This window comes from Cricetulus griseus, chromosome X (assembly GCF_003668045.3).
Source record: "Cricetulus griseus strain 17A/GY chromosome X, alternate assembly CriGri-PICRH-1.0, whole genome shotgun sequence".
NCBI lineage: Eukaryota > Metazoa > Chordata > Mammalia > Rodentia > Cricetidae > Cricetulus > Cricetulus griseus.
In genome coordinates this window covers 24,999,937-25,554,475 of record NC_048604.1, presented here as the reverse complement: position 1 = coordinate 25,554,475, position 554,539 = coordinate 24,999,937, and the positions used below count along the sequence as shown (strand labels likewise).

The following is a 554,539-nucleotide window of genomic DNA, read 5'->3' as shown; positions in this document are numbered from 1 at the left end:
CACTCTCCCCCAAGAATTGTATTGGGATGCCATTTGTTGGCAGTTTCCAGGTTATTCTGTTGCTCTTAGAGGTTTATCCTTTTGTACTTGTATTTGCCATTATGCATTTATTTGAATGGTATCCAGGAGAGATTGGGAGATAGGCATCTATGTTTTCACCATCTTGAACTAAGAAGTGCTAGGAATCATTACAGGAATGCATCATTTACAACAAAAGGCATGGCTTTCAAAAACATATTGTGTACCTCTTTGTCTATCACTCACCTTGAAGATATGTGTGAGAAAATGGTGATTACTTGAGAGGAAAATGGTAGAGTTGCCTTTAAAGAGAAGTATGGGATTAATACAGTTTCTCTTCCTGGAAGAACAAAGGTAATTAAAACCATGTAAGTGGAAGGTTGCTACATGGTTACCAATACCAAAAGCTTGACATGAGTTTCCTGCAGATCCACAGCTTCAAGAAGTAGCAACTGACTCATATCTAAAAGGAAGGTCTAAAGGTGAGAGAGGATTATATATATATATATATTATATATATATATATGTGTATACATATATACATATATATGCATATGTATGTATACATATATACATATACATATACGTATACGTATACGTATATATATATATATATATATATATATATATATATATATCATGTGCCCTTGTTTGTAGGTGTCTGATCCACCTGAAATGGGAATAGCGAGAGTAGTATGTGCACTTAACCACTCATACAGTTCTGAAAGAGGCTATGGCTACAATAGCTTGTGACAACTGAGGAAGAAGACAGAGGGCTGTATTTGCAGAAAGATGTATAATCGCAGATGTATAATTTGTTTTTCAGAAACCAGATAAGTACACATGGCAGGAAGCTAAAGTTAGATCACCTTAAAGTAGAATTCTCTTAAGACAGTTGCTCAGAGGTGTGAAGTGGCCCTAGCATAGGAATTGATTGAGACAAACCCAGGACAAAGTAACTGAAACAGGCTGGCCATGGGCAGTGTTGCTCAGGACAAGGATACTACAAATGAGAGATGACAGGGGACCTCCAAGCAACACGATAGAAAAAAAAGTCAGCCCTGGAAATATTCTACACTGTTTAATCAATTTCATGTTATACTTGAACCAGTGTTTAATTTAGAGTACATCTTCATGCTTCATCTTCAAACTTCAGAGGAACGGCTATAGACAATTCTCTCTCTCTCTCTCTCTCTCTCTCTCTCTCTCTCTCTCTCTCTCTCTCTCTCTTGACTCAACATTTCCTTGCTGAGTCATCCATGAACAAGGTGATGAATGAAGTTTGAGAAACAGGCATCAGGCTCAAGTATTTATACTGGATTGGTAATTTAATGCCCACCCCCCAAAAAAATGAAGACCGGTTTTGCAATATCTGAGAATGACTGAACAAGGTATGAGGGCTGCCTGAAATTTCAGAAGAGGTAGGAGAAAATGATTCCACTGAGTTTATAGTGTGGAATGGTGGTGTGAAAGAATGATATTGGATTTTGCTTGTATCCTGCTATGTCTAGTCCATTTAATAAACTAGTTTATATAAAGGTATACTATAAGTATAGTCAAGGTTCAATGAATGGTACCACAGAGGAGAAGGCAATAAAACTTTCCCAGGGAAGCCGGAAGAAGCAGTGCTGCCTGTCAGGGAGCAAGGCTTTTGCTCAGGAAAGATGCAGTGGGAGGCGTGCAGAGTGGGAAGAAAAAGCATACAAGATCTGAGATATACATGGGGAATAGTGTATGGCTTAGCATGTGTCAATCACTATTAACCAGTTTTTGGTGGGAAGGGAAAAGAGATGTATTTAGAACCCTACTCAGAAAATGGCTTTTTTCTTGACATTGACTTAAAGGGCCAAATGTTTAATAAAGAGTCATATTTACTTTTAAAATTATCCCTGTGTTCTGGATTCTCAGAAAAGTAGATCATAGATTCAAAGCTAGCCTAAGCTACCAAGAAAGAATGTATTTTTTTAAAGAGGCAAACAAAATATTCCCTCCCTTGCTGGGCAGTGGTGGTGCACATCTTTAATCCCATCACTCATAAGGCAGAGGTAGGCAGATGTCTTGAGTTTGAAGCTATCCTGGTTTCCAGATTCAGTTCCAGGAAAGCCAGGGCTAGTACACAGAGAAACTGTGTCTGGAAAAAAACAAAAACCCCAAATAACAACAACAACAAAAGAATATTCCGTTCCTCAGCAAACATAACCATTTAACCTTCAAGCACTACCACCAGCAAAAAAGCATTGCAATCACAATGTGCTGGGGAGACTGGTGAAATTTGTGATGATTGGGAAGAAATGCCAGGTTAAAATTGACCCTGTTTTTTTGTTTGTTTGTTTGTTTGTTTTACCCTTACTCTTTGACTCTTTGGGGGCCTGACATTCAGTTCCCAAATAAAAACACACTTTCGGCCTTAGTTTGGCTTGTTTCTAGCCAGTTTTTCCTAACTTAAATTATCCTATCTATCTTTTGTCTCTGGGCCTTTTCTTTTCTCTATTTCTGTATACTTTTCTTTACTTCTTTCTCTGTGGCTTTCTGTATAGCTGGGTGACTGGCCCTTGGTGTCTTCCTCTCCTCCTCTTTCTCGATTCTTTTTTGTTTGTTGTTTGTTTGTTTGTTTTTCGAGACAGGGTTTCTCTGTGTAGCTTTGGAGCCTATCCTGGCACTCACTCTGGAGACCAGGCTGGCTTTGGAGATCCGCCTGCCTCTGCCTCCTGAGTGCAGGTCTTTCTCGATTCTTGATCTCCTTTTTTCAGTCCTCTTCCTATTTATTCTCTGCCTGGCAGCCCTGCCTATCCTTTTTCCTACCTTGCTATTGGCCATTCAGCTCTCTATTATACCAATCAGGTGTTTTAGACAGGCAAAGTAACACAGCTTCATAGAGTTAAACAAATGCAACATAAAAGAATACAACACATCTTTGCATCATTAAATAAATGTTCCACAGCATAAACAAATGTAAGACATCTTAAAATAATGTTCTACAACAGACCTTGTCAAGGAGAGCTCTTGATTACCTCTTGAAATTCTATTATAATAACAATTTGATTTACTTTAAGAACATTTTAGCCAAATACAGAATTCCCTGCCTGAGTCCTGGCTTGGATTTGGGTTTGCCTAGACTTAAGGCAATGAACTGTTCATTCAGGTAGACGACTTCTAACCCTGACCCTGTAAGGATTCTCCAAAGAGAAGTTATCAGAAGGTAGGATTTCTTAACCCAAGGCTCATGAATAGGACTCATGAGAAACATGAATAGTTTGAAGCTTAGCATTTACTCCAATTTTGAACATAGGCAACAAATCACAATAATGTTAGCATATTTGCGGCTCTACAATAAGTAGAAACTATATATATTTGCATATACCATTATAACATATTTAGATTTCTCAAATAGTGTTTATTCATACAATATTTAATTGTTGTGTTAAATATGATGGTTGATTGCTTAATGTGTTAAGAAACAGTTGAATTATCTTATAAAATTTGTTTTGAAAGTAGATTGTTTGCTATATTGAATATATCTGGCTCCCCTTTGAAATCTTAGGTATTTTGTTCAAGAATATTATTTTAACTGTGGGGAATAAGTTGTACTGACTGGCACAAGGATACATAGCACACAAAAGAGCAGAACATCCTACTTAAGGAAAATAAAACCACTGAAGTGTGTCTCCCTGGTCATTTATATGTGAGATCAAGCAGCTTATGAGGAAAAGAGATACCATCATGTTCTCAGTTTGAGGGTTTCATTTGCTTTCACACCTTACTTTTCTTTCTTTTGGTGAAAAATTATACAGGTTAAGGGGTCTTATCTTTCACCTTTCAAATGCAGCACAAGGCAAATTTGACATTGTTACATGTCAGTGCTTAATAATCAGGGAGACAGTCTGGAGGCTGGGTGAGATAACAGGAGATGCTCAAATAGGGGGCAGTGGTACCTGGCGGGTGCCATGTTGTCTAGTTAAGACAGTAGCGATGTTGGATAAGGACATCCCACTTAGCGCTGAGGGCTCCAAAGTTTCTTACTCTTTGCTCTTTGTCCAGTTGTGGGCTAATTACCATTTACTGGAAGAGGCAGACTTTTGATCAAGGTTGACTGAGGCACTTATCTATAGGCATAGCAATATATCATTTGGAGTCATTTTATTGCTACGTTACTTTAGCAGCATAATAGTAGTAGGGTTTCCCCTAGAGTCCATGGTCTGTCTAGTCTCAGGTTCTTGGCCACTTTAGCAGTGTCAGGTATGGATTCCATTTCATGGAGTGAGCATCGAATCCAATTTTAACAAGTAGTTGGTTACTCCTATAACATTTGTGCTACTATTGCACAGTGTATCCTGACGTCAAGGCACTGTTGTAGTCATAGAGTTCATCTTTGGGTGAGATTGGTGATTACTTTTTTCCTCTGCTAGCATGTATAGTACTTTCAAGCATGATGAATGAATGCTAATCAGTAGAGATGAATCTTCTACTTGTGTACCAGTTTAATTTATCCATGTTTGATGATATATGTAAGTTATTTTCAGCAGTATTGTCACGTAAGTCTTGGCAATAGCTTGTAGTGTTTGGGAGAATCTATGGGACCCCTTTGGCCAGGAATTCGAGATGTAACCCATTCCTGGTACTGGAGAATTTACTTGAGACCCAGGGATTTATGTGGAAGAGGAGATGGAAAGACTGTAAAAGCCCAAGGTCATGACTTCAAGGAAGCAGCATCTTCCAAACACAACAGGGCTGATGCACATATGAACTTACAGAGACTGTGACAGTGTGAGCATGACCTGCACAAGTTCAAGGCCGACAAAAAACCCAATATGGAGACGGGGGAGTGGGTACAAAGTCCCACTCCAGACAAAGAAGCTGCTGTAATTGATACATGCTGGGAAAAAGAAAATAAGTTTTCTCTAATGGAGTGTCAGTACGTTTATCAACCACACCCCAGGGCAGACTCCAGGGTTAGGAATAATCTAACACACAGTGAACTCCATGTGGTTTTTTGTGTATGTGCATCTGTGTGCTTTTTGTTTTGCTGTTTTCTCCCTCCCTCCCTCCCTCCCTCCCTCCCTCCCTCCCTTCCTTCCTTCCTTCCTTCCTTCCTGTCTCTCTGTTAGAGAGAAAAAGAGCATAAGTTGGATAGTTATCCTAGTTAAGGTTACTGTTGTGAAGACACAACGTGACCAAAATCAAGTTGGGGAGGAAAGATTTTATGTGGTTTGAACATCACAGTTCATCACTGAAGGAATTCAGTACAGGGATTCAAACAGGATGGGAACCTGGTTGCAGGAGCTGATGCAGAAGCAATGGAGCAGTGCTGCTTACTGACTAGTTCATCATGGCTTGCTTAGCCTCCTTTCATATAGAACCCAGGACCACCTGCCCAGGGTTGGCACCACCTATCATAGACTGGATCCTCTCCCATTAATCACTAATTAAGAAAGTGCCCTACAAGTTTTCCAAAAACCCATCTCATTTTCTTTTCCCTCCTTCCCTCCTTCCTTCCCTCACTCCCTTCCCTCCTCTGTCTTTCAATCCAGTCCTAGCAGTCCTGGAACTCACTCAGTAGACCAGGCTGGCCTTGAACTCACAGAGATCTGCCTGCCTCTGCCTCTTGAGTGCTGGGATGAAAGGCCTGGGCCACCATGCCTCCCATCTCATTTTCTTAATTGAGGTTCCCTTCTTTCAAATGGCTTTAATTTATATCAATTTGACATAAAACTATCCAGCACATTATGGCAAAGGTAAAGGTAAAGAGATGGCAAGAATCTGGGGGGAAGAGAAAATGATCAAATTACAGTGTATGAAAAATTAAAACAAATAAAAGTGTTAAAAACAAACAATTACAGACAGTGAAGTGGGGCAGTAAAAGCAAAAGAAAGAAACATCATAAACCAAAGGGCAGTGAATGGAATAACTCGTTAGTTCAGTTTGTGCTCATAAGAAATAGTCATTCTCTACGAATGCCTAGAAACACTTAATTGGGTTTCTAATTGGAGATATTAGGGCATTGGTTGACTGAATACAAAGACTGGTAAAACTTGGTGATTATCACTAACAGAAGTCCTACAGTATCAATATCCTGGGGAAGCTTGAAGGGATTTGGCTTACGAAAGATACTGACTGTGGGATTGAAAGCCATCACATAGTTTTATTATTGGGGGTGGGGGAGATAGGTCTCTGTGCGGTTCAGGCTGAATTTGAACTTGCTATGTAATCTATGCTACCTTCAAACTTGAGATCCTAGATCCTAGAGGCTTTTGGCCTCTTGAATGCTGGGCTATTACTTTTTTATATAAAAGAGGAAAAAAGCTAATTGAGTTCTCCTTTAAATAGCTAATGTTCCCTTAAATATCCTCTATATGTCTTTAACGAAATATTTTACGATCTGAGAATAATTTCAGTGACTGACATAATACTTCACATTTACTTTGGCGATTACTTGAGTAATTAGTGTCCAGCTTGTAGAACAAATCTTAGTTTCTTTATAGCAGTGTCAGTGGTCATTCTTTGATGCCCATTTGAATTAAAAAGGCCAGATGTTTCAATTTATCTTCTATAAGTTTACAATTACACTATCAGTAGTTTGGTATTGACTTAGGAAAATAAATTGGTTTGCTTGTTTGTTTTATGCACAGAAAAGTAACTCTATAATTCTTTGAGTGCAAAAGTGCTGCTAGAAATGCTATTACCCCATGGCAAAGAAGAAAATACTGAGTTTTCTATCAGCTTTGCCCAAGAAGATTTACCAGCCATGACTTGAATGAAGTTTCTTGTATTACAAACATAGATTACTCTGCATTTGTATCAAACAAAATGCTAAATGCTTTTTGGCACATAGTACTTGATAAATGTTAGCTATCATTATTACCTTATTCCACCCAATAAGGGGTAATCTGAACTTCTTCCTTAAGTGACTGTTCTATGTAGAATGTTGAACAAGGGAAGGAATAGATGAAGAAAATCTCTCTACCTGGGTGTGTGCAGGCTTTCGTGGTTGTAAATTTCAGTGTAAAAGGAGATGAACTAAAATTACAGTTAGATAAGGACTTTGTTTAGGACGGCATTCCTTCAAAATTTTGGTGGAATATTAGTTCTATAAGGTCACTAGATAAAACAGTGGCAGTTACTCTTGTTAAATAGGTTTATGACGTTCTACATCTTAGAGGTCCATATGAATGTTAAACACATTAAGCAAGGTGAGTGGCACTTAAAGTAATTCACTTTTAAATATCAGTTTGTGGGCTGGAGTGATAGCTCTGTGAGCAAAGCACTTGCCATGTAAGCATGGACATGAGATTGAATTCTCAGAATACATACAAAAAGCTGGATATGATAGCATGCACCTGCAATTCCAGTATTTCTATTGCAAGGTATGAGACAGAGACAGGAGAGTCCTTGGAAACAGTGGGCCAGCTAGCCGGCATAACAAAGAGACCCTCTCTAAAAACAGGATTAGAGACAGGGACTCTGATATACACCTACAATATGGCACATGTGAGCCTGCATTTACACAAATGCACACACACACACACACACACACACACACACACAGAGAGAGAGAGAGAGAGAGAGAGAGAGAGAGAGAGACATAGATCTTTTTTTGAAAAGTCAGTTGGTGTGACAAAATTGCTTGATTTCAATGACTCCTTTTCTCTTCTCAACTTCTGAATGTTCTCAGCCACTAATATTCTTCGTTCAGTAGGCAGACGTTCAGAGATAATTATTTTTCTTTCTTCAGTGAAAGGAGCTGCCAGTCATTCTTTGTAAAGACAAGAACTAGAAGGGCATCATGGAGCCATCTATGAGAAGCAATCTCATTTATGCAGATGTCACCAATCAGATATGCAGAGGTTTTGAGAAAGAATAAGCCACTCATTGTAGGAGGCCATGGAAGGGACCTCTACCTCCTTGGTCCTGAGATTTTGAGTTAGGAGGATTGATCAAGAATAGGCTAGTGTCAGAAAACAGTAATAAGGCTGATCAGGTTTGCACCAGAGCAGGAGGGACCCACAAAATGCTTCCTAGTCAGCTCAGCCAGGCGAAAGACAGACGAGTGCTTGCCTCTCCTTCTTAAACATTTGTTATGTGACCCTGACCTTGGGCGTGGTCAGGGTACCTGTGACCAGGCCCAAGCGGGCATGGTCAGTGTTATCTCTTAATCAGGGTTTCTCCCTACAATTCCCCCTTTAGTCTAAAATGGGATGATGATAGCCTTGTGGGGTCCTGTAGGAAGAAAATGTTAGAGTAGTGAAAGTGGATTGATTGAGTGGATTATCTGCAACAGATGTATCCAGTCCATGTTTTGTGGGAGGTGCTTGATTGAAGGTCTTGGTTGAAGTCCTTATGTTGATTGAAGTCCTTGTGTTGATTGAAGTCAGTACCTGAAGCTCTGGCCAGAGTGTCAGCTCAAACGAATCAAGTTGGATCCAGTGGACTCAATGAGGTGGGACCCATTTTGTTTCTGGGAGAGTTCAAGGATTGCTGTTAGTAAGTTCTTTATTGGCTGTGGGAACTTAAACATAAATGTTAGCAGAGAAATTTTAGCTTTTATATGTATGCATACCAGGAAGAGCAACAATAAGGAAAATAATAATTATGAGGGAATTTATACTTTCAGAGAGTCGAGAATAGACAAATGATGGTCCCCAATTTTTCTCTTATTCTGTATTACATCAATTGGCTTCTTGATACAGTACAAAGCATATGAAATTATCAACTATAAAGATTCTAGGAGTAGTGATGCACTCCCTTAATCCTGGCATTTAGGAGATTGGGCAGAAGAACCACTCTTTCAAGTCTAGCTTCAGCTATATAGATTACTTGAGGCCTGTTCAGGCTTGTCTCAACATCTCCTGCCCTGCCACCTCTAAAAATTCTTTTGTTAGCTAGACTGGTGTTCAGTGAAGAGGAAGAAACATGATGGTGGTACAGACTATATAATTTGTAGCATCTAGTGAAAATCGGCCCCTTTTACTGAATTATTATGAGCTCAGTGATTCAGCAGTAGAATGTAAAACTGAGTATGACTACACATGTTTACACCCTTGTAGCCAGCCCTAGACTGTGGTCTTAGTTGTTTGAGGTTGGGTACAAAATATGTATTTTGACCTTGGCTCATCTAGAATTGCGTAAGTCCTGAGGAAGTAGGTGTGAACCGAAATTTCAGGTCACGAAATGGTGACAAGAAGCATTGAGATCAGTTTCTTAGCAGCAATGACCCAGTTTGTTTGTATTTTACTGATGCTGTAACAAATCACCCACCACCCACTTTATTTAGTAGTCCAAAACAACATCATTTTATTGACACTAGGCTTATATGGCTTTATTCTATAGAAGGATAAAGAGTGACTAAGAATTACTGCCTTTTTGGTGATACAGCTGCCTGGAAGTTTCCCCCATGTGTTGCTTTCTACTAGTCTAATGGGTAGAACTGAGAAAACCCTAGCATAGCTTACTGTTAGACTACAGTTCAGACTAGTGCTCTACAAATGCTGGTTCACAGATCAATTGCACTAATACCACTGGGTGAAACTTCGGTGGTGTCATTATTAGAGCATCTTACTGAGTAGAGCTGAGACTTGGCATTAGAAATCGGTAGTCTATTAGGCTACTGGGCAATTTTAATGACCATTTAGGCTTAGGAATCACTATTATCTCAGTTACTTTTCTATTGCTATGACAAAACTCCATGACCAAGGCAACTTAGAAGAAAGATTTTAATATGGGGTTCATGTTTCTAGAGGCTTAGAGTCCATAGCCATCATGGTGTGGAGCATGGCAGCAGACAGGTGACCATGGCACTGGAACAGTACTGAGGATTTACATTCTTACCCTCAAGGAGGAGGCAGAGAGAGCTAACTGGCAATAACCCGGGCTTTTGAAACCTCAAAGCTTGTTCCCAGTGATACATCTCTTCCAACAAGGCCACGCCTCCTAATCCTTCACAAACAGTTCCACCAATTGGGGATTAATCATTCAAATGTATGATGCTTTGGGGGACTGTTCTCCTTTTTTTTTTGAAAGTCTCACCTCAAACTTATCATCCTCCTCTCTCTGAGTACTGCAATCACAGGGTATGCATTACTTCATCTGGCAAGAAGGATCATCTTGCATTATCTTTCTCAAATATCAGTTGTCTTAAATGTGCTGGAATTTTGAATCTGGCCATCTTCAGTATATTTCTAGGGCACAGAAATTGTGTTGGTAAAGAGACTAAAGTGTATCCTTATAAGACCATTGTGGAAACAACTTAGTAATTTATAAATTGCAAATTTACAACTATAAATGCATGGATGTGGAAATCTACTTTTAATTACATGCATAACATAAGAAATGTAAAATAATGTCAATTGCAACTTGGCTACTGGCAAAAAATCTGTTAATAGTCTAGATGAGTAAAGAGTAAGGTCTTAAGCAGTAGTTAAATGAAATATCACCAGCTAACAATCTAAGCAACAGTGGAGAGACTACCTTAAATGCCCACCCCTGATAATGAGATTGTTGACTGACTTATATGCCACTGATAGCCCTCATCCAGCAGCTGGTGGAAGTAGAAGCAGACACCCACAACTAATCACTGAACTGAACTGGAATCCAGATGCAGAGAAGGACGAGTGAAGAACAAAGGGGTCCAGACCAGGATGGTGAAACCCACAGAATCAGCTGACCTGAACATTGGAGAACTCTTGCTTCCCAGACTGATAGCTGGGATACCGGCATGGGACTGATCCAGACCCCAGGAACACGGGTCTCAGTGAGGAAAGCTCGGAAATCTATGGGACCTCCTGTAGTAGTTCAGTACTTAGCCCTAGCTTAGGTGTGGACTTTGGGAGTCCATTCCACATAGAGGAATACTCCCTGAGCCAAGACACACGGAGGTGGGCCTAGGCCCTATCCCAAAGGATATGATAGACCCTGATGACACCCTATGGAAGGCCTCACCATCCAGGGGGAGCAGAATGGATATGTGATAGGTAGGGTTTTAGTTGGGAGGAGTGGTAGGGGAGGACAGGAGGGAGAAGGGAACTGGGATTGTCATGTAAAACAATCTTGTTTCTAATTCAAATAAAAAAATCTTGGAAAAATAAATGAAATATGTAATCTCTTTCATATTGGCCAATTATGCCTGGGCATGGGGCCTGCTCTGGAGTATGGTTCATATACCCAATGTTGCTCCATTGGAGAAAACTGCTTTTTGGGGGGTTTTTCGAGACAGGGTTTCTCTGTATTGTTTTGGAGGATGTCCTGGAACTCACTCTGTAGACCAGGCTGGCCTTGAACTCACAGAGATCCACCTGCCTCTGCCTCCAGAGTGCTGGGATTAAAGGCGTGTGTCATCAATGCCCAGTGAAAACTCAGTTTTGTTTTGTAATTTTTTGTCTTATTGTTTTCTGTTTGTTTTATGTTTTAAGAGTGAGGAGGTGGGGGAGAGTTGGGAGAGGGGAAATAATATAATCAAAATAGATTGTATGTAAATTAAAATAATTAAAAAAAGAAAAAAGTGAAATAACCCACAGGTTTTAACATAGGAACTACTTTTAGTCATTATGGCGCTAATATTGCATATTGTTCACAGACAGACAGTTATAAAAAATATAAATTGGAAGTTGTGTCCCAACTTGTATTACTTCTGTAGAAGGAAGGAAAAATTAAAAGGTGATTTTAGTCATATTACCAACCCTGAAGAATGTTTAAAGGAAAGGATCAAAAGCATTCACAAAATGCAGCTTACCATACCTAGTATTATGATGTTGAGCAAGTTATTTAAATTTTACGAGCCCCCAGTATAGCCATCTATAAAATAGGATAACTGTACCTTTAATTCACTGAGTTGATGATCAAATGATACATCTCTCGTTTTGTTTTTTGTGTTTTTTTGTTTTTGTTTTTTTGCTTAGTGACCATTTAGTAAGGTGCCTCTAAATCCTAGTTGTTATGACAAGCAAGAATAATTCCCAAACTATTTATTCTATTGCAAACCAGGAAGTTCAAGTGTGAAAAGGTCCATTGCAAAGAGAGATGGCATCTTCTGGTGAGAGTACAGAATTCTGAGCACACCTTTGGGCAGAAAGAGCAGAAGCGAAAGTTGCTTTTTCATTGTGTTCCCCTTTTAAGAGTGAGATCTGTCTGCTCTACGGGGCATATGTGAGTTTATGTTTATTGGGGTGATGCATAATGAGTTCACTTGCCTGGAACAAGGCACTGTGCTGAGTGCACTCATCAAAGCTCTAGTCAGTCCTAACTTTGAAGAGGATGAGGGGGCAGCACAGTTGGCTACAGCTTCATCTCCCAGAGTCTCAGCCTCCTTAAGTCGTCTTGGGATGTGAACAGACATAAGATACTGTATGCAAGAACATGTTTGTGGTAGCAGTTGAAGTCAGAGGGCTTCAATTCATGAGTGAATTCAACGAAAATGTTTGAGTGATGTTACAGAGCTATTGAATATCTGATAAAAAGAGGGGAAATTAAAAAAAAACATCAAAGATGAAATGCATTTGTCTGCTTTACTCTTTCACCTATTTTGTTTTTACCTTATTCACAATAATAAGTATTTATGTGAAAGTGGTCAGATAAAATTGGTTGTACATTTTCCCTGGCTTATAAAGTGACATTGTGCCACTATCATAAGCTTCCAGCCACACATTCTGCTTAGATGAAAAACAGTTTAGGGAGCATCTTCCTGGTGTTTCTGAGCTGAACTAAGTGCCCACTCTGTCATTAGCATTGGTTGGGGTGCTGTATTGAAAAGGTCACTGTGGGTAAAGTACAAGAAAAGAAAGCATATGTAGTAAAAGGAGTCAGTTTCCCCAAAGCAGCATGAAACCTGTTCCCCTGAACTCAGCACATGTACCTTATATTTACTATGTATGCCTTTTCTTGATTCAATTTATCACCTTTGATTGCTGGGAGATTAAATCTGCACAAGCGTAGCTAAATAGTAATATGATGAACTTTAAAATGTTATTTTCCTTTCTTTATCACCAGTGATTATCATTTAAAGTTGTTATGAAGGCCTGGTGACAGAGGTTTTAGTAAAATTGAAAGTATATGAACTTACTGAAAATCAAGTACAAATAAGCTATGTTTTTAATGTGGTTTCTCAGATTGATTAATTTATGCAATTGGATTGTTCTACTTTCTTGTAAACATACATTCACACTTTGCAATCTTGCTCACCTGCAAAGTGAAGTGTGCTAGTATTTCTTTTTTTTTTTTGTAATTATCAAGGTTTTAACAAGAATAATCTCAATGCCTTTTAAGCTCCATTTTTTTTACAGGCCATTGTATATCCCCTTCCTGTTTCAACACAGTGGAAATTGGCTCCACAAGGATCTCAAAGGCTAAAAGTATTTAAATCTTAATTTAAGAATTCATATTCTATTTAAAATGTTTTAAATTAAATTTGTTCTTAGACATTTTCACACATGCACATGACGGATTCTAGTTACTCTTATTCAATTTTCCTCCTGTATCCCCTTCCCTATAAGTCCCTTTCTCACATTTGTGTCTTTTGTTTTGTTTTATGATCCATTGGATTTAGCCCGGGCCGAGTGACTATGGTTTGGAACTGTCCATAGGAGCCTGATGCACTCATCTGTGGGAACTCAACTTAAGACAATGACTGTCTCTATTCCAGAATACACCAGTAGCCAATAGTGAAGCAGGGCCCCATGAGCCCCTCCTTGGTTCATGTTTTACTGATGATAGTCCTAGTATTCTACTGGTCCAGTGGAGGCAACTACAGCTGTTGTGAGATAATGATTCCAGTGGCTATTTCATTCTTAGAATATAGCATTTCACAGCCCTTCTCCGTATATCTTCTGGTCTTTAATTTTTTTTTTTCATTCCCTTTTCATGGTAGTCCCTGAGTCTTAGAGGAAGATGGTGTGACTATCCTGTTTAGGGCCCAGTGCTCAACTGTCACTTATTCTCAGCACCTTGAACAGCTGTGAGTCTCTGTATTCATCATCATTCTCTGATTAAGACTGAGAGTGGTGTTTATCTCTGGGAATAAACCTAAATATTAGAGAGCAGTTTGGTGCATGGCAATTCACCCAAATAACAGTAGGAGGCTCCTCCCCAAGGACATCTTCAGCCACGGACTTTTGACTGAGTTCGCCATAACAGTCATGCATACCTTATGGAGGGGGCCTTGAATTCACACGGAGAGCATTTTATTTTTCCCATGTCATGCAACTATTGCACAAGTTGCACAACGACTGTCTCTTTCCAAATTTATATTTTTATTTTCACTTATGTATATGTGTGTCTGTGTGTGGTTATACCAAAATAGTTCAGGTGCCACAGAAGATCCCTGGAGTTGGGGTTACAGGAAGTTATGAACAACTTGACGCAGCTGCTGTGACTAGAACTCTGGTCCGCTGCAAGAGCAGCACCTGTTCTTAACCTCTGAGCCATCTGTTAGCACATCATACCTAGCACGTTAGTATGGAGTTCATAGTGTTCCCAGATGGTTAAGACAATTGATGTCCCCTTTCTCTCTCAGCAGCCTGCAGCCTGCAGAGTACCTTCTGGAACTATGTACGCTAGCTAGCAGGGTGGAAGCTTCCAGCTCATTTCTTGCTTGATTTCTCTATATCTTGAGAGGAAGCTGTGTGGTATCTTCAGCAATAAGACCCTATTGGGGGGATTGAGACAGGTTTCTCCATGTAACAGCTCTGGCTGTCCTCGAACTAGCTCTGAAGACCAGGCTGGCCTTGAACTCAAAGAGTTCTGCTTTCCTCTGCTTCCCAAGTGCTGGAATTAAAGGTGTAGGCCACCACCGCCTGGCATAAGAGCCTATGTTTGAAGGTTGAAAAATATAAAGATCATTGCCATTTATGAAACACTGTTGCCTTAATTTGTAAACATCTCTTATTGGTGGTGTTTGATTGTTTTACTTTTAAAGAAACATGTATATCTTCTAAAAATTATTTTTATCTGGATTTGGCATGGATTTGTCTTTACAGGCCTGACTTTTAATCAGGATTATACATGTCATGCAATAGTCTTTGTTCCATGTCCTTTCTTTCATTTTCCTGACTTCTGTTTTACTTTTATGCCAACCTCTCTGGCATTTGTAAGCACTGCATGGAATTGGAATCTTGTTAGGTGCTAAGAATTAAAATATGAAACCATATCAATTTCTAATCTCAAAGGATTAAGATTAGTTGGTGAGATAGAAGTAAAATGAAACTAATTACAGGTCTGGAGAGATGGCTCAGTAGGTAACGTGCCTGCTATGCATCCATGAATAGCTAAGTTTGTACCCTTAGCCCCCATGTAGAGTCTGGGTGTGTAACCCATCCGTAACTTCAGTAGTTGTGAAAGTGCATAGACAGAATGACCTTTTGGGTTTATTGGTCACACAGTTTAGCCACATCACAGAGCTCCATGGTCAGAAAGAAACCTTGGCTCAAAAAATAAGCTGGACAATAATTGAACAAGGCACTTGATGTCAGCTTCTGACCTCCACAGATATGTACACACATGTGCATACATGCCCACACACCCATGAGTACACAGCACCTGTGTACTCATATATATATATATATATATATATATATATATATATATATCACATACACACATACAAAATAAAATTTATTACTAATATATTATTGGTGGAATAATGGTAATGAAAGACTTCTAGATAAGATAGTGGTTGAAATAGGACAAATAATAGCTGAAAAAGAGATGAAACTAAGTTTATTTGTGATATTAAGGATTGGAGGTATGAGATCTCCCTTCATATAGAAATTGGCAGGATAGAAAATTCTAGGGTTCTATCACTCTATAAATAAGCTAGTAAGACTAGATAGAATTGGTCTTTGTATAAGACTGAAAGCACATAAAGAACTCCACAATCGGGGATGGAGGGTGGATAAAGAGGAAAGAAACGGCTGCAATGAAGTAAACCATCTCTCTGGTGTTTTAAATTGCCTGCTTATACCCTTCTTCACCAACACCAAATAGGCAGTATCTATGATGACAGCAGCCTGTGCCCCTTGTGTAAATTGCCAGTGACAGAGGGAACAATATGGATCTTAGTTTCAGAGAATCATAGTTATTTGTTATGTCTCTATGGTAGGTCCCTGGAAGGTTTTTTTTTTTTTTCGAGACAGGGTTTCTCTGTGGCTTTGGAGTCTGTCCTGGAACTAGCTCTTGTAGACCAGGCTGGTCTCGAATTCACGGAGATCCTCTGCCTCTGCCTCCAGAGTGCTGGGATTAAAGGCATGCGCCACCAATGCCCGGCCCCTGGAAGATTTTTTTAAAAAAATTTGTCTTTACTTTGCTTGTCCAACACAGAGCATTATCAGGGTTGAGGGAGCATCCTATAGGAGCTGGGATTTTATTTATTTATTTATTATTTTATTAGTTCATATTAGGAACAAGCTTGCTTCACATGTCAATCCCTTCTCCCTCTCCCTCCCCTCCCCCCCAACATCCCACCTGCCCCTCACCATCCCCCCTCCACTTCCAAGGCAGGGTAAGGCCCTCAAAAGGGAGGAGGTGGGATTTTAAAAGGCCATGTATAAAGCACATAATTGAAAGGGCCATATACACGCCCTAAACTGTTTATTTGCTCAGAAAAGGCCTGAGCTAAGCTATCCTTCTTTGACTCTCATGTTCCAAGAAGAAGGAAGTAAAAGTAAAGACAGTATGGTTAATTATATGGGTGATGGTTTGAATGAGAATGGCTCCTATAGGCTCATATGTTTGAATACTTGGTTTGTGGAACTGTTTGGGAAAGGTTAGGAGGTATGGCCTTGCTGGAGGAGGTCTGTCACTAAGGGTAGCTTGATGTTCAAGAATTATTGGAAATTCTATCCTAATCCCAAGCCAAATTTCAAAGAACAATTATTTTTATGAAGCTCAGAAACTTAAGCAGCAATTTTAAAAAGCAATTTTAAAAAACACAATGTAATTCTACGATACATTAATTTAATACATGTTGACCAATTATGGAAGGAAAATATTAAAATTCTTAGTTTTCCACAATTAGATTGTTATGTTTTTATCGGAAAAGAAAATTTGCATGTGTTTTAAAAAAAACACTGAAATTAATAATATAGTGTCAAACCTGAGTCTAGGTCAGTCAGGTAGCAATTACTGGTGTTCTCTGACATGACAGCTCACACAGTGTAGCTTACATGCTGTATGTTTAGATGCAACACAGTTGAGTACTCCAGAAACACTTTGGATTCATTACGAGTTTACTTTTGAAGTAATTTTTTGTCATTGCATTCAAAACATTTTTACTCTTGTCAAATTTTCTCCTTCACCCCCACATTTGACTACATGGTCCCATATAATACACAGTTTAAGAAGTTGGATCTAAAACAAAGTACAATGATATTCACATGGGAAATGTTATAATGAAATCCATTATTTTGTATGTTAACTAAAAGTCATTAAAAATCTATGAGTAATAGGTCTTTCCTAGCCATCCATCGTGGTGGATAGATGAAAGGTCTGAGCTAACATGGGGTTAGCTCGTTAAACAACCACAATAAAGCCTCGTGCTATTTGCATCAAGATTTCGCCTCTGCCTGGTGATTGGGGTCTCTGTGTTCCTGGACTGAGGGGCCTGAGCCTCTGGGGGTCTTTTATTTGGGCTCGTCCTGGATTTGTGACCACCCCTCACCTGAGTGGAGTAGATCTTGGAGGTAAATGGGTACCCTGTCTGTCTCTACTGTCTGTCGGCTCTGTCTCTGTAAAAGCGCGCTTTTGGTTCGGTTTTTGGTTTGCAGTTGTCCCGGTGGTCATGAGACTGCCTCGACTGTGATCGACAGACGTGCCTGGAGGATCACGGCCTGCTGCCCTGGGGACGCCCAGGAGGTACGGAGCCCCCACGGATGCTTGGACACTCCTCGGATAGCAGCGATTGTAGCCTCTTGGTTCTGCCGCCCGTCCACCTGTCTCCATTGCCTTATAAGTGGCATGGACAGATTGGGTTGGTGATTGTTCTTTTCTGTCTATTCTGTCTCTTTGTGTTTTTATCGTTGGTTTTCAATTCAGGATCCACCACAACACCCCCTTTTGTTGAGTCATGTGGCACCACACTAGGTAAATTTCTTTTTCTGTCTTTGTTTCTGTACGGTTTCTGTGAAGTCTGGAGGATCGGAACAGGCTGTGTGACTGGCTAGTTAAGTAGGTTTGTAATCTGATCTGTTGCAATCCACAGTGTGCCTGTCTGCTTTTTGGTGCTGTATGTCTGCTGTTTTTGTTATTTGTGCTGTGTGCTTGTTAAGCATCTCTCTCTGTCCTTGCAGCATATGCACGTGGCATGCATGGGTCAGGGATCTTTTCTTGCTGCCTTGAGCACGTGGCATGCGGGACAGGAGTTCGTCTGCCATGTGCCATGGGTTAGAGTGTGCTGTGGTGGTGTCTCTAGTCTCTGAGCACATGGTGAGGCTGCTGCTCTGGACTCCAACCACCGCTATGGCCCTCACAGCTGAGCCTGGCAAGTGCAGGTGAGTTTATCTCTCCATCCTCACCTGCCTGTCTGTGAGGCATGTGAAGTGGGGCTCTCTCTGCCCCAACTGCCATCCTGCCGTGGATCCTAGCATGCAGCGGGAGTTTCTCTGCCCTGAGCACATGGCTTGCAAGGCCACCATTTGCCCGGCCTTCTCTGTGCTCCACACACGTGGTATGCAGAATGTTGGAGCAGGGAAGCTGCGGGGGGGGGGGGTGTCTCTCTCCTGCCCCTGCATGGGCAGAGGGTCTGGGCTTACCAGCAGGCTACCCCCAGGCCTCTGCCCTGAGCACACAGTGCAGGGCGGGTGAGCCAAAACAGAATGGTCTTAAAGTTATTAAAAACTACAAGAAGGACTTTGGTAAGAGTTTTTATGTTGACTGAGAAATAAGAGAAAATGTAGGAAACTAAAGTAATAAAGAGGGGAAAGGAAAGTGAAATTTGTCTAAGAATGTCTAAGGAAATCAGAGGAATGAATTGAAGGTATATAGAAAGTTATAGAGGGTCAAAGCAAGTCATAGAAGGTCAGAGGAAAGTTGTCAAAGGTCAGAGGAAAGGTTGTTAAAAGTCAGAAAAAAATGTAAACTATTTGCTATGGTTTCTCATGTCTACAAATAGTAAATTTTAAAAATTGGTAATATAAGTTAAAATTTTAACCATACTAAGTTAATTCTGTTTAAAAAAGTTCTGTTTATTTCTCAAGTAAATTATATATGCTTGTTTTAAAATGTTCTGTTTCCTGGCATAACCTAAGTTTTGTTACAATCATACAGCTAAAACAAATGGTGCAGGTTACAGCCATTTTGCAGTTAGCCACATAGCAAGCCGCCATTTTGCAGTCAGTCACACGGCAAGCTGGTCACATGGCTGGCTGGTATCCATTTTGCTGAAGTTGAAAAAAGATACTTGAACCGCCATCTTGACTAAAGGTGACCACATGGAAATTAGGAGGTACCATCTTAAAAAGTTTTTCAGTTAAGATTTAAAATGTTGATGCTTCTATATATTACAGAAAGACATTACGGGATTTCAAATTTCTTTTTAAAACCAGTTTTTTTGAATATTTATGTTTTTTTTTAAAAAGTTTTTATTATTGTTTGTACTTAAAGAGCTTCAATTCAGAATCATTTTTAAGCAAAGCCTAACAATGTAAAGTTCTTGTTTTATAAAGGCTGCTAATATAAGATGTTAAAATACAAATTAATATAGTTTATGTTTTCAGAAGTTAAGTTTAAGCAAGAAGCTAAAATGTGTACATGTAGCTACTATTTAAGGAATATAAGGTAACTCTATGCAGTTTTAAATTCAACTGTGCTAAGTTTCAAATATTTTACTAAGTTAAACTGGTTACAGTCATACTGAAAATTAATTAATTACAGAAATAAGGATTTACCTAGCCATCTATGCACTTAAGGCAAGTAACTAAAGAGACAGACAGACCTCTAATGCTTCAGAGACCTGCAAAATATGGCATTTAAAATGTTGTTTTAAAAGTTTATAATATCAGAAAGACTGCCAGATCCTGACAGTGACCCAAAGTCTCCAAAGAAGATTATGAGGTGAGGAACCCCAGTTCCTGCACCTAGATGATGATGACGACGCTGACCAGTGAGCGAGATGCTCAAATATGACACCTGCTGCCTGCCAGGACCTGTCCCAGACTGTGGACAAAGCTGCTGGACACTGAAAAATTGATTGTACCCCATTTGCCTAGACAAAACAAGGTCAGTCTTTTCCATGTCCATCTTCCACAGAGAAAAAACCTCTGACCTTATAGGCCTGGTGAAGATTGCTGTTCTTTGAGACTTCTGCCTCCAACGGTAATGGAGAAACTTGGGTATGGCTAACTGTATATGGACTGGCTTCTGTCACTTTTTAGTAGATTCGGAAACTATAAAATTTATCCTTCTCAGATCTCTGAAAGTATTAATGGTTGTCAGCTTGACAGCATCAGGCAGTCAGATCCACTATAGACTATAGTCAGCTTGGTAGCTGATAAAGTAATGACTACCTACTGTTCAGGCACAAGCTCAAGGTTTTTAGGTTTATTATTTTTATTTTTATTTTTTTGGTTTTTCGAGACAGGGTTTCTCTGTGTAGCTTTGGAGGCTATCCTAACACTTGCTCTGGAGACCAGGCTGGCCTCGAACTCACAGCGATCTGCCTGCCTCTGCCTCCCGAGTGCTGGGATTAAAGGCGTGCGCCACCAACACACGGTGGTTTTTAGGTTTATTTTGGTTGTCATCTAAGTATAAACTTAAAGGGCTTCTCATCAGGCCAAAGGCACCTCTGTCCAATCCATACCTAGCTCTCTGGACAGAAGAAAAATGTACATGCTTCTAGTCCAAATCTGTAGTTTTTGCTAGGACTCAAAGTTATATGTTCCTGCTGTTTGAACAGATATCCAGATATCTGTCTTTTTCTGCACTGTGGACTTCAGTAAATGAGTTTTAACTTCTGTTCCTAGTTTAAACATGTCTTAAACAGGTTTCTGCTTCTGGCAGACACATCTGAGTATCAGTTCCTGACTACAGGCTGTTCCTAAGTAGACTTCGAGCCCTGGACATGCTGTGGATGTGAACCAGTCCAGGTGATATGGACACCCCCTGTCTCTGCAACAGAGTCTGCCAACCAGAAGCTCCTGATGGAATCCCCATTGCCTAAATTCCCTTTTCTGCTTTTGACTAGCATTTCAGCCTTCTTGGGTCCCTAACTTCGTCCCAAAGTCAGCAGGAAGTAGCATGGGAAAGAATATGTTGCACATTTTCCCTGGTTGAAATGCTAAGTCAAAATAAATTCCCTTGCATGGGGCATGCCAATATCTCTCACTCCCTGATGGGGATGCCAGAGAGACAACAATTCCATGATTGGAATCTCCAAAAAAGAAAATGGGAGAATGAAGGGACCAGCTCTCCATTTCAGCAGCCATAACAGCCTAACACATGCTTACCTGACCTTGCCTTGGTCATTAGGAGGTCAGATGCCTGCCTCTCGGCAAGGAACCAATCAGAAGTCAGCTAGTAGTGCTATGCTTTACGGCTCTGGGTGTGCTTTACAGACAAGTGCACAGCAATGATGCGCAGAGCATAGCAACCGCCCTGGGAGGGCCCAGGGGCCATAACAACCAGTTGACCAATCAACACAGGGCAAACCCTCCAAGCCTTGAGGCATACCAATCCTGAGCCTGTGTGTACCCCTAGACACCCCCCTTATGCTGTCCTATAAGATCTCTATGCCCTGGCTTCTCGGAGTCTTTCCTAGCCATCCGCCATGGTGGATAGATGAAAGGCCTGAGCTAACATGGAGTTAGCTCGTTAAACAACCACAATAAAGCCTCGTGCTGTTTGCATCAAAAAAAAAATCTTTGAGAAATAAAATAATCTAACAGGAAGGTACATTATTATAAGCATATAATGTACCAGAAAAGCTCCCAAATACATATGTAAGTGGATATACTGTAAGGATGTTAAGCAGTTCTACAATACTTACAGACTTTAAATTTATTTCACATTAAAGGATGCAAAGAAAGCTTGATCGAAGAGTTAATACAAAATGGTAGCTTTTAAAATACCATTTAAAAATAGGTGTAACAGACAACACACAACAAAGCAATCTTTTTCTTGGAGCACATGAGAGAGGATGCAGGAAGGACCATATGCTGGGCTTACAGCTGTGCACCAGCACACTTGGCTTGGGGGAAGTGCATAACAAATGAGCCTTCAGGGGTTTCATGGCTCACTTCCTTGATTTTCTTCCGGACAGACATTCTGAATTCCTCTGCTTAGGAGGAGGAAGGAAACTCGCAGATGTCAGGGCTGACCTTTTGGAAGGATTGAAGCAGTAACTTAGTAAAGACTCTAAGACGGGGCTGAAGTGCTGGCTCAGAGGATAAAGTCTTCAAGACCGATGACATGAGTTCCACCCTCAGGATTCACATGGTAGAAATAGAAGTGACTACAGCAGGCTGTCCCCTGACCTCCATAGGTATCTGAATACACACACACATTTAAAAAAGAGTGTCAGAGGTGAATTAAAAAAATGATTAGTATACAGAGTTACCATAAGGCCACTTTCATGGAAGTATACAATGCACTTTGAGCATTTTCCTTCTTTACCCTGACCATACTCTTTACTTTCTCTCTCTTATTAGTTCTCTTTTTTCTCTAATTTTGCTTTTACTGTCACATCATCTGTACATATGTTATCTTGTAGATATAGAGATATATGAGAGATATATAGAGATATATGAGAGAAAACCTGCTAGTAACATATTTGTTATGGAGCTAGAAAACCAGCTCACTAAATAAAGGTCTCACCATGGAAGCCTATGACTTGAATTTGAGCTTGAGAACCCATGTAAAGGTGGAAGGAGAGAACCAACTCTGCCAAATTGTTCTCTGAGCACCACATGTGCTCACTCATATACATCCCATGTACAGGCACACAAGTACTACTAATAAAATTAAAAAAAGAAAAATACATGTTGGAAAACATGAATATAAGTAACAACATATACACTAAGCAGTTTATATTTAGAAATATATATGTATATGTACAGATATGCATGCTATAACAACTAATGAAAAAACAGGCCATGAATTTGAAAGATAAGGGCTGAGCGGGTATATGGGAGGCTTTGGAGAGAGGGAATAGAGAAATATAATTATATTACATTATAATTATGCTATAATCTCAAAACATCAACAAGAAAGCATATGTAAGTGAGACTGGCTTACTTCATTCACTAACTATAATTGTCTTTGGGAATTGTTTTTGATGTAGGGTTTCACTCTAAATAGCTCCTGCTGTCCTAGAATCCTTTGTACTTTCTGCTTAAACCTTCAGAATTCTAGGATTGCAGATGTTAGTCACAAATCCCACTTTAAAAACATACCAAGTATCGCCGGGCATGGGCATCGGTGGAACAGCCTTTAATCCCAGCACTCGGGAAGCAGAGGCAGGTGGATCTCTGTGAGTTCAAGACCAGCCTGGTCTACAAGAGCGAGTTCCAGGACAGCCTCCAAAGCCACAGAGAAACCCTGTCTCGCAAAACCAACCAAACAAAACCATACCAAGTATCAACTATGTGTCAGACCAGAAGCTTACCACACTGGGGAAAGAACTCAGGGGCTTTGGGTACCTAATCATGGGCAAGCTCTCCACTACAGGACCCGCAACAGCCAAACCCAATCATAATAAAACAGGGCAAGAGTCGGAGCTGAGATATGAGCGTCCCTGATGCAGTCGTATTCACCCGGAACACTTGGCCATGAATTCTTTCCACCGTCTCAGCTGTTTTCTTTCCCAAACTCCTGTTAACCAAGCCTCTGCCACTTTACTTGAGCTTCCTGTAGGTGGCGCTGTGCCAAGGGGGCGTGTCTTCTGAGAGCCTGCCTGGGTGACGCTCACGCTGCTGACGTTCTGTCCTACGTCAACCCGAATCTGTTGCTGCCGCGCGCGCCATTACTGCGCGCCGCCATTACCGCCATCTCGTTGTTCTTGTCATCGTCGGCGTCCTCGTCATCGTCCGGCGACCGAGGTGGTGAGAGGAACGGCTTTGGTTTGTGGGAGACTGGACAAAGACTGGTCTAGGACTGAGTCAGTGGGAAGAGGGGGACAGACTGGTGGCACAGCCCGTTTCTGTGACGGTCGTTCAGTGCCGTTGGCGTGTCAGGCGCTCCAGTGACTAGGCCGCACTGACGATGGCGGTGGATTTGGGGGACTACTCCAGTGGCTTTCGCCACAGTGAGGTGATTCGGTTCATAAACAACGAAATCCTCATGAATGGAGGCGGGCCTGAATTCTATACGGCTTTCCGCATGCGGCCCTGGAATGAAATAGAAGACCATCTTCGCACCATTCTGATTGACCCTGAGGTGCCACGTTCTCTCAAACGCGCCTGTACCTGGAGCGCCTTGGCCCTGAGTGTGCGAGTCAGTGCGAGGCAGCGTGAGCAGCAGGCTTATATGGTAGGCTTGCCCCAAGATGAAACGAGCCAGTCCCCCTCGGCTCCCAGGGCCTCTGTCTCAGAGCTGTGGCAGCTTCGCCAGCAGAAAGAGGAGGCAGTCTCTCAACTGCGGTCCACTCAGGCTGCCCTACAGCAGGCCATGAGGGAATGTGAGGTGTTGCGGAGGAGGCTGTACCCTGCTGAAAGAGCTTCCCAGATAGCTCCGTTGCTTCAAGACGCGTCTGGAGCTCACACCCAACAGCTTGGTGCTTCAGTGGTGCCTCTGAATTCAGATCATTCGAGAGCTCTGGGGGCAATAGGTGGGGCAATGAGTGGGTACGACAGGCAGTATTTGGAGGCACAGATGTCAGCTGCGACAAATGTTTTTTACATGCCTGAAAGCACAACTCCCTGGCCCCTAGCCATGCAACCCTCCGTGCCAGTGTCACTGCCATACCAGCTGCCACCACACCCACCGTTCCTAATGGGCTCTCCATTCATAATGCCCTTTCCACCACCAGTAGTCATGGACACAGAGGCAGGTGTTGTACTTCCAGTTCACATGCCTCCTATGTATCCATCTGGTCCATTAGTGACACCATACTCCCAGGATCCCACTGACCAATGGAACCAACGATTATACATGGCTGCTGAAGGTCCTCCGGTTAGCCAGCCTTCTGTTCCCCCGGGGAATGTCAGAGATGCCAAGCAGGAGGGAGACCTGCAGAAGCCCCAGGACAAAGAGACCTTGGGAGACATTGGAAGCTACATTCAGGGGCAAGTGCCACAGAGAACCCAGGAGAGGGCTACCCTGGCGAATATTGGAAATGACAGTGAAGTAGAAGACGATGAAGAAGAAGAGGAAGAAATCAAAGAAGAAGCAACAGTAGCAGCACCGGCAGAAGCCAAGGCAGCAGACTTGGTAGAAGCGGCAGCCGAGGTAGCAGATGCAGAAGAAGCCGATGATGAGGATGAGGATGACGATGAGGAGGATGATTACGATTATGATTATGATGATTATTATGAGGATGATGATGATGATGATGCAGAAACAGAAGAAAAGGAAGAGGAAGCAGCAGCGGCCGTGGCGGCAACAGCATATGATTATTCTGCCGTCGAAAGTCTGTGGAGTCTCCGGGAACTACATCTAACCGAGGAAGAGGAGCTCCATAGCCAAAGTGAAAAGAGTTTCGAGGCATCAGCTCCGGATCCCTTGGGCTCTAGTGAAAATCAAATCAGAGGTGTGGAGGGGGCCCAGGCAAGCCCTGTGTGGGAGAGCTGGAGTCAAGCTGTGAGAGAAAGCCCAAAGAAACAGCAGCCTCTGCTGCCGAAGAAAGACAAGCCCCAAGTGGAACCCCCTTCCGAATCCCAGCATGTGGTGAATTGGCTCTGCCCAAAGTGTAAGGCTGTGAATTTTTCATGGCGCACAGTCTGCTATAAGTGCAAGAGAGTTAATATGCCAGCTGAAGGTGGAGGAAAAACCACTGATTCCAGAAGGTAGGCAAAGGAAACCAGGCCCCTAACAACCCCCCTCCTCATAAAACATAAAGTGCTTTACAGATAGATGAAACAACCCATTAGCCCTCTACAAAAATTAACTAATTTTTATCATAGGTTAATATATAAAAATATTTTTGGATTTTCAATTTATTATTATTTTTTTGTTTTATTGAGATAGAGTTTCTCTAACAGCCCTGGCTGTCCTGGAACTTGCTTTGCAGACCTGGCTGGCCTCAAAATCACAGAGATCTGACCGCCTCTGTGTCCCAGGTACTGGGATTAAAGGCGTGTGCCACTCCACCTGGCCGGTACTTTTTTAAAATCTATTAACATCAAAACTCTTGATTGTACTGTTCAGTAAGGAAAAGAAAGTTAATACTTTATATAGTTGCTGTTGCTTTGTTTAAAAAACTATAAAATTATATAGTTTCATTTATTTGGACAAAGAAGGGCTCCCTTTCAATACTGCATTCCTTAGCTAATATTTCTTCCCAATAGCATTTCAATTTTGCAATTTTGCAGGTGGTGAATTCCTGATGGTTGTCCCTGATGAGATGGCACTCTGAAGAAGTAAAGAAGATGAAGCTATTAAACCGGTTTTTTTTTTCTTCTCCACTTCTCTGTTTCCTTCCTAATTTCCTTTTCCTGAAAATACAACATATTAACTAGGGAACACTCAAAATTGTAATCTGCATTGAATTTTAGAAATAGAACTTTTTCTTGAAAATGCTGTTTTATTTTTGTTTGTTTGTTTTTAAGTTTATAGGTTAAAGTGGTGTTTAGATAGCTCAGCTCCACATATTTCTGAACTTGCTCCATTATAATACCATCCAAGAGCCAAAGGGAGCATCTTAATTCTCATGGTCCCTATAGTTTGGTGAGACCCCCCCACTAGCTAAAGCAAAGACAAACAGTAAGAGTAGTAAAGATTACTGGCACACACACATAGGGGACAGTGAAGAACAAACTATTTTTTTGTTAGAATTTAATTTCTTCACTAGGATGATGGCCTAGCTGAAAAGAATTTTGAAGGTTGTAATGTTAAGTTCTATATGTTAATAAATTTGATATATTTCATGTAATCCATGAAAAAGTTATTTGAAGACTTTCACAGGTGAATTTGAGGAAACAAATTCTTTTATATGCTCTCATCTCAAGTGAGATAAACTAGCCTGCAAGAAGCTAGGTGGGAGTTTAGCTTCATCTCTAGTCTGAACTGAAGATGTCACTCAGTTCCCTGAATTATTCAAAGTTAACCACACTCTAACTTTTCTTTTTTTTTTCTTCTGTTGCTACTACTGAACAATAAAGAGTGTAAACTTTAATGATGTGTCTATTGTGTGGTTTGTATTCTGGGGAGGGTTGGCTCAGATGGTAGCATCTCAGATCGTCATCATCTTCCATCCCATCGAGGTGTAGGACAGTCAATGTTATCCATTCCTGGAGGACCCTTCCTCTTCTGGTGAAGATCCAGGAATTGGACGCACTTCTGTGGGGTGAGTGGAAGGTACAAAGGGTGAAAAGGTGGAGTGGGTGGTTCTGCCTAAGTTGGAGCCTTGGTACAGGGAGTCCAGTCCTGCTGTGTACCAAGAGTCTCTGTAGTGGTATTTCCTTGGGGTTCCCTAATATCCCATAAACAGAAATTCCCTTTCTGCCTGTGGTGATTTGAAAGAAAATGGTCCCCAATGGAGTGTAGCCTTGTTTGAATAGGAGCGTCCTTGCTGGAGGAAGTGTGCTACTGTGGAGGTGGGCTTCGAGGTCTCTTTTATGCGTAAGATACCACCCAGTGTCTCAGGCTACTTCCTGTTGCCTTCACAAGGTGTAGAACTCTCAGCTACATCTCCAGCACCATGTCTGCCTGCACACCACCATACTTCCAGACACCATGCTTCCCACCATGGACCAAACCTCTGGAAATGTAAGCCACCACCTTAATTAAATGTTTTCCTTTGTAACAGTTACCATGGTAAGCCTGGCGTTGGTGGCACATGCCTTTAATCCCAGCACTTGGGAGGCAGAGGCAGGTGGGTTTCTGTGAGTTCGAGGCCAGCCTGGTCTACAGAGCGAGTTTCAGGACAAGCTCCAAAACAATACAGAGAAACCCTGTCTTCAGCCCCCCTCCCCCCAAAAAAGAGTTACCATGGTAATGGTGTCTCTTCACAGCAGCAGAAAACCCTAACGAAGACACTGGTTTTCTGCTCTTCAAGGCATTGTCACCAGTCTCCTACCCATAATTCTTTCAAGGTGCCAAACAGTGCCAAGCCTCTGCTGCATTCCACAATCCCTTCATGCCTACAAAACCAGTATCATGTAGGGAACTAACACATTTGTCAAGTTCTGTTGACAACTTGATGTGTAGTTTTGGCTCTCTTTGGACCATAGCTTCAGAGTGCTGACATGAAGGAAATACTTATTTGAAGACTTCAAGTTGACACTCAAAAACAACTAGAACAGGTAAGTATTTTTTATCATTTAAATTAGAAACAATCTCATTTTATATATCAATCCCAGTTCCCTCTCCCTCCCATCCTCCTATAGTCCCCATGGACCCCCATCCCATCCCTTTTCTGCTCCATAGATAGGGTGAGGCCTTCCATGGGGGAATCATCAAAGCCTGTCCTATCATTTGGAGCAGGGCCTAGGCCCTCCCCCATATGTCTAGGCTGAGAGAGTATGCCTCCATGGGGAATGGGCTCCCAAAGTCCATTCATATATTAGGGATAAATAATGATAAATACCAGAGGCCCCATAGATTAACTAGACCTCCAAACTGACATCCATGTTCAGAGGGCCTGGTTCTGTCCTACACTGGTTTCCAAGCTGAGCTGTCAGTCTGGGGTTCATGAGCTCCCCCTTGTAGAACAGGCAAGTTTTATCATAACCATTTTTGCTTATAACACCTTAGAATTTTAGAAATATTGACACAAATGCTACTTGGAAACGTACCAGGGTTTTATACATCAGTAGGTCTTTCTAGATCTAAGTATGGTTGTTGGTTGTTTTTGACTTTTTACTCTTTGGGGGCCCCACCACCCAGCTCTCAAATAAATACCTGGAAGTTTATTCTTTCTTATGAATGCCCAGCCTTAGCTTGGCTTGTTGCTTGCCAGATTTTCTTAACTTAAATGATCCCGTCTACCTTTTGCCTCTGGACTTTTATCTTTGCCTCTGGGCTTTAAGTTTTCTTTATTTCTGTATATCTTATGTTCACTCTTACTCTGTGCCTGGTTGTGTGGCTGGCCCCTGATATCCTCCTTGATCTCTCTTGCTTCCCCATCCCTCTTTTTTCTCTTATTTATTCTCTTTGTCTTCCAGCTCCTCCTACTCTTTCTCCTGCACTGCTATTGGCCGTTCAGCTCTGTATTAGATTAATCAGGTGTTTTAGATAGGCAAAGTAGTACAGCTTCACAGAACTAAACAAATGCAACACATCTTGGCATCATTAAAGCAAATGTTCCACAGCATAAGCAAGTGTAACCCATCTTAAAATAATATTCCACACCATATAATTGTTTCTTTTATGGCTTCAAAAGAGACTACTGTTCATGCAAGCACTTAGACCTCTATGAAAATAAGCACTCAATGCATACTTTTTTGTATATTTTAATTTATTTGTATGCTCTTTGACATTTAACTTTTAAAGTAACTTGAACAACTGTGGCTTTCAAATTACTACCTTCATCTTGAATAGGTTCGAAAAAGAGAGTAACCCCAAGGGAGGCCTCACCCTCCCTGAGGAGTGCATGGAGGTGGGATGGAGGGTGGTGGGGGGATGGGAGGACAGGAGGGACAGGGAACAGGGATTGATATGCAAAATAAGATTGTTTTTAATTTAAATAAAATTAATTTAAAAATTAAAAATGACATTTGCCAACTTGAAGTGCACACAGTTAAAAAAAAAGAGTAACAGGTTTTTTCTGGAAAGATCTTGGGCTTTGTAATCAGACAGACATGAGTTGAGATACTTGCTCTATTCCTAGCCACATTCTTTCAAAGAAATTACTGAATTTTCTCTGATCCCCAATGTACTGGCTACTTTTGTGTCAACTTGATACAGGCTAGAGTCATCTGAGAGGAGGGAACCCCAATTGAGAAAATGCCTCTTGTAAGATTGGGCCATAGGTAAGCCTGTATGGCATTTTCTTATTATTGATTGATAAAATAGTATAAACTGATGAGATGTCTGCTCCTTGATTTGGTTAATGGGAAGGTTTCCATTGCAGATATACGAAAGTCAGCCAGAGGCTCCTGGAGGAGTCCAGAGCAGAGAGAGAAAGTAGACTGAACATGGCCAGCAAACTGGAGAGAGAGGACAGAGGAGACAAGAGCAGGGGATAGAGAACAGAGAGAACACAGTGACAGAAGCAAAGCCAGGAGTAGAGCTGAGGGGAGAGAGGGAGAGTGGCATGAAGGGAGGGGGGAGAGCTTTTCAGATGGGAAGCTAGAGTTTCATTAAAAATGATATTCCACCTAGAAATAAAAGGTGCAGAAAGATGACTCAGTTAAGTGGGCTAATGAAGTAAAAAAAACCAGGAATATTTATTTATGAGTAGCTAAGGAATGGTGGGGAGAGTTGTTTCTGCAAACAAGAACGAGGCAGACAGTTTGCTAAGCATCAGTAAATAATCGTGCAAAATAAGTCAGTGACAAAAATGGCATGCCCTTGGAGTCAGACACCACACACTGCAGAAGGCTGTCTCTATATAGGGAAGGAAAGAATAATGTTAAGCAGATGTCAGGTACTGTGATCTGATCTGTGTGTGCAAAGAGGAATATGGCATCACCCTGTCTCCTAGGGTTTCACAAACTCATAGCAAAAAGCTCTTGAGCATCTGTTGGGTTTCAGGCAAATTGGACATGCTATCTTGTTTATACTAATAGGAAAAGGGAAGTAAAAGTGCCAAAGGCTTGCATTCATTTGATCTAGAAAAAGACGTTGGGCAATAAGACCTCATCTGTGTAGCAATTTCTTACTTGGATAGAAGATAGCCTAGATGATTTAGTTTCCGTTTTTAAAGAATTCTTATATGGTTGCTCAGGCTAGTTGCACATTTCTGGGCTCAATACATTTTCCCAAATTGCTGTACTATGGTATGTGCCATTGAACCTGGCTAGATCACTTAAGCAACAGATGACTCAGAGTACTATTATTTTGGGTGGTTGGATAATTGATGATCTAGATTCTGGTAACATGAACAGCAGACCATCCAAGCAAGATCTTTCTAAGGCATAACTGACATGCTATTTCAGCTAGAATTAGGGTGCTTTGAATTCAAGATGGAGGCAAAGTAGAGGAAGTAATTATACAGAGCAGACAGAAAGATAAAGACTTCGTCACCTCGAGTAGGTTGTATTCATTCAGAATAAAATTTGAACTAGGTGTAGTATTGCTGTGCTGTGAGAACTCCACCCTCTCCTTTATCATAGCTTGTATTAGTCACTTTTGTATTGTTCTGACAAAATACTTGGCTTAAACAATTTAAGTCAGGAATAATTTGTCATATGGTTTCAGAGGATTCAGTGGGGCATAACATCATGGAAAAGAAGAGGGTGTGGAGGAGAAATATACTTTTTTTGTGGCTGGAAATAGGGAGTGAGGAAGATGGAGATGTGGAGGAGGAAAGGAGAGAGCATGAGAGGACGTGCTTTGGACTTAGATGTCCCTTTCAGTAGTATATGCCCAGAGACTTACTTCCTCCAGTTAGTCCCCACCACTTAACATTTCTACCCTCTACCAAAATAGTGCCACCAACTGGGCACCAAACACTCAACACAGGAGCCAGAATGTAGCTGTTTGCATCCTTTTGTGAGCTACTTGAGGACACGTACTGTGTTTGCCTTCTCTCTATCCAAGTACCACCATTGTATCTGACATACACTAGAAGGCCGTGAGCAGCTGGAAGAATAATATATCATCTATTTAACAGGCTTAAACAAATACCCACAGTAACCGGGTGTCTGTTTTCCATGTTGAAGAGGGCATTTAGAAAAAAATAGCCTCATAAATAAACTTAGGTGTTACCAAAGGATGTTCTCTCTCTTTTTAAAAGACTTTTTTTCTTATTTTTGTAAAGGAAGTAAATTTTAGTGCTAAGAGAATGTGTAAACTCACCACATCATAACATGGTCACAGGAGAATTCACACTTTTTAGATAAGCTAGTAGAAGAACAAAGATAGTTTTGAAAGGTTAGAGAAAAGATTCTGAAATGTCGTATCTCCTCTACAGAACTGGCCACCCTTGGCATCATTCTTTTAATCTACCTGGGCTGCAGAATAGCCTGGGGCATGTGGAATGCAGACAATTAGCACCTCAGACAGGGTATCCACATGCAAAACCCTGTCACTTCTCAGAGATCTCAGGAGGTGACAAGTTTAGAAAAGAAGACCCTTTCAACCTTGGCTGACAGTTTTCCCAGCTTTCAATGTTTTTGTGTTTGATTTAAATGGCATCTATATTCAAAACATTTTCTTTAAAATATAAAGCTCTCTTTCTTCACTATGATTTTTAGACTGGAGATTATTTTAAAAACAATGAGAACAAATACCTCCTTCTATCGAAACTTCAAGCTCTTGCTTTTTCCGCACACACACACAAAAAAAATGAGCTCTGTTTTTCTCCAAAGAAGCATCTGCTGTCTGTCTGTCTGTCTGTCTGTCTGTCTGTCTGTCTGTCTGTCTGTCTGTCTGTCTGTCTGTCTATCCAAATGCCTATCTATCATTTATTCAGAGCACTGAATGTTAAGGCTGGAGATGACTGCTTAGGGGTCCCCTGGCTCAATTCCCTTTGACAGATGGAGAAAATAAGACTTGGACTTAGAGAAAGGATGAAATTTAATGGGAAAAGATGGAGTACAAATCAGACCTCCCAATTATTGTATTTTCAGTCCTTCCAGTTCACATTGTGGTTTCTAAGGTGAGCCAAAGTTATGTAAAAGCATTTCTTTGTGTGTGTGTGTGTGTGTGTGTGTGTGTGTGTGTGTGTGTGTGTGAGAGAGAGAGAGAGAGAGAGAGAGAGAGACAGAGAGAGAGACAGAGAGAGAGAGAGAGAGACAGAGAGACAGAGAGACAGAGAGAGACAGAGAGAGACAGAGACAGAGATAGAGAAAATTTCAGATTGTTTTCTTGACAGCTTTATTTCCAGCCATTTATTCATACACACACACACACACACACACACACACACACACACACACACACCATCCACTGTGTGCCAGTCACTGAGGATACAGTAATGGACAAAGTATATAAAATCCTGTTGTTAATGGACCTTATGGTCAAAGTGGAAGAGACAGGCAATAAACAAGCAGATTCTTCTGCTCATAAATGGGGCCTATTACTTAGCTCTTTGTCTATTGGTGCCTGACTCTATTATCTCCCCTGCTCTGCTATATGATCTTTGTCTTCCTGTATTGTGGGCACAGGGACAGAGAAGGAAGAAAGCTGTTTCAGTTCCTCTATTCTCTACACTTCAAGCTCTGCATGAAGTTTGAATTTGCCAAAGTCAGGTTTAGTGTCTGTGTACCAGCCGAGTGAAGATGTCAGTATTTTTCATCAACACTGCACTGGTGGGCTGGCTCATCTGTCAGCTTGCTTGTGAGATGACAATAAGGTACTGGATGTGAGAGTTGTACTATTACCTTATAATTTAAGTGTTCTTTTTTGATACGATTTTAGTTGTGCTGAGCCCCACTGTACCTGGCTGCTTTGACAAGTGTGCTATTTTAGCAATGCAGAATGAAACAGAAAGAAAAGAATTCATAGTATGCTTGCACTGTCAGGTCCAGGTTGCTCTGTTCCTAAGTTTGTAGGTGATTTGTTCAGGATTGTTCAGAGACAAAAAAAAAAAAGTTAGGTTTTGTTTTTAACCTATGTAACTCTGAATGTTCTAGTAGTTACATGATAGGTGCTATCTATAGGACCCAATAAAAGAGAATGCCCTTCCTTCCTTGTCATGTTTGAAATGCTACCATTGTAATTAATTTCTAAAGTATTAGCCTTTTTCAAATACACACTCCTGGTTAGGCTAACTTCTGAAGTCCTTAACATTGAGGTTATACATCAGATCAACTTTAATTTCTTCCTTAAGCAAAATCATGGGAACAGATGAGAAGGAGTTGGAAAAAAAAACCCAAAACAACACAAGAAGTAGGAAGATAATGTGATGATCACGACCCAGTCCCTAGAGCTCTTCTGTTGTCATTGTGAACAAAGTCACCTTAAGAAATTCCTACTGAAAACGACTATAGGAAATGTGGGCTTATATTTTAGCTACAAAGGTTAGGCACTGTTTTTCAGTAAAGAAGGAGGCTACCACCAAAGATTTAGAGAATTGTTCATAAGCCCAGTAGGTAGAGAGAAATCTTTACCTTTGGTGCAGGATAACTCTATACATCCAATTCATTGGGCATCTAATATCATTCTCCTTTATGAGATGTTCACAAGGCACTGAGTGCTGACGCTGTGGAAGAAATAGTGTAGCTTAGGTGTTTCCACTCCAATTTAAAAAGCATCAGGCATTATCTAAAGATACGCATGAGACTGTTCAGCTTCAGGCATTCAATACTATTATTTGGGAGGACATGGGAGAAAGCTTTTGGGAAACATTACTTAGCATATTTTGAAACAGAATCCACATTTGATTTCAAAGAATGAAAGTAGAGAGGGTTTAAAGAATTATGACCCTTTAGCATCAGGTGTAGACAAAATGTTCACTAAAACAACACAATAGAAATTACAATATCAACACTTGCACAATAATATAAAATGAGTTTTATGTTCAAGGGCTGGAGAGATGGCTCAGCCGTTAAAGGCTAGACTCACAACCACAAATATGAGTTTTAAGTCCCAAATGATTTGGGCCTAGCCCCATTCACCAAAGGGCAAATCGAATTTCACATACAAAACCAATGTATATGCCAAACTGGCTAGAAAAAGACTACAAGGCTGTAGCCCTATACAAAGAACTACAGGCAACTGAGTTGGGGGTAGGAAGTGGTCTCCCCCAGGAAAGAGTGCACCGATTGGTTGTCCAGTGCCAAATGGCTGTTAGCCCTGAAAACATAGATATAAATAGCATTATAGAGATTCAACAGGTTGTAATTAGGAATTACGTATGTATATGCATATGTATTACATATGTATATATGTATATGCATGCAGTAAGAGCAGGGAGGGATATTTGGAAGGGTTTCAAGGGTGAAAAGTGAAGGAAGAAATGTCGTAATTATAATCTCAGGAATTAAAGAAAACTAAGAAGCACCAATAAAAGGATGTGCTCTTCTTAAACTCTTCAGCTAGATCAATCTGGAATAGTTTTTTTTAGCACAATTATGGTTTTTTTTTTGTGTGACTGAGCTGATACTTTTGGATCTTGAACACAATATTAAGTTAAAAATTAATATTTGCTTGAGCCTATGCTTATTCAAGGATTAGGCATATAGCTTAGTGGTAGAAGGGTTCATCTGTGAGGCCCTGGATTCATTCCATTATTAGCATTGAAGAAAAGGAAGCTAGTTCAGGAAGATCTAGTCCCAAATACACACAGTTCACAAATACTTGGAGGTGCTGTGGAAGCCTCATGAGCGTGTTCTGTCATGATTTTGTTGTCCCAGTGTCTTTATGCGTTTCTTTTGTCAGTCTGTTTCTGCCCCTTATGATGCCACCTCTATCACTGATTCTTTTGTACACTGGTTAAGGCAAGTCATCGCTGATGGCTCTGCAGGTTGCAGGGACTACACAAGAACAAAAGCATCACCAAATTTCTCATCTTTGTGCAAGGTCTGCCGGAGATGAGTACTCTTCATCTCTCAAATACTACAAGTGTTCACCTTTCCAGTGTTCCCCCTCACCAACAAGGAGGAGCAGGTGATCAAACCCCACGACGAGTTTGAAGCTGCTAAACTGCTGAGCTGGCCTTAATTGAAGTGTGAGAAGAGGTTTTAAGGCAGGTAGACAACATCCTGTTGTTGGGGCGCTCATCTTTTTTTCATCCTGGCTGCCCTGGGAGTCAGGTGGCTGATTGTGACTGGTAACCACCGCAGCAGCAAAGGCAGCAGCAGCATTTCCCTTTCACCGTCTTCCTCTGGGCCTGTACAAGAGTCCACCAGGCATGGATGCAGTGACTGTGTACCATGGCAAAATCAGCAGGGAGACTGGGGAGAAGCTCTTGCTCGCCACGGGGCTGGATGGAAGCTATCTGCTAAGAGACAGTGAGAGTGTTCCTGGCGTGTACTGCTTGTGTGTTTTGTGAGTACCTTGTGGTAGTGGCAGTCTGGTAGCACGCCTGCCTTTACCCGCTGGGGAGGCCTGGAAGCAGGGGGCACAGGGTTACAGCTTTTAGTTAAGGTAGTCAGGGACACAGACAGCATCAGGGACTCTTGAGTATTCTTCATCTCTCATGCCTGGTGCCAAGGCTTCCCCAGACCCAGCTCAAGGCTGTTTTGGGTAGTACTTGGGTATAGGATGCTTACTGGGGATTTCATCTACTGTGTCTCACCAGTGTGTTTGTGGCAGCCTCTCCTGTACTAGAGTGAGGATTTTCTGGAGCTGCTGAGATGCCTTCCTTTATAAGAGAGGCCAAGGAGTTTAAAAACGTGGAATGTAACAATTCCTCTTTGCTCTTTGTCTGGACTGTTTCCAGCCTCTTGTTCCATTTTGAACTAGATGGAGCTGCATCTCGGCTCTCTACCTCCCCGGCCAAGCAGATCTGAGATCGAATCCTACTATAGTCAGCCTCTAAGCTTGTTGTCTCAGCAAATCAATCTCTTAGTCCTTGAGTTTTCTTATTTATTAAAGGGACTGTAAAGATGAAGTAAATCCACGCTTTTAAAAACAAGTACACTCTGGGCTTGGCACTGAGCAAATGTTCTGTAAGCTATTGGCTTTAGTTTATTATTATTGTCTTTTTGGACAACAATTTATTTCAGTACTCATGGAGGCATTTCTGCAAAAGGACCTAGCTCAAGCATTACTGAAAGCAGGGTAAAAAAAAACTCACAAAATCTTCACTCTAGCACAGTAGAGTCTACATAAAAACGAAACAAAGGAAAATGCTTTGTAATGTGTTCTGGACATGATGATACACTACAAAATTTTGAAGTACTTTCTGGGACAGAAAATAAAGATTAAATTATGGATGATGTGAGAGGATTGCCATTGTATATTGGTTTTTTTTTTTTAAATGGCCAAGTCTTATTTGTGGCAGTTTTCAGATCAGGTTAAATACATTTATCATAAAGGCTTAAAGTTAAATATGTGGAAAAGTAATTTTTCAGTGTTGGGGACAGAACCCAGGATTTTATGTCTACTGGAAATTGCTTTTGCACTGAGCTAGACATCAGCCTTGGGCTTGGACCTTTACGTTCTCAAGTGGAACCTTAGGAAGGACAAGAAAAGCCAATGAAGATCCTTGGTTTGATTTTTTTCTTGTCAGAAGATGGAGGATGGTGAATGAAATGAGCTGCTTTGACTTAGCAGCGGGTCAAGTAGCATGCTCCTTAAACTAAAGGCAAAAATGAAGGTTCAAATGAAGCCTGAATAGGGGGGAGAGAGCTGGAGACAGTATACCCAAGACTTCTACTTTATAGACCACCTTTGTTCCTGAAGGTCACCATGCCTGCTCCACTCAGGATTTTACACCTTCTGTTCAATCTTCACCCCTTGATTATTCTAACATTTGTCCGTGTTGCTATCCCACTATTTTTATTCAAGGACCTTTAAACTTTCTGCTAGCTTGTTTACTTATGTATGTGTTCTACCACAAAAATACCTTCATGAAGGAACAAATATTGTCCCCAGTACCAGAAACATTCCCTGGTATATAATGGGCACTCAGCAAACGATTTGTAAGTAACTGAATGAACTGTTAAGGCATATTGTACTCTACTACAAAGAGCCTTGGGCTGACAAGAGGCCAGGGTTTGGGCTCTAGGGAGTCACTCAGATTCTCTGGGCATTTCATCTTCCATATATGTAAAACAGAAATCTGTTTCTTTTCTGTTAAAAAGATTGCTGTAAGTAAAAACCTGAAGGGAGGAATTCTTAGGTTTTTAGGCAGGTAGGTCAGGACCATGTAAGGAATTTCTCATCATTTTAGTTTTCACTGAAGGTGAATGCTGCGTAAATGCAAGGTTTTGTTGTTGTTGTTGACTAATTTTCCCATGAAAATAGAGAAGTAGAGAATTCTCCTCCTGTCATATGGTTTTTCCCGAGTTATGACCAGGCTACTGTGGAGGGAAGAGTCAAGATTCTTTGCCTTTGATTAGTTCTTTAGTTATTTTGGAGCTGGGTGTCCCTTTTGATACACATACATATTTCATTCTCTCTTACTGGCACTCCGTGGTACTCGCAAAATGTTATTTTGGAACAAACTATGCACACTTAATTCAAAATACTGGGTTGTATGATACAGAGTAGGAATAAATAGAATCATATGTGTTTGAACAAACATGCAATACTTGCAGTTAACTCAGTGCCACTTTGTTCTATCTTTTGTTTATTCCCATTAACCAAGAAAGCTTGCTTCAACTTCAGTTTACTCGATTTTAACTGTATGTTTCCAATTGTACTTTCCAACTATATATTCCTCTTTCCCAGATGAAATCCCAGCCGTGGTCCTCAGACAGGGCCTTTTCTCCTGTTAGGTTCTTAAAAAACAGAATGCTTCAAACATTGTAAAAGGTTTCCACTTATATAATTGCTACTCTTCATCAACAATACAAAGCTTTTCTTCCAATTATTTTCTCTAAATGTAATTAGAATTAAAATAATTTGTCCAAATAGTCCTTTACACTTATTTGTGATATTAAAATATGAAAACATAGATAACGGAATCAAAGGAAAAAAATCACTTATAGGCAACTACTATTAACTTTTAAGTAAAATTTCTTCTATTTTTTAATAAGATGAATACTTTTGAACATGTACATGCTTTCACTACATTTTGCTGTAATTTACATGTTGTATGAAATAAAAGCTGATCCATACGTAATATTTTCACAAAGAAATTCAAGACATTATTTTATAAGGGTTGTATTTTAGTTCAGCTAAGTTGTAAATAAACCATATTTTTCTTGACCAACCTATTTTATTTCTTATCGACTAATTTTGCCTTTTGACAATTTCATACATTTCCATCAGCCTTTTATTTTGACACCTGAATCATTCAATACTTTTCAGTTATATAGTGTACATATGAATGATTACCATAAACATATATTCTAGTTTATATGTGTAATTTTCATTAACAATGAGTATTCTTGTTAAAAATAATTCCCTTTGAAATTTGATTTCTAATTTTTTATTATATTTATACTCCATTTTTCATATTTTAGATTTTGTTAATGACACTGAATGTTTTTGATGTGGTTGTTAAACTATGTTTTCCCATTTGTGAATGGGCTATTTGCATACTTTTAACAGTTAATGATTTGGATCTTACTGCTTTTCATAAACACACTTGTGCATGCATACACACACAAACACACACACACACACACACACACACACACACACACACACACACACACACAAATGCCCAAGTACACAGACATATCTTGTTATGTTGCAGACCTCCTTTCTCAGTTTGCTGTTTGTTATTTAAAACTTTTAGTACTGAAATGCCTCATTCAGCTTCTTCATGTTTAATCTCTCCCTTTGCTTTCCAGCTCCCAGAGATGCATAAAACTTCAGTTTTTGTTTTAAATATGTTGTTTTATTAATTTTAATTCTATCCTTTAATTTCATTTGAGTTTTATTTTTCAGGGAATAAAAGACCTAATTTGATTTGTTTCCAGGTAGTTATCAGTTGTCCAACATAGTTTACTAAATTAAACTTCCATTCTTCATTTGTTAGGCTATTTTACCAAGTACTAAAAGAGCTGAATATTTACAATATTGTTATTGTTTCTGGACTATTTGGTTCAGTTGATCTATTTGTGCTTATCTTAATTGAATTAGTGTACCATAACTTTCAAACATACTAGAAAGCTATTAGGCATTCTCATATATTGGTTATTTGTGATGGAATAGAAAATGTTTTTGTTAGATTGGATTAAATTAATATCTATAGTAAATTCAAGAAAATTTTCATCTTTAAAGAATTTACTCTTGTCAAAGATATGGTATAAGATTTTATTCTCTTCCATTTTCTAGGAATATCAAGTTTCTTTCATTGAGGTACATGTAATACCCTCACAATTTTTACTTCAATATGGATAGCTACTAAGTACTGCTGCCTCAAAAACTAATTAAAACATTTTAAAAATAAACTTGAAAAATAGCATATTTCCACAATTAACATCCCTATATGCTAGGTGACTTTTTTTTTTTTTTACTTTTCTGCTGAAAGATTTGGAAGAAGAAGCACATTTATAATTCTTTAGTCTGGAAAACACGTAATGAGGCAATTTTTCATATATGTCTTTGGATAAGAGAGTTATTTTTTGTCTTTTTCGAGGGGCCAAATTGATGATTACTTTTCTCCTTTGGTAGCATGCATAGTACCTTCCAGCCCCATGAGATAGCCCATAGAGTTGAAGCTCTCAGGTCTGTACCAGTTTGACTTCCCCATGATTCTTGCCTCAAGTATGTGATGTTGTCAGCAATAGGGTCTTACTGTCAAGTTCTGAAGGGTAACCAAGAGGATTGGCAATAGCCTGGAATGTCTGGTGGTCTATATGAGCTCACTAGCCAACAACTCAAAAAAAAAAAGAGACAAAATCCATTCCTGATACTAGGCATTTCATTTGGTAATATATCATGTCTAGTTGTTGCCTTGTTATAGAGTAAATCCCTTTTAACTCATTTATATATGTGTATAGGTATATATTTTAGGAAACATCTATATTAGTAGATTTACTAATGTACTAGTCATTAGTAGATGACTTTTTTGAGAGGTCTTTAGTGTTCTTTATCCCTTTATATCTTCTACCCTGCCTTCCCACCCCTACCCCAATTTAGTCTTTCCTGTTCCAGTATTCCTTTTTGATTATTTATACCTGTGTATTCTGTCTCTCCTCCCTTGAAAGTTGCCATACATGGTCCCTTAGTAATTCCATGACCTTTGTGAGTATTGCTAATGAAACATACATCTTTTTGTAGCTCATTCCCCGTGAAGGGATACCTTGTTCAGCCTAGATAAAGGGGGGAGGGCCTTGGTCCTGCCCCAAATAATATGACAGAGGTTGATGATTCCCCATCAGAGGCCTCACCCTCTCTGAGGAGTGGATGAGGAGGTGGGATGGAGAGATGGAGAGGGGCATGGGAGACTGGAGGGAGAAGGATCTGGGATTGGTATGTAAAATAAGATTTTTTTAAAAAAAATCTCAAGATTAAAGCTAGCAATCACAAATGGGACAAAACCTGTGATGTTTGTCTTTTTGAGTCTAGGTTAGGTCACTCAGAATAGCTACATCCAGCTCCATATATTTACCCGCAAATTTCATTTTATTAATAGCTGAATATCATTCCATTGGTAAACAAATCACATTTTTATTAACCATTCTTCAGTTGATGGACATCTGGGCTCTTTCTATTTTCTAGCTATTGTGAATAGAGAGAGCAGCAATGAAAATGGATGAGCAAATATCTCTATAGTAGATATGGAGTCCCTTGGACTGGAAATAAAGTGCCCACCACACAGCTGTATTCAAGAAATAGTAGAGATATACTACAATAAAATTCCAGCTTATCAGCTATAATAGCAGGGAACAGTGTGGCAAAGAAGAGTATGACAATAAATCAAGATTATAAAATTGAATGAGAAATCCCACTTTAGTTTACATCATTTTAGATTTCTCATTTATTTACTCATTTATGTGTGTGTGTGTGTGTGTGTGTGTGTGTGTGTGTGTGAGTACATGCATGCTACAGCGTAAGTCAGAGGACAGCTTGCTGAAGTTGGTTCTCTCCTTATATCATGTGGTTCTCAGACTTTGCGGCCAGTGTCTTTACACTCCAAGCCATCTTGCTCACTTAGACATCTGCTTTTGAAATTCTACTGGCTGTTCTTATTGGTGTCATATCTTCACAATAAGTTGGGTCACTGACATTATTTTGGATTTTCCATGTAGAATTTATTAATAGTCCAATGAGCCCAAAAGCCATCCCAGTAATATTTGTCACATATAAACTTCAATACGGGCAATTCACTAACAAATGTGTTAAAATCTGACTCTGGTTGACAATGTAAAATTGAAGCTTCAAGATTCATCTAAATCTGCCATTTAGTTTAAACATAGAGGAGGTCTGTATTAACCCCCTCTTGGGCTCTCCTCAGCTGTTTTCTCTTCAGCTACCTCTCCTATCTTCTCCTTTAGCAGACAGTTCTAGTCCAGTGTCCTAACAGATTCATCCCTTTTTTTTTTTTAGGGGGGGATTATACATCTGAGATTTCCTTTAACACAAAACTGTTAATACGTTGCCACTAATCTAAATGTCCCATCCAATGGGGATTAAGAGTCAATTTCTTCTTTCAAGACCCTCTGAGTATACAGTCAACACTGCCTCTTATCTGGTCATTTTACACTGGTCAAGTTTCTGAAACTTTCTTTTGCCTTGGATTAACATAGTTTTACCATTAGTCTTGATACTGAATGAATTTAGATTGTACTGAAAATTCATATCCCCTCCAAAAGAATGAAGTTTCCACAACAGAACCTTCAGAAACCTCTTGAAGGAAAATACAGGTTTGATAATGATGACTTTGCATACATGGGGAGGTTAATCTGGATAAAAAATATTTGTTTAAAATTTAGCTACAGCAGGTATGGTAACTTCTGCTTGCAATCCTAGCCCTTGGGAGGTGAGTCAGGAGGATTACTATGAGTTTGAGGACTGTATAGTGAGTTCCATACCAGCCTGAAAAAAGGATAAAGGCCCCTCAAAATCTATTGCATGATTGTGTTTTAAGTGTTATATATAGCATTAGGACATGTAGATGAGAGCATGGGGACTAGCTTGAATTATTTTCAATGTGATGTAGAAGTCATATATACTTCCAGCTTTTCTTTTGAGAAGTCCTTTAATTGACATAAAGAAAGTTATTGTGGTTTTGTTGGTTTTAAGCAAAGTTCTATCCATCACACATACCTATAAAGAAAAGAAAAAAATTAAGCTGAGTGGCTTTGTACTTGCCCATTGCTAATCTGAACACAGTTTAAAGGCATAGGGTACAGGGGCTGGAGAGATGGCTCAGCGGTTAAGAACACTGGCTGCTCTTCCAGGAACCTGGGTTCAAATCCCAGCATTCAGTGCTTCTGACACCCTTTTCCATCTCCTCTTCTTTTGGTCTTTTTCTTTTTCTCAACTAGTTTATTTTCTATTTCCATGTTTGTTTGTTTTAAAATCTAAATTCCTATATGAGGGACAGCATATGAGGTCACATGTCACATTTTCTTCATCCATTCTTTCACACTAAGATTGATTCCTTAGCCTTTATAATATAAATAGCACGATATTGAACACAGCAGACTCTTTGACATACTAGTTTCATTTGGATACACTCCCTGTCATTCTATAGCTGAGTCATGCAATACTTTTTAAAAGTTTTATTTCTCGAGGAATCTCCTTCCTCTTTTCCATAATCATTCCACTGATTTACATGCCCACCAACAGTGTACAAGTGTTCTCTTTCTCCACATCCTCACAATACTTATTTTTCATCTTTTGGGTAAGAGCCACTTGAACAGGTGTGATTTCAATTTTCATTTCCAATGATTAATGATGTTGAATCTTTTTCATGCATTTGTTGGTCATTTTGTATGTATTATTTTGTGAAAAGTCTGTTCCAGTCCTTTGCCCACTGTCTTTTTTAAAATTATTTTTATTTAAATTAAAGACAATCTTATTTTACATACCAAGTTTACATCCAAGTTCCCTCTTGCTCCTGTCCTCCAATTTTCCCCACCATCTCCCCATCCCACCTCCCATCCATACCTCAGGGAGGGTGAGGCCTCCCGTGAGGGATCATCAAAGTCTGTCGTGTCATTTGGAGCAGGACCTAGGCCCTCCCCTGTATCTAGGCTGAGAGAGTATCCTTTGACCACTTTCAATCTTTTTTCAATCTTAGGTATCATGGATACCAACCCTTGTCAGGTTTGCAAAGGTTTCCCATTCAGCAGGTATGCTCCTAACTATTATTTCCCTGTTTCTGAAGAATTGTTTATTTTGATGCAAATTTATTTCTACTTTAATCACACATTTTTGAGGACATATCTAAAAACTATTCCCTTATTTTGAGTAATTATTACTTGTTTGGGGTAGCTAGCTTAATTTTACGTTATCTATTGAAACCTTACTTGTACTTTTCATTTATTTCCCCGGAGTGTAAGAAAATAAACAAGGTTATTTGGAAAAAAAGATACGTATACTGTTACAGCTTTTATTAACACGTCTTACTTTCCCCCCATAATAGTGATTTTCTACAGACAGAGCATATATGTTGCTGCTTTTGTATTTTTTTTTCTCGAGACATGGTTTCTCCGTATTGCTTTGGAGGCTGTCCTGGAACTAACTCTGTAGACCAGGCTGGCCTCGAACTCACAGAGATCCGCCTGCCTCTGCCTCCCGAGTGCTGGGATTAAAAGGTGTGCATCACCACCACCCGGCTATATGTTGCTTTAAAAAAAAGCATATTCCATGGCCAGGGAGCTGACTCATTGGTTAAAAGCATTTGCTGCTCCTCCAGTTGATCTGAGTTTGGTTCCTAGCACCCATATCAGGTGGCTCACAAATGCTGTGACCTTAGGAATACAATTTGAGTTCTGCTTTGGACTTTTCCCACCCATGGCACATTATTAGGAGAGTTGTCTACAGAGGATCATTGATTAGCAAGTGCTATGACTTAAAAGCAGAAGTCAAATACTGCTCATTTATTTAGAAGAGACACAAGTTTGTTCATTCAGAACTCAAGGACTTAGGGTGGGAGCAATTGTTACTATTAGATACCTTAATCATGAGAAGATGGATGTGCCATTGACACCAGCTTGTTTGGAGACTGAAGAAGGTAAGAGCTTTTGAAGTGGTACTCAGGTTCCTGCTGCTTAACCGAAAGTGAGATAAGATCAGATTCGTTAGGAAACAATTTTCAAAACATACTCATTTATTTTGACTAAATGAAGCTGAATGATGGTAAGGAGCTATATCCATTGTATATTTTGAGGTCCATTGTTTAGATTCTGGAAAACAGGTTGCTTGCCATTTTGCTTAAATTACTGAGTTTGTGTGTAAATTATTGTGTATAGATTATTGAGTTGGTGTATAAATTATTGTGTTTGTGAATAACTGCTTGCAGTTTTGCGTGCACATGTGTGTGGAAGCCAGAGAATAACTTCTGGTGCCCTTCCTCAGGAGTTCTACATCTTGACTTTTTGAGACAGGGATTCTCACTTTCCTGAATTTCACCAACTCGGTTAGGCTGGCTGCCCAGTGACCCTATTTCTGCTTCTCCAATACTGAGACTACAAGTGCATGCCATCATGCATGGCATGGGTTCATGGGATTGAACTTAGGTCTTCCTCTTGGCAGGCAAGCACTGTACTTTCTGAGTTATCTCCCAGCTCTATTGTTGAGATTTTAAACACTGGTATTTCTTCATCACCCTTCAATTTATTGTGCATCATTCTAATTAATTACTTTCCAAAGGGAAAAATAGAACCCAGGGCCCTGCTTCCACCTCCATTTTGCTGGATGGCTTCAAGAAAGCACCTTAAAGCCCATGTTTCAAGTTCTCATAGTGAAAAACCGAAATCAAAGCTCTTGTCTTATTCCCTGTAGAACACTTACTGAAATTGGTGTGCTTTAAAGCAGATTTAAATTACTTAAAAATAAGATCTTAACAGTGAAATATCTATATTATGTTATGGTAAGCACATTATATATGAATCAGATATTCTGGTAAAGATACATTACAAAAATAAAACATATGTTTTATGATCACACCAACATTTAAATTGACCCTTTGTTCAATTTCCCAAGTCAAATGAACCGGATTAGAGTGTTTTAAATGTCTTTTGTAGTTCATTAGGTAATTAGTACTGATGGATATTGATTAAAGGTGTAACAATTTAATTCAAATATTTAAAGACTTTTTCATTCTAAAGGGATTTAATGCCAAATGTGGCCAATGAACTAAGCACAACCCTCTCTTTCTAAGAATTTAGTATCATCTGCTCTTTTAAGTTTAAACACAGTGATTTCAATAGACTTTAGTATGTTGCGTAATCAAAGATTCGTATTGACCCAATCCTGTGCCTAAGAACAGCAACAGTAAATAAAGTAAATGAGACCAGGATTATTTTTCTATATCCAAATTCAAATTTGTTTGAAAATTCAGCATAAAGTTACCTTAATTTCTACTAAGGAAATATTTATTAATAAAATTTTGAGAGGTTGGAGAGATGGTTAAGAGCACTGGCTGTTCTTGGTAGAGGAGCTGGGCTTGGTTCCCAGCAACCACATGGCAGCTCACTACTGTCTGTAACTCCACTTCCAAGTGAACCAATACTCTCTTCTTGCCTCCATGGGCTCTGTACACACATAGTTCAGATACAATTGCATGCACAATTATCAAACATATAAAATAAAAAATCATTATAAAAAACAAAATCATGTAGTATTTTTCCCTGGTGCAAGAAGGGACTTTGAGAGCCTGTCCCACGTGAAGGGTTACACTCTGGCCCTGGACACATGGGGAAGGGCCCAGGACCAGCACAGGAAGATTTGGTGGACTTTGCAGAGCCCCCATTGAGGGCCCTACCCTGCCTGGGGAGTGGTGGGTGGATGGGGTGGGGGTAGGTTGGGGGTAGGGATGGGGGTGAGGGGAGGGAGAGGGAGAAGGGACTTACATGTGAAACAAGCTTGTTCCCTAACTAGAACTAATAAATAAATTAAAAAAAAAGAAAATCATGAAAAAGTGTTCAGTACACTGATCACCGGGGAAATGAACATGAAAACCACAAGATTATTCCATCCATCCAGTAAAAATAGATAGATAATAAACGCTATTATAGCAAAGAAGGCAAAGATAACAATGCTAATGAGGAGGTAGGAAGGGGGAAACATCACACACTATTTACAGAAATGTAAATTAGGACAATTGTTATGGAAAACAGCATAGAAGATCCTCAAAAAACTAGAACTACCACATTATCCAGTTATCCACTCCTGAGTATACATTCAAAGAAAATGAAATCAGTATATCAAAGAGACATATCAACTCTCAGATTCATTACAGCACTACTTACAATAGCCAAAAAATGAAAACAACATGAGAATGAAGAATGAATAAAGAAAATGGAGACATAAACCATAAAGGGAATGAAATCCTGTTCTTTGCAAAATGTATATATAATTAGAAATCATTATACTAAATGAAGTAAGATAGACACAGAAAGACATGTACTACATGTTTTTATTCATATATGGAATATAAAAATCATTGTTCCCTTGGAGACCAAGAGTAGTGTGGTGTGGTTGCCTATTGGGAAGGTAGAGGGAGTGTAGGCTAGGGAATGAATGATTGGTGTGCACTAAGTGTTCTAGTTTACCTTCTATTGCTGTGGAAACCACAATGATCAAAAGCAGTTTGTGAAGGAAATAGTTGATTTTACCTTCTAGCTTAAAGTTCATCATTGAGAGAAGTCAGGGCAAGAGATCAGGACAGGAACTGAAGCAGAAACCATGGAGGAATGCTGCTTACTGGCTAGTTCCCCATGGCTTGCTCAGCATGCTTAGCCTGCTTTCTTATATAACTGTACAGGGGTAGCAGCACCTGCAGTGGCTAGGCCCTCCCACATCAATCACTAATCAAGAAATTGCCGACACAGTCTTGACTACAGGCAAGGCTGATAGTCGTGACCCTAGCTTGCATCAAACTGACAAAAAATTAGCCAATATAGTAAAGTAGGAACAAGAATTTCTGATTTGCTTATGCACAGTTGGATGATGATAAATAATAGTAATGTATTGTATGTTAAAATTGTACATTAATAATAGATTGCATGTTAAAACATTATATGTTTATATCTCAATGAAATAACAAATGGTTGGATAAATATATTTGTCTTGATTTAAACATTATGCAATATATACGTGAATCAAAACACCAAAATAACTGAATATGCATCACTTCATTATTTTGCATACTGGTTAAATCAACTTACTTAAGCACACATTTTTAAAAGTTTATTAAGCAAATTAAGTTTTAGTATCATGACCATTGATGTGCAATAAATCCATATCCATTATAGCATGAGAATCAAATGAGCATAATCCAACTAACATTTTTATTGTGTCTCTGGTCTGCTTTGGTTATTTTATTTCTCAACATTTCAGTTTCCTCGTTTATAAAATTCATTTTATCATATAAAAATAGGTCTTTTGGAGTGTCCAAAAGATGCAGTTCATGGACAATGGAGTAAATTTATACCTCTAAAATTTATGTATTGAAACCCTTACCTTAAGTGTCTCTAGTTTGTAATAGGGCCTGAGGAGGCAATTAAAATTAAATGAGTTTATAAGGATGGAACCATAGTCTCATACATTCTGTGACTTTGTGAGAAGAGGAAGGACACATGTACAGACAAAAGGCCACATAAGCACAATGAAGGTGCTTGCTTATAAGCCAAGAAAAAGGGCTTCAGAATAAAATTTACCATGGTGGCATCCTGAACTTGGACTCTCAGGCTGTAAAATTGTAACAAGCAAATGTCTGCTGTTTAAGCCACCCAATTGTGGCATGTTGTTATAATAACTTCAGTAAGCTAAGACAGAGATCAAGAAATCTTACAGGTGGTGCTGTAACATAGTAAAATGCTTTGGTCACTGGGAGAAACTGGAGGTTTATCCTCACTCCCCAGATTGCCATGAAGAAAATGTTGGTAAAATTTCAAGAACTATAGGCAGCAAAGAAATGCTGAGAATAGGAGAAACAGTCTTCCATATGGAACAGCACACCAATTTGTTATCCAATACCAAGCAGCCAACCCTGGAAACATGCATACAAGTGACACTATATGGACTGAACAGGATGTATGTATGTATGTATGTATGTATGTATGTATGTATGTATGTAGTATGTATGTAGTATTATGTATGTATGTATGTATGTATGTATGTATGTATGTATGTATGCTGGTATGCAATAACAATTAATGGAAAAAGAGGCCATGGATGTGAAAGAGCATAAGGAGGGCTATATGGGAGTGTTTTCAGGTACTGAAGGAAGGGGATAAATGTTGTAATTATATTATAATAAAAAATGAAAACATAAAAATTATGGGTGCTAAATGTCATTCTGATGAAATCTCAGAAGGGAAATGAGGAGAAAATGATTGAAAATTGGAAGAAATATGATCATTGTTCTAAAGTAGCAAAGAACATGAGTAGGCTGTGTTATAATTTTGTGGAAGACAGAATCTGTGAACAATGAAATTGGTTGTCTAGCTTATACCTCTTATATTACAATATAATATACTATTTCCCTTCTTTTCCTTGCAAACCTTCCCATACACTCCTCTTTGGTCTCTTTCAAATCCATAGCCATTTCCCATTAATTGTATTCCCTAAATACATAGATACAACCTGCTCATTCTGTTGAGAAGAAGAAATTAGCTTCCCCAGGGAATAGCATAACAGTTGGTTATCCAATGTCAATTGATCAGCCCTGAAAATATATACATATAAGGAACATTATAGTCCTTTTTTTCTTTCCTTTTTCTGTTGTAATGTTGATGACGACCCTTGCTAGGCAAGCAATCTGCCACAAAGCTGTCTTTCCACCTTTAACCTAGCTGTGGAGATTTCTAAGCTAAGATTTGAAGGAATGGCTTGGTTATTCAACATTGCTTATAGTAAAACTAAAGGAGAGAAATGAATTGAATGAAGAATAATTTTTAAATGTAGGAATTCTCAGCTTACCTATAATGCAAAAACATTAGGGGCCAGTAATAGACTGCTGTTGTCTGAACTGTGTGTCTCCAAATAAGTTTAAGCCTTATTCCCAATATGACTATATTTGCATAGAAGATCTCTAGAGTGAAAGGTTAAATTGTGTCATTAAAGAGGAGTTTGCATGCATGTGTGGTGATGTGTCGATAGAATCCAGAACCTCAGCAAGTTGAGGCAGGATAATCATGGGTTTCGAACTAGCCCAGAGTTCATACAGTTTGTGTCAAATAAATAAGTAAATAAAAATAAATAGAGCCAAATCTAATATTATTGGTGGCTTAACAATAATGCGAGAGAACATTTTCTGGTGTTCATGAGTCAAGACCCAAGAAAGAAACCTTCTTTGTACCTTGCCCTTGGAGTTAGCTTCCAGAAATGTGAACAACAACGTCTTTTTATTTAAGACATTCAGTCTATGGTATTGTTTGTGGCAACTGAACAGACAAATATCACATTTAAAAGCCTTGTCATAGAGTAGAATTCATCTAAAGAGAAACACAATACCAATGATTCGAATAATGGAGTCAATATTTACCACATTTGAAAGGACAAACTGATTTGAAGTATTAGCTAATTTTTTCTCTCATTAATTTTATAATTTAAATTTACATATAATTGTCCATAGTTGTGGCATACAATGTGATATTTCAGCACATGTATACAATGTTTAATGATTAAATTAGGGTGACTGCTATTTTTCTCACTTCATTTGTGTTGGTAATGCTCTGAATCACTCTCACTAGCAATATTGAAATACATAATTATAGTTTTTGTTAGCCATTGTCATGGAGAATACTAAAATTGACTCCTCCTGTACATCAGTATCCCATTTCAATTAACTATTCTAATCCTCTATACTTTCCACAATCTGTTAATTATCATTCTTTTAATTTTTATTAGATTATTCACCTTATTTTATGTGTGAGTATTTTGCTTGCATGTATGTATGTGCACCATGTGCTTGCTTGGTGTTCTTGGTGGAAATAAGGGGCATCAGATACCCTGGAAGTGGAGCTACCAATGGTAGCTATTGTGTGGGTGTTGGGAATTTTATCTGAGTCCTCTTAGAGAGTAACAAGTCTCCCTTTTGTCTAAATAAAAATGAAAGGTTTTAACTTTAACATAGACTATATACAATAAGATCAGTTATTAAGTAAGGATTACATTCACAATATCCAGTCCTTTTGTGTCTGGCAAATTTAGAGAAAATATTCCATTATCTATCCTGTCTTAGTGACTCCAAAGTTTTATACCTAATTTACTTTCTCTCATAACTAAGGAACTCTAATTATTTAGTCTTAAACTTCATCAAAAACCCCAGAAGGGCCCAGCATTGGTGGTGCATGCCTTTAATCCCAGCACTCGGGAGGCAGAGACAGGCGGATCTCTGTGAGTTCAAGGCCAGCCTGGTCTACCAAGCGAGTTCCAGGATAGGCTCCAAAACAATACAGAGAAACCCTGTCTCAAAAAACCAAAACCAACCAAACAAACAAAAACCCAGAAGGATGTAATATTACCTAATATCAGAGACATTTGGCTGCCTGGACAGTCACTCAACCTTCCTCTGTAACGTTGGGGCATCCATCATCAGCCTACTGACCTAGAGTATCTAGCAGACTTCTCAGTGAGGCAGGACATTTGAAGGATTGTCCTATGTTGCATTGGCAAAGTTCATCAGTCACTTTCCTACATGTCCTGCAGAATGTCTGGCAAACTCTTAAGAAATTTTGAAGCACTGTCCGGCCTTGTTTGGGCAAATTTATTAGTTACTGCATGTCCAGTTTATACCAGCATACTGTCAGCAGTCAAGGCAAAGCAGTTTCTTGCCCAAATAGCTAGCCCTGTGACATTGACACGAAGCTCCAAATATAGTTCCTTCGATGCCAATCATCTTCTCAGAAATAAATTGGTACTGCCAGATGTGTTTCATTGTCATGAAAAGCCCCATGTTAACAAAACTTTTTAAGTGCCATATTCTATAGGTCTTTGAAGTTTTTGAAGACCATTTATCTATCTAAATAATCTATTTAACCTTGTAATGCGACTATAAGTTAGATTATTACAGATGACTACTAACCTCATTTCTTAATTATACATTGTATTTTTAAATGAGCTGCATAAGCACAGTGCCTAAACAAGAATAGAAACATATATACGGTGTAACAAGATAAATTTGCCTCAATCTTCCAAGACAATGCAAAATATTGGAAATTAATAATAGTCTTTTATTCTATATTCATATATTCTCCTAAATGATAACAAACATCCATAACCCACCAAATAAGCAAAGACCACTCACACCAACATTTGGGAATGTGGGCATTGTTTTCTTGAGACTGTTTCCTGTTGTCTGTGGGCAAAGGCATCTTTAGGGATCCTTGGGAAATTTGAGATACTGACCCAGTCCGGGGAAGACCAGCTGTAATATTTGTTGATAGATATCACCTGTCAAGGTTCAGGAGGTCTCCCCTGATCAAAGCTGATCTATATCAATCCTGAAGGAATCCACAGCCTCTTGTTTCCTGTGAAAACAAAGGCAAAACTGCATTTCCAAAGCAGTACATCTTTTAAATTCTATTTTACAAATTCATTTTTTTACTTCCATTTTAAAGTTAAGGCATTCCTAAAATATCTAGGCTGGCTTATTTCAACAGGCCCTCTTTAAATTCCAGGTCTCTTGGCAGCTCTCCTTTGCTTATCAGCAATCAAAAAAATTAAAAAACAACACAATATTATATAGCATTCAGATTCCCTGTGTAATTCCCATCTTATGTGTTTTTTCTTTTATATTATATTTACTTGCTATTTAAAGACTTTATTATTTTATACTATTTCTTTCTGTGACTGTCTATAGCCATTTCTTCTTCTTTCTGAAGCATATGTGATTGCATATTGCAACCTGTTTAGAGATTTTTTCCATCTGGATCTCTTTTATTGCATATCTCTAGTCTTTTTTTTTTTCTTTGTGAGCAAACTTTAAACTGCTAAACTACATCTGGATCCTCTGCATGGCTCTATTGACTGGCTCCACACATTTCTGGATTTGTGAGAGCCAAGCCTAAAGCTTGAGGCCTGCTTGGAAATGTGTTTGACCAGGAACTGCATTCAGTCCCCAAGCTATAGAATGCCAGTGCCCTGAACTGTGCCAGGCACTTTTTACTTAGGTTTTTGTTTCTATTTAATGCAAAAAATGATGTTTAAGTTCTTTGCTGTAAGGCAGAGTTACTTAAAGGAGCTGTATCCTTTTTTTTCCAGCTTTCTCAGGCCTTAGGGATATTTGAGAACCCCATGCTGGGCAACAAAATATTTCTTTTTTATTTTTGTGGCTTTTTACTCTTGCAGGGGTGCGGGGGGGGGGGTGCACCACCCAGATTCCAAATAAATGACAATGAGGCTTACTCTTTTTTATGAATGACCAGCCTTAGCTTGGCTTTTTTCTAGCCAGCTTTTCTTAACTTAAATTATCCCATTTATTTTTTTCCCCTCTGGCCTTTTATCTTTCTCTATTCTATATATCTTTCTTTACTTCTTACTCCATGACTGGCTGTGTAGTTGGGTGTCTGGCCCCTGGTTTCCTCTCTTCTTCTCCTTTTGCTTCTCAATCTTCTCTTCCCAGATTTCTCCTCCTATTCATTCTCTCTGTCTGACAGTCCCGCCTATCCTTTCTCCTGCCTAGCTGTTGGCCACTCAGATCTTTATTAGACCATCAGGTGTTTTAGAAAGGCAAAGTAACACAGCTTCACAGATTTAAACAAATGCAACGTAAAAGAATGCAACATATCTTTGCATCATTAAACAAATGTTCCACAGAATAAACAAGTGTAACACATCTTTAACTAATATTCTACAACAAGCAAGTGTTTTAACTTTTCACCCATCTCTCTAGCCCTATTAGCCACGATTCTATTCTGTACTTCTTTGAGGTCAACATTTTGCCTTCTTCATATAAGGGAAAATATATACTTTTTGTTTTGCTGTGCTTGAATTATTTAATACCCTGTCCTCCAGTTCTAGTCATACTGCTGAAAATAGCAGAACTTAATTATTTCAAAGGCTGGATAGCATTCTGTGGTGCAGTACTCCTTTTTAAAATTCAATTACTGTTACTACTAAATAGTAATAGAATATTACTATTTATTATGGTGGTAATATCATAAGAATAATTATATTTCACAGCACAATATACTTACATTACTTTAATAATTAATACTATCAGTATTACTGTTAATTTAATTGGGTCTTATTTCAGTCAACCATTTTTATCTTAAGACTCTATGTACACTTAAAAAACAGTAAGACTCTGGTTTGTTAAAAGTGTTTAATTTATGATTTTTTTGTCAGTGACAGCAGGTCTATCTATAGTTTCTTTTTGTCTAGTCTCTCTACTAGACAAATCCTTAGGTGTACTAATTCACACAGTTAAGAAAAAAATCACGGGAAACTGTGGTTGGGCTGAAATGAAATGCAAGCAAATTAAATTCAACAACTTTGCTTCCTGTGACATCCAGTATATGTAACTTTTAAAGTAAGTTCAAGTTTAGAGCATCCATTGTTCTTCTGGAAACCATTGGTAATGGAAATGTACTCTTTCGCAGGTATCAAGGTTACATCTATACATACCGAGTGTCGCAGACAGAAACAGGTTCTTGGAGTGCTGAGGTACAGATCTTTTATTTATTTTTGCTTCTTTGGGTATCAGCAAAATGCTTGAAATTTGGGTTTGTTTATAAAAGAGAAGTCATATCATACATTATCAAAATACTAATCTTATTTAAATGGCCAATACTCAATTCCATAGTTGGTGATTCACTTAGGAGCCTTTAAAAATTTTGGTTCCAGACCTGTGTGGAATGCTATCACTCTGGAGAATGAAGAAATTTGAAGGATCATGTCTAACTTACTTACCGTACCTATAAAAACTTTTAGAAAGCATATACTGAATAATATTGACACGTACATTGGTGCTGTTATGGATACAAACAAACCAAGTGGAATTTCTATTTTCTATTAGTCACTAGTAGCTTTTAGGAGATATAACAGGGAATTAAATTGCAGCATGAGATCCTGGGCCGGGTCCAATGCATTCATGCTCCGTGTGGTTCTTCCTATAGTTACTTTTGATTGAAGCAATTTGTAAAATGAGCCTATAAACATTTACTCTGAGGACTCATTTCAAGGAGTGTAAGATAATGCAAGCAATGAAGCTCTTAGCTGTAGAGTTAGCATCAAGAATGTAAACTACTGAAAACTGCTCAACAATATGATTGTGTATAGTTCAGTACTAAGTTGCCAAGCACAAGAGTTCAAAGATAGAGGCATTTCCAAGCATCCAGGTAATTGATGCTGCTCTGTGTGCATAGGCAAGACTCTCAAAGGAGGCCTCTGAATAATGCAGATAGAGAAGAGGGAAAATTGCAGTTTTTATTTAATAAAAATGTTCTTTGAGAGTTTCATACATGCATGCACAACAAATTCCTAACTGCTATTCCAATGCTTTAAAGGGATGTTTTTCAGAAATTGTGGTTCTCGTCTATCTTAGGACTCCCTGGAAAGGGGGTTGCAGGAAAGGAAGAGGTGAGGGGGTGTATTTCTGGGTACCTATCTGGCTTCAATTGTGAAGTTCTCTTTAGTTTACCTATGAATTGGGAGTTTGATAAGATTTACTCAGAACAAAGGTTTTTTGTGGCTTTGAACATATTTGAATGCCACTGTTCAGTTCAAGGAATGAGTGAAGTCTTTCTACAGAGCTTAGTAGAAAGTAGCATAGAATAACCCATCTTATGAACCACTTCATGATTCCACAATTGTAGAATATGCTTCAGTCGGTTTCTGACTTTATAATAGTCCATCCTGATCGTGGAAGTACTTCACGATGATCTTTTGGAAACATAGATGTTAATATAAACTTCTATTAGTAGCTTAATTAGTCTGTGTATTTAAGGCATTATAAAGGCTAGAAAAAAATTTAAAATGTCTTACAAATTTATGAGTAAAAAAGCAAAGTACAAGTCAGGGGAAGAATAGAAGAAAGGATATGGATAGGTAGGGTTTTAGTTGGGGGGGTGTTAGGGGAGGACGGGAGGGAGCAGGGAACTGGGATTGGCATGTAAAACAACCTTGTTTCTAATTCAAATAAAAAAAATCTGAAAAGAAAAAAAGCAAAGTACAAATTACAAACATTTAAATTGTGGAAATGAATTAGAATAGATTCAAGTACATTCTTATCTTATTCATTGGTTAATTTTATATTTTAAGTTTTGTCTTTAACTTTTAGGGATTTTTAAAAATAGGATTAGTGTTGAAACCCAGGGTCACATGCATACCAGGCAAGTGCTATACCCCTGAGAAATATTCCCAACTAATTTTGTTTTTATTGCCATATATTCACTGTACATAGTAATGTGATTCATAAGACTAGTTTATAATGTGTTTTGGTTGTGTTCTTCCCTATGGTACTATATTCCTCTCTGGTCACATTGTTACTTTATGTCAGGATAATTAATACTGAGATACTATATAAGGAAAAATCAGTACCATTTCTAATCAAAACTGTGTTTCTTAAAAAATCTGTCACTGCAAATAAATAAGCAATTTGATTTATTGTGAAGAAGAGTTGTATGTACCTGATATATGTAAATTTATGTATGGGTTGGTCACAAATAATCCTCTTCCCTCAAACAATACCCTTCAGCTGAGCAATACAAATATTTTTATGGAAAAAATCTTTGATATTTTTGCGATTTAAAAAATTAGTTCTTTGAGAATTTTGTATAATATGTTTTGATCTTATTTACCCTTGTCCTCCAAGATCTGTTCCTCTCTCCCAATCCAGGAAATTTTGTGTACTCTTTGTTTTGATAAATCTGTCTTCTCAATTTGTGCTGTCCAAATATTCTTGGATGTGTGGCCTTCCTCAGAAGCATGATTGATTTACCAGGGGCTATTCTTTTAAAGAAAGTTGGCTTTTCTTCTCCTGGTAGCTATCAATTGCCAGCAGCTCCTTGCCAGAAGTGGGAATTTGTACACACCTCCTCTCTTCATGCTTGGATTTGATCTGGCTTAGGTTGCACAGGTCTTGTGCGTGTTGACATAACCACTGTGAGTTCATATGTGAAGCTGTCCTGCTGTGTCTGGAATACATTGTTTCCTTGTAATTTTCCACTGCTTTATACTCTTTTCACTTCTCTTCCTCAATGATCCTTGAGCCTTGGGAGGAAGGGATGTGATATGGATTCTTAGACACATTTTATAATTCATTTTCTTCCATTTCGCATGTAACATCATAGCACATCATTACATATTTGTAAACATTTTCAGAGGAGGGTCTATTGAGCATAAATATTCCTTATCCTATTATCTGATTTGACCCTCCTTATATAATAATATTGTAATTATTTGCACCATGAGAGCAGAAGATTGTCTTGGGTTATCCCCAAATGGGAAATAGGTAAAAACATCTTTGTTTCATGAAATGCATATTGCATTTTTTCTGTCTACAAAATTTGCCTTCTTGTTAAGGTGAATATTAAAGTAGTGCACAATTCTCAGAGCTCAAATCACCTGGCTGGAAGAAAGTTCTCCAGAGTGTACTGAAGATCAGCTGTGATTCAAAACGTGTTTCCATGGATAATTAAGTGATGGCAGTATGGGAAATGCTCAAATTTGAACAAGAACTGAATTCACTGACAGGATAGTAGCCATGATGCTTTTTTGTGTGTGTGATAAATGTCTTTCCAAAATGTGGTAAGTGGCTTATGTACTACTTTCAGGAAAAGCATTTTAGTTTGACATACCATAAGAAAAGGTCATGTCAGGAACATTCTAGCCTCTGTCCTTAGGTAAGTTTAAGACATGTTTTAGAGATGTGATATTAAATTGAACTTTGAATCTATTGGATTATGAAAGAAAATATTCAGAAAATTTCATTTTAAGTAGAACATTACTGAGGACATTAACTTAGTTCCTGGAGGCTAAAGTTATGATGAATTGTTGATTATCATTTATTAAGTATAGATTGTCAGCAATTCATTGTCAAAAGTGTACTGTTCTCTCCCTCTCTGCCAATTTCTGTGCTTTTGGGCTTTTCTGGGTAGTTGGTCACCAGGAGATTCTTAGCTAGTAAGTGAATTACTTATTAGCCTAAGCAAAGCATCATAAATTAGGTCAGTCATTTGCTAAAGAAATGCTGCATCTCAAGTTCAAATTACTTCTCTATGTCCAGTGGTAATTGTCTTCTCTGTCAGCATTGATAATCAAGTGTTAACTATCAGTCTCCATAGAAATGATGCCTTTGTTGAAAATACATGTATAAGCCACAAGAAACAGCCTAAATGAAGTGTGGTTTCAAATGATTCCCCTCTGGGGAAATATGCAGTCTCTCTTCTGGCAGGTGACCTCAGCTTCACTCGAAACTACTTGGTCTAGTCTTAATCTGAAAGGAATGCAGAGACAATTCTGCTGCTTCTGATTTATGTGTGACCTCAACCTGCTTATTAATTTACTTCAATGCAAGATGATTAGGTTACATGTTTATATCTGTGAAATGAGAATAATTGGAAGAATCAATATCTTCCAATTCACGAGGAAATAGTGAACGCAAGAGATGGGAAAGTGTTTTGAAAAATCAAAAAATGCCCTAAGGAAGAAGTAAGGAGGTATTTTGTAGCCATTTGCACGCCTTTGTAATTTGCAGCCTCTGTCTTGAAGCCAAAGAGTTATTTGGGTCTCTGCGAGAATGGCCATGTTATTTTTAGATGAAGCCTCAGCAGAAAATTAGGTCTTCTGATCATAAGAATAGGGATGGGTAGGAGACCATTTTCTGTCCGTTGACACTGGATAGATGAACACTAAATTACAGCTAAAGAGAACATCTACCATGTGTTTATATTGGAAAACTCCCTACTCACTCCAAAGTAGGCAATGACCAAGAGTAACTTTGGATAGTCAGTTATCTCGAGTTTAAAGTCCAGTTGACAGAAGTCTGTGTGCCAGCCTCATATTTTCTCCTTAAATGCTAAAAACCAAGCAGTTCCCATCTCAAAAATCTTCCAGATGGAATAGCTGAAAAACAACTTTCTAAAAAAAAAAAAACTAGAAAGAAGCAAAACTAGTCATTGTTCAATTGCTCGTAGCAATACTATTTTATTTTCTGTAAAATGACAGTTTTGAGCGGGTGCCTAAAGCACAGCTCATAAGCTTTGTGGGGAATGTTGATTTCAGGCAGTGTCCTTGTGAGAGCACAGATGTCAAGGAAAGAATACATTCTTAACAGCCACCTGCAAATTTGATCTCTTTAAAAATGAACAAATACATAAATAAAGATAAACTTGTATAGTCTTTCATTTACATGTCATAGAGGAAACCTTGTCATGGTGCAGGGCTGACTATGCAAACAATTTGGGCAAAGAACACAAAATTAACATGAAGGATGATTCAGTATGTATTATGACGTAAAATAGTATATGCATCGGCCAGCCATGCAGTTGTGTGTATCGTAACAGTCACTTTTTAAATTTCCTGTGTAATATTTGATATTATAAAATGAGGATGGGGGACATGTTGTTGGTTGTTGTTTTGATTTCTCAGGCTTTTTTGTTAATGACCTGTAGGATCTATACATTTTTTTTATGTTTAACTTCATCCCCTCTGTTGCTGAATTCATTGTGGGTAATGGCCTGTACATCCTTAGAGGTTCAGGATGTATGACGGGTAGCAGTCAGGAAGGGCAGGGCTGTGAGAAAGAGCTTGTACAAACTAGTACTACCCTTGGGAGAACTGCAATGACAGCTCATTAGCTCCTCTTGCAAGGAAATTCAGCCAAGCAAAGTAAGCTCTTCTGGATGTTGTTTTCATTTCTTCCTTATGTTTTCAAATATTTGAGCAAGTTACACAAATGTTACCTCTCTGAGCATCCCTCTCACATGTTATAGGTCTTTTTCTTTCTTTTTTTTTTTAGCATCATGAGGCAAATGAATACTTTTTTCATCTTTTATTTTCCAGACAGCACCTGGGGTACACAAAAGATTTTTCCGGAAAATAAAGAATCTGATTTCAGCATTTCAGAAGCCAGATCAAGGCATTGTAATACCTCTGCAGTATCCAGTGGAGAAGTCCTCAGCTAGGAGTACGCAAGGTACCACAGGTGTGGACACCTGCTTAGTTTTCAAACACTTGGGAAGCTTAGATTTAGGGGGTCAACCTATTCATGACCACATAAGCAGCAGGAAGATCATAAGAAAATTTCAACAAGGAGGTAGCTGCAGCCAGAAAATCAGATGAGAGGTAACTATGCAAAAAGGCTCTACTATGCTGTAATATACACTTTTAATAAAACTGTAGAAAAGTCTATGAGGCCAGGATATTTTCATCTCTTTATTTCTATCTCATTCCTCCTAGTCCCTTTAGTAGTACCTAGTACCATTTTGCTTCAGTAACCTATGCACATATGATTTGAAAGATGGGATAGTTCAGGGAATATGTGGGTCGTCTGTTCCCTTTTGCTTACTAAACAACCTCCTTTGCCCTTCTGGCACAGAAAGGCTAATGGTAGCCTAGTTCCTGTGATTCTGATTTCTGAGCTGATGGTATTTGAATGAATGAAATTTTACAGTAACAAAGGAAATCAAATTAGTACTCTTGGGTGCTTTACTGACATTCATGATTCTCTTGAGCAAATATATTATTAGTGAATATACTGAGCTAAAGAGTGTGCACCAGCAAATTGATGACCCTATCTATCTGCTGTTCTTGTATGAAAACAGATTAATATTTTGTTTTGAGTGAGAAGATGTACCTTGATTGTTACAGTTAATATTTATGATAAATTGAGTTTTTATAATTTGGGGGATAGGGAATCAGGCTCATACATAAATTGATAATTAGACTCAAATGTGAATTAAATTAATGACTAGTTAGCCTTTGACATAGAAATGTAAATAGAACTCCAATTTAGAAAGTAGCTAACTTTCCTTCCTGTCTAGTAATTTATTTTTTATGGTGGCATTTTAAACAATAGCTGCTTGAGGCATAGCATTGGGTTGGATATTACAAATTTGAGTTAAACTATCATTTTAACACTGCACAAACTTCTCTTGACTTTTGCTAATCTTTTTCTTTAGGGAGAAGTGATTCTGATGTCTGCCTGAAAGCACCATGAAGAATAATAACACACCCTGTCCTTTCTTTTCAATAATTTAAGTATATGCCAAGTCTTGTATATTGTAGATAATACAGTTCAGTGAACTGCAAATGCCTTTTAAACACAACGCTAGTCCTGTAATAGGAGCATCTCGCCTATGTCAAAGCTGAAAGTGGATATTGTAGATAACAAGTGCTTTAAAGTGAGGATTGGGAAACAGAGTCCCTTCGAGTATTTTTGCTTCCTGTATTTACAAATGAGAAACAGTTTAAAGCACAATGATGACTTTACAAGATTAATGTCAATTCTTGCCACATGTAAATAAAAGCAGTCTTCATTTGTTTTGGTCAAAAGCAACATTTCTGTGAATTATTTGATAGCTACTGAGAGTCCAGTGTCTTGCTTGATTTCATGGTGGGAAGTTATTTGGTGTGCAGATCTGAAGTAATTGTGATGCCTTAGGCTTCTTTGGGATTTATGAAGTTGTGTATGAAAAGAAGCCCTAGATAAAGAGAAAAGAGTATTTGTTTAAATTTGAAATCGACCTTCTTGCCTAGAGTTCTTCTGTTAAGACAGTTAAATCTTTGGACCAGTGGGGTGTGGCAGCGCATACTTTTCATTCCAACACTTGAAAGGTGGAGGCAGGGCGATCAGGAGCTTAATATTTGGCTACAGGACACGCTGCTTCAAAATGCAAACAAAACTCATAGACCAAACCAGTTTACAAGCCTATGGCTTCCAATAGGCTCTAAATGTTTACTGTATTTGATGTTACAGGTTTGGGGATTATGTTGGATTTCCAGTGAAATGATGAAATGAAATAGATTTCTCTTTTCACACATCTCTGCCCTAGTCGGTTTTTTTTTTTTTTTTTTTTTTTTTTTTTTTTTTTTTTTTTTTTTTTTTACTACAAGCAGAAGTTTATTTGGAAGGGAACCTTCGGTGGCTGCATCTCATGATCAACTGATTTGTAATTAGGTAACCCTACAGAAGCTTGTGGTTTCATTCATTTTCAGCAATTAGGAGACATTGAAATCTAAGTAAGAGTCGGGACATCTGCAGGGTTTTCGTCTCCCATTTGTATTTTCATGGCTTTTGTGATTGATAGTATGCCATGTTGCTTCAGGCCTCACAGAATTCATTCACTCAAGGAACATAATAGGGCAGAGAAATAAAAACACCTGTTTCTTGTCTTCAGGCAGTTCAATGTCCATTTGGACAGGAAAAAACAGTAACAGTAAAAACAATAAGAAGAAAAATGTAGAGACAACGATGACTATAAAAATTGATAAATAGGTAAGTGAAGTTTCCCAATGTGTAGGTAGATTTGTATTCTTGTGGTACAATGAATCAGCACAAATACTCTGGTCCACAGTTTTCCTCAGGAAAACTAATACATTAGAAGTCTGGGTTTTTCCCGAATGCTGTGAGCTTGGTTCAGAATGAGTGAACTGCTGACAGAGCTGCTTTGTGCATACTGAGCATTTAACATGGATGCTTTGAGGATGCAAAGATGGTTATGATGACAGCGATGCATTGCAGGCATCTTGCTATGTGTTGAAATAACAGCATCACTAACTTGGAAGTACATTTAAAAAGTCTACTTTCAAGATAAAACAAAATATGTATGTTTAAATACAGTTTTTGATAGGGTGTCATGTAGTCCAGGCTGATCTCCAACTTGTGTAGCTGAAGATGACCTTGAAGTTCTGATCCTTCTGTCTGCACCTCCTGAATGCTTATATGAGAGGCAGGGCTCACCAATCTGACTTATGCAGTACCATGGCTTTAACCCAGGGCTTTGCGTGTGCTAGACAAGCGCTCTACCAACCAGTTACAGTCCCTAAAAATATTTAAAAAATTATTTTAGTTTGAATTTAGATTTCAATGCATGTTTTTTAAAATTATTCAAACTTTTATTGTTTCTTTTCATATTTCACATCATTTTCCCTTTTCCCCCCACCCCAGCCTGCCCTCCCTCCTAGCATCCTTCCTCCCAAAACAAAACAAAGTTTAAAAGAAAAACCAAAACCCAAACAAAGCAAACAAATAAATTTTAAAAGAAAAAATCAAAGAAAGCAAACAAAACAAAGAAAACAAACAAAAAAAACCAAAACAACAGCGTAAAGACTCTTGTAGTGGACATTCTCGTTGGTCTGGTGTGTCGCACAGTACACTGTTTAATTCTTTCATCTTTACTTTCAGTCCATGTTTTTAACTCTCTGAAATCTGCTCATTTGGGAATAACTAAACACATGAATGATATTTGTGTGCTCCTTTAGAAGAGTCTGTTTTGAAAAATGCTTTCTGAAATTATTACTGGTCTTTCACCTTTTAATGAAGTATTGGAAAGTTTTATTTTCCCAATTTGCATTTAAGTATTCATTTACAATACAGAGACATGCTGGTCTCCATCATGAGTTCCAGGTAAGCCAAGGCTACATTCCAAAAATAAACAAATAATTAAAATATAGAGACAGATGCTGTTAATAAACTAAAGCATTGATGAAAACTACTATACTGTATTGTAATGATTCCCTGGAAAAGTTAAGAACTTTTCTGATTTTTACTATTTTCAAACTTTCCAGCCCAGGGGCCTCTGTCCATCTTCTCTGGCTGAACTTTCCTCATCAAGTTGATTCCATTTTTTTCTTTCCTAACGTGAGTAGCTTTGTTATTAGCCAGTGTGTATTAGGTGCACATTTTACAGAAAGATCATACCCTTGTTACATCTAAAATGCTGTGGTAGGTATACAAGTCAAGGTAGAATAGAAAACATGCTGAATGAAAATGAGGACATGACTGCTCCTAGGTATGGTTAAGCAGAAGGGTTTTATTGTAGATACTAGAGAGCTCAGCCAGAGGCATCTGGTTTGGAAGGGTCCAGACTAAACAGGGCCATGCATGGGAGGAGAGAGAGAGAGAGAGAGAGAGAGAGAGAGAGAGAGAGAGAGAGAGAGAGAGAGAGAGAGAAATAGAGAGAGAGACCAGACAGACAGACAGACAGAGACAGAGACAGAGAGACAGACAGAGACAGACAGAGACAGAGGCAGAGAGAGAGAGAGAGAGAGACAGAAAAGAAGAGAGGAAGAAGCAGATGAGTAGAGAAGAGAGAGCCAAGAGGGCAAAGAGGCCAAGAGAAAGCCAGCCAGGAGCCAAGAGACCAAGAGAGAAGAACCAAGAGTACTCATGGCTAAAATGGCTGAAGCTGGGGAAGGGAAGCAAAGTCCAGCTCCTGGATTGGTTTAGGGTAGGAGGCCAGGTGAGAAGTGCTGGGAGGAGTCACAGGTACTAAGTGAGACGTGTCCCCAGGCTCTCTGGGACCTGACACATGCATTTCCAAGAATATATCTCTTTTGAAAAGTGTGTCAGTAAGCCCACAATACATATGACAGCTTATCAAATACTAGTCCATTTCTTCCGAAATTTGTTCTTAGACGAATAAGGCCAGTAGGGAGACGAGGTTAGGTAATTGTCTATTTGACTGAGACAGGCAAGGAGCCTTGTGGCAGTTCACAGGTAGAATAAATCTACAAAGAATATATCTGATGAAGCCACCTGGTATAAATAAAGGGCTGGATGGAAGATATTCTTTCTTTAGATACTACGGATTATTTGAAAATGTGAGAAACACTTTAAAACCTGTTATGAATGTTATGACATTAGACTATGTTTTATTTGATTCACTTTATTGAGCTCAGAATCCCAAGTCTATTAATAATAAAACCCAGATTTGCCCTTGAGTGTTTCAAGGTTACATGAAAACGGGTTTTCTTGTTAGGGTGCTATAAATTCAGCTGCACCACCCGTGTTTGCCCTTGTAGGAAATAGGATCTTATTATCTTTCAGTTTGCAGCTAGGGGTGAAGTTAAACTATCCTAGTTTGGAGACTTTTGTACTTTGGGTTCCCTGGCCAAATTTCTAGTAAAAGGCTGAATTATTAGTAGGTCATTTGAGTTTTATGTGTGTGTATGCTGAGAACAGCCACAGGATAAGCTCAAGTATTGTCCCTCAGGCTCTGTCCACCTATTTTTGTTTCTGGAGACAGGTTCTCTTTCTGGGCTGGCTCTCACCAACTGGGCTATTGTGGCTGGCCAGGAAGCCCCAGGAATTTACTTCTCTTTGCTTTTGCAGAGCTGGGATTATAATTATGTGGTACCATGCTGGGTTTCAAACAAAACATACAAAAGAAAGCAAAACAAAGAATCCAGTCTTTTTTTTTTATGAATTCTGTCTTTGAGAATTTCCTTTATTGTGTTTTGAACGTATTCCTTCTCCCTTCCCCAAATCCTCCCATGACCACCCTTTCCATTCTCCCATTCCTTCCACCTTGGAGATTTTGTCATCTTGTTTTTCTTTCTCCATCTAGTCCAGTGTGTGTTGCCCACCTAATCTTGGGAGTGGGTCGTGCCTTAACGTTCCAGCTGTTTTTTTGCCATGTGTGTTGTGGGGATGGAAACCAGGGGCTCATGCTTGGGTAGCAGACACTTGCCCCTCATTTGCTCCTCATTTGGTTTTTAAAAGAACATGTTTTGATGTGACAAACTGGATGGATAGAAGCCATCAACAGAACACACACACACACACACACACACACACACACACACACACACACACACAGCTTGACACCCTCCCTCACTCCTGAAATTCATTTGCCTTCTCACAAGAAGATAGGTGGTGATAACACACTTGGTACTGGGGTGAAACCAGAAATTCACAAGACCTGTATTTTCTTTTTGTCTTTGTCACTTACAGTCCATGTGACCTTAGCTAAGTCAATCTTCTGCCTTTATAGCATTTACCAAGTGGCAATAATTAACTCTGATTTATCTCATTGGATTTATGGGAGCACTAGAATTACATGACTTTAAGGTAGCTATAGTACAAAATCTTTGCGTGCGTGTTCAAATATTAAAAGTAAAGGTGACCAGTGAAAGAATACGGACAAAGTTCTTATATCCTGTAACACTGCTGTTAAAGTACAGGCTCCTGGCATTTATTTATTTTTTTTTTTTAGAAAAAGATACCAGAGTCAGGTAGAATGCACAATTAAAAATATCCTCAGGTGAAAGTAATAAATTGCCTTTGTATTAATGCTTTGTTCTGAGACAAAGGTATGTTCTGCTTCCAAAGTGTGCCCAAAATGGCAGTGCCATTGACAAAGTCTAAGTTGCAGTCTGGGCTCAGCTCAGGCTGGACTCTGACTAGTAAACAGAAGGATTGATGGCAGAGAAACAAAAGCCTGAAATCAGCATTCCTCAGAAACTAGAGAAGTGGGTTTTGGTTTGTCTGAAGGAGCCACTATTTCCCTTATTTGCCCTTACAGCTGACTGCCTCTGGCATCTAGTTGTCATGTTAGGTTCCCCCCTCCAGGCTCTTCTGCTCCACAAACCTTCCACAACACTATAACTTCTAGGCCGTTCTGGTTTACAGTCTCCCTCCTGCCACCAACACTCATCTCTTTAACACTAGGAAGGCTTTCTCTGCCCTTTGCTATTCTCTCTGATAAGTATGGCAGCTTTGAATTTCACCAAATAATCCTTTCTTTTCCACCAATGGAGTGGTCCTGTTTGGTGGATTCACTGTGCTCTCGCTTATATATTGTATATATGATAGCCCATATATGTAAGATATATATTCCTATATATGTACCTATACATATAATGCCATAGATGCCAGTGATAGATCGTATATAATCAACTAGTAGAAAAAGCAGTGGGGCATTTTGAAGTGCTGTAAATGTCAAATTTCAATAAGGAGTGTTATGTAGTAGATGGATGCCATTAGTACCAAGTCAAATGTTTGAAGACCTATTGGCCAGAATTTTGTAGTCTCATCTAGAAATGCCTTTGTGTTAGAAATAAATGACAAGTGCCAATTGTCATAGCCTGTGGTGTAGGGCCTATGCAGAGCTGTTGTTTCTTTTTGTAGTCTGTCATGATTGACATTCCTGTGTTCAAATACCCTTTTTGGGCAATGCATTTAGATACCCTGGTCTTCTAGCTCTCCATCACCAGGTATTTTTTTCAATTGCATTTTTCTTTATTGCTGATTAAGGGACCAAAAAGACAGAGCAAGCCTTTGAAGAAGTCCTAACCTGAAGGAATTTAAATTCACTGAAGCCATTCTTCTTTGTTTATTAGGTGGTCATTTGTGTCACAGATCCTATTTGTATAAAAAATAAAAATGAAGAGACTTCTGCCTGGGATTAGTGCCTTTTTGATTTCTGCACCTACATTTTCAAAATAACGTGGTCTTCATTGTTCCCTACATTTTCAAAATAATGTGGTCTTTATTGTTCCCTGCTAAGGAGCCACTTTTCCTCTCTCAGTGGACCAGACTGATTTGGGGATGCAGTTTGGCGCATGAATAAAATGGGACACAATGTTCATTTGCAGTTTTATTTTTTAAAAATGAAATATTCAAAGTACTTTCTTTCAAATATTGACACATAATGTTTAACTTTAAATATTTACAGCATGTTGTTGTGATGCTCTTGTAGAAAAATGCATGCTTCTGGCCTGAAAGGCAGAGCAAAATGCAAAAGACCATTGAACTGCAGCCAGAGAACATGAACCTGTACAGTATCCAGTCACTTTTCAGCACAGGAGAGCAGGAATACAAAATTGGAACCTATTGTTTCCTAGCAACATGGCTCAGGCCATTATAACACAATTTTCAGTATGATTAGAACCTCTAACTGTTGTTACATAGAAACTGAAAATCTTGGCATACACTGTAAACATCTTTACTTTTCATGAGAAAGTAAGCAGCTAAAAAGAGTACTTTTCTTACATAAAGGCTGTACTTCTCCTTTTTACCTTTTTCTTACTGATGCTTTTGCCAGAAGAACAGTAAAGATTTAGACACTGTCATGATTCATACACGTAAAATATTTTTCAAGGACACAATCTGATATACTAACATTTATTTAAGAGGTTAAAGTCCACCACTAAATCTAAGGAAAGATTTTTAACTGCCAAACACATTTCCTTTGACAAATATGTAAGATGACAACTGCCAAGACAAAATCCACAGCAAGTTTTACTCTAAGTATGTTCAATTACTGTTTAGGAAGCAATTTCTTCTTACACACAGTAGTATATTTGGTCCTTAACAGTTTTCACATGAAGGACACACTGAAATAAGTCACGGTTTTGTGGTTGAATTGTTTCTGGTGTTTTTTTTTTTTTCTGTTTTTTGTTTTGTTTTGCTTTGCTTTTTTTGTTTTTTTTTCTTGTTTGGTCTTTTGCTCTTTTTTTTGTTTTTTGTTTTTTTGTTTTCTTTGCAGAATCAAGAACCTTACAGAAAGCCGTGGAAGAGCAGTCTGAGATCTGAAGTATATCAGTCAGGCCAGCTATACATATGTGAGTTCCTCCAAGAAAACGAACTGTGCATTCAATCTGTAGGCATGTTTCCCTACAAGGTAGTAAACACTCCATTCCCTCAAATTTTCTTTAAATACTTGATTATTGTAATTCTGCTTTCATTGCAATTGAACTAAATTGCTCTTAACACAAACAAATCTGCAGAAATGCAAAATTTTTGCCTGGACTCCCAGGTAAAGTTACTGTGGGAACAGGTCTAGTGGGAAAGCAAGAAGGAAAATGAAGAAGTAAGTGATGGGATGCCTGAAACTGTGTCAACAGTAATGAAAACTAAAAATCTAATTAAAGTTAAAATGGAATTTTATACCTCTCTATGTAGGTAGCATATGAATTCCAAATTATACATCATCAACTTTTCATATTTGGCTATGTTGTAAATATTGTATTTTATGTATGCATTCTATATATTATAGATCTCCTCAATGAGGTGACAATAAATGACACACTTATTTCATACATTATTTTGTTGGGTTAAAAATAAAACACATACTTATTTCTATGGCAAATATTTTGCTGAAAGAATGAATTGAGCTTTATTTTTCTTTTCTTTCAGAATCATTCTTCCAATCAATAATGATTAGAATGCAACCAAAAAAACAGATGTATTTATCTTTTTTAAACTCAGAACTTTTCAGTTCGTTTGGATTTGTAGACTGTAGTGCAACAGTAAAACAGATTAAAACAAAAAGCACAAATGAAATGGGCCTCAGGAAAAGAAGCAGTCACAGAGAGTTGCCTGCATTCCTCCCAGAATGATCCTCATAGGACCATCCGAGTACTATTTTCTCACTTTAACCTACTTGAGTGGTATGTGTAGCTCTGCTGTGTGAGCCTCCTGTCTTTTGTGTGTGAGAAGTTTCATGTAATTTCTCTTCAAAGCTGCACTGTCATCAGGAAACACAAATGAATTGTTCTTTCATTTACACTTCAGAACTGTAACTCAGTGAAAGCATCCTTTCTACCTTGCTAACAGGAAGCACTATACTTATATTTTCATGTTCTTGTTAAGTAACACCAAAATGTTTCTCTTAGATTTGCGGCTTGTTAGTGCTAACCTTTTGGTTTTTCTTTTTCTCTTCAAAAACTTTAGGAGTTGTAAAGAGAACAATAATAGTTCAAGGCAGTATTAAAACCACAGCTGTAAGTGATAAAAAGTGCATTTCCTGAATATAATACAAATATAACTTTAGGTAACCAAAGGCACAAACTAACTAAATACGTATTACAAACTAGAATTGCACAGTTCAAGGTAATTTACTATGAAGGAGTAGCTCCAAGTATTTGTTTCTAATGGTTATTTAAAACAGTTTGAAAATGATATATCATTAGTGAGTTGCAAAAGAGTGCAATCACTTAAAATAGAAGCAAAATAGACTCCAATATTGACACATTGGGTTAGTGATAAAAATACACCACATTAAGAATGCACTTTTATATACAGTTAACAAATTATTTTCCCATTGACTTAAAAGAACATCAGAGGTTCTAGAAACTTAAGGTCTATTTTTAGGTTAGTGTGGAGGTATTCAAATTTTCAACAAGTTTGTGAAACTTTTCAGAATTTCATTGTGAATAAATAGTGTACTGATGAGACAAGCCTGATTCAGGAAAAATCCTACGCTGGGATTTTAGTCTAGATTAGCAATATATTGAGCTAATGTCCTTCCAATTACAAAGAGAAATGATGAGTTCATCATGAATTCTCTCTTCTTGCCCCCATCCTCAGTATATGTGATGACCTGAACCTGAATGTTTTAACAATGAAATATTTGAATAACCCTCCCCTACTATTTGCTAGGGTCCCTTTCCTCTCCGTCATTCATCTTTGTATAATAAGAGTCAGATTCTTTTTTTTTTAAATCTTAATATGAGTCTGGATTATGACTTTTCATATTTCCAATGAAACTGTCATCACAAAGCAAGACAATGACCCCATATTGCATTTAGGTAGTAACTGGAAAGAATCTAAATGGACAGACATCATAAATTCTCCTCCAGACAGAGCAAATATTCACCCTGTGATTCGAGGGTAGAAGCTGTCTCATGGGAATTTTCTATTGGGCACATTGTGCTATCATGAATTTTCATTGTGGCAACTTGCAATTACCCAACATTTTATAAAGTGCCTCTTTGTCAATTGGCACAGATCTCTCTCTCAGCTCATCAAGTGGCTTCTTTAGCTGCAGGATTCATGAGACTGAGAAACTGCAGCAGATATTAACATTAACCCTGACCTTTCTTTAAATTCTCAGCTATTGTGGAACAAACAATCCCTCTTGAAAATAGTTATTTTCCTAGGTGGAATAGATGATTAAATAAAAATAAATGGATTTAAAGACAGAGAACTAAAATAGCCACGTAAATTATGTTGGTTAAAAAACTAGTCTGCCCTTCTGTAATTAGTTGAAATGTTTTAAGTTGGAAAGGATTCACTTAATTCAATTTTCTGCATATGGCTGGGAGAGATTCAATATAAAATTGTCCATTTGAAAGATGAATCTAAGGGGGAAGAAATGATGATGCAGCAACTCTTATTATGTTGGCTTTTGTCTCTTTTTTCCCTTTAATACAAGGTCTATTGTTTCTAAGATTTTGACTCTTGGGAATTTCTGCAGTAGTTAAATAAGTTTATCAGCATCACAGGCACATACACCTGTTAAAACCTCGTCTATTGTACCAGATACTTTTTAGTATATTACCTTTCATGTGCACAAACCATTGGATTCGTGTATAAATACTGGATTACTAATGTGAAACTATGACCAAAGCACACCCTATATATAAATGAGAAACTCCTACCCAGATTAATAAAAGCTATGTTTACATGACGCCAATACAGCTGGGCAAATGGACAAAAAATTGAGTCAAAACAGGTCATATGAGAGAGGTCACATCGACCAGCTGCTTTGGTACCATGTACACACAAGCAAAACAGTGGCTCTTCAGCCTGTACCACACCCAGAGCAAAGCAGGATAGACTGAAGCCAGCCACCACACGCCAAAACACAGCACAACAACATGGCATTTACTTTTTCACAAGCAAGGAGGAAAAATCAGGGAAGGAGGGAAAACAGCTTCTGACTCCAGGAGATGGTGCTTGAAAACATTTTAGATTTCCTTTTAAGTTTCCTATAACAGATCTGGACAATGTGAAAGGGCTGGCAGCCTTTTGAGATGCAAGGTTCAGATACGATTGCACCACACTTTCAAGGAGCCTGCAAGTCCTGCCAACAGTTTGATGTGAAACTCGGTGTCACAATAGAAATTGAGAGCCTTGGGTTCTTTTTATGTAATTGAACGTATGCATGGCTCAACAAATTGAAAGTGGTGCCTTCTGAAAACATTTGTGTGAGCTGTTTGAGTTCAGCTTGTGTTCTTTTGAATACTGCCACACGAGAACTAAAAATCTCTGTCATTTCTTAAAGAGTTTAAACAAACAATATTAAAATACCATCTTCTGTCACATTGAAAGGCAGTTGGATATGTTTTTCCTCCATATTTACATATACAGAGTTCTGATCTAGAAAACCAATACAATAAACCATTTTTTTGTTTTAAAAACAGGCAGTCTTTGGTGACGCAAAGGCAGAGATTTCTTTTGTTACCTCCTGCCTATTTCGCTCTGTCTCATAAAGTGAATATTGTTGGCACTGTCTGAAAGTTCTAAATACTGCTCAACAGACAAGACAAAATACCCATCATACCCTTGCACCCTCCCAGTGCTCAAAAGCTGCTGTTTTTCCCCCTCTGTCCATGCCCGAATCCCTTCTTCCCCTTCCTGTAGTCTCCTCTGCTCCTGAGTCCAGGCCTGGGCCACCGCGCGCTGTCTGGCCATCTCCAACACGTGGTTCTTTTCCTCTTCGACAGTCGTTCCGTACCGGATATTGAAGCACAGAGCTCCGTGCTGCAGTTGAATGTCTGCAAACCGTCTAGTCCTCCCATTCAACACCGATGTCATCTGAGACACAGTGACATTGACACCATTCTCCAGAATCCGCCTCCCCCCAGTATTACCGATGAGCACCAGGTCTTCCTCCAGAGACCCGAGCTTAATGAAGTAGTGAGTGTCCCTCCCCTCTATGGTAAAATGCAGGTTTTCCAGGTAATGAGCATTGTTGAGAATGGCAGCAAGACGCCTGCTATCTTCATTGGCTACTCCTATAATATCAGCTGTCACTATGCCTTCCTTGATGGCAAATTTTATACCTTTGCCAAAGACAGAAGGGACAGCAGCAAACCTTGGCTGTTTCCCTCCTTCAAGGCACCGCCCCTCATTGTACTGGGGAGTCATAGGAAGCTGATCCAAGGAAATGAAATTCCTTAGCTGTTTCTGGAGCTCACACTGAATGCCCAGGATCATCTAGGAAAGAAGGCACAAGGCAAATGCAGCACATGGTTAGATACCTGCTGTATGCAGCACATAGTTAGATACCTGCTGTATGCCTGCTGACTGCTGGGAAGGAAAGGCTGGCAAGGGTGATTCCTTCTCTAAGTCTTCACTTAGTCGTTATTTTTTAAAAAAAAAACAAAACCCAAACTGGAATACCTACATCAAAGACTGGGAAAACAGAAGGCTAGCATGTACTGGTTTCTCAGTTGTCTGACATCTTGCCTTAGTTGAGTAGAAGAAACTATGTTCAAACATGGGTTCCCACAATTTCAGAGCTACAAGGAACTTTGTACTTTGGTTTTTCTATTTCAGCACGTCCTTGTGGCAACCAGTTTCTGAAGAATTCTTCCATTTAACATGAACATATTTTATTTTGATCAAACCCACTCCTTACTCCTCCCTTCCAACATCTTCCAGGTACCTGATGCCACATAATACGGTCACGCTGCGTCTTCTCCTATTTGTATATTCTCCTGAGTCCAATTGTGCAATTGGTGTTGCCCATATGCATGAAGGTATAGGGCCCTCTACTGTAACATGGGAAACTCACCCCAGGTCCCACACTTACACTTGAAGAAACCTGACTTTCCCCTGGTTGACATTGAGTGCCTATAACTTCTCAACTAGCAGTGGGGCCTTGTGAGCCCCACCCCAATGCTGGCATATTGACTAGATTGACCTTGCATTAGTCTGGTGTAGAAAACCAGAGCTGCTGTGAATGTAACTGCTTGCCATGTCCCGAATATGCTGCGGCTCCAACCTCTGTTCCTTATGATCTTCATGCCCCTTCTGTGATGTTTCTTGGGCCTTAGAGGGAGGGGCATAGAAGGAACTTTAAATAGGCTAGCTCACTCAAAACACAGATCTTACATTCAGAAGTTTAACTGATACTATCTTGGTGTTATTGCTGCAAATAGAGGGATACATTATGCATAATGAGATTGGAAAAAGTGTGTAAATCATAGCTTCTCCTTACATTCACTCCTGGCCTTATAAATAAGTGAAAAAACTGTGAAAAATAGGAAAGCCATGCTAATTTTTATATATACTTAAAAGTTTTTCTTAGTTGGGAAACTTTCAAACTTGCTAAGAAACAAAGGGAAAAGACTACTTAACCCTCCTAGAATTCAATAATTTTTAATATTTTGACAGTCATTTTAAAGTGGCTTTTAGTTATAAAAACCATGTATATATTACACATGCTTATAAAAGATATAACTGCAATATATATCTACCTAGAATTTCCTTTCCCTTATAAGTTTTGACCTAAATGTCAAGTTTTTCTACCCAAATTTCAGTTTTCTTTTCTTCCTTCCTTTTCCTTTCTGTTTGTATTTTATGGTTTTCATTAAATCATCTACCTACTTGTGGTTGTTTCAGCATTCATGTTGTTTCAAGACTTTATCCCTATTCATTGTAGTATCTTTGTATATTATGCCCATATGTTTTTCTTTATCAAAACAGTGTTGGTGGTGCATGCCTTTAATCCTAGCACTTGGGAGGCAGAGGCAGGCAGGTCTCTGTGAATTCAAGGCCAGCCTGGTGTACAGAGCATGTTCCAGGACAGGCTCCAAAGCAGTACAGAGAAACCCTGTCTCAAAAAACAAAACAAAAAACAAAAAACAAAACCCCAACAGTTTTATGTTATTTTCATGTTCTTAAGGCATCACCCTTAGCACACAGTTTTTCTCTATATAGAATCCATTGTTGCCATTGCTACCTGATTTCAGAATTTAAGAAGTCTCTTTCTTCTTATGTATCTATTGCAGCAGCTGTCAAGTCATCTACTAGTTTTTTTTTTCTTTTCTCAAAACTCCACTTTCCTGCCGGGCATTGGTGGTGCATACCTTTAATCCCAGCACTTGGGAGGCAGAGGCAGATCTCTGTGAGTTCGAGGCCAGCCTGGTCTCCAGAGCAAGTGCTAGGATAGGCTCCAAAGCTACACAGAGAAACTCTGTCTGGAAAACAACAACAACAACAACAACAAACCCCTCCACTTTCCCGATCTTTACTTTATGGAAGCATCCTCATAAGTCATTTTAAAAGCCTCTCAAGGAAATAATCAAAAGTATAGAATATCATATTTTTGGATTAGATGCTCTTCTTTTTTTTTGTTTATTTGCTTTTGTTTTTTCTTTAGTTAAAATTTGTACTGACCTTTCCAGGGTCCCACTCTTGAGTTTTTGTCTGAAGCTGAAGAAGCTCGTAGGTTAATTCCAAGTTTTCCAGTTCTGGTTTGGGAAATCCTGGTAGTACATTATGTAATTGGAAACCAAATAGCTCTAACCAACTGCCAATGTCTGTGAAACACAAAATTTAAAAGAAAAGAGGCATTCAGAAAGCATTTCCAAACTTGAAAGATATGCTTCTGCTGTAAATGTTTAGACAGTGGGAAGGTAAAGTAACCATTTTCCCTTATTTGATTCACTCTGAAACAATATCCTTTCCCTTATATAGGCAATGCCAGAACTAGGCTCAGTTCACTATAGTGAAACTCATAATATGGTACTGGTTTTAAGGCCACATGGATTGTGACACTGGATTTATTTCTGGTTGGTTTAATACTGATTGTTTTATGAGAACATGCTGGCAAGCTTTTAAGGATAAAACAAAGAAACAGATTAAAGGGAAAGAATAATAAACTAGGATGCAAAATCACTATATCTGATGAAAAGTTACATGCTTTTCTAACTCAGGAACGTGTGGCATGTAGAAGGAACATCTCTACAAAGGCATTGAGATTATGTAATAAGATGGCCAGCATTAAGTTAGTTCAAGTTCAACTTAATTGTATTCAATTTAATACCTGTGGTATACTTTGCAACATCTTGAATTTTGCCAACTGGGTAGTTATTCTCAAAGGAGTAGAGGTTGAATGGTTTAGGAAGAAGATTCAACTGTTTCCATATGTGATGATTAGGCGTTGTCCATCTGCCAGCAACAACATCATAATCCCTTTGCCCTAGATGCACTAATTTAGTAAGAAAATCATAGAGTCCTCCATGAAAACCAATTATGACCTGAAAGTCAGGGTAAGTATCATGGTAGATGTCACCATAAGGTGTATACAGAATCTCCTTTATGACCTGACCCCGACTGCTAAACACAGCTAGTGGAGTGCCCATATTATCACAGGCTACATAATATTCTTCACCACTGCTTAACTCCATGGCAATAAGGTGACCTTGGAGATCATAATAAAGAGATGTAATCTCTGAGCTTGAGTGGTTGTACAGATGAGTGACTCTTATAGGGTTGGCAAGGTCTGCATAAAAGAATTGGAGATGCTGTCCTAGGCTAGACTTGCTGGCAACACGTCGCCCAAGCCCATCATAGTAATACTGTACAGTCCAGCCAGAAACCTTATTGTAGGCTTTCTGCAGCAGACCATTAGAATTATACTCAAATATATCATTTCCTCTCTGTCTGAGAAAACCATCTTCATCCATCTTATACTGAATTTCTCCTAGTCTAGTAATGCGGTCTCGGAGGTCATATCGGAGAGGAGTAAGACGAGCACTATTCCCATGGCTCAAGAGGTTGATGTTTCCATTCAGATCATAACTATAACGCCACTGGGTTTTGTCATTCACAGAAACTGTTTGAAGTTGCCCATCAGCATCGTATTCATAGAAGTATCTTGTGATATTGGCATCTACTCCTACCCTTATATCACATATAACCATCCGGCCCATAGTATCATACTGAATAGTCATCCAGTAGGCAATTGCCTTTAGGATCTCATATTGGACTTCAATGACTTGTCCATTGGCATTGAAGATCTTAGTGTGCTTCATCACTGTAGTCGTTATAACCTGATTTAAATCATAATTAATTACACTGAATTTTCCAAACTGTTCTGTTCTACCAGAAACATCAACATATCGGTATAGATCTATGGGTAAAGGGGTCTCATTGATCACAGCTTGCATGCTGGTGACACGGAAGTTGTTGTAACTGTAGTCAAACCGTGCATTCACAAGACCTTCTTCACTGAATCGGAAAATCTGACGTCCAATAAGAGGTCCTGTAAGAACCAAAATAAAAATGAGAAAAGAGCCAACTGATAAACTAGGATCAAAATAATATCCTATAATAGATTTGTCTCTGATGTGTGATGCCTGGGCATATCACTGTGTGTGTCTCTGTGTGTGTTTGTATTAGTCACTAGACATGGAAAATAGCGAATAGCATAGTTACAGAACAATTTAATTAGAGGGACAATTGAAGTAATAACCCATCCAGTAGCCCAGAGGGAAAAACTGATATTATGCACATGATTTCTTGCTATCATCTCCGGCACAATGTGTTCATTTTATTTAACCTTTGCTACAAAGTCAGATGGTCAGGTTTTCGCAGTGTCCAACGTTCAAGTAATTGGCTTAGGGCATGCTATGAATCCAAAGGCTGAAATAAATCCCAGAGTCCTGACTTTTGTCATCAACTGAGGCTTATAGAGGTTACCCCGGGCTTAAGCTGTTTCTGAGCTTCATGTCTTATACATAGATCTTTGGGAAGATGCAGGGGCGAATAGGAACAAATATGGGGTTAAGATAAGTACTGAACTTGTAATTGTTTTGAAAGATGAAAGAGACAGAAATATGCTGTATGCTATTAAGGAATCAGTTTTCAGGTTGATGTTTTAAATTTAGGGTGGAAGATAGTATGGGAAGTACAACAGAAATTTGTTCAGTCAAACATGAGCAGAGAGGTTACCATTTCTTTTTATGGATGTTATCATAAAAATTAGAAAAGAATATGGATGATGATGTGTAATGCCACACCCTTTCCTAACAAACCTGTTTGCCTGTATCTGATCGTGCAGATGAATCCATCATGCATCAGGTGTATTGTCTTAATCACTCCAGAAGACTCTTCATATGTCAGTGTGACCTGAGTGGTGTCATAGAGAATCTCAGAGAGTCTTGCTTGCTTTGTGTACTTGTACAAAACTCTGCGTCCGGTCCCTAGATGCAGAGTCTGTAGCAGTCGGCCATCTCGGCTGTAGTCTTGGATAAAAGAAGTGCTGCTGTCTGGTGGAGTGTAGATGTTACGGTAGTAGCCCACTGAAAGCATGGTTTGTAAGCTGTGGCGCACCATGCTAGGCATGGTGACTGACAGCAGACAATCTGATTGGTCATACTCAAAGATGTAACGCCGTTGACTGTGTAAGAGAAGCATCACAGACTGAAACGAGACAAAACCAAAATACTGTAATTTATATCAGTAATGTTGAAGATATTAAAAGAAATACATGCTCATCCACTTAACACAAAAGTAGCGAGTGATTACTATGTACCAGGGACTGTGGCAGATCCTGGTGTACACAATAGTGGTATCTACCTTTATGGGATTTGCAGTAACCAAGCAATTATAGTACAGTATGAAACTAGTCAAGACAGAGGATGTCCAAAGTACTTCTGGAAAGGAGAGGGAGAACAGTTATCCCAGACGTAGCCCAGAGTAAACTTCCTGGGGACAGAGCATTCAGTTTGAGACCCAAATGATGACCAGATAAAGACAGGGAGGTGTATCGTGCAGACAGAAAGAATACTTCTGGCAAATGATACAGTGTTGGGAGGGGCTGCATATTAATGAAGCCTATGAGAATGGCCGTTTTCCTATAGAATGAGAGGAATTTTGTGTGGTCAGAACATGTATGGTTTGGGGTAGTGATAGTGAGTGGTAAGAATGCAGCAGAATCTAGAATATGCTGTGAGGCTTTAAAGCAGTTAGACTTAAGCCTATTAAGCCACTGTAGAGTTTTAAGGAAGCTGAAGGATGGACACTGGAGGAGGTGAGAGAAACAGTCAGGTTGGTATTTTGGAAAGGTCACTGCTGCCTCTAAGTGGAAATGGATTGGAGGAAGGGAAGGTGAAGACAGGGTATATCAGGTATTAACTTTGAGCCACCAAAATGTATTGATTTTTATATAGTTGATGCCTTCCTGAAAAGATGCACACTGAATAGTAGTATGCACAATTTGTAATACATACTTTAATTCTTCATGTTTCAATTTGATTCATGTTTTTATAGTAAGGGAGTGAGGCATTAAAAGTGAAGAAATCTCTGGTTATATACCCCCTCGATACACAATAGAGTTGTAATTTATTATCACCTATTTGTCACAGTATAATACCTTGTATATAATCAATATTAATATTAATTCTAAGTAGAAACATAAGCCAGGCCTGATGGCACAAGCCTGTAATCCAGCCTACTCATGAGGCAGAGGGCAGAAGACTTACCTGGGATGCAGAGGGAGTTTAAGGCCAGGCTAAGCTACTTAGAAAGACTCTGTCTCAAAATAAATTATTTTTAAAGGCTTGAGAATATAGCTCACCAATAGAATACCTGCCTAGCATATACGAGGTTGCAAATGGAATCTCTTGTGCCACAGGATAAGAAAATCAGTATCAGTTTATAAAAAACATACCAAAGCACTATTTTAGGGAAGACTCTAATTCACTGGCAATTAAAATTCATTTTTATTTTTATTTATTTATTTATTTATTTATTTATTTATTTATTTATTTATTTTTTGGTTTTTCAAGATAGGGTTTCTCTGTGTAGCTTTGGAGCCTATCCTGGCACTCTCTCTGGAGACCAGGCTGACCTCGAACTCACAGAGATCCACCTGTCTCTGCCTCCCGAGTTCTGGGATTAATGGTGTGCGCCACCAATGCCCGGCTTAAAATTCATTTTAAAAAAGAATTTATTTCATTTGTATGTGTGGAGTGTGTGCATGTATGTATGTGGGCATATACATTTGTATATGTACTTGTGTGGGCCAGAGGAGGATGTTGGTTATCCTATTCTATAACCCTATGTCCTATTCTCTTGAGAAATTGTCTTTCAATGAATCTGGAGCTATCCTGGTGGTCAGCAAGTCCCCACAACCCTCCCCTCTCTGTCCCCTACAGCATTGGAGTTACAGGCAAACGTGAGGCTATGCATGCCTAGCTTCTTATGTGTGTGCTGGGGATTTGAACTCAAGTCCTTATACTTTTATACACTATGCTACATCTTCAGTGCTTTAACTTTTGTCTTTTAATAAAAATAAAAATAAAAATGATTCCACCCCAGGCACTCTAATATAACTAAGGGAGTTTAACTCTCCTGAGAATTACCTTACCAAACAAAAATATTGGGTTCAACTTCTGAACTTTGCTGTGAAAACAGTAAGTATCTTTTCATTTTCTACATGCAAATCACAGAAATAATTCTGCATGTTAATTACTTAAGCATATGCGAGATGAATTTAAAGCTGTCAGAATTATGATGTGATATTATATGTGTGTTATGCAATAGCACTTCCCTCCTATACTTCTGAGAATTATTGATTTTTCAGTTGCATACCAATGCCCCGAAGTCAGTGATTATTTGCTCATTTAGTCTTCATTTCTTCCCTACCAACATCATGCCTGGAGATTCAGAAGTAGATGCACAAGTCCTGTCAAATGGAACACCTGCAGCCTGTCACATCATGTAGTTCTACCATTGTGATCTGCAAACACTCCTGAATAAAAGGCACAAGCCTGCGCAGGCCTGGGGCCACGAAGAGAGAGAGGCCCGCTCTCCTCCATCAATGCAAAACCCCATAGAACCAGAAGGGATTCTTCCTGTGAATGGAACAGCAGGTGGTAGGACGTGGAGGTGGGTGGGTAGATGCAGTAATTGGTGAAAATACCTTTGTATTATTTCCACTCCGAAAGTCTGATTTTCCAGCTCCTTTCCACTCTCTCCTGTCAGTTTGCCAAGAACAAATGACATCTGTCACTTGTGGTGTGGGCCAGGGACAATCACCATATGGCTGCCACACATTTTTCCAGCACCATCCTGCCTATTCTAGTCACTGTACTAGCTTTGCCAAAAATTTACACTGTGTTGTTATTGTGTTCTTTCCTGTTTGCTTCCTTGTAGTATATAGCAAAGCAATGCCTGAACCCTGTTCCTCTAGTGTGCTGACTCAGAGTTGCCTTCAAAGCCCCCGCCCCCAGTCTGATTTAAAACGTGGAAGACATTAGGAATCTCCTGAATGCAATTGTTTTGCTGTCACAATACCATTTAGCCCTATTTGGCTGCTTTTTCACTTTGGATTGGTATTATTATCAGTTTGTTCCAAAACAATGCTTATGAGTCTATCCAATGTCCACTGTGCTACTGCCGGATAAAAAGCCATTCCTTATTAGTCCGAATAATAGAGTGGGAGGCTTGTGTTCTTTTAATAGATTATTATACTGTAAAAGAAATCTTTGTGAAGGAAAATAAAAGAGAACAATCATGGCTGTATACTTTGAAAAAGACTAGAAATGAAAGTAGAAATTTGAAAAGGCATAGTACCCACATGACCACCAGATGGCAATGTGGGGCTACATGGGAAAGCAAGCCAAAGATTGCATTGTATCTCCGGAGCGAGCCTTTGAAAACAACTCCAAATAGGCATTTTGTGTAAATGTGTAAAACTAAACCATCTTATTAATTGATTATAAAATATATTTATGTGCATTTAAAAAGTGGAGCTTGTAAGAGTGATTTTTAGGAAACTGAAAGATTTACATTAGATACAATACAAACTTAGCTGCACCAATCTTCAAAATATAATTAACTTAGAGAAGTGTCATAAATCTAGGCAGAAAATTAATGACTACATGTAGAAAAACTAAGAAATAATAATTAATTTTCTTAATAGAGAAGAGACCATTTAAGCAACCACAGCCATTAGCCAAATAATTATTTTTCTCCTAATGAGAACAATGCATTGTTCACAAAATGATATGTTTAACTTTCACCTACTCCAGAGAAAGTCAAACTATTTTTTAACAAATTATTGCATGCTAGGGTAAAAAGGATGATGCTGATTTTTAATATAGCATGGTGTTTCAGCATGGCAAGAGACTTTGCATACATAAGGCCAGAATATTTGGGGTAAAGAAAAAGATTTTTAAGTTTGATCGTTTTTACTCTATACCACAGGAAGTAATTCTTTCATCCCTGCCCTTCTCCTGTCTCATTGAAAGAATGGGTAGCAAATTCCATGTTAAAATACAGGATTACAAAGACCAAAAGGAGTCCCAGAGATGTAAGCCCCTGAAATAGTACATCAAAATCTGACTATCTTCTTTGAATCCAGATTTTACAGATGCTTTTGTTTTCTTCCTTTCCTCTTTTCCTTTTGTTTGTTCTCATTTTGATTTGCCATCAAGTTGAAGTAAGTGCTAGCTATTTTCAATTGCCCATTTTTGTGCTTTGTACTGTTATTTCATTTAAGCCCTGCATTTATTCCGTGAGTTAGTTATTTATCAGTGGTGCTAATAATGTGCTAAAATCAATTTCAGAGTGAATTAGGAAATTATGGCAAGAATATGGATGATAGGATTAGAAATCTTATGAATGGAACCATTTTGTAAGTAAGAAGCCATTCAATAATTATGTATTGTGTAGGTTTGGACTTTTGTACAATAGGATTGCTTAAAGAAGTGGTGATCCTTCTATTTAAAGAATAAATTACACATGAAATACAATGACTAAAATCACTTGGGTTGTTTCACTGGTCAGTAAACAACTTGAAGTTTCTCTTAACATATTATTAGACGAGGAGCACAGCCCTTGCATCTGGTGGGTGTTTTGCTCTCTTTTTGTTTGTTTTTGAGAAAGGATCACAGGCGTATTGAATTTGTGATTCCCTTTGCCTCTACCTTGTTGTTGCTGTCTTGTTTGAAGAAACTGTTGACCACTAAATATTTTAATTTATAAAAAGAGAACTGATATGAAGTTTGTTTTGTGTGATTCTAGAAGTAAATTGGGTGAAAGAAACAGTTACTTTGAAAAAGAGAGGCCAGATCTCCACACTGGTATCAGAGAAAACTGTATGTAGGGCTGAATTTTAAGTTTTCAATAGATGATTTTTGTTACTATATAGACAACATAGCAGGAAGAGTCTTAGGAGACCTAGATGTTACAGTCTTCAGGCTATTAGCTCAGATGGTCACACTCTGGTGCTCCGGAGGCTATAGCCCCCTATATCCCCCTAAGGACTGTTGGCTACTTCTCAAGTCACATGGAGGAGCTGTGGAAGGAAACCTGGTAAGTCAGTGGCATCATTTTTAATATACACATACAGCTTTTAAAAATGTACAGATACAGCAACATTATCAATAAATGTCGTATGAAACATTTTGACTATGTATAGATGCTTCCAAGTATTTGGATTTAATTAATGTTGGGATGCATTAGAAACTCTGTAGACCTTAGCCATGGGATTTTCCAAGTCATTTTTTGTTGAAATGCAAAACTAGAAAGATTTGCTTCATGAGATGCATATTTCCCCTGTGTAGGATATAGATTACACATTCTGACAGCTTTCCCAGAAGGGCAAGACCCTGGGAGGATGCAGAAGAGGACTACTGCTTCTTACTTTTGGTTCCAAGTGAACTTTGCTTTGTCTCTTAGGTATTCCTGACTCTAGGAAGTAGGAAACCAGCTAAAAAATGGCATCGAACCATGGGCACACCATTGTTTTGAAAATCAAACTTGGAGGGTTGTCTCAGAAGCTCACAAAATGCTCCCTTTCTGCCATGTGTGCCATAAGCTCTCGTGACCCCTCTAAGAGATCCTGTGGGTAACCCTGAAACTGATTACCATTGACAATTTTCCTGGGGAAAGCATCCTTTACTTTCTATAGGAATGAATTCAGGAATGACAAGTTGAGTTGAAATGACTGAATCTGGAAGAAAAGACTGCATATCTTAGGCGATCAGACATGGCAATGGCAGATCAAGGTTAATTGTTCTTATTGTCATCTGGTAATGATCTGAGCAAAAACCATTCGACTGTGTAGGGGTTAATGTTTCACCAATGGTTCCTGTGGTGGGATTATAATCCTCTTATTCCAGACAGAGGGCACAGGCTCCCATTATGGATGCTGTTGGAGGCTTAGTCCACACAAAAGACTACTACCAATTAGTACTCTCTGCCACTGTTCCCTCTGGCTAATTACTTTTGAGAATTAGTCTTCAAATGTGTGCAGTGAAAACCTCACTGGCTACGTAAAAAAAAGAGAGGAATTCCTTATTTGTTGGGTAAGAGGCCTTTTATCGGAGCTGAGATACATTAGCACAGGGTATTGGAATTTACTAGCTATTTTCTGTCAGTATGAGCTTTCATAATAATACAGCTGCCTTTTCAAGGGGATGAACAAATATGCTCAAATGAGTAGAAAGCTAAGCCATTATCGTGACTTCAGTTTGAAAAAGTACTTGGCAGAGGGTGGGCATGAGGATGTTTTTAGTTGATAAATAGCCCATCCTTACAGGTTCACAGTGGATTTTTGTTATTTATCAATGAGAACACAGACTCCTGTAGTTCCTCATAAAGTTGGGTACTTAGGGTCACCTCCAATATTCTTATTCATTTCCCCTTCCACATACTTACTTTTTCTAAGTAGGTATAGCTCCAAATTTTCCCATCAGCCCAAGTTCTTGAGATTATTTTTCCACTCTGGTCATATTCCATCTTTTCATTCCAGGTTCCTCTTTGAATAAATGTGACTAACCCTGAAGGCGAATATGTGATGTTCACTTCATTATATCTGCTTACAGGAGACCACAGAATAGGTCGCCCAGTTTGGTCATAGAGAATTCGAAGGGTAAATTTTCGATGGTCATCATAGATCTTTCCCGTGCGGGTCATATGATCAAAATCAATGGAGAGTAGGTTTCTGTTATGGGCCTAGAAAAAGAAAGATGAAATACAGTTTATGTACCACCTTGATTCTTAATCTAGTGCACTCACAATTCTGAAGCTTTTCTGAATTCTCCAGTGATGGAGAATCCCCCACCTCTGATTCCTCCTGGCTTCATAGTCTTCATCTAACAGTTATCTTTATTTCCTCACCAGAGTGTGCAGTTCTGGAGGGACAAAGCTAAGTTTTATTTCCTGATATAATCCTGACCTTCATCACTTCATCATATGTCTTTCTCCAACTAAAGACTCAAGTGAGCCATTACAGTTTTCAATAATGACATGATCTTATTTTCTGTGAGTTAGATATGAGTTAGAATGGGGCTTCCTGGCTTGTTTTGCACTTGGTAACTAATTAAGTCGCTGGAAAATATGGATTTACAATTCAGCAAAAAGAACACAATGAGCTCCATTAGACTTATGAAAGATCTGTTGCTTTGGATTTTCCTATTTATCTGAACTCAGTGAACTTCACATCATAATGGAATCAGAGTGTCTAGTGAGGGACCATAAATAACCACAGTTTCAAGTGAGGCTTGCAGGTAAACATGGCGGCACTGATAGCAAGTGTAGTACCACTTACTGGTAAAATAAACATAAATTTGGATTCAAGTTCAAAAACAACTACAGTTTGGCTTAGTTCTTGTCGCAAGGTTCTGCTAGTATTCTCTGCAGGCACCTTGAAACCTTACGGTTGACTAGAGTGAACTCCATTCCAGGGACCCTCACTAGGACTTTATCAATGACAACACCCAGTAGTGCCTGGCTTTGATGAAATCCAGCTAGGTCCACCTGAGAGATCGAGATAATGAAATGACTTACTAAAACAATTACAACTAAGCAAAACGATTTGGTGGCTTTTCAAAGCATCTGGACAAGTGAAGCACATTTCCAATTTTCATGCAGGAGCAGCAGTGTTTGGCAGAACCACCGTAACTTCTGCTAGGCCTTGCTGACATGGCACAATCATTCAGCAAATCCAGCACTGAAACTGTTGTGTGTTCATTCCAGGAGAAAGGAGCTCTTGGTTTTAATTGTTAACAGAGTTCAGTCCCTGAAGAAAAGGGGAACTCTCAAAGAAAGGCGGGTAGGACTCAAGGAAGAGCTTTTAAAATGGACATCATTTTAGTTAGTTTGGTGTGGTTAGTTTTAAGTTTTAGTAGGTCTTTTGTCTTATTATAAATATAATTTTTATCTTGAACTAATTTAATATATGAAGTTGAAAATGGTAGAGTCACATGTACTCTTCACCCAACTTTCCAAGGAGATGCTGTGATTTAGGTGGAGAAGGTCCAAGAGTGTCTGGGAGAATTGAAGGCAAGAAAAAAGGAAAGAACTTGAGAAATATCAGTCAGAATGATTGGGAGTCAGGAGACTCAGTTAGTTACTGGTTTACAGTCATTTTTTCCTACGTGGCTCTTAATTTTACTATCAGTGAAATGGGAGCCATATTATCACTTTATATAACAGAGTTTTGCTAAAATGTGAGTTCACATATACAGTCTGTTAGGAAACTGTAAAACATTAGTAATCACCATTTTAAAAATATATAATACAATGATAACTTCTCTCATTTTATTTAGGCCCATGCATAGGCCCAAGTGACAAATGCCAAGGTTGTTTCAGCTTGATGTAAAAATTTATATGGACAAGAATTGTCTGCATGATCCCATACATAATGTTAAATTACTGGTTAATGAGATATGAGAAACAATAAAAATAAAACAACAAAATTCTAATTAGAGTTTGATTCTATTAAATACAGTTAGACTAAACTGATCCATTCATTTACTCAACTATCCCTTTATGTGGAATGGGCTCCCAAAGTGGCATGTCTTTTAAAACATGCTTTTCTCTCAGTTTCATCATCTCCTGGTCAAGGCTAATAATATTTGTCTTTAATTTTGAACTTCTGCAAAAAAGCCCCCAAATGTTACATGCCATGAAATCTGTCCAGAAGACCAAATTATTTCATAACAATACTCAGATTATTTTGTAAAAGTGCTCTTAGTTTCAGAGGGTAGGTATAATTCAACTACTATAGAGGCAGATTTGGGATTTAAGATTTTTTTAAAACTGTCTGCAGTAAATGTGTGCAGTGTTGTATTGCAAAAATATACACTAGCCTGCTGTGTTCACCTAAAAGCACATAGTTCCTGTCTTGTGATACTCAGGGCTTGGAAGCCTACAGGAAACCAGGTGTTCTTTTTCAACTACCTTTCCTGTGGTTTTATAGTCACATATCTTCAACTGTAATACCGTTTATTTACAGCAGCTGCAAAATACCCGTGTACTCCCAGAGATAGTCATAACTATTGCAATTTATGTTATAATGATAGTTTAAAGAGACAAAGTAACAAGTGATTTTCAGTTCAACTAAATTTGTGGTTTTATTTGTTTGAGAGATGAAGCTTACTACTCAAGAACACATTTCTTAATAAAGTCATTATGAGGCCACAAGCAATGATCAGTGTTGAAAATCCACTATGAAGTCAATCAGAGGAGGACTCTGTCTAATGCCTCTTTCCTGCCTGTCGGGACTTCTGCAGCAGTGATTCTCTGTTTCAGAACAATGCACCCCACTATTCCAATGCTGCTATAGCAATGCTCCTGAAACACTACTTTCAAAGTTGGGTTTGGAAGTTAAAATAAAATTCAACAAGGGCTGAAAGGGATGAAGGAGTCAAAGATGCCATAGGTTTCCCCTACTCATTCTCTGTGGAAACCACACATAAAGCTGCAAGGCAATTGCTTTCAGGTGAGGCTTCTTAACCTCTGTCTGGGGTACTGATGTGCTTCCAGCCTCTAAAGTGGGCACCAGGACTAGGCTGAATGCCACTGACTGTTCAGGTCATGGGTAAGGCTGGAACAATCCATATTCATACACATGCTTGCTCTTCTCTATGACAACAGCTCTTGATCTGAGCGTGGGCCAACAATTCTTATTTCTATTGTATTTCCAAACAATCTATACTGATCGCTCTCCTGGAGAAGAGAGGGTGAGAATAGCCCCAAGTTATAAAGGACAACTTTTGGACAGTTGCACATTGAGTGAGACCTTTGAATTCGGCCAGTGTTGAACAGTATTTCAACTAAGAAAGATGTGCTAAGAAAGATGGGCATGCTTATTTTTTTTAGATAGAGGAAGGTGTGCAGATGCTGTGTGCAATCCCTGGTTTCCATGAGGGCTTTCTTTTCCCAACTATACTAAGCAGAGGGGCTTGCTTTTTGTTTACAACTGAGCCAGAGAGAAAAGAAGGGAGAACATACTCTGGTGAGCAGTGCATGGCCGCCAGTCCCAAGTAACCACACAGAGTCTTAATGTTAATTACAAATGTTCAGTTGATAGTTCAGGCTTGTTAATAGGTAATCCTCACATTTAAATTAACCCATGTTTCTTTTTAATTAACTTTTATTTAAATTAAAACCATCTTATTTTACATACCAATCCCAGTTCCCTCTCCCTCCCATCCTCCTATTCCTCCCCACCCCCCATCCCACCCCCAATCCACTCCTCCGGAAGGGTGAGGCCTCCCATGGGGGATCATAGAAGTCTGTCACATCACTTGGGGCAGGATCTAGGCCCTCACGCATGTATCTAGGCTGAGAGAGTATCCCTCCATAGGGAATGGGTTCCAAAAAGCCCATTCATGGACTAGGGATAAATACTGGTTCCACTGCCAGAGGCCCCGTAGATTGCCCAAGACCCCTGGCCTGCCACCCACGTTCAGGGGGCCTGCAGAGCCCCCTCCTCTCACCATTCCACGTAAGGGAATATTTCATGTGGTATTGCCAGCAGAACTGAAAGTGCCTGAGAAGGGTATGAGTGTGTGGAATGGCGGGAAGAGGAGGCTCTACAGGTAACTGTCCTTTGTCTCTCTATTCCCTGCCTTTTCTTAAGAGTTTGTGTCTTAATTAGTTAAGAGAAAACCTTCCCTCCCTTCTTCATATGTAACTGATTCAGATAGGATAATGCTATTATTAGATTGATCTATGGACAACTGGAGATATTTAATAGTGGTGCTCTGAACAAAAAGAAATGTTCAATGTTTTAACTTAGCGCGCGCATGTGCACGTATACACACACACACACACACACACACACACACACACACACACACACACACTCACACTAAGAGCTACAGCCATGGCAGCTGATTTTTCTTTCCTCTGTAAGGAGGAGAAGGCTGTCAAGGAGACTAGCATTTCAGGTCATAATACAACCTAATTACCTGTTAAATTTTGCTGAAGACAGAAGGTGAATAAGAGACAGGCCAAACAGCATCAACACTTGGAAGGTATACCGCATTGCATTTTTATGAAGTCATGGGAAGGGGCAGAAAATTCACAGCTGATTTTAAAGTAGCACACAGTATTCTTCTCTCACTAGTCTTAAGGTAATTAGTATTGGACTTTTAAAGATCAATCAGTACATTAATTCAACAGATTTTAATGTTTTACTGATATTTCCACTTTAACAATTAAAAGATTATTCAGGTCTGCTTTCATTTTAGAGTTGCCTATAAATGAAACATGTCTTCAGTGTTAGTACTAGCCTGGGCTAGTCATTTACAATTTCCTTTCTTCTTTTTTCATTTTTGTTCCCAAGATACTCTCTTTGTCTTGCCATTCCAGAAAATCTTAGTGCTAGAAGAGAACCTAGGAGATGCTCAGATGTATGGAGCCAGCCTTCCTGTCTTCAAATTCCAAAACCATCCCTTGGTAACTAGGCAACTTCCGTTTCTTATCTGGAAAATGGAAATAACTAAAACCCCACCTGATGAGATGTTATAAATGGCGAATAAGTTAATATATGGTGATACACCTAGAGAGGCCCCTTCAAATGCTATTGTCATTATGATTAATGGTAATATTACTACTACTAAAAGAGACTGCATATTTTTCATTAAGAGATGGGAAATTGCAAAGTCATGGCATACCAGTTCTTTCTCACAATCTCTCTTATTCTTCTCACCTGAACTTAACCATATGGTTTAACCTGTACACCTTTTACTCTTTATTAACGTGCTTTTATTTAAGGACTTCCTTGTTGATTAGTTCACATTCAAAAATTATAGCAATTCACTAGTATTTGTGCATAGATGAAATCATATATGAAACAATAAGCCCTCATTCCAAAATAAAATACCATCCATCAGTCTTGGTGCCTGAAATTTCCTGTCTTCAAGTTACTCCTTGGGGATGGGGGACGGAAACACAGAAGACTGCAGGTGCATTTTAAAAGTGGCTTAATATATCTCCTTATATAACTTTCAAAAAATGAATGTCTCCACCAAACCTGGTGAGAAAGTAGTTACAACAGTGAGAAATGAGAATTCTGACTCCACAGCTGATGGCTCTGTCAGGCCGTTTCTGAGGACAAAAGTGAATTCTACTATGCTTTTGGCTTAGTCTCCAATTCTCTATTTGCCAGCTCGGAATCCAGAGTTCTCCCCTTTAAGCTTTTAGGTCACATATGAATATTCAGATGATGTCTTTAAAAACCGTTTTTTTTTTGTTTTTGTTTTTGTTTTTGGAGGTTAGGCAATAGTAAACTGCCTGCTGCAGAAGCATGAGGACACGAGTTTGATCCCTAGCATCCATGTGAAAGTACTGCGCACTTACAATATTAGGGCTATCTAGCAAGCCTAGGCAAATTAGTGAGCTCTGGATTCCAATGAGAGACTCTGTCTCCAAAACCAAGGTAGATGACTCCTGAGAAGATCGGTCTCTCATCTCCACATGCACAAGCACACACACACGTACACATGTCTGCCCTTTTCAGTTATCTTTAAGTAGAGGGAAAATCACCTGTGAGGGTGTTAGTCTTTGCTTCTTTTTGTTGGTCAATATATGATCATTCTATTGGATTTTATAAGTTTGGTTTTAAATGCTGTTTCTATTACTTATTTTTTCTAAAGAAAATAAAGGAGGTTGTAGTTCCAGAATTGGGCTGCTCACTCTATGAAATCATATAAAGAACTCTGGGATCCAATACTGGGGTAAGACTCATAATGACATGATTATCCACAGACACAGCAAGGTGCAATCTGGTTACTCCTAAAGCAGCTTGCTTTTTGGTGAATGTCCAATTCTTTAACAATTGGCTCTATTGTTATCTGTACTCTGATTCTTCTATGGTCCAGGGAAATGTATTTATGGGGACAGATTGATACAGCAGATGAGAAGATACATGGCTTGGATGCAAAAGTACTTTATGAGGAAGATAATTACGACACAACTCAAGTTAGGGGAAATAGAGTTTTTAAAATAAATGAAATTTCAGGATATTAATGCGATTGATTTCATGTAATGGTGCCTGTGAAGGATGGTAGAGCTAACAGTTTCCTGGCCTACACAGGCTGTATATGATAGATATCATGTGTCTCAACAATTTGCTTCTCTAACCTTGATTTTGTGTGCATGGGGAAAAATCCCCACTGATCATTGGAGGAAAAGAATTATTGTTTTCATCTAAAAAAAGAAAGGTGTTTCTCCTGAAATTCTTTCCAGCTAGGCAATCTGGGGCTATGATCCGTAGCGTTTGGAACATGTGATGTCCATCATTTTACCAAATGAAACTGTCACTTTGTGCCTGGGCAATTAGTGTTTTACAAATTATGAGAGTGGCTTTTCAGAGGTGTCCCATTGCGGACAGCATGGCATGGGTTTCTATGTCCCGTGACTATGAGAAGTGCAGTCTCAATCTCTCTTGTAATCTCACCTGCTCAAGTTCTGCAGTAGCAGCTTAAGCAGGAGGAACAAATGGTTCAGTCATGACACTCAGGTCCTGGAGAGCATCAGGGATCCTGTTCTTTATAGGTATACTTACAAATGGGTCACTGCTTATTTAGTCAGAAAAAGAACATTGTCATCAGCTGCGCCCCCTTGCAAACTTATCAGAAAGGATAAGATGATCAGTGGGCAGACTATTTGCTTTGCCCACCCTGCATCTACACCTGTCTCTTAGGAATGCATTCATTCCACTAGGCCTTCCATTCCATGCGTGACATGGAAACCAAGGCAGTAATGTACCGAACCCTGTGAATGGGGAGGGTAGATAAGGATTAACCAGTTAAACAGCCTTTCTCCTTCTTTTGTCTCCTTCATGCTCTCTTTGCCTGGAGGCCAGCCAGTTGTCCTGAACCACCCACACTTGCCAGTACATTAGAGGCGATTATTTGTCTCTTTTTGTCAGCATTGAAATGAGGAGTCAGGCTCTGCCAAGGTGGCTGTACTGAGTGGGGCAATGATTTATAGATTAATTATTTTAAGGAACAAGGCAGCACGGCATTATGCAGTGAGAATAGTGCCATACTAGGGGAAGACCTGCATTTTAGCTCTGGCTCTGAGCCTTAATAGCTGTTTGACTTTGGGCAAATCACTTGACCTCTCTGGGCCTCGGTGTCTTTATCTGTATATTGGGAATAACTACAATTGATGGCTGTGGTGATCAAGTACAATTCTGGCCGTGAAAGCATTTTGTTAACTCGGAGGCACTAAATCTATGTAAAAGACTGTTATTAGATTTCTAGGGACCTGCACAGTCACACTACCTAGCCAATAAGGGGCCCGAGCCTTCATTTCCAAGACCTCAGGGAGTAGTACATTAGAAGTTACATAGAGAAAAAGGCCTGGGATTTGTTGCACTCGAAATCCAGTCTTCAAATTTATTTAGCTCTACCACAGGATGCAACATGGGTCAACATAATTAGCATTTACTAAACCCAAGTGTTTTTATGGCTGTTAGCTTTTCAAAAGTAAGAACATTTGGGGATATCAGGTATGCATTACAGTTGATATTTTCTTTCTATTACTTGAATGTGGTGGGGAGAACAAAGAGTGGGTCATCCTAGAAATCGCAAGGTCACATAGTAAAGAATGGGTTATCCTAAAGACTAAGCATCCTTCAATTCCACTCCCTGATTGGGTTAATAATAATCTATTGAGCCCATAAGCTGGGGGAGGAAGTAAAAGCTCCGGTTCCCTGTGATCAGTCATTAAGATGATAAGCCATCAGTAGAGAATGCTTGCCTTTCATAGTGGTACATTTTCACTTCACAGTATAAACAGAGGCTGGTGGGGAGCTGAGGACTTTGATCTTAGTACTTGGGTTGAGGCAGGGGAGTCAAGAGTTCTGTATCTGCCTGGGATACAGAAAGGGACCCCGTCTCAAAAACAAAAGTAAAAGCAAAAACAAAGAGACCCACCAAACCACCGCCACCAGCAGCACCATTGCTCCCATTGCTGCCACTGCTGCAACTCAACAGCATTATGAAACAAGGTACACAAGTGGGTGTCAGGGCCAGGTCATCTGACTTTCCCATTCCAATTTCGATGCGGCAGCCCCATTTCTTGAAGAACTCAGACGTAAATGCTGACTTTTATACACATCTAGAGCTTTGAGGATTTAGGCTGGATTCACTTCTCAGTTCAGTGGCCTATCTGGCAAATGTTCTATTACAGACTGATCAATAGAACTGAAACATACAGATTGACTTGTTCACCTACAGAACTTCAGTAGCTATTATTAAAAAACAAAAACAAAACCCACGAAACCCACTAAAGACTCCTTCTGCACATCATCTGTAGAGCTGATTTAAAAGCAATCACACTAGTAGATTATCTTTTCTGCATCAAGTCATATGACTGGTTGGTTTGCCTGCTTCCCTCTGCAGCTCGCTGGTTGGTTGGTAGCTGTGTTTCTACAGCATTCAATTTACCATAGTTCTTTTACAGTGGGTGAAGAGAATGCATGCTGGGTGATACAGGTGCTCCATGGCCTGGCCTCAGTAATGAATACTTCCTGCAGATTGGCAGTTGCTCTAATGCTGACATCAAGGGCTACTACATTTGAAAATCTGGCCACGTCATCGCAACATTGGTTAATGTTCAAGAAAGGACAGGGAAAGAGGATGATACGGTGTTTGCAGGCTTCCTACACTTCAGGGCAGTGCTTTTGACAGAGATCTCGGCTTAACTGCAGGGAACTTTGTTTGGTAAAGACTTGAAATCTCCAAAAGCACTCAGTTCCCTCAGATACAAGTGTCTGATTCCTCCAGCCTACTCTCACTTCCAGTTCGTTGCCCCTATGGCTTTAGTGATGTGTTTATGGCAATGAGATCATTCCCCAACTTTGCGCTCCCATCTTGCCTATGTCTAAATGATGCCCTCTGGCTCAACTTGGGGAATCGAATAAGCATCTCCAGGGCATGCTGGGATGGGTACCCAAGGGCTTCTGGACTAACCGTATTTCTCCAGCCAGACTTTTTTGGTGCCTGAAATTGCTACTATTAGAGCACTTTAGCTGGCTAATGACAAAGAAAGCTGCTATTAGAATGTACATTTAAAGATACTGAAGCATTATCAGCCATTAGCAATCTCTCTTGAATTAGTATATCATAGAAGCTAGCCAGTCACCCAGAAAAGCTTTGGAGAAGTGAAACTTCAGTTCGGGAGACTCTTCACTTTTTGAGGGAACTCATGAACTTTTGTCCTTGGTTCAAAAAGGAAGGCCTTACCCTCAGTCTTCTCTCAAATGCTGAAACGTTGCCTTTGTTTTGCTCCTTTCTCTGTCTCCACTCAATGAGGTTTGCATTATGCTCTCCAGGCAAAGAAATGTTGCATTTTCCCAGAGTAGGGTTGACAGCCCCTGCCAGGATGTGGGGCTCTGAGCTGAGGCTGATCTCCATCCCACTGGCAAAGGTGACACGTAGAGAACCATCTGGACTCACCCGATAGGTGCTTTGAGTATTTTCTGTAGATAGATGAGCAAAAGAGAGAGAGGGGGAAGGGAGGGAGTGGAGAAGAAGAAGAAGAAGAAGAAGAGGAGGAGGAGGAGGAGGAGGAGGAGGAGGAGGAGGAGGAGGAGGAGAAGAAGAAGAAGAAGAAGAAGAAGAAGAAGAAGAAGAAGAAGAAGAAGAAGAAGAAGAAGAAGAGACGTTTAGCTTCACAAGACACACATTTGGGAAGGGCTGAGCAGATGGGTCACTGGGGGGTCTAACGGCTAGACCACCCCTCTGACAGATAGACACATCCTCTGCCTATTTGGGTCTTGTTATTTTCACGGCTGGGTTATATCTTGAGAGCAGGATAAAAGACTGCTGTCTCACACTATAGGCCGGTCTCCTCTTTTTTGTTATCTGTTTTCTTTTAAAAACATTCCCTCACAGACTCCTTCTCTGTCTTACTGTATTTGCTATCTTAGTTTGGTATGCTGGGAGCTAGAATGAGAAGAGTATGAAATTCAAATCAGCATCTTGCCACCTGGGGATGGCATCATAGCCAGTGTAGCCAATAAGACAAAAGTTGGTGTTATTCCTTTTGGAGTGAATTGCCCTACAGCCTAGCAACAGAGTGAGTTCTAATGACTAAACACTGAAAACTAGTTCTTCTCCTATAGCTTCTAACACATTCCTTCAAATATTTTTCCTTTAAATTCTTTCTGCTCTCCTCTCTGTGTAGAATGGGTTTTTAATTCTCTCATACCACTTGTATTCTTCCTTGGTGCATTGCCTAATTTGCCCTTTTCACTCATCCGTGTCAGATCTGATCTAGAATGCTAAGCTCAGATAGGGCACAGACTCTATCATTGTCCTCCAACCTAGGAAACCCTGAAAGAACTTTACAAATGGCTGGGTGTTGGGAAATAACTTGATGGGAGATCAGACTTGGCAGGATGTAACCTCATTATACCCACAGAGATTGTGGCTCAAAGTGGATACGTGAACTTGTGAAAAGTACGAATTTGTCTGTGTTTCAGCTGGAAAGTAGGAGGAAGAACCCAGCTTCTCAATCAGAGGGGGAATTCCATTACTTAATAGAGAGCCAAGGTTTGACGACACACATTAAAGCAGGTGGAGTTTCTAAGATCATTTACCTTGTTTTAAAATGTATATAGTACTAGTTGCTGTCACATTGGTTGACATGAGGACATTTTCGCGGTTGGATGTGTCTAGTTCCACTTTTGTCAGCTTTTCCAGGTCGCTGTGGAAGCTGCTGACTTCTCCAGTAGGAAACGTTGCATTGGTCAGATGTCCCTCGGGGTCATACCTGAGGAACACAACAAATACCAACCCTGAAGCCTCTTGGCAGTGATAACTGGCCTTTGCAAACCAAAAATCACTTGAAAGCTAGAACAGTTTAACTTAGTGATCACGAATGTTATTAACCTTGTTTAATAAGAAGAAAAAGGTCAAAGAGATGATTAATCAAAAGAAGGTAGTTTTTGAAGCTTCTGAATTTCTGATGACTTCCTTGAGCTGTGCTGTTTTACAGAAAAAAAATCTATCTGGTAATGAATCACCAGGGTGGAAAACTGATTTATGAATCAGTCCTGCTGGGTGCAATGTTCCAGGGAGGCCTCTGTTTTCAATTTGGGTCGATCCCATTACTGGTGATGAATTATAAACGCCAGCAGAGGGTGCTGTTGTCAAAGAGAAAGGAGATACCAAAGGGCCCTCAAAGCCCAAGCAGGCCAATAAACTGACTCTGCATTGTGATGGGAAAATTAGAATTTGCTGCTGTTTAAGTTGCCAAATTTGAGATGAATGAATCATTCTTCCAACAAAATGAACAAGCACAGAGGATAATGGAAACATGTTCATTAAAACATTCTGGAGGCCCCTGATCTTCGTATCACTTAAATTCTTTCTATCTTTTTGGAGTATAGTGCATAAATGCTTGTAATTTGCCTATATGAGGAAGACACACACACACAAATAATAATTACCTGGGATAATAGGCAATAACCAATATATGGAAATGTAGTCTAGTGAGTTTACTTTTTTTTTTTAAAAAAATCAAAATTATTGGCAATCGCACTGTCCTCCAAATGGAAAGTGCCTCCCTGAAGGCTTTTGATGTGGAGCTGGTCTTTTATTGCCAATGGAACCATGAAAAATAAACAGTTCATTAAAAGTAAAGACACGCACTTGGAAAGCCATTACAGTTTTCTTTTCAAGTTGCAAATTGCCAAATATTTAAGCACTTTTATTTGCTTTTAAAATGTTAAAAACAATTATATTCTTTCTACCCAAAGTGAACAGGATGCAGCAGAGACACAGTGGCAAGTCTGGCCCTCACTCTAACAGTTCTGTGACGAGGGGCCGTAGCTGAGGGTGAATCCACCAGGTTGGAAGGAACCTAGGTAGTTGCTGAAACTTTAAAATCTAGCCCACTTTTGGCTAGGCCATGTTTTAGAGGATGGAGCTGTACCTGAGGATAGCCACAATTCGGTTTTCTAGTTCAATTTCCTGTGCACGTGTTGTGTCTATGGGCACACATAGATTATCAGTTAAAACACTCTCGTGTGTGCAGAGAATGAGTCAAATTAGTCATTGGACATCACAGACACCCTAACTGTTATGTTGCTTAATTGGGTCTCCCCCTTTTAAAAAATGGGCTTCACTGAAAAATGCTTGGTTTGCTGTTACTATGCAGCAAAGAACTCATTGTCAAGGCCGAACAGAACTGCTATTTGTTCCTGGGGTTAATGGCAAAAATCTTCCCTTTGCCCAGCCTGTTTACTCACAGCCTGCTCTGGGGCTCTGCACCTGTAAGCAGCAGGCATTGGGTCAGAAAGCAGCATAGAAAGGCTATATTAGGAGTAGGGAGAGGGGTAGGAGTAGGGTTGGGGGTAGGGGTAGGGTTAGGGTAGGGGTAGGTATAGGGATTGGGTAGATACAGGTATAGGTACAGTTTCAGCCTTTGTTTGCCAAATTGTCCTTCTAGAGGAAGAAGATGATACCCAGCTTTTTATCAACAAATGGAATCAACCTGCTACTCCCTATAGGAGTAGTTTCCAACTCGCAGACAGAGGGCAGCTGCTGCAAGCTTTCCTCGGTAGAGAGTGTGCCAGTCCAGCAGCTTGGGTTATGCAGAAATTTCTTCCTGGTCCCCATTCAGCATGGGCAACTGCCTCATTGATTTCCCTTTCCTGCATTCTAGGGGCTTGCCTCAAGTCTTGCTCAGTGCCACCGTTCTTCTCTCCTGCAGGAAACTGGCCCCAAGATGCTCAATAGGTACAGACTGTCAACCGACTTTTCACTTTGTGGGCAACTACTTTTCCCCCAAGTCATGCAGACCGTTTTGTTGTATTTTGTTTGCTCTGAGCTATACCCCAGCCCTCCTCCTATTTTAGGGCAACATTCCATAGGAAAGAGTTCAGTGATTGTGCCCATTTGTTAGAGAAAAACAAATTCAGACACAATCGAGAGCCACCTATGCACATAGATGCAAGAGTCCAAAGTTCTGGTGGACTACAGTAAAATATTGTAGATAAATACCTTTAAAATGAAGTCATATGCTTTTTGCCCAAGATGCATTTTAATGTTTATTCTCAACATCACAAGCACAATCTTCCATACTCTGTTCCTGCCACTGCTTCCTAAGGCTACAGAAGTACACCGGGTGAAGGGAGCTGGTTTTAGGTGGGTGGCTGCTGCTGGGTCCTTTTCTCATGAGGGAGGCAATGTTTTAGGGAATAAAGTAACATTTCCTACAGGCTTGTTTAGTCTCTGAGTAGCTAGAAAGTCATCCTGCCTTATTTCCTTTCTGGGGCCGGACAGGGATTCTTATTTCAGAGTGTACATTTGTATGTAGGTCTGTCACAAAGGACCCCAGTCCCCAACACACTTACACAGCCGAATTCTGCTGGTCCCAGTCAAAGCAGTTACATTTGGTAGTGTTTGTAGTGTGGTGTCTCTCATGTGTTCAATCATTTATATGGCTTTGGATCAAAACAGAAGACACCCACCTCTTTTCTGCGGGGTCATTACCAAAGGAAGAGCTACACGCAGATGTAAACATCAGTGGGTAATTCCCGCAAGTTTGGAAAGATTGCTCAAAGTGGACAAGAAAGAAAGAGAGCCTTTGATTTCCCAGGGCTTGCTTGAGTCCCCCTCCCCCCAACTCCCATCACCTGGGAATGCATCTGTCCAGACTGAATGTCAAAGAAACAAATTTAATCAAAATCTCTCATGTTGTTTTTTTTTTTTTCTTCCCCCTTGGAGCTTGCATCCTTTGGTGCAGAGAGTACAAGCCAATATGCTTCAACTGATCCCCCCAGGCCACAACATGGGAACAACTCCCTCCTTTCTCCAGGCAGTATAGAGAGCTCATTTAACCAGGCACAAGACTTCTGCCAAGAAAATTGTGCCATTAGGCAATGAGTATTGCCTTCCTGGTCATTAGAAGTGGGTTTGGTGACAGGAGATTTGACATCAAATGAGTCACTCCTAGACTGATTTCTCAGTGTTCTTACAGTTCGGGCACACGCGAGAATTGTACACTTTTTAGTTCAGCACCGTGATGGACTATAGATATGAACATTTACATATGTGTGTGTTCATGTGCACGTGTGTGTGCTCAGTGTAGCAAGTAAAGGAAAGTAATCCTTTTTAAATTTAAACTTTGTATATATGGGTGTTTCCCCAGCATGTATGTCTGTGTACAAATGGAATGTCTAGTGCCTAGTGCCTGTGGGGGCCAGAAGATGGTATCAGGTTCCCTGGAACTGGAGTAAAACAGGCAGTTTCAAATCTATGGGTGCTAGAAATTGAAGCTGGGTCCTCTAGAAGATCAGTCAGTTCTCTTAAGCTCTGAGCAATCTCTTCAGGTCCCAGAATTCATTATCCTTGAGGGGGATATACTTTACTTGGGGGAAGTTATATTTATACATTATTAAAAATATATTTGGTCTAATCTTTTCTCATAAAAGATAGTGTGATCTTTCCCCTGAGGAGCATTTAAGCCAGATCTAAACTGCACTGAATAGAAGCTAGAAGCTTCCCTACTTTTGCTTACAAGAAAATATTCTGATTAATAAATGTGTGATTCATTATTTATATTTTTAAAAGGAAGGACAAAGGAGTCAGACCTTTTTACTACCTCAGGTCAAAAGGGACCAATCTACTAATCATTCTTTAGGAAACAGTGGAGCCCATCTTCGTCACCAGCAATAGTATTTGCTTTTTATAACGTGCTTCCAAGTCCACAATGCACTTCTGTTCCCATTTGACTTTCACTCAGCTAATAGAGTCATGCACTAGGTCCTGGGGAAACCATGCTGAGCCAAACCCACAGTCTCTAGTAGGGTAGATGACACATGCACAAAAATCATTAGCGTCCCAGGATACGGCAGACAGTGCACATATAAAAGAAGAACTGTACAAGCCCAATAAAGGCAGAGGTCAATTTCTGCTGAGCTGAGTACAAGAGAGAGAGGAAGGGCATGGTGTGGTAGTGCTTCAATCCTGGAAGGTGTACAGAGACTGCGGAGGGAAAGAAGACATTTTGAATAAAGCAGGAGCAAGGAGACCAGCACAGACACATGTGGGGTGTGCATTGGGCAAATGCTGTTTGAGCACAAGGCTTCTTTAGGAAGGAAGTGGGAAAGAAGGCTGGGGAATTAAGCTTGGGCCCGAGCAGGGAAGTGGCAGGTATACCAGGCTCTGGAGGTAAATATGAAGTTACTAGGAAATGTAGAGGCATATAAAGGCTTGGGGGGGCGGGGTTAGGATAGGGTGGCCTGATCAATGTTATGATGACAATGAGTTGTGGATGAGGAGACTGGGGACAGTAGGAACTATAAGGAGGTTCTAATTTCAGTCCTTGTAAGGAAAGATGGTGGCCTCTTGTTTTCATCAAATATATGATGATCACATGTCCTTGGGACTTGCCTCCCCATTTGACTCTAAGTTCACATCTTTCTGCCTCTCAGTCACCTCTGCATTTTCAGAGTCTGGCCAAGAGTAGATTCTCACAACTACTTACCAAACGAGTTGCCAATGGAAATGGAAAGGAGAGCTGGGTATGAGCACCAGTGGGGTTAGAGAGAAGACAGAGTCATCTATAGTAGTGTTGGGAAGTGAAGTGTGCTGTCTGGTTTTTGTCAGCTGACACAAGCTCAGGTTATCTGGGAAGAGGAACCTCAACTGAGGAAATTCTTCCATCAGATTGGCCTGTGGCACATTTTCTTGATCGATGATTGAGTGGCAGAGTTCAGCTCATTGTGGATGGTACCATCCCTAGGTAAGTGGCCCTAGGTACTATAAGAAAGCAGGCTGAGTTAGGCATGGGGAAGAGGCCAGTAAGCCTCATGGTATCTGCTTTAGCTCTTGCCTCCGGGTACCTGCTTTGAGTTCTTGTCCTGACTTTTTTCAATGATGGACTGTAACCTTCAAGGTAAAAACAAAACAAAAAAAAACAAAAAAACAAAAAACAAACAAACAAACAAACAAAGCAAAAACCCTTTTCTCCCCATTTCTTTTATTCAGTGTTTTAGCTCAGCAGCAGAGAGAAAACTAGACTAGGAAGACTAACTCAGTTTACATAGGTGTCCTGTGAAAATGTACCTAAATTTAGCAGCCTCCATGTGCTTCCAGTGTTTATTTGGCTTCTCTACAGCATTGCCACAATTCTGTTTGTTTCATTATTGCTCTATAGCAAAGCTTGGTACAAAGAAAGGTATTTGAATAAAGATGTTGAGTCTATGTGTTTATACCTGAAGGATCAATCCATATTATTATATTCTTGTTGACATGTGTGGTGGTTCTATTCTTGTTTTAGAGAGTCCTGTGTACCCAAGGCTGGTTTAGAACCTTTTAGGGAACTGCGATGATGGTTTGGTAGGGCTGTAGCCAGAACCCCTGGCCTTCCACCCCTTATACGAGCACTCAATCAATTGAACTACATCTTCAGTTCCTATTTTTTATTCAATTGTAGTCGTTCACCTACCTGGAGGCACGGGCTGCACCTATAACGCCTTAGAATTTTTCTAACCCATGGCTCTAGAAGACACTAGAACCTTTCCTATGTTTGGTTATGAGCCTTAGCTATTAATGGATGAGCCATCTCTCCAGCCCCATTTCAAGTGTTTGAAGGAGTGGCTATCATGTAAAACTTTCTGCATAGAGACATGGCTGATGTACCTGACCCCATTATAATTTGATCTTGGAGGAAGGGAGATTCCCTCATTAGTTGCCCTTGACAAAACTCAGCATTTAAAGAAATAGTGTAGAAGGCATTGAGAAACATGAAAGCTTTTCTCACTTGTCAGTAAGTGGCTTTTTGTGTGTGGAGGAAGAAAGGCACTAACAAGTGTCTAGAAACAGAGAATGCAGAGGACCAAAAGATCAATAACACATGGAAATACAAAGGTCCTTCCAAGTGCAAGGACATGTTATAAAGGGCAAAGGGACTGAGGAACTGTTAACTTGGCCTAACCTGACAGCAGACACAACTGATGCTCTGGCCTCAGCCCGAGGCTTTTTCCATTTAATGTAGCAGAAGATTTTTGCCAGAAAAAATAAGCAAAAGCATCATGGCTACTATCTCTGTTCTGAGGGTGAAGAGGATTTGCCTGTTATGCAAGGCCTTTCCCTTGGATCTGCATCATGGCAGGGTCATTACAATTAGGGGCCCATTAGCTTGTCAGGGCACAATGTCAGGGCACTTGTCAACATTTGTGTTGACAGTCAGCTCCTTGTTAGCCATTTCTATGTGATCAGCTTCTCACTCCTACCACCCCCCCCACACACACTGAGGATGCTTATAGGCAGTGAGGCTTCAAGTACTAATACATGGGGTGTGTAATTTTGATTTTGATCTTGATCCAAATCAAACAGAATTATGAAAATCAATGAACTATTTAAACAATATCCCATCTTGCAATAAAAGCCCCTACACTACAAGTGCACAAGAGCATTACCCACTGCTCAGGGTCATCAGTGTCGTTTTTCCTCGCAATGGCTGCAGATAATCGAAAGCTGAACAGATTACTCTCATGGGTCTTTCTACACATCAAATCTCCATCCTGCCAAGCTTTGTTTCTCATTTCACAACAGAATTTCTGGAAATCAATTTGTCCCCTTTAGCCAAAGAAAGAAGCCACTCTCTCACTTTGGAAAAACATTTGAGGGTTCAGGAGAGCCTCTCAGTTCTGCCATGCTTCTTAGCCCTACTCTGATCCTGACTGAGATATTGGTTCAATTGTGTATTCTCCAACTTCAGGTGGACAAGGATGTTTTTGTGGGAAGATCCAGGCCTGGGCTAAAGCACATGAGGGTATCAGTGAAACCAGCCTCATGTAGAAGGTGGGTGATTTCAGCCCATTATTAGGGACAGAAAGCCGTGCATTCTTACCTGACCAGGCAAGATAGGGAGGGACTCTGATTTGCTAGGGACTGCTGTTCAACCTGACAACAGATAGCTTCAAAGGGAAGAGGTATATTCTCTCAACATAACAACTTTGTTCATGAGCGTTTCAGCTTATTTCTTGCTGGGGTTAAGGAGGCGGGGAAAGAATAGGCTTCGTTAGCTAATGATGTTCCCACATTCATTTCCTGCTCTAGCTCTCCATACTCTGCATCGGCATTCCTGTGATGTCAAGTATCCACCCTTTTATGGACATCATACAGTAGTTGTAGAACAGAAAGAATAAGTATAACTCTAGATTTGGCCAACAGGCAATCTGAATGAGCAAATTACTTCCTCGCTCTGGGACTCTGTTCCCTTATTTATAAAATGATTTCTAATTTTTCTTTGTGGCCATAAAATTCCAAGATTAGTCCCATGTGGATGCTTGTGTTTCCTATTCCTTCGAGTCTCAATACTGGTTATGCCACAAGGATGTTAGTAGCTTCCCCTTTACTGATTGTGTGCTCAGTCCTGGTGACAGGTCTGGGGGATACTGCTCATCATATTTTTCCTGCTTCAAGGTGCCAACAGCAGAAATCTGCCATACAAACAGATATTTCAGTAACACTCTCTTCTCTACTGGGCATCATAAATCATACATTTTTTTATCTCTATACTGCACGTTTTCCATTAGTAAACAAATATAGTTTCCGAAAAACTTCTAAAAGTTCAAGGCTAGCCTGGTCTAGGAAGTGAGTTTCAGGCCAGCCAAAGCTACATAGAGAGACCCTGCCTCAAACCAAAACCCAAACCCAAATCAAATAAAACTGAACAACAACAAAAAGTTCCTTCTGTTGACTTCATTCCTCCCAGCCCCCCACTGTGTGCTCTAATGTTTCTACTCCTTATTGCAAAGGTCCTAAAAATAATTCTTCATCCACTGTGTCCAATCCTGCACCTACTTCCTTTGTATTGTTATTGAGAGAGAATTCACATACCATAAAAGTTAGCATTTTAAAGGGCACAAGTAGCTAATGTTTCAGCACACTGGTCATGTTATATAACCGTTGCCACCACTTCTAGGACATTTTTACCAGTCCCCCAAACAAACCGTATATTCATTATCCCTGCCTACACCCCCCAGTTCATTCCCTTCACCAGCTCTGAATGACTACTAATCTATGTTCTGTCTATATGGATTTACCTCTTCTGGACGTTCTCTGTAACCATATGACACTTTCCCTCTTGTGTTTAGCATCTCTCACTTCATGCTTGGGGGCTTGATCCATGTTTTAGCATTTATCAAAACTTCCGTTCTACTTTTGAGCATTATTTCATGATATTGATAGATTGTATTATGCATGTCCACTCATCTCTTAATGGACAGTTCTTGGCTATTATGAACAGTGCTGTTATGAACACTTATGCATCTATCCAGTCTTTCTTCACCCTGTTCTCTCCAGGCTTGATTCCTCCACTGTGTTGCAGACTCTTCCCCCTTTCAGGTAAAAAAACAATCTCCACAATCTAAAATAGAATGGTTGATTCTCAGGAGCAACCTACATATTAATATCTCATATACTTTCATTTCTTCTGGGGATGCTGGACATTATTCCCCAGGGTCACGTGTGTATGAAGCAGGTCACCTATCATTGCACTGCACTGTCACTCAGCCCCTTTTTCCTTCTTGAATAACCTGTTTTATATAGTGATGGAGCATGAATGCATCTCCCAATTTTGTGAATTGAAATTTTATAAGCCGGCTTTTATTTTAACTTTTATGTTAATGTTTCCAGATTTTATGTGTATATTTATTTCTTATCCTGTATGCATGTCTGTGTACTACTTGCATGCCTGATACACCTAGAGGCCGGAAGAGGGCATCAGAATCCTTAGAACTGAGGTTAAGGATAGTTGTGAGCTTCCATGCAGTGTTGGGAATTGAGCCCAGGTTCTCTGAAAGGGCAGCCAGTGATATTAACCATTGAGCCGTCTCTCCAACTTCAAGAGGTGCGGTCTTTAGGAGACCATTAGGTCATGAGGGTTCTGCCTCCATAATGGTATTTGCGATTTTATGAGCATTGTTGGGAAGTAGTCTACCTTTTTTCTTCCCTACTTCTGTCACTTGAAGACACATAGTAAGAGGTAGCATCATGTAATCAGAGAGTACTCAAACACACACACTGATTCTGCTGACACCTTGATCTTAGAGTTGCTTTCTAGTCCTTAACAAGGTGTCATAGTGGGTAGAAACACTTGCTGCACAGGCCTGGGGGGGCTGAGTTTGATCCCTAGAATCCCTGTAAAGGTAGAAGGAGAGTGCCAACTCCACAAAGTTGTGCTCTGACACACATGCTACTGCATAAGGACATACACACACACACACACACACACACACACACACACACACACACACACACACACACACACAAACACACACACACACACACCATGAATTTCTATTGTTTGTTTAAGAGCACGAATGGACTTGACTTCCAGGACAACTTGCTTCCCTAGTTCACTGGCCCTCTTTTCTCAGTCTCTTTTGCCACTTTTTCTTAAGCTAAACTATGAAGGCCTTGGGGATCATTCTGTAGCTATCTTTTCTTAGTCTATACTCACTTTTCTGGAGATCTCATCTGTTTCACGGATTTAAATACATTTTAAACTTGGTTGATTCCAAATGTGGATCCCTAGCTTCTCTTCAATTCCAGACTCATCTATTTAAATGTTTAACTAATTGTCAGAAATTGAATTTCTACTCTCTTACCTTTCAATACTTCTTGCATAATGTTTCTTCCTAAGAATAGAAACCCCTATATTCTGTTGCTTAGGCCAAAAGCCTTGAAGTTGTCTTTGACTCATCTTTCCCACAAATCCTACATCAACTTTGTCATTAAATATTGATCATTCTTATTTTGACAATGTATAAAGAATTTTTGATACATTTTTATTAGTCTATCTTTCCATCTATCTATCATCTATATGTGCCATGGCACAAAGGGGGAAGTCAAAGTTGGGGTCAGTTCGCTCCATCCACCATATGGGTTCCTGGAATCAAACTCAAGTTATCAGACTTGGAGGCAAGCACTGTTACCTGCTGAGCCATCTTACTAGCTCAAAATTATTAATACATCTTATACCATATTCACAAATAAACATATATATATATATATATATATATATATATATATTTGTCATGTAACATCTCTATTTGAAATTCTATATGACTTATTGTTCTCCAGTACAATGTAAGCTCCATGCATATATGGAACTTTATCTTTTTTGTTAATGGTTATATTACCACACCTAGCAGGCATGTCCAGCCTGTGGCCTACAGGTTGCATGCAACTCAGAATAGTTACTAGTGAAAACCAATACAGAATTATCAACTTACTTAAAACATTATGAAATTTTTGTGACATTTTTTGGAAGTTGATTTCATAGTTCTTGTGTGTGAACTTAGTAGATGACATCATTCTGCCTCAGTGTTAAAGGTTAGACATGCCTAAAACATTTTGTAGTACATAGCAAATACTCAACAGATATTAATCAAATAAATGAAAAGGAAACAGTTTTCCTGGTTGTTTTGAAAACTAGCTAACATGTCAGCTATTTATTTTGGGAAGATTGAATTTAGCAGGCAGGTTGCAAGATTTTTTTTTTTTGCTTAATTTTAACTGCATTGTGTTCTGGAGGGACACTTGCTTTAAAAGACATTAAAAGTTTCTCATTAGAAATTAATTTTCCTACATGATGACTATTTAAAGTATGGCTTCTTGACTTGGGTTATTGGTATTTGAGTTTGGGACAGCTGGGTGAATCAGGACCAGTTAACTATATTTGTAGCTTAGTTACTTACCTCTAAAATGGGAGTGCTAAGAGCACATATTCCATATTGTTAGAAAGAGAGTCAAATAAAATAATGTATAATAATTTATCAAGCAGAATATCTAGCAGTAAGTAAATCCTTAGAGAACAGCAGCTTTTTTGGGGGGGGGTCTTATTAAGATGTAAGAGAACTTAAACAAACACCTCCCTTCCCCCCAAACAGTGGAAGTCCTGCAACAGAAACTACTGAATACATTTCTCCAAGTGAAACTGGAGTAGCTGTTCAGGTTTTTTGAATAAATGGCATTTCTTTGGGAAATACTCCAAAATTTGAAGGACAGTTGCTTTGTTCTTTTCCTCAGGAGGCTTTTGTGGGCCTGGACACATTCTCTTCATATTTTCTAAAGCTGCACAAGAATAGTCACACCTGAAACTCATTACACTTAGTATCTCCACTTCTTCAGGGTTGAAAGCCTTCAACTTGACTGTCATCCCAGGTTCCGAGTTCTGACTCTAGGGATTATCCTCACAAGGTATACTGTTAGAAACTAGGCAGTTTCTTTTGTGGGGAAAGTGCTTCCTGAGGGCTGACAGTCTGGTTTTACTGAGTGGATGGACTTGGAAAGGTAAGGGCGATGGTCTTTATTTCCATGCCATGGTACTTTCCTAGTAGCTTGCTGTCAGACATACTTTGTGTTAGTTTCCAGTGAAATGAAGTTATAACAGAATTAACTAGTCTGTAACTGCCACTGCATGCTAGGTTCCACTTGTGCAGAGATACCAAGGAAGCAAGGTTGCACTGAAGCACTTGACTCCACATTTCACTTAAGCAGTCAGGGCCTCAGAGCTGCTAGTCAGCATGTGCTCCGTGGAATTTTACATTTGCCTTTCAAGGTCCACTTCTTCCATTCTACCTTCACCCTTATCTCTCCCAGCAACGGATACTGAGTTGGGCAGGGCACAGACTTGTTTATTCATCCATTAAACCCCACAGAGATCAGTAAATGCTTGTTAAATCACACTGCTTCTTTACTGCTTTAGCAGCATCCCTTAGTTTTGTTATTTAGATGCAATTGTACCTTGTCTTCCCAGGGATGCTGTAAAAATTTTGTGTGTATGGACTTACACCTCTTTCCTGTCTCCTGCAGTGTCACACTATACTGTAAGCATTATGCTCTACAAACTGTTTAGGAAAAATGCGTCCCACCCTAGGAGTTGGGTAAAATTTTCTTCTTGACTACTTTTTATTTTTTTAACTGTGATTGTTAGGAGAAAATAGCATGCAGCAGCCACCAATCACTAAACTATGTTCTTACTGGAATTCTGTTTCAAATAAATCCCAACAGCTGGGCATTAATGGTACACGCCTTTAATTCCAGCACTCGGGAGGCAGAGACAGGTGGATCTCTGTGAGTTCGAGGCCAGCCTGGTCTTCAGAGTGAGTGCCAGGATAGGCTCCAAAGCTACACAGAGAAATCCTGTCTCGAAAAACCAAAAAAAAAAAAAAAATCCAAAACCAAACCAAACCAAACCAAACCAAAACAAAAAAGCCCAAAACCCCAACAAAAGCTAGGTTGAAAATTAAAAACTTACTCATAAACAGTTGTCCATCCATTTTCATTACTTTTTGTTGCTAGAAGTCCCGTGTTTCCTGGGTAGGTCATCAAGGCCAAATTGTAGCCTTGGGCTGACACTCTTTTCAGGACTCCATTGCTGCTTATGGTCAGCCAGTAGACTTGGCCGCCAGGCACCACAAGCCATAGGGGCATCCCACCTGCATCCCGGCGAATATGCACTGAATTGCCATTGCTGCTAGTGATTGCACCCAAATCACCTTCAGCATTGTAGGTGAAGTTATATACATAGTCCCTTGTTATCAAGTTCATGGTATGGAGGTGGGTTCCATTGACAGTGAACTGGTAGAGTTCTTGGTCAGCAGGTGAGGCAATCTCATAAAGGTTCATATCATTTAGGTGGGCTTGGTTTCTGCTGATGGTACGAATTCGAACATTGCCAAGGTCTGCTACGTAGAGGGTACCATCAGGTGACACTGCCAAGGAGGAAGGGGCTTTCATCTTTGCATCTTTGGCATAGCCACCATCACCTATAGGGGCGGGGAAGACAGAATTTACATAATTGGCACCAAAAGAATTTGAGTGAGCATACCTTAGATTTAAAGCAACACACATCAAAAAATCATTTTAAAGAAAAAATACAATCAGGGAACCATCATTCTTTGAATGCCCCCCTGATGATTCTGAAACCCATCACTCCAAAGATTGTAATTCTTGAGTCAGTACCACTAAAGACGAACAGTAAGATGGAATTATCTCAGTTACACCAATTTTGTGAATTCCTAAATCCTGCTGTTCAGAATCTATTGTATTGCAAGATATAAGGACAGCAAATAATGATAGCCACACAAAATTTGCCTGCTAGTCTATAAGTCTCATTCCTATTGCTTCTTGCAGGATCTGTTTCAGAATCTTTCGGTCCTACTATGCTTAGAGGTCATTTCTTCTGTTAATTTCCTTTGTTCTACTGTCAAAATATATTAAGTCTGTAAGTGTAACAATGACTTCAAATATCAAAGCTGGTAACTAGAATAAACATTAGATCTACCTTGAATGAAAGATAGAACTTACTAAAACATCTATAAACCTCATTGTCCAGGAAAATACTGGAAATATTAAACAAAGTCATATTGACCAACTTGCTGATTCTGGGTTCCCCTGGCTCAATGAAACATAAACCTTATGAGGGTGATTTAATCCTGGATGAGTTGCTTCATAGGTTTGCATGTAGCATGGAGGGATTTCCATTTCTCAGACGTGAACAGAACCATTGACATTTAGACTTCTGTTGGATATCCAGAATAGCTATTCCATGTTTGTGGAAAAGGCTCTTCTTTTCATCTCTCATTTCAGCTAATAGGGCACTCTTGTTTATGGAATTTCAGAGCTTTGAAAATCAAGTAATGCAGGAGGCTGATACCATAAGAATTTGCCATTGTGGAATTGAATTTTGCCCGTGCATTCTCAAAGCAGTCTACTTGGGGTCCTTCCAAAGGTCTAATAGAGCATGCTTTTAATCGGGAAAGCAGTCACTTAGGGTAAGTAAGTTTTTCCTTAATAAAATGAATAAATATACATTTAAACCTATTTTCCTTTCTCTAAAAGCACAAATAATGGCATGATCTTAAATTTGTATGATAACTTTTTGAGAATCTGAGGAGTTATTATTTTTGTTTATCCCAAGAACAGCAAGGTGACATGATGGAGAAATATACTTATCTCTATGTAACAAGTAAGGCAGATGAATTGTGCAAAGGTTTTGTGACTTTTCTGGGTCACTCAGTCAGCTGTCAGAGCTAACTCCCAATACATTGCTTTCTCCACTAGCCCACACAATTGTTTATATGAATTCCTTTTGTTTTCCTTTAGGCTTTTCTGATGCAGGGTTTGCTTTTGAAAACAGAGAGGGGGAGCTGGTGAATTGCTAAAAAGGTCATACCTGAAAAACAGTCACAGTTGGGATCAATTTTGCAGTCGCAGTCAGTGGGGGCACCGGCTATGATGGAAATCTCCCCATTGGTGGTCACTTGCTGAATGCGGTTCACTTTCCTCTCGTCTGTTTCAGCGATGAAGAGCAGCCCGCTGTGGGAGACGCTGATGGCCCTAGCCGACTCCAGAGTGGAGTGAATTGCTACTTTGCTGACCAAGAAATGATCGATGCCGGGCACCTGGCAGTGAATGGGACGCCCTGCGATGATCCGCACACGCCTGTTCTCAGAAATTTGCAGCACGATGTTGTTATCCAGGACATACAATGAGTTGTCCATGGGATTGACTGTAAGGTCTGTTGGCCACTCTAATCGCACCTACAAAAAGAACAGAACACACATCCTAAGCTACCACATCTTTCCAGAGACAATTTTATCTTAAAAGAAATAAATAGCTTAGTTTCAGTACTATTACTGATTTCAGCAACATTCACGCTGTCTGGCAATGAGGGATGAATAGGTAATCACACAGCCTGCTAAACATATTTATCATCTATGATATTTCCAACACAATATAAATTGTTTTCCATAGTCCCAGAAGTATTTTCTAGATACGTGGTTTTCACAGTGTGGTCTCTTGACCAACAACCATAACATCACTTGGAATGGTTAGAAATGTGTATTTTGAGGCTCCATCCCAGACTCATCGTATCATAATCCCAAAGAGACGGGACCCAACCATCTATGTTTTTACAAGTCTGCTAAATGATTCTGAAAGCTATTGGTGTAGGACTTCTGGATCAACAACGCTCCCCCACCCCCACAAATCAATCTTTTATTGTCTTGTACATCCTTAGAATAGCAAAGTCCTAAAGATTTGGGGGCAACAAAGTGCTAGGAAACCAGATTTTACTCAATCAACAGCCTTTGTGGACAGGGCTTGCAATCTAGCATAGGCCCAATACCCATCTCGTATGTCATGCCGGTATAGTCCCTAGCAGTCCTAGGTGGGAACAAACTTCTCACCTAGCTTCGTCTTATTTACTTCTTGGGTCTTCTATCTCGGCAAAGAAACAGGTTGGTTTATGATTTTCCTGAATGTTTGCTGAGAACATTCTCTGGACTAAACCTTTTGTTAAGCTTTAGGAATTAAAACAAATTATTCCATGACATAAACCTATGCCCTAAAGTAACTTTTTGGTCTGGTAGAGCCCTTGAAAGCATGATTAGCAATTACTCTCCATGTTGTGAGAAGGAAGCAACAGAAAGGTTATGAGAGTACTTCACATAGATGTGGAATCAGGATATTAATAGACAAGATGATGTGTAAGCCAAAGGTGAAGTGACCAGTAAGAGAAGAGTGGTATGAATCCCAGGACAATTTGGGTAGAGCAAATGGCATGGGTAAGTGCCTAAACATAAGAGATGGCATGATTCATCTTGGGTACAATAAATATTCCAGTAAGGTTAATACAGTTTCTGTGTGTGGAAATAATAAGTGATGTCAACCAGGAGGTAGGCAGTGACCAGATATTGTGGAATAAATCTTGTCATTTTTTACTCTTGGCATTTTCAAATTTATATCTTAACCTTCAAGGTGACTGTGTTTGGCACTAAGGTATTTAAAGTATAAATTATGATAGTTAAGATTGTAAGGGTGGATTTCCTAATCCAAATTGTAAGTGTGATTATGTCAATGGAGATGTTAAGACTCTATGTGGATGTAGCAAGAAGATGACCATCTGAATGTAAGAAAGAGAGGTCCGAGGAGAAACCAACAGCTGTGTCTTTGGTTTCCAGGGAAAGATTTGTTCTTTTTTTAAAATCAGGCTAATTCATTTAAGGAAACTTCTGCACATCAACAACTAAAATGACAAAATGTGAACTCCTGTTTACTCTAGTAGCTCAAAGATGGGATGCCATGATGCAAAATACTATCCTTCCACTTGGGAGGTGGGGATTAGATGATGAGAAGTTCAAGGTAATCCTTTGTTACATTACAAGATAGGAACTAGGCTGACATACACAGGATCCATAAAAGTTTGTATAGAATCTTTGAGGAAACCTGTCCTTTAGTCAAATGTTTATGAAATATCACATCTACTTTTCTTTATAGGTGTAAATTTTGTTATTGAAGACACCTAATTTTTGCTATTTGGTTATGCCATCTCTGACAAACAAATACACCAGGTAATGAAAGTGAGCACAGTCAGTTTTGTTCTTGTGGTTGGGGGTAGCCACTGAAGGCTTTAAGTAGGAGTATGGTATAGTCATATTTCGGTTTGAGATGGATCTTACTGGCTGCTGGGATGCAGAAGTGAGATCAGATAGACAGGAGACTTCTGTGGTGGGTTAGGTAAGGAATTATGATACATAGACTAGGAAGGCAATGTAGGGCTTTGAGAGTACAGAGATTTGAGTTATGTTAGAGAGGAGCAAACGTGTGTGTGTGTGTGTGTGTGTGTGTGTGTGTGTGCGCGCACATGTGTCCAGTGTGCCCTGTCCAAGTGTTGTGCTAGATCCTGGGGATATACAAACTAAACATGATTTCACTGAAGTTACTTTCTGGACGTGAGTTGGCTCAGTGCCTGCCCTGACATTTCCTGGTAGTGACTACTTTATCCCTAGGCACTTCTCAGAGAACTGCGCTCCATGTTGCAACCCCCCCGCCCACACACACATCACCACTCATTACTATCCATTTCTCTCCTTTCAGGCTAGACAAAGGCAGAAAGAAATTTCCTATTCAGGACTAAAATAGTGAAAGTAATGTAACTATTCTTTTTTGCCTTTGAGTGAAAGCCGATGGAAGTCTCTTGTTTTTTTTTTTTTTTTTTTTTTCTCATGGAAAGTTTGGAAAGTAGATCTGGGCTGTCACTGCTTTTTGAGGTCCACTACTTCCTCAGCTGAAAGAGGCCTTATGTACATGGATTAATGGAGTGGCAAAATCTGATGCTTGAGATGAGAACTTTTTCTTTTACTTGTGCCCTACAAGGGTGGGCAATGGATGCCGTGAGGAAAACAAAGGCTGTCTTTGGCTTCCCCTTACTATACCACACAAGGCCCTTTGCCCCATGTCTGAGTGTCTTCCAAATGCGCAGCAACCTCATTGTGTCCCCACCTCGCTGTGTGCCCTCTACTTCCACCTCTCCAAATGCTGGCCTTCTCTGGTCAGTACCATATGCCTCTGGGCAGCCAGGAACTTGAGTGCTAATGGGGTATAAAGCTCTGCTTGTATTATGCATGTTCTACAAAGCCTTTCGGACTGAGGCCATTGGATAAACATTAAACACCAGCATCAACAGCTCCCAGAACGGTTTGTGGTGATATGTTCCTCAGCATGGCTGTCTGAGGCCTTTGCATATTAGTGTGCTGCCACAGAGAGACAGAGTGAGCGCCTGCTGCCACTGCTATTGCTGCTGTAGCCACTGTGGAGGGTTGACTCTTCCTTCACCCTGTGCCCCCACCTTGGACCTCTATCTCCACTATCAAACTTGTACAGAAGCTGTCTGTGTGCTCTAGTCCTATGGAACATGGTCCCCTAGGAAATAAGCCAGGGCTGGCTGAGGAAGAGGAAATGAATTTATTTCAGTACAACACTCCTATTTTGATCGAGTCTGAAGTCAGTGACCCAGAAAAAACAAAGCTGGCTGAAATGACGTACTAATTATCCCCACTCTGGGAGCCAAAGCCAGGGCAGAGGCCGGGGAATGGCACACACCTGGCAGAAGCTAGGGAAGGAACAATTTTAGACTCCGGTCTCAGCTACCAAGGCTGCCTCTGAGATAAAGGCTGGTGGTGGGAAAACAAACTGTGAAATTCTCCAACTCTCCCCACCCGATTTAGGCTGATACTATTGGTGTCATGTTTATTAGATTTAATATTGCCTCAAAAACACACCCGGCATTGTGTCTGTTTGCTTTCTTTCCCATCAAATGAGCCAGCCTCTGGCAGTTTTCTGTGACTAAAGTGGCCTTTGTGCTTTTGAGACACTTTCTATGCCAACTACACAGAATCCCTTTAATTCCCATTTGATTCGGCAGGGCGGCTTGTCTATGAGATCTTCTCAGATGAAAGATGTGTGCCTACTTAGTCGAGGGGTTGGGCGTTTTAGAGGATGGACCTTTTCACTGCTTTTAGATTGTCAGTTCCTTTTATGTCATTCTTATGCTAAATAGTCCATTTCCAGGTAAAGTTTTAAGGAACTAGTGCTTTACGCCCACACAGTAGAAACACAGCATTTCCACCCCCCCAACACATGTAGAGATGTTTTTGAGCTTATTCTGGCTGTCAGAAAGGAGCATCTATTAGTTGTGGAGAGATCCCAGAACTCTGTGCCACCGAGACGGATCTAAGGTTAACGTCCAGAAGCTGCTGTCATTTGTACAACTATTTTTTTTTTAAAGTGCGGTTTGCATGTGGTGGTAGATAAAAGCATTTTCTTTCAGAGTGGGAGTCAAAAGAGACCCAAGAGCAACAGTGAAGGCTTTGGCGACTCTGCTTGCTAACCTGGCCTACAGGCAAACCATTAGGTCTAATTTGTGGTGCTCGTCCCACCTTGTAAAAATATACTAATTTTTTCAAAATGTCAAAATGTGTTTAAGCTAAACTAGCATTAAAAGTCACTGGCATAGCCTCCAGCTGCTGGAATGGACCCATCCCTCAACAACCTTCCCTGAGAAATAACCCTGAGCAGAAAGTAGCTCTTGGTTGGGATGTCAGCACTTGACCGCACTGTCTTCCTCTGCTAATTGAAAACTTGCCTTGAAGGGAGTTGACTCTCGGGTCAACCAGTCCTATGGTTGGCTTAAAGTTCTAGCTAATTTTGACCTCAGTTCAAGTGTAGAAGAAAGCAGGATCCTATAGAGAAAAACCTGTGTGTAAGAACAAATTTTAAACACAAGCCCTTAGATTACACAAAGTTCAAAATACCCTCAGTTACAGGACTTACTGTCCAATGAAGACGTAGACCATCAGTTACATACTTGCTTTCCCTCTAACAGCTTGACTCCGGGTTTCCTCCCTCAGGTCTGTGTAATAGTAGGAAAACTAGGCTATCTAGTATGCAGCTCTAATGTTCTCATCTGTAGCAAGGAAAATTGGTTACTGATTGTGTGTGTGTGTGTGTGTGTGTGTGTGTGTGTGTGTGTGTGTGTGTGTATACATGAAATACATGAAATACCTATTTTTTATCAGACTTAGTGATATGTGGTGACATGTGGTGCTCATTCTAGAGCATGGCACACGGTAGAGGGTGCTAGGTGCTATTAATAATGATTTCATGGCCATGGACGTTTATAGGGAGAGAAACCCAGTCGAGTCAATGTAGTTCTCTTTCAACACTTTCTTAAACTTCATTTTTCTGTATACAATTTTGGTCCCCAGACTGATAGCTGGGAAACCAGCATGGGACTGATCCAGACCCCCTGAATGTGGGTGTGTCAGTGAGGAGACCTTGGAAATCTATGGGGCCTCTTGTAGTGGATCAGTACTTATCGCTACCATAGGAATGGACTTTAGGAGCCCATCCCACGTGGAGGGATACTCTGAGCTTAGACACAAGGGGGTTGACCTAAGCCCTATCCCAAAGCATGTGACAGACTTTAAAGACCCCTGTGGAAGGCCTCACCCTTCCTGGGGAGCAGAAAGGGTATGGGATGGGTAGGGCATTAGTTGGGGGTGGGGCAGGGGAGGAGGGAGGGAGAGGGACCTGGGGTTGACATGTAAAATAATTTTCTTTCTAATAAAAAAATAAAAAAATAAAAAAGGAAAAAAATTTTCACCCCTGTGCCAACTATACTAGAGTTGACTTAATGCTTTTTCTTAAATTGACCTATTTCTTAAATATGAATATGAGCTGCCAATTTCTTTGAATTGGTCTTGAGCTATAGCACTTCCAAAACGGGAGAAATGCTAATCTGGGTCATTAATAGAAGTACTATTTAGTGAGCCCTTCATAGGTATCACATACTTTATGTGAATTAGAACTTTACATACTTCAGAAAATAACTATCTGAGAACAATGATTTCTACTCCCAATTTCCCATGTTTCTGCCCTGCCTTAGTTCATAGTTAAGAGATGGAAGGCAGATATAGAAACGTGTCATTCAGTATAGTACAGGTGAATGCCATTATGAACTCATGCTGAGAATTATATGGGCCCACAAAGTGGGAGGTCAAGCAAGATTCTTAGAAGTGAAAATGAGGATTAGCTTGAAAGAAGGAACAAAGGTACCAAAGGCTGAAAAAATCATCCCAGCAGAAGGAAGACAAATAAAAATAAAGACGATGAAATCATATGGGAGTGTTGGGACTATGGACTGGGGTTCCTCATTGGTAAATGTCATTCTAAATAGTTTTCCTACTATTACACAGAAATAAGGGAAGAAACACGAGTCAAGCTGTTAGAGGGAAACCAAGTATGTACCTGATGGTCTACGTTTTCATTGTGCAGTTAGCATTTTGAACTTTATATAATCAAAGCGCTAGTGTTTGCAATTTGTTTCTACACGCAGGTTTTTCTCTACAGAATCCTTCTGTCTTCCAGATTTCTAATGAGAGACATTTTTTTAAAAGTTGGGGTCAGCCGCATGAATTTTTAGGATGTGTAGCATCATTGTTCTATACACATCAGTAGCGTCTTTGTTTCCATTAACAATGACCAAAAATGAATGTTCCCTGAAGAACAACACCACCCTTTGTTGAGAACTATTGGACTAAGCTTTAGAAGGATATGCATTCTAAGACTTTTAGCCTTAAGCCATAGATGGTGAAGAGACAGTGGTGATCTTTAAAGTAGCTGGCAAGGTCAGTTTAATATTTCAGAAACATTAATTAGGATAAAGTTGGGGGACAGGTTGGGGTGAAGAAGGCCAGCTACAGAATAATCAATCCAGAGACCACCCATTCAGCATTCCACCCATCCATTAATTCCTTCTTCAACCATAAGGAGACCCTTATGCCTTCCTGGCACTTAGAGTCTGGAATACCACTTCTCATTTAGATTTAGAAGAATGTGGGAGAATTTGGCAACAGGTATGCACCTTTTCCACAGAAGAAATGCTCAGATGTATTAGAGTGAAGTGATTAGGAGCTCAGGCTCTGCCGCTGAAACATTCTGGATCAAAATGTTAAATGATAGGATTTACTATTGCGGTGGCCTCAGAGAATCAACTAACACAGAAGCATTTCACTCTTCTCACATAGAAAAGAACTCAAATAATACCTTCTGGAAAACTGTAAGACAAACAATATCACAAAAGTGTTCAATACGCGAAAAGAATAGCTAACCTGGATCTGAGGACAAGCTATATAGTGGTTACAGAAATCTACCCCTGCCTGTGATTCTTCTTCCTTTTATCCAACTATTGCAATGCACAACCTACAGACTCTTAAGTTTAAGAACATGGTCATACTCTTTAAAGACTTTCAGTGATTCTATATTACTAGATTACTAGGCACTTGCTTGTTTGCCCTATTCCTTAGAGACCCTTCTAAACAATAAAACCTTCAAGAAATCTTTGACTTATATTGGGACATATTATCTCACATACATTTGTCAGCCAATTCCCTGGCTAATAGTTTGGTTTATTACTTGGGCCACCATGTTATTTATAACATTACTCTTGGCTCAGTATCAAGCACAGAATATAGTATATTAAGTTCCTTTTTCTGTCAATGAAGAGTCGATTAGCTCCATCTTCCACATTATGCCACATATTAAGGAATCAGTTCTAATGAATAGAGACTGGATTCCTCCCCTCATGGAGATTATAGTCTTTTGCTGACATCATTTGCTTTATCTTTCTGTAAGTACAAGGGGTTGTCAGTGGCATCAAGCAATCAATAATTCCTTTTCCACTGCAATCACTTTAAGAAATTAACTATTGTGGAAATTCCTCAAAGATAAACTATGGTTTATACAGTATCCTACAATCACCATCAATTATTAACATGTTCTTTCTCCAGAGCTCCACTGCGTTAGAGAAAACTAGCTATTTTGCAGAGGGTCCTGCCTTCCACCCTACACGTAACTTCTGATCTCCCTCCTTTAGTCTACTCAGAACTTTGTGGCTCATTTAACAAGTGACTCTGCTTGACTCTGAGCTCTAAGGCTTCTTCAGTAGGACATGATTATCTCCTTTGAGGTTCCCAGCCCTGGGGACAAAGCAGTGATGGGGCTGAATGCTGTCTACCAGTGTTCTGCCTGCACCACATTAGACGTTCCCATGCTTCTAAAAGCTGACAACCCCAGATTGTTAGAATCACTTTTTGTCAGTTTTCAAATGGCATTCTCATTCCTTGATACTGATACTGTCTAGGCATCTTTAAATTTATAAAAGAAGAGAAATGCTGCCTGGAGAATTTTTTTCTTTTTCACTCGGAAATCACGATGACACCTTTGAGAGTGACTGCCCCTATTGATCTTGCTTTTAAAGAATAGAAGTCATTAGAAGGTGAACTATATCAAGATTCCATGGCCTTGTCAACAAGTAAATCATTGCACATTATCTCAGATCCACACTCTGTAGATTTTCATAATGGCTGGACACTTTGAAGAACCTCTTAACCTTTGCTCAAAAGCATCCACAGAGTCTGTTTCCGTGGTTGTCCAATGAGAGCCAAAGATACAAATGGAAGTTATAGTTGCAGTATTCAGTGAAAGTGAATAATAGGTAGTGTCAACCTAATCGTGACTTACAATTAGGCTGCTCTTTAGAATTAGTCTACTACAGAGCACATAGACTAAACTGTATATACCTCAATGTTCCTAAACTACTTTTGAAGTGAATGAAAGAAAGCAAAGCAAAGCAAAGCAAAGTACCCCCTATACCCTGCACTAATGGAACAAGAACTATCAAGAAGTCTTGGCACATTTCATCTTCCAATAATTTACACTTTCATAAGCAATGCCACTTAGGGACATTATTCTTTTAAGTGCCATCTTTCTTTGAAATAGGGGGAAACCAAAATTTATTTTGGTGGTATTTCTCCCTTTCATAAATTTGAAGACTCTCAAAATGAGGGTCAATATGAAATCTCAAATGTGTGCCTCTTGATATTCCTGTGTCAGAGACCTCCAGTTCTAGGCCTATCCCATAATTCATTCAATTTTCCTCCTTAATGGCCCAACTTATGTAATACCCATGGCTATTTAGAGCAAAACATTACTTGCAGTTAGCTGTGTCCATATGATGTAGTTCCAGGTGGGCCGATGTGAGAAGAAGTGGGGAATTATCCAGAGCCACAAGTGTATGCTGTAGAGATTGCTCAACAGAGAGCTAACTGACCTGGAAGACACTTTCTGTACTTTTATCTATCTTTGGAACACATGGACGGTGAAAATTTTGTCAGACATCTTGGACCATGATATTGCTTAGAAATGGAAGTTATATGCTCAGGCAGTAGTAATGTGGGAGCTTGGATCCTGGATGAATGTGTGGAGCTTCCACCTCAGTCCTGAATAATACATCTGTGTCGTATTGGGGGTTTCTGCTATTCTCAATGGAATATAATCAGAATGAATATGATGCTTGAGTTGTTAGGTTTTCATATTGACTGGAGCTACTGATTATACCATTATAGATAGACTGGCCTAAAAATGTTTGAGCGTTTCCTCTTTGGAGAAATCACCTGTGTTTACAAAATTAAGGGAAATCAAATTGAAATAAATTAATATTTTGGTAAATGTGGAAAATACAACAACTACTTTTTTAGCAGTCTTTTAGAATTGCTTCTGTTAACTGATACATAAAACCCTAAATATTGTCCATATTAGTGAAATACCATGTAAAGTTTAAACATTCTACACTGTTTAAATCAGGTTATACATATTTATCTCCTCAAGAACTTTTTCTTTTTCTATGGTAAAAAACTTCAAAATCCTGTCTTCTAACCTTTTGAAATGAAGGTTGGTTAATTGTTGCCTATAGTCACTGAACTATAACTGGCACGTCAGGATACTTTGTTCCTTTTCAACTGGACCTTAATACCCATTGATGAGATTTTTGCTATCTCTCCCCCTCCCTCTGGTAAACTGCATTCTACTTTCAACTTGTATGAGATTAACATTTTTATATGCTTGAGGCCATGTACTATCTGTCTTTTTGTGCTTCTCTTATTTCAACTAACAACAATAAGCTCCAGTTCTAACAATTATGTAGGGAAACCCTTTATTGATGGAAAGTTGCTCCAACTTAATGATAAGAATACCTGTGGCTCCATCTTCAGACATTTTAAGCAGCTTTTCCTGATTCATGTGACTCAATCATATCAAGTGTTTCTGTATTGTACTAGGAATACTTGTTTGGATGCCTATGTCTTCTACTAGGTCTATGAGTGCAAAAGGATAAGGTTGAAGATCCATTTATATAGTAATACATCTAGTGTTACACTTGGCAAATGTTTGTTTGAGTGAAAGCATCAGTGCTTTATTGCCTGTAATAATTTCAGCCCACGGAAGTATTTATAAATTATAACATGCAAATAGACACTAAAAAGTACTGTTTCATCAATATGCTTTTGTCACTAATCTGCATTCCAGATGCTGATTGATGTTAGTGAAAGTTTCTCTGTTTCTACTATTTTGAAGTACATTTGCTACTCCTTTCATATTTTCATGTTTCTGGTAATCATGTCTTACAATCAATGCATATGTTTAATAGAAAATTAATCAACAACTCTCAAAGTTATCAAACTTATGTCCATGATATCTTAGAATTAATAAAATATGGGATTTCCAGTTTGATTTAGGGACTTAAGAGATTGTCTGAAACTCTTTCAGGAAGGCTTTGAAATCAAATTATTAATAAAGCAGTTTGCCTTATATACTTGGTCTTGAGTTTAGAATTGAGTTTTCTAGAGGATACCTGAAGCTTGTATGCCTTCAATTGAAAAACATCATCCTATAATTCAGGTTTGATGGTGCTTATTTGCATTCTTAACACTCAGAGTAAGTGAGAGTTGAAGCCAGCATGCACTATATAGTGAGACTCTTTTTCATAAAACAACAAAACCAAGGCAACAAAGCCCTAAAACAAACCTTTTGTAAATAAAAACAACAAAACAACCATGCTTTTGGTTTCTAATGAGGTAAATACTGATATGATAAAACTCATACAATGAAAAGCCCTTTGCAATGGTGAGGGTACAAGTGATCCAATAGGAAAAATGGGATGGGATCTAATCAGGGAGGAGAGAAATAAATACAGAAGATCGAAGAAGGAGGGTTAAAAAACAGTAAGGATGGCTGAAAGTCATAAGGAATTATATACCTAAAATTACCCATAGTACATATAACTAATTGTATAAATATACATTTATAGTTTAAATGAAAATTTCCCATTTAGGCTGACAATGTTTCCTCCAAGGACCAAAGACCATTAAAAGAAAGAACAAAACTAAACAGTAGGCATGAGACTCCCAAAACATCAGTGGCTGTTGTTATTGCCCTTAGTTGCCCCCAGAGGTGGAAGGGTAAGTTTCTGTTGCTGATGACACCATGCACTTCAGACACAAGGCCCAAAGGCCTGTAAGCTGGAACTGACCTGAAAGCCTCTTCCCTGATGACTAGCTTTCATAATAACAAAAGATGCTGTAATCTTCCCAAGAGGGAAGCAACCAAAAGTCCTGCCCAGCTATGATATCAATGCATCATGACTGGTACGGCACAATAACCCTAGAGGTACAATAGTGGCATGCATAACTTGGTAGTAACCAACAGCTCTCTAATTGGCTTAAGATGTATTCAATAAGTGGGAAATCATTCCTGGTACTGGAAACCTAGTCAACTATCCGGGATTTATGAAGTCATGAATCTTGAATAAGCACCCACAACTGCCACTTTACTAAACCAGCATAATCCCTAACTACATTCTAAATATTTTCCCTATTTATGGGTAAGTATAGTTCTCATCTCTCATCAAAGAAACTTACAATTGAAACAGACAAAGGCCATTACAGAAAACTTCAACCAATCAAAATTCAGACTTGTGGAGCCCAGTTCCAACTGATATTTATATATCTATAATAAAATTAATGTTCAGGGAGCCAGTCTTTGAAGATATCATCGGTTTTCAGGACTGGAAAGGGGTCCAGAGGCCAAAAATCTTGGAGATGATTATTCTAGAGGAAAGAAGTAGTAAAGAACCCTTTCCTCTAGAATATAGGGTTTTTCATTTAGGCTCATTAAGAAAAAAAAAGCACATATCTCTTCTAAGATGGCTCCTGGGTCCATACTCCCTGTCCAAAAGCATACTGTTGGAGAGCCTGAAAATTCTCACTTCCACTAGAGACCCAAAGTCTGATGGGTGCTATAAAAGTTTGCTCATACAGGCTTCTTAAGAACAATCAGCACGTACATATTCCCTATGAGTCTTCTGTATAATTGCCACTACCTCATCTTAATAACAGGCATAATTGCTCTGAGTTTCCGTCAACCCTTTCTGGCATCTCCTATCTGACGCCTCAATTTTGGAAATGGCACTTGTGAATACACAGAATGTTGAACCACTTCCACTTTTCAATTTACAGTCAAAGTCATCTATCAGCAGGAGATGAAGGCCCAGTGTGAAAACTACAGAATGTCCTTCAGACTCCACATCTAATTTGTTTGTAAATTCGATTGTTATTGTAAGAAGAACATATTGTACATGATGCTACTTACATGATGCTTCTTGCCAATTTACTATTTGTGTCTGTTTTATCTTGGGTTTTATCATTTCAGTCAAAGAAATTAACCCTTTCAGAACTTGTCAAAGTGGAGAGAGGAACATGGAATCTTTACTGTTTTTCTCCTTTGAGTCTCTATTTTAATTTTGCATTTATTTAGTAAATACCTATTGCATATTAATCACTGTGGGGGATAGACTGGCTGAAGGAGGGTCAAGCAGACAGCAGTCTAGGAAAATATAAAATCATGTGGGGCCAGGTGACGAGAATGAGTTCTGTGATAGTTGAGGGAGGAGATCACTGTGTGTCTTTGTGTAGGAGATGGAACTCTTGCCCTCCTGAGAGCCAAGGTTTTGCTTGAACAGAAAAGCTTGAGGCTTAAAAAGAAGTCCCTGAAATCATTCTTCAGTTGCTTTCTGCTGAGAAGTTGCAGAAAGTTGTCTGTTGCAGGTTGTTACTATGATAGTATTGGCTCAAAAAGATAGGCCAAGCTTCCAATTCCCTTTGGCACCTAGAGCAATTTACAGGCCAGAAGTATGAGTGCACAGCTTTTATGAAATGGTCTGATTTCATTGATCAGCCACTCTGAGATTATGTTTTCATTTCTGTAGCTACTGCTAACCCTTCTTGCTGATGTAATATTTCAGGGAAAAAAACCATTAAAAAATTTCACCATGGAGATGTGAAGATATAAGTGGGCATGGTTATGAATGGGAATAGAAGCCATCACAACCCATGATTGCTCTCCTCTGAAGTTCATTTCAAGTTAGACCAGAATTCCACAGATTGTCTCTCTCATCTTAACTCTGTAATGTTTCCAAATGATAAGGAAATTAATAACAGCAGATGGCCTACTGAATATTTAGAGGGAGGATTGAGCTGGTTGTGTTATCATTAGGGTTTCAGTGTGCTTCCGGGTTTTGCCCACCACTTCCCTGTGTGAAAGACAAAAGCACGCATACTCAACAGATGGCCCAGCTCAAGCTTATGTTTCCAGAACTCCGGAGACTGACCACCTGATCACTTACCACATACATAGCACAATTTAAGGAAGCATTCAGATTATAGACTTGAGGCTGAACAAAACAAAAAATTAGGTGATGAATATTGAATACCTGAGTTTTAATGAGTGGGGAGTCAAAATCACCCTCACAACACATTGAGCAGCTCTGGTTGAAGTCTTTTAATAACAGCTTCTTACAGATTCAGTAATGATGAAATCCTCTGCGGCAAACAGTCCACTCTAATTAATGTTTCATCCAAACTGTAAGCATATCTGAGTGACTCCAGCAGCAACAATGACACGAAAATCTAACACCTCATTGCACAGTACGCTAGTTATTAAGTTGCTGTCTCACAGCTCCAAACTCATTCTTTTAAAGACATTGCTTTGTGATGCTGGGGTTGAGACTATGCTATCTACATTTTCTCTTTTGCCAGCTGGATTTCTGATAGATTCTGACAATACAGAAAATAAAGGGATGCTGGGGGGCTCAAGGAGTGAGAAGGGACTTGTTCCTTCCTGCTTGCTTTCTGTTCCTGTCAACGTTGCCTCAAGAGTAGTCCTTCATTTTGGCAGCAATAGCTGGCTGAGCTTTCTAGCTAATTTGCATAGTCTGAAACCCAGTGTCATCATGCCCTTTTATAGGCACCAGCACCAAATTTGTTATTAGTGCATTCTTAATGTGAGAATGCTAGCACCATTTTCTCAACAGCCTATGTTTTACCTCCATGGAACAAAACTACTAAGTTTCTAGGTTCTGCCAATATCAAACCCTTCTTTTTGTTTCCAGGCCTAGGATTGGTAGCCATTTCCTGAAGGTATTCATCGTAGTTTTCATGACCCATTCAACATCTGTGAAGCCCATCTCAAATATTAAATAGCAGTTATAATAAGTAGGTACGTTCTATTTTCTCACTGAGTCATGACTAATGTTGACATCATGAACCAAAATACAAGGATAAAGGAAGAGTAATGCATTGCTCTAGGCCAGTGGTAATATAGTAAAGTAGTTGTGGTGGTTAGTCTCCATTGTCAACTTCACACAATCTTGAGACATCCTGAGAGAAGGGTCTCTGAGAATTCCTGTGATGGATTACCTTAACTATGTTAACTGATGTGGTAATACCTGTCCCATTGTTTCGTGGAAACATTGTCTGGGCTTGGGGTCCAGGACTGGTATAAAGAGAGTTAACTGGGGACTAGCATGCCTGCATTCTTCTCAATGTGGACATAATACACCTAACTGGCTTCTCAACTATCTTGCTGCCTTGACTTCCCTGCCATGATGTACTGAGCCTTAAATTGTGATCTAAAATAAACATCTTTACCATTTAAGTTGTTTATATTAGAGTATTTTATCATATCGTCAGAAAATGAGCTAACATGTTGGTTAATGTGAAATAGTAAAGGTGAGAAAAAGCTATCAAGGGCCATCTTGTTATTAGTCAATGACTTTCTCCACATATTAGCTGGCCTAGGCTGAGCTGAAGTAATAGGTGCTAAACTTTCCATTAAAGTTAAAAAAACCCACATAAAAATAAACTTTTATGTTAGGAATTTTGTTGTGAATGACTTTAACTAGAACTTTTCTGACACTCTTGAAATTCTATCATTCTGTACAACCTTCTCATTCTTGTGATATGTGAGGATAATTTCACAGTAGGTTATATGATTTACCCACATGCCTTTGGAGTTGCAACTCAGTACGTAATGTTTATGAGGTTGACCCACAACAATATTTTCTGTGTGTCCAGAATGTTGTTTGGAAACAGTAATGTGTTAAGTATCTACTACTACATTTCTTTTATACTCCCACTCATTAGTTAACCTTGTTAGATGGGGATCATTCCTTCAGAATGGTCTTCCCTGGATTTGGGCAATGGAAGTGCAGTGAGAGGTGAACCAAGCCTCTGTTTATTTTCACATGGACATTGTAGACACTAAGAGAGAAAGCTGTATCTTGTAGGCTTGACTAATTTTTATCCTTTTGAATCTTACAACATTTACTGGAATGAACCATATGACACAATTGAGTATCAAACTTTCCAAATGTTCAGGACTTACAATGTTTATTTATCAAATGAATTCCATGCCATAAAAGAGAGAATGAGTCTCAGGGTAAGTCCTCTCAACAAACATACTCTGTTGGTAAATGCTTTGCATGTTCCTTGTTCACACTTCCAATACTCTGAATTTTACATGACTAGATGACCCTCTTGTTATGTAGAGCACCACCTTTCAATTGCATTTCCATTTGATAAAGAAGGGTTGGTGATGATTTATGTATTTCACCTTCTTACAGTTAAGAGGGACTTGGAGCTATATTTAAAGGGATAGTCATAAATACAAAGAAGCCAACTTGCTTAAGCTGGGATATTATCCTAAAACATCTAGAGACAAGCTTATGAGTTTATCAACCAGGTATTTCTGCATCTTAGACCGCTTCAGGGTCACCTCAAGTCATGGAGCATGCCAAGCAAATGTGGAGAACGCATGACTCAAAAGTAGTTTGCAAGCTCTGCATTTTGAGACTCTTCCTGAACTTTGGAGATGCTTTTCCTCTTTTACTTAATAGTTTTAATAAGAGCTAACATGCCATTGTCCTTTCTGTGGAAAGAGGACACTGCTGAAGGAGTTTTATTTATGTGATAAATTATGTTTTTGATATAGCATTGAACACGGTACTTGACTTTTATTTTAAAGCGCCTGAAAACTCTCCCTATTTGCTTCTGTGCAGACATTTCAGCAGAATTTGGATATTATGAAATTGAAGGTGTGGGCCTGCTGTTCTCTACTTTGTATACAAGTGGCTTGAACTGCCAACTTGGAGGCATCAATGCAGATATCTGTAATAACACGTTATTGTACTAGAGTTTACTGATAATATGTTTACTTGAGAGATACAGACCCAAAGTGCAGTTAAAACATAAGTGAATTTGGAGAACAAAATATGTAAAGGAAGCCAGTTTATCACTTTGTTAAATCATTTATATTAGATCAAAAACTCTGATAGAAATGTTTAGAACTTTAGTATCTTGAAACAAACAAATAAACAAACAAACCAGCAACCCCAAATCCAAAACCAACAACAATAACAAACCAGTCATTGGATGGTGAAGGGTCTCACAGACTAAACTTGATTCAAAAAATCCAAGGGCACTGCTTTCTTCTGAGGAAATGCTAGTTTCAAAACTTCTTTTGATTTTGTTCTCACCTTGGAGCCTTTCTGTTTCATTTTGTTTTGGTTTGAGCATGATAGCATTCTCATATTGACATAGATAAACTTTCTTTGTTATGTACTCTAATATTCATTTGATTTTTGGCAAAATTGGCACATCTAGAATGACTGCAGGCTGCTCACTGTAGAAACTGCCTTCAGCTCTCAAGTTTAAAGAGATGGGGAGGTGCTCTAGAAATCTCAAATTCACAGGTGTATGCAGTTCCAGTACACTCCAGCCTTAGCGCCACAATCAGCATATCGGGACTTGAAAGTAGAAAGAAAACGAAGGATTTGGGGGCACCATTAAATGACTATCAGAGTCATCCACTAAGTGATCTAGATAGAACTTCACATCAGCACTAGGCCAAAGAAATCCTCTGCGAAGGTCAAAGCAGGCTAAAATCAGCTTCCGGAACATGTGGTTGCTATAGCCCATTGAATACACTCACCGATATTTGCCTCTCACAAAAGGTACACTTCCATGAAATGGTCAGATCAGGAGTTTTATGTAATTTCTTTATCAATTCCAAACTTCTAGTTCTTTTTACTCCAATCCTGTAAATTATCAATTCAATTCTCCATATTGGGAGAGCAAGGTCAAATACTGCAACTATTATTCCTATTACTATTATAGTATTTTATTGAGCACTTGTAAGCCAAACACTCTGTTAAATGATTTATACATATTGACTTCACTGAATCTTTACAACCTCCCTATGAGGCAGGTACATTATCATTCCCATTTATAGATAAACAATTTTTTCAAGGGCATCCATCAAGCATAGATCTAGGATTTGAAATTAAGCAGTCTGTGTTCCTAACCACTGTGCTTTATTGACTCTATATTGGTATTACTGTGAAGGAGAAGCTACCTGAAAGACCTGAATTTGTCTCTTGAATCATCTATTAAAGGCTTAAAGAAAGTCTGGCTGGCCTTGCCAGTTCCAGAGGGTGTTTTTATTTTTATGTTTTTCCTGCATGTGACAGAGCCAGGAGACTGGGTTTCAGCCACATAAGCAATAAATAACATTATCCAGGAATACATTTAAATTAGACAGGGACAACAACAGATATTACAAAATCAGAATAACCACCTTGCAAACTTATTTTGTTCTTGTGTCCTCCAATTTTAGCAAGCATATAATGAATCAGCAGAAAACGTTTCCTGAAGATGCCAATTTCCATCTTACATCACCCTCTATATTTGTAAAACACTTCATACTTTAGCAAGTGCTTTCCCATTAAAAAAGAGAGGCCACTTAATCAACAATTGGGTAATTTATTGAATTAGCTTTCATAAGGAGGAATAATTAACCGGCTCTAGAATTCTAGTGTCCGTTAAAAAAAAAAACAACATAGTGCTAAAACTGAAATTATAGAGCACCTTCTTTTGGGTCAAGAGCTAGACAAAAAAAAAGAACTTTTCTATATTGCTATTTTAGAGGAGATCAGAATGAATGACTCAGAAAGATTTTCAAAAATGACTAAATGGCAACTAAAACTAGTGGTTAACCATTCAGCACTTTTAATACAATTTATTGCCTTGATGATGAACAAATGTTTCATTTACAACTGAGTAACATAGAAAGACATTAGGAACTACTAAGGAAATAAATTAAAAAATTGTGTTGGTAGGGCTACAAAAGAAGTCCTTGAATGACTCTGATTTGCTACTACATTCTGTGGCAGCAAAATATGATTGTTACGTGGATTGAAGTTGGTGTCTTTTTCTTTCTATATGAGCATTCAGCTGGTAATTTGATTGACTGTGTGTTTGACCTCCTGAAATAACCAATTGCTGAGCAGCTATATTGCTGTGCTATTATGGTCTAGGCAATGCAAAAATGAAAGAAGACCCAAAATTCCACTGAAGGGTTGGCTGGTAGGAGGACTTTTTTGTTTGGGTTTGTTTTTTGAGACAGGGTTCTCTGTATTGCTTTGGAGCCTGTCCTGAAACTCTCTCTGTAGACCAGGTTGGCCTTGAACTCACAGAAATCCACCTGCCTCTGCCTCCAGAGTGCTGGGATTAAAGGTGTGAGCCACCACTGCCTGTCTGAGGACTTTTGATGTCAACAATCCATACTTGACAATTACTATGTAAATGGTTATTTCAGTTGTTTAAAGTAACCATGCCTAATTCGGAGTGTATTAGCAATGGACACTGGGGCTATAAAATAACTTTTTTTTGCACGCTCTGGGCCTTATTCATCTGTTATTATCTCTTCTTTCCACCCACAAGTCTCTCTTGTTTGTTATGTCATCATTTCTTTCTGTGCCGGTTGCCCACTGGTATTGCTAGCTAAGGCATATATTTCCATGTATTTCAGATATGTTAGCTTGATCTTCTGTATCTTGCTGTTCACCTGGAATCTACTCTCTCTGTCCACCAGATATACCTCTATTTGAATTATATAGGGTCACTACAGACATTTTTTTTGCCTTGACATTGAGATGGATCTCACAGTTACAGAAGCGTTGAGAGGGTGGTGGGAATTGAGGTGGTGAGAGTTTCATCTCTAGTGGCAGGAACTTTTAAAATAAACTTTCTTTTTTTCCTGGGAGATCCCTTTATTCAAGCAAACTTATTATAATTCAGATTTTCTTGATTCCCTACAGAGCTTCACAAACTCGGAAGTCAGTCCCTGCAGGGAATTTCACTTATAATGGCCTTCATTCAAGAGATCTAATTCTGTTCTCATTCAGCGTGCACAGGGGAGAGTGATGGAAGTGCACAAAGAAAGGCAAGTAACCCCTGAAAAGCTTGAGTTTCAATATCATCTGCATCACTCAGGGTGCAGGAGGACATTCTATAGATGTGAAAGAGTTTGCAGGGGAGAGAGAGAGAGAGAGACAATGAGAGACATTAGGTGAGAGTTGAAGAAAGGAAAATAGAGGTGCCGTTCCCCTCTTAAATTGCTGTTTCTTTTCAGTTTTTTCCTCCCAAGATTGCTGTAACTTTTTCTGCTTGACTGTTATTATATATGCATTTTAAAAAAACAACAGAAAATGCTGAATCTACTGTATAAAAGAATTGGCATGTAGATTTTGAAAAGGATGGTTTATATTTCCCCGTCTATCCAGTTGTAGCTTATTTGAAGCTTGCAGAAAATACTAAGGACAAGAGAAAATGGCTTTTTCAGTTATGTAGAGAGTGGAAGACAGCCAGAGAAGCCAGAGGTCTGTTGCTTGGGGCAGGTGGTATAATGCTGATTGATGAGAGAGATGGGAAGGTTTGTTTTTTTTCTGTTAAGGAAAATGGCCACAAAGAACATCGATTCAAAGTTACTAAAGCCCAAGATGGGTGAAAGGATTTTAAAAGAAAACCTAACTTCTTTACTAAATTCAATGTTTGTGGTTTTTTTTGTCATTTGGCTAGGAAGAATTACCACTTAGAAAGAACTTGCAAATGGGGCTTTGGAAATCAGCTTTCTTCTTTCTTTCTTTTTTTAAAAAACACATTATTATTGAAAACCAGTGGATGGCTGACAGAGGGGGTTAAACATAGATCAGACTTCAGAAGAATCAGATTGTGTTCCATAAACTTCATGGAAGGTGCTTGATTCAGAAAAAATGTACCCTCCAATGCATTTTTACAAAGCATCCCGTACTTCTGTGATCAGGAAGTAGTTAGTGTTTATGGATCATATGAATGCAAACAGATTTTGAGAAGCAATTCTTATTTCTTATGGAATCTTTGTAGTACGGTTCAAGTAAGTAGTTATGTAATATTAGGTGAGGAGATAGTGAGAGGTAGGGTCTTTTAGTACTCTGCCTTCACACCATATGTAAAAAACATGACATTAGGGGCTCAAGGGATGCCTCCTGTTCTTACTGCTCTGGCAGAGGACCTGGGCTTGGTTCCTAGCACCCATACAGGGCAGATAAAAATCACCTGTAATTCAAATTCTAGGGGAGCCAAAATTCTCTTCTGGCCTCTGTGGGTACTTGCAATATAAACTCATGCAGACATGTATACATGCACATAAAAGTAAATGTATAAAGAAGTCTTCATAAGTGTGGCCTCATTGTGAAAAAACATCAATTTGGCCTTAGCTATCGTTTCTTAATGTGTGCTTTTTTCTCATTAACATATTCCCAAAGTGCCTTGGTGGTCACTATAAGAAATGTCATTGAGTAGGGGTGGATTTGTTGGAACTTTAAAAAATCTATTATTTTATAAATGGAAGCTTACTTTGTTTGAAGTAAATATTGTGTGTTTAAAAACAACCAGAAAAAGGAAACAAATCAAAGTATGTGCCTTATAGGCAATGGAGAATTAGTATTACTTGTGTTGGGGTATCTGTTGTTGCGTTGAATATTATTGTAGCATTAGGCTTCCTTAAAGTAGTAAATCCATATCTCAGGGTTACTCTTGGTCTAACTCCCAATTTCATTGTATCTAAGCATGAGAGGCAGGGCAGTGCAGAAAGACCGAAAGGAAGCAATGTGAATAAAGATCTGACTCTTCAGAATCAATTCATTCCCTGAAGTGAAGAAACCTGGTGCACAGAAAGGGAAGCTATACCTCAGAGCTTGTACTGAGATTTGGTGAGCTTCACATTTTAGTTAAAAATATATTGATTTTGAGTAAATGGCTGATTTTATTGCCAAAGCAAATTTCATTTCTCGAGATGATTAGATTTTATTAAACTATTTCCTAACTGTCACTAAACACATGTTCTGTGACTAAACAGCATAGCCCTCAACCAAGTGGCATTCATTTCTTGGCTAAATAGAACGATATTTGATCAGCTCCGATTGTGAAAATGTGCAAGTTGGAAGAATGCACACCTGAGGCCTGGAAGTTTATGCTCAGAGCTTGATTTTATTGCTTTATAACTCAATGGTCACAGCATACTATGTATCCTTCCCACTGCCAGTTTGCTCCTCCATTGACGTGGACAATAAAACCATCCTTTTCAGTATGGTTTGGTTGTGGAGATAAAATGGAACAGTGTATAACAACGAGACTGTATGTACACACATGTATGTCTCGATCTCTTTTCACACACAAGCATATATAAAAACACAATGGAAATTTTCAGTCATAAAGAAGAAGTTATGGCATTTGCAGAAAAATGAATGCAATAGGAGATACTCATATTAATCAAGGGAAGCTTGTTTCAGAAATACAAATGCATGTTTTCTATATTTTCTATGGACACATAAGATCCACATAAGATCATGTATGTATGTATGTATGTATGTATGTATGTATGTATGTCTATACAACAGGAATGTAGTGAAGCTTAGGAACAAAGAGGACTGATAGTAGAGAGAGGAGAAAAAAGAGGAGCATAGTGAGTAAGGGTGAATATGCATTAAAAGCATCCTTATGTACCTCAGTTATCACTTATAGTGAAAATTTATTATTAAAATTCCCAGTAATGGTAACAGTTATTTTTAGCACTTTACTAGAGAGTGTTACGACCTGTTATTAAGGACTTTCTTTCTGAGAGTCTGTTTTTCTAAGAAAGTGCTGAAGACTAAGTAACAGGAAAACAACCCTCTGTTGCATCATTTCTCTACGTAGCATGTACAGGACTTGCCTAATGGGAGACATGTTGGTTTCGAAATGCAGGGTATATAAGATATAACTTTAGCAATGTAGTTATATTTTTGTAAAGATATCTTCATGTGAATATTAGGTTCATCTTTCTCACACCATAACGTCTGGGTGATTTCTATCTAGCATTTGCTTGAAAAGTTTCAAAAGGTGGGAACCCTATAAAATCCTTTGATCATATATGCGGTTGTCTTGTAGTCTTTGAAACAGTAAGCTCTTCTTAAGAGTTGAGTCAAATCTTCATGCTGCAGCTACACCCTCTCCCAAACATTCCCATCAGCACAAACTGTGCAGTCTGTTTTAAGGTATTTGTCTCTGCCTTCATCCATCAATATAGTTTGATTTACTGAAATATGAAGCTGAGCAGTGTGTGAGCCCAGCTGGATCACTGTAAGTACTATTCTAAGCAACTGAGCCTTTGCTCCTGGAAGGTGATACGATGCTCCTTACACAGCTGTCTTCTTTCTAAGTGAAGACTGCCCATGTTCTTAAGTACAGCCAGGATAAACATGGGTCACAGTTGTCTGAACAGACAGGAAGCTCTGGGAATAATCATCAAGGGTCTAGGCAGCTGTGCCACACACATGGTCCTTGCTGGAATCATTTTCTTCACTCACCCATTGGATTGCATTCATTGTACATCTCTTGCCTTGATTATTTCCTCATACCTAAGAGGATGCGTAAATCACACCTGATGTATTTCAAAGTCAAAGCCCCCCATCAATCCAACCCTTGTTCAAATCAGCTTATCATCTTATAGTAAACCAAACATATGAAAGAGTTGTCTATTTTCATTTCTGTTCTTCATTGTCTACTCTAGCACAGCATTTCAGCTTTTGCCAATTAGCAACCCACTTACCCGAGTCACTAACATTGTAAAATCCAATGGCTTAAAACAAAACAAAACCTGCTCTTTCTCTTGCTCCTCTTCCTCCTGCTCTCTGCTACAGAGCCGCCATGTGATCCCAGCAAGAGAAGACACCTGCAGCTGGCATCCAATAAGTCTTTATGGTTGATACTTAAGACTGAGCTAGCAAGTAAGAAATCCTAGTCAATTGGTCTGCAGCGTTGTAAACTAATATAAGACTCTGTGTATTATTTTGGGTGACCACATGGCATCAGGGCACTGGCGGCTGACATAAAGATTTATCGTAACAGAATGGTGTCAGTGACTGGGATGTCCCCACACCCCCGAAGTTCCCAGAGGAAGCGAAGAACCTGTTGCTGCAGCCTGCCTTGTCGAGCCGCCATGTGGCATTGAATCAGCTTCCCTACACTGGCACTGACCCTCACTCTTGGGGGTTGGACTTGGGAGTTGGACTTGGCTCTCCCGAGATGGCTTGCAGCCCTCAAGAGTTCTAGGGTTAGGATTCTGTGCTCTCACCACCATGAGCTGCCTTCCGACAACTAGTCAAGCAGAGGCAGAACCCAGGCAGCTGGTGGTAGTGTTACGAACTTCCATGTAAACTTCCCAAAAACTTAAAAAGGGATTTTAGAAGCTAAAGAACAGAGACAAGCATGACTTCTTGGTAGCAACATTTTCTCGGGTTGTCTCTGTTTTGCTAGAGACAAGCAGAGACTCAAGCGGTTCCTTTAGGAGAGGTTTCCTGACTCAGCATAAGTGGAAAAAACTGAAGGGCTCTTTTAAGAGGCCTGGCTAGCTCAGTTGGTAGAGCATGAGACTCTTAATCTCAGTGTTGTGGGTTTGTGCCCCACGCAGCTGGCAGTGGTAGTGACCACATCTCCAAGCCGGCAGCATAGACCAAGGGAGTGAGCACAGTTCTCAGAGCTGATGGTAAATGTATCTCCGCCATCTGGGAAACACAGTGGCTACGAAAGTCGCCGCTTTAATTTTGGCAGTGTTGTTTAATGGCTAAAAGACTGTGTAGCCAGAATAAGGTAAAACTTTACAATAAAGACAGTTTCAGATGAAAAAAAAACCTCTACAGGTTTACAGTGTGTTTAAAAATAAATGTAGGCTTGTGAGAGAAAAAGAAACAGGAGGAAATAGAGCAGCTGGTTGTGGTGGCACACACCTTTAATACCAGCACTCGGGAGGCAGAGGCAAGCAGATCTCTGTGACTTCAAGGCCAGCCTGGTGTACAGAGTGAATTCAAGGGCAGCCAAAATTACAGAGAAACCCTGTATCATAAAAGGAAAATAAAAGTAAAAGGAATAGAATAATAAAAAGCCATGTAAAGATGGAATATATACAGAGAGTCCGGCTACTATATGCTATATTGTCTTTAAATTGTTTGATTGCTGAGAAAAGAGTTAAAGCTGCTAAAATACATTTGACTATAAATGCTGCTGAAAAAAACCAACTTATACATTTTAAAAATGCTTTGACTTCAAAATTTAAGTCTAAGGACAGGCTACTTGGGAAAAAAGTTTTTGCTTGTGTTTCCACAGAAAATGGAAAGCTATGGATTCCTTCCAGACTAATAACGGTTTGATCAAGCAAGACCCCCTGAAGCAGTGACCCAACTGATCCTGTATCCAAAACAGCTGAGATGATACAGCCTTGCAGACTACAAAAACAAGGACTATGGCCAGGTTTCTGTGTTTTATCATAATTCCCATGGTATGGACATTGTCTCCTACCAGCAAGAAGCAGTTTGAATTGAACAATGCCCAAATTCCCAAATATTGTTTGTAAGTGTTTGTTTTCATTTAAATGGGGTTGGTTACAAATGGTAATGATCACATTCAATCTCTTTTTAAAGGAAAAAACGGGGAATAGGGTATGGAGAGGAATACTTTATATTGGTATGGATTTTCATTTATTCATACAAATTTAAGGTCAATTTTGTGATATGCATAATTAAATACAGATTATATCATCACCCATAATAGTCACAACCTACAGTCAGGTTAGTTAGGTTTTCTAGATATACAGAGATGTATTTCAGATGGATAGATATTCTTCAAACCTTTCAAAGATCTACAGAATGTATGGCATTTAAATGGTTTAGGGTTTTTCTTGACAGTGAGACAACTGATCCTGGCATACCAATTACGTCAGAAAGGAGGATGGGCATTGAAAGAAACTCGTTATGGAGTTTGCATTCAACATGGCAAGATTAGGCATTTGGGCAAGAAACTGCTCTTGCCTGGACTGTTTGTTGCTGTATAAACTGGACATGCAGGACCCACAAAACAGTGACTGCTGAACTTACAAAACAAGATGAACAGTCCTGAAGGGTTCCTGCTGAAATGGAGAAGTGTGTCAGACACACTGTGGCCTATGGGCTGAAGATGGATTCCCCAACGTTAAAGAGGAACCTCAGGTGACTATCCAGGTAGTGAGATGTCTCTGTCAATTCTAGAGTTTATATATTATTCTTCTGTGGTCTTTGATGGAGTTGAAGACAGATAGTTATGGTTATAGTTTTCTTCAGTTATTATAAAAGATATTATAAAAGATTCCTTCTTTTTATTTAGACAGAAAAGAAGAGATTATGGGGAATGTCCTTCTGTGTATATTTATCTTATTGATTGTTGAATAAAGCACCGTTTGGCCAAAAAACAAAACAAAACAAAACAAAAACCAAACAAACCCCTCTTTTATTGTACGACATCTACTCAATCTGAGATTATTATTTCGAAGATCTTGTTTCTTTGTGGTATTTTTCTTCTCTTATCTTCTTGGTTTTCCTCTTACTTGATCTTTTCTTCTTAGCCTTCTTTGTACACATACATTCTCTCCTTTTCTATTTCAACTTTGCTGTCCCATAGAGTTTTTTTTAAACCTTTTCTCCCTTTGTATGCTATGTATTCTTCTTAAGGGTTTTCACTGCTTCCCCATTTGCTCTTACTATAGATAATAGTAAAGAGATAATAATGAATACACTCTTCCTTTCAGACCTCAAGCTTTAGACTTCTATCCAATTTTCTTCCAGGCCTCTTTGTCTAGGCCAGCACTTCTCAACCTTCCTAATAGTACAAACCTTTAATACAGTTCTTCATATTGTGGTGACCCCCCCAACCATAAAGTTATTTTCAGTGATACCTCATAATTGTGTTTTCTGATGGTCTTAGGTGACCCCTAAAGGGTTGCAATTCACAGGTTGAGAATCACTGGGCTAGGTTCTACACACAGGTATCTCAGACTCAAACATGCCCCAAACTCTTGTTCAAATCTGTTTCTCTTCTCCTTGTATCCTCTGTACTTGTTTTTGTTCATTGTACTTCTTTAAGGTGGAGATTCATTCAGGCACTTCTGTGATTTGAGTTCCACCATTTGACAAATCTATTTTCTCAAATTATATTTTTATATTTTACATTCAGCTGCCAATAGTGCTTGCTTATGAAGCTTCATGAAACTGGGCAGCATCCTGATGAGGATCACCACACAGAGGTGCTACAAGGAACTGCAGCTTGTCACCTGTGGTGGTTTTAATGAGAACACCCCTTTAGACTCATATATTTATGAGATCCATAGTTGGTGGACTTCGCTTAGGAATGATTAAGAGGTGTTGTCTTGTTGGAGCAGGTGTGGCCTTGATGGAGAAGGTATGTCACTGGGGGGTGGTTTTTGAGGTTTCAAAGCCCATGCCAGACCTGGTCTTTCTCTTTCCCTCCTGTGTGCTGATCAGGATGTAACTTCTTAACTACCACTCCACAGTTCCATTCCTGCCTGCCTGCCACCATGCTCCTCACCGTGACAATTATGGTCTGACCCTCTAAAACTGTAAGCAAACTCCAATTAGATGCTTTCTTCTGTAAGCTGCATTGGTTATGGTGTCTCTTCAATAGAACAGTAACTAAGACACGACTCCCAAAGCAGCTTACTTTCTCCCTCCCTTCCTCTCTCTGTCTCCCTCCTTCTCTCCCTGTTTCCCTCCCTTTCTCCCTTCCTTTTTCTTTTTCTCTAGACAGAGTATCACTATGTAGCTCTGGCTCTCTTAGAACTTACCACGTAGATTAGGGTAGCCCTGAACTCAGAGAGATCTGCCTGCCTCTGCCTTTCAAGTGCTGGGATTAATACCTGACTTGTATAGTTGTTTCTTTAAAGGTTGTTAATCACTGTGCATTGATATATTCTTGTCATTCCTATATCAGAACAACATCCTTTTAAATGGTCTCTTGCCCGCTAACATAGATTTGCTCAACTCTGTTCTCTATTCCATAATCACAAACATCTTCTGAAACATTTTTTGTGATGGCAGTGCTGGTGATTAAATCTAGGACCTTGCTTGAGAGGTAATCATTTTCCCACTGAACAGCATTTGTAGGACTTGGATTTGTTTTCTTTTCATTTTTGTATTAGAGATGGGGGTCTCACTATTTGCCCAGGCTGGCTTGGAACTCACTATTTAGATCAGGCCTTCCTTGAACTCACGGAGATATGACTGCCTCTGCATTTCCGCCGCTAAGGTTAAAGGCATGCACCATCACACATCATGCATTTCTTCTCTTAATGCTATCATGTGCTCTTCATTTCCCACTGGATGAAATGAGAGCTCTGCTATGCTTAGTAGTTCCTCCATCCTTTCACCCCTAGTTACTTCCCCGCTTCAGCCCTACCCAGTCCTTCATACCATTTTCGGCATAACTGTACCTGCTGAGTGAGCACAGGGGATACAGCCTACTGTAAATACCAAACAGAAATTGATGAGGGAGTCATTACAGTATCATTTATGATTGAAAAGTGTCATGTGAAAAAGAATCCCTCTCATGGTGATGAACTTTATATGTTTCATTTACTGAGTCAAAGAGCTCTCTTTTCTGAATAACTTTTTACAGAATCACACCAGTTGTTTAGAGATGACTGATCACAGTACTAAGTGTTCAATTTTAAGTTAAAAATACCCCACAAGTGAATCATATATAAGCGTCGTTTCTCTCTCCCCTCCCCTGTACAAATACGTTCACACCCTTCCACATTTCCACAAATAATGCTCTCTTTCTTTGGCTTCTGCAAGATCTTGAATCATAGAAAGTTAAACTGTTCTAGAACTTGAACATTTGATCTACTCAGATATCTAATAAGAAAATTGTTAATTTTGTTTGCTAAGTTTGCTAATTTTACAGGCTTTCCCACTCCTCATTTTATTTTTGTACTTGACTCAGATGGTTTCAATTTCTGGAGTGAAGCAGGGACAGAAAAAGAAAGAAGTCAAATAGATTTGTCTCTAGTATTTTATAGAACACTAACAGAGGTGGAAAGTGGTATTAGAACTGATGACTGAAGAAACACTGGATAATGTGTTACTTTAATTTTCTCTGTTATCCTCAGATTCAGATGCAATGAAAAATGAAGCTACTAGAATATCCTAGTAATAAATGATGGCACCAGTTGCCTATGCAGCAGTGAGCCTACATTTCTTTCCAAAGGAACCACAATTTCCATTCAAGGCTCAAGTAGCAACCTGCTCAAGGAAAACAATGTATTTCCAGAGGGTCTCAATCCATTTAGAAAATTCAGTTTCTACTTTGCTAACGAGCAAAGACATTCAAATATGCTACTCAGTTCTGGACAATGTGACTGGAGAAAGAAGTCCATTGCCATCTTTGTTTATTTTGGGACATTTCACAATATGAGATGATTAAGCCTTATTGTTTAAAATACTTTTAGACAAGTGTTTTGCATTGATCAGTGTTGAAATTTTCAATATTATACTAATTAGTTTGAAAATATTACAAAATCAGAGATGCAGGTTTGTAAAATGTCAGAGCATAAAGCTCCTTCAAGGACTGCCTGCCCTACTTTCCTTATTATGTCCACCAAACTTTTGTGTCTACAGACTAAGAAGAACACCCAAACAGTGCTGGAATCATGTTGTTGTAAGTTCTAAAATCTCTCTACATGCCATTTGCTGATTTGGCAGAATGATCTTAAAAACAGAATTTTGGGTCCAGATGAGTGCTACACTTAGTTTTTCCTTTTTATTCTCTGGTTGGATTAAAAAAAATTTGGTTTTTGATAACTTAGTACAGTATTTTTTATCATATTGGTTTTCATTCCCCAATTCCTTCCAAATCCTCCCTACTTGCTACGCACCCATACTCACATTCTCTCTCTCCCACACCAAACGCCACGAAAAACCATGGGGCTTAGTTTGTGTTGCCCAAACACTCTTGAACACGAGAGCATTCTCACAGATTTTGCTAAATATGCATAAAAGAAATCTGAGAAAGGTGTTGCTTTTATTTAAGAAAACTTAAAACATCTCAGAAATAGCTGTTTATATGTGCATGAATAACATGCACCACTCACATATATTCCAAATAGATTTCTAAGGACCTTGGTTATCACCTCTTTGCTAAAGTTCATTTGCTACTGTATGCAAAAATAATAAAATGGAAGTGGCAAAATAGAGCAGCCAGTAAAGGCACTTGCTACCAAGCTTGATGACCTGAATTTGATTCCCAATATTCACATGGTGGAAGGAGAGAACTGAGTTTATCAAGTTGTCCTTTGGTCTTCATGTGTACTACTCTCCCCATATATAAATAAAGGAAATAAATTAATTTAAAAATAGTAATATTATATATTTTAGGAAATAGTGAACGAATCCAATTTTAATTGGTTCAAATTTAGGAGGCATGGTTATATCAATACTCTTCTTAATATTACTCCCATCCTAGCTCACCATTTTCCCCAAAAGCTTTCCAAGAAGGAAAAAAAGTAACTTACATAAAAAGAAGATTCTGCTATCTGACATTACAGCAGATGCACCAGGCTTCATTTTTATGTAATTTCTGCATGAGAAAATTGTTATCCATTTCCACGATGCCAAATGGTGATAATACTTGAAAACCAGCAGTGCCTACCTGAGTGATGTCCATTCCTGAGTCACAGCTCAATGGCTGTGTGGAAGTCAGACCGTTTGAGCCAATTACAGTTGTGATCACAGCATTCTCATCAATTCTTCGGATCATAGTCCCATCCACAAAGTAAATGAATCCATTCCTATCAACTGTGATGCCTGTTGGGAAAAAGTAAATTAGCATTAATACTCTAGTGCACCACATTTACACTAAGTTCAGTATCTTGAAAGAGGCACAGAAGTGGAAAGACATTGTAAAGCTACACAGAGTTAGTTTTGCTCAGCACAGACAGGACAGAAATGGGAGACGGGGGTTGGGACACATTCATTTTTGCAGTGCTTGAAAAAGAAATAACAAAAAGTAACACACAAAGATAACGCTGGTTTGTTTTGCTTTATCCACCTTTTTACCTGTACTCTTTTGCTGTTGGCTTACCCCTACATGCAGTCAGAAATATCTTTGAGATAACATAAGGAAAATCAGAGGAGGTAGTGTCTATTACAGTTTTTTAAACGATGTTGATACTCAGGCCACTGCTTATTTTCTTGGTTGCCTTAGGAAATACTTGACTTGTTTTCAAAAAATTGTATTTAGTTTAAAGCAAATGTGTAATATTTCTGCTGAATTAGGCTGAAGACTTTCCTCTTCATTACCTATTAAAAAGGTGGTTGGAGAGGAAAGTTATGGCACTGAACAGAGAAGGGCTAAGCTTCTAGAAAAATAAATGAGTTGATTCTGATTTTTCTTCTTTTTCTCTTATTTTTTTAAAATGCGATTTATGTATATAACATATTTTCATCCAATACTTCTCCTCGAAATCCTTCCATATTCTCCTATCATGTTCCCTCCCAACTTTATGTAGTATTTTTAAAACCCACCGAGTCCACTCAGTGTTGCTAGTGTTCTTGGGACAGTCAAATGTCAAGAGTGCTTTTGCATAGTGTTAATTCTAGCCTGGATTTTTTGAAATGTGTATTATAATAGTAGTAAGATTGCCATCTAATAATGAATAATGACTGATATGTCACTGTGATTGAAGTATTTGCCCCCAAATCTCACATTTCAGCTTTATCAGAAAAAGCATGTGCCTTATCTATGGTTATCAACTCTTTTTTTTTTTTTGCTGAGTGCTGGAGCAGGGCTCAGTTTTATACACTATTCTTTGATAAACTGGGCTGAGCCGGTAATTATATGCCTAGGTTGCTAATTTAAAAATTATATGAAATAATAGATGGGAAAAATCATCAAGCTTACACAAGGAGCATATTATTCACTTCCCATTTCCTTTGCAGGTTTTCAGAATGTTCTTGAAATACCTGTGTGGGATTCCAGTAAGACTCCTTTATGTGAGCAGTCTCTTTATGTGAGGACATGCAGTGGCACATGCCTGAAACCACGGATAATATTGAACCCTATATATACACTACATTTTTCATATAAATCCTCATTTGAATATATCACTGTGATACACATGATGAAGTTTAACTTGTAAGTTAGGCACAGTAAGAGATTAACTATTATAACTTAATAATAAAAATACTCTCATAACAGTGTACTACAATAAATTGTACTCTTATAATTCTATTATAAATCTAATATGTAATTATAATAGAATATCTTATACTATGCCTAGACTTATTTTTAGTTTTATGTGTGTAGGTAGATATGCCTGTCTGTCTTTATGTGTATCCCAGTGTGCATATGTGTGTGTGCAGGGGGAATTCTAAATGTTGTTCCTTAGTCACCATCTACTTTAGTTTTTTAAGACAGGGATGTTCACTGCCTAGAACTTGCCAAATAGGCTAGGCTGACTGACAACAAGATTTAGAGATTAAGCAGTCTCTGACTCCCCAGCACTGGGAGTACAAGTTTATGTCATCATGCATGTCTTTAAAAATATGAGTGCTGAGCTTATGTTCAGGTCTTTGTGTTTGCAAGGCAAGCATTTTACCAACTGACTCTTCTCCCCAGCTCATAAACTTCTTTATTCTTGTGACCATACAAGATGACAAAATGCCTGTATATTGAGATTAAGTAAGGTGAGTGATATATACGTTAGGCTACTATACACAGGTTACTTGAACCCAAGCACTGTGATATTACAACAGTTGATCTGAGAACTGAGATGGCTAAGTGATTAACAAACAGGTAGTAAACATGGCAAGGGTAGTCTGGGTGTTTCATATTGCAGAAAGATGAGGCAATATGCTATGAGATTTTAGCATGGCACTCAGAATAGTATGTAATTGAAAATTTGTTAATTATTAATATTTCCACAGATAACTAAATTTGTGCAAACTGAAATTTCACACAAGGAGGAAACTACTCTGCTTTTAACATTGTTCGCATGCTATGTTTCCCATTTCTCTTTTATTCAGAATCAGTGAAATCTACCAAGCATCATGTGTGAAGGTTGGAAAAATTCTGTAATAATAAATACAGTATTTGAACACAGCACAACACACACACACACACACACACACACACACACACACACACACACACACACACACACACACTTGTCTGGCAAAATGTAAAATCATTGTTTTGATTTGAATTCAAAATGTCTCCTATAGGTTTCTGTGACACTGTCCCAGCTTGTGATGTCAATTGAGAAAACTGTGGAATGCTTAGGAACTAGACACATACTGGAGGAAGCAAGTTACTGGGAGGCCTGGAGGTTGAATAACCTGGCCCTACATCTCATTCACTCTCTGTTTCCTGAGTGTGGATGCAGTGTGACTAGCCAGCCTCATGTTCCTGTCACTGTTCCTTCCCTGCCTACTGCCATATACTCCCCACCACAATGGAATGTATAACTCTAGAACGTTAATACAAAGTGAATTTTTAAGTTGTTTTTGTCATGGTATTATTTTTTCATCACAACAACAATAAAATTAATTAAAGAAAATCATCTAAAGACAATTTGTAAATCTTATGTAAGCTAGGCCTGGTGTCACAAGCCTAGCTTATTCTCAACTATTCAAGAGGCCAAGGCAGGGTGACTGCAACTTCAAGACTGTCCTGGACAACTTGGCAAAACTCTGTTTTTAAATGAGGAAAATGGAGGCTGGAGAGATGGCTCCGCCGGTAAAGTTCTTGCTACGTAAACATGAATGTTGGGAGTGGAAGTCCTGAGTGAATGTTCATTACTGACATGATCACAGCCATGTCAAGGACCTCAATCTTCATGTCAGGCTCAGAAGAATGGTACAGTTTTCCCCTGGTGCAAGTATGGATGTTGCCATTTTATGCTGAAACTATTATCTGGGATGACTCCAACTTGACACTCTTCCCCTCCAGAGATCCCCTACAGAGATCCTCTACAAGCCTCCTCATTAGAATCATTGTGCTGACTTTTGGGGCTTTTGTTGATGCCTCTCTGTTAGAGTGCATGACCTACCCAAACCAAACTTTTCTCTGTGTGCACAGTGTCTTCATTCCCCATCATCCCAGGGAGGGCAAACCTAAAGCTCTATAGGTCAATCCTAAAGCTCCATACATCAATCCCAAATCACATAGGGGATCTTAGCTCAGACCCCAAGAACCTGTATAAATTGCTGTATATGTTTGTAACCCCAGTGTAGTGGGTGTGGAAACAGGCAGACTGTGGGAAGGGGAATTGAATCACTGTCCAACCACTCTAGCCAAATTGTAGATTTCCAAATTCTGGGAAGAGACTCTGTGTCAAAACATAAGATGGAGAAATTATCGAGAAAGACATCTGAATGTCAACCTCTGGCTTTCACACATGCCCACATGAGTGACTGTATCCCTCACATGCATGTGTACATACACAAACACCATACACAGGAAAAATGACTGAGGATATACCTCCGTGAAAGAGAAATTTAATAACATGCGAAAAGCCATATGTTCATTCACTATAAATGCAAAAAAGAAATCCAACCTAATAAGTCACTTGCTCTTAGATGATCTAATGTATTGGCATGGGGTTAATATTCAGATTTGGCTCAGGGATATAATTGATCAATCTCTATGTTCCTTATAAAGTATTCTTAACATCTATAAAACTTAGATTCATTTTAATTTTCCCTGAAATCCCCTTAAAACCTTTTGTGTTTTTTGTCAGTCCTCCAAGGATAATACTATATCCAAATAAGAACATTTTGCATCAACAAATCCCTTTATCATGTTTCGAAGCATGTATACCTTTAATGAAGTTTACAAACAGACTCTTAAAATTGGTGCAGGTCAAATGATGATGACATAGGAATGTTTATTCCTCCCCCCAAGAACATTCTGGTTGATGAGGAGCCAAGGGGAATATCTGCTCTTTGTTTCTGTATCTGCTTCGGCAAAATCATTTTCTTAACTGCCAAAAATTTAATCTGGTTTCCATTAGAGGCTTCTGATTTAAGACCTCCTTCTAAGGTCTCTATATTAAATATTACAAAATATAAAATTTAAGATCTCACTGTCATGAGAGGGTTGAATAAAAGATCAAGACTAAAGCCGGGAGACAAAGAAGGGCAAGGCTGAAGCCTGGAGAGAACACTTCTAAGAGTAGGTATGCTCAAACTGGGGGAAATCATGAGTCATTTACTAAGTAGGTACTGAATGGCACTATGCTAGACTCTTTGAGGGCCAAAGGACAATGATTCTTTGTGTACTGAAGTGGGGAGTAAGAGAAACAGTCAAAACTTAATAAGAGTGCTAAAAACTTGAGAACATGGGAAGAGGGCGGAGGGAGCTATGAGAATGAGAAGGGAAGAAGAGGAAGAATGCAGAGGTCATGAGGGAGCAGAAAGGTTGAGTCAGGTGTAGATTAGAAGAAAGGATATGTGATAGTTAGGGTTTTAGTTGGGGGGGTGGTAGGGGAGGAAGGGAGGGAGAAGGGGACTGGGATTGTCATGTAATTCAATCTTGTTTGTAACTCAAATAAAAAAAAAGAAAAAATAAGAGTGCTAAAAATAAAGCCAAGTGTTGCTTTAACTAAGAGATAGGAAAGACATAATCAGATCCTCTGAAAGAGAGAGTAGGCTCCTCACTGATGCAGGAAACAATTGTTCCTCAACTAATGCTGTAGGGGAGATGTGCTTGTCAGCTTCCATTCCTGAGTCAAAAGTATTATAAGCAATCAGCTTGAAAAGAGGAAAACTTGATTTTAATTTATAACCACCATTAGTTGGCTCCACTGATTTGGGGGCCTCTAGTGACAGTTCACAACGGGAATGCATGGTGGTAGAAGAACTTATCTCATGGCTACACCTGGAAAAAGAGGAGGAAGGAGCAATGTCCTATTCCCTTCAAGATCACATATCCAGTGACTGGAAGACATTTCACTAGGCCTTAAAGTTTCTACCACATCCCAGTAGTGCCATCTTGCACACCAAGCCTTTAATACTTGGCTATGTGAGGTACATTTTTGATTCTAATGGCAGCTGACGTTTGCACCTTTCTGCTGATAACTTTGAAGGACAGTTTTGCCACTTGACTACCAGACTCCCTGACTCTATCACAGTAAGGAATTTGAACTAATCTAGGGAGGACAATCCCTGGCTTTACATCCTTTTCCCACTTTTAAGTTTGGTGATGCTCTAACCATTGTGAAGCTGTCTTTTTCTCTTTGTCTGTTAAAGTCATCTGAGTTCTACAGCTGAGTCCCCCTTGAAATAAGTCTGGGCTTATTATATACTCACTCCAGGGCTTATTTCACTGACAGTTTGTACAATATTCTCCTTTTATATATTTGTAATTCAACTTCCTTGTATCAAGTTCCAAATCCCAAGCACACTCTTCTTTTTCCCTTGGGACTCTTTAATTAACTTTGATTGGGTCACATCACATTTAAGCCTGGCATTGATAAAAAAAAAGAAAAAACCAACAGCAGAACGGGCTTTGAGGGACCTGACTGATAGGTGTTTGGTAAATGCACCTGTGTATTTTTTATTTTGTGTATCAGTTAACCATCCAACCAAACAGCAATCACAAAAACAAATTCCCCAAATAACAGTTTCACCAATTCTCCCCTTGTGAGAATATATAAGATATTATATATTAATACATATTCAGTTTTTATAAAAGGTAAAATTCAAATTAGAAGTTTCAAGCAGGGCACATAGAATGATTTTTGATCATTATTTGGGGGAGGTTTTCCATCCCATAATGAGAGTTGTGATAGTGATGCTCACTCAGTATGATGTATTAGTGCTTGTTAGACATAGTGGGAGGACATGACACATAGCCAGTATATTTTAAGCATTATTCTTCAGAGATGTGAAACTGAGTGATTTAAAATCACATAAAGCCATCTGGGGCTAGTAGGATCTGCAGATTCAATTTAGTTTCATATATTTACATTGTTGTACTCTGATTTCCAAACCTTGGTGCCCAATGTTGTATGCATAATTTATTTTAATAGTCATGCCCTTTGATGTGCTTATTGTCAGTGTTTTCATTAGCACTTATAAAACAATATTGCACAGTCCTTGGATAAGAAAAACATTAAACAGCATTCAGAAAAATCACTTTCACGTTTTAAAAATGTAACCAGTGTTCACTCTTAAACAACCCAAGAAAATATGAATCTCTGACTTACTACGGGTTCAGACAGTAATACCAAGTGGGTGGGGATAGAACTGGGAAGAACGACACACACACAACAGCTTGAGTCCTCGTACTCATCCACCCCCACCAAGGAAAACATTGGGCTCAGATGCCTGTACAGCATGTTTAGCTTGGAGCACATTTTTACATTTGTGAGAAAATAAATAAATCCCTGTAAATTAGTGCACATAATGAAAGCTCTGACAGACCATAACCTGGAAGTGTGAATGGGGCTGTCTCCATTCATCAGCATTAAGCCCCAACAAGCAGCTTCTACAAATGGACCTGCTCATAAATAAAGTGCATCTTGTAAAAGAAATTATTCACAATGTCTTATGCAAAGTAGGGGACATTATATAATATCTGAACCTCAGGCTCTTTTCTCTGTGAGGCATCACTCTGTATGAAATAGCTGCAAATTACAGGTGAGATTATTTGACTTCTTCCCTTGTCTTATTATCCTCCAATGAATAAGTACTGTAATTCTTAGGAAGACAACAGCCTAAAGCTGAGACAGCTTAGATAGTTACTAATAAATTTATCAGCTATTGGGGAACAGGATGCTACAGATCAATACTAAAGGAAAGGGGGTGTGCTGATGTGATCACTGGGAGTTTAGATGTAGAGCTAGGTAGCCTGAAAATAGCAGCCTAACCCCAAATTAGATAACAGAAAAACCAGAACTTTTGGTTTTGTACAATGGCAATTCCAAACGTTGGCAGAAAGTGTCTCTGATTAGGATTTAAAAATTACAGCTGTTGAGGTTACCTAATTTTTTTATTATTTCCAGAATATAACCTTTGAGAAGTAGTCATAAAGTTCTCTCTATCTATAGCTCCAGCCAATTTGAAAACTGAAATACTGTATATTTTTCCTCTTCAATATGCTCTTTTTGTGTGACAGCGATAAATTGCTAAAATCAACTTCTCGATAATACCCTAGATTTAATGTGGTGCTATCTTAATATCAGTAGTAAGTGCTGAATTGTGTAACCAACATTGACCAATTGATCCTAAAGTATTTTTTTTAGTCAAGGAAACATAAACATATTTTACTTTGTTCATGTGCATTCAAATACTCTTAAAATTGGTATCACATGTATGGTACATATGCAAACACAACTTTAAGCAGAAGCATATTCTCTCCAACTGATCTAACTGTTGCCCACTTAATAACCTACTGGGATCAGAAAGGGCCAAGATTCTTCTGCACAATGAACCCATTAATTTCTCTTGTTAGGTAGCTACTAATAGAGCTTCTAGAACTTGGAGGATTTTTAGATACCTGTGTGTCACTATCAGTGAGAAGGAGGCAGACTTTAATGAACAGCTGAGATGATTTCTCTGCATGGTTAACAATGCAATCAGAATTTCTCCAATAGGAGACACTACACTAATAAACTCATTCTAGTACAGCATGGCTAGTGAATGCTGTGCGGTACTTAATTGGATATTCTGCTTAATAAAAAGTTATAGTAAGTTCTAAGCAGTAAAGGTCATTCCCAAGGTATATAAATAGCCATTTAAAATGACAAACACTCAAATGAATATATCCTGACTGGAATATCCTTTGTATTTGATGAATGAGAACCTTCTTTAAAACACTTCAGAGTTATCACAAGGAATAATGGATTGGTAAATGACTTGACCAAGAATTTTGATTTTGAGAAAGATGGACAAGTCCACTTTGGAGCATTTTGTTTTATCTTCAGCTGTTAAAGCTTTAGCCTCAGCTTTATTGCAAAGCAAAGTGAAGGGCTCCCCATCTCCACCAACCAGTATTTTTGTAAAATCTGATTGAAGAACCAGCATGTTTTCCATTTTACTGATTTGTTCACCATTTACTTTACACCTGCTATCTGTTAGACATTGTGCTAAGTACTGGAAGTGTAGCATGGGAGAGAGAGAGAGAGAGAGAGAGAGAGAGAGAGAGAGAGAGAGAGAGAGAGAGAGAGAGAGAGAGAGAGATGACATTGCCTTTGAGAGGCTCAGAAAGTCATGTGGATTATGGAGAAAAATCAAGTACACAAAGTGCCATTATATATAAGCACTAGTTTGAGGCAAGTTGAGGATGTCACGGGAGTTGGGAAATTATGCCCCTAAGTGATATCTTATTAGAGTAGGTATAACCTGGAATCTGAAGATGCATTTTGAATTCTTGATGAATTTAGTATGAAATCTGGGCTAACAACATTGAAAACCCACACAGGATGTTAAGTATACAATGATCATTTCGATTTGCTGAGTGTATTATTTTCCTAGGTTCGGTGCTGGATTCTTTAAACATATATTGCCATTTCATACTAGTAGTAACCCTGTGTAGCATACATCAATTATCACTTTAGATGAAGAAATGAAGTCACTTCTCTTTTTTGAAGCTTTCTCTGCAAACTTTAATTTACTATGAGCTCTCTGTTTTCCAAGCTGCAGAAGCTACCATTTTATTTATGCATTTTAATGCAAGTTCTCCAAACATGATGTGCTTATATAATAAGCTTCTTGAAAATAAAAATGTATTTTCTGCTTTATTTATTATATTTTAACAAATCCAGGATACCTGAGCATAAGTGATTAAGAAATACTGCAGGTTTATAGACTGAATTTCCACATGTTCATATTGGCGCACGTCTAAACTTGAAATAAAATAAAGCATGCCAGGAGGTCAAAAGCTACACATGAATGTCTCTCAAATGAGTTTAGGAAGACTGCAATGACAATCTCTTTTTCTAAAGAGCATTAAGAGCAAGATAGGCTTATAAATTAGTGATGATTTGAGTATGAAAAAAAGGGGGTTTGACAAGCAAGAACAGAGAGATGAAAGACCATAGATCAAATTAACTGAAAATGAATTTGATCTATGGAGATTGTAATCCTGAATAGCTTTGTGCTCCACCACAACAAACCCACTCTGCTCTGTCGACATAGCTTTGTGTTCGGTTCTTGTGATCTTGTTCTAACTTACTGTGTCAGGAGATACAAAGAAACACAGATGGCTCAAGATTTCTCACTAATTTTCATCACTGCATGTGAGAGAGCAGAGAGAACATTGGATCCAAGGTAAGGTTAGAGATTGGTTTTTCAGGATTTGTTTGCTGCATATTTTTCATAGGGCTCTGTGTAAGGCATTTTATCATTTGGTGTCTTATTTTGTTTGTCTGTATATTCCTTATTACACAAAGTAAAATGTTCTGAAGATGACAAGAGCCATGGAAAGAGTTACGAAGAGGATAAAATATTATGGTATTGTTAAGTAGCATCATAATTACACTATCATTGCTATTATTTCTTATGAAAGTGACTTTTCCAAATTTAGAATCAGACAATGGCTTCTATCCAGGTGATATTTCAACATTTTGTGTCTTCATACAGTGGACGGGTGAATAGAAGATGTAAGTCTGTAAAATCATATGTAACATTTGTCAGCATAGTGCCCTATGTGAGATTCACCACAGAGACAAGGAAGTGGTTGAAAACAATTTTGTTAGCTTGGGAGAAATTCTGTACTATTGAACTATTGAGGTAAAAACCTTCACAATTTTATAAGCTGGCTACAGTTTTCACACGGATAATCAAATAAGTAAAGCCCCATGCTTTGCAATTGGTTAAGGAAGACTCAGGGCCAAGGGTGGTACTGGTATCAACATTTTGCTAGTAAACTCGACACCAATACTGATGTAATTATTTTCAATTGCTTTATAGAAGTTGGTGTGTATGTTGTCTGTTTATGCAAGCGAGATTTGGGTAAGTAGATGATTCTCGTCCAAATTGAGATGTGCATTTCTTGCTTTATTTTTATGATAAAATTCTTGCTCAAAAGTTTCATCTGGGTTATGATTTCAAAGAGGCTTGGTCTGTACAGGCTAAGAGATAGGAAGACTCAGATACATTTTAAAGAAATGCTTATGCCATCCTAGGAAAACAAGCGCCTCCCAGGATCCTTATATGAATAATTAGCCTTAGGTAGGAAAGTTCATTTATTGCCAATGGACCAACAAAAGCTAATTGCAGTTGTTTCACTCTAGGGAAAATGAGTCTCAAGGTATGGGAATGACCAAGATGTTCTAATAAAAAAGCAAACTAAGTAGAATACCTTGGCCCAAATGATCAGTAAAAGCAGGATATGGAGCAGGAAGCTGCCAGTGCTTACTATTCAGAAAAGTAGGCTAACAAAGAATTTAAGTTTTTTTAGGATAATTATTTGCATGCATGTTAGACTTCACTGTAAAAAAACCACAGAAAGCCCACATAAAATACCTTCAGCATCTATGCATCCGTATGAATGGAGCTAATGCCTGAAGAGAATTCACTATGTCAGAAGCAATAGACAGACTTTTGCAAAAGGTAAGACAAAGTAATGAGCACCAAGCACATACAGTTTTTCAACCCTTTAAAGAAAGTTCAAGAGACATTAAGGAAGATCAGTTTGAGCTCAGTCAACAATGTGTGACTACAACAACAACACACACATGTAGACTCTTTCTCATTTCCCTTTCACACATATGCAAACCCATGTAACAGTTGAGGGCTTGCAAGATGGCTCCATTGATTAAAGTAGTTGCTGCCAGTCATGATCATCTGATATGGATCTCTGGGGGCCCATATGTTGGAAAGAGAGAAATGACTCCCATAATGTGCTGTGCTCTATGAAATCTGCTTGTGTGCTGTGGCATGCATGTGTGCAAACACACACACACACACACACACACACACACACACACACACACACACACACACACACACACACTAAATGTAAAAAATTAAACAAAAAGAAAATAAGACAGATGAGTTAAAGTAAGATATTTAGGATATTCAGTTTCATGAACTCTGTGTACCACCTCTCCTTGGCAAGTTGATTTACAATTTTGACAATCTTGTGCATTAGAAGGTTATGCAAAAAGGTATTGAAAAAGCTAGACACTTGTCATTTCCCATGTCTCATCATGATTGGATATCCCCATGCCTCCTCTATACCTTTCATTCTCTAAATTGAACCACACAGGTGTGTTCATGAGTGATATGAGAGGAAGATGAAATTCAGGCTGTGAGGATGTCGCTTGAACCAACATACCAAAGTTCCCGGTGCTCATCTTTTCCTCTTTGTCTAATGGTAGGAATAATAGCTGAGCTGCCTATGTCAGCAGATTACTGTAAATGCCAAATAAAACAACAGCTGTCCTGTCTGTGAGATCTATCCGAAAGGTGAACACGAGTGATGCTAATATTTATTTATGGTTGTGATTAACAGTTAGCTTTCTGGTGTCACGCTATGCTTTATCTAGTACATGATTACCTACTTCAACATAGCTTGCCTTAGATGGCAGAAGCCCCGTGTGTGTAATTCTGTCAGCATCTGCTCCATGCTGACAGTAGTGATCAGTCTGGATAGCATCCTGTATGATTCTTCCGGTCAAAACGGTCTATGTTAGCTCTGAAACACACCGATTTTCAATCCCCATTGTTTTGCCTGCACCATTTTCTCTGACTGCAATGCACTTTCTTCTTTCTAGTGTTCTAATCCTGGTCTTCTTGCCAGGTGTATCACCCATCTAGCCACATGGTTTACAATATACAAACTGATGTAAATATTTGCAAATGTCTGATGGGGGTATTATCTTCTTTTCCTTGGATGGTAGAAATCTTCTGATCCTACCAGAAAAGGTATGGGATGCAGGTCCAAGTTGAGGTACAACATGACATAAAGTTACTAATCTAAAGCCTACATTGTTAATAAGAATGTGGTAGGTTTTTTACTGGACCCAAGAACACATTTTACCCTGGGCCTAGAAGCACATGCCTGTAATGCCCAGCACTTGGATGTAGAGGCAGGAGGATCACGTGTGTAAGGCCAAGTTCACTTCCATAGCAGAATCAAGGCCAGCCTGGGCTACACAAAACTTCAATTAAAACAAACAAGCACAATAATACATTTTTACTTGTATAGTTATTAGGACCTTTGTAACAAATCAATTTCCTCCCAGGAAGAGCTAAACAATCCATTTCTCATTTACAGTCAACTTTTTATTCTCAATCACTCTATCCCCCTCTTGATTTGTAGTTTGAATTCCTTTTCCTTTTACAGCTGACTTAACCTATTATGGATAAAGGTTAGAATGTAGTTCTCAGTTTTACTTTACCCTTGTGTCCATCTCCCTTTTCATATTACCATATCCTCTCCCCTCCAGGCTCATTTCCCTACCTCCTTTCTTTCAGACCTAAAAGATTAATCATTTTTGAATCATTGCAATATTTAACATTGATATCATGTAACTCAATGAGTTGCCCGTTGTCTTCTCAAGCACACTATATTCCACTTAAGGGCTGGGCCATGCCTTTTTCCTTTCTTGAAGAATTTTGAATCTGCTGTTTGAAAAACTCAGCCTAATAGAGGACTCAGATAAGATGCATATTTTCCTAATAAGATACACTAGAATGATGATGTGGATTTGGCAAAGTAGCTAAAAATCAGTGGCAGCCTCATTATTGTAGTGTGGAGCTATCAGCCCCAGTGTTTTATTGATATCAGTTAAATATATTGACAGTATTAATTAAGATGATGGCATCTCTAGATTCTTGTCTGATAGCTAGGAGGCTTTGTTTAACTAGCATGAGCATAGTTCCTGCATAAAGGAGGACTTTATATGTGTATAGATAAATGACTTTTAGGAACAAAATAATGCAAGCTATTAGAAAGTAATTAATATCAGTAAGCCTTATAAATAACAAAAGGAAACAGGCATATTGAAATAATTTCTTATATAATATTTTGAAGCTGTGGTGGTTCCACAATTCAATTGTCCAAACATTTCTAACATTTTTAGGAACAAGAGAAGATCAAATTATGTCCAGCTCACAAGCTGGTGGTTTGGGCCATCTGTGACATCTGGATAGCATCCTGTAAACATTCAAACTGATTCTTTGAATAAAGCCTTAATGTCAACAATGGACCAGATATGCTTGGGAAATAAAATACTACCCAGCATTAAAAATAAAAAAGAGGGTATTAAATGTTAACCCGTGGTTTCACAAACATTTTCTTGCTTAATAAGCTTTAGCTTTTATATAACAGAACACAGCCCCTATTCAGTTCACTATCCTTAGACATGTCCCCCACCCCATTTTACTGTTTTGGAAGAGGTGAGAAGACACCTTGGGAGACTAAGTCCTAAAGTAGGGCCAGGGTAGTAGATTTCCTGCAGTTCTGATTTTACTCTGTACACGATGATAGAAAAAGGACTAAAGAAGAAAACAGTGGTAATAGTGTTGGTAAAATCCATTCTGATAGATTTGGGCTTGGGGAGGGACAAAGCAGACTTGTCAATCTGTTAGTATGGCTTTAATTTTCTTGGGTTAGAGATGCCTTCCAAAATGAGAAATGGTTCTTGGCCACTCAGGGAAATTACTGTTATAATCAGCTGCCTTTCCGGAGTAAATACTGGTAAAATTGGGCCACCTACCCACCTTCCTTTCCCCCAAATCCATTACACACTTTAACAAGATTTTGCAAAACCAAATGGAATAGCCAGTAAATGAAACTGGAAGAAAAATAGAGCAAATAACATTGGAGCTTCTTGGCCAGGCTTTGATATTTGAGGCTGGAAGATAACCTCACATTTGGGTGGTTAATCCTGTGATTCCTCAGGGACAAACTGTAAATGGGGCAGAACTTGCTCCTAAGGAAACAGTGACTTTGGTTAATGATAAAGTTGACTCATTACATTGATGCTTTTTTTTTCAGGAAGTTCACAGTCAGCCATTTAGGCAACTCTGAGTATGCCCATGTATGAAAAGTGCTGGTAAGCCTGCAGCTAATAGGAGAGGCTTTAATACAGTAAGTTCAGGAAATAGGAGATGAATAGCAGTAACCAGATAGTGCTCTAAAGACAGGGCCAACACTTTTACTATGTTCTCATATGGTGCTAAATATTCTGACTACCATCTCTACTGAGATAAAAGCCTTGTTTAAAACAAAGCAAAATAAAAGACTTTGAAATGGAATTTTCAGGTATAAATTTTCAAATTGTTAACCCACTTTCTGATGCAAAATGTTTTAAAACTATTTAAAGTGGTAGACAACTCAGAATACAATACTCCTGACACTCATGCACCTATCACTGAAATTAAACATATGGTACCATTTTGTTCCTGCATCAGAAAACAGAAAATATGATGGATACAGCCAAATCACCACCACTTTAGTCTTCCACCAACTTTCCTTCTTTACTTAGAAGTACCACTATTCTGAAGTTAGTGGGTATCATTCTTCTACTTTTTAAAATACATTTGTGTAGGGGAAGCTTTAGCCATGCCTACTTAGGGCGTGGTCAGGGTGACATAGTGTGACTTCGTTTTCTCTTTCGGTTTCTCTTTTGGGCTTGGGTACAGACCACTGCCACGCCTGCTGGCTAGGTTGCTCTGTAAGTAAGGCTTTTCCCTATTAAATACCCTTATATTTCTACCTGACTCTGTATTGGTAATTTCCCACTATACATTTTTAGTATTAGTTTTGCACATTCAAAATTTATGTAGGCAGAGGAATAGGGGGACAGATTTATATGAAATCTTCAAACAATAAAAAGATTTTTTAATGTAATTGAACTCCATAGCCGAGTTTGTGTTTGGCATGTCTGAGAACTTGGGTTTGTATGTACAATATCATAAGATATACATATGCTTATCTGTATATCATGTTCTTGCTGCACATGAACATGACTGTATGTATTGCTTGAGAAATGTATTGCTTGAGAAATGCACATACAAAATAGTTAAAATGGTAAACATGTTATATACCACAGTATCATATGCTAGGCAGGAAATAATCATAATAGTATACATTCTTTTTGTAAGGAAACAATGTATAGGACTGTATGGAATTGCAACCCATTCTTAGAAAGGCTTACTGTTAGAGGGCTGGGAAAGAAGCCTACAAGCTTCTCTTCATACATTTCTCTACAGTTCAAACTTTCAAGCAATAGAGATTTAATACATTTAGATTTTTCAAGACCAATTAGACTTAGCTAGATTGATGATGAGATCATGGATTCTATATAAGACTTTAAGTTATATGTAATTAAATATTTTTACTATCAGTGTGCTAGGATTGCAATGACTTTTATTTACACTTCTTTCTTGACTTATGGTGTGACACCTTCATGAGGTGTTCTTTCCAATGCTCGGATGACAATAACACATTGTCAACTTTTTATAGTGTGATATTCTTTCCTGAAGAGCTGTCATCCATGAAAAGAAAGACCTGTGACTCCAGAGATCAGGATAAAGATGTGATAGTGCATATTTGTGTGTGTTGAAATACTGTGGGTATGTGTATATATGCACACTGAACATAGCTAAGCACTTAATCAATTAAAATATAAGATTTTGTGTTCTGTTCACTTATAAAAAACACTATAATTCTGTCATTTTGTGGTGCTGTAGCTGGATCTGAAAGCTCTGTAATGTAAGGAAAACTGCATTATATCTCCACCCCTACTCAGAAACTTAAAGAGAATAAAATCAAAACGACCAGCAATTCCTTGTGTAGCAGTGATCATAGATATTTAGACATGCTTCCTTCCAAATTTCTTCTGTCGTTAGTACAAACTGTACTCACACCTTTGCAGATTTAGCAGCACACATTCCATGCCACTTTTTGTTTTGAACTTTTCACTGGACATTATTTTGTACTTTCATTATGTCCCAGAGGTTAGTAAGGTATGGGGATATGTGGGGGAGTAACCAGCCCTTAGATGCAGACAGCAAGGGGACACACACTTTCCATGGAAATATTTAAAATGAGAAATAGTATAAGCAGTAGGTATGTTTTTCTTTGCTATCACCATTTGCTAGGATACCAGTAAGAAATTACTCTCCTTATGGTATCATTCTCCTTTAGCATAGTAAAGAGATACTACTGCATGCTTATTTGTTTCTGATTGGTGTGAAGGAAGAGGAAAAGTTAGATTTATATTGAGGGGAGACAAACTGTGGGCTGCAGGGAGGTACTCAGAGAAAAACAGAAAAGGAGAAATTTAAGTCATCCCCCACTTTTCCAGTGTGTTGCTTGCATAGATAACTTGTAAAAACCTCCTTTTCTTTGATTTAAAAGGCAAGTGGCAGCTGCCTTTCTTTCTTTCAGATTTTTTTATTTGAATTAGAAACAAGATTGTTTTACGTGCCAATCCCAGTTCCCTCTCCCTCCTGTCCTCCCCTACCACCCCCCAACTAAAACCCTGCCTATCACATATCCTTTCTTCTAATCCACACCTGACTCAACCTTTCTGCTCCCTCATGACCTCTGCATCCTTCCTCTTCTTCCCTTCTCATTCTCGCAGCTTCCTCGGCAGCTGCCTTTCTTGTGTGTACCATCTGTAATCCTTAGATGAAGTGGCTCCAAAATGAAATTGATTGTTCAATTAACAAATAAAAATAAACTTTATGCTCCATGTTCACATGTGATTTAGTCCATGGTGATGTTAAAGTCACTGATTTTGAAATAAGTCTTGGTTTACTTTATGTTGTTGGGGTTTTACTCTGTACACCTGTTCATTTATTTAGTAGAGGATAAATGAAGCTAAAACCATCTGATGATTGCTTCCTCTGCTATCAGTTAATATTTCAGATTCTCTGGAATGTCAGTGTACTGTAGATAGAAGATTCCTCCAGAAATCAACAAGCTGTGCTAGACTCATAAGGAAGTGACTTTCTATTTCTTTGATTTCACGCTCAACCCCAGACATTTGGCAAACGGGGAATTACAGTGTCATCTTGTACTGATCTTGAAGGAATATGGGGCTATGGTCAAAGTTTTAACTCTAATACTTTTTTCACATTTTAGAGCCTTAAAAACAAACACTTTGCATGAAAGAAAATGTCCTAATTACCTTCTCAAGAATTTGTGCATTAAAACATCTTACCCTGCTGGAGAAGACTGATAAAACAAACTTACTACCTTCTGCTGAAGAGAAACTGTATTTCGAAGGAACTTGCTATTCTCATAAAACTTTTAATAGGGAGAAGTGAATCAAATTCCTTAATTACCATTTTATGGTTGGTAAAAGGGCAAATTACATGCCATCCATTTCTAAACTTCTAAATGTCTCTGGTGCTTTTAATTAAAGCTGCCATCTAGAAACTACTAAAGCAATTTTACGCAATTAGTTATTTATAGGTTACCATAATACACCACTCAAAATATTATTTAAATGATTTGCAGCCTGTTAGTGTGTGATCTCTGTCATTATTTCAGTTTTTGGCCGGGGAGTTTTCTTTGAAATCAGTTGAGGTGATTGTTAAGTGGACAGCTGGGAAATGCATGACACTGGGGGCTGTGATAAGGAAGTTCTATTAGTTTGGGTAGTCATCTTAAATAAAAAAGAATCAAGGTTCTATGCTTCCAGTCTTTAAATGGAGGGGGGTATAAGTCGCATTTCTGACAGTACTGTACTGTGGGGATGCAGTCCGGCCAGCTCTCTGTATATGTGGATTCTACACCCTTGGATCCAACCAACTATAGATGGAAAATATTAACAAATTGTATCTACACTGAACGCTCACAGAGTTTTTCTGATCATTTCCTGAACAATTCAACATGCAACCATTTACATAGCATTGGCATTGTATTAGATATTGTAAGCAATCTAGAGAAGATGTGAAGGATAAGAAAGAATGTGCACAGATCACATTCATATAAAATGCCATTTTATGGAAGATACTTGAACATCTTCTATGGATACCAATGGATGATTTTATTTCATTCTTATTTCTCCACCTTTCCCCACCATTCTGTTTTTCTACCAGATGTCTAGTACTAGGTTTCTTCATGTTGCCTTGTGCCTATGCCATCTGCTGTCTTTAGGTGATCTTTTCTATCTTAACATATCCATATTCCATGCCGTCAAGGTTTGTATAAAGTGTTTAAATGATGAAGTAATGTGATACTGTCCCAGATAATTCTCTTCTCTGAAACTTTAGCTGTGCTGTCAACTTTGGAAAAAAGTATCCCAGTTTACCGTGTTGAGTTCGCATTGCACAAAAATTAACAGCCATATTGGTCTAGAAATGTTGAACTTATTTTTTTTCCATTTGTACAGGGGTAATGCACTGTATTAAATACGTAAGGTCTTAAAAAAAGAAGGGATTTTGAGAGCCCATCCCATGTGAAGGGATGCTCTCTTGGCCTGGACACATGGGGAAGGGCCTAGGCCTGGCCCAGGATGATGTGGTAGACTTTGGGGAGCCCCTTTTGAGGGCCTTACCCTGCCTGGGGAGTAGAGGAGGGATGGCTAGGGGCAGGTGGGATGTTGGGGGGGGGAGAGGGAGAAGGGATTGACATGTGAAGCAAGCTTGTTCCTAATTAGAACTAATAAAATTAAAAAAAGGTGAAAAATCCCTTCTCTGAACACTAAGTTCACATCTGAACAGAATTGTTGCAGAATAAATTTTATGGTAAATAAAAGGAGAATTATTTTGATTACAGGTGACATTTGGGGCATTACCTAACACAGATCAGAACCAGAACTTAGTCAAAGCACACATGACAGCTGTATCCTAATTTGTCTTGACTACTACTTCTCTCATGTTTCCCTAGGATACACAGCATACCTCTTTCCAAAGTCACCTATCCAGTGTTCTGGCGACTATTGTAATCATTGTTAGTAACAACACAACAATACTGATCAGAACTACAGGTAATATTTACTGTGTGCACACACCATTCAAGATATTTCATTAGGCATTTTTTACTAGGGAGTTTTATTTTTTATTATGTGCTTTATTGAACAAATGAATTGGGTGGACACTACTAGTGTTTTCACTTTAAGGAATCTGTAGCTCAGAAATGTTAGACAACTTTCCCAAGAGTGAAGGATCTGAGGTTCATATCTGTTCAGTTTGATTCTAGAACCTGGGTGGTTATCAGTATATTTGATGTCCTCAAGTTATATCTGCTCACACAAATCAAGATTCTATTGTTTTGATCATTGTTAGTAGACACAATCAGGGCAATACAGAAACTAGGCTAGCTCTCCTTCTGGTGGGATAATAAGTACTGAATGTCCTCTGCCGTAGCTCCTGCAAGCTCTAGCCCACTAAGAGTACAATGGATTTCTATACCTTTTTAATGGCTGCATGTTATTTCCTCATATGTACCACATGTTATGAAATGACTGGTGAATTATTAGGTTTCTAGGTTTTCACTAATGAACAACAAAAAAATCACAGTATTATTGAGGGGTTAAAAAAGTATTTTGCCTGAAGTTTAAGACTGTCAAATACAATTTTTATAAGCAGCTGCTAACCCTAACAAGGATGTTGGATTTAAAAAAATGCACAGGAAGAACCGTGCAACCTAGCTGGGGATTTGGCCACAGGTGACTGACTGCTATTATTTAGAAAGCAGATACTATTTAAGCAATTCTCTCAGAGCATTCTTACCCCAATGCCTGGTTTCAATTTTCTCGTTTTCAGCAGGAAAGATGTGTCTCTTTGAAAACCCTGGGATTCATGACTCTTATACCTCTTACCCTTATCCTGACCTTAAGGCTATGTCTTTGTTCTCTCTCTAATTTCCATTTTAGTTGAAAATAGTTTTCCTACAATATATTTTGATCTTATTCTTTTCCTTTCCACAACTCCTCTCAGATCCTCCCCACCTTCTCACCCATCCAACTTTAGTTTTTTTTCTCTCAAAACAATCAAAAGCTCCCAGCAAAACAAAAACTGCCTAAACCATACACAATGAAACACCCCCACCCCATGGAGTCCCCTTTGTGTTGGTCAACTACTACAGAACATGGGGCCCTCTCTGGAGTGGGGATGATGTACCCTGTGACACACCGTTAGAGAAAGCTGATTTCCCCTTTCCCAGCAGCTATAGCTTCCTGGTTAGGAGTGGTATTTTGCATCTACTTCCTCTTGTCTGTATGGTGTTTTTGTCGAGTTTGAAGCTATGCAGGTTGTGTGCCTGCTGTCACAGTCTCTGTGAGCTCATATGGGCATCCATCCAGTTGTTCTCACTCTTACTCAAGGCCTATTCATGTTTCAAATCAGTTTTTTTTGAGACAGGGTTTCTCTGTGTATCAGTCCCGGTTGTCCTAGAACTCACGCTGTTGACCAGGCTGGCATCGAACTCACAGAGATCTACCTGCCTCTGCCTCCCAAGTGCTGGGATTACAGGTGTGTGCCACCATTGCCTGGCTCAAATCTTCTGACTCTAGGATAAGGTCATAACTTCTTACTCCCTCCCTTGCTTCTGCTATTACCCTGAAATATTCTCAACTATAAAATAAAACACTGACTCTTTTTTAGAGTCTTAAATACAGCATTTGTTTTACTAATGCTGAGGCTTGTCTGTAATTTTATTCAGAAATATCCTTCTATACCTTCAAATGGTTATCACCAAGAAGTCATATAGTATACCAAAGGAATGTAGGGAAATTATTACTGCCCTCACTGCACTGGAAAACCCAAATCATTTTCTGTTTCTCTACTCTGTTCCCTTCCTTTTTGACATCACTGATGCTACCAAGAAGTCACTAATTGTTGTCTTATCATCTTTTCATTAATCACAAATACAGTATTTGGGAACAGTATGCAGATGTCAAGGAAAGAGTAGCGCTTAGGAATGTACCTCAGCTAGATTTAGGAAGGCACACAAATGATTGTTTCTATATTTAATATTACCAGATGCCATAATTTCCCATAAAGTTGAAAGGAATCACGTAGCTAGTTTCATAAATACCCTAAATCCACCTTTTAAAGGTGTAAAGACTTAAGAGTTATTTCTCTTCCATGGAAAAACTTTTTGCAGTCAACTGATATTGCCTAAGCCCTGCTGGCTTCTGAGGTCAATGTATTTAAAGATGCAGTTGAAAATAGACATATAATCTGTGGTGAGGTCACAGAAAACCATATTAAGTCATTGATGAATTTTAGACTGTCCCGTCAATCCTTCACCCTTTGTATCTACTTGGAAAAACACAAGTGCATTCAGCTTGTCACAAATTTTGTTTTATAACCCACCTATTACCATTTCACATTCTGCTTAAGTACTCGGTCATCTGTTACATGACTCATTAGCTTGAGTTCTCTGTAGAATTAAAGAAAGCTGCAGTAAAAATAATAAATGGAACCTAAGTTTCTACGACATCATCCATGCATGTTTTAAAAGCATCTTTCAAAGTCAGTTTCAAACTCATACACAATGCTGGGGAATGGTGCTCCTTCAACTTCTTTGCTAAACCCATTGAAGTATTGATGAGGAAAATGACAAATGTTTCTTTTTTATTGGGATTCAAATCAAAGTATATCACATTGGAAGAGATAGAGGTTTCTTTCCAGGAGAAGAACCAGGGGACTATCATATGAAATTCTATTTCAGGATGTTCCCATTCTTTCCTTCAAAAAAAATTTGTAGTTACTACTGCACTCAGGACATTTAATAAAATGAAGGTTTCCTGCCTTGGTCCCTTAAGGAAAATTTGGTGAAGTTCCTAGTTGCAGAATCTTCCAAAGAAATGTGACAAGGCTTCCTGGAGATTTATTTGAATAATTACATTTACAGACTATGTGAATGCTATATGGTGCACTATCAGTACACATTTAGTTTACACAAAATCAGAGAAAATGTTGTAACAGGAAAAGGAAACCTGACTGCTGAAATGCATGTCACTAGATTACAAAGTACTTTCAAAATTTGTATCCTCCCCAGAGATCCTGAATTTTAGTACAAAGGTGTGGAGTGTGGGATAGTGCTATTCTATGTTTTTGTCTTTTCATAGAAGATGTTTTTATAAATGAGGCTAACTTGGTTTGAGTTCTGCTATTGGTACCTGTATCCCCGCAAATCTCTTGCTCTATCTGAATTTCTGTTTCCTCTTGCACAATGGGAGTCATAGGACTTTACAAACAAGTGCATTTCTGTGAAGATCAGAGATAGTGTGTAGAAACCATCTACTATACTGAACAGCACACAGTAGGCACTTGGCATGCTATACCAATGTTTACCGTAACTCATTAGAATCTGAAAGGAGACCATCCTGAGCTCTTCAACTTACATCTGAGAAATTTCATGATCCTGTGTTAGAACTCATGCTGTATCAAAAGTAGTCGATGGCACTATTGTCTATTTTAGGGAACCCTGGTAAGGGACAGTGACTTGTACAGTCATTCAAGGAAAACATGGACGTTATATGGATAAATCAAGAAAATTCAGGCTCTCTAGCCTGGAATTCTCAATTGGCTGCCATTTCTCACAAATTCAAACAAATGAACAAACCAAAATGAAACACAACACAGTTTGTCATCTCTGAATTTTGATAGGATTTAATAATTTACCCCAACTTTAGGACAAATAATCTCAAACACATTATTTTTCAGTTTAGCTTTATAATAGGTTCAGAAAATTAATGACCTGCCTTGCTAATAAACATTTCCTAGCTGTACCTTGAGTAGTTAAGGACATGTTGGAAAGTCTGCTTAAAATTGCAATATGTTGCTTGTTAAAGTATTAGAGTAGTAGTTCTCAACCTTCCTAATGCTGTGACCCTTTAATACAGTTCCTCATGTTGATGGTCTAGACATTGGTTCTCACCCTTCCTAATGCTGTGACCCTTTAATACAGTTCCTCATGTTGATGGCCTAGACAGTAGTTCACAACCTTCCTAATGCTGTGATCCTTTAATACAGTTCCTCATGTTGTGGTCACCCCAACCATAAAATTAGTTTTGTTGATATTTCATAAATGTAATTTTGCTACTGTTATGAATTGTAATGTAAATATCTGATATACAGGATATCTGATATGCCAGCTATGCTGGGGTTGAGTCATTTCATCTTAGAGCAAGCTTTCTTTCCCAACCTAGAAATGGTACTCCCCAGATGTACATTTCCATTTTCTACTGATCTGAGGCTTTTCTTTATGAGCTTCTGTGTAAGGGGGAAAAATCAAGTCTCTATTTAAAGCTCTCCATTAAGTAGTTGCTGTCTTCCAAAGGAGTGGCAAGAAGGAGCTGGTGTGCATGATAGACAGTTGTAAAGCAAAACTACAAACAAATTACATTTCCCTGAGAGACAAAGAATCTGCAGGAAAACGTCAAAGATGAAATTACCAATTAGTCATACTCTTTTCCCAATTTGCACACTGTAATTTCATAACTTCTTGCATGAATTTTCCTTCTACAGAAGTCTATGAAATTGTCCCATAGCATCCCATATAAGACTCTCACTTGAGATTTAGTGACAAGGGTGAGTGCTGTCTAGGTTCACCATGGAGATAGGAGTTGCAGCTGGGCACTTGAGCTTCTCACCAGTATGTTCAAGGTGACTGATATGTATACCAAGGTTCCACAGTCTAAGATTTTAAAAATCACCATCAGGAATTGAATTGGTGGATGAATAGAGGAGAGCAAGAAAAGAGATACCTTTCTAGAGGGAGCCATTATAGGTTTAAAGAGAAATCTGGCACTAGGGAAATGTCCAGAAATCCACAAAGATCGTCCCAGCTAAGATTCTAAGCAATAGTGGAGAGGCTACCTTAAATGCCCTTCCCCTGTAATGAGATTGATGACTACCTTATATGCCGTCCTTGAGCCTTCATCCAGTAGCTGATGGAAACAGAAGCAGAGATTCACAGCTAAGTACTGAGTCTAAGTCCTGGAATCCATTGTAGAGATGGAGGAGTGATGAGCAAGGGGGTCAAGACCATGCTGGGGAAACCCATAGAAGCAGCAGCTGACCTGAACAAGTGGGAGCTCATGGACCCCCAATCTGCCAGCTGGGGAGCCAACATAGGACCGAACCAGGCCCCCTGAACGTGGGTGTCAGTTAGGAGGCCTGAGCAGCATATGGGGCTTCTGGCAGTGGAACCAGTATTTATCCCTAGTGCACAAACATATTTTGGAGCACATTCCCCATGGAGGGATACTCCCTTAGCCTAGACACACGGGGGAAGGCCTAGGCCCTGCCCCAAATGACTTGATAGACTTTGATGGTCCCTCACGGAAGGCCTCACCCTCTCTGGGGAGTGATTGGGGATGGAATGGGGGGTCAGTGGAGGATATGGGAGGATGTGAGTAAGAGGGAACTGGGATTGATATGTAAAATAATATTGTTTTTAATTTAAATGAAATTTATAAAAATATCACTATCAGGTATCAAACATTGTTTCCATGGTCAAAGGGATGTGGTTAATACCTACATAGTATATACCATAACTTTCACTTCTATTTCATTCACTGTATCTGGAAAAATATTGAAAACATTGGCTTCAGAAAGAGTATGTGAAAGCTGTTCAGATGAGTTCAGACAATCAGCTGTCTGTCTGAACCTGATGTACTCAAGGCTGCTTTGAAAGTGTATTAGATGAAGGTAAAGGCCACTCATGGAAAGAAAGATGAGTAGAGCAAGATGAAAGAAAACACACTACTGGATATGACAAGAAGAAAAACTGAGTTTGAGATCAGCTCTAATAGACGAAGAAATTTTGGCACTCTAATTACTGATACTTCAAGAGTTCATGCAAATCCTGCTCATCAGGGCTCTTATTGCTGCATTCAAAGCAGAAAACCTATACTGAACCAATTCTTTGCTTTATTTGGACAAGCAGAGATAGTCGTCCTCTATGTGGCAAGTTGAATGTCGTAGGTGAGATGAGTGGTTTTCAGACTAGAGGCAACTCAGAGGGATGTCAATTTCAGGCACAATACAAGCCTGATTCCTCCTTATTACTTATGCAGAAATCTTTATAATACCCACAAGAGTTTTAAATATGTATAAAAGGTAAGACCCAACCTGATATATTTTCTTGAAAGATGAGCTGATTATATGTTGCACCTGAGTTATTCATTTACTCCTTGAATATTTATTGTGGGCCCACTATGTGGATACAGAGAAGAAGAAACACTTTACTATAATACTTAGGAGATTCACATTCCCATAGGGAATACCTGGCATAAATAAGAGTTATTTAATTGACCAATTATAAAATAAATACATTTGATGGATTCTACATCATGCTCAGTATTGGTAGATAGTAGTTATAAAATATTAGATGTAGTTTCACTTTGCAAAGGTCTATAGAAAAAGCCTTTTTATTCATGAAGGAACTGGGAAGCAAAGAAGACAAAATATAATCCAGTGTTAATTGCATAGCGTAGATACTGCTTAAGAAATTCAGGTTTAATGGACTGGGGTTGGCCAGAAGAGCTTTAATAGAGACATGGCAGTTGAAGAACCTGAAGACTTTGAACTATCATAATAGTTGGAATTTAATTCCAGTATGGCAAATGTCAAATGGCTATAGAATAACCTCTTAATATGTGAAATACTAAGTGACTTTCCAACAAATTAAATCCATTGGCCTTACAGTATTTATTGACATGGAAAGATTTATAATACATTAAGTGTGAAAAGCAGGTTACAGAATGACAATATATACTATAAATGTACACCTACAGAATTAAAACTTATGCTGCACATGAAAAAATTCTAAAAGAATAAATACTATGATGTTAATGGTAATTTTCTATACGTGGTAAATGTATGCTGATTTTAATTAAAAACATTTCACCCTTCCTTTTGTATTGTTTTGCAACAAAGATATAGTATGTTTAATACTTACTGCTGTCTTTATGAAATCTAGTGAAATTAATACTTTGTAAAACTCACTAAAATAAATATGCATGCATAAAACCCTAGGAGAAAGAACAAAGTCTGAATAAGTAAGGAGATGAGATAGATAATACATGATGACAGACCATCCATAAATTTATAAGTCTAAGGTGGACATATGATTGAGTACTATGAAATTATGAAGTTAATTGGGAGATACAGACTTGTTCATTAAATTCCAGGTAATTGAGGTAAAGGTTGGTCGTACAAGTTAGGGAAGTGAGTTTTAAAATAAGGTTAAGCTCCCACTAAAGGCAAAATAATTGGAATCTTTTATCCTAGAGCTGATGTAAGTAAAAAAAAAGTAGCTTAAAAATAATCTAGATACTTTAAAGGAAGAAAGGTTCATTAATGGTTGTTAAGCAAAAGATAGGGATGCTGTGAGATAGTCAGCATTTCTGACAGTGTTAGAAGTTGGGAACAGACATCATTAGATCCAATGCAGGCCACAGACAGAAGCCAGGGACTGGAGGCTCTAGACTGGGACCAGTTAACTCTGTAAGTGCTGGGCTGTGTGGAGTTCCCAGAAAAGAGCACCCAGGAGTGGGTAGGTATCCTGAGAGGCATTTCAATGACCCTGGGCAATAGTTATTTGTTAAACACAATAAAAGCATATCAACCTTTTGATAACAATGCATATCATTTAAAAGTTTTTCTTTATGTACCCATCTTCTGTGACAGACTGTGGAAAATCTGTCTATGAGAGGCAGAATGTTGAGGTAGAGTACAGGATAACAATAGCTTTATGATTCAGTGAAGTCAAACAAAATCTGTAGTCAATTACGGGATGGAATTTTGTTTATTTTACCTCTGGGGCTGTTCAATGACGCTTCTGAGGCTTTCCCACCATCTCCACAGTGACTCTGATCAAAGGGAAGGCATTGATCACCTGTTCCTGCCACCACCTCAAAATTCTTAGACAGATCTTTTGTTTCCATGAGTGATTTCAGTTTGTAGACTTTTCGAGTATTGGTGTCTGATAGGTAGAGTGACTCAGACATAGGATCCATAGCCAGATAGTACTTGTGTGCAGGGCTTGTGCTAGGGAAGAGGAAAAAATAAGTTATTAAAACTAATTTGTTCAACATGTACCCCAAGAGTCTGTTTTTTGCCATCAATGGAAAACATTTTAATAGTTGAAAGAATTTATATATCTTCCCATTTAGCATATAGACACATATTGTCCATTGAGAGTAGAAAGAAACAAAAGGGAAAAATACGTCAGGAGACACTTTTCATATTCCATTATCCAATCACCAGCTGGATGATTGCTTGTGTCACTGTCACCTCAAACTCACCAAATATAACACAACCATTCTTTTTCTCACTTCCTTCCCAATTTCTCATAAATTTACTCTTCTTTTCATCTTTTTGCCTTCCTTGGGGACACTGACATCTTCCTAGGTGCCTGTTGTCAATCAAAAATCATGTTTCAAGATAGAGAACTGTTGATCTTGGAGGACTGTGTCAGAGATACACCATTAAATTTCCAATTTCCCCCTTTGAACTGACCAACATTTCTCTAACACACTTTTCCTTCTGTCAGACAGTGATGGAACTTAATATTTCTAAAGTAGAATTGTGACATTCTAGTTTTTTTGTTGCCATGATAAATATCATGGCAAGGCACATCTGAGGAAGAATGGGTTTATTACCGCTTATAAGTTAGAGTCCACCATTTAGTGAAGCCAAGGTGGGAACCCAAGGCAGCAAACTGGATCAGGATCTGAATCAAAGACCATGGAAGAATGCTGTTTACTGCCTTGCTCTTCATGAATTACTAGGCCTGACTTCTTATACCACCCTGGATTCCATGCCTAGGGCTGGCACTGCCCATAGTAAGCTGGGGCCATCCACATCAATCAGTAATCATGACAATGCTCCACAGATATGTTCATGGGCCAATCTGATGGAGGCAGTTTCTCAGTTGAGGTTACATCTAGCCAAGTGACTCCACTTTGTGTCAAGTTGACAAAATTAACCAGCATACATAGTCACATGGTTGTGTACATAGATTCACATCTGTTGTCTGTCTCATAGAAGGTGTTTTTGAAGTTGTATCCATTCTATCCATAGTGTCTTCATAATTATTTTCATCACTTACTCACATAGTTAGAGATGTTCTAAATTTTTTTTATGAAGTATACTAACCCTTTTTCTTCATCTATTCTCACATGCTTTCCGTGTCTTTACCCAGGCAGCTTCCCATGAAGGAAGGCTTCCCTAAATCTCTGCATTTGCTTATTTGCATAATGCTTAGGGAGAATACGTACAAATTAAGTGACTTTCTTAGACATCAGTGTCGTCCAGTCTAATAAACTGTGATAATTACCAGGAGAGCAACTATTTCCTGTTTATTTCTAATATGTTTAGTGTGGAGAACTCTGCTTCATACCTACTTGTCTATGCCAGAAGCAAGATACCATTCTTTTCCAGCTCCTTTCTACCATTTGTCACATGTATGGAACAACATGTTCTTGTTACCTTCTACTTTCTAGCTTCTTCTGCAGTATTTTCCCTTTATTTGTGCTGTCACTAGTCCACATACACATCCTCTCTTACTGGAGCATTCATTGGTGCCATTTCAATTGGCCTTTAAACATATTTATGTATATTAGTAATCATATAATTTGCAAATGGTAACTTTGAATCTCAGTTTATAGTTTTGTACTGGAAGAAAATCAGATTCAATTGGAATAGTTGGTTGTTTTTTCTAGTTACCTTCTTTGAGGAAGATAACTCAGTAGATTCCAGGGACATCTTTCAACTCTGGAACCACCATGACAGGTACTGCACATAAATTGTAAAGGGCACCACCAGATTCCAAAATTGACTTGGCAGCTTTACCAGAAAATCATCTCTACAGCAAAGACTTCTCAAATAGGTGGTTGAGGAAAACATTTTATGTATTTAGTTCATTTTATACCTTCAGAATAAGATTTCTCCAACATGCTTATATTTTCTTAAAGGATGGGTTGCAACCTTTCCTGGAAATAACCTTTAATACTTCGGTAGCCAATTTGTGCAGTTTCGACTGAGACAGATTAATCATGCTTTGTTTAGGTAGGGTCCATGGGCCATTTTTCCAAGAGAAATGTTATCCACACAAATGTACTTTGGAATGCATTACATTCATTCATTATTGAATATCTCCAATGTGCCTGTAAGCTAAGTTAGAATTAGTATTCACCTCAAATTTCAGCTGGGGAAACCCAGAACCATAAGGGGCTTGCCCACGGTTACTAACAGTTCTGTACCCTTACTAAGATTAGATTAGGTCACATGTGACTGTGTGTGGGAAATGCCAACAGAATACTCTTGATCTCAATGTGGAAAAGACAAACAGTGTTCTAACCTTTTCCTAAGTAACTTGTCATATTTTGTTCATCAAGGTTGTTCTTCATCTTTATATACTGGCTTTCAGAAAAGGGAATAGCGCAACATAACAACTTCAAATTTGATTAACATTACTTTCTTGACAGAAACATACCCTGTATTGATATGCAATTTTCTTGCCATTTCATGCCATTTCTCAAGTACACTTCAGCTCCATTGACAATGGTTTCTTTGTGCTTTCTGAAAACATGCAAACTTGCTGCTACATTCCTATTGCTTTACTCCATCGGGACCAAATGCATATTGATTTGATATGAGGATCTCTTTTGCAATCTATGTGTTCGACCTACTGTGTCACCTTCTGGTTAGTTTTATTCTCAAACTATTGATCTTCAAGTCAGCAGTGACCACTTCGTTCATACTACTTAAAATCACACAGATTTAATGTAATTTAATGGAGAATTAACACTTATAATTTTAACATGCAGTGGTTCACCAGTAAGCAAATTGGCAACCAACTGAATTTGCTTAAAGAATCAGCTATGCCAAAGTTGCAAGGCTGATTTTGTGCACTAGCATTCGGGAAGAAGCATCTCCCAAATATAATCCATATTCCATACCCTACTAGTGCTATTTTGATGACAGCTGGCACTTGGAAATGAACAAATTCCATTTTCTCCTTTGAAATTTCAGAAAGTTTGAACAGTTATGACAGGTGTAATACATAAATAAGTTGAATAGAAATCCTCATCACTAATTTCAGTGCTGTGTGGCATTGCCAGTAAATGGTCAGTTTGGAGCTTTTCAATTACTTCCTTTGGTGAGGGAAAATAGAACCCATTTAGTTATATCAAAAGAAAAAAATGCTATTAGAGAAAGTTATCAAATGCAAAAAAGCAACTCTCAGTTAAAAAATGAAGGAAATTATGGTCACTGTTCTTAATATAATTGACAACTACATTTTTTGAGATTTGGGAGAAAAACACTTGCAACTTAAAAATATTAAACTGATTTGAACTTATGGACTCATTTGTGATATCACCTTAGGGAAACATAATGAAACTTTTGGCCTTACTTTCTCACTCATGACACACTGAACTGGCATCTCTCATTTATCTTATTTTCTTTTCTGAGTGTTTTTTTTCCTCTACTAAATTCCTACTGAATATACTGACCTTTGTTTTCGGAATACACTTACCTGAACATAATTTCCAAACTCACTTTCATACTATTTCTTTAACCTTATTTAAGGAACAAACATCCCCTATTTGCACATTATTCAAGGATGGTTTCTTAGGTAAGAGGGTCATTAGGCAGCTGCCTGTGTTATTTGCTTACCTATGTCTGGTATCTCTGTTTCTATGGTGCACACGTTGTCCACGAGTAGCAAGTAAAAACAAATAGAGACTCATCAGTATCATTGAACAAGAGAAATATCATCAGACACATCAATTTATGACTCAGCTTCTTGCAATTAAAGAGATTGCACTGGGATCATTTAGTCAGTGTGAAGCCAAAGGTGACCCTCTCCTTCCATGGATCTCCTTAAAAGATGGTGTCATGTCTTGCTTTGGTGAGTAGGTAACGCACTAAGACAATAAAAAAGCTTCTTCCTGGACATGTGCATCAGGACCATTGGATTTTTAGCCCATGTGCATACTGCTGGGAACTCTCTTGTCCTACTAAACCAGAATTCTGACACAGGGAAGTAGTGATTGGGGATTTTATTTTTAATAAATTCAGCTGTGATTCAGATGCAGAGTTAAGATTTAAGAACCACTGGCCTTGGAGCTGCAAAAGCAGCTGCTGCAAAGGAACATTCTAAATTTTAGTTTGATATCCCTGACTATTATATAGAAATGTAAAACTACTGTGTCTTCTTATCAACATTTGTTTGGACACCACCTACTTAGAGATAAGATAGAGGCATCTGTCTGCACAGTCATTGATAACATTTTAAAAAGGGCTCTTAACTTACAAGTATGGGAGTTTTCTCTGCATGTTACAATACTGACCTGCTTGGCATGATGTGCCCATTGATGTCATAGTGCTGTAACAGTTACGGGGTAACCAATCACATTCTGATTGAATAAAAGACCTGTTCCACAGGAAGGATGGCATGCCTGATAAAGTAAACTTGCTCAAAGTCACATGACTAGGAAATCATAGGTCCTGGGGGGAACCTACAGTTGTTGTTATGTTAAATGGTCATATAATCAAACTACCTTCTAAATATTTATGTTTATGTCCATAGAATGTTCTGCTGTCAGTTTTGGTTAGAGAAGGATCTTTATGCAGTGGGTCGTAGATAATACAAAGATTCCTATCTGGTCAAAGTACCAAGAATAAGTGACTGTTGGTGATCCGCTGTCGATGAGTTATTTACATTAACCTCCCCACTTCCAAGGCTAGGGAACATCACAGGAGAATGGACAAGGAACGTCAGAGCTTGGGGATGAGGAGGGTAACTGTGAAATGTAGACTTTTGCCATGATGTGGCTGCTGTCCACATCAACTATATATAGCACCTGTGGCTACATGCACAAGATCTGTACAACACCCAGCCCGACACATTTCCATGACAAAGCGGAGAGGGTCTTCTGAGGACTAACCTTTGGCAGAAGGCCCATTTCTAGTTAATAGTTGCTGGTTGAAGGAGAGTCCCTCTCCTCTGGGGACATGGATTCTAGCGGGTTGCCCATATACCAGTGGATAGCCCCATATGTACACATATAGGAGAAGCACTAATTGGACTTAGGAATTATTAACAACAACAACAAAGGGGGAGCATTAAGTTGGGAGGGGGACAGGGTTGGGGGTACTAGCGGAAGTTGTTAGGAAGTAGTCGGATATGACCAGAATAAATCCTATAAATGTATGAAATCTTCAAAGAATTGAAAAAATGAGGACTTTCCATTAGACCACAAGAGAATGTCCTTAGCATTGAAACTGCTGCATCAAAACAGCTTCAATAAAACATCATGCACATCAACTATTAAAGCCTTGTGTCTTTCAGCCATCTGTGCTCCAAAGGGCAACTGGGGTGGGCAAAACAGAATTGTCAGCCACAAACAAGTGGAGCATTTAGCGAGCATTTCATCTTATAGTTTCTTGACACAGGGTATTGCTTTGGATGTTTCACGGGGTGACATGGTATGATGTTTCTCACATGAGGGGCTCAGGCTGTGTGCAAGCCTGACTTTAGGTCAAGTTTGCCTGGAAATAAAAGGCTATAATCATCTGTGAAATATAGTCATTTTAATTTTAAAATCCTTTTAAATCTGGCCCTTTGGTCACTTTGAAGACATGAAGATAATAAACCTTTTTATAAAAACTAGGAAATGTTCTTTTTCTTCGAATGTCCAGGAAGAAGAAAAGATAGAGAATTATTTTACTTGAAATTTTCTGCTAAAATGGATTCAACTCTCTTGAAAAAAAAATGATCTTTCCAAGATACTAGCCTGGCCACAGGTCATACTCCACTGGCTCTTCTGTTTCCTTGGCCCATCTCAAAAGGGTAGGTATTCTGTGAGTTGCCACAAAGGTCAACCAGTAAGGACGCAGAGCTCTGATTAGAAACGTGGCTTCAGGCTTTTGTGCCTTTTTCTTTGACTCTTAAGACAATGCTTTCATGGTCCCTATAAGATGGTTGTTGGAGCCGGGAGGGCTCTAATCAGTGGAACAAAGTCAATTCTTCTAAAGGAGTCTAGTTGTGAAAACACTAGATGGATCTCATTAAAATATGATTTCATCTACAGCATTTTGTATTTGCATGGTATAGCAAGAATCATTTGTGTGTCTACAAAGTATTTTCAGATTCGTAGGTGATGGCAAGGAGCAGAGAGGGAGATGGTTTGATTCTCTCGCAGTTGCTTCTGATCCTGCCAATAATGTCATTGGGAATTTGGAAGATGTCCCATCTTATGCAGAGCAGCTTCTCTCATTAACATCTCAGAGGGAGGAAGTGAAAACGATGGAATTTATTTCTAGTGTGTGACCTTGTTCTGTCTTACAATTACTTTTAGTTAAGGATTTAGGATTGAAACTACCGCCAAAGTGAACCTGCTGTCTAGCTATCAACTGGCTACATACTGAGCTGCCAGTGTGTGAACTCTTCACAAGTGCCGAGGCCCATCAGTGGTCATTACTACCCAGGAACTGACAGTCTTGAAGCTTGTCATGAGTTAAGAGAAGAAAAGAATGGAGTCACAACTCCTTTGAAAGCAAGGGATATTCCTAATGAGAGGATCTGTGGATTAACCCTTGATTCCCCCTGCCCCAGAACAAAGATGATATAAAAAGGGCCATCTGCTTTTTTTTGGATTTAAAAGGAAAGTATTGACATGTGATTTTTATGCCATAAATTTACCCTTGTAAGATGTACATTTCAGCAATTTCAAACATATCCACTTATACAACTCTTATGATTAACCAAGTCAAGAAGAAATTCTGTACCTATTTGATAATTATCATTTTCTCATTTATTCATCCTCCTCTACTTTGTCCCAGGCAACCAAAACTGTATGCATGTATTTTGTCTGTATGGATTTGTTTATTTTGTACTGTCACATAAATATAATCATATTGTATTTGTACTTTTATGGCTGTCTTCTTTCATTGTTGTTTTTTTGTAATTTTTTATTAGTTCAAATTAGGAATAAGCTTGCTTCACATGTTAACCCCTCCCCCCTCTCCCCCTCCCCCCAACCTTCCCCAACCTTCCACCAGCCCCCCACTCCATCCACCCTCCACTCCCAAGGCTAGGTAGGGCCCTCGATGGGGGAAGGTTTTTGTATGGCTAAGGGCGGGAAATATGGGCCATGCCAACCTTAGCGTAGCTATTCAGACTTAGTGTCAGGGGAGGATGAGCATCTTGTTTGGTGATGGCTGCAACTCTCCATGCATTCTTTACTCTGTTCAAAGTTTCTTTCCTTATTTCTGACCCAAAATAATGGACTTTCTCCCTTGTTTATCTTTTGGACTTTATTCTCTTGATGGTTTTGAATCCATGCTTATTTGTGACTGACTTCGTTTTTAATTTTTTAAAAAGTTTTAAAACTTTTGAATTGATTCTTTGTGGATTTCGCATAAAGCATCCTTATCCCACTCATCTTCCTGTCCCCTCACATCTGCCCTCTGCCCTTACAACCTCTCCAGTAAGAGAAAACAAAATTAAAATAACCAAACACCAAATATAATAAGTAAGCAAACAAAAAAGGATAAGAATCTCATTACGGAAGCTGTAGTGTGGCCCACCGAGTCACACAGTAAACCCTTTACTCCGTTTATGTTTACTTGCAAGTGTTCATTGCTATGAATCATTGGTCTGGCTCAAGGCCTCTGGCTTCTGCTATACTGCTGATTATGGCTCTCACTGCAACTCTTCTTGGATATCCTATTGTTGTTCTGTATGTGAGTGACTTCTTAGCGCTTCCAACTCCAACAAATGCCATCTTAGACTAACATCTCCCATGTTGTGACTCTATCCCTGACTATTAACAGAAATTGTCATGTGTTTTAAAGCCACTGTTAACATATGAGTTGAAACTCGGGTGGGGCATAGCCACCTATTTTATCTACAGGCACTGTTTCTAGCATTTGTAGTTCCAGTCTGTGAACAAAATGATGGTTTTTGGCAATTTCTTATTCATAGAATTCTTCAAAGCTAAGTTTCTGTTTGATCCTTTTTAAGAGTTTCTATGAGTTTCAAAACCCCCTGGCATGTTAACTACTCCTAAATAGGTGCTATACCAGGTCACCTCCATTTCTAACCAATGACAGGAGTCAAGTCCTATAAGTAATGAAAGAAATATTAACCAGTCACTGGAAAAATGGTAAAATCTCTTGAGAAATTTTCATGTCATGTTGATATTTGTCGAGTCCAAATTGCTCAAGGTACCAATATATATTTTCTAATCTCTTATTTTCTTTTCTCTTTCGTTTTTAGGGGAAGGACAAAATAAATATCTTGAGAATAACTGCATTTTGTAAAAAATGGAAGCATAGGTTTTTTTATAAAGAATAAATCACTTCTAGTCATGCTTAATAGGTTTTCTAATAGAATTGTAAAATTAGAAGATGAGATGTGAGCAAGGGTATATTACATATTTGAATTCGTACAAAGTACTTGGTAGGGTGTCTTCTATTTTTACTTATATAATTATCCTTATTAGTTTTACAAAACCAAAAAGTGACCTGAGGCTAACCAAGATCAAAGGAGAAAAGAAGCAGTCATAATTGATGAGCAATAGCTGAGCTTGAACATATTGGACCTGAAGAAGAGAAGCTCAAAAATCTGACAGCTGTTTTTATACTTGTGAACATCTTTCCAATAGAAGGAGGTTACTACTGTGATTCTTCAGATTCTAGAATTTGATACTAATAAAGAGGCATTTCATGAGGGCAGATGTAAGTTGATCTTAAAGAAGAAATTATTTTTTCTTTCTTCTCTCTCTTTGTTTCACAAATAAGTCTAAAGGTGCAGTGGGATTTCTTGAGAGGTATTTAACTTTCTGGATATTGAAAGCAATCAGTCAAATTGCAAATGACAAAATATCAGACATTTATTGGACATAATATCTGCATGGATTCTTCTAATAAATATTAAACTCACAAATTGGTAACATCACTTTTCTGCTATTAAAATATTCACATATATATTTATGTACATATATGTATCTCTGTTGTATACATTTTAACGTGACAAGCAAACCCACAAGGGAATCAAGACTCAAATTGTCTTAGAAATGAATATATCTTTAAATGTCTTCAGAAAATGTAGTTTTGTAACACTTGTGTTACAGAAGCTTGCAAGCTTTACTTCCTTATTATCTTACTTGAGCCTCTCACTGGAATCGTATTTGAAGACAAAAACTGTAGGGCACTGGGAAGGGGTAGGATAGACTTAAATAACAAGAAGCATGCTTCCCTTGGTAAACTTGTAATGACAATGATATCCTTGATCTTTTGTTTCTGGTTCTGTTCAGCCAATAAGGAATGTCCAGGTCAAGGATGGGATGACAAGCAACCAATGAAACAAAGTGGTTATTGATATCAGAAAAGAAAGCGCAGATGTGGATGATTTGGATTGACTGGAGTAAGGTTGGAAGACTAGCCGTCTTTGAAATGCCAAGTGGAATCTGAAATATCTCAGTATGTTCAAATATAGAATAAATGGATGGAAAAGTGGGAAATTCAGGAGGTCTTCCACTCGGGACACATCTCATGTCCTCACAAAGTGTCATCAAACACTGAGCCAAGAATGACCCATATGTGCATCTCTGTATGAGACTTATCAGTTTGAGGTGTACAGTAAGGAGGTAGAGGACGGTAAACTATATGATGCAGAGAGAGAGTCAAGATCTAGGAAGGGTTCTCTGCCGGTGTCTGTAGTAACCCATTCCCAGCCTTGCTTCTCCACTCACAATGCTGAATATAACAAACAAAATGACTATATCAGTCTACATTTCCAAGGAAACAAATTACTCCGTGAGGTAAGATAGCTGAATTAACTGATCTTAACAATAACAACAACAACAAAACTGGTACAAAGTGAAGTTTCTATTAAAACACAGTAGAATTCAATAAATATTTTGGTTCTAAAGATATATAGGCCTTACTAAATAATTTTATTTCTTCTCAGAAAGTTTATATTTTGGAAAGCTATAGCAAATACACAAAGCCATCAATTAGATGCAAAGGATTTGCTTTATACACATAGGCTCTGATCAGTATAGATTTTTTTTAAAGTGCTGTTTTTTGTGAGACTCCCAACAGTGGGAATGGGTGTGTCTTTGACTCTCTTGTCTAATCTTGGGATCTTTTCCCTCCTATTGGTTTGCCTTGTCCAGCCTCAATAGGAGGGTCTTGAACGTAACTTATTGTATCATATTTTGTTGTTTGGCGGCTGTCTCTAGAAGGTCAGCTCTTTTCTGAAGAGGATATGGACTGCAAGTGGATCTGGGAGAGAGGTGAAGTGTGTGTGTGTGTGGGGGGGCTAGGCATGGAGGGAGGGGGAACTGTGGCAAGGATGTATTGTATGAGAGAAGAATATATTTCAATAAAAAGTGATCTTTTAAGGACTACATTCATTTCTGTGTAAACATACAGTTAATGTGTGCTGACATGAACTGGTTTGATGCTTTTGGTTACAGTCAAATATGGAGTTATTTCATGTTGTATACTTAACTATCTTGTTTTTGTGATGGCCAATCAGAGTAGTGTTAGAACTGAGAAGGACACAAAAATCTGTCTCCGTGAACTTAATTTAAATGGAGCTATTAACCATGACTCCATGACACGGCTTCATTACAGAAATGGTTTCTGGCAGGCTGCTGGTAGCACAGAAGTTAAAGGAGGGAAAAATATGACCTCCTAAAACATGGAAAGATTTTGGGTTGGTGTATTCTTTCTATGGAGAGAACACTTAGCTTGAAATAGATTCTCAGGGAAATCTGAGTCAGCCAAAAACTGTTAAGAAACTCTGAAGGATCATATCTCAGAAAACCCAAATAGAGTGATAGGCTAAGTAAGAAAACCTGAGTGTGTGACTTCACATATCTGCATGCCTCTGCATTTGATGACATGTGACAATGTATTGTTCAGTGCATACAGGAATGAAGAATGATTACAGGCTTTGGACAGTATTAAATGAGCAGAAATGAAATACATTTTTACCAGTAGAAATCACTTTGTAATTTGAGGTCAAGTTATTTTAATTTATACTTAAAGTGACTTTGTGTTGAAGGCCACAGGGTACTTTGCACTAAAATGTAAATTTTTGAATTGTTGAGAGTCTTTAACTATAAATTTAATGAAAGACAATTGTTCCATCTTAGGTAAATTTACCCTTAAATTACAAAGGAAAGGACTGAATTTAGCAGGGGGGGTGCTTCCTTTTATTAATAGCATTTTTGTTTTGTTTTCATAGACTTTACTACTTTTCCTTTGATGAGGAAGCCATGTAGGAATTACATCTGTGGGCTTTCTCCAGGTTAACTAGAGCAGCTCAGTAAGAGCAGATCTTTTAGCTACCCGACAGCCTATATGTTGAATGAATTGCTCAGTGCTCCCATCTGTCTTTGGCATCATGTAGAAAAAATATCCCGTGGATTATGAAAACAATGTAGGATGTTGTATAAGTAGCTTTAAATCCAGGTATGAAGCTATTGTAGGCTTCCTGTTGGCTTTCTACTGATGCCTAAAGAGATATACTACTAGAAATGACAAACATCCACGAGGTCTGACATTGGGAGGCCCATGAATACTCAATTAAGGTAGGGTGCTGTGAATTAGTATCCCTTAGAATTTTTGGATGTGCTTTGTCTTTACAAAGTGTTAACTTCACAGTCTATTTTTTATTAGACAAGGGATTTAGCAGCTTTCTTCCATATGACAGCATTTGCAATTATAATTAAGAAATGTATTAAAACTAGAGTGAATTAATATGGAAAATGGATGGTGGCTGGGGACTACATTTCCCAAACTAGGTGTGAAAGAATAACTCAGCTTGAGAAAAGGGAGGCAGATTCTAAAGCAAGAATGAAAATGTGAAAGCATTCGAGGAATGCCCATGCAAAGCTGAACTTTCATCATAGTGAACATAAGTGATGGATGAAAATGATGCAAAGCATCGCAGAGGTCCTGTGCACACATCGTTGCTTCTTTGTGATGTGTTAGCTCTGTCAGTCACTATTTTTATGTCACCGAGGAGATGCCTGAAGCAAAAATTACGATATGGAATATTCAAAAGATGACATCAAAATCCTTTGGAATCTACAAATTTTAACCTTAATTTCTAGAGTCATGTGTTATGGATAAATCTGCCATAACCGATTAGAAGGAGAAGCCCTGCCAATTTCCTCAGGGGTGAAGCAGCAGTTTTAATCCCTAATGGGATAGGAATAGATGCTCTCTTTTCCGTGAACTCCAAAGGACATACGGTTAGTCTTATAGCCACAGAAAGGAAAGAAATAAGCTGATTAAGACATGGTTGATTTAGTTGTAGTATTTATGCAACTTCAGGGTATAGCAGAGCAAAAAGGTATGAATTCTTTACAAAAGGTATTAACATTCTTTGTACTTTCAAGAAAATACTTAGAACAGAGGAAGAAAATCTAAAGATGGATGCTTTAATCATCACTGAATTGCTCTTTCAAAGGTAGAAAGTGTCTTCTTCCTTCCTTGTGATGCCAGGAGAAAACAGACTTCAATGTTCTTCTACATTAAATGACTTCAAAAGGCTGAAAAGCCCTTTTAAATCTGGTGATACTGATACCAGCAACAATGGAACAGGTAGCTTTTATTAGCTTGACAGTGGCCAGTACTAAGTAACTTATGCCAGCACTTGGAAGTACTGAGATCCACGCAATAGCTGGATTGCAGATGGGAGGCCTCCTGCTCAGGGATGGCAATACTTCTAGGCTCTTCAAATAAGTGATTAAAGGTTCCTTCAAATAGGTGGAGTGGGTTTTGAAAATTGTGTTTTCTAAATTATATTTTCATTATTTAAAACAGGTTTTGAATTTAAATATATTTTGGGGATTTTAATTGAAATAGAATTACATCACTCTTTCTCCTCCCTTTCTTCTGTGCAGCCTTTCCCATCAGCCTTCCCTGGAACCCCTCTTATACCCATTCCCTCGCTCAAGCTGGTAGCCTCTTTCTTTTTGATTACTATTCTTACATACATATATGCATGTATGTGTATGCACACATAGATAACTCTCTGAGTCCACTATTGTTATTTGTGTATATGTGGTTTCAGGGCTAACAGGACAACAGATACAGGAGAAATTTCCCCATATTAACCCAGTGCTTTGATATGGAAAAGTACACTTTAAGCTTTTTTGGCAATAACCTGTCTCCTCACATGATCTTATTCTTGTATTTTTTCTTTATCTGTCAAGCAAATACAGAGAAGAGAAGAAACCTACCTTAATTCCAAAATGCTAACGGAATTTCCTGAAGGAAATATTCGCCTTACAAAATTGAAGTCGCCAACATAAACACTACCATCAGGGCCAGAAGCTAAAGCAACGGGAGCGAAGAGTTTGTTGTTGTGGGCTGGACCATTGCAGTTAGTGCAGGGCACACTCCTTTGGTGTCCATTACCCATGATGGTTGATATGACTAGAGGCTGCTGGGAAATGAACATATTTTCCCCATTTCCTTTGTGTATGATTCCTAGATACAAGCAAAAAAAAGAGAGAGAGAGAGAGAGAGAACAAAGATTAGAAAAGTATTTGCCACACACACCTCTTGCCAAAAGTTAAGTTTAGTCTCAGAGTTCAAAACAGAAGGGAGCTTTGGCCTAACAGGAGAATCTGAGAGTGAACCGTATTACTATTAATTTTGTTCAAGTGTATAATCATAACAGACAGTGGTATAGCACTTTGCCTCAGTTTGTCTTTCTGTGAAGACAAGATGTGAAGAGTCTCTTTAGTACTGATCCCAAATTCCTTAATAAAGTATTTGATAACTACCTTTTAATGGCCTCCTATTTACTCAGCTCTGTGGATTCTATGTGACTAGTTTTTATTTCTGGTTGGCTCTCTTCATGTCTCAAACACATCTACCTCATTCCACTTTATCCTCATTATGCAAACGGTTCAGGAAATGAGACTCTCCATTCATTTTGATATTAACCCTAGCAAAACACAATCACGATGGTAACGTGCTTTGATGAAAAGGAAAGAAATCCTAGTGCTATAATGCACTGCAAAGATATATTAAAGGGACTTGACTTTTTCACTCTTTTGGACGGTATCTCACCATCATCATTGCAAAAACTAGAGACATCGACTTATGAAGATGCTTTTCAATCATTCTGTTTGGGTAATTACATTTATACCCACAACTGTGACTCTCATCTCTGTTAGCTGAATCATTCTCCTGTTTGGAGTCTTTACCCAGCATGCACTTTCTTACTAGACCCCTTTACTTGGATGCAGTGCAGCTACCTCAAATTGGAAAAAGGTCTGGATTGAGCTCATTACACTTCCTGTATCTTCTACCAAATGCTTCTCTTCCTCTTTTGTTTAAATCCATTCCCAAAATGTATGGTCTCTGTTATGTAACTACCTAAATTGTAAATCTGGTCATCATGGTGATGCTTCACTTCATTTCATTCTCTAAGCCTAAGTAATTACTAATTCCCCTCCTTAATGTAGTGAGAGTTTCCCCGTTCCTTTTCTTAACTGCCTTAGTTCAGTTTTCCTGCTCTCCAGGCATACTCATCTGCCAACCATTGCCACACCCCCTGCTGCAGAGATTATTAAAACCTTACAATATGTACATGCCCACTATAGAATAAAGAGCCAGTCCTAAGGGCTAGCTATGGATGTGCCTGACCATGCCCATCAGGGTGTGGTCAGGGTACTGTCAGGGTGACGTGGGAGAGGTTTAACGGGATAGAGAACACACATGGTAGCTCTCTTTTCCCTGCTGTTTTGGCTTGTTCTGCTTGCCTGCTGGTTGGCTACCTAATAAATATATATCCTGACCATCATGGGCTACGTATTAGTTATTAATCCTAATAGAGTGCATTCATTACTGATAAGGTATACAGATTATTCGTTGGTTTTGCACTCCTGTATTTCTTCATTTTTCTCTCTTATTACACTTTTGTTTGTATTCCAATATCTGGTCACTACAAAAAATTGCAGTTATTTTCACATTCTTCCCTTCTGCTATGATTTTGTATGGGTTATTGCCTCTATCCTGAATACTCTCTTTATTTTGTCTGTTTGAGGGCTCAGTTCATGTCCTCCTTAATACTCCATCCAGGCAGAATTAGTCACGCTCTTCTGTGTGTGCCTATTTTCCATAGCTCTATTGTAACACTTACCACATTGTATAATACAGTTTTTTCCCACTTCTCTATCTTCCTCATTGTAACATGAATGAACTCCTTGAAGGCACATCTTCTGTCTTACTCCTTTCTGTATTTTTAGTGCCAATCCCCATGGCCAAGTCTTTATAAGTGCTCAGCAAATGCTGAAAATAGGCTCTGAGTCTCTTGTAGTTTCCTATTCCAATCTCAATGATTTCACAAACCTGCTGTGCCTGGGCAGAAAATCCAAGGAACAAGCACTGCTGTGCTAAATGGCACAAGTCAGTCCAGAACGAGCCAGGGCAGGTAAAATATCCATGTTGTGAGAAGGCATGCCAATGTGTCAGACTGAAGTAACTGACAGCAAATGAATAAATACAGTTATATTGTACGCCCTTATTTTTCTCTCCCTTGTTTCCTGCTATCTGTCTCCACACACTGTTATTCTCTTTAACTGCTTCCTGAAATGTCTTACTCTGTTCTCTTCCAACTTTCAGCTCTACCAAAGAAACTATTGATCATTCTGAGATAGGAACATTGCTGGTAAAAATAAATAACAACATAAAATATGCATGCCAAGGCACCAATATATACTTATAAAGGTCCTTCCAGGAATTAGAAATTCCATCCATCATATGGTCTTTGGATTTCAAATCTAAGTATGTTTATGTTCCCTCTCAGGGTGATTCCAGATAGCTTTTCAAACATGATTCGCAAGACTAGCTATAAGTTTACACTCCAACAAATTGATCTTTTATTAAAGACTATGAGATAACTTTAGGGTATCACTTACTTATTATACTGTTGATAACTTTTATTAGCCAGCAAGGATATTTCTTAGGATTTAGAATAATTAATTCAATATGATTAATAGGTCTGAATTTCATTTACCTCCTCAAACATTTAATTTTAGTGTGTGCAATACTGCAATTTTAATGATATGGGAAGAAGTGAAGGAAACTAGAATGACAGTTATACAACATCATTGAAAAGAAATTGCCTGATGATTGCTAGCAGAATATCTGACCAATGAGAGTATGATGTATTCTTCAGTAATTGAGGTAACCACTGTTTAGCATGTCAGTACTTCAGGAATTCACGATAGGTGGACTATTCAAAAATCTTTCCAATTATCGGCTTGGAAATACCAGATTTGCTATTAACATCTATTTTCACAGGTAGATCTCCATTTTTTATATCAATATAATGGTATAGTTAACAACTGCCCTCAAAATGACATGTTATTACCAGGCTCCTGGCAATTTAAAAACTAAAGATGGCTATTCTAACCCATTCTTCTAAGCCTGCAGTTCCACAACTCCCCCTTTCGATTAGAAAGCCCAGTACTCCATCAAAAAAGAAGAATGATTAAAGGAAATAAAACATAAGGCAATGTACTTTCTGATTACATCTCTACAATTGATGTCTTGCTTTCATACAAGGTACTAAAGTGCCCATGTACTGAAATTACCATTTCTGTTTAAAGCTGAAGCAATCAAAACAAAAATGGGCAAACCCCTTTTGTATTGCCCTGGAAAAATAGATCATTTTGAAGGGTGTTTTTGTTGTTTCAAGAATCTGTTTAACCTTCTATTACACAGAACCAGGCTATGCCATCTAGCAACAATGATTTAACACCAATTCTCCTGCAAAAGGTTGTTCTGAAAATATTTTGTTTATGTTTCTGGAAATCTTGATCAATTACTGGTGCTTCTTTTCCAGTTTGGGAAACATTTTCTCCTCCACAGTTTCCCTTTCTCCACTACAAAGTGAGAGCCAAGTTTTCACTGTAATAAGGTAAGCACATTTTAAAACATACTATTCCTACCTTTCTGCTATCTTGCTCAAAAGTTCTTCTGAAGCTTATAAACAAGTTTAAAATAAAATTCCCCCTGGAAGCCAGTGGGTGGTGCTTTATGCTGATTTCAAAGAAGAAACCATTTTTCAGACTTATGACCAACAAGGGACACAATACACATTTCTCTTACTACTTGACTGAGAGGGTATAAACACAAACTGGGAGGTATGGCAACATGATCAATGACAGTTTACATCTTCTCCCAGTAAAACCATTTGTCGACAAACTACTGACCTATCTTGGCGGCTAAGGAAATTTGCTATTTCAGATAGATAAGAATGTACAATTAGTACCCTGGGTTGTTCTAATATTTTTTTAACAATTAGTCTCTAGGAATCACTGGAGGATGTTAGAAAATATGCTAATCTCTAATGAGCAATAATTTTAAAGAATCAAAAGGAATAAATATGCACTCTACAACCATCAAAGGGTGTATTTGGAGGTAACAATGTTGAAAAACATGCATTTTATTATAGTGGTAGTAGGAACTGTGTATGTACATCAGGTTGAATATTTAGAAACATTTCTCCACAAGCATTGGTTAATCATCAGGTAAATATAATTGTGGTACCTGAAATGACAAATGGTCTGAATACAGTTCCTATTGGAAACTACCCACTGCATAATGATTTGGGAGCCAGAGCAAAACTGAGAATAGAATGGCAGCAGACATCCAATCTAATTATAGGTGTCTTTTTAACCAGTGAGAGGAAATTGGAGGAAGATAGATTCTTGTTTCTAATCTACTATCTGTCTCAGATCAAAAAGGCTGGGTGCCTAAAGAGTTAGGCTTTTTCATGAAAGAAGTGGAATTGGGGAATTCAGGAAGACATTGTTCCTGCCTTAATCAGTCAGAAAATACCATCTGACCTGAGGGGAAAGAGCATTGCTTTCTAAATTGGCACTCCCAACCCCACTCCCTTACATTTATCATTCTTGCTTCTAAAACTGCCTTTGTAGGTGGGATTTTGACCTCAGAAACAACCTAGGACAGGCGTTTGTACTCAAGGTCAAACTGAAAGGCATTGGTAGAGTTGGCTTCAGATCATTTTCTGGCAAGTGGGACCAGTTCTTGGTGAGAAACACAATGACTCCACAAATGAGATGGCAAATGTACAAATGTCCCTTGGGGGTGAGAAGCTATCCAAAACAGTATGGTTTCTTTCTCAGAATAAAATGATCAGAAAGGTAGAAACATAAAGCTTCTGGTAAGGCAAGAGATACTTTTGTTGTGATAAAATATCCCGAACATGGGTTTGGGTGATCACAGGACAAGTACAAATTTACCAAGCATCATTGAAGTGTGCACTTCACAAGAGTGAGTTTTATGGTGTATAAATTATACTTCAATAAAGCAGTTCAAAATTCTCAGAAGTAACTTCATACCTAATTACCTAAAAAGTAATTATGGGTGAATTAGGGATGTAAGGAATGTGTGGTTCCCAAAGCCAGCCTTCTGAATAGCTCCCCTCTGTTTCAAAGTCTGTGTGAAGCAAATGATAAGAAGATACAAGCAGCACCCCAGGAGCACACAGCTGGGGGCTGGTTCCATTGAGGTCATTTCCCACTTTGTGTTTAATGTCAATGACAGGCGTTTGAAAAAGACAATTCATATACGCCAATAAAAGTGAGTAGAAAAGAAACGGCTGCTTAAAATGTCAAACTCTTTCAAATCAAAACAAAAAAACCCTAATAATTTAATAAGTGGCATCTGCCCTTTCGTTTTTGTACTCTGAAAATTGTGGCTCTCATTTTGACGACTGGGGAAAAAAGTTGACATTTTATGTTTGTGCTTGAAATTTACCGTTAATACAAACAGACAAACAAACAAACAAACAAACAATTTGAAATGGAACTTAGCATCTTCCTTTAAGGGGAAAGGGAAGGTACACTGGTGACATACAGCAGTGGATTTGTTCCCCTGTCTCATACTGGGGCTAGGATAGGTTTTGCCATTTTATTGGTAGAGCAAATCTGTTATCTTTGCTCATCAAAAGTTCTGTGTGGCTGTTTTTCACTACATGTACAAATGAAATAAGGTTATGGGCAGAATTATAAAATGGAGCTCTTGGCTTCACAAAAGACCTCAGATTTATTTCATAAATGTAGAGTGGATAGAAGGGTGGCTGAACTAAATACACATTCATTTTTGTTTTCTGTAAGTGCAACCTGCAGTATATGAACTAGTCTGGGTTCTTAGAAACTGCCTCGTTTGATACAAAGCAATATGGGTTTTGTGGTAAAAAGTTACAAGTAGAAGATGTTTGTAGGAAGTCAGGATGGAAATCCCATGGACCAGTTTCTAAGCAGGATGCAAAATATAAGTGGAAGACTTTGAATGAAGCTGTCATAACTAGAGTAGAAAAATCATTGTGAACTCAGGGAATACACGGGATCCTTTCTCATGACTGATTTTCTTATTTACTCAAGGCTTCAATTACAAACTAAGAAGTGATAACAAGTGAGAGTCTTCTGATTCTGAAGCACTAAAACGAATTCAGCATCAAATTATAGCACCCACAAACAGATGTGTTAACTTGGACAACTCTAAGTGTCGTCCTTATAGGTGATTTTTCCTCTGACACTTGACCAAATTTTCAACAACAAATGTCCACTAAACAGTATTTAGAAACTGGTGTTAATACAAGGTTTTAAAAGTAGCTTACCACTTTGAGGATTAAAAATATGATGCTTATTCAAGGACCAGCCTCCTAGGTTAGATGCATCCATTTCAAAGCCCTGTAAAACGACTGTCCTTTGTTCCCAGAGAATAAAGTCAGGGCACATCTCATATTCATATCCCACAGACACTGCAAAAAAGAGTTAATAGCATATTAGAAAATTGTAAAATATTTACTTCGTGTTCACACTGGTTGGCAATTATGTTGTTTTGTATTTGCTATTGATTTCTGACTTGTTGTGAAATTTAATAGCAAATGTCTTTCACCCGGAAGAGTCAGAACTGTACTTAGAATGGCATTGGTTACTCCAAAATCACCAACCAGTGAAAAACTGGCACATATGTGAAGCCTCCATAGGTAGGTACCGTATGCACACGAACATTCAACTTTCATCCTGGACTTTATGATTAGCGTCTGTCCTGTAAACCTGAAGAGAGATGCTCTCTGAGATTTAGGTGCATGTAAAATTCCTCTCAGTACTTATAGGAGAAGTACAGGAGAAAGCTGGTTTCTCACTTCTCTAGAGTATAAAATGCAGCCAGAAACCAGACTTTGGAGTACCGAACCACTTATACAACACTTGAATACATATGAAACTAATAAAATTAATTCAGTCAATCCATATATTTTCTGCACCAACAGCCTTTACTTTGCTGAGAGGTCTGAGTTTGCTTGGAGTGCTGCAAGTGTAAATTATCCTTTGGGTATATTATGCTTTTGTTTCTGCATGTAGAGTACCAATGGGACATCACCCAGGCATTTGGCTTCAACTCCTATGAAGCACAGATGTTGTGCATTAAACGTGGAACCCTAGTATGCCTCTAAAATAGGACGTGCAGAATGTGCTGTCTTGGAGATCTCTGCCCTACTGAAACATGCGTAGCCCAGGCAAACCAAGTTGTAGCCATTTTCTCAGTTGGTGAACCTGCTTACCTGTCGGAACCCCAGATTTCTGCCTTATGAATTTCCAAATGCTTTCTATCTTCAAAATGTTCTAAGCCTGAGAAGACTGGCTCATTATACTGCACATCCCAAAGGTGCTTTTGCCTCTCTGGCAGCTTAAAATAGACCCAGTTGGTCTGTCTTCTGATACTGCTTTCTAGTACCAATCTCTACCAGATCTTTAGATGTCCTTGGAGAGCTCAGTTCCTCCTTTACTGTTCGGTTATAAAAGTTGGTAAGGAAAACAGGTGCTTAAGTAATAGCAGAATAACTGCTCAAAATGAAAAATGAAAGCAAACTAGTTTTGGTTACTGGAATTATTATGTGATTAGAAAATAAATTGATTTGCCTGAGTATGTGTCTATAAGAGACCATATGCAGATAAGTCCAAACATCCCTAAGATATATCCAATTTGAAGTAGCAGGCTACCTTTTTTTGGCCCCTTAACACAACAATGCTTAGAATCACAACAGTTCTCACTGGGTGTGGCTTATGATTAGAAGGGCCGGACAGTTGACAGTAAGTTTCCTGTTGTTGTTTTGAAACCTTTAATCGTTTTTAAGGAAGGGACTGTGTATTTTCATTTTTGTTTCACTGAGTCTCACAAATTCTGATGACATTGCAGTTCAATCAGCTATCAGCTGGCTAAGACTCATGGGAATTCATTTTTTTGGTTTGTATACATGTTAGTGTGTGTTTGCATATGTGTGTAGTCCAGAGGTGGACATCTAGTGTGTCTTTATCAGTAGCTCTCTACGTCATTAGTTTTAAATTTTAAACATTTAATTAATTAATTAATTAATTTATGTGCACATGTGCCTGTTCCAAATACGCATGTGGAGGTTGGTTAGAGAAAAACATGTGTGAGTCAGGTCTTTCTTTCTGCCATGTGGTTTCCAGTCATTTAACTCACCTCACCATTACCAGCTGAGCCATCTTGCTAGCCCCACCATTATTTTGAATGGTGAAACCAGGGATCTCCTTATTTATGAATTTTCAGTTCAGGCATTACAGATGCATGCCATCACACCTGGCTTTTACATGGGTTTGAGGGACAGAAGTAAGGCCTCCGTGCCCCTTATCTACTGATCCATTGCCCCATTTCTGCAAACTCATTTTTAATTTTAATCCCCACTAAGCAACATTATCAAGAGAAATCAGTGGACAAGGACAATTACTAATCATAAAGTGAAAGTAGTCTCTAAATGGAGATTTTTAGAGGGTTATGTGTATAATACTGTTCTCTATGAGGATGGGTGGGCCGAAGAGGATCTCTCAGCTAAAAGGAATCTCAAAGGTAATCTCTGGTGGCACTTGTGTCATTAATCAATGCTGACTACAATCTTCCTAACATCATAGCCCTTCTAATGGCTAAAACAACTCAAAACAGTTGATTTTAGGCCAAAAGAGGAAAACTTTGACTTTCAGATCTGCCATTAAGTAGCTTGGGGGTCTCAGGCAGATGGAAGAAGGGCATTGAAATTGGTCCTTATGTTATTATGGGTTATGAAGTGTTTACTTGTGAATCTTGTGAACAATGTTGTGGATAGTCTTCCTAGAAAAGTGCAAATATACATAAAATTTTGTGTACCTATCTAGGTGGTTAGTTGTCTTAATATACAAATAATACTTCTGGATTGAAGACACATGTATTAAATAAATCCTTCTGCTTTTCTTTATCATTAACACTATGTGATTCTAAATTGCATTCCTTTTGCAAGGTATTTGGTAAATTCACGTTTCAGATCAAACTAACAAGCCAAATATCACAATGAGTCTCATGTTGGAAAGATCAGGTGGTTAGAGAACACATTAAAGAACATGTTGGTGTATAGAATGACATGATTTCTGCTTCTCTTGCCAATGTTTAAAAGTCTTGATTAATAAATAATCATGACAACAATAATTACCGGTTCCTTTAAAGCCATCATCTCGTTCCCCACAGTATGCCTGGCAGTTATGGGATCTGCCTTCTGTACATTGGAAGTCTGGTAAGCACCCCTAGAATCCCTTCTCCGGAAGGTGATTGTGTAGTTTTGCAAATAAGTAGTGTGCCTTGGTGACCTCTGATGATGGTGTGGAGTCTGCTCTTTCCCTCTCAGTAATAGTTAAAGATCATCCTAACTCGGCTGCAGGAAATGCTTACATAAAGCATCAATTAAACAGTTCTCAATGTGATGGTAATGAGACACACATACTCTTCTCACCTTCTTTCTGCTCTCTGAATTGCTCTCCAGTCCACAACAAAAAAGTGCATTGGCTGCAAATCCCACAATTATATTACTTTTTTCTCCCTACTCACAGCAAATAGCAACAAGGCAACCACTTAATAAGTTCCCTCTAATTTTTATTAGATTTACATTCTCCTGAGAAAGCTCTATGAGCTAATAAAGTTATAATTTACACTTAAGACTTGTCCAAAATTCCAACTGACTTTAATGAGTATGGCTCTGTGTGTTGGTGGTTTTTTTTTTTGTGTGTGTGTACAACTCCTTGCTCACAGTAACAAGGCAAGGTTTCTTTCTGACAGCAGCCCATGTTAGCACTATCCTGGAACTTAACAATTGGCTTCTGAGAAGGAAAAGTTTCTCTCCATGATGCTGAACTGCTCTCCAAATGTAAGGCGACTAGCAAATGCAATAGCAACCCAATCTTCAACTTCTTCTCATTGAAAGCAGACTGAAATGCACCAAAGCCCTAGTGTTTTGTATAATTAAATGTAGGAAAAGGGGATTTATATTGGATCCAGTGCTAAAAATGCTATGCCTTGACACAACATTCTGCTCAATACCATGACAGCTGCCATGCTAAGTAAGCAGAGTGGACCATGACCAGTTTCTGGCCTGTTCCCTATAGCATTAAGACAGTATTGTGTAAGTCACAGATTCAGCCTCTGGCATTCTGGAGTAGAGCTGGGAAAACTAGTATAATAAGAAAGAAAACAGTATTTCAGAAGGACTGTAGAAGTGCTTTAGACTTAGACTGGCAGTGAGCAGGGATAGGTAGGCAAAGGGTCATGAGCTATACTTCACAGGGGCTGGCACAGGGGCCCATGGTGGTATAAATATATTGGGAAGGCAAATGGGAAAGAGTCAATTTGGAAGAATACCTTCATTAAGCCAGGTGGTACCCTCCTTTGTGACACCGTTAATTCCATCAAGAGTTCTGTATTTCTGTATTCTCTGTCTCACGTTCATGCAGAGGTAATAAGTGAATATTCACTAAACATGAGTCACTAGTTGGCATGGTACAATACTACTTTTGCAGGGGGCTGTGCCTTCTGATCACAGGGGCACACCTCTGACTTCATTGTTAGTTTTCTTGCAAACCTTACACGGGCATACAAAGAAGTTTGAATACAAGAGACTAGCTTGTTTTCTTAGAAGCATTAGAAAAAACCCTCTTAATGTTTATTTTACTTATATGGGTAGCATTATTTTTTATCACATGTGGACTATCAAAAGGCTAAGGGGCCACACAGTCCCAGACATCCAGTTTAATGAGTATAGCATTCATCTATAATAGCTATAATAAGGGATTGACTTTAGGTAGCCAAGGTAAAGATACAATGTAACAAAGCTGCTGTGTGAAATACGACAAGATTAAGCAGACGGTTTTCACTAGCTTCAGGCTAAGACTTCAGAATTCATAATGCTTGCATTTATGAAAGCAATATATAATTAAAAGTGGTCTGATAGTCAGTGGAAAAATCATGTTACCTTCATGAACTCAATGTACATCTAGAAATAATTTGAAGACATTTAAAGAATAACTAAGAAAATGAGAATCTTTTTCTTCAGAAGAAGCCATTCAACAGAACAATAAATATTTCCCATTAAAACTATATTAATGAAAACCAGAAAATGACAAAACAAAATACCCAAAGAACCAAGAGAAGGCCTTAACAATAGACTGAAACTGTGCTGCTAGCATGTTATCTATTGTAAAGAAGTGCATACTCTCCAAGTTGTATCTTTTCCTGTTCTCTAGTCATTCATCACAGAATAGCATGACCTCAGAGGTTCCTTGATTTGACACCCTGCCTGATTGCCTGAACTGCTTTGTTTACCTATAATTCCTAGTTTATTAATACCGACTGCAACAGGTGGTGTGATTTTATTGAGTGCCTTTTCAGCATTTGTGGAAGTTGTCATATAGTTTTCAACTTTAATCTTCTAAGACAGTAAGTTATAGCACTAGATTCCTCAGGGTTGAACCATCAATGTAGTCCTAAATTAAATACAAACTGATCATGATACATTATCCTTTTTGCCAGTCACAGGATTTGACTTGGGTGGTACCAATACATTACCCAGGATATGTACCCTACCCATCCACAAAAAAACGGTTATGCAAGATAATAGTAAGGGCTATGCAGTTGGACAGGTAGGAGCATGAGTACGCATCTAGGAGTGTGAATAGCTATTCAACTGTTTCATACTGGTCTGAATCCTGAAATCTAATGTTGTAAGATTGGTTTTCTGGATGATTTGTACAAGTCTGCTTGCATAAAGTCCAGATGCCCTGAGATCATATACAAATTGGTGAGTGCCTCCGTGTGCCTGTGTCCTCCTCTTTCTGTGGAGCCATGTCACTCCACTACACAGGCAAGGCTAAGGGGTCACTGCTGACTTTCTTCATTTGTTTGTTCAATCATTCAACACATATGCAATATTTATTGAGTACCTCCTATTGACAGGCACTGTGTGGGGCACTTGGGATACGAGGATGAATAAAACAGAATTCCTCCTGGCTAAGCTTATATTCTAGTGAAAGAAAAAATATGAAAGAAAAATGAATAGCACACACACATACATACGTTTGGGTAAATGTTACATAAAGAAAGTGTGTAATATTATGAATGGTTTTAACAAGGAAATTTATGTTGGATGAGTGAGACAAAGAGGAGAGATTTCTTTAATGTGCTTTCCCTCATTTGTGGGGGACACATTCTAAGACCTCTTACTGGATGCCTGAAACTGCGGAACATATCAAACCTCGACGCTGGTATTTTTGTCTATGTGGCCTGCAGCATTGTCACACAGTAGTCAGAGTTAATCTATCCTTCTATGTTTCATGCTGTAGTGTCTCCTTCACACAACTATTCTTGTGCATTGCAGTAATTAAGTAAATTAAGCATTAAGTGAACAGAAGCACTTGAATAGCTTGGCAGTTGATTTGATAATTGACACTACTATATGACACTAATAAGGCATTAGTATATACAGCATGGATGTGTTGTACAAAGAAGTAATTCTTTTCTTGCTTTTGCAATTATTATTCTTATGTGTGCATGGTGTGTGTGTGTGTGTGTGTGTGTGTGTGTGTGTGTGTGTGTGTGTATGTGTGTGAGCACGTGTGCATGTGTCATATTGAACACATGGAGGTTAGAGGACAACTTTGTGGAGTAATCTCACTCCCTTCTACCTCTACAGGGGTTCTAAGGATGGAACTCAGGTCATCAGACTCGCATGTGAAGCAGTTTACCAGCTGAGCCATTGCCCTGGCCTGAAATTATTCTTGTCTCGGCAAGATGGAACGGTGAGAGATATCATTATGCTGCTCAGAATGGCATGCAGTCTAAAACTGCATGGAGTATTTATTTCTAGAAATTTTCATTTAATATTTTCAGACTTCAGTTCACTGGGTAACTGAAACCAAGAAAAGTGAAACCACAGATAAAGAGGAGAGGGACTACTCCATAGAATCACCTTGACTAACAAATGGGCTTCTGTTTGCAAGCCGGAAATATTTGGAGTAAAAAAATCAATTAATACTCTTAATTTTCTGTACATCAGAACTTAGCAAGACAGCTGACTGTATAAGATCGGTTATTTACTCTTGTAATTCAGTGGCTGATGGGGATTTACAGCTTTCTGCTGCTTCCCAGCAACACCAGACATTGTGGTACTGCATATCACTAGCCAGGGAAAACATCAAAATTCAAAGTATGTCTTTTACTAAATACACATTGCTTTTAAGCCACTGGAATATCATGAAATAGAAAAATTGTAAGTTAACCTCTCCTGAGTTTGGAGGGAACTGTCTGCATATGGAAAACCATTTTAGGCAGAAAGAGTAACATGTATTGCTCTTTGAGCAACTTTGAGACTTGGCACTTTTATGAAATTTAAAGAAGGTTATATTGGCCAGATTCACTTTCTCTCAAGTGCATCAAAAATAAATAAAGAGCTTCAATTATTGTCAACTTCACCTAGTAAAAAGTAAAACAAAATATTGCTATCCTTATATTAGTGTTAAGACAATTTTGTTTGGGTAGGAGTTTCAAGAGAGAGACTCACCTTGAAAATGGGCTTTTAAAAATGTGCTTGAGTAAAAGGGATATAATGTTGCAAAGAAAAGAAATACTCTGCTACTCTTAAAAGCAACTAGTTTTGATAGATAAAATTATGTTCTCACCCAATCTTGAAGGACTATAGTTGTAATATCTTGAGATGAATTGGTAGAAAGGAGTGGAGGGCAAGAATATTTATAAATGCTGACTTGGTCAGTAAGTTGCATGTTTTGACAAATCATGACATTTTTGTCTCTAGATTCTGTTATCTTACAAATGGTTTTCAAACTTTTATTGCTGAATGTCACATAAAAGAGTTTGTTGATTGTTAACCACCAAACATATATACATATAGTAATACGAACATACATGCATAAATTGAAATAAAGTGTTCCTATTCAATATTCTCTTATAGTAACATAATTTGGTACTGTCTATTGTATTCTGATCACTTTTGTTCTATTATTATCTGCTAAATTATATTCTATTATTCCAAAAATGCTTCTAGACTTATGAAATGAGTTTTAAAGTCTAACCATGAGTTTGACCAGAAAGAAATGGACATATGCTACTTGCTTACCAAAGTATTAGGTCTTTAAAAGCCTCAGGAAGTCCCAGGCTCTCTTACTTTAGAGATTCTATCTCTTATTAAAATGGACACAACTTACATCCCACACTAAACACTTCATATTTAAATTTGAAGACTGAATAGTAGTCGAGAAGCTGATGTAAATGCTTGGTTGTGCAGACACCCACTTAACATTTATTTGTGGTGATTTTTTCTCATTTTCTTTGCTTTAAGGTTGCAAGCATGTAATTGTTCCTTGAAAAATTTAAAGCCTAGGCACCGTGCCTATAAAGTTGACAGTCTTACACAGTTCTGCTCTCAGTTAACAATTATGAATTCATCAGTGGAAAGAAATGATGAAAGATTATTATCTTTGCTAGCTTTCCTGACAGAAAGCCACTGGGGCATAGAATTGGGTGCTTGTTAAGGTGGGATGCTCCCTCACTGGGCCAAGAGTGACAGCAGGAAAAGGCACGCAGGGCTGGGAGATATGAGTTGCAATTCCTGCTATGTAAAGGCTTTTCGGCACTTTCTCAACCTTAGTTTCTTCCTCTGGATATTGGAGGTCTTATTAATTGTGCCATGCCTACCAAGCAGGAATGCTATATGGATTAAAATGAAATAATGTATGTGAAAGTACCTTGCAAATTGTAAAGCACTCCCCATTTATTATTAAAATATTCGGTGGGTACTGTTCTCCTGGTTGCCCAGCTTGCTTAGGTTTTACTCAAGGAAAATTTATGAACACTAAAGCATCATTCTCAGGAATGTTTTGTGTGCACAAAGCAGCCATAGCTTAGCACCTATTACTATTAATGTTCCCTTGTTTCTCTCTAACACAATTTAGACGGACTCCAATGCATTGTGATCCTTTAGGAAGTCTAGTTCTCGCAGAAACACCACTCTTTCTTGCCAAACTACTGTACTAAATAATTATGCAATCATTGTTGCCAATAACCTTGAAGAAAAATACGATTGTTTATAGCAGTGCTACTAAAGGCTGATGGCTGACTTCCTGCACTTCCAGGACTCTAAACCGCTGCAATTTAATTTAATTAAAATGAAGACCAGGCAGAATGCATTATTACATATTGATAATATATGCAGACACAGGCGGACATAGGGAATTATTTTGACAAAATTCACATAATGGATGCAGATCAGAGGCTCTGAACAAGCCAGTTCATCAAATTAAATATTCCATCTCTAGAATTTTAACGGCATCGTGTACTTAACAATAGTGGTTTTTAAATATTGTTTTGCAAGCCATAGAGTTGGGAAGGAAACTAAATAAAATACGATGATTTCCAGACATTATGCTTTATTTAGAGTCAGGGAATGAAGCAATAAGGCCAAATCATTTCACATGCTCACATGGAATTTTCAGCAGGGTAGTCTTGTCCCTGAATCAGACAACAAATTCTTCAAGCTGGGTGAACTAGTGATTGTGGCTTTTGTAGTGAATCTTAGGGTGAGTTGTACTCCTCTTCTATTTGATCAATAGTGTACTTGGATTAATAAATCTTATCACTTGTCACCAATACTTCTTTTAGTAAGGTCTATAACCCCTATTGGTAATTTATTCACCCCTGTATTATACGAGTTACAAAGTCTATTTCATTGCAGAAAATGATGGGATAGCTTAGGATTTTAAATACCACCTTTCCATTTTGGTTGTCTTTCGATATTTTGTTCTTCTTTTGTGACATTCCAGTCCCTACAGCTGAGCTACATCAGAAGCAAGATTGCCACATTTCGAACTAAGCAGCATTTCAACTTAGATATTCTTCATCACTTCAAATTCAGCTTGTTTAAATTTGTACTCCTCTTGGTCCATCATTCTGAAATAGGTGGGCCTGAGATTGACAGTTAATTGGTATGAGAAGGAACAAGAGTTAATTCCTTCTTGGCCATAGTCTTAATCAGAATCCTTGCTATAAGTAGAACATTATGAATGATGGCTAAGGCTTATATCAATTTTCTATTGCTACTGTGAAAAGCATCACATACTGAAAGAATTAAAATAAAATAAACTTGTCATCTTACAGTTGAAGCCATCATGAGTCTCAAATGGGTCTCAATGAACAAAATCCAAGGTGTTAGCAGAACTGAGCTAACATTCACAGACTTTAAGGGTGCATCTCATTTGTCTTTTCTAGCTATCAGTAGCCACTCATATTCCTTGTTTTGTGGTTTCCATGCCTCTTCTTCAAAATTGTCACTGTTCATCTGTCTCTCAGTGTCATTATTACATAGTTATATCTTCCTATAACTCTGATCTCTCCATCTGTCTCTCTCTTCCCCTTTCAAGGCATGTTGACACTATGGGGCCTAGACAAAGTAGTGAAATCTCTAATCACATATTCAAAGCTAATCAGCAAACTAAAATTTGTTTGTAATGTTAACTCTCTTTTGCCATGCAGTGTAACATAATCAGAGGTTATAGGTGGGCCTTTTAGCTCCATTAAGAGTTTTGAATTTACAAGCAAACTGAGCAATGCCATAGAAAACTCTCTTGTTACTATTTGATAGAAAACTTTGTCTATTTCCACTAATAGCAGTACACTAATTATAAAATATTGCCATGTTTGCAAGTAAATGTGTGTGCAGAGTATATTCTCGATGATAACATGCCATCCCAATAATCACACATTTAATACCAATGTCTCCGTATATTTATTCCTTGAACTTTTTGATGTGTTCTTTAGGGGTTCACAATATTTCTTCAGAGTAGTTGATTCCCAGTTTTATTATATCACTTATTCATATGCTTTACCATTATTAGACTATTTTAGTCTCTATGATGGAAGTAGAATTTACTTATTCTAGGGATAAGCCCCCCTGATTGGTTATCCAATGCAGAGTTGTCAGCTCTGAAACTATATACACACAAACAAAAAATCAACTTAGAAAAATTGTTTTTGTTTGTATTTTTTGGTAGCACAGTAGTAATTAAAGAAAAAGAGGCTATTAACTTGAGAGTGGGAGCATGGGAGGGTTTGAGAGTGGGTAGCTAGGAGGGGCTAGAGGGAAGAAAGAGAGGAGTGAATGTGATCTAATTATATTTTAATTAAACATATTAAAATTATTGTAAGGAAAAGACAAACACAAATAACAGGCTAATATAAGTCATGGATCTATTCAAGGTATAGGTATATTAACATACATTATAGATGAAATCTATAAATGTAAGACAAACTAGGGTTTTCCTTTAATGAAAATTCTTATTTTTACTTATTTACTAACCCTTTTCTAAACCAATACTTTTAAAATGTGTTAAAATGTGGTGAACATTAAAAATAAACAATCACCTGTTTTCTTTCTCAAGCTAAGAAAAGGGAGATGGAGATAAAGGATATGTAGTAAATAAAGTCTCTTTAGCCACCAGTCCTTTAAATCATGGTTAACAGGGACATTCCCTACAAGTCAAATAATCCATATTTTAGATTAGGCACTATTTGTACAATTATTTTGGCCTTTGCTTTGGGAGCTTTGTCAGTTTTCTAGCTCCACTCAAAAAATTTTCCCTTAAGTATATGAAGAACCACTTTCTTACCTCACACTTTATATATTTCCAAGGCTTTTCATTACCTATTGTTTTCTTATTGGAACTAGTCTTAGAAAAGAACCAATAACATGTATTAACATTATTTTACTTAAAAATTTGAGATTATATTTACAAATTTATGCCCTTCCCTTTCCTCCTTCCAAAACCTCCTAGATGGCATCTGATTTAATGCTGTTTTATAGTTAGAATGACAAACACAGATGAACAATAGGAATGAGAAAGTCAACATTAGGATCTACACATTATTTTTTGCTTACATATGTGGTTTATATCTTTCCATAATTATAGATAAATGCATTAGTGGATCCCTCATTGAGAATGATCAACTAGAAGAAAGAAGCTGTAGAATATTTAGTAATGAAGATATGTTAAAAGAAGAGATGCAATTCAGGTATAAAATGAGGTTGGTAATATGGTGTAGCCAGAGGGTAGAGTGCTACTTCAGTCAGTAAAATGCTTACTGTGAAAGTATGAGGACCTGAGTTCAATCCTCTAACTCCATACACAAAGTCTAGTGCTATAATCACAGTACTGGGAAGCAGAGACAGGAGGATCCCTGGGGCTTACAAGACAGCTGAACTAGACATATCAGTGAGTTCAAGGTTGATTGATACTTACTATCTCAAAAATGGTAGACAGGGAGTTATTGAGGAAGACACTTGAGATCAACCTCCACATGCATTCCTGAACACATATACCAGAACATACACGTACACATGCAAACAAATTGTGCAGTCACAATTTGTCACAAAAAAATAGTTGGGGAGTTTCTCAGTCATTTAAACATAGTATCCACACTGTCCAGAAATCTATGTATATGCAAAAGAATTAAAATCAACTATTGACATGAATACCTGTATTCAAATATTTATAGAAACACCACTCAAAATAGACAAAAAGTGAAAATAGTGCCAATGTCCTTGAGTTGATAAATGGACAAGCATGTGTGGTATATGCAAATAATAGAATATTATGCAGTCAAAAAATAGAATAAAGCACAGCTACTTGTGATTACATGGATGATCATTGGCAATGTTATACCAAATGAAAGAAACCAAACTCCAAAACTAGTTGCTGTATGGTGCTGTTAATTTGAAAAATACAAATTAGGGAAACATAGAAAGATAGAAAGCAGATTAATGGATTTCAGGTCCAGGGAAGAGAGAGGTGTGAAGTGTAAACTGCTTATATGTGTGGGGTGTCTTTGTGGGAGTAATGACAATAATGCTCTGGATTTCGATATTGGTGATGATTGCATAACATTTTTAATTGTGCTAATTGCCTTCTGTAAATGTTGGGAAGGTTTCATGGTATGTAAATTTTGTTCCAACAAAGCTGTTACTTTTTTAAAATTCAGCTTCAGCTTCATGTATATAAATCTTGTGAAGAAATAATATAAATTATAATAGTTGGATCTTCATTAGGATGTTGGATAAATTGGTACATGTTATAGCTTAAAATAATAACCAGTGACAATACCAACAACTAATCTCTAAATCCAGCAAGGGTCTGAGGAGGTTCCTAAAGAATTGGAAGATAAAGAGCTATAAAGAAATGTAAGAAATTTTGGGTTGTTCTGCCTAGTAATTCACACTAGTATCTGGGGTGGGAGATTATGGAGCTTTGAGTATATATCAGTCATGGTCACAGAAGGAACCAGATAGTGCTTACTAAGAGTTTGAATGAAAGTGTGGGTAAAGCTGAAGTTAAAACATAGAATGGAAAGCAATCAGACTGGCAGCACTGGGCAGTACTGGGAAGCCTGCATGTCTTACAGGAGCAAGGGAGAGAATGATGACATAGCAATCAGAGAGAGCTTGGAGACAGGTGGCTACTCACCAGGAAAATTGTCTGAACCTAGAGGAGTCTGGCTCTAGAACTTTCTTATAACTGCTACACTCAAGAGGGAATGAGCATTGGCTGGCCAGTAGGGTAGTGGAAATTAGACTCATGGTAGAGTTACAGGGATTTTCTATGTTGTACATTGACTGGCTGACATTATTTGATAGTCTTTCTCATAGGAATCTGAATGCAAGATGAGTTCAGCAGAGTAGTAGTTGAAGTCCCAAAAGAAAGGGAACGTCATTAGCATGGTAGTAGAGATACACTCCCTATTATGTACACTCCCAGTCTCTATTGGGGGAAGCAGTGAAATCTTGTTGAAGAAGGGACTGAGGTGATCCAAACCTGCCCATGTTCTTTGCATTCTAATAAAGTTCAACATAGATTATATTGTTAGTCAAATATACAAATTTTCACTAGGCAGAGAAAAGACACCAGATCTTCCATTTTCCTTTGGAAAAGGAGAAGAATTTGATACACTATAGGCTAAAAGCAATATTGCTTTGCTATGTGGGGTTATATCATGGTAAACACTTTCCAAGGAAGGATGTGAAAACAACTCCTCCAGATATTCAGCTTCTAATCTGTCATTATATTTCTGGATGGTGTAGTAATACTCTGTGCCAGTATTGTAGAAAATCAAAAGTAATAGGAAATCAGGATGATGTCTTTATTTAACCTACTAAAGTAATAAGTTAATGGAGTCTAACCATCTTAGACATAAACGATAACAAGTAGAGATGCCTATATGTTAGAATTTTGTAGCTTCTAAGTGGAAATGACAGTCTAAATGTCAAATTCAAAAACAAGGCCTGCAGAACACTACACCAAAGGTCACTGTTAGAAGGCAACATTCAGCTCTGGAGACAGTCATAAGTTAGATATTTCGTGATTCTTGTGGTGTGCTGCTATCGTGAAACTAAAATAATTTTAAGCAAAATTATATCAAAGTGGAATTCCAAAAAGGTCCAAAGTGGGTGTTTACATTAAAAAGAAAACCTTATATTCTCTATCTGGAAGAAAAATCAATAAATACTTCAAATTCAAATTGGTACACACCTAGTATTTTCTGCTTTGTAAGCAAATACTGCTATTTAAATAGAAATACTTTAACATACCCAAAGCTTCTGCCAGGCCCCAAACCTTCTGTCCATAGATGTCTGTCTTGTTCCAAGCAAATGTGTAGACAAGATTAATTGCAGCAGGAAACCACTTCTGTGTGAGCCGCCCTTCCACAGCTACTGTGAGGTGTACTTTAATCATGCCCACAGGAATAGTTGAATGTGTCAAAAGGATCCGTAGCAAAGTTTTATACCCGGGTGTTCGACTGCTCAGGTAACTCAGCCTCACAAAGCTGGAAGGAATGGGGATTTCCTCCTGTACAACCTAAAATTGAAACACACACACACACACACAAACAAACAAACAAACAAACAACAACAACAACAAAAATTAGCTCTCCAGTGGTCACAGGTAGAGGAAGCTGCTTTTTTGTCTGAGAAACTGACTAAAGGCCAGTGAATACTGGGATCTACTGATGTCAAGCCACATATTTGCAGATTTTTTTTTTATGAAACTGGGTGACCAAAGGTTTTGAATTTTCTATCAAGTCTGAATGAGAATGAGAAATACAGCCAATGCTACAGATTGCTCTCATCTTCTGCTGCCAGGAATGACTGTAAAGAACAATTTTATTCTTTCAACAGTGTTCCAAAAATTGCTTAGCAAGTGTTGGGAAAGATTACACTGCTGAATGTCAAGCAATTCTGGGCCCTATTAAGGGGTCTTCTTTCTTATAAACACACACACACACACACACACACACACACACACACACACACACACACACACACACACACACCTTTGCTTGGTGTTAAGTCACATATCTCAAATCCATTGCTTATTTAGGCTTGGCTTTCTAAGAGGAAGGGTTTCGGAAGCAGGTGCAGCAAGTGGTATGTAATGGCAAAGACTGTGGGATCCCTGGAATTAATCTTTATTGAAGTCATCAAGTTTGTTTACTTTGGAGCTTTGAATTGATCTGGTGGTCATTTTTTTGTGGGGGTGGTCAAATTTTAATCATAGTTTTTTTCACATTTTTCTTTGTGACTATGTACAAATGGCTGGGCATAAGTTTCTCCAACCTGGTACTATGACAGAAAAGAAAATTCCCACTAATTCCCCTGTAAATCTTGTAGTAAACATTGGTTTCAGAGTGAAAATGCCATTTGGCTTTGCAAATTAATTGCTATTACTTATTTGTTTATTACTGCAGATGGAGGTAAATGTCAAAAACTGGTAACTAAAACTGAATCATGTTTTCCATCATTTTCGTTTTTCAAAACAAAATATCTGAAGAGGCCATTTTATGCATTATATTTAACCTAATGTGGAGTGTGTAAATATTTTTGGGTCCTGTTTTATTAGTACCATAGAAATTTTATCCTTTAAATTCTTCATACTTGCATGTAAGTGGTGCATAGAACTGACTGTTAAACACAAAGCAACATATACTTTTGCAGGTTTGGGGTATTTTTTCTATTTCCAATTATCAGATCTCTCTTGTATACCCTTTTAAAAAAGTGTGTGTGTGTGTGTGTATGTGTGTGTGTGTGTGTGTGTGTGTGTGTGTGTGTGTGTGTGTGTTTGTGTGTGTGTGTGTGAGTATGCCAGAAAAGGGCATCTGATCCTATGAAGCTGAGGTTATAAACAATTGTGAGTTACTAAATATGAGTGCTGGGAAGCAGCCTTGGATGCCCAGGAAGAATAAATAGCAAGTGTACTTAAATGCTGAGTCATAACTCCAGGCCCTCTTCTATATTCTTTGTCTAATATTTTCTCCTCTACACTGTATGCTTCATATTAAAATTGCCCACTAGCTTTTTTCAGATACTAATTGTAGTTAGTGATAACACATTTGTTACCTTAGTATTTCATTTCCAAAAGGAAACATAAATTCTAATTTTGAAAACATTTGTGTTGAAGAAAGATCTATACTTCCTAGTGATATCTGTTGAAGAATTGGAGTACCAGTTAGAGATGTTCATTACTTTCCTGTTTTTCTTATTTCCTAAGGAAAAGTGTTAGAATAGGCAAGACAGTCAACACTTTGAATTGCTTTTTCCAGAGAGGGTTACTTTTGTGTGAGATGTTCTTCAGCAGGGAGTTCTGAGTGCTTTGGGGGTTGTTGTGATGGAAGTAAAGTAAATTCAATCTCAGAGTGTCCATTAAGCCCTTTTAGGAGTACACTTCTTGATTTTTGGATCTCTAAGACTTAGAAGTTCATTTATGTGGCATTCACTTTTAAATATTATTAGAATGTTTCTATAATGTTGTCTAGGAATGGTACTATGACTGTCCAATAAATAATAATTCTCAGCAATGGCAAACCATTGAGATCCTAACTATAAACCTCAGATACTTAGAAGCAACATTGTGCAAAGCACAGCTGCTCCAGTCTTGAAAACCACCTTTAATAAGCGCAGCTAAACAAGAGTTTCCATGACTTCTGAGAACAACAACAGTAACCACAATAGAAGAAAAATAGATTTTTAAAGCAGCTCCAATTTCAGAACCACAAACACACCAAGTTCATTGATTATACTACTGCTATTAAGTCAGCTCACCATATTTTGAGGGCATTGTGTTAATTAGGTCAAAGTTGATCATTTCTCTTGACAGCTAATTCATTTTTCTATCTCATGGCCACAGATAGTGCCCTAATATCATTGTCAATAGTGTACTAGAAAGACTTCATTCAAATGCTTCTTCTGAAAATTAAGGGATCCATATTATAGGGACAACAGGAATGATGTAAAAAGAATTAGTCATAGCACACTGCCAAACAACCTAACAACTATAACTTTATACAGTTATATACCTACCTGCAGCTCAGGAACAATAGTTCCCCTTTCTGGACAGGATCCTCCAAATGACGTAAGTGGAGAAGGAAGTACAATAGGGTTTGGACTGATGAAGTTGGAAATATCACAGGATGGTATGTCTGCTACAGTTCTCTGCATGATTACTTTCTCTACCACAATAAACTGATTCCAGGGCAACCAGAGTGTTCTCTTTTCAGACAGGAAAGGAGATCGGTCAAAGAGTAAGACAACAGAGATACCACCAATGGCTACGAGGTCAAAGCTAAGAAATAAAAAAAGAAGGAGAAGGAGGAAGACAAGGAAGAAGAGGAGGAGGGGGAGGAAAGGAGAAGAAGGAGGAAAAACACTATGAATGTTATGAGCAGCCCAAATAAAACAATTTAAAATAATAGGTCATTATATCTTTCTTTCTTACTTTTGGGAAATTTTATCCATTTTTGTTTTCTGTTTTATAAATCTCCACTTGGTATTCATTTCATGGATGATTTCCTTTTATCATTCAATAGACATTTGATACAGAATTTTGTACCACTAGTTGATATTCACTAGACTTGAAATACCAATTTTAATATTGTCTTAAACAAAATCATTGCATACATTTTTGTAAAGCCAAATCTTACATTACTGCTTTGTTTTATGTTAAGGAGCATACAAGGATGACTAGCTAATATTTTGAAGGATTTTAAATATGCATATTCATCCTGAGAAATTCTATAAGTAACTATATATAGTATAGGTACATATATATTTACATATGCATACATACATATATTCTTTATACATATGTGCAAAAGGAAAGAGCCAAAGGTTAAAAGTTTTGTTCAGTGTCAGAAATCAGACAGTGTCTTATGATAACTTTGGGAGAAATATACTAACACAGGAGAAATGTACAGAGAAACTTGAACTAAACCATGCATGAACCTCCTGCTCCTGACAACAATTTTCAGCTCCTGATTGTTCCTGAATTCCATATTTAGGATTTCTGATTTTGGTTTCCTATTGTAAGACAATTGATAACTCATTCTACTCATCTCTGCCTCCAGCTCTTCTGCATCTCTGACAAAAGAAGACTATCTTTTCTGTAAACCAACTATGTCCTACAACAGAAGTGGTCACTGACAAGACTATTGTGTCACAGCATAAAAGCCTCAGATTTCTTTCATTCTGCACTGAAGGTTCCACCTCACTCCTTTTTAAAAGTATAATGATGTCTTTGAGGTAATGGACTTAACGCACTCGAAAGGATAGAATATGATAAAAAGTAATAAAATGATAAATCATTATCATTCTGTCTTAAAAATGGATGAAAGACAATATGATGCTCTTTAATATTCAAAGCAACGCAAGTCCATAGGAGAACAATATAAGCATTTCCCTACATTAGAAAAGGACTTTCAGTAAAAGCACTTCTTCAATGCTCAAATGCCTGATAGGGAAACTGACTAAATTACGGACACCTTATCACTCCCTTTATGTAACACTTATTAGGGCCAGTCAACTATTACCATTCATTTTTGTTGAAAAATGTTTCCAGGTAAAGATAATAAATAGTAGCAAAAGAAGAATAATACCATATTTTTATCTTTGCCTTTTTAGTGAAGTAACATTAATATCAAGATGGATTCCAAAAGGAAAAAATTTAAGAACTAAGCTAGGAAATAATCTTGGTTTGAACTAAAAAGTAAATCTGAACAGCATGTACTTTAGATAGAGAGGTTGAATTCATGATAACATAGGAGCAGTTTAAGAAAAATGTCATGGGGGGAAGTCCAATACTGTTTGTCAAGAAATCTTTCCTTTTGATCACCTTTTACATAGTCTTGACCTCATGTCCTTTGCCAAATGCAGTTGCTTTGTACAAGCATTAAGCTTTAACTTTTTAAAACTACAGTGCTTATTTATTGAAAAAAGATAAAACAATAACAGCAACAAATAAGAAGACACAAAAAGTAAATTATCCAAATAATAACAAAGCTATCTAGGAATTAGTCTGTTTCTACAAAGATTAAGCAGATGGAACAGTCACTTTTTTTTTGTGGGAGAGCAGTCACTTTTTTGTGGGAAGAATGAGTTTAACTTTATACATATCTCAGTTTGAGTCTCATCTCTATTATATTAACTTCATGTCTATGTCAGTTTTTTAAATCTTCATGAACTGTAGTTATATATATTATTCATAATGGATCGAATATGATAAATCTCTATTTATAGTGACTGCTGTAAATAAGACAAAGACTTAAGTGTCATGTATATAGTTGGGAATCAGCACATCTTAAATTTGTCCTCAAATTAGATATATTCTCCTACCAAACTTTATATACATGTTTTTGTTGCAATTCAGATAAGTTGTTGGCCAGCTTTTGATTACTTTCATCAAGAGTTACTGTGTTTTGAGTTCTTCTCAAGACATCCTCTAGGCTTCTTATGGTAGTTAGTATTTTGTTTCAACTTGACTAAGGTATGCAACTTGGTTACTCAGCCAATTACAAATCTTAGGTATTGGTGTGGAGATACTTTGCTGATATGATATGGTTAATTTCTACAAACAATTGACATTAAGTAATAGAGATTCCTTTGATGATGTGAGTGAGTCCCAGTCAACCATTTGAAAGATGTAAGAACAAAATTAAGTGAAAAGCTTCCTCCGGACCTGTACAAGTTGTTCCTGAGAGTTTTCAATGGACCAACCTGCTCTATAGACATTAGATCATCAGGCTCAACAGTAACATAAGTCAAATCCTTGAAATCAATTAAAATCTCTGTCTGTCTGTCTGTCTGTCTGTCTGTCTCTGTCTGTCTGTCTCCCCCTCTCTCCATATATATATCCTTAATGATATATATAAACGGTGGTGATTATTGATAGAAAAAATATCAAAGAATAAGTCATTCTGAGGGAATTCTGTTTGGCATTGCAATTGTTGACATTAATCTTATTACATAGGTCTGCCTTCCACTCCCATGGTTAGTTTTTAAATCTCCATGAGCTGTAGCTATATATTATTAATAAGAGGTCTACTATATCTGTATTTACAGCTATGACTGTAAATGAATGAAATACTTCTGTAAGTAAAACAAAGACTCTATATATACATATATATGAAGTTAGATCTCTCTCTCTCTCTCTCTCTCTCTCTCTCTCTCTTTCTCTAAATACCTACACTTAACATATAAATATTCTGGTTTCTCTATCTCAGAACACATTGACTTATGCTTCTCTTCTTTCCACCAAGATAGTGATACTGCTGGTGGGCGCTCCAAGCAATGCAGCAAATTCATGCTACTGAGACATGGAGACAGAGGGCCTTCTGAGCACCTACATCTCATACTCTGTCTGCTTGGTATCTACATGTTAATATCGGCTTTTCTATAATCTTTATTTTTGCGTGTATTTTCCATATGATATTGTACTTTAGAAATGTACTTAGTCTAAGGTAGTAGCAGGCAGCCATATAAAAGAAAAATCTTATCACGGTCATGTTATGTCTGAGAAATGCTAATGGGATGGTCTGGATGGCATTTGGGGTACATATTTTGAACATATACACACTTTATGGATTCCCAAGAAGAATGTCATTGCCAGAGGGGACTCTAGCTAGTATCTCCCATTTACATAAACCTGTTTTTCACAGAAAGCTCATCAGAACAGGGTCTTGGCATTTTAAACACAAAGTGTACAAATGTCAACAAAAATTATTCTCCTTTTTTCCTTGCAATCTGGAAATAGAAGCTTTTAGACATTTTAGACATCAAGGTTCTTTTACATTCTTTTATAAATATAAAATGTAGCATTGACCCAAACTGAGGCCCCATCACACCTCCATGACAGGTCATAAGAAGTCAAAGAAGTAATTCTTTATTCAATTAATTCCCATGGTTCAAGATACTTGCATGGCAGAGGGTAGGTTTTTGTATCAGTTACTGGTAAGTGAATGTGTAAAATTCTGTCATTCATTCCAAATGAGAGAAAGGTCCACTTGAAGTAACAGAGAATTCTAATTATGGAATATTTGACAGGAAATATTATTTCCCTAACAGCTTTGTGAAGCTCATTATAATAACTAGATGGCTGGTTAGTAATGTAATTTACATACGAATAATTTCTAAAATCTGTAAAATCAGTTTCTTGTCTTAAGTAGGTTAAAAATTTCCTCTTTATGGTCTTTAATTTTTACACACATTTTCTTGACAAGCAGTTGAAAAATAAATTCAGCACAGCTCAAGTTGAACAATTAGCATTTCTGAAGTGGGTAATACTAATAAGGTTTGATTGTGTGTTCTTGAAATGAGATAGTCTCTCACACTGTGATAAAGCTCTGAGCCAACAGTCTTTTTGTGAGTACTGAAGTGCTCTGTTATGAGTAGGACATGTTAAGGGTAGCCACCTGGAGACTAGGGCACCCCAAGGCTATTATTATAGTGTTGCAAAGTGTCATAAATAGCTACCTTCAAGATGGACACATGGGTCTATTGACCCAAGGACTCTGAGTAAGTGTCTAAGTGACAGCAACAAAAATGTTTTTGGGAGAAAATCCTTTTCTAGAGTGAAAAGGCTTCACTTCGAAGTTATGCTTCCCAGGTCTCAGAGAACCTTGAGAAATCATTAGAAATCTGGTGGTTGATGCTTGATATTAACGCAGTATAGTTAAATGGGCGAGCCATGCTTGCCAGTAAATCAGTTGAAGTCACCACATAAATAGGTAACTCAGAAGTGGAGTTTGTTTTTGCGAAGATGGGTATGAAACCCAGGCCCTGTACATGTCAGTCTAACATTCTATTCCTCAGCTACACGTCAAACAGTATGGAAGACACATTTAAAAAACCCTTCATTAAAATGATTGAATTTTGAACCTTTAGAGGAAACCTTTTACATTCCTAAGATATATGAAATATTTTTAGACCTATGGGGGAAAACAGCCTATGTATTCCATACTTCATCATTTATTACTGGCACCATCTCTCTAAACTTTGAAGTTAGATTTGTAAATGGAATTAGATGACCACATGCCCAATGTTTCAAAGAGGCTTGAAAACAATACTGGAATGGTGGAAATTTGGTTTGACTTAATTGGAAATAGAGGAAATAAATGTCACCATTTACTTTAGTAGATACAACTAAAGGGAAGATGGGCTTATTATTGCTGTCATATGGAGTGAGTCCTGGATATACCTATGGCTATATGTCAGTACCCTCCACCTACAAAGATCAGAAGCAAAGGGCATACCTTCCATCTTGCCGACTGATGGTAAAGCCAAAATCACTGTGATGCAAGAAACTGACATTGACTCCCACAAGAGGGGTTCCATCCACAGCCACCACTTGGCCTCGAATCACACAGGCACGCCTGCAACAAAAGAACAAAGGAAATCAGAAAAGCATGATAAAATAAGAAGCTAGGTGTCAAGGTGTAGAAACTTCAGAAAACACTCAAGTCTAGTGAAGAAAACCATAATTTCACCAACCAGAAATAAAAGCATCTGCTTTTTATGCAACAACATTGGGATCATATTAGGTATCATTCACAATTCTGACACTTTAAAGTTAATATCATGTTGTCAATATTATGTGATGCTTTGAGAACATGTATTTCTGTTACTACATAATTTATCTTTAAAGCAATATTCCATGATGTGTTTAATCCACCTTTTATTTAAAGACATGCTGTTTCTTCATTTTTTTCTATACTGAATTTCTTGTCTCCTTAGGAGAGTGTTTGATTGTTCAATTATGGTTTTTTTTGCTTGTCAAAGTTAAAATTAATGAAATTAGTTAACATATAAATACCTTCTAGCTATGGCTGAAGCCCCTGTTGACCATCCATATTCCTTTTCTTTCTAGACTTTTAATCACAGGTAATCAGAAGTATGATTTTTTTGTGCATCAACTTATACAACAATGAATATATTAAAGATCATGATACACACTGCTAAACTACTGTGTCTAGAAAATAGAACCAACCAAGCAAACTTAATTGGGTGACACAGGGTTTGTGTACACTGTGTATAGTTATAGTGTGTATGCTCAAATGTACGCATCCAAGGATAATCTTGGAGATTGGTCTTTGCCTTCTATTTTGTTTCAGACAGTGCCTGCTTTGTCATGTCTGATTTTCCCAACCACTCTCATGTTAAAATGCTTTAACACTCTCATGTTAATATCCTATTTGTTCTAACAGAAGAACCTACAGTCCTTGAGTTCTAGATTGTGAACTACTGTTGACAAATCAGACAAATCTGGTTCTAAGCCCTGTGTAGCAAGAAGGAAAGATAAAGTAAATGTCTTCATTTCTGTAGTAACAGCTTATTTTAAAATTTATAATTTTTTATTTTATGTGTATCAGTATTTTGCCTACATGTGAGTGTATCACATGAACACAGTGCACACAGAACCCAAAAGAGGGCATTGGATCCTCTGGAACCAGGGTTATAGATAGTTGTGAGCTGCCATGTGACTGCTGGGAACAAGACCATTGTATTGTTATATTTTTGGTTGTGAGCCTAGCTTCTAATGGCTGAGATATCCCTCCAGCCTGTCCTTTGTGCTCTATGAGGGTAGTGAGTGAACTTAAATGCTGAGCCATCTCTCCAGACCCGATGGTAACACTTTAGAAATCTTCATAACATAGTCACTAAGATAAATAGAGGTTATGTTGAAGAGAGTTGTAAAATCTTTCCAACAAACTACTTACAAATTGGAGCCAGGGGCCTGAGGAGAGATCATATAGGGTCAAATCATTTAGATATTGATTGAATATTCCTTCCTGAACCCCAAATATTGTGGTCACTTTTGGGGCATGCATGGATTACTTCTGAACTTGTCAAGGTTCTGTCATTTAACTTTGTTGAGGGCTATGCCACCACAGTGCCTAGCTAGTGCTTGCTGACTCTATTCTGGTAAAACAATTCTACACTCACTCATTTTCTTTGCCTGCATTAACCTAGATATTGTGTCTTCCCACAGTTCTACCAGACTCAATTATTTTGGTTTTTACTTTGTCAAGCCTGGTTGGCATTATTGTCTCATATTTTATGACAGACACAGATCTGTCCCCTCTTTTTTGTTGCTCTTTTATTTTCTGTATGGCTTATATTTATGAAGGATCCAGGGCAGTGAGTGTAAAACTCATAAAAGCTATCATTATTCTGTGCATTTCCCTGGATTCCTTTCTTCCTTCATTCTGTATCTCATTCTGAGGAGACCTGTCTTTTGACTCTTCTGCTCCTTAATATTCCTCATATTTTATGATGCACACAGATTTGTGTGATAACTACTCATCAAAGTCATCATTATTCAAGACATTGTCTACCCATTCTTCTCATTCATTTCAATCTCCATCCTTCATAAATAATGTGCACACACTTATCTTTCAACTCCCCTACTTTTTTATTCCTCATATTTTATGATCCACACCAACTTACAGAATATGATAAAGCTCTATAAAATGATTATTCTTCATTTATCAGTATTGAGCTCTTTTTGTAATGTCTTAGACTTTAAATGCTATAAGATCCCCTGTATATTGCCACATTTGTTCTCATTATTTACACACTACATGTCATTCACTTTTTCACAAGAATAATTCTTAGCTCCTTTTGCCTCAATGTTGTTGTACTTACTCTAATCATTGACCAATACCAGCCATTCAGTGCCAGTGTAAATCATCTAATTTTGGGGACAATATTAAAGTATTCTTTGTAATTTGCATCAACTTTGACTGATATTGCATATAGAAAACTAGGGGAAAATCATCTCAGGCACACTGTGTTTCAAAACAAAAAGTTGTTGAGCCCAGTCTCTCCCTTAGGGTACCCCTTCTGACTGGATTATGCAGTTTAGCTGCCATTTTGTGAACTTCAATTTCCAAACACAATTTGCTTCCTAATTCTAGATATTATGCTTATATCTGCTCCCCTTTTACCGACCCACCAAAGACATTAATTTCTGTACAATTTATGTAACTTGTTTAAGTATTGTTTTTAGCAACCTGTATAACCCATGTATTTTCAAGACTCTGGTTGAGCAGTGAGGTGTACACTGTCATGATGTATCTTTGATAATCTCAATGATATTTTGTGTACATTTGTTTATTCCTATTGTGGTAGCACCCCATTTTGTATCCCAGAGAGTATCCAGATTTTTCCAGTTTTATCTAATATAAACATAACCACTTGACTTGCCTTTGGCATGTTAAACTTGTCATATTAAAATTCCCTTCAGGTTTGGCCTGGTAACACAGGCCTCTAATCCTAGCTACATAGGAGGATGAGGCAGGAATAATGCAAAATACAAGACCTGTTTGGGCTACACATTGAGTTCAAGGTCAGCTTGGTCAATACAGTGTGGTCTTATCACAAAATGAAAAATACTAAATGAGGTGGGGTATGCATCAGTGGTAGCTTGTACAAGGCTCTGGGTTCAATAAGAAGTACCACAGCAAAGCAAAATGAAACAAAATAAAACCCTCAACTATCTTAATCTCAAAACCCAGTCATTTAAGGATCCTTCTTTTTGTCCTGAAACCTTGTCCATTCAATACCATAGACAAATCTTCAGTCTTTAAGGCAGATGATAGAAGACAATGTCTCAACTATACTTATGGTAGCCCAGTGTAATCCTGTGTGTGTGTGTGTGTGTGTGTGTGTGTGTGTGTGTGTGTGTGTGTGTATTCTTTGTGCTTGCATACTCTCAGTGTCAGGAACTGCATGCTTTATGTCTTTTCTGGGGCGGCTTACCTTTGATTTGGAGACATTGGATGAGATACCTTGCTTCCTTAAATCTTTAACAACAGGAACATTTCCTTGCCGTGTTCACTTAGAACAAGGTAACTTGAACTTAGATGGCATGTCCAATGTGACTTTAAAAACACATGTGGGGAGGATCATCCCTCACAAATGTCTCTTTTCCTATTCTCTGGAGGATATAGCCTGCTTCCAAGCTGTCTACCTGCTGTTACTATGCTAAAGCAGCAAGCCCAAGGGAATATTGTTTTTTCACTTTAACTAAATGGTGAATCTTCCAAGTGTTTGGAGTCATATTTGAAGAACATACTTTACTGAGAGCCTTATTTCACTAACAAGCTGCTTGTTAGACAGCTCTGATGCAAAAGGTCTAATTCCTTTTGTATTTGCTATTTTCATGGCACGGTGAAATTATCTCTAGCCTTCAATCAACCCTTGGTTCCATTCTCCTCTGTCCTTGTTTGTTGTCTTTTGTCTTCTCTGTCAAATTTCCAATATTCATTCAAAACCTCTGGCAACAACATTAACCTCAAGAACAGACGTTGGTTTGAACAACAAGGTTAAAAACTAAATTGCTGAAAGAAGATGTAATTTACTGCATTGTATTTCTGATTAAAATCTTTCACAAGAAAAATGAGGTTTAGGGCCAGAGAAGTTACAGCTATTTGCTTTTGTTGCTAACGTGAGCATAAGCAATCCTTGAAGTATAACATTCAAAATCAAGGACCTCTCCAGCTGGGGATGAAGCAGCAGGTGGACAGGTTAGGTGACTTTCCACATAGGAACAGACGAACAAAGTCCTTTCCACAAACTGAACACTGCACAAGAAATAACATTGTGAGGGCCTGGACTGGGAGAGGCCACATTGCTTGTTTGCTCACTAGTGTTTGAATTTTGCCTTGTAAATTCCTGAATTGGTTGTCAGTTTGTTCAAGCCTTCAAGGGGCAGAGATGGACTGTATTATGAAGTGTGCTATGGGCATTCTTTTAACGTGTTATATAGGGGTTAATCATGGCATAAATCCTGCAGTTGGAAACTGTGTCATTCAGGGTAAAATAACGCTTCTGGGGCCTTATTGGAATATAAATACCTCTGAGTGGTTGTAACCAAGATTTCATGATGTTTCCATTATTCATTGCCATCTGAAAATAAATAGGAAGGTCTTCAGGGTGCAATTTGGGATGTCAGTCCTAATGCCTCTGCGGTAATCTTTCTGTCCTACAAGCCAGTGATTCTCAAACTTGGTGGGATGTATACCTCACTCCCCTGGAAGGTGTGCTGAAGGAAAGATTGAACTTAGGCGGGCATGTCTGATTTAGTAGGTCTGATGTGGGACCGGGGAGCTTACAGATTTAACAAGTTCCCAAGTGCTCTTGATCCTGCCTATTTAAACGCCAAACTTCAGGGAAAGTGAGACTTTCACCTAATCAGCCAATTAAGATGTATGAGCTCCCAGGGAAGGTGACAGGGAGCATAAAGCATTAAAAGGCAGGAAAATAAACAAATAATTCAGAATCTTACTACTATGAAATCCTTGGGTTTTAAGTCTTCCACAAAAGCCTCTGGAAAAAGGTTTGCAATCACTGGCATTTGGCAAGTCATGTTGAAATTGTCACCAAAAGATGATGGGTGAACCATCACATGAACTGTGCGGTACCTTCAAAACCAGAGATTGCAAAAGAGAACTATGGTTTAACCCAATTCATCTGTTCCAGATAAGTGCCAATGTTTCCTGAACTATTGTCCTCATTATACAGTGCTCATGCTCATGTTACTGCACTTGTCATAGTCTGCCTGGAATGACAGTTATAGATCGCTTGCTCTTTCCTGTTAGACAGCCACAGTGGGGCAAAGAACTATGTGACTTTCCCCTGTGTCTTTCTGGGTGCCTGGAGTACATCAAGAACAACAAATCAAAATTCAGCTTGATTTTTTTAAAGTCTAAAGTTGTAAGGTGCTTGCATAGTATCCTCATGGCACTGCTTCAAGGATTTCAGAGACTACTTTGAGGTTCCTATGTGACAGATGCCTTACAGTTCATTTGTTAGAAGCCAACATCCTCATCACGGGGATTTTGTTTGATAATTGACTGCTTAAGGGAATTAAACAATATCTGTGCCATTGGGCAAAATGAATGAATAGACCTTCTCAAATGCTTAATTTATGCACACTAACCCCATTATTCATTTATATTTTATCATATAATTATGATTTGATATTTCCTAATTTAAATAACATTTGAGGTTTTTAAAATACAGATTTTTTTTAGTGGGGAGAGCATTTCAATAGAATGCATGATGTTTTTGATATGTTATCTAGGTCAAGGCAGCCTCACAGAATCACTTCATGCTGTAGCCTAAACCTATGTTCATGTTCAAAAAACGTGACTGCAGTGCATGTTCATATGAGAGCCCAATACAATTTCATTAGTTTTTGCTTAAATAGAGCAAGATGATTTACTCCTACTCCATTGGTTGCTAGCCCAAATAAATAATACTTACCAAGTGGGTAACATTAAAAGCGGCTGGGAGTATTGCCCATCAACATTCTAGGGCAGTGGGAAAGGTGGTGCTATTGAAAATGCAGATAGCTTTTTAAGCAGAATTATTTTCCTCATGGCTAGTGATGTTTCAAGTAAAACAAAATGGGGGCACTCACCCGGAGGTAGGGTGGCTATTTTCCCATCTGCCCTGGTAATTGCTTGTCAAAAGTAGGCTTGCTCTGGATGCCTGAGATCCCCAAAGTAATGGGAAAAAGATCAAGTGTTTTGAAGCAATACGAAAACTGACGACACAGTTACATTTTCAGGACTGTGTAAGTGCCAGTTTGCTTCATTTAGACACATGCTTATTTTTGTCTGGAGTTGGAATCCTGAAATATTTGTCCTATAAGCCCTTGCAGCAAGTCTTGAATAGTTCTGAAATGCCCTTATTTTATATAGTTTTAGTTTGGTTGCATTTTGCTTATTTTAAACAGTACTCAAATGGCCTATCTTTGTAATCAGTCTTACAAGGTTTTGTTAACCTCATTAACCTCTCCGTCATTCTCTGTGGACCTGACTTTCATATAATAGATAGTCATTAAATATAGGGCAGGCCCTTCTTGTTGATCATCTCCTGAGCATGGGTTCTTTTTCTGCTGTAAGGAGAAAAAGCATGGCCTAGCTGTAGGCACTGCTATTCTTTAGCTCTGGCTCCCTAGTAATCGTCACTGCAAATTTTCCTAAGAGGCAAAATTATTCTTGGCTTCATTTAGCGATTTTGTAAAAATGGCAAGCACACTTCTTTCTTGTCTTCTTCCCTACAACCTGACAGAATTTTTAGAACAACAGTATTGCCCAGGAAAGTGATGACTCTTTTAGATGAACCTTTCAAATTATTTGCTTATATGGTCTGCTACTAAATATGCATTTTATATAAATAAAACACTAAGCACTTACCATGAGGCAAGTACTACGTCAGAGATTTTCTTAATCTCATTTCATTTACTAAACATTTAAATTTAAGAAGTTTTGACTTTCAAGTTTATTATAAAAATGAAGGAAACCAGCCGGGCGTTGGTGGCGCATGCCTTTAATCCCAGCACTCGGGAGGCAGAGGCAGGCGATCTCTGTGAGTTCGAGGCCCAGCCTGGTCTCCAGAGCGAGTGTCAGGATAGGCTCCAAAGCTACACAGAGAAACCCTGTCTCGAAAAAAACAAAAAAAAAAAAAAAAAAAAAAGAAGAAGAAGAAGAAGAAGAAAACCACTCATTGTGGTGGCGCACACCTTTTAATCCCAGAACTTTGGAGGCAGAGACAGGTGCAAGTCTGTGAGTTTGAAGCCACCTGGTCTAGAATAAAAAACAAACTCATTGTAATACATAGACAGTGATAGAACAGTGGCAGCATCTTGATTTGGATTCAAAAGAGCCTTAGCTGGAGCACAGATTTTTTCTGAGTGAAGGTGTAAGTAATGTGGCTTGAAAATGAAAGTACTCGCCTATGCAAGCAGTATAGTCCTCAGGAAACCATTACCAGCATAACTAAAGCAACTGCTGATCACTTTCCATGTGTGCTTCATGTGTCCTTTAACTGCTTATTCATCTTACCTGCCCAGCTACAGAATATTATTTCACTGACTACCCTCTCTAAGGACAAACTAATTGACATTATTGAGTCAGCTAGAGAGTGATCCAAAGCTTATAGTCGGATTCAGACAGAGTCATAAAGATTTGAGCCTTTGGTTTTCAATCGGATAAAATACAAGAAAATATTTTTTTGTGCTCAGATGAGTTGTAGAGTTACTGATATCCCTAATTGAAAAATTTAAGTACCTCAGAACATTTGAGCTTTAGATTTTCATAATAATCAGTTAAATACCATTTTGAGAGCTGCTCTGATTTCTTTTCATTCTTCCTTGTCCAAGAGCACTCGCAAAGAAGTGAAACTCGCACATTATTTTTTTTTCTATTTAGTACTTTTAGGTGTTGACTGCTGATTTCAGTAGCTAGTCAGCACTATAAATCTGGAAGCCTTCAGCACTTTATAATTCTTTAAATGTGTCTTGAACATGTGTTTCCTTTTTGAAAATCAGGAGATCCTGCCTCTGCATTCGTAACACCTTCCACACAAATGAGATCAAAGTGCTTTATTAGCAACCATCCACAACCTGACTTCCCACTTAGAACAACAACTGCAAAGGAGATAAACAAATGAGGCCACCCAGGAAAATGAAGACCAAAAGACAGATTTACAAGGACCTACACCCCAGCACAAGCATACTTAGAGATCTTTTCCAGATGTGGGGAGGTCATATGTAGTGCCTTGTTTTAAAATTAAGAAATGAGGGCCAACAGATGGTAAATTTGAAGATGCCAATACCCTGTGTTCTTAGTCTTCTCAGTTTATTCAGAAATTATTGACTTGTGTGTTTATTAAACACTACTTGCATACACGGTCTGATGCTTTTTGTGTTCCTAGGTTAAAAATACATAAAAACTTGCAATTAACAAATAGAGTCCTTTCACAAGTAGATTCATTAAATAGTTAAAACATATAGATTCAAATTTGCACTTCAGCAAAATTACAAATAACTATTTTGTGGACATTTTGGGAGCTAATTACTTATGAAATCTTAAAACTGAATGGTAATTCTGTTTTTGCTTGAATACTGCAATAGCATTGTATTTCATTAAAAATCTCTAAAAAACTGGCTTTTGTTATCTCTTCTTTTTTAAACAACTCTAAATCAGTAAATGTTTGCTACCTATTGGATTCCTTTTAAGTTCAACTAATTGATGAAGGCTGGCTATAGTTTTCCTTCTTTCATGATTAGATGGTCTAGGGTTACAGTTTATATTCTCTCTGTAAAGCCTATTCAGTTTGTATGAGGAATTCCGATTTTTCTCAGTGTGCTCCTGGGCAGGACTCCTAAGCATTTATCAGTAAAACCTTGTATTATAACTGCTAGACAGTAATTCCTTGAGATAGTTTTCTTTTACCTTCTCATTGCATGTAATGTCACAGAATCGTCCTTGAATGGCACCTAAAAGTTAATAGCAGGCCCAGCTTGTGTGAAAATCCATTGTATAAGAGTCCAGGTGGTAAGAAATATTCATGTCCAAATCATCTGGCATACAGATGGGCACTGTGAAGGCTCTGATCTAGTGTTAACTCCTTAGGGATGCTGCTCTAGACCGCTCTGTCAAAAGTGATCATTCTCGGTCCCTGACTTTTTTTTTCATAAATCTCACTTGACAGTACTTATTCCTTCCTAAATTTCCTTTTTTCATTATAGCCTGTGTTCCTTGCTATGCTGAAGAGATATTGTCCCCTATAGCCTAGAGCCTAGAAGAGTGTCTACTACTGGATTAACAAATGAACCATGTAAATGTTGTAATGTTCATAAATCGTAACTGAAATGGTAATCAATCTTCTGAAATTCAGGTTACCTTGAAAGAAACTGTAGGATCTATCATGATAAAATGACTCCGAAGTGTAGTTATTGGGATTTTTTATTATGGGAAATGAGATATTTTTTCATGATTGATTTTTTTCTTTGAATTCATTTACTTAGTACAAAAACTTTTAGTTGTAGTAAAATTTAGAGCCCTAAACACCAAAGGATGAAATTCCTTGTGTATAAGTAAGCCATTGTAGGTTTAAATATTCATTGTATTTTTCTTGAAAAATGGTTTCTTGGGTGTGTCAATTTTAACAGTTCTTTGTGTTCAGCAGGACCAATTAGTCCTATCTCTGGGTTATTGTGAAAACCTGTTGGTTACTCTCATTTCTCATATGGCTTTAATGACTTTGTCATATCTGCTACGATATGACAAAGAATTTGAATCTGAGAACACTGAGTTAATGAACAATAGGTTCTTTGAAAAACCTAATATTCCATATCCACTAAACTTACTGCAATGCATAATTATTTTAAATAAGTATGTATTTATTTGATACTTTGGGCAGAGGCAAGGATAAAATATGGGGATTTTTAATATGCTAGTAAATGACACTGTTACAGATCTATATTTACAGATCATCAGTTCTTATTTTTAAATGGAACATAGTATTGTTATATATTTGTGAGATACAACATGATAAATATATGCTATTATACATAACATATATAATATGTGTATATATAATGTGTAATAATTAAATCTTGGTACTTGACCACTTCTGCCTCTAGAATACAAACTCTATGATTGAAAAGACTGTGTTACACTACCAGAGGAGCTAGGAAATGAGGAGGACCCCAAGAGAAGATTGCATAGTCCCTCGATGAAGGGGATGGAAACAAGAACCCCTGACCAAAGTGGGATCCCTGGGGCAGGGAGAGGAAGGAGAGCCTTCATCCTGTTGCTGTTACAAGCAGAAACAGACACCTACACTGAACCACACTACTGAAATTCAGTTGTGGAGAGTGAGGAGGGATGAGCAAAGGAGCCAAGATGGGGCTGGAGAGATCTGCAGAAACAGTGGATCTGACCTACTGATAGCATGGAGACACTTGTCATAAAGCTGGGGAAACAGCATTGGACCAAATCAAGCCCTCTTAATGTGGGTGCCAGCTAGGAGGCCAAGACAGTCTATGGGACCTCTAATGGTGGAGCCAGTCTTTATCCCTAGAGCACAATGGACTTTGGGGGTCCATTCCCTATGGAGGGATTCTATTGCAGCCCAGGTGCAGCAAGGAGGGCCTAGGCCCTCCCCCAAATGATCTGACAGACTTTGAACGTCCCTGGTGGGAGGCCTCATTATCCCTGGGGAGGAGTGGGGGGAATTGGGGGGGTTGGTTGGGAACATGGGAGGATGGCAGGGTGAGGGAATGGGGGGGTATGGATATGTAAATATGAGTAGTAATTAAAGAATAAAAATATTTTATGGAAAAAGAAAAGAAAAGACTGTGTTATTTATGTTTATGTCCATCTATACAATTTTTGGTGCAGAGTAGTCTCTCAAGAAGTATTTGTATGACAGTTTATGCTGGAGAAGATGTGGAGAAAGGTGAACACCTCTCCATTGCTGGTGGGAATGCAAACTTTTACAGCCACAATGGAAATCAGTATGGCTATTTCTCAGAAAATTAGGGATCAATATACCTCAAGCCCCTGCAATACTACTGTTGGGCATAGAGCTGAAGGAGGCACATTCACACCACAAGTACATTTGCTCAACTGTGTTCATTGCAACATTATTTGTAATAGCCATATCTTTGAAACAGCCTAGATGCCCCTCAACTGAAGAATAGATAAAGAAAATGTGGTACAGTTACACAATGGAGTAATACTGAGCAGTAAGAAACAATGGCATCCTAAAATTCACAGGCAAATGGACAGAACTAGAACAAAACATCCTGGGTGAGGTTACCTAAAACAAGAAAGACAAATGTAGTATGTACTCACTCATAAGTGATACCAGGCATAAAGAAAAAGAGACCCAGCCTACAATCCACAACCCCAGAGAAGCTAGAACCCTCTTACAGAAACAGATGGAAGCAGATGCAGAAATTTACAACTAACCATTGGGCCAAGCTCCTGGAGTATAACTGAAGAGAGGAAGGAGTTAATATGAACAACTGAGTCAAGACCACGATGGAGAAACCCACAGAATCTGCTGACCTGAGCTAGTGACAGATCACTTACTCAGGTCTGACAAAGGGGGAACCTGCATAAGACCAAACTAGACTCCCTTAATATAGGTGACAATGGAGCATCTGGGACAATATGTGAGGCCACTGGCAGTGGGTCCAAGATCTAACACTAATGCAGAAACTGACTTAGTGGAGCTCATTCCATATGGAGAGATACTTTGCTCAGCCTAGACACAGGTATGTGGGGGGTGGAGAGGTGCCTTGGTCCTGCCTCAATGAGAAGATGGGAAGGAGTTAGTAGACTTCTGAGGGGAGGCCTTACTGTCTCTGAGGAGCAGAGGTAGGGGAGGGAGTGGGGTGTGGGAGAAGAGAAGGGAGGGGGACCTGCGATTGTAATGTAAAAAATAAATTAAAAAAGAAGTATTTGTAGGAGGAATGATTGAATACAAACCTATGTCAGTCTTAAAAAATGAATAAACATTAGGGCATTGCATTGTGTTAAGAATGTCAGAGGAATATGATACCATTGCCATGTCCTTCTGAAGAAGAGTGAAGTTGTAAGTTACTTTGCAAATGCTAGTTTTCACAAAATACATACTTAAAAATGAGTACATGCCAAATGTGGTTACTGTTAGGTTCCAGTCTTCTTTCAGAGTCGGCAACTTCACTAACAGTCTTCTCTTCCTGCAACCTTCCTTTAACCTCAGTTTTCAGTCAATAACTTATTTTGCCACGAATAGAATTTCAAATGGCATATATCTTTAATTCAGCAAGTGCAGAAAAGCATGTTTTATTAAATAAGTTATGGTAAGTAATTATTGCTATTACCAGGTATCATGACTAATTAAGATTTTATTATTGAATGGGATACAGTATAAGAGGAAGACAGCTTGGGTAAGAAAAGTATACAGCAGTTTCCTGCTTAAAGATGTTAAATTCTTTGGGGGCACCTCTTTTTGTTTTCTAGTGCGTCAGAAAAAATAATGCACGCTAAAGTGAAAAGTTAATAGCAGTATTCCTATGGACTACTTGATGTTGTTCTTTATTTTCTAGCATTTTTTCCCTTGGTACTAAATCTTGATTATCTAGCCCACTGAAGGTAGAAAGAATTATTGATGCTTATATAGAGTTATGAATGATGTCAATTATTGGCAGGCTGTGACAGTGGTAGAAGATATTATAAGATAAAAATGAGTGATTACTTTGGTACCACTACATAATCACTTCATCTTTTATGAGTTTTGCTTCTGTGCTGTTTGGAGATTTGGAATCTCACCTTTAGGCTGGTTTTACATTCGAGAATTGGTTTACTTAAGCACCTGATAATATCTGTGTATTCTATGCAACCAATATTGGCTGATTTCATTGGTAAATGTGAAAAGAACACCTGTATGTCAAGATCACTGCCACTAGGCCAGGCATAGTGGTACATGTATTTAAACCCAGCAATCATGAGGTAGGGACCAAGGCATCAGGAGTTTTGAGACATTCTTAGCTATGTAATATTCTGTTTCAAAAGGGAAATCATTGCAGCTGAATGAAATACTCAAGTTTGAACTTGCTTTATTTAAGGCAATATGTTAGGATGTGGGAACATAGTGGCATGCTAGATAGAAGACAATTAAACATTCTTTCATATTTCAGTCATCAAGAAGTGGGGCCCATGCCCTCCCTTTGAATCTGGGTGAGATTTTGATGGCTTTGTCCAGTAGCATATAACATATGCCCATTCATTAAGAGACTGGCATCTTCCATTTCTGTCTCTTGGGACACTCAGAGTGCAGAGACACAATATAAGATCTCTAAGATTCAAAACTGGTTGCTCATCATGCTAGTAGGAAATTCAAATAGCATGTAGAGATGCTGAAGATACACAGAAAGATTCCCAATTGTTGTTTTACTGTTTTAGCTTCCAGCTATTTGATGCATTCTAAATGAGGCCCCAAACATAATGGAGCAAAGATAAGCTATATTGGCCATATCATATCTGAGTTTCTAACCTATAGACTCATGATATAATGATAAAAAGATATTTTAATCCATTATTAGAAGTAGTTTGGCATATAGCAATAGATATTCAACACAAGGAGAGAAGAAATTTTACTTGGTCCTTATCCTTGTAGAACTTGACTAAGGAATGTGGTAAATGAGAAATAGCAATATATATCCCAGTATGAACCAAAAAAGCCACAATGAAGCAGCTAGTCGATAAAAAGAGGCAGAAGAAACCTAGCATCTTGTTTAACTTCATTTTTCTTTGTCGCTCATTAAGAGTATTTGTGCTTAGTTTGGATCCAGTTTTAGAACTTTTCAACTAAGTGTAGATATTCCAAGAGGCCTCTGCAATTATGTTTAGTGGTACTGCTGTGAAATTTTACATTTTTTATTTTTTAAAATTTTATAATTTAATGTGGTGTGTGTGTGTGTGTGTGTGTGTGTGTGTGTGTGTGTGTGTGTGTGTTATAGATAGTAAGGGAGGAGCATTTGCCACAGCAAATGTATGGAGGACAGAGAACAACATTTTGGTTGTTGGTTCTCTGCACTTTTTTTGAGTCAGGTTTCTCTAGTGTCTGCTGCTGTTCTGTGTACACATCTTCTGGCCATAGATGTGTTAGGATTACAGATGCAAGTGACCCCATCTTGGCTTTTACATGGGTGTCAGAGATGAAACTCAGGTCATCAGGCTCATGTGCTTCAACCTGCTGAGGTATCTTATAGCCCAAAATTTCAGGTTTTAAAAACTGTATTAGAAAATTATGCTAGGTGACAAATACGATAATATATTTCTCAGATATTCTCATCATAAAAACAGACCTTTTGTTACTTTGGTGGGACCTGAGTTATCAAATATCATGTTTGATGGTGCATAAGACACCACAAATCAAGGTACCCCTTCTTATATGAGTTTATTAGCTTAACCTTTGAGGATGAAGCATACAAAGGCACTCAGTAAACTAAGGGTTAGAAATACTGTTTCTCCTGTTAATGTGATTCCTATCTATTTTTTGACTTTTCGAGATAAGGTTTGTCTGTGTAGTTTTGGCTGTCCTGGAACACACTCTGTAGACCAGGCTGGACTCAAAGTCAGAGATTTACCTGCCTCTGCCTTCCAAATGCTGAGATTATAGACATGTGCCACCACTGCCTGGTTTATATCTTATTTTTATCTTTTCTCTATTTTAAAGCCAAAATAAAAGTTCAGAAATTAAGTAAAATGATAACCAATATATAAAGACAATTGGTGAAAGTAATCAGAACGAGCCACATAATCTTCAAATCTTTTCAAGGAAAACCACAGAAATTCCATAAATCAGAGGTAAAAACTCAAATGCCAACAGGGAAACACATCACTAGAAAAGTGGGAAATGACCCAGGCAAACAGTGGTGAGCTAGACAGGCATTGCATGAACTACTGTCCCTCAGCTCCAGACTGCCTATGTCATAACTATGTGCCTGGCAGTGCTCACATTCGTTAATGTTCTAGAAGCATTTTATATTCCAATTTTTATATTTGGTCTCTCATTTCATAAAGGCTAAACAAAATACATCTCTGGCATAATTTTGAACAACATCTGATAAAGACACATGAGGAAGAGTGATGTGAGGATCAACCTCTCATAGTTACTATCTAGATAAATGAGTTTGGCCAGACCTACTGACAGCGGTTGCACTAACCCTGGTAAGTTTTTTTAATGCACATTTCCATTAGTGATGGTGAGTGAAATGTCTGGGTTTTCAAATTATTGATGTCATTTAGTTTAATGTACTCTTGTTTTTACATATTTATAAAAACCTTCTACATTATTAATAGTGATTAAATGCTTAGACACTAAAGATCAATAATGCTTCTGTTCACCTATTTACATTATTAAAATGTAATAAGTAATACAGAGTACATAGACTATGTGGTTTACTTTGTAGTCATGTTTGGAGTAGATTGAAGAAAACAAAGAAACTTGAGCTACATGGTCAGTTGTATTTAGGGAAAAACGGGTAATTGAGTTGAGTTTCCTAGAGACTTTTCTGTGGGCAACTTGCCTCTTCACAGACTTTACACCATGGCTGTGTGGAATACAATTTCTGTCTAACTATGTAAAGATGTGTGGCATTTGTGTTGCAGAATAAATGTTTAAATATGTAAAGATGTGTTACTTTTGTTTATGCTGCATTTGTTTAACTCTGTAAAGATGCGTTGTTGTTTCACTTTGCCTGCCCAAGGAACCTGATTGTTCTAATAAAAACCTAAATGGCCAATATGTCTACAGAGGAGAGATAGACCCAGCTGGATGGCAGAGAGAATAAATGGGAGGAGGAATCTAGACTTGAGAGAGAGAATAAGGGAGAAAGAGAGGGAAACACTAGGAGATAGTCAGCCAGGCAACTGCCAGAAAGAAAGAAAGGTAAAAGCCCTGAGGCAAAGTAAAGATGAAGAGAAACAGGTTAAGTTAAAAAAAAAAGCTAACCAGAAACAAGCCTAAACTAAGGCCAATCATTCATAACTAATACGAAGTCACTGTGTCATGATCTGTATGAGAAATTCTGTTTTATCTTCAGCACAGTGGTTGTGCCCTAATCTACTGCTATCTCAGCCAGCAACTGCAACTCTGCAGTTACCAGCTTGCTTCTAGGAGTGGCCTGGAGGCTCTGGCCGAAGCCTGGGGAGAACTCTGCTCCTGCAGGCACTGGCCCTGTGGCTGCCTCTAAAGGTAGCTTTAACTAAATCTCTATCCTTCTAATCATGAATAAGACTCGAGATTCAAAGGCTGGGCTAAAAACTTGTTGGTGTCCATCGAAGACCTGTGCTTCTGTTTTGCCAAACCAGACAAACCTGCGCCAGTCTAAATCCCACCCTACCACACCATGGGTCTCTCTATTTCTCTGGGATGCCCTCTGATGCTCTTTAATTACTTTCTGTTAGCTAGTTGCTAATGCAGCCTCCTGCCCCAAGGTTAATTTTATTTAATTAATACAAATGCAAACTTGGGGTTCACAGTGTGATTGAATATCCCTCAACATATCACAGGGCACAGAAGGTACATATTCCACATGCTTTTGTGCCAGTGTAGTCAATGGAGTGCAGCAAAAATTGCTCTCCTTATGACACACAAGGATGAAGAATGATTTGTATGTGCCCTTGCAACCCTTATACAGCAATATACTGGTATCTGTAGCTCTACCAAGTCTTGCGATTGTGGTACAATATGCAGCAAGTCAGCTGTGTGGGTCATATTTTGCCTGTAGGGAAATGATGCCATTAGCAATGCTTTCTTTACCGTCTATCCAGCTGTCTATCACTTATGTAGCAAAAGCAAAAAAAAGGTTATTTGGCTAATTATGGAATTTACATATCTTAGATTTATCCAAGGGAAGCTAGTCTACACTCAAGGTTGCATAAGAGCCGTGACTTATTTTAGGGCCACCATGGCTCAGTGCAGTGATTTAAAGATCAGGCTTTCAGTGCTAGTGTGCTTGAGTTCAAACCCAGGTTCTGACCTTTTTTTTGAAGTCACTTCCTTACCACCTAAATTTCCTCATTTAAAAATGAAATATTTAACACATCATCCCACGAGCAGTTTTATGAGGATTAGATGAAATAACACAGATCAAAGATCAGCAGAGGTCAAATACACAATAGGTATCCAATAAGAGCTGCCATGTAGCAAAATGTCCATTTCCTGACTTTCAATTGTACTTCACTAGCACTGTAAAAGTTTGTAATTCATGCTCTTAAAATATTATAAGCTGAAGTTGTTTTTAAGAACTGCTTGGTTTTGAATTTTCTTACACCATTTATCCAAGATAAATTTGGTTCATGTCACCAGACAAATTTAAGGGCAAGTGGAAATGGGGCAGTCGTTCGTAATGCAAAGGTTACAGGAGTTGCTATCATACACACTTGATGTCTGGGTGATTTAGTCTCTTAGAATCTCAGTTTCCTCATATATAAAATACAACAAATACATTTGCCCCATTTCACATGGATACTGTGAAAATAAAATGAAATAGTATGTACTTGGGTGCTTTGCAAACTAAAAAGTATTATATGGGTGTACCAGAGAGACTGTAGTTGTCATTTACATATGTGATCAAAATGAACTTAATTTGCCCAAAGGTAAACCAAGGAAAAATGAATGCATTTTTTTTTTTTGTCAGAGAAAACACAATTGGATTGCTTGTATTCAGGTACTCTCCCTGGACATCTTTTCTGACAGCAAGGACTCTAATAGCAGAGACCACTGGATGGAGACCCATCATTTTGAATTTAAATGTGATTTGCAGAGCCAAATGATAACTTAGAGCATTTTACAAAAGAATGGGAAAACTCAATCAAACCAGGAGGAGGACCAGGGCATCAACCAGCAAAAGTAATAGTTTTGTTCACTGTGTGAGCGCCTAGCAAGCACTGCTGAAGTCTGAAGCTTAACCGCAGGGGTTTAAGTTTGTCTTGCCTTTTCTAAATTTATTGCTCAAATGCCCTGCTCTGGGTCACAAAGACTTGTCTGCTTTCTCTCTCTCTCTCAGGTCTTGACTGCCTCCTCTTATTGAATTCAACATGTTATTCAACACATCTCACTTCATAAAGGTTATTTTTCTCAACTTCAAACTCCAGTTTTGGACTGATTTTTCTCAAGTATGGAGAAAGCATTAGAGCTGACTTGCCCTCTTCCTTCAATAGGAAAATGGGGATCATGACTGCCTTCAATTCTTTTTGTTCTTTTGTGTTCCAGAAATAAGTCTCCAATATATAAATAATTCCATTGATTACATATGCCTGAAAGATGGACCAGAGTTGATATTAATCTAGGAAAAAGTTTTGAAGGGGGGATTACTGAATTTTGTGGTGGAAGGCAAACTTTGTCTGGAGTCCCTAGAAGAAAAACCCTTTCTTGAGATATGTTGACATTGGTTTTAGGTTATATTGGAAGCTCAAAAGGTCAGAATGACATGGTACTAAAATAAACAAAAAATTGCCTCCAATAAGAATTCTAATATTCAACTGAAGATAAGGAATTGAGTAAAGTTTTCATGTCGTCTTTATTTCCCCCTTTCTACTATATAAAGGTTAACATTGAATTGTGATATTCTTGGATTGCCACTGGTCTCAAACTCTTGAAATACTGCATTTTCAGGGATGTAGTTTGTGTGTGTGTGTGTGTGTGTGTGTGTGTGTGTGTGTGTGTGTGTGTGTGTGTGTGTGTGTGTGCCCCCGTGCCTGCGCGTGTGCATGCACAAGAGCCTGAAGAGGTCAGAAAAGGGTGTTGGATCTTCTGGAAATGGAGTGGTGAGCTATCATGTGGATTCTGGGACCTGGCCTTGGGTCATCTGAAAGAGTAGCAAGTGTTCTTAATCACTCAACCATCTGTACTGCTCCAAGGAGGACATTTTTGATATCTTAAATAATTAGACTCATAGACTTACATACACCTAATGCTAATTATTAAAGTTTGTCAGTAATAATAAGAATTTGCTCATTGGTATTTACTTTAAATAAGTGAATTTTGGGTTGAGCATTGTTGTCAGATCTTTAGGGAAAATTCATACATTTGAGCCTTCTGAGAAGACATATTTCTCATTTTGAATTTCCCATTAAGATATTAAATCACTCAACCCTATTGAACTAGTAACACTTTTCATCATGAAACAGAACCTAATATTTAGCTATTGAAATTCAAATTTTTGTTTTATAAAAAATCAGAAGTTAGATTTTATGTTTGCAAATTGTACTTTCATTTTGTCATTCAATAGCCATTTCCATACAGATATAGACATGTCCTATAGCTTTTATGATATAGAATCTGACCAATTTGCTTTTAGAAACAAATTGGTAGCCGTGTAGGCATTCAAGAGAAGTCATAAAAAATAGCAATATTGTTTGAAGAGATGAGAAACCACTTGATCTTTAGAGGACAATTTTCTTTCATTCTGAAGGAAAATCATGAGCACTTTTAGTAAGGACAAAATAAATTTCGATATACCTGCTGTCAAAGGAGATCTCTTGAGGGATGACATGAGTACTGTCCTTGCCAATAAGAAATTTGATTCGATCATAGAAGAGTCTTGAAGTGTGCTGAGAGAAGAGGGGCTGGCTTTGTTGAATGAGGTCAAGAGGGTCTGGTGAGCCCTGACAGAGTGGGCTTATGTAACAGTTGCTTTGTTGACAACAATCTGGGTCCACGCAGTCAGTCAAACCATCTGGAAAACAAAACAAATCAATATCAATCTTCAAGGAAAACAATAGAGTTGAAAATATGCAAAATGGAAGAAGACAGTAAATGCAAAGCTAACCAGTCATATTTTGAGACTATAGCCTGTTGTATTTGCATCTTTCTCAGGAATTGTTACTCATTGAGTTTATAGGGCGTCTTAGAGAAATTGTAACTATTTTGTTTATGAATCTTCATGTTTGGGATTCTCTAGCATTTGTTAACTGGAGACTGTGGTTTATATAGCTACAATGTAGCTTTTAGTTAAAGTATTCTGTTAGGTGTGGTTGTTATACTTTTCCATCTTCAATGAGAATATTGAGTCACAGTGATAACTATTTTTGTCCTTTTAAAAAGTTCTGTCTGTGAATATACAATTAACTAGTACCTGACAACCTGATTTTATTTGCACTTAAAAAATCCTTTTAATATGGTTGTCTACTGCTAACTCTTAAAATAGAGTTTAAGATTTTCGTGGTGAAAAAGTATGTGGGGCAGTGATTTTCAAATATGTAGCCAATTAACTGTGGAGCTTATTAGGTATCCATATAACTGAATCCCAGTTTCTCAACTGGAATTTCTCCTTGTCCCAAAGTTAATATGGTGATTCTGAAGAATACTAAAGTAATGATTGTCATTTTATTTTATTTTAGGAATGTATGCAAGCAATGAGAATTTATGCAGTTATTGCTAAGAAGCCTAGTATCTATCAATACAATGAGTCACTTTCTTTACTTTTTCGGGTCTTAACCATTTGCATCGGACTCCTGTATCTACTATTGTATGAGGAAAAACGTGTCACAGAAAAGTTTCATTTTTGGAAAAGGACTTATGAGGACACAAGATCTATGGAGGGGAGGACTGACTACTTAGAATGTAATAGGTACAAAATACTTTATTAATTGATTGGGGTGGTAATGAAAGCAAACAACCCCCTTCCCCCTAGGGATTCTGGACTTAGTGGGATAAAATAGGTGTTAAGCAGCTGACATACCAGTGAAATATGAGAACTCTAAGAGTTCTAATCCACAGGAAAAAAATAAGTGGTTGGAGTGATTAACTGAGCATATGGGCACTTCACTTCATATCCAATAAGCAAAAAATTTAAAGTCCTTCCAAGGTCCTTAGAGCAGGCAAGTAGGTCTAATTCAGTTTGTTAACAAGGGTAAATATAAAGATGCTAATCTAATCTTGCAGTGGAACTGAGAGGTTTAGGTAGATCAGTGGTTCCTTAAGACTGATGATGAGAGTTACAGGCACTGGTGTCCTGCAGCAATTTTGCTTCCTCTGCCTCCCTTACTTGTCTGCTATAGGAGGATGTACCATAGCTGGGGGCAATGAAAGTGAGAAACAAGGAGAGAAGTAGGCATTTGGAAGAGTAGCCTTGGGGCACTTAGGAAGATATTTTTCCTTACATCTGGTCTTTTCAAATTCCCTGTACCATAGACAGTACTTTGATTTAAAATGAAGTTTGTTGTTTTTTGTTGTTGTTTTTGTTTTCCCTGTTTAGTTAACTTTTGATCATGCTTTCTTTATGTTTCTCCCGGAACACATTTCTTTTTCACTTATGACTAACTTTTACATGTGGCTTTGTTTCCAAACTAAGTCCCCTTCTTAGTCCATCATTCAGAAAAACATATTAGCAGATATTTCCTGTATTTTAAATGACATTATTACCTCTTTCTCTGATAAGATGGTCTCAATTGCTTATTAGCACAGTATTTCTTTACTCTTCTGCTAATTAAACATCTGAATGTATAGAGAACTTGACAAAAATATCAGATGGGTTAAAAGAGTTTTTCTAATGTTTGGTATTGGTGTCCCATACACCAAACAATAAAAAAAGAGTACTAAATGCAAACTCATCTTTATCTTACATTTTTATTAATAGTGATTTTTTATTATTGGCATAATGTACAAGGAAGCACCTAGTGTCATGCTTGGTAAGTATTAACAAATGCACTAATAATAGTTTTGGACATTGACAGGTCTCATCCTGTCAACTATGATTCATACTTACTATGGAAAATGAATTTATTTAAATACTGATGTTATATTAATCTTCAAAATTAGATTCTGAAACTAAACTTTGAACCAACTCAAAATTTGGAATCACATTTTCATCTAGTTATATGATATAGAGTTCAAGGCAATCTCTTATATAGAGAGATGACCTTATGAGATTTCCTTTTCTGAAAATAATAGCAAGACACTGTTGAATTTAGAAAGGTAGCAGGAAAGCAGACCAACAATGGCATGAAACCCTAAATTACACTTTTCAGGCAAACCCAGCACACGGGCAAAGATCTCCTTACCAATTATCACATTGGATAACACTCCAAACAGTATGTCTAGACTGTTACAAAGAAGTGCAAATGACAGTCCCACTGGATGTGTGTATTTTTTTCTTTTGGCTATTAACAGTTCTTTTATTGTTCTGAATTGGAAGCTGTGGCACCCTACTGACAGCCAAGCTCAGGGTGTCAGGTACAAATATATCATATGTTAGCTGATTTTATTTTCAGAGATTGTTTTCATTACGGAAATAAAAATAAAAGCGAGCAAAAAAGAGGGAGGTCACACTGTCTTGGAAGACTAACCATGGTGTTCATTGACCCTAGGTTTGCTAACCAATTTGGGTCTTTTCCAATCAGCTCAATTCATGCTGATTAAGATCAAGGATGCTGTTTGTTTCTATGTGACCAAGTCATCACTAGTAAGTGTTTGCCTATCAGATGTGTGCCTTTGTTTGGAAAAGAGAATAGAAAAGGAGATATGAACAATATAGGAGAAACTCATGATGCCCTAAACCTCTAATGAACTTACTGATAATACCCATACTATTGTCTTGATAGGAATGGACAGCTAAGTTTTGATAGGGTGTCCCAAAGAATTTTCAACCTTGGGTAAACTAGTTAATATTTTCTAAGTATTAGGTACTTCTAAATGTATCATCTCAGCTAGCTTCTACAATACACATTTACATAGATGTTCTCAGGTTCATTTTGTAAATGGAGGAAAAATTATGATCCTATAGTTAGAAGTTATGTAGGAGTCAAATTAAACAAATAGTATTCTGTTTAGAAATCTCAGTTTAATATCACTGTGTAAACAGTGACTGTTTCTAGAAATGACATAGACTGTAGGATTTCCAAGTCCCTGACTACATATAGGTATTTACAGCACATAAAGTAGGGTAAAAAAAAGTCAGACAACTTTGGATCCAAAGTGTACTTTGGCACCTACAATCTATATGATTCTGGACAAATCAATTATACTTCTTGGCTCTTAGTTTCCTTAGCTATAAGTTGTGGCTAGCAATGCCTTCCATAATCAGTTGCAAGGTTCATATGTCACAATGATTCTAAGTACAAAATCGTATGCTTTCAGAGTAATAACATGGACTGGAGGATACGATACTGAAGTTAGGAAGAAAGAAGGATAAACACTTCATGATTCCTTTTATATGAGGAATGTAATCAAACATATAGTAGTAAACGACATGACAGCATTTTCCAGAAGATGTGAGATGGGGCTACGTGGAGTCATTCATTCAATGCTATAAAGTTATAGAAGGTAAATTTGGGGGTGTTAGTTATGTTTGTAGCCTTGATAATGGTAAAAGTAACATAAGTATATATAAACTCATCAAGATTTTAAAAATTATTTTGTTTTTATGCCATTTGAAATCCAGTAAATTTGGAAAGATAAATATAAAGAAATTGCACGCTGTCTAGTTGGTAGCAAGTAGTTGATAAATGTTAGCAATTATTATTATGACAAGTTCTGGACTTAAAGAGACTACAAGGTATCTAGGCATAGAGTCTTAAGGTTGGGTGCCAATGCTTTACATTTGTAGTTTAAAATGTTCAGCCTCAGTTTATTGAAATAGCCTTAATACTGTTCAGCACAATCAGTTCATTAAAATGTGTTCAATTAGGAACAAACTTTGAGTAGACAGGACCCTATGCAATGCTGAGTTGGTAGACACTATGTTAATATGGCAGAAACCTTTCTTTTATTTAATTTTTTTAATTTATGGATTTGTTATCACTTGGATACAGACTAGATTGAAGTTTACCTTTTTCATGGTTATAGGCTAGAAGATCTGTCAATGCTCAAAATTTCTCAAAATGCTCAAATTGTAGGCCAATTGTAAATTTAGCTAGAGACTCACAAAACCTCAATTAATATACCTAGATATATGTTAATGGATTTTAACACATTACATTAATTAAATTATTTTATTTCAGGTAATATTCATTTCAACACTGAAAACTACATAGACGAATATCAAGTAGCAGCCATAGTGGGTAGTGGGTTAGACCCAGCTACAGAATTCATAAACTACCATAATAATTTAGAGTTTTCTCCTTTCAATTCCCTGTGAAAGCATATGCAGTCTAGGCTCTCACTACCAAGTGATGATCATTTAATTTATGGGCTGTTTGGAAAAGGGGAGGTATAGTCAAAAAAGAATTAATTATTAGGACTATTTTTTTCTGGTACTGTATCTTTTGTTCCCAACCAAATGTTCAAATGAAATGGGAGGCCCCTAGATAGAGCAATTGCTGTCAATTCATTGTTTCTTGTCTTTTATTTTCCTATTTACTAAACATTGCAGCATACTAGTGATATTCAAAACATGAGGTTCGTTGATCCATGAGCTTATATGCATTCAAAACTCAGCCCTGGTGCTATTTTGTAGATAAAGAAATAGAGCCATAAAAGAGCTTGTGAATAGTTACTGGTTTTTAATGTAAACTTGTTATGAGGAACAATTCCTGGAAAATCATTCTCTTATAGGCAACCAACTTACTGATTTTGCCAACAAATATGAACATAGACTACTAGAACACTTTCTGCAAGAAAAGATTCGAGAAAATGGAGAAATATTTTAAAAAATAGAGAAAAAGGGCCAGTGTGATTACACATCCTTAGTCTATATTTTTAATATTATGCCATAATCGTTTTACAATAACAAATACCACTTTCCTTCTGTTAAAGTAGAGTAAGCCAGGCAGTGATAGCACACACCTTTAACCACAGATCTCAGGAGGCAAAGGCAGGAAGAACTCTGTGAGCTCAAAGAAATGAAAGAAAGAAAAAGAAAAAAAAACAAAAGAAAACATTTAGGTGGCTGGAAATATTTCTCGGTGCTTTAGAGCACTTGCTGCGCTTCCAGAAGACCTGGATTCAATTCCCAGCACCCACGTGGCAGCTCATAACTGTCTGTAACTCCCATTCTAGGGTACCCGACACCATCATGCAGGCAAAACACCAATGCACATAAATTTCAAAAGCAAAACGTTTAAAAAGATAGAGTGATTACATGATTTGACCAAAGATCCTACAAATATGATGTTCTGTGTAATCTGGTCCCTGTCCACCTTTGAGTAGTGCTGTATCCCTGACTTCCTGTTGTCCAGAAATCATGGCTGCATTCCATCCTCCCCAGAATCTCGGTGTTGGACATGTTAACCTCAAAGTTTCTACTGTTTTGAACATTCTTCTCTGGAACCAAATGAGGTCTTCTTTATCTCCCAGAATAGGTTATGCTCTCCATGCACATTTATTCACCCTCAAATTTTTATAGCACTCTTACAATTTTAAAATATGTAAGCACATTATAAGGATCTTTGTTTAGTATCTGCTTCATGGAAGCACAAACTTATCTCGTTAGTCATTTCCTCTCTGATGCTAAGAAAACACTTGAAGAAGAGGCAGTAGTGAGTGAATGGAAATTTGGGTACTCAATGTGGAACTATTGACTGAAAGGTAGATAATTGATATAAAATGTGGATCCATGCTAATCAATTAATCTTTATTTAAAGCTGGGTATCTCTAGTTCTGTGTTCTCCAGTGAATGGCCTGATGTGGCTATTGTACATTCGAGATGTGATGAGTGGGTCTAAAAACAGCTGGATTTTATGTAAAAATACATATGGCTATTGCATAGACAATGAAAACTTGCTGTTTCCAAATCTTTAGATATTGGATGATATTTAAATTTGCCCAAGCATTATAAAATGGTTTAAATTTTTACCATTAGACCTATTACTTTTTGCCCATTGTAAGTTTTACCACTGTAAGATTTGTCATTTGTATTTTCATTTTAATTTAATTAATTAATCCAGCTGGGGAATATTCATTTTTCTTGCTTTTTTAGGTACACGGTATAGTTGTCCCAACACCATGTATTTCATAATGATTCTTTCTCCTGCTGACAGTTTTTGGGTTTGTGCATGTGGTGTACATATTGTTTGTATGTATTCATGTGTCTGTGTGTACATGTGTATGGGTTATGATTGTAGAGTCCACAAGTGATATTGGCTGCCTTCCTCAATTGCTCTTTACATCATTTAAAAATATTTGTTACTTTTTAATGTGTGAGTCAGTGTGTGTGTGTGTGTGTGTGTGTGTGTGTGTGTGTGTGTGTGTGTGTATTTGTGCATGATCCTGCACATACAATCTATGTGTGGGAATGTACATGTTACACTGTTAATGTGAAGGTCAGAGGAGAGCTTTGTGGCAATGGTGCTCCTCCCTCCACTTCACATTGATTCTGGGCATTTGCATTGATTTGAACTCAGGTCGTTTGGCTTGTGTGGCAAGTACTTTATTTGCTGATCCATCTTACTGGGTCTCCTCTTTGTTTTGTTTTTGTTTTTGTGTTTTGTTTATTTGAGATAAGGCCTGTTACTGAAACTGGACTTCATGGAGCAATTTGGCTAGGCTGGCTGGCTAGCAAGTCCTTAGGATTGTCCTTTCGTTATTCCCCCAACAGTGAGCTTTCAGGTGCGTGTGACTACTCAAGGCCTTTATCTTTTGCATGGGCACTGGCGATTGGACTCGCGTATCACGCTTGTGTGGCAAACACTTTGCTGAGCGATTTCTCCAGCTCTGTAAACACTGTCTTTTTTTAATGCTGTTTTAATGACATAGTAAATTTAAATTTGTGCCTGGGCATGTTCCAGGGCTTTTATTTGGTTGTCTTGATCTGTCTATTCTTACATCAGCACTGTTTTGTTTTTGTATTATGAGAGCTTTGAAACAGACCTTATTGTTGACAGCTTACCTCATTATTGGTTTTAGCTATTTGGACAAAGCTAATACAATGCTCATTCCCCACCCCAAGGCTTGTAAAAGTTGGTGATCACATATTCAAACTTTCAATTCAGGACACATGACTAAAAAAAATCAAAAGGTGGTCCCATGACGTTATGTCTCTGTGTGCTTAGAACTCTGCAGATGCTAAGTGCTTAAAGGAATAGCTGTGGTCACAGCATCCTACAGAGTTGTGACTTTTATAGTAATTAGTACATTAGTACTGAGCATAAGAGACCTTTCTTTCGTTATTTTTGAATGTTAGGAAAAAATCCAAAGGTTATTTGTTCTCAGCTTTCACTCTTCAAGGAACTCTTAGGTAGCTTACAGGGAAGCTGTGTCACCTACATATTCAATGCAGCCCAATTACTTACTAAGAGTCACAATGCATTGAGATCACAGTGTAACTAAAGTCAAAGCTGCAGGATGTAGCAGTGGTTCTAATGAATATTCAGTGGTGATTAGGATGCAAGAAAAATCCCAAACAGTTTTAAGTATCAGGTGTAATATGGAGTAATCAGATAGCAGTTACTTGAAACAACTGCTTGAAAGTGATGTGTTTTTGATTGGAAGATTTCTTAAGAAGTACATTTTTAAAATTAGGATTACTTTTTACAGGAATGTTCAATCGACATTTTTTGATTTAATTAAAACACACAAATATACAAACAAATACACCAATCCTTATTCATAGCCAGGTAAGTGAACTTCGCCACTTTGAGACTCTGGAAAGCTGAGATCACCAAATGAAGGTCAATGTATTCTTTGGGATAGTATATAAACATTGTAGAAATGGAATTATTGGTCTAAAATCTTAGCCATGGGACTTTTAGTGCTTATTCAATCTATCTTTCTATCTTAAAGTAGAGGCCAATCTATATTAGTCATCAATATTATCTTAGTTCCACTAAAAGAAAAATGGTAATTGAAACTCTCATGGAGCTTTCTAATCCTAGTCCCTAAAGAGACAATCATAACTATGCTCAGCTCTTATCAAGCCTTTGATTTTCAATTTGCATATAGATACACAGTTTTAAGGAATGCTCAGAGGTCAACACACATTCAGTCTAATCTTCTATTTTTTGTACCCACATATTCCATAGACATTGAGAATTGATAATTCAATCATTCATTAATGTTTAATTGATCCATTCATTAAACATTTTTGGCTGTCTTAATGTGACCTTGAAGCCATAAAGATGCCTGATAATTAAATATTCCATTATTTTTATTACTTGATAAAGTCAGGAAACTTATTTTGGCTTGACTTTAATCCATCCAGAAATTATAAATGCATATGTGGTTAACATATTTTGTGAATATTCCCCTTCAATCAACATATCAAATGGTAAATATCAATTACACCAGTGGGGTGTATTACATAGCCTTATACCCCAAAGTACCTCAGTTCTTTGCTAGATAATCTTTATAAACTTAATTTATTTTTTTCTGTGCCTAGTTTTGTAATTTGTAAATATCATCAATTGAGGTTCCTACACCAAAGAGGTTAAATTAGATGCCTCACATACAGTGATGCCTCAGCACAGTGTTGTTATCAATTATATTTGGCAAATACCTATGTCACATGTGTCATGCCTGACACATATCAAGTGAAACAGAAGGATATATAGTTAAGTGTGTGACTGTTCGGTGTATATTATTATGAGCACCAGGGGAGACTGAAGAGGCAGAAGTCAGAGACTTCATGGAAGATGTGGCTTGAGTTAAGACTTTAATTGTGAACAAGGTAATATGAATGAAGAAAAGGCATTCCAGAAAAGATGCATAGAATGAAAAATAGGAAAGTAAAGATTAGTCTTAGAGGACCATAAAACTCAGCCAAGAAGTTGATCTATACACCATTCAGTTGAAAAAAAATCTCATTCTGTATCCCAAATGAGGTTTCCAATTTATATAGGTAGGAAATAGTATTTTTAGAAATAAGATTCTATACTCCCTCCATTCTCCCTCTGTGTGTGTTGCCCTCCATTGTATTTCAGGTGGTTACATGAATTATTTCATGTAATACTTATAACCACATTCTATGCACTTAATGCTTGTTATTATCAATTTTAGCTTCCCTATCCATAACATGCAAAGGAAGAAACTTCTTTTCCTTTGTTTGTGTATACAGTGTGCATGTGTATGTATACATGTGTTCATGTTTGTTTATGCACCTGTGGGGAGGACTAAAGCTGACATTGGATGGCTGCCTTGATTACTCTTCACTTTATTTATTGAGGCAGAGTCTCTCACCCAATCCAGAGCTTACCAATTGCTGTAGAGATTTCCTGGCGTTGCCTTGCAAGTGCTGGAAGGAGAGGGCTCTGTCCACTGAGCTATTTTCCCAAGCCAAGGAAGAAAAATTTCCAACCACATGAATGCCTAAATCCTAACTGTTCTCTTTAGATTTAGGTTCTTTATTTGGGTGGAAATGATAAGAAATGCAGTTGTCTCACAAATACAGAAAATAGGCCCCATATTTAATAATCTACTTCATTTTAACCCAAGGCACTGTAATTAGAAAAGCATTTTGTTGTTAATTTCATGTTTTCTTGCCTAGAAAGTATACAAAAGTTATATCAAAATGAATTATCACAATGATGTTAAGTTGACAGATGCTAATGTACTCCAAATGAAATATTTTCCTTTTCTTCATTATTTAGAGCTCCCTCTTGTGTCTCTACCTCTCAGTAACACTTGACTTCCTGAGGACAAAAGATACTTCTTGATAAATTTTTGTACTTAAGAACTGAACATGATGTTTTATTTATTAGGCTTTGATACACCATCTGTACCTATTTATGGGTTACAATTAAATGAGATATAATACCTGCAAAACATTGGGAGCATTGCCCAGCCATAGTAATTTTCAAAAAACAGTATCTTTAAAATATTATTTAAATTAAAACATTATAGCCCTATATACCTCAATATTATTGATACTTAGGATTCTTAATTTTTGCTCTTGGCCAGGTTGGTTACTACTGTGTAAGAGGCAAGTCTATTGCTTTCTTACATGAATGTTTTGTAAGTAACTCACCTCCATCATTGTCCAAGTTGTCTCCACAAAGCATTTCCATGACAATGTTGCAGCCTGTCCCACTCCAACCAACCTGACACACACAGTGCCAACCATTTTGATCCAGGGTACATCGTCCATTTCCAAAGCAGAGCCCTGGACAGCCATCTGAAAAGACAGCAGAGGGTAACAATCACAGAGACAACCGAATGGGATTGGCCAACAGTGATGTATCTGCCTACAGGGAAGAATTTAATCATCTGGGCTCTGTTCAGATGAGGTGCTGAATAAATGCAAGAGGAGCTTGCTTACTTGCAACACCTTCCCAGGGAACTTGTTATCCCTGACTTTGCAGTGTTTTTCCTTAGAGAGCCAATTAAGTGTTATTAATGCTAACCCCAATTCCCAACCTCCGGTTCAGATAGGAGGAAAACTGTGGTGGGGACAAGAAATGTGTTTTTGTTTCTTTTTGAGAAACACATAGCTTCATCTCTATCAAAACTGGATAGATGATGCAGTATCTAGTTATTGCCAGTAAGTTGGAGAAAGACAGCAGTTTCTATGAAGAGAAACTTTCTTCAACTACTTCTAGCCTGTGATGATTTTCCCCCTGTGATCTAGTGCTTCGGGATATAGGTATGTTGGTTTATAATTCAGACCACACCACGGTGTATTTGCTTATTCCTTAGAAATATGTTGCACTTGTTTTGAATCTATTCAGATTTTGAAAATGATTATTGATCTGAAGCCTAAGCACTGGGAGTTTTACTTCTGCAGCATCTCTTATAAAGCCAGAACATTACTGTGATTTTTAATAATAATAATAAGTACTCAGAAAATGTTCATGGGATTAAAATATGTCATATATAGGGTTTCAGAATTCTAGAAAATACTGGAAAAATATAGTAAAAAGTATAGTTTGGACATTTTTAGCTAATTACTAAAGCACAAAAACAGACAATGATGCTTCTTTAGAATTAGGCTCCTTTTCCTTTAGTACCTCCTGAAAATGGGTCTTATTCTTTCTAGCAGTAGATCAGAGGTAGGCTCTATCAAAAGGAAACTTTGCATGTTCTAAGTGATCAGTGGCAGATATGTGGACACAACAACAACAACAACAATGACATAAATTATATATATATAATATATTGAATATTTTCTCAATAGTCACACAAGACCAGGCTTGGCTTTTACTAGGGGTTGTCCAATCAACATTCTTTTTACTGTATATCTTCAAAAGAAAATTTCAAGATGATAAATATAAACATAGGTTTATATTTAAATATAAACTATATTTATATTTATAAATATAATATATTTATAAACTAAATAAAATATATTTAAATATAAATATAAAATAAAAAAATATATTTAAATATAAAATATTGTAGAAGTAACTCCATCTTCTTTCCAAATGGTTTTCCAAGTAATTATCAATAGCCCAGAGGAAGGAAATAAAACTTAAAAATAGCAGATGACAGACAGAAAGAATGATAAGATTTATGGTAACTTATCCCCAAGTTATGACATAGAATCAGTATACATGCCTTGAAAAGGAATTTCTCTACAACTATTCTAATGGAGACTCAATGGAGAAAGTAAAACTCAAGGTGACTTGGGACAGAAAACCACTATATATCTGACAGAAATTCCTTTGTTGTTTCTGCCAGAGGCCAATCACTGAACAGACAGGTACTTATAAGGGGAAAATTCTGCCCTTAGCAGGACATAATACTTTTGTACATGGACAGGGAAATATATTGTTTTAAATAATACTTCACCTGTCTACTTCAACCTACTTTATTTAAAAATTGTCTGTAGACATGTGTGCATGTGCAACACTCCCCCACATTTTTTTTAGAAAAGAAGCCAGAAAAAGAGTCCTTATAATTGTCAGTCTATTGTATACTATGGCAACAGTGACTTGGATGTTAGAACAACAAGTTACTGTCTAGTCTCATTAGTGTAAACTCAGCAGTATTACATTTAAATAAAATTATCCAAAGGACAAACCAGAGATAAACTAACCAAGCAACCAAACAAAACCAAACAAAAACACCACCTTTGCTCTCCAACATGCACATTTCTTTGAGAAGCACATTTCTTCTATCAAGAAAAAAGCTTACCTCGAACAGCATCTAAGTAGTGAGCTAAAGGGGAGGGGGGAAAGAATGATTGAATAAATTTCTGGGAGACCAAAATTATACAACATATACTAATGGTTTACCATCTGTTGTCTGGAAGGAGAATGGCAAACTATGAGTTGTTGAAATGCCTGCAGCTCAAAAATTGGTACACTGGCCTGTGTATTTTGTGAATAATACTTTCTGTGGGAAAGTTATTAATGTCTTTTCCGTAAGAAACTCTATTAGGCTTCCTTAAAAAGTGTCATATTTCACTAAAAGTATAAGAACTTCATTTTTTATATTTCAGTAATAACTTCTATGAAAGAGGACTAGCTTTATCTTCTTATTAGGAATATCCTTAGAAGGGAGTTCTGGAGTAACCACCTTTAGTAATTATCATAATATTTAAATAGTCTCATGTGTAGGCAATAAACTTACTGTAGTGCAGAATGTAATTACTTAAGCTGCATCTGAATCACCCCTCACTACCTTTTTAATGAATCTCAACTATTTCCACAACTATAGAACAAGACTTACTGTACCCATAGTAGAATACTAATGCAATTTATTTAAATCACATGTATATACTATAATAATATATTATACATACATATATATAATGCATTATTTTGACAGATCCAACCATTGTAACAAATAATATCACCTAAAAGTGAAAACCACAACATAGTGTACTAGGGGGAAAAAAGCTAACAATGAATTTTGTATCAAAAAACTTACAAGGCAGGTTCATGTTCAGGAGTAGTTAGTTGACAACACATAACATTTTTTGTGTACTTTTATGTATATATTTGCGTTTGCCTTTTTTCTTTTAAGAGACAAAAATCATGAAGTTGGGTAAGTAGGGAGATGGGAGGTTTTGGAAGAATTATTAGAGGAGAACAAATATGCTAAAATACATTATATGAATAATTTAAAAATAAAAAGAAATTACTAAAGCCAGAAGATAACTGCTGCCTTTGGTTGGTGCACATCTTCTGCCCAGTCACAGAAATGCCAATGGGACACTGTGACACATTTCCTGAGTAGGTCAATGGGAGGTACAATTATATTTATCCTATTGTATGTGTATAATGGTTTTGAATTGTGACTTCACGCAGCCTAGAATTATCTGGGAAGGGAGTCTCAATAAGGGATTTTTTAGATTAGGTTGGCCTGTGGGCATGCCTATGGGAGACTATCTTGATGGCATAAATTGAGATGTGAAGACTGGACTAATATGGATGGTACCATTCCCTATGCAGGGATCCTGGGCTGTAGAAGAAAGGAAAAAAATGAGCTGAGCACAGGCATGCATACATTCACTGTGCTCTGCTCCTGATTTTGGATGTGATATGCCTAACGCCTGAAAGCTCCTGCTACTATGACCTCCTTACTCTGATGAACTATAACTTGGAACTGTGAGTGAAAATAAACTCTTTCCTTCCCAAGTTGGTTTTCTCAAGGTATTTTATCATAGAAACCACGCATACAATTAAGAAAAAGTACAAGAAACCTCTGTGTCAGATAGGTACACAAATTGACGGCATTGATTAAATAACTCTTTTACATTATAAATCTCCGTTATTAATAATGTCTTTCATATTGTGGACATCACATGATATGGTAATTATTTTATAGGCACCCCTGCCTACATGTTCTGTCTGGCCATGGCTTAAAAATTTGTGAATTGATGACAAGGCTGTGAGAAAGGGTGAATACTTCAGCATAAACTCTGTACTACTGAATAAAGATAGACAATTGAACAAGTTGTTCTTTTGATAATTGTCAGGAGTGTCTTTTTCATATACATTAAAAACAGCTTCTAATGATATCAAATGGCTTCCTGTTAAAGTAGTCCCATTGAATGAAATTGCCTGTAGGTGCTTTCAATGAAAATAACCTATACTTTTCAAAAGGAAAAATGGACATTGAATGTTACTGTCAACTAAATCCCTTATCTGGTTTACTAATGACACTTTACTCCAATGTATCATCTTTCCTTTGAGTAACTCAAAGTGGCTGAAAGCAGAAAACATAAGGCACACTGACGTAATGAGAAAAAGAAATGGCAGAACAAATCAGTACATTATTATTAAAGAGGAAACCTCCCAGTTTGTGAAAAATTTGTAGCAAGTATTTCTTTTCCCTCTCTTCTTCAAGTTGAAATTCTATGAATATCATGGCAACTGACTCATTAGAATGTTCTTACTTCTTCAATTAGCCCAACTTACTTTAGTCAAAGTATGCTGATACTTACCAATTGTGCAGTGGTCGCCCTCCCATCCAGGGCTACACTCACATTTTCCGTCTTTGCACTGCCCATGCTCAGCACAGTGAGAGTGACAGGAACGTTCCTCACATGTTGGTCCTACCCAGCCTTCTTCACATTGGCATATTCCCCTTGAGCAGACCCCATGGCTACCACACTCCATGGTACAGAGCTCTGTGGAAATTCAAAGAAGGCATATTAACACATTTAGCTAAAGCCAACAACCATTCCTTCCTAAAGTCATCAGAATGAATAACACATCACAGGCAATGCTGATACTTCAAACTAAAGGCTACAAAAATTGAAAACTATGTCAACAAAATATCACTTACAATTCTTGTGTCTAAGTAAACATACAAAGGTGTTTCCAAAGAAGGTAGTTAAGATTCTCTATATAAAATAAATTTTAGGGCAGATAGATTTTAAGAAGTATATAAAATGATGTCATTAAGACTTAGAAAGGAATTGTGTTTGCCCAACAAATTTCTGAGGGGATTCTTTTTTTAGCTTTGTTTTTTTCACTCTTTTTTTGACTTCTTTTTATTTGAATTACAAACAAGATTGAATTACATGACAATCCCAGTTCCCTTCTCCCTCCCTTTCTCCCCTACCACCCCCCCAACTAAAACCTTACCTATCACATATCCTTTCTTCTAATCTACACCTGACTCAACCTTTCTGCTCCCTCATGACCTCTGCATTCTTCCTTTTCTGAGGGGATTCTTTAAGAATTCATTAGAAACATAAATAATATTGAGTTATTTTATGATACTATATGAATTCACAGTAGAATGATGACACAGTAAAATAGTGTTCTAAGTTTACTCAGGAAAACAACATTGAAAAAAACCTAACATAACACAATTTATAATACACAAAAGGCAAAGCTCCCAATGATAGCAATCAACTGGTTTCTCTGATCACACAATCAATATTTGTATTTATTTTAAGCACATGAAATGACTCTTGGTTGATTAAAGTACACAGCCTTCTTTTCCTGAAATGCTATTCAGTGTTTAGGCAACATAATGATCGTGTATATTGGTTTGGCCAAAGTTGTCTGCTTTGTCTCCTTGACTTTTTGATGAGAAATGTTGAATATTAATAAAATTCTGACAGCAGATAAACCAAAATAACAGCTTGGTAAGCTTCTTCCTTATCTAGTTCTGTTAGAGGAGAAGGGATAAAAGCTTATTGAAGAAATTCAATATGTTTGGTATTTAATGGTCATACATCTTTGAAAGGGAAAAGGGTATTTTGGAAGTGGAATTGTCATTTTAGCAGTCTAAAATTTGAAATTAATTTTATATTAAGAGCTATTCAGTTACAATAATGGTAATAAACTCTGTAGAGTTCAGGATAGGTTCAGGATGGGATAATATCTTCATGATAGATAAAACAATACTTGTAGATCTTGTTAAATGGATTGATTTGTTTACTAATTTATCATTGTGTTTGTATATATGTGTAGTATTATGTTCACATGTGTGTCTGCACATGTGTAAGTATTCATACACATATGTCTATCTATGTGTGGAGGTCAGAGTTCGATATTAAGTAACTTTGTTGGTGGCTTGCCACTTTATTCACTCAGGAAGAATCCCTTGCTGACTTTACAGTTCCAAGGGTCCCATCTCTGTCTCTGGAGTACTGTGGTTACAGGAGGTCTAGACTACCTACTCTGCTTTGTTATATGCTATTGAAGATAGAAACTCTAGTCCACATTCTTGTAGAACATGTCCTTTATCCACTGAGCTATCCTTCAAGCCTCTTATTATTTTTTCAAGGCTTGGAATTTATGGACAGTAGGGGATTTTAAATATGAAATAAGAATGACTAATACCTCTGCTTAATATCTTTGAACAATTTATTAACAAGCTGAATTGTGTTATGTATACACCAGAAGAAATAATAGGTGCATCTCAAGAGGCTAGTGGGCTGATTTGAGATATGTTTCAGAGGTATAACCAATGGGAGTTTCTCAAGTTTCACTATGATGGATAAAGAAAAGGCTAAATTGATTAAAAATAGCAATAAATGAATGGATAATGCTGCTCAATATGTAATGGGTAAAGTTTTGAGACTCACAAGTAGAACATCAGACATATTAACTTTATGCTATGTCTACTGAGTTATGTGAAAGTATCAACTAATTACGAGAACATATGTGTCTGACAGGCTAGGTCTGGAGATGTAAATTTGGCAGTCTTTGGTATATAGTTAATGGAGATAGGTGGAACCCCAAAAGACATATATGATAGCAGAACCTCTGAAATGAACTCTGAAATGTTCAATGATTTAAAAACTAACTAAGCTGTTATGAAAATAGGCACAATTTATTATTTGCTAATAGAAATAACACAAAAACATCATGAAGAAAAGGAGGCAGATTGAAGGATAATGGGAAGAAGGCAATGTGATTTAGGAAGAACTCCTGTGGGCTTATGGTTTGGCTTTTGTCAGATATAGTATAAGAAGTGCCCACTGGATTTATCAACCAGAAACTCTCAATTAGTCTAGAAAGAGCTGTACTGATAAAGTACTGGCTGTAAGGCCAGATTGGACTAAATAAAAACAAATATAAAGCCATTTGTAGAATCACTAGGTCATATGAAATGTCTAGAACACTGAAAACCATATTTTAAAACATGAGCATTTTTCTAAGTGGAGGCTTAGAAAGAATCATCTTCAACTATAATGAGATCCATACACCTTGATTCTGCATTTCTGATAGATGATTTGATCTGGCAACAGCAGTTCTTGTGAACCTGAAATCATGATCTGCTCCCTTTCATAGTTTTCCCATGACACTAAAAACTGAAAAGATCTTACTATGATGAGAGACCTGATTAAACAATCCTCATCAACTCAAGACTGAAGAAACAATTAGAAGGAAATGTTTCTTACATATTCCTCTGTGTAAGCCCACAAAGAGAGAAGCACTGATTAAATGACAGAAAATGATAACTAAAAACTTGGGAGTTAGGACATAATGTAGAAAAGAAATATTATTGTATAATAATATGAAGTGGAGTCTCCTAAGTGAAATACTTGTAAAGTTCTATACTATTGATGAGACAGGCAAGAAATACTTTATCAAGGTTGGGTATAAAAGTTTAAATGTACAATCCAATTTCTAATAATAGTATTCAATATTTTTTTTACTATACTTTCTAATAAAACTAGAACATATAGATAAAATATATATTTAAATAATTTGGAAGATAGTAGATTTCCCAAGATAGTAAAGAATTACTGTATCAATTTTCAGGCAAAAAAGGAAACTCAATGAGATGATTCTGACATTTATGGATGCTTTTTCCTGTAGCAGTATCTGGTAGTTCTAGTAAAGGAAGACAGAAAGGCCTAGAAGCTAGGTTAAGCTTTGCTAGTCTTGTGGGGCAGAAAACAACTTGAAAAATATATAGATATTGGTCACCCTCCACATCTTCATGGTAAAGAAAGGAAGAGGAGATGGACAGATTATAAGAGCCAGAAGTAAAGATAGAAAGATTGTAAGACACAGAGGTGAAAGATGACTCTACGGAAACTATTTTCCAGACACAATAGGTCTCATATACATATGAATCCACAGGGACTGTGACAACATACACAAGTCCTGAACAAGTTCAGTACAGACAGGGTCCAGTACTGAGAGTGGGAAATAGACACATGGTTCCACTTTTAACCTAGAAGCTATCTGCAATTGATATCCAGTAGCAAATAGAAAAATCACTTTTTCTCCAATGGAGTCTCACTACATACATAAACCACACTTCAGGGTAGCCTATATGTCTAGGTGTAATTGGCCAACGCAAAATGAACACAATGGTATTTTTATAGACTTTTTGTTTCATTTTGCTTGTTTTGTCTCTTTAGTCTTCTGTTGGTTCTGAATTCTATTTTGTGGGATTTCTTTTTTTTTGCTTTCATTTTGTTTTTTTAAAGAGGGAAGGAGGGACTGAGAGGGAACACAAATTTGAGTAGGTATGGAAGTAGGGAAGACCTAGGAGGAGTCAGAGGAGGGGAAAGCATAATCAAAGTATATTATATGAATTTTGTCAATAAAAATATGACAACTACAACACTCAAAAGGAAAAAATGGCCAAGAAAGTTCCATCATTATAGCAAAGTAAATTCAAAGAAATTAGAAGAAAGAAAATGATAATTACAAGAAGCAGGAGTAATAAAACAATGGCAAATGACTGTAGAAACTTTAAAGGAAAGCAATACTTTCTTTGCACAATCAATAAAGTTGATAATCCCTTTGTGGTGAGTGGTCAATCAAGCCAAAAAAAAAAAACCCAAACAAACCAGAAGACTCTATTAACTATTATTAGGAATATAAAGTAGGAAATCAGTGTAAAATGAGTTTTTTCTTGTCATTGTATTTGAACATGTAATGAAGAAGGCAACTGCTATAAAGCCACAAATCAAAAGAAACTGGACAGTATATAAAGAATTTTATCTCACAGTGAGTAATATTCTCATAACAAAAACTGTAGTCTCAGATTGCTATACTTATAAATATATTAAACTTTTAAGGATGAAAGGATTAATAATCTTGAATCAAATTTCCCAATGAATAAGAAAAGAGGAAATTCTTTGAAAACACATCTTACGAAGTCACTATAAACTACATATAAACTTCTAGCAAAGTTGTTATATAGACATTCCATAGTTTGATAAATCTTCAAACTGTGTGTTATGGGTTTTCTATACTTCTTTATGGGTGGCACATTTTAATATGTTTGAATTAAAGGTAGCCACTAAAAACAGCAAGAGAATATATCTTTCTAGCTGGTAGAGTGGTAAAAAAATAAGAACTCATTCATTCAAAGAAAAGGCATAGAAAGAGAAAAGTCAAAGAGAAAATTATAAATAGGAGACACAATAGAAGATTATATGATGTAAATATAAACACACCAGTAATCCTAGTAACTGAAAAATGAATTAATGGAAGTTGCAATTTGAACAAGAGAGTTTCTTTAACTGAATGAAAAGGAAAATCTAGTATTTTCTTTCAGTGAAGAATCGATTGCTAAAACATACTAATACAGAGAAACTATAAAGGAAGAAGTATAGCAGATAGACAGCAACCAAGAAAAATTTGAGATGACTATAATATTATCAGATGATGTAGACTTCAAAGCATAAAGCATTATCATGGATAAATCCTGTTATTATCTAATGACAAAAGGAATAATTCGCCAGGAAGGTGTAGCAATCCAGACTCTGTTTGAAAATATAGTTTCAAAAATACTTAAGATAAATTACATAAAGCTTTGTAGAGTTGGAGCAAGGTAAATGGACAATTTTGCCATCCATCATGGAAATTGAAAATCGGTGAGGATGTAGAAAATTTGAATAGGCCAACACATATCTTTAAAATAATAGAATAACATAGTTCCCTAAGTCTATGGACTATGCAAATATATTTTCTTTTCAAGCACACGAAGAAGAATGCTCATAAAGGCGGCAAAAACATTTGTTCACAAAACTAAGTCTCATGTGCTGTTTCATTAGAATGCAAGAAAATTAGAAATATGTAACAGATGGTGTTACAAAACTAACATCTCAGAAAAGACTTGCTTAAACACACCGTAAAATAAGTCAAAGGTTACATCAGAATTTACATTGGAAATTGGAACTAATAACTGATGGGGAATGTACTGTGTATGTTTATCTTATTGATTGTTAAATTAAAATACTGTTTAGCCAATGAGACAGCAAGTAGACGGGACTAGGAGTCAAAGAGGATTCTGGTAAATGTAGTAGAGAAGTGCTGATCCAGGCAGGAAGTGACATAGCAAGGAGACTCATATTTAAGTGAAGGAGAAACAGGAAGGGCCCCTCTTTTCCCCTCCGCTCCTGCTCCAGTAGCACAATGTGAGCCACCGGCAAGGAGGGATGCCAATAAGGCATCCGATAAGATAAGTCTTATAAAATATATAGATTTATGATAATTAAGACTGAGCTAACAGATGAGAAATCCTAGTCATTGGCCAAGCAGCTTTGAACCTAATACAAGTTTCTGTGTATTCATTTGGGCCTAACTCGGGCGGGCAGCAGGCATAAAGCTCACATGTGGCGATGGGGCTCAGGCAGCTTATGGTAGAAAAATTTACTGTAACAGAATGCTGTCAGTGAGCGGGATCACCCCATGACCCCAAGGTTCTGGGAGAAAGAGAAAAACCTGCCGCCACAGCCTGCCCTGTTGGGCCACGGAGAGACATTGGAGCAGCTTCCATATGCTCACTCTGTGTGCTCTTGGGCGTTGGACTTGGCACTCCTGATATGATAAAGACAGATCCAGATTTAAAAAAAAAACCTCTAAATGTTTACACTACATTAAAAAATATATGTAGGCTAGTGAGAGAAAAAGTAACAGGAGGAAATAGAGTAGCTGGTTGTGGTGGCACACACCGGTAGGATTTGCTTAAGGAAGCAGAGGCAGGCAGATTTCCACAGAGACACCCTGTCTCAGACAAAAAAAAAAGAAACAAAAGGAAGTAAAAGTAGAATAGTAAAAAAGCCACCTAGAGATGAAAAATACACAGAGAATCTGGATACTAAATGCCATACTGTTGTCTTTAAATTGTTTGATTGCCGAGGAAAGAATTACTGCTGCTAAAATACATTTGATTATAAATGCTGCCAAATTAATCCAACTTACAATTTAAAAATGCTTTGACTTCAAAATTTAAGTCTAAGGACAGGCTACTTAGAAATAAAGGTTTTACTTGTATTTCCACAGAAAATCAAAAGCTGTTGATTCCTTCCAGACTAATTTGGTTTGATCAAGCAAGACCCCATGAAGCTGAGACGATACAGCCTTAGCAGACTACAAAAACAAGGACTTGGTCAGGTTTCTATGTTTTATCATGATCCTAATGGTATGAACATCATCCCCAATCAGCAGGAAGCAGTTTAGAAATTACAACGCCCATATTCCCAAATATTGTTTATAAATGTTTGTTTTCATTTAAATGGGGTTAGTTATAAATGATAATGAACATAGTCAATCTCTTATTAAAGAAAGAAAAGGGGAATAGGATATAGGAATGAATACTTTGCATTGGTATAGATTTTTCATTTATTGATACAACTTTAAGGTCAATTTTGTGATAGGTATATGTCTCCTCTTGTTTAGGTATTGTGTTTATACAGATCTTTTACCTATAATAGTCAGAATTTATAATTAGATTAGTTAGGTTTTCTAGATATAGAGATGTATTTGAGATGGTTAGTTATTCTTCAAACCTTTCAAAGACCTACAGAAATATGGCATTTAAATGGTTTAGGGCTTTTCTTGGCAGTGAGACACAACTGCTCCCGGCATACCAATTACGTCAGAAAGGAGGATGGGCATCGAAGAAACTCGTTATGGAATTTGCTTTCAACATGGCAAGATTTGCCATTTGGGCAAGAAACTGCTCTTGCCTGGACTGTTTGTTGCTAAATAAACTGGACATGCAGGACCCACAAGAAAATGACTGCTGAACTTACAAAACAAGACAGTACTCAAGGGTTCCTGTTGAAATGGAGAAGTGTGCTAGACACACTATGGCTTATAGGCTGAAGATGGATGCCCCAATGTTACAGAGGAACTTTGGGTGACTGTCCAGGTAGCGAGATGTCTCTGTCAATTCTAGAGTTCATATATTATCCTTCTGTGGTCTTTGATAGAGTTGAAGACAGATAGTTATGGTTATAGTTTTCTTCAGTTATAAAAGATAAGTTATACTTTTTTTATTTATACAGAAAAGAGGAGATGATGGGGAATGTACTGTGTATGTTTATCTTATTGATTGTAAATAAAATACTGTTTGGCCAATGAGACAGCAAGTAGACAGGACTAGGAGTCAAAGAGGATTCTGGGAAATGTAGTAGAGAAGTGCTGATCCAGGCAGGAAGTGACATAGCAAGGAGACTCATATTTAAGTGAAGGAGAAACAGGAAGGGCCCCTCTTTTCCCCTCCGCTCCTGCTCCAGTAGCACAATGTGAGCCACCGGCAAGGAGGGACGCCAATAAGGCATCTGATAAGTCTTATAAAATATATAGATTTATGATAATTAAGACTGAGCTAACAGATGAGAAATCCTAGTCATTGGCCAAGCAGATTTGAACCTAATACAAGTTTCTGTGTATTCATTTGGGCCTAACTCGGGCAGGTGGCAGGCGTAAAGCTCACACGTGTCGATGGGGCTCAGGAGGCTTTTGGCAGAAAGATTTATCATAACAAATAACAATGAGAATTGTGTTTTTAAAAGTTTGTAAGCTTCAGCTTCCCACCTCTCTAGCTTTCCTTTTCCTGAAAGGTGCTTTGCAAACTTCTGGGGGAAAGAAACACATTGATGTACTAGATGTACTCATCAAGCTATGAACCTTAGGAGCTCACCTGGTGGTTATGGTACATGCCTTTAATCTTAGCACTCAGGAGGCAGAGGCATGTGGATCTCTGTGAAAGCCAGTCTGCTTTATAGAGCAAATTCCGGACAGGCTCCAAAGCTACACAGAGAAACCCTGCCTCGACAAGCCATCTGTCCACCCCACAAAGGATTCTAATACCACTCCACCTGGAAGGATATACCCACTGGTGATATAGTGGCACAGTTGTTATGATGGTAACAAAATACTCTCTGACTGGATTTTAGGCCTGCTCTACAAAAGGAAATTCCTTCTGTGTCCTTTAAATTCAGTCAAAAATCCATGGCTGAGGAGGCTTCAGCCACTAGTCTGGAATGTACTACAGTTATTTAGCTAGACCCTTTAAATATTTGTAATTGTACCCATAAGCAAATGCTACACTAAACCTTGACCAGAGAGCCTTCTTTTTGGAATATACTGCAGCAAATACAAGGAAACATGGCTAATCAAGCTGTTGCAAACGAATGACATTGGAATGCTCAGCCCAAGACAGGGCATTTATGTCACCCACTCTACATTCAGGGAAAATTTCAGAAGATGGGGCAGAAAGAAGGTAAAACAGAGGGAAGGTGTTCAAAATGTTATCTTCTGGGTATAACATAAACATTGCAATGATGCTCTCATAGCATCTGAAGTTGACTGGACTAGGTAGGCCTGCCCAAGACTGGGTATGTCATTAGTCAATCATGAATTAGGGAGGGAGTTATAAGACTATACCACATCTTACTGAATAATTCACTACTGGTGGATTCTGAGGGTATGAATTCATTGTCTTCACTTTGGTATCTCTGGGTGAGCCTACCTACTCCAATAGGTAGTTTGAAAACCCTGGTCACAAGACAGTCTTGCTTAAAATCAATGACTCACAAAACAAGATAAAAATAGATGTTTGAAAGGAGTTTGTAAGGACTGAGGAGTAGTCAGGGGTGGGAGAGTGATAGGAAAAGAGAGAGTAACCAGAATGCATTATGTACATGTATGAAATTATCAAAAAAGAAAATAAAAGTTATAGTGAAAACAAAGAAAACCCTGTGAAATGCCAATTAGGAACTTTGAGGACATTTGTAGACATAAATACATTTAGTATAAAAACAATTATAATGCTGTATACAAAATCTTTAAGAGTGGAAAGCAGATAACTTTAGGTGCTCATTTCCTCCTCCCTTGCCTGTTTCCACTACCTTTCCATGCCATCACCACAGTGTGCACAAGTGTCTTGGGATGTGCTGTCAAGAACATCAAGAATGTTGAGAAGAAAGGCAAATGCCCGGTCCTCATCAGGGCATGCCCCAAGTCACTACTGGGTTCCTAACCGTGATGCTAAAGTGTGGTTATACTGGAGAATGTAAACTTGTTTATGACTGCAGAATGAGAAAATTCTTGTGAACCTTGCAGGCAGGTAAAAAAATATGGAGTGATTAGCTCCAGATTTGCTGTGAAGCACAAAGATTTGGAAAAATGGCAGAACAATCTGCCCCCATCCTGTTAGTGTGGCTTCATTGTACTGACAACCTCAGTTGCTATCATGAAGCACAAAAAAGCCACACGAAACACACAGGAAGGAAAATCTGGGATTCTTTTTCTAGAAATGTAAAACACATAAACAAAAAGCCTCAGTGAGAGTGGGAAGTAGAGAAAGCAGGGAATACACTTGAACTCATTGGCACAGGAAAGGAGTTTCTGAATAGGACCCTGATAGTGTAAGCATTAAAAACAACAATGGATAAATGAGACCTCTGAAAACCAAAAAAGTTTCTGTACGGCAAAGAACACCATCCCTTGAGTGAAGACACAACATGTAGAACAGGAAAAAATCTTTATGTATGACAGAGGGTTAGGATCTAGAATACGTAAAAGAATTAAAAATCAAGAAAACAAATAAGTCAACTAAAATTGGGCTGTGGAACTAAAAAAACATTCTCACAATTAGAAATACAAATGGCTGAGAACAATTTTTTTTTAAAGTGCAACATCCTTAGCAATCAGGGAAGTACAAATTATAACTACTTTGAGATTTCATCTTACCCCAGTTAGAATGGCTGAGATTAATACAACAAATCATCACTGATGCTAGTGAGGAAGCAGGGGGAAAGGGAGCATTTATTCACCGCTGGTGGGAGTACAGTGTGGAGGTTTGACTTTGAAGGGATATGGGAGGATTTGGGGGGAGGAAAGGGAAAAGAGAAGTGTGTTGTAATTGTATTTAAATCTCAAAAATAAAACAAAGAGCTAAAAACAGATATTCCACATGAACCAGCTACACCATTCTTGGGCATATACCAGAAGGACTCTAAACCTTGCTGTAGAGATCCTTGCTCATCCAGGTTCATTATTGTGCTATTTATAATGACCAGAAATTTGAAACAGCCTGGATGGATGTCCATCAACTGATTAATGAATAGAGAATATGTCATACATTGATAGAATGGAATATTAATCAGTTGCTATGAAAAATGAAACCATGAACTGTGCAGGTAAATGGGTAGGTCTAGAAACAATAATCTAGACCTAAAAAAGACAAACAGTGTATGTTCCTGATTTTTTGTGGATTTTTAGCTTTAAATCTTCAGATGTGTTTCATTTGGAACACCTATAGAGTTCAGGAAATTAAAACGGGCCATAGGGGATGGCTTCCAAGAAAGGGGGAAAAAAGATTGCACTGATATAAAGGGTGAGAAGAGAATAATGGATACGGTAGAGTTAAATTGAGGAAGATCAGGGTGGAGGAGGGAATGTAGGGAGAGATAAATAACACAAAAGACCTTTTGAAAAAGTCACATGGAAACCTACTACTGTAGATGCTACACACACACACACACACACACACACACACACACACACACACACTAAAATGTAGTTACTCTATAACAGGGCACTAATATCCATTCTAGATAGAGGAGAGGCTGCCTTAAATGCCCTCTCCTGATAATGAGATTGATGACTAATTCTTATGCCATCGTGCAGCCTTCATCCAGCAGCTGCTGGAAGTAGAAGCAGACACCCACAGCTAAACCGTGAACTGAACTGGAATCCAGTTGCAGAGAAGGAGGAGTGATGAGCATAGGGGTCCAGACCAGGCTGGTGAAACCCACAGAAACAGCTGACCTGAACAAGGGAGAGCTCTTGGTCCCCAGACTGATAGCTGGGAAACCAGCATGGAACTGATCCAGACTCCTTTAATGTGGTGTCAGTGAGGAGACCTTGGAAATCTATTGGGGGGGGCTTTAGTGGATCAGTACTTATCCCTAGCATAGGAATGGACTCTGGGAGTCCATCTCACATATGTCTGAGCCTAGACACAAGGGGGTGGGCCTAGGCCCTATCCCAAAGGATACGGCAGACTTTGAAGACCCCCTATGGAAGGCCTCACCCTCCCTGGGGAGCAGATAGGGTTTGGGATAGGTAGGGTATTAGTTGGGGGGGCAGGGGCAGAAGTGAGGGAAAGGGACCTGGGATTAACATGTAAAATAATCTTCTTTCTAATTAAAATAAAAAATGAAAAAAGATTAACAAATAAAAAGCTCAGTCCCAGAAATGGGTAAATTTTCCTGGAATTGCTGGCTAGTGCGGTCCCATGGATCCCCAAATAGTATAAGCTGTTGCCAACTCTTGATTACTCTCTAGAATTTGATGGTATCATCCTATTGCTGAAGTCATAGAAAATGGAAAAATCAAGTTGGTATTGCTCTGGAAGGTTCTCCACTGGCCAGCTTTCAAAGTGGAAGGTTACATGTGCCCTACTGGATTTGGAAAGCTAACAATGAAGCTTTCAGTATTTCACAGAGATCTTGGTACTCAGGGGTCGAGTTGAGTTGCCTGTAGACGCCAGTACAAGACAGGAGTTCCCAGAGTGGACAGGCAGAAGTTGGGCCCAAGGCAGGGGCTGAAGCAGCTCACCTCTTCCCTGAGTGGGGGTGGGAGTAGCCCAGAGATCTCAGAAGACTCAGGGTTGCTTGGTCCACAGGGGCTGAATCGAGCTGCCTGCAGACCCCAGGACAGGAGTTCCCAGAGTGCTTGCATGAAGATCTTAATCAGCACAATAAAATATTCAACAGTGTGAAAGAAATAATGGTTGCAAAGGGAGATAGTGCTAAATATAAGTGAAAACTATGAAAAGTAGGAGACAGGATAATAGATTCTAGATGTAAAGTCAAACAAAAATTCAGCATGCCTATATACAGCCAATAAACATGGTATTTGTAAAAAAAAAAAGACGCCGATTCACAATAATAACAAATGTAAAAATATCATCACTTCACGTAGTATTTTTGATGACCAACTAGAAGTACCCAATTAATCTATTGAGAAATATATATTCTGTGCTCATAAGTTAAAAGCCTCACTATCATTAGGGCATTAACGTTTGCCTGCTCAGTTGTTCAAATTCATATAATTCTTGTCAATATGCTAACAATTTTTGTAGTATGTGAAAATCTGATCTTAAAATTCAGACAGCATTCTAGGCATAGTGACAAATCCTAACACTAAGGTACAGAGTTGGATGTGGTGAGATTCAGTTTCAAAGCCACTCTGGACTGTTTCAAGAGTTTAAGGCCAGAATGTGATACATGAAATCCTTGTCATCCTGATGGAAAAGGAATAACCAAGAATACCACAAATCATTACAGTAAGTTAGTAGGTGAGTTTAGGCCACAACTTAAATTTTCATCAGTGGGAAAAGGGATAACACATTTTAGTGCAAAACTATACAACTTAACTTGAATAATGTAGAGATACATGACTCAATATGGGGAAGCCTTTGAATCCTTAAGGAAGAGGTAGAACACAAGTATAGAATAATGCAAAAATAATCTACAGGTATTTGGAAAGGCTAGGACTCTGCATATAGTCACTAAATTTAGCATAGTGGTTTCCTTTTTTTGTTTTTGTTTTTGTTTTTGTTTTTTCGAGACAGGGTTTCTCTGTGTAGCTTTGGAGCCTATCCTGGCACTTGCTCTGGAGACCAGGCTGGCCTCGAACTCTCAGAGATCCACCTGCCTCTGCCTCATGAGTGCTGGGATTAAAGGTGTGCGCCACCAACACCCGGCCATTGGTTTCCTTTTTTATATATTACAGTTTTATTTATTAATTAAAAATTTTTGTTTATTCTATATCCTGATCACAGTTTACCCTCTCTCCTCTCCTCCTGTCCCCCCCCCCCCCCCGCCTTCCCTCTATCCTCTCTCTTCCCATGGGCTTGAACAAAGCATGACATATCAAATTGCAGCAGGACCAAGCTCCTCCTCCCTGTATCGAGGCTGGCCAGGCAATCCAGTATGGGGAATAGATTTCCCAAAGCCAGCACAAGCATCAAGGGCAGGTCCTAACCCCAATGCTAGGAGTCCCACAAACAGACCAAGCTACACAAATGTCACAAATGTAGAGGGCCTAGGTTGCTCCCATGCAGGTTCCCTAGCTCTTCAGAGTCTGTGAACTCACAGGAGCTCAGGTTAGTTGTTTCCATGAGTTCTCTTGTGATGCTCTTGAGCCCCCTGGCTTGTACTGCCCCTCCTCCCTCTCTTCAACAGGACTCCCAAAGCTCAGCCCAGTGCTTGGTTGTGGATCTCTGCATCTGCTTCCATCAGTTATTGGCTCTCTGATGACAACTAGGGTAGTCACCAATATGATTTCAGGAGATAACCAGTTCAGGCACCCTCTCCACTATTGCTAGGAGTCTTATATGGAGTCGTACAAATAAAAAATGGAGTACAGATCTAAATAAAGAATTCTCAATAGAAGAATCTCAAATGGCCAAGAGACATTTAAAGAATTGTTCACCATCCTGAGTCATCAGGGAAATGCAAATCAAATCTCTGAGATACCATCTTATACCTGTCAAAATGTCTAAGATAAAAAACATTAATGACAGCTTATGCTGGAGAGGATGGTGCAAACTTGCACAGCCACTTTGGAAATCGGTATGGTGGTTTCTCAGAAAATTGGGAAACAGTTGTTTCTGATGTAGGGAAAGTTAGTAGAGGGGGTCACATGCTAGCTATTCTGAACATTTTACATTCTATACATGTATCAAATTACTTCAAAGTAATTTGCCTGCAAAATAATGATTAAACATTTTATTGAAAAAGATTATACATAGAGACATTTATATTACTTATTAAAACAGTGTAATGGCTGTTTTTATGCTATTTCACATACCTTAAATATTTAATAATAATTTTCAAACAAAAAATGAAAAAAGTCTTCAGGGGACTGTTCTTTTGAATTAAAGAAACGAAAACTTGTCTTACTTTCTGGTGCAGTCCTCAGCACACAGCACTTGGCAGACAGAAGCCACAACTACCTCTCTGATTTACAGTTTCAGTACCACAAGTATCCAAGTGGGAAGCAATATCCCCATGAGTATGGGAATCACCTAAGAAATAAATTACTACAAATGGAGTAGCAGATCTTAAACAATAAACATTCCTCATTTTGAAATGCATCAACATTTCTGTAGATGTATCCAGTTTAAAATGGGGTTTCTGGATGGATTCTGAGATGTTCTTCAATCTCCATCTACTTATAGTCAGTGGAGGGAGGGAGGAGACGAACACAAAATAGATTCTAGATATTGTGTAACTTATAAACATGATAGAAATGATATCTGATCTAATATATTTGTCTCACAAATACTTCTATTCCGTGAGCAATATTTTCATCTGGTTGAAAATATATTAACATTATAGTCTGCAAAAGATGACAAAAGAATGCTAAAATACAAACATGCTTCTGTGCAAACGTATTGGAAAACAACATGAAAAATATAGGCAGGCTCTTTAAAGTTCTATTGAGACATTTCATTTTTAATAAGTTTCTTTATGCATGTCAACAATGAACACCATTTGTATAAATTGACTAGGATACAACTAGAACACTTTTTTTGTTACATGCTGACAAAGAACAAGTTGATTAAATAGTAAATCCTTCAGAGCAGCCTTCCAAACCATTTTTCAGATTTACTTTTTAGATAGAGGTTCCCAGTAAACTGAACTCTGTTATTTTTGCCACCTCAACTATGCCCAATATTATTTAATGATACTATCAGACACCACAAAATATTAAATTACATTATTCTGCTATATAGCATATATTCATGTAAAAATTTATTGCTACATCATGGCATCCTAAATAATGGAAGACGATATCTGATATAAAGATTTGTAAACATTAATACATTGCCCAGTATCTAGTAGAATCTGTTAAAGATCTAATGATACGGAGCTGGAAGTGGAACAAAAAAGAAAAGAAGTGAAGAAGAAAAATGGGAATGCACAAACCTGAATAGATAGTTACACTCTGTTCAGCTTTACTACAATTTTTGTTTCTGAAGCTATGGGAATTTTCTCAGTGCTTTGTGTCAATGATGTAGGAAACTGTAGATGAAAATATTTGGCAAGTCAGGATGGACTACACAAAGTTTTTCATTAACAATATATATTCTTTTGTTTGATTAATTTTTTGATCCTGGTGAGGAACTTGGTATGCACACACACACACACACACACACACACACACACACACACACACACACACACACACTGTTTACAAAAAATTTTACTAGATCTTAAGCTACTTTGGCTGGCATTGTTCTGATTAGTAACTGAATTGAGCAAGTGCTCTACCATGAAGGCCCAAATCACTGAGGACAATCAATCTCAGGTGGAAAATTCATTTTTTTTTACAAGTTGACCATTTCTGGTATTTCTTATAATTGCAGAAAGTTGACTAACACACTGTGCTTGAAGCATAAAAGCACATCTCATTTGAACCCAGAAAATGCATGATACATGAATGATAATTGTCCCTCTGTCTCTACATTACAATTGTGCATCAATATTTTTTTCTTAGCCTTAATTCCTTCTTACATCAGTACAATCTGACTGAAGAGGTTATAAACATGACCTAGCTCTCTCTGTCCAGTGACAACATGTAAGTGGCAGTACCAATATCACAATTCTAATCCATACACAGTATTGAATCTTAAATTCCATTCAATTTTACAACTATCTTTAAGAGTTATAAGAACAGGTTGAACTTTAATTCTAGAATTTGGGAGGCAGATGTAGGTGGTTCTCTGTGAGTCTGAAGCAAACCTGGTTTACATAGCAAGCTCCAAGTCAGCCAGCACAACATAGACAGGCTCTGCCTCAAACACCAAAAACTCTAATGATGTTTGGCTTACTGTTTCATAGAACTTTGTTTATTGCAGACAGACTTGGATTTCTCTTATAAGGTAGAAAATTTGATGACAGAAAACTGCAAGCCTGATTTGGAGCACTGAAGTCAATATTAAAATGGTTCATTGAATTGCCATTGTTTGGAAATTTCCTTTGGAGTGAATCCTGATTCTTTGATTTTTAAGTAAAATATTCTCTATCTCTAGAAGTTTCATTTATTTTAATTCAATGAAGAGAAATGATAGCCTTAGAGGATTATGTCCCCCTCTGATCATTCATGGCTATAGACTGGGACTGCCTCAATGTTTTGATTAGGAGCATGGACATTTGCCTATTGAAGATCATTCTCAATTTCCAAAAAATGCTGAAGTCTGGATACATTACCTAAATGCTCCTCAGTCAACCTGATTTTTTTTTTTTAGATTGTTAGCAGAACATTTTAAAGAAAAAATGTTATTTTTAAGTCCTTGTTCTATCATAGTTTTTTCACTCTGAGGGAATTAGTAAAATTTCTATAATGGAATATGGCTATTAGTATAATCATAAGTGATTTTTTTAGATATAGGATTTTCCTATATAACCAAAACTTGACCTAAATTTGTAATCCTCATGCCTCAGCCTCCCACATGCTGGGATTACATGCATGCTTCATACAACTTGGATGTTAACTGAAATCTGAAATGAACATACTTTGTATGTTTCCTAAAAAGTTCAATATATATATATATATATATATATATATATATATATATATATATGCAGTATGTTATGCATCAGCAGCAGCAACAGCTTTTCCAGGTTCTGCAGTCATTTGAACAAAATTGTAGAGACATCCAGCACTCTCCATTTAAAAAAAAAACAACAAAAAAGTAAAAAACAAAATTCCAGAAAACAGCACAGTTCTGTTACCCTTGTGGTACCTGGCACCATTTTTTTTAATTAGCTTCTCAATCATCATCTGGAAGGAAACCATTCTGAGCAACATCATTAAAAACAGCTCTGATAAAGCAGGTCACTACTATGTATCATAAACAGGTCCACATATGAGTGAGTACATATCATGTTTGTCTTTCTGTAATTGGGTTACCTTGCTCAGAATGGTTTCTTTGAGTTCCATCCATTTTCCTGCAAATTTCAAGATTCCATTGTTTTTTTCTTCTAAGTAGTACTCCATTGTGTAAATGTACCACATTTTCTCTATCCATTCTTCTGTTGAGGGGCATCTAGGCTGCTTCCAGGTTCTGGCTATTACAAATAGTGCTGCCATGAACATGGTTGAACCAATGTCCTTGTCGCATGAATGTGCTTCTTTTGGGTATATGCCTAGGAGTGGAATTGCTGGATCTTGTGGTAGACTCATTCCCATTTTCTTGAGGAGTCGCCATACTGATTTTCAAAGTGGCTGTACAAGTTGGCACTCCCACCAGCAGTGGAGGAGTGTTCCTCTTTCTCCACATCCTCTCCAGCATAAACTGTCATTGGTATTTTTGATTTTAGCCATTCTGACAGGAGTAAGATGGTATCTCAGAGTTGTTTTGATTTGCATTTCCCTGATGGCTAAGGAAGTTGAACACTGTCTTATGTGTCTTTCAGCAATTTTATATTCCTCTATTGAGAATTGTCTATTTAGTTCTGTACTCCATTTTTTAATTGGATTGTTTGGTGTTTTGGAGAATAGCTTCTTGAGTTCTTTGTATATTTTGGAGATCAGCCCTCTGTCAGATGTGGGGTTGGTGAATATCTTTTCCCAGTCTGTGGGCTGCCGTTTTGTCTTGCTGACTGTCTCCTTTGCCTTACAGAAGCTTCTCAGTTTCAGGAGGTCCCATTTATTAATTTTTGATCTCAGTGTCTGTGCTACTGGTGTTATGTTCAGGAAGGGGTCTCCTGTACCGATTAATTCAGGTGTATTTCCCATTTTTATCTTCTAGTAGGTTCAGTATGGCTGGGTTTATGTTGCGGTCTTTGATACATTTTGACTTAAGTTTTGTGCAGGGCGAAAGGTTTGGGTCTATCTGTAGTCTTCTACATGTTTGCATCCAGTTATGCCAGCACCATTTGTTGAAGATGTTCTCTTTGTTCCAGCATATATATTTGGATTGTTTGTCAAAAATCAGGTGTTCGTAGGTGTGTGGGTTAATATCAGGGTTTTCAACTCTATTCCATTGGTCTACCTGTCTATTTTTGTGTCAATACCAAGCTGTTTCAGGACTATAGCTCTGTAATAGAGCTTAAAGTTAGGGATGGTGATGCCTCCAGAAGTTCCTCTATTGTACAGGGTGGTTTTGGCTATCCTGGGTCTTTTGTTTCGCGATATAAAGTTGAGAATTGTTCTTTCAAGTTCTGTGAAGAATTGTGTTGGGATTTTGATGGGGATTGCATGGAATCTGTAGATTGTTTTTGGCAAGACTGCCATTTTTACTATGTTGATTTTACCTATCCAAGAGCATGGGAGATCTTTCCATTTTTAGGTATCTTCTTTAATTTCTTTCTTTAGAGACTCAAAATTCTTATGGTACAGGTCTTTCACTTTTTTGGTTAGTGTTACTCCAAGGTATTTGATGTTATTTGTGGCAATTGTAAAGGGTCATGCTTCTCTGACTTCTTTCTTTACCAATGTGTCATCCGTATATAGTAGGGCTACAGATTTTTTGAGTTAACCTTGTATCTTGCCACTTTGCTGAAGGTGTTTATTGGCCTTAGGAGTTCCCTGGTAGAGTTTTTCAGGTCACTTATGTAGACTATCATATCATCTGCAAATAGTGAGAATTTGACTTCTTCCTTTCCTATTTGTGTTCCCTTGCTCTCCTTTTGTTGTCTTATTGCTCTAGCTAGAACAATATTGGACAATATTGTCTTCAAGGACAATATTGAAGAGGTATGGAGAGAGTGGACAGCCTTGTCTTGTCCCTGGTTTTAGAGGAATTGCATTGAGTTTCTCTCCATTTAATTTGATGTTGGCTGTTGGCTTGCTGTATATTGCTTTTATTATGTTGAAGTATGTTCCTGTTATCCATGATTTCTCCAGGACCTTTATCATGAAGGGGTCTTGGATTTTGTCAAAGGCTTTTCTGGCATCTAGAGAGATGATCATGTGATTTTTTTCCCTCAGTCTGTTTGTATGGTGGATTACATTGATGGATTTTCATATGTTGAACCATCCTTGCATCCCTGGGATGAAGCCTACTTGATCGGGATGGATGATTTCTCTGATGTGTTCTTGGATTCGATTTGCCAATATTTTATTGAGAAGTTTTGCATCAATGTTCATGAGGGATATTGGTCTGTAGTTCTCTTTCTTAGTTGTGTCTTTGTGTGGCTTAGGTATCAAGGTTATTGAAGCCTCATAAAAAGAGTTTGGTAATGACCCTTCTGCTTCTATTGGGTGGAATACTTTGAAGAGAATTGGTATTAGCTATACTTTGAATTTCTGGTAGAATTCTGCACTGAAGCCATCTGGCCCTGGGCTTTATTTGCTTGGGAGACTTCTAATGACTGCTTTAATTTCATTAGAGGTTATAGGTCTATTTAGGTTGCTTATCTGTTCTTGATTTAATTTTGGTAAGTGAAATCTGTCCAGAATATTGTCCATTTCCTTTAGATTTTCAAATTTTGAGGAATATAGGTTTCCAAAGTATGACCTGATGATTCTCTGGATTTCCTCTGTGTCTGTTGTTATGTCTCCCTTTTCATTCCTGATTTTATTAATTTTCATGTTCACTCTTTGTTGTTTGGTAAGTTTGGATAAAGGTTTGTCTATCTTGTTGATTTTCTCAAAGAACCAACTTTTTGTTATATTGATTCTTTGTATTGTTCTCCTAGTTTCCATTTTATTGATTTCAGCCCTCAATTTGATTATTTCCTGGCATTTGCTCTTCAGGGGTGTATTGACTTCTTTGTTTTCTAAAGCTTTCAGTTGTGCTGTTAATTCTCTAGTGTGATTATTCTCCTGTTTCTTCATGTGAGCATTTAGCGCTATGAACTTTCCTCTTAGGACTGCATTCAAAGTATCAAATAGGTTTGGATATGTTGTGTCAGTATTCTCATTGAATTCTAGGAAATCTTTAATTTCTTTTTTTATTTCTTCTTGGACCCATGAATTGTGCAATTGGGTGTTACGCAGTTTCCATGAGATTGTGGGTTTTCTATGGTTCGTGTTATTGTTGAATTCTAATTTTAAAGCATGGTGGTCTGATAAGACACAGGGGGTATTTCAGTTTTTTGTTACTTGTTGAGGTTTGCTATGTTGCAAAGTAAGTGGTCGATTTTAGAGAAGGTTCCATGTGGCGCTGAGAAGAAGGTAAATTGTTTTGTATTTGGGTGGAATGTTCTATAGGTATCTGTTAAGTCCAATTGCGTCATAACTTCTATTAGTTCTTTTGTTTCTTTGTTAAGTTTCTGTCTGGTGTTCTTGTCCAGTGGTGAGAGTGGGGTGTTGAAATCTCCCACAATAAATGTGTGCAGTTTTATGTGTGGTTTGAGTTTTATTAATGTTTCTTTTACAAATGTGGATGCCTTTGTATTTGGGGCATAAATATTCAGAATTGAGACTTCATTCTGATGGATTTCTACTTTGATGAATAGGAAATGACCTTTTTCATCTCTTTTGACTGATTTTAGTTTAAAGTCCAATTTGTTGGATATTAGGATTGGTACCCCCCTTGTTTCTTGGGTCCATTTCATTGGAAGATCTTTCCCCAGCCTTTAATTCTTAGGTACCGTCTGTCTTTGAGGTTGAATTGAGACTTCATCCTGATGGATTTCTCCTGTGATGAGTAGGAAATGACCTTCTTCATCTCTTTTGACTGATTTTAGTTTAATGTCTAATTTATTGGATATTAGGATTGCTACTCCTGCTTGTTTCTTGGGTCCATTTGATAGGAAGATCTTTCCCCAACCTGTAATTCTTGGGTACCCTCTGTCTTTGAGGTTGAAGTGAGTTTCTTGTATGCAGCAGAAGGAAGGATTCTGTCTTCTTATCCATTCTGCTAATCTGTGTCTTTTTATAGGGGAGCTGAGACCATTAATGTTTATGGATATAAATGACCATTATTGTTCATTCTTGTTTGTTTTTGATTTAGTGATGGTGGTGAGATAATGTGTGAGAGTCTGTCCCTTTTTCCTTTTGGCTGTTTTTAAGTTGGGATTATCTATTGCCTATGCTTTTTTGGTTGTAGTTAAATTCCCTGGGTTGGAGTTTTCCTTCCAATACTTTCTGTAGGGCTGGATTGGTGGATATGTATTGTTTGAATCTGCTTTTGTCATGGAATATCTTGTTTTCTCCATCTATTATGATTGAATGCTTTGCTGGATATAGTAGTCTGGGATGGCATCCATGGTCTTTTAGTGTATGTAGAATATCTATGCGGGATCTTCTGACTTTGAGAGTTTCCAAGGAAAAGTCAGGTGTGATTCTGATAGGTTTGCCTTTATAGGTTACTAGAACTTTTTCCTTTGCTGCTCTTAATGTTTTGTCTTTGTTGTGTATGTTTGGTGTTTTGATTATTATGTGGTGAGGTGACCTTTTTTGGTTCAGTCTATTTGGTGTTCTGTAGGCTTCTTGTATTTTCATTGGTATGTCTTTCTTTAGGTTGGGAAAGTTTTCTTCTGTGATGTTGTTGAATATGTTTTCTGCACTTTTGAGTTGGATTTCTTTGCCTTCTTCTGTACCTATTATTCTTAGCTTTGGTCTTTTCATGGTATCCCATATTTCCTGGATATTTTGTGATAGGGATTTGTTAGACTTAAGATTTTCTTTGGTTGATGAATCCATTTCCGCTAGTGTGTCTTCAACTCCTGAGATTCTCTCCTCCATATCTTGTATTCTGTTGGTTATGCTTACATCTGTAGTTCCTGATTGTTTACCCAGCTTTTCTATTTCCAGCATTCCCTCAGATTGTGCTTTCTTTATTGTCTCTATTTCGTTTTTTAGGTCTTGAACTGTTTCCTTGAGAGATTTGTTGATATCTTGTATTTTGTGTTAGTTTTTTCTTCCATTTCTTTAAAGGATTTTCTCATGTCCTCTTTGAGGTCCTCTATCATTTTCATGAAGATGTTTTTAAGGTCATTCTCTTCTGGTTCATCTGCATCGTGATGTTGAGGTCTTACTGGTTTATGGTTCCTAGTCTCCGGTGGTGTCATATTGGGTTTTCTGTTGTTGGATGTGCTTTTACCTTGTCCTCTTCTCATCCTTTCTTTTGGTAGGTGTAGCAAGTTTCTTGTTCTCCTGGTGGATGTGGGACCAAAGTTCTCTTCTGGTAGATGCAAACAGATTCAATACTCTGATGTCAGTCCTCTTCTCGTGGATGGAGATGTCACTGTTACCTGGGTGTCGGCAGTGGGCAGTGTTCGGGCGTGCCGGGTCCCGCTGCGCTGGCAGTTGGAGGCCAGGCTGCCACTGGGTGTTCGGAACCCCGCTGCCGCCTAACACGGTCTGGCACACAGGTCGCTTGTGTCAGATGATTCTCCATTGTTTTTTTTTTTTTTAAGATCAACATGGAATAAACTATTTGACAGTACATTGGCCTGATCCCGATACTAATACACTAGTAGAGTTAAACTATACTGTCATTAAAACTACAGGTAAATAGTCTATTAATCCAGCTATGAGTAGACAACGTCAAAATCTTGAGTTATTTCTAATTTCATCAATATTGTACTATATACTTCTATTTTGCCAGGCTAATAGATTTGTTAGGTAGATGGTTTGATGTTATCTGGGTTTCAGAATATTAGAGCTACGTTCTGGCCTCAGAATCTGCATCTGGGTGAAGATATGACAACCAGAACTATTGGGAGGGTCATTAATTGATTACTATATTAACCTGGTTTAGTGCAGGCTTTTTTTCAACAAAAAATATTTTTGAGATTATAATATAGTTATATCCTTTCTTCCTGCCATTTCTTCCCTTCCAACTCTCCTATGTACTCCTCCTTGCTTTCTTCCAAATTCATGGCCTCTTTTTCATTAGTTGTTCACCCCTCTCCCCCACACACATGTGCATACACACACAATAGCATGCACACACACATATAAATACAGCCTACTTGGTCTGCATAATGTTGTTTGTTTATATTTTCAGGGCTGTTTGATTTGCTCTACTGTAACAAGAAATTCTAATGGGCCTACCAATTACCTGGATAGGAAAAAGCCACCCAAGAGAAGCTGACTGTTGTAGAAGTTTATAAATAAGTTGTACCTTCTTTTTCCTGTTTTTCCTGCTCTTTTCTGAAGAGGAAATGAAGGACGAGGAGTGGATCTGAGGGAAAGGTGAGGTGTGGAGGTATAGGGGAGCTAGAAGGTGTGGAAGGAGGGGAAACTGTGGTTGGGATGTACTTTGTGAAAGAAGAATCCATTTTAAATTAAATAATAATAAAAAGAATTATAAAGCCTACTGTGATGGTTACTTTTAGTAGTCAACTTGACACAATCTAGAATCACATGAAATGAGTCTCAAACAGGTAGATCTGTGGGTGCGTCTTGAGTATATTAATTGAGGTGGGAGGACCCACCCACTGTGGGTAGTACCATTCCCTCTGCAGAGGTTTCTTTTTTTGTTTGTTTGTTTTTTGTTTTTTCGAGACAGGGTTTCTCTGTGTAGCTTTGGAGCCTATCCTGGCACTCACTCTGGAGACCTGGCTGGCCTCGAACTCAGAGATCCACCTGCCTCTAGCTCCCGAGTGCTGGGATTAAAGGCCTGCACCACCAGTGCCCGGCTCTGCAGAAGTTTCTGAACTAGTTGAGTGGAGAAAGTGAGCTGAGCACTAGAATGTATGCACTAATTCACTGCTCTCTTCTACTGACTGTGGATGTAGTATAACCAGATGTTTCAAATTCCTGCCACCTTGATTTCCCTGCAGTGACAGAATGTAACCTGGAATTGGCAGCCAAATAAACTCTTTCTTCCCTAAATTGCTTTTGTCAGGATATTTTAGCACACCGTTGGTCAAAGGAACTAGGATGTCTATCTGAAATGTAGCTCAATACTATGCACTCATTAGCCATTGTTTGCTCTCACCCCGAGAGAATGCTCCAGTTTACTCTTCAGTAAATATTTTTACTTAAGCTCTGACCAAATAGGTTTTTTCCTCTATTTTCCTGTTTGTAATACCCCAACTCATCACAATACATTAGTGATTATGAATCTGGCCCTGAGACCTGAATCCTTTAGTTGAAACTGTAGCTCAGCCATAGATTTTATTGGGGACGCCATTAGGAAAAAGGAAATGAAATGGGCCATCTTAAGTCATCTGCTTCCTGGGGAGACACATATGTCTATTCATCTCAGATAGGAAACTGATGACAAATCAAAGAATGAATACTACTGGTGTCCAACTTGGTGAACCAATGAGTTTTATTGGGGTTTCTTACAGTGATAGAAATGACTCCAAGAATTCTTTATAACCAAAGCTCATCCCATTCCATCAGTGACAGTTCTCAGGAGCTGGGAACCTGGAGTACACTGCACAATCTACAGGGAGCTCGACAGGTTTGACAGTGTCCTTTCTAGGTGTCTCAGTTGGCATTTCAGCTTATCTTAATTTCTTCTAGGTAGTTTGACTATTCTCACGTTATGTTTCGGTTGATTGGCTGGTTTCTGCTTCTTCCAGGCTGCTGGATGAATCTGAGTCTTTAAAACTTGGCTTGTCTGAGACTGATTACCATCAGTCTTTACTGCTTATATACTCTTGTTGAGGGAGATGGCCTAGAGAACCGTGTCAGTTTCTGGGGCTTCCTGAAGCTATTAATGAGCTTCTCAATAGGATGGAGTAGTTGAGTTTCATAGGAAAAATTATCACCTTGGATTTTTGAAGCTAGTTATTTGAATTCAGTTATGGTTTATCTTGTATCACTGAACCCTTCCAGTGTTGTATATATTACCTCTATGTTACAAAGTTTGCTTTCAGTTGACAACTTGTCTACTGCTATGTGGATAGAGCATACCTTTGGCTACACACTGCTGTAAAAATACCTCATAGTTTCCTAAAGCATACTAGACTCTAAACTCTGGTATCTTGGAACTTTAATCACTTTTGATGAAACTCCTAATTATTACTTTCTGATTTGGGCTTTCATTATTGCCACATTTGTATCCTTGATATAGACAAATTTGACTACTTGTCTTGTATAGGAATCATCTTCCTTTATATGCATGCAAGGCTTCTTCATCTTTTTTCCTACTGTTTCCAATGCCTTTCCTGCAGTCTGTTTTTGTTTGTCCAAATGGTACTTCAGCATTCAGCCTGAGTAGTTTATAGACTATGTTATTGTAGGGAAGGAATTACCTTTCCGTGTGTGTGTGTGTGTGTGTGTGTGTGTGTGTGTGTGTGTGTGTTGTCATACAATCTTTCACTATAGTGTTCTACACATATGAATTACACACCTTAGTATACATTGAGAAAGGAAACAGTTGCATCTCAATCTCTTTGCCCTTCCCACATGTCTACTACTTGATAAACAGTCAATAAATATTTGGAAAATTATTTCATTAATACATTTAACAAACATTTATTGAGTAATCCATGCATTCTACTCCCTTTTCCTGCATCCAGGCTCCCAATTTCCTTAGGGAAAATAGTATTTAATGTATGTTGTTTAAATAAATTATTGATAAACATAGATGTGCCTGAAAATTTCAAACTGGGTAACTAGGAAGTTCATTGTATATAGAGAGGCAATTCCCACTTGGGGGAAGATAAAGGAATTAACTTCAGGCTTTAGACTTGACACCAGTTACCAGGGGTACCACTGTGAAACAAAGCATTTGGTAGATCCCTCAAATAAATAACTAATAAAAAGAAAACAACACAAATAATCCAATTAAAATTAGCTAAAGACATCAATAGACATTCATCAAAAGAAGACATATAAATGGCTAATAAATGTATGAAAAATAATCAATATGACTAGCCAAAATGACATACCAGGTCTCTGAAATCAGATATCAAAAATCCTAAGTGTTGAAAACACTGCTGAGAAAAGGGAGAAGCCAGTACATTGTTGATAGAAACGTATAGTAGTGTAGACCTTATGAAAAATTCTATGGATGTTTCTCAAAAATCTAAAACAGCACTTTCATATAATCCAACTGAATTACTGTTGGTTCTATACCCAAGAGAATTAAATCAATATGTTGATGAGTCATCTGTACTCTCACAGTTCTTATAGCATTGTTGACAATAGCCAAGAAACTGAAACAACCATTGAATATTTAGCAACCAATGAAAGCATGAAGAAAATGCGATAGGCCAATTAGATGGCTCAGTGGGTAAAGATATATGATTCTAAGCCTGACAACTTGAGTTAGACCCCAGGAATCCACAAGGAGGAAAGAGAGACACTCATGAGTCGTCCTCTAGCTTCCATATGCACATTCTGTCATGCATGCAACAGAAATACAAACAAATCAATACTAAAAGCCAATGAAATCAAATGTGGTGCGTATGTAGTATAGTCACAAAAATGAAGTTCTCCCATTTGTAAAATTGTGGCTAGGATTACAGGTCATTATGTTAAGAGAAAAATTCCAGAAGAAACAAAAGTACTGCATGATCCTACTCATTACTATCATATAAAAATTGACTTAAGAGCAAATGAAAATAGAATATTGGTTAACAGATATGAGTAAAAGTATTTGGGAGAGAGAAGTGGCAACTTGTTGTGCATTAGAGGCTAGCTTATAGAAGGAGGCAAAAAGCTCTGCTCTGCTATTGCACATTAGAATGATAACAGATAGTTGACTGAATATTTTGCAAAAATTAGACAGGATTTTAAATGTTTTCACCATAAAACAATGGTGAGAAAAATATGAGAAGATAGATGTTTAAGCTGTTCACATCATATATGTACAATTTTATGTGCTGGTTAGAAAAAGAAGTCAGGAAATGGATAGTGTTAATTCTTTGGTACTTGTCTGACATTAACACTAAGCCAAGGTATCAAGATGGAAATCTCTGGCTATAAGACATGGAAACAACCTAATGTATATAGTGAAGGCATAAAGTGAAAAACTGTTTTATGTAATGGGATATTAGTCTATAGAAAAAGTTGGATGGTGGTGGCATACATGTTTCATCCCAGCACCTGGGAGCCAGAGGAAGGTGGATCTCTGAGTTTAAGTCTAGTCTGTTCTACAGAGTGAGTACCAGGATAGCCAAGGCTGCACAGAGAAACCCTGTCTCAAAAAAAAAAAAAACAAAGAAAAAGAAGGAAATCCTTTCATATAAGCTGGCAGACAATATGCTAAATGAAATAGGCTGACACAGGAAAAGTATTACATGATTTCACTGATAGTGGAATCTCTCATATACATACAGAGACAGTGTAAAATAGTGGTTGTTAAAGCCAAGAATTGAGGAAGAAAGCAATAATTAAAAGATACAAAATTAGCAGACATGTAGGATGAACAACTGTAAAGATTTCATGTACACATGAGGATTATAGCTAATTGAATTGTATTAGTGATTTTGGTTATGTAAATAAATTTTATTTTTCTTGCAAAATGTAATTACATGAAACACACACACACACACACACACACACACACACACACACACACACACACACACACACACACATCACCACCACCACACCACTTTGCTTCACTGTAGTGACCATATTACCACTAATATACATCCATTGCTTTATGTTGTACACCTTAAGTAGGTGTAGTAGTAACATTCTCAACATTGTTGAGAAAACACTAGACAAATGGCTCAGGCATATTTCTGACTAGCTCTCACAATTGAATTAACCCATTTCTATTATTCTATATTTTACCATGAAGCTCATGGCTTGTTACCTCACATCTTCCTTTCCTGGCAGCTATATGACATCTCCCTGACTCAGCCATCTTTCTCTCTATAACTTTGTTTGGATTTCCTGCCTAGCTATATTTTCTGCCAGGTCATTGGTAAAAACAGCTTTATTCATCAAACAATAAAAACAACATACATTTGCAATATACAGAAGGACATCCAACATCACAAATAAATCTATGTAAAACAATATCCTTTCTCATGTAATTGGAAAACTTCCCTTTTGAATATTTGTCTGATACTCAAAACTAAACATTTGTGTGTCATTTTTATTAATATCTTCATTCATTGAGGAATTCTTTCTATATTATCATTGTTTTGAAAGTTGTAAAATGGGAGGGCAGTTATCTAATTATTTCTAAGTCTTCCAAGATCAGTCACCATAAGTTATAACTCCTTTTCACTCTCTCTTTAAAATTCATTTTACATACCAACCACAGTTCTCCCTTCCCCCCCTCTTTCCCATCTCCCTCAACCCACCTACCAACCACTCCCCAGAAAGGGTAAGGCCTCCCATGGGGAATCAACAAAGCCTGGCACATTCAGCTGAGGCAGGATGAGCCTCCCTAAGCCCCCCATTAAGGCTGTGCAAGGCATCACACCATATAAAATGGATTTCAAAACGTTATAAACTCTTGACTACTTGTACACTACCAATGAACATGCCAGGCAAATAGCCCTACTCTTCTGACATATAAATTGTGTGTGTTCCTTTGATGTTTTATTTTCAAATTTTAAAAACTAAACACAAAAGTATCTTTTCTTCCCTTTTATTGAAAACGGATTTTTTTCTCACATAAGATAACCCGATTATGGTTTCCCTCCCTGTACTACACCTAGTTTCTCTCAATCTCTCCTCCCATCCAGATCCACCCCTGTTATGTCTCAGAAAATAAATAGGCTTTAAGTGATGAGAATAATAAGATATAATATAAGAAAAGAAAACTAACACAGTGGAATTGGACAAAACAGACAGAAAGAGAAGAGCCCAAGAGAAGGCACAAGAATCAGAGAGCACTCATTTGCACATATAAAATTAAAGGTCAAAACATTTTCTCCCTACTTTATTTCCAGCTATCTCCTTCAGAAAATTTTCCATGGGTATTTTCTGGGCCATTGTTTTGTTCTATTTGCAGAGGTGAAAATTGTAACCCAGGGTCTTATACATATTTCACAGGCAGCCTACTACTGAGTTATAGCCTCTAATTTGATTTAGGGCTTGTATGTATCACTAAGCCAATCACCACAAGAATTCTTTGAATAAAATCGGTGCAAGTGGACTTAAAATTTGCTGAGTAAATCTTCAAAGCTATCATTACATGCACAACCAGAATGTGACATGATGAGATGTTAACTAATTTGGTTGTGATAATTTCATAGTGTATACGTATAGCAAATTATCTGATTGTGTACATGACATTATTTTCAAATTATTTCTCAATAAAACTGGATAAAAATAGAACCAAATAGAAACAATTTGAAATGCAAATCATCAAATAAGAAACTCCAGTCATGCAGAATATTCTTGTGTTCTGTTGAGAATGCAGGCATCCTCAGAAATCATGGAATATTCACAATAAAACTTCAAATATGTTGGCCACTTATTTTAGAAATAAAAATATCCCTTTAATCTTTTTAATTTTAGCTTCTAAGTCCAGGTTAAGGTTTATTTTGTTGGCTCTCACAAAAAGCAATGAAAGTCAAAACTCTTATTTAGGCTTTAATATATTCAACCACATTTCAGATTTTCCTTAACAAGCTTAAATATTAAAACAGCTTTTAAAAATGAGCATATAAAATAAACAAATCATCTTTACCATAAAAGCACTCTGATTTTATGTCCTTTGCATATTTAAATGATGATCCTTTTAGAATTTTCCAAACCCTGTAACTGTCAAAATCTTAACTTTCCACTTTTTAATAAAAATGATTTCCATACAGATTAGAAATTAATCTAACCTGACTCTCAAACGTAATACACTTTAGTGCTGGAAGCTATAAAAATTCACCTATCTGGGTTTAATAAAGAAAGTTTTTTCAATTTAAATATACATTGCATTTAATAAGCTTGCATGATAATTTCAACAATGTTCATGGGCTCTGCAAATTGCCTTCCTGCCGTGTCCAGGATACAATCCAATTTCAGTTTTGAGCAACCAAGTTAAGAAATGGTTGAAAAACATCTCAAAAGCAATTTCTGAATGGCACAAAGTGAAATGATTATAAGCCACCCAATCATATTGCTCTGATGTCTGACTTCAAGGAAAATTGTTTATATTGATGTTAACTAAAATATGTGAGTACATAAGTACAATTTAGTTTCTGGATAAAATTTTAATCTTTAACCCAAATGTTTCTTATTGCAAGGATTAGCATACTCTTCTTTTATTCCCTTTATGTCAATCCATACATTTTATCAATATGAAGTGTGTACCATTAGTTAAACACTGTTTTAAATTATAGAAATATCATAATACACACACACACACACACACACACACACACACACACACTGCAGAAAGAGAGCACACACCTGCATTCCTACAGTATGAATTTATTAGCATAAATAAATCAAATAATATGTAACTACAAATCACGAAAAGTGCTCTAAAGGAAAAATGCTGAGTGACTTCTTTTAGACATTGGCATTTAAACTGAAACCTGTATGATGAGTGGACAGATAAACATACATGTGTGTGATGGAGGAAATTAAATGAATAATACATGTTTCAGGTAGTGCCAGAGAGAGATGTAGACTTGTATGAGATTGGGGAAATAGAGTATAGAATATTCATTTATATAACTTGATGAAAATCTTTGGATTTGTGGAAAAAACATTGAAAGGCAATAAAGACTAAAAAATCTGATTTGTATTAAAATATATATTTGGACATAATATAGAGTGGGGTAGAAGGGGACTTTCAAAGGTATCATTTATGAGACTACTGTTTTTGGAAGTGTCTGGACAAGGGAAAGTTTACTCTTGATCAAGATAGTATGTTCAGGATAGTGAACATACCTAGACTAACTTTAAGAATCCAGGTGAAAGAAAAATGGTTGCTATGGTCAGGCAGAGTGAGAAAAATGAATATATTAAAAAATATTATAGGAAGTAGACTTATAAAACCTTGTGGCTGATTACAACAGCAGAGGTAAAACAGATGGAGATGTCATGAATCATGACTAAGTTTGCCATGGACAACTGTGTAAAAGGTTATGCTATTTTTAAAAATCCATATAATGACTTGTTGAAGGAATAGCAGGTTTTATGTGGAAGATTAAGAGTTCAGCTTTAGACATGCTAATCTGAAGCGCCCATGAGAAATCTAAGTAGGGCTGTCAAGTAGGCAGATTGTCAATGGTTTTAGAATCAAGTAAGGCATCAGGGGCTGAGACTAAATTTATGAGTCTTCATTGAGCATCATAAATAAAACCAAGAGATGACTGTTAATTAAGCTGATAAATGAATGGTTACTAAGATTGAGGACTTTACCATTTAAAATTAAGCTAAGAAGGAAGGAAGATCAAGCAAAGGAAGGGGAGGTTTGCTGTGGGTATGAAGAAAATCAAGAGAGTGTAGTATTATAGAAATGAATGGGAGTTTCCTGCAAAGCCTGAGCAGTTGGTGATTCCAAATACTACTAAAGTCAACTAGAATGAAGAATAGTAAGAGTTCATTATATTTAGTAAAATGGTGATTACTGGTACCTTAATAACATCTCTTTTGGTAGAATGATGGGGAATAAAATTCAACATAAAATAGGTTGATAAAAGACTGGAGAAATATGTGAAGGATGAGAGATCCTGGCTTCACACTGGTGGAGAATAAAGTTGGAAATATGAAAAAATAAGAAAATAAGAAAAAAACTTGAGGTGTTGAATTGGAAGTAACAATGGATATTCATAATTTTCTAGAGATACAGACACTTAAACATTGTTATAGGTATATAAATGTCCCTATGTATTTTAACAATAGTACCTGTAAAAATTACACCTTAATAGCAAAATAAATTAAAATAAATAAAAAACAAAAGCAATAATTAAGCAAATAAAGAAAACATCTGTGCTCTGAACTTGGTTTCCAAATTCCATTTCACCAAGCGGTATCAGACTTATTGGAGAAATTGCTAATTGCATGGACTGTGCAGATTATATTAATATGACAGAAAGTGAGGAAATACTCAAAGCGGCATGAAATCATGTCAAATGTTGGGATATGTTATTTTGACGGTATTATCACTGGCTAAAACTAAGCGACTTGAGGACTGAAATAAACAGAGAAAACGGAGCCTTTTGTATAATATAGAGAACTCTGAGTTCTTACATAAATAACTGAATGGACAAATAGAAAGTTCAGCGATTTATGGGAGTTGTGTAATGTCAATGTTTCTCCTTAGACAGATTTTTAATTATAAGTCAAAAGGGGAATAAAATAAGTAGACCTTAAGATGCCATGCTAGTTAAAGTTGACATTAGTTATAGAACAAGTCAGTAATGGTACTTCTTGATAGGAAACAATGGGAAGAATAAAGCATTAATTTTGCTATATTCTTTTCAAAATGGATAATATGAATCAAAATCTGAAAAGACTTTAAATTGAAGAGTATTCTATAAAATAATTGGTGTACAATATTTAGGACAGTTGGTTATGAGAACTATGGAAAATAAAAATATCATAAACCAAAAGATACCATAGGATGGCACATGATAAAGTAGATACTAGTTAATTCTAGAACAGATATTTTTGTTGCAATAGACATTATTGGTACAGATAGAAAATATGAATGTAATCTGAGCACTAGGAGTGCTTTATGTAAATTAACTTCTTGACTTGGATAGCAACATTGTGATTGTTATAGAACAGTGCTCATTTCTTTAGTAGATAAACAAGGGACTGGTAAGAAATGAGCCAACAATTTATTGTTAAATATTTGTTATTTATAATTTTTATTAAGCTTGTGATTGTTTCACAATGACAGAGTAAAGATAAAAGGAAAAAGTGAAGAACTGAAGTTCAATCATTAAGTGGAGGCCAGAGTTATTTAGATAATGAGGAAAGAATGTGAAATTCAATAAGATATTTATTCAAGTAGAAGAGACAAATCTTATTGAAAAGCCATTTATAAAGATCTAATTGGAACACTGTTGTTAGACATAAATGAGAGAGAAAATGGAGCAAGGGTCTGTTCCAGAGCCTGTGTAGGGGAAGTGAAATGTAACAGGACTTTTCATGCGTTGTCTTCTTGAAAGACCTTATCAGTACAGACACAATCTAATTTTATATTTCAAGACAGGACATGGTAGATTTCCCTTGTGATGGTTATCAGAAATGCACAATCATGGTATGTTATAATCCAAATGAATCAGAACTTTGAGAAAAGTATCAGGGATGACTGAATGAAGTAACACAAGGAATGCAGTCACATGGATGGGCAATGCTGAGGGTCAGGTTACTTTGGTGACTGCAATGGTTAGGATAACTGTCTATCACAGGTACAGATGTTTAAGGTTTTGTCATCAGCCCATGGCACTCCTAGGGGTGGTGGAATACTTAAGAGGCAAGGACTAATTGGAAGTATCATAGTTATTTTTGGGCAAGGCTTTGAATGACATATTGTGACTCTGGCCTTTCATCTTCAGTTTTGTTCTGACGGTGGGGTGAGCAGCTTACTATATTGCAATACCTTCCCATGATGTGCTGCCTTGACACAGGCCTAGAAAAATGGGGGTAACTAAATATGATTATTCTCCAACAGGGCTTTGTTGCTTGCATTCTTCAATGGATATGGGTGATTCTGACAGTTATAATGATTCAATATTTGTGTTTTGTTAGGGAGGTTAGGGGTTTTAGAGTGTTTGGAAGATAGATTGAAATAATAGATTCCTTGCATTAGAACTTGGGAAATATAAGTTTTCCTAAAATTAAATTCCTTTAAAGCAATTCTTATATATGCAGAAATTCTCCAACCATTCACTGATTTGAAAATCAATGAACCTATAGCTTAGTAAACTTGTGAGGTGTCAGAATAAATCTGAAGTTGAATACTCTCCAAACTGAAAATATCACTTTTCCTAATAAATTGCAACGATGCTCTCGAGTTTTCTCATCATTTGGTATCATTAATCAGAACTTTAAAATACTGGCATTTAATTACAGATTTTAGCTTGTGAACATCCTATCTGCTCAGTGTCAATAAAAGTATGATAAATACGTAGATGTTGTGCTAAAAATGTAGATAGGGCATAGTGTTTAAAAATATTAACAACTAAGATATTATTCCATTACAATCTAGACACCTGCATGTCCATATGAGAAGCTCTGTTTTTTTCTATTTTCACTGAACATTTGAAGATTTAACTGGAACTCTCTGCTGTCAAAAATGAAGTTCAAAACTGCTGGATGGTCTATTGAAAACCAATACTATACTTAGCCAGTGTGTCAGGCTTTCCCTTCAAATTTCAACTATAATGTCTTTTAAGAAAATTTACTTATCAGCTTTTTGGCACAAGGAGCTACTAATGTGGCACCATTAAAATAGACAGGATTATTGGGAAGTTAAATACAGGCCTAAAGTTTGAGGTACTTTTCAATATAAATTTGACATGGATGCAGTGAATGCTGGGGGTTTTCTACACAGAATAATGGTGCTATGTGCAAGTAAGGAGAGCAAGCAATACGGGGTGGGGGGGAGATGTAACAAGGGAAAAGAAGATAAAGACTTTGTAATTTTCGTAGTGCTGGTACTATCTGATTATTCCTGATGAAATTTGAGATAAAATGATATAACTTTCCCAGGGGCTTATCAAGGAAATAAGAAAGACAAAAAAATGAAATTAAGTATATCTTACTAAGTGTCAGTGGGTCAAATCCATGTCACAACCTTTGGAACATGTGTATGATGACTTTCCTTGAAATAATAGTATTTGCAGATGTCATTCAGTTAAACATCTTGAGGTGAGATCATTTTCCATTAGCCTAATACACATTGAATCCAACTTCATGTGTCTTTTTTAGAGAAAGTCACATGAAAACTGAAGTCGTATAGTTCTAAGTCAAGGAACACCACCAGCCACTTTTGCAGCTGGGTTTTCCTCTTAGGACCTCCATTCAGAGAACAGTGCTAATACCTCTTTTTTATATTTCTAATATGAAGAATGGTGAGAGCAGGAATTTCAGTGGTGTCAAGTCACTCATTTTGGCATAATTTGTTATAGTTACTCTAGAAATCAGAAAACACATGATATATATATATATATATATATATATATATATATATATATATATATATACTGACATAAGCAAGAGTGTGTGATGAATTCTAAGCCTGTGGATCTCTTGGTATTGAGCAATCATGACAATGGACATGGTCAACATTTCCTGGGATTGGTAGATACTAATCTCCATACTCAGTAATATGAATGAGTTATTGTTCCTAGTCCTAACAATAGTTTGATTATAGAATTATTGTTATGAACCTTACTTTACAAATGAGGATGTCAGTATTCAACAAATTTCTTAATAGCTCATATTAGGTAATAGAACAGGGGCTTGAATCTATGTAACGTACCTCCAAAGTCCATGCCTCTAACATCCTGCTGTCAGGAGTATTTTGGATGCATTATAGTTATGGAAAGAGCTTATTACTGTATAAGTCTGATTGGCTGGTCAATCAAGGAGATTTTGTTTTTAAATTCAGTCTAAATTCATAGTTTATTTCTACTATGTAAGTATACAGATCACACCAGGACAGCATTCCCTTTTCCTTTCTTATATATTGATTTTGTTATTTGATGATTTTGTACATGTAGACAATGTATTCTGACTGTTCTCTCTCTTCTACTGTCTTTTATCCATCCTGTTAATACCAGTGAAGCTATTTCCAGCCATGTCTTACCTCTTATAGTAACTAGAATTGAGTAAAATTGAGCCTTCCTAGAGCCTTCATCCAGCAGCTGATGGAAGTAGAAGCAGACACCACAGCTAAACACTGAGCTGAACTCATGTAACCCAGTTGCAGAGAGGGAGGAGTGATGAGCAATAGGGTCAAGACCAGACCGAAGAAACCCACAGAAACAGCTGACCTGAACAAGGGGGGCTCATGGACCCCAGACTGATAGCTGGGAAACCAGCATAGGACTCAACCAGACCCCCTGAACGTGTGTCAGTTTGGAGGTCTGGTTAATCTATGGGGCCTCTAGTAGTGGATCATTATTTATCCCTAGTACATGAATAGACTTTGGGAGCCCATTCCACATAGGGGGACACTTTATCAGCCTAGACACATGGGATAGGGCCTAGGCCCTACTCCAAATGATATGGCAGACTTTGAAGATTCCTCATGGAAGCCATCACCCTCACTGGGGAGCAGAAAGGGGATGGGATGAGGGTTAGAGGGGGGGCCAGGGATGGAGGGGAGGGAGAGGGAACTGGGATTGACATGTAAAACAATCTTGTTTCTAATTTAAATAAAAATTAGAAAAAATGATGTGTTCAATGCTTCATCTAATACCTTAACTTGTGATGCCACTCTAAGAGAAATATGAAGGGTTCTACATAATATGTCAGCTATTTGCTTATATGTAGAGGATGTCTGAAGTCATTACACTTTATGAACTATTTGTCTTCTTATCAGAGTAAGACATTTACCCTTTAATTTGATTATATACTCTCCTCTAATATCTTTGTACTAAATTTTATTCTAAATTTAGCTCCTTTATATAAATTAATCAGCATAATATGAAACAGTCATATAGTACCACTAAAATTTATCCAATTCCTTTTCATAAATTAATGAACTTTGCTCTGCCTTGACATTTGTATTGCTCAATCATTGTAAGGACCTCTTCAATGTAGATACCTTCTATTCCACTTCACCTGAAGCCATGCCTTCTCTGCCATGATGGATGGTCTCTTCAGGTATCAAACCAAAATAACCCTTTCTTTTCCAAAGTTGATTTTGTAGATGAGAAAATAAGTAATGCAGATATAAACAGACTCATATTGTGGATCTGCAAACTACACCTGTGTTGATTTGGGGGAATATTTTAATCTTCCCAATCTGTCAAACAAGTAATTATGTTCCCTAAACTGTCAAATGAGATAGGTACCTAGGAAGGGTCCTTTTAATAGGTGACATCCATGAAAATACTTAATATTCTAGCTGGCAGGTATTTTCACTATTCCTCTCTGTTATATCTTTTCTGTTTCTGAATGATATCTTTAAGTCTAGAGAAAACATAGTATCACTTAAGACCAACAGTATGCTTCTCATACATGGGGACACTTAAAAATGCCCCAAGGACAAAGCCCCAAGGATTGTTGTGAAGTCAAATTGTCAGGCTCCAAATTTTCTTAGAAAAATCAATTTGAGTTCACCCTAAAGGAGACTGTATTTCAGAAAATTGGAGTTTAATATCTAGAATACAAGTCTTCAAAGTGTTCTCTAAAGTTCAATACCACTTTCACCATACTAGATGGGATTTTCTTTCAGCAATGATAAAAGGGACATATTTTATTACTCTTGACTAGGTGGCTTTGTGTGTGTCAGAAGAGTTTTGTGGTTTTCTAGATTCAGCAGAAAGTTTTCCGTTAAAAATCATACATAAAATGCTTTTTACCTTTGGTTCATTCCCTCCACTGACTCCAGGTGTGAGGCAGGACCTTTTGACATACATGGAGTCAAGGGACAAGAACACTGTAGGCCAACTTTGGGAGCAAGTTTCATGCTCTAATCTCTAGTACTTTCCCCCAGAATTAAAAGCACTATTACTAAAATTTGTAAATGTATTTCTGGCTTTGCTTTGCTAATATGTTTTCAGCACTGTCTATAATTTCAGCATCTGAGGACTGATACTACTTGTCCAGTAACCTAACAATGTTTTTAAATGAAACATTATTAATCCTTTGGGTATTTACTACTATGCCATGGATTGGATAATATAGAACATGATCTATTGTTTCACTGGAATGCCAATGTCATGCATCATTAATAAGTGCACTGTTCCCATTAAGTGTGAGGCTTTTAATTAGCATACATATTTTTGTCATCATATATCAAACTAAGATGACTTTTTCTCATCTTGTGTTGCTTCTGCTGACTTGAGAAGTTGAACTCTTACTGCAGTCAGGTATACTAAATTGTGAATTTTGCAAGGCATTCCAAGTGATTTTCAGTATCTAAATGAAAATCCAATTTTCTCCAAGCTTTTTAAGTAAAATGACATGATGTTTTTCTCCTTCAAAATAATGTCTCTGGCACCTTCACAAAACTTCATGCTATTAATTAAAACTTGTGTGTTTGCATGATAGAGAACTTTGCAAAATAGGGTACACTGATGGTGATGGGGGCTGTCCTTCTGTATATTTTTTTCTAATTGGTTGATGAGTAAAACACTGTTTGGCCAATGGAGGCAGGAAGATAGGCAGGACCAGGAGACAAGGAGAATTCTGGGAAAGATATGCAGAGAGAGTCTTCAAAGAGATTCCATGTGGTGACTGGGAAGAAAGGATGTGCCAGGTGTTCTCTGGTAATAATATAAGTCCATGTAGAAATACATAGATTAGTAGTTATGCTTTAATGATTAAAAGACAGCTAGCCAGTAAGAAGCCCTAGACATTGGCCAACAATTTAATAATTAATATAAGTCTTTGTGTTTTTCTTTGGGCTGAAAAGCAGATGTGGGACCTGGAGGGACAAGAAAAACTCTCTAGCAACAGTCCACAGACCACCTGATATAAATTCTTGTGTTCCACCACAGGTCTATTAAGTAAGTGTGGAAATAGTGTAAGAATTTTTGTCTAACAACAGTCTAGGTAATTTTTATGTTCTGAATCTTTAACCTCACAGAAAACAGTTACAAAGAGAGTAGATGCTCTTGTATTTCTCCCCTCTTCATTAATAAGTAATCTTTGCCACTCTCATAATCCAAAATCTTTCTCAGTAACCCAAGGCTATATTGTTGACTTGAGAGCTGTAGTTGTTCTACTTAGAGCAAAGAACTGGGAAGAAGTTTCTAGTTTTCATTTTGCCACTTACACTCATATGTCAGTAGGTGAGTATTAAGATTGCTGAGTTATATTTTACAAACTGCAATGCAAATAGTATGAATGAAGGGCAGGAAGCAACACAATTATTAAGTCTCAAGACTTTGTCTTGACCCAGTATTTTTGAAGAAATCTCTAGGTTTGGAAGAGGAGAATAAGTCTGGGGGTTACAGCATGGCTCTGACACTAATTGTACTGTCTTGTCTTCAACACTTTAAACACTTTTAATATGCAGTTTATTCATTTCTCAACATGGGGAGAATATATACCCCATAGTACTCTCTTCTTTTTACTAAAAGATTTGTACAGGGACTGGAGAGATGGCTTAGCATTTAAGAGTACTAGTAGCTTTTCCAAAGGACCCTGATTCAATTTCCAGAATCTATGTGGGACCTAATAACTGTCTATAACTTCAGTCCTATGGGATCTGATACCCTCTTTTGACCTCTATGAGTACCTGGCATGCACATCATGCACAGATACACATTTAGGGAAAACACGTCTACACATACAAGAATAAAAATTGAAAATAGATGTACAGGTTGTATATAAACAACTAGTAGTAAGTTCATAATAAATAATACATATGATAAAGAAGAAAAACAATAGTAAAAGGAGGAATAAGGAGAGGGTTGAAGCCTCGGAGGCTTTTCTCCATCGGATTTGGCATGTCTACTGGTGTCATCCTTGTCCAAGACAAGTTTAGGCAGCTATGCTGGTGAGACTTTGTAGGTGTAGCTTCTAACATTACTAGGAGATACAGTCTAACAACAATCCCCCTTAGAGTCTTTTGCTCTTTCAATCTTCCTGCCTTCTCTTTCACAATGTACTCTGAGTCTTCTATGAGGGAGATGATTTGTAGATGTACCTGCTGAGACTGGACTTCACAGCAGAAGCCACATATACAAGTAACATTATACAGACTGAGCAGGATATATATATATATATATATATATATATATATATATGGCCATGAATTTGAAAGCAAGCATGGGGGAGGTTTGGAGGATGGGAAAAGAAGGGGAAAATGTTATAATTACATTTTAGTATCAAAATAAAACAGGGAAAGAAAGAGCGGGGTATGAAATAAAATCTTGGGCATTCAGTTCACTAGTAGATTTGAAGACAACTGGATGTGGGAGCTATCATGTTCTAGGTACTGTTCTGGTACTGAAGATACAGTGATTGTCTTCTTAAGAGGAATTTATATTCTATGTGTGTGAGCAGATGTGATTTGAGTGTCATGTAAACTTGGGCTCTTTGTTGGTAAGAATGATTATAAGGAAAATTAGAATGATTAGAAATGGAGACTAGCAAGGTGCTACTTTGTACTAGTGGCTACAGAAAGCCTTTCTGATAATGATCAATAGATTGGAGACTCAAAGGGAGCAGGGGTATTTGAGAGGATAGCAAAAGGAGTAGTAAGTTGAAAGGTTCTGAACTGAGAGAGCATTAGAATTTAAAACTAAAAAATGAGTTCAGAGTATGTAGCTGGATCAGAGAAAGTAATAGGAATAGGAAACTGTGTGTGAGGGGGCTCTGAGGGTGGGACAGAGCAGACCAGGGAGAGCCTTTGTGGAGTACAATAGGATGCCATCTTTTACCCTGAGGGAAATGAGAAAACCATGGGCAGTTCTGAATATTAACTCCAAATATGGACTTCTCATGCATAAGGAAGACCACAGCTTATTCCCAAAATAATTTTACAAGCACTTGCCTAAAACTACAACAGTGTTCTCTGGCTTCTTTATAATACTAACAAAAGCGCGTTAGTATAAAGTCTCAGGGCACCTGGTACAGGGTACCTCATACAGAAAGTATTCACTCAATGCTGCTTAGTGGTGCCTTTCTATTTTCTCAGCTGAATTGCACCTGTCTATTACCTCCCTCTGTTAATGACAGCCACAGTCTTTACCATCAATAGGAGTGACATCATCTGATTTTCAAAGGACCACTTTTGATGCTGTGTTAAAAGACTCTAAGAGGACAAGAAAACAAAAACAAAAGCAAAGCAAAATCCAAACCAAACCAAACCAAACCAAAACCAGCCACTAGAAAGGTGGCTTGTGTAAGGATAATCAAAGCAAAAGCTGATGGGAGGCAGGAATTGGGATGGTAGCAGGAGAGACTATCATCAGTTTCTGGGTATAGTGAAGATGTAGTCAGTTTGGTTTGTTCACTGATCAGATGCATGCATGAGAGATAATGATGACCCTGTGTTTTTAGCCTGAAGGAGTGGAAGAGTGGAGTTGTATTTTCTGAGATGGTAAAGACTGTGGCTGTCATTAACAGAGGGAGGTAATACACAGGTGCGATTCAGCTGAGAAAATAGAAAGGCACCACTAAGCAGCACTGAGTGAATACTTTCTGTATGAGGTAGCCTGTACCAGGTGCCCTGAGACTTTATACTAACGCGCTTTTGTTAGTATTATAAAGAAGCCAGAGAACACTGTTGTAGTTTTAGGCAAGTGCTTGTACAATTATTTTGGGAATAAGCTGTGGTCTTCCTTATGCATAAGAAGTCCATATTTGGAGTTAATATACATCACTTTCCAGCTTTCCAAAGCCACATTCATTATCTCTGAACTTCAGCTTTAACCAAATCAAATGAAACTAGTAGTACAAGTTGAGAGGCTGCAACTTTGCTATTTGCTTACTCACAGCAATGCCTTACCACCGCTCCAGTAACTGCCTTAATTGCTTTCTGGAAATAATCCTACCCCATCTGGTGGGATGTTTCTGAAGCATTAAGTGCTTCAGGAAAAAGAGCTTCTGTGCTTTACAGTAAGCACACAGCCTTCAGGAGCCTCCGTGGCTGTGTGTGTGCTGTTTCCCAAAGAGCTGAATGGAATGCTATTGTGTCATTTCAGTCTGAAGAAGGCATTTGCACACTGATGATGTTATCTGACGTCCTAATTTGTGCAAACATTGATCTTCTTAGAGCAGAAAAGAAATCTCCACTTAGACAGTGAGGGTTGGCTCAGATTAATAGTCAGGGGGAAAAGACTGAAGCACCAGGAACGGTAAACTCTTTTCCCTTCACTTTAGCATGCTTTATAAGATTTTCTTCCCAGATTTATTTTTGCTTCAACAAAGAATATTCTTTCTGAGCTCAATCCAATTTGTATATAAAAAATACACACCCATATTGATTTCGCCCTGGTTTAAAATGGTATTTTTGCAGTACAAAAATTTAATCAATACAATCTTATGAGTTGGACTGGTAATGGTAAACATACTAACAGATATTTCATTTCATGGGGCCAAAGCTCTGGAAATTGATACTACAGAAAAGGATTACTCATTCACCATTGGGTATAACTTTGTTTACCCAACCATGATATAGGTGTAAAGCAGAAATACAATTATGCTGTGGCTAACACACAAGGGGTTTTTGAACAGTAGAACTTGCCTTCCCAATTCCCCCTAAGGCTCATAGATTGTACATGTTGGCAGATCAAATAAGGATATTGTGGGAAATCGTTTACAGCAAATGAAAAACAGCTTAATCTGATAGGCTGGAGAATTAGGCTGGCACAGTTTTTGAAGAAATAAAAGTCTGTAAGATCATGTTGTTAAAAGTGAAGCATTTGGAGAAGACAGACAGATTCTCAAAGATAAAAAGCAGCACCGTCCCTAAGGATTATGACCCTTGAATATAAGATTGAAGCTTAGAGGCAGGGAACCACAAAATATATGGCTATTGCTGTAAATATATAGTCTTTGAGATAACTAGTAAAATTTGAGGAGTATATTCATCTTGGCATCATGCAAGGACAGTGTAGGCAGTAAAGATAAGGCCAGCGTGTTCCATCTTGAGATCACTAATTAATATTTCCTATAATCAGTTTACTTGGAGACCTTTCTCACAATATGCCACACTGCTTTATAACTCACTGGCTCACTTTCAGGGGAAAAACATCACTCCAGTAAACACAGAAGAGACAGGTAGCTGTATTTGTTTTGATAATTGGGGATCAGAGGGAAGAATTGTTTGTCTGCAAACCATATAGCACTTTGTATTACTTCAAACTCCCTCAGAAAGCTGACAATGTATAAGCTCTAAATATGAACAAATTCTGTTTATATTATAACAATATGAAGTGAGACGTCAGAAAGAATGATCTTAGAGAGCATGCATTAACTCTTACTTATAAAGTTATTGTAAGAGGGACATGTGTTTCAAATGTCAAAATTTCACTGTTTTTTTTTGAATAAAGTGTGTAGCAGTAAGTATCAAAATACGGAGTTATGACTTCTACTTTATTTTTCTAATCTTTAATGTGTAATACAAAGTTCCTGCCATTTAAACTCTTAACTGAATGTGGCATTTTTTTTTAACAAATGTATGCAATCAGATTTTCAGAAGAACATTATCTAGGTGAATATTTACCCAGTAAAAGGTTAAAAGCCAGTGTGGCAAGATGGGCTAGCTGGTAGACATTTGTCAGATAGCCTGATGACCTAGTCTTGATCACCAGAATCCACATGGTGGAAGTAGATAACTGACTCATGCAAATTGTCTTCTGACTTCCATATGCACATACTGTGGTCTTTACATTCACACATTCACACACACACACACACACACAGAGAGAGAGAGAGAGAGAGAGAGAGAGAGAGAGAGAGACAGAGAGAGACAGAGAGAGACAGAGACAGAGAGAGACAGAGGGAGACAGAGACAGAGACAGAGACAGACAGACAGAGAGAGACAGAGAGAGACAGAGACAGAGACAGACAGACAGAGACAGAGACACTGAGAGGGGAAAGGGGAGAGATGGAGAGAGGGAGGGAGACAGAGAGATTGAGAGAGAATATGCAAATGTTGAAAAAGAAAAGAGAATCAGCTGAATATACTCACAATTTATTTGCTGCCAAGGAGACATGTAGGTACTTGTGAGAAAAATTTAGAAATTTGCTTGTTTGTCTTCCTCTTCCTAGAAAGTTTTAGGGTTATGCTTATTAAAGCATTTATATTGCTTATCTTTTCTACACCAATATAAAAACAAATCTTTACCTTCATCTCAAACATAATATTGCCTCTTTCTAGGATGCATGCAGACTGTTTATTCCTGCATTGATAAAGAGGGAAACAAAACTCATGAAATTCCCCAGGCTTGTCCATAGCAGATCCACAGATATACACAAGGCTCCTGGCTCAGTTTCAGATGCTCCAATATACGAGCAGCTTTGAAAGGCTACTGCCCTAGTCAGTATAGGTTAGATTAGGTTAAAAATATTTCTTAATGGCAGTAGCTGTATATATTAGACCTTTATTTGTCCTTTAGCTCCATGCCTATACTGGCTCCAAAGAAGATGCTCAACATAAGATTTGTAGTGTGTTTCAAGGTACTCTAAAGAACATGAACAATTCTTCAATGCTTTTAAATGCTTCCACTCAGATGCTACGTATAACATTTCACATGTCATAGACAAAACAAGTCATCTAACAATCTTCTAAAGAGGACTGTTTTCTAAAGTTGAAAACAATTAGAATCTTAGTATATATTCCATAAAATATTTGTTAGTATAAAACATAATTTTATCCAATTACAAAAACTAGGCTCAAGATTCTTTAACTTGCTTTTTGCTTCCTTAGGAGTCCCAAAGGCATCATTAAAGAACCTCAGGATTTAGAGAGTACCATTCAACCTCAAGTGTCTCCAATATACATGGAAAGCAGGGATGCAGCAACAGAATCTTTGTTGTATTAAAGATAAGAATACCAATAATCTCTTTTAGGTCAAGAAGCAAAATGGAGTCTAAAATGGGAACATATCACAGAAAGATCCATTCTGTGTTTCTTGTTCTACTAACCAGGCTTTGGTTCTCCCACTGTGATACAGAAAAATCCTCAAGAATATTGTGACTTTTCATGTCACAATGTATTAGGTGCACATAATGTTACCCATAATGAATACCAAGTCTCAGGTGCACAGCATGCCTTAGAAACTAATTTCTAAAGTAGGTACACATTTTTAGATTCATTTTGAACTCCACAGCTGCCTCTTTACTGCTAAACAACTTGACTTGCATGCAAGAATAAATGTTTTAATATAATATGCCTATAAGTTTTCAGCCTTGCTGAATTTTAAAATATGTTTAGAAAACAAAAATACTGTTTTAGGATTATGGCCAGAAAGAAAATGGTCATTTTGGATGTGACAAAGGTCATTCAGTGTCACTAGAGTTTCTGAAGAACATTTTCAATGAGGACAAAAGAATAAATTTGTATGACTTGTTGACATAAACATTTTAGGCACAAAATAAAAATTATTTGAACAGAAATGTTAAGGTATGTTAGCCTGTGTGTTCATGTACAATCTAAATTAATTGCTTGAAACAAGAATCTAGACAATACTAAAAACAGTCAACCTTACTGATAGAAGGAGCCCATTATAGACTCCAAATAGATTGGAATCCATTGGTTAGGCAGTATTCTGAAGCAACCATCAGTGCCAAAATTGTTTTTCTTATAACAAAACCCAAAGTCTTCTGCTTCCAACAGCATCACTCATTTCAACTGAGGTTGTAAAAGCATGTTAACATTTTCTACCCAACACATTCCCAATAAAGAAGAGATCTGTTATTGTGCTATGTATTTGGTTTAAAATTACAACAGGACACAAAGAGAATGAGAATGTTATTTTTTTCATTTTGGGAAGTGGAGACAATAGGAAGATCTATTAACTTGATGGCCCTTCCTCCCTTCCATCCTACTGTGTTCCCTCCCGTATATCCGTCACCCACTCATCCATCTCTCCATACATGTTAATGTCTATCTACTGGTTCCTTATTGGCCATAAGGCAAAGCAAATTCTAGTATCAATTACATGTTTACGTATGGATGATAAAACTTTGGAAATGTTCTTTTTTCCTGGAGGGTAGCAAATAAATTTACTGGTCCTAAAACATATTTTGTTCCTACAGCCTGAACAGAAAATAAAATCTACTTTCTACTAAATTGGGTGGGTGTTATTGGTCTTTGTCTTGTACAATCTATACCATGCAAAAGTCACTGTTCAAACCTCCGTTCAGTGTTGAATGAGAGGTCTTTTTTTGAAATAAGATTACTATAGAAATATGTTGAACAAAGTACTACTGTGAGGAGAATGGGGTTACAATCACTTTCCATTTGAATCCTTGCCTCAGGATCTGCAAATGTTAGGTGTAGCCCTTTGTAACCTTAATATAAAAAGAATGCAGTCCTATACAAAAGTTTTACATAATACACGGATATTTGCAATCTCAATATAACCTGGATTTTAGGAGCCAGAAGGGTCAAGGACACCACAAGAAAACCCACAGAATCAACTAATCTTGTCTCCTAGGGGCTCACAGAGTTTGAATCAACAACCAGGGAAATTGCGTGTGTCTGCCCTATGCATATATGTTACGGTGGTGTAGCTTGGTCTTTTGTGGGACTCCTAAAAGTAGGAGTGGGGCTGTCTATGACTATTTTGCTTTTGGGAACCCTTTCCTCCTATTGGGTTGCTTTGTCTACCCTTAATAGGAGTGAGGGTGCCTAGTCTTATTGCAACTAGATAGAACTTGTTTGATTGATATCCCTGGGAGGCTGCCTTTTCTGAAGGGAAACACAGGATGAGTTTCTGGCTGTGGGGAGAGGAGAGCTGAGAATAAAGAGGGCAGGAAGAAGCTGAAACTGTGGTCCCCGTATATGAGAGAAGAATAAATAAAAATTTGAAAAGCAACAAAAAACAATATAATTTGGAAAATTAGCCATGATGTACATCATTGCACATAAGAAGTCAACATGTCTGAAATCCCAAGAAGCTCCAGGTTATGCTTGTTGGCCCATAGAAGCAAAGTCCATTCTTCTACTTCTATGCCAAACATGTAAGACCAAACATAGTTGGAGCATAAGCCCATTGGATGGCATTTGGGAAGGAGCCACAGGTTATTCATGCTAGAAACAAGGATATCTAGATATAATTTCAGAGGTACAGAAAAGTAACTAGAAGACATAACCAACAATAGACAGCAAGAGGAATTGATCCCATCTTAAAATAGACAGGATTTTGTTAAAGGTATATATATGGTGTATAAATATAATTAAAGAAGTGGAGAGGAAGGAAACAATAATTGAGGTAGGAGATTACTGAAGCCAAGTGATTCACAGTCTAAGCGTATAAAATCTGAGCAAAGACTTGATACTTAGGGTGCCTTAGTTTCTTAATGCATTAGGCTTAATTTCCCAATGTAAAAAGTTATGATAAAGGCATTTTCAAGAGAAAAATGGTGTTGTTGCTAGAAAAGTTCCAGGAATAAATATCAGTCTGGAAACTACCTAATATTGTGTCTAAAAGTCACCCTCTCAACGGCATTGTTAGTTTTTGTTCCTCCCACAGAAGGAAGAAGGAAATGAGTCTTAATGGCAATACAAAGATCAATGCCTACTATTTATATATAAAAATGTAGTTTTAGGTATAGGATAGGCAAAGCAGCTAAGGAAATGTTGGCTGAGGTAGCTTTGAGTGCATAGATCTGTGGTATTTTTGCATGAAATATTTTTGGTTATAAACCTTGACCTGAAAGGCTGCTGAAATTGATTCACTTACTGACACTCAAGCATGGTCTTAGCCATTAAACAGCCTGTACATGGAGAAATGTGCTAATTGAAGAAACCTAATGTGTATTTGGGACTTGTGCAAACCATTTATCCTAAGTGTACCTGGATTTTCTCCTCTGTCTAATGGTAATACTTGTTCATGGGGCTGTTGTAATTATATGCAATAATGATTAGGAAGATATTTAAAAAGTGCAATGCCTAGGCTGAGGGAGTATCCCTCTATGTGAAATGGGATCCCAAAGTCCATTACTACGTTAGGGATAAGTACTGATCTACTACAATAGGCCCCATATATTTCTGAGACCTCCTCACTGACACCCACATTTCTGGGGTCTGGATCAGTTCCATGCTGGTTTCCCAGTGATCAGTCTGATGGCCAAGAGCTCCCTCTTGTTCAGGTCAGCTATTTCTATGGATTTCACTAGCATGGTCTTGACCCCTTTGCTCATCACTCCTCCTTTTCTGCAACTGGATTCCAATTTAGTTCAGTTTTTATCTGTGGGCATCTGCTTCTACCTTCCATCAGCTGTTGGATGAAGGCTCTGGGATGGTATGTAAGTTAGACATCAATCCCATTATCAGGGGAGGGCATTTAAGGTAGCCTCTCCTCTGTTGCTTAGATGGTTAGTTGGTATCATCCTTGTAGATCTCTGTATATTTCCCTAGTGCCTGACACACCCGGGAGGGCCTAGGCCCTATCCCAAAGGATATGACAGACTTTGAAGACCCCCAAGGAAGGCCTCACTCTCCCTGGGGAGCAGATATGGTAGGGTGTTAGTGGGGGGCAGGGGAGGAAGGGAGGGAGAGGGAATGGGGATTGACAATCTTGTTTCTTTTTTTTCTTATTTTATTTATTTATTTATTTATTTATTTATTTATTTATTTATTTATGTTTTCCAACTTTTTTATTTGAATTAGGAACAGGATTGTTTTCTATGACAATCCCATTTCCCTTCTCCCTCCTGTCTTCCCCTACCGCCCCCCCCCCACTAAAACCTTATCTGTCACATATCTTCTCTGCTACCCCTAGATGGCGAGGCCTTCCATAGGGTGTTATCAGAGTCTTTCGTTTCCTTTGGGGTAGGACCTAGGCCCACCCCCGTGTGTCTTGGCTCAGGGAGTATTCCTCTATACTGACTGGGCTCCCAAAGTCCACACCTATGCTAGGGATAAATACTGGGCTTCTACAGGAGATCCTGTAGATTTCTGAGGTTTCATCACAGAAACCCATGTTCCTTGGGTCTGGATCAGTCCCATGCTGGTATTCCAGCTATCTGCATCTGAGTTCCAGTTGAGATCAGTGATTAGTTATGGGTGTCTGCTTCTACTTCCACCAGCTGCTGGATGAGGGCATATAAGTCTGTCATCAATCTCATAATCAGGGGAGGGCATTTGAGGTAGCCACTCATCCATTGCTGAGATAGTTAGCTGGAGCACGAGAAGAGGGGGGAAGGAGCTAGGAGAATGAGAAGGAGAGAGGAAGAGGGATGCCGAGGACATGAGGGAGCAGAAAATATGAGTCAGGGGAAGAATACATGATAACAAGAATGGAGATATAATAGAGGGAGACACTTTTGGTTTACAGAGAAATCAGGCACTAGGGAAATTCTGGAGATCTACAAAGATAACAATCTTGTTTCAAATTTAAATAAAAAAATTAAAAAAGAATGACCATCACAGGATCACAAAAAAGAAAAAGAAAATTATTTCTATAAATAATAAAGTTAAAGGTCTGAAAATGTTTAAAAAAAACTGCAATGCCATAAAAGTTCAAGTTCCACTATAGTTAGTAGGAATGATTTTCAAAAACTAACAATATGGGGCAGCAATATGGCTCAGCAGTTAAAGACATTTTGTCTTGGTTATGGTTTCCTATTCCTGTGAAGTGACATCATGACCATAGCAACTCTTATAAAGGAAAACATTTAGTTGGGCCTGGGTTACCATTCAGAGATTAGTCCATTATTGTCATGGTGGGAAGCATGGCAGAATGCAGAAGACAGACATGGTGTTGAAGAGGAGGCTGAGAGTTCTACATCTGGATCATCAGGCAGTAAAAAGAGAGAGTGACACTGGGCTTGGCTTGAACTTCTGAAACCTCAAAGCCCACCTTCAGTGACACACTCACTCAAACAAGGCTACCTACTACCTACTCCAACAAGGCTGTACCTCTTAATTCCAGTCCTTAAACATTCAAATATATGAAACTATGGGGGTCAATCTTGTTTAAACCACCACACACTTTCTGCTTAAGCCTACAGTCCTGACTTTGATCCCTGAAACTCTTTCAAAGACAGAAGGAAAGAACTGATACCACAAAGGTGTCCTCTGTGTACACATTGAGGCACATAGGCCCGTGATTGCATACACAGACAAACACACACACACACACACACACACACACACACACACACACACACACACACACACACACACACACACTAATGATGACAATAATAAAAATAATCATTTAAAATATTTTCTTAGGTTTATTTAATTTTATGAGTGTTTTGCTTGCATGTCATACATTTGTGCCACATATATGCCTGGTGTCCAAGGATGTAGGAAGAGGATATTGGATCTCTTGGAACTAGAGTCACAGATGATTATATAATACTATGTGGATGTTGGGAACTGAACATTGGTTCTTTGCAATAGCAATAAGTGCTCCTAACTACTGAGTCATCTCTCCAGCCCTTAAAGAAATTATTTAAAACCAAAACAAACAACAAAAACCTAAAAGTTTCTAGGAAGTAAATGGTAAAAATAATGATGATGCAGTTACCACTGTTTTTTAGCTTATTCTCTTTTTATTTATTTGTGTGTCCCTCTATATGAATGCATATATGGTTAATGTATCTGTATATATGTGTGCTGGTACACCTGTGCATGTAGTAGCCATAGGAGGATATCAGATATTCTGCACTACCATTCTTTGCTTTCTTCCTGTGAGACAGGATCTGTCATTGAACCCGGAACTTGCCCCATTTTGGCTAGTCTGGTTGGCTGGTGAACACCAAGGATCTGCCAGTCTCTGGCCCACTATGCTGGTGTTATAATCACTCAAGACCATGCCCAGTTTTTACATGGGTACTGCAGATTCAAACTCAGGTCCATGTATAGGATGTACTTTGATCCACTGATCAATCCCTTTAGACATATTTTTTGTCTTTTATTATTCACAAGTTACTGCTATGATGGCTATTTGATGATTTTTAAATGTATATTAACTTCTCTCAAGTTTAGATGAATTCTGTAGGGCAATGATATCAGTTGAACACTTTACTAGAGACATCAAGTGTAATATTTACATTCTATATAATTTTATCATTATTACTATGATCCTTTCAGTATGAGGAATAGAAGTTACTTGCAGTGATTAACTGCCAGCATTAAGATATAAACCAGTTTTAGTAGGTTATGTAAACAAGCCATTTATCTGGACATCATTTAAAGTGTATTTTAATCTTCATCAACATGATAAGAAAAGAATGGAAAATTGATTTCCCAGATTTGGTCTTGCCTATGTGCTGTTAACATGGTATCATCAGCTCAGTTATTTTACTGGACATCTGCATGGTGGAATTGGCCACATATCTATTCTGATTTATTGTAAAACACCCGGCTATTAATAAAATCCAAAGCCCCAAGTTAACCACAAATTAGTTAACGTCAGACTATGCCCAGAAATCTTATATTAGGATGCTGAGACCTATTTTCTGTGTCAAGAGACAAGACTTAAAATATGTAAAATACTTTAGATCACACACACACACACACACACACACACACACACACACACACACACGTGTTTGAATTGGGTGAGGATGGGCACAAAATATTCCATAAGCACCCAGGTATTTCTAGTATGTATTCAAATTTAAGAAATTCTGAGGCCAAACATATTATCTTATATAGCTTTAAGAGACATGTTCAAATGCTTACTCTTGTGGGAATGTTCATGTAGAAAGAGACCACAAAGTCTTTGCATACTGCCTTTTTCTATTGTCTGAATTTTATGAAGCTAGGAAACAGTTTTGGAGTGTTCAGTATTATATATGCATTATCTAAGCACAGTGCCTGGGAGCTAGCATTTGGGAGATAGATCAATGAAAAACCTTACACAAATAATTGACTTTGTGTCTGTGGACACTATAAAACTACAGGGATTCCAAGAAAAAAACAAAAAGAAGGAAAAGTACCCACCTAATGTGCTCCTATCTGAAGGGGAAGGCACTACAGATGATATTATAAGAGCCACCTCATCTTTAGGAAATCACTATCAGGGGTAAAATCTCTATCATGTGCAATCATGGGAATTTCCCCAGATATGAAATTTCACTGATACCATCAATTTTAAATTTATTCTTTGCAGCACCGATTTTGAGTTGTTTGTACTGTTGCCATTAATTTAATTTTTTGAGTAAAAATTTAGGTGGCTGCAATTGTGTCATATTTTATAAATGCTATTTCTTAATAGGTAACACCAAATCCAGATGACAAAGGTGGCTTGAGTAAGAAAGGTATTAATGGATTTGTAACTATCATCCCCCAATTTTCCTAGCTAACCAGGTTGAAGAGTGAGAGTAAGTATAAGGAAAATGATATATGGGTAGTAGATTTTTTCCAGAGGTTTATTTTTGCCTTAACTGGTGCTGAAGCAAAGGGGAATCAAGAATCGACTAGTTGTAACACAGAGGAAAGGGGGCAGGGAACAGGTAATATTTCTGACTCTCTTGCCAGTAATATCTAGCAGCAAATGATCAAGTAAAGATTGGCAAGCTTAGCCTCTGCCTTGTAGGTTGCCTCGTTGTAACTCTAATACATTTGACATATCTTATCTCTCAAATCAATGAATGACTGCATTAGGCCCTTCTGGTACAGCTTGGACTAAGTCCAGAAACCTTGGGGTTTCCATCCTGCTGGCCTATAAGTTTTTCTTTAACTCTTCTGGGACTTGAATTAAACTTTTCTTCCTGTTACAATGATGATGTTTCTTTTTCTTTTTTCCCAGAAAGGAAACTAGTTCACAAGTTAGTTTTAACCCCCATATTCTTTCAAAATCTATAAGAGATTCTGATTCCTGGACAAAAACAATGAAAACTAGCCTCATAACTTTCCTGGGAGAGACAAAAGTAACTGTCAATGAAATGAGAAAGGTTTCACTAATTCAGGGAAAGAATACCTGAACTCCATTCCTGAGCATCATTGTCCTTAAGGACTTTCCCTCACTCTTTTCTGTCATCACAGGAAAGTGACATCTTTAAGTAAAAATATGAGTCCAAAGACTTATGAAATCACAGTGTATTTACATCAGTCAGTAGCACTAATAATTTCCCCCACAGAATTACTCCTATTCTAATTCTGTGATTTTCACATTCCACTTATCACTTTGTTGCTTATTCCAGGAAATCTGTCAGGTTTTCAAGATGCAGTGGCTAAGACAAAGAATTTTGGAACATTGTGTCATCCATCCTATCTGTACTGACTTTTCTTATTCTAAATTCTTGTCTACTTTGCTTTGCTTTTTAAGATTGTCTATCTTATTTCACGATGTAACTTTTCAGGCACCAATACCAACTCTTTTAATTTACTTAAGCTTCATAACACATTTTGGCACCCAGTAGAGCAATTCTTTATTCACTACCCCAAAGTTACATACATGTATTTTTCTTCTTCTCATTTTATATTACCTAATCTTATGATTTCTTTTACTTTTGTAAGTATGTTTTTTCTTTAATCACATGCTATTTTAATTAATTAAAACATTAATATAGTAAATTTTAACTTTAAAGTTGGAATAGTAATACATTTCAGTTGTCAACTATTTGTCTTTTTTGTACTAACCACTAATAATCTATATTATAAATATTCTTTTAGACCTCTCTCTCTCTCTCTCTCTCTCTCTCTCTCTCTCTCTCTCTCTCTGTGTGTGTGTGTGTGTGTGTGTGTGTGTTTGCGTATTTGTGTGTAGGTTTTGGGCATATTTTATTCTGAATAATATAATCTTGCATGTTATCTCCTGAACATGTAAATAGTGCCCAAATATATTGCTAAATCCATACAGAAATGCCTTATTCTCTTATGTTTAATATTACCATACTCTGCATATATTGCATAGTTTAATCTTTTAGCAATATATATTTGGATTATTTTTTCTCTGTTTTTCTTATGGACAATGTTTTTGTTCCATCAGGCCAGCATTTCTCTAGGCTATATCTTAGAAATGCAGTTAATGGGCAGACTGTATACATTTAAAAATTTGATAGATAATAACACACCACTTGGTACAATCACCAAGTAAAAATATAGCTGTTTCTCCATATCTTTGGACAGTATGGAGTTTAAAAAATCTCCTTTTAAACTTATAAATTTAACATCATTTACTGATGCTTTCAAAAGGCTATCAAAATATGTTTCAACAGATTTCAGAATGGCTCATAGTAATGTCAGAATATAATCTTCTGAAGCTGGAGTTGCATCTTGTGCTCTATAAGTAAAGAATAAGTCATTCAAAGGGCTCGAACTGATTTGAAGAGTGCAGTCAGCCAATACTTAGGAATTAAGAAGACTGTCTGGATGCTCCTCAGTCTACATTGCTTTCTTCCCCAGCACAATTCTATGTAGCCAAACTTGATTTCTTTTAATTTTATTTCTTTTTACTCTGTTCTTTTGGACTGGAGAAGACTTGGTCACTATGCCCTCTCTGTGAGATCCTCAAGTACTTTAACAACATTACCAGTACCTTGAGACCCTCTTTTCTATGAATGAATAACCTGTCCTCAAGGATATTTTGTCTAGGATTTTAAATTTGGCTCCTTGGTCACTTCTAAATCTTCTGAGTCCCTAATTAAAAAAAAAAGAATAAGGAAGAAAAATTTTTCCCATTTTAGCAAAATCCACTTCTGAAATATGCTGGCATATTTCTTTCCATTATATGTTCTACAAAGTTTGCTGTGATACTAGGTACATATTTTAACTTATTTTGGACCTTCCATAACTTAAGCCTTTTCAAACATAAATTATAAATGATGCACAAACACTAACAATTGATACCTGACATTTCAAACTCCAACATAATTGAACTTACTGTTGTGATACTGTCACACACTTAAGTTGTGAGTTTCTTTCCAGTTCTGACTAACTGATGTGACTAGTGAAATTTCTAAGTAGCTGTTTAGAAACAATACATGGACTATGATTATACTTGGATATCTTGTTTCTACAAGGCACAGGATTAATAAGGTGGGTGCTTAATATTAGCTTGTTTTTACATACAGATCCCCAGTCAAGGGCTCTCAAGGGCTTGTCTTATGGAGGTAATTATTACCTACAGTTAATGTTATGCCCAAGGAATAAAATGTCATCACTATGTCACTAAAGAATAATAGAAAGAGTGACCTAGAAGGAAGAGGTAGATGATCTCTTGTTGTCAGAGACCCAATAAGACAGAAGAAGTAATAGAAGAGTCGCAAGCACCTGCATTGATTGAGATTGGGTTCAGCCATGTCATAGATAAATTGAGGGAATGTTGTAAAGATTTCAAGAATCTCTTGTGCAGGAGTACTTGGCTACAAATGTTATTAGTTTGGAGATATTTCTATTTTAAAGTATTTGACTCTAATACCAAAAATTAAGTTGATCTTGTGCAAGGTGTATAGACCTAAAAGACTTGGGATAAATGAAAGACCCAGGGATACATAATTGTGGGTTTATATGTGGTAGCTTTGGGTTATTCCTGTCTTTCAAATGATGAACCATAATCAGTTACATAAGTGGGAGATGAATATTTTGTCCTCTTTTTCCTGTCTAGTGAAACCAGTGACCTCTGTAAAAGTCTCCCATTATCAAATCATTAAATGATGTAAAATTTGTAAGACATTTGCTAAATGAAGCTCATATGTTGGTATGCAATAAGGACATAAAAGACTAGAAATCAAAATAGAATAACAAACCTTAGGCATAATTCAGTTTTCAAGAATATTTTAAGTAGTGTATGTTTTCTTTCCATTGACAATCCTTGCCCTTGCCAAATCAGGATGACTGACACCCTTAATTTGCAATTTCCTAAATTTCAAGAGGTTTTTTTTCTTTTTGATTGCAATATAATGGTTTACCTAATTATTTTTTCAAGTTGCAATTTCTGGCGTTTAATTTCAAAATCAATTTAAGATTTCTTGAGCTCCATTAATACAGTGTGATACTGCTTCCCTCATTTTCTAGCAAAGCACTTACTTAAAAAATGCATCATTCTAATGATTTTAAATTATTCTACACTGTACATACCAATTTATAACTATTACAAATTTTTATATATTTTCCCAAAGCACTTCAGTTTTAAAGATATACTGTTTTTCATGATGGAACGAGAGTTAACTTTTAAAAGAGCATGAATACAACTTAGAATCTCAAATTTACCTGATTTAAGTTAAGTAAATAAAAACTCACATATTCTGTGAGTATACAAAATTAGTATACGATGAGGACATTACTACAAAAAATTTTCCCTTTTTAAAACTAATGCAACTTTCTTTATAAATGTGTACAAATTACACACATACACACACACACAGAGAGAGAGAGAGAGAGAGAGAGAGAGAGAGAGAGAGAGAGAGAGAGACAGCCACCAGATTTGCATTGCAGCTGGTGTAGACATTTAAGGTTTGCTTCAGTGTCAGAGAATATTACAGATGCATAGAAAGTCATGCTCAGACCTAGAAAACTTCTGAATATGTAGAGTATAAATAAAAATGTATTTAGATTCTAAATAAACAAATAAATATATATATTATATATATTATATATATTTGTTTACATTTGGCATGTACATAACTTATCCCTCTTAAAATTCATCATGAAAAGTAAGTCTATTCAAAATTTTCACCAGGTTTTATAAGTTTAATAACTACAAATCAGCTGCCAAGCTTGGGGACTCTTCCTTCTTCATCTGTTGTAGGATATTTGCACATTATGTGAAGGTATTACTATTATTGTTGTAATAAAATGCTGAATGGCCAATAGCTAGGCAGGAGCTATAGGTGTGATTTCTGGAGAGAGAAAGGAAGAGCTGAATCAAGGCACATAGGAGACACCATGGGGACCTGGGAAGTCAGACATACAGAATAAAAGGAAGGTAAAATACCACATGGTAAAATGTAGATTAATAAAAGCAGGTTAATTTAAGTTGTAAGAACCAGTGGGAAAAGCCTAAGCTAAGGATGAGTTTCATAATTAACAATAAGTCTCCACGTCATTATTTGGGAGCTGGCTGGTGGGACAGGGAAAGACTCAATACATATGGTGTCCAATGTAGAGGCTTGAATATTTATATAGGGCCTGAGAAAACAGTCTCTCAGGTAGGCTTCTTGTGCAGATGCCAGGCTCTTTTAAGAGGCCCCGCTGTGTAGCAGAACACTTGAGCAGCCAACATGCTAGGTAAAAAATGCCTGTCTCATCATGGACACAGCAGCTTCCCAGAACTGGAGTGCAAAACATGCTTGCATTAGGCTAGACTGTCAGGTAACCAAGGTGTGTGTGTGTGTGTGTGTGTGTGTGTGTGTGAGAGAGAGAGAGAGAGAGAGAGAGAGAGAGAGAGAGAGAGAGAGAGAGAGAGAGAGAGAGAGAGACAGCCACCAGATTTGCATTGCAGCTGGTGTAGACATTTAAGGTTTGTTTCAGTGTCAGAGAATATTACAGATGCATAGAAAGTCATGCTCAGACCTAGAAAACTTCTGAATATGTAGAGTATAAATAAAAATGTATTTAGATTCTAAAGAAAGAAAAGAAAATGAGTATAGAAAGTCATAAAAAGAAATAATTTAAAAGTAATAAAGTCTTTAAAAAGAGAGTAAAGTAAAACAAAACAAAACAAAAAGCCATGTAAGAATGGAGACAGTTGTGAAGCTTGGACTATTTGAGGGGTCCCTGGCAGTAGGACCACAATACAATCCTGGTATATGAGCTAGCTTGTTGGAGCCCCTTCCCTATGGTGGGATGCCACGCTCAGCCTTAATGCATAGAAGGGCTTGGCCCTACTCAAACCTACTGTGTCAGACTTTATGGACTCCTCATGGGAGCTCTTACCAGTGAGGAGGAGTGGACTGGGGGGAGGAGGGGAGGATGGTGGGAGGGGGAACTGTGGTTGGAATGTAAAATGAAATTTAAAAGAATAAATAAATTATAAAAAAATGAAAAACATTATAACACCTGGAGTTTGGAACTGATATGATACTTTGTTAATTTTGAATTTTTTGAATGCTAATGAACAGAGAAGGACTGCTGCTGAAAGACATTGGGTTGTGGAAGAGACTGCTGAATTAAAGCAACCTATATACTTTATGGATGCTTTGGCTTCAAAACGGAAATCAAACAATGTGTGGTGTTGGTAACAAAAAGTTATGGTTCTCTTCAAAATTAATAAAGATCAGATTTGATCAGGGGAAACCTGAAAATTTGGGCTATAGACACGAAAAACGAAAACAATAAAGACTACTGAGCAGGTGACGTATATGCTGATGATTGATGATTCTACTATGGGAACAACTCTAAGACTGGATGAAACATAAATTTTGTTGGCTACAGAATTCTCATGACTTATTATTACATGCTGTCCTTTCACATAACATGGATGAAGATTTATATTATAGTTTGGTCATATAGTCCAAATGGACTTATAAAGTTAACAGATGCCTTTTAAAACCTGCCCAAACATAAAACACAAAAATCATCTTTAGCTGACTTGTGCACATTGCACATTCTGTACTCATGTTAATGCAGATATATATGTTACCTTTACAAGTTTGTGGGTTGTCAGAAGAAAAGCAACAGACACCAATGAAAACAAGTAGCCCAGTTGACCCAGTCTCAAAATGCCTCTGTTGCAGTTTCCTCAAAATTCTGCATCCAGAACAACTTCAAGGATGCTGAGTTGGTCCACCTTCACAGACTACTCCAGCCAAACTTCAGATAAGCCCTACACTTTTCCATTACACAGAGACTGAACAACAAATGATACAGCTAGATCTCCTAGGATTTGACCATTTTGACAATTTTCTCAAGATCCCCTAAGATGTTGTTCCTTCCAGACAACAGGAAGCAATCGAGAGAACATAATGCCCACATTCCCAAGAGGTGGAGCGGGTGGTTTTTTGGTCATTTGGTGGTTTATAGGTGTTTGTCATCATTCGGGGGGGTTGGTTACAAGTTATTACTGGTAATGATCAGAAAAAAGCTAAACACAGGAGATTAGATTCAGGGATCTCTTTCTGGAGGGAAAAGAGGAGATCCAGTATAGAAATGATGGGATACAAGGGTGAATTGTTGAGTCTACTTTTAAATAACAACCAGTCTTAAATGTTTTACATTGGTTTGGATTTTGGTATATTGGTACAAATTTAAGGTTATTTTTGTTATACAGAATAAATGTTTCTATTCTTGTTTAAGATATTGTATTCATTCAGCTAATTTAAAAATGTAAAGTTCTAGTCCTTGAAAACTATTAGTTTTTCTTTTCTTTTGTAATTTAAAGTAGAAAAGAACTTGTTTTACATGTCAATCCCAGTTCCCTCTCCCGTTGCTCCTCCCCTGCCTCCCATTGGCCCCCTATCCCATCTGCTCCCCAGGGAGGGTGAGGCCTTCCACGGGCTTCTTCAAAGTCTGTCATATCATTTGGAGCAGGGCCTAGACCCTCCCCGTGTGTCTAGGCTGAGAGAGTATGCCTATGTGTGGAATGGGCTCCCAAAGTTCATTCGTGTACTAGGGATAAATACTGATCCATTATCAGTGGCCCCATAGATAAACCAGACCTCCAAACTGACATACACATTCAGGGGGGTCTAGATCCATCCTATGCTGGTTTCCCAGCTATCAGTCTGGGGTCCATGAGCTCCTCCTTGTTCAGGTCAGCTATTTCTGGGGGTTTCTCTAGCCTGGTCTTGACTCCTTTGCTCATCACTCCTCCCTCTGTGCAGCTGGATTCTAGAGTTCAGCTCAGTGTTTAGCTGTGGGTGTCTGCTTCTGCTTCCATCAGTTACTGGATGAAGGTTCATGTTTTTCTTTTTGTGACTGTGTTATCTCATTTAGGGTGGTTTCTTCTAGCTCTATCCATTTGCCTGTGAATTTCAAGATTCCATTGTTTTTTTTTTTTCTGGTGAGTAGTACTCCATTGTGTACATGTACCACATTTTCTCCATCCATTCTTCAGTTGACAGGCATCTAGGTTGCCTCCAGGTTCTGGCTATTACAAATAATGCTGCTATGAACACGGTTGAACAGATGCTCTTGTTGCATGAATGTGTATCTTTTGAGTATATGCCTAAGTGTGGAATTGCTGGATCTTGTGGTAGACTGATTCCCATTTTCTTGAGGAACCAAAATACTGATTTCCAAAGTGGCTGTGGGATTTTGTACTCCCACCAGCAGTGGAGGAGTGTTCCCCTTTCTCTACATCCCTCTCCAGCATAAACTGTCATTGGTGTTTTTGACTTTAGCCATTCTGACAGGAGTAAGATGGTATCTCAGAGTTGTTTTGATTTGCATTTCCCTGATGGCTAAGGATGTTGAGCACTTTCTTATGTGTCTCTGTACAATAAAGGAACATCCAGAGGCATCACCATCCCTGACTTCAAGCTCTATTACAGAGCTATAGTCCTAAAACCAGCTTGGTATTGGCACAAAAATAGACAGATAGACCAATGGAATTGAATTGAAAACCCTGATATTTACCCACACACCTACAAACACCTGAGTTTTGACAAAGAAGATAAAATTATACAAAAAAGAAAGCATCTTCAACAAATGATGCTGGCATAACTGGATGCTGGCATGTAGAAGATTGCAGATAGATCCATACCTATCACCATGCACAAAACATAAGTCCAAATGCATCAAAGACCTCAACATAAATCCAGCAACACTGAACCTCTTAGAAGAGAAGGTAGGTGGTATCCTCGAATGAATTGGTACAGGAGAACGCTTCCAGAACATAACACCAGTAGCACAGACACTGAGGTTGACAATTAAGAAATTGGACCTCCTGAAACTGAGAAGCTTCTGTAAGGAACAGTCAAGACAAAATGGCAGCCCACAGAATGGGAAAAGATATTCACCAACCCCACATCTGTTAGAGAGCTTTTTTCCAAAATATATGAAGAACTCAAGAAGCTAGTCTCCAAAACACCAATTAATCCAACTGAAAATTGCGGTACAGAACTATATAGACAATTCTCAATAGAGAAATCTAAAATGGCTGAAAGACACATAAGAAAGTACTCAACATCCTTGAAAACTATTATTAGAAACCATTTAGGATAATTAAGAAATGCTTGTTAGTATTTAGTCACCTATAACAATTAAACTTGTAGCCATGTTACATATGTGTTCAAGGTCACACAGAGATACATTTTATGTAGTTAGGTAGTCTTCAAACATTTCAGAGACCTACAGAATATGGCATTTAAGATGTTTTAATAACATAAGGCTTTTTTCATGACAGTGAGACATTTCTGCTCCTGGCAGCACCAATGTACTTAAAAAAGGATGATAGGCATCAAAGAACCTTCATATGGACTCACTTTCTTTGTAGCAAAGTTTTCCACTGGCAAAGAACTACTCTTGCCTCGACTGCTGACAGTATGCTATCTAAATTGGACAAGCATGACAGAAAGAAGGCAGCAGCAAATCTTTGTTAAGACAAGGTGGACCGTCCTTCAAAAATTCCTGCTTCATGGAAAAGTATGTCAGATATTTCATGTGTGTAGGCCAAAGATGATTGTCCCAATGTTACAGAGGAAACTTGGTTGACTGGTCATGCAGCCAGATGTCTCTGTTGCTTCTATAGTTTTGGAATTTGCTTGCTCTTCACTTCCTGTTTACTCAAGTAATATTATATCCTTCCTGGGGCTTTGATTGGGTTAAAGACTAGATAGGTATAGTTTTACAGTTTTCCTTGTTATCATGTTAAAGAAATGTACATAAGTGATATAAGGTTTATAAGGTTGAGAAAAAAATCTTAAGTTGTTTCTCTAAGAAGCTGTTTTCAGGTCTAAAAAGATATTTTAGGATGGTAATATAAGTTATGATAGAAAATGCTTAGGACACAAAACTTTGGACTCACCAAGATAGGATAGATAATAGAGCATTTTCTCCAATCATACAAAATAGAAATGGACTGGATATTGTGAATGCAATTCTTCCCTGATAATTTTTCTTTTGTATATAGTTTTACTATGTTAGGATTAAAACATTTCTTTTCATTTAGACAAAAATGGTGTGTGAAAATATAATTGTGTGGTTGGTGTAATATAATGCTGAATGGACAATAACTAGGTAGGAGGTTTAGGTGGAACTTCCAAGCAGAGAGGGAGGAAATAAAAGATGAATCTAGGCATTCAAGAGATGCCAGTGGGATTCTAAAGAAGTCAGACACATGGTACAGATCAGAGTTAACAGAACCATGCAACAGAATGTAGGTTAATATAAACGGGTTAATTTAAGTTATAAGATCTAGTTGGGCACAAACCCAACTAAGCTGAGGCTCAACTTAATAAGAAGTATCTGGGTCATTATTGGGGAGCAGACTGGTGGAACAGAAAAAGCCTAGTTACACTCATCTCATTATTATTATTATTATTATTATTATTATTATTATTATTATTATTATTATTATTTTACTATTTCTGTCTCTCAGGATTATTTATTCACAGTGGCACATTCCACTTTTGTAGTATTTGGGTATACTCTGGGACTAATCCTTAAAAGTCTGTAATTATTATCCATCTTTACCTCAGACCTCCCTTGAATATGCAAAGAACATAGGGCACATTTCTGCAATCATGTTGATGCTTGATCATCAGTAGAGTTCTCTTTTTGTTGCTTAAAACATGCTGCTTTATAAGCATGATGGAAAGCCCAATGGGAAAAAGCTACTGTGTGATGGGTACCTGGCTCAGGGTCACAATCTTTATATGCACTATCTTACACAGTCTTCACTACAACCCTTTAGAGTAGTGTTGGACATTTTTTTAAAATTAAAGTTAAATGAGTCATGAAAGGTCATGTGGCTAATTGTCTATAAGACTTGCAAAAAATTCAGGTGTATCTCGCTGTGTAACTTTATGTTACACCGTGATAATATTTTAGAAAAAAATATGGTGAATGACCTTCACAAAACTTAAAACTTCCCTCACTTGGAATAGGTTTTAGCTGCCTGTCTGATATTCTCTGACCCTCAATTGTCTAGTCTAAAGAAGGCTAGAATTTGACTGATACTAAGTTCATATGTACTTCAAAGGCAATGAATTCTTGACCCCATACTTCTAATGGTAAGCCTCACCTTGCATTTACTTTAGAAGATACTGGTTTGATAAATTCATTATTATTTGTGAAAGACTGTTTCTTTAGTAAATATCATGGATAAGAGGTTTTTTCCATATCACAACCCTTTTATAGGCACAAACATTGAAATTTTAAGAGGATTGGCTTATATCTAAAAGATAATCAGAAACAACCAATATCTCACACATACTGATAGTCCTTTCTATCTTTCTCTGCTAAGATGTCAGGAAGTCAGAATATCTAGCTGAGCCTTAATTTCTTCATTTTAAAATTGGGATAAGCATATTTGTATCTCTAGTGTTTTAAGAATTAGAAACGGTACCATAGAACCTTTTAACCAAAACTGCTAAGTAATACATGACAGTATCTGGCCCTGTATAGTTAATGATGGGTATGTGTTTGGGTATTAAATTTAGCTTTATTTTAGTTTCAAAAATTCTGTCACTTATGGTTATATGATTCAAGGCTGCTGAATGTTTCTAAGTTTTTATTGCCTCTTTTGAAAACCACTGGTAGCATTTTATAGCATCTTGTCCCAAAGTATGTTTCTAAGAACACTAGTACTTCCATAAGATATTAAGAAATGTGAGGCAATGAATGAGTTTCCTAATCAAAGATTTGTGGGAAACTCTCATAGACATATTTCCTTATGCAGGGATGTTTAAAAATCTATATTATGGAAACACATTTTGTGAATTTCTTGATGGAAGCTAACACATACAGTATTTCTCATATTTTCTTCCTGATAGAATATTTTCTACTTCTCCATAATACTTTGCAGTAAAATGGTTGTATAGAAAGTACATTGGAAAGGCTGGCTTGTCATAAAGATTGAATGGCTAATATTTGTAAAGCTTGTATATATTAAGAACTCCAGAAACATAATAGTATTGTTGCTATCATGGCCATAATCATCATTGCAATCATTAAAATAGAATAAGATATAATGAATAGGTTAAAGAGGCCTATTTTAATATATCATGGTGATGATAGTTACCAATAATAAGATTAATTGAAAACTACTAAGAGATTTAAAAAATTCTTATCATAAAAATTCATTTCTGTGTGAGGTAATGATAGGTCAATGAGCTGAATTTGGCCAAAGCATCACATTTATTTCATAATATATATCACATATCCATATAAATATATACATAAGCATAAATATATAAACTTTTACGAATTTACTAAAATTAATTAAATTAAAATAAACCCTATTATAATGCAGATGATCTGGTTCAGAAGGCAGCAAACTAGAAATCTGCAAGCTCTGAAAGCAGAGGACTTTCTTTGCTAGATTAGGTCAATTACAGTCATGAAGGTTATATGTTTTTGCAGACAACATACTAATATTATCTATCTATCTTTCTATCCATCATCTATCTATAGTAAATGGGTTTCTTAGAATCACCAAAGGTTTTTTGATGACTAAGTTCAAATATAGGAGGTTGGAATTCCATAAATAAACACCCGGTTATTTGTACTATGCTTTCTGATTCATTGTAATATAATCATAAGACATTGCTTGTAGATTTGTTTACTTTTTATGCATACAGGTGTTTTGCCTGCATATATGCTTTGCATCACATGTATTCTTGGTGCCCACAGAGGCCAGAAGAGGACATCGTATCTCCTGGAACAATAGTAACAGACAACTGTGAGCCATTATGTGGGTGTTGGAATCAAACCTGGGTTCTCTTCAAGAGCAGCCAGTATTCTTAATCTATGAGCCACCAACCAGTGGGCTGACCTTCTGGAGTTCAGTTGAAGAGAGGGAGAAGGGACCATATGAACGGGGGGGGGGGGCCCGGGGAGTCAAGAGCATGATGTGGAAACCCACAGAGACAGCTGACCCAAGTTAGTGGGAGCTCATGGACTATGGACTGAGAGCTGGGGAACCTGCATGGGACCAAACGATACCCTCTGAATGTGAGGAACAATTATGTGGCTTGATTGATTGGGGTGGAGGACTGGCAATGGGACCAGGACCTAACCCGGGTGCAAATTTCCTATGGTGGGTTACTTTGCTCAGACTAGATACAGGGAGAGGGGCTTGGTCCTGTCTCAACTTGGTATGCAAGACTTTATTGACTCCTCCAAGAATGCCTTACCTCCTCTGCAGAGTGGACATGGACACGGGATGGGGTTGGGAAGAGGGATGTGGGGGCTTGGAGAAAGAGGGGGGAACTAGGGTTAGTATGTAAGATGAAAAACACTGTTTTTAATACAGCTATCTTCCCATAAATGAGAGTACTGCATCTTTCCTTTTCCCATGTAGTGGGGGAGAAAAATACCTAAAAACCCTGAAGATATTGGGTAGAATCCTGTTGAATTTATGACTTACACAATTGGACTTTCTTCCTTGGGTCCTGATTCAGTTTCCCAGTGATCTGGAAATAATTTGACTGTCAAGGGACACACAGTTTCCTTAGATGTAGGGTCCTTTTAAAACCATCTTTAAACTGTTATCCATGCTCTATTCTTTATTAACTATATCTAACAGCTGAATTCTAGGTTTGTGGTGAATTTGGTTTCTTTTTACCAGAAAACTTAAGGAACTGTATGATTATTGACTAGGATTAGCTTCACATTTTAAAACTACCTTCTTTAAGGTACACAATCCAAAACCTCAAAATGAGCCATGTGTTCAGTGTTTCACGTTTTATAATAGCTACTCCAGATTTTTGCATTTATTTTTAAGTCAACAACAAAAGAGGGCTGTGGCTCAATATGGACTGCACTGAGAGGCTTTTATACTGCACTGACAGTCCATAGATTCTTTTTTTTTCTTTGAATGAATTTAAAGAGTTTATTCAGTGTGTATTTGGATATATAACCACAAATATTAAACAACTTTTTAAACTTTTGTGCACAGGGCAGAAAACTGCCTGTACATTCTATGTCTACTTTTGGAACACAGATTTTTAACAATTATTAATGCACAAAATCTTACATATCATGCAACTCTATGCCAAGATTCCAACTTTCTTCCATGTAAAAGATATGACGATCTAAATAGAAAGCAAGCTAAGTCTTAAACACTTTTCCAGTAGCAAGTATAATATATGTTATTTAGGGGGAACCAGTCTTAACATTTCCTTGTACACAATACAATGTTTACGTGCCAAATAAAACAGGGGACTTGTACATATACAGATGAGACAGTTCTGATTTGAACAACACAAAACAGGACACCACTGTTTCACAGTTCCTGTCTTTACACAAGAAGCCACAACAATAGATTAACGTGATACACAAATGGAATTAAGAGAAACCTACACTTGAGGATAATCTTGTTTCAACTTATCTTTAATGACTGGGGTGACAATACAACTCAATTTCTATGCACTAAGTACAGCACAAGAACTTGACCAGAATGCTACAGTTCTAATTAACAACAAAAAAGAAAGAGAGAGAAAGAGAAAGGGAGGGGGAGAGAGAGTTGGGAAGGGAAGGAGAGGAAAATCTGTAAGAACAGTGTTACCTTGAGCCTGAGATGCCAATTCAGAATCAACCCTGAATTTGGGTAATTTGGATTAAGTGACAGAACAGTTGGATTTCAGAAATCATACAATTTCACTATATTAAAGAGTACACTTGAATCAAGCATAGCTAGAAAACATGAAGTCAAGAAAACAACACAGTTCACAGATCTTGTTTCAGGCCATGGATTCTTCAATACCATTTTAAGGATGTTCTCATGTGCCTCAAGGGGGAGAGGAAAGCTTGTTCATTATAGATGGACTGATAACAATGAAAAGGAATACGCTTACTTAGTCCTCTCCTCCTAGTATCTGGTTTGAGTTGACATGTCAATGTGTATGGCAGAATTTCACAACACCCCATGCCTTGTAAGCATTTAGAGGCAATCAGTGTCTATTGAGAGAGGGAGAATGAGTTTTTTCCCAAGGATGAACTCCCTGACATCTTATCCAATCCCAAGTAGTTATCTCTAAACATATGCACGTACGAGAAGCATTGCTAGTTATTTTTTGTGTTGTTATGATAGAACACTACGACCAAATCAAGTTAGAAAATAATGCACCTAATTGCATTTATGGTTCCCAAAGGTTACAATCCATAATGACAGGGCATGGTGGCAGGAATAGCTGAAAGCTTACATCTTGAACCACAAGCAGGAGGCAGAGAGAGATAACTTTAAATCGCATAAGTCTTTTGAAACCTCAAAGCTCAGTCCCAGTAACACACTTCCTCCAGCAGTCAGACCTAATCCTCCCTAAACAACAACCAACTGGAAACCATGTATTCAAAGACCTGAGACTTATGGGGGGCATCTCACTAAAACCATCACAAACATTAAATGGACTCAGTAGGTTATGAACTGTCTAATCTTAGCTAACATGAAAAGAATACAAGTTTTCCTTCAATGATAACTTATATTGAATAGCAGAGCTCAAAGAAAAGGGATTATTATATTTATTTTTTTCAGTAGCCACATTAAGAAGTTAAAAATACAGGTGTTAATTTTATTAATATTATAGTTTTATTTAAGTCAATATACTCAAGATATTTCAAAATTCAACCAATATACAAGCTAATAACCAGGTATTTATTTTCTATGCAGATCTTGAGGAATGTCCTTAGTAAAGTATACAACCTATTCCAACAAAATTTCAAATTTCTGTCATCTGTCTTTATCTTGGGTACATAGTGAATCATAATTGATTATACTGTCATTGTGTGTTGGTTTGAAAGACGCTTGAAAGCATGGGTAGAATTTTATTACTTAATTGTTTCTATGTTTCTTTAAATAAAGACTATTTCCTATTCCTTATAACTGTGTGTGTGTATTTGATTGCTATTGGTCACTGAGATATAAGTGAATGTTTCTAGGTGTAGTTTCACTGAAGTCTTTTTAAGTGAATGTAAAAAGGACCCTTAGCACACTGTCATCTTGTCTAAAATGAGGGCATTTTACCTAGAGTACTGGCTACCTTTGTGTAATCTGGGTATAAGTGTCCTCACCAGGATAAAAGAGTGGTGAGCTGAAAGCAGCTTTCTTTCAGAGCCCTAAGAATCTCTGTGTTGTCTCCCTCTTGATTTTTTTTTTAGCCTGAGAGAAAAATCATAGTTCTGTCTTGTTTAAGTCATTTTTTGATTTCTGTGAGAGTGGTGATTCCTGTTGCTGAACTCTAATCTTAGCCAACACACAAAGAATATAAATTTTCCTCGAATGATGTTTTATAATGAATAACAGAGCTCAAAGGAAAGGGAATGAAGAGATGGAACAACTACTTTTTAGCCACCTTTTCAAATAAAACATTATCTATGTTAAAGAAACACAGGAAACAACACCATTTGGGTAGGAACAAAGGAATGAAATGACTTTGGAGTAGAAAGAATTTTCATATTCCTTTAAATTAATTCAGCCTTCTAGTGTCTGAAAATGAATTTCTTTGAGACAGCTACTAATTTATCTCCTTCTTACAAAAGATTTGTCTCTGAAATGTGTCTTTACAATGAGAATTGAAATATAATGACAATAATAGCAACCATTTATTATCATAATTTAGTATCTTCTATGTGAGAAGCACTATGCTGGATGATGTTCTCATATTATGTCATTTAACTCTTACAACTACTCTGTAAGTTGGGAATTATTTCCCATTCTGCAGTCTATAGAAGAGGATCAAAGAGTCAAATAACTTCTTCAAGGTCACCCAATAGCTAAGAAAGGGAGCCAAGATTTAGCTTTATTTCTGTCTGAGTATTTTTATGCTGAAACTCCAACAATTTCCTTACCACTCTGTTTGCTTGGAAATAGAAAGGTTTGAGGATATTGTCTCGGGTGTGTTCTCTGCCAGCTTTCTAGAGATTCAGTGGAAGTGTTGACAATGAAAATGGAGCATTAGCTATTGAATTCAAACAAGCTTCTGTGAATGATGTTGGACAAAATGTCTAAATTAAACATCACAAAACTTGTTTTTCATATAAACTATGCATTCAGTAAGTTGCATGACCATATGATAGTCATTCAGCATTTTGATGATTCATTTTCCTCTTCTGTAAACTAGAAAGCACTGCTAGGCAATGTCTACAATCTCATCTATACTACTATTCCATGGTTATACCAATAAATTTATCAAATAATAATAAAGGAATAAAAAGAGGACATTTAGTAGGCAATTGTATTTACAGTGTTGGAATTTTCATTGCCTGACATGAAGAGTTCAATTAAAAACTTAATGAGCCTATCGTACAAGTGTGGGAGGATTGCTTTGATTGTTGAAACTGCCTAATCTTGACTCCACTGTTAACCTCACTGTTTGTTGACTGCTGTGGCTTCAAAACTATCTTTTGAACAATACTTCTGATAATTCTTTCTAAATGCAATTTATCATAACCATTTTGCTAGCATGGAATGAGCTTTTCAGTGTTTGTTGGTGTCTAATATATTTACTTATACATTAGTAGAATGATTTCTTGATTTAAGTAGAACTTATAAGTTCTTTTTTATTTAAAATTTTGTATTCATTTTACATACCAACCACAGCTCCCTCTCCTGTCCCTCCTCCTGCTCATCCACCTCCTCCCCCAACCCACCTTCTATCCACTCCTCAGAAATGGTAAGGCTTCCCATGGAGAGACAATAAAGCCTGGCTGAACAAGACAAATCCCTCTTGGGAATGAGATATCTCGATAGAGGGAGCCATTATGGGGTTAGGGTGAAACCTGGTGCTACCAAAGTTCTTTTTTTTTAAACTTGGAATTTAAAAGTTCTAATTGCTGAAAACAAATTAAATTTTGAATTTAGTCTAAAAATCCAGTGTGTAGGTTTTCAATTGGGTTCCATAGTGGTAATACACTTAAGATTTTTTTTGATATGTCATGCTCTGTTAAGATATTTGTGGTCATCTGCTAATATGATTGACCTAAAGATCAATAAGCATCCAGTGTGGAGACTGTGGTGGTTTGAATAGGTATGGCCCCATAAACTGAAGTTTCTAAATGCTTGATCCATAGAGAGTGCCACCATAAGGAGGTACAGTCTTGTTGGAGTAGGTGTGGCCTTGATAGAGAAAGTGTGTCACTGTGGAGGTGGACTTTGAGGTCTCATATATGTGCAAGTATGACAGTGCACTTCCTGTTGACTGTGAATCAACATGTAGAACTCTCATCTCCTCCAGCACCATGTCTGCCTGCAGGCTGCCATGCTTCACACCTTGAAGATAATGGACTAAAATTCTGAAACTGTAAGCCACCCCAATGAACTGTTTTCCTTTATCAAAGTTACCGTGGTCATGGTGTCTCTTCAAAGCAACAGAAATCCTAAGTAAGGCTTAACTAAGACAGGAGCTGTATTTTTATCTAAACTCCAAGTTTGTGTAGCATCAAGTATCTATATGTGGAATGGAGAAAATGCAATATTATTTCTGGAGCATATATATATATATATATATATATATATATAATATATATATGTGTGTGTGTGTGTGTGTGGTGTGTGTGTGTGTGTGTGTGTGTGTGTGTGTGTGTGTATTATATCTCTATACATTTATTAGAAACATTATATGTATCTCTCCATCTGTATTTATTGTTATCTTTATCTACATATGTCTATATATCTAATCTATCTCTCTCGAGAGAGAGACAGACTACCCTATTGCTGAAGACACCATGTACTTTGGTTGTAGGTCACAGAAAAATTAATCTCAAATTGACTGAGAAACTTCCCCCTTAGGCATGCACTGTAGTTTCAGAAGGTGCTATGACAGCTGTGCAGAAGAAAAGAAATCAATGATTTTTCCTAACACTGAACTTTTTGCTTCAATAACCACTCCAGGCATGAGTGTATACTGATGCAATAATGACATGAGGGTTATGGGGTAACCAACTTCTTTCTGATTGGATTTTATTGTTGCTACACAGAAGAGAAATAATTTCATGTACTATGAACATGACTGAAAGCCCATAGATGCATAAGTAGTCTTAGATACAGGGCATTATTGTTATTTTGTAAAATAGGCATGTGGTCATACTACCTTCTAAAGATTTATGTTTGTATCTATATAATTGTGATGCTCTTCACATTGGTCCAATAAGCTTTTTGTTTTACACTGGGTAGAAGTCAATGAAGAGACTCATAACTGGTCAAAGAGCAAAGAATAAGTGACTATTGAGTGCTCAGCTACAAATGAGATATCTGTATTACATGTCACTACTTCCAAGTCTCAAATACTGTCATAGTGGAGTCAGAAAGATGTAAAAGACAAATGGTAGAGAGGAGTGCTATGAAATGCAGTCTTTGGACATGGCATGGCTATCAAATTCATTAATTCATTGCAGCCATGGTTATGAACATGTTGTCTGAACAAGATCAAGTCAAACAAATTTCCAACATGGATAAGGGAAGGGCTCACAAGTGTCCTCACATAACTAAGAAACAATTGGTTGTTGATAATTTATGGTGAATGGAGAACCACTTTCTTTCAAGGCATGGCCTTGGTGGAATACCTATGCTAAAGTGGATGGCCCCTCACCTATGCACATATTGGTAGCACTAACTGGACTTAGTGGGATATTACAAAAATATGTTTTGCACTATGATATGACTACAAGACTATAGCAGAGAGGGATGGGATGTGAAAGTTTTAATGATAATAGCCGGGCCTCCATAACCTCATAAATTTGAATGTTTGGTCTCTAGTTGGTTTAACTTTTTGGAAAGAAGTAGATATGTCCTTGTTGGTGAAGCTGTGTCATTGGGGGTGGTCTTCGTGGTTTCAAAAGTTCATGCCATTTTTAGTTAGCTGTCTCTTCCTTGTGGTTGTTGTCTAAATATGGTAGTCATGGACTTTAACCTTTTTGAACTGTGAGCCCCAATTAAATGCTTTCAAGTTATATTGGTTATGGTGTGTCTTCACAGCAGTAGAAAAGTAACTAAAGACACACAGAAATTAAAAATTCAATTGAAGGGCTTAACAGCATAATGACCACAGCCAAATAGAGGCTTAATGAGCTAGACAACGAACATGAAGAAATGATCCATGCAATAACACAGATAAGAAAAAGAAATGGAAAATAGGAAAGAACTAATAGCATGAGGATTAGAGAAGGGAATCAAAGTGAAATTACAATTGGCAATAATATCAAATAAGAGGAAATAAAGGTTAAAAAGATAATGCCAGAAGAAATTTTTTATGAAAGACATAAATTTTTTAGAGTCAGCAGGTCAGCAATTTCCAAATATGCTAAATAATCAAGAAAAAAATTAAACACCTAATCCATGCAGATGCTTAATGAAGGACATCAGTGAAGGAATTCCACTCTTGGTCTCAACTCTGAAGCATGCATAGCAAAATAAATAATTGTCCTTGTCTATAGTACATGGACCTTAAAAATATAAGAAAATGCTACTTTTTTTAGTAGTAATGCCAAATGCAGCTACTCAGAGTTTGACTCTTGCGGTTTTCTAAGTGAAAAATATTTTACTTCATACTTTTTAAAAACTGTATTTTAGTTGGAATAGAATTGCCACTCTTGCTCCACCTCTTTCCTCCCTGATGTACCACCCATGTTCTTCCTACCTGCTTAAAATGATAGCCTCATTTTCTTAGATTATTATCATTACATATCTATCTATCTATCTGTCTATCTATCTATCTATCTATCTATCTATCTATCTATCTATCTATCTATCTATCTCTATACAATGCCTATTCACAAATATATTAATATAATCTATTGAGTCTGTTTTTGGTGTTTGTATATAGGTACTTCAAAAATCCTTTTGTCATTTTCTCCAATGACTCAGAGGAATATGAACTTAAATCAAATCTCTGGAGCCATTCTATAGGTATTTGATGTAATCAATGTTTAGTCTATAATCTTCATTTGAATAACATGAATGTGACCCTATGACAGAATGCAGAAAATGGTCCTGTTACTGTAGGCTACTTTAATTTTAGGAATGATTTTAGCTTATGGTGTAGCTAGAATCATATGAAAAAAAAGAATGTCAATTGAGAAAATTCCTCCATCAAATTGGCTTGAAGGTCAATAATTAATCAATTACTGATTGATGTAAGAAGGTCTAGTCAACTGAGAACAGTGCCACCCCTGGATAGGTAGCCCTGGGTTGTATAAAAATGTAAGCTGAGTGAGTCCTACAAGCAAGCTAGCCCTCCTCCATGATCTATGGTTTAGTTCCTTTACCTGCCTTTACTTCCATTCATCGGAGAATATGATGGAGACTCATAAGCATTGCTTTTCCATGTGGCTTTGCTAATGGTATTTATCACAGCGATAAAAAGCAAACTAGGACACATGGTATCTCTAACCATCTGATTTTTTATGAAAGATTGGGATAATGTGTTCTGATCTACCTCCATGCTCTTGTCTTTGATTTTGTCTAGGTGAATCCTACCTTCTTATCTCTCTCTCTCAGCTATCTCACTATCAAACCATCAAACCTTTCTATTTCCTCTGAGAAGACTACTATGGCTGCAGTGTGAACTGTGAAGGTTGAGTGTGCAATGAATACTTTTCTTCATGTAGTCTTACACAGAAGAACAGACAAACCTTAATATTTATCTATTTCTGGGTCTATTTTCATTTCATGTAGTTCAATATGAAATGAAACAAATGGCAAATAGTAAATGAGCACAAAATTCAGAATAATCGAGTATGTGAGAATAATGTATCCAAAAGTGAAAATCACATTCTACTTGTTTGCTTTTGATGTAACTGTCAATGTATCTCAATGAATGTCTTATAGTATATTTTAAATGTATCCCTTCTCACATTCATGCAAAACTTCATTTTCCTGGCTTCATGATTGCTTTAAGAGTCCCTGGGTTGAAAAACAAAATTTTAAGTTATAATGTCCTAAAATAGTCGAATTATCTCAGATTTACAGAGGCCTCCAGAAATTTACCTCTCATTTTAGACTTGTCAAATTGTCAAAGTTTCACTGTATTTTTGCATTACTGCCTGCTAATGATGGCATAACAGGTGTGTTTTTTTATTGTCTCAGAACAAAATGAAAAAAATCGTGCTTTGAAAAATATCAGATATTTAATGAACTTTAAAGAACACATATATATTTGTATGTACAATATTAGGGTGCTTTTTACTGTATCTTTTAAATAAATGAGAAAATTTTAAATTGGAGAATATTTTTGGGTTCAGATTCTATTTTCACTTGAGCAAAAAAAAGGGCTTGGGGGTGACAAACCATGTCTGAGTAGGATGTGTTGCTAGGAAATCATTATAATAGTGTGATTTTTTCCCATTTCATATCTACCTCCCAAAGATATTTCTGCACATGTGGTTTCACACACTTAATTTGGCTTGGGATGCTTTTAAAGATGCTTTTCATTTGCATTTCTTGTGTCACCAATGAACTTCACTTATTTCAAAAACCTATTGTTAATGTTTTGACCTGACATTGTGCTACAATGTCACAAGTGCAGGTTTTTAAGAATTCTAATTAATATTATCAGAATCACCTCCAAGTTTATCTTTTATTTTTAGTGAATATAAAAATGAATTAAAATAAATTTCAGCATAGGCATCATACCTTGAGCATCAGGTTAAAATAATTAAGCTGGCACAAATTAATTAGAAGACTGCTGTTTTGCTTTTTTACTGTTAAAAACACTATATCCATCCTTCCCCCACATCATATTTCAGTGACTCTTAGCCCTTAACTGAGCTTTTTTTAAGGCCAGATATCTACTAGTGAAATCATTTTTCCTTTTGTGAGAAACTAATCACCACTCATAAGAAATCAAGGTGTGTCTAGAGCTGCAGAGATAAAAGTATTTGCAATCTTAGGTCTCTCTTCTGCTTACTTCACTGATTTCTTTTTATTGAAGATGCTATATCCTAGTTACCTTATATGTGAATGGATTTTTCTCTTCAGCAGCATGATGAATGGTTGTATGTCATCCTCATAGAATGTGCATTACATTTTTAATAATGCTTCTTTGTCAAATGGTATCTATGACCCTGTTTTAACTATAATATTAGAAGGAAAATTCTGTGTATGCATGACTCACTTTAAAAGTCCTAATCAATTCTTAGAAATTGCAGGAAGTGATCTGCTATATGTCCTAGAGATAGTCAGAAGAAAAACTTTTCATCATTGCCGTTTTCAATAAAAGAAGAAACTGACAGTGTTTTGAAGCATATGTTGCTTGCCTAATCAAGGGAAGTTTTCTTAGCAACAATTATTATATGAATCCCTTATGACTTTCTCTGCTAATTATCTGTTTTATTAGGAGATTCATATAACTATTCATTAGAGAACACTTAAAAACATAGTGAAACATTGCAGTAATGAAGAGAATATATATGTACACATATACAAACATTTCTGGGAGTGTGCATTGTCTTGTGCAGATGTAAATGTTTAACAGCATGTTCTAAATGTCAGAGTATGTGACAGTTCTTATAATGAGAACTATTTTCACTTAATATAGTCTCACCACAAACACTATGAGAGTTAAGAGAGTTAATGGACTATATCCACAAACGATTCATAATCCATGTCAATAGCCTAATATTCTGGATCAAAAATCATACATTTTAGTATTAGAAAGGGCCTTGAAGGCCTTTTGGCTAATCTACTAGTTCAAAATGAAGCAGTTGAGGTATAACTAAATTAAGTGTATTACTCGAAGTCACTGTACTGTTAATATATTCATACCCACAGACTGCTACATCCAACTACATCAACATTGCCATCTCTCTAATGTAAAGAGGGACACATGTCAAAAGATAGGTTAAAAACAAATATTTACATAACAAAGTCTTCTGATATCTTTTGGATCTAATAACATCTTTGGATGAGACACATGATGATAACACTTCAATTTGTATAACAAATAGTATGTTCAGAAACACCTAAATTGTTATTACTCTTTATATTTCTAGATGATTAATATACTTCTGAAGACATACATATTACAAGGGTGATCGTAGAAGACTAAGGGCAAGAGTTGTCCTCTTCATATAAAAGCTTACTTCCATGAAATGTGCTATCCTTTATTTGTGAGTAAAGATAGAATGGCTCAGATCAATTTCATTAAGAAAACAGATACAGAACTCTGTATTCTTCTTTTAAGCTCCCCTAAGAGACTGTGTCTAGTAGGAGTCAGATTTTACCAAAGAAATATAGTAGACATGTTTTACAATGCTGATCTCAGAGGCCAGGGCCAATACCCTTACAACAGGCTAAATGCATTACTGAGATTTTACAGCAAGGAGTTATGTTTTGAGAGAGCACAATTTGACCTGTGGTATATCCAAATCTAACCCACAATATAACAAGCTTCTATTATATTCCTCTTGAGGTATTTTAAAGACTAATGAGTTAACCTTTGCGAAGTGTCATGAGACTATCAGGCTAAAGAAGTCTATGTCAAGTATCAATTTAAGACTGCAAACAATACTGTAGGTAGAAAAACAGACTAAAAATGATCAGCAGATGATTTTCTACAGTCCCCTTGATATCACAGCAGCATAGTTAACATGCTAACACCTAAGTAGCTTCATGTACTTGAGGAGGAAGATGATCAATGGCAAAGAGCATATCCACCTTTGAAATGACAAGATCCATTATGAGAATCAGATGCTAAATTGCTTCCTGGACTGAGAACACTCAATTAAAAGTCTGCACAGTGAGATCATCTCCATGGTTAAATATGCTCTTTGGGAACAACCTTTATAGAGTTTAAAAATCACAGAAGGACTATTCCTACCATGGCACTAGAGATTTGGAAAGCATTTCCTTTCCTTATTTTTTCAATTTGGTAGTTTGATTAAGGAGTTTTTGCCTGAGAGGTTATTGAATTTAGGATCATATCTATCCACTCCTGTGCTTATGTGAAGAAGAGATGTTTCTAGTGAGGTTTTGTTATTTGGTGTGAACTGAACAAATGTGAATTTGGTTCAGGTTATCTGGACAAAAAAAATCCATTTACACACCTTGTGTTTAATGTTCTTTTCCTGCTTTTCAGTAAGCTGACTCAATCACTTCAGCTCTGTCTCTTTGCCTAACTCCTGTCTTATTTGGGTAGGTATGGTGGTATGGGGCATGATATCAACAGCTCTGATTTCTATTCATAGGTTTGAAAATTTCCAGAACTATAACCTTGGGACAGTTACTTAATGTTTCTGTTGATCAGTTTCCTCATGATGAAAATATCCCAAGTCTTTTCTTATTCATTGTTTGTTATCTGTCTCACCATTCCATGCTGCAATGCAGGAATTCTTATTTACTTGGTGGCATAACCCAAGACCATAGCAAATAGCACAGAGTAGATAGGTAATAAAAATTCTTTAATAGATGAAATCTTACATCATGGAGTTGTGTTACCATTTATGTAGCATGTCAATAATGTGGAAATCATCATTAGTAAAATCCAAGTCTCCATTTATACTCATATAGTTTTAAAGTTCTATTATTTTTCAAGAGTCTTACACTGCAGTCTTAGCTGGCTTTTAATTCTCTAAATAGCCCAGACAGCTCATGGTTTCATGCCAAACTTCTTTTTTCTATGTGGCTTATAGCTGGGATGACACATGTGGTTAGTTACCAAGTCCTATTTCACAGCCTGTATAACCTGTTCTTACATTTACATCTGACTTTAAATTCCTTCAAATGCAGATGTGGTCATAACACTACCCCCTGTCCTTGAACACCTTTGTGATGGTCAATCATCATCAACTTGATTGGATTTATATGGAAATATACCTGTGGGTATGTCTATGATGGTGTTTCTAGAAAGGTTTAACTGAACACAGAGGACAGACCTTGAATGTGTGTGTGTGGCCCAATGTTATTACTGGGTGGAGTTCTATACTAAACAAAAGGAAGGTGAGCTGAATTTCAGCATCCCTCTCTCTCCTGACTTCTTGAATTAGTCCCTTCAGTGTTTTAAACACACACTGTAGTTTCTTTCAAAGTACTCAGTGCACTCTTACTGTGTCATGAAGAACTGCAAATTTCTGAGCATGGTGTGTAAATTAAGTTCTTTATGTTCTGTCCCAGTGCTCTTCTCATTGGTGACAGTTGTTTTTTATCTCCTTTAGCATTCCTGGACTGCAAATAACCCAATGGTCATCAGATGTGTCATTTAGATTCGTGTCATTCTTTCTTTCTTTCTTTCTTTCTTTCTTTCTTTCTTTCTATTTATTTATCGGTTTTTCGAGACAGGGTTTCTCTGTGTAGCTTTGGAGCCTATCGTGGCACTCGCTCTGGAGACCAGGCTGGCCTTGAATTCACAGAGATCTGCCTGCCTCTGTCTCCTGAGTGCTGGGATTAAAGGTCTGTGCCACCAACACCCGACCGTATCTTTCTTTTTAAAGGTACTCCTTCTACCTACGTTTTCCTTGTCCATCCAATAAACATTCACTGTTTTTTTCTAGCATAAATTCAAGTGTGAGGCTTTCTTAGAAGCCTTCCTTCATCTCAGGGAAATAACACTGAGTACCCTTCATACTCTGTGCCACGTGACCCTGGGCATTGTCTAGTAATAACACTTTTTGTATATAATAGCATAGGTAATAGACTCTTAGATGGTTATGTTTAAATGCATGGACTGTTCAAGGTCAAAGTTCTTGCTCAAAATGTGTTAAATTGCTTTTTGGTGGTAAGTTATAGCATGTCTCTGTGTCTCAGTTTCTTCAGCTTTAAAGTAGTAACAATAATTGTAATTATAGTATGTGAATTGATGTATGTGCAACAAACACTCAGAACAGAGACAATACAAAGTCATCATTGTGCATTTTCTACAATAGGAATACTAGCATCAATATTATTTTTAAATTGGAACTGCAGGCCATAATACACCCAGCATGTGGAATTATATGAGGTATTCAGTAATATGTTGAAAATAAGTTAATAACCCGGCTTGATTCCTATGATACTTCTCAATAAGTATACTCACTTTTATTTTGCTCTTCCTTTCTAACTTTGTAAATGTGTCTTTCATGCTAGACTATAATATCCACCTCGGCAAAGATTATGCCCATTTTATGCATCTCTGTACCTCTGGTTCATCATTGATGTCAATGTTTATTTTGTATATCTATAAATGACTGAATTTTAAGAATTTCAGCTAGTGACAATTAAATAATGTTTATCATTTTAATCTTTTTTTCCTGCTTCTTTGAGACAGGGTCTGGCTTCATAGCCAGACTAGCCTAGAAGCCACTATGTAGCCCATGTTTTCCTGGCAACTAGGATCAACCTTCCTCAGCCTTCCAACTTCTGGGATTACATACAGGTACACATCACCATACTGAGCTTTCATTTTCTGATTTTTAAAATTCACTCCTATTTTCCATATTTCAATGTGAGACAACACAATTTTAGTAAAGTATGGCTATAATTGTGGTTAAAATTTATGTTAGAATTATTTATCTTAACAGCGGGATCCTCATGTTTCCTTAGCATATAATCACAGACTTCAGTTCATATGCTCACTCACTAGTAACAAAATCCTACAGTGCACTGAAATTTTCTGCTCACTGTATGCCATTTTACCTTTCAAGCTTTCCAAGACTTGTCATTGGTTAATTCTATTCATTTAATAAGAATATAATCTAAAGACACAAAACATAAAGAATGACATATTCTTTTCAATGATTTAAATTCAGAAAAAAATAATAAGGCATGTGTACAAACACCTAAATCACAATGGCTCCAGTGCTCTCTAGCAATGCATTTGGAATGAATTCCATAGGAATTCATATTAATCTAGTCAGAAAGGTGTAACAAAATGAATAAAGTTGTAATTAGTCTTGGTGGATTTTTCTAGGTTGAAAGTTAATAGCAGTTTATGATGAATAAAAGACATGGAAAAGTGTGGATATTCAATACTCTTAGGATAAGTAGATCTAACAGATTAGACAAGCAGAGGGAGGGATTTACTTACTAAGCGGAAGTAGATGGCAGTAGTTTTAATAGTTTGTGGTAATCCTTTGATAAGGAGCTTATCTGTAGACAGGACAGAACTACGGAAGATGTTAGGATAAAGAATGGGGAGAAGAAACAATGTTGTAGAAATAATAATATGGTAATAATATATTAAATGGGGTAGAGTACTGTGGTTGTTATGTTTTTATGTGATGTCACATACTTTCAGATCTTAAAATATAGTACCTCAAGAAAACCATCAGTTAGACCTTGAAATAGAGGAAGGGAGAGAACTGTAATATACCTGTAGAGCAGTCAGATCCTGTCCACTTGGGATCACAGCTACAAACTCCAGTGTCCAGAAGAAAAGTTCCATGTCCTGAGCACTGCTCTTGGCATATGGGAAGGGGAGTTTCACAGTTGACCCCTCCCCAGCCAGTAGAACAATGACATTCTCCTTTGACACAGATGCCATGGCTGGAACACATTGGGTCTAAGCAGTCCTCTGGATACCAAAAACAAAAGAAAAAAGGTGAGGGTGAGAGGGAAGGTTGAGAGAGAACAAGTGCAGGTTAGTGGAACTGAGATACATTGATTTCCTAGTATCGTATCATTAATGTTGCTTTAATTAGGCAATAAAATGACTCATGCAAACATTGTGTTTAAACCAGAAGATTATTAACACTTAAAAATATGGTAGGGTTTGATAAAGGTTGCAACCTAAATTTGGAAGAAGAAAATCACACATATGCTGCATGCAATTCTGAACAGTATGTGATACTCCCCACACAAATGAGTGGGCGGACCTGTGTGGACCCTCAGTAGGAATTTCTCAGCTTTTCAAAAATGCCAGAGAGATTTTCTTTATCCTTTTTCAAATTAGAATCAAAGTTTTACTTAACATATCTAGGAGTTTTTATTAGATTTTAACTTGGATGACAAGCTATAAGTGACTGTTGTTATGTGAAATAATAAAATTTATAGAACTTTGTTACAACCTCACACTTTTTTCTTCAGAAGCACCAAAAAATGCAACATTTTAATTGAATTTCGTAATTTGTGTCTTTTTGTCCCCTTCTTCTATCAGGACACTGTGACATCATCTTAGAATAAATGTAATTCTATTTGTCTCTGATTGTGTGAGCCTAGAGATGTTGCCTTGTATAACATTGTTTCACACTTTTCTGTGACTATTCTGTGTGATATGGGAAGGGTTGCCTTACAAAGTCTTTGTCTTTCTATACAAATAAGACTATAACACTTTGTTCTAATGCAAATTGTGCTTTGAAATATTTCTACAGCAATGGGAATACATTGATACAACTTGTATGAATTTGCAAGTCTAACTTTGGGTGTAGATTGTTATCACAGAAGGTCTACCATTAGCACTGTTATAGCTATCATAATCACCCAAAGATCTGAAAATCAATTAAACAACATTGTAATGATTGATCTAATCACCAAATAAAATACCCAAATGTATATCTAATTTGATTCATTAGGTAGCATAAAGGTAAAGTCCAAGATATAATAGACTATTTTCAAAAGGGCTTTATTTGGTTATGGCAAAATATGACAATAATAATAAACAGAATGCCATTACTTTATTCTGACTGTTTTTCTTAAGAGATTTGCTACATTCAATTCATGTTTCTTATGTCTAGCCTCTTTTCTCTTTCAGAAATCAGGCCACACCCTTTGCAGCTGTAAGTTAGAACTTGCAGACCTTCGGTGAGGTAGGGGAGGAAACAAACCCAGCTCCTCCTCTTGCCACTGCAATAGTTTTTAGCCCTACCTAGTTAGTACCTGCTTTCTTCATGTTTCTTGTCACACATGCTAGGCTCAACTCAATTCTGTGGTATCCAACTTACTGCTAAACTCTGGATAGCTGTAAAAGTCAGAAATGTTTTTGTTTTTCCAGAGGATTCCTACAAAGGCTCCCTCTGTTGGCAAGGCCCCCACCACAATGATGTACGTAATAGCTATGTTTCATACTTTCTAATTTCAAGTTACCCCTCTAAGAGTCTCATAAAGCTCTTTCCCAGGTAAGGCCTAGTCATGGCTCCCCATGGTTTCCAGGGAGTCTCTCTCCTAATAAAGCTCACTCTGAAGGGGTTTTCATGAGTAGAAATTCTTGCTATAAACATGTTTACATCATAAAAGCCATACTTAAATCAGAGTGATGAAATCATAGGCCTGGGGAAGGCAGATGTGGAGGAAATGGGTGTTTGTAAGGACATTGCTGATTGGGAGCAAACTGTGAAACCATGTGTTCTGTTTAAAAGAAACTGCTGCTACTTGGTTCCAGATGATGTGGGTCCAGTCTCCAGACATTCTAGTATTCAAGGGAAGCTTGAAATGGGGATCTGCAATGTAACCCGTCTCTATTTTGAAAATTTGGCAACTAAAGCAGTCAATAACAACAATGACAATACTATGTCTGGAAACAACATCTATCTATAGCTTGATCCAGCTTATAGATTCGTCATATGTAATATAAGAGTAAAAATATTTTCTATTGTAACTCTGTAAAGCTTATGCCATTAAATATGGTGATCATTCTTCTGTGTTATTTTGGCCATTTTACATATCTTTTTAGAGCCCAAGCAAAAGGCTAATTTGAGATAAATTCCCTTTTCAGCTGCTTATGAAATTTAAATCAGAAGAGTCTGATGAATTAGGTTACATGATTTTCATGGAAAATTGTAGATGTGATAGTCACTCATTGTTAACTGTGTCTGGGTCTATACAGCATCTGAACTTATACTTACATAGAATGATAGTTTGATCATTATAACAAAAAGTATTTCTAAGATGTGTTAGGAACTCCAGTGCCTTGTACAGGTCCAACGGAATTCACTGGAATAAACAATGTCTTTACACTCATATTCTACTGCCACTGATGGAAGTGGACAGCTAAAGTCTTGCTTGTTCATGGACTAGAATGAGATTAAACCCTTTAGAATGCTGTGTAATAGTCTTAATGAGAGATCTTTAAAAAGCAATTACAGTGCATTTTCAGCATCCCCTTTCCTGAACAACAGTTGTGATGAAACCATCTCCCATGGTAATAGTTTAATATTATTTCTGAAATCAGTCTTATTTGAGGAATGTGGCATGAAAATGGTCTGATTACTAGTAAACTAATTTTCCAATATGTCTGTTTAAGTGATAAAACTATAGGCATTTCAAAATATTTTTTCTAAAGACTCCTTTGGGGTGAATTTAATACAAAGGCTCTGCTTTGAAACCATTAGTGGCAAGCCTGATATTTTTAGTCATGGAGGACAAGCTTCAGCATGAGGCATGGAAGAATAAATAGATAATATAAAGCAATAATAATAGTGGTAATTACAAATCACTCTCAAAGAAAACATTTTCAAATGTGTCTATATCATTATTTTATTGTACTCTTTAAATGCAATGCTTCATTATGCAGTATAATACACTTTATAATAATGAAAACATATGAATTAACACCTAAAATAATCAATATGCAAATTCACATGTTATAAAACAGTATTAGAAATTAGGAGAAAAGATATCACTTTTGCATTACCACTTTGCAGGTGCCATAGAAACAGTCTCATGTTGTCTGTGAGACTTCCCGAAGAGCCATGAGCTTCCTTGACCTCAAACCTTTGCTGTGTGTACCAAGAGCACTTTGAACACCTACTGCATTTGCAAAGATTGTTTATATCTCTACTAGTATTACAGAATGACACTTTGGACAAACCAGTGAGAGAAAAGCCTGAAGAAATATACTGAATGGGGTTCTGACCTTCCTCACATATTTCTCCTTTGTATCCTGGAACACAAATGCAGACTCCCATAATGCAGGTGCCATGGCCAAAGCACGTTGGGTCAATGCATTGTTCTTCTGGAACATCACATTCAGGTCCTTTCCAGCCATTCCTGCAGACACAGTGGCCTTTCTCATATTCTCCATTTCCGCCACACAGCACTGGGCATGAATCTAAAGGTTGACAAATAAACTTGTAATGTTTTTATAATCCTGTTAAAAATCTCACAAGAATAATTCAGTATTGGTTCTAGTATATCATTTCTGGCAAAAAGTAATATTTTCATCTTACTCTTTATTAAATAAGATTATGATCATGATTACAGGCAATTTTCCCCCCATAGAAGTGGGGTGAAGATAAACTATGAAGATTTCTGAAGTGGGGAATAAAAACTTGCTTTTGATTTCATCACAATGTCAAACTATTATCACTGCTACTATATTAAGCTAAGGGTTTTGTCTCTTAGATGGTTTTTATTTCCTCAAATACATATATACTACTCTTTGGAAGAAAAGTGTACATTAAAAACTAATAAATAGGATGTTATGCATATGAAAAGGGTCTTGTAAAGAATTGCAACAGACATCCCTTCAACAGACATACTTTTACTCTATTCTGTTTTGTCACTATGTGTGTTCATTTTAAATCCATGAGGTTTTTTTTAGGGTAGTGTCCATATCTTCTTTTTCCTTATATGTCTTTTAAAACATAAAACTATTCTTCTCCATTTCACAAGATCTGTTATGGTACAGGGAACCTAGCAACTGCTTTAGAATTCTCTATTGAATGGAATTTAATCTAAATGAACAGTTCTTTTTTTTCTTCTAAGAGACCCAAGATTAACCAAGTAGACCAGAAACTTTTAGACTACATTGAATACAAAAAGGAAGCATCTGCAAAATAATAACTCTAACTCTAGAAGAATGCATGGTACAATTTGTCTAAAGCTTTGTAAGAATTAATTAAACTAAGTGTGAGCACATGAAACAATAAAGACTGCTAAGTGTAACTTTTGAATTTCCATTTCCTACTTTCTAAACCACATATCCATTTAGTGATCCATCACTACTTTCAGTTACGATGGTATTTTCAAATACTAACTTTTCCTTTTGAACTCAGACTGTTATGAATTACTTTATAAAAGAAATATGAGCAGTATATTGTAGTTGGCTCAGAGGAACTAGGTTCAAATCTCAGCTGGTACTCAATCTTAGCTATTTCCTTATTATTCCTTCTGAGTTTCTTTCTTTGTCAATAAAATGGGGCTAATAGCAGACCTACTTCATAGGATATTGTAGGAAAGAGGAATTAAAAGAGGCAATGAGAAGTGTTTAGAATGCAGTTGGCATACTAAGTGCTCAGACTTCAGTGACAATTATCGGAGAACACTGCCCGGTGTTGTTGCTGCTACGACTATTGTTACTATCACCACTATGAGTTCTTCAATGGCGGTTCTCTAAAACAGTGGTTCTCAACTTATGGGTCATGACCTTATGGAGTGCATATATCAGTTAGCCTGCATATCAGATATTTGCATTGCAATTCATAATAGTAGCAAAATTACAGTGGTGAAGTAGTAATGAAATAATTTTATGGTTGAGCGTCACAACAAAATGAAGAATTGTATGAAAGGGTTAAGACATTAGGCAGGTTGAGAGCCACTGCTCTAAAACAGTCAGAATCAGAAACACAACATTACCTCTAGCACAGTCAGGTCCAAGGAATCCTGGAAAACAATGGCAATGTCCAGAGATACACTCTCCATTTCCATTACAGTTGGTTGAACAGTCGTCCATAATTTCTATTAATACAAAAGAAGAGAAAAATGAACCCACATTTAGGCTAGAGATATAATGTTTTACAAGTTTCAGGAATTCTTTGTCTATAATAATCGTGTCCTCTGCTGCAAAGTACTTTTGCTCAAAATTAGATGGTAAAGATTTCTGCATGATGTCATATGCAATAGATTATTAAACATGGTTCTCAATTTGGTGAATTGACTTTTTAAGAGAAGAACAAAAACCAACTCATCTCTAAGTGCATAAAGGGTCTACATAAATTGTATTCTTAAGAGGTATTCGTGATAAAGCTAAAAAGGTATGAGAAATAGAAGACATTTCTCAAAAGCAAAACAGATTCTAAAATGCTACCCATAAGACAAAGACTACTGCATTTTTTATACTTAGGTTGTAGCAAATAAAGTTTCTTCTCTAGCAATGTGGACTATTTAATATACTATACTGTCTTGACAGGTTAAATATGATAATCAGTAGTTCATTTTCATTAATAAGTGACAATGGCATGCTTTTAAAGTAAGTGTTCATATTAAATTCACTACCACTAAAAGCATTTGAACCTAAGTATTTTGTTGAGAAATGCCTTCTTAACTGTAAATGCTCATCAGTTCCCTGCCACTAATTTTTTTCAGTCCATTATTATAAAATAGTTTTCAAGGGGATGGAGAAGGCTTTGAAGGTACCCATAAAGTTGTACAGAAAATACCCACAATAGGTTTATATAACTTCTCTGAAGAAAAAACTATTTTACAAATGTCTTTGAAGGTAGCTTTAATTTTTTATAGTTTAAAATTATATTTGAGTGTAATAATGATTAACCCACAAGTCTATAAAAGATCATTCTTGCTGGTATATGTATTTGTTATATATTTGTATGTGTGGTATATGTATTTGTTATATTTGGTTGTTTTTTTGAGAAATCAACATTGTGTAGGTAGTGAAGGGAAGGATCTGGAAGGATATGGGTGAGGAAAAATATGATTAAAATATATTTAATGTCAAAAGTTGTTTTAAATCATAAAAATATAAAAATTCCATGCTTAGCAATCTTGAACTCAGAGTCTTTTTTATTTTCTTCTCTTCCTTCCTTCCTACTTTCTTTTTAAATTTTCACCTATTAAAATCATTTTACTGACTTTTCTATTTTTAATTTAAAAAACCCTCCTTCACTTGGAAAAATACTTCCAATACAAAAGAGAGGTTCTAGGAAGTGGTCTTGGTATCTTTGCTTGAATGATAAGAATGAGTAATTAAAGCAAAGAAATTGCATTTGTATAACTGTAGCCTATGAGACCATTATAGCAGTAGTATTATTGTGTTGCACCTATAAGATGAATTCCTGGACTTTAGTTCTCAATTTCCTAAATCTTGGTCTAAGGAATCTTGTCCAGTAATCACTAATCTACTAAGCACCCTAGGTGAATCTGTAGGTACTCCCACATTAAAGAATCGAGAACAATGAACTTTAATTAGTGTACTATGTAGTTAGACAGCCTGTGGTTGATGTGTTTGAATTTTTCCCTGGGCAGAATAAAGACGAGGAAAGGAACCCATTTTAGACAATCTTTAAAGAGATTGGAATGGATTCAGATGCTGCATGTATTATGAAGGACACAATCCCTAGTTTGTTTATGAAATGTATAATCCCCATTCATTGTTATTAAGACCAGATATAAAAATATAAAAAGACAATGTGTATGCTGTAGGGTAAATGATTTATGTGCTTTAGATTATTAGGGGGAAATGCATTTGGACTTAATTTTCTGTTATTTTATCAATTTTATTTTATGTATGAGTGTTTTACATGCATGTATGTATATGCATCATGTGTGTGTTTGGTGTCTTCAGAGGCCAAGAGAGGGCATATCCTAGAATTGGAGGTATGTGTGGTTGTGAACCACCATGTGGGTGATGGCAACTGAACCCAATTCCTCTGTAAGAGCAACTAGTGCTTCTAACTACTGAGCAATCTCTCGAGGCCCCTTGAACTTTCTTTGATGGAACAGGGAGTGAAATATATTTGGTCCTTCTCATATTAAACAAGTATAAAAGTAAAGATAACAACTTGCATGTGTAAAAGGCAAACATACTGTTTCATATGAAACTGATGGCTTGATGTCCAGATGATAATCATATATCTGAAATGTGAAATTCCTCTGGGGATGAAATAAGGTAAAGGTAAAAAGTCTCAAGCATGGTTCTGGGTCTACTAGCTTTTGACAGTTTAATAGGTTGGTTAGTATTTATAAATTGATATCAGGGGTTAAATGAAAAGGAAGTGATAATACTCACAAATTATTTTATATCTTCTAATTTTTCTAAATCAGTCTGTCATAATTTAATGGCAATCACATCATCAAAATTGTATTCTGATTTCTTTCATTGCAGTGAATTCTAAGGATATTACTCTTAGTGACAAAATAATGATGTTACTGAAAATATATCATTTTCCTAGCTAACAAAAATATGTATTTTGAAGATGCAAGATCAATGGAGTTAGTCTCAGTATGATTTTTATTGCTTTTCTAATTACTTTATAGGAAAATCTTTAATAGTCTTATGGTTAGAATACTGTTTTCTACTCTCTCAAGGTCTTCAGCATTGTGTAAAAATAGAACCTAATTGTTATCAAGAGCAGATGGTCTATCTATTAACAGTCAACACATCTTCCTAAACATATGGCTGAACAGGTTAACTAAAGGATAAAGTGGTTGAGACTTGTATAGAGAACTGACAGCTGTAAAAGATTTTCTCTTCTTTTTAAAAGACATGTGTTTTATGAAAATTCAAACAATCTGATGCTCTGCCTACAAGTTGTTTACCCTGGGGACTCCCAATTTGCTAAAGAGCATTGTTTTCTTCCCACAAAGGGTCAGGGGAGTAAGTTTACTGAGAAAACATGACAGAAGACTGAGATGCTTCAGACTAACCAGGGTGATGGTGAATAAGAGTGTATATCGGCATTGTATTTAGAAAGAACACACTTTAAAAGGACATGGACACATTTAAATAGGCATTTGATTATCAGACCCAAAGAAATCTGAAGAAAGGGCTTGGAACGACTCAAGTTATTGTTCTCAGTATTCTTCTCTAAGTGTTCTTAATTTGTATTTTGAAGTCTTAGTGGTTCTGTAATCAATTGTCCTAAAGAAATGTATTGATGCCAGTCTTTCTATTTTAGGAAGTATTTATTTGCTGTTATTTTATAATCAAACCAATTAACAGAGTCTTTATTTCCTAGCTCCATTTGTCTCACTGGGGATAGAACCTTGGGAATCATACATGTTAGGTAATTGCTGTCACCAAACCTCATCCCTAACCTATTTTCTATTTTAAGATAGGGACTCACTGGTTTGCCAAGATTGGTTTGAATTCCCTTTTTAGCTCATACTGACCCTAAACTCACAAACCTACATGTATGATGTCACTGGATCAGGCTCAGCTTCACAGGGATACATTTGCTTATAAGTTTTCTCTCTGAAGTTGTTAATTTATATACAATTTTTAAAAATCAATATTATTCAAGGAATATTTTTGTTAAGAACATATAAAGGGTTGCATGACAAGTGTCTTAAATGTGAGCAAATACTGGAGAGCTTTCAAAAATCTTAACCAATATTTTAACAACAATGAGAACAAAAACAAAATGTTACTCATAGTAAAAGTGACTAGTGACTTAATTTTTTAAAATTCACTTTACATACCAACCCCAGTTCCCCCTCCCTCCCCTAGTCCGGCTCCCCTCCACCCCCCCCTTCTACCCCCATTCACTCCTCAGAAAGGGTAAGGCCTCCCAGGGTGAGTCAACAAAGCCTGGCACATTCCATTGAAGCGGGGACCACGCCCCTCTCCCCTGCACGGAGGCTGAAGAAGGCATCCACCATAGGGAATGGGCTCCAAAAAGCAAGATCATGCACCAGGGACAAATCCTGGTCCCACTGCTAGGGATCCCCCAAACAGACCAAGCCACACTACTGTCACCCGCATTTAGAGGCTTAGTTCGTTTCCATGCAGCCTCCCCATCTGTAGGTCTAGAGTCTCTGAGCTCCCAAGAGCTGGGTTCAGCAGAAACCTGGTGATAGGGACATTCTCAAGAATCCACAAGGATGATCCCAGATAAGACTCCTGGCAATATCAGAGAGTGCTTGAACTGGCCTTCTGTATTCAGATTGGCAACTGCCCTCTCATCAAAGAGCCTTTATCCAGTAACTGAGTCAATAGTGACTTTAAGGTAGAAAGAACAATATGTCAGAGTAATAAAATATTTTGCCACCAGTATTTATCTATAGATATACTATGAATTTAAATAACAGCCAAGGCAGTTTACCAATTGCTGTAGTTAGCACAAACACTTGCTCCATCTTTTTTCCATCATTGTAAAATGCCAGGTACCAAGGTCCTTGGTCCATATACTCTATGAAGCCTGTCTCCTGAAGGGATGTTAAGATCAGATTTCTTGGGGAGTGCTGGATGTCATCAGAGCTCTTAGAGTCCTGCTTTACCAGTTGTTTGCCATCCATTAATTTCACAAAGTCAAACTGGAACAAATACAAACACAAAAATGAGCCTGAACAATTTTTTACTTCTAGACATATAACCATCTTTAACTCTTACTTAGCTATTCAATATGTATTCCTTTGCTTTGCTACTTAACAGTTCCTAGGTATATTTGAGGTCAAAAGCATTTGTTAGTTTTTATAATTGATTTACTACACTTGCAAATTTTTAAAATTTCTCACTTTGAGACTGTTGAAAATAAAAATTGTTTTAAAGCAAACCCTGAAGAAATAGAAACAATTTTGAGTATTATGTATAAGATCTTGACATTTTACCAAACAGAGAAGATATTTGACAACTTATTCTGCTCAGAAATGTGACCTTGTCAACAAATTTAAACGTTTTTATAGTTTTTAAAACTCAATCAAATAAAAAAGATACATGACAATATTTATTACAATTTACTTCCTTTGTGGGTATTTAAATATTCAAAGGTCACTTTTTCCCTTAATCATTTGGTGAATACATGGCTTTACACTTTCCTGTGTCTTCGTGATTCACATTTGAATGGCATTTTAACTATCCTTGACTTGGCTAGAAGATAAAGTTTTGGTGTTAGCCATCACTGTTGGGGGAAGTATAGAGCAGCATTCTTAATGGATTAATGCTGAAAAGAAATAAACTTAATTAAAACATGAGAAATATGGTATCTCAGGTTTATGAATGGGCCACGGAAACTGCAGAGGTTTTACATATTTGAATTCTTGTCAATGATTTCTTATAGAAAAAATATCCTGTATGTAAGATATAGTCTGCTTATTTTTGAAAAAATTGCAGAACTACCTTCCAGTTGTGCTTTCTGTGACTGGGATAACAGTAAAAGGATAGACAAAAACTAGTGAGGAAGGTACTGACTCTAGAGCTAAGTCAGATGAGAGGGCTGTGACACAATGACTTTTTCCTAGGAATAAGGAGATCAAGTTTAAGAATGTTTTCTTCAACTGTCTTTTCTGAATATGTTTTGCTAAATGCTATTCTTTATTTCTACATGCTGCATTTTCATTAGAGTGTGATTAGTCTGGATATTTCTTTGCTACAAAGGTTTCTCTGCCTTCATATTTGACTCCTACAGTATTCACAAATCACAACATTTGAATTGCTTGATATAGTAGCCTCTAAAAAGATTTAAGAAAATACCTATTATATAAAATACCTGAGTGTGTGTAGGTGGAATGTTTCTTCTGCCATAAATTCCCAGCAGAGAGTCCTTGGCTAAAGAAATATTGAATTTCAGATATATCGGATGGTGGATAGTAATCTGGAAACGCCAGAATAAGCCGGGTGGAATAGTCTGCATGACCTGTGCTCCGATGTCAACCTCACCAGTATCAATTGCTCGTCCCTTCTGAAACACTGGTTTTTAAAAAGAGAGAATTATACACATTATTAATCATAATTTATAAAGCAATGTTTTCCAGCTTTTCAAGAACAGATACATCAAAACAACTTACTCAGATTTTCTTCTTCCCTATATCTTTCAAGATCTTGCTGAAATTAAATATCTTCTAAGGAGCCTGTTATGGCCAACTATTATACCAGTTTCTCTGTTAAACTCATATTGCATTGATTTTGTTTAACACAATTACTTTTAAGTATTTACTGGACATTATCATGATAACTGCAGGAGTTGCCATGATGAGTAAGATGTATTTCTTCCTCTCATAGAATTTTGAAAATAATTGAGGAAATGGGACAAATATAAAAGCAACTACATTGCAAAGGAAATTAGCTGCTATGAGTAGTCAAAGGAAGGGAAACTGCTTGGTTTAAGGGATACTTTTTATCCCTATTTTCATGCTCTTTATTTTCTTTTATTTTCTCATAGAAATTACATTCCAACACACTGTATATTTTGTTTATGTATTACATATTACGTATTTTCCCAGGACATAAGAAAAGCATTTTGAGCACAAGGGCTATGGCTGCATTGTTCATTGCTTTATTCTCAGTACATAGAAAATATATGTGAATGCATGTATAGATCACACCCACACCACCCACCACCCCCACATATATATATATATGAATGATATATATATATATGAATGATATATATATATGTATATGTATATGAATGACCAATATATAATTATTTAGTGAATAGGTGGGTGGATGAGTCATAAAAAGGTAATTATAGGATATAACATTGTACATGAGTCTTAGAAGAAGCAGAAGACTTCAACATAGCCATGGAAAAGATGTTAGAACATGGAAAGGGATGCTTGTAGTAAAACACAGTGGTATAAAATTGTCATCTTAAGGTTGTGGAATATGCATATATAAAGAAGAACTCTAAATAGAGTTTGATAGAAATAATGGCATGTTGTCTATATTGTCTTGGGAGTCAGTCAAAAGAATTTGATTATTAAAGCTAACATAGAAGAGTAAGAATATCTGAAATAGTCCAAAGAAATCATATTATTAACTATTTATCTGGAGAAAACCTAACATATATGTAATTCTTTGTATAAATATGCATATATATATATATAATCATATTTCTCATCTGAGCTTACAATATTCTCCACAAGTACAAAAGATGATCTAACAAAAACCCAAGACCTAGGCATAAGAAGCCCACTTTTGAGTTGTTGGTTGGAGTTGTCCAAGAGACTGTCAAGCATACAGTTTGTTGCTACTGCCCTTGGTTGGCACCAAGAGGTGGAACTTAAATCCCTATTGTAAAGACACCATGCACTTTGGACATAGAACTCAAAGGCCCCTGGGCTGGAAATGAACTGAATGTCTTCCCCTGAGGACTAGCTATTACGAAACTATAAGGTACTATGTAAGCTTCCAAAGGAGTGGCAACCAGCAGTCCTATGCAGCTATGATACTTATCAACCACAACAACAACCTGCATGACATAATAACTCAAAGTGTGCAGTAGTGGCATACATATCTTGGCGGTAATCAACGGGCCTTAAGACCTCTTCAACAAGTGGGATATCATACCTGGTACTGAAAATCTAGCTAACTACCCTGGGCTAGTGATGTCACAAATCTTTGATGAGAACACAAAATCACCACTTAACTAAACCAGCATGATCCCTAACTACATTATAAATGGAAAAGTTTAGTCCTTACTTCTCATCATGGAAACTTCTCTTTATAACAGATAGAGGCCATTATAGTAAACTACACCATTCAAAAATGCAGAGTTGTCCTAACAGATACATCTACAAGAAGCTCACACACCTAAGGCTCATGGAACACTGTAGAAGAGGGTGCAGAATGATTCAAAGAGCCATAGGATCAGGGAGTTTGTTGTGAGATTGTATCGCTTAGTCATGCCAGAATCTACGCCCATAAATCTCACCAACATGGCTGCCTAAACACGAGATGAACAAGGTTGTCCAACAGTAGACATGGCAATGTAGATGGGAGAAAGCCTATGAGTTCTCAACTCTACTTCTCAAAAAAAGCAAATTAAAACTATAGGCAATTAATGAATGTTGAGAGGGAGAGAAATATTTTTCTCCAAGGAAGAGTATACTAATTGGTTATCTAATACCAAATGGTCAGCCCTGGCAACATACATACAAGTAAGATTAAACAGACTTAGCCAATTATATTTAGAAATATATATATATATATATATATTATATATATATATATATGTGTGTGTGTGTGTGTGTGTGTGTGTGTGTGTGTGTGTGTTTGTGTGTGTGTGTGTATGCATGCATGTATGTGTGTGCGTATACAAATAAGAATTTATGTAGTGACAATGAAAAAGAGGCCATGAACGTGAATCAAAGCAAGGAGGGAGTATATGGGAGTCTGAAGGGAGGAAAAGGAAGGAATAAATGATTAAATTATATTATAATCTCAAAAAGAAAAGAGAAAAATAGTATGATATGTTTTAATAATTGTTTAATAATTCATATGCACATGCATTTTATTTTAATCATATTTACTCCCCACCTATCCCCTAACTCCTTCTACTAAGTCCATATTATGCTGCCATATACAAATTGTTGCCTACCAGGGATTATACCATTGAAGATAACTGTCTCACTCTACTCCAGAACTGTCATTAACTCCCCAGCTAGAGGTGGAGGTTTGTGAGCCTCTAGCTGTCTACACTGGAAAAACTGGCTTGATCTTGTGCAGGTTTTTTTTTTGCAGATTTTTGAAATTTGAATTAGAAACAATATTGTTTTTCATGACAATCCCAGTTCCTTCTCCCTCCCCTCCTCCCCTACCATCCCCCCCACTAAAACCCTACCTATCACGTGTCCTTTCTGCTCCCCCTGGATGGTGAGGCCTTCCACAGGGTGTCATCAGAGTCTATTTGGGATAGGGCCTAGGCCCACCCTGTGTGTCTTGGCTCAGGAGGTATTCCTCTATGGCTCAGGGAGTATTTCTCTATGTGGAATGGGCTCCCAAAGTCCACACCTATGCTAGTTTTTTGAACAGACAATCACAGCTGCTCTGAGTTCATGAGTACCTAAGTTCTGCATGTCCATAAGAACACTATTTCACCACTGGCATCCCCAAAATCTGGTTCTTATACTCTTTCTGCCCTCTCTTCCATGGTGTTTCCTGAGCCTTCTGGGGGGGGGGACGAGTATGATACTGCTAAAGGAATACTCCAACATATTTGTTCTTTTTATTTTGACCAGCTGTGAATTTCTGTGTTAAGCATTGTCCACTGTACAAACATGCTTCTCTGATGAGACCTGAGAGTGATAGTTGCAATAATCTTGTCAGAAGCCAGCCTTGGCGACCCCCCATGCCTAGCTAGCCGCCAGTTAGCCTAGCATCCCACCCCTCAGGTTCTGGGACCTGGCCTGAGAAGCAACTAACACCTTCCCCCATTTCCTTAGTTAGTGCTTGAGATAAACATAGGAGATTCCGGATACCTGGCCTGAGAAGCAACTAACACCTATTCCTTCCCCCACTTCCTTAACACAGGAGATTCCAATACCTGCCTGGGAGCAATTAACACTCATTCCTCCCCCCACCTCCTTTTTCTCTGCTTTCTCCTTTCTCTTTATAAAGCCCCTTGGTTTCAATAAAGTTGGCCTTGACAAGAAAACCTGCTTGGTCCCGCTCTTTCTTTCCTGCCCATCATTTTCAGTCGTGATCCACCTCGGACTCACGAATTACCAAAGGCCCGCGGGCTGGGGCATAATCTTAGGTGCTGAGACACATATTTAAATAGAAATTTGATACGATGTTTATTTAGGAAAATAAATTGTATTAGGTTCACTCATGGGCTTGTGAACTCATTGGCTTTTTTCTCTTCATCATGTTTACAGTACCAGGCATGCTTTTTCTCTTTTGGAGTGGGTCTTTAATGAAATCAGAAAGCAGTTGATTACCCAAGTGCATTCATGCCAGTATTGTTCATATATATATATATTATATATATATATATATATATATATATGCTTGTCATTATTGTAGCTCACAAGATTTACAGTTGGGTAAGATAGCTGATTTTTCTCTCCTAGTAGAGTATATATTACCTCACCTTTTGGTACAATAAAAATTGTGCATGATTTCTCCACATCTTAGGAGTAAAAGTTTATGGTGGATTTAGCAATACGGTCTTACCATCAAGCAATAGCAATAGCCTGTATTACTTTGGTGGTCTCCAGGTTTCCTCTGACCAACAACTGGAAGGGGGATATTCCGTTTCTTGTACCGGGATTTTAATTTGGTAACATGTGTCTTTTGAAAGGATCACTTTTTTCTGTGTAGGTTGCCAATCTAAATGCCAATTTATAAAATGCCAATTTAAGTCTTTCACATGTATCATTAAAATTTTTAATAGAGGGAAAGGCTAGGGCATCGATCAGAGTTATATAGTAATTTCCTGTAAAGCTCCAGTAAAGAGGCACCCACTGCCCAAACTGGAAAGGTTTGGGTGTGTCAGATATTCTAATCCTGAGGAAGAATGCAGGAAGGAATTAGAGGGAGACACAAGAGAAACATAAGGAGTATGATCTTTGATTCAGGTGAAATGACACAAATACTTGAATTTAGGGGAAGCACAAATAACTTCTGTAGAAAGAGTACATTGCAGTGAAAAGTAATTTCGTATAGATGGAAGGTAGGAGAAAGATAGCAGAACAATACAGAAGAAGATTCCAAAGCAACACTTGTCAAATTTTAATGTGACCAAGGAGTCTTCAGATAAAAGCATTGAATGAGTAGGTTTGAAGTAAGACACTTTTACAGGATTCCAAGTGATGCCTATGTTGCATGTTCACTTGTCAATACCTGAGAAGTCATGGTAATGGTCACGAAGACAAAGGGAACATTAAACTGACACCATGATTGTGAGTTTGGATAATGTAGATAGTATTAATAACCAAATATATGAAACCCGGAAATATGTGATCTGTGAGGACAGATGTTAAGTTTGCAGGAGAATAACTTTATTTGATGTACTAGCTTAATGTATCTTTTTATGGACTACTGTATCATGTGGTACAAAGGGAAAAAGGGAATTGGTTTGCTTCCATTTTAAGCAAGGAGTTCTATGCCTCAGGAGGGAAAATTGAATTTGGCCTCATTTCATTCCATCATTATATATTTCAGCCATCAACTCTGTGTCCATACCAAACAGTTTAAAAACACACATGGTCCCTGTCCATTATGTTCACCTGACATAAAATTAACAGCCCATTAAGAAACACACCTGCAGTGACTTTATTCACAGGCCGATGCCTTGCAGCTTTTAACTCCCTAAAATACCTACATTATTTCTTTTTGTGTTAAGGCCAAGAGTAATAACTATTTTAAGAATGTTCACTGTTAACTGTTAATAATAGATTTCAAATGCAATTTTGAACATAATTATGTATTACAGGACACACAATTTTGTGAAATTGACATTTCTAATAAAACATACCCTTTGAGATAATAAATGTCCAACAGAGTACCTTATTTTTCACTGAAGGTTACTTTTCTTCTATGTAAGACAGAGCAATTTGGTTCCCAAAGGGTTGATTATAAATTTAACTGTTAAGATTTTAGAATCAATAAATATCTCCAATGGGTAGGAGATTAATAGGCCATATTTATGTGGACATTTTTTCTCTCAACATAATATTCAGTTTATCCAGCATCTATCCTCATTAGAAGCTTTTTAATCACTTCTTAAAATGCACAATTTAGTTATGCAAACAATTATTATAAATATAAAACAATTAAAAATGTTGTAAGATCAACAAAAAAATTTTAGGTGACATGAATAGTCTTTAATTAATAAATGTACTCATTCTTAAAACTGTGAAAAACTGGTTGGGGAGTATTAAGTTTTATGTGGAAGCCTTACCTAATATTGCAACTTTTTTTCTGCACTGTATAGCATCATGCATTACATGACACTGCTATTTTAATGTTATTTATTAAATCAAAAGAGGTTCATGAAGTTCTGTTGCTGGAGTTTGCTGGTTATTAACATCTCTGTATATCTAGAGTACATATACATCAATAATTTATTAAAATGATTTTACAAGAAGATGGTCTTCTCCTTTACAAGCTTAAAGTTAATATAAGGTAACAATATATGAACAAACAAGTGGACCATAATTTAAATAAAAAGCGAGAAAATAATCTAGTGGTGATGTTTTGGTATTAGAGAAGAGAAAAATCTCGTAATTTATAGATGGGAAATTTCCCAGCCCCTAACTTTTTAGAATGTTGTGCACCAGAAAGAGAAGTATCTTCCTGTTTGCAACTTACACCATTAAATGACCTTTTCCATTTTATTATCTCTCATAATTGGTTATGGATTGCATTATTTCATTTTTTAATGGTGTAACTCAAAAGATGGGGAAACTACAAAAAATAAAAACAACTCAAACTGTGTTTTTTTTTCTGAAAAACATACTTGATTAATGAAAGAAAAATAAAACACTAAGCACACTTACCCCTGACTCTGATTGTATACAAATGACACACAACAGAATGATAAGCTATGCTTTTGTAATGTTTGTGCTTCAATGATCATTTATTTACTTTTTAATTGCTGAAGACCATAAAAATGCTCAAGAAGAGCATGCTCTCTAGTAACAGAATACTTTTCCTTGTACACATGGGGAATGAAATGGAGAGAGCCTTGAATCAGATCATACTGTGTAGTACTGTAGTTATCCCAGTCTTAACAATATCCACCAATTTAGTTTGAGCTAAACACTCTCTTTATAGGTTGCAACACAACCATCAACTGCTGAGCAGAATAAACCAAAGGCAGATAAACTATGTTGAAGGATGGCACACTAAGTGGAAGTAGCTTTCTTCAACAAGAAAAGGTCAAGCTACCTTGAAGGAAAAAATTAGGGCATGAAATTTATGATGGACATGGTTTGCAGTGACTGTGTCATTTAAACCAAGATTTCGAATACCCAGACTCATACCTGAACATTAACAATATGATTATTATGAAAATTATTTTTATAAATACAGAGTAGTAATTATATTCTAGACTTAATGCATGCAATTTTTACTTAATATGCCATGATATAACTTAATTCTATTATGGTTCAATATATGCAAATCAAAACCCAATCAAACATTGGCACTTGACTGGGTATGTGTTCACTAAAAATAACCTTTATACAAGGCCTTCATGTAAAAATGACTAGGATAAATGGCACTGTATTTGTATCAACAGAAACATGAACATTTTATAAAGGCATTTAAGAATTCCCTGAAAAGTATCTAAGTATCATAGCCCAGGGAAAAGAACCAGGTACTAAGAATATATTTATTCTACATTTCATCCTATTGCATATTCAACATCCTGAAGGAGCTTAATTGCTCATTTTGTGTGTGACATGATTTAAGTACCATATTTATTGTATTTCAAATGCAATATAACTTCACACTAATAAGTCCTTGTAAAATTTAGAGTATTAGTTCTTAGAGAAAAAAAGGGAGGTAAAATAATCTTTATTTCCCATATTCTAAAACTATGAAGATATTCAATGGAATGGCCAAAGTCTACCGTTTCTATCCATGTAGCTTCATTTAATTTTTATCTGATCTGTTGAAAGAGAATATTATAAAATTTTATATTTTAGAAAATTATTATATTTTAGAAAATTATTGTATTTGTTTTTGAAACCCTTGACACTGATGTTAAGGACCCACATATCTTAATTTTTGATGAACTCTTAATTCATTAAAAGAGTTATCTAGATTATGTATCAAACATATTTTGGCATACATTATATATCACCAAAACAGGCATGACAAAGAAGTAGAGAAATGAACCTCACACATAGTAAGCATTGTGAACACTGAATGCAAAAAGCACATCAATTAGCTATCTAATATCAAATGGTTATCCATATAACATATATACAAGTAATATTAAACAGATTAAGTTATATTTGGAAACATGTATGCACATACTAAGTAATGAAAAAGAGGCCATTAATTTGAAAGAGATCAAAGAGGGGTATACTGGAGGGTTTAGAGGGAGGAAGGGAAGAGAAAAATATTGGAGTTACAGTTTCAAAAATAAAACAAACAGAAATGTAAAAACTTGTTGCTAATAATAGCTTATTTTGACCTTTCATTCCAATGTTTGAAGACAGAAATAAATGGCTAAAAAAAATGGAGGATTACCCAGCTGTTAAAAACAATGACATTGTGAAATCTGCAGGCAAAATGGATGGGATTAGAAATACAATCATCTTGAGTGATGTAACCTAGACCAAGAAAGACAAACATGGTATGTACTCACTTTATTAGCTGTAAGGTAAAGGATAACCATTCTACAATCCATAGCAGAGAGACTAGATAACAAAGAAGGCTTGGGGGGCCCTCAGATCTCCCTGGGAAGGGAAAAATAGAAGAGATTTTGTGGGTGGCCTGGGGATGGATGGGTAGAGATGGGAACATGAAGCAGATTGTGTGGAGGTGAAAGTGATTTCTGGAAAGGGGGACCTGGTTCAAGGTGTACTCCCAGGAATCTACAAGGATGACCCCAGATAAGACTCCTAGCAGTAGGGCATACATAGCCTGAACTGGCCATCTCCTATGACCAGACAAGACTTCTAGTAGATGCCGGGCGATGATGGCACACACCTTTAATCCCAGCACTCGGGAGGCAGAGGCAGGCAGATCTCTGTGAGTTCAAGGCCAGCCTGGTCTCCAGAGCGAGTGCCAGGATAGACTCCAAAGCTACACAGAGAAACCCTGTCTCAGAAAAAAAAAAAGACTTCTAGTAGAAGCATTGGGTCACCAATTGAGCCACTTAAGTTTTGACCTACAGTCTGTCCTGATTATGGAATGTGATGGGGTAAGAGTGGCACAGAGATTTGGGGAGTGGCCAACCCATGACTGGTCCAGCCTGAGACCAATGCCATGAGATTGAACCCATCCCTGAGACTGCCTGGAGCACCAGGACTGAGACAGGCTGGATGGTCAAGAGACATAGGATAGAACCAAACATGACTGGAGGAAAAAAAACTCAATGTAATGATTCCTGATGCTATTCAGCTATACTCATAGAATGGCACCTAACTGAATTGTCATCAGAGAGGCTTCCTCCAACAACTCATGGAAACAGATGCAGAGACTCATAGCCAAACATTAGGCAGAACTTGAGGAATCCTGCTGAAGAGGAAGGAAAGATTGTAGAACCAGAGGGGCCAAATACACCAGAAGAAAATCCACAGAACCAACTAACCTGGGATCATACGGGCTCACCGAGAAGGAACGAACAACTAGGGAGCTTTCTTGGGACTGACCTCTACCCTCTGCATATATGTTACAGTTGTGTAGCTTGTTCATCTTGTGGGACTTCTAATAGTGGGAGCAAGTGCTATCTATCTCTGAGTCTTTCAGGCTTTTGGGAACCTATTCTTCATACTGTGCTGCTTTGCCCAGTCTTAATACATACAGCAACTTGTTACGCCACTGTTTGTTGATATCCATAGGATGCCTGTCCGTTTCTGAATAGAAACAGAGGAAGATTGGATTAGGGGGCAGAGGGAAGTCTGGGGAAGGGCCTGGGAGGAGAGGGAAACTGAGCTTGGGATGTAAAATAAATAAATATTAAAAACTTAGACATTTGAGAAATCAAAGTGAATACTATATGTTTGCAAATAAAACCTCTTTATTTGCCGATGCTGATAATAGATTGTTGTGTCCAAAATCTATTAATTAATTTCATACTTGACAAATATTTTACAGTACATGTATAAAAGTTTAGGTTCAAAAATGGAAATTCTTCATAACCTATAACAATATCTTATATAATAAAGTATATATGTTTTCTGTATATATGTGTATAGTCTATGATAAAATAGCATTGCTAAAAGTTTGTCTTTAATTGAAGGACTTAGTTGGAATGGATGTATAAAATAAAATGCATAATTATTTAAAAAATTTTTAAGTGTTTTTTAAGTAATCCAAATTTTGTGTTGCTTTTATAGTGCTGGGAAGTTCTAGACATGTTACTGGATAAGAAAAGCAATAAATAGCCTTGATCAGCTTTCCTCACCAGTGTAAGAGGAGCATGAATGTTATGGGAGTATGCAACCACTTTATCATTTGAGTTAAAGACCATTACAAAAGATGAAACACATGCTTTGTATCCTTAATTGGGCCCCAAGCCCATGGCTGGCTAGGTCCTAGGTCCTAGGGATAGAACATAATACTATTATTCTGCTAAACTGATGTAATAATAAATGACCCCCTAAGTTCTTAACTTTATGCCCATAAATTACAACATTTGTCAACACTTATCGGAGAAAGTGCTTTTTGCAATAAATGGAAATTACTGCAAAACCTCAGAACAGGTCAGCCTGTAGAGAATATTAGACTATGGATTTCTCTGTTCTCGGTAGAATATTTATATTATATATATCATGCCTAGAATATTTATATTATATATATCATGCCATCAAGGCTTGGAGATTATCAGTGAGAGGTGGTGGTGGAAATATTATAAGGGTGCCGTAAGTAGTGATTTTCAGCAAAGCTGTTTGCTGGTTATTACAGGGCCTTCAAACAAATGACCTCACTACAGCCGTGATTGCATCCATAAAGTCCTATCTACCATGAAGGCAGCCAAAATCCTAGCATGTTTGGGGCAGGGGTTGAGGAGCTATTGAAATTTATGGCTTCTAGGAGAGAAAGAAGCAGTTTTCTTCAGGGATGTGGCTCCTGAGAGGCTACCCTTGATCCAGTACTTGGGTCCTGTACCCATGCACATACAGGTAGCACTAAGTGGACTCATCAGGTTTAACAAAAGACAACATGAAATTAGGAGGTATTAGAGAAGAAGGAATGGAGAGTGGCCTTGGTCAAAGCATATTGTATGTATAAACAAAATTCTCAAACAGTAAAAATATTTTAAAAACATGCCCATTAATGTTTATTACAGGATTATTCATCGCAGTCCAAAAGTGAAAAACCTACAAAAGGTCTCTCAAATAATGAATGTATGAATTAAATCTGGCACATCTGTTTGATGGAATATCATTCATCCATAAAAAGATTAAGTATATATGCTATGTATGACTTGCATATTTAGAGAATATATCAGTAAAAACATTTGTCCTCAAATGGTTACATATCATATAATTATATTTGTGTAAATGCAGAAATTTGTGAATATATGCAGACTAAAATATATTAGTAATTGCTGACGTAAAGGGACAATTGTCATATAGGAGTTCTGTGTAATCCTTATAATTTTTTAGAATAACAAAAATGTTCAAGTACAAAATAGTAGTGATGGCAGAATAAGTATGAATATACTAAAATTCATTGAATTGTGAACTTAAAGTGAGTGGTATATAAATTATACATCATAGCTGTTATAGAAATATGGTTAAGAGGTATCATTGACATGAAATGTTTGCACATATGTTGCAGAGCTTTCTGCAGCCATTTCACCCCAAATAAACACACAAAGACTTATATTAATTATGAAACTGTTGGCCGGTGTCTTGGGCTTCTTATTGGCTAACTCTGTCTTAATTATTAACCCATTTCTATTCATCTATGTATTTCCACGTGGTCTTATCTTAGCAGAGAAGGGTCTGGACCTCTAACTCCTTTTGGTGGCTCACATGGCGACTGCTCTGGTGGGCCCTCTCTTTCTACCTTTCCCAGATTTCTCCTTGTTTCTTAGTCCCACCGATCTTCCTGCCTCATTGGCTGAATAGTGTTTTATTCATTAACCAATAAGAGAAACATGTATACAGAAGGACAGCTCCCCATATATATATAAATGATATTATACTATGATATAATATCACAAGAGTTTTTATGTGTTCCTTGGTGATTGGTATGCCATCTGATACCTAGAAGCTGAAGTACTTACTCTTTGTCCAGTACTTGTACAAAGTATGAAAGGGAAGGAGTAACCAGAGAGATGTTTATTTTCTACATTTCATATGTAATGTTAGATACTGTTATATAGAGAGAGGTATAAGGTATCCAAGTCATATAATTTTGAACTTTAATATGGTGGCAGGAGCTCACTCTTGATTACTATTTGCCTTAGAATGTGTCTGTGGAACACTCAGAACTCTTACATCTGTCTAAATTTTCATTGTCTGCTAACTGGACATTTAATAACAATTAGATGATTATCTATAACATAGTTGAAAGTTTTATAAATTTATAAATTCTAATACCTGGCCTCCAGACAGAGAGGCAGCTTGCATAGGCATTGATTTTCATTGGTTGTCATGTTGCTATAACCTTTGATATGTACAACTTAGGAACCCAGAAGAAATTCAATAATATGAAATTAACATTTTTCACAGACAAAACTCATTTCAGAGAATAGCAATAATAACAATAATAAAAATAAATGATAGCATTATTGAACATTTATAGTGCCTTCTTTCTTGAGTTCCCATGTCTTATTTTTAAAAAATATATCATGTCTCTTCCTTACCAGTACAACATGCAATTTGATATAGTAGTTTATCCCTGAGGCTTCTCCCTCCTTTTCTCATGTGTTTCCTCCAGGACTTTAGTCTCTTCACAGTCTCTTCTTACTTGCATCTTCAATCTTTCTTTCTCTATTGGCTACTTATTCTTTGTCTTCAAAACACAAATCTTTCTCCTTGTGAAAACAATAATCCTCATGGCCCTTTATCTACTTATACTGTTTATCTCTTCATTTTCTTGTCAAACCATCTCCATCCAGTACCCCTATTGCTTCATTACATACTTATCATGTAGACTTTTACCATCTGTGTGCCCCCTTATGACTCTACTTACTATTCCATTCTCCTAAATATGTACTCCTGAAGTGTATCAGGATGAAATCATCTTGTTTCCCACGGTCTAGCTCAGACCACTGGTAATGAGTTCCCCTTTCACATTTTTTTTCCATTTTAAGCTTTTAAATACTTAATCACCTTACTTCTATTTATGTATAACAGCTGGCTGTGTGCTATTTTGCATTGCAGGTACCTGTATGTATATTCTTTCAGTTCTCCAATTTAATCAGACTGCTTAAGGGCAACAACCATGTTTTCTGCTTCATTTGTTAACTCTCCACACTACTTAGCACCATTAAATATAAACTTAATTGATATAACATTTAAATCAAGAGTTTCTGTACACTAAGATTTTCATTTTGGTTGCCTTCCACTTATGTTAATTTGAGGACTGATGTGGTCAGGTGTAATTTTTCTGCCAACCCAACGTTAATTTATTTTTCCTTCTCCCAGGCCCAAGCACGGAAGATGGTACCTGTGTGTGAATCTGATGAAGACAACTTCAGAAGGATATATAACAAAACAGGAAGGACTAAGGGAAGATATGTGGTGCAAGAAAGATAAAGAAGAAAAATGCATATTATTAGAAACATAGAGCCAAACAATTATATGAGATTATTTCCCATACAATTACTAAGTTACACATGGAAAGTACATACTTGTGTTTTCAATATATTTTTTTATTTTTGAAGTTAAAATATAATTAAATCATTTTCTGCCTTCCTCTCTCCAACCCCCTCTGTGACTTGCTCTCACTCAAATTCAAGGCTTCTATTTCTTTTATTTTTGCTGTTATAATATGTCATATGTATAATAACATAATGTATTCCTAAATATATAAATATAACCTGCTCAATCCATATTATGTTACATGTGTGTATAATTGTTTTATTATTTCAGGAGTGATGATTAGCATTAAAGATCATAGCAGAATAGGCTTTGGACTTATTGGGAGAGCCAGATGAACAGGAAGTTTGCTGTGGAAATTCATCTCCTAGAAATACTAGAGAAACTATACTCATGAAGCCCTATTGACATAGCTGCCTAAAAATGACCTGGACAAGGATAACACTGATACACATGATAACATGGAAAGGGGAAATCTCATGGGGCCTCATTCTTTGAGAAGAACTACAGGCAATTAAGAAATAGTGAGAGTGGGAAAATAGTTTTCCTCTAACTTGGTTATTCAAAAATATGTGGTCAACCTTGTGTCTTAATTCTGAACTTGCAAGACTTCATTTTGAAAAGTAAATTTCAAATAACTTGAATAATTTTGGTTTCATGAAAATACTGGTAAATGTTTGATCTTTCTATAGTAATAACGTAGGTTGAAATATAGTAATAACATAGGTTCTATAGTAATAACATAGGTTGAAATAAGTGGATAATCAGTGAAGTGTGTAATCAATAGAGTCAGATATATACATGGGTGATAAATTCTACAATGAGCTGAATTCTCTAAAAACCTATGAAATTATGAGGATGGTATAGGACAATTCCTTACTTTTGAAAGGACTAGCCTGGGATGATTATCCTATTGTATAGTAATCTACTTAGTACGTCCCTTAGTGTAGGATATCAAACTCAAGAGCTCATAAGATAAACTCCTATAGTATGTCATCACAGGAAAGGTACACACTGGATGAAAATAAGAGAATAATTAAACCAAAATGAGAATCACACATTAAACATATATAACCAAGAATAGTTAGCATGAAATTTTTTATACAATTAGTTTGCCTTTTAGCACAGAGAAGCCCTTTTTATAAATCTGCTTAGAAGTCAAGTCTCCACTATGCTTTAGAAAAGCTTTTGTTAAAACTGAAATATATTGATAAAGTGATTTAATCTACTTGAAACAAGCTGCAGTACTCTAGCTGGGCCCTCTGAAATCTTATGTTGGAGAAACATCTCTATATCATTATAGGTAACATTTACTGTAATTCAACATCAATCTTTAAATATAATAATGTTAAGTTACCAACAATATTTTCTTTGTTAGTACATTATTATTTTATGCATGTGGTTTACTGTGCTTATCTGAATTATTCCTAATTCTACCATAGTGTCCTGGACTCTGATATTCTTTAAATAAAAGACACTGAAATGGTGGGTTTACTCAAAGAGCAGCTGAGTGCACTGTAATAGCCATTTGTCCTATGAACCAATACTGAAGAAAACAGCATTATCCTGTGGGGCTGTGTTTCATCTGAATGAACAGTGATTACCTTTGGGCGGGTGATACAGTCCTTTCATTTGGTGCCACAGAGTGAATATTTTTCAGACTTTTATATTTATTTATTTATTGAAAATAGATTCTTCTCTCATACAATACATCCTGACCACAGTTTCCCCTCCTTACACTCCTCCCAGCTCCGCCCTACCGCTGTCTCCTCCTTATCTATTCTCTTTCCTTTTCCCTTCAGAAAAGAGTAGGCCTCTAAGAGGTAACAAAAAACGGGACAAAACAAGGTACAATAAGACAAGGCAAAAGCCTCCCCCTCCCCCACCCCCGTCAAGACTGGACAAGGTAACCCAATAGGTGGAAAAGAGTCCCAAGGGCAAGCAAAAGGACCAGAGACACACCTGCTCCCACTGTTAGGAGACCCACAAGAATATCAAGCTAACAGCAGTAACATATACACAGAGGACCTAGTGCAGACACACATAAGCACTATGGTTGCTGCTCCAGTGTCTGGGTGTACGTATGCATCCTGATTAGTTGAATCTATGGGCTGTGTTCTCTTAGTGTCCTCCATTCCCTCTGACTCCTACAGTCTTTCCTTCCCCCTTTCCATGGGGTTCCCTGATCTCCAAAGGGAAGGACATAATAGAGACCTCCAGTTTAGACTTTCTCTCCTGTCTGACTGTGAGTCTTTGCACCTATTCTCATCTGCTGCTGGGGGAAGCTTCTCTGAAGACTTTTAACTACTGGTTCTGTCTATGAAATCAGTATCTGTGAAACCCCAAGTAAATGCAGAAAATTATCAAGACATTCAAGTTTCAAACGTATTACTGCATAGATCTGTGCATACTGTATCTATGACTCAGGTAAGACAGAGCAAAGAAAAAGTAGTCTACTCTCCTTCTTTTCTTTTCCTTGACACTCTGTTGTGGCAAGTCAAAAGGTACATGTTGCACTATTTTTAATTTTCCATTTCATAATGATGGTGTGTGTGTGTGTGTGTGTGTGTGTGTGTGTGTGTGTGTGTGTGTGTGGTAGCAAAGGTGCTCAGTAAGTGCAGATTTTTGGGTAAAATTTCAAATTTTCAAAGTATTCTTATGCCAGGACTATATGTTTGGATTACATGCACAAAGATCTGTAATCAAGATAGCTATTAGTAAAATTACTGGCTGGGAGAAAGGAATTTCCCTAAACATAAACGAGAGAGGCTTAATATATATTGAGATAAGAGTAGGGGAAAAAACTGGACTCCAAACTCAGTTCCATCAGTGGTTATGACTCTTATGCAAGGCAAGTTACTTAACCTTTTCTTGTTTTCATTTTTAACTGCAAGGCAGAGGTAACAATAGCTGCCACAGCATAAAACTCTTAGGTAGATAAAATACATTAAGGTATTTTAAGATCATAAATGCTCTCTAAGTGCAGGCTGCTATTGTTATACACATGTCAAAAATTCTAAAGTTAGAAGGTGAAAAACTAGGAATCAATTATTTCAATTTAACAGAGTTGTCAGCAAGTACCTAAGTGCAAACCTTACATACATACTTTTCAACCATTTTCCAACAATATGTCCTCTTTTTAAAGATAAGTTCACTGTTACTTGGATTGACTAATTATTATCTCTTAACTGGAGATTTGAATTCATGATCTCATAACAGATACAGTTGGAGGCTACTTTGGAGATGAGATTGTCCTAGTAAGTACCTCTATCTTTGTCAAAGCCTTAATAGCTGTTGAGAGAAAGGAGAGAAGGGTTTGACAGGGATGTATCCCCTACCTTATTTCGTCTATAGATCTACTGCTTCTCTGTTTTATATTTCCATGAGTAATTTCTGGGTAATATTTGATTTGCATAAGGATTTTTTCCTCCTGGAATCTCAAAGGGGTGAAAGCAAACTCCCCATTTTTCAAATGAGAAACTGGATCCCAGAGAATTGAAGCTATAGTCTCTGTCTGCTCTCGACTACAGCATCTTCAGAACAAACTATAAATTGTGTCATATCAATCAATGCACTGTTGCTTACATGGTCATATATTCAGCAGAAACTGACTAGAAAGCATCATTTTTCTCCTTTGTTGTTGCAAAGATAGATCTTGTGGGATGAATTTCAAAGAAGTGCCACTCGCCCCACCAAGGCCAGCATTTTGCAAAACTGTAAAAATGCTATAGCTGCCTTTATTACATTTCAGTTCTTTTTCCTTACCACTTTTCTTTGTTCCTTGTATTCTGCTTTGGTGTCCAACTTGGAAAAATTCATTGTTGAACTTCTCAATAAATTTTATCCTCAGTCAGATGGCTACTAAGTATGTTAGGTTTTATTTGATTGCTATGCTAGGGAAATAATAGTTAAGAAACGTCCCCACCCTTTTCATGTTCTAGAAAACTGCTTACCATTCTCTCTCTCTCTCTCTCTCTCTCTCTCTCTCTCTCTCTCTCTCTCTCTCTCTCTCTCTCTCTCTCCACATACAACACACCATTCCTTATACAACAAATGAGATAAAGCCTTCTGTCCATTGCTTCTCATAAGATTTGTCTATGAAAATGACAGTAGTTTGTTCTCCTCTAACATCCATGGCCTTATTCTTAACTACATTCGACATACTTAACTTTATGCCCGCATCTAATCAAATAAGCTTCTCTTTACAGCAGATGAAGAACATTACAGAAATTCACACATGGTCATCATGCAAAGAACAACTGACTTTGGGATGCCCAGCACAACCTCCTCACCTAAGGCTCGGGAAACTTTATAGAAGAAGAGGGTGTAGAAAGATTATAAGAGCCAGAGGACCAGGAAGTCTGCTGTGAGATTGTGCCTGCTAGATAAGGAAGGGATGCTGTACCTATGAATCCTCAACAAAATGACTGCTTAAACTAACCTCAAAAATGTCAATACCATTTAACAGTCAATTTTAGATGAGGGGGATCACAAGGGATCAACATCTAGATGAAGAGCTACAAGCAACTAGTAACTAAGGATGTACCAGCCAATTGGTTATCTAATACCAAGTAGTCAACTCTACAAGCATACATGCAAGTACCACTGAACAGAATCAGCATGGTATATTCATGTTGATTCAGTTATATGAAACAACCAAGGTTAAATAAGAGAAGGCTATGAATTTGGCACCAGGTTAGGGTTTATGGGTATGGGCGATGTAGGAGTGGGTAGAAGGAGGTGGGCAAATGACGTAATTATATTTTAATTAAATACAAAAGAAAAGATTTGCCTGTGAGTCTTTTGTTCTCCTGAGACAAGGCCTTTCCTCTAATGTCTGACTGCTGAAAGAGGATATTCAAGACATCCATTTCCTGTTCATTGTTCATGAATAAATGGCTGAGATTAAAATAGTTTGTTCATTTGAAAGAAGGTAGTCATAGATGCAAATGTTCCCTGTACTGCTAAGAGACTGAGTGTCCGAGTCTTCCCTCGGTTGCAAATCAATTCCTACCTGTAAACCATCCCTACCTGTAACTTTCCCACTTCCTGTAAAAGTCTAAGGCACGACTTCCCTGTGGTTTAGCCTGAATACAACCAACCCATTTCTGCAGTTGTGCTGGTTTTGTTTGATACTTTCATACTGATAAGGCCTGAGCAATACAGATGTTTATTTTGTGGTATGTTGTTACAATGACAAAGAAGAGAAACATGGAATATAAACTAAGTATCCTTAGTTCCAGAAAGAGTTCTCTTCTGGGATCATGAACTTTCACATTCTCAATTTCTCCAACTTAAAAACACGATGTGGCATTCCATGTTTTTTAAGATTTAAAAACTATATATTATAGTTATTGTTATTTTTTTCTTGGATGTTACATGAATAAGGTCTAAGTGCAAGGACTTTATTTGTTCTTATCTCCACTGCTCTGTTTAAACTAGTTATTTAATAGTGTTTCTAGTTAAATGGTAAGTGTTAAGACTAATTTGTAAGGTCTTAGTACAGTTCCAATGAAATTCTTTCAATTGTAGGTGTGTATATTGAATGATTGCAACTTACAGGGATATTTGGTAGATAACCTGGTAGATTCTTTTTCTTTCTTTCTTTCTTTCTTTCTTTCTTTCTTTCTTTCTTTCTTTTTTTTTTTTTTTTGGTTTTTCGAGACAGGGTTTCTCTGTGTAGCTTTGGAGCCTATCCTGGCACTTGCTCTGGAGACCAGGTTGGCCTCAACTCACAGAGATCCGCCTTCCTCTGCCTCCCGAGTGCTGGGATTAAAGGCATGCCCCACCAACACCCGGCTAACCTGGTAGATTCTATCTTGTTGCTGAGACATGCTACAAATTCTAGTATTGGTAGGAATCTAAGCACACTAAATGTGGGTAATGAGTTCCCTTTTCTCATTAATTTAGTTTACCAAGTTGTAAACAATGCCTATCTCTTAATGAGAAACACCGGCAAAATCATAACTGGGGAATGGATTGTACTAAAATTTGATTTAAAAACTATTTTATTTATCCATGACATTTTAACATGGTGTTAATTAAAAAATAGGAGATTAACTGCAAGTACATCGAGCCTAAATGTAAGAAGAAAAGTTCATGTCAGTTGGAAAACAGAATCTGCAGTATTTAATAAAATGTTAAAGAAATTAGAAAGACTACGTTATTTTCCCATCTTTTGAACGATAAATATTGTAGCTAGATTAAACAATGTTCTAGGGACTGTGATATATATAAGTTCTATTCATAATCCTATTTAGCTCTTACTAAAGCAAATGAGAGGTTCTATTCACTGTCATCCTTGTACTTAATTCAGGTTTCAGTTACTTGAGTTTGGAGAACCAATACACGATTTAAAGCCGTGTCTGTCTGACTATAGGGCCTAGGTTCTTAACTGTAGTGCTATAATGTTTGAATTTCTTGCAGATTAAGGGAGCTGATGTAAAAATGATGATTGAGTTGTCAGTTTCATATGTTAGAGCATACAAAATTAATATAAGCTTCTAGAACTGTATTCTTAAAGGAATTATTTGATCATTTGAAAAAAATCGTTATATTGTATTATTTCTTCTGTGTGGTTCCATTCCATACAGACATAGCATTTAAAAAAGAGCTATGTGTTTGCTTATAATATACAGCAAAAACCTAATATAACAAACAAGATATTAGGTTATAATTATGGCTGACATAAAGTTACTTGAAACTTACAACTTGGTATACATGGTATCAGCTGCCCTGACTCCTGAGATTTTTTGGTATATACATAGATTAATGTATTCCTTAACCCTCAACAAAGATGCCTCTTCTTGCAGTACATAATGATTAACACTGAGACCCCCAACTGGTCAAGGTACAGAGCATAAGTACTTACAGGATATCCAACACTAAATGGGACATCTATATGACATCACCTCCTCCAAGGCTCAGGTATCATTGCAGAAGGGGGGACAGAAAGGGTGTAAGGGTCAGAGGCAGCAGATGATTACTGTTTTCTAGACACAACAGGGCAACTGCACACATAAACTCACAGCAGTTGTGACAACACACGAGACAAGTACAAGCTCTAGACATACTAAAGTCCAACTTGAAAGGGAAAGTGGGGATGAATTCCCATCCCTACCTGAGCAGCTAATAGCAAATTACACTTGCTGAGAGTCAAATTTCTTTAAGAGTGCAGACCCTGCTAAGTTGACTATGCTGTAGTGGAAGATCACACATCCATAAAAACAAGGGCAGCACTACTTGGAACTCAATAAGTGCTAACAAAAAAAGGACAGAGAGTAGACTGGGTAGGAAAGAGGGTGGATCTGGGAGGAAATGGGGGAGCAGGTGAATACGATCAAAACACATTTATAAAATCTCAAAAAAAATAATAAAAAGTCCATAAAGACTTTTCCTTCTTATATTTAAATGACTTTTAAGGTAGCATACAAAGTAATATATGTATATACATATGTATAGTACATATATAATGTACAATATATATTTATATTGCACATATATATTGTACATTATATAATATACAATATATATTGTAGATCTTTTTTCTATTATCTCTCTCCCTCATTATACCCTCCATTTTTGCCTTTGCTACTCTGTTTTTTTCTCCTTAAATAGCCTCATTTCTGCTTTTGTGATATATGAATACATAATTGCAGTTCTTTAAAAATAATGTTTTTAATAATTCTCTGGCAATTTAATATATTTTTATCACACTCACTTCCCTCCTCCATCATCCTCCCATATCTATCCACCATACCTTCACCTCCTCATAAATGCAACTTTAAGATTTTTTTCTTTTCATCCAGTCTAAAGTCTGTTGCCCTATTACCTTTAGGTGTTAAGGCTCATTTCCAGGGGAACTTTTTTTTTTTTTGCAGCATCTTACTGTGTTGTAAAAAATAAAAGTTAAGAGACTAGGTTCTGGGATCAGTCAAGTATTTGATAGCATTTTGATCATGAGTAAATCATCAAACCTCTCTGCACCTCTATGTGTCTTAAAAATGGGAGGCATGTTTGTGATTTGATCCATGAAAAGTATCTGGAACAATCTTGGACATAGAATTATTTAAAACATTTTAGACTACATTTTCAACCTAGCTTCTGGGAAGGAGCTATAAGACATTTGAATTCAAATGCAAAATTGAATATAATCTTATGACAACCATGTGCTCATCTTTTGTTGTCCTGTATCTTGCATTTTCTTTAAACAGGTGTTTCTGATTTTCACAGTAAATGACAAGAATGTCCCTAGGAAGATAATGCCAGATGGTGGCTTTTACATCTTCAGATGTGAAGGAATCAAATAAGAAGAAAGGAAAAGTAGATAAAAGAGACAGGAAAGAAAATTCTGAGCCTACTCTAGTCCTTCCCTTGTCTACTTTTGACTCTAGACAAGCCTACCCCTTATAGCAGTAACAACTAAACTTCCAGGAAAGGTCAATCCTGGATAGAATTAAGTACTCTGAAATGAGATGCAAACTCAACTGTGAATTGAAAACTATAACAAAAGTCTTGTCTTTTCTTATCCTTAAGTATTCACTTATACTGAATCATCGGGCAAAGCAAAACACAAAAGTAGACAAAAAGAAAACAAGAAAACCTCCCAAACACATGCCCAAAGCAATGAAAGAGACATGCAGAGACTACTATCTCAAAAAGTGCAAAACAAACTAATTCTGTATTTAGAACGAATGAAGCAAAATAAAACTTTATAAAATTGTGACTTTCTTAAGGGTAATGTTTCTTAATTTATTTGCTTAATTTTATCTTATAAAATTAGATGATAGTTTTTTTCTCAATTTCTACCTTACAATTGTATATACTAAAATTTATATAGTGCAAGTACCTCTGTACTTAAACCAATTTCAAGGAAGTTGTAACAGAAAGTTCTAGTTATTTTTATTGGCTTATTAATACTAAAATTGCTCATTCTGAATTAGATGTTAGGAGTACTAGTATTGTGTCATTTATTTAAACAGGTCTCCTAGTTTATGTTCATGTTGGTTACCTTGAACAATTCAAGACTCAAAGTAATTTTCTTTCAACTAGGAAGAATTCATGTTTCCCAACTAGAAAATAATTCATGTTTTCCCATTTTGCTATAAACATTCACCTTTACACGAGGCAGAAACTGCTTTACTTATTATAAACAGAAGAAATTTCTATATACCCTTTGTAAAATGTTATATATAAATAAATACTGGGCTAAGGACATAAGGGAACTTAATCAAAAACCCATGTTGCTTCAGGGTAGTTATATGTGAAATGAAATTTTCACTGTATTGAAAGTTCCATTCTATAAATATTTATTTATTTTCAAACTTGCCAGCATATTTGAAAAGTTTAATTTGTTTATACTCAAAGCACTGGAGAAAAATAAAATTTGCTTCACAAGACACTGACATGGATTTATTCTGTTCACGTATGGGAGTTCTTTAAGTGATAATGAAATTTAATGTGAAGTGAAGCCATCCCAGATATGGTCCTTATAACTTAATTAGGAAAAATTAATCAAGAATCCATCAATCATTTTGGTCACTGTACCTTTTTTCTCTGATTTGTCAGAAACTTTTCCTCCAATGGGAGAGTAAGTAGTATCCATGGACTCGGTCCCTGTGTTCCCATTGCTAATTCCATTCGCATAGATCTGTCCAACTGGTTGCAACTGCCAGGTCAGGCCAAACAAGTGTACTGCTGCAAGAAAACAAGCGTATATTAACTTATTCTGACTCACTTAGAAGGATGCTAAATGAGCTATCCTTTTGCACCTGAAAATGTCATTGTGTCTTTTAACTAAGCCAATGGACTAAGAGTTTTATATCTATATATAGATCTTTTCTCAAGTAGTTGGTACTAAAACACTGAGGTAAAAGCTATCCAAGAGATAGTTTTGGAAATTGGAGGATTAGTTCACCAATTACAATGGGATTGTTCTTGTCTCCTCAGGGCTGTGATCTCGCCTGTTTCTATTTTCTTTTATCATGTCACTCGAGTTTTCATATGGAAACTACTGCTGAAAATGTAGATAGGGAAATACCAACCAAGAAGAACAGTCTTTTGACTGATCCAATTCAATTCAACAAATCTTACTGACTGCCTAGTATGCATAGGCCCTTCATAACTGCTAGAGGTATTAAATCTAGAAGTCTTTAGGGTAGTATTTGGTAGTATTACAAGTGTGAAATAGCCATATTATGTAGAAGAATTGACATAGCATAGGTTAAATTTTCTATCAGAAGACTAACAGATATTTGTTATTATCATTGTGCAGAAATATGATCATGCGTCAATTTTGGATTAAAATATGATGAGTTTTGTGCAAGGTAATGTGACATTATTTATAAAAGCAAAACAAAATATGAACATGACAAAAAACTTAAATTCTGACTTGTGTTTTGGTTCAATAATTTAGTTTGTAAGAAACTATTATGAATGTACTTAAGATTGTCCATGATAAGATATATGAAAATATTCAAAATTTATAATCAATCTAAATATTTATCAATTGGTATGTAATTACCTGGTGATGTATTAATAACACAAAATTATATAGTTATTAAAGTCACATTGAAAATGTCATACAGCAACCTGGGAAATATTCATGAAGCATCAAATGAAAATATTAGGCTTCCCAAAATTATGAATTATATAATCTCAGTTGTGTGAATGTATGTGACTGTGTATACAGACATCATATCTTAGGGAAAGAATGTGTGAAGGCAACATGCTAATGGTTTGGGAGGATTTTAATTTTTGTCTTTATGATTTCTCTATTTTCTATTTTAAAAGTAAATGGATTAAAGAAAAAAGCAATATTTGGCTAGATTGATTTTGATTTTGTAAAGAATGATTTTTACAAAGGAATAACTCTTACAGGTAGAAACATATTTAGTAGTGCTTCGAAGGGTGACAGACAAGGAAGGATGAGGGGAGGGCTGAACAAATTATTACTTCATGATGTACAGAATGTGTTGACTCAAAGGAAGTTTTTTGGGTTCATTGGAGCTTAGCTATGGTAGATAATGGATGGTAAATCCAGAATGGTAGCATTAAGGCTGTATTTTAGAAAACAATGGGTTCCGCACTTAGACATTTGCATTTAGTTTATTAAGTAACAGCAACATTATTATTTCCTGAATAGATGAAATGGTCAATTTTCTTTAGAGAGTTAAATTAGATAGAAAGTGGGATTATTGAGTGTTTTTAGGGAAGTAAGTGACATCACCAAAACACAATTCTCAAAAAGAAAAATCTAGTAACAGTGCAAAACAAATGGATTGGGAACTTAAAATACATATCAAGGAAACAAATGAGGTGGGCTTGCAATAATGTAGGTGACAAAGAGTTTCTCAGTTAAGGTACTGTCAAAAGAGTGCATCAGTTATTTGAAGTGAGAAGTCAATAGAGCTTCCAGAAGAAGAAATTGTAGGAAGGTGGTGGGGTGTGCCTTTAATCCCAGCACTCAGGAGTTCAAGCCTACAGATTGAGCTCCAGGACAACCAAGGCTATATAAGTGAAACCCTGTTTCAAAAGACCAAAGAATGATGATAATAAAATAATAAAGAAGAAGACATTGTAATTTAGCAACAACTCCTGTACTTAAGGCTCAGATTATGGAAGAGGAAGCAGAAAGATTGTGAGGGCCAGGGGACTAAGGAGTTTGCTGTGAGATTGTGTCTCCTCATAATATCATGTATATAAATGGGTGTGCTAAGAGATCATGGACAAATAGATGGAATATTTCTAAGATTAATTCAAAGTGGTTACAACTTAGAGCCACAATAACTAACAGAATGGTGTATACATTAAAATATTTAGGGGATTCTTTACTTAGCTTACAAGTGGCTGGCACTGGAGCTATGGATATAGATGACGAATTGAAGAGATGGTTTGAGGTGAGATGAGAGAAATTAAATGAACTTATCCCTAGACAAATGGGTCTTCAGGAACCTCTACGGCATGTAGATAACAATGCCCACTACAAAGAGGCTTGAAGTTATAAAGGAATGTTAAAGCAAGAACAAGACTGTAAAAACGTGTATGCATAGAGGTAACAGCTGAAGTTGTGAGAATGATTGAGGCCATTGAAGAGAGAGACTGTTAGAATAATCTGTTTCCTCAAATACCAGCAAAAGGCAAGACAGAAACAGTGAATGTGTCCATAAACCATCTTATATTTTTCTTCATGTTATTAGGGAAACTGAGAGGATTTAATTTCTACTTCTATCACTCCTATATATCATAGGAGTTGGTGACTGAAACTAAAGAAACTAGCCAAAGAGCCCATTTAAAATCATCTGTCTACTTTTATTTGGAGCTAAAGAGATTTCTAACATCTTATTTCTAATTTATCTTTAAAACTTTTAAGCATTTAATTGGTTTCTCCCTTTTCTTTGGATTAAAGCCAGTATATAGCTTGATGATTTTCTCTTGCAATTAATGGAAATTATTGAAACCAAAGGATAATGATTTTGAGGAATATATGGCATATTAAAAATACTGTATTACTCCACCAGGCAGAAACTTAACAAAGAGACAAGGGATCGAACAGAAGGTATGACCCAACTGGGTTTAATAGATATCTATAGAATATTTCATCCAAACACAAAAGACTATACCTTCTTAGCACCACATGGAACCTTCTCTAAAATTGACCACATAGTTGGCAACAAAGCAAACCTCCACAGATTTAAAACAATTGAAATAACCCCCTGTATCTTATCAGATCACCATGTTTTAAAGTTAGAATTCAACAGCAATACAAATTGCAGAAAACCTACAAACTCGTGGAAATTGAATAACACCCAATTTCACCATTCCTGGGTTGAGGAAGAAATAAAAAAGAAATTAAAGACTTCCTAGAATTTAATGAGAATGTAGATACAACATACCCAAACTTATGGGACACTCTGAAAGCAGTGCTAAGAGGAAAGTTCATAGCACTAAGTGCCCACATGAAGAAACTGGAGAATAGTCACATTAGAGAATTGACAGAACAACTGAAAGCTTTAGAGCAAAAAGAAGCAAACTCACCATGGAGGAGTAGACGCCAGGAGATAATCAAACGAAGGGCTGAAATCAATGAAGTAGAAACTAGGAAAACAATACAAAGAATCAACGAAACAAAGAGTTGGTTCTTTGAGAAGATCAACAAGATAGACAAACCTCTATCTAAACTAACCAAAAGGCAGAGAGAGAGAGAGAGAGAGAGAGAGAGAGAGAGAGAGAGAGAGAGAGAGAGAGAGAGAATTAACAAAATCAGAAACGAAAAGGGGGATATAACAACAGACAATAAGGAAATCCAGAGAATCATCAGGTCATACTTTGAAAACCCGTACGCCACAAAATTTGAAAATCTAAAGGAAATGGACAATTTTCTGTATAGATATCACTTACCAAAATTAAGCCAAGAACAGATAAGCAGTTTAAATCGACCTATAACCCCTAATGAAATAGAAGCAGTCATCAAAAGCCTCCCAACCAAAAAAAGCCAGATGGCTTCACTGCAGAATTCTACCAGAAATTCAAACAAGAGCTAATACCAGTACTCCTCAAATGGTTCCACACAATACATGCAGAAGGGACATTGCCAATCTCTTTACGAGGCTACAATCCCTTTGATACCTAAGGTACACAAAGATACAACTAAAAAAGGGAACTAGAGACCAATATCCCTCATGAACATCGATGCAAAAATACTCAACAAAATATTGGCGATTCCAATCCAAGAACACACCAGAAAAATCATTCACTATGATCAAGTAGGCTTCATCCCAGGGACGCAAGGATGGTTCAACATATGAAAATCCATCAATGTAATCAACCATATAAACAAACTGAAAAAGAAAAACCATATGATCATCTCATTAGATGCTGAAAAAGCCTTTGACAAAATCCAACATCCCTTCATGATAAAGATATTGGAAAGAACAGGAATAACAGGAACATATCTAAACAGGATAAAAGCAATATACACCAAACCAACAGCCAACATCAAACTAAATGGAGAGAAACTCAAAGCGATTCCTCTAAAATCAGGAACAAGACAAGGCTGTCCACTCTCTCCATATCTCTTCAATATTGTACTTGAAGTTCTAGCCAGAGCAATAAGACAAGAAAAGGAGATCAAAGGGATACAATTTGGAAAGGAAGAAGTCAAACTTGCACTATTTGCAGATGATATGATCGTCTACATAAGTGACCCGATAAACTCTACCAGGGAACTCCTACAACTGATAAACACCTTCAGCAAAGTAGCAGGATACAAAATTAACTCAAAATAATCACTGCTCTACTATATACAGATGATAAATGCAATGAGAAAGATATCAGAGAAACATCACCCTTCACAATATCCACAAGCAACATAAAATATCTTGGGGTAACTAACGAAAACAGTGAAATACCTGTACAGATAGAACTTTGAGTCTTTAAAGAAAGAAATTAAAGAAGATACCAGAAAAAGGAAAGATCTCCCATGCTCTTGGATAGGTAAAATAGGATAGTAAAAATGGCAATCTTGCCAAAAGTAATCTACAGATTCAATGCAATCCCCATCAAAATCCCAACACAGTTCTTCACAGACCTTGAAAGAACAATACTCAACTTTATATAGAAAAACAAAAAAACCAGGATAGCCAAAACAACTGTGTACAATAAAGGGTCTTCTGGAGGCATCACCATCCCTTACTTCAAGCTCTATTATGGAGCCATAGTTCTAAAAACAGCTTGGTATTGGCACAAAAATAGACAGACTAATGGAATCGAATTGATTCCTCAAACCTACGGACACCTTATTTTTGACAAAGATGCTAAATCTATACAATGGAAAAATGATAGCATCTTCAACAAATGGTGCTGGCACAACTGGATTCAGACATGCAGAAGATTGCAGATAGATCCATATCTGTCACCATGCACAAAACTTAAGTGCAAATGGATCAAAGATCTCAACATAAATCCAGCCACAGTGAATCTTCTAGAAGAGAAAGTGGGAGATACCCTTGAATGAATTTGCACAGGAGACTGCTTCCTGAACATTACACCAGTAACACAGACATTGAGATATGCAATTAATAAATGGAACCTCCTGAAACTCAGAAGCTTCTGTAAGGTAAATGACATAGTCAGTAAGACAAAACGACAGCCCACAGAATGGGAAAAGTTCTTTATCAACCGCACATCTGACAGAGGGCTGATTTCCAAAATATACAATGAACTCAAGAAGCTAGCCACTAAAACACCAAACAATGAAATTAAAAAGTGCGTTGTAGAACTAAATAGAGAATTCTCAAAGAGGAATCTGAAATGGCTAAAAGACACTTAAGAAAGTGCTCAAAATCCTTGGCCATCAGAGAAATGCAATTCAAAACAACTCTGAAATGCCATCTTACACCAGCCAGAATGGCTAAAATCAAAAACACCCATGACAATCTATGCTGGAGAGGATGAGGAGAAAAAGGAACACTCCTCCATTGCTGGTGGGAGTGCAAACTTGTAAGACCACTTTGAAAATCAGTATGGCGGTTGCTCAGAAAAATGGGAATCAGTCTACCTCAAGATCCAGCAATTCCTCTCTTGGGCATATACCCAAATAATGCTCGTTCATACAACAAGGACATATGTTCTACCATGTTCATAGCAGCATTGTTTGTAATAGCCAGAACCTGGAAACAACCTAGATGCCCCTCAACTGAAGAATGCATGAGAAAATGTGGTACATTTATACAATGGGGTACTACTCAGCAGTAAAAATCAATGGAATCCTGAAACTCCCAGGCAAATGGATGGAATTTGAAGAAACCATCTTGAGTGAGCTAACCCAGTGACAAAAAGACAAACATGGTATGTACTCACTCATATATGAATTTTAGACACAGAACAAAGGATTACCAGCTTACAATCCTCTTCACCAAAGAAACTAGGAAACAAGAAGGACTCTTAGGGAAAAATGCATGGACCCCAGAAAATGGGAAGAAACAGGAACTCCTGTGCTAATTGGAACCATGAGGATAGGGGAGAGGGAGCTGCCAGAATGAGAGGAGGAGAACAGGAGGGGAGAGGAGGAAATGGAGGAGCAGAAATGTTGAGTTGGGGGAAGAATAGAGGAGAGCAGGATGAGAAATACCATATTAGAGGGAGCCATTATAGGTTTGAAGAGAGATCTGGCACTAGGGAGATTTCCAGAGATCTACATGGATGACACAAACTGACAATCCAGGCAATGGTGGAGAGGATAACCTAAATGCCCTTCCCCTATGATGTGACTGATGACTACTTTTTATGCCACCCTAGAGCCCTCATCCAGTGGCTGATGGAAGCAGAGACAGACACCCACAGATATACACTGAACTAAACTCTGAAACTTAGTTGCAGAGAGGGAGGAATGAAGATCAAAGGGGTCAGTACCAGGCTGGTGAAATCCACAGAAACAGCTGGCCTGAACAAGGGGGAGCACATAGACCCCAGACTGCTGTCTGGGAGGCCAGCATGGGACTCATCCAGACCCCTGATCATGGATGTCAATGAGGAGGCCTCCACACTCTAGGGGGCCCCTGGTAGTGGATTAGTATTTTTCCCTGGTGTAAGAAGGGACTTTGAGAGCCCATCCCACGTGAAGGGATGCACTCTTGCCCTGAACACATGGGGAAGGGCCTAGTCCTGGCCCAGGATGATGTGGTGGACTTTGGGGAGCCCCCATCGAGGGCCCTATGCAGCCTGGGGAGTGGAGGGTGGATGGGCTGGGGGGCATGAGGAAGCTTGGGGGGTAGGATTGGGGGTAGGAGAGGGAGAGGGAGAGAGAGAGGGAGAGGGAGAAGGGATTGACATGTGAAACAAAGTTGTTCCTAATTTGAACTAGTAAAAAAATACAAAAATACTACATTACTATCATAGCTGAGATTTCCTGGTCAAAAGAAGTGAAGTGTGGTTAGTAAGTATTGTCCCAGTTCAAGATATTTATCAGTATCTTAGAAAGTTTGGTATATTCAGGCTCCCCAAATAATTTTAATATTATTGATATTACAAATCACATTGAAACCTGTTTCATTTCCTTGGTTCAATTATTTTTGTGAAATTAGATTGACCATTTATAACAGAAGGCATAATGGGTGTCATTTTGAAGACCAAGAGAGCTATTTTATGTACTTTATTTAAGTTCAACCAGTTTCCTGAGGGCATGAGAAAATGAGAAAAAATGCATGTGATGAGACAGTCATTTTAAAATATGTAAGGGGGGATTTATCTTTTACTGTCAGAAGAAATAGGCAGATACAGAGGTAAGGGCACATTTAATAGAACATTCTGTGATAGCAATGAAGTTTTATAATTTTTTAAGTATATTATATTTTTCCCAGGGAGCAAGCTGTTTAGAATGTATATTTGTGTGAATATATAATGAAAGTTAATTACTTGCTACAGATCAAGGGTACCATGGCAAGGTGACTGACCTTTTCTCTCTTCAAAATTGAATTTCTATATGCTGAGTTGCAAAAGGAATCCAAAGAGTGCATTTATGTGAAGAATAGACTTTGGTCTCTAAAGAACCCTAGAATTTTATTAGAAACAGTCATAGCTTGACCATATTAAGGCAATAAACATATGTTGATTTCTGCTATACATAGCAATATAGCATTTGAAAGATTTTGTAGTAGTTTACATTTAGGGATTATCTTTTGATTTAATAAATATTTTCCAAATGTGCCAAGTATACTGGGAATGTTGGGGATACAGACAGAAAGGGGGTGGAAATAGAAATCATTATATTAAGTGACGTAACCTACACTCAAAAATAGAAAGAGTTCATGCTTTTTCTCATATGTGGATTCCAGGCTTTAGTCCATACACGTGTATGTGTGCACATAGACACACACAGACTCAGACACACACACACACACACACACACACACACACACACACACACACACACACACACACAGAGAGAGAGAGAGAGAGAGAGAGAGAGAGAGAGAGAGAGAGAGAGAGAGAGAGAGAGAGAACACTAATATGGACACTAGACATAAACAATTCATATAGCCTAATTTGTATGTGCTAGCTGATTGACATATTTGGAAAGAAGATGAATCAAATACTCTTTGACTCTCTTAAACCCAGGTATTATCATTTGAATCAACTACATAGAATAAGACAATGAATAAAGAGCAATTTAAAGTTATACCCATGTGTTAATTCATTAACTGTTTTGTGCAAGGAAGTTTTATTTTTATTTTAATGTTTAGAGTTGTCCAAAATTTAATTATAAAGTATATAGTATACTACAAATTATAAAGTAGAAGTTTTATGAAAACAAAGAAGGTCAAATGAGATAATTTTAGGAAGTTATAAGATCTGTGAGGGAAAATATAAGTAAAGGTATGGACAGTTAATATTTTGAATGTTACACGATCTAGAATCACCTAAGAGACAGGCCTCTGATAATGACAGTGAGGAATTTCTTTCTAAATTGGCCCCAAGGCATATTTGAAGGGATTAACTAGATTAGGTTAATTGAGGTAAGGAGACACAGTTTAACTGTAGCTGACATCATTATAAGTGCTGGGGTCCTGGGCTGAATTTAAAAAAATAAAAAGAATGAAAGCTGAGACCTACTAGTAATCTCCCTTTGATTCCTTAATGCAGATGCAATGTGACTGGCTGACCTCCTGCTTCTTCTACCATACCTTCTCTGTCATGATGGAATACATCATCTAACAGTAAACACTTCCTGCCTGATGTTGCTTCTGCCAGTTTGTTTTATCATGGCAACAGGAAAAGCAACTAATATGGGTCAGTCAGGAAAGGTCTCTTAGAGGAAGGTTGAATAAATAGACCAGATGATACAAAGATATCTTGAATATCTAGAGCATCAGTTCTCAACTTCTGGGTCACAATCCCCAGGGGTCCCATAGCAAATATCCTGCATATCGGATAGGTACGTTATGATTAATAACAGTGGCAAAATTACAGTTCTGAAGTGGCAATGAAATAATTTTATGTTTTGGGATTACCATAACATGAAGAACTGTATTAAAGGGTTGCAGATTTAGGAAGGCTGAGAACCACCTAGGTAGTGCAAATCCTTCCAGATAGAGAGAATAGAGGTATAAAAATATTTGAAGGATTACATGGAATCTGTAAGGAGCATTAAGTAGCTAAGTGTGAAGCCAGTCAGGAAGAGTGGTAGAAAAAATTCATGCATATAATTACAAGTCCCATAATCATGTTATCTCAGTGGTCTAACCCACTTCACAGCTGGTCATCAATAAAAAAAGATGTGAATGGAAACTGATAAAATTTAAATTTTACAAGTAGGGCTCCAAATGAGTTAAAGTAGACATAAATACAGAACTTGATTCAAAGCAAGATTAACATTGTCACTCTTAATGATGTATACATAAATGTTCATACTCAGGAAGGGGCAGACACTCTCCAGCTTAATGTGGGCTACCAGCTACTTTGTATTTTACTGAAATCCACAGACTAGACAGAATGTGTATGCCAATTCAGATCATCCTAAAGTAATGTCTTTTCACCAGATTAAGAATGACAGTTCCTAATGGTCCTTTAACAAATGTTCCCTGCTGCTCAGCACTATACGATTTGTAATTATTAGACTTCTTTTAATCCAATTGTAAAGAGCCATGCCCTGAAATCACAAGCTCACTACAAATTTAAGGTAACAAGCGGAATATTGTGATATTTCTTGTTGTTACATGCAGTCTCCTGCACAGCACAGGCGTAAACTATTCAGGTTGTATATCCCATATCTAAGTTTCAAAACATTCCTGCAATCTTGAATCTCAAGAGGGCTGACTCCATAAGCAGAAATTCTTCTTACCTTGCATATTTCTATAGAATGTTCCAAGTTACTGCATGTATATCTTTGCATTGTCTGTTAGGATGTTGGGTTTGGTTCCCCTTAAGTGAGTCTGGTGGTATCTAGTAACATAAACAATAATGGTCCCACATTCTACTCCTTTTCCAGAGACACATATTCATTTACAATGATCAGACTATAGAAATATTCTAAAAAGAGATGTCAGGAATGCAAACTGGACAAGTTAGGTCTGTGTTGTCTAATAGGGTAGCCACTTGCTGCATGCATTTATTGAGCATTTAAAATTTGACCCTAGCCAGGGTCAAAGGCAGTATAAAAGAGAGAATGCAAAAATGCCACATTAATAGTTAAATATCAATTACATGTTGAAATAATATTTTTGCTATATTATATTCATTATTAATTTTATTAAAATTCATCTTACTTATTTCTTTGTGTTTTAAATATGGCCACCTTAAAATCCTAAATCACATATCAGTTCACATTATATTTTTATTGAACAACGGCAACCTATAGTACCTAGAATTGTTCACAAAAATGTTTCTTTTATCACTATACTATTGTGTCCACCAAAGTATTTTGAAAATATCTGCTGACATATTTGCTTTAAAGGGAAGAAATCATGTCATCATCATTTTTATATCCCTGTTCCCTGACTCAGCACTCAGGTGTTAACATGTATTCCATTGTACACTACTTATTAAATACAATAATAACAGGAACGGCAAGATGTGGCCAAGTGTGAAGTGGCGTGAATTTTATAGGGGTCAACAGGCACAACAGAATAACCTACACTTCCTCTTATCCCAAAGCTCAGGAGCCATTAGGGAAGATACGGCAGGAAAACTATGAGAGTCAGAGGTCAGTGAGCTCAGAATGAAAGATTATCTTCTGAACATTATAGGACTGCTGCACTCAGGAGTTTATGGCTCCTCTGCCTGCCCACACAAGGCCTGCAAAAGATCAAACTAGGCAAGAGTCTTCCATGAAGTAAAGAGCAGTTTGCAAGTTCAGGTAAATGTGGAGCTTGGGGCAGTTGATGGCTTCTTGGGGATGGAGAATCAAATTTCTTTAAAGACATGGCCATTGGTAGGCTGACTACATTATGGTGGATGGTTCCTCATCCATCAATATACAGGAAGTACAAGATTGACTTGATGAGTTATAAAAATTACAGCAATTTGTAGATTATGGAGGTGGGGGTAGGTCTAGGAGAAATTGTGATATGAGTAGGAGTGAGGAATCAAAACACACTGTATAAAATTCTCAAAGAATTAATAAAAAATTACAGGTAAAAACAAAAACCAAGTAGTTCTGAAGCAGGTGAGAAAATAAAAAAGGATGGAAATAATAAAGATTTTTAAATACAACTTTGATAATTACCACAAACCCAAATTTCTAATAATTCTTGATCAAGGAGTTCTACTTCTTAGGTCTATAGTACTAAGTGAGCATATACATGTATAGAGAAGATAAATATGAAAATTCAGTATAGCTTTGTAAATTAACTGACTTTATTTTTATTTTTAACATGTAAATGCAATTTTCTTGGTCTGTTTAGTTTTACTTGTATGTATTGGATTTTAGGGCTAAGCAATTAGAATTGGATATGTGAATAGGGGGTTCATGTTGTGGAATATTACTTTAACTATGTAAAGATGTGTTACATTTGTTTATGCTGCATTTGTTTAATTATATAAAGGTGTGTTGCTTTGCTTTATGCTGCATTTGTTTAAGTATGTAAAGACATGTTACTGTTTCACCTTGCTTCCCTAAAGCACCGGATTGGACTAATAAAAAGCTGAACAGCCAATAGCTCGGCAGTAGAGGAATAGGCAGGGCTGGAAGACTGAGAGAATAAGTAGAAGGATAAATTTAGATGAGAGAAAAGAGTGAGGGAAAAATAGGGAGATGCTTGGGCTCATCCAGGAAGATGACAGCCAGCTAGACAGGGAGGAAGCAGTAAAAGTAAGATATACAAAATGAAAGAAAGGTAAAAAGCCCCGTGGATAAACATAGAAGAGAAACAGGTTAAATTAAGAGTTATCAAGAAATGAGCCCGAGCTAAGGCTGAGTATTCATAACTAATAATAAGTATCTGTGTCATGATTTGGGAGCTGTTTGGGGCCCCCAAAATCCCAATACAGGCTCATCCTTGTGGAAGACTATATATGCAATTCTCAGCAGTTTTTAATTGTCTATAGTTCTTTATCTGGGGTTGGGACCTCTTGAGGTTTCTCTTGTCGGTGTTTGCTTGTCTGTTGGAATGTATTTGTTCAATTCTTGCTTAGGCAAGCCATAGTTTTGAAGTATCATAGATGAAGCTTCCCTGTCATTTCTAGGAAATAAAATCTAACAGCAGATCTCCTCATTCCCTGGCTCTTCAATGTTTTCTATCCCCCATTTCTGCAGTGTTCTCTGAGCCTAATGTATAGGTGTTGTCTTGAGGTGTATCAGCTAGGACTAGGAGCTCCACAATAAATTGTTATCTGCAGTTTAACCAACTGTGGTTTTCTGTGATGGTTTCTTTCTGTTGCAAAGAGAAGTTTCTTTTCCAAGGGTTGACAACTGTACTTAATTGTGGATATAAGGATAAGTTTTTAGAATGCAGTTAGGAATTCTCTTGTTTTTGTAAATTGGTTCTCTCCTAAGATTCATGGCTGTGTTTCCAGTACCAGGCATGGTTTCCCCCATGTTGAGTGGGCTATATGTCCAATTAGACAGCTGTTGGTTAAGGTCAAGATATGAGTACCATTATAGTATCTTTAAGAATATCTTGCCATACTGGTCACTGCTGTGGTTCATATGTATCACAGCTGGGTAAGACGATTGGTTGCTCTCTCCATTGGAATTTTGCATTGCACCTTCTAGTACTATTAAAACTAGTCCTCTGGGAGGAGGCTTTACGTTTAGATTGAGCTTAGAGTCTCTGAGTCCTGTGTCCAAAGTACATGATATCTTCAGGAATAGAGACACATCCTTAGCTTCTGGGAGGCACCTAAAGAAAACAGCACAGCCTATATTGTTTTGGGAGTGTCTTGTAGTCTCTTATCCAACAACTAAAAGGGACATTTCTTGCTCCCAATGTTGGAGCTTTTAGTTTATAGCTCTGGGAGTGAGCATGGTCGGCCCAAATGGCAAAACTTCATATACACTATATATGTACTTGTATACAGAGACACTTAATATGCATTATGTAAGATATTATTATATTTTTTAAATATATAAAATTAGAACTAGCATAGCTCTGTAAGCTACAATATTCTTATTATGATAGAATATATAATTATAGGTTAATTACATATATTTATTATATAATACCATATATATAATGTGCACATTTCTTCCTGTCTTACAGTTTTGTGGTTTTGTTTGTGATATGTATATAGTAACTGTATGCATGTGTGTACATGTGTGTACATGGGTAAACTCTCCAATGTGCACAAAAATAGCAACCAAAAGGGGGCATTAGACATCCTGTTCTATCTTTGCTTTACTCCCATGAAGCAGAGTCTCTAATAGAATCTGGAGTTAGCTGGTTTGGGGTTAGGCTTGTTGGCTAATAAGCTGCAGCCAGCTTATTACTGGCTTATACTTCTGTCTTCATGCCCCAATAAACTGCACTGGTGTTATAGACACATATGGCAATGATAAGCTTTTTAATGTGGTAACTGGGAATCCAATCTAAGGTTCTCTTTCTCATTCAATAAGTATTATTGCTTTTAGATCCATCTCCTCAGTAAAACTGTATGATTTTATATTTGTGAAAAACAAATTTGAAGTTCTTGAAAAAAAGAAAGAAATATCAAGTCAGAATTAAAAGAATTTATACTATGAAACATAGACTGGAAGAAACTAAGGAGACAAGGCAATTCAGTGAATCATGGGATCCTAGATAGGACACTGAAATAGGAAATATGACCAGAAAAGGGAGATATTTGTATTAAATCGTGAACTCAGATAATAGGATAATAGATAATAGTATCATAACATTGTTAATTTCTTAGTGTTAGTAATAGTATTATGCTTATGCAAAATTTCTAACATTAGAAGAAGCTCTGTAACATGTATACAAGAATTTCATACATTTTTGCCTGTTCTGTAACTGGAATTATTGAGGAGGGGAAAAAGACAGTGATTTCGAGAAGGTAGAAGGGAGAGAGACGAGAGGAGGGAGGGAAGGGGGGAGAAGGAGACAAAAAGAGACACATAGAGACAGAAACAGACACAGAGGAGAGAGAGAGAGAGAGAGAGAGAGAGAGAGAGAGAGAGAGAGAGAGAGAGAGAGAGAGAGAGAGAGGTGCTAACACCAAATTTTCTTGCCTACATGACGTCTCAATAATAAGGTTGCCTAAACAATGCCTCAAAAATGAAGGCATAATAGTTTATTTTATTTACTAAAGTTAGGTGTATGTATGTGTGTCTTTCTGTTTATCTGTGCCTGTGAGTGCAGGTGTGCATGGAGGACAGAGGTGGGTGGCAGAACCCTGGACTTGGAGTTACAAGTGATTTGAACAACCTAACATAGATGTTGGGAACTGAACTCAGGTCCTCTCAGGAGCAGCAAGTGTTCTTTACTGTTGATCCATCTCTCCTGCCACAGGTGTCAAGCATTTTAAAGTATCAAAAACATTTAATTGTTAAGTATGGATAATGCCAAAACACATAAAACAGAACTCTCAATTGAAAATGGATAAAGGATCCAAAAGCCTTGGCCTAGAGTCCAGAAAATAAAGTTCAAAAAAGTCTGAAAAATCTTCAAAACATCAAGAACATACTTTGCACATCTTTTCCCAGTTCTACCTTTAATGATTTCATGATAGTGGTTAAAATCAGCCCATGGTGGGTTGCTTGTCGTTACACTTTAGAAATAATCAAATTGTTCAAATCGTTTCTCAAAGATCTGGGCATCAAATATGTATGAATGAATCACTGAATGACCTTTATGTGCTGACATGGTAAGATTTATATGCCAAATGTTGCAGAACAGTGCACATCCTGTGAATCTGTTTAAGTAGAAAACATGTCTGTCTACATAGGTAAATGCACAGAAACATACTGGAAGAAGGAATACTAAACTATGGTTCTTTAGACTGGGGGGGGGGCGGAGAAACCCAAAGGTACTTTAACATTTTTGTATTATTGCTTCAATCTTTTTATAATGATATGTATTCATATGTCTCTAAGTAAAAAATAATTTCGTGATCAAGAATACATTTGTATGCTTTTGAATACAATGAATGTATTGTATTTAAGTTGAATGAATACAAGCATTATTTTAATTTTTATCTTTTTGTAGTTTATGTGTCTAAAATATGAGTTTCAAGCATTTAAAAATATATTTTTTATTTTTAAAAATACAAAATTAATTTTTAAAATTTCAGGTATGTAATGAATTTATGTAATCTTCCCCATTCTTCTCCTTCCTCCAAACTCCCTCATGTTACTCCTCACTCCCTTTAAAATTTATGAATTATTTTTCTTTAATTATTATCATTACTCATACACGAATAAAATTTAAATACAACTTGGCCCATGAATCCTCTCATCCTTTTCTTCTAGCTCATCACCATTATTTTGTGTCATTTGCTGATACCTAGAAACACTTTCTACCAGGAACTCCCAGTGCCCACAGCTTCCTGGGGACTCAGATCAGTGCCTCAGTCAGCTAACATCAGAGAAGCTTCTTCTTACATTATTATATGGGAACTTACACAGAGACCCACACCTGGACAATATGCAGAATGAGGGATTTTGGAGCACTCAGTTATAAATGGGATGCCTTAATCACATCCCGTCCATCAGTGTTCAAGGAGCCATTCAGAAGAGAAAATGGCAACGAAAGAACCAGAGGTGACTGATGACTTTAAAGAAACAGTGTCCCCGAGACACAATAGTATCGATGCATATATGAATTCACTGAGAATGTGGCAGCAGGCACATGGCCTGTATAGGTTTAAGCCAGTCTGGGTCCCAGAACTCAGATGGGGAAGTGGATTTGTGCTCCCACTCCTAACCAGGGAGCTATTTCTGGTTGACACCGGTTAACAAAGGAAAACCTAATTTTCTCCAGTGAAGTCTCACTGGATATATTAACCATGCTTCAGGGCAGGCCCCATGCCTGGCAGTAGATGGCCAACACAAAACACATTCAATGGTATTTGGTATTTTTTTTTTAGACATGTTGTCTCAAATTGCTTTGTTTGAGCTCTTCTTTTTTTTTTTTGTCTTTTGGACTTTTGCTTGTATATTTTGCTTTTTCTCTATGTGTTTGTTTATGTCTGTGTGAGAATTTTATATGAGTTTATTGTTAATTTTGTTTTTTTAAAGAGATAAGAGAAGGACATGGAGTTTGGTGGCTGGGGAGGTGGGGAGGATCTGGGAGGGGTTAGGGGAAGGGAAAAGCATGATCAGAATGCAATGTATGAAAAACCCTTTCAATAAAAAATAAATAAAAATAAAAGCAAAAATGAATATTTCTATAGAAATAAATGTATTTCAACATTGTCATTAAAATATAGTTTGGTGGTTCCAGTCAGTGTTGCTTATATGTGTATATTTTTAGGGCTGAATACTTGGTTTTGCGTAACGAACTTAGGGTACTCACCTCTGGGGAAGACCATTTATCTCTCCCTCTCAGCAGTTATTAATACCCTATGCTCCTCATCGAGGGATGGGGCGCTGTGGGATTTCCCCTACCCATATTGGCCTATCAACTTATGAATAACTAACCATGGGGTGCCCGGCCTCAATTGATACAACTACAACACAACTCTTGTACCTAAGGCTCAAGGAAAATTGTGGAAGAGAGAGTGGAAAGGTTAGGAGCACAGAGGACCAGGAAGTCTGCTGCAAGATTATTATCTTCTATGTATAACAGGGAAGCTGCCTCCAAGATGTCTTAATAATATGGTTGCTTAAATAATGCCTCAACAATGAAAGCATAATAGTTTATTTTCTTTACTAAAGTTAGGTGTATGTATGTGTGTCTGTCTGTTTATCTGTGCCTGTGAGTGCAGGTGTCCATGGAGGACAGAGGTGGGTGGCAGAACCCTGGACCTGGAGTTACAAGTGATTTGAACAACCTAACATAGATGTTGGGAACTGAACTCAGGTCCTCTCAGGAGCAGCAAGTGTTCTTTACTGTTGATCCATCTCTCCTGCCCCAGGTGTCAAGCATTTTAAAGTATCAAAAACTTTTAATAGTTAAGTATGTATAATACCAAAACACATAAAACAGAGCTTTTGAATGAAATGGGATTGTCATATAATTCAATCTTGTTTGTAATTCAAATATATAAAAAATAAAAAAACTAAAAAAAGAAGAAAAGGGATAAGGGATCTAGAAGCCTTGTCCTAGAGTCCAGAAAATGACGTTTAAAAATTCTGAAAAATCTTCAAAATATCTGAATAAGAAAAGTTGTGTGCCAAGATTTATTTTTAGCTATTTAAATGTACTGAACTATATTTATAACATTTGTGTCAAGATACAAAACTATTTTCCATATCATCTGATTTTTCATGTGTTATGTTGTTTTTCTTACAGATGACATTGGAATCCATTTAATAACAAAGGGAATAATCTTTATCATATATTTACAAAGAAACCTTGAAATTGCCATTTTTTAAAAAAGCAGATATGACCTCACTTTCAAGAAAACCACCATTTAGAGATAGTATGGATTAAACCTATGGTGTCATGCACACTAGGTAAGCACTCTGCTAGTGAGTATTACCCATAGTCACAAGAAACCAGTCTTGAAACTAAGGTTCACAATATTCAATTAAGGATGTTTTCTTTATTTGTTGCAAGTACTGTTTCCTAGTCTGATTAAATAAATATGCTTAGACTATTTGAAATCCATCTCAGCAATAATGTCTAGTGATCACCATGGTTGATGTCACAAAATAATAGCATGTGATACTTTCTCAGGATGATTTTCCCCTATTTTTAAGCATTTACCCCTTTCCAGTTCCCTTACATATCTTGCTTCATGTTCCTTCAGGCTAAGGACTACTCCAGCTTTTGTACTTTACTTCCAAAGCTTATTAAAGCTGCAGAGCTACTTGCATGTTGGGCAGTTTCTTTCCTGAAAAATACACCAAATGCATTACCCAGATGGTGACCCCTGATGACTGTGGGCTTTTAACTTAACTCCTATGGGCAACAGTCTCTTCAGACCATTGCTTCAGTGGATATGTTTGAGACTAACAGTTTCTACGATATGTAACATCACTGTAAATACAAATGATACTTGAATTAAATACAGTGATTGCAAGCACTATAGAAAGCAGCTTATCTTTCCATCTCAAAACAAATCCCATTTTTATTACGTTAAACATCAAATTGGTATATGAGTGAACTATAGGCTTTGATAAATTACCTTCCCATCTTGGTTTTATCCTGGTAATAACCAGATTATATGCAGGATTGAAAACCATTAGTTTCCAGTGAAGCATTTTTCAGGAACTAAGTAAGGGGAGTAATGCATGTTTATTTATGGCTATCTTACTTTGCCTCAGCAATTTCATTTAAATTCTTCTCTTTTCTAGGGTTAAGCATATATTCCTCATTACTGAAAATGTTATCTGTACCTTACTATCCAACGAAAATAAATAAAATTGACTTAAGCCTACTTAACTGTTCCTTTTCAAAGCAATTTCAAAGTAGTCAATATGGCTTTGAGATACCTTTCAAATATTTTTTTTCAAGCCTAAAAATCTGTTTTGCCAGGTATGGGTACTGTTTCTCTTGGAAGAAAGGGCATCACTATTTTTAAGAGAGAAAGGATAATCATTTTTAATTGAACTATTTTACAGTACTCTTTCTAACATCAGCCCCAGTGAAATAATACTATTAAATGCCAGTTAATTCTAATTCAGCACAATCTAGACAAGGAGGACACCTTTTATGTTGTTCAAAGTGCTTTGAATTCTACCCTTTCTTCTCTTAAATGAAATGAATTATTTTCTATTGCAGCATGGTTGCTTTTACTCCCCCTTATGTATGGTCCTTGTTGTATCTAATACCCAGGCTAGAAAAGATTCCATCAAAGTAATAAATCATTTTAATATCCCAGTTCTATGTTATATTATCTTAAAACTTTCATTTACTATGTTTTTTATATTTTCCGAGGCTGCAGCAATATTTATAAATAACATGTCTATTTGAATACCTTATCGCAAGTTTAATATATGTTCTCCATTTGCAGTTGCATAACAGGCTCATCTGCGCAGTCCTTATCAGACAGACACAGTTATTTAGTGCTTTCATCTCAAGTTGCAGCACCAATAAGTGTTTTCTAGAACTCAAATCTTATTTATTGTCTATTGTTATTTGCTTTGTGAATTTGGGAGGAATAAGTAGTATAATGATAGACAGTTTTTAAATTTCCTGAAGAATGAAGCAAAAATTTCAATTTAGTCAGGAACCAGCAGTTTTGACTGTGAAATTTTCCATCCATTTCTCATTTTAATTCATCTTTAGCTCAATGAATTTTTCTTTCACTATGACCCAAACTGTCATCTAGGATATCATTATTGATGATGGGTGTTTTTTAGATTCCTAAAGTTCCTTCCTCTTTTTCCTGGTTTGGATACATATTGGAAACAATATTAGAGTTCTTTCAGAAAGACACAAATGAAAATGTCAGCCATGGAGATTAAGAAATAGACTTCTGCAGTTCTATCTCCTTCTTATTGACTTGTCATATATATTTTTATATTTAAAAGTAGAAATTTCCTCAGTAATTTCTGTTCACAATCTTTGGTAGTGGATGCTTTGAAATGCTTTCTGATTCAGTAACAGGTTGCATGTCAGCCTCCCTTTTGCTTTTTGAGGGAGGGTTTCTCTAATGCATAGATCATGTTGTCCTAATAGGGGACTAAGTATATGTTATCAAGCCTGACTTTATTTTTTTCATTTTAATGTAGAAAGACTTGGGTTTTCAAAAGACCTTCATCTGTAATCTTTACATGGCTGTATACCAGATCTAAAAAACAACACTCTACCTAACTTTCCAGTTCCAAGTTAAGACAGACACGTTTTTATCTTCTCTCTCCAACATTCTTTAAAGCTAATAATTTCCTTTTCTGTATCATCATCATCCTTTGGGTTTAGAAGCTATAGATTTTAGATTCTCTTTCTAAATATATTTTCAGAAATTAGAGTAACTAAGGTTTTTAATGATGCCATTATTTTTTATTAAAACACATACTGTACAAGGGCCAACAACTAGAAATTAGAATAGCATTCAATGAAACACAATGGAATCTTTGCAAAGCCTCATAAAAGAATGGGTCACAAGTCATTTGAGTTTCCCAGCAGATGTATAGAGTTCTGGGTAGTATATGCAACCCTAAAATTGTTTTTCTTAGGTACAGCAATCAGTACAGTCATGGTTATGTTGTATCTAAAAAAATAGTCATTTAGTAAAGTTTATGAAGGAGTTGAGTAACGATAAAATAAACTTGACTAATATTGTGTCAACTGGATGACCAAGAGTCCTATGACAAGTTGTTACGATAAATTTTTCCACCAAGAGGCCTGAGCCCTGCTGCCATGTGGGCACTTTCCACCAGGCCGCCCGAGTTCCACCCACCACCACTTTAAGGTCCCAAGTAACACACAGAGACTTATATTAGGTACAAATGCTGTTTGGCCAATAACTAGGATTTCTTATATGCAAGCTCAGTCTTAATTATCAACCATAATCATAAGACTTATCTTATGGAGGATGCCAGCAGTAAACGCCCTCTCTTGCTGGTGGATCACATGGCGGCTCCAGAGCAGAGAGCAGGAGAGGAAGAGGCAATTTCCTGTCTATATTCCCTATCATTTAAGGTTGGGTTTGGAAGGAGGTGTTCAAGCTTGGACATTTCTTTCAGATGGCATTAAGGTTTAGTTGGAAACAGATATAGTTTAGATTCATCATTAGTAGATTATTTATAACTTCTTGTAATTCGCCCTTATGATTGTTAATGATAGATAACTTACACTGCTAAGTTTTAATCCACTTTTAGACTAAAAGAGGAATTGTAGGGGAAATGTTGGCCATGCTCACTTGGAGGCTGGCAAAGGTGAAACAAACCACGCACACTTGGGTGTAGTCAGAGTGACGTAGCAAGACTTTAAATATGAGGGTTGCATGCATGCTGATCTCTCTGTTCCCTAGTCTGCCTGGTGGTATGGGACTGACTCCATCTCGTGAGTACTTTCCTATTAATCATCTGTTCATCAAGCGTGCTCTGACATCATTGCAATGTGCATTGTATTACATTTCACGATAACAAAACCAAGTCATTGCATGCATGTGTTAACAAGTATCTTCAACACATGGCGATAATGATACTTCTTTGGTCTTCTTCCCCACCCTTCAAACATCCAGTCTACATCAAGATAAATATCATCAAAATCAAAGTTGAAGGACTTTTTGCCATAAGGACAATATTTTCCCAAAGTGTTGAGGTCATCTAATATTATACATTGACACAGAATACACAAGGATGTGGGTGAATGACACAAAATAGAGGAAAAGACACAGGGGAGAAGTGTCAATATCCAAATTAAGTGTGAATTTCAATTAATAGTAATTATCAATTTGCCCATTTGTGACAAATGTGCCATTGTTACTTAGGATTACTTTTGTTTTTTTAAGAGAAGACATCACCATGTGTCATGGTTTGAATGAAATGTTCCACATAAATCATAGGCATTTGAATACTGGTCCTCAGTTGGAACTGTTTGGGAAGGAGTACTAGGTATTCTCTCATTGGAGGAGTGTAACTGAGGATGGGCTTTGAGATGTCAAAAGACTAAGACCATTCTGAGATAGCATTCTCTGCCTCTTGCTTGTGGATTAAGATGTGAGCTCTTAGACGATGCTTCAGCTACCTACTACCATGCCTTTGCACCATAGATTCTAATCCTCTGGAACTTTAAGTCCAATTATACTCTTTCTTATCTAAGTCATCTTGGTCAGTGTGCTTTATCATCGCAATAAATGGAAAAGTAACTAAGACACCATGTAATCTAGGTCAGTCTTGGTCTCACTATGTAGTCTTTCTTTGCCTTGGACTTGTGATTGCTTTGCCTCAGCATCACCTGCACTAGTATCATAGGTGTACAACATGTCTGGGTGAGAAGATGTTCACAATAGAAGAAACCAGAAGAAGGAACCAGAAGAAGAATTTATGAGAAAAATGTAACCACTTTTTTTTTTTTTTTTTTTTGGAAATGAAGTGCCATGGGAAAACAAATTGATTCACTCTCTTCATTTTATCAAAGAAGAAACTAAAACATAGATACAAGTATACCTTGGTTTTCTATCATAATCTCATTCTACCATGTCACAATGCTTTTTATTTTATTCAGTACCAAAAGATGTGATCCATTCCTTATATTCAATGACATTCAATATAGAAGTAATTTAGCTGAAATACTGGACTAATGAGGTCCATGCTATAGGTTAAACTTTGTGACAACCAGTTGCTTTTGCATGGAGAAAAACTCTGATTTTTTGACTCAGACTGGTTTTTCAAAGCTGATTTTGTACCTCCATCTCTAGTAAGCTTGTGACACACAACTAGAAATGCTATAAAAGCCTTCACAAATAAATGTATATCAGCAACATAAAGAACAACTTGTGTAAAGACACTGACAACTATATTGCATTGCTGGGTCATATAAACTAAAGTCCTTCATGTAACAAAAGCATACACATACACACACACACTCATACACAATAATAAATATACATATATATTCAATTGGATTCATAGATTCTTATTCTTTTTATATAAATCTTAGCATTTCTATTAAAACTGACCACTATTATCCAGTCTTGCTATACTAAAAAAAAACAAGATATAAGATTCTCTTTAAACATAGGTAGGTGGTGGGAAGTTTTCTAAAGTTCATCTAATATGTGAAAATAAATTTAAAATTATTCTTGGCACTTCCTGATATGATTTGACATGATATCACTAGATTGGTAAATGAATAGGACAGTATCTTTATTTTATTATTTTCTATGACTTGAACTCTAATTTTGATTATATATTTTATATAATATTAAAATAAGCAGCATATGTTAAATATACAACATAGCTATTAAACTCTTTATAAATAAGTAAACAGCAGGTGAACTCTTCAATAGAAATAGGTAAAGGATATCAAGAGGTAATTCAAAAAAGGGAGAGAAGTAATTTAACAGTGGCAACTTAAACTGTTCAACCACAGTGATAATTTGATAATATAACCAAGGGGAGTGATTTTAGCTAAATGGTGAGGTAGCAGCAGAAACACTAATTTGAATGAGTATCCATGCTCAAAAATTCCTTTCCCAGAACTAATGAATGTAAGTGAAAGATTAAAGCACTTGAGAGGTACACAGAATTTTCTTTTTTACAGGATCCATAAAAGAGTATGGGAAGGACAGTTTCACGCTATTTGCACCACCCCTTCTTTAAGCCTTTGCAATTCACTGTGGATAGAGCTACTCTCTGTGTTGGAAGAAAAGGGACCCGATTACATTCATTCTGGACTCTATCTAGCACAAGATGCACTCCAGAAAGTTCTATTATCAGGCTGGCTGCAATAGTTCAAGGCTCGTGGCACCCTGAAGTGTGAGATAAATACCTGTGATCTGAAGCTGATGCTATATAACCCAGGCTCCAAAACATTCCTTTTGCTTGGGTGATCTTTTCGGTTCTAGGCTTAAGGTCAGCATCTCCAAACTGAGGTTCCAGACCAGCTTCAGTACCATTCAGGCTCTCAAATAGCCATTGTCCATTCTGACTACTATTGAAACAAGCTCAATGTTTGTATCAGCACCATGCTGGCCCTTTTTACCCATGATCTCAAGTCCCAAGCTTGCCCTATTTCCCAGTCTCCCATTCCAGGCCAGTATGGCATCTAAGGGCTAAGGCTTCAGGTCAGCCTCCCTACTGGGTCAAATACTAAGGCCAACTCTTCAAACATTCCTGGAATAAGCCTGCCTGCAGAACTTCTAAACACATTTATGCATAATCTTTGAAAAAAGCAGACTTGTGAAGGGCTGGCATAGTCTGTACATACTGGAGAATATGACAAAGCCTACATGACCATAAATAATCAGGAAGAACTACAGGTTAAAAGAAACCATTTGTAAATGGCTATATATATATATATATATATATATATATATATATATATATATATATGAACCCTTTGACTAAAGAGTGAAAATAATCAACCTAAGGAACAGCTAATGGTAAATGAACATATAACTAAAGCCAGGAAGAGAATAACATAAGAACACTGGTGATTAACTAATGATCAAACCCTACTAAAAATGACCAAATGATTGCTCTGGAGCTGGAAAACGTAAAAACTAAATGGAAAAATTCCATCAGCAACTTCAACCAAAGGATTTGCCTTGCAGACTGTGTTGCTAAACTCAAAAGCATATACTTTGAAAAAAAATATCAAGAGAAATAATATAAAGCCCATGGTATGTATGGGCACCATCAAGTGAACCAGCACATGCAGTATGAGAGTTCCAGGGGGAACGATGGATATTGGAGAGTTAAAAGTTTTATTTAAAGAAATAAAGACACCACTCGTCAAATCTTAAGAGAGAAAGAAGCATCTAGATTAACAATGCCAATGGACTCCAGTTGTAAAGAAACTAGAAAATTCGAGAGCTATAGCTAATAGAAGTTTGAATGCAGCAAGGGAAAAATCATCACATGACAACAACATCTATAAGGTCATCAGTGGATTATTACTTCAAAAGGTACATATGTATCAAAACATAAGCACTCTAAATGTACACTTTTATCACTTATAGTTCAATATATATGATGCTAATGTATACCAAAATATGAAAATACCAATTCACTTATGAAAAGATTTAACTTTGTTTTTTATAAACAAAATAAATAAATGGTGGTATCAAAGATTTTCAAGGGTTCAGAGAACTCTCATGTAGTGCTAGTAGTATAAAATTTCTCCTCTATCGTCTCATGCTAATCTCTCTCAAATACATGTGTTCTTTTTTAAAGGCTACTGAGTTTACATAATGTTACCCACATGTACATGGGTGTAGGTACATCAACTGGATTAAGGGTAGCCTTTCAGGGGCCACATTTCTGACAAAAAAAAGAAAACCAAACAAAACTGAATATCTTCCTCCCAGCAGCCATGGATCTCAAATAGTTCCTTATCTTGGTTGGAACTGCAAGTGCCGCTCCTATCCATACTGGTATTTTGGCTGGTTTGTTCCTGTGTATGTCATGTGGATGCAGTTAGAGCTGCTGTGAGTTCATGTACGCAAAACGATTTTTTTTTCTGTAGTCATTCACTACCTCTATTCCTGTTTTTCTGCCTTCCCGTCCCCACACTTTTGGTCATGGGAGGAAGAGACAAAGTGGTATTTTCTGATGTCCAACTTTGCCTAGAGAAAAGCCCTTTAACTGTGTCTGTCTTGTGCCAAATGTGGAAGCATAAATACTTCCTTGCTTCCTTTCCCATCCAGAGGCCTAGAAATAGACAATTGCCCATGGACATCTCAGTAGTTATGTATTTAGAAATTGAAGTTTGTATATGAGACATGCTTATTACCACTAATGTATGATTGTTTTTAATTTTTGTCAATGGATACAGCAATATATATAAATATATGTATATATATATTAGGTTTTAATTATATATATAATTAGGTTTTATAATATATTTTGTAAATGTATACACACACACATAATGCATACTTAATGCTTAAATGCATACTTAGGAAGAAATAGGTAATGTCAAGTGTGAAGAGTGTGGAGTGAGTATTCTGACAGACTGGCAATATCATTTTCTTTTAGGAAGGATCCCTACTGGGTTTCAATGACTATCACAAAGTATTCAGTAAATATATGGACAAATGTGTAAATGTAGGTTTTACTGTGGCATATATTTCTATTTTTTCGAGAGAAACCAGGAATTTCATGTAAACTACAACATTATTGTAACATTTTTGTTCTAACTGTAATATTGTTTTTGACAGAATTTGACAAAATTCTGCATGTGAAAGGTCAAAGGTCAAACCTGCTTAGTTCTGTAGCTTTCTCTCTGGGTTTCGTTTTTGCTAGGAAGAGGAAGGCAAGAGTAGGTTCTATATATGAGGAGTGGAACATAAAGGAAGATTGAGACTATGGGTTTCAATATGGAGACAGAAGAGAGAAAACAGGCCGAAATAATTGCTGAACAGCAGCAGTACTACTGCTAAGATAGTCTAAGATCAATTTAAATATTTTTCCTAGTTGTTAAAATCCCAAAAGATACGTATAATATAGATACCTAAAAAACATGACTAAATTGTTCAGCTTTTCATGCATGCCAATAATTAGTTACGCATTTTTAGGAAAAAGGATATCCCTACCATTGGATATTCTTCTCATTTTATCCGTCTTTGAAAGTGCATTTAATCATTCAGACCTCACTGTGTCTTTGTTATGGGTCTCTTTTGCTGACTACTTCATTGATTCAAAGAAGCTTTGGCCTATCAGCTACAAGATGTATATGCTGACTAATCCTCAGCCAAGACTTGCACAGGGAAAGCAAACTAAAAATGTGCAACAGACAGAAAGAGAAACCAAAGATACTAATGGCTTGTTTGGGTTTTGCTCAAGCTTGAAACAGCCTGTATTTTAGGCATGACAAAGAAAGGATCTATTTGTTCCATCTGGCTTCCAGATACTCCCACAACCTCATATGTTGGTAAACCTTAATGAAAGCTATCTCTACAATATCGTACATGCTAGCATTTAAGCAAGTGTTACTATATACCCTAAAGGAAATACTGAGTCCATGAAATGCTTTACTGTATTGCTCCTAGCATAAAAACTGGAACCCCAGAAATGCCAAATAGTTCAATTAGGTTCAAAAATCATCTGACTCTACTTACTTAAACTTTCTGAAGGTAAGCCTTGGTACTATAATTCTCTCTCTCTCTCCTCTCTCTCTCTCTCTCTCTCTCTCTCTCTCTCTCTCTCTGCGTGTGTGTGTGTGTATAATAAAATAAACAAATAAAAAACATCATTTGGTTCTGTGCTGGTTGGTGGAGAAATTCACAAACTCTTTGCCAGCTTAAAAACATTTGGTTCATGATGATCCTATGTCTGGAAGTAGCACATTGTCTACTTTTTTAAAAAAAGCCATGCTATTAAAATTTTTCCATTTTTATTCCTAGTGCAATGCAGCCCATCCTCCTTATCCACAGATTTGGAATTGTGGATAAATTAATTATGGGTAGAAAATACTTGCAAAAATGTAATTGTTCTAAACCTGTAAAGACATTTTTCTTATTGCATGCTAAACAATACATGGTACAAACTTATGGATTCCATTTACATTACATTGAAAGAATCCTGAAAGACCAGAGTAATTTATCTGAAAACACTATGCCACTTTATAAAAGGGACTTGAGTAACAGCAGGTTTTGGAATCCACAGGAGAATCTCATGACTAACTCCCCCCATGTACAGAAAGAAAACGTTCTACTTGACTGTAGTTTCTTGACAGCAGTATCTCTTCATCATGCACTTTTATACCTTTTAAAATTAATATTAGCTTACTCTCTGTATTTGAATAAAAAGTACAAAATCTTTTATTTTTCTCCTCTGTTTGATATTTTTTTCACCATATCCCAACATTTTATGACTTAATTCTGAAAATTATTTCCGGGTATATTGTGTACAGAAAATAAATAAATAGATGTATTAGTATGTGCTATTTGTCATGCTAATACATATGTTTAATTGAAATTAAAGGGATTAAAGGGAATCTAGATTATTCCTTAAAGGAAGTAAGGAAAAAAATTGAAATATGAGCTTTTTCTGGAACATCAACAGTTAAGCTACTCGATTTGACAAAACAAGACCATTAAATTGAATAATCTGTCTTTCTGAAGCAGGTGGCAGGGTGGCACACAATGCTTGCTGTCAAAATCACCTTTCTATTGACTTCTGGCAGATATGCAACTAGTTTGAGAGCTCTGCTACCTCCTTCTAGGTTCTATGCACATACACTAATCTGTAGTGTATAGATTATTTGATCTGAACATTAGGCTCCTTTAATGAGAAAGAAATGAAATAGAATCAAATGTTCTTTACAAAGTACAAAGTTATATGCATTTGCTAGCAGTTAAATTTTTCCTGTTGTCACATTCAACCCAGTGTCAGGCAACTGTGAAGCCAATCATTAGAAACTCTCATGGTAGTCAATTTCTTTAAAAATCAGCTACAACATGTTTTATAATGTCTGCAATAACTAGATTGACAATGCTCTGATGAGATTTTAATCAGAAGAAAATCCCAGTGGGTCATCTGGCACCCTCTTAATTTATTCATTATTCTCCCATAGACAGAAATAAAAGAACCAAGAGAGGAATTCTTAAGAATCCATACTGTGATATGGATTACCAGGTAGTACTATTATTTAACTGCTCCCTGTACATCGCTATAACAATATTTAACACTGAATTCATGAAAGCCTACATTGTGGGATCATATGGAGCAAAAATTAAGTCTTTTCAAAACAAATGACTCATATGGAAAGTGCCTTAATTAAGTCCAAAATAAATCAGGGAACCACAATTGGCACTCTGAGTCTTATACCTAAGACTCTGATATATTCCCATTTTTATATTCTTCTTCCCACTAAATTTTACCCTTAGTCTGCTTGCTTCAAAAACTTTATCACTGGCATCTATGATATTATTAAGCCTTTTTTCTTCTAGTTGTATTTGCCCTATAAGTCTCTATATTGGTCCAAACAAGTAGTCATTATGCCCCTTAATTATACTTTTGAAACATCTTTTTATTTACTTTGACTTTTTACAGATATTTTAGTCTCAGAAGCAATTTTTGCTCCTAAAACTTACTGAGAATGCTGAGAAACTTTCACTGATGTATTGTGTCTGTAGATACTGTATTAGAAACCTGAACTAATAATTTTAAAGAATTTATTGACTTATTGAATAGTAGCTATAAATAAACCATTATATTTAACATAAAGGTCATATTTTATGAAAATTACATTTATAAAATTCAGGCAATTAATGAGAAGACCAAACTGCTCTATAGCTTTAAAAATCTTCTTAATGGTTTGCATAAGAAAAGAAAGTTGCCAAGACAGTGCTGCAGAAACAGGAAAAAACAGTTGTCCTGACCTACTGAGAGCATGAAGACTCTAGTCATAAAGCTGGGGAAACAGCATTGGACCTAACCAATCCCTCTGAATGTGGGTCCCAACTAGGAGGCCAAGACAGTCTTTGGGACCTCTAACAGTTGAGCCAGTGTTTATCCCTAGAGCACAAATGGACTTTGGGAGCCCATTCCCTATGGAGGGATACTATTGCAGCCCAGATACAGCAAGGAGGGCCTAGGCCCTCTCCCAAATGATATGATAGACTTTGAAGGTACCCCCCAGGAGGGCCTCACTATCCCTGGGGAGAAGTTGGGGGATGGGTTGGGGGGTTGGCAGGAAACATGAGAGGATGGGAGGGCAAGGGAATGGGGGAGATGGATATGTAAATATGAGTAGTAATTCAAGAATAAAAAAGAAAAGAAAAGAAAGTTGTATTCTCATGTCCAATTCTCCATGCAGTTTCTTATAGTGTTACATGTCAGATGGCTTCTGGAAAATAACACTATCTACTGAGAGACTTGTCAAGAGAAGGATACATACTTGATTATGGCATGATGAAATGATCTTAGTTTATGGACTCCTGACAGGTTCTAGGATCCCTGGTGTTCCTCAGACCACCAATGGAGAACCATAATTGTACCCACTTATAGTATTTAATGGCTTTCTTGCAATCTTTTAGGTTGCTTCTTCTTAGTCAACTTGTCAGATTCAGTTTTAAAGACCTCTTAAGTAACAGTGTTCTCTGGAGCACCAGCTTTCAAGCTCTTTTCCCCCTTGTTTTTCTCCTACAATCTTGGCTTATCCTAAGGTAGATATTACTAAACTCAAAAGTTCTTCCTTATATTGTCTTCTTTTTGGGAAAAAGGAATGAAATTATTTTCTCCAGAATGACTCAATGGTTAGTTAGTATATACATTATCTCATAGTTATGATTTTTGTGGTGAGAACTTGGCACATTAGCATTTTCATGCATACAATATGTTTATAACTATAGTGTCCTTTGTTATATAATAGAGCTGCCAAATTTATTACTCTCATCTTACTCGTGAAATTTTGTATTCTTTGCCCAACATATCTACAACTCCTTTTCCAATCACTGCATGCCTTGGTAACAACATTCCACATGAATGAATCCATGTAGTATTCATCTTTCTGAGTGTGGCTTATTTTGTTTAGCAGATATTCTCTATGATCATCCATTTTTGGCAAATGATGTAATTTATTCCTTTTATGTAGCTGAATAGGACTTCATTTTCTACATGTAATATTTTATCCATTCAGTCATCCATGGACACTTAGGTGATTTCAGTGTGTTGGCTAATGTGAATAGTGTTACATTAAACTTGGGAGAACAAATGTTACTCTAAAAAACTGATTAGATTTCTTCTATTGTATACCTAGGTATAGTGAGACTGGATACCACTTTTCAGAATTTTGATAAATCTCCATGCCAATTTCCATAATGGTTGTACTAATTTACATTCTAATTAACAGGGTGTAAGGATTCTTCTGTTTTTTAACATCCTCACAATCGCTTGTTTTCTTCAGTCTTTGAAAGCAGTAACCTTCATTGGAGTGAGGTGATATCTCATAGTGATTTTCATCTGGCTTTCCCGAATAATAATTTTTCTTTTCATTTAAGTTTCAATGTTTAATTTTGGTAGTGACATGATGTTGACATGATTTTCTAGGTACTTTTTCTTCATAACTTTTTAAAATGCTGTAAGAAGATGGTGCTATTCCTTCTGTAAATGTTTGGTAGAATTTAGCCATAAAGGCACCTTGTCCTGACCTTCCCTCCCATGGGAGACTCCTACTAACACAGCTTCTTTTATTCATCATTGGTCTGTTCAGATATTTCTGTGATTCATAATCCAGTACTTGTAGGTCTAATTCATCAAGGAACTTCTCTCTTTCCTTTATATCATTCAATTTATTGGTACATAATTTTTCATAATACTCTTTTATGATCATTTGTATTTATCTTTTATCTCTTCCTTTCATATTTTACCTTGGGCTGTAAAAGCAGCACAAGCTAATCTAATCCAGAGAACAGCAATGATTCTCTTCCCTGTCACATTAAATAAGTGATGAAGTCAGATATGTTTTATCTTCTAAATACTTCTTAATTCCACACTCTTTATTCTTAGAAGTTTATGCTCTCACCATCACTCACATGCATTAATATTGCAGTATCCTAATTTGTCTTCATGACTTCAACTTTAAAATTGCCACCATCTTGTCTGCTAAACCAAGCTCCAGTAGTGTCTTCAGGTTTGCTTTCTAAGTATAAATCTAATCAAATAACTTCCTTGCCTTAATTAACAACATGTAATCCACCATTTGCTTCATCTCTTTGTGGTGACTTAAAATGCCTCTCATAATGTGCCCCTATTTATCACTCTTATTTCCTATAATACTCCTGTAGCTATTTATCCCTAGTACATGAATGAACTTTTGGAGCCCACTCCACACAGAGGGATACTCTCTCAGTCTAGACACATGAGGGAGGGCCTCTGCCCTGCTCCAAATGATATGACAGATTTTTTGAAGATTCCCCCATGAAAAGCCTCACCCTTCCTGGGGAGCAGAAAGGGCATAGCATAAGGGATGGTTGGGGGGCCAGGGGAGGAGGGAAGGGGGAAGGAACTGAGATTGACATGCAAAACAAGAATGTTTCTAATTTGATATTTTTTAAAAGGGGGGAAAGGCTCCTGGATCCTTTATTTTTCCTGTTTTTTTTTTCAGGCATTATATATTTGTCTTCGGTGATTCACATATGTATTCACCTCTCTATAAAAGGAATAGAGCCAAAGCCCAAATGGATAAACTCTCAAATTCTACAATGCCCCCTCTTAACAGTAACTGCAACAAATAAAGGAGGCAGGTCAAAGCACTAAAATAAGTGTTACTCAAATTTTGATGTCACGAAAAATATGAAGTAGGGCTTTTACTTTCTTGAATAGTATTATTCATAAACCATAGTTCAGAGAAACAAACTGAATATTTTACTTTTTCCCCAATTCTCTATTGCTAATATCCATCTGCTTAACTTTCACATGTGGAACTCCCATGGCAAGATTTATAGAATTTAATATTTTAATCTCTACAGTTTACATACACACTAGCTGCATCTCCAGAAGGTGGCACAAATCATTATTAATTTCATGGCAAAATCACAAGGATCATACATGTCATTAACTGATGATATTGGGTCTGAGAGCTAGAAAATTCTTCCTGATTTGTTCAGTGCAGCAGCCCATTTGACCCCAGATACAATGTATTTATGAGTTCCTATTGCCTGAGAGTTCTTATTGCTGCTTATAGAAATTGCTGACTCTGTAGAAATTTGATCAAAACATCAAAGATTGCAGAGAAACTGTGTTTGTGCCCTTCAAACCATTGATGGAGTACCTTAACCTCGCCTTCTTTTGATGCCTTGCATATGGTCATCTGTCTTCCTGACTACTATTTCATATGGCTTATTTGTAAATTCAAGCAAATGTGCTTCTGACTGGCACTGATACATCGCTGATGCCAAAATATCAGAGAGGATGAAGCATAAGGACATATTTTTTGATTCAGATGGAAAATATTTCAGATTTATGAGGAAGTCCCGACAATAGCCGTTCCATGATCTCTTCATATAATCAGTAACTCTCCATACCTCTCTTTACCAAATTTTATGACTTCAAAACTTATTCAGAGGAATTATTTTCTTGCTGACTTTTAAGGTATAGTGGGTAGATGTGAAGCTAGAGCTGCTTGGCTGAACACCTCAGCTATGGCTTTTCACATACTCGATTTCTACTGCTTTCCAATGGCCACTTACAGAGGCATTATGCACAGAACACCTATTGATGTCCTACTGATATTGATGTGATTTTCCCTGGTGGATTGAGGGCAACCCAGCATATAGTCATTAGTATGTAGAGGTTATGTATAATGGATAATAGAGGAAAATGAAATAGCAGAAAGGAATTTGCACAGGAAACAGAAGCAGTAAATAGTTTCGGTGAAAGATTTTCTTGGGTTATACAGAAAATGCAAAGGGGATTGAAAAAAAAGATGACTCTTACAGACTCAAAAAGAGTGGAGGGTGAAATGGTTTCATATTTTGAAGTATAATACTGTTTTATTTCAACCACAGAAAGCTATTTAAAAATAATCTTATATAATATAGTTCTCATGTGGCATCTTTCACCTGAATGTGTGTTTTTGAATTCTTATGTTACTTTTCTGAGATGGTCAGCAATAGGGCAGTAATAGGATAAATTCAGGAAGACAGTTTTTTTTTTTTCAGTACATGGTTTTGAACTTAAGGTCTCAAGCATGCTAGCCAAGCAGTCTACCACTGAGCTATGTAACACTTAGTTTCAGGAAGAGGGTTTTACTAATTTATCTAAAGCCATATAATACCCAGGTCATGATGGAGCAAAGAAGAAAGTCACAGTGTTTGCTATAAGAAATCTCCTTTTGAACCCATTCAGTGTACTACGTTAGCATTTTTAATGAAATGTTTTGCAATTAGAAAATCTCACAGTAAATATTTTCAAAAGACACCTCTTAACCAATCACACTACTTAGTTCCATTTACTATTGCAATAGATCACATGGTACATCTAGTCAGATTTTAAAAAAGCCAGGTAGATTTATTTAGTAAACTACAAGATTTACTTGTATAAAAAAGGAAGTAAGGTCTAATGCTAAAAAGCACGTTTTATGGAGTTTGTTCGGTCATTAAAAAGTAGAAGAACCATGAGCAATATGCTTAATTGTTAGAACCCATGAACAACACTAACAAATGAAAATTATAATGATATTATTATTTAACCATTATAAACTACTTTCTAGATTTATACCCTTCTTAAAGTACTTTAATTTTTCCTAGTTCATTTATTTCTACTCATAATCCTATTATAGGTACTATTTTAAGCATACTTTTCAGGTGAGTAAATGGAGGTCTAAACAGATTTAATGATTCATTCAAGGCAATATGCTAGTAAATAGCAGAGATTTAAAAATCTATGCTCATAACTATCGTGGTATGTTACCTTACTGTAATGTCAAATTGATATTCCATATAAAATATCACTCCCTGAAATGACTAAAAAGCATGTATTAACTAGTAAAATAAAAAATAAACAAGTCTCACATAAAAAATAAAATCTGAGATAGCCATCACAACATAATAAATTTAAATAGAAAAACAGATTTAAACACCATGTAAATTTATTATTAACACACACTCTCATATTACCTGGATTTATTTGTACTAGGGGTTATATATTGTATATAAGACATTACTTCCATATAGTAAAGTGAACAGAAGCTAACATATAACACTAAGTTGATTTCATAATTGAGCAAGAACATTTTGAAGGGTCTTGATGGTACTGGAATATCTCAAATTACTCCTTATTTTGAATATTTTATTTTTTAACACTTATTGACCTTGCTTGTGTGTGGGAACCTATGTCGTGAAGTATGTGTAGGTCATAAGGCAACTTGCAGGCAAAGTTCTCTCCTTCCATAAAATTGGTTCAGGGGACTGAATTTAATACTTAAGCTTGGTGGCAATGCCTTTTTAATGCTAAGTCACTTTGCTAGGCCCTTGTTCCTTATTTTGAATGATTTCATGTTAAAATCTTACTGGAATGGGCAATCCTTTCATCCCATCAAAAGTATTTCTCATTACAGGTTATTATAAATTAAATAAGCGTACAATGAGTATCCAGTGAAATTTTATATGAAGGAATTATTTTTACACAGGAATATCATCTACATTTACTAGAATAGGGATTGCTTGATGGAAATTTCTAAGCAAGAATCATGGACATCAGCAGTGGCTATGTCTCTTTATTGCTGACACTCCAGTAACATCCCTGCAAAAGCTTTCTGTTTATTTTCTAACCTCCTCCTATATTATGGCTCCTATAGAAACTGATTATATGAAGACTATCTGTAAACACTTTAGAAAAAATGGGAACCAATCAAACATGCTTTATTATTTACAAGTATGAGAAAATCTAAATAACCTGTTTAATCTACTTCTCAAAATAATATTCATTATATCTTAGTAAATAATTCTGCTTCAGTTGGGAAATGAAATTTCAGGTTAACCCTGAAAAGAAGTCGTTAGTGACATATCTACATAGCTTTATTTTTAATTGGCATATTCCATTCATTGTTGGAACAAGGCTTTCAAAAAACATGTTGCTTAAAGTATTTGTGTTTTAAACTGGCAGAACCAGTCAAGCAAGGAAATTAATATTCAGTCAAAATAAAATGCCATCCAGAAAAATCAATACAATTTTCTATTAAGTGTGGGTGACTTTAATCAGAGTGACTGAAGTACAGCATTTTTGTTTAAAAGTAGAAAGAATGCACACAGTTGCCCTCCCAAACCAAAGACCCACATACTTTTCAACTTCTCATGAAAGTAAGGTTATCTGTTTTGGTTCCTCTGAATCCTTGGGAAGACATTGTGCACTGAATTTTCTGAAAGCTCCCAAGTGCTTTAATGAAATCACTACCTGAAAAACTCAGTAGTCATATTACTGTGTACCTATAATTTAAGAAGCTATTGTAGGTTAGTGCTTATGACTTCTAATGGGAAATCTGTAACAACCTTTTAATTGAAAGGAACATGGCTAACTACAGCAATTGCAATCAATAAGACCTTGTTAGTAGACTAAATATTTCTTCTCAAAGTGTGTTCCTTCCACACCAACAGCAGTATTTAAGGTTGGGGGCTGAAAAAAAGATCTAGAAAACCATTTGTTATTACAGCACTTAGCTATAGTACAAATCTGTGCATCCTTGCACTGAGAGTGAATTTCTCCCACACTCCAAACAACACAAACATAGGTTAAAAAGAAAACTCATATGTTGAATAAAGGGCTTACCAATTACATAGGCTAGTAACAGGGCCAAAGTCACGGTGATTGCAGTGGCACTCAAAGCTGTGCACTTCCAATTGCAGCATCTGTAAGGTTTGTTAAAAGTGAAGGCAGGTCTCGAAAAGGTGCTCCGAGGGAGTGGCCTTGGAGGTGGTGAATAGACAGTATTGGATGTCAGAGGGTAGTTCTGACTGGCTGCACTGAAGATAGCAGAGGAACCAGATCCGTGCTTGAACAGGAAATGCCTAATGTGGGAAAAGAGAAAAGTTTCCCTGTAAATAGCCGAGGCAATTTCTACAAACCCCACAAGCTCTACAGATTTCAACAGTCATAGTATGCCAAATCTCACCAGACCTAGAAGGGCTGGACAAAAATTTCAAAGAGTTGACTGTGTAGTATCAATAGAGTTTGATAATTAGAGCATCTTAGTTACCAGTGTTGGGGCTTTTCCTTACTACCAAGTCTTAAAGACAAGAATTTTTTGGCTGATATTCACTCATATTTATTTAAAAATATTAAAAATAGGGCTTACTTGTAGCAAGTCACTCCATTTAATCATCAATAAACTTGTACAGTACATATTTAATTGCACCCATTTTATCTGTTTAGCCCATCTCTTCATTTCCCTATCTACTAGCTCATGCTAGTTTTTGAGAAATGGTGAACATTAGAAAATGTCTCAAACTATTTCAGATTTCAACATTATTATATAGAGTTGATATTTTATAATTTGTTTTCAATACAAAAATTATATGGGAAAATAAACTCTGTTAACGTATATCATTACTGAGAGTTGACAAGTGCAATCACTTGTGCATCCCAAAACCCTATCCAAAAGTAGAACAGTCCCATAACTCCAGGGGCGCCCTCATTTTTTCTTAGCAAATTTCTATCTTGATTCCCAGAGACAAACTCAGCTCTGCACTTTTTCACCACACATTCATTATGCCTGCTGTGGAACTTTGTACATGTGGAGTAATGATGTTATTATATTATATTCCTACAGAATGATCACAAGTTGTTCATTATTATTGTAACTGGACCTTTCATAAATAGTAGTGCTATATTCATAAGTAAGGACTTGAGGAAAACATATGTAGTCTCTGTACTCTATCCTTACTAGGTGCTAAGTGCCATGTGTTCTATTATATACTCATTATTGCATTCATTATTTTCTTATGTGAAGCAGGCTATGCTATTCTCCTCATTGGGCTTTAAAGAATGGGATGGCAAAAATAGGTTAAACAACTTGTCCAAATTCACCTGGTAAGCAAGTGACACAGATGGAATCAGCATGCAGGTCATCCAGGCTTCAAAGTCCTGAATCTTAAGCACTCTACTGTGCCCTCTATGGCAGTAAAATGCACTGCTAAACAAAGCACATTCTAGTGCTGCATTTTAATGTACAGCATAAAACCTCTCAGTAAGTGAAAAAGTCAACATCACCTTGCAACGTATGCCTAAATGCAGAAGGTACATTTCTCGCTTCCACATTTAAAGGAAAAGAAATATATACATTTAAAGAAAAGAGCCCCAACAAATCTATGCGCCAGGTAATGAAAAATGCTGACAATAGAAAATTTTGTGTAAGTATCGTGGAGGTTAACTGTTTGCTAAAGGGCTGAGTTACAGAATGAAATTGAGATTCCTGCATTTTTCTAGAGGTCAATTTAGCATTGTATACCAAAAGATTTTAACTATACATGTTATTTACATAACAATTATGCTTTTAGGAGTTTATCCTCTGGAAATGATGTCTATAACAATTTATTTAAGAAGTCACTCATTACAATGATATTTATAATAGCCAAAATAACTTACTCATATCCCCAATACTTGATATTTCATTGTGTGATTTTGAAAACACATAACACACAATCATTACAAATTGCATTATAAATATATTTATTCATTAGGGAAAGTATTTATACATAGTATTAAGGAAAAGAAGCCAGGCCTCAGAAGAGGCAATAGGATATATTTTTTAAAGGAAAAAAGGCATAATATCCATGGATCAAATATTAATTTGTGTGATGTTTAGAATGTAGGGGTATTTTATTAATGAAAAATGCTCTTGATCTCATATTGGTTTTATATATAGTTTAAAAGATTGGCTTCTAGTGAATTTACTAATCCCCTCCCTATCTAGTGGGGTCAGGTACCAAGTTAGTTTCTATAAACACATTATTTTGAACCTCATGTGTGTTTGAGATTGGTGCTATTATCTTTATGTATATATGACAAAATCAAGACCCAGAGAATTTTGGTAAAAGTCAATTACTGATAATTTTTATAATTCTAACAAGAGTAAACATTTGAGTGCTGACTTGTAACACTCATACTTCTACTCCATAAAATATTATATCATTTTGTACTTATATCAAGCTTATTATGGTGTTTATATCTCTTTTACAGAAGAGAACAACAAAACACAAAGAGATGCAGAAACTGGTCCATGGTCCCATTACTAATAATTGGTGATGCAGAATTTCCAAACTCTGGGATATTGGCTCCAGAGCCATTTATTTTTTCTTTCTTTCTTGTTTTTTTTTTTTTTTTTTTGAGACAGGGTTTCTCTTTGTAGCTTTGTAGTCTGTCCTGGAACTAGCACTTGTAGACCAGGCTGGCCTCGAACTTACAGAGATCTGCCTGCCTCTGCCTCCCAAGTGCTGGGATTAAAGGCGTGCACCACCACGGCCGGGTTCCAGAGCCATTTCTATCAGAGCATACACATACTAGGCTTACGCAGCTACTGAAAACATTATTATTTTAATGTTGGCCTGTTAAAGTACAGAAGTGGTGCTTTTATACTGTTCCCTCTGGCTAAAGAGAAGAATGTGTGAATGACACCCGCAGAATCACAACGTTGGAAGGAACTTTCTTATAAAACTTCTAGTAACCCAGTGTCCTCATTTTTCAATGATAATAAATGCAACCTAAAGAATGCAAGTGATTTACTTAAATAACAGCTAGTTAACGTTATGGATAAAGCTGGCATAAGTCTTTCCTATTTCATGTATTTCCTTTGATATTACCTGTAATCCTAATCTTCACTAGATAAGCACCATGTTCTAATAACTTACGTTAGCTGACTCAAAAATCGACAAACACTATCTGTTCAAACCCTATTACAAAATGTAGGGTATTCTTCTGTGTGTCTTTGTACTGGTTTGTGCTTTTGTTAACCTGACACAACCTGAAGTCATCTGGAAAGAGGGGGGCCTCAGTTGAGGAATTGCATGTATCAAACTGGCCTGTAGACAAGTCTATGGGGGCATTTTCTTGATTGATGATTTATGTGAGAGTGCCTAGTCCACTATGGGCTGTGTCATCTGTGGGCAGGTGGTCTTAGATGGTATAAGAAAGTGGGTTGAGCAAACCAAGGGCATGAAGCAGAAAACTGTTTTCCTCCATGGTTTCTGCTTCAGTTTCTCCCTGTGGTCCCTAACTTGAGCTCCCTAAGTGATAAAAGTCTAAGGTGAAAGTTACATTTGGTCATGTTATTTTAGCACAACAATAGAAACCATAATTAAGACACAAATTAGTACCAGGTTGTGGGGTAATGCCGTGACAGATTCTGGATGTGTGTTTTGAGGAGAATTGTGTAAGCATTTGAACTTTAGGCTGAAAAGACATTGGACGCTTACAGCTCAGTGGGCTCTTCTGTGGCGTCTTGGAAGGTAAGAGAGACTGGAATTTTAATAGACTTTGAATATTTTTAAAGAGATGAATTTTTAGTATTTTAATTTTTGAAGACTATGGGGGATATGGAATGTTTTATAATGTGATATTGATACTAATATGGGATCTTAGAGGTGAGTAAGAAAAGAAAGGCTATGGATTAGTAATCAATGTGTTTGTTTGTTAAGATGACAAGGGGTCAATTTTGTGGTTCTCCTTTTTTGTCAGCATGACACAATATAGAGTTTTCTGAGAATGGGAAAGCACAATTGAGAAAATGCCTCCCTAAGAGTGGTCTGTAGGCAAGCCTGGGTAGCAGTTTCTTGACCAGTGACTGATACAGGAGTGCCCTGGCCATTGTGGGCTGAGGCAAGCCTGAGAAGGTGGTCCTGGAAGGTAAAAGAAAGCAGATGAGCAAGCCATGGTGAGCAAGCTGCTGCTTCCCTGACTTCCCTCAATGATGGACTGTGAGGTGGAAGTATAGAATGAAATGAACCCTCTCCTCTGAAAGTTGCTTCTTCGTCATAGTATTTTAGCACAGCAATAGAAACCCTAAGACACCAAGGATCCATATTCTGGTACTTATACTTGCTTGACAAGTACTTATAGCCACTGAGCCTTTATTTTGTAAGCCATATGTTCTGATAGCAACTTTTAATGAATGATGAACTGTTTTGGCTAAATGGACAAATGTCAAGGGACAAACTACTCTCCAGTAGGTAAAATAATTATTATTGTTTCTAAAAAGGCATCTAATTTATCCTAATAATGGAAGAATGGAAACATGGTATATAAATAGCAGTAAGAGAAAATATATTTTATTGGATAAGTGACCCATAGCATTGTGTTGATTTCATGTAATTGAGCTTCCTCTTTTAGGTTTTTAAATAACCTGTACTTTAAAAATGCAGATCTCTTCTTTATTGCCTGGAGAGCTCTCCTAGCCAGAATTTTCCTCATCGGTCATTGAATTTGCTAATGAGCAAGAAATATAGCAGTTCACAAGCAGCAGAGTGGCTGTAGCCTTCTTAGCTTCCCACTCTTATCTGGTGATTATTTTAAGGTGACAAATGTCACAGATGTAGAACTAACCCTATATAGCCTCATCCTGATATGTTTCTATAGGACAAAGGGAAAAACCTAGGAGTATGGACTCTTTTACCTAATGTTTGAAGATAAACAATTTTCAATCTCTTGCATATTTATGAAGAAGAACAATTGGATTTTCAAGACAATGTAAGTGGCCCTATATGTTGGATATTGATTTGGTTTTTAGATCATTAAGAGGCAGAAGAAAGACAGAGAATTGTTGGCTATTATGGTGGCAATTACAAGCAATAATCAATATCCCTGAGCACTGTAATTTCATCTGATGTACACCAAAGGATTTCCAAATGCAGTTTCATAAGTAAAATATTACAGATTAATGAATAAATTCAACAGTCACAGCAGAGCAGCGTTTAAACTAATTCATGTTTGAGTGGAATCCAAATCATAGTCCTCAGTGAGAGTAGATAATAAAATAAGTTCATATACTTAGGTTCTTGTTTTCTTATTAACAAGCCCACACTAAGAGTCTGAGCTGAAAGCGATCTATACTTTGATGTGTATCCTGAGAAACAGCAATATAAATGCTATGTATTGTCATAAGCTTTGCAGGTCATTGTGGAAAGTGAAACCAGAGCATAATGTGTTTTCATAGTCCTTGAAAAACACAGGAGCATAAAGACAAATGCACAGTGCTAGACTTTAGCTATGTGCTCATAAAATCAGATCATCTGTCTAAGCACATTGCTTTTTCCCTCAGGACCTGAAGATATACTAAAATGTTGTTATCAATTTCATACAATTGGGTTTTTTTCCTACAGAGCAAATGATGAAAATGCAGTTCAAGAGTTTATGTGTAGGTAGTGCCTCTTTTGCATGTGTTTTAATATTCAAGTTCAAATTTAAAAAGGGAAAGTAAGATATTACCAGAGGAAATGGGCACATAAGGAAATTGTAAAAAAAAATATTCAAGACTGATGAGACCCAGTGGTGGTAAATGGGAGTATAATAAATGCTCCTGTAAGGCTTTTAAAATCATCTATAAAGGGGGGAAATATACTCTCTCTTTTAAGTCCTTACACTACATAATTTTGAATGTATCTGTTAGCATTAAATAATGTGATTTAATATGGCATTTAAAATTCTACAGGAAATAGACAGAAATCTACAGCTTTTTAAAAACAGATACATAAATAACCATGAGTTTTTCTCTTTTACATCTTGTAAACATTCTTATGAGACACATCTAAGCCTGTATTATTATACCATTTGGATCATTATTCCCCAGAGAAAGCAGTTCAACTTGCTTCTAGTGAAAACAAGGTTGATTTTTTTTTTTAAGATGTGAGCAGGCCCAAATTACATTTGTATGGCTAATGGAAATAAGTTACTTATTTTTAAAGTTATTAAAAGTAGTTTGGTAATAAAAATCTAAATAATATAACATAAAATTGTCATCTTAAAAGCCGCGTGTTGGTGGCGAACGCCTTTAATCCCAGAAGTCAGGAGGCAGAGGCAGGCAGATCTCTGTGAGTTCGAGGCCAGCATGGTCTCCAGAGCAAGTGCCAGGATAGGCTCCAAAGCTACACAGAGAAACCCTGTTTCGAAAAACCAAAAAAACAAATTGTCATCTTAAGTATTTTAAATTATGCAGTTCAGTAGTGTTAACTGCTTTGTAAGAGTTCTCTAGAATCACTTTTCTAGAAAATTAGAAACATTATTTGCCCATTAAACAACTCTTTCTTTCCCCCAGCACCCTGCATTTTACTGCTTGTTTCTGTGATTTTGATGGCTTTAAATAATAGGAGACATGTAGTATTTATATTTTCATGGCTGGGTCATTTCACTTAACACGATGTCCTCAATATTCATCCATGTTGCAGCATGAGATAGAATTTCTAACACCAAATAATATTCTACTGTATGTACAAATCACACTTTATTCATCAATTCACTTCTTTATCAATACTTAGGGTCCACCTATCACTTGGCTATTGGATGAGTGCTTCTGTAAATATGTAAAAAGAAGTATCTCTTCAAGGTCTCCTTTCAATTGATTTGGGATGATATGGTAGTTATATTTTTTTATTTTTCTAAGAAATTTTCATGTCATTTTCCCATAGAAGTTTGTATTTTTAATTCTTTCCAACAGGGTACAAAGGTTTCTTCACACACACCCCTCTTCAGTGTTTATTATCTGTTACGATAAATCTTTCTGCCCAAAGCCGCCTGAGCCCCACCGCCACGTGTGAGCTTTACGCCAGCTGCCTGCCCGAGTTAGGCCCAAACAAATACACAGAAACTTGTATTAGGTACAATGCTGCTTGGCCAATGACTAGGATTTCTCATCTGTTAGCTCAGTCTTAATTATCATAAATCTATATATGTTATAAGACTTATCGGATGCCGTATTGGCGTCTCTCCTTGTCGGTGGATCACATTGTGCCGCTGGAGGAGGCAAACGGGAAAAACAGGGCCCTTCCTGTTTCTCCTTCACTTAAATATGAATCTCCTTGCTATGTCACTTCCTGATGGATCACCACTTCTCTACTACATTTCCCAGAATCCTCTTTGACTCCTAGTCCAGTCTAACTTGCTGTCTCATTGGCCAAACAGTATTTTAGTTAACAATCAATAAGATAAACATACACAGTACATTCCCCATCAAGTATCTCTTTGGATTATTTGTATTTTTAGATTTACTTATTTTATTTTATGTGTGTGTATGTTTTGCCTATGTGTGTGTACATGCACCAGGCATATGCCTGGTACTTGCAGAGGTCAAAAGAGTGCCTCATATCACCCATAACTGGAGTTACAGGTGAGCTTTCTGATCTGGGTGCTGGGAACTGAACCCAGTCCTCTGGAAGAGTAGCAAGTGTTCTGAACTACTGAGCTATTTCTCCAGCCACTGGGCTTCTGTTGTGATAATAGTCTTAATGTGGATTTTACTTGAATTCTTTGATAAGTTATATTGCATATTGTTCCATATGTATTTTGGGCTTTTGTTTACTGCCTTTAGAGAAATAGGTATTCATGGTATTCAGTCAAATGGTTCAAAAATCACATATAAATAAAAAGAAAATAGCATTTTGAATCAGCCCCATTTTCTTATTTGACAAGAATGTCTAGAATTGTTTGTGGGAAATACTGTCAGTTTCAATACTCTATTTTTCATTAGTTACCCTTTGCAAATACTCCAATTTAGAATAAATACCCTTAAAGGGTAATTATATAAAATTCTCTTGAGGTTATTGGTATTATAACTTTGAAAATGAAGCAAGGTAAATAATTTTACCCCTCTGCTAATAGCTGTATAAAGGAGTATTTCCTTTTTGTTTCTTATTCTCACTTCCAAATATTCAGATAACCTCTGTCAGCATGTCTTACAAGCCTTGCCTACCAAATTTTGATAAAACATTGATGCTATGCCATTTATAATTTTAGTAGTTCTTAACAATGCTTCTGAATGTCTATAGAAGTCTTAATTTTGTGAAGTTTAAACTTTAGCCCAGTAATCTATTCTCCCATGGGAATATTCTATGATCTCTATTGGTATTGTAATTTTTCAAATGAGTTGATCTGTAACAAGAAATATCCGTCCTGCATTTTAATACTTCTCTAGATTATATATTAGCTGAACACTGGAAGCATATACTGTTTTTAGGTCTCTTTTTTCAGTGGTAAACAAGAAAATAACATACATTGGTTTATATATCTTTCCTTGTTTTAAAATGCTTTCTTTGTGTTTTATAGAAGGCACAGAGAAACTTAACCCATGACACTTCAAAAAATATGGCTGTTCAAACAAGACTTGTACAAGGACCACAGCAATAAACATGCTAGGGTAGAAGGGAGAAATCTTATAGGGTCCAATCTCTTGACAGAGAACTACAGACACTCAAGGAAGGCTGAGAGCAGGAGAAATAGTCTTCCTCAGGGAAGAGCCTTTTAATTGGTTATTTGATACCAACTGGTCAGCTCTGAAGTCATATATACAAGCAACACAAATGGACTGAGCAGATTGTATTTATATATTTAGGCATACACACATATACACAGACATGCATACACATGTTCCAATAACAGCAACAACTAAAAAAGAGGCTGTTAATTCAAGTGAAAATAGGGAGCACAGGGGAAGATTGGAGGTAGAAAAAGGTGGGGGCAATGATGTAACTATTTTAGTTAAAATGAATAAAATATTAAAACCATGTTCTTGATTTACTGTGTAGAATGAAGCTTAAGAAATCTAAGGTAAATGTAAGCAGTGTCTTTTGGTTTATCAGATTGGAATGATAATAAAATGTTTGCATTTCTTTTCATTTAATGTACACCTATCAAGTAAAGAACAAATTAATTCACAAGCTAATGAAGTATCTCAATAGGTAAAGTAGAGAATCACCTCTTGTAAGTTGTCCTTTGCCCTCCACATATGTACTGTGGCAGACACTTGCATTTGCACACACACAAACACACACACACACACACACACACACACAACACACTAAAAATAAATGTAATAAAATAGTTCATTCGTATTTAAACTTTTGTAGGATACTTTGGTAATGAATGATTACTCTAAATAAAAATGCTAATGATTTTTAAATACTCACTATTAATTATAATTGTAAGGCAAAGTCATTTGGAAAATATTTTATTACATAAGAGATATTGTTATTTTACTTATTATATTTTTTACTACATTCTCATGATATCCCAATAATAAATTTGAAAACTACATATTGTAGGTGAGGTGACCAAAGATCAGATACTGACTTTGTAAATTTCCTAAGATCACACAACTGGTAAGTGATTGACTTGAAAATTACCTTCAATTTGATTGATTACTAGAACATAACCTCTACAGTAGGTATGTCTTTTTTTTTACATTGTATTCTACTCCTAGCATCTGAAAATATAACAAAAATAGGTGTTCAATAAGTATTTTAAAATTCATCCATGAGTCATGAAACTCAGTCACTCTGAATATTTTAGTTCTTAATATAACTCCTAATGCTACTCTTTGAGAATTTTGTACCCTATTAATGGGAGAGGTCCTTCTGTGTATATGTTTGTCTTATTGGTTGATAAATAAAGTACTGTTGACCAATAGGGAAGCAAGATAGGTGGAACTAGGAGTCAAGGAGGATTCTGGGAAATGCAGTAAAGGGAAGTCTTATGGTCCAGGCAGGAAGTGACGAAGCAGGCAGACTCAGAATATAAGCAGGGACAAGCAGGAAATTGTTCTCTTCCTCCCCCTTTCTTCTCTGTGGAGCCACCATGTGATCCCGGCAAGAGAAGACTCCTGCCACTGGCATTAGATAAGATAAGTTCTTATAAAATATATAGATTAGTAGTTATGGTTGATAATTAAGACTGAGCTAGCACGTAAGAAATCCTAGTCATTGGCCAGCAGCATTGTACCTAATTTAATCTCTGTGTGTTATTTTGGGTGCCCATGTGGCAGCGGGGCTCAGGCAGCTTGGCGGAAAGATTTATCGTTACTCTCTATATTCTGTTCCCATTCACTTTTCCTTCAATCCTCCGTTATAAAAGCCCTGTCCCTCACTCAGCCAATGTTGTATCTTCTTTTTATTAAGCCATCTAGGACAGTTTGTACTGCCCACATGCTTTGGGATGTGTGGTCTTTCACTGAAACATGGTTAAAATACTAGGAACTACATTATTTCATTAATATTTTCATTGAAGATAAATTTTTCATATAATATATTCTGATAGTAGTTTCTCCTCTCCCAATTTCTCTCAGATACACTCCAATTCCCTACCCAACAAAATTCATATGCTTTCTTTATATTAGAAAACAAACAGAAAAAAATAAGTAAAAGAAGAACCATGAAACACACACACACACACACACACACACACACACACACACACACCATAAAGCAAGAAAAAGATAGGAAAATACAATATAAACAAAAGACCTTTAAGCTTAAAAAATGCCCAGACAAAGCACTATGAGACTAAAATCTTCCAAAAATACCACTGAATTTGGTTTGTGTTGGTCATCTAATGTTTTACATAGGACTTGTCCTTAAGTGTGGTGTGTATACCCAGCAAGGCTGCATTGGAGAAACCTGATATTTCCTTTCTTAGCAGTGGTCAATTGGTGACAGTTTCTGGGTTGGGGTTGGAGGATTGTGTTCACTTCCCCTGTCAGCATGGGGAAGGCATTTGGCTTTGGTCTGTGCAGGTATTGTGCATGCTGCCACAGTGCCTATGAGTTCATATATGTGTCATCCCTGTTGTGTCTAGAAAGCCCATTTCCTTGATGTCTTTCATCACCACTGGCTCTTACAGTTTTTCCACTTCTTCTTTTGCTAAATTCCTTAAGACCTGGGTTTGATGGAGACATCCCATTTAGGACTGAGTGTTCTGATGTCTCTCATTCTCTGTATGTTGTCTAGTTTTGAGTCTATGAATAATTCCCATCTACTGCAGGAGGAATCTTCTATCCTGACCTATGAGCAAGACAGTGAGCATATTAACTGATTCTCCTCCTCCAAGAAGCTCTCAATTGGCTCCTTATCTAAGAATGGTACTTTGTGACTACCTTTTCTCTACATGCTGGGATTTTGTCTGTCATGAGCTTGTACAGGTCTTGTGAATGCTGTCACAATTGATGCAATTTTATATGTACAGCATCCCTGGTATGTCCAGACACCACTGCTTCCTTCAAGTCACCCACCACCTCTGGTTCTTACAATCGTTCCATTCCCTCTCCTACAATTGTATTTGAGCTTTGGGATGACAGAGCGTGTTAGAAATGTCTCATCTAGGGCTGAGCATTCTAGTCTCTTTTTCTTTGCACCTTGACCAGTTGTGGATGTCTGTGTTTACTGCAATCTATTGCAAAAAGAATCTGGCTTATCAGTGCCAGGATTAGACAAGTAACATGCTCTTGGAGACAAAGTACTACCATTACTTTGCTAAACTGGGGTAATATAAAACTACCTCCTAATGCCTCCTAATTGCTGGGCAATGTAATCTTAATTCACATAGTCATCTGTTATTTCTCATTTTAAATACAAATGTTTATGTGTGCAAAACACTCATCTGTTTTAATATTAATGTATCTATCAAATCAAAATTATAGAAAGGAGAAAAGTATATTAAGAAGGTAGTACATATTGAAAGGTATTAGAAAGTAAAGCTATTACCTTGTCTATTTGTTTAGAATATGGGAAATATTAGGGAATTGCCAAGTAATACTGTATTAGACATTTCCATACAAATAAAACAGCTTGGATACAGGACACATAAAAGTAAAACAGTACTGTGATGCTGGTATAGATGGGTACAGAGAATAACAATACTGTTAATTCTATAATATTTGATCATGTTGCTTTAGTAGGCCCTCAAATACATTGACTATGTCCCAACTTCGTAATAATGATTTTTTCTGAGTAAAAATCTCATTCTTTCATTAAGTTATAGCTAAATTTTGTATATATAATTTTAATTTAAAACTTGATGTTCAGGAGCTAGAGAGATTGCATCATAGTTATGGACACTTGTCCTTGCAGAGAACTTGGGTTTGGTTCCCAGCACCCACATGGTGGTTTGTAACTGTCATTAATGTTACTTCCATGGAATCCAATGCCTTCTTACGTCTGTGGGCACAGACATGCATGTGGTGCACATACATGCATGCAGGAAAAACATTCATACACATAAAATTAAATATATTAAAAGCTAAACCGGCTGAAAGGTAAACATGAAATTAATATTTTCTATTAATGGAAATACTGGATAAAAATACTCAGGCACATAAAACTGTTTTAAATAAGTAAGTTTAGTATATTTTAATTAACTTTATGTTTAATAGTAAGTTGGGTCTTGAGACATGATTTAGAAGATGTAATATTTTCAAATTTGATTAAAATGTAGAAAGTTATTGGTAAGCCAGGTTACCAATCTTCTTTGCAATTTATACATTTTTCTCATGAGAGAATAATAAAAGACTACTCAATTGTGGGATGTCCTTCTGTATGCTGTGAATATGTGTTGCTTTTATTGGTTGATAAATAGAGATGATTTAGCCAATGGCCAGGTAGAATAGAGCCAGGAGGGCAATCCAAACAGAGATATGGAGAGGAAGAGGTCAGAATCAGAGAGATATTATGTAGCTGTCAAAGGAGAAAGATGTCCAAGCATTACTGGGAAGCCACAGCCTTGGGTTGATATACAGATGAACAGAAATGGGTTAATTTAAATGTGAGAGTAATATGTCTGAGACATTGGCTAAACAATTATAATTAATATATTAAGCCTTAGAGTAGTTATTTGGGAATTTAGAGTGGTTATTTTAGAACTGGCTGGTGGGACAAGAAAGTGCCAACTATACTACACAATGGTTTTCAGTAGCTCATTCCCCAGCATGGAATGCTTGAAACAGGAACAGAAAATGTAGTCATGGGAAACTCTGTGAGTATACCTTTCACATTAAATCAGACACTGCACTTTCTGATAATTGTAAACATCTCGGTTTTATAAATAAGCTTTTGCTTCGTATTCACAAAAGGCAAGGAAGTTAGTTTCTAATTTCTGTAATTAGAACAACCTGCCAAGTTTATAGAATTGTCTGCACTGGTTGTTGGGCTCTTGTTTATTCACTTATTTATTTATTTTATTGTTAAAGGAGGGGTTGCTAAGCAGTACTATATACATTGATTGCCTTTTTATTTATCTTCATTTTCTGCAAACGTGTATTTTTCTCATTTATTTTATGAGCCAGTTGACACAGTATACTTTTCTGTATCATTTATTTTTATTGAATTGCAATCTACATTAGCAAAGGCATCTTATTTTTAAAGAAGCAATGTTTCCAGTTAATTACAAAGGAATACAAGAAGTGCAGAGCCCAAGAATTTCTCATTAAACTTTTCAGGTTCAGAATCTAGATTATTATTCTAATGCAAATTTTAAGGCATATTGATCACCCTCTGCCACATACCCGTTTTTAGTTTTGAAATTCTTGCTCATACAAGTCTATTAAAGGTGAAGATTATTTTTATAATGCCACAACAAGATATGAAATACTTACATTAGTCCTCTACTCTATCCAACATAACACATCTTTAGAAGCAACCTCCCAAAGGATGTTAGCATTCTTTGAAATCAAAGTTGTAATCTACTGCAGAGGCTCTAGGCCCCCAATCGACTTCCCTCCACTCTTCCTATGCATACTGATACACGAAATTTATCATGGGTTATGCCACTTAAATGTGGTTGGGGGGCTGAGTTCTGGTTAATGATATATTTATTGTAAGAAAAGTTCCATTGAAAACTTCACGATTTGGTCCCTAAAAGCATGCCATCTTTGATCATCAATGCACTTGCTCATTCACTGTCTACACAAGAACATACCCAAGAACTGGAAAATTTTGTGGAATATTACAGAACCACAGAAAACACAAAGAATTGACAACTGTATAAGCATATTAGGAATGCTGATTTTCTCTCAGTTGTTAACAAGGTATCCATACCTGCAGTTTCCAAAGTTCTGTATTTATAATGGCCTTTAACTATAACTAGTTGAACCAGAATCAGATAATACAACCTCAGAGGCAATCTTACTTTGTTTCTCTGAAATACATACAGAAAAGCAATTAAAATCTAGAGAATCCAATATATCAGGTTATGCTGAGCCAATGAAAAGGTCATGTATAATGGGGAAAATAGAAAGAAATCTCAAGTTGAGTACAATTTGAAATGAAAGTTTATGTGCAGAGATGCAATAGCTATGCAGCTCAACAAAGTGAATGAATGATGGGCAGAGTTCTATCTTTCATTAGTTGAGTATACACACTATTTGTTTCACTGTGAAATAATATTCAGTTCTTAAAAATATTCCTTTATCCTCTTCTCTCTTTTCATTTAAATTAGAAAAAATCTTGTTTTACATGTCAATCCAAGTTCCCTCTCCCTCTTCTCTTCCCCTCACTCCCACTGATCCCCTATCTAATCCCCTTTCTACTACCCAGGGAGGATGAGGCCTTCCATGGGGTAATCATTAAAGTCTTTCACATCATTTGGAGAAGGACCTAAGCCCTTCCCTGTGTGTCTAGGCTGAGAGAGTATCCTTCTAATGTGGATTCGGCTCCCAAAGTCCATTTGTGTACTAGGGATAAATACTGATCCACTACCAGAGGCCCCAAATACTGCCCAGGCCTCCTAAGGAAACCATCAGAGGATTGACACAGCACAGACCCCCTGAACTTGGATGTAAGTTAAAAATACTCTTTAAGCTTTACTTAGTCTTAAATACTTTTTATCTTTAGTTGCCATAAAATATTAAGAAAACATTAATTTTCATGCTAGAAAAATATAGACACTGTTACATACATATTAATTCACATGTATATTATATAGAAAATGTATGTACACATAATATCTGGGACATATATACAAATGAACATGTATGATCATCTCTTATTGGTTAACAACCATACATAACTTCATATTTTCAATTCAAAGATATCTGATTCAGAAGTCAACAACAAAATCTTTATAGTAATTGTCTTCTAATGATTGAATTTCTTATCAGTTTTCTTCACAGTTATCTGTGTTCTTTGTATTTTTAAAATGAGGGTTTGATAATTTTATGACACTTCATGATCTTGTCCTTTGTGAACTTGTCAGCTCTAACACTGATATCATCCCCAATGTCCTCTGTGTTCCTGGATATTCTATATTGGGTGCATCTTACCAAATATGACACTTTTCAGGGCTTCTGTATGGTTCTAATCATTTTAGCAAAGAAAAATATCAGAAGAGCTGACAGATTCCTCCAAGTAGGGCTTATGTAAGGCAGAAGAGAAAGCTAAAAGAGTAAACATGGGAAGAAAGAATACAAGTAGAAAAGACAGGAAACCTTTGATAGAAGTAGATAATGGATGGATGGATTCAGGATAAATAGGTAGGTAGACAGACAGACAGACAGACAAAATGCTAACATTTGAAAATGGGGTGTCATTTGTTTGTTTCTTTAGGACTCAGGCCTAATTTTTTATATGTCTAATGCAAGAAGTCAGCAACAATACACAATAATCTTTCCTCTTCTGCATTCCCAGAACACAGACCAATTAGACAGTACCAAATGTGTACATATCCAATATATCAAAATATGCTCCTTTTTCTTAAGACTTTCACAAAGAAATGAGAGTCGTGACAAGCTAATTGGATATAAAACTGTGTAAGGAGTTGATATTGTATTAAAAGGAAACCCTGGGGGAGGTTCAGAGATAAATTCACGTGGTTAGATGGTTTCCAGTGTGAGTCACACTATAGATTACAGACTATCTTAAATCCTCCAACATGAAACTTGCAAAAAAGAGAAAAGAAAGGGGGAAGACCCAGAAGAGGGCTTGTGTAAACAGTGAGAAGATAATAGATTCTGCCTCACAAATACTGAGAATAGGCTGGGAAACAATGATGGAAAAGTATTTAAATGACATTGAAAGTGTTTTCAATTGTGGATTAATTTGGTGATAGGAAGGAACATATGGCGATATTTGGAGACATTTTATGCTGGCATCATTCGGGGGAGGATGTTCCTTGTTACTGACATGCAGTGGGAGAGGCTGTTAAATAGCCTATACTGGGCAGTGGTCACTTCAAATGTCCACATCAGTTAATTGTTTACCTTGAAATGTCAATGATAATGTTGAGATAACATGGTCTAAAACTATCAATTTGATCAGAACATGCATTTTAAAGTTTCTCTATTTCTATGAAGGGGTTGGTTGGGCACTCTTGAAAATTTTTCACGGAAAGGAAGTGTCAGACATTCATAATTTTATCTTCCGTTCCAGTCTCACAGTTATTGCTCAAGACTATTTTCACATGCTGTTGCTCTATTATCTAAACAAAAACCCTGAACTTTAGGGTCAGAAAGCATATACAAGCATATTCACCTCATTCATAATTACATTAAATATTTACCATAGCTGAACAAACAAGGAAATCTTTGTAAGTTATAGAGAATAGAAGGCATTTGGAACTTTAATTTTAAAAATTGCTTTTCAAAGTGTAGCTTTCATGAACTTATCACAAAGCACAAATTCAAATCTTCAACTGCTGATTAAAAGATGTAGAATATAAAATAATTACATCAATTGAAACAACATTAACTTCCTCCATAATTTGAAACCCCAAGAAACAGTCTGTAGGGGATCTGTGATGTGACTTAAAGCTCAGTATGTACAATTCCCTTTGTGCACAGGATAATTTTTTAAAAAATGATGCCTTTCCTCTGAAATTGTCCACCCTTGCTGTGTGGAGTTTAGAATGTAAAGAGAAGCATTGGTTCAAATTAACCACTCCAAACAAGAGAAGGTCAACTTCAAGAATACAGCCATTCCATGCAGTTATGAACTTTATGATAAACAGAACGAGAAACCTACATTTTCTCCATGCATCATTGTCAATACTTGGAAAAACTCCCACTAAGGACTGATAAAAAGCATAAAAATTGCTGGTTGGGACTTGAATCTGACTCTGACTGCATGACATACTGTTCTACATTTCAAAATTAGAAAATTAAGGTATGAGGACAGACATTGAAATTCTACTTCAGCTTCAAAACACAGGTCTATGGAAACGGATTTCTATATAAAGTTGTTTAAATCTTATACCCATGAAATGTTTTGCATTTTGAAACACACACCCCACCCCCACAGGCAGGCAGACAGACAGACAGACAGACAGACAGACAGACACACACACACACACACACAGAGAGAGAGAGACAGAGAGAGAGAGAGGAGAGAGAGAGAGAGAGAGAGAGAGAGAGAGAGAGAGAGAGAGAGAGAGAGAGAGAGAGAGAGAAACGCACACAGAATATTTAAAAATTATCAAACAAAGTTTTACTGAGTATTTGGGTATCAAAGAGATCATCTTTTAGGCTAGCTTTACAATGACTTAAGAGTGCTTATTTAAGTATGGTTATTTATACTCATTTAAGTATACAGATTGGGGCATGTAGCATATTTGTAATTTCCTCTTACCTGTTAGAAATTCAGAAGGTATCTCAGTAATCCAACTCAAATTCATTTCTCATGTGTGGGAATCTTGCATAGAATTACTAAGCTTGCAATTAATTACAATCCAACTTAAATTATCAGAATTCTTTCAGTGGAGAAGCAAGCACAAGATGGATGATAAGTCACAGAATGACAGAAATTGAAAACCATAAATGATCTTAAATATTTAGCCTCATTCCCTCATCTGACAGTTGAAGAAAATGAGGTTGTGTTAAAGAGAGAGATGTCATCAATGTCATATAGTTATTTAGTGCAGAATTGGACTTGGGCTTAAGATTTCTGATTCTGAATCCTGTGCTTTTCCACTACTCATAGGATACCATTAAAATTTGCAAATAATATCTATGGGCCAATAGACATTTTATTCACTCTACAGTATCTTTTCTGTTTAGAGCACTATATAATAGAAATTCATGTCTAAAATGACAATTCTGATAACACTGTGAAAGATTAAATTATTATCATTTGGATTAAAAGGAAAGTGGATTTATATTTAAGAATGGTTTTCAGCAAGAATGACAATTTTTGAAAAGTTCTATTTAATATTAAGCTAATCACCAAATCCAATTACCCAGATTCCTCTGTTTTCTGAACATTTAGGATCATCAAGATTTTTATGTGAATAGAATAAAAACTATGTTATATTTTTAGGATTATGAATAGAATAAAAACTATGTTATGTTTTTAGGAAGGGAAGACTAAGAGAACCACGAGACAATTCGCCAATAGACAAAAGGTTATAGTTTGGAGTTCTCCATACAGTAGAACCATTGCCATAAGCAAAGGTTATTGTGATGGTTGTGTAGACTTGAACTCTAGCTCCACTTCTTTTCCACCTGCCATAGGATCTGTTAATATGATTTCCCCAACGGCCTGTTACTTTGAGAGTGCTTCTTATCATATTCACCTTCTAGGGTTGTACAGTCAGCGATAACATACCAAGTGAAAGCATTTTGGAAAACCAAAACTATTGACACATATATGCATGCATGCCTACATGTGTATATACAAAACACACACACACACACACACACACACACACACACACACACACACACATCCAGTATATTATTGGTTTTGGCTTTGTTAAAAATATTCAGCTGTTGAAAGGCAACCAGTAATGTGTTGTTGCAAAGTTACCTAGGTTCTTGACACTGTTCACTATGGTAAACGACAAAATTTGAAAGATTGGACTGTCACACATGAAAGATAATTATATTAATTGAATTCAGGAGAAACAGAAGATTGTGAATATTTTATGGCAAAAGAAATTAAATTTTCTAAGGGGGCTAATATCATGTTATAGTTGATAATTCCAAAGATGAATTAGAAGAAGTCATAAGTTAGCAGCTGCTTTATCAATGTAAGCCCTGAGGTGTACATATGTCACTCTTGAGTATTTTTGTCAGTAATATGTGACTTCCTAGAGTTCTGTGTATCTACGTCAGATGGAGGAAAGACGTATGACTTATAATCATGACTTGGCAAGGTAGCTGCTTGCCTTTGGAAATGTATGATTTAAATTTGGCAGCCGACTTTAAGTAAGGGTAGGGGACCTTCTGCCAAGATACTGACATAATCAACATTTTGTAGATGGGCAATGTAGGGATTCTCAAACTGTGTCATTATGACATCACCCCATTGGAGGTCCAGAAGCCTGAACTGTTGTGTGGGATCATGCTGTTTCCTTTAGCATCACTTGATCATGCCTGTATTTTTCCATGTTCTTGCTCTCATAGAAATGTTAATTTCTACATCTCAATAATACCATTGTCCTGACTCCTGAATAACTTAGGGAATGCAATTCTCCTTTTATTTCCCCTTTTGGTGTATATGAATGATTTACCTTGATTTAGCTTTGTTTCAATCTACCATCCCACTTGCTTTATCTGTTCCTTCTATAATATTGTCTTACTACTTCAAAACCAAAGCTGTACTGCTTCATGCTCATCATTTTACTAAAAGTGGCTGCTTAAAACTAGTAAGAGTTTAGGTATGTTCGTATTATCCCTAATCTCTCCAAAACCTTTATCATGAAGGGGTGTTGGATTTTGTCAAAGGCTTTTTTAGCATCTAGTGAGATGATCATGAGGTTTTTCTTTTGCAGTTTGTTTATAACGTGGGTTATGTTGATAGATTTTCGTATGTTGAACCATCCCTGCATCCTTGGGATGAAGCCTACTTGACCATGGTGGATGATTTTTCTGATGTGTTCTTGGATTCTATTTGCCAGTATTTTATTTAGTATTTTTGCATCAATGTTCATGAGGGATATTGGTCTGTAGTTCTCTTTCTTAGTTGTACATTTGTGTGGCTTGGGTACCAAGGTTATTGAAGCCTCATAAAAAGAGTTTTGCAATGATCCTTCTGCTTCTATTGTGTGGAGTACTTTGTGGAGATACTTTGATATTAGCTGTTTTTTGAATTTCTGGTAGTATTCTGCACTGAAACTATCTGGCCCTGGGCTTATTTTTTGGTTGGGAGACATTTGATGACTGCTTCTATTTCATTAGGGGTTATAGGTCTTTTTAAATTGCTTCTCTGTTCTTGATTTAATTTTGTTAAGTGATACCTATCCAGAAAATTGTCCATTTCCTTTAGATTTTCAAATTTTGTGGAGTACAGGTTTTCAAAGTAAGACCTGATGATTCTCTGTATTTCCTCAGTGTTCATTGTTATGTTCCTCTTTTTTATTTCTGATTTTGTTAATTTGCATAAGTACAAATACATCCACTTTGGAAATCAGTATGGCGGTTACTCAGGAAAATGGGAATCAGTCTACCACAAGATCCAGCAATTCTACTCTAGATATATACCCAAAAGATGCACATTCATACAACAAAGACATCTGTTCAACCATGTTCATAGCAGCATTATTTGTAATAGTCAGAACTTGGAAGCAACCTAGATGCCCCTCAACTGAAGAATGGATAAAGAACATGTGGTATTTTTAAACAATGGAGTACAACTCAATGGGAAAAAAAACAATAGAATCTTGAAATTTGCAGGCAAATGTGTGGAACTAGAAGAAACCATCCTAAGTAAGGTAACAGAGTCACAAAAAGACAAACATGGTATGTACTCACTCATATGGATTTTAGACCTAGAGCAAAGGATTACCAGTCTACAATCCACACTGCCAGAGAATCTAGGAAACAAGGAGGACTCTAAGAGACACATACATGGTCCCCCAGAGATGGGGAAAGGGACAAGATCTCCTGAGTAAAGCACTTGTTAGCATGAGTAGCTGAGTTCCAAACTAAGAACCCACATAGCAATGGTGGACATTGCAGCAAGTTGAGAGGTGGAGACAAAATAATCTCTAGAAGCTTGCAGGCCAGCTAACTTGGTATATGCACTAGCCAACATCAAAAAGACATGGTGTCAAACAAGGGTGGAAAGTGAAGAGCCAAACCTGTGATGGTCTTCTGACATCCACACACACGCATGCCAATTATGTGCATACACTTGAAGTAGCATGTACACATGTTTACACAGAGTGACTGAAAAAGAAAGTGCCACCATAGATCCTTTTTTTCTCTTCTTCTAGACCCAGATAAAATAGTTTCAATTACTAATTAATGAAAAATTCAAAAATTCAAAAATCTTCTATAAAGTCATCTTAACATTTCCAGAATAAAGCTGTTGTCTGTGTCTACCAACACCTTTTCCTGATTTTAGATACATTCTATTGTTTAGTCTCATTTATTGTATTTTTCCATGTATTGTGCAAAAATTCGGTGTGTGGGTTGAGTCAGGGTCTTAACTATGCAGTCTTGGGTGGCCAGGAACTTCTTATGCAGACCAGGCCACCTTCTAGCTCACAGCAATCCACCTGTCTCTGCCCCTCAAGTTCTGAGATTAAAGGTATATTCTAGAAATCCCACAGAATAGTATAAAAACAGAGATAAATTTTTATAGAGGTGAGAAATTTGGTATGGTCTGGGTGTTAGTCTCTCTATAATTTGTATTTTGAATTCTAATGTTCAATGTGTTGGGATTAAAAGATGGGATGTTTGGACAATTGTTGTGGTGTGAATAGTATTAGTGTCCTTACAAAAGAGAGAAAAGAGAACCTGACAGACTGCTGCTGCCATGGAAGGATATAGCAACATATGCCATCTATGAGGGAAACACTGTCACCAGACACTACCAAATCCTAGATCTCCAAATCTTTACATTTATGAGTAATTCATTTCTGTTTTTCACAAATTATCAACTTTAAGAGAGTTTCTAAATACAGTTTGGACCAAGACAAATGTGAAAGCAAGTAAAGGAAAACAAAGTTAAAACATTTCTTTGACTTTTATCTTTCTTCTTCCAGATCACATTTAGTTCACAAGTCATGTATTATTATTTGCCTAAGAGAAAAGACTGTATTCCCAACAAGAATATAAGATCACTGAAGGTAGGATTTTCTTCCATTTTTTTTTTGGCAACCCCAGCCACTAGAACAGTGCTGAAATAGGTAGACAAACAGTAAATACCTGATGAAATTAGTTGAAAGGCAGCTATACTGCATTTAATCCATCATAGTATTTATAATGGACTGTTGTTTTCATTTAAAGTATTTTGTTATGCATAATCTTATTTATACCCTCACACCAAAGTTGTTTTGTTTTTAATAGAACGTAGAAGCAGATGTTACTGTTTATTTGTATATCTGTTTGCCAAAGGGGGCAATTTGTTTTGAGCTTTCCAGCTCTTAAATGAAATACTCAGTATCAAGCTTTCACAGTTCTTGCAGAGATGGTTCAAAGATCTGACGACTAGAACTGATTTTATCTTTTGCTTTTAGAGCACAAACATTTTTGTGTTGTGGAATTAATAAAGAACCAGCTGGTTTCTCCCAATGGATGAATTTGAGTGGAATAGCTTTGATACCTACACAGACACAAATATATACATTTATACATGCGCGCGCACAGACACACACACACACACACACACACACACACACACACACACACACACACACACCATTGTAGAAGAAAGAATCAAAAAGAAAATGTGTTTCTAGCAATTCAAATATGTTTCATACTTTCAGTAAAATATATCAGACAAGTGTCTTTAACTTGACATGACAATGAAAATATTTATTATGATAATCAAATGACTTTGGGGTGGAAAAATTGTTAAAAGCTGTATCTCTCTTGCTCAGAATCATGTATTTCTGTGTTAAATATTGAATTCGGTAGGAAAGTATGTAGATATATGGTTAGGGAATGAAAAAAGTCAGAGACAATGATTTCTCTACTTTCTAGTTTTTGGTTGTTTTGCTCATATATTACATCAACCAGTTCACTTCTTTAAATTCCCTAAAACACCTGTTTACATTCACATTTGGATTGCTAAATAAATCTCCATATAAAATTGGTTTTCCTCTCATCTTGGAAGAACTTTCCTTTCCTTAGAAAATATAACAAATTATGTTTACTTATGGTTTTATTTTGAGATGAACCCGAGAATATTTTATTAAAAAGCATGCTTAAAATTGCTATCATCAAAGTGACTACATGTTGTGACAATGAACTCCAACGGGTTGTTTTTTATTACTAAAACTTTGTTCCCAACATCAAAAGAATATATTGGGAATAAAGAATTATCTTTATTTAAATTTATTCTATATTTATCATTTATTATACTCTGAAAAGATTGGTTGATTCCTGTTAATGTGTAGTAAACAGGATTTATAGGTCATAGATTAGTTCTCACAACGATTTTCCTGTCTTAAAATGAATCTTTAAATCTGTGGCTGAAGACAGGTTTGACTAACCCCAGTGCTGTTCAAGGATTAAAGCATGAGGTATTGTTGAATTTAAGCACTGAATATGTACAGTCCAAGCTTTTTTCTTTAGTCACTATTGGAAGGAAAAATTATGTCTGTAAATCTATTTTCTACTGCAAATATCCTAAAGAAAAAAGCTACTTATAAATCTTAGGTAGATTTTTAGTACTACTATATAATACAGAAATATAATTACCACTAGATAGCTTATATTTATGGGTTAATATATATAATATATTATTTCATAGATATTTATAATACTGTCATCACCATTAATGAACATTTCTTTCAAATTTTTCTTATTTCCCCAAGACAGCCACTAGTTCTAGAAGTATAACAAGCAGTAGTCATATGGATTTCATTTCTCTTTTTAGTCTTTGCCATCCAGTATCTTGTCCACCAATTGTTTTGTTCTTATTTTTTAAAACTAACGCTGTACATTCTACTTAAGTGTCATATGGGCCTAAAGCCAATAAAGGCAGTTAGTATCATACCAAGCTACAGCCATCTGTCAGAATAGGATAAAATAATTAGATAGACTTTTCCACTAATCTTCTGACTCTGTCACATAATTCTAGTTTGCTTTTGTCAGCTGATGTGGCCATTCTGTTCTTAAACTCCTGTTCTCCCTCGCATTGGAAAAATTAACAGCAACTCTCTAAGCAAGAATTATTTTGGTGAAGGACCAAGATTAATGTCTATCACCATCATTTGAAATAAATAAATTACCTTTCCAGGAGCAGGTCAAACAATCTCAATGGTCTTGAACTAGCACTTGACCTTTCTAGTGAGTAAAAGACTATAAACCCTGAGTTGGGAAATTGACTTGAGAGACATGAAAGAACATAGTGAAGGGAAACAATAATACTGAAAACTGTCCTTAAAGAAGAAGTTGCATGAAAATGTTGAGAAACTGATGGTAATGTCCCAGTGCCTGGTGGACTCTGGGTTAGCTTTTTGATGTCTCCCCAGAAAATAAGGACCACTTTACCAGATATTACAGTCTGGCTGGGCCGCATTTACTCAAAGAATGTGTGGACCAGATTGAGAAGCATACAGAAATGAAAGCAAAAAGGGCAGGAATTCTGGAAAGCTAGAGAAAACTAAAAGGAGAGTGCAAATCACATTTGAGTTCTAAAATAAATCTTGTCACAGTTGATGTGAGTGCTAGGAACCTATTTTTAAGATGAGAAAACTGAGGTTTAAAATTCCAGAATTTGCCCTTGGCCATAATATGGAAAAGAAAGTGAAATTCTACACCAGATTTAGTGGCTTCTACAATCTACTTTTAATGGCTTTCATCAAAATGGCAAAGGGTCAAAACCATATGATGACATTGAGATGGAGGTTAATTTAACAGGGAGTAAATAGATTCTGTGTAGAAGAATTAAATCACCAAAAAATGTGCAGTCGACAGTATACTTACATGTTGGCCTCCCTGATAAATTATTTTAAAAAATCCAGTAGTTTAACAGTAGGGACTTCAGCCCAACACTTCCATTTCTTGTTCATAGCTTAAAAGTCATACCTTTTGGTTTCCATAATGATTATCTTGTATTAGTGTCAGAAGGAACAGATTTTCCTATATAACTGACAACCTGGTCAAATAGGTTCAAATGGCTACGAAGGGGAAAGTAAGGATAACAGGAACAATAGCAGCTAGTATAAGTTAAAGAGATGACTGATGAATGTGGACTATGAGTGTGATGTGTTCCTTCTAGGATGCCTTTTCCTCCAGTTTTTGCCATAAACCTTCTAATAGGAGAAGGTGATTTTATGCTATTTTTTTGTTACAGAAGCTTCCATTTATCCTTTCCTATCTACCTTGATGCTTCTTTGGCTAGGGCAACTGCTTCCAAGTATGTTTATTTTGGGATTACCTAGATATAACAAATTGTAATGGAATTGTTATTCGTTTTGTTTTACCTTTACTATCACAGAAAGGAAGTAATGCACAGTGAAATACCCTAAATCTATAGCTTAGATTCAAATCCTGACCTAGACTTTTTAGTTCTCACCTCTGTGGTGTTTCACAAAATTCTTTAACTTCTATGTTTACTAATTTCTTGATTTGTTTATTGAGAATGTTGATAGTAAAAGTAGCCACACAGTGGGTACTCATATAAGTAGTAAATCAGTGTGAGCATAAGGACCAGGAATGGTATGCTTGTAGCAGTGCTAAACTTTAGCTAATATTGTTTTGGCTAATACTAGGTGATAAGGTTCTGGATTATAGAGTTCCTTGGAGTAGCCACTGACAACCAGATTCAGTAATTGTTCAGTGAATGCCTCACTTGGCAAGACATGCTCCATAAGCCACAGACTCAGAGATATGTGTGAATTGTTAAAGTTTTTAGAACAGATCGAAGCTAATGGGTCTCTGAACTGTAGTGACTCTGAATTCCTCTCCTTGTCATCTGATTCCTGCCAGGATCTTAAACTGAATTGAAAATTATAATATTTATTTCATACTTTCTATGTCCCTGGCTCCGAGCAGATATTTTACATATATTTTTTCATTCAGTTCTTGAGACAAACTCACAAGGTAAGGCCTGTAATTTACTCCATATAACACTTAGAGAATTTGAGGCTGGTGGGGGTTAGTAATATTTCTAGGCCCATGACAACATAAGTGGCTTAGTTTAGGGATGTTGAATCACATATGCTTAAATACATCATTAAATCTCTTTAGCTTTGGTAATGTGCCCATCCTTTGGTTGAAAGATAGGTCCATCCAAAAAATATTTGGTGCTGCCACTACCAAGAGAAGGGTAGAAGAGGAGATAAAAAGGGCTGAGGAGGCAAAATTCTGAAAGGAAAGGTTCACTACATTCTGAATGTAGTGGGTAGTTGGGGCATTGTTTTTCTGAATGACAAAAGGCAGGTAGCAATTCTAAAGCTGTTCTGGAGATTGAATACAAGGCAGTGTCACTAATCCTCATAGGTTTGTATTACAAAAATACAAAAATGGAGTATGGCTCTAAGGATTGGAATATAATGAAGAAAGTGTATATTTTACATAAGAGCATGCCAAGAAAGGTAGTGCAATAATGTATATGTTTATTTGGGGGAGATCATGAGCATAAGGAGAGAAATGTTTTTAATTGGGTGAAGAAAGAAATTGAAATGGAATAAGGAGAATTTGTCCTTGTGTTATTATTATTGTTGTTGTTATTACTACTATTTATCAAGTGCTATCTGGATTCATGGCTGCCCTAAGAACATTGCAAATTTCATCTATTTAATTATCACAACACCCTCATTAGCCTCATGAAATAGGTTTTATTGTATAAATGATAAACCTGGAACACAGTGATGTTGAGTAACATATGCAAGGACACATATCTTATGTGTGTCTATAATGAGCCATTTGTCCAGATGAATAAAAAAATGCCTGTTCATTTTTAACACTAACAGAGAAGTGTCATAAGAGAGCAGTACAGTGGAAAGAAGTAATTATAATTCTATAGTCATGTATTAGTTGTATTATTTACCTAAGCACAAATATACAACAAACTAGACTTGTCTTCTTGAAGATTGCACATCCAAGAAGGCAATGAAAATGAAATGTAGCCAAGTAGCTAAAATACAGAGGAATTTTTGGGTTATAGATGATAGAAAGATTTTGAGGGAGAAATTATTTTATCTTGAGATTAATGAGTATATTGTAAAGCTAAAATCCTAGTATTTGGGAAAATAGTTGTTTAAAATGCAATAGGTATGGTTTCATATCCTAAGTAAGACTCTTTATGGAGAATCAAAAGTGTGTTAATGATAGAAGCCCGTGTCTCCATTTAGTTTCAAGTTGTGAAGAACAGGTACCTAAATAAGGGTATGAAAGCCAGAGAGATAAAGTTATAAGACTGCATAATGAAATTAATGTCAAGAATGCTCTTGTGCAAATTGAGTCCAGGATTTGGGAAAACACTAGGGATTGTAGTAGACATTTTTATTTTTTTATGAATATATATAGCATAAGAAGAACAAAGATAAAGAGATACACAATTGTTATTGGGAGTCCTTTCTTGATTTCTAGCACTCTTTGCAAAAATGGCATATACACTATATATGGAAAACAAGCATCAATAAATATACATTAAAGTATAAGTTGGGCAGAGGTTCCTTAGAAGCATTTGAGGCTGGGGAGACAGCTCAGTTAATAAGTGCTTGCTATGCAAATCCAAGGACCTGAGTTCCATCTCTAGTACTCATGTTTAAAAGAAAAGCCAGTTATTTGCAATTGATAGTTGCTGAGAGAACAAACCTTTAGTTTTCTTTGATGGACCGACACTGGGGATATCAAGCACATTCTAGGGCAGACTTCATGTTCAGGAATAGTTGGCAAACATGAAACAGAATCCATTTTCTTGTGTGCTGTTTTTGCTGATTTGTTTTTTTTTTTGTTTTTTTTTAAATTTTATAAGAAAGAGGAAGAAGTTGGGTGGGGCAAGTATGGGAGGAATGCAGGGAGGAGAACGAATATGATCAAATATATTGTATGAATTAATAAATAGACAAATAAAATAAAATCCAAGCAACTTGGTGTGTATTTGTTACCCCAGTTCTGGGGAGGCAGAGACAGGCAGATCCCTAGCATATGCTGGCCAGTGAGATAGGTAAATCTACAAACCTCAGGCCAATGAAGAACCCACTTTGTAAAACAAGGCACATGGTGCCTGAGAAGTGATATTTGAGTTGACTTCTCATACTCATACACACAGCCACACATATGCTTACACGTATGTATGTAAATGCACACACAGAGTTGTACATACTCAAAGGTATTTGGCTGACACAGGCATGACACAAGTGGAAGCTCAAGTTTTGATGCGGAGGAAGCTGCTTGACAAATATTCACCAAGGGATTCTGATTTGCTTTCACTTTGAGGAAGAGTTGTTTGCATAATGGGGAGTTTCTGCTTATGTAACCCCTGTGGAAATATGTTCAGGTTCCTGGGGGAAACTTTCATAACCTGAAAGGAGAGTCACAGAAGGAAGAGTCTTCCTTGTGCCCCAATGATTGTGGTACCAGTCGGGGAGATTCTGAGAAATGTCTTGCTCAGCTCTGGATACAAGATGTCACAAGTATATGCATTGCCCTATACTGGAACCTATATAGAAGGAATGAGAAATGTATGGGACAATGGAAAAAGAATGAGACACCAGGATCTTCCTTTCTTGGAGCTATGAAAACAACAGGCCCCTACTATAAAACTGAGGCACAGAAAATTTCTATAATCAGACTGTTAAATGCTAATTATGAGGTATTTTGTTTTTTAAAGTTGATATGTTATAATTTATTCTTCTTTATTTCTCCATTTTTTAATTTAAATTAGAAACAAGATTGTTTTACATGTCAATCCCAGTTCCCTCTCCCCCCCATCCCCTGACCCCCAACTAAAACCCTACCTATCCCATACCCTTTCTACTCCCCAGGGAGGGTGAGGCCTTCCATAGGGGGTCTTCAGAGTCTGTCATATACATTGGGATAGGGACTAGCCCCACCCCCTTGTGTCTAGGCTCAGGGATTATCCTTCTATGTGGAATGGGCTCCCGAAGTCCATTCCTATGCTAGGGATAAGTACTGATCCACTACAAGGGGCCCCATAGATTTCTGAGGCCTCCTCACTGACACCCACATTCATGTGATCTGGATCAGTCCCATGATGGTTTCCCAGCTATCAACTGGGGACCAATAGCTCCCCATTGTTTAGGTCAGCTGTTTCTGAGGGTTTTCCCAGCCTGGTCTTGACACCTTTGCTCATCACTCCTCCTTCTCTGCAACTGGATTCCAGTTCAGTTCAGTGCTTAGCTGTGGGTGTCTGCTTCTACTTCCATCAGCTACTGGATGAAGGCTATAGGATGGCATATAAGTTAGTCATCAATCTCATTATTAGTGGAGGGCATTTAAGGTAGCCTCTCCTGTGTTGCTTCGATTAGTTGGTGTCAACCTTGTAGATGACCAGACATTTCCCTCGTGCCTGATGTGTCTTTAAACCTATAATGGTTCCCTCTATTATAGTATCTCTTATCTTGCTCTTCTCTATTCTTCCCCCAACTCAGCTTTCCTGCTTCCTCACATCCTTCTCACCCCTATGTTGTATTTTGTAAAGCTTGCATTTTAGAAAACATCAAGTGATTCTACACATAACTTGGTTAAGGTAAAATTAATTTCAGACTGTCTAACATATTCTAACCATATGGGCAGCCAGCCCAGACATTGGATGTAAAAATAGAAGGTCCTATACTTTGCAGACCCTGAGAAACTTGTAACTTCCTGATTTGACAGAAGCTGTCCAAAGATGTTGTTTCAGATAAGACTGTCTGTTTTGTACTTTTTTTTACCCTGGACATTTATTGAGGAAGCAAAATAAGGATCTGGGACTCTGGTGTTTGCCAAATGACTTATGTAGTCAATATGTTATATAAACAAAGAGTCTCTCTGGCTAAAAAAGAGAGCTGCTGAGCCCTAAGATGAATTCATTCCTTTCTTCCCCTGCTGACTCCACACTTCCTTTTCGGGACCTGAACTCTGCTGAAGCTGGACTTTGGCATTTGACTATTCTAAATACAGTAATATTCTATACCAGAGGAGAGAGAATTTCTGTGGATTGGATTGCATACCCATTTCAGAGAGGGTGGCATACGTAAAATGTGGCAGAAAACTGGAGATGGTAAGCATAGACTTAAGTTTTGAAAAGGACAGGCAACATATAGGCTTCTTAGAGCAGAGTACAAAACACCATGAAAATAAGGTAGAACAAACTATTAAAGATGATTTTGAGCAGTTATTAAAAATATAAGGATAGAAACTGAGAGAAGAAATTATAAATAACCTAAAGGAATTCATGTTAGGTAAATGCTTTCCTTTTATTAGATTGGCAGATCAGGAAAAATGTAGGCATACTGTATCTGTATATCAGCAAGACATCTGACAAGAACTCTCATGATCTGTCTCTGAGTAAGATGCAGAAATGTGTGTTGTATATTAGTAACAGTATGCTGCCTGATAGCACAGATAGCGTTGCAGAGGAGTTTCCAGTGGTGTGTCAGAAATCTCTGACCATAATCTGGTCCAATATACATTTGATCAGTGACTTACATGAAAATGAGGTTGAATGTGTCACCATCTTGCAGATTTACACTATGACAGCAAAATATCTTCTTTGCATGGTGGAATTAGAATTCTGCTACAACTCCATATTCCAGCAGGATGAAATAAATCTTGATAGTGTAAGGGTCTAAATCTTGTCTACAAATGCTCTACTTTTCAAATGTATAATTTAACAGGTTTCAATTATAGGATATATAAACTATGGCCTAGCCTTAGACTTTATTTAAAAAGGCTTAGAGTCATAGTTACTAGTATTGTTAATATATATCAGCAGTGCCCTGTGTCCATCATAATGGGTGCTATTGGAGTAGACAGAATTAGCACACATATTAGTTAAACAAGGGAGATAGCTGATTATTGACCATCGTATATAGCCCTGGGTATGTGAGTTAAGGTGACTCTTTAGAATCCTATTTAAGGAGCATCTGAAATGCTTCCAGATCTTTCCTAATGAGCAGTCTTAAGAGAAATATCTTGAGAGAGCTTGTTAAATTCCAGTTGGTACTCAACAACCAGATGGCTTTCTTCTTGACCCTAGTCAGTGGAATGAGAAAATAACTGGTATGGTTTGCAAAAAGCTGAAACTGTGGTACATTAGAAATGTGTGTGTCTGTTAGGAGGTCTGGGCAATCTATGGGGCCTCTGGTAGTGAAGCAGTGTTTGTCCCTGGTATATGAATGGACTTTTGGAGCCCACTCCACATAGAGGGACCCTCTCTCACCCTAGACACACAGGGGAGGGTCTAGGCCCTGTTCCAAATGATATGACAGACTTTGAAGATCCCCAATGGAAAGCCTCACCCTCCCTGGGGAGTTGGGATAGAGAGTCAGTGGGGGGCAGGGGAGGAAGGGAGGGGGAGGGAACTGGGATTGACATGTGGAACAAGCTTGTTTCTGATTCAAATAAAAAGTCTGCTTACAAAAAAATTAACCTAGCTAATCAAATTCCCCTTTACAGGCTTTGAAAACTCGTGACAAGCAGCTGATGGAATAAGAGGAGAGGTATTAACAGCTGTCTATGGAATTCTGTAGTGAGGGGGAAGCAAATACTGTGGTAGACAAAGGAAACATTGAGCCAATGGCAAGAACAAGCCATTGGGCAAAGAAAGGAATAAAAACACCGAGTATTTCTCTTTTTTTTTTTAATGCCCAAGGGCTATCTGTATATAACCTTTGCTAGCTCTTTGGGTGTTGAAACTCAGTGTTTCCTGAGTTTCCAGGGACTAATGTCAAATTGAAAATGTGTGCTTTTCAGGGAAACCTGAAGCCAGATGAACTAATAAGACCCAGGCTACATTGAGCCTTAGACTACTTTCCAAGACCTGTTTGGGCAAAGTGGGATGTGTTTCAAAGAAAGTTGTCAGTAGTGGAGGTTGGAACCCAGAAATGTGAGGAACGCATGAACTAATTCAGGAGGCATTTTGCTTAAAGCACCAGACTCAGAAATAGTGAAAGGTTGAAGAGTTTTATTTGGTGAGTCCGAAAACTTAGGGGATAAGAATAGGCATATTAGAAGTAGGAGATTTGGGTTCAAAATGAATCCTCAAGAAGTTGTTTGAGGTAGAATGGAATATTTCAGTTATTATTCAGTTCCCTTATTGGAGATACACAGAGACACGTGACCACTTAGTAGAAATAACAATGCCACCTTTCAAATGTGTAAAGTGTTTTACAGTATATGAGCACTTTATATTATACTTTTATGTTCTTTTTAACACATGATCATGATAGGCAATTTTAGGGTCATCCTCGGGGTGGAAGCCAGGACCTAAGTGCTTGCTCCTAGGTCTGGAAGACATTTTATATTTATTTTTACAAATGAGGAAGCTAAGGCTCTAGGGTGTCTTATTATCCATTTGTGCATAAGTTACAATGCACTCACTCTTACCTTTTATTGAATAAGTGTGAAATGAATATTTTCAATGGTAAATTTGAAAAGCTCTAGTTAATCAGGCTGATAAAGCTTCTAGGTATTTTTAATTTCATTTGTCTGATGCTGAATATATTTTCGAATGGACTAAAAAGGCTCTCTCCTCAGTCTCACATGAAAACTTATGTTTGTCTCTACATCGTAGGAAGCTGAGACCAATTAATACATTCCTTGCAGATACAGAAGGTCCGTGGGTGCAATTTGTACAAACATGCCTAGATGTACATTTCAAATAAGAATAGTTTTCTCTCTCAATTTGCCTTAGCCTATCTCCATCCTCCTTCCAGATTTCCTGTTATTTGTCTTCCTAGAAGAAGGGTCTGTGTTTGCTTGACAGAACAGCTAGTTAACCATACTGTTTCCTTAGCTATGATAAGCCTCACAGAAGGGTCAAAAGAAAAATGAGCGAGCTACCTCTTTGAAAACTATGCATATTTATATGTTTCTTCAATTTTAAAAAAAATTACTATTTTTATTTTTGGCATATGGGTGTTTTGCCTCAAATGTATGTCTGTGTAACATGTGCATGTCTGGTACCTAAGGAGCATAGAAGACAGTGTCAAATCCCCTGGGGCTAGAGTTAGATGGTTGTGGGAAACCATGTAGGGGCTTGGAGTTGAACTATCTCTGCTGCCCCTGTAGATTTCCATTATTCTTTGCTTCTCCTACTTAATACATTTCTTTCCTTCAATTACAATAAAAAAGAAGAACAAGAGGTAGGGGGATAAGGAAAAGAATGGGGATGGAATACAGGGTTGATTTTATCAAAACACATTATATGCCTTATGAATTTTCAATAAAAAGAATAACGTGTGAATCTTATCATTACTAATGTTCTCAATGTACTGTCTTCACTATGGATGCTGACTGCTACTGTTGTATTTTCTATTGAAAGTTAGCAGAAAGGAGTGGCTTACAAACCTTTTTAATTCAGTATGTGATGAATGACACAGTTTTTTTTTGGATTTGAGCCACAGCACTTTCAGTGGAAGTGGTGATACTTGCTGATGCCCTCTAATTTAATATGCTACTAAGGAGGAAAGCCTCATAATGTGAGTTTATTAGTCACTCCCTTTCAGTTATGATTCCCAGAGGATATTATGATAGAAGTTCATGCCAGACATTGTTTACTGACTGATATATTCTCAACATTGTTTACATAAAATTGTCTTTCTAAACTGATTAACGCATAAAAATAGTCAGCAGGAACCGCTGGAATTTGACAACAGAATGCTATGTTTCACTAGTTTTTGTTTTCCTATGTTAATAGAAGGTGACATTTGGGCATGTGGTGATGAGGATTGAATTTGGGGTCCTCTGAATGCCAGGAAAGTACTTTATCACTGAGCTAAACTACCATCTCTAAAAACTGCAACTTTTTAAAGAAAGAATGATGGGAGATGGTGAGTTCCTCAATTAATCCTCTCTAGTGCTAATGCTTTCACACTCAAAGGACCTAGAACTGTAGAGGAGTAGAGCTTTACTTACAATAAAAAACTTGGGGAGGGAATTCACAAACCCAAATGTGTCACATGACAGAAAAACAGTGCCTATTTCCCTTTAAAATGTCATGCTACTGAAACACAATTTTCAAGTTACATATGCATTTCTCCTTCATAAGGCAAATTCTTTCTGAACTACAAGAAGACACTTTCCTTTTCAAGTGATTTTTATAACAAATAACATGGCAATGACCACTTTCCTCCAACTGTCTTTTCTTTGTTTTCTTTCTCTCTTTCTTTAGTCCTCTCTTTCTTTCTTTTTATAACTTTGTACTCTCTTGAAACACAACAGAATTGATTTTCATGTTGAGACTCAGTGACAGTTCAGATCATTGCTTCCTTTCATTTTTGGTGGGTGTCTAAAAATGAGATACTTAGGCATCTGCAATTTCATGCTTTGGTCTATGTCTGTGAGTGTACCTGAATCATTGTTTCCTGTGTGCCTGTGAAGGGATCTGCCCTTTTACCTATCCACCTGGTTATGCATAATGATGCATATTTCTGTTTTTCTGCAGATTTATGGTATGGTGAAAGGAGTTTCTACTATTAGTGGAGTCCTCCTCTGTCAACATTCAAGTTTAGTGTGAGCAATAGCTTAAGTACCTGGTCTCCAGTGGTATGTTGCTGTTCAAGACCCAGCTGTTATGCAGATGAACTGAATCCTGGGTGCTGGTTGGAGGAGCAGGAGCAGCTGGGCTGGGCTGGCTGCGGGTAGTCATTGATCTTCTTTGAAGAGAGTCCACTGTGGGAGGTGGCTTCCTGGCACAGGTGCAGGCATGTGGAGGAGGTGGTGGTGGTGGGAGGGGTCTGAAGGTGAACTGGTTGTGTGGGCTGCTTTGCATGTCTAAAACAGAGAGAAGAAAAACAGCAAATAAAGACTTGCTCTCCCACTTTGAGAACACAGTATGACAGACCTACTAGGATTACATATAATATAACCTGTGAGGAGGGGGGTGGCTTTGAAGCTCAGTGTATCTGTAAAAATGTCACTTAACTTACAAAAGTATGTGCAGCAAGCTTATGAAATGTAAAACCTTCACAGTTGCATTTACATGTAAATTCTTCAGGAATATACCAGCTAAAAGTAATGAGGCTGCCTCAACAATTTGTCATAGTTTCTGCTACTGAACAAATAAACCATCAAGGAGATAGAAGACTGCAGAACAGAAGTGAGCTGATTTCCATCAGTTGCAAATAAAAAATCTCACTTCAGAAAATACCAGTGAGAAGCACAAATTCGTTGTGAGGAAAATCATTTGGCACTTCAAATAAAAAAAGTAAGGCCACCTTCTGACTTACCTCAGGAAAGGATGCTATCCTGCTACACAGGAGTAAATTCATACTTCAGAAAAGTAGCTCACAAGTGTGTAACTCAACTGCATGAAACTAATCTCTACACCAGCTCAACACCTCAGAGTGCTTCTTATAAAAAGGCAGGCTAAGAGACTGTTGTTCTTGTTACTATATGCATTTCCACGGCCATGCAGAGCAAAGGGTGCACACCTTGCCTTTTGCCACACCATTTTAGGAGCTCTGCCAAGTTAACAGTGGTGGGGAAACTTTTTTCCTGCTTGTTTGCAGAGGGGGCAAATAGGGACAGCAGTCCTCACACTCCCGATGTTGCTATTGTGTAATTTTGCACTGCTGTCCTGGCAGGCATATATCAAGAGAGTTAGTTAGAATCTGGCCCAGGAGAAATACACCAATTAAAGTCCTTTGAAAAGAAATCACTATTGTAGCAGCTAGCCACCTCTCTTCCACAGGAGAAACATAATAGATGTCAAGTGATTGCTTGTAACACCAGCACGTTCTGGATAAACTTTGTAGACGGCATGGCTTTGTCCCACCTCCCCAATGAGAGAGTTGAAAAGCAGAAAAATGCCAGAGGCTTTCGATGTCTAACAGAGGGCTCAGCTGGTGTGTTCTGAGGCCCACTTTGCAGTTACTGATCAGAGGGAAAAAGTCACTTCTTTCAGTCCTTCCACTTCAGACATGAATGTTAAAGACACTGGCTTGGTTTTCAAATTGAAAAAAAAATTAAAAAAACCCCAAACAACATTACAATCCCAGGAGCAAGAGTATGACAAATTCTTGGCTGGATTTTCTAGCACAGGTGGTTCTACCTTTAAAGAAACTCAGTTTATGAATGTATGAATTGTACAAAAGACAGGTAGGGTTAGGGATGGTGACTATTTTATTTACAGATTCTGTTAGGTGTTCAACTATCCTTATATATTTAAAATTCTTCATGAATTTCCTAAATCACCCTGGACTCTATGTTTAGCCCAAATTCCCTAACCCCAAAAATGTCATCACTAGTACTTAGCAATTCATTAGTACTTTCAAATGTTTTGTATTCACACTCACAATCATAGACAGAAATACACTTTGCATTTTTTGGACCCAAGGAAGCCTAAAGAGCTAGGGTACAAAAGACCATTTTGCAGATGGGAAATTTCTCAAGGAGACAAAGCAAATTGATAGCTTAACCAGGAACAGAACTCACTTATGACTCTCTGGCCAATGTTCTAGTACAGATATCTGTAATAAAATGTCCTCTTATGATTCTAAAGCACAGAATTTCCTGTATTTTCTGAATTTTTCATGTATGTTTATGTGTCTGCTTCCCTCTTAAACTTCTATAACTCCTAAACACAGAGAATGGAAGATAGTGTGTGTCATGATGCTATAAAATAGTACAGACTTTGGAGGAATGGCAACTTTGGCTTCATATTCAGTTTCCTTTGTGCTGAAACTTGACCCATTCACTTATAATATGGATTATTATATTTAATGTAATATCCTTTTGTCTAATTTGACTGATATAAAATGGGGATGAAGATGATATGCTGATGACTATTTAAATGTGATTCTTTCCTCTAATTCTAACATTTATTGTTCTTAATATAAGTTTAGCCTTTCAAGGCTGCTATACCATGACCTTAATTTGATAGACCATGTGTTTTTTCTTTTCTTTCATAATAGAAAATGTTTTTCTTAGTGAAGTGTCGTTTTCTACTTCTCCTGCATGTCATAGAGCATTGAGTACAGTTCTGGTATAAAACAATGTCCCAAAAGATTTACTGATAGAAGTGATTTTGATTCATTTATGGGACCTAAAGAATTTCCTTTAGTGTTTTCTTTGGATACCATTCTAATGCATCTACTGAATATCTAGTTGGTTGTCGATAGTTAGGTATTCTCATAGGTAGACATGTTTCTTCCTTGAAAGTACTTTTCTTAGGATTCTTGGGAAGAACAATACTATCTGAAAGGAGGCATTTTAAGCAATGCTCTCACAATGTGTCAAGAGCAATATTGACACAACACAGATTTAGCATCCAAAATTACATGTAAGAAACCATTTAATGATGTAAAGGAAAAAGGAAGGCATGGTTGTTGTCCAGTCAGAGGAAAGTCTATTTTAGATCTCATGGCTAGAACACCTCCAAACAAACACATGATATCAACCAGCCTATACCACAGATATTTATTTTAAGGAAGCCATTCAAAAGAAAGTTCCCAACCAGTAGTCTTGTTAAAAGGAAACTCACTCAAGATCATTTAGTTTTATTGTTTGCCGAGTTTCCTTCAAATGACTTTAAGTAACCTGTTATGAATAGTGACCAAACTATATTTAATTCAAAAGTACAATCATGATATTATAATACTTCTGCTGCAGGTAGAATTGCCATGTAAAGTCACCTTTAAAATATATGTATATATTGATATATGTACATTTATAACTATACACACCAGTTTAGTGATACACATATATGCATATATTAATCAATTTTACTATGAAATTTTATTCTCACATTTCATACTCATAGACTTTTCTCATGTTAATATTTTCTTTAAATGTTTTCACAGTTTTGGAAAGTTGTTCTTAGTAGACTAAATGCAGACCTTAACCCTTATGAAATGCAAATGATCTCAGAGTTGTTGTTCTTCTTTTTCTCTTTTTTTTACCTCAGGAAAAGATGGGGCATGTACTTGTTCCCTCCAAATGAAGCAATTTAATCCTTGGGCTCCATGAAATGGGATTTCCCAACATTAAACAGTAATGAAAAATACATTAGTGTTCAGTGTCAGAAACTCTAAAGCACTAATTTTGTCAGGTTTTGAGTCACATGCACTCACTTCCAAATGTTTCTGGCAACCATACAATCCAGTGCTCAAGAGAAAGAGTTAAATGAGGGTGGATTGGAGTGGGGGTATGATCATACAAACATCAATTGTCCAGATATACTTCTAAAGCTTTCCCAAAGTAAGTCACTTTTTTTTTTGGACGGCAAGGTCTAATTCACATAATATACTTGGAAATGAACCAGTTTCAGGCCTGAGGTCCTAAAATAACTTGGTAAAATAATCTCTCAGTGAAGAAATTTCTCCAAACTATATCTAAGGTATTTTAGGTGTGGCAGAGTGATTGGTAGGAGGATATGCATTTGAAACAGCACTTCCTTTTTCTCCAAAAGGTTAAGTGAGAAAGAAGGTGGTATGCATCTTCCCCTATCCATTTTGCAGACAATGTTTAATATAGATCATTGTTAGATAAAACTTTCAGCTATGAAGTCTTGCCTCTTACATTTCATTAACACACACAGTGAATTCTACGACAAGGTATTGCATTCATTTCTCAAATTCATTACACCATGAAAATAATATATGAGAAAATACTTGAAAATTATGTTGTAGAATATAATGGTTAATGTTGATTGTCAGTTTAAGAAACTCTATAATCATGGAAAGGACAAGCCAGTCGACAATTTGTAAAGAGTTATCAATACTAATTGTCAAGTGAAGAACCACCCCAACTGTAGGTAGCACCATTTTCTAGGCTGGGACTCTGTTCTGAATGAACAGGGGGAAGTGAGCTGAGCTAAATAATTCATTGATTTATAATTCCTGACTGTGGAAGCATTGTGACCAGCCACTTTCTACTGGTGCTGCGATGACTTCCTTGTCATATTAACAGGCTGTATCCCCTGGATCTGTAAGACAGAATGATCCCTTCCTAAATTGTTTTGTTGAATATGTTTTCTGCACCTTTGAGCTGAGCTTCTTTGCCTTCTTCTATACCTATTATTCTTAGGTTTGGTCTTTTCATGGTCTCTCATATTTCCTGAATATTTTGTGTTAAGGATTTGTTGGATTTATGATTTTCTTTGGTCGATGAATCTATTTCCTCTCATTTATCTTCAGCAACTTAGATTCTGTCTTCCATCTCTTGTATTCTGTTGGTTATGCTTGCATCTGTAGTTCCTGATCATTAACTCAGCTTTTCCTTTTTCCAGCATTCCCTCAGTTTGTGTTTTTTGTCTCTATTTCAGTTTTCAGGTCTTGAACAGTTGGAATTGTTTAGGCATAGTCATCAATACATCTGCCTATGTATTGTTTGCTAGGCTTGTTTGCTAAGTCAATCAAGTCTCCAATTCAGATTAAGATGACTAAACATGGACTTTATGAGCAAGAGAAAGGAGAGAGCTCTAGTAAAAGTTGTTTTGTTTAAATTACTGAAGTAGCAAAATTAAGGAATTTTCTTGGTTCTGAAAGTATAGAGTATATCTTTGCTTATATTTTCAGACTAATTTGACAATTTAAAGATTTATTTGTGTGTGTGTGTGTGTGTGTGTGTGTGTGTGTGTGTGTGTGTGTGTGTATACATGGGACTGGAAAGAGAGTTACAGGTTGAAAGGTACCTGATGTGGACTGTGTGAGCAACAAGTGATCTTAACTCCTGAGCCTTCTCCTCATTCCCCCAAACTGGCAATTCTATTTTTTTTTCAATTTTTTCTTTTCTCCTTACTTATGACATATTTTCCCTCCTTCCAAACCTTCATATTCTTTCTCTCTTTTAAATTTATACCATCCCTTTCTTTTAATTGTTGCTACTTTCACACACACACACATATATATATAGTACATATGTATATAGTCTGCCCAGTCTATGTAATGCTACCTGTATGTATTTTTTCAGAGGTTACCATTTAGTATTGGGTAACAAATTGGTTTAATTTTTCCTGGAGACTATTTCTTTCACTCTCAGCATTCCTTTGCATAGGGATGAAGCCTCTTGGTGTTCCCCTATCTATTTCAGCATGTCTACTGGTGCCAAAGTGTTTGTTCCTTTAGGAAATTATCCTTTATACAAGTATAATTGTAAAAAACCCCATGGTTTATTGTATAATTTGGGATTTCAAATGTCTCTATGTATTAACATGATACTGACAATTAAAGTAAGTGGTCGAGTAGTCTTAACAGAAACTCTATTATCCAGTATATACCATAAAACATGGAATAAGTAACTGACATGCTTTATCTTATGATGACATTGATTCTTTGGCTTCTACTTTTAGCTAGTGAAGTATACCATAAAGAAAATACAAAAATAATTATCTCTGGATGTTTAATATTTACTTTCTGGTGAAACTAAAGTAACATGCAGGTATATAAGTTATTTTCAATACCCAAGATCATCATTTATTGAAAAGCAATTAGTGAAAAATCCTGGATTGCTTGTCACTGAATCATTTAATACATTAATAACAGATATTCTAGAATTTTATGGTTTTCATTTTCATGGCTTCACTTACATTGCACTGTTATAAATGGTCATCTTATATTTGCTCAAAAAGTAATGCATAAAAATTACTGCAATGTTATTTGTTAAAATGCAATTTAGTACACTGAAGCACAAATCAAGAGCTTTGGTTCTACTGTGCCTAACCCCTGAGTGTCAAATAAACACTGCAAAGGGAAGAAATTAATTCAGGGTACAGGCATGTCTGTTGCTCCATTTTTCCTCCCCTGTATTTCATGTCTAAGGTTTGAAGAAAAACATTTTAAGCTCTGATATGTTAATTAATGAGAGCATTGTATATTAATAGTAGCAGAAAGAAAAACAACATCAGCTACAATAACAAAAAGATGAGCCTCAAGAATATAAACAAAACACAGAGACCAAGAAAGTCTAGAGAAGATGTTATCCTTATCAACACTCTTCAAAAGCTGATGGGAAATGTTCTGGTTATAAATACCACTCCCTACTATCAATGCTGTCTATTTGGTGAGAAAAGTATTCCTGTACATTACAGTTCCACCTTAAACACAATTTTAGGGACAAAGGGAGCCTCTTCACAGGAGTAAGTGAAGATGTATAGAGGAATTTTGGCATGGAATTATTTGGGGGAGCTATTGAATAAGTTCTCACCCTACATAATGGGAAAATAGCACAGTGTTATAGCAATATACATAAGATCCTTGCTGGAAAGCCTCGCTGGTCAGAGCTTGTAGTCCATCATGGCCTGGTAGCTTTTTCTAAGCTGGATGACATGGAAAACCCCCTCCCTAGTGAGACTTCCTGCTCTCTACTGGCCCTTATCTGGAAAATGTCCCTGGGCCTTGAGGCCTGATATATGAAACCTGTCGCTAATTCTGTATGCCTGATTTATCTTTAGCTAGACCCTTGACACCATCCCTGCTAGAAGCCTCCCTTGCTGTGCATATGGTAACTAAGACTTATACTAGGAGCTCTGCTATACTACCCTGCTGCCACATACAAAGCCTTATGATAGGATGGTGCCAGTTAATACAAATTAGGGTTTGTCCCAGTCTCCCCCAATCCTATAGATTTTCTATACTCTGCAATAAAGCTGAGCAGACTCACTGAAGCTGTCTCTTGGAGAGCTGTCTCCATCCCACCCATAGCTGTCTAAGCCCCATCCCTAGCTTCTGCTCTTCCCACCCTCATGTATCAATGAAGCCAGTGATCTGAGGAAGAAGCAGAGCCACAGGATCGGAAAGAACATTTCACCTCATTGCCTAACTGAAACACACTCATGCACAGACCACCCAATGGACAAGATTATGTAAATTATGATTATTGAAAACAACATCAACATGTACCAATATTGTGTGATTTCTTGTTACAATAGAGACTTGAAATTCACAAATGATTTATGTTTTTAAGCAGGGTAGATGAGATAAATTAAAGGCAATATCTGTAATATTGCCATTCTTACTGAGTTACATTTGAATTTGTCTTCTTGAGTGGTGAAGGGGTGGATAGACTAGTGAAAGGACGTAGGCAAAATACTGAACTTATAAACCATTTTAATAGCTGATTTCATTATCCATAGGCTCAGAAAATGATAAAATGATTCTACACATTCAATGGGCTTAAGGAAAGTTTGTTTATTCCTGTTTCTTCTCCAAAAGATAGTGTAAAGCATTGTGAAAAGGAGTCATGGTATTTGCATGGTAGTATGGTACACACATACATATTACTAAAATGTTATGGAGCTACAATATTATTAAGAATTGTGATTCTGATAGTAGTATATTACTGGCTTCCACTATATTTCTGGATAATGTACTTTGTGTTATTGAAATAGTCATTTAAAGAAGTATGAGGAAGAAAGCAACACTTCTGTATAAAGGATAAAGTCCAGAATTCCTATCATGAACTCAAAGAATGCATACATTATGATTTGGCTTTGAAACATCTTTGTTTCTTAGTTCTAGCCCCTATTTATACTCAATAGGGCTATTACTTTGAATGAATTTAAATATTTATAGTTTGAATTCAACCAAATTTCATGTTGTCAAAAAATAGCAATTGTTGTAGAGTGTTTTGTGATGCCTGATAATTTATTTGGTTGCATTATTTAATTTTTTTTGTTGTTGTTTTTCGAGACAAGGTTTCTCTGTGGCTTTGGAGGCTGTCCTGGAACTATCTCTTGTAGACCAGGCTGGTCTCGAACTCACAGAGATCTGCCTGCCTCTGCCTCAGAAGTGCTGGGATTAAAGGCATGCTCCACCATCACCCAGCCTGCATTATTTACTTTTTATCAGCTATTTTAACATTGTAAAGGCGTGTTTGTATCTGAAAAAATTTATTTTTTTACCCAAAATGTGCTTTGTTTAATTCTTTCATTATTGCAACTTTTCATTTTCTCTTTTCAGCGTTTCTAGTGAGAGATTAAATAGAGCTATTTTCTGAGATTTCAACTTGAGGATCTATGAAGTTCTATTACAAAGGTTATCTCATAAGCATTGCTTATAGTAGGCTATGCATTTTTAACTTGTTCTCTTTTTCCTTTACTATATAATTCCTCCCTTCAATTATATTATTGCTCATATCCACAGAAGTCCTTCAAATTAACTAGATCTTTATGGTTCTCCAAACATATACAATGTTCTAGATGAACATCATCCAGACTATATAAATGTTATATAATAAATTCTTTTTGTAGGGATAGATTCCACACGCAGCTTCAAACTAAATATAAATTACTTTGAGAATTCACCAACTGAAAGAAAGCTAATGAAGTAATGATAAAATAGCTCAGTTAGGAAATATACTGATATGGATGTTTGTCTTACTGGACCAAGTGAAAAATGGTCATCAAAATACGCAAATTAGTGGAATGCACTAATGTAATATTCTATGTGTATTGAACAGTCCTAATCTCAGACAGCTCCTACCATTGAGATTATAGAATGCATATACCTTTGAAAAACTTGGAAAATTAAAGGTCTTCTCAAATGGAAGAAAATCAAATTATATAAACAGAAGAATAAATGAGAATGTATTTTTGAAGACATTATGAACATATGTTATGCTGGTAAAAATACTGGTGATAATCTAAAAACTAAGAAAATATTTCATAGTAGTGATAAATGTAAGTTTAATTCAAGAAAGTCTCTTGAACGAGTAAATTTTCAGTTAATTAATATTCATATAATTTCAGAAAGTATTCAAGAAAACCATTTGTGTTTATGATTTATAAGATGTTAAGAGGGACACAAAATTAAACACAATGCTTATGTGAGGCAGTTTCTAAAGGAGGGTTCTTCTAGAGTCTTAACTTAGTGGCTTAGTGTTTTGCTCCTTCCTGAAGGCCCCAAACCTGCATAGACCACAGAGTGATTTAAATTCATGGATGATCCTGATAACAACCTAGATTTGAGTTAATTTTGCTTTTATGCTGGCTTACTCCTGAGTGTCAAAAAAGCGTTGTAGAGAATAGAAATCAAATCAGGATTCAGGTGTGCACATTGATCCATTTTACCACTTTTATACTTCATAAAGCAACCTTTCACTCACACGTTGATATGTTTTTTTTCCCATCAGCATGAAATAACATAAAATTATGGGATTGCTGTTGTGTGTACCCTCAGCCTTGTTGGTGTTTGGAAACTGCAATATAAAACAATTCTATTTTTCAGGAAGTCATGTCACTTAAGCTTATTGTTTAGTGCCTGATCTTCAAATTTTAACTATGGCAGTGTTAGGGGACCTTGTGTCATCAGAAAACACAATAAAGAGTCTAAGTGTGCCACATTTATTTCTAGTTAAAGATTTCTATTGGCAAGTTTGATCAAAGTTTACAACAGAGTCTCTTAGTAGTTATCAAGTTAACTACAGGTCAAGTCCTACAGATATGCAGAGCACAAATTCAAGGGTAATCCATTATTGAATTAATATCTTTCTTTAAACATAGGATCAAAATCTAATAGCATTCCATTATTGCTTATTAATACAAATTGTTGAAAAGTAAATGAAAATAGGAACTAAACTAATCAGTTATGAAACATTTGTACACAGTTGCAGAATGGAGAAATGAACATATTGGTTTCAATTCTGTTAAGGTAAAGTGGAGGAAATATACCACACATTTTCTATTACTAATTTAGTGATGAATACTTATTTAGAGAAGATTGTAATAGCCAGAGACAATGGATGACTACAATGAAACAGTGATTTCCAGACATGTGTGGGCAGTCACAATATGAACTCCCTGATATTTTGATGCATGCACAAGACCTGAGCAAGTGAAAGTCAGGGAAAATCACAGCATAGAGTTGGGAGATAGCCATGAAGTTCCACTCCTATCTGAGGAGCTATTGATAATTAATAACTGCCTGGAGAGGGGAAGTTAATTTTCTTTAAAGGTGTGCCTCTATGTAGGTGGAACACACTCCAGTAAATGGCCACACATATAAGAACATAAGGCCATAACTAATGGGACTGCACTCTTTAAAATGACAACACAGTGATGGGTAGATATAGAATCAGTGGTGGATCTAAGAGGACTTTGGGAAGGGGAGTGAACATGATCAATATACTATATATTAAATCCTCAAAGAATTAATTAAAACATATATAAAAATACCAACTTTACATAACTTTAGGTTAGTGGGTACACTGTGACATTTCTAAGTGATGCTGTAGTCAGTTACAGACATTAGAACCTTATCAATGTGGCTTTTCTTCATAGCTCTGCCATTTACTATTAGTTTGGCAAAGAACAAATCCATCTTTCAAGCCTCTTTTTTTTCTCATCTGTGAAACTGAGATAGTATTAGCATGTTTTAAAATTCGAGAGAATCAAATGTGGGCATGTGCAGAACACTTGATAGGATGTAAAAAGAATACACACTATTACTAAATGATTAATTATAGTACACCATGGAATCTATAAAATTCAGGTGCCATCTACTAAGTAAATGAAACATACTTGGTTTCAAGATATTTGGTTATTAACAACTGCTTCACTATAGTTAAAATTCTTTCTGGAATTTTTACTTTCTCCTTTTCTTCTAATAGTTCTACAAAGCTATTATTGAAGCAATGAATAAAAATAAGACTTGCTGATGTCTGTCCTTTGCACTTTCTCTTAGCACTCTGAACACACACTATTGATTAGCTTTTTAAAAATTCTCAGCTCCTTTTACTTCAGATAATAAGTTGTGCTTCATGTTTCTCATTTGAGGACTCTGTATCATACTTAATAATTTGGGGTATTTGTCCTTGTTTAAAGTACCTATTTCAACAATACCTCAAAACTTAGCTATTAGAGCAAAGATGTTAAGGGAGTATTTCCATGAATACAACATTAGTGCTTTGAATTTAGGTGGCACCTTTCATCTACATCCCTCAAAGACTTCCACAAATATTATCTGATGCTTTATTCACTGGTCCAAGCTTTAAGCAAAAGTGCCTTTCAAAGAGTTTTCTCAGAATATAATAGACCCCATGAGGGTAGGAGTTTGGATATCTGGTCAAAGTGTCAGAATGTTCAGAAACATCTAAAAATAGTATCTATAAAATACCACGTAACAGAATATGACTGTGACTTAGAAGTATAAAAACCCATAGGTAGAGCTTTCATAATAGATACATGAGCAGAGATTTTTATCATATTGACATAAAGACCAGTAGCTACATTACGAGCTAATAATATCTGAGCAGTTTTATCATCATGTAATAATCTTGCTTCACCATGTATCCAAATATAATTTTAACACATGACATATTGATGATATTTTATGTTACACATAAAACTCACAGGCATCAGACAACCTTTCATTTCAAATGCTAAACATAGTACCTATTACATGTGGCAAATTTAGTTATAATTAATATCATAAATATTAAAACTATGCACTTGGATCTAGAATCCAGTTTTCTTTCAAAAAATTATACATGAAAGCTGAATAAAAAACCTGGACATAATGCAGGTTCCTCTAAATCACAGCTCCTGCATATGTCTCAAAAAATTGCAGAAGCCCAGAAACATTCTAAGAACCAGAGAACCAGGAAGTAATGGTGAAACTGTGTTAGAAACTCCATAAACAAGAGCAGAACAATGGCACAATGGCAATATCAATGGATATATTAATGTGGAAAGAGGGAAATTTTCAGAGTCCCAGCCCTAGACAAAGAAATACAGGTAACTAGTGACTAATGGGAAAAGGAAAATTAACCCCTCCCGTGGATGGACCCCTTATTGGTTACCTAATTCAGACTGGTTATCCCTGAAACTATATACACACTGTTTTACCCAGGGTTTCTACTGCTGTGAAGAGATACCACGACCACAGCAACTGTTATAAAGGAAAGTATTTAATTGGGGCTGGCTTACAGTTCAGAGGTTTAGTTTATTATCATCATGGCAAAAACCAAGGACAGTTTATGCTTGAGAGGATGTGGACAAAGGGGAACACTCCTCCACTGCTGGTGGGAGTGCCAACTCTTACAGCCACTTTTGAAATCAGTATGGAGATTCCTCAGGAAAATGGGAATCAGTCTACCACAAGATCCAGCAATTCCACACTTAGGCATATACCCAAAAGTTGCACATTCATACAAGGACATCTGCTCAATGATGTTCATAGAAGCATTATTTGTAACAGCTGGAAGCTGGAAGCAACATAGATGCCCCTCAACTGAAGAATGGATAGAGAAAATGTGGTACATTTACACAATGGAGTTCTACTCAGCGGGGGGGGGGGGTGAGGGATGGAATCTTGTCATTAAAAGGCAAATGGATGGAACTAGAAGAAACCATACTGAGTGAGATAACCCAGTCACAGAAAGACAAACATGGTATGTACTCACTCATATATGAATTTTAGACATAGAGTAAAAATTATTAGCCTACAATCCACACCGCCAGAGAAGCTAGGAAACAAGGAGGACCCTAAGAGAGACATACATGGTCCCCCGCTGAAGGGGAAAAGGACAAGATCTCCTGAGAAAATGGGGACCAAGGGGGAGGGGAGAGGGAGCTAGGAGAGGGAGGGTGAGAACAGAAGTGGAGAGAAGGACATGAGGGAGGAGGAGGGTTGAGTTGGGGGAGGAATAGAGGAGAGCAAGATAAGAGATACCATAACAGAATTTAAAGGGAAATCTTGCACTAGGGAAATTTCCAGAGATCTACTAGGATGGCACCAACTAAGAATCTAAGTAACAGTGTAAAGGCTACCTTAAATGCCCTCCCCTGATAATGAAATTGATGACTATCTCATATGCCATCCTAGAGCCTTCATCCAGTAGTTGATGGAAGCAGAAGCAGAGACCCACAGCTAAATACTGAACTGAACTTCTGGAATCCAGTTTCAAAGAGGGAGGAATGATGAGCAAAGTGATCAAGACCAGACTGGTGAAATCCACAGACACAGCTGACCAAAACAAGGGGGAGCTCATAGACCCCAGACTGATAGCTGGGAAACCAGTATAGGACCTATCCAGACCCCTTGAACGTAGGTGTCAGTTTGGAGGTCTGGGCAATCTATTGGGCCTCTGGTAGTAGATCAGTATTTATCCCTAGTTTACAAATGGACTTTGGGAGCCCACTCTAAGTAGAGGGATACTCTCTCAGTCTAGACACATGGGGGAGTGCCTATGCCCTGCCCCAAATGATATGACAGACTTTAAAGATCCTCCATAGAGGGCCTCACCCTCCCTGGGGAGCAGAAAGGGGATGGGATGGGGGGCAGGGAAGGAGGGGAGGGAGAGCAAACTGGGATTAACATGTAAAACAAGCCTGTTTCTAATTTAAATAAAATAAAATAATATATAATTATAAAGTAAAAAAAGAAAAGAAAAAATCACTCCCTTTGTCATTAAAAAGAGTGCACACTCGGAAGTGTGCTCATGCATGTCATAGCGCACATGTGGAGGTTCGAGTATATTAGGGTATATCCTCAGGCAGTCAGTTCTTTCATTTTACCACATATCCTGGCGATCAAACTCAGGTTATCTGAGTTGGTGGCAGGTAGATGTTTCCGTTGAGGCATCTAGCTAGCCTTCTTCCCAGCTTTTGATTGCTGTTCCTCACACTTTTCTTATTGTTTAGACTGAGGCTATGGTTATGTCAGGAAGGCAAATCATTTGGGGGCTGTGTAAAACAGTCTTCTTTCTATAACCTGGATGAGAAAAATGACGCAAAAATCTCTACCAGAGCCTAGAAAACACACCATTAATCAATATATATTTTCAGTGGAGAAACCAGTAACTTCATTTACTATATCTTCATAGTATTAATATTTTAATTGTTCCTCTAGTCTCATATTTACTTCTTATGCATATAAATATGCTATAAAATTAGACTATTTAAAAAATACAAATCAAAAACAGAAAAAAGCAATTATTAATAATGTGAACATTTTAGTTCTTCTGGGGAACATGAATAATTCTCATCTCTTTGAACATAACACAGCATTTAAAATCATCAATTGTATGTATCATGAGATTTAAAAATAGGAATCTGAGAACAGTGAAGAAGCAGCTAGTTCGAGGCCTTGGGTACCTTGGCATCAAATTAGCTCCATTTTCTGGCACTCAGCCATCTCTCTTAGGCTTCTAAGGAAACCACATTAATTATGCTTATAGTATACTTGCCATTCATCTTTATTGTAGCCAACAGAGATTGACTCTGATTTCAACATGTAGTAACTTATACTGAAATCTATTAATAGGTTACTTTATTTGTAACACAATTTGATTTGCACAACACAGATTATTAAAGCTCTCTTTCTGATTTTCTGTAGCAAATACCCTAACCTCACTAGTAGCTGTATAATATATGTGACTCATAGAAAATTGAACTTATTTGGAGTTTAATTTTTATCCTTAGTCAATCCAGAAAGTACCATAAAAGATAATTGCTCACTTCTATTCTTTGGTTCAAAGAAGACAAGTGAGCAATTTACAATTGTGATTCTCTTTCTGTATATAGTTCTGTGAGCATCTAACCATATTTTCTAATGAAATATTATATTGAGAAATAAATAAAATATATAAATAAATTCATATTTAGTATGGCAATTGTCATCCATGATGTCTACCTTTTCCTTTATGGGGAATGCCAAGTCAGTTTCAAATAAATATTGTCAAAATCAAACATCTCTGAATAGTTTGTAGAAATTTTTCTTCCTTAAATGCACTTTAGAATTAAAACAATGGATAATTATGAGGAGCGATTAGGAACTCAGTAACTACAAATAGTAACAGTGCATCTGTTACTTAGCAAAACAGCTGCAATGGTTGGTTATATTCAATAAATAAATAAATAAATAAATAAATAAATAAATAAATCCAGAGAGTAATGCTCCATAGATATGGCAACATCTAATGTCTAACAGTCTTGTGGATACTAAACCTGGCTTCAAAATGTACGTAAAGGGCTAGGGATGTAGTTCAACTGGTACAATGTTTGCCTAGTATACATAAAGGCTTGGGTTTGAGCCTCAGAACTATGTCAACTGTGTTTGATTGTGTATATCTGCAATCCTAGCACTCAGGTCATAGAGACAGTGACATCAGAATTTCAAGGACATCCTCAACTACATAGTGAGCTCAAGTCAATCCTGGGCTACTTGAGGATCAGTTTTAAAAAGTATTCACATGAAAATGACTACATTCTACAACATTATAAGAACCATTAAATGAGGTAAACAAAATATTATGCTATATATGTTAAGTATATTTAATTTTGTGCTTTTCAACCATACTCTAATAAAAACTCAAACGAAAGAATTATACTGATATATAATATATATCAGTATAATATATTATATATGTTATATATCAGTATTATATATATCATGTATACATATATGAATGGTATTTCATAATATAAAGTAAGCAAATTAAACATGTATAGAAAGAAAAATTTGCATTATATAGTGCATTTCTATTTCTATACAATGACATAAGGGTATTATCTTGCCATGAGTGAACTTCTGTGGCCATGAAGTACATATTCCTGGGTGTTTCTTGCCCTTTAAAAATTAAAACTATATTGTGCAAAAAATGTTAACTGTTATTTTATATTATGGTATCTGCTACAACTTGTAACACATATAATAAAAACCCAGAGACTGATATTCAAGCTTCAAGCTGAAGATCAGAGAAGCAAAGCAGCCAACCCAGCTGAAATGGTAATCCTGTCTCCATGAATCCTCAAAGGTAAAAGCTCTCAATTCCTGTCTCCTCCTCCCTTTATTCCTTTCTCTACCCAGGCATATCACTCCTGTCTCCACCTCCCTAGTGTTGGGATTAAAGGCATGTGATCAAAGGCTGAGTTCTGTTTTTCTTTTAGACTGACTCAATCTCATGGAGCTCTGGGTAGCCTTGAACTCAGAGGGATTTATCTGCCTCTGTCTCCTGAGTCCTAGGATTAAAGGTGTGTGCCACCATTGCCTGGCTTCTAGGGCTAACTAGTATGGCTGTTTTGCTATTTTGATCCCCAGTGGCTTTAATAAATCAAAAATAATATATCACTACAATACCAATGTACCTATATTCTTTAAAATACAATATGCAGATGTAATCAACTTAGGCAATATTTCTATTTAAGAAAAATTTTAAAAATGTGTAACAGACAAATATATCCTAGAGTCCTAAAATTACAACTAAAGTTTATATAGAAATCTAATTACTGGAAATATATGAACAATGAATTTTCTGAAATGCCTTTAAAATTATTGTTCATTTCATGTAGCAAATGTAAACACTGCTCACTGAAAATTCCTTTGGAATGGGATAAATATTTTCAAAGTACATATTTAATGAGGAATTCTCATCCATAACATCCATAATTTATATGGATGCATATAAATTTTCTTATTCACTGTTTTGTTGCTGTGAGGAGACAATATGACCAAGGAAGCTAATAAAAGAAATTATTTCATTGTGACCTTGCTTATAGTTTCAGAGGCTGAGTCCATGACCATCAGGATGGGGAACATAGGCATGGCACTGAAGCAGTAGCTAAGACACGTTTGCAAATTGGAGGCAGAGAGAGAGAGAGAGAGAGAGAGAGAGAGAGAGAGAGAGAGAGAGAGAGAGAGAGAGAGAAAGTCAGAGACAGAGGCACAGAGAGAGAAAAGGAGAGAGGGAGGAAAAGACAGAGACAGTGACAGATACAGAGACTGGTCATGGCATGGGCTTTTGAAACTGCAAAGCCTATCCATTGGCCAATAGAAGGTCATGTATTCAAATATACAGATACGGGGCTCATTCTCATTCAAACTGCCACACAGGTCAATAGTAAAAAATGAATAACATGATAAATAGATAAAATATGCCAAATAGACATTTTTCCAAATAATATCTACAGATGGTCAAAATAAATACATGAAAGGATACTCAATATGACTCTTTGGGGAAAAAGCAAACAAAAACCACAGTAGGTGTCACTTTATCTTAGTAAGAGGTGCATTATATATATTCAGAAAATAACAAACATTGAAGAGTGCTGTTAGAATGCAAACTGGTACAGATGCTTTGGAAAAGAATATTAAGATCCCCAAACAAAAAATGGACAGTTTCTATAGGATCCAGCAATCTCTTTATATAAAGTAGTTGAAAGTAGGATTTCAAAACTTATTTGCACAACTATAGTCACTGTAACTAAGAGATGATGTTAACCCAAACATCCATTCACAAATGAATGCATAAACAGGATGTGATATGTAGAAACAATGGAATATTATTTAACCATAAAGGAAATCCTATTTGCAATGGTATGGATTGACCTGGAAGACATTTACCAAGAGAAATAAGTCAGACACAGAAAGACAAAAAATACCAATATCAGTTATATGAAGAATTTAATGTAGTGGAACTTTGTAATAAGAGAATTTGGTAGCTTCCTGGAACTGATGGATGGGAAAACAGGGTTGATAGACATGTATAGATGAAATGAAATTTCTAACCATCTGTTACAAAAGAGCATAAAGCAAAATTTAAACTATTGTATGCTTATAATTGGTATCACCTATTTTATGATACATATATCTTACTACAATAAACATCATAGTTTTATCAGTAACTGGAATGTTTATTTTACTTCAGGCATATATGTTGATGGAATGAGAGTGAGAGTGAACAGTTAAGGTTTTCCTTGAACAAATGCAAACATTATAGAGGAAACAAGTTATAACTGATGGTTATATGGTTATAAGTGGGGATTTTCTGGTTAATACATGGATTGTGGTATTCTTAATTATTATTAGCTTTAATGGACATTGAGAGTTTCAATGTATTAACTTGTATTAATATGGTATATAATGTATATAATACTATGGGGTCTATTCTTTAATTTATGTAATTTAAAGATAAAACAAGTGATAGTATGTAGATAATTTGGGCAGTTGTAAATGACAATAAAACTAAAAAGCATAATTTTACTAAATATCCAAAAAATGAGTGGTACAGGTCTAGATATTTAAATTAAAAAATGATAACTACATAAATAGATAAACTATCTCTGCTCACATTACTATAACAAGAATACCATAGACTACATGGGTTAAATAACAGAACATTATGTTCTCACAGCTTGGAGCCTAGAAGTCTAAATTTCAACATACTGACATCATTGGGTACTCAGGAGGGTTTTATTCCTAGGTTTCATTTGGCAGGCTTCTTGCCATGTCCTTGTATAGCAAGGGGAGAGCCAGTCTCTTCTCATAGGTGCATTAGTCTACCATGATGGTGAACTGTCATGGCATTTTCTAGACCTCATTTTTCTCCTAAACCCCATCTACAAATACAATCATTTTGGTATTTGGGGTAGCAGGATCATGCTCTCTTCCCTGCTAGGACTTCACCGTAAGAATTTAGTAGGGCCAGGCATTGGTGGCACACGCCTTTAATCCCAGCACTCTGGAGGCAGAGGCAGGTGGATCTCTGTGAGTTCAAGGCCAACCTGGTCTACAGAGCCAGTTCCAGGACAACCTCCAAGCAATACAGAGAAACCTTGTCTCGAAAAACCAAAAAAAAAAAAAAAAAAAAAAAAAAGGAATTTAGGGGGAACATTGCACCAACTAATCTGGACAGCATACTAACATAAGATAAATACTTTTATGACAGTTTTTTTAAAACGTGTTTGCTTTATGCATGTCTTAATTTTATATTATGCATTTTTTAAAAATTACTCCTTACTGTACTTTGCATCCCACACTATGTAGGATAATTTATGAGCTAACATGCCTTTAAAAATTGTTACGTTCACTTGAAATTAAGATATCTAAATTCCAATATAATTAATCTAGAACAGGTTGGGTCTCAGACATTCTGAGTAAATGGTTTCTATGGCATTTAATTACGTTCAGTTCTCTGACAGAGAGAGGTGCAAATATCATTCCATTTATTTATCATCGCCATCATCATTCTCATTATAAGACATGGTAAGTTATTGCTATTATAAAGTTGCTGGTGCAATAAATAAATACATTTAAATACAAGATGAGGAAAAATGAGGCATGGAAAATTTATTTTATTTTCCCAAGACCACGTGGTTAACCAATAGAGGCATTTGAGAGGAATATGCTTTCCTTTACTCCAAGCTTCAGCGGTTTTCTGCCTTTATAAAAAATGGATACCAGTACATGTCTTTCAGAAAATACAAAATATGTTGGAGCTAGAAGAGCAAGACACATTTATGCCCCCTTTACTATCTTTATTCCAAAATGACACAAATCAATGTTCTTAAATATATCCTTTCATTTTACCTCATAGATGTATATATCTGAGAATTCACCACAAGAAACTGAGTGATCATCAAAAAGGAGGTCACACAACTAACAAGAACAGAAGATAAGTGCATATATATGAACACGGCATTGAAAGAGCAGGGTCTAGCAAACAGGTCAGAGTTTCAAAAGAAAAGTTGTACAGATAAGCTGAATGGTATGCAGAGAAGGGAAATGGACCACTTATAAAGAGGCTTGAGCAATGAATGACATATGTGGATATCAACACAGAGAAGCAGAAGTAAACAAAGGGATAAAGACAGAGAACAAAGATGACTTGTGTTTTAATGTTGATTTAATAATTTCTGATCCAAAATTGGCTATTTAGCTATCTAAACAAGAACTTTAAACTGATTATTGTTGGATTTGTTATATACTCCAGACATAATGTTAAAAGTGAATGTCACTTCTCTCAAAAGGCCGTAAGAGAAGTCATATAAACAAGTGAGCATTCAACATGACCTTGGTTTCATCACTATTTTTCAGTTGCCAATTTCATTACTTTAGAATGTTTGTCTGCTATTGTGAAATATTTCCTGCTATGAATGTACTACAATGCATTGTTTTGAACTAAAAGTCGATTGTTTGCCTCCATTGTAAGTATTCTTAACCCAAGGATCCCAGAAAAAATGTTCAACAGAAAATTATATGCTCATTTTTAGTTTTGAATCACTTAGAATTTAATTATGGGTTGAAAAAGAAAATTATTAAATCTACCCCCATCCTCTATCCTATGTCTCCATGCAACAATTCCTTCCCAGCTTCATGTGACTGAGTACAGGGTTATCTACTGGAGCATGGGTAGCATATCAGGGGCCAAATCCCTAAAGAAAACTCTCTCCTCTCTCTCTCTCTCTCTCTCTCTCTCTCTCTCTCTCTCTCTCTCTCTCTCTCTCTCTCTCTCTCTCTCTCTGTCTCTCTCTCTCTGTCTCTCTCTCTGTCTCTCTCTTCCTCTCTCTCTCTCTCTCTCTCTCTCTCTCTCTCTCTCTCTCTCTCTCTCTTCCTGTCTCTGTCTCAGCAGTCATCAACTTCCAACAGCTTCTTATCCAGGGGTAGGACTTTATGAGTGCATTCCACCCTTCCATGCTTTGATTTTGGCTGTATTGATATTACATAGTTTTTATGCGTGGATTCCTGGCTACCGTGAATCATGTGTACAACAGTTCTCTCATGTCCAGAAGCTTCTTTGTGCCTTAGATAGTTATTGATACCGAGTCACTCAACTGGTCAATGTGCAGAGAATGTGAGACTGGGGAATTTCAGCCCTAAATGTGACATCTATATCACTCCTCCCCTCAAAGTTCAGGGGAAATCATGGAAGAAGTTAAGAAAGAATGTAAGAGCCAGAGGAAATGGATGACTGCAGTGAATTAACTGGTCCATTGGGTTACATAAAATGCTAAATTCTATTATGAATATGCAAAAATTAAGCACACATGTATAAAAGCTTGAAGTCAGTGGGAAGGCCTGAGATAGGAAGGTTTTTGTCTTTCTAGAAGCCTTTGTGTTCTTACCCCTATGGTCATATAATTAATTTGTAAATACTCATTTTATAAATATTATAGATTTCATATGAAGGTAGTTCCTTGTTTTTAGAACCATTTATATGTATGGCCAGTGTTATTCCAGTAGATGAGTCAGTCATCCAATCCAGATATTCAATGCATTTAAGCAACATATCCTGGGTTTGGGGTTAAATTGAGATAGTCTTCTTAGATGTGCACCCTTTTCTTTTTGGAGGACATTTGAAAGGATTAAGAAGACACTTTTTTATCCCCAATCAGAATGAGATCTTATTTAATACCAGTATAACTGTGTCACTTTGGGAACATCCATTTACTAGAGAGTTAGCACAAACTAGTAAATCTTTGCTGACATGGATGACTACATACAACTGTTATTTGCAAGGTTTAGCTAAGTTTTGGCTCAGCAATTATTGAGGCATTTATGTTGCAAGTGCTAATTAATGTGATTCTATCAAAGGTAATCAAATTATTTGTTCACATTCCTGACTTCTATAACGGCATCTATATTCTTTAAAGACAACATATTCCTATGGAAACCATTCTGTGCTCCTGGAAAGAGGAACATGGGAAATGAACTATGGGGAAGTATAGGGGTGGTTTGTACAATTGATAGAGGACCGTAAATCTTTGGCTTGACATTTCAATTTCATAAACAATTAGGTGTCTCTGCAGCTGTGGAGTATAAGGAAGACTATGGCATGTGAAAAAATAAGAGAGAAAGAAATCTAATGGGGATACTGGGTAGAAGTAATGGTGTACAGAGCTTTAGAATTATGCAAGACAGCATTTGGTTAAAATTGTTTCCAAGTGCTCATCTCTGAACCTTTTATATTTGTGTCCATTCTTGTCCCTCAAATAAGTATGAAATATTAAGGATAGGGAGCTTCTTATGTTATCAATCCATGTATGACCTAATGCCATGCCTCACTAGATAAGCTTGATGGTGGGGTGGAAACTGTGTTCTAGTTTCTTAAAATAAATTGAAGCAAAGGCCAATAGAAGACAATTTTTGAAGAATGACTTGTTTAAAATAAATGTTTTTACTAGAAAATGCCAACTCTGTTTTAAAATGCAACCAGAATAATCACATTGCAATTTAATTTTAATAAAGTTTTAAAGATTATAAAAGGATATAATTTCAGCCCATTCTAATTTTCCATAATTCTTTTCCTGTCAAACTCCAATGCTTACCATTCAACAGACCATTGGTTATTTCCATCTCTAAACCTTTACACTATTTATATTCCTCATCTCCAAGGACCAATCCTGTCTTGTTCATTAAATAGTTCTTGAAATCCAAATGAAAAGCAGATGAAGGGGAAGAAAATTGTACTAAAACACATTTGTTCAAAAATGCCATCATGATATTGAATACTCTATATTCTAATTTTTAAAAAATTAAAAAATCAGCAGCTCTTTCTTATTCTGATCTCCAAGAGCACAGTATTCTAGATGGAGCTACTGACTTCTTAATAGTCTGAAAGCACATGGTAAGAAGGAGAGAACAGATACAGAAAATCTACAGCAGGTTAGCCCCAGAAACTGTACCATATAGATACCATGGGATACAAACACTCCAGCTGCTGAAGTTTCTGGAATGAGATTCAAATTCACTTTTTGAACACACAGACTTATAATATATCCTCATCACCTGAGCAAGTTTGAGTGAGACTATGTGACCGTGAATTTTAATGTATCTTCTTTAAAAAAAAAACATTTTATTGATGCAGCATGTCTGTGCATACCTGTGTGCACCATTGCATGTGTGTGTGGAGGTCAGAGGACACGTTGTGGGAGTCAGTTCAGATGTCTTCTTCCACAATGTTAATTATGGAACTTGAACACAGGCCATCTGGTTTGGCAGCAAGTGTCTTTACCCACTCAGCCATCTCTCAAGCTCTTTGGCTATGTTTTTGCCTGTTTTACTTTTGCTAACAGAGGATAAAGGCCCTGGAAAGGCACATAGTTAGTATTCAACAAACTTCTGATGGGCAAAACTGGATAAGTCCTCTCCACAATCATTGAATTTCAGGTCAATTTTTTAACAAAGCTAGAGCTGAACACAGGTATTTATTTCATAATGATGTTTTACTAAACATGCTTTTGCAAATAAATAGCTCGCCTACCTTCCTCTTCGCTGTTATGGATTTCTTTCTATTAGAACTCTGCAAGCGTGTTTATGACATATATTTGCCAAAGGCTAACTTTAGCAGCAGTGCCATGTATCAAAAAGGATGTGTCATATAAGCAAATTATATAATATAAAGCCATGCATTCTTCCCATTATTTTAGCAAGCGTCTTTTTAAAGTGTGTCGATCTGTATCAGATTCTTTTCTAGGAGGCTAAAAATGTAAACTGTACTTGAATTGATGTCACTGATGTCTTTTATTTAGAATGGGAATCACTTTGTCAAACTTATTTTCATATATATCTGGTGTGACTAGATACCCTCAAGGAAATTATTTTTCATGAATGAATTTGAAGGATTAAAAGGTTCACCAAAGTCACACAAAATACATAACTATAAAGTATAGTCTCATTTTATGGATATCACCTCCTTACACTTACACAGTGTTTTATGGTTTTCAAAGCACTTTGAAATATATTATCTCACTTGTTCCCTACAACAAGAGTCTGAGAGATAGACATGGACGGTACCATTCCATTTTGCATATAAAAATCAAAGAAGTTAACACACTTTACCAAGGTCACGGAGATAATAAGTAGTGAAAAGAAAGCAGGAAAAGGTCCAAAGCCTTTCTTTTTTCCCCACTGAGAATTTTGAGACAATCTCTTTACATAGCTCTGGCTATCCTTGAATTCACTATGTAGAGCCAGCAGGCTTGAAACTCACAGACGCCTGCCTGCCTCTGCCTCCAATCTGCTGATATTAAAGGTGTGTGCCACCACACACAGCCCAGTTGCTCAGCTACTCAAGCAGTATTCTTTAGATTTTGAATCTATTCTTTGCTCCCAAACTTAATTTTTCTAATGTTGTTACCAGGAGTCCAGTTATGATGTCTTTATGTGCTATGAAACAAATATTTTATAAAAATGAAAAAGAATTAGAAAATATTTACAGTATCACAATCAGTAAAGGAATGAAATATTTCATGAAACTTTGATTTCAGTTTTGTATAGTATGATTCAAAATCTATTTCTAAATGTGGAATATAGTGAGACAAATAAATGGTAAAGCTTCAATCTACAACCTGTTCACATGACTAATTTATTCAAAAGTTGTTTAATATTGTAAAATTCCCATAGTATTGATTTTAACTTTAAAATATTTGTGGAGAATGAAAATGATATAAATTGCCTATCCTTAGTTAAGTATTGACTATGTTGTAAGTTTTTTTGTTTGAATACTTTTTTATTTTTATGACTTTATATTTGAGATTATAATATAAATACATCACTGTTCTCTTATCTTTCCTTCCTCCAACTTTCCCAAGTACCCCTATTTGCTACCTTTCAAATTCATAGCCTTTAAAAAAATTCTTGTGACATGAATATATATGTATCTATAAAAAGCTTGTCAGTCTGAATAATGTTACTTGTATGTATGTTTTCAGGGATGACCATCTGGTATTGATTAAGCAATTGCTGTGTTCTTTCTTGGAGAAGACTATTTCTCCCACTCTCAGCATTCTTTACTTTTCTGTAGTTCTTTGTGTAGGGTTAAGAACTCATGTTTACTTTGGTATGTACTTTGGAATTTTTCTTGTTCAATTCATTTTTGGTGGTCATGTTGCTGAGACTTTATAGGTGTAGCTTCAGAAACTACTAGGAAACATAATAATCTGATACCAGTCTCCCTGATTCTCTTACCATCTTTCCATCAAATGTTCCTCAGTGTTCCCTGAGTTTTAACTGAGGACGTTTTATTGTAGATAAGTAAGTGGGTATTAGAATCTCCAACTATATTTGGATGTGTTTTTTTGGTGGTCTTTTACTGTTGCAAAGAGAAGTTTCCTTGATGAGGGGTGCTTGAATACTTTTAACAGTTGTATCTGAATATTGTAATGTAAACATGAAGATTTAAAAATGGTTATGATAACTGTTTTTGCTATTCCTGTATGAAAATGTGCTAGTTGTGCTTTATTAAGGAAACATGCTATAAGATATTTATATTATTTAAATATATTCAGGATAATGCTAGAAACATTGATTGTACATAAAATTCTGGGATTGACCTGTTAGATTCTCATCAAAACAACTAAGTGCTATTTCTAGAATTTATCACTAGCTTATTTAATTATCGGTGTTTCCAAATAATAATCAAAATAAATTAATTCATCATCATTTTATTAACTGTGATGAATGAAATGGATGTTAATTATATATGAGAAACAATTCAAAATCATTGGTAGGTCATATAAGCCCTGTAGCTTCCATTACACCTAAATCCTGTACTTACCACATATCTCCACAGTACTATATACGCTGCTTTTGCTGTGATGCTCTTGTGAGCTACCCTTCTTAGCAATGTTACTTTTTCTGTGATGCTTTATTCCACAATGCTGTCTGTTTTCATATCATACAATACAGTTACCTATCAGAAACCTGGATGCATTATAATACTTTATGTTTTTTTTTTAAATTTTGTTTTAGGTAGGCAGCCTGTGCTGCTTGTGAATCATTCTGTATATTGTTGATCTTTAAATTCTCAATGTCCATCAAATGCTTAGGTCATAACAGGATTCAATTTTGATCTTTGTTTAATAAGGTAATAAATAGTATTTACTTTGAATTGACATTGGCAAATAAGCAACATTCATAAAACATGTGGCCACAAAAAGATTTATATCTCTCTTTCACACACATGTACTTTCTATTTCTGTCTCTCCTTATTTTGCAAGCTGAACTTTTATAAATTCTTTGAAAATGTCTAAATATTTTGGGGATACATGTTATGTTTAACTCTGTTATTCTATAGTTCATGTAGTGACAAAAGAGGTGGCTGACTTGGTTTGTTAAAACTAACTTAACCAAGTTACTGACAGGAATTTATACGGTTATGTACATAACAGAGTCTGAGGCATTTTTATTTCCCCACAGGCTGAAATAGTGGTTTATAGATATAGTCTAATATCACATGTCTATTATATATATATAGAGAGATAGATGGACATAGATATATGTGTGTACACACTTAGTTATCATTATATTATTTAAATAGAACAGAAAAGAAGCAATTTCTGTGAATAGTTGGATCATTTAATATTTTCTGATATAGTGCTATTAAAGTCTCATTTATATTCCTATAGGCTTTTTTCCTCACTGTTTCAGCTAATAGAGTTTGAAGGCCCAATGTATCTATCACCCCTTTGAGGAATTTAAAAAATTGTTGTGAAACCATAGTATTAACTTATCCAACATATAAAACAGAAGAACTGTTAGTGGAGAAGAGTAAGCATTAATTTACCCTTCATAGCATATTAAATTAAATTCTATGATTGTAGAGGAAGGCTATATTTAATTGACAGATATTTTAATACACAAATATATTAGGGCACCATATGAGTGAGGGCTCTACTGTGTATATCCTTGTGGGCTAAGAAGATTCTTGTGAGAATTGAGAAAATATGGGTTTCATATTTTCCTGATATGAGTACTTTCAAGTATTATCATGAATAGTTTATGTGACTAAACTTCAAGTAAAAAGTAAGTTGGAATCATCCAACTATTACTCATCTTTTATTAACAGAGTGGTCAATACTCTTTTTTGGCACATTATATCTATTTATCAGTAATTCATTGAGAAAATAAATGCATATACTCTTAAAATACTGATTTTATAAACATTTTTCTTAGGAGCCATTTGATGTTTTCTTTTCTGTGGCCATGTTACAGAGATGAAAATTCCCACAGTTTGTTTCTCTGTCTACTGAACCATATGCCAGTTATGAATGACGGAGAAGTTGGATTATCCACAGTACATTATTTAACCTTTCCTAAAAAGCTGCTATTTTGGTCTCCATGTCAAAAACATCTGAACCAAAGGTGAAAAAAGCGTACTCTAACCTTTGAATTTGCATCATCAACAAAAATAAAACTGTACATAGTAATACATATCTATTTGATGAATCCTCTTATGTATTTGATGTTTTTCACCCAGAGACTGCAGAGTCTGAATGTTAATTGCTACTTAGAGATCAATGACCATAACCATGACTGGTTTTCTATCTTTTCAGTTTTATGTATCTTATAATGACATATTACATATTTATGAAATATACAATAAAAATAAATTTTAAAGTTAGTGCAAAGTCAGGAAAAACTACAGAGGAAGACAACATGCAAAGAGTGAGAGACCTTGGAACACTCAGCCTTAAATGGAATGTCTCAATCAAATCCCTCCCCAAAGGGGTCAGAAAACCCCACAGAAGAGGCAGCAGAAAGATCCAGAAGGGATGGAGGTCATCAAGAGACACAAGGCCTTCTACATCAAAATGATCAGTGCACATATGAACTCACATAGACCAAGGCTGCATGGACAGGGTCCGCATGTGTCTGCAACACATGGGATCCTAAGGCTGAAAAGGGAAGAAGACACAACCCCCATCCCTAACCTAGAAGTTATTCCCAACTGATAAGCACTTGCAAATGGAAACAAACTATTCTTCAAGCAGGACACATGCCCAACAGCAGACAGCCAATTAAGAAAAAAATCAATGGCATCTTTGGAAGTTCCTTGTCTCATAATATTGTATCAGTGCTTTTGTTTTCTTCTTCTTTGTTTAAATTTCATCTTTTTGTATTTTTATTTTTACTTTTATTCATTTATTTTTAACCTACATGTCCTTTGCATATACATATTGTGGCTTCTTGTTTCTTTCAGTGTTTTTTTTTTTTCGAGACAGGGTTTCTCTGTGGCTTTGGAGGCTGTCCTGGAACTAGCTCTTGTAGACCAGGCTGGTCTCGAACTCACAGAGATCTGCCTGCCTCTGCCTTCCGAGTGCTGGGATTAAAGGCGTGCGCCACCGACACCCGGCGTGTTTGTGTTTGTTTTACCTTGCTATATTTTATGTTAATATTGCTCCTTAGAAGCCTTTTGGTTTTCCAATGAGTGACAGAAACTGGGTGGATCTGGATGGGAGTGGATGTGGTGAAGAACTTGGAGATTGTAAGCAGGGTGGGAAACCATATGTATTTTATGAGAAAAAATATTTTCAATGAAAGGAAAAAAGTCTGTACAGTAGATGATTCATTATTTTTATTTTAAGGTATAGCATGTAATGATGTATACTTTTTTGCATTCACTTTTGTCCAAACTTTATTTTAAGGATTTTAAAACTCTTTAAAAATTACCAGACAGGCACTTTAACCATCTTCTTTGGTTAATAGTAGAAACCATACCTCTCTAAACCAAACCATTATTATAAAATTATAAGGAAATATTCAGAGAAACAAACTTTGTCATCTGATTCTAACCAACAAAATAATTTTAATGAGTGCAAATCTATTAAAAGAATCCTCAAGATGCTGTAATTATTATTCATTTTCTAGAATTGTTTCACCATGAAGCTTTATGCTTCTATGGGGACTTTAATGTTTATGTTTTGTGACGGCTGCATTGACTATTAAAAAGCAATTTGGCTGACATTTTAGGTCTTTTGTTGCCAATTTTAATTGGATTGTTCATCAAGCATCAACTCCCCCGTTAACTGCAAAAATTTGAGGCCAACGTCAGTTTACAGTAATGACTGTTTAATGATTTTATCCTGTCAGTATGCAAGCTTCGTATGGATATGAGCATGATTAGTTTCATATCAAGACCTGTAATTAAATAATTGAAGCCTAAACAGAATGGATATCAAACATGAACACATATTTAATAAAGACTCAGAAGCTTATCAAAATGCTGATTAGCAGTTAAAAGTCAATGTTTTGAGTTCATCTGCTGTTACTATACTTAGGGCATTTCAGCACTTATTTGTGGAAAGTTTTAGTCCAAGGTTAAAAGATAGAAATTATTTTTAGTGTTGGTAAAATTGGGTTTTCAAAAGGTAAATTATGTCCATTGTATACCTAGTACCTGTCTGTCTGCTTGGTTGAGAAATATCTATTTTAACTATAATTTCAAGGAGTAAATAAGCAAAAATATAAATACTACAGTAGGCAAAATTATTATTTTCAGTCACCCACAATCTTATTCTTTAGCAGATTGTTCTATATATACTGCTCTCTCTATACAACACTATGTTGTGACACATTTTCTATCTCATAAAATGTAAGGACAAAGAAGTACTTTTGAAACCACTTATTCTAATTTTTATAAGCTACAACTATTAGAGTCCAGATAGGTAGGGTGATTTATACAAGGTCTCGCATGCCTAATGAGTGAAAGTGTGAAAAAGTCTAGGTTAGGAAATGTCAATAAGTAAATAGTCTCTGTGTATTAAAACAACGAGTTTCAGAAACAATTGTGGATAGAAAAGTACACACTGAGAATCACATTTCAAATTTTCCCCTTCTAAGGAATCAACTCTATTCACTATTTTCTATTAATAATAGTTCCAGTCAATTTTTATGCAACTATAAACATTAAAATATTTTTATTTAAATTATTTCCTCATTTTTTAATTATAATTACATCATTCCCCCTTTCCCTCCCTCTAAATCCTAAGTATCCCTAATCTTCTCTCTTAAATGCATGATGTCTTTTTAAAATTGTTGATATATATTTATATATATATATATATATATACATATACATGCATATATATATATATATCTCACATATACATTTTGCAACCCCACTTTTTCAGTTTGTGCATATTGAGATCCTTTTACATAAGTACAAATCATATTTTGTGTCATTTTTTCTTTTAATCTGAATAGTAGTGTCTTGCATTGACACTATAGCTTATTTACTCAATGTGTTATGGCATTATCAACAAGTACTTGAAAATGGTTTAGATACTAATATAATTTCATACTACATAGAAATGGAAGTCCTTAGTTGCAAAACAGAAATGCTGATATTAATGACAGCAAGCTGAAAGCTAAACTCCAGCATAGTATGCATAGCACTCAGGAACAATGAGAAAAAACAAAACCACACTTTCTTTCAGATTCAAGGCTCATTGCCTAAGTAAGGGGTTTCCCAGAGTTCACTAGTATGGGTAAGTGATGTTTTGTGTTATTCTTAGAATGATTAATATAATGCAGCATGCACATTGAATTTTTTACTTTTATTTTCTATCCAAAAGTATAAGATTTCAAAATCGATCTTCAGTCCAATCGATCATGCACCTGCTTTCTGTTCATGGTAACCCATATATAACCCGCATTTTAAAACAGTTCCATCTCACATTAGAATGGAAAGTCTGCCTGTGCTGCTACAGTATAATGATAGACATTAGGAAGACAGACCAATTAAGGGAAAAAGCAGATTCTTTATTAAATGATGGATCCCAGATTCCGATTTCATGAAACACGTACTCATGTCACATGCCAAATTCCCATTAACTTCAAGAAGGAATTATGCATAGAAGAAATATGCAGGCTGAAGAGGGAAGGATAAATTAGCCCAGAGCAATCCTTAAATGTCAGTTTAGAATGCAGCAAGAGCCTTCAATTATGTGTGGGAATGTTGTTCAGGTTGGATATTATCTACTCCTCTCTTGTCGCTGACTACACATTCACAATGAGTAGGGCAAAGAATTGCTTTAAACGGAGAAAAGACATGAACAGCTTGAGTTGCAAGTGTTGTAAGTAAGGATGAAATACAAACATGAATCATAAAAATGTGACAAATTCTCAAGAAATAGCTTGAGAAAAAGAAATTGTACTTTCCATCAGCACAGAAAAATCATATTTAATAAAATCAGTAGAAATATTTAAAACCATCTTAATTTCAGGTTAATTTGGAAGTAGTAAATTTTACTAATTATTAGGTTCAAATAACATTTAACATATATTTTTCAGTTGCTTTCAAGTATAATACATAAATGGCACTACTATACTCATGTTCTACAGAGGCCTTTAGACTGCTTTCTGGTAATAAAATAGTTGATTCTCTTAAAAGGGTAAAATGAATTCCTTACTTTCTTCATAATGCTATTTCCATCTGATAGTTCAGAGCACTTTTCCCTTAAGCTCTGCTAAAATGATGGCATGTTTTAAAATTATGAGTCTTTGCTATGTTAAGTTACCTACAAACCCATCACTTAACTCCCATATAAAAGGTGATAAACTTTTACAAATCCAGTCTCCAATTTTGAATTGTATACTTGGTAGATAATATCTCAAAATTAACTTAATAGGAAGGATAAAACAATATTACAACATACTGTCAAGAAAAAGGAAATTTTCATGATAAAATTATTATAAAGTGGCTGATTATAAAATTGCATGTTCCATTCTTTATTCTTTTTATAAAAATGAACCTACAAAATTTTTCATGAATGACCTTGACCTAGGTTTGCATGGTATTTGCCTCAAGATGGGATCTTACATCTGTGGTAATAAGCTAACAGTTGGCTTCTTCTATCCAGTTTTTACAGGACTTGGAAACTCAACCCTTCTTAAGAAAAGTAAGTCTTTATTGATGACATAAAACTTTATAATGTATACAACTATGCAAAGGTGTCACGATGGGATTATTTCTTCACCGTTCTTAGTAGGTTCTTGGTAGAAAACAGCATTTAGAACAACTTCCTTGCAACAAGCGATGACCCACACTGAAAACATCAATATGCCTTTCTAGTGCTTTCTTAAACAAGATCTTTCTCCTCTTTCAATGAAGTCATAGTAAAGCTCAGTGAAATCATTTTCTAGTAATACTCTTTCCTAGCATGTCCCTGACCTCTTCTGGTTGTCCTCGAAGCAATGCAATTTTCTCTGAAATTAGACATGTCAGATTTTTTCTAAAATCATGATTTCATATGCTATAAAGATAAAATTTGTTGCTTTAAAATCAAGCTACATGGAGGCTGTAGAAAGTAGAGTTGGGCATTTCATTTCTGTCAATGATGTTGTAGCAGAAAGCCAAAACGAAACAAAGTTAAACACAACAGCAAAGAAACTCCACAAAATCCAACTTTCCTACCATACTCCAAAACACCTAGAAAAGCTGGATTAATAACACACAGAGTGGAGATCAGTGACATAAGAAGTAAAAAGAGAAAACCAGAACCAAACAGACTAATGAGCCAAACACACAATGGTAGTAATTGTAAACTAGAGTTGTATGATCTTATATCTAGGTCTTAAGATTGAGTGGAAGACATGAGTTTAATATTAATGAAAGTGACAAAGAAGATGGTCTTCTGTGACCTTGGCTTTGTGTGGAAATAATTAAAAATATTCTTGAGGATTTATAAACATGATCATATATTAAAGACAGATTTAGAACTGATTTTGTCCTCTGTGTATACTCTAACCACTGTCAATATGAGAAATTAATAAAAAAGTGTCAAGACATCCTGGCTGAGGCAAATGCAAATGAGGTTACCATCTGCAGTGAAAATTTAGATGAAAAAAAATCCACTTTAAAAAAAAGACTGAAAGAGCTACAAAATAAATTTCTAGAATTCCAGATAATTTATTTGTTTAGAATTTATAGAATGCAAAAGAAATATGGAAACCATAACAACATAGCACTGTATTGAAAATAATAAATAGATATTGTAAAAAATAACATAGTATCAACATGTAAAACGTTATTCTACCCTAGTAGAATTTTTAGGTCACATATGTAATGCTATCATACCATCTGCAAATAATGGTACTTTGACACCTTTCTTTCCAAATTTGTATCCTATTGATCTCCATCAGTTGCCTTATTTCTCAAGCTAAAACTTCAAGTACTATACATTATAGATATGGAAAGAGTGGATGACCTTGTCATGTTCCTGATTTTAGTGGAATTGCTTTGAGTTTTTCTCCATTTAATTTGATGCTGGCTATAGGCTTGATGCACAATGTCTTTATTATGGTTACACATGTCCCTTGTATCCCCAACCTCTCCAGGACTTTTATTATGAAGGATTGTTTGGTACTTTTGAGGCTTTTTGGCATCTATTGAGATGATCATGGTGTTTTTTAAAAAAATTAGTTTATCGATATGGTGGGTTGCAGGTAATGAATTTTGTATGTTGAACCATACCTGCATCACTGGGATAAAGCCTACTTGGTCATGGTGGATGACCTTGATGTGTTCTTGGATTCTGGATACAATATTTTTTTAAAAAAATATCAGAAGCCCTCCTATGGACAAATTGAACAAGAAATCAGGAAAACAACACCCTTCACAATAGCCTCAAATAATACAAAACTTATTGGGGTAACCCTAACCAAAACCAAGTTAGTAAAAGACTTGTATTATAAAAATTTCAAGTATTTGAAGAAATAAATTGAAAAATATATCAGAAGATGGAAAGATCTTCTGTTCTTATGTGTCAGTAGGATTAACAGTAAAAATAGCCATTCTATCAAAAGCAATTTACGGATTTACTGCAATCCCCATCAAAATTCCAACACAATTCTTTACAAACCTTGAAAGGACAATTCTCAACTTCATATAGAAAAAACCTAGGATAGTGAAAACAGTCTGAAATTTAAAACAACTTCTGGAGTTCCCACCATCTCTGATTTCAAGTTATACTACAGAGCTACAGTAATGAAAACAACATGGTATTGATATGTTGACTAATGGAATAGAATTGAAGTCCCAGACATAAATCCACACACCTATGGGCACCTTATTTTTGATAAAGAAGCCAGAAATATACACTGAAGAAAAGAAAGAATCTTCAACAAATGATGCTGGTCAAATTGGAGGTCTCATCTAGAAGAATGAAAATAGATCCATATTTAGCATCATGAACAAAACTCAAGTTCAAGTGAGTTGAACCTCTCAACATAAAACAAGACATACTAAACCTGATAGAAGAGAAAGTGGGGGAACATTCTTTAACACATTGGCACAAGAGATGACTTTCTGAACAGAACAGCTATGGTGCAGGCATTAAGATCAACAGTTAATAAATGGGACCTAATGAAACTGAAAAACTTCTGTAAGGCAAAGGACACCATCAATAGGGTAAAACAGCAGCCCATGGAATGGGAAACGAGCTTCAGCAACCCTACATATGGCAGAGGGTTGACCTCCAAAATATATAAAGAACTCAAGAAATTAAATATCAAATAACTAAATAATCCAACTAAAAATGGAGTACAGATCTAAACAGAGAATTCTCAATAAAGAAATCTCAAATGGCTGAGAAACACTTTAAGAAATGTTTAACATTCTAAGACATCAAGGAAATATTAATGAAAACTACTTTGAGAGTCTATCTTATATTTATCAGCATGGTTGAGATCAATAGCAGAAAAAATGTCATTCAGTTCCACTATAAAGGCATCATTGACAGAATCCCTGGTTCTCAACCATCTGAAGCCATCAATTATGTCCATGTTGAGTCTCCACTTCTTAGACATTATTTCAAGGCAATGATGGTATTAATACAGGCAAGTTTTAGCCTAGCACTTTCTACTGTTCATAACTTTTTTGGATCTTCACTGCAGTTTGGAATGGTTTTACTTAGTCTTTCTCCTTTTCCACAAGTAACAGATTCTACACTGTTTTTTGAAGGTTCTTGATTTCTCCTCTTGCTCCATCCATTATCCTTCAAAGACTACTGGCCCAAAATTTTGTTCATTTTACACTTCTTGGCTCTTCGTTTGATGATGATGTGAAATGACACAGACCAAAATTAAACATAAAAACCATAAAGCAACTGGGTAGTAAAGATCAATTACTTACAATGGGGCTGTAATTACAATGACTATAGATTTTTCAACTATATGATAAAAGTTATTCAACAACCTGTATAAAGTTGAAAAACAGTGTTTTGTCCAGCAGTGCGAATAAATCGCTTCTTTAATCCCATTTCTTCCAGTCTCCTGAACAATGAGCAAACTAAACCTTTCCTACTAGCTTCAAATTCTATCATAATAGTTCCCTTTGTCACTTAGTGGTTCTATGTGTGACTTATAGCTCTACTTAATGCCATTAAATAATCTCAGTTGGAAGGTCAGGATTCCTTTCTCTGGCAACCACTGGTCCTTACAATTCTAAATTGTTATTTGGGAAGAGTATCTTAATAAAATGTTGGTGCTCACCATATCATGGCTTTTTATTGAAGGATTTGGTAAAAACACTACTCAACTTTTAACATCTCTGATCAAAGGGTCCCTTACTTTATTTCATTTTATTCAAATTGAGTTTTTTTCCAACTTTTGTGTTTCCATTTATTGAGGTATGAACATGACACGGGGGAAACAGTGTATTTACTTACCAATATCTGTCTAGATAATAACATTAAGAGTGAAACATGAGGTTTCATTCTCTGTATTTATGAAGTCATTGCACAAATTTTCATGTCAGAAGAATTTGAGTAACATGGGCTAGCTGAATTTTCATGTATATTATATATGTTTTTGTGGGTCATATAGCCACTATCTCATTCTTTATGTTGGACTTGACTAGTTTCATGGCAGAGAGGATTTCATTACACACAGGTTACTACCAGGATTATTTAACTAAATGGTTACTTACATGGAACTTTTAGAACAAAATTTTCTTTTGAAGACCAAGATAGATGACCATTATATTGTTTTATTTTTAGCATTCAAAATTACTTCAGCTTAGGAAGCAGGGGGATGCATTATATTTCAAATAAATTCTATGTCAGAAAAAGGGTCAGAGAAGTTCTATGTATCAATTAGAGGAAATGAATCCATCTTGAGGAAGATCATTTATAATCTTGCATTTAAATTAATAAACTACATCTAATCTGATTGTAATTTTATTGAGTGCTGAATTTCTGCTGCCTTATCTACCTACATGTAAAAAACCCTTGAGTTTCATGAATCTCTAATTGATTTACTGCTTTTTTAAAACACAAGTTCTAATGTATCTTTCCAACATTTTAAGAAACAATTATATATTTCAATAGCTGCCAATTATAATTAACCAGACAAGTCACCTGCATTTAAAACCAAGGGTAGTTACAGAGTTCTGATGTAATAGATGGAGTTTGCACACTGTATGTGAGTGTTAAATTCACATCCGAGACTGAAAGTTGACAGATTAAAATAAATTTCTGGAAAATGACTGCACACGGTCTTATTCTAACAACCAGTATTTTATAGTAATTTTCTGATGGATTGCCAAGAAGCATTTTGAGAACAACTTATCACTCAACAATTGTACGCACAGGTTGTAGCTCATTTCCTTAGAAAGACTGCTGGAAATTGAAGAAACCAAAAAAAGTTTATATTATTCCAAGAAAATCCATTTCTCATATGTTTCTTTTGGAAATTGTAGGTCAGTACTCATTGCATACATTTTTTCATGCGTCTCTACCTCGAAACTTTTATTTGGAAGTATTAAGGAGTGTAAGCACAGTGCTGACCATGCTAGACAGATGTTCTATCTTTGAGCTGCACTCCCTGCCTCTGTAGTGCTTTTATTAAAATTACACTTATTATAGAATACACATTTGGGTCTTTTAAGGATATAAAAGAAGCTATATAAAGCTTCCATAATCTAATCATATTCTGTTTCCATAATACTTTGAAATGCATGTCACTGAGGGAATGGTCCTCAAATTATCTTTTAGGTTTATGTTTTAGGGAATAGTATGGGGTAGAGGCCTAGGTATATCATCGTCAGTTTTATTTTCATATGTACTTTGGAATCTAACATAATAGTATAGTGAAAAGAGTGGTAATTTAAAACCATTACAGTAGACCTCCCTTATGTTTGTTTCCATTATTCATGTTTTCAGCATGATGGTTAGCAGAGGTCTGAAAATATTAAAGAACAAGTTCTTGAAATAAAGAATTTGTGAAATTTTAAATTGTATACCATTCTGAATAGCATGAGAAAAATCTCATGTTATCATGTCTGGCATGTAAATCATACGATTGTCTAACATATCTGCACAACATAGGCAACCTTACCACTGGTTAGCAGGCATTTCAGTCCTCAGATCAACTATCTTAGTATAATAGTGTTTATATTCATGTAACCCTTCCTTACCAAATAGTATCAAGCATAAATAAAGTACAAGGATAATGGATTTATGGTGCTTAATTTATATATTAAACTTAATTAAAGATCCATGTGTATGTGAGCATCACATATGTCTATATAAGGTTTACTAAAATCTGAGTCTTCAGGCCTTCAACAAGGGTCTTGGAACGTATCTTCTGAGGAAAATGAGTGTGTGTGTGTGTGTGTGTGTGTGTGTGTGTGTGTGTGTGTGTGTGTGTTCCAACTGGAAGTGACTTACAAGTGACTTACTTTACTTAGGACACTCAAACATTATTGATAATATGAGTTCCACATATTTAAACATCTCACCTTTGATAATATCCACATACAACCTCTGATTCTCACAGATATAGTGCAGAGGGGTAGCTGATACCACTCCCATTTTATAGAGGAAAGTATCAAGACACAAAAGAGTACAGTGACTGGTTTAAGGTCACACTGTTAGAAGTCCATTGTGCTTTGGATCCACCTGACCAAACTGTTAGGAAATGGGGAACCTGAAAAAAGAACTTAAGTTTGGATGACCTCAAATATCCATCCTGCCATACTTCTATATTGATGTAAGATAATTATTAGCAAGAAAGTCCAAAAGAAGCTCTAGATTATCTTTTTTTTAAGTACTATCCTGACTAGTGTGGATTAAGAATTGAGCTCATGGAAAATTAGACAACAAGGTCTGAGTTATAACAGATACTTACTTTGTACATAAACATACAGATGAGTTGAGGTACAATAGTGCCAATAAAATTGCATTTTCACACTCCTTGCCCAAGCACTCATTTATTAACTTATTATCTTGTTCAGAAATGTTTCAGGTTAAAATTACTACCCTCCAAGGACCAAGGTGTATTTATACACTTCAAACAGTAAATTTTACTAAGAAAATATGGTTGTTAGCTTCTAAAAAATATAGTTCTGCCAGAGTAAGAGAAATTCAAGCTGTTGGTGATTCACATCACATAAAACTTTATCTGTTCTCTCCGTCTGATTTTGAATTCAAGATGGTATTTGCTGATACTATTATTTCAGTTAAACATCTCTCTTTGAACAGAACTTACATGGCATATATCAGCGGTGGTTAGCAACTGTGATTTAAAGCAACCACACACATCTGCAAATGACTCTGTAGCCTTTGGGAATGCAAAGTGAGGTCATCAGCAGGGACAAGCAGAGCCTTCAACTACTGATGGAAAAATCATTATTTTACCACTTCTGTTAATTAGTTAGATGTCTGAAGCTGGAGAGAAGAAAAGTAGACACAGTACCAAGGACTGTGGGAAGGCATACCAAGATTGGAGATTTTCTGAAACCTTTAAAGGGCTTTAAGGGGTCACGTACTATACATGTAGGTATAGGTTCTAACATGACCTTAGATCTTTCTTCTTATCATCTCTTACTCTTTGCCTCTCTACTGGAAGAACTTTTAGATCTCACCTTTCACCTTTAGGTATGTGGGCACTTGTATTCTTAATCCACAACAGTCTCACAGGTCTCCCCTGTCATTGATATCCCTTGCTTTGTGACTTCTGAAAATCTTTTGCTTTGTCCCCACTGTACCAGGCCACTCTACTTGAACATCTCATTATTTGTTTACATTTATGGGAGCCTGACTAGACCATTTTGCTTATTTCCTATGAGCCTCTCAAAAGTAATGGGTATTTTATTTGCCTCATAAAATAAATAAAACTATATTTAAAGTGATAGTTGAACAATTTGTGGGCCAGGTATTAATTATTTACCATACTATATAATCCTAATAAATATTTGTCAAATGAAGGAATAAAATTCAAACTTTAGCCTATGCTCAAATACCCCATACAGTCCTGGTAACTGTCCCCCTCCTAAATCTCTATCATTCAGGATTTAGTGTGTGTTGCCTTTATTGTTCATGGATATGTTTTTGCTCATAGATATGTTTTATTATTTAAACCAATTTCCATGTATAAAATGCTTTATTTTGTATTTCCGTTATTCCATCTCATTGGAAAAGCAGAAAATTCATAGCACATTAAAAATGAATTGTCTGGTAACTATTGAACTTTAAAATTTTCTTCTTGCTATTCTTTTATTTATTTCCATCATTATTTGCTTGATTCTTTTATTTTAAAATGAGTTTTTTTTTTCTACTGAATTTAATACCTGGGCTAACTCACCCTGACATTTCAAAACAATACAAAAAAGGAAGAAACAGAAGAATTGTGTGCTTTATGGTTCAAGTAACTTAGATCCAGTACATGCTGCTCTTTTTAATCTAGAAACTCTCTCCTATTTTGTTATTTGCTTCCTTTTCATTGGTAAACACATGTGCACGCACGCACATGCATGCGCGCGCGCGCGCGCACACACACACACACACACACACACACACACACACACACACACACACACACACACACAACCCTATGTACTCAAGCTGTCCGCTGTCCTATATATATTTTTTTTCCTTTCAAAACAAACATTTTGAAGGTAAACATGTTATTTTTATCGTTTGCCCTCCTTCTTTTTCTCACTCCTTAACTCTTTCCTTGGCTTCTTTCCTCTCCCACGCTGTTTGTCTCTCCCCTTTTCACTTTCTTTTTACCCCTCCTTTTTGTGTGAAAAGGATAAAATTCAGGGTGTTTTAGTTGCCATGCAAGCAGTGTAATGAGGTACATTCTTGGTTCTGTAGTTCCCAATAAAGGCCTGTGATTTATTAAACACTGAATCATTATTAGCCTATGGACTAAACAATCTAGTATAGGCAAATCACTTATGTTATAAATGTATTGTTCATTTTGGCCATCTTTCCATCTCTAAACTCAGTCACCAGATCCTATTACTGAGCGGTATCTTTGCATTATCACCCAAATACCTTACATCAAGACTTCATTATCTCCTAGTTAAACTGTTAAAACTTTATCAATAATTTAGCCCACTTTTAGCATCATTCTGTCTGCTTCATTGTCATCACTATAAATAGAAAGTACTTTTTAGCGACTAAATCTGACAATTCAAGGCACAGTCTACACAGCTCTTCTCTAAGCTGTTTTCCTTTTATTTTATAAAACACATTCAGTGCCCACTGCTTTTTTTCATGAAAAGATGAAGGAGTATGTCCAATGTCAAAAAGTAAAAGAATTTTGTACTGCTTCTGGGTCTGATAGAACTTCCATTCATGATTTTCTTTGCTTCTCTCTCTTTTTCTGTTTTGATGCAAATAAACATGGTAACACCTCATGCCTCATATTGAAGGTAGTGAAGGGGTAAGGATGGAAAGAAGTGTGGGCCCAGAGAACTCCTCACTAATCAGAAAATATTAAATGGCATTTAGATGAATGAAAAATGAACTACTATTTTTGAGCCTTTATACATTTTTAGGTTATTCTGTAATAGAATATGAGTTTTACCTAATGCTGTTGCTACAATTGAAATTCTTCGTCATCCACTATCATATTATAAGCAATTTCCTTAAAATGACACACATAAGACTATGCACAATCTAAATGTGACTCATTTTAGACTCATTCAGTCTTTCACATCTGATAAGCCATGTCTTATGCTTCAGCCTCAATGCACTAGTTGATAATAGAAAAAGAAAACAAAATCTTGTCAACATCCATCCTGTAGTGTAATCCTAGAATCAATTTTTCTTTTGTTTTATGTTCTTTTCATGATTCACACAGAAATCTATATTATTCCTACCACAATTTTGCTAATTCTCCTCATAAAAATCTTATCCTGTCAAACGTATTGTAACATCATGGGATTAATTGTATCTCGCAAGTAAACCATAGTTCAGGTGTCCATATATCTATTTTTAGACTAGATTGCTTCCACTTGGGAGAAAAGGATTGCACCTCATTGTCTTTTAATCCAAATTAGTCTAGACTTTCAGGGAGAAGATAAATAAAAGTGATTAAGCAAATCTACCTTATATATAAAAATCCATTCATACGTGATTATTAATTTTTATATGGGAGTACTTAGTTTGTTAATGCTTGCATATGTGTGAGAAATGAAGTGGTTGTAATTACAAATTTATTGTAGTTAATTCAGTATTCAAAGTGACTTAGTATACTTATGAGTATAGAAAATGCAGACAGTACATTTATAGCAAAAATCTGATTTTCCTAAAAAAGTGAGAAGGAACATATCTCTCAGGGAGTATAGGAGTGATAAAAATAGAACTTTTAATAGCACTTTACATGTGTTATTTGGTTCCATGAGCAATTATTATAGATAAATTGCTAAAGACAAGCCTAGCGCATGTAAACCATTATATATACATTAGGTATTTGGGTTCTATTAATTTTACTATGAGTATGTATTAGCTTAATTTCTTGAGAAGCTTATAAAGAACTATGGGAAAAGTCCAAGTGAAGAGAAGGGTTTAATTGAGTTCTACTTTATGGTACCCATCTGTAGATAATAATCATAAGAATAAAACTCAACATCAATAAAACTGTGACCCATAGGCACTTGATAATGAGCAAAACTAGTAGATTATGGTGAGGAATCAAAACTTGTAAGAGGGTAAGGCAAGGGTGAGTTTCCAGGTTATAGTTTCTTTTAAAACGTGATGTATAAAGCAGTCAGAGATTCCTCAAGGTGGCAAATATCTTGACAGAAAAAATACAGTATCTGTAGCTTAATCAACTGTAGCCAACAGAACACCAAGGATTTACCCTCAGAAGTACACGAATAGAGAAGCTATACCTCATGTATTGTATATAATTTATTCCAAATCTCTGTCTGAAAATGAAAAAAAAAAAAACAAAATGGAGATTTGAACCAAAGTCTGACATTCAAGTCAAAAAAATTTAATCACTTTCTAAACCGAAAGAAAAGGAAAGCAGAACTGCATACAATAGTAAAATAGACCTTAGAGTCTTCAGAATACCAATCATTGTCTAAAATATAATCCTAAATTATTCAGCAAACAAAAATTGACAAAATTATGATTCATGGTAACAGGAAATGGACAATTTATAAAGACGAATTCAACAATAACCAGATATTACAATAAGCACACTGGGACTTTAAGACAGGCTATAAATATGTTCATTAATATGAAGTAAAATATATTTGTTTTATATGAGAAGAAAGGACATCTTAGTATAGAAATAACATTAAAATAACTTGTGGAATTGCTAAAATGAAAATCATGATAATTGTAATAAAACATCAAAGAGATCCAAATCAAGGGCATCCCACTTTAGACAGCTTGCCTAAGTCCATGTTCTTCTTTCCCCATAATTGCCTGCCACCCACAGACTTAAAGCTTCTGTGGCAGAGACATGATTGTTCATTTCCTCTTTTGAGACTCAAATATCATGGCATTAGGTTCTTGATCCAAACATTACTGGCAAAACGTTCTTTCTTGGGATTTGAGAATCAGGGTCAAGCCATAGTCACACTGAGTCATATTTTAAATTTAAATGGCATGCCCATGCAAAACCAGAAGTCTGACTCTTTCTGGTTATGCAAAATGAGAATCAAACAGCTCATCTGTAGGGGTAAATAGACAAACATACACAAAGTAATTGTGACTGTGAGAATTATTGAGTTCTTTCCAGTTCTTTAGTTCTTTTAAAAATTTCTTTTCTCTTTAAACCTGTGTATGTAGCACACACAGAGAGCAGAGGAAGGTACCAGAGCCCCTAGAGGCAGATCTTAAGCTGCCTCAATTGTGCTAGGAACTGAAACTGCCTTTGCAAGAACAGTACAGTCTTTTCACTGTGGCACCATCTCTCAAGCTTCCTGCTAGATCTTTAGAATAAATACGGTTCCCTGTGTTTTTGGTAACTTACCATCAGAAGAGTCTTGCTTATATCGCAATCTATATTTATATTCTTTGGCCTATGTAAAAGGTTTGGATAGGGTAATGGTTTGAAGGCTAAGTTTTAGAAGCAATATGGAACTGAAAATAAACACTCTGGCAGATACAAAGTAAAAGTCACGGGAGGAGTTAGAGGAGAGGTGAAATGATGTAAATACTGTATATGAAATTCTCAAACAATATTTAGGTGTTAAAAAGAAAAGGCCATAAATTCAAAATGAAATTAAGGACAATACCATAAACATCCATGTGAGAGACCTAGTCTACATAATTATAATGACACATTTTAGGAAAAAACAGCCAGATGTGATTAAATTGACTTTCTAGCAGTTGCAGAAGTTTGAAGAATGCCATACCACAAAAACATGGGCCACAATAAAGAAAAGCCACGGGGAAAAAAGTTACCATTACCGTGGTTTCTCATTTTTTTCTAGTTAAAGGAATTTCCCTGACTAAAGAACTAATGTAATATGACATAGGGTCAGGCATATCTCATATCAGCTTATCAGAATTCAATCTTCTAACCAGCATCTTTGTACTCATATCTATCCTTTTCAAGGAGACTGCTGTTTATCATTTGATTTCCCATGTAGCTTCCTAATAATATAAGCAGTCAATCAAGGTAGATTTTGTATGCTATCGGTACTATATATAGTTAAAGTAGATGGGAACCACAAGAGATCACTTTATATTAAGATATAACATTTATTGGAGATACAAACAGCTCACATGGAAAAGATTGATACTGCATTTTAAATGAATAATTATAACACTTCTGGTCAAAGCAATGCAATGGGAAGCAGCTATGGAATTATTACAAAAGTTATGCATTATGCTCATTTTAAATTTATAATTTAGAACATCTTTATATTTGTTTACTTTTCTAATGACTTTAAATGATTGTAAGTATGGTCTGCAAGCATCTATATCAACTTTAGGAAGTTTTAACTTTCTGCATTTGTATATATTTCATGGTAGCATATGAAAAAATAGAATAATATGCACCTTTTGTGTTAATGGCATGCATACATTCACTTTTTGTCAATATTTCTACCACATGTGGTTCACCTAAAAGTTTTTACAAGTTATTTTAAATTTCAACAAGACAAAACGGCAGACCACAGAATGGGAAAAGATCTTCACCAACCCAACATCAGAAAAAGGGCTGATTTCCAAAATATACAAAGAATTCAAGAAGCTAGTCACAAAAACTCCAAATAATTCAATTAAAAAGTGGGGTACAGAACTAAACAGAAAATTCTCAATAGAGGAATCTAAAATGGTGGAAAGACAGTTAACAAAGTACTCAACATTCTTAGCCATCAGGGAAATGCAAATCAAAAGAACTCCGAGATGCCATATTGCTCCTGTCAAAATGGCTAAAATCAAAAACACCAGCAACAGTTTATGCTGGGGAGGATGTGGAGAAAGGAGAACACTCCTCCACTGCTGGTGGGAGTGAAAACTTGTACAGCCACTTTGGAAATCAGTATGGTGGTTCCTCAGGAAAATGGGAATCAGTCTAAGAGAAGACCCAGCAATTCCATTCTTAAGCATATACCCAAAAGATACACATTTATACAACAAGCAAATCTGTTCAACCATGTTCATAGCAGCATTAGTTGTAATCACCAGAACCTGCAAGCAGCCTAGATGCCCCTCAACTAAAGAACTGATAAAGAAAATACGGTACATTTACACAGTGGAGTACTACTCAGCGTGGGTAGGGGTGGCAATGGAATCTTAAAATTCACAGGCAAATTGATGGAACTAGAAGACACCATCCTGAGTGATGTAACCAAGTCACAAAAAGACAAACATGAGTCTTCATCCAGTAGCTGAGGGAAGCAGAAGCAGAACCCACAGCTAAACACTGAGCTGAACTCCTGGAATCCAGTTACAGAGAGGGAGGGGTGATGAGTAAAGGGATCAAGACCAGGCTGGAGAAACCCACAGAAACAGCTGTGTAGGGGACGCCCTAACCACACCTGCTCGGGGCTGGATACAGGTGTGGTTACCGTGTCCCCTACAATTCCTTAACTACACCTGCTCGGGGCTGGCTACAGGTGTGCCCTACACACCTGACTTGAACAAGGGGGAGCTCGTGGTCCCCAGACTGATAGCTTGGAAACCAGCATGGGACTAACACAGACCCCCTGAATGTAGGTGTCAGTTAGGAAGCCTGGGCAGTCTATGGGGCCTCTGGTAGTGGATCAGTATTTATCCCTAGTGTACAAGTGGACTTTGGGAGCCCATATCACATAGAAGGGTACTCTCTCAGCACAGACACATGGGAGAGGGCCTAGGCCCTGCTCCAAATGATATGACAGACTTTGAAGATCCCCCATGAAAGGACTCACCCTCCCTGGGGAGCAGAAAGGGGATAGGCTAGGGGGTCAGTGGGGGGCAGCGGAGGAGGGGAGGGAAAGGGAACTGGGATTAACATGTAAAACTATATTGTTTCTAATTTAAATTTAAAAACATAGAAGAAAAAGAATTTCATAGTTTAAAGCTATGTTTCTTACACGTCAAATATATTTTATATTATAAATTGATGAATGCCTTATGAATTCAAGATAAGGTAGACCCTTTGCAATCTATGAATTCTTTATGCTATAATAAAACAGAACAGAGTATCAGATAGGACAGGATAATGCTTTAGTGAAGCACAGGACAGCACCCTTCAAAAGAGATACTTAGTTCCCAACCACTCTTCTAGACAATGAGTCTGTTGTGTCATTCTATGTGATAAATATTTCAGATGGTGGCATTTCAGATTAAATGTAAATAACAAAACTTGCTCAACACCATTGATTTTTTGATCTTAGTAGTCAATGGATATTTGGAACATTTTATAATACCTTCTTATGCTTAATATATTTGTTTTAGGTAGCAACTGTACACAAGCCTTGCATTTTCTTAAGGATATGATATGTCAAAGTTACAAAACACACATCATAAATGTACTTGAACATTTCCAAGGGAAGCAGAATTTCAATTTAAAGCATAATAATTAACTTTGCATTTATTTTGAGACAAGAAGAAAAAGATGTTCTATGTGCTCTACCTTAACTCTGTTTGGTACGATAAAGAGTTGAGGATGTGGAGAAAGGGGGACACTCCTCCACTGCTGGTGGGAGTGCCAACTCATACAGCCACTTTGGAAATCAGTATGGCAACTAACTAGTTGTGTCAGATTGTGTTTTAGCTAAAAAAGCAAAAATTAAAATAAGCTGTTTTACAAAACTATCTATTTTTGTATACTATGCCCCTAAATACATACCTGTACTGATATATGTTTATAGCATATAAAAAGACTAAAAGTAAACCTCAATGTGTTACTAAATAAGGAGTCAGTATTTAAATTATTATTTTCTCAAACATTTGCAAAATTTTTAAACTAGCATTGTGCACAGAAAAGAAAACCTGATGTGAAGGATTAAGAGGAGTTATTAGGAATAATAAGTTAATATAAAGCAGAACTGAAAGACCGGAAAGATCTTTCAATGGAGGCTTGGTGCTGGACTGGCTAGTCATTGTCATTTAACAAGGTACTCATTTTTTTTTATAAAGCCAGTGGGTTTTTTGGACATAACAATTTATTTCAGAATCCTTTCTTTTTCTACAGAGGCTGTGGATATCTAAGGGATCCTGGGGCCTTTCCTCATTCATCATGCCTGGGGGAGGGGCTGATTAAGTCTTATTCATCACTGAGGGCCTGGCCAATTAATGGTTACTCAGGGACTACCTGGAATTTTTCTCGGTGATGTGACAATGGGCACGTTGCCTACATTTTGGTAAATATCCTGCCATTCATGCTTATGAATGATTTTAAGCAAATCAGTGGGGAAAAAAGAGAAACATTGACATAGGCATGTTGGGAGAAGAAGGGTTCCAGTGGAAGAAAGAGAAAATGAGTGAAGGCTCTGGGTTATTAAAAACTGGATTATTGTCCAAACTCAGTATATGTATGTAAAACAGTTAAAGAGTTTTAAAGCAAAACTACTTCATAAACCAATGCCAAATACACTGCCATTTTTAGCATATTCTCAAAAGCTATGAAGAATACTCCTTCTCCAGCCACCTTGTAGTGAGCACTTATTTGAGAAAAAAAAGTTACTGGGAAAGAGGAGAATCAAACATTATTGCTATTGAATTGCACTGAACACAAGATAACTTGGTTGAGTACAGGCAAATTTATTTTTCTATGTCCTTTAGCAAATAATTAAACTCATAAACCATAAGAAAATATTTGATTTGGGCTAAAAGATTTTCAGGATTTCATCATGTGTGTGTTTATAATTAACCAAACAACAAGCAATGCCTGAATCAGAAATAATGCATAAGTGACTAAGTAAATCAGCCATTTTTATTTAGGTGTCCACCATGAGGATGCTAATTTGTTAATGTGTTCATAATTACATTAAAGTTATAAATTAGCATTGGTCCTTGTTGTAAAATTTGGGCGAGCAGAAAAGTTCAGCTACATTAGCACTTATTAATTGCCATAATGACTTGCTTCTAGGTAACCTGCTTTATTCTAAATAAATAAAATAATACTGAAAAATCCCAATTAATTAATTTACCAGTGATTTCATATAAATGTGACTTTGTACATATTCCATCTCATCAAATATGGGTTGGCACTCTGATTCTTGTTTTAGTCTACCAACATATGACTGTGCATTCTAATTATAATCCGTTTTGAAGATGCAGAGGTGAACAACATGACCTGAGTTATTCTTTGCTGCTGTTATTTAGTTCTTCACTTGATGCTTGATTGCATAGTGACAGCCTCAAAGCAAAAGCCTCTATGCACAAAAGATTTCACTATGGATCAATTTCTTTAAAACATAAGTACATAAGGTACTAGACAATGTTATATATGAAGGAGACATAATCCAAGCAAGCCATTGTGTGATGAAATTTAATTTTATTCTACTCTGTTAATATTAACAGACAAAAAGCTTCTTTTCCATTATCTCATCTTAAGCAGTTTTGCTAATCAAACCCCGTACTCACACTCATGCTGTCACTGATAATGGATCTCATGTCAGAGTAAAAGAGCAGAGAGGACCTGATAATAAGCACAATTATCAAACATCAAAAATGTAGATCAAAGTGGATTTCCCGACTTTTCTGTACGCAGTCACTTCACAGCATTTCCTATCATGTGGCCCTTATGGGATATATTAATTTTCTCCATTATAAGAATGATGTGATTGGCACATTTCAGTTGGAAGCTAATGATAAGTAGAGCTATTATTTCCATCTTATTTTAATGGTTTGCATATATGTGAGTAGGTGTGTGTGTGTGTAAGCATGCATGCACTCACATTCCTACAAAAATATACACCCCAGGCTCATGATTTCAGCTTCAGAGCTGATAGAAAACCTTTAGGGAGATATTAACCTCAATATGAAGGATGGGCCAAAGAAAGGGTTTTATTTCTTTTAGATAGCACAATATTTCCTCTGTCTGGGGAACACCCGACCTATCTTTGGGGGACTGAATTATCTCAGATGGAACCTGGGAGCATACTAGAAACTTGCCAACCTGAATCATTTCAATAACTCAAGCAACTGCATTTCTACCATTGGCCCTGTCTTCTCCACCTGCCTTTTTTCAAAAAATCTTCCCTGAAGCATTTTTCTGTGGTATAGTTTGCATTTTGTTTTTATGTCAAATTTTGAGTAGAAATTACATGTTAGGTATTCTATATTCTATTCCTGCAGCCTGAATTTTGTTTTGAAAGTTTGCCTTTTATTTGGGTAGGACATTAGAAAAATATACCAATGACACAGGAACTAATACTCTTAATACTAACTTAAATTGAAGTATTGCTCATAATGGAAGTAAAGAAAATGTTCTGGTTTTACTTGCTTATGGATAGTTATAAGTCCCGAAAAGACAGTCATTTTCATTAATGAAATCTTTAGAGTCATAAGTTTAGGCCACTTCTCAGCCAAATAATAAGAGCAAATATTTTCCTTATTTGCTATGAAGATTTTGAACATATTTGTTAAAAGGGAGGGAAAATAGACCATTTGCAAACGGAAAAGGCCAAGCCCATATGCACAATGACAGATGGGACCTCTTCGTGAAAATAAAAATACTTCTCTTGATTTAAAAGGAAAGTCAATTCCAAAAGGCAAAGCACTTTCAAATTAGTGATTTAAAAGCATTTTTAGTACAAAATTTAAAGAAATTTTAAATATTTTGAGGTTATGAAATAACCAGTTAGTATTTGCATTTCATAAAAGATAATTTTGTTTTGTTTTAGCAGTTCAGGACAATTAAGGATATCCTTATTCCTTCATAACATGGCACTCTGGTCTTGTTAGAAAATAGATTAGTTCCTAAACATTGTTTTTAATGTATGGCTAGGCTAGTTTAAGGCCATATCATTAAGGAATATAATATATGGATTAGTCAATTAACACACTTCATTTTTTCTCTGTGGTGTAAATAGACTCTGAACCTAGAACAGCTGACAGAGTTGTATTTTAACAGTTAGATACAAGTTTCTGGAGCTTAATGTGCCTGGCAAGAAATAATTTTATAGCATTTTCCTCAGGGGAGAATACATAGATGAAGGCATTGAAATGGAAAGTCTCATCAACAAATTATGGCCAATATCACAGGCTTAGAAAGTGGTTGGTGGTTTCTATAATGATTAGTAAATACTGTTTCTGAGACAATTTTTAAAGGACAAAGTCATAAAAATCCAAAACAAAAATAAAATTTAAATGGAAGACAATAATAGAATATATTGAGTGGAAACTGTTGTGTTAATATCATAGATCCATCACTCTAATTATTCTCCAAATCACAAAATATATGGCGCTTTTGGAAAAAACAAGACAATTAATATTAATGTACCTATAGCACCTGCGACAAACCCTACTTAATAGAAATATAATAATGAATTTACAATCACATGCTACATTACACCATATTAATATGTGTAGTGTTTCAGACAAAATTGGAGGACTGTACTAACAGAGATTTTGAAAAATGACTGCTCAAGCCAAAATAGAAATACAACATATAATAATTTGGCTAATTTAGGAGTTGCTGAACCTCTATGTGGCTGGTTCCTCACCAGCAGAAATAGACTTACATCAAATATCTCGTGGCTTTCTGCGAACTACCACATGTATTAGTTCATTTTATATATTTAAAGCTGCGATTCATTCAAACTAAATGGTTGTTAAACAGTTATTATTAATGAAAGTATACTCAGAAAAATCTACAGATAAACTCTAGTAGCCTCAGTTTTCTGCAAAATTTAAAATTGACTTTCTTTCCTAGTACATTTCTGTACTATGTGAGGTAACAAGCCACGAGTCTCATGGCAAAATATAGAATAATAGAAATGGGTTGATTTAATTGTGAGAGCTAGTCAGTAATATGCCTGAGCCAATGGCCAAAAAATTATAATTAATATTAAGCATCAGAACAAATATTTAATAAGCCACTGTGGAGACTGGTAGGCAGGAGAGATACCAGTCCAGTAGGAACAGGCAAGACAGAGAAAAGCTTCCATTTACATTATATATTAATTCAAAAACCAAAAATTTTAAATTATATACAATATATATATACATATATATATATATATGTATATATATATATTGCATGATATGACCACAATGGAAATAAACTAGAAATTATACAAAAAGTTTCTTTTGAAATTGTAGAAGTGCTTAGAAACTAAACAAAATATACTTGAACAAACAGGTAACAAAAGAAATGAAAAAGTAAAATTAAAATCTTCTCAAAACACGTGAAAATAGATATACAACATCGTAAAATTAAGCACAGAAGTTTTGAGTGAAGTTTTTAGCAATAAGTGATTACAAAAAGAGTGTTTTCAAATAAATAATCTGACCCAAATAATTATAACTCAAGAATCTAGTAAAGTAATAACAAACAAAATCCAAAATTAGTGAAAGAAATAATATAGGCAGAGACAGAAGCAAATGAAATAGAAACCCAAAACCAATGAAATGCACAGTGAATATTTTTAAATACAAACTAAAAACAATCATTTTCAAGTTTAACCACAAGAAGAATAAAGACCTATATCCAGGAAATCTAAAGTGAAAAGGTAGGCATTACAATCAAATGCTATCAAATATCAATCCTTATGAATATAGATGCTAATATTTTCACCTAAATCTTATTGATCAAACCTATTATCACATCAAAAAGAATATTCAGAGACAAGGATGGAGGCCCATACCTATAGTCCCATCATTCCAGAGATAGAGGCAAAAGGAACAGCTACATAGTGAGTTTAAGGCCAGGTTGAGCTATGGGAGACCCTGTATCACAAAATAACAAAAGTAGATTATTCAGATAACCCTTTCAGCATATTTACATAAGATTTATTTCAGGTCAAAAAAGGATAAGCCAACATTCTGAAATCAATAAATCACATCAGTAGATTAAAGGGTCAAATTATATGATATCCCAGGCAAGCCTGCCATTTTCTGAAGGAAATGGAAGAAGAGTATATTTGGGGGAGAGGAGAAGTGAGGAAGGAAACTGGGAGGAGTGGAGGGAGGGGAAACTGTAGTTGGAATGTATTGTGTGACACAATAGATTTTTAAAAACTACATGATAATCTCAGTAGGTGCAGAAAAGCATTCTGTAAAATTCAACAAACACCCCTTAATAATAAAATCTCTGTATAAATTAAGTATAATATAATAAATGCAATTTATGACAACCCATGTTTGACATCATATAAAGAATGGGGTAAACTTGAATGTTTTTCTTTTAAGATCTAGAAGAAGGCAAGGACATCTTCTCTCACTATAAACACTCAGCATGGTCTTGAGCATTCTTATACAGTAATTAGGCCACAGAAAGTGATGTAAGGCATAGAAATAGAAAAGAAAGAACCCAAATTACTTCCATTTTCTACATATAGTAAAACTTAAATACTACATCAAAGGCCTATCAGGTCTGATGAATAAATTCAGGAAATATGAAAGATTAAAAGACATTAAAAACTGTCAGCATTTTTATGTACTAGTAATATACTTGCTCAGAGGGAGGCCATGAAATCAAGCCACTCACAACAGCTAAAAATAAAAAGGTAAGCCAGGGAATAAATGACCTTTACAATGAACATTACAAAACTCTGATGAAGCAAATAGAAGACAGAATAATTGAAGTAATTCCAATGTTTGTTAATTAGAATTGATAATATTATTCATATTAAACTATCTATTAAGGGCTAGAGGAATTGCTCTGTGCTTAAGAGTACTGGTTGCTCTTGTAGAGGACCCATTGTTGATTTCTAACACTGACATGGTGGATCACAACCTTCTGTAACTCTATTCCCATGGGATCTGGTACTCTCTTCTGCCCTCCATGGGGACTGGTCATGCACATGGTGCACAGAAATACACGCAGATGTAACACCCATATATATTAACTAAATAATTCAATATATATTAATACCTAAAGCAACTTACAGATTTGAGGTAGTCTCTACTAAAATAGCATTGACTTTTTTCATATAATTACAAAAGCAATCACAAAATACATCAAATAGCCACAGAAATATCAAGACTAAAAATCAGCCCAGAGATGGAAATATCCCAACATCTGATATCAAAACATATAGAAATATCCCAACATCTGATATCAAGACAGCATGGGAGTGACATTAAGGCTGATGGTGACCAATGGAGTACAATTGAGAGATTAAAAATAAACACATATTTGTAGCTAATTAATTCTCAACAAAGAAACAAAAATCATACGCCAGAGAAGGAACAGTTTAATAAATAATGCTCTATATTCACATGTACAAAAATGGATGAATGATGTAAATGTTAGACTTTTTACCATGAAACGGCTAGAAGAAAACATATGTAAAATTCTTCAAGATATAAATATAGGCAATGATTTCTATAAGACCCCCTGAAGCAACAACAAAAACATATAGATGATATTAAATGGTTTATACCTCACCCTTCGTCTTCAAGGGTAGTTGCAGCATTTATCAAGAGAGAACAGCATGTGTGCTTACAATATATGCATAGATAAATAAAATGTATGTAATTTAAAACCAAAACCAAACCAAACAAACAAAAAACTAGAAAAAAGGAGCTCAATGCCTCTAAAGCTGAATATCAAGGAGCATGAAATGCTTCGGTAGATCAGTATTTATTTTGATCATAAGTGTAAACAGCACACTGTATCTCATACATATCTGCCATTATTGTGGGAAATACAAAGTTAAATTTAAAAATAAGGTTCACTGGGTGGTGTAACCATCTAATTCCAGTAATTTGGAATAGGTAAAGTGAGGAAGGAGAATCAAAATATCAAGGTGACTCTTGGTAATTCAATAAGATTTGGTCTCAAAAGAAAGAGTAAAAATGGAATAATACAACAATACAAAGGGGTCAGTATGCATTCAAGTGCTAGAATGATTGCCTAACACACACAATATGCCGGTTCATTTCTCAGTTGTGCAAAATAAAATTTCAAGCTCATTCCATGGTTAGGAAAAAATTTAAACTTGTCATGCCTCAAAAACATTTTATCATCTGGTATTATCAACTAGGAAGAATCTAAGATGATCTGAGAGATGAGCTTTTGGGGATGTTTTGGGGATATTGTCTGGATTTCATTCATTTGAGTGGGAAGACTAACCCACTGAACAATACCACTTTCCTGAGCAAGGATCTTGGAGTATATTGGGGGCTAAAGGGAAGTGGGTAGATGGATGCATTCATTCCTGTGTTCTGTTCACAGAAGTATGTCCAGCTGCTTCAAATTCCTGTTGCCTTGACTTCCCTTTAGTATTACTTCCAGTGTTTGGCATAATGTACATACTCAATAAATATGTGTGGATGCATGAATAAAGGTCTCAGTATCAATAGTTGATGAATGGGTTTCTGTCAAAGGATACCTTTTATCTCATCAATTTATAAGCTGGAGAAACTTCTAATTGACACAACATATATGACTAACCCATCCTCTAAAATTAGCTACAGTAAAAACAAATTTTGTGTGTCATTTTGATGGTGCATCAGTCCACATAGTACTTACCATTATCATGAAATGCCTTTATTTTCAGCCTTCTGTCAATGAAGATTGTTTATTCATTCCTTGAGAGATAACTAGAAAAATATATTCTCAGAGATTAAGTAGGTCGTACTGTATTTTTCTCTTCTCTTCTCATTCAAGGTGGTGGTTTCTGTGTACCTCTGTAATGTGATGTTAAAATTTCTCTCAGGCTATATGAACAAGGTTAAAAATGGAAGGCCTGAACACGATAGGTCCGGATTTGAGGTTGCTCTTGGAACGTGAGTCTGAATTTGGCCTTACAGGAAGAATTCAAAAATTATAACTTGATTGTAGGCATTTTCTTTTTAAAGATTAATAATGGTTTCTTGGTTCTATTTCATCCTAATAACACTCTAATGATGTCAATTAAAAGTCACTCTCATCCACCCTCAAGGACTTAGCTTGTCACAGTCCAAGAGAATTATTTATCTTTTTACAAGAAAATAAAAGGGACTTCACCTCTAGACTTCCCGTTGAAGCCCAAGGAGACTATGGCAATCTTATTTTTGTTATCTTTGCAGTGCTGTAATTGCTTGGTGTGAGAAAGAAGTAATTTCTTCTGAATAACTCATATCCCTAACTCCTTTAAGTGCTTCTCATCTCAGATTAAATATTAATTTGAAGTATGTCTGTGCTTATTTAGTGCAGCAGGTCCTATTCACAAACTGGAAGCACACATTTTCAGTTTGCAGCACATAGTGATATGCACTGCATCGATTTTTCCACTAGGGGTCACTATTATGGAATGGCTAACCAACCCTACTGCTTTTGCATGGTGTTTTATGCATTTCTCAAGCCAAGTCAATTTATAAAGCCTGGACATCTCAATTTTACAATACAGGACTATTGCCCTGCTACCTTACAAAACATAAACAAACAAAACAAGCACCCCAACCACGGGCATATTGAGACCAGCATCAGACATTAGATTTTAAGTATATGGTATTCTCTGAGAAAAGCCCAATTATCATATGTAATATAAATGGTACGGTCTATAAGATAGTGATATATCTACACAATTTATCAATCTGTATTTTCTGGAGTGCCAAATAAATGTTAGCTACTTAAATTTCAACTGTAAGGTTTAAATATATGGACCTTTAATATTTATGATTATAAATGGACTTCATGAAAAAGATATTTTCATAAATTGTGAATGATAATCATAATAAAGAACTGAATTTCATAATGATATTTAAAACAGCCATTTGACTACAATGACTACGTCTAGACGTCTGCTCATATCTCTTCTGTGAGAATGTCATAAGAATAAAGAACATTAGTTTAATTTGACTCAATTCATCTCTGAAGTGAAAGAAACAGTCATTTCCTATTCTCTACCTACTGGATCATGAACTGACTTCCATTTTCAGATTCACTCAGAAATGTGTGAGACCTGTATTTGTTTTGTTGCCCAAAGAGGACATTAAACTCATTCACCAACCAAGTTTCAGCCAAGTTTTGTAGCTCATGGTGTCCTATACATGGCACTCAATCAAATAGTTATTGAACCGATATTAAGATTAACTGTTACTGAATTGGTTAGGTAGATCTGGGTTTCTCTCATCAGCTCCATAGATAGCTAAGGAGTGGTTATTCTTCTAGTGCTTTCTCATAGTATGATAGTTCATTGGACCTGCCCATGACCATTTCCGGAATCCTTTATGCTTTGACTTTTTATTCACTCGTTAATTTTAGAATGTTGTTAATTCAGATACATTGCATTGAGAAGACAGGAGGCCCAAGGACTGAAATTCCAGAAATTCTTATGTAAGTCCCTGGAGTTCCTCAGTTGTGATTTAAGAGACAGTGATGTGACAAACTTTACTCTGTAAAGCTAAGTGTCCATAAAACATCACAACAGAGCTAGCTAGTGTTCAATGCAGTACAGGATTATTTAGTTGTTTTTAATAAAGGGATCTGAGTACCCAATAAAGTGAGACATAAAATTGTGAGTCTAAGTGGTCCAATTACCCTACAAACAAAGTATTGTATCCCCAGTATGGGTGAATGTAGGGGAAGCTGTAGCCACGCCTTCTTAGGGGCTGGCTACAGCTTCCCCTACAGGTGAAAATAAAGAGGTGTTTATGGACAAGTTATTTGTGAATGGACAAGTTGTAAATAACATGAATTTATATAGATAGATTACAGGGTTAATCTTTCTTTCTTTTTATTCTTGCTCCCTAGAGGCAACCACTACATTGAAGTACATACATTAAACTGGTAGATCAATGTTAGCAGGATCAGAATACTTTAAGATAAGACTCCTCCATCATAGTGAACAGTCGGTAAAACAAAAGCCTGGTCAGAGGACCTAAGGCACATCTCTGGTCCTGGGAGGAGATCCTAAACTGCCTGGAAGGTTAATTGTTAACTGTCTAAACCCAGGTCCAGGAATCCAGAACCATACACAATCATTATCTAACAAGAGACTTTCTGATAAGAGTCGATCCATGTAGGGCTTGTCAGTCACCTGGACATCAAAATGTCCCACAGGAAAATTGTCTGTTCCAGAGATGTTAAAAATAGTATAAAGCCCATTTAAATGGAAGTCTGCACAATGGTCTCTTAGCTCATTGTCCGTTCTCTCCCCTAGAGTATGTGCCTTATACAGCAGTCTCTGTAGTCATCGTTCACTCTCCTCCCTTGAGAGTGCTCCTGCTTTATACTGTAACAAACTCTGAACTTTGTGTGTGTTTGTGAATTTTTCAGACACAGATCACAAGGACTAGCGAGCTAAGGAGAGGCCAGACTGAGATCCTGGTGACAGGTATGTATTTTATTTTTCAGTTTCTTAATGACATTCCACTTTTTCTTGTTTCCAGTGGTTATCTCTTCTTGGTAGTCTCTTGACCATTTCTTCACCGGAATATCATCACTTCTTCCCTTAGTTTTCATTGTTTATTCATAGAAGCATTCAAGATCTCCCAGAGCAAACTGCATCCACCCTCATCATTCTGGTTTTTAAGTCATTTTATATAAGAATTCCTGTAACACTGTTATTCAATATGTGTGCTTATTTCTATGCTGGTTGTGTGTTTATTGGTGGGAGTCTAACAGACTAGGCTCCATGGGTTTAGAGACCACATTTGCCTAATTTGTAACTTAACATGAACATGATTCTTTACATATAGCAAGCTCAATAAGTATTTGTGGAAGAAAAAATAACTATAATTTGACAAGTAGTAATACCTGTAATGCAATTTGTCTGTGAACATAATCCTAGCAACACACTTTCATTTTCCATTGAAACCATACATGTGGCATTCTGTAAAAGGAAAGCAACTTGAAACCATGTGTAATTAAGACAAGTTACACCGTATGCTGTATAGGCACCTAAAGCACTAAGATATAGATATTTTTTAAATTGTATAGATGATATAACCATGTTCCCACAAATTTGAATGTTTTAAAAAGTCTTAATTGGCAGTAATTGCACTATTTATATGTTAATGATCAACACCTGGCCTCAGCTGGGTATAAAGAGGCTGACAATGTTTTTCTCTCACCTCCCTGGCAAGCAACTAAGCATATGCAATTTTAAAGAGACCTGCTTGCCAGAAATAACACATTCATAATTGGTAGGACAATGTGAAATTAGTTCACACATTTCACCATTCTCAAACAAATGCATAATATTATTCATGTTTAAAAGCTTTATGACTCAAAGAGGACCTTATTTCCTACACTTGGTGATTATTCACAATCATTAAATTATTCCTGTCAATGAATGTGCCAGAAACCAGCTAAATAGAAGCCCAAGTAGTCTCCTGTAATAAAGGACCAGTTCCTGCCTTAATCCCTTGAAAAATCAGAGTTTCCTTTGAAGTCATTCAAAATCTATAATTAAATATGGTAATTCCCTGCTTCCTCTATCCTATGATATTTTGAATCACTATAGTTTTGATTGGATTGCCCCCTACAAGCCCAAAACCAATTAAGAGGTATTGAAAAGTGATTTCCAATAACAAAGATTTTTGAGTCACAAAATGATTCTTGCTAGATTTTGGCATGTCCTTATTTGTGACCCAATAGTTGTTATTACTGAAAGGTGAACAAAAAGAGAACAAGTCTTGAATTATATTTATTCATAGAATTATATTTTACCAGCTGATATAAGGAATTTGATACTGCTATTTTATTTCTAAACACAGACAAAACAACCATTATATGTATAATGTTGCTCAGTCTTCTCAGCATTAAACAGCCAACACTTAGCTGAGGTGAACAAAAGAGGCTCAAGGATCACACTTTCATACAATTATGTTTATAGTCAAGTTAGGGAGGAAAGTGTTAATAAATGTCTTGAGAGATATTAAAAGAGAGATCAGCTCAGAAGAGAGGAAAGAGTATATGGTCAGGAAAATCTGTAGAAAACCATGTGTAGGAAAGATGAGAACAAAGATTGCTGACAACCTCTATGTGCCAGGAAACACGATACCTCCTTCATCTCATTTAACTTATTCAAAACCACTGTTATAGACCATTGATATACCAACACATGATTTCTACCTCACCTACATTCTAACTTGAAGGGGAGAGAGCAAAAGGATAATGAGAGAAGGATAATATCAGCAACTAGAAGACTTTCATTAAAGTGTACTGTGCTGATATTACTGCAGTAATGAATGTGTTGAGAAGACATGCCAGGTAACATCAAATGAACACTAAAGGCGGTGACAGGTGATATTTCCAATCAAGAGATATCTTTTAGAAGGGCTCGAAAGGGCAGAACTTTAAGTCAAATGAGATACCAGGTAAAAGACATTTCAGGTACTGAGAGAATAAAAGGGGGTGAGCATAGAATGGGGTCAGTGATGTTTTGTGAGTAGAGTATGACAGCTTCCTCAACTGAGGCAGAAGACCATCTCTTAAATGGATATATATCTCCATCCCTATATATATTGGTAGCTACTCAATAACACCATGCTTACTAATATACTGTATTTTCACATTTTTGAAGAAACAGAACTCTCACACATTTATAGTGGGTAACAGAATCAGTACAGCTTTTGAGTAAGTTAATTTGACATTTTTTGTCAAGATTTATCAAAATTAAAAATGCACAGATACTTTAGCATTAATTGTACTTCTAACAACTGAAGTGAATAATAGGATACACATAAAAACTTTTAAAATATGTAGTGTTCTTCAAGAAGCTGCAAGAGTTTGGATCTTAAATGCCCATCCCCCACCCAAACCATGTATTGGAGCTTGGTCCCTGGAAGGACTTTTTTAGAAAGTGGCAAAACTTTTATGAGATGGGGGTCATTTCTAGTCAAACCACCACAGGGAAGAAAGTTTTTATTTCACTCAAAATTCCATATAACAATTCACCATCAAAAAGCAGAGAGGGATCCTGGTGGTGTTGGCACACACCTTTAATCCCAGCACTGGGGAGGCAGAGACAGGCAGATAAGAGATAGGGTCTTATTTGGAGGATTGAGTTCACTGGGTTGTGCCCATGAAGGGGATATTAAGAAACTCTCTCTTTCTCTCTGTTTTCTCCAACTAAAATGTGAGCAGTTTTTCTTTGCCAAGCATGCCTATCCTGATGTGTGTCCTGTCATGGGGCAAAAACAAACAGTGCCAGTCGGAGGATGCAGTCTCTAGAAGTGTCAGTTAAAATAAGCCTGTTCTCTTTATAAGTTTAGTAACAGATATTTTGTTATGGTGGGCAGAAGCTAACTACTATAGTGGCACTGGTATAGTACAAACATCTATTCAAGCATCGGGTAACTCCGCAGCAGTTGAACATAACGGCCTTTATGCCCCTTATACTTTAGAGGAAGGCATGGCTCATCCAGGGAGCCCCCTGACAAGTCTGAGACCTGAATTGCTGCACTCAGTCACATATGATAGACCGAGAAAACTGAGGCCCACAAGTTGTTTTCTGACCTTCACATGTGCATGCATGCTCCACCAAATAAAAACACAAAATAGAACTTTTTTGAAAAATAAAATTTATTTTTTAAAAGACTTTTCTATTTATTTAGTTTTAACCCACTGAGTCGAGTCAGTACTTTCTGTATGTGCATGGGTTTAGCATTATCCTCTGGGGCACAGGAATCCTACCCACGGCCACACTCCTAAAGAAAAAAAAAAAACAGACTCTACCTCCTACATCTGCTAGCAACAGCCTATGGCTCTTCAGCTAATGGGTGGGGTCTCAAAAGCCCCAACTCCACGCCAAATTTTAAGTTTCCTGTATTTAGGCCATACGAGTTCTCTCCCTGAAGAAAAGAGATACCACAGTAGAGGGAGCCGTTATAGGTTTAAAGAGAATTCTGGCACTAAGGAAATGTCCAGAGACCTACGAGTTTGACCCCAACTAACAATCTGAGCAGTGGTTGAGAGGCTACCTTAAATGCCCTTTTCCGATACTGAGATTGATGATTAACTTATATTGCCATTCTAGAGCCTTCATCTAGTAGCTGATGGAAGCAGAGGCAGATATCCACAGCTAAGCACTGAGCTGAACTCTGGAATCCAGTTGCAGACAGGGAGGAGTGATGAGCAAAGGGGTCAGAACCAGACTGGAGAAACCCACAGGGGCAGCTGACAAGAGGTTGCTCATGGATCCCAGCCTGATCCTCTGAGCGAGGATGTCAGTTTGGAGGTCTGGGCAATCTATGGGGCCTCTGATAGTGGATCAGTATTTCTCCCTAGTACACAAATGGACTTTGGGAGCCCTCTCCACATGGAGGGACACTCTTTCAGTCTAGACACACAGGGGAGGGCCTAGGCCCTGCTCCAAATGATATGACAGACTTTGAAGAATCCTCATGGAAGGCCTCACCCTCCCTGGGGAGCAGACAGGGGTTGGGATGAGGGTGGGGGACAGGGGAGGAGGGAGAGGGAACTGGGATTGATATGTAAAAGAAGCTTGTTTCTAATAAAAACAAAATCTTATGTGTTAAAAACTTTCCTGGGGTTCAACAGTGCTCAGAATTGGGGCCTTATAGGATCATGATAGCTCTGAAGTCATTGACCAATGAGCACATGGATGGATACAGAAATCGATGATGCTATTAAGAGGTAGGGCTTGGCTAGAAGAAGCAGGTCTCTGGGGAAAAAGCCTCTGAGTTGTCCTTTCTATCTCTTTGGTCCCTGTCCTCCACAGTGAGTTGCTTTGCTCCAGCAAAAGCTTTGTTCCAGGATGTTCAGCATTGTTCCAGGCCCAGAGCAGTAGTACTGAGACCTCAGAAACTATGAACCAAGCTATGTTTTTCTTTTTTAAAACAGTTCCTCACAGATATTTTTCAAAGTGATAAAATACCTAACTGAGAATACTCAGCATAACAGAAATTGAGCCAATAATTACTGTGATTACCTGAAGACGTAGTTCAAAACCTTTTAGAAAAGTTTTGTGGGAGCAATTTGGAAAAGTGTGGAAAAACAAACCTGAGAAGCCCTAGGATGCTATACCTAGAGTTTTTGGGTAATTCTGGTGAGGTCTTCGACTAGGATACCAATAGAAATGTGGACAGTAAACACTCTGATCACCTTCAGATGAATTGAATATCAGTTGATCATATTGCATTTTGGTTAACCTTTAGTCTACATTTTATCAATGGCCTTGTGACTTGTGTGTTCTACTTCTCTCTCCCTACCCCCTCTCTGTTCATTTTTCTTCTAAACTGCCAGAACAAAACACCCCATTTGTGGTATGTTTGTTTTTAGATGCACCATTCACATTTATCCTCCCTTGTCCTTTCTTAATTCTGAGGTTACCATGTGGATTCCTCCCTTATCCTTTTCCATAGAAGCAGCAGTGGCTTCCTGCTCTTGCTTTAGCCAGTTGGCTGTCATCTCCCATGTTCAGCTGATCTGTCTTTTCCACAATCTGTGGTACTAAGTTCCAATGTTAAACATCTCCATCTTAATATCTATTATACCTCTTCCATTTAGTCTCCAAATTACACAGGAAAGCAACATAAAGATCTGCGATTAAGGGTGGTGGAGAGAAAGGTCTGATTGGCAATGATTGTCAAGAATAATGCCAGTTTTGGACCTGCCTCATTTAACTAAATCCTACGGTCATGAGCTGAAACTGAAAGTAACTGCCAATGCCAGGACTGTGGTAAACAAGCCTTAAAAGGATTTAACATTTTCACTAAATCAAGCAAGGAAATAAATTATTTCTGTCTTGATGGGATATACTCAATGTTTCCGTCAGCAAGTGCTCCAAACTATTAATTAAATGTCTAAAGTAGGCCTTACCAGTACTGAAAGTAAATGCAAGCATCAGTAGTAATGCATAATCAATTGAATGTATTTATGACTGTTCCCTCATTATTTCCTAATGAGGACTTCTAGAAGCTATGCATGGTTGTAGATGTCTGGCAGGCTACTACATCAATACATTGGGTCTGTCAGAGCGAGCTCAGGGTTTTAGGGATGCTTATTTGTACACTTCATGAAGCCAATATGCATAGACGAGAGAGTTTTCTATGTGTCATACATCACATCATATCCTGTGTATTATGGAACCAAACTTTGAAAGTGTTCTTCAAAATTCATAAAGAAAATATTGTTTGGCATCATGAACAAAAGCATTGAAGAAACTTTCCTAAACCCTAAATATCTCTGTGAAAGCTGGGTGTTTTTATTCCAACGATGATTTCATTATATTGCAAAAGATAATGTTCTAATTGGGACTTCACAAAATTCTAGATATTAAATTTTAAATGACTATTGTTCTTTGAAATAGTTGCCAAGAAAGTTATGGGCAGAAACTAAATAGATTCTGTCTTTAGAATACCATCAGTATTTTAGGTATAATTTTCAATAATAAAAGAATCTTTGTTAATTAAAAAAGTACTTTAGGTGCATAAAGAAATTTTTATATAAACACTGTACTTAGGGAAATAAAACTGATTTAAGGCATTGTGAATTCTTAGTTCGTTTTGAGGGTAAGCTCATCTGCAAATGAAGAAAATTATATTCTTATATTATCAAAGTGTTGGTGAAGAATAATTAGGTTTAAAGTTTTCAAAAACATCAGGACATTAAAATGTTCTATTTGTGTATATATTCCAGAGTAAGCCCAATCATGAATTAGCTGTCATAATGGCCAAATCAGTTACGGGGTGTAAGAAGTCACTGTGTCAACAATAATGTAAAGAGGGGAGACTATCAAATAGATATTGATAAAATACACAGAAATAACAACCAATTCTGACAAAGTTGTCCCCAAATTGTAATTATAGATCGAGGCTGGGGAGAAGGCTCAGGCAGCAAAGATCTGCCACTCAAGCATAAAATCCTCAGTTGGATTCTCAGCACCCATGTATAAAAAATTAAATGCTGAACATGGTGGCATGAATATGTAACCCCAGTGCTAGAGAGGTATAGCAGCACAGACTTTAGGGCTTGTTGGAGAGCTGCTCTAGCCAAACTGCTCAGTTCTGAGGTTCAACAAGTGACCTTGTCTACAAAATATACAGGGAGAGCAATCTAGGAACCTGCCTTCTCATGTATGTGCACATACTCTCATTCACATGTACATGGACATATTCACATACACAAAATATAAATAATATAAATAATAAAGGTAAATCATATACAAATCTTCATAGACAGATAATTTCTTATGAAAAAGTAGTTCCAGTTCATTTTAAAAAGATAACATGAAGGCTCTTTGATGTCATTTATGGTATTCATCAATCTCATAGCAGAAGGACATTAAAGGTAGCCTCTCCACTCTTGCTAAGATTGTTAGCTGAGGCCATCCTTGTAGATCTCTGGACGTTTCCCTAATGCCAGATTTCTCTTTAAACATGTAATGGTTCCCTCTATTATGGTATCTCTTTTCTTGCTCTCCTCTATTCTTCCCCCAACTAGACCTTCTTGTTCCGTCATGTCCTCCCGCCCTCCTCCCCTCCTCTTTCTCCTATTGCCCCCCCCATGCTCCCAATTCACTCAGGAGATCTTGTCCCTTTCCCCTTCACAGGGAGTCAATTTATGTCTCTCTTAGGGTCCTCCTTGTTTCCTAGCTCCTCTGGCAGTGTGGATTGCAGGGTGGTTATTTTTGCTATGTCTAATATCCACTTATGAGTGTGTACATACCATGTAGCTGATGGAAGCAGACACAGAGGGTCACAGCTAAACACTGAGCTGAACTCTTGGAATCCAGTTGTAGAGAGGGGGGCGTGATGAGCAAAGGGGTCAAGACCATGCTGGGGAAATCCACAGAATCAGCTGACCTGACAAAGTGGGAGCTCATGGACCCCAGTGTGACAGCTGGGGAACCAGCATAGGACAGAACCAGGTCAACTGAACTTGGGTGTCAATTGGGGGGATGGGCAGTCTATGGGGCCTCTGGCAGTGGAGCCAGTATTTATCCCTAGTGTATGAATGGACTTTGGGAGCCCATTCCCTATGGAGGGAAAGATTGGGGGGTGTTGGAGGAGATCAGTCACTGAGGGTTGGCTTTGAGGTTTCAAAAGTCCATATCATTCCCTGTGTCCTCTTTCTTTCTCTCCCACTGTGGTATGTCTCAGATGTAAGCTCTTAGCTACCTATCCAGCGCTATGCCTGCCTGCCTGCCTGCTTGCTGCCATGATCATGGCCATGATGATCATGGACTCACCCTCTGAAACTGTAAGCCCCCATTAAACTCACAAGTTTCCTTGGTCAGAGTGTTTTGTTATGGTAATAGAAAAGTAACTAAGACAGTATACATTGTAGAATTCTTACAGATATAGCACTATTTGAGAGAAACTTTAATTCACTACCTTATTTAATTATCAAAAGAAAACTTACTCTATTTATAGTTTCTTTTTTTAAAAAAAGGTGCTAAAACTAAAGTTCCAAGATCTTAAGAAACTTGCCCAAAGCACACAGCAATTTAAAGAAAGAAGATTCTAGTGTCCTTTTATCCTCTAAAACCTATGCTTTCTCCTCTGTAATCACCTTATTGTCACTCTAAGGACCATCTACAAGCACATGGGAGAATTGGAAGGAGAAAACAAGATTACATGTCCGAAGACTATAACAATAGAACTCCATTTATACCCTGAAGAAAGAACAAAGAAAAAAAAATCTAGAGAATGTTATAGAATTATTTGTGCATTTTATCTAATGTATGACAAAGCTTAATAATGTCCTATGGGTTCTCTTAACGGTTGGGGAAGCCCGTGATGATTTTTATTTGATTCTTTAAATACAATTTGAAAAGGTTAAAATAAGGCCAGCAATGTAGCGTAATGGTAGAGTGCTTGCCTAGCATATGACAAGGCTCTGGGTTTAAAAGTGAACCATACAAAGAGAGTTTAAAATAAAAAAGGAAGTAAAATATAATTTTCTATCAACTAGAAACCACTGAATGAGATAACTCTTTCTTATTATTTATATTAATGAACACATTTCTTTATTTAGCCTGCCTTTTTTTATACATGTATAGGGTGAGTAAACGTGATAACATATCTAAAGAGCTTAGAACAGTGCTTCCTCAGATTGTGTGTGGTAAACTGTTTTTCATAGATTTCTATAACTATGGTCTAGACGTGAGTCTATATGATAGAGAGAAGAAGGGACAGAGGAAGGGATGGGGACTTGAAAGAGTGAGAGTGAGAGTGAGAGAGATGTGAACAAATTTCTGCCTTTGTGAGAAATTTATCTTCTTGGTTTTTGAAAAATGATGTGGTTTGTTATATAGCTGTTATTTTTATCAACATCTTCATCAAATATCACTTATCAACTTACCAATATTCAAGAATGCACTATCTCAGAACATACCATGATGGCTAGATATATTTTTTTTCAGTATTAGAACTACTTATGATGTGATAAGTTTAGAATTCATGTTATAGTTCTCCTTCCAGGATGCTATTTCTCTGAATGCCTAAAACATCTAAATGGATATTGATCTGAGATTTTCATTAATTTACAGAATAGTTAGGATATGCTATCATACCACATCTCAATGTGGGATATGTTTAAATACGAGAAAGATTTATGAAAACACTTTCTATTTCCTTATAACTCAGTAGTGAGGTTTTGAAGGGAATGATTCCCAATATCCTAATATTTCTCCAGAGGCTACCATAGGTTATTAAAAAGAACCTATGAATTCTGAGGATAGAATGAGCTAGGTCACCCCATGACAGGAAGCCTCTGAGTTGTGTAAGAATAAACACTCAAAAGTAATGATGCTTTACTAGATAGATTCCCACCCATATGCATATGGAAAATCGTGGTTAAATTCAATGGGGCACAAAACAAAATGACATGAAAGCAGTATGGGGCATATTGGGAGAAAAGCAGAGAAAATGTCATTAAAGGGGAATCAGAGAGCATGTTGGTTAATATAATCAAAATTCATAATACACATATATGGTATTGTTCAATTAATTTAAAATTAAATAAAACCATTTGAAAGATTAAAATATAGTTTGTACAGGCACAAATACATGAAAACTGGAGTAAGGTAATTGCAAGGGAACTTACCCTAGGACAGCATCAGACATATAAAACAACTATATCCCTTGACAAACAATATAAATTCCATGTGATCAAGCAAATACTAAACAGTTCAACAAACATTTTTATATTGTCTGCCTTTGGATTAATGAGACTGTATATTGTTACTAACAGCAAAGTCAAAAAAGGCTAGCAATTCATATGGCAAGGACATCATCATTCTGATAAAGCAGCAGGCTATCGACTAGGAAAAGATTTTTAGGAACCACGCATCTAATAGAGGGATAATATCTGAAATATATAAACAAATAAAAAACTGGAATCAAGAAAACAAAAAACCCAATTAAAACAGTGCACAGATCTAAACAGAGTATTATCGAAAGATGAAACACAAATGGCTGAGAAGCACTTAAAGAAATGTTCAACATACTTAGTCAGCAGGGAAATGCAAATCAACACTAAATTGAGATTTCATCTTTCACCTTTCAGGATGGCTACTGTCAGTAAAGAAACTGGTAGCTCTTGTTGGTGAGGATGCAGAGTAGGGGGAGCACTCATCCATTGCTGGTGGGAGTGCAAACTTGTACAGCTACTATGGAAATCAGTGGCAGTTCCTCGGGAAGATGGGAATTGATCTATCTCAAGATTCAGGTGTAACTGCTCTATTCATAATAGCCAGATTGGAAACATTGCAGATGTCTCTTAGCAGATGAAAATATAGAGAGAGTGTGGTAAATTTATACAATGGAATACTACTGAGTCATTAAAAATGAAGTCATGAAATATATAGGTGAATGGATGGAGCTAGATAAAAAAATCATCCTGAGTGAGGTAACCCAGAATCAGAAAGACAATTATAGTATCTATTCAATTATATGTGGATGTTAGCTTTTACATCTTCAGTAAGCAAGCTACAATCCATATTACCAAAGAGGCTGGGTATAGAGTAAGGAATTAGGGCAGAAGGATGGGTCTCCCCAGGCAAGGGGAAGTAGAACAGATAGCTATGGATGTTTAAGGAGAGGGGCTAGAATGGGAGGGTCAAATGGGGAAGGGGATGAAGGACAGAATATGGGGGGGGGACAGCTAAAGCTAAGGTCAATTTGTGGGGTTGTATAAAACCTAATATAATAAAAGCTTCCTAAAATATATACATAAATGAAGGTGATCTAAATGAAATCTGCAAATAATGAAGGAGAGTCCCAATTACACATCTCTCATTGCCAAATGAAGCCTCCAGTACTGGTAATGGGTTATAGGAATCCCTCATCACCAAAAAAAAAAAAAAAAAAAAAAAACTCAGGTATTGCCAAGACTATTGTTTGCTCTCCCTAAACTGATGGTAAGATCCTATAACTGAAGACAACAGTTGCATGACTCATTGACGACAGAGAAACCTAGAGCTTTTACCCCTATGGAGTAATATTCATGGTACTGGAAGGTACTCTGCTTGCTAGGTGTTTTAGAGAGAAACCAAACAATCCCACTATTTTCCTGTGAATAATGATAAAGTTCCAGTGTTAAAACAGTTTTGGAAGATCAGTGATAAGCCATCCCTCAAATACTGTAGATTATTTATCCACTAAACACAAACATCCCTGGAAATGTGAGATTCTCATGCTTGTTTGCTCCTAATACTGTACTGTCTACTCTGTATCCAAAATTCTCACAAATAGCTTGTACTGTGCATGTAGTTATATCATTAAATAATCACATGATCTAATAGGAACTGAAGTATAATTAATTCAACCTTCTTACATTGTGGGTGAAAATTAAAGTTGAGAAGGGATAAATTTGCTTAGGGTCCTATATTCTTTTCCTGGATGGATTAAAAATCACATCTAGTATATTACCTTGTCATTATTATACTTCCTTTTGTGAATTTGTGCTGTCTTAAATAAGGGCAAAGGTCACTGCAGGCCAAATCAAAATTTTCCTTTTTATGAAATCTTCCCATCATCTAGAAAAATATCTGGGGTACAACAGTTAATTCATTCATTAAATTTCATGAATTTATATTTAATTTTCTAATTTATAAACCCATTAAATATCAAATTCATCAATCCACTGAAACATTCCAACACTTACTAAATAGCCTCCTTATGTCTCATGTGTCTGTACCTGTACATAGCAGTTCAGTCACAGTATCACTAACTCCAGTTCTAACTAGCAATGAAATTCAGCATTCACAGGATAGTGGTTTTGCCTTTCCATGGCTGACTCAAAAATAAATCATTTTTTTCAATACAATATAGGATGAAAATTTTGTTAAAAGAGAGATCTCCATGGGGCATTGGTGGCACACGCCTTTAATCCCAGCACTCAGGAGGCAGAGGCAGGTGGATCTCTGTGAGTTCGAGGCTAGCCTGTTCTACAGAGCTAGTGCCAGGATAGGCTCCAAAGCTACACAGACAAACTCTGTCTTGAAAAACCAAAACCAAACAAACAAACAAAAGTGAGATCTCCACATGATATTGAAAATCTACAATTGGCGCACATCTTTAGCAATGGTGTCATGACACTGGATGGGGGGTGGTAGACATTTTTGTAATTCCAGAGGCAGTGTATGGCAAGTTTGAGGTCAGCCTGAAAGGTCCCCTATCAAAAAATGGCCTTCAGATTGTTTAGGAAAGTTTAGAGCAATTGAAAATTAGGTATTTTGAAATACACATTTTCATAGTATTTGTCCCATAGGCCTTTTAAATATAAAATAAAAATAGTACAGCTATCTTTCTCTTATCATTCTATTTTCAAAGACATTTATCATAGAGAAATTAAGTTTGGGATCATGTAGTGCTGTGTCTACTTACTCTTATAACCCATCTCTTCATAGACTGGAATAGCTAAGGAAAAAATGTGAGCTTTTCTTAATCAAGGAACTTTACTTAGATATTCATTGATGTGGGCCTTGGGAATGATTTTTCTATTATAGAGAATAGTGACAATACTCTCTTTGATTAGGTACAGTAGCACATACCTATAATCTCAGTACTTGGAAGGTGGAGGCTAGGGAAACAATTCAAGCTACCTTGTGAGTTAGAGAACAGCCTGGCAAAAAAAGACTGTTTCAAAAACCTAAGCAAATAAAGAATATATTTGGTTAAAACCATATGTGCAATAGAAAGTTCACTGCTTAGAATGGTGAATTTCCATTTCAGATTACTAGGATGTACACCCGTGGTGTGGTGACAATACACTATGTAATGATAACAAGGTAGACTGGCAAAGAGACTATGAATTACTCAGCCAAAATATATTCCCCTATTACTCCATACTCACAGAGTTACATTAATATTATTACTCTTGCAGATTTCACATTCCTGAGTCATGGTTCATGTGTGGGATCATATATTCATCACTTAATTGCCAATGAAATAGTATGAAAGAGATGAATCATGTCCCTACATAGTCACAGCTTATATGCAGTGGATGTGTTTGTTCAGTTCCTATAGACTATTACATGATAGTGCACTAAACTACTTTTTTGGGTCATGTTGTTACAGTGAATAAGCCTTTTGACAACATAATAAATTGAGCCAATACTCATGTATTTATAACCATTTAAAATGTTTTCATAACATGTGCTCATGTACATCCATTCATTTTTGCCAAAGCACTGTTCATATTTTAGTTTATAAATGGCACATAACTTTCCCACATACCACTTTCTGATATACTTCCAAATTATTGTCTGGTTATACCTTGCTTGTTTCATCCTTATAGGACTTCTTATTTTTTAGAATCATATCAGAGTTATGTTTGTTTATTCTTATCTCTTTGAGCAGAGAAAGCTCCATGAATGTGAGTTCATATCTCATTCTTGTGTGTAATTTCAGAAATTCCAATGTAGGATCTCTCACCTGAAGTGGGTTTTGACTGAAAGAAGGACTGAAACATTTTAATTGCATTCTGTTTGTTTATAATCTTCTGTTTAACCATATAATCTTGGAGCAAGTACACATTTGTCACGGACAACAGAGACTGAAAAGAGTCTAAGTCTCAGGATTGATGTAACAAATTGAACTCACAATAGCTATTACCTACAATCTGATGTCTTACACTCTCTGCTGCCTTTTGTCTCTAAAATTCCATAGAACAAAAGAAGATACAGGCAAATATTGGATGGTAGTTAATATAAAAGAATTTACATTCATAACTCGACTGTGAGAAAGTGCTCATTGTCAATAGCTTTTATCCTATTATAAGGGTTTAATAGAGTCAAGTACTAATGGTCTAAGTACCACTTGAGTATAACAAACAAACTGATACATTAAGATAGTTCTCTTTTACTTGACATCTTGCCACAATTCTATAATATGATATAGATCTATAATGCTGTATTTTAGAATAAAGAGCACGAGTACTTGATAAACCTGGACATCGGTCTGAAATTTTCAAAAAGAAAAATATTTAGATGGGCAATCAGTATGAAAAATAATTGTTTTAAGTAATGGTGACCTCTAAGATACTATTTAAAACAAATTTCCTCATAAAATTGCCCATAGGACCTTTGGCTGAGATAATTTTCCTGTCAATATAAATCAATGAAAGATAGAGAGGTTGGGGCACAGTTATGCATGAAATGTTTTTCTTCTTTGTATCATCATCCATTAAATCAAAATAATTACTTTTGCTAATCAAAGTAGAAACTTAGAAAAAAATCAGACACTTAAAGGTGGTGTTTTATCTGCAGCCTCAAAGAGAAGTATGGAAATATATTATTCCTACACAGTTACATTTTTCTCCATCTTCTGGTGTTTAATTCATAAAAGTAATGCAGTTTTCTATATTTGTTACATTCCACATTTCTGTGTCAAAATACCTTCCAAACCAATTCAAGGAATGGGTTGTTTTGTTTTGCATTTCAATGACAGGACATTATGACAGTGGAAGTCATAGCAGCTGTTCTCATTTACTGACAACCAGGAGGTAGAGAATGATTCAGTTAAGGACACAAGGCTGTGACATTGTTCTTCCCACTCTTAAGGTAGGTTTTTCTACCTCAGTTAATGTTATCTAAAATTGCCTTTATAGACATGCACAGGGTTTTGTCTCCTAGTTGATTCTAGGTTTTATCAAGTGGACAATAAATAGTTGGTTTCAGTGTTTTACATACCAATTTATCAGAAATTGGTACTTTGAGAATTTTAAGTTGTTTGTAGTATTTTCAGCATATGCAACTACTTCCTCTAATTCTTCCAAGATCTACCCTTCATTCCCTACCCGCCCACTTTTGTTTTATTTTTGGGATACCCTTCATGGCTAATTTGTGCTGACCAAGTATTCTTGGATGTGTGGTCTTCCACCTGAAGTGTGATCAACTTACCAGGGGCTACATTCTTAGAGAAAGTAGTTTCCCCCTTTCCCAGAAGCTAACAATTGCCATTAGCTCTACATTTAGGGCTGAGATTCAGTGCACAACTCCCTTCTCCTTGCTGGGATTTTATATGATTTGGGCTTGCACCAGTTTTGTGCATGGTACTGAAATCACTATGGGTTCATATGTGTGGCTGCCATGCTGCTACTGTGTCAAGAAGAGGTTTTCTTGGAATCATCAACCGCCTCTGGTTCTCACACTCTTTCTACCACCTCGTCCACAATGATCCCTGAGTTGTAGAGAGGGTGAAGCAGTATATAGCTTCCTTTTCAGGCTGAACATTCTGAGTCTCTTCTTTTTTGCACTTTGGCAAGTTTGTGTTAATCACCATTTTCTGAAAATAACAACTTCTCAGGTGACTATAGTGGGAAATTACCAATATGGAGTCAGGTAGAAATATAAGGGTATTTATTAGGGAAAAGCCTTACTTACAGAGCAACCTAGCCAGCCAGCGTGTCAGCAGTCTGTCCAGCAAGTACCAAAGTGAAACCGAAAGAGAAAACACAGTGCCATGCAAGTATGGTTCTATGTCACCCTGACCATGCCCTCACAAGCGTGGTCAGGCATACCTGTAGCCAGCCCCTAAGTAGGTGTGGCTACAGCTTCCCCTACAGGTGACGATTGAGAGATACATTGATATTGCCAGTGCATATGGAAAGGACAGAAAAATCTCCAAAAACCATCTTTACACAGATAAATTTGCATAACAAATTAAAAAGAATTAGTGTTATAGTTAGCCATAGGAGACATAGTGGTCATTATGGACATAGTGGAGTATAGTGGTCATTATGGTTGATTTAAAGCACACATTTTAAAAGAAATGATCATCACATAGATGCTGCTTTACTGTAATGTATTTCCCACTTAACATAGAATGTCATCTACCCATCTTCTAATGCTGATTGTGTGGTAGTATATGGCTATTCCATGATTTTGCGAGTCAAATAGATGTCATTGCTTTCCCATCTATACTTCTCTTCATACTTTTGTACTTATTTCATTTATGCCTACTTGTGCAAAGTTTAGAAATGTGTTTGTCAATTTGTTGATAAAATGAGAAATTGGTGTGTTTTTTTTGTCAATTCTTTCCAAAAGGCTTGAAAGAGAATTTCTTACTATTTAGGTTAGCTGCTTAAAGATACAGATGAGAATGTCATGGACCTATGGTGCTCGATACATGCATTTTCTTAATACATACTATATTGACCTCAGACATCTTACCATGCTTTTCTCCGATAGTCATAAAGGGAAATGTAACATTAATTGTGTCTATTAGCTACTTAATGGAAAGAAGGCCCAAACAGGTAAGTATATAGAATTCCTCCCTTATATACCTGTATTAGGGGAAAGCCCAATTAAAAGTTTGATTACTTGATTTTCAAGTGTTGCAGAATATTTGTTTAACTATGCAAAGATGTATTTGTTCAATTGTGTAAGATGTTTTACTGTTTTACCTTGCCTGATTAAGGCACATGATTGGTCTAATAAAAAGGTGAATGGCCTATTGTGAGGGAGGAGGTATAGGCAGAACTTCCAGGGAGGGAGAGTAAATAGGAGGAAGACTTTAGGATTGGGGAAGACAGAAAAGGAGACACTAGAGCCAGCCAGCCAAATACAAAGAAAGAAAGTAGGACATACAGAATGAAATAAAGTTACAAAGCCCCAAGGCAAAATGTAGATTTATAAATATCATGACAATGTTAATTATCAATGTTTAGTAACAATCATTGTAAAGCCGTGGTGGTGGGGTGCTTATATTGTAAGAGTGCAAGGCAAAGAATGTGGCCCCTAATCTGTCATAGTTGCTTTTCAGGAAATTAATTTAAACCATATAACATTCATTCTTTTAGACCTGTTATTTTATTTCTTCAAGCTCTACTGGGGACATATGAAAGAGGCAAAGATTGATACAAGAGACTGCTTAATTGAGAATTATGTAGAGTGCTAAAAATTGGAGACACCTTACAAATCCATCAATAGAGGAAAATTTATGTAACTTACAGATCATAATAGAACCATAAAAAGATTGTCACAAAATTATTTACCCATGTTATAAGTTAAATGTGACTAGGTTAAGCAAATGGATAGATGTAGTAGGGTATAAATAATATGATCTAAATTATGCAAAAATTAAAAAGCATGTAAGTAAATATGTGACACCATTAGTAGCTTTTCTTCTAAATTGTAAGATACTAGATTGCCTCCTTGAATTATCATATGCTTCTGTATTTTCAAAATTTTCTCATTTATGTGTTTAATTCTTCCAGAATGATTATTTATTTTCTGCAAAATAAGGCAAAATCACCCTATCCTTTAGTGGTATTTTATAACTTAAGTTTTATTAAAACAACTGATATTTATAAAAGTCATTTGCTCACCGCCATATCCTTTGGTTATGTCTTAAATTACTGCTATTAACAACAAAGCAAAACAAATCTGTGTATTCTCTTTGAACTATGGATTCTTTACTAGAATAAAGGAAGCCATAAAATGTGAATCTGTTTAAATGATAGGTAGACTTACTCATTTTTGCCAAATTCTTCTGGGTTATTTTTGCTTTTCAATAACTAATTTGCAGATAATCGAAACTGTAGAATTGTGAATACTGCCCAGCAAAGGGGCTGCTTACACTAAGCCTGAGAGGGACTGAATATACCTTCATTTGGTAGACATGTGAATCTGAGGAGACCCTTTATAAAAATTTGACCCAGGAGTCCTAAATAAAACAGATCTTTGGCTTAGATCCAAGGTCAGTGACCTTCCCAGAAACTGACTTTCACATTATTGTTTTTTATATAAAGAAAGCCCTGACTATAGGATTTACACCAAAGTCAATAAAAAAATATCTCCTGGTCCTGAAAGGAATATCAATTGGAGAAGCAGCTTGCACTCTTATTACAAAAAGAATGTGTTTACATTGCTAACTTAGAAGTTAATGGCTTATCATATTAAAACAAATCAACATGTAACTTCAATAACTTTTATTTAAGTATATTCTTTACAGGTTTCACCATTTCAATAAAAAAAATTTATTTAAAATAGTGTTAAACAATGATCAAAAGAAATTAACTTAATCAGATTGCCAACTAATCTTTTAAATTCACATACTGAATGGAAAGGTACTTTAAAAATATGAAGAGCCCCAATGGTAGAATAAGCAGATGAAAGAAAGAAAATATGAAACTAAAACTAAGGATTAAACAATTGGCGTCATGGTTAATTTAAGTGTGATCAGAAAGGAATGCAACAGAACTTGAAAGTGAATCTAATAAAAGCAATTTTAAAATGGGCTTTAATTAATGGTCATTTATGTATATTTTCCAATGAAGTTTTATTTTAAGTCTTAAGTTAGCTCACACTAGTCTTATTTTCTATAATATTTCAGTCATAAATGTGTATAGTGGTGAAACAATATGTTGTAATAATATCCTTCCAAAACACATTTTCAATAATTCTTCAATGTGTTAAACATTGCAGTGCCTGTGATGTACTCTACCCTGTACAGTATATGATTTTAGGTTCAACTAAATAAGACATAAATTTAATTCGCAGTGAGGATTTTCAATCTATGAGTCAGCTCTTTAAGGAAAGAATTTGATGTACATTGCACCTGCCCTTTTATCAACATTAACTGAACAGTATTCTTTTTACTACAACTTACTTCTGACATTTATCAGTCTTTTTTATTTGTTTTTCTGCTAACCTTCACCTTGTCAGCAGGACTTCAGTTTGACTGCAACAGCCACTCATGCCAATTAGACCTCTTTCAAAGAAGCTGTTATTTTTAGATCTGTATATATTTGAATAGACAAAAACAGTAAAGGATAATCACCAGAGAGACCAAGGGTAAGGGAGGAACTCTCTCTCTCTCTCTCTCTCTCTCTCTCTCTCTCTCTCTATATATATATATATATATATATATATGTTTACTGAGATAAAATAGACTTTTGACTGAAAAAGAAAAAAAATATGAATAAGGAAGCCACAAAACACATCATGAGTTTACATTGTTTTGAGATTTTAAACATACCATATTATATGTTGTGTGAAAACAATATTGAGGATTAGAGAATATTTCCAGGGCTTGAATTAATAACAAGTAATAGACCTTGAGGTTTTCATGCATTGTTATGAAAGTAGGAGATATGAAATTTCTGTCCTGAGGAGTTCATCCATACTCTTTCCACACACAGATGTACAGATCTTCTGGAAAAAAATGATTTCAGGAAAGTCTCTCATGTCATTTATTTAACAAATCAGCTGTGTAGTGTGCCACCCTGGGATAACAGCCAGAAGATTAGGGTAAAAATAATTACCTTTGCAACATTAAGGAAAACGTGAACCTGACACTATGATTCAGGGCATTATTTCTTTCCCTCTCAATATGATAGCATGTTTTAAAAATTGTGTTTGGAAAATAATTTTCTGCAAGGCATATCTGGAAGAAAAGTTGTTTTCTTTTCAATGAATAGATAGAGGTGCTGAGAGATTTCCTGTTAAAAGTGTTAGCCATTCAACTACTTAAAGTGAATTTAGTACTGACGAAAGATGCCAGCTTGACAGTCATGGAAAATGAACGAAGTGTTGTGTATTCACAGGACATGTCATCTCAAAACAAGGAATCACCTTGTATGGTTAAAAGGGTCAGACTTTATTGCTTAATATTCATTGAGAGTACACACATGCTAGATGATGGAAAGATACGGATGAGACATATTCAGTGTCCTCTAGATACTACATTTTTTAAACCAACATATTCCTCATCTCAGGGGCAAAATACACAAGACTAGTAGCCTCTACTTTAAAAGGAATCAGTCAACAAAAGCTGGTAGGTGAGAGATTTCAAAAGGAGAACAAAATATGAGTTTGGCATCAACGACCTTATTGTTTCTTGAAAGGGTTCTTGCTCTGTAAAGTCAAATTTAAGATTGCTTGTGCTCATGCTTAAAAAGCATGTAATTATGTTAACATCTGTAGGACAACTTCAGAAACTTTATCTACTTCCATCACCCCTCCAATCACACAGTATCGTATGTATTCTATAAAAAAAATTTGTTACATGTTTTCAGATTGTACATAAAACCTATGGACTGGGGCCTTTTCCCCAGCATGCGGATTATAGCAGTATCTGAGGCTTAGGATATCTATGGAGCTAGATGGTCCTAGTTGAGCATGAATTAAAAATGAGTATGATAAATGAAATAACTTCTAAGGACCTATATGCATTAGTCAATTGGATATGAAGTAGGATGGAAAAATTTTTATGTGCATTTAAAGGAAAATAATAGTGCTAATATTTGGAGCCAGCATTGGAGAACTGAGAATGGCCTTATTTCACACCAGCTATCTGGCAGGCTCCTACTCTTTATGAGTTCTGTCAATACTAGTTGAAGGAACTTTATTCATGAAAACTGAGGGTAAGTGGTCTGCTTCAGAGACCAGTTTACAAAATATGATATAGAATTGGATAGAGTGACAGTGAGAGGCAGTAAGAGAATTTGGAGAATTGTTTTGGGAAGCTTGATGGGAAGTGAATATTTTTTTAACCATGACAGTGGCAGTGTTAAGGCAACCTCACCTTCTCTCCCTCATTATCTTACTTCAAGACTCTTAGCTACATTTAAAGCATTGGCACTGCTTACTTGAATTTAGGGATCACATTGCATCAATATCTCAAAGATTCCACTAAATATCCAAACATGTGTGTGTAGGTGAGAAACGGTAGTCAATGACTCTTGCAAATTTGGAAGACCTTCCTTTGCATTATTATTTACTAGGAAAGAAAAGGCTGAGACTTTAACAAATTTTGAAGCAACAAAAATGTAGCTCATAAGGAATTTTATGTGCTGTCCACCCTACAGTTCAGATGAAAAGCAAATTTCCATTCTAATAAAGGATAATGACAAAAATTGTTGGAAGTTGATTGAAAACAAATACCCTAAACCCTTGTGGGGGGGCTTTCATGCTGGTGCACCTGCTGTTTTAAAACAATGAAAATTAGAATTGGTAGCCCAAGAACTAAGAAGTGAACACGCTAGCATCAAACTTCAAATAGATGGGCATCTATTGCATTATTAAGATTGTACCCTCTGAAGTCATCTGGATATACTCAAGGGAAAAAGAGACCTTAAAGTAGGTCATCTGGCAGAAGTCAATGATTCTGCCCTCTCTAAATATATGTTTGTCTCAGAGAAATATTTCAGTGACTAGCACTTTGTCATGGGGCTCACTCCTTCCTCATTACCATTTCAAATGCACTTTCTCGGCTCTCAGGTACCTCTCTGCTGCCCCAGGGCTTTGCCAAGACACTAAAAAGTTTAGTCTCCATGCATAATATACAACAGAAGTTACTAGTATGAATATTTAACAGTGTTTTGCTTTAGCACATCTCTTAGCCCCTCAAGATGCCAGAAGTGTGGTCTTATTTATTTGCTTATTTATTCTCCTCCCCTTTTCGTAATGCAATCATCGCCATTGCCCTGGGTACATATTCATAATAACAAACTTCAACCAAATTAGGGCAAATGGAAACATATGCATCTTAAGGCAATTGTCACAGCAGAAATAACTTCCTGGATGAGGATTGTATCAGAGGTAAAATGAGAGAAATAAATATTGTTAAGGGAGACATAATTACACCTGAATAGAGCTGTGCTGTGTAATGCTCAATATAGCAACAGTTTCTTAGCTGCAAAAAAAATTATTAGTCGAAATGATGCGGTGGTTAAGAAGGGTCCCCAGAGTCTGACTGCCACTGTCCGTATTTGAACACAGGTACTGCCACATACAGGCTGTGCTGCATGGGTTTTGTGTCCTTAGTTTTCCTTTCCACAAAATGGGAATGATGATAGCATGGAAAACTTGGGAAACAGTGTCTATCAGACTTTTGCAATTAATGTTGCATGTTATCATTATTGTTATTTCTGCAGAAATATAACAAAATGGTTGAACTTAGTTTGATTCAAAGCACATTATGGCTGAGTGTGATCACAATGGATTACATATAGTTATGAAACTGTCAGAAATTAAAAAAGTACATAAAAGAGACAAAATTAATAAGGGCTATAAGATACTTCAATGAAAATTATATATTCTATATAACAGACTAAAAATAGTACAATCAACAGTTAAAAGTCACTTAAACATAACTTGTTGAACAAAATAAAAAGTCCAAATCAGCTCAAGAGGTGTTAGCAACGGTTTTCAGTGATGGATTAATTTATGAGCACCTCACAAATGATCCATGGGAGTCTGGAGAACTATTTCATGGAAAATCAGCAACATGATTTCCAAAGTGGTTCTGCCCCGGAGGGTAGCGATTTGAATGAACCATAAAATAACCTTTGAGCAGCATTGCTTAGTTTATGTTAACAGGATCTTGAATCAACAGTGTTGGTTGAGGAACCCAATGAACTCTGTAGGCCATTTCAGTTGTAGAATTCTTTATCAAACAGTATTTTTCATATTTTATGACATATTTTGTATCTTCAAACTTTACATTATCATTCACTTAAAATCTATGAAAAGTAAATTCTTAACAGATATTTTTTTGTGGTGATGGTGACAGAATCTACCACCTTACAAATACTGGGTAAGTGTTCTAGCAGGGAACTATAATCCAAATCCTATCTGTCCAATCTCTTTTAGCTTCCCCCCTCTTCTTCTCTGCCTACAGTTACAGCCAGCAATCCTACTTTTAGATCATATGCCCAAATATAAATGTACAAATGAGATTGCATATTCTCCTATGGATAAAACATACTTCAAATCTTTAGGAGCTTTGACAGCACCTGGTGATTTTTATCTGATGGGAATTTATGAAAGTCAATATAGAATATGTTCTTCTCTCAACTACTATGTATAACTACCATGTCTTATATGTACATGAATACATATTTATATACATAGTAAAATAGGATAATCTCATTGAGCACTCACACCAGGTACTGACTCACAGAAATGTAGACTCAGGAAAGCTAATAGCACTAAAAGCTAGTAAATCATATTGCTGAAAATCAAATGATTTCTGGGCGACTCCAAATTCTATTCTTTCATGCTGTTTCTGTCTCATCACTTCATATACTCTCAACTCATCTTCTTTCAAAGTTTTAGTCCAAATCATTATTTGAACCAGTGAAAGAACCTCTAAAATTACTACCTTATCTCCAGATGTAACCACACCTTACTCAATTGCTATTTCTGTGTTGCTAGACTGAGGTTTTTGTTATGCAAATGCAAACACTTCAATTGCTTGCTCCCCACTAACTTCTGAATAAAATCTGATACAGAAGGCCCATTGTAAAGAAGCCCTTAACTTTTCTAGCCTTCTTCCCACCCCTACACAGTCACCTTTCTCTTTGGTTAAACCGAACAAGCCCTAGTTTCTCCCATAATCCCATGGTCTGTTATACTTGTGACTTTTTCCTTATGTAAATTCTATTCTCTGGAATACCATATCTGTCCTTTCAGACTTCTCAACCCATATTAAGTATCTCGTGACTGAAATCACAAGGATGAATAATAGTTCCTTCATAAAATTAGAGAATTCAGGGGAATATGAATAAATACAGTAATCTGCTAAGATAAAAATGCTCTAACAGACACATTTGGGGCTTATGCCTCTAAAAGTTGTTTTTTCAGCCTTGACCTTTCATCTTTGAAATGTTGCCCAGTGAGCTGATCATAATTATGAAATATAATGTTTATATATTAGGTAGTATAATCCTTTCCATGCTCATTAAATATACATTAGTTGATATTTATAAATGTTTTATATATATTACAAAGTGTTCAAATACATTTCTTCACTATGAATGAATTCATTACCATATTCTCCCTTAGTTTTTATTAACCTCTTAGCCTAAGTGTTAATCTTTTCCATCCTTTTGGGAGCAACAGGACACATTCTCCACATTAGCTTCTAGGAGGTCACTGATTTGTTTTCAGTTAGTCTGGTCACCGGGACTTGGCACAGAGTTACCTTCATAAATGATTCAAGTTAATGTGAAATATTAAAATTAAAGAAATAACAGCAAAATCTGTGCCCTACAAGTGAGAAATGATCATTGGAATATCTTTCCTCAGGAGAATCATCTCATTTAACCATTCGTTAAAAGTAGCTTCAAGGGCATAGTTGTTGAGTATCCAATAGGGATTTTTGGGAAGGAGGCAGAGTTGGGTTTGAAATATAAAAATATATAAGATGAACTATGTAAATGGTCATGGTGATTTTCCATGCAGCAATTTTATCAGGGTCATAGGTAACTTTGTGACATTGGAGTAAAGACAATCAGATGAACTTTTAAAAAAAATCTATGGTACAATATTGATGATATATGAAGTAATTTTACAGTAAGAATTTTTTTCTTAAGGTATGCTATACTATTCCATATACCCACATAAATGCTTTCCATAGCAAATATATGCATGGATTGTAAATACATTTGAAATCAATCGGGAAAATAATTACACTGCTTTTAATAATGCTGGAGAGATGGCACAGCTGTTAAAGGCTAGGTTCACAAGCAAAAATGATGCTCTGATTATCATTTATTCACTGGTCCAAGGTAATACTCATTGTCATTAATTTCTGTACCTGTCTCCAATTAAACTACTTAGCTCAAAATTTTATAATCTTCATTTCTTTCTCCTTCCACTTCCCTATCCCTCATACTCTTCATTTCACCATTACCATTTCTATAATAAGCACAACATAGCCTTGGTTCTTCTTACTATAGAAAGAGATTCCTTGCATTTTTCTAAACCTGTGTACCCAAACTCAGGAAAATCTATTGTTGTGTAATATTAGTTAAAGATGTGTTATATTTTTTTATGTTGTGGAACATTTGTTTAATGATGCAAAGATATGTTGCATTCTTTTATGTTGCATTTGTTTAACTCTGTAAAGCTGTGTTATTTTCCTGTCTAAAACACTGGATTTGTCTAATAAAGAGTTAAATACCCAATAGCTGGGCAGGAAAGGGATAGGCGGGGCTGCTATGCAGAGAGGATAAATAGAAAGAGAAAAAGAAAGATACAGAATAAATAAAAGAAGGAAGAGAAGAAAGAGGGATGAATGAGAAAAGGAGGAGAAGAGGACTTCAGGGACCAGCCACCGAGCCACACAGCAAACTATAGACTAAGAAGTAAAGAAAGGCATATAGACTGGAGAAAGTTAAAAGCCCAGAGGCAAAAGGCAGACAGAGTAGACTTTGGGGAGTGGAAGGAGGATGGGGTGGAGGACTGGGGGAGAGGGGAGGAGAGGGAGAAGGGATTGACATGTGAAGCAAGCTTGTTCCTAATTTGAACTAAAAATAAATAAATAAATAAATAAATAGATAGATAGATAGATAGATAGATAGATAGATAGATAGATAGATAGATAAATAAATAAATAGAAAAAAAGGAAAAGCTGGCTAGAAATAAGCCCAGCTAAAGCCGGGCATTCATAGGAATGAATAAGCCTCTCCCTGTGCTTTATTTGGGAGCTGGGTGGCAGGGCCCCAAAGAGCAAAGTAAAAACAAAAGAAAACATCAAACAAATTTAAAAAAACACAACCACAACCTATAAAGCTTGAAAATGTAGCCTGATTACCTAAATATTCTGTTTAGGTTTTTTGTTTGTTTGTCTTTTTCTGGTTGTTCTCTGAATTATTTTGCATCCTATACTTTGAGTTTAAATTTCAAAAATAACAACAAAAATACTAAAAAACTTTTAGTAATAGTCAAATCTTTGTACTTCCAGATGATGATATTAAAGCTCAAATTAACTAAATAACTTCCTTAAGAAAACTAAGAACATCATGGAGCCTCCTGGTTAATTACTGTTTGATCACTGTTTTCTTCTTGGTTTAGATTTCTGAATTTGATTGTATGTACTTACTTTACTTGTTTTGGATATATTGTGGATTGTAATTCTTCCTCTATTGATTCCAGGTTGCTAATCCTATGAATTGTGAAGTTAATTAGATTGCATTCCTGAACTTTCCACTGGCTATAGTCTGCTAGAATATGAATTCTTGACTGAGCTATAAGTTTTGTCATCCAAATATAACACATACACCTTATTTTCTGTATTACTATCAAGTCAGTAGATTTGGTGTCTCAAACTTTTATAAAATAGAGTTTATAGAATACTACTTGCTTCACTATAAGACACTTATATGTGAAGGATGAATATGGTTTTAGGAGCAGGAGGAGCAAAGGAAAAAATGTTCTCTGGTAAAAATCAGTGAAGTGTCAAATGGGTTACATTCAAACCATATAAATGCTGCCTCTAAACATATCAGAATAGCATTCATCCATAAATCCTAAGGAATCACATTTGAGTGAATATGACATGACTTCCACTTTATCTGAGTTATCTGGCAACTCATGATTTGGCAAAGGTTAATTACTGGAAGTCACAAAGATGAACTCACCTGATGATCATAAGGATGTGGACAACAGTAATACAATCTTTGAAATGTAACAATTTAATTACAGATTTAGCAGGAACAAGAGACCCAAACTGATTTTACAACTTTACAAATGTAGATACTAACTGCTACCTAGTTAGGTGTCATAACTGAAAGCACATTGTTGTATATTTTCATTTTATAAGTATATTGGGAAAGTATGCTTTATGATCTTCACAGACAGACAATACATGACTTACACTTACAAACAATGAGATAAAACATGAACAGGGATGCTCCAGATATGTTTCAAATGTGTTTAATGTATGGCATTGAAGAAAACAGCAGTCATACTGCTAGATAGAAAGATTTTACTATTAAATGTAAAGATGAGCATGGTAATGAAAATAAATAAGCAAATAAATACTTAATAAAATTAAGTTTTGTGCTGAATTTAAAGAGAAAAAGAAACATGGCTCACATCTGTTTGATAGCAGAAAAATTTGGGCACATAATGGCAAAAACAGATTTTAAAATTTTGTTTCATTAACAAGAAAAATCCTAAACTTTGAAAAGCAAAACAGAAAAAGATGTTATATGAAGCAAGCATGGTAAGATGTATACATAGGCTTAATTCTAGCTACATGAACAAAATGTCATGCTTTCTGCACTTTGAGAGCTATGTTTGAAAGTTATCATATGGAAAAAAATGAAGTGTTTGAGTGTCTGTGTGTGTGTGTGTGTGTGTGTGTGTGTGTGTGTGTGTGTGTGTGTGTGTGTGTGTGCGCGCGCTCATAGAGCAGAGTACCCCAATACATAAAATTATAATGGAAAGTTATTTATTAGTCTCATTTTAGCACTGTGTATATAACAAAAATTATATTAGCTAGACATAGACGTGCCATATTTGAAACAGAGAAACTGATGAGATATTTTTTACAACCTCCTTTTTCTAAGTAAAGTACTTCAGTGGACACATCAGATATGAACAAAATAAAACCTTCTTTTAAATCATCTGGCCTATGTATTCAGATGCAATCAACCTCAATCCATTCTGTCAAGTGATTGGACCTTAGCTCTTTGGTACATCACAAGCTGAAGGAGGCCCTGCTGTTTTTAATTCTGATCATAGTAAATCCTTGATGGCTGAGAGCTGAGTGACAGGAATGGATGAGTACAGGATTGCAGCTTTGAGAATTCAATCTTTGGCAATGACTTCTTGTAAGTTGGACAGTTGTTTGACCTCTCAGGATCTCTCTCCTTCCTTTTTTTCAAATGAGGATAATAATATCGACCACCAGACACTACTTTTAAAATATACTTCTGTTCTTAGATGCATACTAAATATATGTTTCCACAGAACACATGTCTAATAGTGATGTCACCTGTACATTTCTTTGGTATTTCCATCAAAAATTTATTTGGGGAAAGATGCAAGACTGATTTGACAATATTAGAAATTTGAGTCTATAATAGGATTATAAAGTATTACAATGTACATTGAGATTCATAAATTTCATAATAAACATGAAAGTGGCTATGGAAAAACGATCAGCCAATTAACCCCAGAATAAATGATGGGTGGCTGAAGATGTGGCTCAGTAGAACAGTGTTGTTATAGTGTGCACAAAACTCTAGCTTCAAGCTCAGCACCACAAACAACCTGCTTCAGCTTGGCAAGGTAGTGTGTAAACCAGCTACATGGCACAATGAAAGAGGAGGATTACTAACTAGAAGCTAGTCTGGGCAAGACTCTGTCTCAAATAACATCAATAAAAATTAGTAGTAAAAAATTATTTTAGATAGAGTATTAGTTTTTCTTGCTGCTGTGACAAATACTTTCCTATTTGTCAATAAAAACGTTGTATTTGTCAAAAAATACTTTCAAAAACAACCTATGGAAAGGAGGGTTTATTTTGCTCTCTGTGTCGAAAGCCCATGGTGATGGGAGAAATCAGGGATGCAGGAATGTGAGAATGTTGGTCACTTACTCTCTTCCATCAGGAAGGGGAAAGGAATAAAGGAATGAATGGAGAATGGAGTTTTTCAGTTTGGTTTTTTTGTTTTGTGCAGAACCTTAGACCATGGCAAGATGCCACTCACATTCAGGATGGGTATTATGTCCTCAGTTAAATATTTCTGGAAGCATCCTCCCAATTATGCTCAAATGAGTATTTCCACAGAAATTCTAAACTCCTTCAGGTTGATAATGAAGATTAACCATGGTTAATAGGACTAAACTCTTAACTTCACATTTGTATATAACTGCACAAGATTAAAATAGAGGGCATACCATATGGTTTTAAAATTACTAAATTCATCAAGAACACATAGTATGATATTTCTGAAATGCTCTGTATTATAAATGTCATAACAAGTGCTAATCACAACATAATTGCCTATTTGATGACCCCAAGTGAAACTCTAGTGGCTTAATAATAAAGCAATTTGACAAAGGAGAGGAAGAACACTTGGCTGTTTATTTATACATGCATAGACATGCACATAATTTTCTAATAAATAATTATCCTTATTATGGTTTTATAATGCATGGTTATGCATCACAATTTTAGTTAGGTAATAATGTTATGGCAAAGGGAATATGCTACTTTACTTTTACATTTCATTTTCAATTTCTAAAGCAAAACAGGAATGAAGTTGGAATATGATTTGCTGTATTTATTTCAAGGTGATTTACACTTTTGTTGATCAAAATAGTAGCATAGTTACCATGGAAAAGATATTTCTATGTTCAAAATTACCTCCAGAGATTTTTGTACCTGAGGGTTCAGAAGAGTAAGGCCCTGTCATATAAGAATACTTTTTTAGCAAAATGGCAGTAAGAAAACTAATGAGAAAATAGAAATAGTTAGCTTTCTCTAAACAATATCTCAGTTTGGTGGAGAATCTATCCCCCACCGTGTTTCTCTTTTGATAGAAAACATACACACACACACACACACACACACACACACACACACACACACACACTCACACACTTAGATGAGCACAACGTATTTTGCCCTTTTGGTTTAAGAAAGGTAAAAATAGAGGAACAGGTAAATAAAGAAAAGAATTTAAACTAAAACTAAATTCAGCTACATTATTGAGGGAACTTGGATTCTCTAAATGAAAGCAAGGACTCCCACAAAGTTAAAAGGCTTCCTCAGCAAGCAACATGTGTTCCCTGTTATTAAGAAAGAGTGGACAAAACAGCACAGAGGAGCACCAATCATGAACAATTGCTTTTTTGCACCATTCCTGGTAACCTGAGGCTTGTCAAAATCTATAGATTATGACCTATCTTTCTGTGCAGGTGAGTAATCTAGCTGCTTTTTGCCTCTCTCTCTCTCTCTCTCTCTCTCTCTCTCTCTCTCTCTCTCTCTCTCTCTTTCTCTCTGTTTCTGTCCCCCTCTCTCTCCCTTCATTCCCTCCCTCCTTCCCTCCCTCTGTGTGTGTGAGAGAGATAGACAGAGAGAGAGAGAGAGAGAGAGAGAGAGAGAGAGGATACTTCTATGCAGATAGAAAAAAAAGCAACATGCTACTTACTCTCTATTGCCTTTGGTCAAGTTTGCTCAAGATTCACTACATATTTTGTTTACCATAGAGGCTTCAAAACTGTTGTATATTTGCTCAATAAGTCATAATATAATGCTAACATTATCATTATAATGAGACCTGCCAGAGGTTATTTAAACTCCTAGAACATCTGTAAGCATTGCTCTGATTCTTAATTTTCATTGTTTTGACAGACAACTAGATTAAAAGGCACATTTATGGACATCTGTGGGTGGGTGTAACCAGAGATGATTTTTTGTATAGTAGTAGCATTTGCATGGTAACAATTTTGCTATTTTTATCAACAAAAAGTGTAAATCACCTTGAAATAAATACAGCAAATCATATCTTAACATCTCTCCTTTTATGGTAGGGAAACTGAAATAAAAAAGTGAAATGACATATTAATTTTATTAGAACACATTATTACCTAACCAAAATTAATCAAACAGGGGACTCTTATCCTCACTGTGGTTTGAACCATCCAATAGAAGCTGGATCCAGATGTGAGGAAAAGAAGGAGGAGGAAAAATGTGACTGTAGACAATCTCTTTTTTACTTTGTCTTGGCATGAGGTGAACAAGTTTGCTCCGCCATACCCTTTTACCAAGATGTTTGGAATCAGAATGGCCCAGGCAAGGCAGAGCCAGTCAAGTATCCACTGAAACCTCTGAAACCATGGTCTAAATTGAATCTTCTCATTTTAATTTGGTTTTCAGGTGTTCATCCTCAGAATACGGTAAAACTGATTAATAAAAGCCTATGAGGGCAAATCTAAACTATAATGAGTGTCTCATCATTTTTTGGTGTCCTCTTTTACCATATTTCTAATAAAATATTTTTCTAGTCAATTATTCCTAGAGAATATTTACAAATTTGCAGCATTCAATGCCATACTTACATCATCAGGGATGGACATGATCAAAATTGTGAGTTAGGTTTCTTTCTATACTGCCTCCATTTATTGGAAATCTGATATTTGTTTCTCATCATTTGGAGTTGTTTCACTCTTGATTTACTGCTGGTAAATTTCATATTATCAGGATCCAAAGTCTATAATACCTTCTAATGCAAACTTTATGCTCAATATTTGTTAAACCAGTGTGTTCTAATGAAAATCATTGAAGGCTAGACATAAGTCCTCAGACCTCTCCACAGTAACTGGAAAAGTCAGAGGACCTCATGGCCTTGAAATAATCAAGATGAAAATGAAAATATAACCAATCTTTACTCATAAGCAGTAGACTATTTTTGCTGATACCTTTGTTTATAAAAAGGAAGTCAATTTAGTAGTTGAGTCACAATTATATGTATAAGCTCAAACTGCAACAGCAAACTCCCATAAACAAGAGGTATTTCTCAGCTTTGAACATTTAAAATGTGAGATCTGGATACTAACAATGGCCAAGTTCAGGAGATAGATTTCTTTGCCTGCAGATGGCTTTCCCCATCTTATTAAACAAAACAAAAACAAAAACATACTCCACATGTAGTAGAGAGAAGGAGAACACTGATATACCGTCTTCTCATAAGTTCTAATGATCAATCACAAAGACCTCACCTAAACTTAATTCCTCACATGTCCCATATTTGCATATCAAGGAAGAGGATTTCTACACATGAATCTTGTGAAGGACACAACTCAGGCCACAACATGCACTTTTCACTCATCTAATTATCAAAGATTTCTAGGTCAAAGGTTGTAACACAAGTGAAAAATAAAATACATTTTCCTGGGTGTCTCAAACTCCATGGAATCTTGACACTATCACTTCTAGTGATTCTATTATGGTTTTCTGTAATTGTGTCACTTATTTTGTGAAAAAACAAAACAATAGTTTTTGTCAACCATGGCCATCTCCATAATAAAGAAAACCTAAATGTAGTGGTTATTTCATTCAGGGTTACCAGTTTCCACCTTCTCAAAACTTGAAAGAAGTGGTTATACTAGGCATTCCAATTGCCTCCCTAGAAATATATAGCAAATAGAACACCTTTATTTTATTTTGCTTAAAGCATTGTTTCATCCTCCAAATGAGACAATGTTTTTAATCCAGGCTGTGTTGCCATCTACATTTGCAGGCCAGGGACAAGTTCATTATCTTCATAAACAGGCTTGCTGAACACTCTGCTTACTTATAAGCACTGGTTCTTACTGCCCTTTGCAATGCTCTGGGTACTTCAGAGGATAAAGAACGTGGTTCCTCCTTGATTCTCCTATTCCTTTCACCAATGTTACCATTTCTGAGATCTTTGCCCCATTTTACAAGTTTTGATGGTTCTTCAGCTATCTTTTGCAATGCATGACTTTGAATGAAACACTGAATTTATTTTTCCAAATTTCATGAAATATGGTAGTAGCTCACTGGGATGAAATTTAGATAGATTTGTATTTTCAGCAAAATTCACACTTGATTTAAAGTATGTGACCAAACTTGATTCTGTTTCTTGCTTTAAAACCTACCTATCAGTTGATTTAACAGTTCTTAGAGAGCTATCTTGCCTCAACTTGGTCCATGTGGGTATATTCATTAAGATGTCTACCTTGCTTAGTGTGACTTTTGTTTTATGGTGGTGTTTAACTTCTTTGAAGATTTATATTTTATGTTTCCCTCTTCCTGGTATGCTATACTAATGCAAGTAATAGAAGCATTCAATGATTCATTACTACCAGTAGCCAGAGTAGAATCAAGAATTTCATCTTTGTCAACTCAGATTTCTTGTTCTGTTCTTAGGGAAACACATTATGCACTCAGTAGCGCTTGCACCTTTCTCTCTAGATACAGAACTCATAAAAGATCAAACTTGTTCCAATGTAGTGCTCTGTGGAATCTTTATATAGAAAAATAGGGGACTCTTTTACTGCTATCCAGGTTTATACAAAGTGTTTTCTAAGTTACATTAGGAAACAATTCTTCAAGGCACAATAATAAATATTTTTATGCTTGTAGCACTTTAACTATTTTCAATGTGCATTCTAGATGATCATTTCAATGTACCTAATTACTTAACCCAGGAAAATAGCACAGACAAATAGTGAAAAATGGACTCAATTCATTCTCAAGCTTTATAAATATATAGGATAGATAGCCAACATTCTATTTTGGGTTATGAAGAGAAAGTTAACCTTATCTTAGTTTTGATGGACTGTGTGATTGAATATGATGGGAATGGTAGAGGGGAAGGGGTGATCATTTTAGTGTTATGCTTTGAGTATATCCAGTAAAAGACTATATGATAGCTAAGGCTTTTAAACTAGGCCCATTTACAGCAAAACGTTGGTAAATATAAATAAAATTTTGCTTAAGGCAAACCATGTTCTTCATCAGGTCCTGGGAGAATAGGACCTGATCTGGTATATTTAGCAAAATGACTATAGATTTGCTACAGATGGTGCTCATTTTATCATATTTATATTGCATTGTTTTCTTGTATCCTTGTCAACTACCACTGTTTCTTAACATAGGGTTTATAAGCAACTGGTGTCAAGATCAGGTATGCAGCTTGTTAAAATGGCAGATTCATGGGCCCATCAGAAGCTATCACTAGAATCTAGAATCTCTGAGATTGCTTTCTGAAACATCTGTGTATGATAGACTGGTAGACCCATCACTATTACAGAGTCACTGTATACTTGAAGAAGTGTTTTAAAAATAGAAGTAAATTCATTTATTCTAAAGATTATAATGTATATTTTCTCTTAATTTAAAAATAACAGTTTGGGGGCTAGAGACATAGTACACTGATTAGCAGCCATTGCCTCTCATGGAGAGGGCCCAGGTTTGGTTTCCAGAACACACATGGCAGTTCACAACCATCTGCAACTCCAGCTGCATGTCATCTGATGCTATCTTCTGACCTCCACCAGCGTCAAACATGATATATGGTGCAGATACCTTAATTCAGTGAAATCACTTATGAATATAAACATATAATCTTAAAAAAACCATCAGCACTGTGGTTGATTTTGTACTTGAGATGCTAAAATAGTAACATGGCATGTGAGGCAACCCTCCTCCAATTTTCATGCTTTTTAAGGGAAAATAAGTTTTTAATTAAAATAGAAGTATATCACTTTCTCACCTCCATTTCCTCCCTCTAGACTCTCCCAGATGTCCTGCCCCTAAGCCCTCCAATGTCATTCTCCACTCTCAAGATAATGGCCTCATTTTCTCTGGTTATTATTGCTGCACATATACATAGACAGATATAGATATACAGATATTTATGTGTATGCATGTAAATATAAATACAATCTGCTTTGGATTTTTGTTGTTTGTGCAACATTGTTTCAGAGTTGACCACTCTTTTTTGGACAATTACCAGGGGTCTCATCCATGGGAAAGAGTAATTCTTCTCCCAGCTGTCATTACTAAAATCCTAATTAGCTTCCCAGGGCTGGTGATGCCATGAATCTTGGAAGAGAATCTACTAGCATTACGTTGGTAAACCAGCATAATTCCTCACTACATTTTAAATCTTATCCTTATACCCACAGATAAATGAAGTGACCACCTGTCATCACTGAGGCTCTCTTTACAGCAAATAGAGACCGTCTTAGAAAGACCACAACCGGATACAATGCAGAGATCAACAGGTTGTGGGAAGGTGAATCTCAACATATGCATCATATCACAGATCCTGTATCTCTGGCTCAGGGAACATTGAAAATAGGGGTAGGGAGATTGTAAGTGCCAGAATACAAGGAAGTCTGCTACAAATCAGTTTCTTCTAGAAATGGCTGCATCAAAATTATCTGAACAATGGCAGTATGAATAGACACATTAACGTGGATGGGAGAAATTTTGGCAGGATCCTATCTTTCATGCTTTTAACTACTCCATATAGGTAGATTCCAAACATTATTTTACCTGTAGAACTGCTTATTCAAGTTTAATATGCCCCCAGGGCATCTGAGAGTTGTGGTACAGTTATATTTGAACTCATATTTGGGTGGGCATAGACTTTGAATTTCTGTGTTTGTCTATCTGTCAGCCTGTCTGTCACACCCCCCATCCCCCCTACTCCTCTGTGTGTGTATGTGCACACACACATGCACACATGTAAGTGAGGGTATGCACATACCACTGGGCATGTGTGGGGGTCAGAAGAAAAGCTTGGATGTTGTTTTTATTTTCTTTCTTTTTTGGTTCAAAATCTCCCTGCTCCTCTGTGTGCACTAGACTAGCTGACCTGGTAGCTTTGGGGCATTCTCTTGTGTCTGCTTCCCATCTTACCACAGAAGCTCTGAGATTACAGATGTGCTTTACATCAGCTTTACATGAATTCTGGGGATTTGAATTCAGGTCCAGGTGTTTACAAAGCAGGCGTTTTATCCACTGAACCACATTGAAATCAGATTTTGTGTTTCTAAGATGTTAACAGATACTTGCTTGTGATCACACTTTAAGAATCATTTAGTAGTTAAGTGAACTTTTTTAGCTTTTAGATTGTGTTTATTTGCAGGAACTTTGCATTATACAGACTTTGTAACATTACTTTCTCTGCTGTATGAATGTCCTATATTCAGAGCATCACACAAATTCTTTAGCTTGACAAAAGAAACCTAGTAGTTAACTCTTCCTTGAATAGCATGAGTGATTGTTGTATTGATCACGTGATGGAATTGGGACCTTAGAGTTGAGCAAGGAAACACCCTGGAGCATATGACATTCATATAATGTATGTGGCTTACAAGGTATGCCTGGGTGTGTATGGGAGCAGGTGTGGTAAAGATCCCGGAGAAAGTGGAACAGAATTCCAATCTAAAGGACTGTGGAGTCACTGATAATGATTTATGGACCAGGCACAAATGTAGGTTAAATATAATTTATTTGGGGAAGAAGTCACTTACAAAAGAAGCAGAAGGCCCCTACAGGTTCCCACTCTAAGGATCCACATAGGCTTTTCTTCTGTGACTCGACTGGAAGCAAAAGAGAGTGCTAGGGTCAGGGACCCCAGATTTAGTCCTACCCTCTGTCTCGTCCACACCTGTGACCACCTCCAAATGGGTGTGGTCAGTGCTACATGTGTGGGCATGGTGGATAGCTCACTACAAAGGACTCATCAAAGTAGAGTGGGGTAGGAGGGTAAGGGTGAGTAGAAGAAGGAAAAAGGAGAGACTAGAATGTTCCAGGTAAAGTAAAATGACTATATAAATTCTTACATGTAACAAAAGGTACTTTTGTAAATATATCACTGAGCTTATCTATAGCCTTCATAGAATAAATATTCACAGCTAAAGGAAAGGGTACTACATAACTCAGACCTGGTAAAAGTAATATGTATGATTTTTTTCCTTTCTTGGAGGAAGTAGCTTAGGACATTAGAATATATATGCCCTGTGTATTATTACTAGGTGTAAGTCTTGCCTATGATACAATGCCAAGGGAAAAATTATCCTTTAGTATTTTTGTCCTACTAGGAAATTGCTGACCTGCTTTTTTGATTGGGAAGAAAAATGACATTGGTGGGTGACTACCGTTTCTTTAAAGACAACATACGAAACACTGAAATTTATTTCCCAATAAACTTGACTTTCTGAGCTAAGCCACAAAAAAGTGCCATATAATAAAAGCATAAGGAACAAGGAGATTTCCAATTGCCATTAAATACAATTGAAGTGACTTGATTCACTATGGCTCAGGTGCAGGTTTCCTATCAGTACAATTTATAAGGATTCAGCTTTCAAAACTATACTTCTATGTGACAGTGGCTTCCTTTTTTATTTTGTTTTTCTTTAAGTTGCCTACAATTTTCAATCACAGTTATCAGTTCATCACCTGGATGAAGGTGACCCCCACAGTACTTCATTATCTAATTCCTGTGGTGTCCTTAGATTATCTTTGTAAGCATAGTTAACAATGATAACAGGAAAATAAATTAATTCAAAATTGAGGGTTTATCAAATGCCATCTTCTGAGGGCTGCATTTTTATTAAACATGAATAAAATAATCCTTTGAAAACAGAGGTGTGGTTATTAAGAATTACCCCCTTTACTGTGTAATTAAGTCCACTGTCTATAAATTATTAAACTTTTCATGGTATATTTTTATAAGTAATTCTGTCCTTAGTTTGCCATATAAATATACTTAAATTTTTAAAGCATACTTAGAGTTGTATAAGGAATTAATTACAAGATAGGATTTAAAAGTGATGATGTGAAATTACCATGGTAAATGCTGAAAAAAAATGTATACAGTTCAATAATGCTACTGTAAGGATAACATATCTAAACCAACATTTCAGTGTTTATAAATAAAATAAGTCACTGTATACATAAATTTGGGGAGCTTTGTGTTAAATATAATTTTATAGAGGTCTCATTATTAAATGAAAATATTGATAATATTATCAACCAACAAGAAGAAGAAAGGTTAAGTACAGCTCTTAAACACATTAATTATTCTGTTTTTTGTTTTTTGAAGGATATAGTCTAAACTACCTCCTCACTGTAAAATAACTTGGGAGATGAAAATATATTTCAAACTGTAATTTGCTTATGAACTTAAGAAATGGTATACATTTTATTTAACCATTGCTTTGATAGTTGCTTATGCACAAAGATAGTCCTTCAAAACACTGTTGGACAGTATTGTGCAACCAGCAGTTTTAGAAGAACAGTGTTAGAAAAGTGCAATGGTAATTTCTGCACTGGAGTTATAATTCAGGTGCTTAAACCAATTGGATTAAGCCACGATTTCTACTTTACATGATCAGTGCACACATTGTAGTGATAATTCATTGAAAGTGTATGTAAAATACAGAAGGCATGGAGTAAGATTTATTTGCTTGCTGTCTTCTTCCTATATATTCTCATTTAAAAGAGGGGAAAAACCCTAGTAGGTATCAAAAATTGGTGAAAGTTGAGCATTTCTGTATCATTCATATTTAGTTTCACAAGGATGAACAAGAAATGCAAGTCTGAATAAATCATGATGTTTTGATATCATTGAGATTCTAAGTACATTTTGTAATCAGAAAATTAAAAAAAAATCTCCTTGGAGCTCCAGCAATGCCATCTAAAAATATCATTTGTTGTTATGATATATTATCAAAGCAATCTATTTCTTTTGGGGGAAGGGTAGCCACAAATTGTGACATTTTATGTGATAGCTCTCAGCAGGCTTTTTAGCACTCTAGTAGACAACCTGGTTTATAGATATATTTTACTTGTTTTAAGAGGCCTCTAATTATGTAATGTTATGTAATTTAGAAATGGCTTTGAAGAAGGACTCTTAGAGTCATTCAGTTAATAACGTGCATTACTAACATTCCATGATCTTTTTTGAGTTCCAGAATGTTCATTCTCTAAACAAGCTATGCTCTTCCTCACACTTATTCCAATCCTCTACTTACATATAAGTATGTGTATGTAATGTGGGCTGAATTAGAAAGAGTGCTCTAATTTTACAGACCATAAGAAATGATATCTCTTTGGGAGTATTTTTTTCAAACTCATAATGAATCTAATTTTTCTGTAGTTTGCTAAATGGACACTGGCCATGTCCATACTTTCCAGTGTGTTCCCTCTCTCATTCTCTGTGTCTCTCTCCCTGTACTTTTCTTTCTCTCTCTTTCATTCCTGTGTTTACTAACTTTATTTTGTATCCCTGCAGCATTTCAAACAGCGAAGCATTTTAGAGAAGAAAATATGAAGAGAAATATCAATCATTCACACATATGGCCAATGGGTTTTAAAATATAAATAATTTGGAGAAAGTAATAACAGTATCTAAATATCAGGTACATTTTGTTTACTTATCTATCAATATAATAAATGTGCATAACTTTCCAAATGTCAGTTTCACTTTAAGGGAAATTATTTGTACAGGATAATCGCCACAGATATATAAATACATATGTATATCAAATTCATTAAAGTAAAAATAAATTAAGAATCATCTAATGATCCATGCAAATAGAGAATGAACAAATAACAGATCCAGAGCTACAAAAAGTGATATAGAAATTGTCCCCAAAGGCACTGTACTGAAAAGCATAGCTACAGAGCAACACATAGAACATAATCTCATTTTCATTATTAAAATACTTCAGAAAAATAAATAGCAAGCTGTTATCACTGATAACCTCTGGATAGAGAAATGTGCTGTGGCAGGTATTAGTGGAGAAGCAAGGATAGTTTTATTTTATAAGGTTTTATGTTATAATTGTCTTTATAATAAACATATAATCATGGATTACTTGGGCAACTGATGGTTTTCAAGTAAGAGACTCCATCAATAATATCTAAAAATACTTTCCAAAAGTATGTACTCAAGGAAAGAAAACATGAAACATTTGATATTTTGTTCACATAAGGCATCTTAAATAATTACCCAAGGATATACTCATCATTTTATTTACGCTTTAGGCTAGTGAGTTGTATCTTATTTCTTTGAGTACTGCAACACATGGGCCCTCAGATGGTCCCACGTTTATGCCATTATATAATCTTGTCACTTTATGTGCAGGGGTAAAGTGTGACTCATAATTAATAGTATATGGCAAAAGTCATTATTCCTGAATATTATTCTATATATCTATATGATTAATTAGCATATAAATAACTCTAGCCCTACCTCTCTCCTTCTGTACTCTCTCATCTTTCTGTCTTTCCCATCCTGTCTTTGTCTCTGTCTCTCTCATCATGTTTCCTGTCTCTGCATATCTGTCTGCATTTGCCTCTCTATGTATGTTCCTCTTTGTCTCTGTTCCTCTCTGTGTTAGGAATGCTGACTTTGAAGGTGATGCTATACTATGAGGGAGCCTATATAGGATACAGCATAGCAAAGATTATAGAACTACTACTAGTCCCTGACAGTGACCTTTGGCTAATGGCTAGGAGGAAATAGGAAATCTGTCTTACAATCAAAGCAATTGAATTTTGTCAGCAACAATATATACACTAAAGAGAGTCATCAGAAAAGAGCCCTGGTCAAGTTGTTACCATTCTTTTAGCCTAGATGAGACAATAAGCAGTTTTGAGCTCAGAGCAACTGGAGAATAATAATTTTTAAATTTTTTTCTTAAATATGTAGCAATTTGCTATATAGCAATATGAAATTCATTTTTCATACATTTATCTCACTCTACTAACTACTGATTTACCCTTTCCTGGAAGAAAAGAGAAAGCATGTAATCAGCTCTCTGTCACTGACCTCATATTGTAACACCACCAAATATATACAAGGATCTATTTCTCATCTCACACAATTGTCACTAAAATCTTGGACACTACCCTTATAAAAATTTACTGTACATGTAATGAGTTACAAAATATGATAAAGGTGGCCATGAAGATAAGTCATGATTCATAGTCAGAGCCTATGCCTAATAGGTTGTAAAACAGAAAAACAATATATCTGTGTTTGAAGTCTCACTTCTGTTTCAGAAAACACTTTAAAAATACTGGATGAAAAAATGTTGACAGACTGGCCTTCCATGCAAAGGTAGTAGTTACTTTTCTTCTTGGCAAACAACAACAACAACAAAAAGCTGGTTACTGCAGTCTAGTCTTTGCTAGCATATGGCTAATTATCACACAGCTTTTATATTCTGACATTCATACCACATCTTCTTTTAATTGCATCCTAATATGGTAGTGGTTTTAAACAATTTTAGAGGCAGTCCTATCCCTTAACATCTCTCAGTGATGTTTTAAAATTCATATAGGCTTTCTTTTAAAGGACGTGGATGCTACAAAACTAAAGAGCCAGAAGCATAGAGATGCACTCTAGAATACACCACAATCAATGTGATCATCAATAGGCAAGTTGAGATAAACATCATACTGACAGGATATGTAGCTGAAGAAGGCCAGAGGAAGAATGACTCAATTTTATTTTTCCCATGGGCAAAGGCAGAAACAGTGTCATCATGAACAAATTAAAGTCCCACCACAAAGCATTTGTACAATGTGTCATGCCAGAAAGCAAAGGGCAAACCACTAATCTCAACAGATAATAATTAGGAAAAAGGCAGTACAGAAAGAGAAAGAACAGTAGTAGGACAAAGGGACATTAGGAAATATCACTACCAACTGTGTTGACTCTTTTGGATAATTTTATAGTTTGTGATTTTTCTTACCACAGGCATTTAGAATTGCCATTCAAACACTAGAAGAATCAAGTTTAATTAAGGTAAACTTCTGAATAAAGAGACAACCAGAGAGCAAAAAGGACTTCTAGTGCTAGAGTTCCAGCTAGCTGCTCAAATTGCAGAAGCCAGTGCAAACTGCTTTCATTCTTCTTCACCTTAGTAGGCAAAACTTGTTGCCACATTTCAAAAATGAACTCTGTAATGCAAATTATATCTTCTTATCTCCTTTCTGGTTTATCATCAGCAAGAGTATAGTCTCTAAACTGGGACTTACAATTTAAAGTAACTGAGTAAATTTCTGTGAGCAATCCTTTAAACAATTTAAGAAGAGTAAAACTAGATACATGCTTTCAAATTATTGTTTTATTTTATTATTTTTAAGGGTTTTTCCAATTTTTTTTATTTTTTCCATTTTTAAATTTAAATTAGAAACAAGATTGTTTTGCATGTCAATCCCAATTCCCTCTCCCTCCTCTCCTCTTCTGCCCCCCACTAACACCCTACCTATCCCATACCCTTTCTGCTCCCAAGAGAAGGTGGGACCTTCCATGGGAAATCTTCAGAGTCTGTCATGTCTTTTGAGATAAGGCCTAGGACCTCCCCCTGTGTGTATAGGCTGAGGGAATATGGCTCTATGTGGAATGGACTCCCAAAGTCCATTCCTATGCTAGGATAAGTACTGATCTACTACAAGAGGCCCCAGATTTCTGAGGTCTCCTTACTGACACCCACGTTTAAGGGTCTGGATCAGTCCTATGCTGGTTTCCCAGCTATCAGTCTGGGGACCATGAGCTCCCCCTTGTTCAGGTCAGCTGTTTCTGTGAGTTTCACCAGCCTGGCCTTGACCCATTTGCTCATCACTCTTCCCTCTCTGCAACTGGATCCCAGTTCAGTTCAGTGTTTAGCTGTGGGCATCTGCTTCTACTTACATCAGCTACTGGATGAAGGGTATAGAATGGCAAATAATTTAGTCATCAATCTCATTATCAGTGGAGGGAATTTAAGGTAGCCTCTCCACTGTTGCTTAGATTGTTAGTTGGTGTCATCCTTGTAGATCTTTGGACATTTCCCTAGTGCCTGATTTCTCTTTAGACCATCCCTGACTTCAAGCTCTATTATAGAGCTCTAGTCCTAAAAACAACTTGGTACTGGCAGAAAAAATAGACAGGTAGACCAATGGAATCAAACTGAAAACCCTGATATGATCCCACACACCTATGAACACCTGATTTTTGACAAAGAAGCTAAAGTTATACAGTGCAGTGAAGAAAGCATCTTCAACAAATGGTGCTGGCATAACTGGATGTTGGCATGTAGAAGACTGCAGATAGATCCATGTCTGTCGTCATGCACAAAACTTAAGTCCAAATGGATCAAAGACCTCAACATAAATCCAGCCACACTGAACCTATTAGAAGAGAAAGTGGATAATACCCTTGAAAGAATTGGTACAGGAGACTGCTTCCTGAACATTACACTAATAGCACAGACATTGAGATCTGCAATTAATAAATGGGACCTCCTGAAACTGAGAAGCTTCTGTAAGGCAAAGGACACAGTCAACAAGACAAAACAGAAGCCCTGAGAATGGGAAAAGATACTCACCAACCCCACATCTGACAGAGGGTTGATCTCCAACATAGTTTTTGAGACAATTTTCTCTGTGTAATAGTACTGGCTTTCCTGGAACTCACTTTGTAGACATGGCTGGCCTTGAGCTTATAGAGATCCACCTGTCTGTTTCCCAGTTGCAGGGATTAAAGGTGTACACCACCATCACCCAGCAATAAAACTAAATACATTCTCTGTGTATCTCAGAGCACTTTTACTGTAGATGGTAATTCCAGGATAAGAATAGTTACACTCTCATTTTCTCTATCTGAAATGGACATTTTGATAGATCAAAGTGTCTATTGTTTATGCAATATAATAATAACTTCATAACAAGCATAAAACCTACAACCATGTCCAGATCTCCCTGTATCAAGGTACATTATGTAGCCCAGTCTATTTTTAAAATTATTAGCCAGAAACATAATTCTCAAGTGAAATAATTGTTTCTTGCTACTTCATTTATCAAATATACATCCATCTTTTAGAGCCACATTCTCTTTGTATCTCAACTATCCATACTCAAGAAGCAAGTGTAGTTTGCTTTGATTATTATTAGTTCATTTCAGTCATATGATGGCTAGCACATTATAACCCACACTGACACTATTCTTTTAAATACATGCTTTGTCTCCTCATTTTGGCCATTCTTACTTGTGAGCTGAGAGTTCATAATCTATTGAAAATCACAGAGATCTAACAACATTTCTAGTTTAGTAGAGATATATGACACAAAATACTTTATGATCCAAGAACATGTTGACTTACTATGTGAAACTTGAAGAATGTCTGTAGTAGAACTGGTATTGAATTGGCTTGAAAAGTTCCTAGAAGTTTTACAAGAAGTATGAGGAAAGAAAATATCACTTTGGTAATATAAAGTGCATTTTTCACATTGAGAAATTGTTTGTTGTACTTGACAGAAAAATAAGTAAGTAAATGTGGCTGTAGAGTTTAAGAGGATGAAAGCAGTTGTAGGTTAGATTTTATGGCCTGTGGGAGTTTAACGAATAGTTTAATACCCATGGAAACTGTCAAGACAGCTATTTGCATTATTTTCTAGTTACAAAATGTTGTGAAATATTATTTTAATTAGGTAAAGTGTGTTACATTTGTTTATACTGCAGAATATTCCTTTAACTGTGTAAAGATGTGTTACTTTTTTCATGCTACACTTGTTTAATTATGTAAAGATACATTGCATTTGTTTCACTTTGCCTACCTACGGCACCTGATTGGTCTAATAAAGAGCTTAATGACCAATATCTAGGCAGAGAAAGGATAGGCAGTGCTGGCAGACAGAGAGAATATATAGGAGGAGATATCTAGGCTGGAGAAGAGGAAGAATGAGAGAAGGAGGAGAGAATGAGATACATGCTTGGGACAAGAAGCCAGGCAGGTGCTATACAGACAGGAGAAGAAGCAGTGAAAGTAAGATATACAGAAGGAAAGAAAGGTAAAATGCCTTGAGGTAAAAGGTAGATAAAGATATACAAGTTAATTTAAATTAAAAGAGCTAGCCAGAAACATTCCTACAGTATGCTAGGCATTCATAACTAATAAGTCTACATGCCATGATTTTGGAGCCTGTTGGTGTCCCCAAAGAGAAAGCCTGCTACACCAACTAAATACTAAAATTTGATTTTGAGAAAGTATGAAGCTTTGAAAACAACCTTATGTGAAATATCAAGATGGGTAGATGGAAGAGAAAAGTGAGAATAATGGAGGAAAAATGAACAGGATAGAAATGGAATTTTGAAATAGAGTTTTTAGAACTTAGTATGCAAGTGGAGGCAGGAGAGAAGAAAAAGTCTAGGACATGTTAAAAATATCTATGCTATGGAAATTAGAGTAGATGTTGGTGCCACTAATACAAGACAATCAGAAGAAAGGAAGGCATTGAGTTGGTGGCACGTTTGTATGCACTCTCCAATAGATGAGCAACGGTCAGTTAGAAACTATTCTGGTGAAAAGTGGTCATTTGAGCTCCCCATTAGCAATTCAGTGAAGTGATTAGCAATAAAAGATAGATACAATTTCCCAGATAACGTTTATAAATGGAAGAAAAATGACCTAAGGTCAGTTCCCTTGAGAAGACTAATATATTTTTAAAAGTAGACTGATAAAGAGACACTAAGGAAGGAGTCTGAAAAACTAGAGAGCTCAGAAAACCCTTTTTTTCTCAATGGAGCAGTTAAGCAATAACACTGATACAGAAGGTAGATTGAGTGCAGAATGTAGGCCCGATGTGCATGCTCTGCAGCATTGCATTAGAGTACTAGGAAATAGGACACAAATCACAGTCCATTCATGAATTTTCTCCAGTAAATATGCTTCTTTTATACTATGTCAAGTATGGTTCCAGTTAATAAGAATTCATAGCCACATCACCACCCTGTGGAATTTTTATTCTAGTGGGGAAAGGGAAGTAATAACTATGAAAATAAGCTAGCAATGTTAGACTTGACAAGGACCAAACTGAAACATGAAAGCAAGATAGCAGACTTTCTAGTCACTGTATAGTGAGAGTATAGGAGCTTGTAATATTCAATCATATGCTTGTAGGAATCCTTACATATTTAAGGCACATTTAAAGAAAGAGGTAAAATTCTTGAAGAATGGGAATGGAATGATAATGGAGGAAGTATTTATAACACAATGGAAGGCTCAATCCTGGGCTAGTAACAGAACAGTGAAAATGTAAGGTTCAATAGAGTGGGAACAGCATGGAAGAGTTGCTATTGAAAAGGGATAATGTAAAATCTATTGTAAAGTTAAGTACAAAATTACAAGTATGTTAACAGTAGGATGGCAGAAATTGAGAAAACTTCATTATTGAAGACCTGCATTTTCTGTATGAGATAAGGCTCATGTCTGCTCTTTGTGAGGGTGTGGTTAGAATAAATATTTCTGCCAGAACCCAATCAGAGTAGGATGAATGAATCTAGAATGGGATAAAGGCAACAGTCTTAAGATTTGAATAAAATTGGGCATTGTGAATTTGTATGAGTACTAATCAAGTACACAATTGTTTTAGGGGCAATGATCAGGATAATGGGAGAGAGAATAAAAGCAAGCACCAAGTGACACCGATCCACAATTGATTGGCAACATGATGTAATATGAAAGTGTCACCATATTCATGGGTGAAATAGGATTAACAAAACGTATGGGAGTTAAAAGACAGTTGGTAGATATGACCTTATAAAGACTTTGATGAAAGAATAGAGGACTAATAAGAAATAGAAGAGGCCAGGCAGTGGTGGCACACACCTTTAATCCCAGCACTTGGGAGGCAAAGGCAGGTGGATGTCTGTGAGTTCGAGGGCAGTCTGGTCTATAGAGCAAGTTCTAGGACAGCCAGAGCTGTGCAAAAAAACCCCATCACTCAAAAGTAAAAAAATAAATGAAACAATAAAAGAGTAAAGTAGAGGAAGTAGAATGCCGTGATTATTACTGCTCTGATCAAGGTGTAGGATGTTTAAATGAGTTATCTTCAGAAAAATGGAGGTGGTTTGTTTCTTATTGATACTGCTCATATGAGAAAAATAGATTTATCAGTGCACTGCCAATAGGGATAAGGAGAAATCAGGTATGTGAAGCCTCATTCTCCTCATCTCAAAACATGAAAAGGGCATTTAAATTATAAAAAACTATTGAAAGACAACAACAGCAATTGCATTTTATAAGTACTATGATGGGAAAGAGTCAAAATCTAAAGACTTAGTTTAACTTAGATGATCTCAGTTGTTAGAAAAAACAGTGAAAACATGGAATTTTAAATTTAATGATTGTCAAAGTAACAAAAAACATTAACTCTGGACAAATAGGATAAATCAATTCAAGGAAAGGTCAAAATATTTCAGCTATATTTCTGTGTGCTTGGGGTAGATGGTCTTGGACTAAAATGATTATTTTGGCAAATGAAAATATAAATAATATTTTAAATTGAAAATTAAATATTAATCAGTATCCATATAGAAAAAGTCATTAATTCAATGATTTTATAGTGTTTTAAATGTAGTTCCATTATTATTATTTGGAGGAGTTCTTGACTGATTAAAATTGGCATTTCCCACAAATATGTACAAATGTCTTTTTATGTCACAGATTTCATATTTTAATTTGAAAATTATAATACAAATATTTGTATTTATAATATTTCAATTATACTTTAAAATTTTATTCCCATTAGTTTTGGAAAGCAATTAATACAATAAACACCGTTTATGGGATACAGTGTTTTATTTCAGTTCACATATATAATATGTAGTGATAAGGTCAAGGTAACTGCCATATATAAATATCTGCCAAAACATTTATCATTACTTTATGTTTAGAACATTCAAAGAGCTCTTGACTAGCAGTTTCATAACACACAATTCCATGTTTTCAGTCATAGCTAATTCTACTGTGCTACAGAATATTAAAAAGCTATTTCTTCTAGTCAACTTTCTGTCTATACACCTAAACTATCCTTATTCTATTCCTCTTATGCCATTTCTGAGCCTCTGGTAACCATTATAGCTTTCACCTTCCTTCTATGACATCATATGCTCTAACTGAAACCAAAGTAAGCCATCACTACAGAGACATGCTAAACTTTCATGTATGCTTTTCATGGTTTTATGATATGATTTTGGAATTATCTGTGATTTGAAGAGAACACTATATATATGTACATATATATATGCATGAATTAAATATACTGCATTCTGTGAAATTCTCTTCTAATGAAACAATTTCTCACCCAGAAAGACCAAAATCAAAGGCTTGATGGGGTTGTTCTGATAAACTATGTTTGAAATACAGGCATAAAAATGCTGAGGAATTGAATAAATAGCTTAAGGAACTGTAGCAAGCTGAAGGGTTCTACTACCGTTACACTCTATTTTAGGATTCCTTCCACCCTTCATTGCATGTGACTATGTCACAATCTTAATTTTGAAACCCCCAACTGAGTACTAGTCCAGGGAAATAGATGAAGAGGGCTGTGGTAGAATGAAGTTGAAGTTTCTATTCTTCCTTCTAACTCCTATATTTTGTAAATTTTACCTTTTGGATTATTAGTAGGATTAGTTAACAAGAGAACATGAACATGAAAGGTAGACTGTGAGATGAGGAAATGAATGAATGAACGAAGTCAAGGAAAACAAGAAGATTTGTGTATAGGGATTGGAGTTTTATTTTGGATTAGCTTTCCTAGCTTTGGTGTGTTTGGAATGTGGGGAAGGAGAAAGGGACAAAGACAACAATAAAGTCGTCTCAGGAAGAGAGCAGAGGTGTCTTTCTATTTAGGAACTGGGAAGAGGTATTTCAAAAGGTAGTATGAGTTGTTGGTTTCCCTTAATAGATTACCACTATATATAACATCACATTGAATCATGTAGATTATCATTCCTAAGTTTGACTGCCACTTATATTTTACAGAAAAGTTTACTAAGTAGGGACATATGAGAAGTGGTGTTTCAGGATATTCCACCTCTTCCCAACAGGCACTTTTTATGTGTTTTATTTATTTATTTATTTATTTATTTATTTATTTATTTATTTATTTATTTATTTTTGTGTGTGTGTGTGTGTGTGTGTGTGTGTGTGTGTGTGTGTGTGTGTGTGTGTGTCCATGTGTGTATGTGTCATGCAGAGAGACTTCATTACCTGAGACTTTCTTTAAACTATAAATGGCAAAACCTGTAAGCATCTTCTCTGATTTTTAGAGGATGCTAAAGTATGCTTTACATGGAAGTGACAAAACATTAGATATTTAGAACAAATAAAGTATTCTGGATCATAAGATGGAAGTCAATTCCCAAAATAAATCTATGGTGTACAGAGCTAGAGTTCCTCTAGCTGTTCATTGTGTGATGGCCAAGATCTACTATTTCTTTTCTTTGTCTAAAGGTTAGAAGTTTAACAACACAGATGCCTAGTGCATTGGCTCTTTCCATTGTTCAACAGCATTTAATGGGAATCAGCCAATAATGAAAGACTCATTACTCATCATCTCAAAAATTATAAAGGTAATAGAGGAATATAGTGCATATAGTTTTGTGTTTTCTTTTGAATTCCACATAGTAACGCAATATGTTATCATAACATCAATTTATGGTATCACATAAGGCATGTTTTAAGTAATAGCATAGACTCTAAGACAGTATTGAATAGAATAAAATAGAAGGGAATAAAACAGGTTAGGCTCAGCAAGATTAGACTAGAAAAGATTATCAATGTATTGCATTTAGAAAACAAGTACCATTTTGTGAAAATTTTCCTTGTATATGTAGACTAGAATTTCATGTGCTTTATAGCAATGACCTCTTCCATCTCAGCAACACAGAACCTTTTCCATGAATACTTGAATACTCACTCCTTAAATCTCTCTTTTTCTTCTGTTAGCATCTCTTCTGTGCTTTGGAAGTGCATACATAATTTGTTTTTGCTCACATAGACAGTTTTAATCTTAAACCTAACTTATTAGCAGCCCTGACTGTATGTAAATCATCCCATTTTATCATTTCTTCATGGTCCCAGATGATAAGCAGCAAAAGAGTGATCATTTTAGAATCTTGTCTTACAGATATTGGTACTTTTTGTTATTCATTTACTTTAAACCATTATGCTCTCTAATAATAGTTTCTATGAAAACCAATCATCCTTGTTGTATTCAATTTTATTTTCTGCTTGCGGATGGTATTTCTCTGATGGATGCTCATATGCCATTCATATTTCTTGTTTCTTTCCTTCTATATAGTTTACGTTAATTTTCTTTTGAAATTATCACTCATTTTTTAATGAGTGTGGTTCTTCTTAGGACAAGTATTAACTTGTAGCTACATGCACAGAGCATTGTTCCTGACTAACAAATTCTTAAAGGATTATTGATATGAATGAGTTATGTATAGGAGTATGAGAGAAAAACACACATACACAGAGAGAGAGAGAGACAGACAGACAGAGAGAGAGAGAGAGAGAGAGAGAGAGAGAGAGAGAGAGAGAGAGAGGGAGAGAAATAGGGAGATAGAGTGACAGTAAGAGGGAGGGAAAGATATGACACATACATATGACACATATCCACACAGAATGGGGAACACAGATGATACATAGGTAGATGATAGACAGATAGATAGTTTAGTTTATACCTCTTATTTAATCAGTTCTTCACAAGAGATTCATGTAGGAGACACCAGGAATCGCTTAAAAATAACTTAGACTCTTTATGTGTAAGAATGAAACATCTTTTGAAATGACATATTTTGGAGTGGGGGAGGGAGAGAGGGAAAGCTATTTCGGTTTCATTTACTTCAAGTTGCTCAAAGTTCACTCTCCTACAATTCTTCAAAGTTGGTCAATGAAATTGCCTAATGATTCATTTCTAGGTCACCAGAACTTTTCCATGGTAGGTGCTTGAGTTGTTTGTTGAGTAAATACCAGTGTTTGAAACAAGTTCTAATAAACATATTTAATTTTTAAATGTACCTTTTCTACTTTATATCGTGAAAACACTTCAAATGACTTTACTCATGAATCAATTTCTGGAAGAAATAAATGTCTCTCAGAGATCATCTTATAAATACAACTCTTCCCGGCCTGGCATGCTCCACTGACTTACATTTGTGTGTCTCCAAGTATGGTACATTTTAGTAATCTTAACTAGTGAGCTGGATTGACCATTCAGTGATTCAATAAAAAAAAGTCTGTCTGGACAGTTGGGGGAAAGCATTGATATTATTGTGGCTAACTGACTTAGTTGTGCAGACAGACTAAAAATGACACCAGAATTGTTATTTTTAATTTTTTTTTGCTTTGAGAAAGTTCATACATTATTTTTTAATCTCCATTAAGTCAAAGCAATCAATCTGCTAAGTAGGTGGCTGATAACCATGTGTGGTTTTAATTTTTATCTATCTCATTTCTACCAATCTCTACCACAAAAAAATGTTCTTGGTTTTGAGAGTTTTAAGGTGTTCAATATCATAAGAGATCCCACAAAAGGAAAATAGTGCTTTGTATAATATTTGAAATAAAGCAAATAACTGTTTTTAAGCCTTCAAAAGATTCTTTTAATTTATTTGTGTATGAAGCACTAATTTACCCAGGAAAACTGTGCCACCATGGCTAGGAGTACAGTGGAATAAGGTTGAAACATTTATATTTAATAGTAACCATTGTATGCCTGTAATAAATTTTGCAGTTTTAGAAAGTGTTTTCTAGAAGAAATCCATTTCCCTGTGAGACAATAAAACTGTGCATAATTGAATTTCTTAGTGAAATTTCTTTCTGTAAATATATTTACTAATTCTACCTTAATTTTACTTTCTTGTTAGAGGATCCTGGGAATGTAAATATTCCCTTAGTTAGAATGTGCACCTAAACCTATTGAGGCTGCAATTTGGTAGGAACTATTTCTTATTATTATATAGGTATACATTCCCCAAGTACACAAGAGTGTTTTAGGTTGATATCTTTGTTAATATGCTAATAACTGTTGAGATATAATTGTAAAATTATAAAATCTTAGATTTAAAAATATGAGGGACAAATATAGATAGTAATTTAAATATTGTTCACATTGCAGTGCTTTGAGAAATGATCCTGCCTCGAGCAAATACTTGGTTTTCTTATGTCCTTGTCCCTCTTGGGTTAATTAAAAATGCTATTTTATCATATCCATGTGGGAAGATGTGACATTTAACACAACTACTTTGTTTAACAGAAAATATGAAAAAATTGCTGACCCAATATTTCTGCTACATCTTTCAATAATTTGTGCTGAATGTCTATAACAATAAGTAAGTGCAGAAAGGGGAAAATACAATGATAAAAGATTAGAAAAGAAACAATGTGAAAATATATTTCATTCAAAATATTCTCCATTTCCTACAAACAAGTAGCAAGTTTGAATGCATTCAGAACTAAAACCCATCTAAAGGAAGTCCAATCTCATGTTTTGACCATTATAAATTTGGGGGCAGGGTAATCAGTCATGTTAAACATAACTAGGTTTCATAAAATATTCCTGTGTGTAGTGCTCTTTCCTAGTATCTAAAACTGTGAAAGTGCATCCATGCATCAATTTAGGAAGGTTCCCCATGTATATAAGAAATGCTTGAATAGCAACAGGGCCCTTTTCAATGTTCTTTTTATACAAGCTGGCAAATAGCCAAATATTGCATGCTAAGGTGTAGCATTGAAAATACAAGACTCATGAACATTATTGGGGGATGATTTTCTGGAACAAGACAAAAATTGAACTGGCACAAAAAGGAAAGAGCAAGAAGAGTGAAGAACAAGCAGCAGTCTTTTCTACTCCACATCAGGCTTGTGTAATAAATTACTCTCTTCTCTCTCATCGTGTCAGGAGAAGACGATGTTTAGATTAAACCTTGCTAAGGCCTAAAGGATAATTTGTCAGTATTTCCCAGTTTACTACCAATGCAGTATTGATTTGCCAGAGCCCTTCTTTCTATTTTATTTACATTAATTCAATCTGGAACAACTGAAATTCAACATGTTGGAAAGAAAGTTATTTCTTTATTTTAAGTCTCATGGGTCTGAAGGAATAAGGCCTAAGAAAATATGTCCAAATTATTATTTCCAGTATGTGTGAGTAAAGACCAGGCCCTTCTTTGGAGGCAAACTATTATCAGAAAAGCACATTTCTGTTGAGATTCGGTTCACCTTTGGCATAATATATATATATATATATATATATATATATATATATATATATATATTCTCTAATGTGAAGGCCAGCAGGATATCTCAGTTGGTGAATGTGCCTGCCAGGCAAGACAGATGACCAGAGTTTGATCCTCAAATTCCACATAAGCATAGAGGGAAAGTTTTTATTTCAGCAAATGCAGCATTTCCCAGAAACAATATAACAGAGAATAAATTACTTTAGGAAAACTAGTCTTGCATTTACAAACATTAAAATAAATGAAAAGTATTTAAGCACAAATTTCTAGTTGATAGTGGCCATAAAATAGAACACAAAAATTGAGGGTATCAACTGTGTGAATGACAGGAATTATACCTAAAATATGCCACTTAGCATAATAGGTGTTTGTTCATGGAAACAGGATTATGTGTACATTGCTAAAATTGTAAAATGACAAGCACATTTGTTGGTCTCAAAGGAAAATGATGGTATATATTACATAAAAGTTTTGAAATTTACAACTGTCTTTTTGTTTTGTAGCTGCTAATTTTGTCAGATAATTTAAGAACATAAAATTGCTTATCCACTGGATTACAATGTTTCCATGCCCTGCTTCCTATGTGAGGCATATCTATAGACACAGATTTTTCAAGTAACCAAATGAGTGTGACTCTAACTTCATGAACAAAATCTAAATAAGCAGGTGACTTAGCAGTAAACCAAAGAACAGAATGATAATTAAGATGTTATTTAATATATTTTTGCACACTATTTTCAAACAAACCCATACATACATGTATACACACTCACATATACAGACAGACAGACAGAGAAACAAAGAGACAGAGACAGAGACAGAGACCCAGAGAGAGAGACTGAGTTATACAAATAAATCAAGGGAGAGGGTACAGTCTTGGGAACATCTCAAATTCTCAAGAGAGGAATCTCAAGTGGAAGAGACACACTTAGAGAAATGTTAAGCAACATTAACCATCAGGGAAATTCAAGTCAAAAATGACTCCTTTTTATACCAGTCAGAATAGCTATGATAAAAAACAAAAGTAACAGGTCTTATTGGCAAGGATGTGGAGCAAGGGGAACACTCCTCTATTGTTGATGGGAATGCAAACTTGTAAGTCACTTTGGAAATCAATATGGTGGTTTCTCAGAAAACTGGGAACCAATTTACCTCAAGATCCAGCAATACCACTCTTGGGCATATACCCAAAGAGTGCTCAATTATACCATAAGGACGCTTGCTCAACAATGTTCATAGAAACTTTATTTGTAATAGCCAGAACCTAGAAACAACCTGCATGTCCATCAACCAAAGAATGGATGAGGAAAATGTGGTACATTTACACAATGTTAAAAACAATGACATCATGAAATCTGCCAGCAAATGGATGAAACTAGAAAAAAATCATCCTGAGTGAGGTAACCCAGACTCAGAAAGACAAACATGGTACATACTCACTTATAAGTGAATATTAGCTATAACCCAAAGGATAACCATGCTATAATCCACAGACCCAGAGAGATCATATAATAAGAGCTCAATGGGGGAGTGGGGGCACATGAATCTCCCAGGGAAGGGGAAATAGAATGGAAATCACAGGTGGATGGGGTGGGAGAAGAGGTCTGGATGAGGGATAGGTGGGCATTAGAAAAAGACGGATCAGGTGGGGGAGGGTGGAAGGAAAGAATTAAGGGGAAAGACAACTGGAATGGGGGGCATCTTGGGACTGAGCTAGAAACATAGTTCAATGGACACTCCCAGGAATCCATGAAGGTGACCCTAGAGACTCCTAATAATGTATGATATGGGGCCTGAACAGGCTATATCCTATAGCCAGGCAAGATTTCCAGTGGAGGTATTGAGACTTCAACCCAGTCACATAACCTTTGACCTACAATTTACCTTGCCTAAAAGATATGATGGGGTAAATGTGGCAGCGCAAAAATTATGGGAGTGGTGGCCAACCAATTATTTGTCCAGCTTGAGATCCATACCACAAGAGGGAGCTCACACCTGGACGCAGAGGTGGGATGACCCAAGGAAATTATTCTTTTTAATTTTTTTTTAATAATTTATTTTTTATGCTCAAATCCTAGTTCCTCTTCCCTTCGCTCCTACTCCTCTCACCTTCCCCCACCTCCCATCTGCTCCTCAGAGAAGGTAAGGCCTCCCATAAGGAAGTCTACTAAGTCTGTCCCATCATCTTGTTGAAGCAGGAACAACGCACCTCTCCACCCTTTACACCTCTGTGTCTAGGCTGAGCAAGGTATCTCACCTTATAGAATGGGCTCCAAATATAATGTCCATTAGAGTTCGATCTTAGACACACTGATTTAGTTGTTGGAACATCCAAATGTATATCACTGTATGATCACTCAATAGCTAAATTTCATAAACTAAAATTGTTAGGTCAATGGAGACAGGTACAGTTTTCGTGAGATATTGTCAAATTTTCTTTCATAAAGACTGTGTTTGGTCAGCTGACATGAACAACAGGGAGCTCTTGGTCCCCAGACAGATAGCTGGGATACCAGCATGGGACTGATCCAGACCTCAGGAACATGGGTTTCAGTGAAAGACCTCGGAAATCTACAGGACCTCCTGTAATAGTTCAGTACTTATCCCTAACACAGGTGTGGACTTTGGGAGCCCATTCCACATAAAGGAATACTCCCTGAGCCAAGACACACGGGGGTGGGCCTAGGCCCTATCCCAAGGGATATGGTAGACTCTGATGACCCCCCCTATGGAAGGCTTCACCCTCCCTGGGGAGCAAAAAGGATATGTGATAGGTAAGATATTAGTTGGGGGGATGGTAGGGGAGGAGGGGAGGGGTTGGGAACTGGGATTGACATGTAAAACAATCTTCTTTCTAATTCAAATAAAAAATAAAAAGACTGTGTTTGGTTATAATCCTATAATTAACGTTTGAAATTCATTTTTAAAATAGTATATGCTATTAAATATTTGTTACTGCTAAAATTCTAGGCAATAATTTCACATTGCATTTTTGCTTATTTTTGAGATTATAATTTAATTACAATATTTCTCCCCTTTCTTCCCTTCATCTTCCCATATCTCCCTCTCCACTCTCCTCCAAATTCCTGACCCACTTGTTTTCAGTAATAGTTATTGCATGCATATACATATATATGTATATATGTTCTTAAATATAACCTATTGATTTGATATAAGTTGTATGTATGTTTTCAGGGCTAACCACTTGACAATGGACAACTAATAACTGCTCTTCCCTGCGGAGGACCACTTCTCATACTCCCAGCTTTACTCAGTTGCCAGTATTTCACACTGTATTTTTAATACAAATTTATCTGATGAAGGAAGTTAAATATTTTTCATGTTTAGAAAACATTCTTATTTTCTTTACTGTGGTGTACATCTATATCTGTGTTTCCTTACTTTGTTGCTAGAATTTTTCCTTACTAATTGTAAGTAGAAAAATGAACAGAGAATGTTAACAAAAATTGAGAGAATAAGGGATGCAAATGGTCCATTAACATATAAAAAGATTCCTAAGATCACTGATAAATACAAAATAATAGCATAAGGACATTATTATATTTTAGGAGAATATGTATTATAAATCTTTTTCATCTTTTGCAGCCTTGGTGATGGTATGAAAAAATAGATAACCTTCATAAAGCATTAGCAGAAAGGTAAGCTGATGTTTCATTTTTGAGGGAAAATTTTGGTGATAGCTATAGGAAACATTAATGGGCTATTACCCCAGCCCATCATGGCTACTTATAATTAACTATCCAGTAGGTACAGAAAAAGATAGGTATGTAGGAGATCTGTAACAGCACAATTTTTAAAGAACAAACTGATGTGTCTATGGAGTAGCTAAATAAAAGTGACATGCCTATCTCTGAGGATCAGATGGATTTCTACAACAAACATAGGGAAATACATGAAATATCTGAACTAAAAATATTACTAGACTTTGTGTATCCTGTAATTCCATCTGTATATGCACTGGCAATGTGGAAATGACTCTCACTCAAGAGTGGGACCCAAAAGATGAAGATGAGAATGACTCACGTTCTATTTCCATGTCAATTTAAAATCATCAGTTGATACGAATTTATCACTAAAGCATACTAATAAAGATTTATCTACTCAAATATGTATTTTTCTATTTACCTGGACAATAGCTTAAAGTTCAGTATCATTAGACTGGTTTTCATTTCTAAGAGGATCACAGTCATCACAGAAACATGTAACTCACACATAAAGTAATCCAAATAACCTATACACTTCCTCTGACCATGTAACTCTCCAAAAGAGCTGTTACAAAAGTCAACTGTTCTGCCTCATACATGCATAATGGCTCCAGCAGAGCCATTATAGTGCCAGTTATATGGCAGAATTTGTGCCAAAGCTATTACCAAATCATTGCATTGTTTCACACATTTCCTTTGACTTTTAGATAGTTCCTAAGGAACTGTTTGCACTGCTATAGGGGTATCCTGTGTAACTTATATCACCAGAGGAAAACACAGAAAGCACAGTAAAGAAATGTAAAAGAAACAAATTCCTTCCAGTAAATGTGCATGAATGGCCCCACATGATCAAATATCAGAAGGGTAACTCCTCATTTGGGCATAAGTACTACATGTCATTTAAAACCCTCCAGGTGTTCATCTAGGCATTTTATCTCACAAATTATGAAGCAATTTAGGGTCTGGAAATGGCATATGCAAGGCTATGATTGTATGGTATGTTATGTTGTCAGGGTTCTGGGTATGAAGAACGAAGAAACAGATAGCAGTAGTGGATTTCTTGGCTCTTATGGAATTGTGTCATGTTTTCCCTTGTCTGTAAAGCTCCCAAATAAAGTGGATCCATACACCAAATGAAATGTCTTAACAATTATTTCTATGTAGTCAATTCTTGTGGTCTAGTCTTTTTGTTTCTCTCTATCCCACGAGGAATTCCCATAACCATTTAACATATTTAGTTTTTGTTTAATGTTGCTCAAATTATTTTTGTCACATAATAAATCCTCTTAATTAATTTGGCATTAAGATTTCCTACTAGTCTAGAAATGCCTTGAGGTTGGGGGTTGTATATAATATTAATTTTTCATGCATCTCTCATACTTACTACAAAGCTTAGAAATAAGTAGTTTTAAATGAACTTTCTTTGAATAGAGTTATCATTACCATAAAACCTATAGATAAATATAATTTCTTTGTGATTCATATTTACTAAAATTAGCAAATTCCTATTCCTTTCTATTTGGCATTTTAACAGTTTTTTCACATCTTATAGCCCCCTTGTTTTCATTAACGACATATAGAAAAACACATTTTTGAAAACTGATTATTCCAGATTAGCTGCTGATAAGGTTTTTCCCTTCAACTCAGTGTCTAGTCAGAATTAACCATTGACAGCTACCCTTATCTTTGAGGTTGACAGTTAAGTGCTGTGATGGCTAACCCAAACAGCTGAATATGCCTGTAAGAAACTTCCTTGACTGGTTCATTAAAGATACTACATAAGACCCTCTCTAAATTTGTGTCATGCCTTCTGGTGGCAGTCCACATCAGAAGATATGGAGGAAGGAAACTTATTTTTTGCCTGCTTGCCCCCACTTTCCATGGCAACTTCACCTGTCCTGTTGCTGAGGCATTCCTTCACTGGTGTTTGTACCTACTTCTTCAGGATTCCCATGTAGACTGAAGGCCACAAGCTCTCCAGGAATCCTCTGGGACTCTGGTGCCAGATTGGGACTCTGAGTTAACCAGCCTCATGGTCCAAACAACTACCAGATTCTTGGTCTTTTACTGGGAGAAAACCATTGCTGGACTAGACAGACAACAGTCTGTGTACAACATTCTAATAAGTCTTCTCTTATCTATATATGGATGTTCATTCTACCAGTTCTATGCCTTTATGGAACCCTAAGTAATACAGACTGTGATACCAGGATGCCTTCTAGAGAAACAGAATTGTAAGGATTTTTGTTGTTGTTTGGTTGAATTTTTGTTTGTTTGTTAGTTTTTGAGCCAGGGTTTTACTATGTAGTCTTAGCTGGCCTGGAACTCACCTTGTAAACCAGGCTAGCCTTGAATTAATAGAGATCCACCTGTGTCTTTTTTAAATATCTGGAACTGGTTTTCTAATCTACAGATACCCACAATTATTGAAGCCTCTCTTAGTATCATAGAGAGCATTAAATATCTGTGCTATGAACTATTTAAAGACCTTATCAGGACAGATTCATTATAGTGACTGTATATATAAATCTTTTGACAATTTGTGGAAAAAAATAAGTAAAATAATGATTCTGCCTGGTTGCTTTTAGCGTCTCCTGATAAATTAGTGAAGGATAAGAATAGACTCCTTAATAAAATTAACCAACTTCTCTAATATCAGGGTACAGTGACAAAAGAAAGAACGAACTCAGTAACACAATTAAGTGACTGGCTCCAGATGCATACAAATGGTCTAACAGTTTATAAGCATGCCATGGAAGAGTATCTTTACCCCAGCAGCCATAGATTTCAAGTTATGGAAAAATCAAACCCAAACCCCCAGTATAAGATTATTTGTATTCGAGTGAAAATTTAAATCCCAGCCTCAGAGAGTATAAGTTATTAAATGAGTGTGCTGATTGGTAAGAGAATCTGGTAACTGGTGAAGGAGATGCGTAAGAGGACCCCACTGAGGTTGAGGACTTTGAACCCTCAGATTGTGAAGGATTTAGTTCACCGGAGGAATTAGTTTCTTAACTCTTAGTAGAGGATATTTCTCCACTCCTATCTACTGCAGTGTTGCCCTCTCCACCTTTGCCTGAGGAAATTAATCCTTCACTGTCTGATAAACTAGCAGTGATCTCACCTGAAGGAGATGCCAGACAAAACAATACTGATGTCATTCAATGCCCAACTATAGTGCTTTTAAAACTACAACCAGACTTGAAACTAAACATGCTTTTAGGGAGATAAGAAATATAGTCCATGAAGTTGTGCAGTGTACCTCTAAAGAACTTAATGAGTTTGGTAATTCATTCAAGCAGAAGTCTGAAGAATACATGTGGGAATGGATTTTAAGGGCATGTAATAATGGCTAAAGGAACATAAAACTGGATCAGATTCAGTTTTCTGATATAGACCCATTGAGTGTAGATTCTAGGTTTATTATGGAAACTTGCACAGCCAAAATTTGTCATAAGATGGTCTATTGAAAAGAAGATAATGTTTGTTATCTCTTTGCTGGAGTGACAAAAGGATTTTAAGGTTGATGAAAACTGCAAAGCCAGAGTGGATACACTGTGCAAAACCTGATCCCCCCAAAGAAGTGGCATCTAATTTGCAAAATGTTGAGAAAGGAAAATGCATTTGAAGAACTCTATGGTTGTACCTTTCTTGTTCCAGACCTTAGGGTTCTAGATACTATGGCTCAATTGCACGCATGTATTTAATGGGTTATAAATGGGTCCTGGAGTAGAATAGGCCAGGTAGTAGCAAGGAGTCACCAAAGACAAAGGTAAGCATTGTTAAGGCTATGGGAGGCATCGTTGAAGAAATGCCAATAATTGCCTGACCTATAATGGGCAGCACAGACAAAGTGGTATTTTATGGTGGCAAATCTTGTAAGGAATTTTGGTACTGACTAATGGATTGTGTTTATTTTTTATTATGTAATAAAATATTCCCAATTATACAATAATTAAGAAGCTTATTATGCTTTACTTGATCTCTGTAAGCAGAAAAATTATTGAACAAATCTAAGAAAGGTTATATTGAATAGTGGCAAGAGGGAATCTTGGTCCTGAAACAGTTTCTAGAGTTGAACCTCTTTGCAAACCCTCAACTCCTTGAATGAAATGATGTCCACGGTACCCCAAGGAAGGGCCTTAATAAACTACCTATGAATTTTATTGTTATATTTCTCCAATACTTCCACAGTCAGACACGTCTTTTTACAAGGATGACTGTACACTTGGGGAAAGGAAATAATCAGACTTTTCAGGACTTACGGGATAATGTTTCTAGGGGAATAATTGGTACTGATTCAGTTAAAGTAAGGGCTTATGGAGGTCAGATGACTAACTGACTAATGGAGCTTTGGGTAAAGTCTTATTCACAGTAGCCCCAATGGGTCCCCAAACTCATCCTGTGGTTATTTTCTTACTTCCTGAATGTATAATTGGTGTATATGTACTTAGAAGTTGGCAGAATTCCCATATTGGTTTTGTGAGGGTTATTATGGTTGGAAAAGTCAATGCAAGTCATTGGAGTTGCCTCTACTAGGGAAAATAAAGAACCAAAGACAATATCACATCTCAGGAAGAATTACAGAAACTAGTGCCAACCTCAAGGACTTGAAAGATGCAGAGGTGGTGGTTTGTACCACATCTCCCTTTAACACTCCTGTTTTGATTACACAGAAGACAGATGGATCATGGAGAATGGCAGTTGACTATTGCAAAATTAATCAAGTAGTGACACCAATTGCAGCTGATGTACCAGATGTGATATCCGTACTTGAGCAGATTAACACATCTCCTGGTACATGGTATGCAGCTATTGCTCTAGCAAGTGCCTTTTTCTTGATACCTGTCCATAAGGATCACAAGAAGCAATTTGCTTTCAGCTGGCAAGGCCAGCAGTATCTTTTTACAAGTTTACCTCAAGAGTACATTAAGTCTCCATCTCTGTGTCATAACTTAGCTTGAAAGGAGCTTGATCATTTGTATCTCCTGCAAAATATCACACTGATTCACGATACTGATAATATTACATTGATTGGACCAAGTGAGCAGGTAGTAGAAAACACTTTGAACTTGTTGACAACACCATGGGAATCTGAGGATGGGAAATAAATCTGGGCAATATTCAAGGGCCTTCTACCTCAGTGAAATTTCTGGGAGTTCACTAGTGTGGGGCACAGATATTTCTTCTAAAGTAAAGTACAATTTGTTGTTCTTCCTATTACCAAGAAGGTTTATTTGGATTTTGGAGGCAGTGCATTCTACATCCCATATATCAAGTAACTTGGAAAGCTACTAGCTTTGAATGGGGGACCAGAACAGGAAAAGACCCTTCAACAGGCTCAAATTGCTATGTGTGCTGCTCTACTACTTGGACAATATGATCTAGAAGATCTGATGGTAATTGAGGTGGCAGTGGCAGATAGGGATGTTGCCTGGAGCCATTGGCACTCCCATATAGGCGATTCACAAAGGAAACCCTAGACCTTTTGGAGCAAAGCTCTACCATCATTTGCAAACAGCTATTCTCATTTTAAGAGATACTCCTGGTCTGCTGTTGGGCCCTATTGGAAAATGAACATTTGACAGTGGACTACCAAATTGTCGAGCAACTTGAGCTGCCAATAGTAATCCAGATATTGTCTGGCACCTCCCCCAAGCCATAATTTAGGATGTGCACAGCAACAATCTATTATCAAATGGAAGTGAATATATATATATATATATATATATATATATATATATATATATATGGCTATAACAGGTGTCCTGAGAACACAACCCAGTTACAGAATGAAGTTTCCTTCATATCTATGGTTTCTACTTTTGTTAAAATCATTTGTGCTTCCAATCATGCACCTACAGCCTCATAGAGTATGCCTTATTAACAGTTGACTGAGGAAGAGATGACAAGGACTTTTTTTACTGTTTCTGCATGCTATGCAAATAATACCCAGCAGTGGAAAGCTGCGTTATCACAACTTTCTCTGAAAATCCTGTAAGATACCAATGAAAAGAAAATTTCGAGTGAGTAGAACTTTGGGCACTAAACAAGGTTGTGCACTTTTCTTGGATGGAGAAATGGCCATATGTCCAGTTGTTTTTTGATTCATGAGCTGTAGCCAACAGATTGGCTGGATGATCACGTATTTGGAAAGAACATGATTAGAAAACTTGTGAGAAAAATTTGGGGAACAAGTACTTGAATAGATCTTCTCAAATGGTCAAAGTTGAAGAGGCTTGGATATTATGCAAATGCTCATTAAAAGGTGACTTCAGTAGAGGTCCATTAACAACAGCATAGGAGGACATGCTCTTTGGACAGTCAGCATCTTTCAACAGCATCCCCTGTTATTATTAATAGGCCCATGAACAGAGTGACCACTGTGGCAGAAAGAGTGGGTATTCATGGGATCAACAAATAGACTTCCAAGGTGAACTGGCTACAGATTATGCTGAATGTCAGGTCTGCCAGCAACAGAGACTAACACTGACCTTCCAATATGGTATCATTCCCAAGGTGGACTAGCCAGCTACCAGATGGCAAGTTGGCTATATTGACTTACTTCCTATGTAGAAAGGACAGTGCTTTGAAATTACTGGAATTTATACTCATTTTGCTTATGGATTTGCCTTTCTTCCACATAATGCTTCTGACAAACCTACCATACAGGAACTCACAGAACACCTTATCCAATGTTATACATTCTTACACAGAATTGGTCCTGATGAAGAAACTCAATTCATAGGCACAGAAGTGTGACAACTGGTCTACTCTCAAGGAAGACACTGCTCTTACTATGTTGCCAATCATCCTGAAACAGTTGTCTTCACAGAAAGAATGGCATTTAAAGACAGAGTTACAATTAAGTGTCATTAATCTGAATAAATGGGTGAAGTAATGAAGTCATGTAAATGGGAATGATTCTACTTACTACCACTTCTAGTGACCCATCAGGAAAAATTTTGCTTCCTGTTCCCTTAACTTTTAAGTTCTGCTGACACAGAAGTGTTGGTTCCAGATGGGGGAGTGCTCTTGCTAGTAGAGATAAAAAATTTTCCATTGAGTTAGAAGTTCAGATTTCTAACTGGTCCCATTGTACTTCGGAGGCCTCTAAGTCAACAGGTCAAAATAGGAATGACATTATTATAAAAGGGTGATCAGTTCAAACTTCCAGGGGGAAATTGAATCACTTCTCTATAACAGAGATAAGAAAGATTATACTTGGAGTGCAGGAGAACCATTAAGGTATCTCTTGTTGCTACCATGTCCTTTGGCAAAAGCTAATGTGAAACTACAACCACCAGATTCAGACAGGATGACAAAGGGCACAGATCCTTCAGGAAAAAATAGAGGGTCCCTCCTGTTGCAATTTAAGAAAAGTAGTGCTTGAGAAAAGATGCCATGAGACAGGGTTCAAGCAGAGGGTTTTTGTTTTATTAGGGATATGGATCATACAAAGGGGAAAGTGGGGAGACTAGCCTTTGGAGATAGGAGTGGCAGTAGAAAGGAGAGAGAAAAGAAGATGAGAAAGAGCATAGAAGGGGAGAGAGAGGGAGAAGGAGAGAGAAAACCGAACAAAGAAAGGGAGATAAAGAAAGAGAGAGAGAAGGATGGGAAGTGGGAAGGCCCATTTTAAAAGGGAACATAGTGAATATCCATAGGTGGTGCTCTCAGTGGCTACAGCTGAGGACATTTTCTGTCAGACCCCAAGGACAGGCCAGTACAGATGCCTGAACACTAACACCTCCTCCTGTAAAAGAACTAAGACTAGCTGAGGTGTTTGCTGGGTGGAAGAAATACAGAATGGGTAGTAGAGGAAAGTAGTTAAAAATTTCAGCTAATGCCATGTGACCAGTTGCTGAAATGATAACTATGACTTGGTTTTTATTTTCATTTGGAAATCAAGCATGGTATAATGAGATGTGCTTATGTTTAAGTTGGCAAGGGGTGGACTTGAGATATCTAATCGTAATTTTCAACTTGACAACAATCAGAATAAACTATAACCCAAACAGCTTGGCACATTTGTGAGGGACTTTCTTGCTTGGGTCTTTTGAGTTGGGAAGATAAACCTTAAATTTGGGCCATGTCTTCTAGTAGAATAGCATATCAAATGACATGAAAGAAGGAAGCTTTAGGTTTTAGTCAGATTGCACTCACTCTCACTGGTAAGTTCATTTATCCTGTTGCCAAGGCATTTCTTCCCTGGTATCAGTATGTACTTCCTCAGGATTCTAACATAGACTAAAGACCAGCAGCTTGCTAGGAATCCTCCAGCACTCTAGTACCAGATTGAAACTGATGAAACATACGGTGTCAAGAACTACACAACTACCAGATTCTTGCTCTTCCAGTCAAGAGTCAGCCTGTTCAACACTCTAATGTAGTCCCTGTTTAATATATGGATATTCATTATATAAGCTCTATTCCTTTAGAGAACATTGACTAATACAAAGTAGTATTGTTGTGTAGTTCTAAGAAATGTTGGGGGCAATCATTTTCCAGAGCGAAGTTGAGATAGCCATAGGCTCAATTCAATGTAGTATTTCCTTCAGTGAGAGTAATGAGATCACAGATAATTCATGAAAAAAGATATTATCTTGTACTTTACACCCCCAGCCTCAGAACATGACAGGATTCTTATTTATCAGCTCTTTAATTATGCTGAAGATGCTATGGCTAAGTATTGAAGCTATGACTGCATATAAAGAAGACATTTCTATCTAGTGCAGTGCTTAATAACACATTTTGTGAGGTGTGAAAATCTAGGACTCTGGCCGTAGTCTATGACAAAGAGTTGAAATGAGAGTGTAAGATGGATATACTGAAAGAAGTATGATATCAAACTGTTACTCAGATACAAAGGTTAAGCTAGCTTGTGAACATGCATTTTTCTTAATAGAAAATTAATTATTGATAGATATTAAGGGATTGCCTTAGGACAAATGGGCAGGACTCAATAACATAGTAATAGTCTGATAGTTCTGTGAATACCTAGAAAACCATAGCCATTTTTTTTTACCTGTTCTTTTCCTTTCTTTGTTCAAATATTCCAATAGTGAAGTTGAGTTTTAGTATAATTCTTTGGGGATCATAACATGTTACAGATTTAAATTAAATTTAGAAATCAAAAATACCAATGACAATCTATGCTGGAGAGGATGTGGAGAAAAAGGAACACTCCTCCATTGCTGGTGTGAGTGCGAACTTGTAAGACCACTCTGGAAATCAGTATGGCAGTTGCTCAGAAAAATGGGAATCAGTCTACCTCAAGATCCAGCCATTCCTCTCTTGGGTATATACCCAAATAGTGCATGTTCATACAACAAGGACATATGTTCAACCATGTTCATAGCAGCATTGTTTGTAATATTCAGAACCTGGAAGCAACCTAGATGCCCCTCAACTGAAGAATGGTTAGAGAAAATGTGGTGCATTTATACAATGGAGTACTACTCAGCAGAAAAAAGCAATGGAGTCTTGAAATTTGCAGGCAAATGGATGGAACTAGAAGAAACCATCCTGAGTGAGGTAACCCAGTCACAAAAAGACAAACATGGTATGTACTCACTCATATATGAATTTTAGACATAGAGCAAAGGATTACCAGCCTATAATCCTCTTCACCAAAGAAACTAGGAAACATGAAGGACTCTAAGGGATAAATGGACCCCAGGAATGGGAAGTGGCATGAACTCCAGAGCTAATTGGGAGCATGAGGGTAGGGGAGAGGGAGCTGCCACAATAAGAGCAGGAGAAGAGGAGTAGAGGAGAGGAAATGGAGGAGCAGAAATATTCATTTGGAGGAAGAATAGAGGAGAGAGAGCAGGATGAGAGATACCATATTAGAGGGAGCCACTATAGGTCCGAGAAGAGATCTGGAACTGGGGAGATCTCCAGAGACCTACAAGGATGACACGATCTGACAATCCAGGCAATGGTGGAGAGGATAATCTAAAAGCCCTTCCCCTAAAATGAAATTGATGACTACTCTTTATGCCATCCTAGAGCCCTCATGCAGTGGCTGATGGAAGCAGAGACAGACATCCATAGATATACACTGAGCTGAAATCTGGAATTTAGTTGAAGAGAGGGAAAAATGAAGACTGAAGGGGTCTGTACCAGGTTGGAGAAACCCACAGAAACAGTTGGCCTGAACAAGGGAGAGCACATTGACCCCAGATGCTGTCTGGGAGGCCAGTACAAGACTGATCCAGATCCCTGAACATGGATGTCAATAAGGAGGCCTCTGCACTCCAGGGAGCCTCTGGAAGTGGATTAGCATTTTTCCCTGGTGTAAGAAGGGACTTTGAGAGCCCATCCCATGTGAAGGGTTACACTCTGGCCCTGGACACATGGGGAAGGGCCCAGGACCAGCACAGGAAGATTTGGTGGACTTTGCAGAGCCCCCATTGAGGGCCCTACCCTGCCTGGGGAGTGGTGGGTGGATGGGGTGGGGGGTAGGCTGGGGGTGGGGGAGGAGGGATGGGGGTGAGGGACGGAAGAGGGAGAAGGGACTTAATGTGAAACATGCTTGTTCCCTAACTTGAACTAATGAAAAAAAATTTAAAAAAAATAAAAAAACTTGGTTGATAAAATGGTAAAACATATTGTAAGGCTTAGTCTATTGAATAAATGAAAGAAATCAATCTGTTGAGGCAAAATTCTGGAAATTCAAGTAGAACCACTAAATCATACTACGTCATCCAGCATACATGTGATGGACAAAATTGCAAGCATCTTTGATTTCATGTCTTAGAATTTTTTATGGTTGGATAACTCACCCAAATTAACAATTCACTTATCTAAGCTTGTATCCCTCATTCACAGTAGTGAGGCTTAAATCATCCTAAAGTGGTTTATAATATTGTTTCCATAGTGTCATCAATAATTGTAAAAACAGAAAGTATAGGGAGGCAGAAACAAAAATAAAATGTCACTGAGACTAATTGAACCACAGAGTTATGATGGCATGGAATCTGAGCTGCTGAAACTTATAAATCAAAAAATATTTTAAGCATTTTTATGTTTCAAATATAGAATATATAAATTCAAGTTAATGAGTTAATGAGATAGATACCCTGCTGGCATGCTTTTATGAATGGATGGTATCAGTGGGAAATAAATAGCTCCATTTGCATGCAAACACAAAGTTAAATGAGTTGAAAATATTTTTTCCTTTAAATTATCCTGCATTTAGGAAAACAAAAGCATTTGTACTCTCATGTTTTCTCTAATAAAACATTAAATACAGGCCAACCCTGGTTATTATCAGTTGAAACTTACAGTTTCTACACTAGTGGAATCTAACTATAGGTTATAAATGGGATTGAAGATTATAAACTCCTTGCTAGAAATAGTAGGAGATAGAGTAAAACATATAGAACTTTAAGTGGAGCCGTTCAGTTTCACATCACATAAAAGATGATCTAAGAGAGAAAGAAGGACTAGAGAATATTCTGCTATAAAATGGGTTTATGAATTGTTGTTTACCCTTTGTCTTGTAAAAGAGGCAGGAGGAAAAAAGAAGGGGGAAATGCTGTAATTGCATTATAATTATAATATAATAAAAGAAATAATGAAATAGGGGCAATAGGTCTCAGTCTGAAATCAGATAATAATATGATGATATGTTTAGGGATTTAGA

At 36.8% G+C, this 554,539-nt stretch overlaps 2 protein-coding genes and 1 long non-coding RNA gene across 4 annotated transcripts; 2 read left to right on the top strand and 1 right to left on the bottom strand.

Moving 5' to 3' along the window:
* Window positions 1-36,043: 36,043 nt before the first annotated feature.
* Sh2d1a (SH2 domain containing 1A) lies at window positions 36,044-61,036 on the top strand. 2 transcript variants are annotated; one of them, XM_027433523.2, is made up of 4 exons: window positions 36,044-36,180; window positions 54,477-54,540; window positions 59,881-60,013; window positions 60,999-61,036. In XM_027433523.2, exons 1-4 carry the CDS (start codon window positions 36,044-36,046, stop codon window positions 61,034-61,036), a joined length of 372 nt encoding a protein of 123 aa, XP_027289324.1. The 2 variants fall into 2 exon arrangements, with proteins under 2 accessions (XP_027289324.1, XP_027289323.1); XM_027433522.2 differs by having other exon boundaries at window positions 59,881-60,022.
* A 6,369-nt stretch (window positions 61,037-67,405) lies between these two features.
* On the bottom strand, window positions 67,406-429,980 carry Tenm1 (teneurin transmembrane protein 1). Its single transcript, XM_027433524.2, has 28 exons — window positions 429,746-429,980; window positions 395,018-395,256; window positions 337,026-337,039; window positions 335,409-335,600; window positions 334,026-334,236; window positions 329,602-329,703; window positions 327,881-328,075; window positions 324,404-324,604; window positions 243,781-243,996; window positions 239,449-239,595; window positions 229,071-229,287; window positions 209,504-209,623; window positions 204,282-204,543; window positions 201,516-201,783; window positions 187,167-187,310; window positions 180,745-180,994; window positions 171,149-171,169; window positions 167,283-167,515; window positions 140,247-140,401; window positions 110,021-110,387; window positions 108,101-108,611; window positions 95,418-95,590; window positions 94,060-94,295; window positions 84,230-84,526; window positions 77,596-77,983; window positions 75,603-76,823; window positions 74,954-75,096; window positions 67,406-72,766 (listed from the first exon to the last, which is right to left on the bottom strand). Exons 1-28 carry the CDS (start codon window positions 429,859-429,861, stop codon window positions 72,008-72,010), a joined length of 7,398 nt encoding a protein of 2,465 aa, XP_027289325.1. The 5' UTR covers window positions 429,862-429,980; the 3' UTR covers window positions 67,406-72,007.
* LOC118239426 lies at window positions 159,386-174,393 on the top strand. The gene is made up of 3 exons (XR_004771482.1): window positions 159,386-159,495; window positions 173,177-173,327; window positions 173,836-174,393. It is a non-coding gene; the product is annotated as an uncharacterized LOC118239426 (long non-coding RNA).
* Window positions 429,981-554,539: the final 124,559 nt, after the last annotated feature.

Bases quoted from the DNA above. Each gene is read 5' to 3' on its own strand.
- Sh2d1a (XM_027433522.2), top strand. From the start codon at position 36,044: ATGGATGCAGTGACTGTGTACCATGGCAAAATCAGCAGGGAGACTGGG. The intron at 36,181-54,476 runs GTGAGTACCTTG...ACTCTTTCGCAG, and splicing joins GTGTACTGCTTGTGTGTTTT to GTATCAAGGTTACATCTATA. The intron at 54,541-59,880 runs GTACAGATCTTT...TTTATTTTCCAG, and splicing joins CAGGTTCTTGGAGTGCTGAG to ACAGCACCTGGGGTACACAA.
- Tenm1 (XM_027433524.2), bottom strand. From the start codon at position 429,861: ATGACTACCCGCAGCCAGCCCAGCCCAGCTGCTCCTGCTCCTCCAACC. The intron at 187,311-201,515 runs GTATGTTAAAGT...TCTTTTTTGCAG, and splicing joins GGGCCTGGCAGAAGCTTTGG to TGTCTGTGGGATATGAATAT. The intron at 110,388-140,246 runs GTAGGCACTGCT...TTCTTTTTGTAG, and splicing joins CAGGAATGGACATCACTCAG to GTGCGATTAGAGTGGCCAAC.